The sequence below is a fragment of the Cricetulus griseus genome, chromosome 2, assembly GCF_003668045.3.
Source record: "Cricetulus griseus strain 17A/GY chromosome 2, alternate assembly CriGri-PICRH-1.0, whole genome shotgun sequence".
NCBI classification, from domain to species: Eukaryota; Metazoa; Chordata; class Mammalia; order Rodentia; family Cricetidae; genus Cricetulus; species Cricetulus griseus.
In genome coordinates, this window is record NC_048595.1 from 174,015,956 (window position 1) to 174,592,671 (window position 576,716).

General features: G+C 43.0%; 1 protein-coding gene, 1 non-coding gene and 1 pseudogene across 3 annotated transcripts; 1 reads left to right on the top strand and 2 right to left on the bottom strand.

The window, feature by feature from the left end:
* Positions 1-9,009: 9,009 nt before the first annotated feature.
* Mir122 (microRNA mir-122) lies at positions 9,010-9,089 on the bottom strand. Its single transcript, NR_105101.1, has one exon. It is a non-coding gene; the product is annotated as a microRNA mir-122 (primary transcript).
* Positions 9,090-47,811: 38,722 nt separating this feature from the next.
* Nedd4l (NEDD4 like E3 ubiquitin protein ligase) lies at positions 47,812-372,044 on the bottom strand. Of its 2 annotated transcripts, XM_027402751.2 has the most exons (30): positions 371,697-372,044; positions 261,510-261,583; positions 179,240-179,321; positions 176,290-176,328; positions 173,860-173,913; positions 116,312-116,362; positions 105,556-105,617; positions 105,330-105,432; positions 103,081-103,247; positions 96,455-96,590; positions 95,251-95,427; positions 92,751-92,825; positions 86,509-86,640; positions 85,922-86,041; positions 84,732-84,929; positions 79,485-79,562; positions 77,334-77,388; positions 72,232-72,290; positions 68,394-68,459; positions 66,635-66,864; positions 64,820-64,941; positions 62,021-62,091; positions 60,225-60,320; positions 58,278-58,351; positions 55,502-55,562; positions 53,864-53,923; positions 52,535-52,642; positions 51,002-51,098; positions 50,404-50,476; positions 47,812-48,222 (listed from the first exon to the last, which is right to left on the bottom strand). In XM_027402751.2, exons 1-30 carry the CDS (start codon positions 371,742-371,744, stop codon positions 48,120-48,122), a joined length of 2,871 nt encoding a protein of 956 aa, XP_027258552.1. In that variant the 5' UTR covers positions 371,745-372,044; the 3' UTR covers positions 47,812-48,119. The 2 variants fall into 2 exon arrangements, with proteins under 2 accessions (XP_027258552.1, XP_035296010.1); XM_035440119.1 differs by lacking the exons at positions 261,510-261,583; positions 371,697-372,044 and adding an exon at positions 201,835-202,001.
* A 196,530-nt stretch (positions 372,045-568,574) lies between these two features.
* On the top strand, positions 568,575-569,490 carry LOC107979854 (annotated as a pseudogene).
* The last annotated feature ends 7,226 nt before the right edge of the window (positions 569,491-576,716 follow it).

Consider the following 576,716-nt stretch of genomic DNA (forward strand, 5'->3'; position numbering starts at 1 on the left):
AAAAGAATCCACTTTTGTATCCTGCTCAGTGGGAAACCAAGCAGAAAAGCAGGGCAATATGGACTACAGCAGACACAGGCAGCTCTAAGAAAAGGGAAGGCATTTAATTAGCTCTTGCCTGGCCCAAATGTGCCAGCAAAAATGAAAAGCAAGAACCTTGTTGTGCAGGTAGAACAAGATTAGTTCTTGTCTGCTGTATTTAATGGGTCAACAGGCACTCCATGGAACAATCCTCCTCATTCTTTTTCCTCTCTCTCCCAGGCCTTTGAAAACATACTTTATCAAAATTAGGCCGGATTCTGCTGCCAAGGGATGCTCAAATGTAATCTCTTTCCTGGCAAACCTGAAATCCCATCCAGCCACAGCTGCTGTGATGTGCAGGGACCCATTCTACCACTAGGGGCCAGTGTCCTCAGAAAAGTGTCACCCCAGGCTCAAGTTTGCATGGTTAGAGCCCCTCAGCCCAGTTCAGAACACTGACTTTTTCTGGTTTAAAACAAAATAGGAAGAAAAAGTACCAGTTGGATTAGATTTTGTAGGCATTTTACCCAGCTCCTCTGAGAAATTAAAATTCTGTTGTCATGATGAGAATCAAACTTGGGGTGTCAAATAACGTTAGGCAAGCGTTCTACCACTGAGTTACACACCCAGCTTGAGAAATCAAGCTTCTATGTGTGCTACCATGAAGCAGGAAAGTATAGAGATTAGTTTTGCAACCTGGGAACCTACTCAGTTTGGGGTTCAGGTACATATGTTTTCTAATTATGCACGTAACTCTAACATTCACATGCTACACACACACACACACAAACACACACACACACACACACACACACACACACACACACACACACACACACACATTCACATGCCACTCTAAACATGAATCTTGTTAGCCTGCTAGCAACGTGGAAACCCCACAACTTTAACGACCTACTTACATGCCCCTCTCTGAAAACTTGGATTCTATTCAATAGTACTCTCCTTGTGTCTGAGTAAAAGACCAGAAAGGCTAATCCAGTCTGAACTGGTTTTGAGAACATATGTAATAAGGTAAAAAACATTTCCTTAAAGTGAATTTTGAAAGAGAATCCCCTATTTACCTGATGGGGGAGGGGATGTCCTTCTGTGTATATGTTTCTCTCATTGGTTGGTGAATAAAACACTGTGGCCAATAGAGGCAGGGAGACAGGTGGGACTAGGAGATGAGGAGAATTCTGGGAAACATAGGCAGAGGCAGATGCCATGTAAGATGCCAAAGGAGTAACAGGACTGGACCCTTCTCCGGTAAGATAAGATCACGTGGAAATGCTTAGATTAATAAAAATGGGTTAATAATTAAGACAAATCTAGCCAATAAGAAGTCCTAGCCACTGGCCAATAATTTTATAATTAATCTAAATCTTTGTGTGTTTATTTGGGGCTCAAGGGCGGTGGGACCTGCAGGGCCAAGAATCTCAGGTAACATTTACCATCTTATACCTATGCATTATTAGGTGTGCTTATGATTGAAATCAGATACATTCTGGGAAAGGGACATGCATAGTAAAGAAATTATTTATAAAATCCAATCTGTCAATCATAATAGAGAACCACCTAAACTACATCCCTTAATAATCGATTTCTTCTTCCATTAGACTTTATGGAAGGAGACCACAGATAATCATGTGACTTGCTACTCTTTTTCAGTATATTCTGATTTTTTCTGTTGTTTTGTTTCAAATAAAGCTTGCTTGCTACTTTTGAAACACCAGATCCAGGCTCCCAACTACTGGTAACTTGAGCACACACACACACACACACACACACACACACACACACACACACACACACCCTTAGTCATTTGCATAATAGTATCAAGTGCTTATTAAATTAAAAGAACTCTTTTTGTGGGTGTATGAGTGTATTTTGAGAAACAGAAATTATCCAACCCCCCCAACACACACACACACACACACACACACACACACACACACTGAAGTTGTACTTTAATGGTCTCTGGGGGAATCCTGGAGAATGTTTGGAAACTTGAAGATAGTTTAGCCTCTGTCAAAGTGGAAACTTTGGGACTTTCCTTGCTATGGTCACTGGATGGCTGCTAGAAGGCCTGGAACACCCTATTCCTGTACTAACTACTCTCTATATACCTCATGTAATCTGGGATGGTCTTGAACTCCTTATGAAGTCAAAGATGACCTTGAGTTTGAGATAATCCCATCTCTATATCCAAGTACTGGGATTGCAGGCACAGGCACAGTGCTGGGAGCTGACCCAGGCTTTAAGCACTATGGTCAAGCACTCTAGAAACAGCTACATCCCCAGCTCTTTTTTTTTTTTGGTTTTTTTTTTTTTTTTGGTTTTTTCGAGACAGGGTTTCTCTGTGGCTTTGGAGGCTGTCCTGGAACTAGCTCTTGTAGACCAGGCTGGTCTCAAACTCACAGAGATCCACTTGCCTCTGCCTCCAGAGTGCTGGGATTAAAGGCATGCACCACCAACGCCCGGCCTCCCAGCTCTTATTCTTGCACAGTGATGCTGGGGGCTGGTCCAGGCTCTATGCACTCTAGGCAAGTACTGTAGCAACAGCTAAATCCCAGCTCTTATTCTTGCCTTCTTACTAACCACAGCTACATTCTGGGATTTCCTTTCTGTCCCTTTCCTTAGGCCCAAAGGTGTCACACTCACTTCAAAGATCTTTCTGCTTTGTCTGTATCCTCACCAGAGGGACCACAAGCAGACTCTAGGAGATCATCTCATCTTCAAATTATCAGTGGCCAGTGATTCAAATGCTTCCTGGCAGTGAGGAAGTTGAGTGGCAGCTGAATAAACGAGTGAGGGTGTCAGGTTTTGCTTGCTCATCTGTACCCCTGGTGCAATAACCCAAGGACACAATAGATTCATGCCACGTTGATCTTTCTTTAGAGAAATCCTTCTTTCTTTATTAGAGTCACCAGTGGCCAGAGCTACATTTACCTGAGCTTGTATGTGTTTGGCCCCTTTCCTTTTCAACCATCTATCATAGAAGGAAGTTGAAGACCTAAGGGGGGAATGATGAGGACACCCCCCCATCTTCTGAAGGTGTCTACTGTGGGCTTTCTTGAATAGCTGTCTGTAGGATGGGTCATCTGATAAGGGACAGTGAAGCATTCAACTGGGGACTTAGTAATAGGCTTTTTGGTAACTGGGAAGAGGAAGAGCTATGAAGGAAAGAACATGGTGACTCAGCCCTGTAAGCACATCCTTGCCAGCTCCCCTGGGAAATCAAAATCCCCCCATGTATAACTGAAAGACAGCTTCATCCTCCAGCCCCTCAGCAGAGTCCTAGCTGCTCAAGCTGGACAATCACAAAGTAAAAGCAGCAGTTCAGAGGATGTGATGTTGGAGCCCCAAACAATGGTCCAATGGCTTCTGAATGTTTAAAACAAATAAGAAGAAAGTTTTCCCAGCACTGACAAAGAAAGACCAGAACATCAAAGGCTTGAGATCCCTTTCTCTGGGGAGAAATGAAGAGCATAACTCACAACTCTTGGCTCCCTGTCTATACCTCCGGGTTGGCACCCACCACAGAGAGGAACTGATGTGTTTAGGCATCTGTCCAGTTACTAGACAGTTACTAGTTTGGGGAAGGGACTTGATCTTATTCTTTGTATCTCCAGAGCCCAGTACAATACCTGGTACACAGAAACTACACAAGCCATGTTGCTCTCCGAATGAGTGATGAAGCCAGGGAGTGGGCGTGTTTTTAAACCAGCTAACAAATTCTGGAATCCCTGGGCTTCAATTTCCTCGTCAGAATGAAGAGTGAGCTGGTTTCTAATTTGAGCCTTTCATTATCTCTGCTAGGAAGTATGCAACTGTAACATTTTACAGATTTTAGAAGGATTCAGAAGAGCGTATGCCATGAGACATTGGTATATGGTGATCTCCCCTAGAGCTCAGTGAAAGTAGGAGAGGCCCTGAGTGGTGATTGTCATGTTCAAGGGACACACTGCCCTGAGATGGGTGGACTCGGGTCCTCACTAGTGTGATCTGCAAAGTGAAGACTCACCACTCAAGTGGCCTGTTTCCTGAGAAGAAAACAAGTTAGTGTGGCTGCCTGCCTCCTCAGTTGCCTCTGGGGTTGAGAGTCATTTTATGTAACACATCCAAGTGGTCCCTTTCTTCTTGCAAACATCACTTGGAGTCATTCAGTATGCATCCTTAGGAATGGTTGCTTGGAAACTGCTGGCCATATTGTCCTTGGGGCGGGGAGGGAGATGAAAGCAGATGGGGGCAGAATCTGAAGCTTCAGGACTGCACAGTGTCTTTAAAGAAGGAGATGGAAGGGCTGAGGAGATGGCTCAGCCAGTAAGGGGCTTGCTGCATAAGCATGAGGACCTGAATATGATTCCCCAGAACCTATATGAAAAACCTGGGCACAGTAGCACATGCCTATAATCCCAGTAGTGAACTTGCTGGCCAGCCAGTCTAGCCAAATAGGTGAGTTCCAGGTTCAATGAGAGAACCTGTCTCATAAAAACAAGATGGAGGGCTGGAGAGATGGCGCAGAGGTTAACAACATTGACTACTCTTCCAGAGGTCCTGAGGTCAATTCCCAGCAACCACATGGTGGCTCACAACTATATATTATGAGATCTGGTGCCCTCTTCTGGCATGCTAGCATATGTGCAGGCAGAGCACTGTATACATAATAAATAAACCTTAAAAAATAAAATAAAAACAAGGTGGAAGGCAACCAAGGAACACACACACACACACACACACACACACACACACACACACACACACACACACAAGCATACACATGCACAGACACAGATGGCCACACAATGTGGGCACGTGGATATTTCGCCTTCTGTATGTGTTCCTGGGAAACCTACAGAAAGAACAGGCCTTTTACCTTGAATGAAGAATGAGTCTAGGCAGTGTTCATAACAAGCCATTTAATGAGTCACAGTATTAGAAGAGAATACAAAAAGCCGTTCTTTATGTTTCCGGGGTTAATTCCATCTAATTAAAGTCTCAGCACGATGGAACAGTATGGGCATGGCCCTCAAATCTGGGAATAGTTTTCAGCCAGAAGACTCGGAGTCTTCAGGGCTACATACCTCAGTTGAGGAGGTCACTAAGATGGCTGTTCCATGTCTGGGCAGTTTCTGGCTCCCTAACCTGCCACATAGAGGTTCTCTTTCTTTTCATTTTTCAATTAGAGTATTCTATATTTGGCTTTCTCTGCACTGAGAACCTTCCTGGGGACTGTTGCAACACTCACCATTTGCATGGGCTTTCCTTCAGTGTCCATCACAGGAAGAGACTCAGAGAACCAAGGATGCTGATTAACCAGGAGTATGTTTAACTAGTTTCAACATGGACTCAGCCATGAAGCACAGGATTTTGTGGAAGAACCAAATCAAAGAAGGCTACAAGTTAAGGACAGGACTCTAGACTTAAAAGATCCATACTGTGTTGTGGCTGAGAGACCATATGACTCCAGAAGCACTGTTCTCAGTTTGTTGTCTATAGGAGGGGACCAAAACCTATGTCATCCTTTCCCTGTGTCATGTAGGTCCAACAAAACATTGTGCATGGGGACGATTCCAATAATGAGAAATGTCTCTATCAATACTTGCTTAGGTGATGGTATCCCCTGAAAAACACACATAAAAAGGAATGGCAGTATATTAATTCTTTCAGGGGGGTATATGATCTCCTCTTGGCAGTTGACCATGACAAGAGAAAAGCAGTGGATGGGGAAAACACACAGGGCAGATAGAAATATACCTCTCCCAACTTTGTACAAAGCAACTCATGACCTTAAACATTTTCAGTGCATCCTACGGATGTACCTCCATGGTACTTTCTAGCAGGGATTTAGAATCCATTGGCAAAGTTTTCTCACTAAGTAAGTGTAACTGGAACTATGAGAACTGTGCCCCCAACAGAAGGCAATCTAGTGAGTGCCCATGCTTAGAAATACTGTCAGACATGTTTTCTTTAAAAGTATCCCCAGGGCCTAGGACAGTGCAAGGCGCAGGGAAGCCTCTCTACATATTTGATAACTGATGACTGATGAATGTGTTTGTTTCTGATGGTTGATCCAATCCTGTTGATTTAACTAAACGTTTATGAGCTCATTCAGGCAAGTCACGGGAGAGAGTTTTAGCCCACAACAGAACTTTTGTTTTTACTGTAGATGCCTCCTCTCAGAGAATGCTTTCCAAACCAGACCACCCAGCTGCACCACTCTTCCAGAAATTGAAAGGCTAGAAAATATTCAGATTTGCTATGGCAGCTCACACACAGTTTATTATATGTGGGTTTCTGATGCTAATTTGTGAAATATAAGAAGGATCCAGCATACAAATCCAATAATCAACTTGATAATTGGTTAAGATCATAAAAATAGAACACAAAATGTCTGAAGGAAGTTAAGCAGCATGCAGGTTTTTGGTTTTGTTTTTCGTTTTCAGTGATGGAAAGAAGAGGACCCCCCATGTCTTAATTTATTGCCCATCAGTCTGTGGTTTTCATAACCCTGTGTGTTTGTTAGTTTTTTTGTTTTTTAAACTTGGCATTAGCTAGTGTCATCTGAGAAGTAAGAACCCCAACTGAAGATGCCCCCATCAGACTGTCCTGTAGGCAAGCCTGTGGGTCTTTTTTTTTTTTTTTTTTTTTGCGGAGGGCCCAGCCCACTGGCAGTGGGAGCTGGGGGAAGGTTGACATCCCTGGACAGGTGATCCTGGAGTGTGTAAGAAAGCAGACTGAGCAAGCCAGAAGGGACAAGTCAGTAAGCAGAACCCTTCCATGGACTCTGTTCTAGAACCCCTCCAGGACTCTGCCTCCAGATTCCTGCCCTGCTTGAGCTCCTGCCATGGTTTTCCGCAATGATGGACTGTGATCAGTACATATTAACCAAGTAAAACCTTTCCTCCCTAAGTTGCTTTTGGTCATGATGTTATTACAGCAATAGTAACCTAACAAAGACACCTGGTTTTAGTTTTTTGCATCTAACGTTTTCCTAACATCAACTCAATGGGATGAAAACTGGGTATCTAGCCTTGTGCTGAGTGCTCTGGGAGACTGTAATCTTGCTAATGACTTTGGGAAAATAAGGAAATTCACCACCATTATGATTTCATTGTATGTTTATGTGCATGCGTGTGTCTGTCTGTCTGTGTGTGTGTGTGTGTGTGTGTGTGTGTGTACATATATTTAAATTCATGATTCCTGGCTCATAATCCTAGTCTGCCTTGGCTGATATCCCTCCTCATTCCCAAGGGTTCCTTCCCTAAGACTACAAAGAAAGAAACTTCTGAATAGCAGCATTGCTGGCATCCCACCCAATCTTTAGACCTAGATTGTCCTTTTATCCCATCACATTTCTGTAGGAATCACAGCTTAAGTAAGCATTGGAGAATCCAGGATTGACAATCTCATGGGCCTGTTTTCTTCAATGGGAGGAAATGAATGAAGCCGTGTCACCTGGAATGCCAGAGTGAAAGTGATGGAACAACCTGGTGACCCTTGGCTATTCTGTCAGGAATCAGCCTCCACCAGGATCCCTCCAATATCCTGAGCATTGTTTAGGCCCTAATCCTGAGTTTTGTTGTTTCAGTGAATAGAACCCATCTTTGTGAATGAGATCCCTGGTACTTTGTATCCCCCGCCAATAGAATTCTATCCTTATGTTTATCACTGATCCTTCCTTTAGGCTGTAGCGACGAGCTCTGTTTATCAGCCAATAGAACTCATTCTTATTGCAGAGGTCACAGGTGCTTGGCTACTTTGGCAGGGAGTTTCTATGTAGCTATGACTAAAGCTTTGTTATGTTAATTGCCACATGGTAACCTTTTCCCCAGTGTTTTACTGTGCTTATATGTAAGAAAAATAAAGCACAAGGTCAGACTCTGGAAGTTTTGACCCAGTGCCTGCAAAGATGGTACTGACCCAAGTTTCATTCTTCACCTTCAGCGCACATCATCTCTCTGTTGGCCATGAGGCTTGCTGGATTCCAGACACATTATACCGTGTCTACTGAGTCAAGCCTATGCAAAGGGTTACCCATAAAATCTATGAAGGACAGTTTTGGAGAGCTGCTGGGCAGCTGGACATATGTAGTTCCTGGAGTGCCTCTCCACTCCACCTTTAAGTTATCCTTTGGAATAAGCTGGCCCACGTGCTTTCCTGAATGTTTAGTCACTCAAGCATGTTAATTGGACCTGCATACACAGTTGTGGAAACACCAATTTGTAGCTGGTGGGTCAGAAACACAGGGAAAGCCACTTGGGATATTCAAGGGGAATCTGAAAGAGGGCCTTGGAGACCCTGGCCTCCACCTGCTGGATCCAAGACTATCTCTGGGGAGACAGTGTCAACAATGAGGAGAATCAGAAACTAGCTGGTGTCCATCACAGCAAAATTAATAATATGCCTAGTGCTGGGAAGAAAATAGGTTTCATGGCTGGAGATATGGCTCAGGGGTTAAAAGCACTGACTGTTCTTCCAGAGGTTCTGAGTTCAATTCCCAGCAACCATGTGGTGGCTCACAACCATCTGTAATGTGATCTGGTGCCCTCTTCTGGCACACACTGTATACATGATAAATAAATAAATAAATCTTTAAAAAAAAAAAAGAAAGAAAGAAAGAAAGAAAGAAAGAAAGAAAGAAAGAACTGCCTGCTTTGGAAACTCGGGGCAGTTCTCTTCCCAGGGAACGACCCCAAGGCAGTGGAATAAAATCCTTTAAAAAAAAGAAAAGAAAAGAAAATAGGTTTCAGAAGTGAAATGTGTAGTGGGATACCATAGGAAAGAATGGGTTTAATTGATCTTTTTTATACCACCATTGGAATCATCTATTTCACATCAGCATAGGAGGGGAAGGCTTCAGGCAGATGTATGGTTATGAGCCCAAAAATACCAGACTTTATTCAGAAATTACATACCATAGAGAGTGCTAGTATAAGACTTCTTGCTCAGAGAGAACAGATGTCAAGACATGGAGTAGATGATTTGCCTAGCAGTAGCTATTTAGTGTGATAATGGCGTTTGATAGTTTGGACACAAACACCATTGTCACACTCCACAGCTCTGCTAAGGAAAAATCTGTCGGCTCAAAGGTGTTAACTTCACCTTCACATCCTTTTGCTGGCAGCGACTCCTCTGTGGCTCCACACTGTAACATGAAAGAGCATAGGAAAGAGTCTGGTTTCTTGAATAACCAAGAGGGTTCACAGAGGCCTTTTACCAGGAGGAACAAACTCCTGTGGAAATGGATGGCAATTTGTTTACTTTTGTTTCTAGGAAGCTTGAGTTCCTGGAGGAGACACTTTACACAAACCAAATTATACATGGAAGTGACTCCATTGGATTAATAACTTCCACCAACTCACCTCATCATGGTTTCCAATCCATCATTAGCAAATGTGATCAATTCTTCAGTTTAAGAAAGTTATGGTGGTTTTCTCTTCTTTGAGGCAATGGTCTAACTATATGGCCCTGGCTGGCTTTGAACTCACCATACAGACCCGCAGAGATCACCTACTTCTGCCTTCTGAGTGGTGGCATTAAAGGCATCCACCACCACTCAGAGCTTGTGATTGTTGTCTACGGGATGTGGCACTAGGCTATGGCCTCTTCCCCATGGAGTCTTTTGGACACAAGACATCCTGCATTGCTCAGACTTTAAATCTCAGTCATTTTCTAGTAGAACAGCAGGTAGAAGATGAGGAATCTAACAGAGAAAGACAGAATGAGGAGAAAATAGTCTAGTTAATACTCAGTTTCTAGCAGAAAGGTTGTGAGTAAATCCCTTCTGGATTTACTTGTGTTTCCAGATAACTATGGTTTCCAACTCTGCTCACAGTGGAGAATGAGAGAAAGTAGAAGAGTTTTCCCTAATCCTTTGTTTCCCCTAAATGCTGGGAGAGGAGAAGATTGGGAGTCAGTTTCCCACCTCCAGAATAGTCGTCACCATTTGACTAGAGATTTGCTTTAGCTATAAACCTGGCTAGATCTAACCAGTGAAATGAATCCTCCTGCAGGCTTCAGTCCCTCATTTCCGTGCAGACCATGAAATCATCTCTTCAAACCAAGTCCTACAATATAACTTCCCACCCTCTGCTATAGACTACAGGCTATATGCTGTTGCTATTTATTTATTTATTTATTTATTTATTTATTTATTTATTTTTCTCGTTGCACTTTAGGGGCCTGCCACCCAGCTCTCAAATAAATACATGGAGTTTTATTCTTACTTATAAGTGGGCTTATTTCTAGCCAGCTTTCTTAACTTAAATTGCACCATCTACCTTTTGCCTCTGGGCTTTTATCTTTCTCTATTCTATATATCTTTCTTTCCTTCTTATTCAGTGGCAGGATGTAGGACTGGGTGGCTGACCCCTGGTGTCTTCCTTTTCTTGGTCCTCACCCTTCACTCTTATTTATTCTCTCTGCCTGGAGCCCAACTTATCCCTCTCCTGCCTAGTCATTAACCTTTAAGCTCTTTATTAGACCAATCAGGTGTTTTAGGCAGGCAAAATAACACAGTTTCACAGAGTTAAACAAATGCAACATAAAAGAATGCAACAGATCCTTGCATTATTAAACAAATATTCCACAGCATAAACAAATGTAACACATCTTAAGCTAGTATTCCACAATTGGCTCCTCCTTCTTCCTTTTTTTTTTTCTATTGTGCTGATTGGCTCATTTTCTGCTGTAAAACCAGCTTCCTTTTGTTCTTCTGTGGCCCTGGCAGGCAGCAGGAAAAGTGTGCCACGCAGCCTTGAGACAAGTGTTCCTCAGGGGCAGCTTTGTTTGATGCAAAGAGAATAAATGAAACCAGGAAGGTCCTGCTGTTGCCTAGCCCTGCCCTAAACTCTTTGCACTTACTGTGATAGGGACACAAGTCCTGTCCCCGCAACTCCTTCCAACACAAGATAGGCTATACTGATTTCTCTTTGCCTGAAGGACCTAGAACAGAAATTCCCACCTCTTGTTCACCCCCCAGGGATGCCATGACCATCTCAGTGAGGCTCCAGAATCCTCTTCTGCACATTTGGTAAGATCAGCCAATTAAAGGTGAGGAATTCATTAGTGATACAGGTCCTGCTGAGAAATGCTAGGAAATCTTACTTAAGCCAGTCTGGCCTAGTCCTTTTCTTTGGGCTTTGCAACAGGGGCTGAGGACCTGTCTGTGCTAATCTGCAAAAGACAGAAAGCAGAAGGAAGAGTGGTCATAAAAGAAGGGGAGAAAACCAACGCATTACACCCAAACCTCCCCTAGTCCCTCCCCTCTGTGAGCCAGTCATGAACCAAGCATGCATCTCAAGGAAAAGGTAAACTAATTGATTAACTAAACAACTAAATAAATATATAAACAAGTACAGTTTTTTACCTACAAGGTAATTTGTAGTGACATTATTTAAAATAAAGAATTGCATGCCATTTAAATAGCCAGCTATAGGAAAATGGCAATCTGCTCACCACTGTACATTCTCTTCTCTTCCCAGTCATTGAATTGTAGAAAGATGGTGTTGACTTGGAAACAAATTAAGATTTTGTTTTGAACAAAAAAGTAATTTTTTAAAACAATACATAGAATTTGGACTTTCTGTGAAAATTATGTGGCATTCGTGTTATAACAGCTCTCCATCAAGTAAAAAGGGAATTGCTGTCTTATTTTCCCCTCTATTTGTTTATCTGAATTTCCATAATTTTTACAGTACTTTGGAAATAAAAAAAAGAATGAGAATTTAAAATTTTCAAAGTCCCCCTTCCCACTTCTGGATAATCTAATTTAATAATTAGTTCTTGCAAATACTTTTCTTGAATTTGGAGGCTGGGACCTATCTGACTCAAGCACACTCATTTGTCACCGTGAAACAGTTTTGTTGAGAGAGGGACTTAGGGTCAATTTTTTAGCAAATTATTACTGAAATATCTTTTTATACACTGTAATGATTTTATGATATTACATCAAAAAATAAGTTCTTATTTATCAGGGTCATGTGAACAATTTTTAGAGATTACTAAAACATTCACTTTTTTCTATGCTTTTTTTGACCCGCTGATTAAATCTTGTCAACCCCTCCGCAGGCAATTTGAGAAGACTAGCAGAATATTTTCTTGTTCATCCAAATGTCATTTACTAATGAATATATCACTAATAAGAAAGCCAAAGTGGTTAATTCTAGGATCAACTTTCAATCTCATAGTCTAGTCTCATTCTTCAGATTTAAAAGGACTCGTGCTCTAAAAGTTTCAGATTCAACACTTCCCTAGTACTAGTTAGTATTAACAGGAAGTGTGTGAGCTAGTTGGGAAGTAGCAACACTTGTTATTTTCTATGACACTCCCTGAAAAAAAAAATGCTGAAGACAAAAGTGCTGGATATTAATCAGGGTGACATGTCCAAACACCAGCAGGGTTTCCCATAGCTAAGAAAAGGCCTGGTGCCTCTGCCTGGCTCCAGGAACCTCCTACCATCTGGCAACCTAAGAGCCTTATTTCCCCAACCTTCCTTAAGGAAGGCTGAGTAAGGGGGTGTTCCTAAGTGTCTACCTTTTAAAACTAAATTTCTGTGTCGTGTCCTCCCTTTCCCCAAGAGGATGGAATTTTTAGACATTTCTAGGGGCTGTGAGTGTCGGTGCCCATAAAGATGGCTCCATTCCATCTTGGCTCAAGGGCAGAGAGTTTAAAACTGTCTTCAGTAAGTCATAAGACCTAAAGGTCAAAGGCATGGCTTCAGTAGGATGTTCAGTTTTGGCCTTGGGTGTCTTATCTAAATAACAACAGACCTGGTCTGAGGTGTTGTTACTCCTGACCCTCAAGACCAGGTAACGAAATCTAAGGTGTGGTTACTGAATCCTTGGAGAAATGAGGAAGAAAAGGCTGCTCTGTATCCATGATACCACGTTCCCCTTTTTGGTTAAGGTATGTAAGAGTGGTGAAGAATGAACTCGGGGTGATTTCAGTATTGACTCATTTGCCCTCCTAATTTTATTCCTGTGTCTCTGTCTTTCCTTTAGCATCTTTAGCTAGCCTTTGTTCAGTTCACACTCCCCTTCTCAGGTACGAACCGTGGGCTGCCTGGCTGGCTCCAACTGTAGCCCCGAAAAGACAGCTTCCCACAGGTGGGTAATTACAAATGGAATTTTCCCATTGAGTCTATGTGCATGAAAAACAAGTTAGACTTGGTCTGTTCCTTTTTTAATGCCAGGCATCTCTTCTCCTAAGTGGGAAGGAAAGTTCATTAGCCAGGAGGCCTTATAAAACCTAACCTGTACCAAATACATCAGTATGCACCACAGCTCCCAGGAAGACATGTTGGATTTACAAGTACTGGGAGATCCTGACACAGTAAGTTCTCGACTTTTTCAAAGGAGCAAAGAACATCCTACACAGCTTCATAGGACCAAAGAAGGGACTGCTTTGGGGACTATGTAGAGTCACTTTGCTGCAAAAATAACCCATCAATATTGCAAAAGGATTTCTTAAAAAGCAAGAGGTAGAAATACTTTTGTACTCAAATCCACACTTACTGTCAGGTAAAACAGATGTGTTAAATGCATCCATTTGACTGTTTTAGCCATTACAGTCTAGACAAAGACAAAGTAAGCCAGTTCACACTTCCTGAGTCTTGTCGTCTTTGAAGGCACATGGGACTTTTAAAATAGAACAGTCTTGTCAACAGAGAACAAAGCAGCTTTTCTTTTCAAGGAAACCCATCTAGAAGGGAAAAAACCGGAAAGTTCCTTATTCATACATCAGCAAAATCAGCACTTAGTCACCAAGCACAGGTGAGGGGAGAATCAGTTGGGCAAATTCTCAGCATTTAGGGTCTTGATGGACTTTCAATCAAGAGGCAAGGCTGGGGGTTGCTAGAGGACAGTTTCATCTTTGTGCAGGTAACACCAGCCATTTCTAGCATCTTTGAGGAGACAGTACAAATTGGACACACACTTGCAAAAGGAGCAATTGCAACACAGGCATCTTAGACGTTTAAGAGCTTTGCCTGTGTGCTCACTCTGAAACACAAGCCAAAAAAGGATTCTGGGTCAAACAAACCCCATTTTAACTATACCAGTAGAATCTTCACTCAAGCCCTTGTTGTTACTGATAACCAGGCCATTTTAAAATGGGAAAGGGCTTACTAGAGTCACTCCAAGGGTAGAAGTACAAGGCTGCCTTTGGTTCCTCCATGCCTCTCTAGTCTCCCCCTTGCCTTTTCTACAAGGAGTATGAAGAAACTTCCAGAAAGTGCCCCGCTTTGCTCATGCTTTCTGAAGAGAGTGAATAATCATGGCAGACAAATTCGAATATTGTATGTCTTATACTTGCTATTGTTCAGGAGCTGTGTGACACACACCTCAGCCAGCAGAGCCAGAAGCTCACCCTCACCTCACTCAGTGGCCCTGAAGAGCCTCATTCCCACAATGAGCTGGCAGGCCCTGGAAGAAAAGGTACTTACCTCAGTCAGCATTTGTCTTCTTTCAGCTCAGGCCCTTTGGCTGGCTGGCAGGATGGTGCCTTCGGTGTCCTCTATTTCTGCTGGGTGTTCAAGGACAGCTGTGAGTGAGAGTCCGGAGCGTCTGCAGCTTTTAGGCCTTTGTGCTCTCCCTTTATGGGATCCAGGGTTTAAAAGTAAACAATTCTTTCTCTTTCTGATAAGTCACATTAAATTATTGATTGGGGGGGGGAGGGTGTGACCTTAGTCCACTAAGTCAGAGTCACCTTTGGTCAAACACTAAGTAAAACTGAAGGTCCAGCCTCCCTATGCCCCATTGCTACGTGGTGTACACCATCTGCAAATGGACATGGAGGCCAAGGGCTGACTCAGGCAGCTGAACTTAGTGAACGTTTTCCTCTCAGAACCCTGATCTAAACTCACTCCAGGGCTTTCCTCACACCGGAGGAAAGTGACACCCAGTGTCATCACCTCACACATCTAGAACTGGAGATGTCACCTGGTCATATGAACCTGTGACATTACACCTCCTGGCTCACTCTACTCAGAAGTCTTGACTGGTGTCAAGGAGCCAATTTCATGTTCTTGGTCATTTCTGATGAACTGGCATCTAATCACTTGTTTACACGACCATGTATGAAGCCCTCCCCTGACTGATAAGCTCTGGGAAACTAAGGTGAAGCAAGGCAAGCAGAACTGATCACTTAGGAATGAGGACAGACACCTAAGCAGCATCAGCCATGCAGGCTTCAGGGTCCTAAGTACATTGTGTTGTCTCTAGCTGTTTCTTTTTCTCTTTGGGTTATTTTGACAGGTTGCTTTCTTAAACTTCAGAAGAAACCCATTTTTATGCTCTCCCTGGCAATCTAATATGAGACCAGGCCTTTCTTGAGGAAGCTGGTGATCCGCAGCCTCAGGTTGTGGGTCCTGTCACCCTGCCCCACACTCTCTTTTAGTTGTCATATTTCTTCTCGTAGGTAAAAGCAAAAGGCTTTTTGTTGCAGTTAACTGGCCTCTAGGGCCAAAGAACTCGGGCAGTCCATGGGTCCCAGTCCACTCTGAGAAAAAAACTACCCTAAGGGCCCTCTGGGAACAGCTAAGGTCCAGCTTCTGACAGCAGATAGAGCAAATATGGCGTTCAGGTGGTTTCTAAAAGTCAAATTGCTGGAGTAGCTACATGCCCCCCCTCCTTCATGGTGTCTTTTGCTTTGCTCTTTTATTGTTTCTCCTACTCACAGCAACCATATTTCTTTACATGATACACTGTGGGTTTTCTCCTTTTAAAATGAAATGAACTCCTCATAATTTGGCATGTGGACATTCTCTCCAAGGACAGGACATCCCTCCCTCCACCAGCCCACTTCCAGCAACGTCTTTCTGTCCATGAGAGTTGATGTCCTTTCAATCAGACAGCTGAGCTGCAGGGTGGGACATGTAGTATAGTGTGGTAGACTGTTTGCCTAGAGCAAAGTGCTGCCTGGGATCAATGCTCCACCTCAAAGAAAAGATAGCTAAATAAACACCAGCACCAAAAACCTTTTGTCTATAAAAGCATGATGAAGAAGCAAATTCAACTTCCAGATGATTTTCTTAAACTGCAGAGATAGGATGAGTCTTTTCCAAACTTCTTTGAACACCCTTTAAAACTGACTCATTAATGAGAGCTATTCCCCAGGAAAGAGGCTGGCAGGTCAGTCCCAGCTGGACTCCTCCAAGTCAGGTGTCTAAAGTGTGTGGTGTCTTTCTCCATGGGGTCTCACGTTCAAGCTCTGGGAGGCCACCAAGGACAATGGCAATAACCTATATTATTTGGGAAGTCTCTAGAGCTCCCCTGAGCAACACCTGGAAGGGATGTTACTCATGCCTGGCACTGAAGTTTTTGTTGGCTAGTCTATGGCTCTTGGCAGTGACTGGAGCAGGGGTGGGGTGGGGGTGGGGGGGGGGGTGGAGGTCAGGGGTTATTATCACTTCAAGCAATGTAACTTTATTCAAATATGTATGTGCATAACATACACTTACTTATATGTTATATGCATTTTAAGTGCACATAAAATGTTTCTTTACAGCTTTTAAAACACACTTAGTGTCATTTATTGTCCTCCCTCTTCCTCTGTATTGCCATCTCCAATTAGTTCCAAGCTAAACTCCCCTCTCCCAATTTCCCTGTTTCCCCCATTCAGAACACCTGTGCCCTACATCTCCTTGCCTAGCGCTCTTTCTCCTCCCTCCACTGTGGAATTTTTTTCCTTTCCTGGTTTCCGTGATTACTACAGGTTACATACTCACACATAACAATTTGGAGCTAAGATTCACAAGTAAGATTAAACATGTGGTGTTTATACTTCTCAGTCTGGGTTACTTCCATGGAGAAAGGCAATCAATAGTCCTACCCAACTGTAAAGCCTATGGACCAGTACAATGGCCAGTATGACAAGATATCACCCAGGGTACAATAGTGGCACTTACATGTTAGGTACAACCAACACCTCTTCACTTGGACTTAAGACCCACTCATTTGGAAGCAAGTAACGCCTGGTACATAAAACAGCTCACTGTCTGGGCCTGGTGAGGTCATGGGTCCTAGAAGATAACCTACTAATGTCACTTCCCTAAGTCAATATAGTTCCTAATGACATTATACATACTTACCCTTACACCAAAAGAAAAGTGTAGTTCTCACTCTTCATCCAAGAAGCTTCTGTTTGCCGTAGACTGAGGCCATTATAGAAAGCCATAGCTACTCAAAATGCACAGAACTGATGGTGGGGTATTCAGCTCCAACTGGTGCATCTACAATGTAACCCTATTCCTAAGGCTCAGGTAATATTGAGGAAGAAGGGATGGAAAGACTGTTAGAACCAGAGGACAAAGATGTCTGCTGTGTGTATGACACCCATGACATCTCAACAATATGGTTGCCTAAACAAGGCTTGCATAACAACAACAGCATCAGTTGACATGCCAGCATAGACGGGGGAAATCTCACAGGGTTCTACCCGTAGATGAAGAGCTACAGGCAATTAACGGCTTCAGAGAGAGGGAGACTCTGTTTACTCCAAGGATGAGCTCCCTGGTAAGTTATCCAATCCTAAATAGTCAGTCCTAGGTCAATACACATATGAGCAACAACACTAAGTGGATGCAGCAGACTGTATTTGCATATGCATATACATATGGACATAATATATGTATTATATATTATGTAGAGGTCATGAAATAGAAAAGGAGTAGGAGCACGGAACAAGTTGGAGGGGAGATGGATAGAAATGATGTAAATACAGTATTGGTGTTTGACGTTCTCAAAACAGTGAAAGCATTTAAATTAAACAAAAAGAACATTTTTAAAGAAATGAACAAGATGGGTTCCCTTGAGAGATGGTAGCTCCCAATCCTTCAGGGCTGCAGTAGATGTCTAAATGCTTGATGTCTGTGCTTGCAGGAGAGGCCTTTGCCAACAGAAAAAAGGAAAGCCGCATGACCTTGCATGGGCTGCAATTGCAAGCAGGTTCCACCCACGCTGGCAATTGACCGACTGCTTGGTTTTCTCGTCTTCCTGCTGTGACCTAGAACTTTTTGAAATGAAAAGAAAAGAAAATGTAACCAGTTTCAATGAAGAATGCCCAGCCTTTGCCTGGAGACACACTAAAATTTGGAAGTGGGAAGCCTGGGAGTGGTTCAAGATACTTTTGCCATTTGGGTTTTGCCTTTGAACTTCTCTGAGTAGCAAAACTGAGAGTCCTGGCTTTTTATTTGCTGTGAATCCTTGGTGACACAGAAGCTGAACTGCTCCTTAGGAGCAGAGAAAAACTAAGGTGGGTGTACAGACATTACAGAGGTCACAAGCTATAGCTTCTCATTGGTTGTTTATTCCACTAGCAAAGAGCCGTCTAATTTACCCTGTGTAGGGAGAGGGCTAAGATCAGTGGGGCGGAGGGAATGCTGGACAGCCACAGCCTCTGACTGATGACTAAGGGTACTGAAATCACTTTCTAACAGATGTCACAATCTAGGACCTGGGGAAAAACTGAATATTGACAGCAAGCCCTGGTTTCATCACTATAGTCACATATGGGTCACAAATCTCTAACAGCCCTTCTGCTATGAAAGGAGCACATGACAGGCCTAAATCACTGGTGCACCCTGGGCTAGGAGGGTGGGGCAAGGCCTGACTGTGGAAGCCAAAGGCAGGAAGGTCATCACTTGAGTGAGCAGTGTCTTCTCTTAAGGTGCAGCAATAAATAAATAAATAAATAAAATATCATGACTTACCCCCATTAACATGCATCCCATTGTCAGAGCTAGTTAGACATTCTCTAATGTCATATTTAGCTCATTTTCAAACTTCCCAACTATCCTCAAATGTCTTTTTTATTTTTTATTTTGTCAAATTTTACGTGCATTGGTGTTTTGCCTGTATGTATGTCTGTGTGAGGGTGTTGAGTCTCCTGGAAGAGTTGTGAGTTGCCATGTGGGTGCTGGGAATTGAACCTGGGTTCTCTGGAAGAACAGTCAGTTCTCTTAAGCACTGTACCATCTCTCCAGGCCCCTGAAATGTCCTTTTTATAGTTATTTTTTTAAGTAGCATCTAAGCCAGGTGTGATAATACAGCATTTGGCAGGCAGAGGTAGCTAGATCTCTATGAGTTGGAGGCCAGCCTGATCTACATAGTGAATTCCAGGACAGCCAGGGCTACATAGTGAAACCCTGTCTTGAAAAAGCAAACAAAACAAAACAAAACAAAAACAAAAACAAACAATCCCCCACCAAAAACCAACCAAACAAAAACAAAAAAACCCACTAACATCTAGTCAGGAGTCATGTGTTCACCCAGTTTTTCTTTCTGTCTCTGGTCAACATTTCTCAGCATCCTATCAAATGCCATTTCTGGTACCCACCACCACCAAAGGTCAGCCACTGCTCTCAATTTTCTAGGAAGCAGTGGTGGAGATTCTAACATCTCTATCAGTGGTAGTGCATCTTCCCCAAGGTCATGTTGAAGCACATATGTATGAATGCATACAAGCTTAGGAGTGTCTAGCACCAAGTGATTCTGCAAAGGTTTGTTATCAAATCCTTACAATGGTTTTTTTTGTTGTTGTTGTTAAATTTTAGCAACCTAAAGGCAAAGCTGGACCTGTCCGTGGGATCTGAAGTGCACTTTTCTGAGGGCAATTTTTATTGCCTTCTGCCCCTCATCCCCACCCTGACACATATGTGAAGGAAGCCAGCCACCCACAGTTCATGACTCTGCTTTTCCAGGACTAACTTAAAACCCAGTCCTGTTGCAAAACTCTCTAGTCACTTTATTCTAAGTAGTCCATGTTCTTTCTGCAGATGTTCTGTCATTGTGCTGTGCAAGTCTCTATCCTGTCATCTTGAGACAAGGACAGACCTCTGCTAGATTCTAGAAGACCCTGAGGAAAGACCTCCCCAGGAAACTAGGGGAGACTTAGGTCTTATTCCCCAAGTAAGACAAGGGGGATATGTCTGATAGAGACAAGGGAGATGTTCACGGAGGGAGACCCAAACTACAGACCCTCAGGAGACAGAGGCCAATCCCAGCCTTCTCCCATCTTTTTGACTAGAAAGTTCTGATTGTACTCATCCCAACCCACCTCTCCCTCAAAACAAAATTATTTGTGAAATACCACATGAAGAAAGGATATATTTGATGTATTTGTTCATTTGTTCAGAAGACACCTCAGGTAGCAACTCCTGGGCTTGGGCTGGGGTCACAGAATTATCTCTGTCCCTAACATGTCCCCAAGAACATTAGGAGACTTCCGATATAATCCCAAGGTGACCTAGATGGTTAAACGTGAAACACCCAATGATGTCAAATGTACTCCAGGTTGGTGGCTATAATGTCCTTGAAGGCCAGGCATAAGAAACCGTTGACAAAGAGACAAACCAGACTGTATTTCTGCAGTGTGCCCTTGAAATAGGAGCTTGGCATGAAGTTACAACCATTTGGTCGCTGTGACAATGTTCTCTGTCTCTTTTAGGTCTGGTGTTGATATGAGAAGTCCTGGCATGAATTCTGTGTGCCTCTGGAATGCACTGGGGTCTGTGGTTCTTAGTAAGTCACTAAGGAATGAGCCCCTCCATACTTCAATGCAGATCCCTTTCTTCTCCTCATCTTGCCCTCATCCCCATTGCTTTTCCCACATTGTCTGGCATGTTCTTCTCAGACTCCCGGTTCCTCTGAGGCCTAGCCACCAGCACCTTTCAACAACCATCTCTACCCTGGTTTCCTCTGCTGGGTGTCCCAACAGAAGCAACCTAAGATTCACCCAGAGTTTCTGTTCTGTAGAAGGACTTTTAACCATCAAATTGTCATCTTTGCTTTCTTCCTTGGCAACAGCTGTTTACTGTTCCACATTAAAAAAAAAAGTAAGTCAGAGATTTTTATTTTCCATTTTATGGAGTCAGATTCCTCCAGAATTTATGGATCTGGGTACCAAGCCAATCCTTTGATCAGTGGTTTAACTGCCTCCCTGAACTCTTGGGAAAGTCCTGTGCTCGCTTCTATACTCTCAACACACCTAGCTCCCTGGAGTTCATTGTCAGGCTGGGTGATTAGTATGGTTAAGACACACTTTCCATCCAAAAGGGTTTGCAAGGAGCCAAAGATTTAGATGCTTTGGACACTGCTATTAGACAAGGGACAGGGTGAGGAGAGAGGATCTGCTTCTTCTCTCTTGTGTGTGCAAATAGTCTACAAGTGCCTCAGTGAATGGATAGACAGGCTCAGCATCAGAGCAGGGCATCTTGACACAGAAAACAGTCCTACAACAGAGCCTATGCCAGGTTTTCTGGTGCTGGTACAAGTAGAGTAGCAAGATTTAAACCAGCCAGCTGCTGGGGCCCAGGAAGTACTACAAGACATCATCTGCTACTTCTGAGCATAAGGGATTGTAAGATTTGGGGGAACACAGGCGACATAAGTTGTTCAGGGGGTTGTGGGAAATACAGGCAGGTTTGAGAAACAGTATTAAAGCATGGAAAATAATGGTAGAAACAGTAATGGTAGGGGTTGTAGGAGGTGTAGGGAATCATAAGAGTCATTCAGAGGATCATGGGAGGAACATTTAACAGTTCTCTGGTGGCCTACATGGACTAGAGAGAGGAGGGGACAGAGAAAGGCGTCACAAGGAGCTTGTTTAGGTATTATGTTTATACAGATCTTTTAAAATGATATACATAATTAAATACAGTTTATATAGTCACCTATTATAGTCGGAACTTATAATTAGGTTAGTTGGTTTTTCCAGATATACAGAGATGTATTTGAGATGGTTAGGTATTCTTCAAAACTTTCAAAGACATACAGAAATATGGCATTTAAATGGTTTAGGATTTTTCTTGGCAATGAGACACAACTGCTCCTGGCATACTAATTATGTCAGAAAGGAGGATGGGCATCGAAGAAACTCCTTATGGAGTTTGCTTTCAACATAGCAAGATTAACCATTTGAGCAAGAAACTGCTCTTGCCTGGACTGTTTGTTGCTGTATAAACTGGACATGCAGGACCCACAAGAAAATGACTACTGAACTTACAAAACAAGACAGTACTGAAGGGTTCCTGTTAAAATGGAGAAGTGTGCTAGACACACTGTGGCCTATAGGCTGAAGATGGATGCCCCAATGTTACAGAGGAACTTTGGGTGACTGTCTAGGTAGCGAGATGTCTCTGTCAATTCTAGAGTTTATATATTATCCTTCTGTGGTCTTTGATAGAGTTGAAGACAGATAGTTATGGTTACAGTTTTCTTCAGTTATTATAAAAGGTAAGTTATCTTTTTTCTTATTTAGACAGAAAAGAGGAGATGATGGGGAATGTACTTCTTTGTATGTTTATCTTATTGATTGTTAAATTGATTGTTAAATAAGTTAAATTGACTGTTTGGCCAATGAGACAGCAAGTTAGACTGGACTAGGAATCAAAGAGGATTCTGGGAAATGTAGTAGAGAAGTGGTGATTCAGGCAGGAAGTGACATAGCAAGGAGACTCATATTTAAGCGAAGGAGAAACAGGAAGGGCCCTCTTTTCCCCTTGCTCCTCCAGCAGCACAATGTGATCCACCGGCAAGGAGGGACGCCAATAAGGCGTCCGATAAGATAAGTCTTATAAAATATATAGATTTATGATTATTAAGACTGAGCTAACAGATGAGGAATCCTAGTCATTGGCCAAGCAGCTTTGAACCTAATACAAGTTTCTGTGTATTCATTTGGGCCTAACTCAGGCAGGCGGCTGTCATAAAGCACACATGTGGCAGTGGGGCTCGGCGGCTTTTGGCGAAAAGATTTATCGTAACACTAAACTTTATTATTTTCTATTATTATACCTAAATTCTGTAAGCTTCAGATAATAGGGCCTTCTAAGACTATGGCAAATACTAAGTTGTATGCACGCACGCACTCATGCAGGCATACTTTACAGCAGTACCTTGCACAGAGTAAGCACTCAATAAATATTTTCATCAGACAGGAATTACAGCATTGGCGGGATAGGTGTCCAGTTGATGAGCAAAAGGTATGGAATGTTTTCTCACAGCACCCATGGGCGGGTCCTTCGGCTTGTCTCTTTTGGCTGTGCAGCCATGATTTTGGACTCTTGCTGCTGCAAGTTCCTCTCTTCACTTTGGTGGGAAAGAAGGGCTCTTGGGCTAGAGATTTAGGACCAAGGCAGAGGGCATATCTGGGACATTTCCATCCTCCACAGTCTTATGGATGGCTTGAGCTATTCCAGACAACAGCTTAAATGTTAATTAGGCAGTGGTGTCACGCCTGCCCATGGACACCCTTCTCTCCCACTGTTCCCCCTCCTGTCACTCAGAGCTGCTATGTCTTACACAAGAGTCCCAGGAACCACATGGAGCTTTAGCAATCTCATCCCACCCTTCACTTTTGTGGAATGGGACAGGTATCAGAAGTCAGCACAGAGGACACATAGACACAGCCCTCAGAGTCAGGCTGGCTTCTCCTCCCTGGCTCTGCCCTCAACCTTCTCTGCCCCTACTTAACTGGCCCAAGGAGAAATCAATCGGCTTAGGTTGCCCTGCTGGCTTGTAATAGGCAATCATAATGACACGCAATATCTCCTCATAATGAACAAACAACAGTATTTCTTCATCTACTTTCATTTTCCTTCTTGTGCTCTGTAAGGCGTTTGATGATTGCTTCCCCGCAAAATACAATGCTATGATCCCTGGAAGATCATCTTGAGTGAGGTAACCCAGCCCCAGAGAGGCAAACATGGTATGCACTCACTTATAAGTAGATATTAGATGTAAAGCAAAGGATAACCAGGCTACAATCCACAGTCCCAGAGAAGCTAGGTAACAAGGAGGATCCTGAGAGGGACATACATGGATTGCCCTAGGAAGGGGAAATAGATAAGATCTCCTGGGTAAACTGGGAGCAGGGAGAGCAGAGGAGGAGGGGTAAGAACATGAGGGAATGAAATGATCAAGTTAGGGGAGGGATGGAGAGGGAGAGCAACGAAAGAGATACCATGATAGAGGGAGCCATTATGTGGTTGGGAAGAAACTTGGGGCTAGGGAAACACCCAGGAATCCACAAAGATGACTCCAGCTAAGACTCCTAGCAACAGTGGAGAGGGTACCTGGACTGGCCTTCCCCTGCAATCAGACTGGTAAATATTCCAACTATCATCATAGAACCTTCATCCAATAACTGATGGAAGCAGATGCAGAGATCCACAGCCAAGCACTGGGCCAAGCACCTGAAGTCCAGTTGTAGAAGGGAGGAAGAATTATATGAGCAAGGGTTTGTCAAGATCATGATGGGGAAACCCACAGAGACTGCTGACCTGAGCTAGTGGGAGCTCAAAGACTCTGAACTGACAGCTGGGGACCCTGCCTGGAACCAAACTAGACCCTCTGAATGTGGGTGACAATTGTGTCTTTTTGTAGGGCCCCTGGCAGTGGGCAGATCTATCCCTGGTGCATAAGCTGGATTTTGGAGCTTATTCCCTATGGTGGCGTATGATGTTCTTAAAAGTCTGATAAATTTTAGCACTTCATATTTTTACTCTATTTCACCATGCAGCATATTTCCATATCAAGGAATATCTATGTCAACACTTAAAATCAACTTTGTCTGGGTTTCATTGACTGAATTCATTATTTCCCAAACTTATTATGAAGTTGGCTACTACCTACCTCACAAAATGACAAAGACCATCTTTGTTGAGAAGTAATTGTTACACTTTTAGTTACTTGAAATGATTGTCATACATATGGCATTAGTAACTTTTTAACTTGGTACCAAGAAAAATGGACACAGTGCTCCTCATTTATGAGATCTTTTAAAAATTATTTCTTTTATTTTTTTAGTTTATAATTTTGTTACATCATCCCCCCTTTCCTTTCCTCCCTCCAAACCCTCCCATATACCCCTCCTTGCTCTTTTTCAAATCCATGGCCTTTTTTTTTTCTCTCATGTTTTCATTCCAAAGTACATAAGTGTGTCTTCAGGGCTGATCAGAGATATTAAATAACCTCTTTGATTTCTCTACTGGAAAATCACTGCTGTAGTCAACTAATAACCTCCTCAAAGCAAGAATGTCATAAATCTTGTCATATTTGCAGACCAACTGTCTTTCCTTCATGTGTGTTACCAGATTTAGCAAACAAAACACATGGAATACCTGCTAAGATTTTAATTTCAAACAAGTGACAGCGAGTGTTTAATATAACCAAGTCCCACGCAATATTGTCAGTGTCCAGGCATATTTACGGTAAATTACTCATTTACGACAGCAAATTAATTTTATTTGGCAACCCTATAGCGAGTGGACTCCCAAAGTCTTCATGACCCTGTGATAATGCACAGACTGGACTCAACTCATCTTGGAGGTTGAAGACCAGCTTCGTTGGAGTTATTTCCATCCTTTCACACACAGTCATTTCCCTTACATCTTTGTAATCTAAAAATTTTTACCAAAATGTCTTGCTTTAGCATAGGAAGTAAGATCTCCCATAACTACCCGCTAACATGCTTTTCCCAGCCACATCTAGCAGTGTTGCACTCAAAGCACTCACTCACAACACTGCTAGCTTACACACATTTGTACTTTGCTTTGAAATACCCTTGGGTGGTGTATTCGAACATGTACCCCATAGGCTCACTGGTATCCAAATACTTGGATCCCAGTTGGTGACGATATCTGGGGAGAGGGTGGGTTTGGGTTTTATAGCCCCACCCCACTTGCAGTTTACTCTCCCTCTCTCCACTGAAGAGGTGATCTTTCAGCTTCCCGAAAGTTCTGGCTGCATGCCTGCTGCTGTTCCTCCCCTGCCATGAGGGACTCTTATATTATATGCCAAATGGACCTTGTATCCCTTACCTCACATTGGTCATATTGATCATGTATTTAATCACAGCAACAGAAAAGTAACTGAGATACCATAGTGTTTCCTGTTTTGAAAGTGTTTTATCCTAATCTGTGGAAGCTAAGAAAATGAAAAGTTATATAAATGTGGGCAGCAGCGTGTGTGTGTGTGTGTGTGTGTGTGTGTGTGTGTGTGTGTGTGTGTGTGTGTGTGTGAGTGTGTGTGTGAATGTGTGTGGTGTGTGTGATGTGTGTGTATGTATGTGTGTATGTGAGTGTGTGTGGTGTGTGTGTATGTGTGTGTGAGTCTGTGTGTGTGTAGAATAAGAGCTAGTAAATACAGATTCTCTTTGGGGAGTGGCAACATGTTTTAGAATTAGATTGTAGTAATTGTTGCATAAAGTTGTGAATTCATTAAACAATGGATTGGAACATTTAAAAGGGTAACTGTGTGGGATGTTTGTGTGGGCCTAGCACAGAGGTGGCTAGACCTGCTCCTCTGTTCAGTGCCAAGACAAGTCCATGGACACCAGTTTTGCTTTATTGATTGGAAAGGGACTTTCATCACAGTAGCCACGGTTCTGTATTACAGGCATGTTTTGTATTATCTTCTAAAATTAACTTTTTTGCTAGTATGTGAAGAAATGGGCTTCACTATGGCATTGTCATACATATATATCTCTACACATTGTTCTTATTCATCCCTCCACTCCTCCCTTCTTTCCTTCCCTCCCTCCCCCCCTTTCCCCTTCCCTCTCCCCTTCCTTGCCTCTGCTTTCATGATATACACATATTTTTTATGTCACCCTGTCTTGGTCTCCTCTCTCTTTAGAACTTTTCCTTTCCTCTTGTAGTCCCTTAAAAAGTTAATTTTGTAGTGTGTGAATCATGTCTCAATAACCACAAACAAAATGCACAAGCCAATACACACAGCTAGCCCAAAATTTTCCATGACCAGTTTCTCTTAACACCATTAAACAAACAAAAATATAGGAAAAATCACAGTCAGCATGAACAGATGGCTATTGCACAAATCAAAGATTCCTGTGTTAATAAAGGAATGAGGGTGGGACAGAAGGAAGCATATGTTGACCGTAGGCTGCTCTTACAATAACTGGGCCATCTCTCAGGAACAAGCTGAAAAACCCAATACACACCTGACTTCCTTTGCTTCAACACATGCCTTTCACTGGCACCCAAAACTCCCCCATTAGAATAAATGTATTCCTTGGAAAGAAACTTTTAGGAATGTGTGATTCTCTTTTCTCTATCCACTTTAGGAACTTCTATACTCTAGAAAGTGCCACAGACAGCTACCCTACCCCCAGAACTAAGAAGAACTCAACAAGTGAATTATCAATTATCCTAAGTTGGACTCTCTCCCTACAGATGTAATTCTATAAATATAGAAGCTAACTTTCACATAAAAATAATCACTTGTGTTGTCTGACCAGTAAGGAAGTGGAGGGGGAGGTTATGACCATCCAGAGGTAGGCTGGACATCACGAGAGATAAGAGGTTGGGTTTGTGAGTTATCTGCTGAAATGAGGGGGTGGTTGTGGTAGAGACAAGGCTAAAAGGAGAAGACAGACCACACTCACTGCCTATGTCTCTACTCTCCTAGCTTATCAGTCACCTTTTAAGTAACCAAGATCAAGCAAAGAGCAGTCTTCCCGACTAGTCTGGCTGAAGTGTGCTTTGCTGTGGACAGTCACCAGGTCAGGGACCCATGTGCCAACTTGTTGCTGCAGCACACAGGAAAGACCAGTTCATGGGGCAGTGGCCAAGTGTGATTTGGTCTAGAAATGAGGGCAATCTTCTAGCCCTCCCTTAACCCTGTGGCACGAAGGCTCAATAGCAGCATTGCTCTTAAAACCATGGCTCAAGCCGGGCAGTGGTGGCGCACGCCTTTAATCCCAGCATTCGGAGGCAGAGACAGGAAGATCTCTGTGAGTTCGAGACCAGCCTGGTCTACAAGACTAGTTCCAGGACAGGCTCCAAAGCCACAGAGAAACCCTGTCTTGAAAAACCCAGAAAAAACAAACAAACAAACAGACAGACAAAAAACATGGCTCACAAACCAACTTGATGGCAAATGAGAATGTTCCAACAAGGCAAAGGTCAGTTAATGTCTGTGAAATCCACCCAACTTCTAACTGAAGCTTGAAGTACCTTGCTTAAGCTGGTCCTCTCTGGACAGTGCTCCCACCTTCTCAGCCTGCCTTTTCTCATTGGTAAAATAGGTAGCTGGTTAACATGGCCACCTTGTCATTGGGACTGTGACATTGGGGACTTTGCTTTAGTAGCTCTGGCACTGTCCTCTGAGTCTCAGCTCCCTTGCCACACTGCCCTGGGAGCATAGTTGAGAGTCCCTAGCCACATGGACAAGAAGGATTCATCAGAGATGAAGATACAAGGGGACTCCACAGTTGTTGACAACTATTTCTGTCATTTCAACTAGTCTTATCTGCCTGTCCCTTGGGAGAGGCCAGCAGCATGGCACAGGTATGACGTCACGATGCTGTCCAAGCTCCTGAGCAGCACAGTGAACTTTGACTAGAAAACTAAGCAAGGTTAGCAGCCAGCCTTGGACCAGAAACCTAAAAAGGAACTGCCGTTATTTTGGCCATGGAGGCAAAGGTTATTATTGGACAATGTAGTTTATTCTGACCATATTCTCAGGGTAGGGCTGTAGGAAGGGGGGGAGAAGGATGGAGCCTTTTAAAGATTTTCTGATATTGTTGGTACAGACAGAGCCTTGCCAGTGGAAGGGAACTAATTAAGACTGGCTCTGATGTCCTGTGTGCTATACCACAGGAAGGACATTGGTTACAGTGATCACAAGTGTGACCAGTTAATTGCTTTTGGGCATATGGATCCAGCCACACATTAGGATTCTTAGCTCCCTGCATGAAATGTAGGGACATCACAGTACCAACCATGATGTGATTACAGGTCATTGGTCTTGGCTGATACTCTGCCCTGACAGGGTTAAGAGTCAGATATGGGTGGGGGGTGTCTTAGATTCTTTCTTATTGCTGTCTGATTTACTCCAGGCAATTCCAGGGAACTCTAAGAAACCATCCTGTGTTTGGGAACCTTTAAGATTTTCCCCATTTTCAAAACTTACTAGCTTTGAAAGTTTACAGAGTGTTGGCAAGAGTCCTGGCACCCTATACACTGCTGGCTGGGGGTGTGTGGTAATGTTCATATGAATCACCATGTGATTTGGTAGCATAAATTAAAATTACCAATGTCCATATCTTTTGGCACATGGTCTATTTCTACATGAATTCATCCTACATATGAGAGCAAAATGGCAGAATTATATAACAAAGTAATGGAAACATCGAAACTGTCTGCTAAAACCAAATGAACTATACTGAAGCCACTGAAATATTACGCATGTCTGTGATTGTGGTTTTAAACAAGCCAGTTGACTATATCGAAGACCTACTCTTCTTTTTAAAATGTAGAGTGAACTCAAGGTTTTTTGAAGTATGAAAAGCAGAATACAACACTCAGCAGCTTGCACACAGAAGGAGGATAGACGGTGTTCCCATTGTCTGGCAGGACATCTGAGTAGTACCTGTGGTGTTGTCATGAGAAGGAGACAGGTCACAGGGGTTTGGGATCGAGGAGACTTCTCTCTTTACTCCCTATTACAGTTTTAATTTTGAACCATAGCAACTCTAAAAGCAGGGCTGTAAGGAGCATCAGATTTGCTGTCTGATTCTTTTCCAGTCTCTCTTATTGTCAGTACCATGATAAGTATGTTAAAGTCCTTAATGAGTACCTGACAGTGAAACTGTGTCACCCAATGGGTGAATGTCTATCCTAGTTTTGTGTGGGCAGCTGTTCTGGGCTTTGCAGCTCCCCTTACCAGCTTCTTCAGACTTTCACTTGGTTAAGTTCTAAGTTCTGAGTCTGTTCTTCTGGAGGGATGGGGAGGGAACACCACTGCGACTTCATGGATCTGCCCAGCATCTGACTGACCATTCTTGCGAAATACGAAGTCTGACCTTCCTCCTGAAGCCCTTAGGTCATTTTCTAATGCTACAAACATCACCCATTCTTGCTAATATTGCCCACGTAGAAGGGCTTCTTGAGTAACAGCAAGCTTGAAGCTTGGCATTCCCTATAGAGAATTTGTACTGTCTTTTTAAGACCTGGGTTCTGGAAGAATGAAGGAAAGGCTAATATTCCATGTTGATGGAAGGACATAGATAATGAAGGGCAATAGGTAGCATCCATTGATCAGTCTCGGACAAAAGAGTCCTAGGAACTGAGACAACTTTGACCTAGGCACAGTTGGGTAATATGATTCCTGGAGTCAGGAAGACACTAGATCAGCCATGGGTGAGTGAGGTTTCTCCAAGAGGCCTCTGTGTAATGATAATAAATAGTCTTAACATTGCATGCTGGGGCTCAGGTGGAGCACTCTGTCTCAATGAGCTTAATCCTCAAGACTAAAAGATGGCACAGTGACATCATGGACAGCACCGGCTCGAGGGTATGCTTCTGACTATGAGGAGATGGATTAAGGGTTGGGTCTGTGTCAATCAGCTTCTTGTCACTGTCATAAATACTTGAAAGGAACAATGGAAAAGGAGGGAAGGATACTTTTGGAAGCAGTTTCAGAGTTGTAGTCCAGGATGAGATAGAGCCATAGCTTTGGGCCAGAAGTGAAGCCAGACATCCAGGCAGTAGAACTGAGTGGCCAGGAAGCAGAGGGAGAATGTGTGCTCTAGCTTGTTTCTTTACTTTTTAGTCTGTCAGTCCCCTTGCATTTAAGGCAGGTCTTGCCCCTCAGTTAGTCAGTCCTCTCCAGAAATACAGATTTGCCTAGAAGTAGGCCTAATGTCCTAGGCCTTTCTCAATCCAACCCATTTGGCAGTAAAAAGTGAACTGCCACTTTTTGATCTCTCTGCAATGTAAGGTGATGTGGAAAATGTTCCACTGTTTTAGAATTTCATCAAAGAGCCAAAGCTGCAAACCAAAGATGCTCAACATCCCTTCCTGTATTCTACAGAAAGCTCTGACCACCTCCAGCCTTACCTCAGGGGCCTTCACGAGAGGCACCAGAAACCTCCCCAAGGCATCAGCCTACCCAAGGAAAATATGAGGTCTTATCAACTAAGGGGATTCTGTGTGAAGAATCTGGATGGAAAGAGGGACAAAAGTCAGCTTGTGGGGAGAACAGCATACCTGGTGTATGTGTGTGTGTGTGTGTGTGTGTGTGTGTGTGTGTGTGTGTGTGTGTGTAGAAAGGGCTTGGGGACTTGCATGTGTCAGTCTGGATCAATAGGAGACAAGGCTCACTTCTGTGTCAGGTCCCCAGTAATAGAAGACCTGGTTGAAGCTAAATAATAATCCTTCCAAAGCCACACCCATTACCTACTCAAAGACAGCAGGATTCCAGAACTTTTCTTACTTCGGTAGAGTGTTAGCCAAGCCCCTTGATTTTTTTGGATCAAGAAACAAAGCACTATGATTTTGACTCACTAAATAGGAGACCCTTAATTTGGTGAATTATTCTGTGTAATAATACTAACTGAAGAACCACAAGAAAACCTGATGAATATTAACTCTGCCACAGGCAAATAAATAATGCCACAAGTTAGTTGCTGTGCAAAGTTAGATCTAGAGTGATTGATTTTACTGGGCTATTTTGTACCCACTGCTTTTCTGGGGTCAGGCTGGCAGAGACTGGTCACTGCACATTCGTCAGTCTGCTGTTCAAACAAATGAATCTGTTGTTTTTGAGCCAAGCTTCAAGTAGCCTAGACTTGCTTTGACCTTTCTAAGTAGCTAAGGATGACCTTGAACTTCCAATCTTCCTACCTCTGCCTCCTGCAGGCTGTGATTGCAGGCACCTGCTGTCACATCCAATTTTGTCTGGTGCTGGGGATGAACCCAAGGCTTCCGGCATGCTAGGAAGCCTTTAGCAGCTCAGCAACACCGATACCACCAGCCCTCAAAGCTAGCTCTTCCTGCTGTCTCTGATCACACTTGATGACTTCCTGTGATTCTGAGGCCGTGGCCCCACTTGGGCATCTCCCACACTTGAGTTCACCGCTAAACCACAAATACACCACAGCAGAGGAAGACAGTTCCCTGTAACCTTCTAAAACCCAGTTTCTGGCTGTGTGCAACAAAATGACTATTTAATAGATGCAAATGTCAGGCTCAAATATTTTTAGTCTTCCTTGTCATTTGTACGTGAGTCATTCGAAATGACAGATTGCATTTTAAGGGGAAGCAGGGACTTCTCAGCGGATCCCAACCCTTTCGGTTTATTCCATGCATTGAGCCTCAGAAGGCCTGCATCAGATTCAACAGGAGACTGCCCTGTGCCCTTACTTCCAGGTGGTGCATCCCAGCTTCCAGACCAAGTAAACCTCCACAGTCCTCGAGAGGGAGAGTCCTCTTTTAGGGAGATATACTTCCCATGGAATTCTGCTGTCCTGCTGTTCGTGTCTAGGCCTGCTCCAAAATCGAGAGCATTTATAACCCATCTGATCCTATAGTTTAGGGAGAGGTTGTTCTTTTGCTAAATTTTAAATATTAACTTATAATTAAGGGTGGTATGTGTGGCGGTCAGAGAACAACATTGCAGTTGTTTTTCTTTTCCCACCCTTATGTGGGTTTCAGGGATCAAACTCAGGTTGTCAGGCTTGCGTCATGGGGCAGCAAGTGCCTTCACTCCAAAAGCCATTTACTTGCCCCAGAGTCATTATTTTTATTCTAGGGGTTTCAAACCCTGGAGGCTTTTATTGTGGGATCTCTCTCTCTCTCTCTCTCTCTCTCTCTCTCTCTCTCTCTCTCTCTCTCTCTGTGTGTGTGTGTGTGTGTGTGTGTGTGTGTGTGTGTGGTGTAGGGGTGGTGATTGTCCAGGCGATAAGTGAAGGCATGTGACAGATGTGACAGTGTTCAGATGCTTCTTTCCCTCTGAGAGGGAAACTCTGAGAGGGTTTTGAAGGGATGTGGCAGAAAGGGATTTCATGAGATCTCAAAGAAAGGGCAGCTCTTCCTCTCCCAGTTCACTCCAGGTTGGCTCACAAGACTCCAGAATTAATGAATAAAATGTTGAATGGGTGATTTAGAAGAACTAGAGGGCTGGGTGATGTCTTAGTCGGCGCTTGCTTCCTACACAAGCATGAAGACCTGAGTTCGGATCCCCAGCACCCATGTAAAAGCTGGGCTCAGTAGCACGTGTCTGTAATCCATCCCGGCATTGGGAGTTGGGGTGGAACCTGGCAGATTCCTGGTAGTCAATGCCAGCAAGCCAAGTGGAAGTGATGGGCTCTAGTTTCAGTGAGAGATCTTGTCCCCCACCCCAAAAATGTGGTGAGCTCCCCAGAAAGGACGACCCTCCAAGTTGATCTCTGGATTCCACACTCGTGGGCCCACATAAGTACACACACACTCACCTAAACGTGTACCTATAGTACACACACACATGAGTGTGTGCACACAGAGCAGGGGAGAGGAAGAAGGGGAGGGAGGGAAAGAGAGAGAGAGAGCTGGAAAAATTTGAAGACAAACTATAAGAAGTCATGTATCAGTGAAAACAATCCAGCCAGCTTTGGCATTGGGACCTGGGCTTCCAGGGTTGGGCTCAGATTTGTTCCCATAGGTGCCACCTGGTCACTTGAACTAGAAGCCTCCCTTCTCTGTGTTACAGTCTCCTCAAGCACAAAGGAGCGCTAATGCTATCTCTCTATTTTAAAGCTTCTCCAAGCTGGTGGTTGCCATGCCTCCCCTGGCACGTGGCATCTCCCTCACCACAGGCACAATTCCAGTCCTTTCCCTGTTGGATTATGATACAGAGCAGCTGCCCTTGAAAAGAACACTGGAACCATCAAAAGAGGTCACTCATGGCTTATGCTCATGAGTGGCACATCTGGTGTGAAGAAAGTGGCATGTTCTAGAACATCCTCTCAGAGTCATCGCATGAATGAGGTGAGAGGATAGACATAAATCTGGAGGTTTTTCTTCCTTTTTCCTTCCTTTCTTTTTAAAGTAAGATGTAGGCAAACTGATAGAAACATGAGAATCAACAATATCTGGGAATCTGAAAGCCCTGAATTGACATTTTCTCTGATCCAACTCCGTCCATTATTGCCCAATTCTCTCCAAACACCACAAGGCACTATCAGGAGAGATAAAGACAAGTTTTCTATTGACTTGATTTCCAAACCCTGCCTTTTGGAATTGACACAAGAAGAGGACACAGTGTTGGCCAGGTCTGACCCCCGGGTTGCAGGTTTCAATGCTATCTGCCTATCTCCTCAAACAGACGCACCATGACAGATATTGACAACACAGATAGAAGGCAGAGTAACATGGGCTTCAAACCTCAAGGCTAACATGCTCATTACATACTGGTTATCTCTCTGCTCCTACCTCCAGGAGTGAGAGGCAAAGTTTTTGCCCTGAGGTCTGCTCAGCAGAGGGTCCCAGTCCCCTTTGGTGTGACCTGCACCTTTAGGGCCCAGACAGTAGCAGAGGAAGCAAGGCCCTGGTTTTTCATGAGGCTCTCTCTTTGGTGATAAGACAATGGTAGCATTCATGCTAAGAGTCACACTCTGAACTCAGGTGACTTTGGAAAAGTTCTTTGTTTTCTTTTTAAAATTTTCTCTGCTCTTTGATTTTTCTATTGGAAAACAGGAATAGTAATTGCCTACATGGTAAGGGCTATAAGGACAGTTACATGATGATATTTTTTAAACAAGTTAGAACAATATCTGGCACATAGGATGAGCCAAGTAAATCAGCATTTCTCTTACTTGGGCCTGTTACAAATAAATGTCTTTGGGGAATCTATTTACAGCCAGCAAGTTTCCTTCCCTGGGAGGCCTTGGGCTGGGCATTAGTCCTGTGACTCTGACAAGAGTGGTCACTGTCATGCCTGGTCTTGCTCCCCAGGTAGTAGAACACTGTCTCCATCAGGATGGGCAGCTGCTGTCCCTTGGGCTATTCACATTCTTCCAGACTTGTGCCTGTGGGGGTTAGCTCAAAAGCCTGGTGAATTCTGTTTCTTGTCCAGTTGATGTTTGTTTCGGGTTTCAGTTCAAATCTTGAGATCATTGCCTTGCCTGGCTCTTTGTACAGGGGGGCTAAGCCCTTTTCCACAAGGCCAAAATTCATGTTCTGTATGAGTGAGGCACTCCGACACTGGGCCAGAGCCTCATCTGATGGCAAAAAGCTGACTTTCCAGTGGTGTGTCCCTCTTTACATCCTCTGTTTATTCCTTAGTGTGATAGCTGTAGAAACAGGGGTGGGGTCATAAACACGGGCTGTCCCAGACCAATAGAGGTGCTACAGAACATGTGACAATGCAACATATTACTTTTCATAAATGTTAAAAAAAACTTCTGCATTCCATCACACACCTGGATCCAAGAATTTTGCATGTATCTCTGTGGCATATTCCACTGCTTATCTACTCAGCCTTGGCATTAAACAGAAATGCTCAGAGCACAGACCATGGATTTAGTATAGTGCTTGGGCTTAATAATCAATTCCTATGTCTGGAAGGAGTGAACAATCTTTTCCAGTGGAAACCACCAGTCCTACTTCCCCTCCATCACTCCCCTTCCCTTTGGGATCCTTGCAGTGAGATTAACAAAATTAATTTCACACAGATATCCTTGGAACCAGGCTTGCGATTTGGATAGAATGTCCCCAAATTGGAGTAGGATCTGAGAAGATGATGTTTCTACTAGCTGGACTGCCTCACGGGCCATTTAACATGGATTTTTTTTTTGTTTGCAAAAAAGGGGAAGTATTTGTGCATGTTTGCTCACTCTCGTGTGCTTGTGTGTGTGTGTGTGTGTGTGTGTGTGTGTGTGTGTGTGTGTGTGTGTATGAGTGTGTGTGTCTAAGATGTCTTTAATCAAAAACTGTGCAAGATTGGAGACATTGAAGACTCACAAGATTCTCATAGGTCCTCCTTCCTTGAGGTGAAACTCTATTAGCACAATAACCAAAGGAGAGCTGTGGGGGAAATCTTAGCATCTCCTAACTGAGCTGAGCATTAGAAGGGGGTATGGAGACCCAAGACATTGCTAAGAGGTTGTGTCTCACTCTACATGAGCCACAAGGTCCCAGACCTTGGGGATATGCTGTGACAACAAGACAGAACAGTCCCATCCTAAGTAAAGAGAAACAGGACGGTCACTTAGATAAGTCAGGTTCAAACTTCACCTTGGTCCACATTGCCAACAGCCAGGTGCAGAGGTTGCAAATGTTAATAATGCTCACACAGCCAGGTTGATAGTGTGTGAAATGGGCCAGTTAGGACAGCAAGGATGAGGGGAGCACATCAAACCAGAGGCTTCAAATCTCATTGAAAGGGGACAGGCATTGTGCAGAGCCAGGGGACTGGTGCCAAGGCTTCTAAGTTTTAAAGCGAAAAGGGCAAAAGTGAAATTTAGATGCAAACTTCCTCATTTGAAATGTCTGGGGAAGACCAAGTAAAGATCATGGACAATGAAGTTTTGACCCACTGGTCCTTCTGCAGCTTTTATGTCTCCATATAAATGGGGTGCTATCCCTGCATGTGGCCTCAGACGACCATTGGGGATTCCTGAGATGCCCCTGCCCTTGTCAGGTACAGCTTCTCCCCATATCTCAAGCAGAGCAGGCTTAGCTGCTCCAGGCCACCTCCACTCTGTGTGCTATAGTCCTCTTAACCACCTACCTGGCCAAGCCTTCCTGGGAAACCGTCATTTCTAAAGACTGAAATGGTTGCTGGGATTGGAGCATTGGAAAGCGGGAAGGGGAGTGGAAGCACAAAAATGGCAGCTCAAGCTCTTGCTGTTGTCTAGGAAACACTGGAGTGTTGGTTAAGTGCTCAAAAGCTCAGACGCAGTATCATGTCTACCACTTGGTGTCCTTTACTGCCTGTCATCATCTCTTATTCTCTGTCCAGAGACCCCAGGAGATGTAGTTTGTTAGATGCCAGTCTGTTAGTGGTCTTTGTCAGGGTCATGTGGTAGAAGTCTGGGGCAGCTTGGCCAGGCTTCATTGTTTATTCAAGAGTGGATGGATAAGAGCAAAGGTAAGACAGACTCCTTAAAACTGAAATCCAGACTGCCCCATCCCATGCAGTAGCCAGTGTCTTCCCCCACCTCCTACTGTCCAATGCGCTAACACAGTTTGACTGAGCAACTAGGTATGGAAGCAGCGGCGGGCCTCCAGACTTCTGACAGTGATGGGCAGGAATGAAACAACTAGACAGGTAGGAGGGGGCCAAAAGCTATTGGTTCAAACAAGTGTGGCACTTAGTGGTAATTAGGAAGGACTGGTGGATGAAGTGACATTTGAGATGTGATGGGGGGGGGCTTGGTTTGGGTATGTGGAAAGTTCATTCCTTAGAGAGCTTGCAGAGTTAGCAAAAGCAGGAAAGAACCATGGCAAGGGCTATGTGGGGATGGTGCTGTTGGAGTTCCGTAGGAAGGTGAAGAAGGGCTTCAGGTTTTCCCGGGTGGATACTGGCAAACCTCTGCAGGAGCAGGTGGACAGCAGAGTCGGGCCAGACTGGGAACTGTGTACAAACTGGGCTGAGAGTCAGGAGAGAGAAAGTGAGACACAGTCAGTAGGTGACTGTCACACTTGGGTGAAAAGTGCAGAAGCATGTGAGATAGAAGTGCGGCGTGGGGCAAGAGGAGCACAAGTGTGCTAGCTGTCCCTGTTGGTCACACAAGTCCCTGCTGACCCAGTGCCTTCTCCCTTCCTTGTTGAGCCTTCTTTCATCAGGTGTTTACACTCAGCATCCTGCCCAAGCCTTTCCTGGGAAGGTCACCGGGCCACCCTGTTGCTAGTTCCTGTGGTCACTAAGCTCTCACCTCACTGGCTGGCCAAAAGCACTCAGAGTCTCCTCTTTGCCAGTGATAAATGCCTGTACACTCCTCAGCCCCCAGACCCACTATTTTCTGATTTCCTGCCACCACTCTGGCCATCTCTCTTCTCTGGCTTTGTCCCCTTGATTCCTTGGGCCCCTCCTTCTGCCTCGTAGCAGTTTTAAATGCTATCTATGTAGTTGTGTGTGGTTATACCTGCCTGACATCCCAGGACTTGAAAGACTGATGCAGGAGGATTGTGAATTTGAGGACAGTCCAAGTTATGTAGCAAGACTGTGTACCAAAAAGCATTAAAAATGAAGATTTAAAAACCATAAGTACCATTTATATGTTTACGACATGAAAATCCTGTGAGATCTGGCCTTCCCTGACTCAAACTTCTGGATCCCCTTTCTACTCGGGCTCTCACAGTGGACAGCTGACACAACTCATGTTTTATCTACTTATGGCCTTTACCTTGAGTCCCTAATTGCTCTTCTCCAGAGCCCCCATGGCTGGCTCTTTCACTGTTTTGAGGTCTTCACCCTGTTTTGCCATGTTATCTAAAACCAGGCCACTTACACTACTTGTAGCCCCTCTCTGCTGTGGCTTCATTAATAACACCACATCCATTGTATCTACTTATGTACTTAGTTGTGTGCCTCTCCTGGGCTTCACGATACAAGATGTTATCTGGCTTTGTTTTATTGCTTGTATCCCTGGTACACCGAATTACGGGAGGGGCTAAGAAGTTCCCATGTCTGTTGAGTGAATGAGGAAGGCATGGATAAGGAACTACACCTTGCCATTCTTCCTGTCTGGGGAGCAAAGATATATGGAAGACCATTGATGGAGCTGCTGGGGTAGACACCTGGAGGACACAAGGGCAAGGCCCCTAAAGCTAGGTCAAGGAGGAGCAGTTTGAAAGTGGTGTGAAGTCAAGGATATTTTGGGTTTGAGTGACTTGGAGATGTCTTTGATAGCATCTAGTAAAGGACATTTTGAGTTTGAGTGACTTGGGGATGTCCTTTGATAGTGTTTACTTGGGTTCTGGAAATGAAGGGCAGAAGAGAGCTTGGGGCTGGAGGCAGATGTGACTGTCCACATGGAGGGGTGAAGGAAGGGGAGGCAGGGAGGAGGAAGAGCAATGGGGAGATAGCAAGCCCACCAAGATCAACTTTTGTGGGCACATGTGCGTTTAGAGAAGAGGTATTTAGCACGTTGAGAGTGAGAGATTAAACAAGAGGATCATGGAAACTTAAGGACTGGTAACTTCAAGGTTCAACTTGTAGAATGGAGCATCTTGACTGAGATGGCCCAGCTGGTGAAGACACCCGCTGTCACAACCTGCTGGTCAGAACTCACATGGTACAAGGAGAGAAACAACACCTAAAGCTGTTCTCTGACCTCCATGTGTGCCATGTGGCAAGCCCCCTCCCACTCTTGAAAACAAATACTTAAAAAAAAAAAAAGGACATGATGTCTGACCTAAGGTCATAGGAATCTGGGGGTTTCTGGACCCCCCGCTCGGGTATGACCATTGCTCTCTTCCTGTTGCCAGCAGCAGATATTTCCCAATGATGAGGCTCTCCACCTCCAAAGCTAATATTTGTTTCCTCTTGATCCAGCATCTAGTGTGTTACTTTTTAACCAGAGCCCGGGGTTCAAAGGCCTGGCTGTTGTTTAAACACTCAATACATAAGGATGACATGTACACCCTCCTTTCTCAACCTCACTGATGAGCCAGCAAGGAATGTCTAAGCAAAGAGAATATGCAGAAGAGGGCAGAGGGCCAAGCAGCCACTGCATTCCAGCAGGAAGGTCTGGAGAAGGAAGACCCCAGGGCAAAGGTCTTAGAACTGAGAACAGAGCTAGATGACAGGTGCATCCCCAGCTCAGGCTTTCTGATGTACTTATTAAATACAAGTTAATATCTAAAATTCATTATCAAACAGAAACTCTTCTACAAATACAACACTGTGCTGTCCCCACCAAGCATTCCCCAGAGTGGAAATCCCACTTCCTCATCTCTAGTCCCTTTGGCTCTTTGCTCTGTTGCACAAACTGGGTGTTTGCAGGATCCTTAGAAGGCCCTGGCTTCATGTTGGAGCAAAGAGTGATGGGAATGAGGACTGTACTCTGAGAGAGAGGACTGTACTCTGGGACAATGTCTTTTCAAGTTGTGTGGACATTTCATATTTACAATGGATTTAGTGGCTGAAATAGACCCCTTGCCCTCAAAAACATTTTCTACTTAGTTTCCTGGTAACCAAATGGTGTAACTTTGACTTTTAAAAATTATTTTTCACTTAAGCATCATCTTTAGTAGTTGTTAAAAACAAAACTATGTCTGTGTTCAGCTAAGTGGTCACTTACATCTTAGTATAAATGAGTTTATTGGCTCTTTCCATGGGGCGTTTGGTGGAGAAGTGGGCAGTTGGGTAGTAGAGTCAGTAGTTGAGTGATGGCCTTTTATCCAGATCCCCGGGATTTCCAGTTCCATTCTGCAATTTTATTTCCTTAAATGTAAATTGGTGCTAGCATTATCATTGGGCTGATACAAAGACTATAAAATGCAGCAGAATCCAAAGACTCCAGAGGCATGGCGAATGGCTGCAAGGCCACTGTTTCCAGGAGAAACTGTCTCTGCAAGATTGCTCCCAGACTCCTCTGTGTGTAGCTACAGCTGTGGTCTTGCTTCTGGCCAGGGGACCTGGGCAGAGGTTTGCTTTCATCCTACACAATGCTCCCCAGGCTCTGACATCTGGCCTTTGCTTGCAGGCTGTAGGGTACCCTGTCCCAGAGGATGTGGAGCTGTGGAAGGAGAGTGCCTGAGTTCCTGAATGACTGTGGAACAGAGCATCTGCTAAACCTGCAAAGGATTGTGGGAAATAAACCTATGCCAAACCACTTTGACTTGGGGATTGCTTGCAACATTGTTAATCTGCCCTAATGAACTCATTTCTTCTTACCTGAGGCTCTTCTGGGGTGGAGGAAAAGTGAACTGTGATCCAGAAACCTGGGAAACAATCTACATTACTTTCTACGAGGCTTGGGAACTACACTTCAAGAGATTTTAACCCAAAGGCCAAGATCATTGCAAGGCTTCAGAACCTACAATGTGACTATATATTCTGAAGGTGGTGACTGATTCACTCCATGTGAAATAGGGATACTATTTGAATATTAGATTGACTTTTCCCCCCAATTCATGATACTACTATGTGGGCTTCTAATCAAGACATTTTTTTTAAAGAAATAAATTCTTGTGTTGAATTTGACACGTAGTTAAGAATGGCCTTGAACTTTTTGTTCTCTCTGGGATTACAGGCATGCACCATCATACTGTTTTACATAGTTATGGGTACCAAACCCAGGACTGTGGACATACCAGGCAAGCGCTGCCAACTGAACTACATCCTCAGCCCTGGCTAAGCTTTATTAGGTTAAGGAATCACAGGTACTAAATAGAAAAAAAAAAGATCATTGGAATAAATTATATGGTTCTTCATGGAATTCTAGATGTGATAATGCTAATATGTAATGGAAATTTCCAAAAGACTTTTGAGATGTGGAGGTGGGGACTGGCTTGGAGGAGACATGGAGTGTTGTGGAATATAGTCCAAATCAGGCCTGGAGAAATGGCTCAGTTGGTAAAGTGGGTGCCTTGCAGGCAGGAGGACATGAGTTCCATCCCCAGTAGCTATGGATACAAAGGTAGAAGCAGGCTGATCTCAGGGGATGGGTGGCCAGTCACTCTAGCTTACTTGGTGAATCCTAGGCCAGTCTTAAAAAAAAAAAAAAAAAAAAAAGTAAAGGAAAAAGAAAGGGTAGGCAGTGCCTGAGCACTGACACCTGGCTGAGGCCACCCTCTGACCTCCACACACACCACGATCACAAACAGTGTGTGCATATAAACACACATAAAGAAATTGCCCTAATTTGTCTTTTGTCTCAGATTTGGTTGAGGAGCCTGCTTGAATGTCCTCAGGGGCTGTTCTAGGCAGCCATCCAAGCTCTACCACACCACACAGGCTTCTCTTATTGCACTTGAATGCTTAGTCTGGAGCTGCTCTTACTCCATCACCGGAAACCCCTGATGAACTAAATTTGTGGGTGAGCCTGTTTTCACAGAGGACAGAGTTTCTACCGTCATCAGAGCATAGAGTCTACAGATCTGCTGAGAGCATCCCACCAGTCCTGTGCCGCCCTGCTCGCTCCAACAGGAAGTAGTGCATTGTAAATTGTGTATCTCCAAGGGCTGAAGCCAGCACACCTGGGGTGGCAAGTGTGGGTTGTCTTCAGCAGGGTCTGGGCACATCCTACTGGAGGTAGACGAGGCATGAGAATTATCACCAGAACACCCTTCCTGCTCTGGGGTTTGCAGCCAGTGGGAAGGCAGCCTGAGCCAGCTTGGGCTTTGAAGTAGGAAAGCAGGGAGGTACACAGGCAGCACAGGGTACCAACTGAAGGAAAGGTGGCAGCTGGGCAGCCATTGCAAATGTGCTGTGACTGAAGTAGTGACCTTTCTCCCCAGCACCAACAGGAAATCGTCTCTATCTCCCCAGGCCCTAGTGTGCAATTGGTTCTGGAAGTTACCCATGGAAGCAGTGTCAGGTCCATTCAGGCTTGACCTTTTCCTCCTCCAGTCAAATATCAGAACATAATTCGAAGCCTCCAACCTCTGGAAGTTGTACTGAGCAACCAACTTGGAGAGGACCAAGGGGACAAGTGGTGCTTGATTGAATGTGACTCCTCTGCCAACCCTGGGAACATGTGTGCTCACTGCTAATGGGGTTACCAAATTGTGGAAACGCCAGCATCACTTAGATCTAACAGCAGGTTAAGGGTTTATCAACCTAGCAACTACACAGTAGTTGCTATTGATCCATCCCATCTTTGTTTCTCTATAAGAACTTAAAGTGGTCCTTCCCACCTGTACTGTGTCTCCTCCTAAGCCTGGGTGAGGTGACAGAAATTCATGACGTGTCAGATTTTGATGATCCCCCATGGAAGGTCTCATCCTCCCTGGGGAGTGGATGAGGGTGGGATGGGGGCCATGGGAGGAGGGGAAGGAGAGGGAACTGGGATTGATATGTAAAATAAGATTGTTTCTAATTTAAATAAACATTTATATAAAAAAGAAATTCTGGCAGCTGGTGACAACTTTGTAGAAAGTTTAAGAAACTACAGCAAGGGGTGACAACCCTGAGGTATGCTTGCCACAGGCTGGCAGTCTCTGAGGGGACAGAGTGAGGACACTGACAGGGCCATACTAATGAGAAAGGACAAGGCTTCCTCCACCCTCAGGAACAGAGAGATTGAATTGTAATGGAAAACTGACCCAAGTCTGGATACACAGAACATCTTTCTGAGGACAACCATGGCTTGGTTGCCAATGTCATTCACTTCCCGAAGTCTATGGCACACTGGAAAGCAGCCATGAAGTCTGTTGCCTTTCTAGGTATGGAGTAATAGGATCCTGAATGTTTTTATAAAATTGGCAATTCTTAGGTTTAATAAAAAATAAAACCTAGCATATGGATGAGGGCAAATGAACCTCTTCCTATGCTTACCCCATCTGTTTAGGGCAAACTTCATCCCTAAGGTGGGTTCTTCCTGGAGAGTAAGGAAATGTTCACCCCTTAAATCTGTAGTCATTCTAACCTGTGACACGATTAAAATGACAGATTCTTGAAGAAGCTTTAAATCAGACAACCCATAATGCGTATGTAGGAAATGCTCCAGCTTTCATAATTCTTTATTAAATATTTGACAAGTTGCATCACCGCTTTACATCAACTTCACTTTGTCACATTTTTTCATTTGCTGTCAGGAAAACAAGCTACAGTATCACTTTAGATCTCTCGAGAAGAGAGAAGAGGACTGGACCGTGAAACTTGGCGCATGTACCAGATTCAAGCTCTGTTAAAGCTCTCTGGACTGGGAAAGCGAGCATCAGCCATTACGCTGTCTTAGAAAAATGTCAAGGTAGTTTGGTTTTGACCATTGTATCAAATAGCACTCAGCTTTGTTAGGGGGTGGGGTTAGAATAAAAAGTTAAGAAACATTGAGAATTCACTTGGAATGCTTGAAACTCTTTTCACCTTCAAAGTCACTTTTTTTTTTAAAGTTTCATTCGATAACAGATTCCCAATTAAGAAATGATAGCAAGCTAATACCTTTCTAGGGTTCTCTGGGCGCCGAGGGTCAGAATTTTCAGGGCATGACTTGAAGAAAACTGTAGACGGGACTTAGCTCTCATTCCCTTTTGAATCCAGATTACTTCTAAGGTGAAAAATGCTATACAAATATATACAAATATATTTGGACAGCATACATACATATATGTGCATATATGTTACATGTGGGGTAGCAAAAGGAAGAACCGGTCACAGAGTCAACATGAGGGAAACTGTGACAACGTAGGTAAAAAGCAGTCTGAGTATGAGGTGTAGACTGGCTTACACAAGAACAGACATCTCTCAACACAGGCTATGGTCACAGCAAAGTCTTTGAATACACTGAGACACAGTGGAGGGAATTTAGGACATAAGAGGTCACACACCAACAGACGCCCTTAGATTCCTACAGTTGCTCCTTACAAATACAAAACCAGTAAAGAGACATGTTGCTTCAAACACGTGCTTGGGAGGGTTAACATTTCAATAGAGGGTAGATGCTGAATGATAAGTTTTCTAGGAAGATTTCATATCAGACAGAAAGTTACCCCTTTCTTAGAAAACCCTAGACAGGCTCATGTCCTAACACTACGGCTCTTTCTCTGGCACACTGAAAACACTGGGATGGAGTGCATACACAGATGTGTATACACTGTTCATTAAGGCTTATATAAATTTAAAAAGTGGTCCAATGTATATCACATTTCTACCCAGTTTTAAAATCTAAGGTACAAAGTGGAGTTCATAAGGTTTTTTTATTTTTAACATATCCTAGTCCTGAAATTGGCAGTTTTGACTTGACTTAGGATATTCTCCAATGCTTGAGACAGAGGTAGCATGTGGTCTTCTGGGAGCCAGACAGGGAGCAGGGCAGGCAGTGACCTTGCACAGCAGCACCCCTACTGGCCAGGAAGCAAATGACAACCAATAGCATCTCCCTTCTGTTACTGAGATACAGAGCCTCAGACAGAAAAATAGCTAGCCCAGTAGGGAGGGGCTGGGTAGCTGAGCAACCTAGGCTTTTCTTTGTAGACTTTCAAATTTCAGAGGTGAGATGCAAGAATATCAGGAAAATAGAGAACACATTGGGTGGAAGGTGCTGCACATGAGCCTGACTCTCAGAACAAACTGGAATCTGGCGAGACCATGAGCAACAGGTCATGTGAGATGCACAAGTGGTTAAATTATTTTGCAACCCACTTCCATAAATCTTCCACTGAGTCTTTATGGGGGAAAAGATGTGTGACAAGTTACTTTAAATCCCTGTTGACCTGAATGTCAGGATTCACTGCTGTCTCCTGCTTAAGGTCCTTGGAAACAGAATTCTTTATCTTATCCACCCCCCTCCCTGCCCCCAGCAACGGGGATTAAATCTACTGCTAAGGACATGCTAGGCAAACACTCTGCCACTAAGCTATATCGTCCCTGGAAACAAAAATAAATACACATCTCTGGTTCTTGTGATCCACTAGCTGACCGGCCACAGAAAAGTAGAGACTGGTGTTTCAGACAGACAAGGAAAACACACTGAAGACACCTGGATAGACCAATGCCTACCACTACCTGTTATGGAGTCAGTAGTCTAATCCAGGCTTGCCATGGACTAAAAGGGGCAGGGAGAGAAACACAAGACAGACAAAATGATGCTCAAAGTTCTTCTACAGCGAAGTAAGAGTCCTGGAACCCACTCTGCAGCCTCAAGGTAAATGATCCCTAACTATTGTCTGCAGCAGCTGGCTGCAGTGCTGAGGCCCCACTCTCCATTGTCATTTACAATTATCATACAAAGATGACCAGGAGAGGGCATCACAATCTGGAGACAAGACATCAGGCATTTTAGGCAACAAGTGAAACTTCACAAACCGAGGGACAGGGAACTGTGTTTTTACTTTTTAACAGGCCAGCTCTCTAATCCAGTAACAACTGTTAAAATCTGAATTATGGACCAATGGACTGAAGTGTTATCCACAATGGCCTGCCTTTCAAGTACTCCCAGGGGTGTACTTCAATAGGTCTTCTCTGCTCTTGGCTTAGAAATGATCAGAATTAAGTCTTTCTTTTCATATTTTTAATTTAAAAAAATCATTTATGGGTTAGATCATAGGACAACTTGCAGGAGTCAGTTCTCTCTTTCCATTAGGTGGGTCCCAGGGATTGAATTCAGGCTGTCAGGCTTGGTGACAAGCACCCTGACTCACTGAGCCATCTTGCTGGCCCTTTTTGCATTTCTTTAAAATGCAGAAATGAATACTTTGTATTTAGTGAATAATGTGGTTCAATCTAGAGCCTACAGAGTTACAGAACCCCAGTTCTTAGAACAGATTTTGGTTTCTTCTTCAATCAAAATACACCTTGCAGCTCAGGCTTTGGCACACTCTGCAACAGAGAGATGGTTCTGGAGACAGAAGGTTATTAAAAAAAAGAAAAAGACCCCTGCCCCCAACATCTGTTAACCACAGGAGAAAAAAATATCTCACCAGAAGGCAAGAATAGAGATTGTTAATTGTTTTTATAATTACTCGATAGCATGTGGAAAAGAAGCCAAAGCTCAGCTTGGTAGGATTCTACCCTCTGGGGCTTCACCCATCAAGCCCATGGCTTCTTCATGGCACCCACAGCTGTGTAAACACGAGTAATTTCTTACATCAAAGGTCCTTCTTACATAGCAGAGATCACAGTCTTTTTTGTCATATTCACAACTGGCAAGAGATCAAAATACCCCATTGTCCCGTAACTTCCAGGACAGGGTCTAGGACATCGCAAGTTAAAGGGACAGCAGGGGTGCTGAACTCCCACACTGCCTCAGGCATCTTCTCAGAATACAACAGAATTCTGCAACAGAGACTTTACAAACTGTAGACACTTACATTCCTCCACCATTGCCAACCAGACAGCTTGAGCTCAATGGAACCCACCGGGTCTTCTAGCTCACTTTTAAACTAGCACACAATAGACATGACCTGGGGGGGGGGGCAGTACACAGTATCGAAGCATGCAAAATAGGTCATTATGCCACATGACTCGGCTAAGTGTATAGTAAGTAAATATGATTTGTCGAGTAGAAATTACAAAACAGTTGGAGAAGATTGGTGTGGAGGCTCAGCATAACATCTGGATTTACTAGCAGCCTAATTCACAATGGATAGATACTGCACCAGACAGATGTGTGCAGGGAGGAAGAAACAATCACATGTAATGTTTATGAGAAAAAAATGAAAAAAAAAACCCAAAAAAGATATGACCTGCATAAAGTGCCTTTGGAATTGCCACAGTTACAGCAAGAATGGTTTATTAGCTACTGTTTAGCCAACGGAGACAGAAGACCACTGACTCTGGCTTCCTCAGTTTTGAATCAAGCAGTGCCATTGGAAATGTCTCTATAAACACCAAAGAGAAAATATCATAGGAAGAGGCTGCATGGCGACAGGAAGGGTTAAGGGTTTCCGATGTGAAATGACAGTCCAACCCTGTCTTGAATGTGTGATGACACACGTCAATACTTCTAAGGAACAATGGTGTCATTCCTTTCAAGTTAACACAAAGATATCATGCTATGTTACAATTCTTCCAGCCTGTACCTAGTATCTAAATTTGTACAAAAAAGGGTAATATCCAGTTTATTTTCATTCTGAGCATGGAAAAAATTGTTAAACTTAATGTTCTATTTGAAATTCTTTCCAAGTATTGGTCTGTAGAAGGCTTTTGGAGAAAAATTAGTCTTCCAATTTTAATAAAGTAGAGGGCGGGAGTGTCAAAGTACTTCAAAAATAAAAATGTCACCGACATTAAGCTTGATATGAAATTCAAATACAAAAAAAATATGCTCACTTTTCCAAGTACATGAGACATCTTTAATTGTAATGAAATAAAATCTGAAAATCAGTCTAAATCATTTTAAAAAGTAAACATGAGTTTTGTAATACTATACCTGTATCGTGATTAATTCCATTCATTGTCATTAGAAAGTATGCAAAATATTTATTAAGGGCTTTGCCTGGAGAGGCACAACATAAATAGAACAAGTCTTCCTGAAATGTAATCAATGTACACGCCAACCAGTTGAGAATTGGTGGTGAAAGGGGGCGGCACTTGAGCTGGGGCTGCGTTCCCTGGCGGAACTTGGGTGCGGCCTGGACAAGCTGGCCTCCAGAGCCAGCCCAGGCAACTGCTTCTGCCACCGGCTCTGCAAAAGTCTGCTAGGCAAATGCAAAAGTGCACGCAGAACTTGCTGGAAGGGCAGTGCCCCCGATGCAGCGGGCCTTAATCCACCCCTTCAAAGCCTTGAGCATTCTCCACGGCCATGAGAAGTTTCTCCCGCAAATCTTCAAAGGTTTCGTATGGAGGTAAATCAAGGCGATTAAAGCTGCCAAAGGAATGGATAGTGGTGGTGAGTGGCTGCCTTCCTCCTTGTCATAGCAGCACTTTCTTGATTTGGCTAATGGGCATTGGCTGTTTGAGCAAGGGAATAATTAAAGAAAAAAAACAACCCATACTTTTATTACTCAAAGCAAAATTCTAGTTAGGAAAGTGTCTATGCCAAACAGGTTATACAGTCAATGGGGAAAACAAAACAGCCTTTCAACTGTCCATGACTACTCTGCTGCCAGGATGGAGACACAAAGACAAGACAATCACCAACAACCACAGAGAGACTAAAAATGTGGGCTGGTGAGATGCCTCAGCCTTGCAGGTGCTTGCAGGCTTCTGAGTTCAATGCCCAGAAGCCACGTAAAGACAGAAGGAGAGAATCAGAGTTGTCTTCTGACCACACTAGTAGTAGCATGTGCACCAAATGCTACACACACACACACACACACACACACACACACACACACACACACACACAGAGAGAGAGAGAGAGAGAGAGAGAGAGAGAGAGAGAGAGAGAGACTACACACATTATAATAATTAAAAAACCCCACCTTTTTAAAAAAGGAAAAAACCACCTTTTTTAAAAAAGAAAAGAAAACCCACGGAGCATGAGGCATGTACACTTCAGGAATGAAGAAAGGACAGACTGTTTCTCACACTATCACTGGTCCATCATGCATGCCTGAGCCAAGGGCTCTTCTGTAGGTGTGAAGCAGGTTAAGGATAGGTGTCCTGCACATGCGTATCCCTATGCAAGGAGGTGAAGCCAGGGAACCATGGGTCCCACTCCTAGGAATGGTGCAGATCCTAGAGCAGAGCCCAGGCTACCTGAGTTACAGAAAGCTAAGCCACCTCTGCTATCCAGTTGGCCACAATCTAGGTTCAGGGAGAGCCAGCTCAGAAGGCTTCCACTAGGGTGGGGCAGGTATAGCTCACCCTTTGAGAGTGTTATAGATGGATAGCCTCTGCAAGAAATCAAGCCCACTTGTTTACGGGTCAAGTTCAAACCCTGTCCCTGCCATCTTTGTGACGTTGGCCAGGTCATCTCATTTCTCTCAATCTGTCTGCTCAAATGTAAAAAGGCTGTTCACAGGACTAAGGGAGGGTCAAATCAGAATATATGCAGAAGAGGCTGGGAGCATGTGCTCGAAAGATGGTGACTACGGCAACTCACTCAATGTTCTGTCTTACCCAGTTCAAGAGCATTTAAAAAGGGTTTTTAGCCCTGAAAGGAAGCTGTTTGAATTCTGCAGACATCCTCCCCCAGGATAAAGACAGAGAACTGTGCACAGTGCCTGCTCCAATTTCAGTCTGGAAATCAGTGTGCATGGCAAAAGGACCACACAGGACAGACCATGCTGTTCCACGGAATCACAAATGGTTCTTCAGGTGAGGGAAGGGCACCCACAGCAGCCAGCTCCTCCACTACCAGGTTTTACAAAGGCTCTTACAGGCATTGTGGGTGAGAGAGGATGCTCATGTCAGCTCAGTGGGCTGTAGACCCTCACTGTGCTGAGAGAGGCGGGGGTGCACTCCCCCACTTCCTCCAAAGCAAGAGGGAAGGAAAAATCTGTGCAGAAACCTGGGACCCCCAACTGAGTTTGGACAAAAAAAGAGCTTGCTGAATGTTGCTTTAAAATCCACTGAGCCATGTCTGTCTCTGTGCTGGGTGTCCTGTGACTCTTCTAAGCTAATTAATGAGGCTTCTTCCTCCCTCTCCAGCCAGAGAAGACCTTCTGATGGTGTCACAGCCCATGGGTCACTTGCAGACTGTGTGAATAGAAGGGCTTTTAAATTGATGTTGCTATGGGGGAATTCTGTCCTTAATTTTATCTTTTAAACATCGTTGTGTGCATGTGTGTATTCCATAGCACGCATGTGGAAGTCAGAAGATAATCTGCTGGAGTTGGTTATCTCCACCATGTGGGTCCCAGTGATCCAACTGAGCTTATAAGGCTTGGATTCATTTATTTATATGTGTCTGAGTGTTTCGCCTACATGTATGTGTGCCATGTGTATACTGAAAATCAAATCTCCTGGAACTGGAGTTACAGATGGTTATGAGCCATGGAGGGACTGGGAATTGAACTCAAGTCCTCTTCAAAGAGCAACAAGTGCGTGTCCTTCACCACTGAGCCATTTTTCCAGGCCCCATGGGGATTTCATTACTTACCATGTGTGAGCTCTGGGCAGCTTTTCAGGACTACCCCATTGCTCTATTGTAAACAGCTGAGGACCATTGGAACCTGAGGGGGGTGGGAGGAGAGAAAAAGACAGAGATAAACAGGGCTTGAAGCAGGAGAACAAAGTTCTGGGGGGACTTAGTGGAAAGGGGAGGGGAGGAGCATCAGGGTGGGGCCTGCCCAGTGAGTCCTGTGGGAAATCCCCAGGTCTGCACTGCTATCTCCCCCCAGTACAGAACTGTACCAGGCGTGGCAGTGATGATACAGATGCAGCTGCTGCAGCCTCTCTGCTTTAGGGGAAAGTAATGCAATGTGAGCCTTGAAGTGCAGAGCAGAAAGGATCCTGAAAAATCTGGGTTTAAAAGCTGAACACAAAACTTGAACTATGCGAGGGCAGGGGAAGGGGGCGGGGGAAAAAGAAAGAAAAACGATAAAAGAGGAGAAACCTTCAAGCTGTCTGTGTAAACACTACCTGAACCCCTGCCTCTTCATCTCCATGGGTCTCTATGGAACTAATGTAGTTAAACTGATCTGGAAAGTGACCAAGGTCACAGCAGGACAGAGGGGCCTGGGACATGCCACACTCACCATAAAGTTCGGCAAATCCATTCATGGGTACTCGGGAGGTGCCTGTGACAAACTGTAGTAACCGGATCCGCTTCTCAGCATCCATCAGGAGCACAGCCTGCCAGAGGCAGAAGGTCATGACATCACCAGGCAGCACACAGCACACACTGTCATGATTTCACCATGCAGTACACCCTGCCATGACCTAGGCAGGCAACCAAATTCCCATTTACATTGCCATAGAATCACCTACACTATCGACTCTGAAAAATGGCACCGCCTCCCCCTTTTTGATGGTTGCTACAGCCCAGCCTCTCTAATATTAGAGTATCACTGGGTCCCATTTTTTCTTTTGCCAACAGGCCAAAATTAACAATATACAAAGAAAACTCTTTGGAGGGCCTCAAGCTCAGGTTTCTGGGTTTGAGGCCTGGGGTCTCCCTGAAGCTAGTTCTAACCAGGTGGTTTTCCAGAAGTATCTAAAACAAGAGGAAGCCAGGTGATATGGACACAGAAAGATCCCCAACGATACTTGATAAGCAGAAGGAAACCCCAGGTAAAAATGGGCCTTGGGACCAATCTGTGTGCCTCCCAGATCCTAACCACTGCAGGAATGGAGCCAGCCTTCCTGGACATATGATTTGATCTTCTATAATACAATCCAAAATCAAAGCCAAGTTACAGTCTTTGAAAAGTCTGGTTCCTTCTCTCTGTATTTTTACTGATACTTGAAATATTAATAACAGACCTTCAGAAGTTAAAACATGATAGTTGATTTCTTCTCATTTTTTTTTTTTTGTAAAATCAGCACCTATCAGTTTTAGTGGTGTACACCTTTATTTCTAGCACTTTGGAGGCAGAAGCAGGTGAATCTGTTTTGAGGCCAGGCAGGACAACACAGTGAGACCCTGTCTTAAATAAAAAATTGCTTGATAAGCAGTTTAGGCTGTCCTAGAACTTTCTGTGCATCTCAGGCCAGCCTCAAATTCACATTGTATTGGCTTGGGCGTATGAGTGATACCTGGAGTTTAGGTGTATGCTATCATGCAAGGCTGATTCCCCCTTTTCTTGTATGTAAATAATCTCTTATTTTTTAAAAATGTTTAGTTTACTGTCTTTGCCAATCCTTCTCCAAGCCCAACAGAATACAAACATTGGCCCTTAAGACAGCAAATGAGATTTAATTTGCATCTCAGGTTGCAATATATAAAAATCAAAATGGTTATTGGAATAAAAAAGTGTTGACGTTGGGTGGTGGTGGTACACACCTTTACTCCCAGCACTAGGGAGGCAGAGACAGATGGATCTCTGAGTTTGAGGCCAGCCTGGTCTACAGAGCAATTTCCAGGACAGCCAAGGCTACACAGAGAAACCCTGTCTCTGAAAAAGAAAAAAAAAAAAGAAAGAAAAGTCCAGAAAATGACTTCTACACATGGATGAGGCAGCTTGAAGGCATTACTATTCCCAAAGAAGCTTCCGTTCTGATTTCCCCCAAGAGGCCTGATTTGGAGGAAGAGCCTGAAGCAGAGGTTGGGCCTAGAGTGCTGCAGTTACCTTCCAGAACCACTGGATGACAGGATGATTGGGGCAGTAGCCATTCTTGTAAATAGAATGCTGTCTCCAGTCATTAACGTCGACATCTCCAAGGCCACACATCAGCAACTAGTAAGGAAATTGAGCAGATGTAAATGAGGTGGGCTATGCAAGGTGAGAACTCTCTCTTCTCTGTGCTGGTGTGTATAACTGGACAAGCAGGTAAGCCAGCAGTTCAAGGGGGGTGAGGGAAGGGTAGAGGGATGGATTGAAGGAGGGAGGGAGGGAGGAAGGGAAAGAGAGAGAGGTTTTCTCAATTGACCTGCATGCAAGAGCTGGACTACATTGGTTATCTTTCCAGCCCATGTGCTCAGGCACACTGCTGTAGAGTCCCCTGTACTGCATTAGCAGATACATAGGATTCTTTCTATTACTTGTCCCCATGACAGCAAGAACTTATCCCCCCAGATGGGTTAATTCAGGTGACAACCTCATCCTTCCAGCATCCTGTGGGTGCCCAGGCAGGAACTAGTCCCCTGAATCAGTACTTGCCTAGAGTTTGTTCTTATCATAAGAGTTTCCAATGAATATGATAGGAAGAAAACCATTCCCAAAGCCTGAAAACTGATTCCTAGGCCTCTGGGACCAGCCTGGCTGAGTCATCTTGCGAGGTCATTCACTTCTCACAGCCTCTATAAACTTGTAGTGCCTGCGCTACAAAATTTTCATGACACTCATCTTGAAACTTCCACTTTAAATTCTCTGAGACATGCTTTGTTGGACATGGGTTTGGAGAGACCAGCTGTGGACAGATGCAGCCTCCTTCCTTCTGTGCCTTGACACAACCCAAGGTGAGATGTGTTTTTGGTTTTCAAGTTGCTCTCTCCCTCATCTCCATCGAAGCTGAGAAGCTGAGATGGACGTTCATCAAACACTTCCTGCTACTACCCAGTGGCCTCCTACAATCCTTATTCAATACATGCCACTTCAAGTTCAAGGTCCCGTCTCCTTTACAGACTCTGGAAAAGGAGTACAGCTATAGTGTGGCCAAGTCCTACAACGACCTGCCAAGGTGGAGACTGGGCTGCAACAAAGGGCTCTGGCTCAGCCTGGTTACGCAGTCTGCTTGGCCTGAGCAGCTCATTAGAAGTGCTTACAACTGCCCTGTCACAGGCAACAAATTCACTTGGCTACTATTGCTAGCCTCCCCAGGCTAGCCCGAAGACAGGCCTTGGAATAGAGCATTCAATATGTCATGTGCTAGAGCATACAAAAAATGTCATTTGCAAAGTAAAGAGATACTTAAAATCATCTACTTTATGTATAAAATATGATGCTGATCAAACAAACCTCCAGTTCGTTTTCATCAAAAATTTTAATCAAATCGATTGGAAGAAGTTCTGTAAATCCCTGAAAGGAAAAGATAAAAACATCTTAAGCACCTTTTTTTTTTCTTTGAAAAAGAACAATTTCATAGGTAGAGGTCAGCCAGAGAAGGCTCGCTCTTCCGCTGGCTCACGTAGCAGGGACCGTGTCAGGTGACCACAATCCCAACAAAATCCCAAGTCATGAATAGGGGCTTGAAAATGAGTACAGTCTAGAAGCTTCCAGGACTTGCACATTTTTTGCAACTCTGTGATACTAGGGACACTGTAGGCAGGTGGATTGCAAAGGCAACTTATGACACACTTTCGTGAGTCAGTGTGTCCTAAAATGTATAGACTGCAAACGTATAAGAGACACATTTAAAAATAGCTGACGGCATGGGTGGAGGAGAGACGGAAGCAGCATCAGCCAGCACAGAGAACTGACAGAACAGCAAGCCAGGCTCTGTCCTGGGCTGTCATTAATTACGGGGTGACCCAGGAAGAAATTTTAGATGCTGTGGCTCCTGAAAGCTGGGCAGGGCTGGGAATCTGAAAGCTGGGTGGGGCTGGGAATTTGCTTCCTGGGATTTCTCCCTTAAATACAATGCAAAAGGTGCCATAACCAAGTTCACCTTTGCACCTTATGTCCCCCAGCCCTGGCATAGTTGCACTTCCTGCTCAGGGGAGGGCCATCTTCATGATGTGCAGGTCACTGAGCTTGAGAACTATTCCATGAAAGAGGGCCCTAGAAATGAATACCATGGGGTTTGGGCTTCTCCCTTCAAAATTTATTTCTTATGTGTGTTCATGCATACATGGAAGTTGGAGGACAACCTGTAAGACCTGGTTCTCTCCTTCTACCAGTGGCACTTGGGGTTTGAACTCGGGTAATCAGACTTAGCGGCTACAAGCATCTTTACTTGATTCCATCACAGGGACAAAGCTGGTATTTGGATATAACATTAAAAACCCAGAGCATGAAAAGGGGAGACTCTGTGGGAAGTTCAGTGTCACAGAAGTGAGGACTCTGTGGGGAAAGTCTATGAGCCTGGCTTGGGTAAGGTCTGAATGAGAGGGCACTAATTTTGGAAGCACAGCAGCAGGCACCTCCTCTGGGCACTGCTAGAAGTTCCAGGTTTACGGCTCTAGACCAGGTATGAAAAATGTTTGGTTTAAATACGGTGGAAGTGCTAGTGAGCTGGTTCAGCCAGTAAATGTGCCGTTATCAAGCCTGAGGACCTGGGACCCACATCCGTCCCACAGAGACAACCACCTCTTTAGAGTTATCCTCTAATCCTCACCTGTGTGCACACATACATGAATAAATTCAAAAGAAACATAAGTGGAAGCCAGGCAGTATAATCCTAGCACCCAGGAAGCTGAGGCAGGACTACCATCAGCTCCAGGCCAGTGTATGCCATATAGACTTGGTCTCAAGCAAGCAAGGGACAATGCAGTCAAAACAAACTAAAAATGGAGAAAGGCAAAGCAAGAGAACACTTATAAAATGATGGTAGAGCATCATGGAACATTTCCACCTCAGGCAATGGCCAAGAGGGTCAGCTGCCTGTGCTGGCCTTCTGCACGCTGTCCCTGCCTTCACCCCATCAGCAGTGTTTACCTCCAAGAAGGCGTTCATTTGCTTCTGGACCCTGTTCACGAATCTCCACTGGATGACTAAGCTGTGAGAAAGAAAAAGGAATGCTTAGTCACCTCTGTCACCTTCCAGCCACGCTTTCTTTATCCTTGGGCCTGCTGCTCCTTAGGTGGAGTAAGCAGAGAATCCTGAACAATAGAAGGCAAGGTGGGGTGGGGCTTGCTATAGCACATCTGCTGAGAGACCCTCTATTCCTTTACATTTGTGAGAAATCTACACTCTCTCTGAGTACCTGGTCTGCTGGCCCTCATCCAGCCTCAGTGGATGCAAGTACTCCACAAACATGGTTTGATAAAGAAGGAAGAAACGGTGGGCTAAAGATGGATGGCTCAGCAGTTAAGAGCACTGGCTGCTCTTCCAGAGGACCCGGGTTTGACTTCCAGCACCCACATGGCAGTTTACACATGGGTAACTGTCTGTAAGTCTAGTCCCAGGGGATCTGACATCCTTTTCTTGTCTCCAAGGAACCCAGCCACACATTATGATACACAGACACATTCACAACACCCACACACATAAAAATAAAAAGTTAAAGATCTGTTAATAAAAAAGTCATAGGATGTGATTATACATATCCACATATTCACATGTATGTGTAAGTATGAACGTGTGTTTGTTAAGAGTAGTTCATCATACCATATATTATACACACTAATATTTAAAAATAATTTGTTTGAGATAGGGTCTGCCTCCCCAGTGCTGAGGTTAAAGGTGTGTGCTTCCATATCTGGCTCACACTAGTCCTTTTAATACTAAAGTTTAGAGATGACTGACAGAATTTGAAAGTCACTGAAACTGTCCCCAAGACAGTGTTCAGTGTGAGCAATCCGGATTCTGGCCTCATCTTCAAGGTGGCAACATGACAATAGCTTGAGTGGAGCAGCCTGCAGCACACAGCACTTGGCTGTATTGGCACCACAGGGCTAGGCCGCAATTCACTGCCCAGGAGTATTCTTCAAGTACCAGGGCACCACGGGGGTCAGTGAACAGTGGGGAGATTTTAGTCCTATATAGCTGAGACCCTGCCTGACCTTGGCCCATGTGACATATGTCCACATCCTCAGGCCTCAGCTATCCTGGGATGGATAATTTTTTTAAAGAACCACTTAACACCAGTACTTTACAAAGAAGGCCAGTGGTGCCTTCCGATAAAACTGACAATGGTCAGAACAAGGGTGCAATTAGCATGACAGACACGTATCACAGTACCTTACTTCTAGCTTATTTATTAAGTGCCATGAACTTTCATCTGAAAGTGACCAAAGCCAAACCAAACCAACTAAAAATCTCCCACAGGGGTTGAGGCTTCAGTGTCTTCCAGGTAAAGCCCACAAGACTTTCCTTTTCTTCCTGATTAGACAGACAGTTGGCTTTTCTTCACATTACACTAAATAGAAGACCCTAGCCTGTCCTCTGAATTCAAGCCACTGACCTATTTCAAATGAGGTTAGAGGAGGGCATTTATCTTGTTAAAAGGGAGTGCAGACTGTAAATGAGCTCAGTGTGGGCTGAACCCACAAACATACAGAAACCAGGACCTGTGAAGCAAACACGCCTACATTTCCCTCACTGGAGCCCAGGCTTAGTATAGAGTGCATCACAGAAGAGGCCAGAATTGTGTGTAATGGATTCAACCGAGAGTTCCTTCTGCCTTCTGGATGTCTAGGGTCCCTCAGGAGCTAGCCTTCCAGGACTCAACAATTTGTTCTACTAAATAAGTCTGAGATTGGGTTGACAGACAGCAACTATCAGAACTCACCACGTTTGTACTATTTCCCTCAGCTTCCAGTATGGACAAGTCAGGAGATAGGATATTTTCTTTTTGGCAATCCCTAATTCTATTCCATTAGCACTTAACATTCCCATGGTTGCAATTCTGAATTTCAGACAAGCCATCCATCCCCGGAGAGCACTTGCCACTTTACTATAATGGATACTCTTTCTTCTTGCTGCATTCTTCTAGGGGTAGTTCACTAAAGCCATGAGAGAAGGTACATTTCTCTCTCACATTCAATTGCCCAGTAGGCCAAGCAAAAAAGAAATTGCTGTTATTTAAATGGAGAAGCCAGTTGTGGTGCCACATGCCTTTAATCCCAGCACTTGGGGAGACAGAGGTATGTGGATGTCTGTGAGTTTGATGCCAGTCTCATCTACAGAGCAAATCCCAGGATAGTTAGACATACACAACAAATTGTCCTGTCTCAAAAACAAAAGCAAAACAAAACAAAAGTTCATATTTGTAGTATGCACGAGCAATTCTGGGAAAGGACAACAAACAAATAAGTCATTTAATTTCTTAAAGGTAAAAGTTACAGGGGCTGGGAAGATAGTTCAGCTGTTTAAGTGTTTGCTGAGCAACTGGACCTGTCTTCTGGTTCCCAACACTCATGAAACAAACAAACAAACAAACAAACAAACAAACAATCAAAGCCAGGCATGGTGGTGTGCCCCTTCTGCAGGGAGGTAGAGACAGCATGTCCATGGCACACACTGGCCAGGCTGCCCGGTGGAATCAATGAGCTCCAGGCTCATTGAGAGACCCCGTTTATTAAAAAAACAAAACAAAACAAAAAGGATAAGCAGTGATTGAGGAAGATACGACACTGACCTACACCCCAAGCATGCACACCTGCACACAGACAAATGAACACACATACCACACGCGCGCGCACGTGCGCACGCGCACACACACACACACACACACACACAAATAAAATGTAACAAATATGTGCATACATACTCAATATATTCTCTTTTGTTTTCATTCGTTACCATTATTTCAGACCCATTGGGCTTTAGATCCACTTGGTATGTCTGTAAGTACAGAGGAAAAAACAACAATCAAAGACATGAAGTTATTTAACATATTATTGAATAACATCTTACTATAAAAGGAAGAGAAGCAAAGTTCATTCAAAAATATATCCCAGCAATGGGCTCTGTGTACAGGAGTGTGTCCAATGAATCTTTCTAACTGTTCCAAGATGTTACCCATGTAAAGACATTATCATTAAGGCAATTATTTTATGGTTATTTATGAGTTTAATTATTCTCCATACATTAGCAACAACAAAGGGCAACAATTTCATGTGCTATTCATTTATCAAGAAATTAATTATGTTAAAGAAGAAAAATAAATGCCAGAGAACATCCGTCAAGCCCACAGAGATCCAAATTCCAATCAACCATCAAGCCCAGAGGTGCAAATTCCAGCATTCTGTTTGTTACTAGAAATCACGTTGCATAAAGAAGGACACATGGGATTTCTTTCAAGAGGCAAAATACAGGGACTTAAAAAAAAAACAAAAAAACAAAAACAAGGCCGGGTGTTGGTGGTGCAGGCCTTTAATCCCAGCACTCAGGAGGCCAGGATAGGCTCCAAAGCTATACAGAGAAACCCTGTCTCGAAAAAACAAAAACAAAAACAAAACAAAACTCAACTAATCAAACATCATTAGCATCATCAACAAAAACCAAGAAGGAAAGAAGAAAGGAAAGGCAGAAAGACACTTGCTTAAGAAGCCAGATAGAGATTATATGTTACTTTTTATAGGAGACCAGAGGAAAGCTCTCCTACCATGTGAGTCTCTGGGATCTATATCTGTTTTTTCCTTTTGGTAATAGTTTTTCTTTTAGAAATTATATGAATGATTTGTACAATATACAAATGTTTTCATATATTCCATGGTTGTCATATATACACCAGGATTGTCAGTTTATAAAGTAAATATCAAAATAGACTACACATCTAAAAGATGACATTCATTGTAGCTATTAAAACAGCACAGGATATTTACTGATATTTGCAGTGTATCTAATTCTACCTCTGGAAACAAACGCAAGCAAACTCTGTGTGCTTGCACAGAATAATTCGGGAAGATGTAGGTGAAATTTTTCATCATGATATTTCTTGAGCTGGTATTATCATGTAGAGCATATTTTTTGTGTGTGTTTATTATACTGAATTTATTTTTACTAGGAATCAACTAAATTGTTAGAATTGTTTTTGCAAGAAAGAGACTAGACTATTTGTGTTAAATAATGAGGCCATGACAATAAGGTGAGGCATGGGTGATCCTGCCAACTGGGTCGTCTCTGTCCGGTGGTGGAGAGAGCACACACAGCAGCCCGGGGAAGGTACTTTACTGCCCCAATCTTGAGCCTCCAGATCTCAGCAGCAGCTTCTTAGTGGCGCATTGCTACTCCGCTTCCCATTTCACTTATGCTATTAGCTGCCAGGGATGAAGTTTAGAGCACTTCCAGGGTCCCGTGACAACCACGACGTTGGTGCCACTGCTACCTCTTTGAATTCTTTGAGTGCCTGAGCTGAAGGGGTGTGCCAGAGGGCAAAACCATTCCTAGGATGCTAAAGCTGTATTATGTGGATGTATTTCCTGGACAGTCCCATACATCCACCTTTCTATTACTTGCATTCCCTCCATTCTTCAACCTTCCTATTTTCTAACACCACTGGACTGTATGTCATAGGGCTGGCAGCCCAAAGCAGCTCAGGCGACAGGCAGCCGAGCATTGAGGAAGTAGGGTGGAAGGCAGATGAAGGCTTTTCCAGATGATACGTATTCCCGTTAATGACAAGTTGAAAGTCTATGTGGTTGGTTAGTGGTCCAGCCATGCTCTGCTACAGCCCACAGCAAAGGAAACATGTTGAAGAGCTGGCCCCACATACCTGCCCAAAGTTCTCTTCATCTATGCAGAACATGAGGTCAAGTTCCGTGGGGTCATTTTCTAAGATCCACTTCAAAGAGTTGTAGTACTCGCTGTCCTATAGGAATGACACAGAGAGGAAAAGTGAACATCTGTTTTCAAAACACAAGCCTGTTTGGCTCCTTTACTAATAAACTCATTCCAATGTAATTCCATGCATAATACACCCAAGTGTGACACCACTCACCACAGTGTCAGGGAGTCTGCTCTACCAAAACCACTTCTTGTTTCTTTACTTAAAGATTTCCTTTGTAGCCGGGCATTGGTGGCACACGCCTTTAATCCTAGCACTCGGGAGGCAGAAGCAGTCGGATCTCTGTGAGTTTGAGGCCAGCCTGGTCTCCAGAGGGAGTGCCAGGACATCCTCCAAAGCAATACAGAGAAACCCTGTCTCGAAAAACAACAAAAAAACAAACAACAACAACAACAAAAAGATTTCCTTTATGCCTGCATGTGCACACACATGTGTTCAGGTGCCCATGAAGGCCAGCAGAGGGAGTCAGATCCTCTGAGGGGCAGTTAGTTGTGAGCCATGCTGGGAACCTAATTCCGGTCCTCTGCAAGAGCAGCACACATTCTTAACTACTGAGCCGCCTCTCTAGCCACATCTTCCCATTAGTTTAAAACACAAGAACTCTGGACAGTGACAGTATTTGTGACTTCTTCCTGTTCTCTATGGCTAAGGCTACCCACCTGCTTGGGAGGGCAGAGTAGTGAGACTCCTCAGGCACCACCCCACACCCCACAGGTCTTGTTGCCCCACAGTGGTCTCCAACACCTCTTCCTGACTCAGCCTCCAGGGGCTGGGATTATAGCCTGGCTACTTCGTTTGTGGCTATTCCATACCTGGCTCAGGTCCACAGAATTTAGCACCATGCCCTCCTGTCTTCTAAGAGTGAGACTATCAGAGAACAGGCAGGACAGTGTCTAACTAAACAGAACACATTTTGTGTTCTGTCCTTAACTGTTTTCCAAATGTTCTTTGCCCATTAATTTAAGCAAAAAGTAGGGCCGTGTTTCAGAAAATAGAAGCTGTGAGACCATCAGGTCCCCTCTGCTTATGCCCGGAGTCTATTGCTGAGAACATGACAGACTCAAAAGAAACCAAAAAAATAATGTGCACATCACATTTAAAACACTAATGTTTGGGCTGTAGAGATGGCTCAGCAGTCAAGAGTGTGTACTGCTCTTGTGGAGGGTCCAAGTTTGATCCCCAGCACCCACTGGGTAGCTCACAACCACCTGTAACTCCAACTCCAGGGCAAATCTGATGCTTCTAGCATCTATGGGCATCAGCATTCATTTGCATGTACTACTTACCCAATACACATAGTTAAAAATAAAATAAATACTCTAAACCCCCAAATACTAATAACCAATAGGAACCACAGACTTAAGCATTAAGAGCAATTTGTAGAGCAGGACAGTGTTGCACATCTATAGTCCCGGCACTTGGAGTAGAGGCAGGAGAATTGTGTGTTCTAAACCAATCTGGACTACATACATAGTGATATCCTGTTTTAACCTCCTTCCCCCACTGGGGGTGGGGGGAGCAATTTCTCTGCTCCTAGCCTCCTCAGGATAGCACAATAGAAGCATAAATTGACAAAGGGAAAGTGAGAGTGAACTGAGACTACAGATGTTCACTCAGAGTGACTGTCCTTATAATAACTCCTGTGACTGCAGATATGGTTTTTGACTCGGTCCATAAGGTGAGAGTGGCCTGTAATGGCTACATGACTGACTGCTTTTACTCACCACAGATTCCATGTCATTCAGGGTTATCTGCTTCCCCAGCATCATCTTGTAGAATGGTCGGATGAAGAATCCTGAAATATGGCAACAACTTGGTTAAGTTTTAAGCCCTGAACACTGCTATGCATCTGCAAATGGAATCAAAGGATAAACTGCTTTCCGTATAAATGGGAGGGGAGGTCATGACTGAATGATCAGGGACCTCTTTGAGTAATCCATGAGCAAGTGAGGAGGGGGGCACTGGCTCCTTTTAACTGTTAACCTGAGATAATCTAGAATCACCCAGGAAGTCTCAATGAAGAGTTACCCATATCAGTTTAGCCCATGGGCATATATGTAAGTGATTGTTTGTCTCAATTGTTGATTGCTGCAGGAACATCTATCCCACTGCATGAGGTGCCATTCCCTAGGAAGGGTCCTGATCACCCTAAGAGAGAAAGATGCGCTTATTCTCTCTTTGCTCTTAACCATGCATGTGATGTGACCAGCTGCTTGAGTTCCCGCCTTGACTTCTCCAAAATGATGGACTGTAACTTGGAACTAAGCTAAATTAACCTTTCTTCCCCCACATTAATTTTTGTAAGGATATTTCATCATGGCAACAGAAAGGAACTGTGACAGAGGGCCTGGGAAGCAGTGGAGTGGAGTGGAGGGTGTCTGTACTTGGAGATGCTTTAGCAGCAGACGAAAATGGCTTCCATGTGGCAGCAAACAAGCCCTGGGCCAAGCACAAGTGTGTAATGCCACCAAGGGTGGTGTCATCAGAGGGCTGTTAGGTGAGTATAGTGTCTCAGGGAGGCCAGGCTAGAAAAGAGACTTCTTTCAGGGCAGTGCTGAGTCAATGAGGTCAGGAAAGCTCTGCCTGTGCATCAGTGCCGGATCCTGGACACCACTGTTGACAGAGGCCCTTGTGAGGGTTGTACAATGGTCCACGAGGGCTGCCAAGGCCACAGGAAGGCCATGGCAGAGAAGACTCCCCGACCAGGTAGATGTCTTCCTAGGAGCCCATCCATAGGAAGGCTGCACCTTTATCTCCAGATGTGGGGCCCCAAGCAGCACAGGCAGCTTCAATTTGGCTTAGTGCAGTCCCCAGGCCACAGATGGTACACTTTAATGTCTAGTGAAGTAAAAACATGATGCTGACCCCAGGGGCAGATGGGCTGAGTGTGTTCTGCCAACAGGGTATTCATGTGCTGAGAAACTGAAGACCTGTGGATTCTTGGCAAATGCACAATCCCCTTTGAGGGAACTAGCTCAGTCACCTCTGGTCCCCATCCACCCTTGGCTCTCTCCATTTTTCCCTTGGCCATGTTGAGTGCCAGCCAGCCCAGGTTCCTCCAAAAGGAATTTGGCTTTTGATGCTTCTAGGACACTCAGCCCCAAGGCATAGTGTTTCTGTGCCTCCTCCCGCCAATCTGCAGTGGGGAGGTCATCACTTTTTCTCCCTTAAATATGAGGTCACTGGGGTCAGGACCATATTTTATAGTTATCTATATTCCCCCCACAGTAATTAAGTGTCTTCTTGCTTGGTGGAAGATGAATGAGCTGACTTTCTCAGAACGTAGAGGGGGTCAACAGGCTGGCAAAAGCAAAGAAGGGGCCTGAAGTAAAAAAACAAGCTGCACACACACATGGGTAGTCATAAAGAGGTGCTTACTATATACATACACACATGGGCAGAGTCATAAAGAAGTACTTACTGTATACATACACATGGACAGAGAAAGTAGAGCTTACTGTATATATACACACATGGACAAAGTCAGAAAGAAGCACTTACTGTATACATACATGAACAAGTATCATCTGTACACACACTTGAACAGTGAATCAAACAGTACCATGTACCTTATGCATACAGGGGACAAGTCAAAAAAGCGTCTACCTCCCCATGCAAAATAAAATATTGATACCAGAGAATCACAATTAGCTAGCCATTAGTAGTACAAATTTATTAAAATAAAAATTTGGAGGGTCCATCAATTATTTACTGGAGTAGCTCAAACTCCATAAAGGCAATTAGCCAAATTCCCTTGCAAACAGCCCTCACTACCGTAACAGGAATGCTGTCTTCAACCATTCTACACTCAAGTCTTAATTTTCTCATGAGTTTTTGCTAATGATTTCTGTAGCGCTCTCTCATGTAAGGTACAACTTTTTGAGACCACCAAGTCGGTAAGAGATCTGTATGACAGGCTTCGGTACATACAGGTGGGAGGGACTTTGAGTTCTAACTTCTCATACCCTGGAGTTCCTGTATATTTCCTCCCAAGAAGGATACAGCTAATTTGTTCCATTTATTTCAGAAAACACTGTACGGTTAAGGCCTTTGCTGAGTGATAACTTTACTTTGAAGTCATTAAAAACTGATTTGGGGACAAATGGAGCAGTGGCAGGCTGCTGATGGATTAGATCATTTATTAAACTTTTCAATTAAATTTTCCATCTGTTGCCAAATGTAGCTCTCACTAGAGGAAAGGTGTCCTGAAAAACACATGGAATGACTTGTGCTTCAGACTTAGCAGTTACAAAGAATAAGTATATATAGGTGCCCTGACTTCCGTGCACGAGACTGCATCAGAGGACCACTGTTAGAGGAAAAGCTGGGAAAGCCATACACTGTAGGCTGGAGCTCTGAGTGAATGCATGAAGTCCTGGGTTCAATCTCCAGTAAGAAAAGAACTAGCTAGAGAACCAGTGAAGCTTGTACTTATCATCTACATTCAGGCTAATACACCAGACTACAGAACCACAAACAGGACTGCCTTACTTTTATGACCACAAAACTCTGCAGTAACTCACCATCTAAGAGTTTCCCATGAAACACTGCCAAGCCAGCAACTCTTCCAATGAAAGTGAAATAGGACAAATGATCTTCATTACAGAGGCCTGAGTTGGGATTGATCTGAAGTGTGTAGTTGTCCCTTTGGGGAGGAAAAGAGAAAAGTCCAATCACACTTAAAAGAAAGAAATCCACAAGAAGCTGATCTTGCCTTTTCCTCCTGTCACTCCATTTTATAGTACACTTACAAACCTTTGGGACCTCATGGCAACTGATATGAGCTTGGAGGTATAACCTACCAGTCAGACGTGCCTTTCTGTAATTGACAGTTATGGGTTATTGGAGCAGGTAACATGTGGAAACTGCTGACAGTTGTCTAATTTTTATCTATGGAAGTGCCAACTTCAGGGGCCCAGGGTGATAGCTCAGTCATAAAGTACTTGCCTTGCAAACATGTGGGCTTCAGTTTGGTCCCAGAACACACATTTAAAAAAGCCAAGTGTGGGGTGACTCACACTTGTAATCCAAGGATTTAGGAAGCTGAAACAGATGGATCCCTGGGGGCTTTCTGGCTTCCTAGCTACTTGGCAAGTTCCAGGCCAGTGAGAGACTGTCTTAAAAAACAATGTGAGGATACCTGAGGCTGTCTTTTGCCTCCCCCCCACACACAATGTCAATCTCAAACGGTCAACCGGACATCCTGAGAAGATGAAAACGCTCACAGTGTACAGGGTGTGCAGATTCCCAAGGACACACAAACTCTGTAGATGGTCTCTGTGATTAAAGGCTGATTCCTCTGAGAAGCTTTGGATTTAGGAATTTTTCCCTAAAGGTCTAACTCTTGGTTGAGTGATCTCAAGAGCACTGGGAGAATAAGGTGGCTGTCTCACCAATGCAAACCCCAGGACACACCCATGGTCCCCGAAGGAGGACTAAGGAGCTTTCCACTAGGCAGTGTAGACTGATTGTTTTTTAGGCGTTACCTTGGAGATGTAGGGAGAGGTAAGGACCTTGGCTCCTACCCTGCTTTCTGCTTCAGTGGTGCTAAAGTTTTCCACAGTGGATTCTCTCATAAGCCTCACTAACAACCACCACTAACGGAGGCAATTTCTGGCTAGATCTGCTGAAGATTATCCTGAGATAGTCTTCCCAATGAGCCCTATGATACAGGTACCAGGAGGAAGATGTAGGAGAAGGCACATCAATTGCAGTCCACACTAGAACAATGCTAAATAAACATCTCTTTTGCCAAGGTCAATTAATCCACCAGGAGTTCAGGATGGGCCTCAAGCTCTTGGGCAGTCTCAGCCCAGAGAAAACACCAGCCAAATGTTTGCTGAGAGCATCCCAGTCTGCCTCAGTTCCCTTGCCAGGCAGTGATGAAATCCTAATGTAAGGTATAGCCTAGTTCTTCTATTATGGAACCAGGGTAACGTCCTTTGTCACCCAGGCATGGATCTTCAAAATCTTCATAACTAAGTAGCGTGACTTCAGAAACAATCCTTGTTTATGGGGCTCTCTGAAGTCTGACACTAATAAACCCTTCCTTAAATTAGAATGGCATCACAAATTAAAAAAAAATGCCCTCCTCCCTTTGTAATTACCAAACACATTTTCAATTTTGGTTCTGTGAGCCAAACTGACAGAAGAGTCATTGTCAGGTGTTCATGGTGTACGGTATCTCACCATGTTGGATCGGAACTTGATTTTAGACTCGTAAGGGTGGTACGGTGGGGCCTTACTTGTCTTTTAATTGTGGCTTACATCGACTAAGAAGAAAGCCACATGAACAGCAGGGGAGGGGCACACACTGCAAATGTCTCCCATGTACTTACGTGGCAGAGTACTCAAAGAGGCCATAGTAGGGGTTGAACATTTCTTTGGACAGTAAGAAGAACCATTCCCTGGCCACGCCCCCATAGTCCAAGCCTTTCTCTGATTCAAACTCAATCCATAGTCTAGCCTTTAGGACATCGGGTCTTTTCACAGACATGATCCTCCGATAGGACTCTTCAAATATGTTGTTTCTGTGGAGTTTCATTTCAAACCTGTTTGGAATATCAGCCTAGATGAAAAGGAAAAGAGAGGCTCATGATCATACGGTGTGAATACACACACCCTCCCTACTTTACTGGAAAATAACAAAGAAGGGTAGCAACCATGACAGCTTCCAGATATATGTGAGTGACAACGGAAAGGCTCTCCTTTACGGGTTTGTCCTCAAACAGATGGAGAAGCTCACTGTGTCAAGATGGGACACACAGAAGCATCCATCCACAGCTGCTCAGGCTGAGCCAGCCACACATCTTCAGATCAACATCTGCTGAGCCCAGAAACTCATCCTTACCACCATGTAGACACAGACACTTCCCCCATAGGCATCTCCATATATTGATTCAGTCAAAAGAAAGACTTAAACCCAGGTAATTAAACCCTTAAGTAATTAATAACCCCCAGGCAAGCTGGAACCAGTCTTATCTGTGGTAGGGACTGTAGCTGGTAGATGCAATCTATAATGCCTGCAAGTTCACTGTGCTGTCATGGGTAAGCGGGACCTGAGTTCGGAAGAAGCATCCTCAAACCTAACGCTGAATGAATGAATGATACCCAGTTCTTAAGTGAGGTATGCAAATAGCCTTCTGGACATACCAGGTGCAGGCCATTCTTGCCCTAGGTGGGTGACAGCCATGGGGCTCCTCGTCACCGGAGGACACATGGATGACTCACAAAGAAACACTATTGTATACCCCACTGTGTGCTTGAAGAGTAAAGAGTATACAGTTATGAATGAAGAACATGAATCACAACCTTGGGACAGAGGATCAATTTTCTGAGTGAGAGCACAAGCTGCCAGTACCTCTTTGCCACAGGACAAAGCTGAGAACTAGACATTAACTGGAGGGAGCAGAGAGGGGGAGGCAGCTTCAAGCAAAGGCAGAGTTATGGTGGGTCTCAGTTATGGTGGGTCTCATGCTTTCCTTGCCCATAGGCATCAATTTTCTGAGCTAACCGAGGGCAAAACTAAGGTCCATACCAGAAACGTAATGGACACAGAAGACAGAAAATTGGTGGAGAAAAGACATGCCAATAGCAAACACCGTACCAACTCAGTGCTGGCTGTAAAAACCTCCCAGGGTCTCTTGGTTGTAAACTGTTAGTGAGAATTGTAAGAAAAAAAAAAAAAGGATTCACACTTGGCACATCACTTATTATATGTTGTAAACTTCATGTTAAAATACCCATGTTATAGAGATAAGATTGCACTTCTGACTATAAAGAGATGTAACTGGATGTGGTTTTCCCAGATTTCTTATCTCTGGTCTCAACTTATTTTCTATTCCACAAGAATCATATGCTTTTTATGTCTCACACAAGCAACTGCCCTTCAGGTGATGGGATACATGACACTGTGTTAGTCTTCACTTACGATTTCTGTTAAAAAGAAAATTCAGACTGAAGATCTGGGTGGACCAAAGGGCAGTAAGAAGAGGAAGTATACACAGACAAGTCACAAATGGGCTATTTTCAATGTGGTAATTTCCGGTGTTAGGAACAGAGTAAGACACAGAGCTTTTCCAAGAGTTGATTACTCACAGGTTTCTTTAATTTCTTCCTAAAGTAGTCATATTTCTGCTTAAATTCTCTGGAGTAAGGAACAGCCTGCAAGAGAGATTCATATACACAGATAATGTAAACAGATAGATGCCTGAAATCTTATGTATATTGAGCCAAGGCTGGCAGAGTTTCATGAGTTGCAAACCTTGAACACTTATTTTCTACAAAAAAAATCTGTATAATGTCTACACAGGGAAACGGGAAAGTCCTAGAAATGATGGGGGCTAATCAGCACAACTAACTAGCCAAGGAACCTCAGGGTCACACTGCACAAACTAGTATGCGTTCTTTATGAATTCTGCTAGAGTATGAGTCAGGGTAACACACAGAGACACATAGATATGGAGCATCTTTTATAATCATATCACTTGTTTTTCCTGGAGTTAAGTGTTATCGGCTATGGCATTTTAACATACAACCCCAAGTGATACACAGTGGTCATTTAAAGTCTTTGTGGGAAGCCATGCATGGCACTCATGTTAGCAATTCATTACTAACAGGAGGAGAGGTGGGATGATGTTGAGTTCAAGACCATCTTGGTCTTATATGTCAAGATGCTGCCTCAAACATCAAGTGATGGGGGCGTAACTCAGTGACAAAGAGTGTGCTTAGGAAGTGCAAGGCCCTGGCTCCATCTTTACTACTATAAAACCTATACAAAAAGCTTTAGAGAAATACCATAAACAGAAAGGGCAGCAGGCTGATATCTGGGCCAAGGAGTGGAAATTTTGAGTAAATGAATTTTGGAAAGGACTTAGATTGAGGAGTCACAGGGTTTGCCTTTGTCCTTTGCCTTCGGTTTTAAGGCATATAACACCCCCCCCCCAAAAAAAAAACCAATGAAGACATCCTGTTCATATACGATGCTTAAGGAGGTTCTAAAGACAATTCACATGGTTTATGGTCTGTCTTTCTATCTGCAGGCTTGTCTCCATGTGTGTTTCCACTGAGCCTTAGAGCTGACCACACTTCCCATGAATTTCAGGCAGAGTTGTATTCTGACACTTGCTTGTCCCTAGAGAGTCTCCAGCACAGAACAAAGACAAAGGGTTCTGATAGACAGTAAGATGACATCATGGTTTTCATTCTATTAGCATTATATTCCATCACAAATAGCATTTTCTTCACATCTCTTATGTGCTGACCTCTCTGGTGGCTTGCTTGCTCACCTATCAGCAAGTATTTGTGACCTCTCTGCCTGGCTCTTTTAAGTGAAAAAAAAAAATGACTGAACACAAAACAAAGTCCTTCCCTAGTTCCCTCTTGGAGGTGCTGATGGAGGGCCACGGGTAGTATGAGGAATTAACAAGGCTCTCGTTAAAAGGAGATTTTCTTGGGACAAATTTGTTTGAGCTTACGATGTCAAGTAATTATTTTTCTTCTTCTTTTTTATTTTTATTTTTATTTTGGTTTTTTGAGACAGGGTTTCTCTGTGTAGCTTTGGAGCCTATCCTGGAACTCACAGATATCCGCCTGCCTCTGCCTCTGCCTCCCGAGTGCTGGGATTAAAGGCGTGTGCCACCAACGCCCAGCTTCTTCTTTTTTAAAAGACAGAATATTGCTAAGTGGATCACCCTGTCTTTGAACTCTTGCTTCTCAGCCTCCCAAGAGTGAGATTACAGGTGTGTGCCACCTACATGTGGTTAAATAGTTTTCAATAATTAGTTAGTACTATTTGAGTAGAGGTGGGTGATAGGCAAAAGATGGAAAACTTTGAAAAGAGCAGAACTTGGCAAGCCTGTCTCTAGAGAAAGCAAGGTCTTCAGTTTACCTTGTTTCCAGCAACAAGGGGTGGAAATACACTAAGTGACCAATTATGACTATGACTATGTATGTCAAAAAGAAGCCACCATAGTGAGGAAGTGTTCCAAAAGGTACATGAAGGAAAAGGTGGTCAGCTTTTTTCTAAAAGGGCTGTTTCCATAGAAAACAGTACAGGGTAGTTGAATAAGCCCATTTAGTTCAATAAATGGACGGTGAAAGGGAAGTTACTGGTTAACACACATCTGTATTGCCAGACATTTAAGTTTTCAAATGAAATGAGCTTTATAATTTAAGAATAATTTAAAACATATCAGATTAATGCCACGAAGTGTTTTCTCTACAGTTGTTAATATCAGCATGTTGGTTCCATTTGCTCTTGAATTCTCTGGATATTCTTCGACAGTTTCACAAATGAGTATAATGAACTTTCGTTATTTTCATGCTCCTTCCCTCCCCAACTCTTAGTCCCGCTAAAACGCTTCTTTCTAAGACACTTCTTTCCTACTTTGGTGAGTTTTCTTGTTTACGACTCACTGAGTTTAACTGGGACTTTTTGCATGTGCAAGGGAGAAAATTATTTCCTAGAATGAGGACAATGTATTGGTGGCCACTGAGGAAATCATACCACCTCCCACCCCCCCCAGCAACCATTAACTGCCAATAGTTCCTGGGGGGGGTGGAAGGTGGAGGAAGAGCCTCATGAGTACCTACCTCCCCTGTCAATGAAGAAATATTGATGGGCCAAAACTTGTGCAGGAGTGCTCTTGAATTATTTTAAAAGGACCCCAAATTTCCAATCTCCTGTTGGAATTCCTGTACAGTGAATTTCCTGTACCTATCCCCCCAATTTATCTTCCAGGACCAGTAGGTCACTGGCAAACACCATCATGTACTCGCTGCTGATGAGTGTGTCTCTAGCAAGCAAAGACTTAGGACTTTCCATTTTCCCATGAGTATAGGGTGCTGCGAAATTTCAGAGAATCATTGCCCTAAATTGGAGGAGCATTATCTAGCCAGCATGTACGAGTGGCACTGGGACAGTCAGTGAGTCAGCAGAGTTGAAGATGCATGACTCACAGCTTTGCAACTCTTCTCAACAGGTTTTTAAAGGTGGAACAGACTCAAGTTAATGAGCATGCATTTATTATCCTTGTCCTAAAACAAATGACAACATCCTAGAAATGCCGGGCTTGGTTTTGCAGCCTATAAAAAGGAGTAACTCTGTGATGATATCTTTTGTGCACAAATAAAGCCTGTCTGGGGGGTCAGAGAATGGAGCTTGCTACTAGCTAATCATAGAGGTCTGGAGGTCTGTACAGACAGACAGGATGTGATGTAGCTGGGTAGAAACAGGATATAAGCAGGGACAAACAGGAAATCTCTTTGCTGAGTCTTAGATGTACTGTGGCTTTCTCTTTCTCTCTGATCTGCAGACAGGCTTTATTTGTGCAAGAAAGATATCACCACATGCCTCTCTCTCTCTTTTGAGTCAGAGTTTCTCTGTGTAACCCTGGCTGTCCTGGAACTCATCCAGGAGACTAGGCTGGCCTTGAACTCTTGAGATCTGCCTGAGTCTGCCTTCCCAGTGCTGTGATTAAAGGTGTGCACCACCACTGCCTGGCTGACTGCCTTTCTCTTAAGGAGCCCATTACCCACACTTGGATACAAGGTAGCTCTTTCTTTTTTTTTCTGAGTGCCTCTCTTCCTCCTAATTCTCATGCTTAAGGCTATATTAAAATATCTTCAACCAAACTCTGCTTTGCTGTTTTTTTTTTTTTTAAGGAGAAAATCCCAATTATGCATTGAACCATTCTTTTAGAGAGAAAGAGTTTCAGTCTGCTATTATTATCACACCATTTTCTGTTCCTTTGTAATCCCAGTCTAAAGTGAAGGCCCACACAGCTGGACTCCATCTGGAGAACTCACTGAAGAGACAGGATAATCTTAAAACTACAAAATTCCACTAGTCTCTTGACATCACAGTAATAAGCAATACACAAGAAGGGTGTGTTATAAGCAGCCATATGAAGGGGAGGGATTTGAGAATACTGACCGGACCAGTGATGGCTGGGTTCTGTAGTCTTGGATCTTCCCACTGAGTGATTTTGCTATCTGAAAACATTAAAAACACAGTGCATTAGCTCTAATTCCTCTTGTATACAGAATGTTTCAGAAAGAATCTCCTCCAAAGTCCATCCAGCCCCTCAGGCTTGACCCCAGGGAGAATTTAGTATTTTGGGTTAGAAGGTAACTCTGCTGTACATGGCAAACATATATATGATTAGTTAAAAATGCACAACAAAGTAAAACCATTTCTTTGCAGTTTTTGGCGAGCAATCTGGTAAATCTGCAATTATAAACCCCTTTACTCACAAGGATTTATAACTTGATTTCTAAATGGCATAAGAAGTTTTAGTTCCCTCAGAGTTTAACACACATACACATATTTCCCCCCTCATTTCAAATACTTTTTAAAATTTGCTCATGATGTTGAAAAAAAAACTGCTTTCTAGTAGGGATTCTACATTGAATATATAATCCACCCTGTGCACCTCTCATGGGCGCACATAACTGAAGCAGTGAGGTGGTCTCACACACACACACACACACACACACACACACACACACACACACACACACAAATTAGACACAGCTGACAAGATTCCAGAGAACAGGTTCCCTTGCAACCTGACTGGGCAGAGGCAGTTTCCTTTCTTCCAAGACAGTGGGTGAACAAAACTGCTTTTCACCAGCTACAGCTTCGCTTGCCCAGGTGGTGGCACTTGCCCAGCTGGTGACAAAGAACAGCTGCCTCGGTTGTGTGGGGTTTCACCTGTGCATGATTAAAAGGCTTCAGAGAGGCCTGTGTGTACGGCACCAGGTGAAGGTCTGGGGAACTCAATAAAAACAGAGGGGATTATTTCTCTGAAAACTCACCCTGCTCATTCTTAGCCTGCTAGTGAGCTGATGGTAACTCATGGACTCCAGTTTAACAGGCACCTCAGCTAATTTTTAAACCCTGATGCCCTGATATTGTTACCTTCATGAAAGCAGAGGTATTGTTAACAAAAATGATCCAGATTAAAATTAAAGTAGATGTTAACATATGTATGCAAATGTCATGATGAAACCCATTATCTATCTGTGTACTGATAAAAGTGGTCCACTTTAAAAAACAAAACAAAACAAAAAAAGTCCCAAGACTATACATCTACAGTACTTATTCACTTATTTATTTTGGCTTGGTAGAAAAGTTGATGAATGAAAAGCCCAACTGCTTCAGGGAACACGGATGATTCAGGTGATATTTTGTGTTGTCTAATTTCTAAAATAGGAAAGACTTTGGAAAGTAAAAGCTGCCAATGAGATGGAAAATCCAATCCAATCAAATAGAGGTCACAGAATACAGCGGGTTATAGCTGGATACAGCTGGATAGTACGGTGCTTTTACATAGCAGCGTGGGTAATATCTGTGCTGACTGGATGTTTGTCATCAAAACAGAAGATAAACCAACCACTCCCAACACACGAGGACTTCCAAATCTTCTGACCAGACTACCTACACCTGCACGGGGTTCCCTTAGATTCCTGAGCAGGTGGTTACCAATACCATGGAACACCCCATGTAACCCAACACTCCAGTCAGCAGCCTGAGGATTAATCCGGAAGGCTGATTTGACTGAAATGAGATTAGTGAAACCAACCTCTGGGCATGTCTGTGAGGGCTTTTCCAGAGAGTGGGGGGCAGAGCTGCCTGAATGTGGGGAGCACTATCCTGCAAGATGGGTGCTAGGGAGGATTAAAAGGGGAGAAATGAGAATGCCATCAGTCCATCTGTCATTCTCTCCCTGTCTGCCATGATGAATAGCCTCTGTCATATTTTTCTACCACCATGATGGCACAGAATCAACAGAGCAAAGGACTACCCAGACCTCTGGAACTGTGAGCTCAAATAAATTCTTCCTTCTCCAAACTGCCTGTGCCAGGTATCTGTCACAGCCTCAAAAGCCTGACCAACAAAAGCTGTGTCATAATCCATTGATTATAAAATCTGCAATCTGCCCATGTCCTTGCCTGTCCTTGGTGATCATCAAACTGTCATCACGTCTCTTCTTGCATCTGCTTCCTGGACTATTCTATGCCCTAGACTTCCAGTGCCATGGCCTAATTATTCAAGATTTCCTCCACAGGTCTACCCAAAGTTTACTCTCAAGAATATATCTGACCACTAGACTCCGGGAAAGACCGTCGAAGCTCCCATTGTTTGCAGAGTGAATCTGAGTCCTCACACCAGTCAGATACTTGGGTGCCATGCCAGCCTCCTTCACATGCTAACCAGGTAGAATAGGATTGCATTCTCTTAAGCCACGGTTCTCAACCTTCCTAATGCTGCAACCCTTTAATACAGTTCCTCACACTGTGGTGACTCCCAAGCATAACATTTTTTTTTGTTGCTACTTCATAACTATAATTTCGCTACTGTTATGAATGAATCACAATGTAAGTGCCTGATATGTAGGATATCTGATATGTGACCCCTGTGGGGGTTATGACCCACAGGTTGAGAACCACTGCTCTTGGGGATGGTATAATATGATCAATTACAGTCTATATGCATACAAACAATCCATGACCAAAACTTTAGGGTTTTGAGAGACAGGGCCCATGGGGCAGTCCCCATTCCCAGTGTGGGAGCTGCTAGACATATCTGGTTTATTCTAAAATTGATTTCTACTGTAAGAGAACACACCTCACAAAGCTATCTTCAGCCACCATGAAGCTTGAACACCCAGATAACAGGTTCGTCTTCCAACATAATATGTAAGACACCTACTGGTACTGTCTACTGGACATGGCCCTTGAGATCAGGGGTCATATGGTATCCAATCCCACAATTCCTCTTCACTCCCGAGTGTGACCCACCATTGAACAGCTTCACTGGGTACTCCCCCAAACAGCTTTAATCATCTGCTGGATAAGATTTAGGAGACTTCAGGATGAAGTCTCTCTTTCCACATAGTTACCTAGCAAAATCCACCATTAACTTTGTAATGACTTAATGAAGCCAATAGTGAAAAACGATGTCCTTTACAAATGGTGTGAGTGCTTAGAGCCACACACACCTTCCTGGGGCTACAGGATGAATTGGCAGTGAAGTGCTTACTTCCAATAGGTGAATGAGTGGTGGACAGTTAGCCAGTGTTTTCAAAAAAGAACTTCTGAATCAAAACATTCCTTTTACCTTTGAGACATGCAATGCAAACAAAATGCCAAGAAGGAAGCAAAGGATGAGAAACTCAGCCCCTGTTGCTACTGCTTGTAGGTTTAGTAATTGTAGCAAGAATATCTCTTTTAACTTTTGTATTTGAGATACAACTGCCAATGACTCAGCTTCTAGACACATCAGGTCTGTGAGAAAAACATTTACCCCTAGAGATTTCATTCTAGATATTCCCCTGACATTTTACACAGAAGGAGCTCATCAATAAATATCCACCAAGGGAATCAAGATGTCCAAACTTGATCACTTGTGCTTCTTCATCTGCCTCAAGTCAACAAACAAAGTTAATGTAGTAAATACCCATGATGCCTGGAGTGGAGCCTCATTCCAGACCTGTGGACATGATGAGGACAAAGGGAGAGGGTGGATTTTGCCAACTAACTGTTTGGAAAGAGAGACTCACCCTAAAGGTAACAAATGTAAGGAAATTCCTAAATCTTATGCATCAGGTGATTAAAGCTGTCCTAGGGCTACCCAACTGACCTGAGGAAGCCTTTGAAAAAGACAGGGATTTCGTACTTGATTCGATTTTGAAGGAGAGGCAGAAGAATGGTTTCATTGCCAAGTATCCCTTTATGGTTGTCCACAGGGCAAAGGTTGGCAAATTTCGGAGAACTGTTTCTAGTGGCACTAAGAGTGTAATCTATGCCCAGTTTTAGAAAATTCCCGGAATTTAAAATAAATATTATTCTGGGGGAAAGTAATGCATGCACACACATTAAAAGTGTTTGTTGACAACCGTATGCTCACAGTATGATGTTGGAAAGTGCATAATTCAGTATTTTTTTTCTGATCAAAGACAAAAACCAAAGTTTCTATATCTTGAAATAATCTGATTTAAGTCCAAGGGTGGCCCAGCCCCCTAATTCTGAGTTTTGGCTGGGCCTTTTCACTGACTTCAAACCCACTAACCCTCATATCTGAAAGCAAGTACTTGGAGTACACTAGGTCCCCCAGTGACCTCAGAGGAACTTACCCCCCCCCCCCAAAGATGGCCACCAGCCTGTATATGACCATTGCCTGGGGATAGTCAACAAAAGGCTGACTAACATACTTTGATTATCAAAACCTGAGACCTGGTGCTTGCTTCCTGCTTACAAACTAAATGAAACAGAACAAAATACTACTGACTTCACACAGATTTGAGCTTTGTTTGAAGCCTTCTTTTATCATTTTTTTTTCTCCCTTTCTTTCTTTAGGAGTTTTAGGGCTATAAGAATATAATCCCCAAAAGAACAAACTATCTCAAAAAGGAAACCCCATCGCTCCAGCCCTCCAAAACCAATTCCCCGGCTAAAAGCAAACATTCATTAGTTTAACTTTTAGATGAAATGAGAAACCACACATATATTCATAGGTGCTAAAGCAAATATCTTCAGCAAATATGCTACAGTTTCAGGAAAACAGCTACATATATCATTAGTGTGCTGGGTGTAAGGAAACATGCTATGATAGAAAATAAGGTCAGAATGGGCATCTCCCAAGGCGGTGTTTTGAAAGCATACACAGCTGAAAACACTGCTCACGTGGATTTGTTTAAAACTAAATCATTACTTCTAATCTTATTTTCTATTTCCAGAGTGTATTTATTAAAAGCGCAAATATCAAGGGACTGTCAACATTTTTTTAATTAAAAAAAAAGTTAATAGGTCACAAGATCAGGTTGGGTGAAAGCTCAATGGGCTACTTGGAAGCAAACTCAGAGGGAAGGCACAGTACCGTATGAGGGCACTGATTCTCTGGTATCACTCTCTCCACATAACACCTGGCTGCCTGGACAGGGAGTAAAACGACAAAGCTTCACCATCATGTTTGTGCTACCCTCCCTGCTTTAGTATCTTGTCACATCTGTGAGCACAGCGGGGTCTACTTACTATGGTCAATGTAAAAAGTTCGGCCATCCAAGTGGATCCTTTCTTCCCAACCAGGCTAGCATCCAGGAAAAGGAGGGGGAGAGAACAGAGACATCGGTTAGTGGTTCCCAACCCTAAGGTGACACTAAAGACTCCAGGACCCTTCTTTACTCTTCTTTGCTAGGGACATCTAGAATATGTCAAATGATGCTAACTTGGGAGCACAGGTAACAAGTTACACCAAATCAAGTGTCTTGCAAGCTTTCAGCATATGATCAGCCAGAAATAGTGCTATGTGGGAACCCCAGTCAACTGTTCAAGAATTCAGTGTGGGGGCTGGAGAGACGGCTCAGACATTACAAGCACTTGATGCTTTGCAGAGGATTTGATTTTGTTTCCCAGCAGCCTCAAAACCATCCATGATTCTAGTTCCAGTGAAGCTGATGCTTTCTTCTGACTTTTTTGGGCACCAGACATACATACAGTGTATATACACACATTCAGTCAAAACAGTAAGACACATAAAAAATAAATAAAATCTAAGATATATTTTAAAAAGAGACCAGCATGGAGAGTTCATTTAGTTAAAACACCTACTGTGTACTTCAGGGAAGGAGGAGGAGGGCTCATATAAACATGCAGCACACAGTGGCTTTATTCTTTATTAAGTGGCTGAGTCACCCAGTACTGAGAACTCTCACCATTTAAATGGAAGAACTAAAAGCTTTGGGCAACTGACCAGCTTTCCCTCCCTGCCTCTGCTTCTGTATCTGGGTATACATATAGGAAGGTGCATGCACACAAGTGTGGGAACGGGTCTGTGTGGGGGTCTGAAGTTGATGTCTGCGGCCTTCCCTGATGGCCCTCTACCCTAACAAGGAAGGGTGTCTGGGAAAGCCTGGAGGTTTCCTTTTGGCTGGTCGGCTAGCCAGATTGTTCTGGGGATTGAGTTTCTGCCTCCTCACATGCCAGGCTTACAGGAAGGATGCCATGCCCACCTGTGGGGCTTTGATGTGGGCTCTGGGGATCTCAACTCCAGTCCTCACCCTGTCATAAGCAAGTGCTTTACCCGCTGAGTCACAGCCTCAACATTTGGGTACTTTTTAAGATAAGGTCAGCATGCCTTACCTGACTCAGAAACAGAAAAGGTTCAGACCACAAACTTTCTTTTCTGGGGTGGTGGTGGTTTCGTGTGTGTGTGTGTGTGTGTGTGTGTGTGTGTGTGTGTGTGTGTGTGTGTGTGTGTGTGTATTATATGTGCACATGTGTTTGCAGGTGTGTGTGCCCATGTATGTGGAAGTCTGAGGAAGACACTGGGTGTCCTGTTCATACTCCGCCTTATTCATTTGAGAAGGATTTTTCTGAGCCTGGGGCTAGCCTAGTAGCTGGCAAGCCCCAGTGAGCCTCCAGTCTGCTCTCTATAGTACCAGGGGCTACAGGTGTGCATATGGCCAAGTCTAGCTTTTCAAGCAAACAAACAAAACAATAAAAAACCAAAAACAAAAAACCCACCAACCCCCAAAACAAAAACCAAACTACAAAACAACTAGAACTCCCAATCAAAGCCAAACCCAACCAACCCTGTCTCTGCACCTTCAGCATTTTTTAAGAAGGTTGCACTGTGGGAAAAAGGCAAACTGTAAAAGTTTCATCCCAAACTCAGTACAGACCAAATTATATCATGCTCCCAAACTCAAAAAAAGGCACCACCCCAGGTTTATAAAGAATACAAAACAAAGGGGGGTAAAAAAAAAACACTTAAAAAAATCTACAGGTTAAATGACTTAGAGAAACTTCCTATGGTTATTTGTGCTTTCCACAGTATTTTCATGGGTTTTGTTCCTATGACTTAACAGTATGGCTGGAGCCAGTAGTTGCTAAGTTACAAACGAAATGCATGCTGCCTAAATTGGTACCTGCAGTGTACACCTCTTGCACATGTCCTAGATCAAAAACTAACTTCCACTAAGGGCTAGTAATTAAAAGCCTTCTTTTACAAGTCCTGGTATTGCATACACTATAATGTGCCTTTCAAACCACCCTAATATCTAGCCTTTCTAAGGAATACCAACCAATGGACCCAGAGAACCCGGACCCACAGGCCTCTCCATGAATACTGAGAAGGTAAGCAGACATTTCTAGACCACTTCATGTCTCTGGGGGCATACTCACAGGAAGAGGGCCCAGGTCATTGGGGTTCAAAGATGCTTTTGACCGCATGTGTACTGGAAATTTCAGCCGTGGATCTTCCTGCAGGAAAAAAACGTACATGGTAGCTGTTAAGAGGGGCACCCTTCCTTCCTCCATGTTCCATGCACCAGTGAGGGATCCCAGCCTTCTGCTTGCTAGAGGAAGCTTGGCTGCCATGTCTCAGGAAAGAACAAACACTTCGAGTGGTTAACTGCTTCCCCAGGACTTAAAGAAGGTTCAGGGGGGAAGACAACCATAAAGGAGGAAGCATGGATGTTCTCCAGAGAGGGAGATGGGGTGACTGTTTACACCCTCTAAATACTGACCCTTTGAGAACAGCATTCCTTAGAACTGGGATGTCCCCAAATCTTTCCGAATCTGTCTAAGCAGATAGTCCATGTGCTATTCCAGAGACAGCCTGCTTCATCATACGAAACCGTATATGTGGTAGCAGGCAACTTGAATGGGACTCCTGATGGAGTTCTGATCATTAGGTTCTTATTCATGTCTTAACATAAAACTTGATAAAAATTTTTCCTTAAAAATATTTTCTTGGACTGGAGAGATGGCTCAGAGGTAAAGAGCACTGGCTGCTCTTGCAGGTCCTGAGTTCAATTCTCAGAGCCCACATGGTGGCTCACAACCATCTACATGCCAGAACACTGTATACATAAAAAAATAATAAACCTTTAAAAAGAAAGTTAAAAAATGAATATTTTCTTAAGAGACCAGTGGAAAAATCAATGACAGAGAAATATATACTCTGGCATCTTGGGTCATGGTTTATGGTTTCCAAAAAATAGACATCTAGTCTTGCCATATCCCTCATCTCTGTTTCTTAAGATGAGGAGAGCAGTCTGACTTGCCACAGTTCGGAGTTGCCTCTCACTTACATAGAGCCAATTAAAATGTGATGGGCCTTAGACAATCCACAGCTTTTAAATTCCAAAGATCAGAAAACATAAAACTCAGAATGATACTCAGTCAACCAGAACAATAATACCATCAACCCAAGGTAAAAAGCAAACCACTGAGGCATTTGACACTAGCTCCATCTCATCAAAGTAAACGAAGGCTGAGCTGCCAGTCAAATTACCAAAAGGTTTACTGCTTCATCAATTTTCCTGAATCAACAGTGAAAGCCAAGCACAATGGATTATAACAAAGTGAGAGGTTTTTGGAAATGGCAAGAATAAAGAGGAGCACAAACAGCACAGGCAGCCTTGTTTTCTGAAAGCCAGAGGAGATTTTAATTGAAGACATAAATCATCATAGCATTTCGTGACGGATGTTGACCCTGAAGCCAATGCATCTTTTAAAAGACTAAGATGTAGCATTTCCAGTATTCCTTGCAGCCCCCTGTGGCACAGAGAATTGTGCCAACATTTAGGATTTAGAGAGGCTAAGAAGCTGATGATCACTTGGGGTTGGTTAGCTGGACAGTAGACTTAAATGAACTCCACAATGTCTACTCACTTAGTGTTAATTCTGGGCTGGGACACCTGCCATGTATGCTTGAGACCCCAAGTAGTCAATGACCAAGTCAGGTTTACAGAAAGCCTAGGATGGCTATTAGGAGGTGGGGATCCTGGGTACTTTAGCAGGAAAGGGCAGTCAGGGAGTGAAGTCAACTGTACAAGATGATTGACTCTGCTGGCCACAGACAGGTGATGCAGAGAAGAAAAAAGATACAGATTAGTGGAAAGTATCAGCTCCTGGGGGAGGGAAAGGAGCAAGAGCATTAAACAAGCTCAGCTATGCAGGTCTGCTAAAGTGGCTTTGTATGGAAACCAGACTTCAGAGCATGGGCAGGCCCCAGGCCAAGGACTCATATTTTATTGTAATAGCAGCAATCAAAATAATGGCTGCAGCTGCTAGTAGTCCATCTGTAAGGGATACATGGCATTAACTGCCGAAGCCACTGTCCCTTGGACAACTCAAGGAGGTATGTGTTTCTGTAGTTGATGGACAAGTGACATGGCAGCTAAGGTCTGACAGCACTTAGGAACAATACTGAAATAAAGGTAAGATGGGTTACTAATAAGGTCTTCAATGACAAGAATAGATAGTAGTCAAGTATATAGAACACACTTGGCTATTCCTCTATTTCCTTTGGGTAGGAGAGAGAGAAAGAGAGAGGGGGGGAGGGAGGGAGGGAAGGAGGGACAGAGAGAGAGAGAGAGAGAGAGAGCGAGAGAGAGGGAGGGAGGCAGTCATCCTGATTAAAAAAATACATAAATACAGGCATAGAAATTGGTTTAAAAACAATCCTAAGTGTGCCTTTTTCCTTTATTCGCAGCAGTCATGCCTAGGCTATAGTCAGTTCTGTTAGTGTAAACTTGGGTAGCTAGCTCTAATTTAACATAAAGCATAAAGTTTGCTGTAAAGAGGTTGATGTATTGTTCTGTGAAAGGCATCAATATACTAACACACATGCTGTTAGCTGCTTCCTTAACAAGGGGTGTATGTATGGGGGGATGAGAAGACTGAGGTCTCTAGTGGCTCCCAGCATGCACTGCCGCTGGTGAGGCCAAAGCCATCTGTTATTACTATTTTTTAAAAACATGGTCAGGTTTAATTCCAGTTAGACTGCTGTCACACGGCTTTTATCACCTGTATATATAAAGGCTGTGCACTGTAGATATGCTCTGAATGGACTTACGCTCTCTGTGTGTATAGAAAGGGGACACTGGCCTGAGTCTTCTCATGCTTCCAGTGAAGTTCAAGAACCCACAGGATGAAGGGGGGAGAAGTGGTATTTTTACTGTTCCCAGTTTGTCCTATCAGTTGTTTTTCCCTTTTCTGTTACAGCTCTCAGACCCAAGAAGAGTGTGCTACCTGGCCACTGAGCCTCAAAATGCCTACTGCGAACATGCCTGAATTCAGAAAAGTGTCTTTTCTGTTCCCGCCTTCCTCCACCCTTTGTCAAGACGGACGTGCACTTCTGAATCTGTTTTTCAGGATGAGAATGCTGTATGGGTGGGCGTCTTTGTCTGGATGAGGTAACACGGCTGGGTTAGCACATCTACCTGCTGAGGAAGGGAGGTAATGAGGGTTTTCCAGTTGTTGCCTCAGACCTTTCAACGGCGGCAGCAATGCAATGCTTTAATTAATTAAATGTTCAAGTGAACAAATCAGTCAGTAGTAAGATTCTGGGTAAAAAGATACAACGGGTGCCGGGCATTGGTGGCGCACGCCTTTAATCCCAGCACTCGGGAGGCAGAGGCAGGTGGATCTCTGTGAGTTCGAGGCCATCCTGACTAGAGAGTGAGTCCCAGGACAGGCTCCAAAGCCACAGAGAAAACTGCCCCAACCCCCCCCCCTAAAAGAGAGACAACTGGTAATTAAAAGCAGGTTTCATTTGGCACCAGTGCCAGGGATAAATAAAGCTGGTGCTATTTAAAATGAAACCTGCCCAGCCGCACTTAATGCAGTTGGGGCGTGAAAGGCCGTGAAAAGGTTATGACTAAGCTAGTTCACATTACTAAAATCATAGCTTATGTTGGCAAGCCACAGTGGCTCCATTCACTAATCCTCTGACTTTTATGATATTTATCCTCTATCGCTGGAGCTCCACTTTCTGGCTAAGGCTTTGGAACTCCAGTAGTGCCACAGAATATGGGAACACCAGAAGGACAGTGGAGGTTCTGTGTCAATGACAAAAAATAATAAAAATTAAGAAAAAAAAAAAACCCAAACCAATCTCCACAGTTCTATTTTCCAAAAAGCTGCTCTCTTCTTCTCAGCCCACAGGCTGTAATACTATCTTCCGACTCAAAGGTGAGTCAAACAAACCTCCATGTCATTCTATGCCTCAGAAGTAGTTATCAGTTTACCAAATGAATGCCATCAGATCTCACTGGCAAGGCTCTTGGCAGGTAAGTAAATTCCTCTTTTGCAAATCAGGGAAGGGCCCTGAGAACAGTTCTCACTGTGGGGTGATTGGAAATTTGGGTGAGTTTCTGATCATCAGTATATCAGGAGGGTGATGGGAGCCATGAGCATTCAGTGATGGAAGCCAAGGATGTTAAACATCCCACAGAGGAAAGCACAGGCCTACAGCAGTGGCCAAGAATGCCCCTGTGGGGACACACTGCACCTCTGTCCACAGAACATCAGGGAGCACACTGCCCTCTAGACTGATTCTCAAGGGATTGAATTAACATTACACCACAGACTGAGCGTAAATGATAGCCAGGGTTACCTTGGGTGAAGCCTTTCCTTAACATAATGCCGCTGTCCCATCAACTGGGCAGTCACCACCATCAGAAATGGGAATTGAAGGTGCATGTGCACAGTTGATCCAAGACAGAAGAGTGACCCAGGGAAAAACTTGTATCAGTTCCGAGCAAGAACAAAAGCAGGAAGGGCAACCTTAATCCTTGAGCTTTTGCTACACAATCAGATTATACAGGCAGAAAAAAAAAAAAAAAAAAGAAGTTCCTGCTGCATCAAAACCAACTGCAAACAAGAGAAGCCAGTTCAGCTGAATTACAAGGGTAGGGACCATGCAATAGATGAACACTGACTTTTGAAAGTTCTCTACGCTGCCTTAAAAAGGCTACCTCCAACTAGGCTGAAGAAACAAAGAGTTGACCGAGGGATACCTTGGCTTCATCTCACTTCTCCCAATGCACAGGCTCTTTCACACATGGAATTTCAGAACACACGAAAGATCAATCAGCATGGCAAGAAAAATCAGTTTTGTCAAAACATTCACTGGGAAGAACAGTCAGGTTTGAACCAAGTCATACAGGCACTCTTTTAATCCATGAAGAAAGGAAAGAAAATGTATCACAGAAATATAAAGTGCTGATCTGAAATGAACACTAGAATGAAAATGACTCCTCTTGTAAGCACGTGTATGGCAAAAAGAGATGGGGAAAACCTTAGTTTCAAACGTTATCTAATTCTTAATACAATTACTAAGAGTATGAGATGTGATACAATGAAGCCAAAAGACTAGCAATGTGAATGCCACCTTTGCCCACCCTCCCAAATGGAACAAATTATTATTAAAATCAGCGTTTTCCAGAACTGCCAAGCTGGTACAGTATCCCAGTGGCTAGCATCTGTCTATAGCCACAGCGCCCAGCAGCCCATTAGGACACTTGCTTCAGAGTTGGTGACGAAACTCCTCTACAAGGACCACGAGTACCAAGTCAGAAAGGAAAGCAATGAACTGGAGCTCACGGTGAAAACGGAGCCAAATAAAAGCAGCAGCCTTACCCACGTTGTAGTCTTTGTGTTATGGTCAATGAAGAAGGGTCGGCCGTTTGGAGCTATCCTCATCTCCCAGCCTGGTGGCAGGAAGCTCTGTGTGACTTTGTGTTGTGGTTTGGGGGAGTTGTAAGGTGATGGCTGAGGGGACTGTGGGTTGGAAAGGGTATCTTTCACAGCGCGGCGTATGGGTGAGTCCTTGGCGCCCTAAGGGACAATAATGAGTGTTAGAACTCTTCACCACGTGCCAGTCCAACACGTCACAATGCAGCTAGTGCCGCAGAAACTCTTCCTCAGAGACCATTGAGGGAGAGGCTCCCCCAAATCCCATTTCTCCATTTATTTTCAAACCAACCTAACCATGCATCTTTCTATCTGTTAGATATGCAACAGTATCAAGGATGAATAGTCACAATTCTTTGCCAATCATGCCAGCCAAAAATACCATTTTTATGGGTGGAGATTTCAGAGTGAGCAAGATGGGCTTCTGTTCTCAAAGAGCCCGTCATGTAATGAACACACTGACAGGTTTTAGAGTCCAGAAGGAGACCTCCATCGGTAGAGGCAGTCACCTGGAATGACATTTGTTACCCTACATTCCCACCAGTCTAGAAGTGCTCTCATCCACTCCCATTGCATAGGAGCTTGCCTCAGGGCACTTTAATTTACTCATTGACTCCCTAGCTTTTCTGAGTCTCTGCCATTTGTGAGGTTCAGGGCTGCCACTAAAACACAACCAGGAGAGCGCATAAGCAGATGTCCAGCAATGACTTAAGAGATGAAAATACACATTAGAAACATGTACCCACACAATGGAAGCCTCTACATTCAAAGAAAACATGAACAAAGCAATAACTGTAGTATAAAACTCAACAGAAGCATCACTATTTGGAAGAGTTATGAGTTCTGGTGAGGTAACAGGCAAGAAGGAGCAGACACAACAGGAATGGTACAAGTTCGGCAGAGACGAGCACCAGTCACCAAGCATGGCGCCAGCCAAATGAGAATGGAGATTATGAGAGAGTTCAAAATGTTAGCTGGGCAAGACACAGAAGCATGAGGGCAGTCTCACAGAGCAGCCTTCACCACCGCCACATGACTGCTCAGTGTGGAGCTGCCTGAGAAATGAAGTCCAGTTTAGAGAGAAGAGAGAATGAAGGGAAGCTACAGGTCCCTGTTAGATGAGGCGGCCTTCTCACCTCCAGCGGGGCAGATAAAGTTACTGTTGGCGAGCTGAGGCTACGAGGCCGGCGGATCTGAGGCTCGACTAGGTGGTTGTTACTGTTTGTGGCTGATCCGGAGGCACCATCTTCTGCAAGCTATTTTGGGAGGCAAAAACAAGTTAGCTTTGTATGAGGATCTCCCTGTGTGTGATCAGGAACATGAACCCCAGCAACAACACAAACAGCCATAATAAGAGGTCTGGTCTATTAAAGCAACCTAATAATAATGGGGCAAAGAAGGGGAGACACATTGAAGATAAATAAAAATGAATCACTGGCCAGTATAAAAACTAGCCTGGGGGGGCGGGGGAGGGATGTCGGGGTGGGGAAGGGAGCTATCTATGGCCATAGGCTCATGTCACAGTAAAATAAATGTATCCAAGGACCAAAGTGCTCCTCAGGCAAATAAATACTGTACTGAGAGTAACCCACGTCTTTGGTGAGAACATGCCTTAAACACAGGCTCTTCATATTGGGACATGAACATCATCAGGGCAGGATGCTGGCCATTACATCGTGGCTGCTAAGGCCCTTGAGCCTGGGTTGGATGGTGATCTTCATACCTGCATTATTGGCCGAGTCCAAGTTGTGGTTCGATTGTTATGATTGACATAGTATGTGCGTCCCTTAGCATCTTTCCTTTCTTCCCAGCCTGAAGGTAGGCCCGGCGTGGTATGTACATAGGCCACTGATGGCTGTTTGTGCAAGAAATCATTATTATTTCACAACTAGGATTTGTTTTCTGACCAGTTTAATAAAGTAACACACACCTAGAAATTATATTCCTCTGGGCAAGAAAAGTTAATGCTGTTTGTGTAGGAAAAAACAAAAAAACAAAAACACAGACAGACAGACAAAAACAACAACAACAAAAACCCCCACAACCCACATACAAAGAGTATCAGGAAGTCAGAAACAGACTTTAAGAGTTTCAACTCTCCTGTCAGATGGAAGGGATCCATATTCTTACAAGAATGGCTTTTAGACCCTGGGGTCTTATATAATCATCACTACGGTGTCTGCAGAGAAAGAGAATGTACCATAACCTGGTTCAGTTGCTGAAGTTCATTGCTTCATCACATAGCTCGAGAGAGAATTTCAAGCTGCCCAAACTCTTATGCCTACAAGAGGAATGCTCTAGACACTTCTAGAGAGCTGGCTACCCACAGATGCTCAGTACATATTTCTCCCTGAGGCCCAGTGTGCACAAACTTCCAGGGCAGAATGGGACACAGGGCCTTTTCTCTGTGACTTGCACTTCTTTATAATCTCAAGGAACCATATCATGTCTATGGGGCCTCATATGAGAGGCTCTGTTTATACCAGTATAATGACATAGAGTATATCTTTCCCAATCTGTGATGCTCAGTTTGGAATGTGTAATTGGATAGTGCACATTCTATCTTTTTTTTTTTTTTTTTTTTAAAAGGGTTTCACTATGTAGCTTTGGCAGGCCTAGGACTCACTATGTAAACCAGCTGGCCTTGAACTCATAGAAAGCCCGCCTCGGCCTCCCCAGTGCTAACCACACCTAGCATGAATTTCATCTTTTTATATAAAGAATTCCTGAGACTTTGGCTTGTGTAAGAAGCAGCCTGAGAAATATAGCCTGGGTATTAGAGTACATAGGATGGTTGAATGACTGACAGCAAAGGGATGTCCAGGGCCAGCACTAGGAACACACTTGCACATGTAGTGCTGTATTTGTGCTGGAGAAACAGAGCTCTAGGGGAGGGACTCAGAAAGCCAGTCCCTTCCAGGGCCGCCAAGACTTCGGGGAGGTAGAGGGACAGAAGCCCTGTTGCTCTGAGTGCTGCCTTCCCCGTGGAGTCTTCTCTGACCAGCCCTTTAGGTACCTCAGCAGGGGCTGCTTTCCTGGACCTGGGACCCTAAACTAGAAGAAGCAGGAACACCTATACTGCAGTTACTAAGGACTGCAACTGAAGAGGCTCCTCTGTCTGCTTCCTGCGCCGAACATTACACTCCAGAAAAACTAGCTTGAAAACTAATTGGGAAGCAGCTCACTAAATGGTTATTTCTAAGCTGTGTTTATCAGGAAGGGAGAGAGTATGAATAAGGAACCTTCTTGCAAAGAAATGCAGCAAACATCTCCTTGACATTTTCCCAGACAAATCCTAAAGGATAAGGGAATTCCAAGAACAACTAACTACACAGCATCCTGTATCCAGGAGTAAGACAATCACCGACTAAGGGATGTAAAGCTCTTATGACCATGAAAGGCAGACCAAGTGGTCCACAGCCTAAATGGAGGACACCAGCAATAAAGCTCTACCTCCCTCCAATGACTTCACCTAGATTGGCCAAAAGTCTGATATACTGTCAACTAAGCAAATAGGTAATACTTTTGGGAAACTACACTTTGACTCAGTATTGCTTATATGACCAAAACTTGTTTTACTACATGGACTATTAAATAGCACTTGCTACTTTTCTCCATTCTTGATGAGTTATGTTTTGGAGAGAGGCAGTTTGATACGTTCTCAGAAAATTCACTTCTAGAAACATTAAGACTTAAACAAATAGTGATGTCATTCCTGGAACAGATACTTTCGAAGCCACTGACTTGGATATTTCACAATCTCAGAACTGAACTGTCAGCTGCAAGAACTTCCTGCACTCAGGTTCCTGGTACAGATCCAGTCAGTTTACAAAACTAGGAGGACAGCAGAGAGAACACTGAATTTGTCTAAAACAACCATTCTCCTCTCAACGGGGACTTGAACACGCAACTGGTAATGTAGTTGCACCTATGCAAGACGCTGTTATTAAAATATTTCTCGACAGTGTCCTCTCTAAATCAGCATGTGGAAAAACTTGTGCTGATGATCACATTTATGACCAAAACATGGCCAAATCATCCAGGACACATGACCAGCAATGATAAGACTCGGTTTCTCCAGACAGCTCAATGTAAGAGACCCAGGCTTGGGGCCAAAAGACTGCTTTTACTACTACAAGTAACAGTGTACTTCATACCACCTCAAGACACAAGCTAGGCAATCCAAACATAAGCTGAACTTAACATTTCCATTTTCATCCACAGACCAAATATGCGTTTTATGATCCCAAATTGGCATTCACTTTAGTTTCACTAACTACAATGAAGAACCAGATTATGTTTACACTGAGAAAATTTGACTACCCATGGACACTAACGATCATAGATTCTCCATGACTCACCCAGACCCTGACATAGTGGTATCTCAGGATATTTTTAGAATCTGTTCAGTGAAGATCAAAGGACTCTTCTGCTTTCTATTTGAAAGGGAGAGCCCTGCTGTGGCCTGTAAGAAACTGACACTGGAGTACAGGCTTTTGCCATAAATCAAAGGGCCATGACGCCTTGGATAAGGATCAGAGCTTCATCACGGTGTAAGGAAAAGTTTTACATAGAAGAATGGCTACCACAACATAGTGGAGTGGGAATGCCCTTCAACAAGGGAAAGGCGCATAAACTTGGGTGTATTTCTATCACTGAATACTAAATGATTATTAACACAGTCAAGAAAAATCAACATAAGCTAAAAATAGTTTGCTGAGCATTATGTATGCAACATCATACTGGTGCCCCACACAAAAAAATTCAAACCAAAACAGAAGCCAGTGCATGTGACTGCAGCATGCTTGTGGGGGCCCAGGGAGGAGTGAGGTGACATGTCACAAGTTTCTGCCTGGCATATGCATCAAAGAGGAGGTCAGAGGAAAAAACATGCTAGGAGACAGAATAGAAAATGGAGAGGATGGGAGGGAAATGGACTTGGTCCTTTCAAACTTATCTTTCAAACATCAGGATGGGAGAATCATTTAGGAACTACCATTGCCAAGTCTTTAAAAATAAAAGACCAAACCCAACCCATGTTTTAGTTCACTGATGGAGAAACAGACAAGAAGGGGGCAAGAAAAGTACAATCCCACAGCCACATGGGTTTTCTTTCATATGGATGTCCTGGCACTATAGCAGTTCAGTTTGCTCTGTCATTTGCTATCATTAGCCATCCCAACTCTCCAAAGTTATAAGCAGGTTGCAAATCCAATTAAACATAAAAAACGGATGCTACATTAAGAGGATGCTTATGAGTATAAAGAAACAAAACCATCCCATGGAATGGTCTGCCTTGCAGCCCTACTACTTTCAGAGTAACTACCAGCACACAGTAGGAAATCAACTACCTCATGTAGACTTCTTCAAATTCTGCTGGAGGTGGGGCCTGGTTCTCCAGTACATGAATATTAAGTAGGCCACAGCGGCTTAGCAACCTTCTACTGTGCTCACTGCACTGATGGCCATTTGAGTTTCCTCTGTGTAACATTGAATGCTAAACATCCTTCAGTAAATCAGCTATTGTGTAGGCAAAGTCATTCACCAATAATAAGTAGCCAGAGCATGTGCAATAAAGGTGAAACAATAAAGAAAGTTCTTCAAATAATCATCTAAGCTCAAAGCATCAAATGCAGGTCTGCCTGCTTGCAAGGATCAAGTACAACACAATGAAAACAACTAGCCAAATTGAAGTCACATAGAAGCTTAAATACTATTAATCAAAATAAGGAAATGATGACAACAATAGTGGATACTTGCTAATTGCTCGCTGCCCTGGAAATCATAAAAACACATGTCCATTCCTGTGAGTCAAACTCCTTGTAGCAGAGAGAGGTTTTTGGTTATGATGGAGTTACAGAAAAATCTGGCCCCCTGTTGAAAAAAGTGTGGTATGGGAAATAGAGAGGCGTGTACAGCCTCTCACACATCTGGACCCACACGTACAGGCCTGAATGATTCCTATGGCTTCTCTAGCTGAATCAAGTGATGGAGCAAGCAAGAGAAAGCTCAACAAGGAACAAACACATTGACAAAACTATATTCGAAAGGCTCAGATTAGGCACACTTAACCAGCCTTGACAGTCATTCTATTAGAATTGCACGGGATTCAAAATGACTTCATTTTACCTAGTACCTTTGAAGACCCAAAATGAGAAGTTAAAGATAAGAAGCACACGTGTCTCTGGACCACATAGAAACTGACCTTACTTTGAAAATGGGAGGGCACATATTCACCATAATCAAAATAATAAACTACCCCATAGCCTTTCACCATTAGGGTTCCATAACTTGTGTCATTACCGTTGATTCCTCACCACCCGTGACAGTTGATGACCGCGCTCGCCTAGTTGGGGTGCTGGGCTGTTAAATGATAATGTACATCAGTAACTCGCATTTGGGGAACCATCCACTGCTTAGTGAATCAGGAATCACTGCTGTGGCGATGCTGTGGCAGGTGACATGAGATCAGGATCCCCAATCTCCACCTTGTCCAAAGGAAGCTGAGCACATACCAGTGACCAGCAGCCAAAACAGAGGAGAGCATATACTCTCTCTGTACCACCATATCACCCCACAGAGCTGCATCCTTGATAGGAGACACTAGCAGCCACTACAAATGGGATATTCCGTTCTCCACAATTCAAAACTAAGATTCTTTTGTCTGCAAATCTCTGAGAGGCCACTGGTGGTCAGTGAGTGCACAGCATCTTATGGACAAGGTGAGAAGGTGAAGTCATGGTTTCCAGGCAAAGGGACTCCGTGGCAAAAAAAAAACATTGATGCTGATTTTGAAGAGGAGAGCGAATGCAACTAATTTATACAGGAAAATCACAGAATCATCAGGGGGAGAAAGGCCCCTACCCGTCCATCACAGTCTACGGTTCTGCTTTGGGAGGTCGGTACTGGATCCACCTTAGCTTGTTATTAGCCAGCCTTTGCAGTGGACCGAATTTATTATTTTGGTTGTCAAACCATCACTTCATTTGTTACTATAAGATACTAAAACCTAAGCGGAAAATGTCATTTGAAGTCAGGTAAAAATGTATACAGAGAGGAAGATGTTTTAAAAAAATTCAAATCTGTGGCCTGCCTTCAAGTTCATACACAATGAAGCAGGACATTAAGGAGGATTTATAGCAATAAAAAAAATTAGGCATGGTGGTTCATGCCTGCAATGTAGCACTCAGGAGGGAAAAGCAGGAGCCTGTTGCAAGCTTGAGGCTAGCCTGGAGTATCTAATTAGAGTTCCAGGATGGCCTTGGGCTACAGACCAAGACTCTGTCTTACCCCGACAAAACCCACAAAAATCCAAACAAATAAAAGGCCAAGGTCAAATATTACAGTGAACATTTAAAACCATAGAATATTTTCACCTCCCAAAGAAGAAACACATTTTTTTTTGGTCAATTCTTTCTTGTGAGGCAATGCCCATCTGCTCTCCAATTTGATATTATATATATATTGGAATCAAAAAACCCCTCTATCATGCCCATGTGCGCTCAGACATATCATAGCTGTAGGAAGGAGAGAGCAAATGGCAGCTGATGTTTTCATTCATGGAGCTGTCTTTACTGTAGTTAGCACAGGCACTCTAACTTAGAAAAAATTAGGCTGTCTTGCTGGAAGAGTTCTTCCTGACCAATGCTTTTACAGAATTCAGATACCAGGACCACCACTAGAGCTAATGAATGGACTACACAGTTTCAGTCCTATAAGCATGTCAGAAACGCATTCCTTTGAGTGAGAAACCAAAGCAAGTTTTTAGCATTTTGGAAGCTTGGTTACCAGTTAGGATTCTGGGCTGGAAAGTCAAGATGCTTGTACAATTTACTTAGAAAATTTTGAATATCTTGCTTTGTAAGATGAATGGATATGCCCAGGAAAAACTCTTTCTCAGCAGCCCTGAAGATTTTAAATCAAAGCTGAAAAACCAGCTGAGGACTGGAAGTGAGTGTTCATTACCGGTGGTAGGTGAGCCTGCTCAGCAACGGTGTCAGTAACACTGCAGGACCGAAGCCTTGATGAGGGCTCTCTCTGCTGCAGGGGAGGGAAAGACAGGCAGGGTTAAAAGGCATATTCTCAGAATCAGTTCACTGACTTGCACACACTGCTCTTTGACATCGGGAGATAACGAGACACCGTCTCTTTCAGAGCAATGACAACAGTCCTTGCTGAACTGTCTCAATACTCAGTGTTTCCCAGCAGACCAGGATTTAAAAGTAAAAGGAGGCCAAGACTACTGGAATGGGAAAGAGACTGGAATGTCAAGGTCCCCGTTCAGGAGCAACAAGAGGTCAGTAGTCCTGTACCCTAACTGGGATGCCAGTTCTGGGCAAATACTCAAGTGTCAAGGACAGAGGAAAAGAGGGAAGAAAAAGTGACATATAGCTCTCTATTGGCTACTAGTACTGTTGACAGTGAGCTAGCAGAACTGCATGGCCATCTGCACTTAGACATCACCCCCTCCTTCCTATGAGAGGTCAGGGGTTTATATTTAGCTTCCAAGTGGAACTTCTGTAAGGACCATGAGTGGAGCAGAGTGTGAGGCAAACCCAAAGTCTTTCGTGTCACACATAGTGTTCCTCTCACTAATTTGAACTCTATGTTGGTAAAAGAAGCCTCATGGATCTGAACGAATATCCTAGAAGGTAACAGACAGAATCCACAGGTTTCTTACTATCATGCTTACCCAGGGTACAGCTTGCAGCACATGTGACCTTTAATATTTTAAAGTAACAAATAGTAAGTTAAAGCCAACGGAAGCTCTGTGGTGGTAACAGGGACAACTCATGCCTTCCCATAGTGGGCAGTGTGGAGTCATTACTGAGCAAAATGTTTGACCCATTTCTCTTGAATACAGAGTGGCTCTGAACATCAAAATAGGAGGAAGTCCCCCAAGGATATGCTATCACACTTGGATATGCCCATGCTCTGGAAGCACTTCATACAAGTACTCCCTACTCTAATTGTGACAAATGCTAATTTACATCAACATAGAAAACTAGGAAATTTTTTTCCCACATGGTTTATATAAATGGTATATAGCTGCTGTAATTTCAGCAATTCCTTCTTTGATACGTTTTAAATACATGGCTTTGTGGCTGATGCTGTTCCCATAGCAACAGTTTTACCGATTCAAATATCTCATATAACGCAACCTCTTTTCTATCCATTTAGTACTAAATTTTCATCTCAGTGGTATTTCTCTTTTTGAAAAACATCCATAGAATTTTAATGTGAAAACACATTAACAGGAAACCCCTGCAGCTCATGCAGCAGAGGCCAGCAGTTTCTTTTAAAAGGAGAACACCATAATTGATGGGCTCCTAATTTTGTACTTAGTGGCTTTTATGCTTTATGTAACCCTCCTATCATTTACATTCAGAATGCTCATAGGAGTGACTGTCGTATGAGAATGCCATTTCCAATGTAGTGACTATCATCATTTCTCCAGGACATCTTTAGATCCAATTGCTCAAGAAACATGGTGTGTGTGTTTGGTTTTAACTCTGCACACACAAGAATGGTCTATGGGCTTTTCCTGCAGTTTTGCACTAACAACTGCAAAGTTCCTTGTCACTGGTTTCATTCCTTCTCACTGACCTGAAAACTTGTAGAAAGTATTTCTCTGATGGCCAAGAATCCTACTTCAAGTGTCACCATCATGTCAGGGCCATGGTTTCCTACATTCTCTCCTCAGGAGTTCATATATTGGGTTTTGGGGTTCCTTCTACCTCCTAGTGAGGCTTTGCCAGGGATAACCACTTAAACATCTGACCCTACTTATTTGTGAAATGGAATATACAGGTGTGTTGAGTATGAGTTTAGAAGACTGGCTGGGATGCTTTAGGGCTCCTGATTCTCCTCCACAGGACAACTGACTTCTTGATAAAGACATTACTTTCATGAGCCTTGTGCATGGGAAAGAAATCCTTCAAGTTCAAAGCTAGAAATTACAAAATTAATAAATAAACAAACTAAAAAAAAAATCACGGAATCTTGTTCCTCTGAACTTTTTACGAACAAGAAAAAGATCTGGTGATAGTCCACTTCTTTCTAAATCAAAAACTATTTTTACTTGCCAAGGCAAATTTTCATATAGACATGCCTCTCCTAGGGAAGGGGATACCCAGGGAGAACCTGGGCTGCCAGTGTTTCTCAGCCTTCCTAATGCTGCAGCCATTTAATGCAGTTCCTCATGTTGTGGTGACTGCCAGCCACAAAATTATTTCTGCTGCTACTGCATAACTGTAATTTTGATATTGTTATGAACCATAATGTAATATATGATATGCAGGATGGTCTGAGGTAAACCCTGTGAAAAGATCATTTGACTTCAAAGGGGTTGTGACCCCCAGGTTGAGAACCACTGTCCTTGGCTATTGCCTGCATACAAGAGTGTCCTAACGAAACAACGAAGGACTGACTACTGCTTAGCCTTTCTAACAAGACCTTGACTTACGATCAGAGAACTGAACTGTTCCCCATTGGAGTCTGGAGTGATCTGTAGCCTTCTGCTCAGTTCCTCTGACAGCTCTTGGGGGCTGGTCCGAGACACAGGGGAGGCAGGAGGTGGGGGCAGAGCCAGGCTGAGAGAATCTCCTGCCATGTTCACTTCCTCTGAAATGGTCTCCCAAGGCTTTGAAAGAATCAGACAGTGGGGTAAGTGTTAGGAACTGGGGATTTACCCGTCTTCCCTCCAATAAAACATACAACATTCATAACCATTCATAACTGTAATCAACAGCTGCTCAGCATGAGGCACAAGATTCAGGATAAGCACAATTGGGACAGGACCACTGTCCCAGTTAACAGACAGGGAAACTTAGCTGAGAGAGCAAATTGCTGACATAAGCAGTCAATTGAGGGGTGTGGCCAAGTGTGAAGGAGGCGGGCCCAGTGGCCACAATCTCATTATGGATACACACTCCCCTGCAGCAGCTTTTTGCCTGCCTCTGTTACAAATGGATTAGAAACACCTCAAGAATTTACAAGTAATTTTCATGTTTTTTTTTCCTTTCTAACCGCTGTGAGGGTTCTTAATGACAGCAGCTTAGATACTGCAGAAGAACGGTTAGTGAATCTATGAGGAATCCCTAACTTACTGCTCCAATACAGGCCACTGCCACCTTTTGTGATGACTTCCCAACATAAGGTCAACCCAAGGATCAGAATCATTGGCATCAAGTTAAGATCATTTCTGATGTGTTGCTTAATTCATTTCCTTTCTCAGTAATTCCTATTAACGCAAACTTGTACATTTTAGGGTAATCTCTCCTAAGATGTCAAGCAGTTCATTAGAAACTTGTCCGTGACACCCAAACAAATGACAGAGCTCACACAAAAATGACAACCTTAGTGTTGTTTCATTAGATTGGCTAGATCCTGGGGAAAACCAGTCACTAAGCAAAAATACGCAAGACTTTCGCACAAGAAAAAAAAAATGTTCTCCCCTTGACACATAAGCTACTGGACTTGGCTGCACATGGGTTTCAAAAGCCATTTCTAAGTTAGCTAATACTCAGATGGGAATCAATTAGTTATAAGGTCACAGTCTTCACATTCAATATGCAGCTTACTGAGAGGAGAAAGCAGGGTGCAAAACCACCCAGGGGCTTGTGGGAAGATGGAGCTGCTTAGCTCGCCAACATCTCTGGATATCATACCTCAGGGCCCTCTCCACCGCCTTCCGAGGCCTCGGGCTCCAAATCTTCACTGATGTGCCTCCGTGAGCGGAAGCGCCGGTGTGCAGCCTCCTGGTTGATCTGCCTGATGTTATTGTCTGACTCAGAGGACACATCCCTGAATGGAGGGTGAGGAGGTATAAGAAGAGAAGGTGTTCAGAACTAGCTCTCCAACAGTCCACCCCTCACTGTGGGCTACACACTGACTAAGATGTCAGGGTCAAACACTAACAAGGAGCATGCAACCAATGGGACCTCTTCCATTTTCTGGCTAGTCCACACTGCAGGTTCATTCTGAGATCGCAAAAGCAACTTCAGTACACTGTACAAGAGTTACAGCATCTTTCAGACATGTACAGCCACCCCTCTGCATCCATGGGGAATTGACTGCAGAGCCCTTCCTATCCCCACAGATCCCAAAATTCTCCAAGTTCAGTCCCTAACAATGAATGACACTGTAGAGAACACACGAACAACTTCCTGTATACTTCAAATCACAATGCTTCACACAATGAAAATACTCTACAAACAACTGTTATCCTGCACTGTGTAGGGAATGAAAAGGAAGACAAACCACCGCTCAGGATCAGCACAGGCCTTATCTATTTTCCTGGATAGTTTTGGTCTGTGGTTGGCTGAATCCACAGGTGTGGGAGCCATGAGTCTAGAGGGATGGCTGTTCCTCAAGCTGCACTTTAGTATTTAAGAGAGAAGAGAAATCCAAGTCCTTCAGTCTGTGATAAGCCAGGCCTCTGGAAGGAAGTGACAAGCAAGCTCATACATGCTCACACATGCAGTCTGTTAGCAGGTCCCTTCTAGGTCTAGTCAGAAGTGACAGAGCAGCTAATTTGTGTCATCAGTAATTGACTGAAGGCTACTAACAGCACAAATTCAAGAGGAAGTCTCCTGAGCTGTGTGACTTGCTTTTAGCTGCTTTATGTCTTGTTTTGACAAAAGGCTCACATTGAAATATTTCAACCCCCTTCCCCAACAACCTACCTCTAATAATCCAAATGAACACCAAGGGCTGACCTCCCAAATACACTTGTACTTGAAGAACACTGTTCTGTCACACCCTAGTTTGTCACATAAGGTTCTTAAGGCAGGATCTGGGTGAAGAACTTATTCTTGAAAACAACCTAATAGACAGCATCTTAAAAATAATTCGCAGTACATGACAGGTAAAGGTCCCTGGGTGGGGGTAGGGGGACATCAGCTAGATGTTGCTGGGGTGGAAGTCCAAACACCCTCCAGAGGTACTTGCAAACATGCTCAATCCAGCTCCACATCTACTTAGTAGAAATTATGCTGTAGGTTAATGGGCCAAAATAATTGAGGATTTTAGTTTAGGTGAATTGAAATACAGTATCAATCAACAGCCTAATTACAGAGTCTTTCTAAAAGAAAGGATTTAAAGTCTGTAGTACTTTCAAACTCACTCATATCCTAAATAAAGAGCCCACTGGACCTCAGAGTAGCAACAGTATTCAATGGGCAATACTGTAGGAGGACAACACAAACATCCTGAATAGTGAAATATTTCTATCAAACATCTTTACGCTATTAACTTTAGGGCTAAAGGAGGTAGTGTAGTGAGATATCCACCTCGTCTGCATCTGTTGCATTGACCACGCCTGTTTAGGTGTGGATGTAACTGGGAAGGCTAGGTGTATTGTTACAACTTAGGATAGTTTATCATATTGCACTTTACAGTTCTACCTCTAGTCTAGACATTTCAGTTCTATCTCTGTTAGTGAGAAATATACATATGTATATAGTTACATTTTTTGAAGTCTTTGTCCTTGCCAAATTATTTTGGGAAGCTTCAGCCATTGTACAACTAGGTTCCTGAGAATTACAGATATTTTCACCCACATTTCTTATACCTATGAGATTGGTCAGACATAGATTTTGATCTTCAAACACTTCATAGACCTGCAGAGTATGACATTTAAATGTTTTAATATTAGTACTCCATTGACATGAGACACAATTGCTCCTGACAGCACCAGCTAATCCCGAGAATATGTTGGGTACCGATGTCACTCCCTATGGAGTCTGTTCTCTTCTCAGCTAATGGCCTCCTGGGCAAAGAACTGCCCCTACCTCAACAACTGACTGTGGACATGCGGTCCTACTGTGTTTTAGTTTTTTTTTTTTTCCTTTCTTTTCTTTTATTAGGCAGAGTCTCTTTATGTAACCCTGGCTGTCCTTTACTCACAAAGATCCACCTGCCTCTGTGTCCTGAGTGTCAGGATTAAAGGCGCACACCATTGTACCTGGCCCTCTCTTGATGATTAAGGATGAACACAATTGCACTTCATGGCTATTTTGCTCACTTGAAAATTCTTTACTCCATGTGTGTTTTGTCAAGATTGAAAGCCCTTCTTGAAATTCAACCCACAGTTACTCCAGAGGGATTCTGGGGGCTCTACAAACAGGATTAAAACAAGGGTCACCATACCTGAATTGACTACTTCTCTGTCTGCATCTCATATCCTCTAAAGTACATGAGTGTCAACTACTGCAGTAGTGTGTGTGTGTGTGTGTGTGTGTGTGTGTGTGTGTGTGTGTGTAAAGAATGCTGTATTTTAGAAAAGTGATGTCAATTTCCCATACCCAACATGCTCAGTTAATCAGCAACTGGTGTGAATGGTAACTCTGATTTTGAAATTCCAACCAGGGGCTTTGTGATGGTTCATTTTCATAGTCAACTTGATGCACTGAGAACACAGCTCTCCCATATTTCAGAGGACTCACTGATGGGGAAGTGTCACCTAAATGTGGGTGCTACCCAAGCAGCTGGAGGGATGGAAGAAGAGGAAGCTGGATAGCCCAGGAATTCGTACTCTGCTTCCTGTCAGTTTTGAAGCCAGTGTTCCCACTGCCACGAGAGCTCCTTTGTCTCAGCCCAAAGCAATGGAGTTACTCCCTCCCTGGCTACGAACCTTCAAAACTGTGAACCAAAATAAAACCCTCCCTCCCTTAATTTATCTTAGGTATCTGGTCACAGTAATGACCTCTCATAATTGCTCCTAGGTATCTGGCCACAGCAATGACCAAAGAGTGGCACAGGCTTTTCTCATCTAACATAACAATACAAAGAATCTGCACAGGGTGTGTGTGCATTTAACTAAGTGAAAGAGCTGCTGACTACCTACAAGTTTCTACAAGTGCCTACAGTTGCCATTGAGCTTGATAAACTAAGATGCAAAGATGACTTTACTGGGAACAGGGAGACAATTTGAGAATGCCTATGTCATCTTTTTCTTCAGTAGCTAATTTTGCATACACAATTTCCCTTTGAATAGCATGGGAAATGATAGGAGTGACAAGACTTTACCACTTGACTGATCCTTCCTTGAAATCAATCTCAGTATCCACGTAGATTAATGCCCCAGACCATGTCCAACCCAATTTGCTTTGTTTTAATAAATTATATTGATTATTATTATGTGTGACAGTGTGTGTGTGTGTGTGTGTGTGTGTGTGTGTGTGTGTGTGTGTGTGTATGGGATGTACTACAGCATGTGTGTAGAGGTCAGAGGGCAACTTTGGAAATAGGTTCTCTCCCCCACTGTGGGTTCTGGGGATTGAACTCAGGATCTCAGGCTTGAGATACTGAACTGTGTTGCCCCACCCCTTGGCCTCAATGTGCACGAGTATAATGATGACCCAAACCACAGAGATATGACTGATTACTAGAAAATTAGGAGATGTATTGAGTATTTTATAATCAAAAGCTTAAAGCAAGCATTTCAGCTTAAGAAGTTTATCTTACAGAATGGTATTTCTTCATTTAAAAAGATTGTCATTTTTGTAGTAAAATATAGTTTACATCTAAATAGGATTAAGAACAAATCTAAAAGGAGGTGTTTTAAAAGCCACCACTAGACCTGAGGAGATGGAGTGACTTCAAGGGACACCTTCTGCTCCATAGTTATAAGTAGAGGCCTGAACTTGGCCTGGACAGTACCCCAAGCCATGTGTCTAAAATCACTTCCTGAAATGGCTCCTTTTGGCCAATCATTCATCTAAAACCGTATTTTGCTGTGTTCTTACTCTGGTGCTGGACATGAGGATCTAGGAGTGAGAAGTCCTAGTTCCAATATTTTCCTACTAACTCTCTTCAAGGCAGCTCACATCTGAAATCCTAGCACTGGGGAGAGGCTGGATTAAAAACCAACCAACAAACACCCAACCCAACACACAGAGAACACAGGCTACTGAGATGGTAGATGAGAAGGGCCCGGCAGCAGACATATATTTGTCGCTAAGAGCCTGCTTTATCTCCTGGCTCTTATTTGCTTTTTGGGGAAAGGACATGATCCACAGGAGCTGGCAACAGGAGAAAGCAAGCAGAAAACAGCTGTGATGAGACTCCTGGTGCACTGCATGTTTAACTGTGGGACATCTGTCAAGAGACAGTGATGTGAACTGCCTACAGAGGATCCTAAGCACAAGGGAAAGCCAGGAACAAAATGAATCCTGCCAATTCAGAGGGTTCAACTTTGGGACACAAGTCTAACAAACTGGACAAGAATCAGAGCCACTGAAGTAGTCTTTGTAGGGTGTAGTTATGTAGCCCAGAAGTTCCTATTTCACCTCAGTGCTGGGATTATAAGCCCATCTCTTCATTTCTGCCCACCGAGGTAGCTAATTCTTTGACTTAGGGCCTGATTGATCACTACCCAATGTTTTCAGATACAACTTCTTAATTAAGATATTTTCTCACAGTATAATTTTTTTCTCTGAAGGGTAATGGAACTGTCTATAAAATTGAATTATGACTTTTTTTTTAAATCTAGAAGCAAATGATAATTCTTCTGGAGGGCCCAAGGCTTCTGGACAAGTCAAACAGTTAAGGGGCAATAATTCCAAATCGATAAACTGCAGAAGAGACTTCTTGCTTTTGAGATGCTTCACATGTAAGACGCCATTCCTATGTAACTGACACATCTAGATTGGTTTGAGTTAAGTATACACTTGTGGAACTACCACCAAGTCTCAAGGACCTGGTCCTGTGCTGTCTGTTGTCACCTCATTAGCAATTGTACATCTTTTCCCTCAAATAAAGACTTCCATCTGCAAGGTTCTGAGTAATGAAGGTGGACAATCCCAGCTATATGTCAGCCATTAACATTTCTTCCTGGTCCTGTTCTGCACTATGATCACCACATACCCCCTTTGTGTATACTCCTCTCTTGTGCTGTTTAGCTTAGGTAGATGGTGCTGCTTTTGTAATGGTATGAAACCATGCCCAAGGTAGGTCCAAAGTTATTTCTACCACAAAAAGATACAGTACTTAAATGACTTATCCAACATCTAAGTACAATGATCATTAATGAAAGACAAATATCATAAATTTATAGTATCAACAAAAAGTATATTTAAGACCCGAACATGGTGATGTACACCTTATCTAAGCAATAAGCTAAGGCCATGCTGGGTGTCCAAAAACAGCTGGTAGACCCAAGGACCTACGGAGAATACCAGGGATGACTACCTATTCACTGCTCCACACTCTGCAATCTTTATCCTTGAATCACATAAAATGTCAGCCAGCTGACTTAGCTGCCCCCTTAGCCGCTGCCCCAATTATATGGTGGATACCTTTAAAATTTCTAAGGATAAGGGATTTATAAGAACAGTTTACAGGATCTCTAGGTATCACCTGCCTAAAAAACATCATTGGGAAACCTCTTTCAGTTTGGTTGAAGAGAATATTATCTTAAGAGTAAATAAGTACACTCACTTGCCTTTGTTGCATTTTCAAAATCTATCACTTGCACTATCTAATTGGTAATATTAATGCTGCTCTTTTGGTTGCTGGCAAGCTTATAATGGCTAAAGTAACTTCTGCTTTTATCATGGGTACTTTGGCTCTACCTCTTACTGCACATCAATAGATTTAAGTTTTGCTACTATGATACAACAAAAAGCTACTTCAAGATATTCTTTTAAAACAGTAATTGAGGTAACTAGGATTTATTTATTTGCTATCATCAGAACAAAAATTACTAAGGGAACAGGCATCATCTGCCTCGTTCTCCCCCTAAGCCAGTTGATGTTGAAATAAACAGTAATTACTAATTTTGGCTTTGCAAATCTTCTTTGCATTTATAAATATACCAAGGCAGTAATAGATAAAATTTCTGAAAAGTAAATAAAATAAAAATAAAAGAAGCCTTTGTGACTTTCTAAATCAAATAATGTAGAAGAATAAGAATGCCAAACATTAAAGAAAATGGCAAAGCCAATCTGCCTCCTGTTTTCTATCCTGGGTTAGTCAGGAGAGGAAGCTGAAGAAGAGGGAAGCAAGATGATTGCCAACCCAAAGCAGAATCTAGGAAGAGCCCATTTCAGTAATCCTAATAGAAGCACAATAATTCCAATTGCAGCACAAAGGGTAACATGGCACGGGGCAGCAGCCTCTTCCTGCACACACACACACACACACACACACACACACACACACACACACACACATGCATGCCAGAATGTACACATGCACACGCTCACTCACTAGTCCCCAAACTTGTCTTGGAATTGCCACCCTTTGCTGTGCAGGGTGTGACACAGCATCCCTGCCATCTGGTGGTACTTACATCAAGCTGGGTCGGTGCCACTGTGTACTCCTATTGTTGTGGTTGACATAGTAAGTGCGGCCTAAATTGTCCACTTTCTCTTCCCATCCTGGTGGCAGAGGAGGAGGCGGGAGCTCCTCCTGGTGCTGGGAAGCTGAGTCGTTTGAGTCAACAACTTCCCACCCATGCTGTGGAGTGAAGTTAATGGGAGGTCATGAGTCTGGGCTCCAGATCACAGGAGCAGACAACCCCAGGGTGACGTCCTTCTGCCTACTCTGCCTCACACTCTGCATCTTATAATGGTTTCCCATGTCACACTGAGATACATTCTCCCTCAAAGGGAGAAAAACCAATTCAAGGACTCAAAACTCATTTGAACAATGGCCAGTTAATCTTAATCCTACCAGCTTCTAAGATGGCTGCATCACAGGGGCCCACCAGGTCTGGACACTCCATTTACTTTCTTTTCGTTTTTTAAAACATTCATTTGTTTGAGTGTGTATATTTATGTGTAAGTTCATGTGTGCATACATGGCACATGTGTATGGGGTGGAGGACAACTTGCAGGTGTCACTTCTTTCTTCCTACCACGTGGATTCCATGGATCAAACCGGGTGTGACAGAAGGCGCTCTAACCTGTTGCCCTGTTTAAGTTTCTAAGTCACATCATAAAATTTTACATTTCCAGTAGTTATTCTGACTCAAAGACCTCTAGGGCTGCACAAAGCCAATGAGACATGCCAAAGCTGTTGCAGCTGTCATCCTTTCAACACTACCATGAAGTATGCATGTGTGTTCTAAAACAAAGCACGGCACAGGTTACAGGTGTAGGGATTCCAATGGCTACTGGTCTCCAATGAAGATGGCCTGGGGTTGGTGTGAGAGGAGATGAAGTGTGAGCCACAAGTTGTCTAGAAACTGCTGCTGTTGCTTAGGCACAGCCGAAACAGACTACATGGTGCCAGCATCGGAGTTGTGCTGTTCCGACACATACCTTCGGCATTAAGTATTGCTTTCCTAACATCCCCTGGTAAAGCCAGCGGAAAATCAACTGATTCACTGGTTACTGCCATTGGAAGATGAGAAGAGTATAAAAAATTCCTTGGATTTCACACAGCAATCTGTTGCTTTGCTTGGGAAATCTCAAACTCTGCTACCGCTTACCACCCACTTCAGTCTCTGTCAGGTGGTGGTGGCTGAGGAAGCCTATAGTGAAATACTGCCTGGAAATGTGGCCTTTTGGTTGCAGGGGGTTTGCCCACCAAGCATCATTCAAGTATCACACAAGTGGGACAGCTGCAAACAGATGTGAAAACAGCTAGGGAGGCCTTGTTCAGTGGGGACTTTCAGAACAATGTGAGAATTGACGTAACAGAACAGTGCTGTCTATAGCATACGCTGGGATGGTACAATGGGGCTCACAGTACAGATATGTGACCAGAAAGTGAAGAGCCCACTATGCTAGAGGACGACAGCACGGAACACTCTTCTGAACATCTCACTGCAAAATGGCATTTCCCTAGGATGGCTCTGCAATACACACAGTCACCCGTGGACCAAATGAACCAGAAATGGGGAGAGAGTTTCTAAGACAACCCTCATCCACTCTGGAGCAAGTTCAAGTGCTAAAAGGAACCTAAAAGGAACTGAAAGTCCAAAGAAATGATGGGGATTTTTTTTTTTTCCCCTGGCAGTGGGGCCGTCCACAGTAGATGCCTTAAGCTGCTGCTAAATGTCTTCCTTAGACTCATGTACTTGGAAACATGGTCCTCAGCTGGTAACAGTGCTTGGAAAAGTTGTGGAACCATTAGAAGGTGGAGTCTTGCTGAAGGAAGGGGGTCACTGAGGGTGGGCCTTTTGGATTTACAGCTGAATCCTGCTCTGTCCACTGTCTCCAGACAGTGATTCAATACGACCAGCTGCCTCACATTCCTACTTCCAGGACCGCCCTGCCACCTCGAACTTCACTGGCTTGAAATGTGAGCCTTTCTTCCTTCAGTGGCCCCAGTTGGGTATGTTAACAGCAGCCAGACAAGAAATTAACACAACTGTGCAAAGAGCTGCTCTTCCTATTAGGAGTGTTGTGACAAAATGGGAATTTCACTTTTGCTAAAACAACCTCACCCTGGAGGACTTTCAAAGGGGTATTTGTACCCATACTTGTATTTACATTTGCAAACATTCACTTCCTTCTATCAGAGTCTCAAAGTGTAATACAAATGAGAAGAGCAGCCAGGAAGCAGGCCAGGGACCGCAGCTGTTTCTCATACCTCCATGTCGTCTCGCTGCTCGCCGTTCTCTTCATCCTGACCTCCGTTTTTCGGCATGTAGGCCATTTTCAACCGCAAAAACCCCTTGACTCGTGATTTATGACTGCATCCAGGAAGAAAACCAGTTAAAAAATGGATATGGCTTGTTTCCATCCTTCTTCTGAAACTGTCCTCAGAGAAACCAGCACTGTAAACACTCACCCCCACCCCCACTCCCAAGTCTCACCTTCTTGGTCGTAGGAGAAAGTCCTTAAATGTATAGGGTCTCTCCATGGTTGGATCTTCTGTCTAGGGGAAGAAAAAAAATCAATCAGCAAAGAAACAATACTCACAACAGTTTTCTATTTTTGACACACTCATCAGGAATATGGAAGATATACTTTTAGGACATGCCAAGAGCTAGTTCCTCAACAGGTACTTAGAAGATGAATTAAATATCTGCAAGGCCCACGGGAGGCTTGTCTATTTGAGATCCACTAGATGTCACTGTCTACATCAGGTTCTAGCAGTCAAGCCCAGCCAGAGACAAATGACAAAATTATAGCCACCACTTCCAAGTGTAATTTCTAACTGCAGGGTGCGGCCTCAAATCTCCCAGAGTTGATTAACTTTGGAAAGGCAGCGGTCATTGGTGCCCCATTATTCGGTGACTCAAGACACCTAAACACAGAGTTAGACAGAATGCAAGGGCTAGCCTTGGGGTGCAACTTCATTTCTCACATTAAAATATCAAGTCATCAGCCTAAAAGGACCGATAAGGTATCTCCCATGCAAAGCATCCAGGGAGCCTCAACCCACACTGGGCTTATTTCATGAAGCTGTGAGTGAAACCGGGCTGTACTCCATAGTTTGTCATCTTGACACAAACTAAAATTTCGTGGAAGGAGGAAACCCCAATTGAGGAATTACCTCTATGAGATCAGCTTTTTGGCATGTCTGCCCGATATTTCTTTGATTAATGATTGTTGTGGTATGGCCCAGGCCACTGGGAGAAGGGCTACCCCTGGGCAGGTGGTCCTGGGTTATACAGGAAAGCAACATTACCAGCTACATCCATGGTCTCTGCTTTAGTTCCTGCATACAGGTTCCTGCCCTGGCTTCCCTCCATGATAAACCTTTCCTTCCCAAGTTGCTTTTGGTCACTCTGTTCATCACAGCAACAGAAAGGCAATCAAGGGCACAGGATGTCTGCTCATTCCATAAGAAATGAGGACTCATTTTACTGTGCAAAGTTGGTTGGCTAACAAAGCTGGACAGTGGGTAAATTTGTACCATTATTTTTTAAAATGCTGTATGTAGTCAAACCTGAAATACTTAATACAAATTAAATGCAACCCAAAATATTTGCTTTTATAGGAAGAGGGGCAAAGCACAATACAATATGTTATCATGTCAAGAAAGAAGAGAGAGAATGAGTATTTACATTTGAGCCAGGCGGTGGTGGCACACACCATTAAACCCAGTACTTGGGAGCCAGAGGAAGGCAGTTCTCTGTGAGTTCGAGACCAGCCTGTTCTATAAGAGCTAGTTCCAGGACAGCCTCCAAAGCCACAAGGAAACCCTGTCTTGAAACCCACACCCACCAAAAAGTATTTACATTTGAACAGTTATCTGTTTATGTCCTTCATTCCTAATGGCCTTCTACTCTTATTCCCTTCCCCCTTTCTGTGTGTGCATGTATTATTTGTGTGTTTCTGTGTGCTGGCCAAAGGACAGTCTTGGGCACCATTCACCTTTTTCTCTCTTACTGGCCTGAGCTCAGTGATTATTAGGACTCATTGATTAGGCTAGTGTGGTTGATCAGAGAACCCAGGGAATCTTCCTGTCTCTGCTTACTCAGTGCTCGAATTGTAAGACATGCCATAATGCCTTTTATTTGTTGGCTTTAACATATTATATTATTAACATTATATTCTTAATATTTTATATTTGATATAACATACAATATTTAACGTATTCTCATACAATATATTTTGATCACATTCTTTCCTGTCTCCAACTCCTTCTAGATTCTCTCTCTACTTCCTCCTACCTAATTTAATGTTCAATCTCTCTTAAGAAACAACTCTCCAAATCAAAACAAACTCTAAACACACACACACACACACACACACACACACACACACACACACACACACAGCAAAATACCAAAGTAAACCAAACCAAACCAAAAACAGCATGCCAAAGGCAAGGAAGTCTGTTTTGTGTTGGTCAACTATACCAGAGCGTGAGGCCTGCCATGGAGTGTGGTTGATATACCCGGTGTCATAACACTGGAGAAAACCGATTTTCCCATTCTCAGCAGCTATCTGTTGCAAATGCTTTCTTGGTTAGGGATGGGAATTTGTGTTCACTTCCCCTTCTCCATGCTGGGATTTTTTTTGGGGGGTGGGGGAGGCTTGAACTTATGCAGGTCTTGTGCATGCTATCACCCTTCATATGTGCATCAGTCCTGTTGGGTTTGGAAGACACTGTTTTCATGTGTGTTCTAGGGACTAAACTAAAGTGCTTTTGTTGCACTTTACCTTCTGAGCCATCTCTACAGCAATCTTAGCCCTAATCTCACTGTAATGAATTCCTGCCTATAACCCGTTAGTCATGTGATCAGGCTTTATAAGTTTACCTCACTGTGAACAGGCTCCATGATAATGGGTCATACTTCAAGCATTCACCATCATCTCAAGAACAGATCATTTCTAACCCTGACACGGAGCCCATGTACTGACAGGTCCTGACTGACAGTCAACTCTGGATGGCTCTACTGATGTCATCTTGCCCTCAGAGAGCCCATTTTAAACTCACCTATATCACCCTGCTGTGTCATATAGTGTTCTGCTAATCTATTCTGTATCACTGTCTAAGGCTTGAACTTTCTCACCACTGATTGCTGGGGTCAAGAAAGGAGGTATGTGTGGCAAATGATTGATAAATTCATTTGATCTATTAAAAACAGAGCCCCAAAATTAACTTTTACTGAAGAAACTCAGTTATTATAATCTTTTCGATTGTTCTAAGGAAGTCAAACTTAAAAACATTTGGGGAATGTTTTCTATATAAGAATTTTCAATGCATATCCCTTACAATGCACAACTGGGTAATCAGGAATGTCATTGTTGGGGCCAGGGACATGGTTCAATAAGTAAAGGTGTTTCCTGTCCAGTCTGAAGACCTTAGTTAGATCCCAGGAATCCACTTGATGGAAGTGGAGAACCAGGTCTCAAAGACACACACACACACACACACACACACACACACACACACACACACACACACGTTAAAAACTATTGAAAAAGAGTATTAATAATTCTGGCAATTCTTCCTTTTTTCATTTATTTGATAAACAATTTTATTCAATTTCAAGGAAAAGACATGTGACATCAGAGTACCTGCCCTGAGGGTTGTAACTATGTGGGAGGGGCAGCCACAGCAATAATATACTACTCTAAGGGAGAACTAATTTGATGGCGTAGGGGCAGTGTAGGGAAAAGACTAATAGCCTAATGTCAGTTGGCACCAGTGAGGATCTCAGGAATGACATAGGGCTCTGGACATTCCTCTGTCCACACATCAAGAAACAGAACTGACCAGTACCTCACAGAGCAAGAGGCAGAAACCAGGTCTGTGTCCTGTCTTTACTATTTTACAGAACTTGGTGGTGGCCTTGTCTATAGAATGGGACAGTAGTGAGGTCTTCCTGTACTGTTGTGAGGATTAAACCAATCAGATGAAAGCAGTTTACATATAGGTCTCAGAAGGTACTGGGCACAAACTTGGCCACTGTTATCAGGTGTTGACAAATCAACACTATGCAATGATAGGCAGCTGCAGAACACACTTCATGAAAAACAAATAACCATTTAACCCAGTGGTTTTCAACCTGTAGGTTGCAACCCCTTTGGTGGGGGGCGGTGTCAAGCGACCCTTCCACAGGGATTGCTTAAGACCACTGGAAAACACAGATATTTACATTATTATTCATAAAGTAGCAAAAATATGAAATAGCAACAAAAACAATTTTATGGTTGGGGGTCACCACAACACGAGGAACCGTATTAAAGGGTCACAGTGTTGGGAAGGTTGAGAACCAATGGACAAACACTAACTCTTCATCTCATAGATAAGATCATGTTCCTCAGAGAGAAGACGGTGTGAATCCCAGAATGGAGAACAGGCTGTCAAATTCAACACATAAGAACAAATGAAGGGGGAAACTGCTAGGGGCCCAGATTGAAAACCTGGCTGAAACCATCAGCCACTTCCAAGCCTCAGGCTCCTCCTGTCCCCCATCCTGTTGACCACCTTGGTATTGGGGAACCAGTAGCAAGCCCAGCAATGTCACTTGCTGGGGGAAAAAAAAATCACCTTCTCTGGGCCCAGGTTTCCTCATCTAGAAAACACCCTCAGGAGTGGATGGTAATGAACTGGGCACAGCTGAGAAAGTGTCACTATCCTACCACCAGCCATGAACATGAGAATGTCTACCACTGAAACTATCTTAGAGGCCCCACCTCGTCTTCCCAAACATGCCCTATTCTAGGGAAACAGTCAGCCCAGGCTGCCCAACTACAACCTTGGCAAAGCTGGAGATGAGTGTGTGAAACAGCTTCTCTATCTAGTGCAAAGGGTGCCCAAGGATGCAGAGAATCTGAAACTGGCAGTGGTGGGGAGCGTTGGGAGCTGTGGGAGTAACGAGGAGGCATAGAACAAGGAAGGGACAGGAGAAGGTTCAGGGGTGCAATAGGAAAACACATGTCAGAACTTCATTCTGTTGTCAGAGCACACTTTTGAATTATTTTTATCCTAAATCAGAATGTGCAAGATACATTTTGTGATTTGGCGACAACGGAACAATGAGTGAGCAAACAGCCCCCCAAACAGAAGTTTAAAACAATCAGCAATCATGTGTAGCCACAGCTGAGGCTGTTCCTGGTGGCCCCGTGAAGACAGCAGGAACCTCACTGAAAGGGCAGTACTGGTGAGCAGCTGGTAGGCAACAGGACTGTCCTCATTTATAGACTCTCATCTCCTCTGCAGGCCTCTGTCCTGCTGCCAGCATCTCCTAGGTAACGAGTGTGTCACCAAGGACACAGAGCCTCTGCTTAGGGAACACTGGAACTGCCCTGATGCTCTGTGACAGAGCTAGGTGGGCAACCTGGCCTGGCCCTGGAGGGGACCCTCTCTCTTGTAGAAAAGCAGGGGCCCAAAAGGACCCCTAGACAACTCACCCACCTCTAAAAGCTTGTCTTTCGTCAATGTCTTAGAGCATGACTGTGTTTCCTTATCTCTGTCCTACCTAAGGGTTCACTCACCCCACTTGCTTTGCCTCAATCCTTTCCTCAAAGTGCAATAAAGTAGAAAATAAATACTGAAGCTAAACAGTCAGGAATCAGAGAAATGGAAGCAGATGTCCCAGATGTCCTACAAAACTCCAACCTCAGTTCCTGTCCTTGCGCTGTTCCTACACAATAGAAACTGGGAGAAGTGAGAACACAGACTGGACTAGGAGTGATTCAGGATTCTAAAGTTACTTTGTTTCAACAGGGAAGCCCTTGAGTAGGAAGCCGAGAGGAATCCTTGATCAGAAGCGGCAAAGAGGCGAAGGGCTTGATTTTGGTTCCCATTAGCATAGTCTCCCTTTTTGTGGTTGGGATGGCAGGCAGTGACCACCCAACCATGTAGGGCATCTGTGTCACTGTTCCATCTCACTTTTCTCCCATCAGGGTGCCAATTTGGACTTACATTTAAGAGCCACCTGGCCCAGAAGCTGCTTAATTAATCCAGGTGCCCGTCTCTTGGCAATGCGCTGTGGGAGAGACATGGGTTTCACAAAGCTGAAGTCTGCCTCAGTGTGCCCACCAACAGTGTATAGCCAACCCTCTCGATTGGCATTTTGGTGTGTGTGTGTGTGTGGGACAGGAATGGGAGGGGGCTTCTCTGGGTCAGATAACTTGCAAAGTTCGAGATTGCAAACACAAGTAACTTCCAGTAACACCCCTGGGCTTTCAACCAGGGAAGGGCCTTCAGCTAGGAGGCCTACAATATTACACACACGCACACACACACACACACACACACACACACACACACACACACACCACACCACACCACACAACACACAGGGGTGGAGAGGAGACTATAAAGGCTATAAATTTGTTAAAAGGTCCTTGCATAACCCAGCACCAGGCACAACAACAACAAAAAACTAGATCATAATAATACTTTAAAAAGTGAATATATATATATATATATATATATATATATATATATATATATGAGAAACAGGTAATTAGTTGTCTGTCAATATGGATTTGGAAAAAACAATTTGTCCTTATTTCTCTAACTTTAATTTTGAAGACTATTACTATCCAAATGAAATACTTCAAATAATTATATGCAGAATTACAGAAACAATGTGAAGTGAGCAGGAAGGAATTTAACTCACAACAAGGATTTCTGGTGGGTTCAGCATCCCCAACCCATGGTTGTCCCAGTACCTGAAAGTATGATTTATGGAAGAGGGGAATGAAAACCACATTTCTGATCCAAAGCCAGGGAATTCTGATTTTCAGAGGTGTCATCTGACAATAGTCCCTTGCCAAAATGGCTTAAGTCTATCCCTTAATGAAATGGGCAAAGACTCATAAATGAACATTGCTGTCACACAGCTGAATTTAAAATGCTTAAGCACCACATGTGGCTGCGATAATGCCACATGCTTCACGAGGGAGAACTGGCTTCACTGACTCATCCATTAAGATCAGAACTCCATCTATCTGTAAATATTTCTTCAAGGAATGAATCTTCCAGCTGCTAATGGGTTATAGTATAAATTAATAACCATATTGTACTGGTTGGTTTTGTGTGTCAACTTGACACAAGCTAGAGTCATCAGAGAGGAAGGAGCCTCAGCTGAGGAAATGCCTCCATGAGATCCAGCTGTGAGGCACCTTCTCAATTAGTGATCAATGGGGGAGGGCCCAGCTCATGGTGCCATCATTGGGCTGGTCCTGCATTCCATAAGAAAGCAGGCTCAGCAAGCCATGGAAGCAAGCCAGTAAGCAGCACCCCTCCATGGCTTCTGCATCAGCTCCTGCTTCCAGGATCCTGCCGTGATTTGAGTTCCTGCCCTGACTTCCTTCAGTGATGAACAGCAAAGTGGAAATGTAAGCCAAATAAACCCTTTCCTCTTCAATTTGCTCTTTGGTCATGGTGTGTCATTGCAGCAATAGAAACCCTATTTAGGGCACACACATAAATACTCAATCAGGTCCCTTAACCTGATTGGGTTATCAGGAGTGGCTGGCAGCACCATTGTTTTCCCACATTCTAGCTTTCCATGGGTCTTCTCCATTACTTAAAGATTTTTTTCATAAGTATTTATGTGTATGAGTGTATATGTACTGTGCACAAGGGCTCCCACGGAAGCCAGAAGGAGTAGTCTGAGTCTCTCATGCCAGAGTTGTAGGCTATTGTAAGACATTTGGTCCTTCCCAAGAGCAGCAAATATTCTTAGCCACTGAGCCATCAATCAGCCCAAACCTTCTCCATTATTAATAATTAAAAGGACAAATGAAATATTTTTTCATCTTCATTTCTCTTACTTAAAATGGGATATTTATGACAAATGTAGGATCTGTAGGCCTCATATAATCTAACTATGACAATGTTTATGTAGCTATGAAGACAAAACATCTATTATGCATTCCACAAAACAGATTGAACATGCACAACACATTATCACACTGCATTACCACACAGAATGAACATCTGTGCAATTTTCCACAATTGTCCTGTGACATACCAAAATACATACATAACAGTACTAAAAATCCAAGGTCCCAAGGTCAAGTACATGCAGAATATGCCATTTGGCTTCAACTACTACATAGAACATAAGAAAAGTATCTTCGCCTTCTCCCTCTTTTGGTTTCTACTGTGGTCTATCGCCTTGAAGGTAATTAGCTCAAACTGCTAATCAGTTTGCATTATAGCAGTGGGTCTCAACCTGTGGGTTGTGACCCTCAGTGGCAGGTGTGTGTGTGTGTGTGTGTGTGTGTGTGTGTTGACTGACCCTTTCACAGGGGTCACCCAAGACCTTCAGAAAACACAAATATTTACATTATGATTCATAACAGTAGCAAAGTTATAGTTGTGAAGGGGCAATAATTTTATGGTTGGGGGTCACCACCTCATGAAGAACTTAATTAACTAAAGGGTTGCAGCAGTAGGAAGGGTGAAAACTGCTGGTCTAGCGGCTTATGGTGCTATAACATAGGCTTCTCTCTGGGCATTTCTATAACCAGAAGGCTGTCCTATCTTGCGGGGGCCTTAAAATTAAAAAAAAATTCTGTTCTTACTTATATATTAATTGTATGAAATATTGACTTTCATTATGCCCTTTTCATATATTCATGTAATGTATATATGAATAGAAATCAGCTGGCTTCTATTCTAGGGCTTGGTGGTACCAACTTCTCTGAAAGCTTACCCTGGTCACAAGCCCAATTATTCCTTGTATTGACTTGGTCTTTAAAGAACACACCTCTGCTCACTGGAAGCTATGCCACCTTTAAAATCAGTCACCCCTAAGTCACACAGAGAGCACACCGGAGACAGGTGGTGAAACTGTCACTTATGGCTCTGTTTTTCCTTTGAGATGGGGAATCTCACAAAGCCCTGGATGGCCTCAAATACAAATGGCCTGCCTCTGCCTCCCAAGTGCTGGGATTAAAGACTTATGCTACTACAGTTAGGATTCCTTCCTTCCTTCCTGCCTGCCTGCCTGCCTGCTTTTGGTTACAAGCAGCCAACCAACCAACTAACCTGACCAAACTTAGATGTATCTGTATGTGTCTGTATGCTACTTGTGTGAGTGCCTGCAGAGCATAGGGAAACCCAGAAGATGATGCCAGGATCCTTGGAGCTAGATTTACAGATAGCAGTGAGCAGTAAGCCACTGGACATGGGTGCTGGGTTGTCTGGAAGGGCACGTAAGTGCTCTAAACCACCAAGCCGTCTCTCCAGCCACTCACTCACGACTCCTACAGACTATTAGTCAATACTTTCCCATGGTGAACACATGGCTCTTACTTTAGGGAAGAGAGTGGCTAGGGACAGCCACAGGAGAAGTGGCTAACTGATCAACACTGTCTCAGGGCATAACTTTCCAGTTTTAACCAGAAGAACATGATAGGGAAAACCCACTGAGTCAGGAATGCTACTTTTATGTCAACTTGACACAGGCTAGAGTCATCAGAGAAGAGGGAGCCTCAACTGAGAAAATGCCTTCATATGATTGGGCTGCAGGCAAGTCTGGAGGGTATTTTCTTAATTAGCAATTGAACGGGGAGGCCCAGTCCATTGTGGGTGGTGCCACCCCTGGGTTGGAAGTCCTGGGTTCTATAAGAAAGCAGGCTGAACAAGTCATGGAGAGCAAGCTAGTGAGCAGCACTCACTGTGACCCCAGGTTCCTGGCCTGTTGGAGTTCCTGTCTTATCTTCCTTTGATGATGAACCTCGATGTGGAAGATCAATAAACCCTTTCCTCCTCAAGTTGCTTTGGTCATGGTGTTTCACTGCAGCAACAGTAACTCTAACTATGACCCTTTCCTTGCAGCTTCTGAGACATTCACAGCCTCTGAGCTGAGAGAATTGAAAAGAATCATCAGATTTGGGACTGGAGAGAGGGGTCGGTGTTCAAAGAGCTTTCTGCTCTACCAGAGGCCTAAAGTCCGTTTCTCAGCATCCAAAGGGGTGGCTCACAAGGGCATGTAGCTCCAGCTCCATGGGATTTGACATAACATTTCAGCTCTTGTGGGTATGGACTCATGCCCCCTCCCCGACATGGAAAAAAAAAAAAAACTTAAAAAAATGTATACCAGGTTTTAGATATGGTTCCCATAGAAGCACTATGCAGTACATTCACAGGGCACCTGAGGTTCAGTTTTGTTCTTAGAAACAAACATATCTTAATGCACTCCTTGAAGACTCTTCCTAGGCTTCCAAGTGACAGAGTAAATGGCTTGCCATTGCATTCCTCACTTGCCACTGAATTCCTTCTTAACACATCTTCAAAGGTTCCCTGGCAGGAGTCTTCCCTGGCACTCACCATTGGGGAACAGCCCTGGCTTCCACGAAACAGGTTTGCACTGGATCCTTCCAGTCACTTTAGTTTATAGACTATTTATGCTACGTGCTCACACAAGGACTGAAAAACACAATGCCCTTGTAAGGCAGAAATATTTGACTCTCCTCTCATAGCTGCTACTTATGACACTTTGAGCTGTTTGGGGAAAGGTGGCCAGGAGGAGGATAGGACAATCCAAGAAATGGCAGCTGGTATGCAAGACACCAGACACTGCCACCAAGGCTTCCAGCTCTTGTCTCCCCATCCTATTTACACTGATGCACTCAGTGCGCAGGTGACTCCCCAAACTGCAGTCACAGTCCACAGCCCCCACTGTTTGCTCGGGGAGGAAGGGAGGCAGAGTCACATAGGTTAACCTGGAACACTCTGAGGTTAGAGCTGGATTTCCAGTGGACAGGCACACTCAGAACCGGCAGTTCTTTTCCATCTCTAAGCAGATGGAAATCTAGCAACATAAAACCTTGGCAGCTTGTATAGACGTGGTTACTTTAACCAAAGGGAAGTGAACACCAAGCCAGACCAACAGCCACATGGAAACAAAAACCAAGCTTATGACAGGAGAAGATAACTATCCCTTGGAGCAGTATCTAAAGACGGAAGAGCTAGGAGATGTTGATAACAGTACTCTTGTGATTCAGACGGGGTGGGGGGGGCGCGGCGTGGAGGAGAGGGGGGTGCAACTAAGTTGACCTCTATATGACCTCTCCAGAGGGCCTCTTTCTAGCAAAAAGCTAAGGCCAGGGCACACAGTCCCCATTTCACCCCTAACACACAAGCTGGAAATCCCTAAAACCCCCAGCCCCAGCATGCAACAGTTTGGAACTGTCTGCCCTTACCGGAAGGTGACTGAGAGGCACGTCCACCTGACCCAGGAAGTCGTCTCGTGTCTGTAAAGAAGAGAGTAAAGTGTTAATGTTGCTCTCTGTTCCCTGCGTGGCAAAACTTCTGAAAAACCGTCCCATTGCACACAAAGACAGTATCAGGACCTGGTATGGATGCAGTGAAAGGGGGTAGTGGTGGTGAAGTGAGGGCCAACATGAGGCACCAAGCTGTCACCAGGAGACCTGGAAGTGTAGTTCCAACATCTGATCTTTTAAGTGACTGACACTCTGTGCTTACCTCCAAAAAGAAGGACAAGGAATCCTCTCGTAGGGGTTGGAAGCATGTGGGCAGTCAGGGAAGAGGCACATAAGGCCATTTAGGGTTTGGGGGCAGAGTTGGACCCAGCTTAAAAAGAAGGCAGGACAGAAATGCTGGGAACATTTCAACACATACTTATCCTGCTATAAACTCAAGAGCTTCCCGGGAGAGGAATTTGAAGAAGTACACGTGACTTACTTACTAATGCATCTTATGAATTGCAGATCATAAAAAGAAAAAAAAAAGCAGTTTTTTCCCCCCCTATCCAGTAAGTATGCTACGGGGGAATCCACATCTAGGGAAAAAGTCTATAATTTTGGATAAGCTGTGTTCCTTGCTCTCTTGAGCTACCACACAGAATGCTTCTTCATGACTTGAATGCGACCAGTGTGGCATTGGTTATGGGACTCACTGGTCCCCTCCAAGACTTTGGGAGTCACTCAGGATAGGGCTCTAGACCAGAGTGCCAGACAACTGCGCTTGTATATGTCCTGTGGTTACAGAACTTTGTGGCTTGGCCTCTGGTGTCCAGAGGACCTTAGGCACAAATCAGATCAAAACAACTACCTCCCCCATAGTGCACAGTTGCTTCTACTGCACACAAACTTATGAGAGCTGGAAAATTCTTTACATAGAGTCAAACCCTTTCCACAACTAACTGATAAAAAGCAAAGAGACACAGAGATCCTTATCTACACCTGACTGGTGCACTGAGAAATGCTTCCCTTTTACGGACATTACTTCTCCTCTCCCATTTAGTGAAGCAGCAGGTAAGCATGAACAAGGTTTATGGAAATGATTTACTCTAGGCTTGACATTTCCTTCTAGGTAGGTTAAAAATGTGATTAGCTGGAAAGCTAGCTTGTCTCCTCCAAATGATGCATGAAGGATATTAGAAAGTCAGCTCTGGCCAGGTGTGTATGAAGAATGAGGGCGGCCCCAGTGTTTGTATATTTGTGTGTGCATGTGTTTTCTGCATCTGTGGGCATGCACATGTACAACATGTAAAGGAGAGGCCAGAGGTTGACCTTGGTACCATTCCTCAGGCACAGTCCATCTTGTTCTTTGAGACAGGGACTCTCATTGCCCTGGAGCTCACCATGCATGCTAGGCTGGCTGCCCAGAAAAATCCTAGGGATCTACCTATCCCTGCTTACCCAGTGCACACACCACCATGCCCAAATTTATACATGGATTCCAGAGCTTGAACTCAGGTCCTCATGTGTACATGACAAACATTTTTATTGATTGAGCCATTTCCTCTGCTACGAATGCTTTTTTTGGAATTTTTGGTTCTTGCATTTTCTTAGCTATGTCTGCTACAACCCAACATGGGGATCCTTGTCCAGCAAATGGTTGGAAGGGAGTTGCCAACACACTCTGCATGTTGAAGCAGCAGCCAGCAGAAGGTCTGGAAAATAATGGCAGTGTTTCTACCTAACTTGCAGTCCCATTTCCAACCACCCTGACTCACACCAACAACAGTCATATAAGGAATTATGGAGCTGGCACACTCACCCTCTACTTGGTTGACATTATTAATTCTATATTAGCTCTATAAATATCACTTAGCTATACAATAAAAAGACCAACTAAAGAAACAGACTTGTTTGGTATCAGCCATAAATTGTGCATGTGAGAAGAGCAGTACTGTCATTAAGGCTTCCCCTCCCCACCACCCCAACTAGTCATACTCTAAGGGCATAGCATGTGATCATCAAAAGACAGGGCTATCTAAAAGGCAACTCTTCAGGAACCAACTATGTGTGTTCTCATTGCTTTGCTAGAGAGACATTAGTTTCAAACTGACTAAATAAGCTCAACTTTAGCTGAATGATAAAAGCCAAGTACCCAGCCAGCACTGATGGTGATGGCAACAAACACTGCCAAGATGAGCATCCGACACAGGCTGTGTGTCTGGCTGTGGTAAGGCCTGCCGAAGCAGGCACTGACACCTGAGTGCTGTACGAGTGGCCAGAGGATGAAGTTCAATCTGGGCAGCTGGTTCTTGAGTTTACCTGCACTTTATGCATCTCAGTAAGGCATGGAGAGCAAGGCATGTGCACAACTCGGGGCTTCTCTTCCCATGTTGCATCTCAGCTGTGGGGACTTTCATAACAGTCTGGGGTAACTTTTGGGGTTTCTGTTAAAGCGATCATTTGGCATATGCCACTTTTCATGCTACCTCCCAACTTCTTCCTTTCCACAAATCACAAAGTCTACTGAATTCTCCAAAGCATGCTGGGGAATCTGCTCTCATGTGGCCAGGTTTCCTCCTTGCATTGCAACAACAATTCCCCTAACACCCAAAGATGAAAGATGAAGAAGCCTCATCAAGGAAGGAAACTGAACGAACTTTTAGACAAAACAGATCAGGTACAAGAGAGCACACTGGCAGAACAAATGGATTTAAACTGGTATTTCACCAATCATCGGAAGAGGTGTTTGACTAAGAAATTCAGGTTTTAAAACATTTAAACCAAGGAGAGTCCAGGCAGCGGAGTATTGTATTTTCCAGTGCTGAAGACTGACCCAGAGCCTCTGTCATGCTAGGCAAGTACTCTAACACAAGATGTCAAAGAAGAAGCAGGGAAAGATGAGTGAGGCCCCTGGAGGCTTGGACTTTAGAGGAGGTGTGCAGCATGCAAAGGAGTTGTCACCTGCTTGTGACAGTCAGAAGTTAGGGATGGTGTGACACATGGAGGCTTCCACCTAGACCCTTGACAGAGACAATCTGTGGCCATCACAATATCCTTAGGTTGTCACTGCCACAGAATGACATCCTAAATCCATATTATAAAAACATTAGTCAAGCCACTGTTAGTAATCTGCAATACAGAAACATTTTCAACAAACACCCTGACCACACAAAGCTACAAAGACAAGACTACAACCCACAGCACATTAGGCACCTCTGTGACTATCTGTCAGAAGTAATGGTGTCATTTTCAACCAACATTACTCATTTTCCCCTCCAGGCTGGAGATATGCAGGTTAGTAACAAAATTACTTATGTTCTCTTCTGACAAGGAATTAAATAATCCTCCAACATAACAATAATGCATGTGTTTAATGTACATAACAGTGCAGGAAGTGATTAATAAGGTTTTTTATTTTACCTTCTGGTGCTGGGAATCAAATACAAGACCTCAGTCATATGATACAAGTCTCTAACTCTGAGCTACACTTCAGCCCTCATTGAAAAAATTGTAACAGACAATACCAGTGTATCTGTACTGGCCTGTCCTTGGGGTTCTGACAGGATATGCCCTCAGCTGCAGCCACCAAGAGCACCACCTGTGCACATACACTATGCTTAAAAGGGCCCTGCCCACCTCCAATCTTCTCTCTTTCTTTCCCTCTCTTTCTTCCCCTTTCCTTTCTCCTCTCTCCTGCTGCTCCTGTCTCTAGAGGCCAGTCTCCACCCTTCCCTTTCCCCTTTTTAAAATCCCCTTCCCTAACTAAAAAAAAACAACCCCACTGTTTGAACCCTGTCACACGGCATCTCTCGAGTACCACTCACACTGTGTTACATGTGTAAGTGAACACATGGACTGAGCTGTGATTAAGATTAGCTTTTTGGAGCTCAAGAAATGGTTCAGTGGGTAAGGTATTGTAAGTGCAAAAACCTGAGTTTGGATCTCCAGATGCCATGTAAAAAAAGCTGGTGTAGGGTGTGACCTATAAGCCTAGCCTAGGGAGCCAGACGCAGGTTCAATACTGGCCTCTGTCCTCCACAGGCATAGGCCACACATACACTACACACACCCCAAACATTATCAACAATAGAAAGTTATGTCTTTTTACGTGATATTCCAAAAGAATAAAACTGAATGCTACTCAATTGGAAAGCATCCAGGGCTACTGTCTTAAGTTTTACACTGGACATCTGTAAGTAGTAACTTCTAAGATTAGAATTTCTTGCAAAAAAAAAAAAACTGGGTGTATAGAATTTACAATGTAAACTAGAGATTTAGAATTTAAGCACCAGGAAGGAATATGGTTGCATCTTCGTATATTATGCACTGAGGCAAACATCACAACCTCCTCACAGAAAGGCTGAGTAGCCCACGCATGCTACATCCACAAGGCAAGGCACCAAAAAAAAAAAAAAAAAAAAAAAAAAAAAAAAAAAAAAGCCAGAAATTCTTGAGTGCAATGATTCCATACAGAACCACAGCTATGTATTTATTAGTTAGTGTTTTTTAACCCATGAGTTAAAAAAATGACCTCCGTCCACAGATTCAACCACTCACACAGCCTCTTAGCCTGCTGGACCATACTGATCGTGTGGAGAGATGGTTTTACATTGGAGCCATTTGGAAGCATGCATGTGGCTATCTAGAAAGCAGATGGCTTGAGTAACTTTCACAGAAGCTTTTGGATCAAATGTTATAAAAACAGTAACTCTTCCACAGTTCAGTATCTGGAGAGACACCTGAAGGTCAGGATGCATTCCTTCTTTAGACTTTGTCTCATTCCTCAGTGAGGCATGACACTGGCTTTGTCATCACAGACAAGAGGAAATATGTGTATTCTCTTTCCACTTGCCAGACACATCAGCCTATGCCACGTAGACAGGAGAATGGCTCAGAGGACACTGGGAGTTGCTGGTCTCCACCCCCAGCCTGTGCAACACAAGCCCCCATTCTACTTCTGCCTACGGATCATGAGTCCCTGCTCACAGTTGCCCACGGCATGCACTGGACAAGCCCCTTTACCTCCACCCCCATCCCATGAGCACGTTCTATCTCTGCTGCTCAAATACCCACTGCTCAAGCTTCCACTGTACTCCCACCATTGCCCACATTGCATGAGCCCTGCTGCACCTGCAGCCACAACCCATGAACCTGTCTTTTATGGGCCTACACAACAGCCCGCACTACACAAGTCCTGCTACACCTCTGCCGAGAGTGTACTGTGTAAGTCTCCCTGGACTAAGTCCTACTCCTACTGCCCCTCCACCCACAGCCTGCTCTGCACAAGGTCCCCTCCACCTCTGCCCACATCCCACGCTGCATTATAACCCTGCCCACATCACACTGCACTAACCCCCACTGCACCTCCACTACAGCCCATGCCGAGTGATCTCTCTTATTTCTCTCCATGTTACAAGGGACCCTTTCACCCATGCCCACATCCCATAAGCCCACATCTCACCACCTGGGGCTTCTGGCTTTAAGGTGAAATGTTTAATGGAGTCATAGTCATATGGCATTCCACCAAAATAAAAGAAAGCATCCCACAGTGAAATAGCTGAATCCCTGTGCTTTTATGCAAATTCACTTCCTATGTATGAGAGAAACACACACACACACACACACACACACACACACACACACACAGAGAGAGAGAGAGAGAGAGAGAGAGAGAGAGAGAGAGAGAGAGAGAGAGAGAGTGGGTTAAATGGTTCTCACACTGCTGGCTCCTGTATCAGTTCTTGTTGGTAGGGTTAAAATCTGTCACTCACTGAAACAGAGTAAGGTGTGTCTGTCTTGGAGACAGTGGTTCTATTTGTAACAACAAACCAGGCCTCCATGTCAACACAGTCTCACAGCAAACTCCCAGGACCTGAAAAGGGTCCATTGAAAGCAATCTGGGAGGTGGCATGGCTACTGCACCAGCTCTATTGCCACCAGGAAGAACATCTATTTTAAGGAATGCTTTTCTTGAAAACACAGACAGAAGGTAGATAGAGCAAGGACAACTGTGCCGGCAGACAAGAGCAGCCGTGCTGTTGCAGTCTAGATATTAGAAATGGTTCAGGGACATAACTGGGCCAGGATGCACTGGGCCCTTCAAGGGCTCAAATGGGGTCTCAGTTGCTCTCAGTGCTCATCTCTGACACCAGGGAAATGGTATTCCTGACACCCACTTCCCCCAGGGGGCCAGAGGTCACCAGGAAGCACTCACTCACTCTTCCCTCAAATATGAAGTGGATTCTGGGTGTAGGAGCAACAGAGGGACACAGGAATGAGTTTTACAATCTAAGCAATTGACAGTCAGAATTTAATACAGTCAACTGGAGGGCTGTCAATGCCAGGCATGGACTCTGGGGACCAGATACCTCATGTGAATTGTACTTCTAAGCTCAAAACATCTCCTCATCCCTCTGAGGGACACCATGGGACACATTTCTCAACATCTCAAATTGGACAGCCCACGTGTCCAGTGCCACTATGTGTACAGACCCCTGCAACCATGCTTCTCTGTAACAGGATGCCTGACCTGCTGCAGAATCCTGAGACTTTCCTGTTCTGCCACAGTCAAGGCCAGAATGACTGCAAGGAAAGACAAATGAGCTTTGAGTATTTGCTGGCATGTCCTCCTGGGGACAGTGCTGCCCAGAGTGGAATGGGTTTTCCTACATCAATTAACAAGACAACCCAACCAAGACATTCCCATAAGACAACCTGATCTAGACAAATTCTTGTTAGGATTCTCTTCATGGTGACTCTAGGTAGGTCAAGTGACAGTCAAGATTAACCAGGAGAGTCTCAAAGGCTTCACTCAGCTTGCTTACCTGAGAGAAGGCAGGCAGGGCATCAGACAGAAGATGACTAGGACTGCATAGTAGGGAGGTGGACTGGGCTGAGTGCAGCTGAGGAAAGTTTAAGGTTATCCAGCTGTGGAAACATGAGGGTCTTCCAGGAATGGAAGGCTTTCTACACAAGTACCTGGGCTCTCTGGTCAGCAGGCTATGGCAGTCTATTAATTCTAGAGCCTGGTCCCCACCAATGAGTAATCCTCTAAGACCAATGCTCCCAACTTCACTCTGGCCTACACAGTATGGAAGATAGAGGTGGAAAGCATGGCAGCATCTCTTTCCCACTTGTCTGCAAGGCCAACCACAGACAGCCCAGGTGGCTGTCTATCCAGGAAAACAGGGCCCAAAGGTCCTTACCACCTTCTCTTTCTCTGTCTGTGAAGATAAGCCTTTTATCAGGTAAGACCCAGAAGCACTAACTATAATCTACTAATGTATGTCTCTTCAGAAGGAGGAGGTCACTGTTTGTCCCTTTCCATTTTTGGAGGGATTGTCTGTCTGCCTTCACAGTAACTGGGGCATCTGATTCATAATCATCTAGTGGAATACCATGGCTTCTGGGTAAAGGCACTTTCTATAAAGCTACTTACCTTTTATGAGACACTATTGTTAGCATCTAACTTGCATCCTTCCTTCAGTACATCCATGTAAAGGAAGATTAGATTGTTGACTGTCCCACCAAAAAAAAACCCCTCAAAGAACATAGTCTGCTAACATACATCCTACCTGTTACAAAGCCACTCATATGACCCTTTAGAGATAAATGACAATCTCCTGCTGGGTTCACATAATAACCATCTAATTCTGTACTTGGAGTTTTAAGGTCCTGTTTGTCTTCATTTCTCAAGAGTGTAGGATGATTTTTCTCAAGGTACTGGTCTTGTTCCTTCTCTTGGGAAGTTTCAAAATAAAAATTTCTGTAGCTAATTTTAACGGTGGATGTGTTAAAGGAAAAATAAGAAAGAATCCTGGGTCTTATTCTCTTCAGTACCAAAGAACAGAATAACTTTAGGTAATTAATGTTAGACACCCATAATAAACAATGAAGTGTCAGGAAACAGTATAAATAAAGTGCACTCTGGGTTCAGTGTAGTTAATATTTTGACTTCATTACCATGTTTGATGCTAAAAGCTCTTTTTGCATAGGTCAAAGCATAAGAAACTGACAGTCCATCTTGTTTTTTGGCTGGCCAACAGTTTAGACATATGGGGAACTACAAACTAGCAACTGTGTGTTGCATGGTAATTTAAGTGCAGGGTGTTCATCCATCCTTGGATAGTTAATGGCTAAGGATGCTGAGTTAGAATCACAGAGGTTTATGCAAGGACACTAGTTCATTTTTCCTCAGAGCTCCACGAAACAAGCTTTGTAATATGAGCTTTGGCATCCTAGGTAGATCCTTCTAGGTCTCTTTTCTCCACTGGTCATGTTTTGGCTGCAATCACATCTCTGGCCAGTGGACTCCATCAGTTTGCAGGGGAGAAACTCCAGCTGAGATCCGGGGAGAGCCTCAAGACTGCAAGGAATGTAAGCTCACACGCAGCTCACTCACATGGGCCAGCACTATCCAAAGGCGGGTAAGAAGCCTTCCCTAGGCTACAGAACAAGGAGACAGCAGCCAGAACACAAACCCAGCTAGCTGGCCATCAACAGTTCACCATCTTGAGGGTGTACTATCACCTTCAGGTAACACCCTCTTCAGGAAACTCTAGTTGACCATGCTGCAGTACCAATTCCACAGCCCCTCGAAGTTACAGCACCAGGTTTACAAATTCCAAAGGAACACCACCATAAGAGTATTTACCACAAGCAGATTCCCCAGTATGTCCTTTTCTCCTCATTTGCATTACCAGCTAAGTATGAGATGAGTAAAATACAAGCTTGAAAACACAAAACAGATCGAGTCACTTAAAATTATTTTTCTTAACCCTATCATTGAATATCATTGAAAGCAGAGTTCTAACTGGAACACGTATATCCTGGGAACATACACAAAATTCTCGGGGCTGGCTAGGGACAGTTCTAAACAAACTGTCTAGATCCTCCCACATGCCAGCTTCCCTGGAAGTGTACTGAGTTACAGTACTGTCTACTGTACTGTACACAGTAATAACTGTACTGGGGTACTGAGTACTGTATTTGCTTTCTGGAGCCTTGGTTCCCCAGCTTTCCTAGAAAGGCTCCCTCCTTATCCCTCCAATTCTTACTACAGTCCATTTTGCCTCTAAGCCAGAATGAGGGAGCAGTTGGAAAATATGCAGCTCTTGGGAGGGCACTGAAGCTAAGTAGATGTAAAGAAGACACACCTCATTTTAATGAGGTGACAATTTCATAGGACAATAACAATTTTGGTTTTTCTGTGCCTTTGATTTAAAAGATGAAATCAGGAATCTTCTGCCAGAAAATGAGCACAAAATGTGGCCCATGATAGTAACAATAAAGAATGGCTTTGCTAATCTAATCTGTGGTGGATATTTTCCTCAAAATGAGCTGTATCTGCAATCACCTGGCATCCTGGGTACTTTGTGAAATATGTTTGAAGTTACAGCTTTTGCAACTACTGGACTAAATAAATTATCTGACTACTGATAAATTACAGATGTCAACTTGAAAATGTGTAAGAAGCAAATTTCCAAATTCTTTGTGAGGTCCACTAAGCAGAAACATTGTTTAAAAGCATAATATCTATCATCAAAGCCAAGTCTATTAATGAGGTAATTGAAAAGTTTCCTTAAAAACTCAGTGATGACTTAAAACTTCTTTCTCCTATGGTGGGAAAGAAACACGGGAAAGAGGTAGTTCCTCTTCCCACATACAGTGTTAGTGGAAAGGGCTTTAGAGTTAAATTTTCAAAGCTTTGAGGAAGATTAGTTCACTTGGTATCCATCTTGAAAGAAAACAACTTCAACTAAGGATCTTCAAGAATCTAGAGCAGTGATTCGAAACCTCCCGAATGTTTCGACCCTTTAAATGGTGGTGGTGACCCCCCCACCATAAAATTATTTTCATTACTACTTCATAACCTTAATTTTACTACTGTTATGAATTGTAATGCAAATATCTGATATGCAGGATAGCTGATATGTGACCCCTGTTGTAAGTGGGTCACGACCCAGGTTGAGATCCACTGATCTAGAGAAAGTCTGGGACTGTGGTAGCTGTCACTTTAGGCACAGAGTAAAGGCCACTTAGTGATCTCTATAACCTACTGGGGACACGCTATGGGTCATGGCCCATGGCCATTTTCCAGTTTCTTCAGAGCAGTGTCATATCTGTAGGACGGCAGGCATGACACTGGAGTTGCTACAACAGTCTTAGCCTATAGCAACATGCCTCAGCTTAGGCATCGCCTTTCTGACAGACAGATGCTGAGGATAGCATGTTTCAAAAGCTCTTCAGTTTATTTTTAATTATTTGTGGCCAGTGTTGGCAAGTACCTGGGGGAACTGCTGGAGTGAGAGGCTTACAGATCGATTTTAAGATGCAATCTTAAAAATATAAAGGCTCCATTTCCCCTCCTATTGCCTTCCAGCCTCTGCTATTCTCCCTAACAAGAAATAGGTGGATCCATTTCTACATGTGGCTAAAAATAACGGTGGGGCAGGAATGTGGAGGAGACAAGGGAGGGGTGTCATTTTGGTTGCCTATTTGGAAGCCTATCCCGTTGGCCCAATAGGGTCATGATATTTATAGCAATAAGACTCACAGGTGCATAGACAAAGCCCAGGGATTTTGCTTGTTGTGGCCAAGGGATATCTGCCTGGCTAAGAGGCAACAAAACGATAAATCTTGTTTTAAAATAGACTCAGGGGATGTGAACCTTAAGAGAGAGCTCCAGTCATTAAGTCAACGCACATTGAGGGTCCATATCTCTAGCCACCTCTCTGGAGTGGCTACTGACCCCATTAGTTCTCCTTACTGTGATAGGGAGCTCTCTTCCTATGGGAACAGACAGAGGGTGGGCTTCAGACATCAAAATCCCATGTGGATCCAGAAGCAGTTCCATAAGCAAAGACAAATTTCCTAGTTACTACCAAAGGTCAATGGCATCCATAAAGTGGGGATGAAAATGGCTGCACTGTGCACAGTAGTTGCTATTAAACTGGACAACTAGGTTCAATAAATGCTATTCTAGTAGGGACTATTCTAATAGGTGGCACCATTAGCGTTTGGGCTGAGTGTCTCCTGTGTGTACAGGGATGGTGACTGCTACGTTTTATAGATGTCTGGGAACATCTTTTCCTTGGTCTACCAGATGCCATAGCAGCTCTTCTGTTAGGTCAATCAAAAATGTCTCCAGATAAACAGTTAAATGTCCCTGCAGCAGATGGGGACACTGTCCCATCCTATCTCCCTACCACTCTGCAAGGAGTCCTTTCCATTTTTAGGCAATCCCATAGTAAACTCCTGGCGGTCACCATGGTTGTCATTTTTCTGTAACTCCTATCCCTTGGAGTACCAGGGGAAAAGGAAGAAAACTAGTTGTTTTCATCACTTCAAGGTGGCAGGGCTTACACCTGAACCCTGGAACTCCACTGTCATTTGTTTTTAGTTTGGGCCATGAGGCAGACTAACTTAACAGGCTTTGAAGACAGGCATATTTAAACATTCCAGATGATTTCCCTCCATCCCCAAGGACACTTAAACAAACACAACACAGCATAATACAACAATAAAGCTCTCAGGGTAAAACATAGGGTGAGGTGGATGGCTGCAAGGACATCCCTAGAGGCTGAGATCACAGGCTGAGCTTCCTGTCTGACTGAGGTGTTTAAAATTAAAAGCAAAAGCAGTTTCTGAAACAAGGAGCCATTGATGTGATAATCAGAAGTACACAGTGGCATTTCCATCAAAGCTAGGGAGACCCAAGAACAAGGGCAAGGGAATAGAAGTATACTTTAAATAAATGTCAAGAATGGGAAGGATGCCCCTGTTAGAAGGGTTCAATGATTAAGCCACCAAAGACAATTAGAACAGGTGAGCTAAGCACTAAACTTGATGTCTCAAAACACAGGACAAACCTGGAAAGAAAAACTCAATTACTCCCCTGTGGATTTTTTCCATGCATCATGGCTGAACATCAGACAAGTACCCCTTCTTGCAGTAAGTGTCTGAGCAGCCAGCTGCTTGGAAAGCTCACCAGGATGAAGCCACCAAAGCCTACAACAGGGCTGTCCAATGATGATGACAGGAGGCACTTACTTAAACTTTGCTGCCTGATACCTCACCTTAGTGCTAGCCCTGACACCCACCTCTGTAGCACTGAGTATCTTGTACTGATGTCATAAAGCATCAGAAAATGGAAAGGAAATACTGCCCACTGGAAGAACAAAGTCTAGGTGTATGTACAGGCACCAATACTGGGTATAGGGAAAGATCTCTTACGTGGTTAGGGCATGCTCTGAGCTTGGGGTGCTGGCCCTAGTTTCAGAATCAACTAGCTGCAAGATCGCTCTGAGCCTTCTCTTGACCGAGTTTCTCGTCTAGAAAATGGGACTCAAATTGTCTTGCACATTCGTGTGCAGGAAGTTTGTGCAAGTTCACAGTGAATGCTATGAAGCTATGCAGTGAATATTTTAAATTGACTGTTGAGAAATAGGATGAGCAGTAAGCTCCTGCCAGGGCTGGCCAACTGGAAAGCAAGCACACAGCTATTTTCAGCAACCCTGTGGGTGAGTTCATCTGGTCTCCTATCAAAGGCCTCCTCTTGTACTACAAAGGGTTCAGCATGTTCAGTTCAAGAAACCCTATTCTATTCTGTGGGGGCAAAACAATGAAATGGATTTTAAAAAATGGAACAAGATATCATAAAGTTAATTATCCCTTAAAAAGTAAATAAATAAAGCAAGGCCATATAAGAAAAGGACCAAGATGAAAGATTGCAGAACTTGGCCTCAATTTAAGACAGGGGCACTTCCTTGGGATTTTAGAAATGGCCTCTCTCTCTTTTTTCTTTTCTTTAAAAGGTGATCTGGGGGGTGGGGGTAGAGCTGGGGAGACTGTTCAATGGATAAAGCACTTGTTGTGCAAGAGTGGGAACCAAGGTGAGTCTGGATCCCCAGAACCAACCTGTAATCCCAGTTCTGAGTTGGTGGACATTAGATCCCAAGAAAGCTGTCTTGCCAGACTAGCCGAGAGGTGACGTTTGGATTCAAAAAAAGAGACCCTTCCTCAATAAAAAGAGAGTAATCAAGGAAGAAACCTGAGATCAACTTTGCTCACATGCATGTGTATACCCTCCTATGTGTGTCCCTCACACAGGCAAGCCCTCACACACATGCATTCTGTAAACATATACTTCCAAATAAATGAATAGGAGGAGGCTACTACCAACTTATGCACAAATACTCATGCAGTTTTCCATGCCACATGAATGTTCCTGCTGATACTCAGTAAAAACTTTGATTCCATGGTGGTGGGATGGCTATGGTGTGAGCATGTTTTTGTTTTTGTTTTGTTTTTTTTCCTGGAAAAATCTTACCAAGAGACTAGGCATCTGTGACCATTTTCTGAGGGTAGTCATTGGGACACATCGAAGATCATAAACCATGTAAACACATGTTGAGACTAGATTACAAATTTGGAGCCTCATTTTTGAATATTGTCTTAAGAAAGACTGGAAGCATCTTAAAATGGTGTAAAGACCAGAAAGCCTTTTCTACATCCTACATTCTCCCTACTCCATCCCAATATTTTCTTCCAAAGTGGATGGGATAGAAGATATGCTTATTTAAAAAATAAAACTTGTCTCTGCTGCTGGCTTGCATCTCTAAAATTTATCCATCTGTGGTTATGCTTACTCTACCCATCTACAGAAAATAATTGCGGGCATTTAATTTAAAGGCAGAGGGTGGGGAGGGGAGGGATTAGCCTCAAAGTCAAGTTGTCAAGCAGAGGCTAAAATATATACATATATGTGCATATATTATATATGGATATGTATAAATAAAAGTGCTGACACGAACCAGGAGAAATCTTCAAGTTATTCATTTAAGCCAAGGTCTGTCTTTACACATCACTTCTTGCAAAGGGGACTGAACAGGCACGTGGGAGAAGGCACTGATGCGTATTTTGCACATCACAGGGCATATTATGCAGGGAATACATTAGATACAAACAATAAGCATCCCAGTGTGGGAAGAATCCTCTCTTTTTCACTTAAGACAGATTTATTTTTATTTTATGGGTATGAGAGTTTTTCCTGTATGTGTATCTATATACCACATGCACTCCTGATGCCCACGAAGGCCAGAAGAGAGAATGGATCCCTTGGACCTGGAGTTGCAGAAAGTGTAAACTACTCTGACAGTGCTGGGAATTGAACCTGGGTCCTCTGGAAGATGACGCAGTGCTCTCTTACTGGGCCATCTCTTCAGCTTCCTCTTTTTCCTTCTTGAGATTAATGTAAGAGGCTGGGGAAATGGCTCAGTCAGCAAAGCATTTGCTGTGTAAAAGCCTGTAACTGATCCCAGCACCCATAAAATATTGGGCATGACAGTGTGCATCTGCCAGCCCAGTGCTATAGTGAGTGGTCAGCACTATAGCAGTATAGCTAATCAGTGAGCACTAGGTTCAGTGAGACCCTGTCTCAAAAAACAAGGTGGACAGTCATAGAAGAAAACATGACATTGACCTCCGACCTCCTCATGTATGTCATGCACACCAAGAAATTACAGTGAGAATTTTAAAGAAACAGAATTGTTAATACCATGATTATAAATGCCAAAGTCAAATTTTGTTCAAATACAAATGTTTTCAACCCTCCCCCCAACACGTGCATGCATGCACACAAAGACATCTATATGTGTACATTACACGCAGACACTCAGGTAATTTGATTAAAGATAACATTTAGAAGGCAACTGTTATTGATGAGATGGATAAGCAACCCTCAGTCATTTTATGGAGTATCCAAGGCTATTAGCTACAGCCAGCAGCATAACCATTTATTTATTAATTTATTTTTCCTGGAAGAAATATGCTATTCTGCAATCTGAGATGTCTAGGAGATGAAGATGCAGAGAAACACTGTCATATAAAGGGAATTTAGGACGTTGGTCTATATCCAAGGTGAAATAGTATCTCATGATATATTTAATTTGCCATAGTGTGCTCAGGGAAGGGGCAGACATTACAATGCTTGGTTACTTAGGGCAATGTGCTAAAGAGAGCCACTAAACTCATCCAATCCACAACCATGCTTTACATAAGGAAATAAAGGGATGGGAGGGAGGAGTAAACTATAATCTATAATGCCACATTATAAATATTTTAAATAAAATGACCTGTTTCATTTAACCACTCCCAATGACTTTGATGCAGATATCCTCATTAGGCCTGCTTTGCTCAAGTATTAATACGCAGCAATTATGTAGTAAAGATCCAGGATTCAACCTGAAGCTCATCTTGTCCTCATTTCCCTGCAGACTACAGACAATCAAGTCTTCTGGGGAAGCAAGTTGGACAGCAAGGTTCCCTGGACTTTCTCAATGCTGCACACTACAATGAAGAGAAACTCAGGTTCCCTTTGTTGTAGTTTAGCATAAGTGAGAATGAATCGTGATTTACAACAAACCCATGTGGAAGTTATTGATGAGGGGCAGGTAAAGGAGAAGGTTGTGTCAGTCACCTGGAAAGGGAAGTGATGAAGAGAGATGGAGGAATGGGAGGACCTTACTTTTAAAAAGGGGTGTTTGTAAATGCATACAAAGCCTTACACAGCCACACAGTACATGAACATAGGTTACATAGTGATGTACGGACATAGGGCCCCAGACAGACTAGGTATTTGCCTAAATCCTGCCAAGTGACGGGGTGGGCCAGCATAATGCCTGAATGCTATCACCTTTAACACATACAAAGGAATAATAACAACTTTCCTCTTTGCAAGGAATATTTACATGATCAAGTTCGACATCCACAAAGGCAGGTCTAATTAGCATAAAATCAAAGGGTCTAACGTTGTGGCTGTTATAGACTTCCTTGAGCTTGCTTACATTCTGCTATTTGTTAAGGTGATTCTAACTACGTCTGTTAACATGGAAGTGCCACCCTTTAATTTCCTCCCTTCAATAGTGTGAACTGATATTTCACTGGTGATACAGAAGAGAAAGGGACACAGAAGAAAAGACACAATGGCGTCATCAGACTCCAGCAAGAACAGTAAATGCAGGGAAGTTTGTGTTAACATGGGGCTCTTGGGGAAGTAAATACAGGAAAGCATACTTTTGGAGGAGGTGCTTAGGGACGAAGGAACAAAAACATCACCCATTGGAAGGAAGTAGTTGAAAACTAGTCTGAATTTGGTGAGCTCCTACTCTCCACATGTTCCCCCTCATGGAGCTACACTGCAGAGAGAGAGCAGGCTTCCAGGCTCACACAATCATTGAAGGTGCTGGCTCTGAGGATCCCCACATCTTCCTCATAAACTGCTTACATGCCTGTGTCTTCTTGTACATATGTGTGAGTGTGTGTGTGTTGTTGTTGCCAAGAGAGAGCTTATGCATCTTTCTCTCTCTCTGGGTGCTTAGTAATTGCATCAGCATGAAGTATATTTCTCATTGGACCCTGGGTGCACAATGGGCTCCTGCAGGTCACATCTGGGATACTTTTTTTTGCTCTATAAAATCACAGCACAGATATGAAAAAATGGGAAGCTAGGCCATGACCTGCTAGAATATTGGGTCCTAACGTAAATGTTAACCTAACATGGAAGAGCAGGTGTGACTGAATTAAGGATGTTGTTTTTGGGCCAATGAGATGGTTCATCACATCAAGGCACATTCCTGAATACTTGAGTTTGATCCCTGGGACCCACACGGTAGACAGACAGAACCAACTCCTACAAGCTGTATTCTGACCTCAACACTTATGCCCTCTCCATCGTAAACAAAGTTAATAAATGTGGTAACACATAGGTTTAAGAAGGGTAGGCTGTGATGTGGAAGTTTTCCTGGATCATGTGGGCAGGCAACACAGTCACAGGGAGAAACACAAAGGACTAAAATTGTAAGGGGGAGAGTGCAGGTGACCACTGGAAGCTGGGGAGTAGACAAGGCACAACCCTTTGCTGTCATCAGTGCCAGCGATTTGAAAGAGACTCCAGAACTTTGTAAAATAAACAAACACGGATTTTAAGACATGTTGGCAGAAATTCATTACACTGCCCTAGAAAGCTCACTCACTAAAGACAGGCCCACAAGCTTGGGAGGAGAAGAACCAGATGACAGGGTGATAGACTGCATCTGAAAATCAGCCAGGAAACTCTTGTAAAAGCCTGTGCTGCCTGGGCTAATCTAGTGCAGCCTTCCAACACACCTCCCCACAGCTGTAAGGCACCCCAGAAACCTCCAGAATTGGACCACGCCAATAAAAATGGGTCACAAACAAATTCTTCAAGAGACATCGCACTGTCTAAAGGTTTGCTCCCAAGCTATTTTATGGTTGACTGATGACTGAAGTCAAGAACATGAACGCGCGCGCGCGCGCGCGCGCGCGCGCACACACACACACACACACACACACACACACACACACACACACACACACACACACACACACACACACGAAACCTCACGGTCATGCCCAAATCCCAAAGGCCATGCTTTTTCCTTCTAGAAAACAAAGACAGTGATGCAAATGTCACTCACTCACCAATGAGTTGAAATTTCTGATTAAAACAACTATAGGTGGAGCCCCCAATCTGAAAAAAATCCAAATGCTTCTTTATCCTCAACTTTCTTGGTACCAATATGATGTCACAGGTTCAAAATTCTACACCTGGCCTCATGTGAAAGCTCATACAGTACACTAAAAATACTATGCAAAATTACTTTAAGCCATGTGCAGAAGCCATGACATAAATGAATTCATATATATGCAAACATTAAAAAAAATTTCTTGTCTCATCAATAGATACCTACACAAAAATACCTTTCATTTTGTTTTTAATTCATGTGCCCCAAGGATCCAGTTACATCTGTAAGGGGTTGTATAGTACAATCTGTTCAATTGTCTTTCTTCACCACTTGTAGATAAGCTGGAAACTTAATACTATACTATTTCAATGAGATAATGAACTAATTTTAACTTGTACTTGCTGATGCTACATAGTCAGTAAGGTACAGTCAATACTGAATTATTAAAATTTCATTTGATTATTTGTTTAAAGCTCATGGAGGCTTTATCACAACTATGAAAATATGGAAACAGTTAAAATGGCCTTCAGTAAGTGAGTGGCTTCGTGACCTGAGGTATGGCCAGAAGAAACAGAACATTATTCTGTCATGGTGGTTAACTTTGACAGTCAACCAGATTGGGTGAAGGAGAGTCTAAGGGGTCAGTGTGTTTGTGATGGTATGTATTTCCAGATGACTAAATGGCTCTGGCCAATCAATGGATCAGTCCCTTGGAGAACACCAATGACATTGTTAGAATTAGTTAAAAGTTCTCAGATGAAGAGGAAGTAGATCGCCAGGGATGTGTCCTTGGGGTCAACTTCCGGAACACCACTTTTTATCCAAGATGAAAGGAACAATTGCCAATGCACATTACTGATGCAGGGATGTTCTGCCTAAGATCCTGAGATCAAATAGCAATGGACTGAACCTTTTGAAAATGCCAGGCAAAATAAATTCTCCCTTTCTAAAGTGAGTTCTGTTAGGTAGCTTGTCATGGCAAAAGTAGTTACCTAATACTTGAAAAAATAAATAACTAATAACATCTGTACTGGACAGAATTAGCCTGTTGGGCTGAGAAATGACCAAAGAAACTAAGATGTACATTAGCAAGAGAGTCTGAGAAGGCTGCAGGATTTCAGTTCTATGGCAGTCTGAAAAAGGCAAGAAAATGAAGACTGTAGAAACTGCAGGGGTGCCAAGCACTGTGGCTCAAGAGGAAGGAACCAGCAGAGCCCAGAGAACTATCAAGGTAGTGAAACTCCTGTGCAATTTTACAGTGACTGATTTTACATTGTCCCAACAAACAGGCTGACAAATCTCCTCACAGCTATAGATTTGGATGATGATGATTCCTTGTGTTACTGTGGCTTTATCGGTTGTCACACATGTACCATACTAGGGGAGTCTATGCACATGTGTGGAGGTGGAAAGTGTATGTGAGATTTCTGTACCTTCTGTTCCACTCTGTTCTGACTCTAATAAAACTCCTGCATCCCAACTCTCTATTAAAAAAAAAAAAAACATTCACTTGTCTTCCAAATATATTTTGTGGTGATTGTTATTATAATAGTTATTTTACTTTTATATATCCGCATACTTAAGGTCAATGAAGAAAATCAAAACAGGAGGGCAGCGGAGGTAGTTCATTGGTTAAAGAACTTGTACAAGCAGCAAGACTGAGGCTTGGAGTTTGGAGTCTCAAAACATATGCAAATGTGACATCAGCCTGCAATTCTCCTTAGAAGGCAGGGCTAGGGGATTTCCAGAGCAAGCTGGCTAGCTACAAGCTAGCTATGTGTTCAGTCTAGATCTCAGGTCTCAATGAATACAATGGGCAGAAATAAAGGAAGACACTCAACTCAACTTTGGGCCTCCACATATGTGACATACCTTGGGCCTCCAAACACGTACTCACACCTGCTCAGACATGCATACCCATACAGTTTTGAGAACTCAGGCACACACACCACTGACAGACACATGAAAGAAAAAAAAATCCAAATGCCAATATAAGATGCAAAAATCACTTCAATGATTGGCACCTACCACCTCAAAGAGTAAAAGGAAAATAAAACAAATCTAACCAAACAAACACACATTCCAAACTCCAAACAACAAAACCCAGTAGGGTCCGGTGTGTCAGCCAAATGTGACATGATGCGATTAGACCAGAAAAATAAGTCCCCATGGCTCAGAAACCATATATCCACAGCTGCTAGCTGCTGAAACAGCTTTGGTGCCTGCTCATTTCAGTACAGCCACACTTTTATTTAGCTACTTCCTCAGAAAACCTAAGCTGTGTGAACAGCTGCTTGGTGAAAAAATAAAAGAGGATTTGGAGGCTTTGAGTGGAAGCATTTCCTTCCCACCCCAGAGGCGACTTTCTCTAGAACAACAAGAAAATGTAGTTATAAACTTAGTCAACACCAACTAGACCCAACAGCCTTGAGAAGTCCCATCCGGAGTAACGGAGTAACGGAAACCTCCTCATTTATCTTGGCTATCTAAACCCGGTAGGAATGTATTGCCAGAAGGCGGTGGGACGGGGACTCCTTTAGTTTATTTTAGGAACAAAGGAAGCAGAAATAGCAGAGCACATTTCAAAGATATCGATTCATTCTGAGTCCTTTGCGCACACACACACACACACACACACACACACACACACACACACACACACATGAAAAGATCCCCATGCAGATGTAAAGGGCAGAGCAAAATGGGGTTTTGTGATGCTGAAGGCAAATGGTGCATGAAAAATTTCCTGACATTAACATATCCCCAAGCAGTAAACAGGATATGTTAGAAAATAAACAGTAAATATACGAGTAAAGTATTGCAAAGACTAGGTTATAAAAACTATCATTAAAAAAATTTATTTGTATGTGACCAAGCACATTTTTGGTGCATTCTTAGGAGTCCAGGTAATAAAAATTACCCTTTAAAGACATGGAGGAAGATTGAATGCATCTGCCTAAGGTGACACCTTACTATTAAAAAGGGGAATTCACTATTATCCAAAAGACTTCTATCTTTACATTAAATGGTACATTAATTATACTGGCGCTGAATTGGTCAGGAAATCATTTCCAATTTTATCTTCATGAAATAGCTGTATTAAAGAGCATGATCCAGCGGTTAGTAAAGAATGCAGGGATTCAAGAGGCTGGAGGGATGGCTCAGTGCTTGTTCTACAAACACCAGGACTTGGGTTTGGATTCCCAGAGATCCAACAAAACATAGGAGCAGCATCATACACATGCAACCCCAGAGTTGGGCCGGTGGTGTGTGTGAAGACAGGGAGATAGGTCCCGGGGATTCATGGACCAGCCAGCCTAGCTGCAATGTTAAACTCCAAGTTCAATAGTGCTTTTCCTTGTATTGTTTCTCTGAACTATTAATCTCAATTCCTGGTCCTTAACAATTTTATATTATCGATGAAAATTCAGGAAATGATCTTAGAGGAAAATATTACTTTAGGTACATCCTATATCAAAGGCACTTTGAGCTCTCAGTAAGCTAAAGTCATAAAAAGGAGTGAGAAACTACACAGTTGACAATTCATGTGTTGCGCGCGCACGCGTGTGTGTGTGTGTGTGTGTGTGTGTGTGTGTGTGTGTGTGTGTGTGTGTGTGTAGGCCAGATGTCTTCCCCTACCACTCTCCATTTTGTTTTATTTCAAAAAACATTATTACTAAAATAACTTACAAACAAAATAAACATCACACATCAAAATTAACCAGACCCAAAGTCTACCCAGGTCCGTGAGATTTTATAGTTAAGAGTAGCCATCCTTTCACTATCAAAAATATTCTTAAGAATCTATCTACCACCCAAACAAAAGAAATCCATGACAGAATTATGGATTAATAACCAGAAGAACATTTAGCTCCTTATTATCTTTCATAACTCAGGTCTGTCACCTCCATTCAGTCCTTCATTCCCTAATACTTTTTGAGATAGCATCTCTTACTAGACTTGAACCTCACTGACAGTCTAGACGGCTGGTCAATGGGACCCCACCCCAGTGTTGAGATTATAGATATGGACTGTCGATGGTTGGCTAATGCCTCCCTCCACACACACCAGCGCTGGGATTACAGATATGAGCTGTTGGGGACTCAAACTCAGACCCCCATGCTTACTTAGCAAGGATTTGACATACTGAGCCATCTCTCTAGCCTTGGCCCACCTGTCTTTAATATAAAATACATTTTAGAACAAAAGATGGCACCTCCTTTATTATGCTCAATTTAGCAGGACACTGTAAGTTACTTAAGGATTCAAGGACTATCAACCATAGTTGATATCAACTTACATGCCATGTACTTATACAAAAAGGTGATGTGTAATAAACTCATTCAATAATTTAATGACACATAAAGTATTAGTAGGCCATAAACGGATGAGGAAACATTTAAAACCCCTGGACTCACAGGAGCCATGAGTGAGGTGAAAAATAAAAGTACAATTAGAGGTAGAAAAGGAAGTGTGACTTGGGTTCGGTGGCCCAGTGTGCCCAAGAAAGAAAGTGTAACATGAGGCAGGGTGAGAAAGTGATGGGAAACCCTCATCACCAAACCCAGAAAAAGGTAGCACAGAGTTCTGTCCAGAATAGCCTGAGAAAAACCAAAGGATCAAAGGTCTTGGGACCCACCCAAGAATGGGTCCACCTTCAGGGGAGGGATGTCTTCAGACCATCGAACAGCAAAGGGAAATGGGAGCCACAGGGCAGTGGTGACAATGGAGACTCGAGAAAAATCACTCATGGTTGGGTTGGCTCATCTGAGGAGTACTGGCAAGTCACCTGGACTCTGGAATGACTATCGGGCTTATTTGTTGTGTGCTTTTATGTTGAAGCCCATCAACACTTGTAAACTTGAAGATCAAATCTCTATTCATTAAGGATGTGAGTGGGCTGCCTCTTGTAGATGTCTTGGGTTTGGTTCTTTCATACTGCTTTTCCCGATTGAAGGTTACAGCTAATTAGTGGCCACATGACTTACACATCTTAGTGTCAAACACTGGTAATGCCCAGGCAAGGGAAGACAACTGGCTTGCTTCATTAGTCTTTCTGTTTGTTGTTATTGTTTTAGAGATAAGGATCTCATTCTGTAGCCCAGGCCATTCTCTCCTGTTATAGCCTCCAGAGTGCTGGGATTACTGGTGTGTACCACTCTACCAGGAAATGTTCAAAGGGGTGTGACTGGAAGGATGGAGGAAGGGGATGGGAAAAACAAATACGATTTTATCTTGACCACTATCTATTATTGGCAAATGTTTGTCATATCCATAGAGGAACCTCCCATTTCATTTTTATTTGCCAACAATTATCAGTGGTTAATCTCTTTGGCTGAGTTTCATCCAATTGTGCTTCAGTTTTAAAATGTGACAGATCAGATTCACTTTTTGTTAAATATGAAATGTAACAACTGGTGCTGTCCTCAGGCAAAGGTGCTAGCACAAGCCAGTCAATGGTGTGGTGGGAGAAGCAGCCACCCTCAGTCACACTTAGGGCCCAGGAAATAGCCAGCAGACATATGTTCAAACAATTAGATTTTGAAACTGTACCCACGGGGCTGGATTCAGTGTATCTCACGCCGGCAGACTTTAATAGACAATTCTGCCCACCATCTTCCACAATGCTCTCATTCCCATGTTTTCCAGCCTCCTTGCCATCAGGCAGGCCACATCACTAATTGTGGCCAATACAACTGAGACCCGTACCACAGAAGTATCAAGTCCAATCTAAGGCTCTGCTTAAGTTTCTTGGTGACCATCTTCTAGCCTAGGTCTCTGATGTGATCACATGACCAATGTGACCTGTGCTGAAATTTCTTTAGTAAGAAACACCTTGGACATCAAGCCGCTTAGACTTAGGGTATCCTAATACATAGCTGTCTCTGTGAGTAGTCCTCATTGTGGCTTTCTCTTTGGACGTCACAGGATTTAAAAGCTGAGTGGTTGGGCTGAGAGCTGGCCCACTGGTTTAGAGCACTTGCTGCTCTTCCAGAGCACCTGAGTTCAGTTCCCATCACTCACAGTTGGACAGCTCACAGTTGCCTGTAACTCTAGCTCCAGGGCATCTGGCAGCCTTTTCTGATCTCTGAGGGCACACACATGTACACATACACATGTACACACACAAATAAAATACCTGCATGCCACCTTTGTGAGCAAAATTGGTCACCTAGATGAAAATCGGCATCCTATCAAAGAGAACCCAACTACAGACAGCTTTGTTCCACATTCCTCTGCTCCAAGTCCCATTTGGGAGAATATACTTTTTCTCTAAATTGCAGAAAAGACAGTAGGAGTTCACTTCTAAACTGTCACTTCTCTGAAATATCACTCTGTATGGATACTATTTTTAAATGCAACTAGATAAGGGACCCTTCTCTATGTTGAGATGTTCAACCAGCTCTGGTTGGCTATTGCTCTTTTTATACACTGGTTCAACTGTGAAGGCATGGTGCTTGAACCGTTTCACGTTTGCCAGAAGCAAGATTTCATCACTGGTGGTAGTGTGTGGTGCGAAAGGTCAGAAGCATCAGCCATGTTGTTATTTCGCGTTAGTGACATCAGGTCAAACAATGGTTACCCATCTATTTATTCTGTTCTGTCCAACAATGAATGTAGATCTGCTATTACAATAAAGTATTTATACTTCATGCTAATAAGATCAGCAAAAGAAAGATGTGTGCTTTACTTCCTTATTAAACTTCCTGATTTCTAAACCCCAAGCTACATGGTTAATATAACAGTCAATTCTTTCATTTGTTCATTCACTCACTTACAGAAACAGGTAAACACAATTAATGCCCATGTTGTGCCAAGGATGCACAGGCTCTGAACATACCAAGTTTAATGGCAATCCACAGGTTTATAAGAATGTAAAGCACATTGGATAGTTGGTAGTTGTATGTATCTTAATGGTAAATGTGATTGAACAGTGACTAGCCACTAAAATAGTGACTACATATGTCACTTTTATTTGACACTGGGAGTTTGATGGATAAGGAATGAAACTCCTGAAAGCCAAGTCAATTAATTTTCACTATGGGAAGAGTGAATGCTAGTGTTATATAAAGTACAAATAAGAATTAATGCTTCATACTCTAGTATGTTATGGAGATTCTACAGAACACAGTCTCCTCTCCAGGACACCAAAGACACTCAAGCAAATACTTGGTGGTGATGAGGTGCCAAGTGGAGGCTTCCTTCCCCTCATTACTGAAATATTTCTTGCTTCTCTTGCCGTTCCTGGCAGCAACTACTGTAGCTGGAGGAAAGGGCCCCTGAGCATGTGTGGAGCTTCATCTTACACCTCAAGAGGCACACTAGCCACAGCGCATATGCAGGACTGTGGCTTGCGGCCATATTCTGAAAGCACAAAATAACAATTTCAGCCAGGGGTGGTGGTGCAAACCTGTAATTCCAGTAATTGGGAGGCTGAGGCTCGAAGATGGCAAGTTCAGGACCAGTTTGGGGGTAATATCAAAATAAAATTCTGACTGAGTCCCCACTCTTCAATTAAAAAAGATGTGTTTTGGGGCTGGGGAGTTGGCCCAGGGGGTAAAGGCACCTGCAGCTAAGCCTGATAACACTGAGTTGGATCCCTGAGTTCTACACTGATTCCTGTGAGATGAACTGATTCCTGCAAGATGTCCTCTGACTGCTTCATGTACACAATGGCAAGGTGTCCAATGCCCAGTAAATAAATGTAACAAGGTTAAAAAAAATAAAGACAAAGTTTTAAAGTAACAGCAATGTAACACATTTTCCCAGTGTTAAAAAAAAAAGCACTCCTGTTATTATGACATAGCTGGCCCCTTTCTATCATAAGGCTTTTTGGAACAGTATTGATCAAATTTTCTTTTCCTTTCATTTTTCAAAGAGCAAACTGAAGCTGGCCGCAGTCAACACATTACAGGGTGCAGTTAATTTGGTCACTTTTTTTCTTTGTACACAACAAAATTCTGTCTGTAAAACAGTATGAAATTCATTTTAGATTCTGACTTGTTTCCTAGTCAGTCTTACAGAAAGAAGCGGACACTTGTCTCCACAGCTTATTATTCCTTTTATATGCTCATATTTGACAGCAGGTTTTCTTAAACTTGGGGACCACTCACAGGGCTTGCATTTCTATTCCATGCAAAACCACAAACACCCAACAATTAATAATAATTAACAATAATAATAATAGCAATTATTATTATTATCTGGGTTCCCAGCTACCTTTTCTTTCTCTTCACGGGTTTGTGGCTCTATTGCTGCTCTTACTGGTTCATGATACTTTGACAGATATCATTTTGTACAATGAGAATTGAATTCAGTAATGTGAGCCTTCTTCACAGCCTAATATTGCATTTCCCTCTGACAGTAGAGGAATAGCATGACTTCAACGAGAGCTGCTGGGTAGGCAAATTAGTCAGGCACGAATTAGCAAAGCTCTAGTATAATTTGATCTTAAAGGTTATTTCCTTATAGTATTCAAGCAGCTGTTAAGGAATATGGAACATGAACTATGCACATGATTATTATTATGGCCCCTTCCTTATTTTTTTCTTCTTTAGCAGTTCTAAGAGGACCCACCACACCCTTTCTTTTGGACAAAACAAATGGTCATGTGCAAATATGTAACTTGTAAGAGGCACAGCTCTGACCTGAATTTAAAGTCCAGAACAATGACTCCATTGTTCATGAAGGTTGGAGTTTTCTTTTTGACAAAACCTATGATGTATGAGGAAGCAAGTGGAAATATTCACCACAAAACCTCTTCAAGATCTACAGTGCAAGCATGTTTATATAGTGAAATCCTTCGAGTGGACCAGCAGCCTCAAAAGAATAGGAGCAGGGTTCCTGTGTGCAAAGGCGGGGCTTTCTGAATCGAACTCCTACATCTATGTTCTTCAGCAGAAGGAAACACATGGTCACAAGGGCCAATGTCTCCTGGTGGATTGGGGTTCTACTCTAGGGCAATTACAGTAACTCCTTGCTGTGCTCTCTCCATGAAGGAAGCATACATTAGAAGTGTAATGGTCACCACTGAAACCATATACACACAAACAACAACTGACTCAGTAAGTTGTATTTTTTTACATATATATGTGCATACACACATGTGTATAACAATAATTAAAGAAAAAGACACTGTCAACTTGAGGGGGCCATGGAAGGGGTTTGAGGGTAGCTGGGAGGGGTTAAAAAAGGGAGGAGGGAAAGTTAAATTACTCTGTTTCAACTAAAAGCATATTTTAAAAAGGAAATACAAAATGAGACATACTACTAAGGGCCAATATGAAATTAAGATAAACCTAAAGAATTTTACACACACACACACACACACACACACACACACACACACACACACACACACACCCCTAACATAACTAACTTAAGTTCAGTTATGTAAGACAGTGAGGAAGATCTAAAATTCTTATACAAGTCAGCTAACTGGTTATTTCACAGAATCTATGATGTTTAGCTTTAGATAACACAGTCTAGAATTACCTAGGAAATGGGTCTGAAGGCAGGGCTGTCTAGATAGCTGTGTGCACATCTGTGGGGAATAATCTTGATTATATAAAGTGTAAAGAGTCAGCCACTTTCGGAGGCCCATAGAAGTGGTTCCATTCCATCTTGACATAAGTGCACAGAGTTCAGCCTATTATTGCTCCTTCAAGGTTAAATCTCAGGACATTTGGCCTAAGGTGTAGCTGTTGTATGTCTTGTCTAGACAACAGGATATTTGGCCTAAGGTGTGGCTAATGGGTGTCTTACCTAAACAACAGGGTATTTGGATTAGGGTGTGGTTACTTGATGTTTTGGGTATTAAGGAGGTAATTACATTTGTCTGTTCCTTGTATCATGGTAAGGAAGTCTTCTGCCCCCCCCCCATTGGGGTATTTAAAAACTTGGAGCAATAAACTTGGGGCTGATTACAGTATTTCCTGGATGCCTGCCTGATTTTATCTTCTGTTTCTCATCAATTTTTCCCCTCAATCCACACTGCTTTTTTCAAGCATGGACAGGACAAGTCAGCTGGACTGGACAGCCACTGTGGGTGGCATTGTTACCTCCATAAGGATCCTGGATTGAACAAGAGTAGAGGAAAGGAGCTGAGACCATGATGCACACGAGTTCACTGCTCTGTGCTCTTAACTGGCTGTAGTGTAACTGTCTGCCCCCAGTCTGCCACTTTGACTTTCCAAATGAAAGGCCATACTCTTATTTTAGCACAGCCACAGAAAGTGAAACCAAAACAGAGTCCAGACAACCATCCTCTATGGTTTCTCTATGAGGGCAACAATAATGAAAGGAAAGCTGCAGTGCATCCAAAGGTGGACCGTAGCAGATGCTATACCTTTAGGCATTTTTACTCATGATCAAGAACTATAAGGGAATGTTATTACTATCAGGTCCTAAATGGAACTTTCAGATGTCTATAGGGAACAACAACAACAAATTTAGATAAAACTAAAAAAAAAAAAAATCCACCACCTGAGAGAGATGGCTCAATCTGTAAAGTGCTTTGGTGCACAAACATGGAGACCTGACTTTGAGGCACCCAGCACCAATGTAAAAAGCCGGGCATAGCAATGTGCATCTGCCACTCTAGCACTAAGGGGGCTCATGGCAATGTGCGTGTTACTCTAGTACTAAGGGGGCAAGAGGCATGGTAACATTTTTCTGTTACTCTAGTCTAAGGGGCAAGAGGCAGGCAATTGTGTCTGTTATCACAGTACTAGGGAGGCAAGAGACAGGCATATCTCAGGAGCTCATTGGCCAGCCTAACCAAATAGATGAGCTCCAGGTTCAGTGAAAGACCCTGTCTCCAGGTTTGGTGAAAGACTGTCTCAAAAATAAGGAGGGGTTGGCAAGATGGCTCATTGGGTAAAGGCACTTACTGACTCACAATGCATGTCTGATAACCTGAGTTCAATCCCTGGAAGCCACATGACGATGGAAAGAGAACCAATTCTACAGACTTGGCCCCTGACCTCCATTCATGCACCATGGCATGCTTGCCTGCATACATACACCACATAGCACACAACACATAAGACACACACACACACACACACACACACACACACACACACACACACACACACACACACACATAAATAAAATTAAATTAAAAAAATAAGGTGGGTGGAACAGAGGAAGATGCTAAAGCTTGATCTCTGGCCTCCACCTGGATACACACCTTCACACATATTACTCACACTCACAAACATAGACCACATGGATGTACAGATGGACAAATCTAAATTTGGAGCTGGTAGGTTAATAGTTGCTGTAGTCTGAATGAGTATGGCCCTCACTCATATTTGAATGTTTGGTCTCTGGTTAGTGGGCTGTTTTGGGAAGGCTGGTGCTCTCTTGGGTTGCAGAGAGCATCGGAAAGGCAGACTGCATCTTCTGTAGTACGAAGGCCGTGGCGGTTATTTACTCTTATCTGTGTAAATTCTTCCCTAACAAATACCTACTTATCATTTATCTTGGGTTTGGTGAATTCATTTAAACCTGGCCTTCAGATGGTCATGCACTAACCCCCTGAAACTATAAGAAAACTCCCAATTAAATGCTTTCTTTTATATGTTGCCTTGGTCATGGCTGTCTCTTGACAGCAACATAACAGTAACTAAGATGATATGAACCAAATATAACTTATTATGCAATTTTCTGGGTTTCTATGTATCTCTCCCATAATTATCTTAATTAAACTGAGGGCTGGAATCAGACCTGAGAGCAATATTCTCTTCACTAAGGCAACATATATGCAGAAGACCTCTTTCTTTGTGTCCCAAATGGTCCTTTTTCCACGGACTAAGTTTTATATTCTGCTTTCCTTACTATACTGATATCCAGTGTAGTGAAGAAAGAATTGACATGGAAAGAAAACCCCTAGGAAACTATCATCTTTCTTGGGTGAGCATCTCAAGCATTTGAAAACCTGGAGCAAACACAGCTTCCACTTGCTACCCCAGTGAGCATGCACACTGTTACCTGGGGATGGACATTTATTGAGACACCAGTCATCTAGGTTAGAAAGTGGTAAATCCCCTATTAATCCTCTGGACATGTGTAGCAGCAGCATAGACTTGGTGATGTCAGGGACAGTCATCAGCATTGTTCATCAGCCAAGAGGATAATGGGAATCAGGTATAGGATCACATACCTGGTGTTAAGGAATCTTTCTATTTCAAATTTCAAAGAGCACACTATCAACCTAAGGAAATACCCCAGGATGGGAAAAAAAAAATTACCAAGTTCCTCGTTTCTCTAAGCAAATGGGTTTTAGAATCCCTTGTTAAACTTTGTGTTTTGACTTCTCTAACAGTAAGTTACAAGTCATGACTTGCTGACTAAGTTGGTGGTAGAATAAGAATGAACTTATCAGTCTCAAAGGCCAGAGTTTTGAGTTGAAAGTCACCTGGCCACAGACCAATTCTGTAGGTCAACTTTTATGTTAGCTGTCAAAAGAAACTTTCAAAATGGACTCCAAATTGCAAAGAAATCCCTTTCTGATTCTTGAGGCTCTCATTTTGCTCCTTCAAATATCAAAGTGAGTCATGAAGTCAGTTCTGCAGCACCGTGACCCTGGGGTACTTTTGTAATTCAGCTTCAAAGGTTCGATGATGGTGCTTGCTTACAAATCTCCTTCGAAGAATCGATCCATTTCTTTTATTACCTCCCATTAGCAAAAGACCAAGGGAAACATTTCCTTTACTACTGGAGGAGAATATGGAAAGTGGTGAAAAAAATTGCCAAGTACATGGTCAATTTGGCCAAATAAAGATCTTAAACAATGGAGGAAGCCATAGATTTCAGAACAGTCCATGCATCTATAAGGGCTAGAGTTGAACAGCTCTAGATGAGGAACTTCTAATGATAGTTATGCAAACTATGAGATTCCATATCCTTTTTAAAAGCCTACAAAATGTGTTAAATAAGTATCAAGTTCTTATACACCCAAAGCCAAGGCAACAGCATTAGAACCTGTGTGGAATCCATAACTGGTATTTTAAATTTCCTATACACCCAAACTAGGTATGAAGTGTAACAAGAATACATTTGCAATCTTCAAGACATACCAGTGTAACAGTCTCTTAGAATGGGTTCACTTAGTGGAGACATTGATGGCACAAAAATTCAAGTTTCTAAGCAATGGAGGAAGAAAAAAAAGGTATATATCTTAGTGAGTAAACACTTAGCACTTCCTTTTCTAGAGGCAATCAATTCAATAAATCTCCTCTGCCCAAAGACAAACTCAGAACTTTAAATTATATAGCTCTTGACTTTGAACTGCATCAGCAGGGGTCTCGGAGGAGGGAGGGAGAGAGGGATATTATGACTGGGAGAGAAAGGACAAGAATGTGAACAAGAATCCACATGGGAAAGGAATGGGGGCATCTGTACCTGTGTCTAACTGGGCAGTGGCCCTTCTTCTCTCCTTCCCACGTCACCTTGTGTACTCAGCCATGAGATTCCTGAAGGTCTGTGCCATCCCTCTCCATAGCAACAGGTTTATAATTAAACAGACTATCCAGACACAGTCTAGGAAATATTATAGCTTGTACACATCAGTTATATAAATGCCTTTTAAAGAAATAAAATTAAGTGTTTGACAAGTCATTCTTGCTGAAAATACAAGAAAAATATGTATATCTCGTGTGTGTGTATGTGTGTGTGTGTGTGTGTGTGTGTGTGTGTGTGTGTGTGTGTACACGACCTCGCATGGGTGGTCGTTTGAGGCAGAATTTCTCTGACAAGAAAATATTTTTAAAAGGCCAGACAATGTGTCAGGCAGTGAAGACACTACTGGGACCCTTTCAGTATGCCTACAATTCTCTCCCGGCATTGGCAATCAGAGTTCCTGCCACAAGGCTTTTCATCCCATGAGAGGACATTGTCATAGTATGGTAAAGCCAGACTGTCCACAGTGTTTGCACAGCCCCTTCATGCTAGAGTTTCTGATGATTTTTATACCTCTAGGGCCACCACATAAGAGACATTTGTAAAAGCTACTTTTAAGAAACAAAACCAAGAACAAAACAGGAGGGCTCCAACTGCATTTGACTAAAGACAGTGTCAGTCACCATCATGTCTGGAGGTCACCAACCTTTCCCCATTTCTCCTTTGGATCCGTCAGCCAGGCTCAGGGAAACTGCATAAAGCATACTGACTAAGCTACTGGTTTGCTAAGGCGGATGTAAAACCACAACGTACATTGTGCCTCAGAATGGAGACAGCTCAGAACAAAAAACCAAAACAGTAACAAAAGGCCTTATCTTTTGAGTCAAGATCAAAACCTAGCAGCGTAGGTCCTGCTTGTGCTTTCCAAGTGTTGGGACTGCAGCCATTCGGGTTTATGTGGTACTCAGGATCTAATGTAGGGCTTCATAAATGATACAGGGAAGCGCTATCTCAAAGTATTTTAGATATATTTTTTCACACCGTCATATTTCACCACTTCATTGAAAAAAAAAAGTAAGGAAAGAAACCACACTGCTCAGTCTCCTCACCAAGAAATGCTCACTCTGCCATCTGGGTAGGAAGCATTTATGAGGTGGAGGGGGACCGTGATTTTGGTAAAACATTAGTCAAATGGGCTGGGGAAGTGGCTTAGCTCTTAGGGCTCGTGCTGGGCAAGCATGAAGATCAGAGTTTGGGTCCCTAGAACTCACATAAATGCCAGGCAGATACGGCAGCTCATTTATAATTCCAGAAAGTAGACACTGGTGGTTTGCAGAGCAAGACTAGCAAGTGGAAGAATCAAGGTTGACTCCTGATATCAACCTCAGGCTTCCACAAGTATAAGCAAAACTCTTGCATGCATGTGCACACACACACACACACACACACACACACACACACACACACACACACACACACGAAAAACGGTGATGGAGGGAGTGTCAACAGTGACTCATTCATAATTAATCACTTTGCAGTTAAGTAATATGTCTCAGGTAGAAATGGTGGGACTCCCAGTCCCAGCATTAGCATGCTGAACAATTCTGGAAGTCTATGAACATGCTTTGCTGCAGGGCTGGAGTGGTGGCTCAGTTCCTATAGAAACAAGAGGATCATACGAGCCCCCTGGAAAGCCAGTTCAGCCAGTCTGTGAACAACAGGTTTAGTGAAATACCTTGTCTTGAGAAAGAAAAAAATGGTGACGACACTTGATGACCTCTGGCCTCTGTGTGCACTCATGCAAGCACGTATACACACAGGTGTGCAAACATGCCACCAGGAAAGGATTCCTCTATACTTCTCACTAACAATGAAGGTGAAAATAGATAAGGTAGGAAGAAAATATTTCTGAGGCTGCCAGTTTTGGTTGAGGCATTGTTCAGTATCTAGTCAACGATGGTTTCTGAAGGTGGATCATAGGCTTGACATAGTGGAGTCGTCTGGAATGTGTGTAAGAAATATACATTTTTAACCATAACCTAGCCAGTCTATCAGGATAAGCTATTATAACAACCTAGAAGGAGATAAACACCAGACAGCAAGAATAAACCACTCATATAGTTCCTAAACTACAAACACTAAATGTGAGCTATTTTTTACTATGCCTGTTTTCCCAGAAATTAAACAATACATATCTTCACGGTCATTAACAGTCAAAACCAGTAAAAAACAAAACAAAACAAAACAAAAAACTGCAATTAGGATATTGTAGTACCTTGGCCATAGCCCTGGGATTGAAGCTATAACTACAGGTTTTATGGTCCCATTTGAGCCACAGAGCTACCAACAGAGAATGAGATGGTTCGTCTTGAGCCAATGGCCATGAACATCCTATAGTGATCTGGGACAGACAGACTGCCACCAGATAGGTGAAGATGTCTGGCTGGACAGTCAAGCTGACACTTCCACCTCAGAACAGAACAGCTAGGGCATGCCCTTCTCCCGACTCCACTCCAGAACAGGTCTGCCACTCAAGCTTTCCTTGGGGTGGCAGGAAGCATCCTGGGATGACCCTTCTCTGTCTTATTCATTGCTTATGTTTTTACCATAACACTATCCCCACCTCTTTTCTTAAAGATTCCCATATCAAGTACTAAAAGACCTAAAGGATAACATGTGGTGATATATTATTTATGATTTAATAAAGCTTGCCTGAGGGTTCAGAATGCAAGGCTAGCCACAAGCCACAAAGGTCAGGTGGTGGTGATACACACCTTTAATCCCAGCAGCCACACTAGCTAGCCCTAGAGCTAGGCAGTGTGGCACACACCTTTAGTCTCAGGACTCAATAGATAGGCAGATGGATCTCGGTTAGTTCCAGGCTACACTGAGCTACACAAAATTGATCCAGTCTTAAAGAGAAACAGCTTACACAAAGGTGATCTCAGCAGTTGGGATCACATGGCTTTAATCCCAGCACAAGCAAGAAGCAAAGGATCTCATGTGGAGATTTGGTTTCCAGACAGGGAAGGCATATGATTGCAGTCTGAGGCTTGGTGGAGAACAGTGCAGTCAGCATTGTACTCTGAGCATTCAAGAGGACAGGACAGCCCTTTCAGCCTGAGGCAGAGGTAAGAGCTAGTAGCCAGCTCTTACTTTGCTTTGCTTTTCTGATCCTCGGCTTAAAGCTTGAAGCCCAGTATTTGTCACTGGGTTTTTATTTTTCCAGTTACACTAATGTGTCTTCCCCTTGCACCCCAGTGCCTTCCCTTCTGCTTACAGCATGTGTGCCACCAATGTCCGTTCTCTCCAGGCTACACAAAGCCAAGAGTAGCATGGGCAACTCAGAGCCTAGCACTGAGATACTCTTCAGGGAGAAATAGTCCCTACTCAACAATGCTTCATAAAATCAAGGGCTTGGGTTCCTCCCTTCCATCATATTAGCATCCAAAGGTGCCCATCCCTCCCAACAATTGGTTGCCCACAGACACAAAGTGCTGGTGTCAAACTGAAGACTGTCCACGACATCATGGGTCTTCCTTTACTGTAAATCCTCAGGTCTGTCTGACACAGTGGTTCTCAGCCTTCTCCTAGTGCTGTGACCCTATAATACAGCATACCACATGTTGTGGCGACCTCCAACCACAAAATTTTATTTTCATTGACACTACATAACTGTAATTTTGCCAACATTATGAATTGTAATATGAATATCTGATATGCAGGATAGCTGACACGTGACTCCTGTGAAGGGACCGGGACTTCCAGGTTAAGAACCGCTGGGTTTCACTAATTCTATAACCAGACACATTGTAAACACTAACGCTCGTAGATCTTAAATCTACCTCATCTATTCCTTAAAAGTAACACTAGCAAATTTTGCCATTTTACAAACATGAAGTAGATTCAGAGACATCAAGGGACAGCAACACATGGGGACAGGTCAGTGGCAGAAAATGCCTCTCAAAACTAAAATTTTCTTTACTATATCTTAATAGGCCATTTCTAAAATTGCACACAAAATGTCAACACTTGGGTATTAATTTTTCTCTTGTTACTAACTTGAAAAAGAACCTGCCATATTAAGTATTAGTATTACTAGGTGTCCAGGACCGGTGAGATGCTTAGTAAGTAAAGTCCTCCAAAGTTGGTCTCTGACCTCTACACACATGTCATGTCATGTGTATAAATGCATGCACAATAAATAAATAAATAAATAAATAAATAAATAAATAAATAAATGCCAAAGAATTCTTGAAGTACCTAAAGTGATCAAAGACTTAACTACCCAACCCTCCTGCTGGCATTAACTTCAGCACACTGAAAGACGACAGTCCAGTTAAGCATCCTGAAGAGCCAGTCAGGAAATGCCACCTGGCCACTGTTGACTTCGGTGCCCACAGGCAACTCTGTCCAGCAGCCTGGCCTGGGAGTTTCCCCACCCTCCCAAATTCCCGTCATCTCAAATAGGATGCCACTGACCAGAAGTTTCAGCCAGGAAACAGGAAGATACAGCCCCAGGCTGTTGGGGCTGCTGTGGTGGGAAAGCGGGGTGTGCCAGCACCCCAACAAGAAGGTGGCACTAGGAAGGTTGACTCAGAGGCCACCTTGTCATTCCTGAGTGTCCATCTATGAGAGGATTGTACATATCCTTACTCTTGGGAGATGTCATCTGACCTTTGTATCTTTCAAAATTGCTCAAAAATGCAATTCTGTGGGTTTTGTTTTTGTTTTTTTTGTTTTGGTGAGGGAGGTTGAGGTACTTACAGGGGGATTATCAGATGATCAGATGACTTAGGGGAAAAAAAACCATGTAGGTATGGCATGGCCTTGATGGTGTCACAACTACGTGTGTATGTGTGTATCTAGTTAGACTAGATACTCCACAAATCCACTTATAGTTCTGTATTGCTGGTCTGTGGAGAGGGCTCTGCCAGTAAAGAGCTTATCACTGTGCAAGCATGAGGATCTGAGTTCCATCATAGTACCCATGGAAAAAAGCTGGTGTCACATGTTAGTAATCCCCATGCTGGGTGAAGCCAGGTAGAGACAGGCAGATCCTGGGGATTGCTGATCAGCCAGTCAGCTTGTCTAGACCAACCGAAGTCCCTGTCTCATCTGAGGAACCACACCTGGGCTTGACCTCTGGCCTCTATATAAATGTGCATACAAACATATGTGTGCAGGCATGCACACACACACACACACACACACACACACACACACACACACACACACACACACACACGCACCTATGTTATCAAGCACTAATACTATACTACAAAGGCACATAAGGTTGAAAATGAACACTGTCACCTCTCTAAAGCCTTTCTTTATTGTTGCAAGAGGACCTTCCCCACCTGCCTACAAGATCACAGTGACAGAGCTCTGGGTCCTATAGCCCCAGGGTAAGAACACTTGGCTTCTTATAGCATCTAAGAATATGGCGACTAAAGACTATAGTATCTGTCTTCCTTCAGTTGGATAAGTCTATTCCTGATAACAAAACACCCACTCTCTCAGTTTACCCGGGCCACTGCAGCTGTTTCTCAGCTGTCTCAGCCAAGTGTATCCCTGAGCTATGCTGTCTGCCCATCCTGTGTGTGGCTCCCCTCCTCCAGTTTCCGGGAAGACAGCTGTGCATGTCCCATCCCACACTCAGGCTCACCTACAGCAGGCTTTGTTGAAAAAGACATGGATAGACATCTCACAGTGGAATGCTAAGGACACTGTCCTATAATAACCTATCACAAACTGTCTTAAAAGTAAAGGCCAAGAATGATGGCAGCCCCTTGTATTCTCTCATCCATTGGCAGACAGTATGGGCTCAACCCTGATCATTTGGATCCAAGGTGGCACATATCTGTCACACAGGTAGGGATGGCTGGAAGCCTGGAATTTCTCTATTTAAGAAAAATTTACTTTTTATTTAAGTGCACACAGATGCCCACAGAGGCCACACAGATGCCCACAGAGGCCAAAAAGTGGAGTTACAGGCAGTTGTGAGTTGCTGGACATGGTTGCTGGGAACTAAATTTATCTTCTCTGTTAGAGCTGCAAGCACTCTTAACTGCAGAGCCATTTCTCCAGCTTCTGGAATAGTCTAGATCACTAACCTGAGCTTGCCTCCATGCGGCTGACTCCGAAAAAGCAAACACGTGCAAAGGCAGGAGGCAGAAGGTACAGGCTAAGCCAAGAATCAGACTCAGCTCAGCATGACATTACTCAACTAGAGGGGAAACAGATCCCATTTCTTGACAAAGAAGGACAAGGAAAGTGTGATGTCTCCGCTCTTACCTTCTGAGTCAGTGTGCTGTATATCCCAAGCTCCCTCAAAATCAAACATATAACGTAGCCAACTTTATTGAACTTCTCATCCTCCTGTTCCGACCTCTCAAATATCCAGGATTACACACATCCGTCACTACCTCTGGTTGGGACCCATGGCTTCATGGCAAACACTTTATCAACTGAGCTACATCCCTAGCCTATTGTTCTATTTTGAATTTCAAAGGTGACATGGATGCAATCTGTACCAAGAACATACAGGAAGGCCAGGAAACCTACCATTTTGGCTCAATGAAAGAAAATGGTACAATTAGGGCTTACAGACTAGATACTACAGCTGCTCAACTTGTTGTGTAACCATAATACCTGTTCTACAGCAGCCCAGGACACACACAGATGTTGGTATTCAAAGAATGCACAGCTGGAAACAAAGGGAGTTGTATTTAATCCTGAAGACTGTGGAGGAGCCCTTATACATGTCACAGAAGGGGCAAATCATGCTGCACAGAATGTTAAAAAGAAACAAAAGGCTGTTTCCCACCATTTGTAACAGAAACTATGAGAGAAAGAGACCACTTAAAATCCAGGAGGAGAGATGAGAGTCAAGGTCATTGTTACTCCTATAGCAATGTGTCTGCTTCCTGTTTTGAAGTAGCCAACTTTGGAATCTGGAGCGGTATGGTTTAGCAGTTAAGATCATTTGCTGCTCTTCCAAAGGACCTGAGTTCAGTTCCCAGCACCCGCAGGAGGCAGCTCACACCTGCCTGTAGCTCCAGAGGACCCTAGGCCATCTTCTGGGTTTTCTGGGCACCTGGGAACCCATGGGGTATAATAGCATTTACATAAACACACACACACACACACACACACACACACACACACACACACACACACACACACACACACACCTAAAATAGTTTAAAAATCATAGTTCAAGGCTAGAGGTGTATCTCAGTATTAGAGCAGGTTTTGTATCTCTCACAACACTACATGTTATCAATACTTGTACCTCCAAGACTTCGCAGAGGCTGCCAAAAGGATTCAGAAGTGTCACTTAGCTGGGCTGACCCCTGTATACAGGTAGCCACAGCAGGAGCGTCACCAGTTGTCCTGGCCACAATTTATTTTTTCTTCATGGTTGTTGCCACAGGTGGGGGTTGAATTAAATATCCATTTCCTGTACGGTTACTCTGTACTCAGAAGGGTTTAGAAGTAAATATTAGGTTTTCCTCTTCAGTGAAGGATTCATGACCAGTACAGACTTGTAGTCTCTGTTTAATAGAATTAATATTATCAAATCCCAACACAAATAAATCCAGAAAGAAAAAAAAAATCAATGTTCTTAAGTAACACTGACAAGTATAACGTCTAAGATACGAAAAGTATTTGACTTTCCCCTCTATTTTTCAGAGATTGTGCATTTAGTTTCTACTCCAAGGATGATGTTCAATACATAGCAAGCTGCAGTCCTGGATCTGAAGTTAAAATCTGCTGACAATCTCATTTCAAGCACATCCAAAATTAGCAACTAATTCTCTCCACATGCTTTATTAATAGACTCCTGAAACTCTGAGATTGGGGGAAAGCTCAGTCAGCATTGTTGGCAAATATACAGCTGGAAGAGAAACACATTCTAATATATTCATTATTAACAGGTGACCCTAATAATCCTGATGAGGGAGACCCCTCACTCAGGTACACTTTTACGCTGGCAATTAAGAAAAGGCAAGTGTACAGCTGGCATGGGCAGTGGGAACTCTAGCGATAAAACTGGTCACAACCTTCCACCGTGTTTGGTTTAGATTATAATCTCCACAATTTACACTGACCTCAGCCTTCTTGGAAAAGCCCACTTAGTATGAGTTATCTTAAATTTATTTAGGGTTGAGGATGTAGCTCAGCTGGAGGAATGCATGTCCAGCATGATGAAGCTGTGGGTTTGATCACCATCACTGTATACACCGGGCACAGCCAAGCAAGTTTATAATCCCAGAACTCAGAGTTGGAGGCAGGAAAACCAGGGGTCCAAGACCAACCTGGGCTACATGAGATTCTGTCTCAAAACAGCAAATAAAATCATTTTAAAACTATTTGTTTTCTAGAATGTGTCTAAAAGAGTGACTTAAAAATTCCAACTACTTGAGTTTAATGAAGACTAGAGAGAACAATTTTTAAGAAATACAGCCAGAGGAAAGGTAGCCATTACCCAAGAGTGATCTTACTGTGGCTTTTACAGAAGTGAATAAACCTCTGCCTCTCCAAAGTCCTTTAACCTGAAGTCATAAAAAGAAAAGTTGCTGATGCTGGTCATCAAGTGAGTCATAAAATTTAAAAAAACAAAAAACTTTTTTATTGATTTTTTTCCCCAGGGCTCTTCCATTATAGGATGGTAGAAAATTAATCTAAAAAGGATGATATTTCCTACAAGGCAACAAAAACTATGAATTAAGATCTGTTTGCTCATAACAGCTCAGCAGGTAGATCTGCTGCAAATTCAATCCTTAAATATCTATAAGGAATTCTTGTCCCCTCTTTCAGAGGGAGCAGTAACAAAGCCAGATAATACTTATTTATTTATGGCTATTAAGCATCCAGTCTTCTAAAAATCTCTTATTACAGAGATGCTTGATGAAGACAGACAGTGAACTAGAAAAGCAATCTGAAGAAAGGCAGAAGACGGCAGCGCGTACTTCCTTCAAAACCACTGCATTCTTCCTCTTAGCCTGCATGTTCTTACTTTATGAACAACGTCAGAAACTTAACTCACCGCCTTCTGCATCTTCACCAGGTGAGAAGCAGCAAATACAAAGGCCACTGTTCTGAGAGCTGCAAGAAGTGTACCTGGCTCAGCACAGAACTGAGGAAGTTCTGAACATCTCTGATGTCACAGGGGTCTGAGGACATCAAAAAAGCACCAAGTGTGTGCTCCACCAGCACTTCTCTCTCTCTCTCTCTCTCTCTCTCTCTCTCTCTCTCTCTCTCTTCTCTCTCTCTGTGTGTGTGTGTGTGTGTGTGTGTGTGTGTGTATGTACAGTTCATGTGTGCACTGGAGTACATGTGAACAGTGGCCAGAGGGCAATCTCAGGGACACTTCAGGTGCCACTCATCTTTTTAAACAGAATCTCTTGCTGGCCTGGAGCTTTCTGAGTTGGTCAGGCTCTGTCTCCTCATGTCCAGCTTTTTGTGTGGGTCTTAGGAATTGATTTAGAACCTTATTTTTGCAAGACACTTTACCAACCGAGCCATCTCCCTAGTTCCAGCTTTGCTAACAGGTATGTTCAGTGATGTTAAGAATAACAGATCATATAGATTATATGTCACAAAGGTCACCTTGAGTAAAAACCCTGGGGCATGCATGAAACTGCCTACTCAGGGTGGCATCAAAGAGAGCAATGTAAACATGTGAGCTATTGGGCAATATGAAAGTCAAGCTGCCCCTCCATGGTTCATTCAATAAAGACTATAGATGGCCCAGATTTAGCCACAATTAAACCACAAACATCAGGAAGAGGGTGGTTTGGGCATCAGGCCCACTAAACCCCAAACTCTAGTGTTACCTGCGTACCTTTGGACAAGGAACCATACAGTATCTTGTTCAAAAAAAGTGACCCAATGAACCTTTACCATCTCTTCACTTTTAATATTCCACTTCCAACAATAAAGAAGAAACCACTTCCTAACTCTGTCTGAAATTACAAAAATCTAACACCAGGCCTCCTCCTCTTTCAAGAAGTGGCATTTCAAAAGCCACAAAAATGTGCTCAGATAATATTTACAGCAGGGAGATAAAGCAATGACTGGGAGAGAGGCATTTGTGTCCAGGCTCCAACAGGATAGACAGGCCTAGTCGTGGCTAGAGTTAGAACCCCACTTTCACTGAACTTCTTACAGTTGGAAACTGGTGAGAAAACTACCCGATTACCTCTATGCTATTCCAGGAGATAAGCTCTATTCTATATTCGAAAATACTCAACAGAATACCCTGCTGCCTTTAATACATAGGTGTCACCCAGCTGTATCCTGAATTCATTTTGTGGAGCACATCCCCATGCCCAGCAAGAGACGACCCCACATAACATGCAGACTTGTGAGTGATGAAGGCCAGGTAAGAACAGATGGCTTGTCACATCCATGGTTATTACTAACCAAACAGGTCTGTGTTGGCAGTTGCATCCGCTTACCTAGTCTTTCTCAGTCCTGACTATATGTCAGAATTGACTGTGTATAACCCCAGGTGATAACACTCTGCTGCGGTCAGAGTATGAAAAGTCTCTCCTAGGCTCATGTGTTTGAATACTTAGTGTCCTGATGCTGCTGTTTGGGAAGACTGGAGAAGCGTTAGGAGGTAGAGCCTTGCTAGATGGAGGAAGTGAGATAGCAGGGGCAGGTCTTGAAGTTTTATAACCCCATGTCACTTTCTGGTTCCTGACTATGCATGAAATGTGACCAGCAGTCTCCTACTCATATCTGCCATAATGGCTGGTACCCCCTTAAATGTTTATCAGAGAAAACCCTTCCCTTCAGTTGCTTCTTGTCCAGTATTGTCAAAGCAACAAGAAAAATAACTAATCCTTTACTCCTTCTTGGCCAACAAACCCACTCTGGTTACAAGTATATTTTTTCATACTGAATAATCATAATCAGTACAATTCTGCAAATCAGACTGCATTGCTTATTGCAGATCCTAGCCCACTGGGAGTTAAGTGAGCAAAGTGGCAAGCATATCAATAAATTAACATAAAATATATGTAGCAAGTCACAGTGGCACAGTCCTATAATCTCAGTACTTAGAGGCAGAGGCAGGAACCCTGGGAGTTCAAGGCCAGTCTCAGTTATGGATCAATAGGTTTTATTCCATCCCGTTTAAAAACAGACAAAAATACAGATTAAAAAAGATCTGGTGGCCAGCTGTGTTGAACTATTTAAACACCATTCTGAATGCAGGATGGACAATGAAGTAACCATTTCAACATGCTTGGGAACACTGGCATGGACTTAGATAGTTTTCCTAAGGGTTTTAAAGCAACATGGTACTAAACTTTAGACCCCCCCCCCAGTCTATAAATACTGCCATTATTGCTGTCTGCCCCCTATAGGCCCTACCGCCCACTCTGTCCCTTCTTCCCCAGTTTGGCAAATCTTCCTGCATCTGTTTTGCTTGGCAACACACATCAGCATTCCAACAGATGTCACCTGGCCCCTGACTGCAGATTGCAACACACCAGGCAAAACAAGAACTCTGTGCAAAGGGAAAACAACACTAAGTGAGGTTCCTGTGACAGGAGGTCCTTGACCTGCAGATGCAGGGTGGGTGAGAGAGGAAGCTGTGCATCACTCCACCCTCTCACCCCACTTTTCCCAGGACCACTGAAGGAATGCTCTTTAGCCCCATTATACCTAGTGGGAGGCTCCTCCTTGCCCCAAGACACTTCTCCTCCCACACAGAACCTCTACACAGGCCTGGTTCTTCCGCCACAGAAATGGGGATCAGATGGCTTCTATTACTTTATGACACCCATGGGACTTCCGTAGAAATCATGTTGTCTGTTCCCCCCTTTTGTAAGCACACATTTTAAAGAATATTTGAAATAGCTCAAAGGAACGTCTATTTTCTGAGCAGCCACTCCAACTTCCCCCTGGTCTATGCCTTCTCCAGTGGATTCAAGACTGTCAGTGTGCCCACCCTCAGGTCCTCAGCTGACCAAGGAAATTTGTGGCAGACACAGGATGAACTGATGACCCAGAACCTGGAGAAAACATTCCAGCTCCCAGAAAGTGCTTCTGAAGAGCCTGCCTCACACCGGGGATGAAGCTTGCAGGATAAATGAGCTATTTTAAAAGTCATGTATCTGCTTTGTGGCCCACACATTATTCATCAATGGACAATATGCCCCATAATAAATGTGGTCTGCAAATCAGGAGCTGACTCTCCCTGCTGCAAAGCTGCAAAAAATACATCCACCCACATCCTGGCATGACACAGGCAGCAGAAAACAGCTCGAAATAACACTCCCTGGAGGAGCATAAAAGCTCCCCATTTTCCAGGCATTGCAAAAATGAAAATGGTAGGCTAAATACTGAGGTGAGATGACCTCCTCAGAGAACTGATGATCATCCCTGGTACTCAGGAGAATAACTGGGGATGGGGGAAAGGTTAGAGATAGCAGTGTAAGTCAGGGACCAGGACCTTCCATCCTTGAAGGGGACATGAGCTTTCAATAGCCTTCCTCATTGGCTCTCAGCTCCTACTGCCTTGAACAGCCGTAGTGTGGTGGCCACTACAGTCCATATCTACCCCACTAGAGCCCTTCTATGGCTTTCCATCTCTGTATTCTCCATTATCTGTGCACCCCATGACGATGCCTCTTCATGATGGGTTTCGTGCACCATCTATGAAGTCTACCTTTAATGGTTAACAACACAATTCAGACTTGGTAAGAGTCTCCATGAGGAGCTGTTTAGATTGAGTCAGCCTGTGGACACAGCTATGTAGTTTCGTCTTAATTGATATGGGAAGACGCAGCCATCTGTCTGGGTCCTGGGTTGTCTAAGACTAAAAGTGAGCTGAGTACTAGGCATGCATGCATTCATTTCTCTTTGCTCTTGTCCGCGGATGTGATGTTAGCTGTTCTGAGTTTCTGCTGCCATGACCTCACTGCAGGGATGGACTGTAAACTGGAATTTGGGGCCAAATGAAACCTTCCTCCCCTATGTTGCTTTCTGTCAAGAGGATTTTATCACAGCAACAGGAATGATGCTAGAACCTCTCCTTGTGCACCATAACGTGCAACTTCTTGCCATTCCCTGTATTCTTTAAGTGTACTTGGCATTTAAGTCCTTTGCACACACTTGACCCTCTGAAATGTCTATCTCTTCCCAGCTATCAACTTGATGTGTTCTGCATCACCCAAGGTGGCTTTCTTGGGTGCCTCATGTAATGCCCTGGCTCCTTTTCTGTGACCCTCATCATCTTCTCCTATGCTCACTTGTGTCCCTGCTGGCAGGACAGGATGGCAGGAAAGCACCTTTGGTTGGTTCTGCTCCTTGCTGTGATCTCAGAATCTGGGATGGTTACATGGTTTGAAAGAAGAGTTTCTGAGTTCACTTAGCTTTCTTATTGGTCTTGGGAGGGTCCTTCTGAGGAGCCCTACCTATCTATTCAAGTGGACAAAGTTCTATTACTCAGAAAAGAGGTTTTAGAAAAGGTTTGAAAATATTATGGTTGCCAAAGTCAGAACATGACCTACTCTTTCCCCCATGATATCTAACATACTCCAATAAAACGAAGGCACTGAACTAGAGATCAACACTTAGAGCCATGCAGGATTTTTCTGTTTCATCACCAGGACACAGATACCACGTGCAGAACTGCATCTATACCATTGCCTGGGCTCCTCCTGGCAGGCTAACCTTTCAGTCCTCAACAACAAGTGGAGAAGGTGTGACTTTGGATTTTCTATCATTGACTTAAAAATATATGTGTACATATATATATATGTGTATATATATACATATAAATAGTGCAATATATGTGTGTATGCATATATAATGCAATCTTCTTTCAAAATTTCACTCCCCCCAGACTCAGGTATTTTCTAGATTAAGTGACTACATACCCTCATCCCCATGATGAAATACTTATTTCCTTGTATGTACCTTTTTTTTTTTTTTTTTTTTTTACAAGCTGTCTAGTTGTTGTGTGACAAAACTTCTTGGGGAGACCCTACACATACATCTGCTCACTCCAATAGGTACCCCATGATGAGCCAAACAAAAGTATGGATACCATCATACTTTAATTTGGTGAACCAGTTAGGGTTACTATAGGAGCAGAAATGACTCAGACACCAAAGTCCACCCCCACACAGGTGACAGCTCATAAAAGCTGGGAACCTGGAGCACACTGCACAGCCTGCAGGTAGCTCAACAGGTTGGGGGGGTCTTTTCTAACTGACTCGGTTGTTCTAAACCTCTTCTAGGCTTATGGTCGGGTCTGAATCTTCTTCATAGCTCTCTGTTTGTCTGAGAGTGAATCTCAGCCATCATTCTTACTCTGGGAGGGAGAGACCTAGTTGATTTGGTCAGTTTCAGGAACTTCCTGAAGCTCTTTGAGTTGTCTACCTTCCTGTTTAAGGAGCTTCCCTGTGGGATGGAATGTTTTAATCTCAAGAGGAAACTCTGGCACAATACTTGTCCATCAGTCAGTCAGACCTCCTTCTGGGTTCTGGAGAGGCAGAAACCTCAGTGACACCTCAGTCCCTAGGTCAGTACCTACAGGGCTACTGTGGCATCTTGTTTTTCTAAGAGTCCCTGCATTGCATCAGAAGTTCTCTGAGAGTACAAGGCCATTATGGGCAAGGACCACCACACACCATCTCAGCAACCCTCTCATTCATGTGCAACACCTATTTTTACAGGGATTATGATGGCCCTATGCCCCCTGAACTCCATGTATGAAGCTGTTAAGCTATCTCTGCCAAGAGACAGTAAGCTACATTCCAGTCATCTTCCTAGGAAATAAAGTCTCTAAACTCTTAGGGAAATGTGTCAATTGTATTTTCGTGATTGGCTACCTTGGGTTAACAAGACTTCATCTGATTGTAATAAGGATTTTGGGGGACTCGATCTTAAAATATGAAATGCTTTTAAAAAGCATTTAATGGCAATATGTATGACGGGAATTAATATCAAACAAGAATTAAAATAGAAGTATTTTAATTTCAGAAAGACATTCTTGCGATCAGGATCTTAAAATAAAAAAAGACAAAAAAAAAAAAAAACCCTAAAACCCAAAAAACAATACAGAACAAAAATCTACCAACTCATCTATTCCACATATGTGAAAGCAGAAATGAAAATTAAAGAGTTTTCATTTCCAAAGGGTCCTAGACATGACTGCAGCAGTACAATACTCTCAGAACCCTTCTTTCTCCCACATCTGATTTTTTGTAACTTTATGGGAAGCAAGAGTAACACTTAAAAAGCATATACTAAAAGGATGCAACCTGTGGCTTAGCATACATGGCACACCAAGTTCACAGGGCAAAAAACAAGCAAGTCTTCATCAAGACCTCTGCTTAGATTTTAACTCCATTTCAACTAACTCCAACATTTTGAGTCACAGAACTTTAACCTCAGAATTTAAAAATAACTAAATTAAAAAAAAATTCCAAAGCCATATCCATGGATACTCCCATCAGCAATTGTGGTGTATTATTTCCAATCTCCAATTGTTAAGTGACATGATTTAATTAATGTGGGGTTAAATTATCTGAAATACTTAAACTAAATTAAAATGGTTGAGGTTGTATGCAATCTATCGAGTGTAAAACCATGATGCACAAGGCCACATGATGCTGTGAAGCCATTTTAGTTATTAAAGAAAAGAAATGATGAATAAAAAAAGAAATAAAAGAAGCCCAGAGTTGGTGATGCTAGTCTACCACTCACCTGGGATTAATTTGTTAGGAAGTCAAGAAGTGTCTTAGTTCTGTGATGTAACATCTAGTCTGAAATCTGGATTTGAAAAAATTCTAGATTTTGGGGAATGGGGTAGGGCGAAGGCTAGAGTTTTAACTTGCATATTCCAATATTTATGACATATCTCAAGTATCTATCCAACTCAATTCTAAAAATCTGGACTAAGCATTTTCCTTCCTCGCTAAGTGGTACATATATGACCTGCATTCTGAAGGAACATAGGGAAGAAATCAAGAAGTGAGAGCATGAAGCCTTAAAAAGTCAGGGAAATGGGCAAATGCAACATGCAAGTGTTGTTACATATATTTTAAAGGACTATACTTCTCAAATTTCTAGAATAAAAAGAACCACTATCCTCCTTGCAGGATGAGGCTAAATCAAACATCACTATATTTGACTAACCCCAGCAGAGAGAAGCCCTTAGAAAAGGATAGCTTCTGGTTCACACAGATGCCTCCAAATTATTATAAACAAGCAAAAGTCATGGGACTTCTGGTCACATGTTAAAAAAAAAACACGTGAATTTTAGGATTTCTTGTATAAGGATTTACTCAGAGAGACGTTTATTCTCTTGCTATGTGGTAGAATTTCATTCTCTTTACTAATACTTAATACACTGAATGGTTTTGGAAAATGAATGACAGTTGTGCTTATGAAACCAATACCGTATACTTTGATTTACAAAATCAAATTCCCCGATTTTTCTGAGGAGGAACCCAGGGCCTCTCACACCATAAGCTCATTTCCAGCCTTAGAGACACTAAGTATCTCAGCTTCAAAGTTTAACAACAATCATCAAATGAATGGAATCGGGGCTCCTTCCAACTTAATTATACCTTGATCTCTCTGGCTCCCTTGACTGAGAAACAGGAGCATTTGACCCCTAAGTCTCAGAAGAGGGTACAGTTCTAGAATGATCCCCATCTACGAAGCAGGCCTTTTGAAATTCAATCTACCCCATCCTCTATCCACCAAATTAACTTCCTATTCAAACGTGGTGCTGCTAAGAGACACTTGGATTCAGGACACAGCCTCAAACTGGCCAGGACACAGAGACTTACTTTCAGACCCACTCAGACTGGGCCACCTGTCTCACTTAAGCATATCTATTCTGCAGCTCAGCTGGCTCAAGTCGAAGTGAAGCCATCAATTAGGAAGAAAACTCCGTGACAACATCATGCATAATTACACAACAAACCTGAGAAAGGAGTGTCTGTAAAACCCTTTCAGCAATCTCACCAACTAGGAAGCCCACTCTACCATTTCTCCTTTAGGGCTCCATCCTTTTATACCTCAAGAGGGGCATGCATGGCAGCTGGCTTCTTGTCTATGGTTGTTTCTTCCAGGTGGGTCATACATTTCTACACCTCTTGTGTGAATTAAACCCAAGGATTGTAACATGCTAATTAATATCTGAATAACCATTGGCCAATTCTAAGTTGGGACTGCCAGTCTTCTGGCATTTATTAAAGAAATTTAGTGCCTGTCATTGTGTACTCAACCAACAACTTCAGCATCATTTATGAGTTTCGCTCTCCCTTATTATTGCCACTTACTCAAGTGACACAAGTAGGAGTTTAAAGAAAAATAATGTAGTTAGAGAACGTTAGTAAAGCCCTTCCAGCAAGAATATGGATTATTTTCATTAAAAGAATCTAGTTGGTGGCTTCAATTTTCACAAGTAGTAGGACTCATGCAGATTAGTGATGGCCACATAAAAATACACAACCAAACAGGACCATGCAAGGAGTCTAATACTTAAGACAATTATGGCCTTATGAGCCCCTCTAAAGAGATAGTTAAATTTATTAGTATGTATCATGAGATTAGGTTGACTTTAGAGACCTGCAAACTCGACCTCAAGGCTTATCCAACAGCTGCACCCACTGAGGACACTCTCAGTTAGTCAGGACCTACTGAGGTCCATCTCCAGCAGCTCCTTCACTTTAAAGTCACACAATGAGAACACCTCACACAGATGCCTCCGCCTTTGTGGAGTGTGAGTGACCTTCACCACTGGAAATCCAACACAGCAAAATGACATGGCCAGCGGAAGAAAATGTGCAGCCAAAATGTTTGCAAGATTAAAAACAACCAACCAAACAACCATGAAACAGAATCAAAGGTCCTTTACTGAATTACTTTTAGGAACCGAATTGTTATAGGGCCACTATTGTAGGGCCACTTGGGGTACAAGTACTTAGGAAAGACCTGATGATGACAGAAAAGAATCAGGTTAGATAGAGAAGTCAACATGTCCTCGTATGCCATCCAGGCACACTGCCCTGTTCATCAGGAACTGACTGCTCACGGGTACCATTTGGGTCCTGAGTCCAGATCCTGTGCAGACAGCCTTACTTCCTCTTAACTAACAAGAATGATACTTTACAGTAGCTTGGTGGCTGGGTACTGCACATATTCACGAATGACAGAGGATGCTGAAGAGGGGGTCTAACTATCCCAGGCCCCAAAGCCAGACAAGTGCCTGCAGCTGAGGGCCCTAGCTGCCTCCCACCTTCAGGAGGATATCACTGTAATGCTCCATGGTTTTCACCCAACTTTTCAGCCAGAATGTTGGCTTTAAAACAGCCTTTAGGCTTAGTACGTGCTGTGTACAGTGTGTGTGTGTGTGTGTGTGTGTGTGTGTGTGTGTGTTTGTGTACTCTCATCATATACACATAAATTACTATAGAATTCTATCTCATGCCTTCACAGTGGCTTAACAGTGCTTCACAGGCCAGTGACAAAGCCCAGTAAGATGGCTATGCCCCACATCCTACTTTCCGAGTAAAATGAGAATAAGAATAAGGTTCTTCAACCGTGAAGTAGCAAGCCATGAGCTGTCACTTCAAGTACCAGCTGTCTTGGGTGACAAACACTAGCCAGTGTGTCAGCCCCATGTGCTGCCCATACAACTTTTAAGACAATGCTGAAAATAGTTGAAATTAAGTCATATAGTGCTGGGTTATTCTCATGTATGACTCGCAAAGAGAGATCAATACACCTGAAAGGAAAAAACAAAAACTTACAGTCTGTTTAAAAACAAAAAACAAGTCTAAAACAAGCTTGTTTCTAATTTAAGTAAAAAAAAAAAACAGAAAACAAAAACAAAATCCAAATCAATCAAAGGAATACAACTTTCCCCCTTATCCACTACAATGCTTCTTTTTCCCCCAAATAAAATGATGGCTAAATTTTCACTAACTTTTTTTTTCTGTAAAAGCCTCTTCTCTGGGAGACACTCACACTGAAATTCTCTCCAGATAAAAATATTCTGAGTATTACTTTGTCATCCAGTAAAGTTCATCTATATTCACAAAAGGCCACAGTGCTAGTGAAGAATCTGGTGAAGTTCAGAGAGCCTGTGGAGAGAGGTAAGCCTCTCTCTTCTACTATTGTGTGTGGCAGGTTTAAGAATTCCTGTTTTTGCTTCTGGGCCCTCCTCCCTCTGTTTCCCAGCCCCTCTAAGTAACTAGGCTGATGTTACATACACGGAAGACCTTGGACATTTGATAATATCAATTGTGCTTGAAAGCTGGCTGCCCAGGCTTGGGAAATAAAGAGTTTGGGAGTTCAATATATAAAGTGTGTGAGTAAAGATGGCCCAACCTTCTCTGGATAACTTGCATACAGTTAGGAACTAAAAACGTGATCTAAGACAGTAACTAATTTGTTAAGAGACATCTAAGAATTCCTTGGACACAGAGGATGACGCATTCTAAGACCTTAGAGGTATTTACCTTACTACAGCTGATGGCTTTAAGAACAGATTTCCTCTGTGGACGGTGGCCGACTTGGGAAAGCCTATTCTCACACAGAATTCCCCTGTAATTTTTTCTAAGAATCTAACTAGGTAACATTTTTAGATTTGGCCACACTAGAATGTTTGGGAGGCCCGCTTAAAGGCACGCTGAGCACACTGTGCAAAAGGAATTCCAAATCAAAGAATTTTCCACATCACTCACATTCAGACTGAGTAATCAATAGTACTTAATTTTTCATTGAAACTAATGATGAAATGTCCTTTGACTAAAGAGGCAGATATCTGAAACAGTGATGGAGGCTAGTGCCAACAAGACTGTAGAAGCGCCCAAGTGGATGTTTTCTTTCAATATAAACAAGGCTCAGGCAGCTGCTGGCCAAGCCTAACACTCTCGGTTCCTATGAAACACATACAAAACTGGTGAATGGGCAGACAGTTCCATTCCACGACCAGGTCTGCTTGTTTGCTTTTAAGGAAAAGGCTTTTGCTCAAAAGAAAAGCTTCGGCTTGCCAACCATGTGCTAATTATTTACATATCCAAAGCACATGTCTGTGAAAGACTGTAGTCCTCTGTCCCCAAGGCAAGCTCTTTGTTCCAGAATTTTCTACATTATCAGTTCTCAACCTGGGGGTCACAGCCCCTCTGAGGGTTGAATGACCCTTTCACAGGGGTCGCCTAAGACTATCCTGCATATCAGATGTTTACATAACAATTCATAACAGTAGCAAAATTTCAGTTATGAAGTAGCAATGAAAATAACCTTATGGCTGGGGGTCACCATGACACGGGGAACTGTATTAAAAGGTCACAGCTGAGAACCACTGCTCTACATAGTTCTTATAAGTCAGATGAGCCATCTTAAAATTTACATAATTTTAGGATATATTATTTTTATAATTTCATTAAAAAGTCTAGACTGAGAGTTTGGTCACGTAACTGCATCTGCCCTCAATACCTGAATACTACAACGACTGCAGTTTTCAGTGGCCACCTCAACCTGAGGAAAGGCACTTCCCCACCAGTGGGTGTACCTGGCTGAACATTTGATTGTGCTAATAAAGCTTGAAACTGTTTCATTCCTTAGGGTAAGTCAAGCAAACTACACTGTCAAAACTCACTAAAACTTGTTATCAGAGTAGAGAAAACTATTGGTTTGGATCAAGAAAGGTTCAAGACTTAATGGATGTAAAGAAAGGAAGAATAATAAAATCCATTTGCCTTTTGAATCTGTTTATTCCTTCCCAAGGGTGGAAAAAAATCAATAATGGAGGCATGATAAAGTTTGTTTGAATCACCAGAGACACTTCCAAACACAAATTGATAAAGGGCCACAGATAGAATACCAACACAGCCACCTACTTTAAAAAGACAAGACACCCTGGGACCCAAATAAAAAGGCCCACAGGCATCTCACAGTCATATCCTAAAACTATCAACACATGAAGTTCTGGGGAGAGGGGCCATTTACAAACAGGAGGTTATTCTCTGAGGAAAAACTCAATGAGTGACAGCTAGCACACAAGGAAACCTGACTGATTAAAATTTCACTAGCTGTCGTGTCGGGCTGGGCGGGCAGCAGCTGTCTTTCTGTACTCCATTTCACCGAAAGGGAGTGAGCAAAAACCCACATGCAGTGAGGCCAGAATCTTCTCTTAGGAGTCTGTTTCTGCAGCTGGAGTCAGGGGACTATCCCATATCAGCATCCTTGGCTTAAACATTCAAGTGGGCTGTGCTAAGTTACACTGCTGTGAAATAAGTCCCCACCACACTTTCTCTTTGTCCACTGCTAATCTGCCCTCAAAAGACATCTTCTACTGTCCCCAGAGTGACAATACTTTTGATCAGAATAGCCTAAATGGAAGCCAACAACAGCAACTTTTATCATATCATGAGGACTAATGATTAGTAAGAACCAAGTATGCCCTTAAGAGACTCAAATGCCTATCCCTCCCAACAGCCTTTTGGCTTCATCTGAGAGTTGTCAGGGATCAAATTTGCAAGCAAAGTTTCAAATCACTTCCAACACCAGCATATTTAGGCACTGACTTGATTTTTAGCAGACTGATTTTAGGAAATGTATTTTTGAAAGTCTTTCATTCAGAAGGAAAACTAAAAAGGGTGTGTGTTAAGCTTGGGATTCCAAAACGGATGGAGCCTATTGACGTCAAGGACCAACAGAAAAGGTATTTTCTGAAATTCGAACCAGCTCCATGGACCGCTACAAAACACTGGGATCCACTGACTCCAACAGGGAGGGACATTCCCTCTTCAGAGGACCCGGCTGCAAAATTACCAAGCCTTCTGGGTTGGCCCGGTCCCTTCTGGGTCACTCAAGCAGGTGCACCTGCGGACTTACCGGAGCGCCAGCTCCAGGGTGTTCAGGGCTCTTGGGGGTCTCCTCTTGGTTCTGGGGAGCTTCTTCAGGTCCCCGAGTTACAAGAATTCGGAAATGCTGCTGCCCCGCATTTTGATCCTGCCTGATCTTGAACATACATCCTGGACTCTGTGGGGACCTCTCTGAATTTGTCCTGCGGATTTCAGGGACCATTCTACTAGCCCGAGGCAATGCCTCTGGGGTTCCTCGGTCTTCAGTGGGGCTCACCCGGCCTGCTCGGGGTTGGGTGGGGTATGATGTGCTCCTCTCCAGCCGAATGCGTGGATACCTTACCAACCTGTCCCCTTTAGTGCCAGTGAAGCCAAAGTTGAAGTCACCTCCCAGCCCCAAAGTGCCTTGGTGGGGTTGTTGCAGCTGAAAGACAAAGCAGCGCTTCCCGGAACTCCCGGAAGCGTCTGGAACATGCTGGAGGGACCAGCGTCTGGGTTCTGCCTGGCCATCCGGGCCGAAGGGCAGCAGCCGCACCTGGCGCACATCGGCACTAGAGGCTCTGTGCTGGATGCGCAGGCCTGGGGTGGCCTCCTCTGTATCCTCAGCCAGGCGGGGACACTGACTACGGTGGTCACAAGTGCCGTTGATCAGGGTCCCTGGGTCCCAGGCTGCCCTTGGAGGGGAGCTTCCAGGAGTATCCACTGGAGAAGGCTCCGATGAGCTGATCTGAGCGGAGACCCTTGTGGCTGCGGCCTGGTCTCCGAGGTCAGCCTGGGCACTCGGGGGCCTGTCCTCAGGGCCCTCGGGTGGCACGCAGCTGTCTGTGGCACCGTCTGCGGCCTTGCGCTGCAGGGAGATCTGCACCGAGGAGCTTCGGGTGGGCCTGGTGTCCACCCCAGACAGGAGCTGTGGTATGAACATGGATGAGCTGCGCTTGAGAGCACCCACGCCCTCTTGCAGGCCGCTGTCCTCCCCAGTGTTCTGGGTGAAGGGGTGCGGGCTGCTTCTCCGTGGCAGCGTGTGGAATGCCATGAAAAAGTCCTCTTCTCTCTCCTGGTCTAGAATCTCAGACTCGGGGGCCGTATTGCTGCGGCCAGAGCCAAAATGAAACCGAAGCCGATGGGCCATGGTGACCAGGGGGGCCAGGAGGGAGAGGGCAAGCGACAACACTCCCAGCAATGCCAGAAGTCAAAACCCAAAGACACCAACTCCAAGAAAAAGTGTCCCATCTGCCAAACCGTTAGCACGGCGGCACCAAGAGCGACAGATAGCAGAAATAGCCCAAGTGGCAAGAAGCATTCCAGGCATGATTGGATAGGAGCAAAAAGCTCTCATCTACTCTGTGACAGAGGGTAGGATGGCCAGAGACACATGACCGCCTGCTCCCCCTCCAATGCCAGCTTCTGGACTTAGTGAAGTTTCCCCTCTCTTGCTGTTTTCCCCCCCTCTGAAGAGCAAGAGCCTGAAACAGCACCTTCCCAGCTGCTGCTGTTGTGTCAGAAAGGGGCGGCCCAGCAGGGAGCTCCGGCAGCTGACTGAGGCAGCAAATACACTCACAGCCATGCCGCTGTAAATCTGACCCATCAAGCTCACAGGGCTAGCAGGGCTTTTCCCAACTACTGAGAGCACTAGGTCTCTCTCTCTCTCTCTTACTGATGCCAGGGACCCTGCACTAAGCACAGACACTCCAAGGTATGTCCTCCACCTCTGCACCACACCAAAGAATAAGTAAAATACAGCTTGGTTGCAAGGCGAGCCTTCTCAAGCATCAAATGTTATGTTACTGTTATGATATCACTACACTACCACGAGGGAATGCAGAGTAATAAAATGTACTATAAATACGATTTACACACCCTACGGAATTAGTGTCCCTTTAATGGGAAATAATTAGACCATGATCTACAAGTAACAAAATAGCCAAGTGAAGGCACAGGGGGGCACAACACTGCACAGCTAGCTGTGAACCTGGTCCAGCTCTTGCTACTTACTATAAACATTCTTCATTAAAAGAGGGTGTGTGCGTCACATACAACAGGATTGCCAGACAGCAGTTAACAGAGAAAAGAAGCTCACCTGGAGAAAACAATCTCTCTCACATATCACACACACACACACACACACACACACACACACACACACACACACACACGGGGGAAGGGGGGAGAGAATTGAAGAGCAGTGTGTATGTGGACTTTGTAGTTGTTTAACTTAAATATCATACAGAAGAAATGCCTGGAGCTGTTTTCCGGGGAGAACTCAGCAGGGATACCACAGTTGTGCCACAAACCTAGAATCTTGCTGTCTGCAAGGAGCCAGAAAAAAACCTGAGAACTAAAAGTGTATGTCCAAAAAACTGTCATCGGAGATCCATAATGAACCTGGAAATATTCTCTGCATTTTAAATATATTCTTTCCTATGATCCAGAAACACCAGTTCCTCAACAAAGAGATTTATTTAGGCAGGACTTAAAAAAAAATAGGGGGCAAAATACCAGGCTGCAGAGAGTGACAAAAACTTATTTTAAAATCTACAAAGCATGTCTTTGTTAACTACACTGGAGCAGAGGGTGTGGTGGATTAACCCTGTGTTTACACACACACACACACACACACACACACACACACACACACACACACACGAACTTGTTTCCTAAAAGCACAGTTTTGAATTGCAAAAAATAACCTCGGTGAGACCTAGACTCCCATCTAGTCAGCTCAATGCCAGAACTTCCAAGTAGACTCCAGTCACGTATTGTCTTCACCGGATTAACAGCCAACAAAGAAAAAAAGCCACCATCCCGCACCACTGGCATTCTATGCATAGTAGCTGCACAGCAGACAGCCTGGGGCAAGGCAAAGCATAACATGTAAAACATGACAGCTCATAGCTTTTTAAACAAAAATACTTTGTATTCAAAGCCCCCTTTTAGTTTGGAAAAATAGTTCTTACCCACGGCAAGGTCACTCAACTGCAATCATTATTTTAAATAACACAAATGGGAAATCCAATACTTTTTAAACAGTCAATTTCTCTTAGTAGAAGAGCATTAAGAGGTACTTTCTCATCAAGTTTGACCATTGTTTCATTTTAAAATGACTTTCCTCCCTGAATCAGAAGGTAAGTATCAGACTGTGGAGGCTCTGTCCCTGCAGAGACTTACTGCTTGCGCTATTTCAATGAACGTCACTAGTTCAGTTACAAACTCTTGCTAGATGAGAGTATGAGAGACAGGGACTACACTGAGCAACTCACAGGGGAGTTACTCAGTGCCCCTAGTGACCCCTCCCCCCATCAAGACACAGTCCATTTCAACAAAGCCACCATGATCCCATATTTACAACTGGAAAGATGCTAGGCTGGGAGGTGCAATCTGCTAGTTTTCCATTCGGGAGACGAAAGCCAAACACATCAGATTACATCCACCTAAAAATTCTTTATTAAGGGTAGAGGTTCTGGCTATTCCCCAGCATAGCCTGACATTGAGATGATCAGGTGTTTGACACTGTGTGTCCCCTGACTGGCATTTAATCACATTCAGACCCTGAAGCAGAGTTGTTTCATCTCTAATAACAAGGGAGTACCTAACTTTGTCTCAAGAATCCTCTTGATGATAATTCCTGTCAACCTCAGGCTATTCTACAATTTGTGGCGTTTCAATTGAATTCAGCAGAAAGATGAGTTCATGAATACACATTCCTTTCAGGCAGGGCATTAAATAAGAGTATAATCGGTCAAGTGCCCTGAAGTTTATTCCCATTTCTGAGTGTGCTTTCAAGACTTACACATAACTTGATCGGGTTCATTTTCAAAGCTGGAACACTTGGCTCATGAGAATTTGATGTAAGCATTCTAGTTACTTAGGAAAACAAAACACTGGGCTGGCGAGATGTCTCAGCCGACAGAGGTACATGCAAACCAAGACACCTATGTCCCCCGAACTTACATAAAGGTGGAGGGAGAAAACCAACCTTACAAAGCTGTCCTCTGACCACCACATTAGTACTGTATATTCTATGTCAATTACATATGTATTATAAAAATGTTTCTTATATCAGCTATCTTCAAGCATGTCTTTAGGATTTCTTATTTTGCTTTTGGTGGGTTTTATTTCATGTATGGGTTTGTTCTTTTACAGAATGGGGAATGGAACCTCACACATGTCAGGCAAGTACTCTACCACTGAGCAATGCCTCCCAGCCCTTATTCTAGTTTTTTGAAGTTACTTTCTAAGATTTTTTTTTTCTTGAGAAGGGACCACTGTTTGATTTCAACTGCTAAGGAGATGTGCTCTAACTATACACTGCTAATTAGATTTTTGTTTCCCCAGAGACAATCAACATGGAGTTGTTGGTGAACTCACTGTGTGACTGTAAGACTGAGGAATATTTTACAATGGCTGTGAGGCTTGGTTACAGGATTGATGGCACCCTTACAGATGCACCTTCCCACCTGTGTTCCCTAAACAAAGCATAATAATAAGGTATTTGGGATGAGGCTATCATAGGTGTCTTTTATTACTATTAACTATAAAAAATACACACATACCCAAATAAATATTCTGTCCTAGCAACACAAAAATATTTGCCGGAATTGAGAAGTCGAATAGTGAGACAAAAGCAGTCTTCTTTGGGGGCACGCACACCACTGTGAGTGACCCAAAGGACCTCAAAGCACTACTAGAAAAAATCAGTTTTTAAGAAAGAAAGCAAAACTCAAAACCAAGGACTTACCAATCTGTTCTCATCAAATACTTCAAATAGGAGCCTGTGATTAGATGGATTTACCTAAAAGGGACAGAAACCACATTTCAAAAATCAACAGGTATCACTTTGAATTTGCTCTAAGAGACAAGAAGAATTAGGGATGATTTCTAGCACTCTGGATTCCACTGTATATCAATGACTACCCTGCTTATCCACTATTATTCTACCCCGAATATCTAGGCATACCAGAAAAAGACAATACCTTTATTGCTGTTTCTTAACAGTCTTAAAGGAATCCCAATCTGTTCTACAAAGGTATCCTCGTATCTGTAGATTAAGGTCTTATGCTCACTGGCCTAAAGATGGCAATGATGAACATGCAAACAGCTATATACCACCGTGCCATACCTCCAACTATTATTTCCTGAACTACTAACACTATAGTGCCTTATTTAATTCTCCCAACAACCCAGCAGTGTGTAACTATCATTTCATTTTCACACAGAAATCACTGAGACCAAGTGGGTGAAGCAATTTGCCCAGGAGCCCACAAGCCAGTATGTTGAGCAACCAGGACTTGCTCTGGGTTAGTGCAAAGCCACAGCCCTGGAGGTTGTCAGTGTTTGTTGTTTCTTTCTCTTTACCTTAACTCACCCAAATAACCTATATTTCATCATGTGGACTCAGGTGCCACTGACTAACTAGCAATCCTGCCAGGCACGGCATCAGGTATGGCTATTTACACTCTCGTCTGTCAACCAGGGAAGAAACATCTACATTGAAATGACTTTTCTTTCTTACTCTGGGGAAAAGGAATCCAAGAGATTGCGAATGTTTGGTGTCCTCAAGTTCCCAAAGGCTGTGAGTGGTAATGACAGGCATGTGAGTTGGGTCTAATGTTAGGTTTGGGCTCCTAATGGAACATGGAATAAAATTATATTTGATTGTAGCACGGAGAGTTCATGTGCTCAACTAGAGCTCCTGGCCCTGTGTTTGCAGACAGTTTTGCAACAGAACAAGCAGATGGATGACTGTCTGTCCACCAATTCTGCAAAGGGTCTCACACCTATCAAAAATGCATCAACAGTCTATAGTAGGAACAGGCACATAAGAGGCATTCAATAAGAAATTGTGCAGGGAATAAAACAAAGATCTTTTTAAAGGAGAAAAACAGAAACAGAAATATGCCTACAGGTAAGCGTTATTGAAAAAGTTTTTTATATAATAAAATCCATGCAATGTGGTTCAAATGGAAGGAGAGCAAATAATTTAGCTTCACAAGAAATCTGCTTTCTGTACTAGGGCATAAATAAAGATCCAGTAACTCTTCTCAGCCCCAACAGCTTTTCAGTCCTTCACGAAGTTATCTAAACTATATCTGGTAGAGGCTGAACATGGGATCTACCAAGTGTTAAAGGCTCAGAGTGCTATTCCAGCTCTGAACATAACAGAAAACAGATGCAGGGTAAGTCATCCAAGTTCTCAGAACAGAAAATCCAATCATGGCTGAAAGGAAGAAGGCAGGACAGGGGCCATGGGCTCTACTGGCCCTGTGGTTCTTAGTATACAGTCCCAAGAAGGCCTAAGCTGGAACAGTTTGGATATGAGTCTTTTTAGCATCACAGGTGTACAGACAATGCCAGTTTTCATTTTTAAAAGGAAAAGGCCTTCTTCTTCTCTTCCAATTAGATGGCTGAGGGACTTAATACTTCCAAATATTTGCTGGCAAATACCAGTAAGCACCATTCTCCATTAATTCACAGAAATCCCTTCAGTATCCAGCTGTTCTAAACGGGGTGTTGGAGGCTGAGGGAATGTTCTTCCATTCGGTGGTACTGAAAGTAATTGCATATATTAGCTGTCTGAATTAGAAATCTTTCCCCTCTAACCAGAACATAACTGGTAGTTTTCTGTCTTTTGTGAAGAGGCAGTGTTGGAGATCAAACAGGGTTTCTAGAATGCTGGGCAAGTACTCTACCACTGAACTACTCCTGTCCTCATCCCTGGTAATTTATGTTTCCTTTTAATTATCTCTCTACTCTGGATGAGCAATTCATAATCCATATCACATAGAAATCATTCAACTATTGTTTTTAAATTGCATTGTCTTTTTGCCTTTTTCTTCAAATTTTATTTTTTAAAGGTTGTAAGACAAACAAACCCACAACTCAAGTTAACTAGATTTATTTTCTTCTTATTTTTAAAGAAAAGTTTGAGTTAAAAAAAATAACATGATATCCTGTCGACCATTTTTATTTCTCGTCTACAGTTTCAAATGAAACCTCCACGGATTTTCAAAAATTTGGGACACATTCCAAGTCTACCTAACCCGAACATTTCCTGTCTTAAGAGAAATTTCTTACTTAAAACGCTATCTAGTTTTCTTTCCATGAGTCTATTTTGATATATCAATCTGGATATCAATAATAATTATTACAAAACGAAAGAAACACTTACTCTAAAATAAAACTCTTCGTTCCACTTCGGGTTCAGCGTCTGGAAGAGAGATTATTCTGTGACTTCAGCTGTGCTGGAACTGACACTTAACCAATATAATACAAACTCTTCACATTTGTGCAAACATTCTCCTCATAAAAGCAATTTTCAAAATGACAATAAAAGCAACATTTAGTCAATTATTTGACACTCTTCTAAAAACCCAAAATGGATGGTGAGGCACTATATGAAACTCATGATTCATGACTATGAAACCATAAATTGCATGCGCTTACCCAAAGGAAAAATGCTGGAACTTACTGACAGACAGCCACAGAGACAAAAACCCCCTTCAAAGAATGACATTAAAAACGATTTCATCTGTCAAGAAGGAAGTAAACTTTGTTGGCTCCCATCTACCTGCTACAAGTGTGTGTTCAAGTAGGTGAGGCTGAAAGCTTATTTCTTATGTCAACATTGACATTTGAAGAGTATTTTCATAAAGAACAATATTGAGGAGATTTCTAACATACATACACACACACACACACACACACACACACACACACACACACACACGCATGCACGCACACACGCGCGCGCTCCCAATCATTATAACTAAAAGATTTTTTTCTTCTTCCCTAAGTAGTCATTCAAAAGATCTTCATTCGTGAAACATTCATCTAAAATATACATACTGCAAGAATACAGCAACAAGACTTCAGTGCTCAGCTCCAACAAAACATCCTTCTAAATTAACATGAACTCACCCCCCACACACACACACAATTTGTACAGGCATAAAAGTCAAATTAACACAACTTGTAAAAACTACCTATAAAATTCTGAAAATGAAAAGTTAGTTCATAAATACATTTACCTTTTAACAGAAGAAAGAGAAAAATCCAGCACAGTATGCCACACATGTAAAACAACACTGTGACAATGATCAATTGACATTGATTTAAAAAAAAAAAAACACCACCAACAAAGAAAATGGCACTTTTCCCACCCCCAACTCCAGAGAACCCCATCCTAAATGACCACACTCTGGGGCATGAGTAGGAATGAAATGGAACTGGGGGTGGCAAATGCTCCCCTCCCGAATTGGAAGACAGCTACATGGCATGAAGCAGAAGGTGCTGCCAGGCAGGCAAGGGACAAAAGGAAACCACAAAGCAAATGGAGTGGGGACACAGGTAAAAGAATCCTGAGCTCCCCCACAAACACAATACAGTACAGTACAACACAGCACAGCACAGCACAACACAGCAATACTAACCAGGAGGCTGGCTTCGAGAATGGAGACACTCCCTCCAGCTGGCGAAGGGAGGGAGAAACAGGGCTGCCACTCCAAATGAAAGACATTGTGATACCCTAGTCACCGGCATGGATCCTTGGCTCTAGTCCAGCAGGGGACCAGGCCCCCTGATTGCTGTTCCGACTAGGTGCCCCAGCTTCTCTGTGAACAGAACAAGTGCCAGCGCCTAACACTGGGAACAATGGCCTCCGTCCTCAGTGGCAGCCTCCCACTAATCTCTACACTGGCTTCTGTTTGCAAACAGATTTCATTGCTGGTTTCAATGCCAGGTGAAGGACACTGCATTACTGTTCCCTACACAAAATGACCTGATTGTGCCATAGATCTGAAGTGTCTCCATAGCAGCAGGAAGTATGCAATCTTTTTAAAGCAATCATGGAATCAGGAAAACGCTTTGCAAAGTGATAAGACTATCTAATAGACTCAAAGAAACAGCATGGGTGTGTGTTTGTTGGGGGTAGGGGGGATAATAGTAACTCACAAACAAGTCTAAAACATAAATATAGTATTCTTGGTAGAAAACATGCAACTTTAACAAAGCCCCACTCCCATCCCCGCCCCGGACAAGACACACAGATGAAGTATTCCTGTGTATGTATGTATGTATACATGTATGTACATATATATATACACACATATATATGAACAAAAGCATAGGGGTGAGTGAATTTAGACATTATTATTATTATTATGGGGCTGAGATGGCTCAGTCAGTAAAATGCTTGCTGCGAAAGCAAGAAGAGCTAAGTGTTAGTCCCAGCACCAATGTAAACAGAGGGCAGAGCAGTTCACAGCACCTGTCATGTCAGCACTGGCAGAGACAGAGGCAGAGGCAGAAGCAGAGGCAGAGGCAGAGGCAGAGAGGCAGAGAGGCAGAGGCAGAGAGGCAGAGGCAGAGAGGCAGAGGCAGAGAGGCAGAGGCAGAGAGGCAGAGAGAGAGGCAGAGAGAGAGGCAGAGAGAGGCAGAGAGCAGAGAGAGAGGCAGAGGCAGAGGCAGAGGCAGAGGCAGAGAGGCAGAGGCAGAGGCAGAGGCAGAGGCAGAGGCAGAGGCAGAGGCCGGGGATCTTGGGGCCAACTGACTTACACATTTACTTAAGTCATCAAGATTCAGTTTGGTGACAAACCTTGCCTCAAAATACAGGGGATGAATGATTAAAGAAGACACTTGATTTTTGCTTCTGGCCTCCACATATATATGCTTATTTCTCCCTTCACATGAATAAACACAACACACACAAACAACAGGAAAAGACACATGTATACATGTATAACTTTATTGCGAATACATTCCGTATATTTTCATGTGACTAAGCATTTTGCTTCCTCGGGTACCAGTAACTTCACAAATCAAACCATTCCTCTTTTGCCTGCCAAGTCCAACATCCGTTTCATTAAATAAACTTTAAATCATTAAGTAACCAGAATAATTTATTTGTTTGGTTATATGTGTTATAAGGAAAAAACATACCTCTATACACATAACTCAAGTAAAACATGGAAAAGTTTTGGGGCATGGGCAAGTTTTAGACGTAATACTTAAAAATATTGCTATCTTATTCTTAAAACATAAACTTCTACAAAGCCGAAATATAAAATATAATTGGGTTAAATTACAAATTAGATGAATTTCATAAAAGTTGGCCAACCTACCTTTTTAATTGTCTTTGTCTGAACCAGAGCAAGTTCTCTATTCTCATCTGCTACATACAATGACAGCTTCACGTATGGGTCACTGCAAAGAAATAGCTCAGATTTAATGGCACTATACTTTTTCATTAAAAACAAACAAGCAAACAAAAGCAGCAAAACAGAGTGAAAATGCAAGCACTAGGTAATGCACCAGCTCATATTTAAGTCCAAACACTAAGCAGCCTATTTTGATAAATGTTCCTGTCAAACAGAGCCCAGATGAAATAATACAGAAACACAAAGAAACCGGTGTTCTAACTTTAAAGATGATCTTTCCAATAATCAACTCAAAACAATTAAAGCTGTCATATCTTTCAGACTTTTGACAGATCTTCTGAGAGATTATTAGGATTAATATAATAATACTACTATTTTCAGAGAGAATACTATTTTATTTGTTCCCACAAATGAAAACCTATCAAGAAAATGTTAATTTCGGCAGCCCGAAGAATGGGAAAAGATATTCACCAACCCTACATCTGACAGAGGGCTGATTTCCAAAATATACAAAGAACTCAAAACTAGTCAACAAAACACCAAATAATCCAATTAAAAAGTGGGGTACAGAACTAAATAGAGAATTCTTAATAGAGGAATCTAAAATGGCTGAAAGACACACAAGAAAGTGCTCAACATCCTTAGCCATCAGGGAAATGCAAACCAAAACAACTCTGAAGAAAATGTTAAGTTTACAGCCCATTCATATTCCCATTTCTACTATGTGGGTAAAATATTTTCTTCTAGTGTAGATAAAACAATGATTATTCACCTAAAGCATGACAAATAAAATAAACCAACACTTCAAAACTAAAGAGTGAAGCCTAGAAAATTCAATGGTCACACAAAAAGATAGATTCTTAGACAAAGTCTAAATTAAATGTTCAGTTTCCTGACTGCAAGTCCCTGTGCATACTACACAGTCTTTACCTTGAGAAACTGGCTCCTCCAGCAAGCTATGTAGTGAAAAGGGTGCCTGATGCAGACTGTCTACTGACAGTGCCAAGATCCTCGAGTGTTTCTAACCCAAAGGCTCAAAATTAGTCAAGTATTCACTCTTGAAAAATTGGGGTGGGGACAGTCAGATGGCTCAGCCAGTAAAGTACATGCTGTGTAAGTCTAAGCACCCGGTACCCACATACGGGTGGAAGGAGAAAGCTGATCTGCAAAGTTATCTTTTGATCCCCACAGGCATCCTTCCACACATCTCTCTCTCATTCTCTCTCTCTCATTCTCTCTCTCTCTCTCTCTCTCTCTCTCTCTCTCTCTCTCACACACACACACACACACACACACACACACACACACACTCACACACACAAAGATAACCTGTATGCCGGGATTTCTTATCTGTTACTCCCCAGAACCCAGAAAACACAAAACTTCTCTTATATATTCACCTTCCCTGTTTTACTTTATTTAATTATCAACACCTGCTGATTTATGGCTATCACTTTATTGTGCCTGTACCAGTTTCAAGCCAGTTTGAGGGAGATGTTCTTCAGATGGTCAGAGTGATGTACTAAAAAATCCCTAGAATTTACAAGAAATTTGAGGCCTGATGATGGCGAGAGACCCGGTCTTAGAAAGACCCCAACACACAACAGAGCTATCCTTAAGTGGCTATCCCAACGACAATTAAGCCTTATTTTACAACTTCCAGGGTGTTCCCAAAGATTCCCAAAGTACAGAAAATACTTCAAGATGCTAAAAGTACAATAATTCCCATTTGGTATCTCCAACAATAAGTATATGTCATGAGCCCTTTATAAAAGGCTAGCTGTAAGAAGACTACAGTCAAGATACCAACACACAAAGCACAGGGCTGGCAGATGCTTCAGTGGGCAAAGTGCTTGCTGTGCAAGCATGAGGACCTGAGTTCGAATCCCTAGTACCCAGATAATAGTCGAGTACAGAGAGGCACATCTGGGTGGCAGAGACAGATCTTTCTCAGCTCACTGGCCAGCCAGCATAAACAAATCACCTTCCTCCTATTAATTACAATAATATGTATTATTAATACTATTAATAGTATTATACCATAATACTAATAATAAAAGTCAAGAAGCAAATTGAGGACGACAATGTGGTTCTCTCATCCCTATACACACCTGAAGGGGACAATTGCACCCACAAACCTGAACATCCACCCCCACACACACACCCACCCACTACCAACACACACAAAAATCAAAAGTCTGTAAACTATTACTATACAGAAAAAAGATATTCATCAATCTTATCTTTGTTCATAAAATAGAAAGCTCGCCTTGGGGAAGGAACATTTAACTAGATAAATCCACTTCTTACCAGGACAAACAGCCACCAAGAGCCAGCACCTACCACATGAACAGGGCCCCAAGCACACACCTTCCCTTGGAGGTCTCTGGTCTGCAGTGTGGATCAAATTTGCCTTTCTAGTCAGTAATGCTCCCTTAGCCTATCAGACTCTCTGAGAGGAGAGGGTGGTTAAAATATAGATTGCTGGGCCCCAAGGCCCAAGCGAAACTCAGGTAGCCTGAGGAGGTATCTCATTAGTTAAATTTCTAGAAAATTCTCAGATGCAGGAAGCCGGCTTAGAAAACCAATGTTCTCAGTAGCATTTTCCAGGAGTAGACTTTATTTCCTTTCTTCTAGTCACCAATCTATTGCTCTGAAAGCCCACCATGCCTGAATTCAATCTTGAGAACAGGCTTCTGGTGTAGCATAAGTGAGTGTAAACTCTCACACATAACCCCCACATTACACAGAACATCATATACTCTGCTGTTTTTAGATTTTATGTCCCTCTGCTATCACAATTGCTGGCTACTCTGTAACTAACTACAAGAGTAAGTAGCTGAGCCTCACCTTAATAGAATGTCCACATTCTTCCCATGCTGATTTATTTACCTTGGGTTGTACACACACACACACACACACACACACACACACACACACACACACAACAGAGAGAGAGAGAGAGAGAGAGAGAGAGAGAGAGAGAGAGAGAGAGAGTTTGTGGGTGGGGTCTTCAGCTGTAACGAGGAAGGTACGCCTGCCTATGGACTGACTGGAGTGCTCAAGGTGTAATAGTCCCTATGAAATATTGACCAAGGAACTTCCGGGTACACAATTTGGTATTAAAAGAGCTAAAGGTCAAGGGGCTGGAGCAGGCTAAAGGTGAGTGTGGTACGATTCCAAGGCTGGGGAAAAGAATTAACTCTTCTACATGGCTCTGGGTGTGTCCCTTCCTTTTCTGCTGGGGTTTAACCACACTCAACTTGTGGAATGGCAATTCCTAACTCACAGGGTTATAGAGCAATCACAGACCAATAGCAGACAGCACAGTGCCCCTGTAAACAGTGCTTCTTTTCCTTGCTATCTAAGGAGACACCTGGGGTTCTCTGGTTGCTTCTTTCTATTTCTCATGTGTGTTGACCGTTGGCTGAGTCAATGCTATTTGCCACATAGTTTGAACTGGGTGTGCCAACCATAGCTCGATAGGTATTCCATGCTTCCTTCTTATTCATACCCACAGGCACCTGGGTAAGATGCTCAGGCTAGCACCGTATTCAAAACAACCCATTCCTGGTTCTTAGCTACTGCTCTGGTGTCTGGTACTTAGTATAGCTCAGGGCTGGTGATCTTACCAAGCATTCAAGAACATGAAGGCAAGAGAATCAGAAGTTCAAGATCATCCTTGACTACATATCAAGTTCGAGGTCAGCCTGGAGTCCATGTGTTCTAGATACAGGAAATGTTTTTGCTCCATGTCCACAGTGATGCACAGTAGTAAGTTTGTTAAGAAGTATCAGATAAGGAAAGTCAGAATTGCCACCAGAGAATCCCAATGATTTTAAGACACCTTAAATTTTAGACTGGCCTCTACAACCAAATGTCTAGGTTGGGAAAACAACAAAACATACCATCTAGAAGGATGGTAGGTGCCTTCTTATTTTGCAGAGGATATACAAAGTCAAGAAAAGAACAGCTGAGTGGCTCAAAGCTATTTGCTGATAAGCACAAGCCTCATTTGTGTACAAAAGAAGACATCTGAGGCTAAAAATCAGAAGGTAATATCACTTTACCTGACAGACATGAGACACACAAGGAGCTACAGAAAATCAATAACAAGCCGACAGGTGTCGCTGAAAAGTATTCCTGTTCACTCAGGAGAAGGCACAGCAAAGACCTTGCTCACAGTCTATTCTGATTCTGTCAAACTTCCTAAAGAGGGGCTTTTCAGCAGGCATCTCTCCCATGCTCACCATGGAGGCCAGCACTGAGCATTCTGGACCTCTGCAACAGCTCTTTCGCCTATGTGTGGATGACACCAAGTAGAGGGCCTTTGAAACTTCATGGACCTCAAATGATTTACATAATTAAGAGATGTAAATGTTTCTTGGGGATCTCATCCTCACCCCCATCACCAGAAGCAAAGATCCAGTTTACGAGATCACTGCTCACGGAGAGGTGAACATTGTCCTGTCTGCGTTTACCCTGTTGCTCAATCTTCCAGGACACTCTGAACAAGGACATCTAGTCATGGCACGTTGCTGGTGGGGTATTACCTGGCCAGTTCCACTTGACTCACAGCGAGCTGCATTCCTTCACAGCTGCTATTTACTCATTTTTATCAGAATAAACAATCCTTACTGAGAACCACATATTTTTCAGGGGGCAGGGCAGGCAGGGGCTGCCTTTAATGAGCCACACATTTAATGCAAATTACACCCAGAGTGGGAGACAGGTTTACAAGTTACTGCCTTGTCTGCCAGCTATGGCTCGTCAGCCATCATGCCTGAACATCAGAATCCTGAAAATGGTCCACAACTTGAAGGCAGCTATCATTCTTCCCCAGGAAAGGAAGGTTCTGGATGCCATAGTGGACACTCGAAAGAAGGGTATGACTTTGTTCGCTACTAACAAAGCACAGAGAGTTAATGACTACAGTACAGGCCACGGTGTCACATGCCATGCTTATTTTGACCACCTGGCACACTAGGACTTACCCACCCCAGAGGGCTGAAAAACCCCTTTCTTCTTCTTTCCCATGTTTACCATCAGTGTATTATTTAGAGCCTCAATAAGAATTCACACTTACAAAACACTTCAGCGTAGGGGAAAAAACCTAGAAAGTGTGACCAGAAATAAAAGGCACAAGTGCATGCAACAATACTGACTCAAGTTTTTGTAACAAACCATGTAAAGCCTGAAGAGAGCTAACACATTTTTAGAAACATTTTAATGCTCTGATACCTGACAGACAAATTATGGCAAGTTTCCTGGAGCAGAGCATGCAGAAGTATCAAGAGCATTCCGTGAGCAGATGCCCTTTCATTCAAATCTACCCCTGGTGACTGATCCTAAAGGCACTGAGGTATCAGCAAATATACACCCCAGATGCTCATTTAAGCTTAGTATAGAATAAGAAAATATTAGAAGCACACTCTACCCAATGAGGGAAGCAATTAAATAAATTATGTTACAATCATGGAACCAGAATATTATAAGCAATTAAAACCATATTTTCAAAGACATTTTAAAATGAGAGAAAGCACGATATAACACTAAGGATTAATTAAGCATGATCTAAAAATGGGCATAATTTTAAAAAACATATAAGCAATTGAGAAAAAAAACTGATAAAAATGTTAATACTCATTCGATTTAGATACCAGGCATGTGATTTACATTTCTCTCTCTTCTTTTTTTTTTTTTTTTTTTTTTTTGGTTTTTTAAGACAGGGTTTCTCTGTCTAGCTTTGGAGCCTATCCTAGCAGTCACTCTGGAGACCAGTCTGGCCTCGAACTCATAGAGATCAGCTTGCCTCTGCCTCCCGAGTGCTGGGATTAAAGTTGTGAGCCACCAACGCCCAGCCTTACATTTCTTCCTTTATGGTTGTTTTTTGTTGTTTGTTGTTTTCCTAAACTCCCTGTTATGAGTTAAGTGTCATTTCTACAAGCACAAAAAAAGTCACAAAAAGGCCAGTTACAGTTACACGCATGGCTCAGCTAAGATACACTCCAGTGACCAGAGACTTCACTAGCCGAAACAGTCCTCACATTTCTTTTAAAGCCAGAAAATGACCTTAAATACACAACCATGAGGGACTTTTAAAGAATGCTGTATGCCAATGGAATCTTGAAATTCGCAGGCAAATGGATGGAACTAGAAGAAACCATCCTGAGTGAGGTAACCCAATCACAAAAAGACAAACATGGTATGTACTCACTCATATATGATTTTTAGACATAGAGCAAAGGTTTACCAGCCTATAATCCTCTACCCCAAGGAAACTAGAAATCATGAATGACTCTAAGGGATAAATGGACCCCAGGAATGGGAAATGGCATGAACTCCCGAGCTAATTGAGAGCATGAGGGTAGGGAAGTGGGTGCTGCCACAATAAGAGCACAAGATGAAGAGTAGAGGAGAAGAAATGGAGGAGCAGATATATTGAGTTGGGGGAAGAATAGAGGAGAGAGAGCAGGATGAGAGATACCATATCAGAGGGAGTCACTATAGGTCCGAGAAGAGATCTGGAACTAGGAAGATCTCCAGAGACCTATAAGGATGACACGATCTGACAGTCTGGGCAGTGGAGGAGAGGATGGCCTAGAAACCCTTCCCCTAGAATGAGATTGATGAATACTCTCTATGCTATTCTAGAGTCCTCATCCAGTGGCTGATGAGAGCAGAGACAGACATCCACAGAAATACACTGAGCTGAAATCTGGAACTCAGTTGAAGAGAGGGAGGAATGAAGAACGAAGGGGTCTGTACCTGGTTGGAGAAACCCACAGAAACAGTTGGCCTGAAAAAGGGAAAGCATATCGACCCCAGATGCTCTTTGGGAGGACAGTACAGGACTAATCCAGCCCCCTGATCATGGATGCCAATGGGGAGGCCCCTGCACTCCTTGGAGCCTCTGGAGGTGGACTGGCGTTTTGTCCTGGTGGGTGGGAGGGACTTCGAGAGCCCATCCCACTTGAAGGGATTCGCTCTGTCTCTGAACACATGGGGAGGGGCCTAGGCCCAGCACAGGAAGATTTGGTGGACTTGGTGGAGCCCTGGTTGGGGGCCCTACCCTGCCTGGGGAGTGGCGGGTGGATGGGGTGGGGGGTAGGTTGGAGGTGGGGGAGATGGAATGGGGGTGGAGGGAGGGAGAGGGAGAGGGAAAGTACATGTGAAAATATTAATAATTTAATAAAAAAAAAGAAAAAAAAAGAATGCTGTATGCATGCAGTCCTTAAGTCTGAACAAACAGAGGTGAAGTATATATTGAAATTTGCCACTTGCCACTGTTGTTGGCAGTACGTGACTCTTACCCACGATTTTAACAAATATGAGAAGAGTGGGCTAGATTACAGTCAAATTCATTCCTATGTTGTTTCTAAACAGATGAAACTTGATGCCTTGGGCATAAACTGGGAAGCTGCTCTCAAAATACCCTTAGAAACAAAACTTTGGGTACAATTTTGTTGTTTGGAGCAAGTAGTTAGTGATTTAGTGCATTCAAGACCCTTTTTAGTCACTGGCTTGAAACTCCTGATTGTGTCTGCCTCCCTCTATAAGCAACCTTGCCATCTACATTTAGTCCCTTGGGATCCCAAACCTGGGTCATGGGAGCCCGTGATAGCCAGAGGTCCCTGCACATGTGGCTGTCTATCAAATGTACTGACACCCCTCACTGCACTCGTCAGACATGAGGTGGCTCATGAGACTATCAGTGCTAGGAGTGCTCGTTAGGGGGCAACTTGCTCAAGACCAATATCTGCCTCTCTCCTGCAAGGTCCACACTATCCAGGAAAGCAGCTGAAGCTGGACTGGGAATTACCGTTGTCAAACGGAATGGGAGTGTGTAACTGTCTCAACCAGCAGCAGCTCTACTAGGTATTTCTCCTATAGGCAGAGTTACTTTTTGTTGTTGTTGTTAAGAATGTTTTCAACACATGAATGGAGATAAAGAGAGACAACTAATCATGAGGCCACAAGCAGAGGCAAAAGTGTCTGGAAATTATTCCACTCTACTTCCCAAACCCACATTTTTCCCAGTGTGCCTCTGAGTGTGCAGCGCCATCTCCCACAGTGACACCCAAGAAAGCCAAAGATGAACTTTCCAGCTCGCTCACAACCATCTGTAACTCCAGTTCCAGATGATCTGAGTCTTCTTATGGCTTCTGTGGGCACTGCACACACATGGTGCATAGGCATAGATGGAGGCAAAATACCCACACATGCAAAATAAAATAAATAAATCTTTGAAACAAAGAAAACAACAACAAAAAGATTTAAAATAAGCTGGAGACAACTATGGACACATACTTAATAAACACATACTTATACACAACGTGTTACATAGACATGCATTCACAAAATACTGTATATAGCCACTAGAGGTATACAGTAACAAGGTTGACAGTCACTTGTTCTTTGATTCAAGATTGAAACACTATTATCACCACTGCAGAAGGAAACAAAAACTGCTGTGGAAACACATCCAACTATATAAAGAGTGTTATTTTGCTGCACTAAATGTCATACATGTGTCACTATCCAGGAATATAAACATGTGGTCAATCTGCATGTGGTCCCTTCACCTAGATGGCAGCAAATAGAAAATTTAAAGTTAGAAGCACTATGTGTGTATGGGGGGTGGGGGGGGTGCTCGAGGGATAGCTCAACCATTAATGGTGTTTTCTGCTCTTCCAGAGGACTGAGTTTAGCTCCCAGTACTCAAATCAGAATGTAACTCCAGTTCCAGGGGATCTAATGCCCTCCTCTAACTTACAGAGAAACTACCCCCAACCTACACACACACAGCACACACACACAGGCACACACACAGACAGGCGCGCGCGCGCACACACACACACACACACACACACACACACACACACACACACACACACACACACACACACACAGGCACACAAACAAATGCACCATGTGTATCAAAGGAATAAGATATTTACACCATTAAGACCAAGAAGTAAAGTCTAAGTGGGCATGGTGATGTGCAGCTTTAATTCCAGCACTAGGAAGGCAAAGGCTAGCCAGGTCTACATAGCAAGTTCCAGAACAGCCAGGGCTACATAGAGTGACACTGTCTCAAAAAAACAAGCAAGCAAACAAACAACAACCCCAAACAAATAGAAACAGAACAAAAAGTCTTAAAGAGCCTTTGTGAAAGGTATGCAAACATGTTGAGTAAAAAGGCCCACTTCTTAGAGTCTGTTAAAGATGTCAGGGTAGCAGACTTCATCACCAGACAGCATTTCTCCGTGGTTAATTACCATGTCAACACACAGCATTGCCTCATTATCTCTTTAGGGGCTCCAAAACTCTACTCTGTCAAAGAGAGCAAAAGTACTATTTCTACACAAAATTAAGGGTGGGAGCAATTAACACCCGTTAACCTCTGAGAGAACATGTAAGACTTCCAAACTGATTAGACAAGATTTGAAAGGATATATATATATATATAATATATATATATATATATATATATATATGTCTGGAGCCAGGTGGTGGTGGCTCACGCCTTTAATCCCAGCACTCAGGAGGCAGAGGCAGGTGGATCTCTATGAGTTCAAGGCCAGTGTGGTCTACAGAGTGAGTTCCAGGACAGCTAGGGCTATACAGAGAAAACACACACACACACACACACACACACACACACACCCTACTCTGGAGTGTTATGAGCATGTTTGCATTCTCACAAACAACATGAGAACATTCCGAGAGGTTTTAGAGACGTTAGGCAGACCTGCTGCATAATGTAAGTGAGTGCAGAAATAAATCCATTCAGAGACACGAAAAAAGAAATTGGTTTCCGAGAATAGAAATGGCTCTGCGAAGATAAAACTCCCTCGATGTGCTTGCTCCTCAAGTGTTGCAGAGGAACGGGCTCTAAATGTTCCATCTGCAGTACGTGCTATAGAAACTGTCCTGCAATGAGAAGGTGACATCACACGTGAGTTCTCATCAGAGAAGACAGCCACATTCTTTCCCGGCAGTCCTTTAGAAGCTAGAGAAGCTTAGGCTCAGGTCCTAACAGTTCCTATTATCTCTAAATGCCAAATTACTATCTTTGAAAACCAGTACAATTTTCTATTGGAACAACATTTTTACCCTGAAGTAAGGAAGTTTGCTGGTGTTGATTAACTAGGAAACAGAAGGCAACCTGTATGGCACTCATGCAAAGTTGTCACACAACAAATCTGTGTCAAAAAAAAAAAATTCTTGTGTCACAGACAATATGAATTTTACAGAAAATTCAGACACCAGTGAGATTAGATTTCTCCATGGAAGGAATCTGCTGTTCTTCTCACATTTTGTCTTTCACAAGTCTTTCTTGAAACCATCTACTTCCAAGCACATGATGAGGGCTTCACTAATAAAAGATATCCATTCCTGAGACAGCTCACAGCAGCTGTGGATGTACATGGGTCCTCTACTACTACTGCTACTGCTGCTACTATTATTACACACACATACACACACACACACACACACACACACACACACAGAGAGAGAGAGAGAGAGAGAGAGAGAGAGAGAGAGAGAGAGAGAGAGAGAGAGAAAGAACAAGAACAAGAAAAAGACATAAAGTGTCAATATAGATTCTATTTGAACTAGCTGCAGTTGAGGTGACTGAAGAAGACTGGTTGATGAGAATTCTTGATGAAAAGGGTCTCACACTGAGTAGCCACAGAAAAAATCACCTAGTGCAGTGGTTCTCAACCATCCTAAAGCTGTTAGCCTTTAATACAGCTCCTCAAGTTGTGGTGATCCTCCCCCCCCACCACCATAAAATTGTTTTGTTGCTACTCTATAACTGTAATTTTGCTACTGTTATTAATCATAATGTAAATGTCTGTGTTTTCTGATGGCTTTAGGTGACCCCTGTGGAAAGGTTGTTCAACCCCCTTTGGGTGTTGAGAACCATGGACCCAGAGGGTTTATTAACCTACAGACTTCTGGACCTCAATCCTAAACCTTCCAATTCAGAATACTTCATAAGATGTGTTTTGTGACAGCTTGCTCATAAGAGCAGACCATTCTGGGATCCATCATGACTCTATCTTTCCCTCTTTGCAGGCTCCAATACAAACAGCTCATTCGACTCTCTGTGAATGAGGATGGGGAGCCTCATCTCTAGTGGAGACCGAGGACTCTGCCTCTGGGTGGCCTTCCCCTGGTCATCTGATGTTATATACATTTACTAGGGTCATCAGAAGGGCAACCACAAGGACTAACTGTAATTATAATTTACCAGCCATCACCACTTTGTGTTTACCTCAGTGGGGTGGAGGTAGGAGGGAAGTGTGCCTAGTAAAGGCAAGTCAGGACCTGCCCAGTTAAACAAAACAAAACAAAACAAAACAAAAACAAATTGTCCGTCTAAAGCCAGAACAGTTAGGAGCACCTTTCAACAGTAAGAGGTCTCCAGGAACTCTGTCCTAAAGGAAACAGGACGAGGAAAACTGAGTTATGATCACATCAGTCAATTTGTTCTTGTGGGAGTTTGGTGGGATGTGGAGTTATCAGACCTGCTTGCTCATCCACTTCCTGCCTGGCTAGAAAAGGAAAAACAAATCACATCAAGTAGAACTTCATAAAGCAGATGCTGGGTGGTACAAGCTCGTTAGGTTATTATGCATTGCTTTTGTAAAGTAACCCTGCCGACCCGATTAATAAAGTAGCATGAAACAAACATAGAGAAAGAGTTATCAGAGTTATCACTGAACATCCCCAGTGGAGGCTAGAAATGTCCCACAGTCGAATGTTAATTACCTGTTCAGCTACATACATGAAAATATAAGCCGAGTGCTATATATGGAGGCAGGAAACACTTCCATGTCTGTTCATAGGCTTTTCCTCTCAAAAGTTTCTGATACACTGACAGAAACTAGTTTTGGTCTTTGGGGTTTTATGGCCTTTGAAAATGCAGAGAAGGGATTGTGAGACAGTGAATGTGCTTCTAATGCCACCCTGCCAATCACATTCAGCCTGCTATGAAATCATAACCACAAGACCATCCCTGGAATCCTAATATTTCAAAGCAGTCCCTCACCTCTCAGAAAGACCATTTGTTAGATTTTTTTTTTTTAGTAGTTTTATCTTCAAGTCTGTTAAAAGGCATGCAAACCACCACACACTTTACCACTCCATTATTCTGAGTGCTGTGCAAACTCAAAACAGAAGTGAAGAAGAGGGAAAAGTGACTGCATTATAATCACCAGAAAAAGGGTTAGATCATAACAAACCCCACAGAGATGGGTATCCAGGATACATATTTTCCCATTTAGGCAGTTAATATATGGTAAGTGCTGACTTCTAAATCTGAGCCCATATACTATCAAGAAAAAGGCTCACAGAAGACATGAGACTGGGTACTCACTTGCACTACAAGTCTTGGTTAACCAACACCAGCATCCCTTGCCACATCTACAAAGCTGAACATCCACTGGGAATTGTTCACAGTACCCAACTCATCTAAAGGATAGTTGGGTCTTGGTTTTGGCCTTGTTAAATTTCATGAGAGGCATTCGGATCTTTAAAAATCTTCCCTTAAATTACTGTATTAGGTGGGAGAGGATGTTGAAAGACTTCTCCAGAACCTAGTGTAGACTCTACACAGTCTAATAGGTACTGTGTTGTCATTCATATTCTCTCTCATAAACATGTATGCTTGAGCACTGCAAGTTTCCTACCAGATAGATGGCTGTGCTTTATGGATGCATCTACTTTTCCCTGCCCATGGAACCTTCAAGAAGAAAGAGTTCAATCATAGGATAATAGCACAGAAAAACTCAAGAGCTTACAAGGAACAAAATGTACTGCTCTCCCATAACAGCCGCCATCAAACCTCTACTCTTTTAACAACCAGAAGGTGGGCTCCTTCTTTTACTTTTGCTCTATGCTTTAGACTTTCTAATAGACAGTAAGCAGAGTGTCTAGCTTAGTCCATTTGTCAACAGCCACATTGGCCTTGTTCTCCAATGTTGTCAGTGTAACATTTTCCAAGCTTTTCAGCACATTTGGCCCAGTACTTCTGTCATTGGTTTAGATATATTCTGGGGCCTTCTCTCCTTACCTCTACAGATAACCTTTGTCTGCGCTCCATGCAACCAGCAGTTCTTCCAAACAAACCACCCCATAGTAGCTCTGAATTCCCTGTGGTCATACCTGTTGATGCCCCTCCTTCCTGAGACTCAAGTGCCTTTCTGCATCATGTGTTCTTTTTCAAGGCTGTAAAGCTTGATTCTCACTGTTTATATGTTAGGCTTCTCAATATTTCACGGAACCCTGCAGAAAACGGGCCCCCAACATGTAATCTGTAGAGGGTTGACTTCTTGCCTAACATTATGAGAAGTAACTTCTCCCCAGAGCTTTACATTTATAAAAATTGCAACATGCCTAAGTGGCTAAAATGTGGGATTCTCAGCATGTTTATCTCAGATCTGTTTTGCATAACTAAGTACAGAATCAATTTTCCACAGAAATCTCATGATCTTTAACTTGCTTCATATTCTACACTTTTCTAATATGTGGGAGCTCAAGGTTTTCAAGCATGTGCTCGAGAACACATGTACACACACTGGGTGAAAGCTTCACAGTGAACCTCATGTTACAGATATGACCAGACACTGAAAAGGAAAAGTCCCACGAAAACACTACTATTTGAGGTCTCACTCAGGGAGAAAACAACATGAAGCTCATTCCAGAAACCTGGATTAGAAGACTGGTTGTCACTAAGGGGCTCACATGAAGAACACTGGCCCCCAGCTTACATTCTCAGTGCTACTATCCATGTCATTTTCCATCTCATCAAAATAAAGATGCATGAACTTCGGTCCACAAAATGAACAAAATAGGCGAAAGACTGGGAAAACAATGAACCTGCAATAATACCTGGAATGAGGTATTACCAAACACGGACAATACTTCTAGTAAGTTTGTGTCACATGTGGGAGCAGCAAGCATCACCAGAGATATGTCCTCTCTTCCTACAGTGTTATTTGGGAGCAAATAGTATGCTGGAATGCTGCAGGCAACGTGACCCTGCTTTCCGTCAAGTAGCACAGCACCTGGCAGCTGTACTGAATCATCCATTGATGACCCAAAGGCATGAACTGGGTTTCCTTTGAGTGAACACACTCCTATATAAGGGGAAGATTATACACTGTAGCAGATACCAGGCAATCCCTATTTAGGTTTACATTCCATATATCCCATAGTCTTATCATTTGGAGGAGATTCTAAAAGTTAAATAGCCCTATGGAGACCACAAGAAGGGAGGAAAACCCCTCCTCTTTTGTATGATGAGAAAAGATGTTACATAGTAGACTGAAGGGACCAGCTCCCCATTTCAGCAGCCAGGACAGTCTAACACCTGTTTGCCTGACCTTGTCTTGGTCACTAGAAGGTCAGATGCCTGCCTCGTGGCAAGGAACCAATCAGAAGTTAGCTGGTGGTGCTATGCTTTATGGCTCGGGGTGTGCTTTACGGACAAGTGCACAGCAATGACGTGCAGAGCATAGCAACTGCCCTGGGAGGGCCTATGGGCCATAACAACCAGTTAACCAATCAACATAGGGAAAACCCTCCAAGCCTGGAGGCACACCAATCCTGAGCCTGTGCATACCCCTAGACACCCCCCCCCCCTTATGCCGCCCTATAAGATCTCTATACCATGGCTTCGCGTCATCTTTCCTAGCCATCCGCCATGGTGGATGGATGAAAAGCCCGAGCTAATATGGGGTTAGCTCATTAAACAACTACAATATGAATACAACTGTCTTAGGAAAAAGTGCAGGCAGACATGCAAGAGTATACAGGCTCTTATCAGGAACTAAGACCATAAAATAGGGAGTGGTGGTGCATACTTGTAATCCCTATACACTGGAGGAAGCAGCAGTTCAAGGTCATCTAGCCTTGGCTAGATGCCAGACCTTTCTCTATAAAGAAGGGAGGGGAACTCGGACTTAAGGACCTCAAAGCTCTATGTCAATGTCCCCCAGACTTTGTCTTCCACCTCTTGACTCTGTGGGTCTCCCTGGATGGGCTCACTTAACCCCTAAAGCATATCTCCTCCTCCCAGATCATTAACCGTCAAGTGAGAGAAGCCCAATCATGCTCCAGCTGAGACCCAGGGCACATAGAAGGGCCCTTCTAGCCATTCCAATGATTAAGCACCTTAAGGATAAAAGTCTTGTCCTGACTAGTTTTGTTTTGTTTTGTTTTTGTTAATTTGGCACAAGTTACAGTCATTTGGGAAGAGGGAACCTTAATTGAGAAAATGCCCCTACCAGACTGGCCCATGGACAAGCCTGTGGAACATTTTCCTGATTAATGATTGATATGGGAAGGCCCAGACTACTGTGGGTGGTGGTAACCCTGGGCAGGTGGTCCTGGGTTTTATAAGAAAACAGGCTGCGCAAGCCATGGGAAACAAGCCAGTAAGCATTCTCCATGACCTCTGTATCAGCTCCTGCATTGCATTTCTGCACTGTCCTTCATGATGAACTACAAGATGTAGAAGGAGGTAAATCCTTTTGTTTTGGGTCACGGTATTTTATCACAACAGTCATATCCCAACTAACGACAAGTCTTAAACTCCAACCACTACTACAACTTATTTATGAGGCTGACTATTGATGCACATCTCCTGGGCTCATTCCCTTCACTGGCTTTGTAACCCACAACATAAAATCCAAACTTGTGGCATACACATTCTGCCCAGCTCTAGAACTGCCTGCTGTCCCATCTGCTCAGCTCTGGCATTGCCTGCCTTCCAACACCATCTTCCATGTGTTTCACTATAAATTCAGCCAAATGGGACAGCCTTCCTAATAGTTCTCAGCATATTCTCTGCTAGAAATGCCCTACCCTACCTGGCCTGCGTATGCCCTTGGAGACGATCTCCATTGTTTATGAGATGTCTTAACTCCCACGGCAGGAGGTCAGTATAGCAACCATTTACTTTTCCATTGTTCTGGGAGTTCTCTGAAAATGTGGCCCTGCCTTGGTCATCTGTGTTTATCATGTCCAGTCACACAGTGAGTCCATAACAATGAAACTGTCTTAGTGGGTACGGTGCTGGTCCTAAGGCACACTTGGCATTGTAGGAAACAGGGATAAGTGTGTGTGTGTGGAGGGAGGGAGAGATAAAACTATTTGTATCATGGGCCCTATGGATTCATATTCTGGATGTAATGTTTCTAATCCAGGAGTAAACTGGATAGCCATCCACACAAACACCTTCACTGAAGATTTCTTGCTTGTTTTTCTGATGTCATGTCTGAAACAAAGAAATTCAATAGCCATAGACCAGAGGCTGAGAGTGAAAGATAATTCACCCTTAGAGAGTAATCAATAAGGGATTAAGGATAAATAAAACCACAGCAGAACATGCAACTGCAGCATGTTGAACACTGTAAGCCTGATTGGTGATTAGGTAGGAAACCCAAGTGAATAAATCACTGGCTATGCCAGGGAATAGCTATGAGGAGTTTCACCAAGTTACTGTGGCAGACAGATCTCTTCCTGTAACAAGCGCCTAGGGCCAAGATGCAACCTTTCAAAAAGCACATGGGAAAGGCTGGCAATTACCTCTGAACTCTATGTACTGAGAGCCACCCAAGCAATTCCATTACACTCATGTCTGAAGGTGGAGCAAGGTGACCCACAGACAGCTCACCTTTAGTGCAGTGATGACATCCCAGAAGAAACCACAGGCCCTAGCAAGCTCATCTCAGGATCACCAAGTACTTGTGGATACTCATAGGAAGGCCGCACACAGACTCCCCTCCTAGACCCTTCCCTCCCTTTATTCATTATTCACTGGGTACCTACAACATGTCCATTGTCTAGAGCCCCAGGGGAAAAGACAGAGGAAACTCCCTACACCTTGTGGAGTTTACATCCTAGCAGGAAGGGGCAATTAGAGTCAGCAAACAATGCAGAATAAACTATGTTAACAGAGACACATTCCCAGGGAAAGCAGCAGAGAAGAGATGACTCCCATGTGAAGGGGGATTCTGGCCACAGGAGAACCTTCCTGGGACTTCTCAGTGTGTACGAAGAGCAATAATAGTTATCTATTTGATGAGGACAGGCCTTTCCTCCTTCCCCTTTCAGTGACAACTCGCTTGGTTTCCTTGGCTTGGGATGACACAGCAAAGGGAACAATGGGTAAGAAATGCCCAGGTTGTCTTTCAGCTCTGCCACTTGTGACTTGAAGTCACCATCTCCATTTCACTAATAGTGACAAGATATCTATGGGCCACTTGAGCCCTGTAGTGTTGCCAGCTTTGTGGAACTGCCAGCCTGTTGATGTTGCTTAGAATTAGATGGTGGTGGCTGTCTCTTAAAGAACTGAGAAAAACATCCTTTATTTCCAACGGTGCTGAATGTAGAGTTCAAGAGAGAACAGGACTGTTTCTCTACATGTGGACTCATACTTGCTTCTCTCCCTAGCATTTATCCTATAGGTGGAAAATAGCAACTTACCGGGCTATACTCAGTAGCTGTTGTAAAGGATCCTAACCCTAAGAGAAAAACAACAACAAAAAACAAAAAAACAAAAAAACAGGGCTCTGCAGTCACTTCATCTAACACATCTTAAAATGACCAAACAGAGAGGCCCAGAATCCTGTGTGCCAGGTCCCAGAGAACCTCAGGACAAATGGCTAACTGTGGTGCCTATTTCACAAACCAAAGTACACACTGGCCTCCAGGCTCACTTGGTACCTGTGACTCCTCTCTGCTCTTCTCTCCCCTGCCCTCTACCCCAAACCTCTCCAGCTCAGGGGCTTTAATTTTCTCCTCTCAGCTTCTCTTTCCTATATAAACCTTCCATTTCAGTCACATGTTCTCTTGGTCCTACACTCTTGGCTCCTGGTCCCCTCTCTTGACCCTCTCTGATCTCATCCCCCTATTCACTCCTTTCAGGGCTCTGTTTAGTTTGGACCCTTCCACATGCCTCTGGCTGAACTCTCCCTCATAACTGTAATAAAGCCTTTCTCCTCAGCCATACCTAGGAGCGGTCACATCCTTGTTTTCCTACACTCTGACCATCAATGAACCAGACGAAACTTGATCCTTTACTTCTGTCACCTACTGTTCCCTTTTGAAGGACTTCAACCTGAGGCTTTCCCACAGACTCGGTGAGAGGTTCCAGTTTCCCATGTTGAAGAGAGGATTCTTGAGTATTCCTGGTGACAGGGAATTTGCTTTCCCAGTCATTAAATTTCCGTTCTGCTCTAAGATCGGTGGCCATACACCTCCACTGGCACGATGATATCATACAACTTCCCTGGGAAGGATGCTTAGACATTTGTTAAAACAGGCTTCTTACCACAAACCTAGTGCCAGCCACAACTTCCATTCCAATCACAACCAGCCAGACTGGACAACAGGAGGACCAGGAGAAACCACAAACACTTAGAAAAGTACACCTACTCAGGCAATTTCTATTTCCTTCCTTGACTGCCTCTCTTTATGGCTCCTAACCCTATCATATCATCTGTGGATTATTATGGTTAACCAGGCCCAGCAGGCTGAAGGTTCTTTGCAGATACAGAGGCAAGTCCCTGGCCCAGGCCCTCCCTAATGAGCTCTTGTCCTCTCCAGCACCTGTACTGGGAGGAGCCCCCAAAGGACTCAGTACATACTGGTCAGATAAATGAGTGAACTTCACCTTATAGACAAGAGACCATTGAGACTCTAACTAGTGCATTCTCAATTAGGATCTTTTTTTTTATTCTCTGATCACACTTCTTCCCTCCCCTAAAATAAATAAGCAAAGCTAAGTATAGATGTGTATAAATACAACAAAATAGCAACTTAATTATCACTCTGGGAGGACCCAAGATTAGGCCACCATAGGAGGCCATGCAGAGAATGCTCAAGCGGTGGCTGGGGGCTGCACCCACCTCACCCACTCTTCTCAATATCACTGTGGGGCTTTGAGCCTTCTTTCCGTAACCGGGTACTGCTATATAGAGCATTGTCATCAAATCTCCTAGCCTTGTGTCACACTCAGAATCAAGTTTTCATGGTGCTATTCCTAAGAAGGAATCAATGCATCATCTCAGGGGACTCTCATTTTCAAACAGGAGGTGACAGGGCCTTGACTTGTGTCTTCTCCTTCTCCACTTCTGCCCTTTTTCCTGGTGTGTCAAACACTCATCCTCACCAACTTTTGTCATCTTTTTAGCAGCTAAGTTCCTTTCTTTCGTAGAAGCAGTACCCTCTAGGAACAGAACTATTCCTGGGCTGCAGGATTTCCCACCAACAAATAATCAGAAAGCAACCTAATTAACTGAAACCAATGACCACATTAGGCCACCTAGTATAGCATCCTGATTAGGCTTTCAGATCAAATCTTTGAGAAACACCTTCACTTTGCCCAATGTCATAGCACTGCTAATATATAGACTATAAAATACACAAGTAAAAATCAGAATAAAATAAAGAAAATACCAGCCCAACAAAAGCTGACAAGTGTAAGAAATATATTCCTCAGAAGCTAAAGAGACAGCTACCATTTATTCTGAAGTGCTGAAAGAATGAGAAGAGACATTATTTTTAAGCAACAAGCAAGGCAAGTGCTTAAGTCATGTATTCAATTAGTTACTTACTTAAACACAATACTAGACAGAACAAATCTATTGCAGATAAAAATCCACTCATTGATCTCAGATCTCATTCTACTGAAAACCTCAACAACAACAAGAACAAAAAGGGTAGAACAGAGTAATGCTCTAGAAGCCTGTCACATCTGATTCCTTACACAGTCAGACTTCCTGGAGTCTGAAGCTTACCTTCCCCTAACTGAGTGTTTCAAACCTCCACACTGGCACAGACCCCAAAGATTGTGTCCCTGGGATTCTGGGCAGCTGCTGCCCAGGAATTCATGATCACGTGCCTTCCAACTCTGTGACGAGGTTTCTAGTCACTAACCAGGGTCAGAAGAGGCTGTTTATAATTTGCATGTGATTCTCTGCCTGGCGCAGGCCACATGAGTAAGAGCAGGTGAGTCAGATGGCTTACATCACTGAAAGCAGGCATTTTAGATGGAAGCCATTGACTACACTTGAATCTGTCAAGTCCGCATTTTCACTTGGTCTGAAATCCCACTGTTCACTGCCTGAGTGGTGGTGCCATGTCATGAACTTTTCCAGAAATATCCACTAGTTCTCCTATTTTCTAGAAGAAAAATTAATCCTTTGTTTTCCAGGGGCATGTCAATCAGTGGGTGAACTCTAAGCCTTCTTCTAATAACAAAGCTTCGAGAAAGCAACCTGACTGCATCCCATGCTTAGCTGGATAGATTTATCTTTGGTGACCACTGCAAGGAGGAGGAGTGATTGGATGGCAGGTTACAAAAAAAAAAAAAAAAAAAAAAAAGAAGAAAGAAAGAAAGAAAGAAAAGATAGGAAACAGGGTCTCCTTATATTTCAGGACCACTAGTAGGAATCTTTATTTGTGCCTAGGCAGTGGTTCTCAATCTGTGGGTCACAACCCCTTTGGAGGGCAAATGTAAGATATCCTGTATATCAGATGCTTAAATTATGAATCATAACAGTAGCAAAATTAGAGATGAAGTAACAACAAAGTAATTTTATGGTTGGGGGTCAATGCAACACGAGGAACTGAATTGAAGGGTCACAGCATCAGGAAGGTTGAGAACCACTGGCCTAGAGGATGGAATGGCTCCTGGGACCTGCCTACACTCTGTGCCCACCCCCTCAGAATCAAACCAGGCCAAGTACAAGTGAAGCTCAAATATTTCCTGAGGTGAGAGCACTCCAAGTAGCCTTCTGCAGAATCCTGAGCTACCAGGGACAAGATCCAAATAGATTGTGAAAACAGCTAAGAACACATGCTGTCACTGTGGCTCCAAGGTCAATGACCTCAGAAACTTGGGACTCTAGTTGGCCCCCTGTAAGTAAGCCCTCTTAATTACAAAGATTACATCATCTGTAAGTAGCCATCTCCATTTCTACCTGACCCAGGAAAGGCTCTGCAAATAGGTATGCTGAAATCTGCTTTGGAAGAGTCCTGGCAGGTGTAAACTAATTAGAAATAAAACAAAACACTTGGAATGAAATGTAGAAAGTCAATAGCATTCTCCATCCCCAAACAACACCTCATCCTCAAGAAAGTTAACTTTTCACAGACCAGGAATCCTGGCATTTCAGGCCACCACACAGCTCCTTTGGACTTCTCCCACTCAAGGGCAGAAGATCATGGAACCCTTGCCAAACTCAGTTGCAATACTTGATTCCACAAAGTCTTTTTGAGTAGAAATGCCAACTTGGGGTGGTTAAAACGCTTAAGAAACTCGGGGCACCAGATCCTGCTTTTTTTTTTTTTCCTCTTGTCTAATTAAATAAGAAGACTTTATTTTCCTCATTTCCTGACGTCACTGGCACTATAGTCAGCTTTGCACAGGAGATAAAGCTCACCTTGTCTTTTCAAGTCCCTCTTCTTTGGTACATTTCAGTCATTTGCTCCGCCTTGCCAGAATCTAACCTAATTCAAGTGCATGTTGACAATGCACTTTTCAATGTGAAATAAAGACATGACAATCAACTCCGATCTGACTACAGCTTTTAATCTATCACATTTTTTGAGCCATTTTCATTCCTTTTAGATCCTATCTGTCGTCACAACTCTATCAGAATGCCCATGGAAAGTAACCAGGCTCATTAATAGAAGGCGTGGCACACACTCATTTATTACAGGCTTACGGATACACCACTAAACTAACAGTTTATGAATCATCAGATGAGACGGTAAAAAAAACAAATATCACATGTTAATCACACCGAGTATCTGCATACATGAGTAACATACATGAGAAGCAACAGCAAAACACAAAAGAACATTTTAGTTATATATGTTCTGGGCTTTCATTCTGATTCTCTCAAAAACAAAATTTATAAATTTCGTTAGTATAAAATACATAAGCCAAGTCCTGACGGGAAGTAATGATGGCCATCTAACAATTTGAATATAAACCACAAGTCCTTGCTAAGTAAACCACTGCATGACCTACGATGGTATTTCACTGGAAGTCAAGGACAGATGGTACCTCCCTCTTCAGTGAAACATCACAGAAATGGGGAGTCAACACACAAAAGGAAGGTTTTTGAGTTTTCTGCCCAATGCAGCGATTTCTATCAGAGGACAATGGTCAAAGAATTTAAGCGGTGACCATTTTCATTATATTTAAAAGATATCTAAAGTAACCTTCCTGTGTTCCTTTTGGGAGATGAACACTCATTTTTCTAACCCATCAAGACAGAGAAGAAAGCAGAAAGCTATATTAGAGTTCAGGGCCACAGCCCCTTTCAAATTTGTCTATCAATCCTTTACACATAGGGAAGAAACAAGCTGGCTATCACTAACCCTCAGAAGCAATTACAATGGAAACTCTTGGTATGTACTAGAGTAACACTGCCGGTATGAAAACAGTATTACGACAAAATCAAACTCTGTGCCAATGGATGCCATACACCCACATAACGAACTTACAGTGGTATCTTTGTTCTTACCTGGAATTGTCTTCAAGAATCAAGACAAACAAGGCATGTGTGCCACTGGAAAGTACTGGGCTGGATCCCGGGGCCCTTGCCTGGTCTTCTGCCTTCCTTGTTTCAAAGTAGTGTCTACACACAACCTCTGTAGACACTCCGGGAACACCAGCAAGTTTTAACGCATCTGAAAAAGCCTGCCAGGAGCTGGCTGCTTAGGCTGATGATTCACTTCAATGACAGCTAGACCAGAATGCTTCTTGGTGGGAACAGAAGTTAAGTCAAGCTCCACCCCATCCTTAGCTAAGGCTAGAGTAACTCCACCCAGCTCTGTAATTAGCTGGAATCCTCTCATTCAATACCCTACAGTAAAGTTACCTGCAGTTGTTCTTAGAGTATCTTTTCTCCAAATGACGGTCCTCTAAGGATGGATGAACCCAACATGTGGTGTGAGAAGAGGTCATGTTGTCTTGTGGCCAACTGTCTATTTCTCTGGGCTGTCTGGCTTGCATTGGTTCCCTGGACAGGCAGGGGGATCAGCCTTCCACCCTTCACTCACTCCATTCACAGCTCACCCAGCTTTTGTCCTGCTCTTTTTGCTGGGCTCCACAGGCAGACTGGAAAGCCCAACTTCCTAGCTCTCAGAGAGCTTAAAGTCGCCACAGAAATAACCACCCTATGACTACCATGCTGAAAAGAAACAGTAGGTGAGCCTGGGTCTTCCAGGGAAGACAAGTCCTACCTACAAATCCACAATCCCAGTTTTTAGTCCTCTACCCCGCCAATGCCAGGTACCTAGAGGCAAAGAAAGCTGAAGAGCTCTGCCTTGTTCTCTGTGTACAATGTCTCGCTTGTCATTTGGGCAGCCTGACCACCTGTCACTGGATTGCCATCTGTTGTCATAAAAGAGTGACCAAAAGCAACTTGTGGATGAAGGGTTTATTTTCCTTACATTTCCTATTCATTGTCCAACACTCAGGGAAGCAAGCCAGGAACTCAAGGCGGGAGCCTGGGAGACCAGAGCTGAAGCAGAAGTCATGAAAGAATTGGAAATCCATGTAAGCAAACTTACCTAAACAAGACATGTAAGGTGTGTGTGTGTGTGTGTGTGTGTGTATAACAGTTTGCCTCGTCACATAAACAACTCAGTTCCAGCCTTCAGAACCCACATTAAAAAAACAAAAAAAACAAAAAACAAAAAAACTTGGCATGTACCATGTACGTGTAATCCATTCACTGGGGAAGTGGAAAGAGGCAGATTACTGAGGCTCACTGGCTAGCCAGACTAGCTCACATGGAGACCTCCAGGTCAGGGAGAGACCCTGTCTTAAAAAGCAATGTAGACAGCATAGAACGAACAACACTGGAGGTTATTTTCTGGCCTCTACACAGATGTATACACATCTGAACATGTGCAACCCCACACACAAATGATAAAAAGCGCCTATACTTCCAATGAAATGCAACCTGTGATGGCCCAACTGTAGTCCTCAAAAATCATATGCTAAGATCTTAAACCCAGTGCCTCAGAATATGACTACCCACAGATAGAACCTTTGAAGAGGTAATAAAGTTAAAATAAGGGCAATGAGGTGATTTCTAACCTAATATGACTGTGTCCTTATAAATGGTAAGTAGGGACACAAATAGGCAAAGGGAAAACAGGAAGAAGATGGCCATTGCCAGCTAAGGAAAGAAAGAAACAGCCAACCATGATTACAAACACCTTGACTTTAAGCCAACTATGATTACAAACACCTTGACTTTAAGATCTCTAGGCTTGCAGAACTGTGAGGGAAAACATGTGAGATGCTAAAGCCATACAAGTTGTGGCAGTCTGTCATGGCAAACCTAGCATTTTGCTCCAGCTGGAAAGAAGGGACGGATCATCCTTGTTTGGAAAGCTGAGTGGAAGAACCTCATTCTAGAAATGGGCAAGACCTTTCCCCTCCATGTCAGTCAAACTCATCAAACAAGGTTCCTAGGTCAACTGTGTCCTCTGGAGCCCACTGAAACCAGCTTTGTGCTGAGCCTGCAATATAACTGACCAGTTATTAACAATCTCAGCACTAAATTTTAAGAAGAAATTGTGTGTGTGTGTGTGTGTGTGTGTGTGTGTGTGTGTGTGTGTGTGTGTGTGTGTATGAGTGGCCAGAAGTATACATCTAATTCTTTTTGACTATAGGAAGATACTAGGGCCTAACCACAATAATTGCATACCCAAGAGTGGAGTCAATCCAAGAATCATGTTCCTACTAACTAGGGTAAACCTAGAACCATCCTAGCAGCCAGACCGCCCACATTTTGTTTCCCCAACTTTATAGTGTTGAGACCACAGTGAGAGGTGACATGGACAAGACCTCAGATAACTAAGGGGGCACATCCAGGCCAGAGAATCTGTCTAGAATAGTTTAAACTTAGCCTTTTACTGTGGATACTGAGGTGGGATCATTCTTGGCTTGCTTTGGAGGTAAGGGGTATCACTGTAGGATGTTTATCAGCATCCTTGCCACCATCTACTGGGTGGCAGATCTTCACAGGTGTGAGAACCAAGAACATCTACAGCTACAGCTCAATGTCTCTGGGAGGCCACTGGTCTAAAGAACGGAACCTAGTGCAGCCTATAGTGGTGGTGGCCTTGGAAAAGAGGCAAGGATGCCATCTGAGGAGCCATGGGACAAGGAATGACAGTATTGCCATGAATCTGGAAGAATCAAAGGTGTGTAATGGTGGCTTTAGCATTTCCCCAGGGGAAGCTCAAGAGGCCCATGCCAGGCTGAGAAAGGCAAAGGCTTCATATTTGATAAACAGGAAGGAGCTGATGCCTTCAGACGGATGATGCTTCAGTTTCACAATTTGGGCAGTAAGCAGTAAGCACCTGGAGCAAAGGAGACTGTCCTTCTTGGCATGGCCCAGAGCCCTTCCTGACCAAGGAGAGGCCACAGGAAGGACACCTGAGAATGACCAGGAAAGCCTGTCAGAAGCCTTTATCCTTGCTTAACTCCTAGAGACATTTCCTTTCCAAATGACATTTCAAACTATTATTTAAAAATCACACCGAGGCTGCCTAGTGGTATCACAGTAAAACACACAGAGCTATTCCCAGCAATTCTGGAGGCTGAAGCAGTAGGATCATAAATGAAAGCCCTGCCTGAGATACAGAGGGAACCCAACACTAGCCTAGGAAACTTACTGAGATTCTATTTCAAATATAAAAAGTGGAGAAGGAGGAGGAGGAGAAGGGGGGTAGAGAATGCACTTGGCCCTGGGTTCAATCCTCAGGAATGTACACTCAAAAATCGTGATGTTCCCACAATTCCATATTATTTGAGTTTAAAAGTACAGCTTTGGATGACACCTGGGCACTTTCGATGTTATTACCAAACAACCGGATCAACATTGTTAATTATTCTTAGATAACTGAGTTATTTATAAGCTGGGGCTTATAAATGTCATTAATTAAATAATTTTTAAAATGTGGGTTCTGAAGGCTGCAACTGAGAGCCTCCTGCTTACAGGACAGACACTGAGGCCTTTCATGAAAGACCCCAGTCCAGTGCCTTCTATCTTGACATGGAGGTGCACTGTTACACACACACACACACACACACACACACACACACACACACACCCCTATCTTACACATCTAGGTCATAAAAAAGGGTGACATTAGATCAGTATGTTCCAATGAGATGTAAGATATATTATTTATGACTTATTATTTTGCTTGTGTGTGTGCATGTGTGTACATGGGTGCACACCAGGTACATGCAGGTGTCCGCGGGGGGTCAGAAGAGGAGACTCCATGGATACCCTAGAACTGGAGGTGCAGTCAGTACTAATCCATTTGATGTGGTTCTGGGAACTGAACCCAGGTCCTCTGCAAGAGCAGTAAGTGCTCTTAAACACTGAGCTGTCTGTTTCTTAAGCCATGGAAAAGTATACTTAAAAGATATTAAAGCTTAGGTAATATAGCCAAAAGGAATATGAAAAGTTAAGAGTGACTTCAGTCAAAACAAGATCTTAGGAACACAAAATTTGAGTTTCTTAGTATTCCAAAGATGATTCAGGTTTTGAGGTCTTATTTGCTTTTAATCTTAAAAGGGTTTGCCAACTAGTGAAATCTTCAGGGATTGTTTTCCCCTAAAGTGCCTCCATGATGTACTATAATATGCAGCCTCTGAGAATTATTAAAAAATATAAGCTATCATGCAATGGTTACCACAAAATACCGCTTATGTCAAATGCACAAACAGCTCCGATAGATCTAATTAGAAACATAGCCATAGGGCTGGGCAGAAAGACAAGGTGGTGAACAATTTTATCTCTCAGGCTGCTTGGATATATAGGTAACAGCTTGTATTTTACCGTTACATCTTATCTTCTATGATTAATAAAAGGTATTTAAAAATGGTGACGTGACTGTCTACTGTCACTTAAGAGATGAGTAACCAAATGCAGAGAACCCAAATGCTTGATGTAAAAGCCTAAGTTTCTCTCTGTCTTGCTCAAAATCAGCTACAGCAGAAGAGAAACTGGGACACTTGGTGGGGGAGGAATGAAACTGAATAAAGCAAGGATGACATGGTGCAGGCAAAACCCTTTATATAACACGGGCAGAGCTGGATGATTTGTATCGCTGGTTCTTGAATTTCTCACAAGGTCTTCAGATCTCCTGTCTTGGTTTAGCTTTTAGTTCCAATGCCTAACTAGAAAAGAGGATGTGTATGTGTGGTTAAGGTCCTCCACAGGTTCCCAGGATCATGTTCTTATGCACTTAACCAAAGTATTAAGAGAGAGAGAGAGAGAGAGAGAGAGAGAGAGAGAGAGAGAGAGAGAGAGAGAGAGAGAGAGAGAGAGAGATGGCTTTTCCAAAAGGAGGAAAGGACACATGAGTTCTTCAAATACCATTCAGTACGAAAGGTTGCACACACATGGCTCCACATCTGTATCCTACCCCTAACACCCACCCCTAAGCCTCTGTGGTTTGGCAGCTTACAGATAGCCCCTAGTTTGTGAAATGACTGCATTCCTGATGTTGAGTTTTCAGGGCAGTTCATTAGACAGAACCTCAAACACACTGTGACCTCCATGATATCCTCAACACTGGCCCATCTACCAGTTCACTTACACTTGAAGGTCTAACGGGCACAGAAGACCTCAATGGGGCTTAGGTTCCACCTCCCCACAGCTCACCCCACCTTCTGGGGCTATCAGCCACACTGTGTTCTTGTCTTTCTCTCACATACCCAGCCCTTCAGCTAAAAGGACTCGAATGTCCCAGTGAGCCCCCAGGTATCTCCTCATTGCCACCACTGTAGTATTGAAGATACACTCCTTGCTGGGGGGGGGGGGGAGTAAGATGGGAGGGTGCTATTGCATCATCCTCCTAACTGGCCTAGCACAGCAAACCACTCCTAATTCTGGCAACAAGGAGGCCCACTTCGTACAACCTCAACCATGAACATGCAAATTCCTTACAATGCTCCACACAAGCCTGCACAGCCCTGGCTCCTACCTATACCCTAAACCTCAATTTTACCACTGTCTCCAGTCCCACTGGCCTTGTTATCACTTAAACCTTTCAAGTTCCTTTATACCTGACTCTGAATGTGTCTCCAAGTCTCTCACTTTTGAAGTGAGATCAATGACTCTTTAAATAAAGTATGGAACAAAAGTATTTAAATCCCCAAATTCTTTTTTGTTTAGTAATCCCATTACCAAGAAAGAAACACAAAAACAAACTCTAGTTTAAAACATTTTGGTTTTGTACAAAGATAATCCCATCTTTTTCCAGTTCTGTAAAAAACTGGAAACTTCCAGCAGACATAACAAAATAAGATACTGAACACTGGGAAGACAGAATATTGTATGTATCACTTGTTGGACTGAGTGACAATGTTATGAGGGCAATCACAAAACAAACAAACAAACAAACAAAAAAACCACACTCCCTCCCAATAGATAAACAGAAATAAGCTGTCCTGGTATGCAGTGATGCTGGGAGTTGATAGCTATTTTCCTCGTTTGTTTTTAGAATTAAAAACTTGTGTAACTTTGTCCAACGAGAGAGGAAAACCCCTTCTTATATTTAACAAGAACAAATAATGCTATAAATAATGTTAACTTCCCAAGTCGCCTCATAAGGGATATACTGGAAATCTCTTTGTTAAAAGTGTCTACATAAAAATATATACATATATAAGTCAAGTGCAAACATTGGTTACATAGAGAAGTGGTCAAATCCACTTGTTTCCTATTTACAAAGAACTGAACAAATCACTGAAAAATTAACAGCCCAGAGGAAAATGGACAAAAGGCTGCAAGTGAGTCCTTCATAAAAGAGGAAGCACTAAGAGTAGTGGGCACTTCAACCAATTAAAGAGAGAAAGGTAATGGGTTCTCCTTTCCCACTGGCAAAGTAAAAGGACTGATAAACAGGGTGATGGCAAGCACAGGAGAGATGCTGCTCTCATCACCAGCTGGAACCACTGGGAACTAGTGGGCAACTTCTCAGGGTCTACTCTGAGATGTCTCCCCAGGATCATGTCTGAATGGATGCTCCCCAGATGGCAGTGCTGTGTGGGGAGTCCATGGAGCCTGGCTGCTTTGGGAGCATGTCACCAGGCCAAGCATTGAAGGTTAGTAAGACCCTTCCTCTCTCTCACTCCAACCTGCCTTTTCTGCTTCCTGGTCTGTGCTATATGCACAGTCTCCTCAAAAGCTCTCATTGCCCTGAACTTCTCAATGCTTTCTCGAGCAGAATGCACTAAAATGTGTGAAACCAAATAGTCCAAATAGCCTATTCCTTAAGCTTGCTCTTTTAACTGGGGTGGGGAGGGGATGATGCATGTGTACATGAGCTCCTTGGCCACCGCCTCACATGCCATGCACCTGTTTTTTTTGGCCCAGGGTCTCTTGCTTGCCTGGGATGGCTGGTCGGTGGGTCCCAGGGAACCTCCTAACTCTATCTTATTAGCACTAGAATTACAAGTGCTATGTCAACACACTCAGTTTTTTGTTTTTACGGAGGGGGGGCTGTTAAACTATGGTTGCAAGCACTTTACCAACTGAACTATCTGCTAGCTGGACACTGGGAATGTTCAAAGCCCCTTTGATCCAAGATTCAAGTTTAGCAATTTTTTACAGAAACCATAGATGTATCAATAAACACCATGGGGGTTTCCAAGATAGGGCAGATGTGGGAAGATGCACTAGATACATTAATGGGGTTTTGAAAAACACCCAAGCCATGTCAAGTGCTGAAAAGCAGTACACAGAGTCTCCGGGAAAAAAAACAAAAGGAGAAATTACATTAATACACTCAGAAAATCCAGGAGGATATTAGGAGATCAACTCAAGAGCATGCTGGAGTAAGAAAAAAGAATCCATGGGCTAAGAGAAAGGAGCCAGCACTTCTAACCTCAAACCACAGTCCTCTACAGCTTCCTCACAGGGAAAACATGGGATGTGGTTGACACTTAAGCCAGATGGTTAGCAGCTCAGCTGGTAATCTGGCAGGGAGGAGAGGCTTGGCAATCCCTGCTGTCTTGTTCCTCATCACCCACATCAACCTCTGCTCCACCGCCCTCCACTCCCAGCTCAGAAACATTTCCAGCCTTTTCCCATGCTCACACTTTGAAGTCTCATGAGATCAAAGCCAATCAGACACAGCTCTAATTCTTCCTGGGGATGACTGTATGGATATTAACAAGCACAAATGTTCCATAAACCAGTCATTTTCAACTGATGGCCCATTCATAATGCCAGTATTTTGTGCTGCTAAAATGGCAAAATAGATCTATTTATATGTAGGACTGTGTGGATCTTAATTTTTGAAAGAGATCGGCACCCCTGGGAGGAAGCCTACTTGATCATGGTGGATGATTTTTCTGATGTGTTCTTGGATTCCATTTGCCAGTATTTTGTTGAGTATTTTTTGCATCAAGGCTCATGAGGGATATTGGTCTGTAGTTCTCTTTCTTAGTTGTGTCTTTACGTGGCTTGGGTACCAAGGTAATTGTAGCCTTGTAAAAAGAGTTTGGCAATGTCCCTTCCTGAACATAACACCAGTAGCACAGACATTGAGATCAACAATTAATAAATGGGACCTCCTGAAACTGAGAAGCTTCTGTAAGGCAAAGGATACAGTCAACAAGACAAAACGGCAGCCCACAGACTGGGAAAAGATATTCACCAACCCCACATCTGACAGAGGGCTGATTTCCAAAATATACAAAGAACTCAAGAAGCTAGCCACCAAAACACCAAACAATCCAATTAAAAAGTGGGGTGCAGAACTAAATAGAGAATTCTCAATAGAAGAATCTAAAATGGCTGAAAGACACATGAGAAAGTGTTCAACATCCTTAGCCATCAGGGAAATGCAACTCAAAACAACTCTGAGATACCATCTTACTCCTGTCAGAATGGCTAAAATCAAAAACACCAATGATAGCCTATGCTGAAGAGGATGTGGAGAAAGAACACTTGCTGGTGGGAGTGCAAACTTGTACGACCACTTTGGAAATCAGTACGGCAGATTTTCAGGAAAATGGGAATGAGTCAACCTCAAGATCCAGCAATTCCTCTCTTGGGCATATACTCAAAGAATGCACATTCATATAACAAGGACATATGTTCAACTATGTTCATAGCAGCATTATTTGTAATAGCCAGAACCTGGAAGCAACCTAGATGCCCCTCAACGGAAGAATAGATGGAGAAAATGTGGTACATTTACACAATGGAGTATTACTCAGCAGAAAACAAAAAACAAACAAACAAACAAACAAAACAATGGAATCTTGAAGATTGAAGGCACATGGATGGACCTGGAAGAAAACATTGAGTGAGGTAACCCAGTCACAGAAAGACAAGCAGGGTACTCACTCATATACGGATATTAGACATAGAGCAAAGGACTATCAGCCTACAATCCACACCACCAGAGAAACTAGGAAACAAGGAGAACTCCAAGAGAAGAATGCATGGTCCCCTGAAGAAGGAGAAGGGGACAAGAACCCCTGAGCAAACTGGAAGGAAGAAGGGAAGGAAAGGAGAGAAGGGAAGGAGGGAAGAGAACAGGAGAGAACTGGAGGACTGAGACAGGGGAGGAATAGAGGAGGGCAAGAAAGGAGATGCCTTGACCTCTGTGCACATACACACACACACACACACACACACGCACGCACGCACGCACGCACGCACGCACGCACGCACACACACACACACACACACACACACACACACACACACACACGGCACCCTTCCATAAACAAATAAATGTGAAGATGATACAAACGACTGCTAGGCTTTTGGTTGCCGTGACTAACACAATTAGCATCATGACTATCCATGACATCCTGCTAACCAGTATTGTCCTCTACTCTTTCTAATCAGATGGGGTTTCAGTTATGTCTCATTTTATTCTGCACTTCCTAGCAAGAGGAACTGTGTGTTTTGTATAATAGGCTTGGTGCTTGTCCACATTTATTTTCTGGGTTTTACACATTTTGTTTTATTTTGAGACAGTCTTGTTACTCAGCTGACGTGCAGTCTTCCAGCCTGAGATTACAGGTGCGTCCCACCACACTCAGCTCATGTGTATTAATACAGTCCTTACTGAGTTCCCCTTTGAATGTCCTGTTCTTACCAATTTCTAAGTCACCGGTATGCCACAGACAATAACACACTGTCTGTAATAACTACTCTCTCTCTCCCTTCTTAAATCATGTATCTTTTATCACAGAAGGTTTTCCATTAAAACATGCCTCCAGTGTCTATAGCTTATCTGCATTAGGATTTGCTCAACTCCTCCCTCCCCCCAAGATGTTACAATCAGTTTCTTACATTTACATCTGAAAAACTGAATTGTTGGCATGCTTTTAGGTTCTAAAAGATTCTGGGGCTTATTTTGATAGGAATATTGACAGACTCATCCCTGTGTCACTCCTGCCACCCCCACTCCAGACGCAGAGATGGCGGTGCCCACTCTGTCCATTAGACAACATGCATTTCCCAACACAGTGCAACTGGGTATATGAATTATCCCTTACAAGGTGAGATGGGCATGCATTATGTTTGGTCCCACTAAATTCTTTGGACCCCTGAGTTGATACCACGTGACTTTGGCCATGAAAATTTTCTCAGCATACTGTGATCACCTGTGAGCCAAATCTGTGCTCACTTCTTTTTTCTTTCCTCATATTTATCTTGGCTCCTCCTCAGATTTACGCATTCATCCTTCTATACAAACATCAAGATTATTTTTATTCAATTAAAAAAACCCTGAAATTCCAATTAGAATTGCAATGAATTTACTTATTAATTTGCATTAAATACATTCATGTGTTTCATATCTTCATTCCTTCATTTTCACTAGGATTGATGTAGGAATAGTGTTCTGGGTATTTTTTATTTTGTTTTGTTCTTTGTTTTGTTGTTTTGTTTTGTTTTGTTTTTTGTCAACTTGTCACAGTTAGGGTCATCTGAGAAGATGGAACCTCAGTATAGAAAATGTCTGATCACATTGCTTCTAGGCAAGTGTGTAGGGACATTACCTTGGTTAATGACTGATGGAGGAGGGCCCAGGTCACTGGGGTAGTCCCACCACTGGCCAATATTCCTGGATAGTATAAGAAAGCAGGCTGAACAAGCCAGTAAGCAGTAAAGGCTTCTGCTTTAGTTCTTGCCTCTAGGTTCCTTCCTTGAATTCCTGTCCTGACTGCCCTGCTTCATAAAGTACTACAACTGAAAGCCAAAATAAACTCTTTCCTTCCTAGGTTGCTTTGTCATGTTGTGTCTCACAGCAACAGAAAGAAAATAAAGATAGAAACTGTACGGGGAATGTGGGACACGGCTGTGAAAGATGTGACCATTTGGGGGAGGACTGTGGAGGCATTTAGGACTTTGGGCTAAGAAATTACTGAGTGCTCAGAACTTACTGGGATGTTTTTTAGGAGCCTGAAAGGTAACGGATGCCAAAAACAGTGCAGATGATGGAGGCCTGGCTTGTGATGCTGCAAAGGGAAGATTTTTGAAAGTCCCTTCAAGGAGGGGACAAGAATGCCTGAACAAAGTGGAATCACGGGGCGTGGGTGTAGAGGAAGGAGGTGGGAAGGGAAGAAGGGGAAGGGGAGGAGAACAAGAAGTCTGAGAAAGGGGAGGAATAGAGGAGAACAAGAAAGGAGATGTCTTGATAGAGGGAGACAGCACAGGTATGGAGAGAGGTCTGGCACAGGGGAAATGTTAGGGGATCCACAGGGATGACTCCAACTAAGAATCCAAGCAGTGGTGGAGAAAATGCCATTGATGCCCTTCCCCTATAATGAGATTGGTGTCTACCTTGGTTACCATTCCTAGAGCCTTCATCCAGTAGCTGTTCGAAGCAGAAACAGGCACCCACAGCTAAGCCCTGAACCATACTCCTGGAATCCAACTGTGGAGAGGGATGAGGGATGAGCAAAGAAGCCAAGATGGTACTGCAGAAACTCGCAGAAACAGTTAACCTGACCTAGTGAGAGCATGGAGACCCTCGTCATAAAGCTGCCGAAACAGCATTGGACCAAACCAAGCCCTCCGAATGTGGGTGCCAGCTAGAAGGCCAAGACAGTCTATGGGACCTCTAACAGTGGAGCCAGTCTTTAATCCTAGAGCACAAATGGACTTTGGGAGCCCATTCCCTATGGAGGGATACTATTGCAGCCCAGATACAGCAAAGAGAGGGCCTAGGCCCTTCCCCAAATGATATGACAGACTTTGAAGGTCCCTGGTGGAGGGCCTCACTATCCCTGGGGAGGAGCTGGGGGTGGGTTGGGGTGGTTGGTGGGGAACATGGGAGGATGGGAGGACAAGAGAAAGGGCGGATGGATATGTAAATATGAATAGTAATTAAAGAATTTAAATAAAAACAAAAGAAAGTCCCTTCAAGACTCTATTGAGGCCATTTGATATTCTGAATCAGCGGTTCTGGCCAGCTGGGGCTGAAGAATCAGCTGTGCTTCAAAAGGGCACAGAACTACTAAGGTGAAACCTTTGCTCTGCTGGGACAATCAAACCCAGTTACTGACGCTGAGAAATAAGTGGTGACTAAAAAGAGGCCAGCATCATTGAGGTGAATCTTCTGGGAAGTGGTTCCTCACCGTAAGGAACCAGCAGCTGTGGTCTGTGGGAGCCAAGGTTGTACCTTGTATCAGCTGACACATTAGGTAATGTGTAAGAGTTTCTCAGGTGGTACTGGTTTTGAAGGCATGAAGGGGTCATGGAGAGCAGCTGAGGACTGGCCCTGTGAGAGACCAGTAGAGGCCATTGGTGTGGGTGCAGCCTCAGATGGCAGTGGAAGACCCAGCATTGAAGGGGCCACATAGAGAAGATGGGCTTGGAACCATGTGACACAGTCATAGTACCCAGAGATAGCCCAGGGGAGGATGCTGGTGAAGGTGCAGCCCAGTTGCAACAGACACACCAGAATTTTTGAGATTCCAGGACCATGGGAAGACCAACAAGGACAGCAACAGCTGTGGAGTGGAACTGGCCTGAGCCTATGAGACAAACTCTGTGTCCTGTGAATGGCAGAGCTCCAGGAGAGACCAGAAGATTGTGAGCGCATCCCAGATGAAGGGCACTGAGCTACATAATTCATTATTATTGCTGGGTGTTGGCTTTGCTTTGTTAAAATTGTGACAACGTCCTCCTTGGAATAAAAAGTATGTAACTGAGTTTAGTTTGTAGGAGCCTTCAGCTGAGAGAGACTTTGGATTTTCAAAGAGCCTTTGGATATTTCAAGGAGAGTGAACTTTAAAAGTATTTGAATTTTTTTGAAGACTGTGGGACTTTAAAAATCATACTATGTTTTATATTGTGATTAGCATGACATCTTGGGGACAAGCAAGAAAGGAATTTAAATAGTGACAATGGTCGTGTGTCAAGCTGAGGTCAATTGAGCCCTTTAGTTTTCTGTCAACTTGACATAAACTAGAGTCATCTGGAAAGAGGGAACCTCCATTAGGAAAATGCCTCCTTAAGATCTGCCTGTAGACAAGTTTGAAGCACATTTTTTTGATTAATGATTGGTGTGGGATGGCTCAGATCACTGGGGTGGCGCCACACCTGGGCAGGTGGTCCTGGTGGTGTAAGAAGAAAGGCTAAGCCAGCCTGTCAGCATTGCTCTTCTATGGCTTCTGCTTTGGTTCCTGTGTCCGGGTTCCTGCCTGACTTCCCTCAGTGATGGAGTATGACCCAAGAGCTGTAAGATGAAATGAATTCTTTCCTCCCCAAGTTGTGTCTGGTCATGGTGTTTTATAACAGCAACAGAAAACTAAGACACATAGTTACCTTGCATTTCCATGCATTTGTCTTTGAAGGAATAGAAATTTTCTTAGAATATTTTTTGTTGTTGTTGTTTTTTAAATCTAGCTCCCTTGGTACTCTTTCTTATTGGTTTAGAAATTGCTTTTCCTTAGAGACTCTTGGAATTCCAGGCACACAGTGAACCTTTAATAGAATATTAAGTAATTTAAAAAGGGCACATCCTTGGTGATTCCTAATTTTAACTGAAACAGAGAGTTTTGACTTTTACTTAGTATCTGCCATTGTGAAACATACACATGTGCTGGTCACCTTTTGTTAATCTTTCTTCTATTTTGCTTTTTCAGAATTACAGTACTAGAAATATCTACTAGACTTTATCAGCCAGCTTTCCAGCCTCTATCTTCCTGTCAAGCATACATTTCCTTTGATATATTAGTAATACAAATGATGACAATGACAAGAATGGCCCAGTTATTAAACACCACAGTTTCCCTGGAGGGAGGTACTGATTACAACATATTAGCCTTTTAATATACTCATAAATCTATTAGTTAATAAGTTATTGTAAACTTCTTACCTATATTATAATAGTCTATACCCCTTAAATATAGCAATGGGGATACAGTAATGGCTCAACAGTAAATAGCACTTAACTCTCCTTGCAGAGGACCCAGGTTTTGTTCCCAGTATTGTAGCTCACTTAAAAACAAAGCAAAACTTCAAAGTGTGTCAGCATTTTATTGTTTGACAATTTCATACATGCATATAATACATTTTTATAAAACCCACAGGAATACATTTTTATAAAATCTACCACCTATTGCTCCCACCCCCTTCCTATCCTCTCTACCACTCTTCCAAGTTCATGTACTTTATTTTTTGTTTGTTTTTTAAAGCCTAACAAATTCATCTAGTGCTGCCTATGTGTGCACTGATGTATAACCATCTACTGCAGAATAGGTAGCCTCTCGGGGACTGCATCCCTGAAGAAAACTGATCTCTTCCCATCCCCACCGACTCAAGCAACCACCAATTGCCAGCAGCTCCTCAGCCAGGGGTGGGACGTCATGAGCCCCTCCCCCATCCATGCTGGGCATACCAAGATACTAGGTTAAAATTATGCTGACTTTAGAGGTAAACTGGGAGCCTTTCTGTGTTTCGCTATGTCTCCCAGGAGTATAAGCAATGCCCAAACTTTATGTTCTTTAAAGTTTAGCTAAAATAGCTTTTTAAAAAAATATCCATGCAGCCTGCCTACCTTTCTCCATGGCAATTCTCAGCTGCCCTAGCTATCTCCTCTATGGAAACTGGTCTGTCCGGCTTTACCTTTGTTCTTGGATCACTTTTGATCATTGGTATTTTACTAGTCAATCAGTCCTATGTTTTTAAGTGTGTTTGCTGGGGTTGTGTAAATTTTACCACCCACCCACCATGCACCCTGTTCCTTTTCTCTTCCCATTACTACTGCCTAATTCTTTTTGTTGGTTTTCTGAGAAAGAATCTTGATCTAGAGTTCAGGCTGACCTGAAACTCAGGATCCCCTTGTCCCCACACGTTTCTCACTCTGTTTTGAAGGACTTTGTGGGAAATAAGCAACAGTACTTGCTCCTAATCCACGCAGGGACCTACGTGCCTGACAAGGGCTCTAGAGTTGTACTTTCCTCCTGGCAGAATTCATCAAGGCAGAGGCTTGTGTGTGTGTATATACACAGCGGGAGGGGTGGCATTGTTTACACTGTTATTTCTAGTGCAAAAGGAATGTATTAAGGCCCTTGGGTTGCCAGTCTTAGGCAGAACCAGCCGCTGAGTTCTAAACCACTGATGGGTTCTGTACCTGGCTGGTATCAACAGCACTGCTATTCTCTCCCTGTTCTCAGGGCTCTAAGTCACTTAGTCACCATGCTGGGCCCCTCCTATGGATCCCTGATGGGAGTTTGCAATTTGTCCTTTTGACTAGCCAGCTGCCATACTTGGTTAACCTTTCGGGGTTTTGTTCTATTCCTATTTTAACATTCACCCTAATCTGTTAATTTCTCAGTCCTTGTTTTGTTTTGTCAATTTTCTATTTGGTTTACTTTCCAAATTCTTACAAACTCCACCCCTTAAAGTGACTGTGTACCCCCAACCTTTCATACTAAAATGCAGCTTTCCTGGTTTAGATGATATATTATATAAGAATTTTTTTCAAAGAACAAGAAGAAAATTACCATACATGGAAACAATAATTTTAAGAGCCTCTAGCCCCAGCTGCCCTAGAACTCCTTATGTGGCTCAGGAACCTTGAACTTCTGACCCTCCTGCCTGCACCACCTGAGGGCTGGAATTGCAGGTCCACACATCACACAAGGTTTCAATCGGATGGAAGTCTTGAGAGCCTCAGTGCAATTAAGTCACGCATGAGCACAGAACTGTCATTCTCAGAGCAGAGCAATGGCAAGGCAGTGGGAGGACAGTGATGACAAGAGGTGTTGCCTCCATTCCTGACACAGGCTTAGTTAGGGTTACTGCTGTGATAAAATACCATGACCGAAAGGAATTGGGGAGGAAAGGGTTTATTTCACTTGCAGGTCCGTACAACAATTCATCATCAAAAGCAGTGAAGGCAGGAACTCAATCAGGGCAGGAGCCTGGAGGCAAGAGTTGAAGCAAGACCCTAAGACCACTAGCTCCAGGATGGCAACACCCATAATGGGCTGGGCCCTTCCCTGTCAATCACCAAGAAAATGCCCTCCAGGCTTGCCTGCAGCCCAATCTTATGGAAGCATTTTCTCACTTGAGGCTCCCTCCTCTCTGCTGACTCTAGCCTGTGTCAAGTAGACATAAAACTAGCCAGCACACAGGCCAAATCTAAGTAAAATCATCATCTCCTTCTCACACCATGTAGCTGTTAGTCTACATTTTATATTCTAGAAACAGTGGTTGTGTTCGTGGGCAAGTCTAGAAACTAGCATATGCTGGCGGTGCAGCAATAGAGTGGCAGAAGCAAGCAGAGCACAGTTGAGATCAAAGCCAGTCTGTTCTACATGGCTAGTTCCAGGTCAGCCAGGGCTAAGCAGTGATACCTGCCATAAATAAATAAGTAACTACCAACCATCAAACAAACAAATAAACACATGGCAAATCCTGCAGTAGATACCTATTTCTGCTTGGTCTTTAAACTTCAGCCTGTCTGGAGAAACAAAACAGCAGCACCAAAAACAAAAATAACATCAACAACAAAAAACTTCAACCTGTAGGACTGAGGACATAGCATAGTGTTACAATGCTGGGAACATCCATAGTGCCCTGGGTTCAATCCCCACCACCATCAAAAAAAAAAAAAAAAAAAATCACTTGCACCTGTGATCCTAAATTAAGCCACTCTGGCCTCTGAATGGACAAAGATCTGCTCAAGGGTCCAGCATGTAAGCTTATGGGAGAGGCGTTTATAGCACATGCTGGTACTCAGGGGGTAAGAAGAATGGATCTTTGTGAAGCCACTGTGCTTCAGGGTTCAGCCAGTGCACAGTAGGAGAGGAGATCTCACTTCAGCTTCCCATGGCAAGTCACAAAAATGGATGCTGAAGGGACCAAGGTCTATGTAGTCCAGCATGGTGTGGGAGGCTCTGACCTACTTAAGAAGGCCATCTAAGACCAGAAGCCACCCTGCTGCCATCCCCTTAACCCTCACTATGGGGACTTTTGAGGGTTAAGGGTCCCAACCTGGCTGATGGCATTGAAAATGATGCTGGGATAGAACCACATTCACCTATGCTCTATTAACTCAGAATTATTTTATGATCTGGAAAGACTTCGGTTGGACTCACGCTTCCATTTTTAGACCCTGTGACAAGAGACTGAGAAGGAGGCTCAACCTCCTTAGGGGAATACATTTTGGAGGCTCTGACTCATGACAACAATTAACATGCTAATAATTTATCTGAGGATTCAAGCCAGTACCTCTGTCTGGGGTGCTAGCCAGTCCTTATGAGGGCCAGAACCCCAAGGAAAATTTAGGATCTCCTATACTTAATTCTTTCCCTTTGTTACTGAACCCTTTCCCCAGCAGTTCCCATAATAAAAATGTTACTATGGTAACAGCAAGTCTTCCTGGTGGCCACCACCTAGTGTTCCTCAGGGTCTCCTGAACATCAGGCCTGATGTGCTTGACGCTTGACGGGGGTGGGGGGAGTAACAGCTCTCTACCTCATGGGAACAGCAACAACTGAGCCATGACCTGTTTATGCAATCTGTAGGATCCCCTCTCCCCCTAGTCACCAGTCAGAGGCTGGGCACTAATGCATATATGAGGGTGCAGAGGCAAGTTTCAGGGTGACAGAGTCCGCAGAACATCATTGCAGGAGGGGCAAGGGTGCTGTTGCCACCAAGTCCAGAGATACCACAAAGGTAGAATAGGGCTCAGGGGTTCTATGCCTTCAAACCTTAGAATCCACTGGTTGGCTCTTCCTCATAATGACAAACCAGATACCTTAATGCATTTCTAGTGTACTAACAACAGTAACAGACCTTAAACAACTCCCACCCCATGCATATATAGAGACTGGAACAACTCTCATGCTGTGTATATGTACAAAAACTGAAACAACTCCCATGCCGAGTATATACACAAAGACTGGGCTCTACTTACAGAGAGCAAAAGCCAGCTCTGACACTACAGATCAAGGTTCTGCCTGAACTCTGAGCAAATGCCTTTCCCAATTTTTCACCAAACTTGTTTGTATACAAGTTAAGCACTGGTTCCTTCTTCTAGATGTATGCTGCTTTCCATCTGTGAAAAGTTGTTAGGACAATCTGTTCTCCTAAGTTCACTGGCCATCAGCTCTTTATTCTAGTACAGAAATCTCCTGTTTATGCTCGCTCTGCCCTATAGATCTCTCATCTTACCCTTTGAAGTATTTCTCATCGGGTTCTAGTCTGACTACTGCCATTCTTAGCAAACAACTATGTGCTAAAGCTTATAAAAGAAGTTGGGGATGGCAGAACTGAGGAGGTGGGTGTGTCAAGAAGCTTGTGTAAGGCTGGAGAGATGGCTCAGCGGTTAAGAGCACTGACTGTTCTTCCTGAGTTCAATTCCCGGAAACCACATGGTGGCTCGCAACCACCTTGAATGAGATCTAGTGCCTCTGCTGGCATGCGGGCAGAAGACTGTACATACATAATAAATAAATAAAAGTTAAAAAAAAAGAAGCTTGTGTACAGGATGGGTAGGAGGATGAAGTGCCCAGGGACAATGGCATGTTTCTGTCACAATACTACTGGCACCTATTATGTGCCCTTTAGAGGTAGGAATGTCACTGGTTCCTGCCTGCTCATTTGTGCTGTAGCATTTGCCAAATGGGGTCAAGGAGTAGCACGCCATCATCCCTGCTTCAAATGTCCACATACTCAACATCTCCCATCTCGACAGGACACTGTCACTTCTGTACACACCTATCCCTTGACCTCTTCTGTGGTCCTTTATTTCTCCCAACTCTAAGATCGTATCTCTGGACACTTCAAGCAGTGTGGCTGTCCTTCATGGTTTTGTTTATGAGGCCAGGAGGGAGCAGCCCAGCTCAAACAGCACTGCAAATGTAAAATGAGAGACTGGCTGCTTCGGGCCGAGAAACTTGGTATAATCTTCAAACTGACTTCATTCAGCTGAACAAGCCACAAGCCACATTCATACTGGATGCTTGGGGCATCTGGTACTCAGTGCAGAGCACCCCTCACAGAGAAGAGTGTTATGAGCACACAAGGGACAGAAAAAAAAACTGGGGAAGCCTTCACACAGAAGCTTGTATCCCAAAGGGGACTCACCGGGTGTATGAAGACATCCTCACACAGAGGGTGTAGAGGGACCAGGACAGGAGGATCCTGAGGCATGGACATGGTACAAAGGAAACAGGAAGCACAACAGAGGCCGAGAGCAGGCAGTTGAGCTTACCAAGAGTAGAGGGGGCAGTAAAAAGAAGGAAAGCAATAGTGCTAAAACAGAACATATTTAGAATATTCTACCTGCGTTTAAAGGGAAGGCTGGAAACTCCTGGAGGTGGGTGGGTCTCGATCAATTCTCTTAATGCAAAGTCTTCAACTAATGACTAACGGATAGTCCTGAAATTTCAAGATTCTGCCTCCTACATGGGTTCTATTCTTATTCTACACCAATTAATCATCTCATTTCCCTCTCCCAATGGACACACTCCAGTCTCTCTGTCTCCCCCCTCCCTTCCCACATCCCTCTAGATGAAATAACCCAAGCTCCCTAGGATTACAAAACAAACTTTCAAATATTATTACCAGAAACATCTCCTCTAAATATAGCCTCCATAGCGTTGAAAAAGGGCAAATACTTCTGCCAGATGACCCTATTTACCTTCCTTAATCTCTGTTACTCTCAGACAATTTCGATCAGGACTCATTGACAGTGTTATTCAGGCTTGATTGTTCAGGATCCTACGGACCCACAACTGTCCAAGTAAAGCTGACTGATGATCACAGAACCACAGTAGTTTGTTAGAAATTAGAGACTGATGCTATAAACAGCAGACAACATAAGCTTGTCATAGTAAAGAGGTATAGTATCTACAGCTGATTCTATATTGCCGTGGCCAATCTTAGAATACCTTGCATTTGTTGACAGAATAGTTAATTATTTTAACTCTCCATCTACCGATTTTCTTTAACACACACACACACACACACACACACACACACACACACACACACACACACTTTTTGTTCATGTGTATCTGTCTGTGTGGATAACCATGAAGGACAGAAGAAAGGTGCTGGATCCCCTGAAGCCAGTTACAAGAGGTTGTGAGCTGGGGGACCTGGGTCCTTGGGCCCAACTCCCTCCTCTGAAAGATCATTGCATGTGCCTAAGTGCTGAGCTGTGGCTCTGCTTCTCAGCCCAGCCTTTTCTGTTAAGCTGCTCACAGTCCACTGGATATTTGCATCTGATTTACATTCCACCCCATCTCCGATAGGATGCAGGGTCCTCTTTTGCTTGCCTTTTGTTCTTAGCCTCCCTCTCCCCTTCATTGCACTCTATCTAATTAAGAGTTGGGAAACTCGCTTTTTATCTCACAAACCATGTGACTTCTCCTTTAGAACTTTCCCACAGTATATTCTGGATCCCCAACTCCCCAACTCTCTACATGTGACACCCTGCCCCCCTTCAATGAAGACAAAGACCTCTTACATAATGTATGTTTAAGGCTGGGAAGAATATGGAATCTCTACACCTACTTAAAAAAAAAAAAAACTGACTAAAGCTCAGAAATATATGCAATTCTCCTATGTCACAGCCTGTCACCAGTAGACACAAATACCTGCTAAAGCAACAAGAACCACATTTGTCTGTCTAAACGCATGCTGACCTGGTTGGCAATATCAGGTGAAACTCCTTGTGGAAATGTCAAGGTGCCCATTAGAATGTGAGCATCATGGAATCAAGAAATGACTTTTGTCCTTTTGCATTGTACATAACCAACTTGCTTATAGGCAAAGTCAGTCAGCCCATAAGCAAACAAACACTATAAACAAACAAATCACCCTTATCCTGGAAAGTGGAAAGCAGGCAGATTCGTGGCAAAGGCAGTTGTGAAGCCAGCTACACTTTGTGCTTGTCAAAAGCTGTACTTCACTTAGGTCACTGTGTCAATGGTCTTTTCACCATGGACTACTGAATGAGGCTTCACTTTCATGAGACTGACAAGATTGACACAAATCTTAGAGCCAAGGAACATCTTTGTATCCTGAATAAGTCACATGTTACATGGTTGTTATTTTTCAAATGTTTAGGGTCTGATTCACTAATCTTCCCAGACAGTCTGGCAAGATTGGGTTTATCTCAGAGATGACGACTAAATGGAGAACTTACTTTAATTATACAAAAAGTAAAAAGAATTTGCAGAATGTTTTTAATCAGCCATAGTTATTTTAGCATTTACTAATTTGGGTGCAGCCAGCATAGCATACGGAAAAAAGATCATCTGTTTCTTAGTATTAAAAGTTGTCTTATTAAAAACAAAAGCAACCCTCCCCTTGTTTGTGTACTTTATCAACATTAAACATTTGTGCACTAAAACATCGCAGCCACTGTGCCGAACCTCACCACTATACTTGTCAACTTAGATTATTGCCACTTTCCAAAACCAGCCTCCTAAAATTGACATTCAGAGACTAGAAATAGTGAATCCAACAAAACATGATTTTTGTTTTTTGTTTTTGTTTTGTTTTGTTTTTTCGAGACAGGGTTTCTCTGTGTAGCTCTGGAGCCTATCCTGGTACTCGCTCTAGAGACCAAGCTGGCCTCGAAATCACAGAAATCTGCATGCCTCTGCCTCCTGAGTGCTGGGATTAAATGCATGCACCACCAAAGCCCGGCTAAGACGTGATTTTTATTATGGCAACAATTTCATTACTTGAATCACTTTAACTGCCAAGTCTGTTTATGCATGACTTAGGAGTGCTTTACAATCAAGTTCTTATTTAAGTACATATGGAAGCCTCAAAACATCAGTTATTAACATGTCTGTGTTCATTAATGCACAGACATGCACCTTGTGGTGGCTATACAGCAAAGCTGTAAACTTAACAATGCTCACATAAGTATACAGGCAATAATGAGGCTACCATGTTCCTTCAGTGTTGATGGATTGTCGGCTCCAACACAGCAGCACACGAAGGCACTCAAAGCCTACATGCTATACTAAGCCACAGTATTTACATACAATCTGTGTACATCCTCCATAGAGCTTACACCATAGCTAGATAACTCACTATACCCAGTGTCATGCCAGTGATATGGAAAACAGTCTTCCTGTGTTACTGAGGGGAGGGTAACAAGAAGAGGGTTCTAGATGTGCTTGGTATACATACAGGATTTTGTTTGTTTGTTTGTTTGTTTTCACTTACAGATTTTTAGATTTCCACAGATCCTCTGATTGCTTTTAGCTGTGAATCTGGAACCACAGATATGGATTCTATGAGGAATGTATACAGTAAAGAAAGCCAGGACACTTGTCAAACAAGAGGAGGGTGGGGCTTCCAGGATGGCTAGAGAGGACACGCTGTGCTGAAAGCATGAAGCAGGAATGGCAGGCAACAGTATCTAGAAAAGACCTCACAGCAACAAGGCGGTTCGGGGGAAGTCTGAGTGGCACACAGACAGCCAGGGTGGAGGGTGGATCAGGGGAAGTGAGAATCCATATGTTGAAAAAAGGAGCTTGCACTATCCCTGGTGACTAACGACTCCTGGTTCCCTTCCAGAAGGTGGCATCAGATCGGGGCTTCCTCAAACTCAACTTCATGTAGGAGGGCCCTTGGAATCCACATACTTAGCATACTCCAACTCCAGAGTCTTGGCCATGGCCTGATACCTGCCTGTCTAATGAGCTCTGTACTTCGACTGCTCCATAGACTGCATTTTGACCAGTACATCCCTAGACTTGTCAAGGCAAGCAGAGCAGGGAGGAGGGTAGAAAGAATACATCTGCTGTGATGAGGGGGGACAGGGGTGCGGTATGTGTGAAGGCAAGGTCAGGAGACACGTGCTGAATACGGTCCTGACATTTCCTGGATCTCATGTGCATCGTGTGTGAAGAGGGCAAGCCCCCTCTAGTTTTTTAAGTGTGGGGCAGGTACCAGGTTTTATGGGCAGAGAGCTGCCTCTTCTGTGGGCACTACAGAGTGGGGCAGAGCTTAATACAGTTCTGGGTGAACTATTTTTTCCAAGATGAGAGGGAGTGTTAATAAATCCCACTAGAATGCCAGAATAACACCCGCTCAAGGCTGCTTAATACAGACAACCAGCCACACCTGGGAATACCAGGTCTACTAGAAGGGGACTGGTATACTTTTACATCATCCATATGACAAAATGGAGCTGTTTTTTGGCCAAAAGAAGAAGGAAAGGTTGGATGAACTCTCAGTGTTGAGAATCAACTCTTTTTTTTTTTTTTTTTTTTTTTCCTTTCGAGACAGGGTTTCTCTGTGGAGCCCTGGATGTTCTGGAACTAGCTCTGTAGTCCAGGCTGGCCTCAAACTCAGAGATCCACCTGTTTCTGCCTCCTGAGTGCTGGGATTAAAGGCAGGCACTACCACTACCGGGCTGAGAGTTCTTTACAAGTCAGCCTTGATTGTCAGTGACAGGCACCTCTGTTCCGGCCCTCTCAAATACATCCAAACTACCAGTGTGAGAAGCAAGTTAGTCCCCACATAAAGGACATCTATCAATGGTGAATCTAAGTCTCAGACTTGCTCAGTCAGGCCCAGTTTGATCAGGTCACCCGGTATCTTCTTTGGGTCTGAAATTTACCAAAGGTTTCTCTAGGTAAGAGCAGGCAGACAGAAGTACTTCCATCATTATACCATTCTCAGAGCCAGTTTAATCTAATTAAGGAGTCAAGAAGCATATGCATAAAAAATTAATCTTGAAAATTTCTAAGAGCAGGCGGCATGACAATACAAGGTGTCAGAAATGAGCACACGATTAACTGAAAAGTGAATTAATTAACAGGCAAAGTTGCCCTAAGAGCTGAAAGGAGGGAGAAAAACACATCAGGTGAGATTAGAAAATGAAGTTAACCTTTCTGAGCTGGTTCCTTCACCTCCAAGGGGATCGTGTTAGACTGATTAGCACTAAGATCTCAGCGTCTGTTTCTAGAATTGCCTTTTCATATCAGCCTTGGGTTCACAGTAAGGGCCACAGATGTGTGCCTGCCCAATCTCTATCCAGTCAGAGATAAGCCCAGGCTAGAGACACAGGCCCACACCCAGATCTCCTACTGGCTTTTTCTCTCTGTGAAGGTCCCCTCCTGTCTCCAAACAGTTGATCCAGAAACTAAAGGGGCAGGACCTGTAGCCCAGGGTACAGCACGTGGCAAAGCCCTTATGTCCAACCCAAGTCTGCTCCTCCAATTCCACAAGTAAAAAGTATCAGGCAACTATTAACTTAATAGTTATTAACTATCAAGCTATGTTAAAATAAGGCATTCTACCAGTAATTTGAGCTTGAAAGATACTTTTAAAAAATTATACATTCATCTGTCTATTGGCTGGATTGTTTTGGGGGGGTTGCCACAGCAAACATGTGGAGTTCAGAGGACTAATTTACTCCTGGGAGTAAGGTCTCTCCTTCTATCACATCATGTTGCAGAGTGGAACTCTAGCTATTAGGCTCGGCAGCAAGTAACTTTACTCAAAGCCATCTCTCTGGCCCTGTCAAAGATACTTTACTACCCTAAAGCTGTTTCAATGACATCTCTTTTAATTTGTTAACTATGCCCAATTGAAACACACACACACACACACACACACACACACACACAGAGAGAGAGAGAGAGAGAGAGAGAGAGAGAGAGAGAGAGAGAGAGAGAGAGAGAGAGAGAGAGATCACTCCTTGTGATCAGGCCACCCAAACATATTCTTTAAAGCGAAGTTCTTAATCCCAACACAGAAGCTACTCTGGGCTGGGCTTAGATACATGTTACAGGTGCCTCCTGCAGAAATGCAAACATTAGAACAGCAAGAAGCCCAACCCACAGGTGCCCACCCACTTCCCACCATCATCTTCTCCCCCAAATTGTGGCAATCAAAGACAGCACCCCAGAAACCACCACATGCTGGGAAGAGGACAGAAGTGCCACTACTTGAGAACCACTTTAAGCAGTGAATGTTAAATATACATATCAGAGTTCAATGTGAACGAAATGGCTATTTTTAAAATCCTGGCTGGGAAAATGGGTCAGTGAATAGAGCCCTTGCCATGCAAACATAGTACTGGAGTGTGGATCCACAGAACCGAAGAAAAGCCGAGTGAGTATTGCACAACTGGAATCTCCCCTCTCCTACAAGACGGGGGAAGGGGAGAGAAAAATCCCCAGAAACTAGTATGTCAGCGAGCCTGGTGCACACAGCAATGAACAAGAGCAAAGGATTCAAACAAGGTAGAAGGAGACAGCTGGCACCTGAGGTTGTCCTCTGGCCTCCACATGTGTGTTGTTACACATGAATGTACATGCACCTATGTACCCTGACCCCCAAAATAAAATTAATTTAAAAAGCCGTTTATGAGAGAAAACAAGCCAGTGTTTATAAAATAGTCACTAAAGAAGAACAAAGATGCAAAGTCGATGTTCTCCCCTCAGTTGTAATGAATTATGAAGCTTTCTTGTTTTTGTTCGTTTTGAAACAATCTCTCATATAGCCAGTGGGTTTGAACTTGTTTTGTAGCCAAGGATGACCTTGAACTCTGAATAGTCTAGCTTCTGCCCCCACAAGTAAGGGGACTCTAGGCATGTAGCACTATACCCAGCTGACCTGGCACTTTAAAAAGAGAAAAAAAAAAAAAAAACAAAAAAAACAAACATGTAACGCATACACTTTATAATTCCCTAGTAACAAAGAATTTAGTTAAAAATCATATTTAATCCTACCCATCCCATAATGCTAGAATAAACATCCGAATCCTAGCCAGCAGCCAATCCAGCCTGTGTGAGGCAGAACTTGATCAGGAAAGAGGCCAGAAGGACTCATGACTGACTGACCCACCCACACCCTGTTTTGGAGGACCACGCAGCCCAAGGATCATTTTGCTACCCACAATTAATGCTGGCCCCATGCTCTAAACCACAATTAAAGGTAGGGCAAAGATGCCTTTAGACTGGATGCATAAAATAAAGGCCTTATATAAATGCCCTCAGATTTTGTAGCTGCTGTTCTGCTACTGAGAAAAGGTTAGAGACAAATACTTCAGCGTTCAACAGGAAACTGTAAACACATTCCCAAGACAAACCTGAGAGACCACAGGTTATAGGGTTTTTTATTTAAAACAAAAAACAACAAACAAACAAAACCTACCTTTAATGGATAGCTTACAAAAATCACTAGGGGGGAGTCTTGTCTCTGTTACTATAAAAGCTATTTTTAACCTTATTTTAGGCACCACTGTGAACATACAGAATCACCAGTGTTGTGAGAAGGAAATACTGCTGTGTGTTCTCCTCAAGTTCAAAGGCCATCTAGATAGCTCTGCCATTTACTGAGAATGTCAGTCAAAGTCAAACAGGAGCAGATGGCGGCCAAGGTGTCTGAGGGAGACCTGGGCAGTTACCACAGGCAGATGGGAGACACAATCATCCAACACCAGCACGATCCGCCGCTACCCTGCCATCTCCCAGGACCTGTGGACCTCAGGACCCCGAGCTACCTGTGAGTCCTCTGGTGGGCAACTTGTAGCTGCTGCCTTCTCTAGCATCTGTAGTTCCACCTCATCTGGAAGAGCACAGAAAACTGGATCTTCCCAGCTCTCACAGGTGGGCAGGTGGCTGGCAGGGAAGAAGTCCCCAGAGGAGGGCATGCAATTCCACTTGAGCAGTCCCAAGCAGCTTAGAGTCATTTACCCTAGAGATCATTAACCAGGTGCTCACTCAGGCCTCTTGGCACAAAGTGAGAGTTTGAAAGTTGAAAGAATGTTACCAAACACACAGTTTGAGTCACTGCAGGAAAGGAACACATCAGTGTCCAGGCATGAGCAGAAACAAATGAGGTCACCCTGGGCTGGGGGGAGAGGGGACGCTGCTTTCTTCTGGAGCTGCCAGGGTCTATTTGCTCTTCCTGTCCCTTATGGGGCACAAGTATTATCATGCATGCAAAGCAGCCTTCAGGGCAGACATTAGACACACATAAGGAGTAGAAGGGTTTTCTCACCAACTTCCACATCTCAATCTCAAATGTCCTTTTTGGTGGTTGCTTTGGCTCTACAATCTCATGTTACCCACAAAAAGAACAGTGAGTCTATAGTTATCAAACTGTTCTGTTTGTCTCACATCTAAAGACAAGATGCCACATAATTTGCAAGGAAAATAAAGTCGCCATGAAGCAAAAAAGGTCATAGGTTCAATCTCACACATTACAAAGGCCCATGGTTTTGAAGATTCCTGACCAATGCTTTGTTTTCTGACGAGTTTCAAGATCTCCCCACAAGGTTAACTTCCTCCTTCCTCACCCATGAAACCACAGAGAACACACATGTTTGTCCTGGCCGTTGAGTAGCCTGTGTATGATGCCCAAGAGCTCCTTATTGGTTATGGGTATATCTCTCAAATGCATCCTTGCCCTGCTGTTCCATTCAGCATAACATTATCCCATTTTTCCTCAAATTCTTCTTCTTCTTCTTCTCTCTCTCTCTCTCTCTCTCTCTCTCACACACACACACACACACACAGAGAGAGAGAGAGAGAGAGAGAGAGAGAGAGAGAGAGAGAGAGAGAATATGAACCCCACACTGTTTCCAATATTACAAATGATCTCATGGAAAGACAGCTTACTCCAGGAAATCTTTTTTTTTTTTTCCTAAATGGCATTTACGTAAGTCTTCTTTAACTTAGAATAAGGAAAATATAAAATGTCCATTGCCCTTTCTTTTAAGGGGGGGTAACAGTTTCTATTCTGAAGCCTGAGAAATATGAGTGAAGACAGTAAGGAAGGATTGTGTCATCAGGCACCTCACTTTCCAGTTTTAAAACTTCCTGCCAGGACGCCCATATCCATATAAGAGCAAAATGATAAAATCTATGAACATCTAAAAACTAAAGCTAGGAACCGTATGAATTGTCCCTTAGTATTCCCTGTAAAGGTCTGAAACAAGTCGTGACCAAGAAGTAAATCTCCAGGATCAAGAGGCACACCTGTCCCATGGCAACCCAGATGAACACATGGGCTATGCTTTAAACTGAAAACAAACACATAATGAAAAGAAAGATCTGTCCTTATTTCAACCTAGAATTTTGTACCAAACTTCTGAACTCCATGTGTCAGATCCTCTCACCGTGTCTATTTCAGACATTTCAGTAAAGTAGCAATGACAAATGCAGTCATTTATTCATGGGGAGGGCACTGCAGAATTATCTCATTTTCAGTGCCATACAATGGAAAGAAGCTTTAGGCAAAATAATAGAGGTGAAGCACATAAGGAATGATTTTTTTTTACAGTATACTTTTTGATACAGGTATCAAGGCATGCTAAAAATATCTAATGAGCATGAGAGAGATAGGAGAGAGAAAGAGAGAGAGAGAGAGAGAGAGAGAGAGAGAGAGAGAGAGAGAGAGAGAGAGAGAAGGAATAAGTTCAAAGCCTCCTCTAAATTCTAGCACATGATTTAAAGCTCATGAATCCACAACATGGGAACGTTCTGCACAGACCAAGACGGAGAAAGAGCCTTTGCCACACTTACCAGATTCCAGGCAGGAAAACCTCCTTCAAAGGGGAGAGGAAGAGCAAGGCTGGCTGGTCTAGATGCAGATGGTTGGTCTGTTTCCCCTAACAACAGCAAGAATGGAAGAGGAATCCTGGTCTCTCCAGTTCCCTACAGGCAATCAACAGCCTGGAGCGGGCCGGCGGGCGGAGCAAGGTGCTGGGAGGGGAGGGCTCTGCAGCTACTGCCCAGGTAGGGCTTCACGTAGCTTTCCACCACTCTGAAGCTGTGCTGTGCTAGCTGTGTTGGTAGCTGTCAGGGCTGGAAGCTGCTGCTGATGCCTGCCTGTCTCAAACCAGGAGCGAATTCAAATGTGGGGAATACAGAAACAGCTCAGCTCAGAAACAGCCTAGCCAATGACTACAGGCGGAACTTGGTGGATTCCAGAGACACAGGGAACAACTCAAGCCCTACCTAAAATGCCGCCCTGCAGCCAAACTGCACCTTGAAAATTGACTGCCAAGTTTCAAGAATTGGGCAGTCTGCCCCAGGTGACCTGGAACCTCAGTCTCCGGGCCATTTGGAATGCCCCTGTTAGAATGAATGACACAGTGTTTTCTAAGTGTTCACAACAACGTCAGGAAGAATACAAAAGGGACAAGGACACTAATCCAGAGTGTTCCCTAATGTCCACACTGATGTTAGGAAGAATACGTGAGGAAGCAAGACAACCCCTGCAGACATTTCTCATCATTCTCATAAAGAGGAAACTAGTCTTCATTCTTATCAGCTAAAACTAGATGCCTTATTTCTGAACCACAGTGATCCTTGGTAAATGAAGCCCGAGACCTCCTTCCTGCCCTGTGCTGAGAACCAGTGAGATCCCTGTGTTCTTGAGAACAACACTCTGCCATCAAGACACTTCTGACCCTCTACATTCATCCCCCACCCTTCGTCAGCCCAGCTACTTCCTTCCCTTCCCTCAGTGTGGAGACTGACTCAAGAGGCACAGCGTGGGCTAGCAGAACTCGTGTCTAGCAGGTGCAAGGCCCTGGCTTCATCCCCAGCACTGCTAACTAAACAAATCCATACCCCAGCACACATTTATTAACACAAGATGTTTCCCCTTTCACCAGTGTCTCCAATAGGCTAGGGACACCACTTTTGAATTCAGTTTTGAGTCCAACTGTCAAAGAGAAAGGGCCCATAACCCCTCAGACTCAACCTTGCCTGGGACACTAAGAAATAGCCCAGGATAGATGAGGGTCTCTGCCCAAGGCTCAGTGTAAATCCCCACTTTAAAACCAGGCACACACTCCATTTTAAGGGCAAAAAGGCAGAGAGAGGGAGCTGAAAGCAGAGACAAGGGTCTTTCCCTTTGTGCTTCTCTCTGATAGGCAGTTGACAGTACCACTCTTTAATCATGAGGATGAGGAGTTTAAGAGAATGCTTGGTCCCACCTGGGCCAAGAGACCGCCATCCCCATCTGCTGGTGGCCCTTGCATACTGCAGTAATGAACCCCACTCCATCTTCAATCCACTCTGGAGAGGCGGCCTTGGGATTCCTGTTTTGTCACAAATACTCCCTGACAGCCAGTTTGGCTGCTCCAGGACAACCTTTCTTTCCCATCAGATCTTATCTACCCCCCCCCCAAATTTAAAAAAAATCATTTTCTCCTTCTCCATCTAATACCTGGGAGCATGGTTATAAAACTAAAATTCTCAGTGCACATGGAGAAAAGAGAAGTGAGAGCCAGTGTTCCCCACAAACAGAACAGAAAGAGCCACAACACTACTGAAAGGAAAAGAGGGGCATTACCAAGTACACTCAAGGAGGCAACTGAAGAGCCTGAAAATACCAAAGAAGAGAACTCCTCGGGACTGGACCCTAACTGTGCCTGTGTGTGCACATTGTGTGCATGTGTGTGTCAGTGGTTCTCATCTTTCGTAATGTTGTGACCCTTTAATACAGTTCCTCATGTTATGGTGACCCCCCCAACCATAAAATTATATTGTTGCTACTTTATAACTGTAATTTTGCTACTGCTATGAACTGTAATATAAATATCTGATATGCAAACCCTGTGGGGGTTGCCACCCACATGTTGAGAACCACTGGTGTTAGAAGTTCCGGGGTTCCTACAAGTTGTTCTGTACAACTGGAAAACATTTAAAACAATGTGCCTAACCACTTCTCTTCTCCCAGGTATCCATTCATCTGTCTGGACTAGTCTACATCCAGCAAGCTATAAACTGAATAGCCATCTTAGGAGGGAAATTACCAGAAGTTAGGACTGTGGAGAAAGATGATTTTAGAAAATTTATATTTAAGAGATGCCCCTAGGCATCTGTGACTTATAAGAAAGTAACAGGGGAGAACAGAATAATTGGAGATTTCATAAGAGACTGGCAGCTGTCCAGGCATGGTCTTAACATGGAGCAGTCCATGTCTGGAGTGTAACAGAAGAGGGAGGTGCTAACAGAGGAAGACAGGAACTGTCACAGCTTCATACAGTGTAAAAGGTCCTGTTTTGTAGCCACATCACCCCAGTGTGCTGTTTGTACATTATTGCAACAACAGCACTGGAAATCTCATTTATATTAAGATTAATTTGATACTAGAATAACCAAGAGGTAAATTTCAGTAGCTTTGACTTCCAGTCAGAGTATACATTTAAAGCAGCCCCCCAGCCGGGCGGTGGTGGCGCACGCCTTTAATCCTAGCACTCGAGAGGCAGAAGCAGGCGGATCTCTGTGAGTTCAAGACCAGCCTGGTCTACAAGAGCTAATTCCAGGACAGCCTCCAAAGTCACAGGGAAACCCTGTCTGGGGGGGGGGAAGCAGCCCCCCAAAATAGCTCATTTGTAAAACAGCTTTCATCAGGAAGTCAGGGTCAGTAATGTTCTCTGTCTCTATAGCAAAACACCTCTCTGATGAGGGTGAGAGCCACGCCTGTTAAGGGTAAGTGTTAATGTAGCTAAAGATCACACTGGTTTGGGAAAGAGGATGGAGGAGGTGCTCCCTTAGGTTCCACATGCTCACCAGCTGGCATGAACTCCCTCCTATTGAGTGGGCCTTAAATCCAATGTGACAGCTGATGGCTAGCACTAGGGTATACGTGATGCGATTGCACCTTGGGATAGCTTGCCATTCCAGCTACTGGTTTGTAGGTGTCACAGCTGGGTAAGGACTATTGGTTACTTTCTCCCTGACCTTTTTGCATTGCACTGTCTAGTACCATGAAAGCTAATCCTCAGAGAGGAGGCTGCTGGGTCTGATCCAGCTCAACTCCAAATCATCACATTTCTATGTTTATTTGTGTATATGTATGTGTATATTTGTGTAACAGTAATAATTAAAGGACAACGAGGAACAGGAAGTGGGAGGAGACTACTGTAAATAGAGGACACATACAAACTTCTAAAAGTAACAAGTTAGAAAGGATAAATGAAGAAGAAAAAAGACATACAGTTCATTCAGTGTATATAGACACCTATAATCTTAGCACTTAAGAGGATGAGGCATCAATATTGATAGCATAAGGCAGGTGGATTGAGAGCATCAGGCTGGACTACATAACAAGGTACCACGGAAAGGAAGACTTGAGAAGCAGGGATGAAAACCCAGACACCTGCCCCTCTCATATACATACATACATACATACATACATACATACATACATACATACATATTCATAGCTTTGTTTTCTTTGAGGTCTCTACATTTCCAAAAGCTTACAACCAACCACAAGTCTTTCTACAAGGCCAAGGCCACAACACAGCTGTAGTGTTATGCCGAAGCATGACAACATCCACCAAAACAACCAGAAATGAAGCCAACAGAAATGAATATACTACAGTGTGCCCTGGGTAGCTATGGACACAGCCTAATACAAAATCATAAACTGATCTAAAACACTATAAGATTAGAGTGGGGAATGGTTCTCTAGAATGAGTTCTGTAGAGGTTCTGGAGTATTTACACTATAGATGACAATGCTGGGTTCTGATGTCAAAATATTGGGCATGCCCATAAGTCAGTACATAGAAAATTCCTTAAAAGACAACAGCAAAAACACTTGGATATCTAGGATCTATGTTCATTGGCCAAGCTGAATGCAACTCAGCAAGAGCTGGTTAATTTCTGGAGGCTTTTCGTCTCTGCTACAGGTCCTCACAAAGTATCAATCAGCATAATGGGGGTGGGGGGGCTACTAAACACCAGAAGACAGAGGCAAGTATACCAACAAATGGTATAGCAAATTTGGTTAGGTAGACAGGAAAGCACCATGGAGACAGATGTAGGTGAGTCAAGGTCATCCTACAAACACCACTGGAGTGAGTGGTGACCTGTCAAAGGGCTAGCATGAATTATTAATCTGATAAGCTAGGAATTAGGAGAGCAGAGAACTAACCCTAATGATTCCCTACCCCCTTTCTTTGTTTAAAATTATTGGGGGGGGGGCAGAGTCTCTCTATGTAACACAGGCTGTCCTGGAACTTTCTATGTAGACCAGGCTGGCCATGAACTCATTGCCTCTGCCTTCTAGGTTTGTAACAGGCTTCATTTGGGCCACCAACCAGCTCCCAAATCATGATACAGAGACTTATTATTAGTTACAAATGCTTGGCCTTATTTTATGCTCCTCCCACTAGCTCTTATAACTTAATCTGTTTCTCTTCATTTACATTTTGCTCAGAGCTCCTTCCCTTCCCTTCCCTTCCCTTCCCTTCCCTTCCCTTCCCTTCCCTTCCCTTCCCTTCCCTTCCCCTTCCTTCCTTCCTTCCTTCCTTCCTTCCTTCCTTCCTTCCTTCCTTCCTTCCTTGTATGTCCTACTTCATGAGTGTTTCTGGCTGGCAACTGCCTGGTTGACTGACCCTGGGCGTCTCCCCTTTCTCTCCCCATTTCTCTCTCCTCTCTTCTCCCCTTGCAAGCCTGGATTCCTCCTCCTACTGATTCTCTCTGCCCTCTAGCCCTGCCTATCCCTCTACTAGCTATTGCCCATTCAGCTTTTTATTAGACCAATCAGGTGCCTTAGGCAGGCAAAGCAACACATCTTTGCTATTAAACACATACAACATAAACAAATGGAACATATATTTACATTGTTAAAGTAATATTTCACAACACAAGTGCTGGAATTAAAGGCATGTACCTCAATGCCCAGCTGCTTAAGGCAATTTAACACCTTAACTTTACCCAAACCAGCAAGCCTACATAATGAACCTCCCTGTCACTTTCTCCTCTTGTCAGTGACTAATGGTTCACTTTATAGGCAATCAACAGTGCTTGGGTCAACAAACTACTTGTGATTCTGAACAAGGCATTTAGGTTCCAGCATCCTTCTATGTTATGGTGACACCACTTCTTCAGTTTTAGGATTTAGGACTTAGGAGCCTAGGCTTGAAAACTCAACCCAAATCTAATGCTAGCCCATTCAACAACCACTTGTCAGGCTTCTGCATGTTTATCAACCACTCTACTGCTGGGAACTTTCCAGATGGAACCTTGTCAGAGCTTGCTTCACTCTGTCCATTCCGGTCTTACCTTTTTAAGTATTCCCAGCTGTCATGATCTATGTCATAATATCTCTGATCATTCTGAATACATCTAGCTGTGTGACTGGATCATCAGCCGCACATTTCACAAATAAAGTTTTAGGCTGCAACACAGAATAGCACTTAAGTTGTCCTCGGCCGTTTACTAATTACACTGGAGCCAGCTTTCAGACAGCCTAGTCCAGGGAACTTAGCCACAAAGTCCAAATAAACATAGTTTCTGAATCCTGAAATAGCAGCCACTGAGGCCAGAGCCCTGGATATCAGGGTTTCAAGACAATTCTGAACACATTGCATTACTTAGTTTCCTGTGATAAAAAGTAGGCTTCTGAGTAGATGCAGAGATGAGTGTCAGAGTCATTACTGCCTCTTCTGTAGAAGACCAAAGGCAGGGGATGGGCAAAGACACTACTCATCCGTACAGGCTGCTTTAAGTATCTCAGTCCATTCAGAAGACTGTTGGAGTTGATCAGTGTTCCTCATTGAATGTGGAGTATGAGACTTCAATAGTGAAGTGCCAAACCTCCCCTATGAGTAGAATATACAAGTGGATAGCTTCATCTCCTAAAACTAAAATAATGCTTTCTAATAATTCCAATAAAAAAGCAATGTAGATTTGTTCCTTGGCCTCTTGATTAGACCCAGTACAGTACTATAGACTCTTTACAGGAAAACTGTTATACATATACACACATGAATGCTTGAATGAAAGGGGGCTGGAGAGATGGCTGTGTGGTTAAGGGTTTATACTGCTCTTGCAGAGGACCTGAGTTTGGTTTCCAGACTCACATCAGGAAACCTATAAACACCTGTAACTTTGGCTGGGCGTTGGCAGCACACACCTTTAATCCCAGCACTGGGGAGGCAGAGGCAGAGGCAGGAGGATCTCTGTGAGTTTGAGGCCAAAATGGTCTACAGAGCGAGTTCCAGGACAGGCTCCAAAGCTACACAGAGAAACCCTGTCTCCAAAAACAACCCTCCCCCCCAAAAGACCCCATCCAAACACAACAACAACAACAACAACAAAAACACCTATAACTTCAAACTTCAGCTCCAGAGGACCCAATACCTCTTCTGGCCTCAACCACTTCACTCAAGTGTACATACCCACACATATACATATAAATTTGCACACATTTTAAAAGTAAATCTGTCTGTGTGCATGCACGTTCGAACACTTGTGTGCTAAGTACCCAGAAGCCCCTTCTCTAAGATAACACAATTCTCTGACATTAGTGTGTTGACACTCAGATCTACACTTCTGTATTACATTTCTCTTATTCACATGTCTCTTACCTCTTACTCTATGCTACAGAATGATTCCAAATCATTAACCAGTTCTTTACAACACCATTTAAAAAGTTCATTATTAGTTGTTTGAGAATTTTGTACAATGAGTATGGATCACTCTCCCTCTTCCAACACTCCAACACCCTTTCCCACCCAACCCTTTATCTTTTGTTTTATCCCCCATCTAGGCCAATTTGTGCTACCCAAATATTCTTGGATGTGTGGTCTTCTAAGGGAATATGGTCGGCTAGTCGGGGGCTCAATCAGAGAACACGGACCCTTCCTTTTTCAGCACCCAACAGTAGCCAATAGCTCCTCAGCTAGGAGTGAACTTCATACCCAACTCCTTTTCCACATTGGGACTTGGTCTGGCTTGGGGCTTGTACCCATGTCTTGTACATGGTGTCATAGCCACTATAAGTTCATACGCGCCGCTGACCGACTATGCCCAAAAGAAAATGTTTTCTTATAGTCACCCACCACTTGTAACTCTAACACTCTTTCTGACCCCTTGTCAGCAGTGATCCCTACCCTTGAAGGTAGGTGTACAGTATATACTTTCCCTTGAACTGAATGCCATTTTAATAGCTTTATTCTATTCTATAGTTTTATCATAATTAGATATCCCTTGGATCTTATGGTAAGCCATGTTTTGAGCACTTGTTGTCCACTGGCCTGAGAGGCTGTAGAGACTTTAGGAAGTTGGGATCCACACAGCACAAGCAGCTCACTAGGGATGGACCTTTGAAACTCATATTCCAGCCCTGGTTCTGGCCAGCTTGCTCTGAGGTCAGTATTTCACTCTGCACCCTTTTCCACTGTTTTCTAGTCATGTTTACTAGCTGATATGTGTTATCCCCACACATAGGATAAAGAAGCGATGTGAACTCCAGGTTTATTCAGAAATCTTGACAGTGGAAACCCAATTCTAAACATGAAACTCATTTATGTTTTATATACAGCTTGTACACACAGCCTGCAGAACATTTCATACAACTATCTTTAGTTTGCCTGTGTTTTGACTACTGCCTGTTACATGGTTAGCGGGGTAACTTTATGCCTGTGGCATTATATCAGCACTCAGATTTAGCCAATGGAATATTCATGTGATTAGGGAGGAATGCTCAAGCTGAATCTCCCCCACCACACACACACACACACACACACACACACACACACACACACACCGCCCATTCAAAACCATATTTTGCCCAAAGGAATAATTAGCTTAGCTTTATTGACATGAACTTGAGATGATTCTATATATTTCACCAACTTAAGTTTAATATAAACTGTTAAAAATTTATTCAATAAAAGAATAAAGGAGACTTGATTTGTTGTTGTTGTATAACCCAATATGAAGGATATAAAGGTTAAAGCAAGGAGAGGTGGGAAATGGATGCTAAGTAGATGTATTAGTTCAGGTTACTATAGCTGGGATGAAACACAATGACCAAAGCAACTTGGGGAGGAAAGGGATTATTTGACTTACTCTTCTATATCCTCAGTCTATCATTGAGGAAGTCAGGACAGGAACTCAAGCTGGGTGAGAACCTAGAGACAGGCACTGATGCAGAGGCCTTGGGGGGGCGGGGTACTGCTTCCTGGCTTGCCCCTCATGGCTTGCTCAGCCTGGAACCCAGGGTAACCAGCCCAGAGATGACACCACCCACAATGGGCTGGGTCCTCCAATCAGTAATTACTAAAACACTCTACAAGCTTGCCTCCAGCCCAATCTTATAGGTTCATTTTTTTTTTTTAACCTCGGATATCCCTCCTTTCAGATGACTCTAGCCTGTGTCAAGTTGAGTTAAACTTAGCCAGTACAGGAGACACATTCATGGTGTTTCTTATGCATGACTAAATCAGCACCGCCTTACACTCTTGGGCTTATTGTTTCCTTTAAAGTCTCAGAGTTATGTTTAGTCACAACCTAGGGGCGCATATAAAAGAAAGAGGCAAGCTGCTGACCAAAGAAAGAACTCCAGACTGACTAGGAAATGGTCAAGGCTCCCAGTCAACACCTCAATCCTGTTCTATGCAGTTTGTTATTGGACTTGATGGCTTCAGCTTGATAGCTCCTTAGGCTACTAACCACCAAATGTGTTCTGATCTCGAATAGCCACTTGGAGAGGCCCAAGTTCAAAGGAGTTTAGTGAATTAGTTAAATGCATCTGGGACAAATCAAGTCTTAAGGCACACCAAAATATACTCTAGCTCACTTAACTGTGGCACTGTTTGGAAGAGATTTTCTACCCCTGTTGTATTGTTTCTACTTCTATGGTGTAAAGGTTATTACCTGTGGTTTGGAGTTCGGTCAGAATGAGGGAAGAAAAGGCCCCAGAGCATTCCAGGACTGAAGAGTTCAAGGTGGGAGCTAGCCAGACAGTGCTGAACTTTAAAGACAAAAGAGCCTGCTGTCTTTCAAACAGCAGGCTTCGAGCAGAGAGAGAGAAAGAAAGGCAGCAAAACTCTGATGTGGGCTTTATGAAGTCTAAAAATAGGCTTCTGTTGCAGAGTGGTTTCTTTGGGGAACAATTTTAAAGATTCCCAGGAGGTGTCAGCTGCTCACTGTGTATCAGAGGAGGATAAAGGCTTCCTGGGTTGTCTGGGAGGACTGGAAACCCAGAGAGGGAGCCCTGGGAAGGTGAAAGAGGCACCTTTTGTCCCCAGTCCTCCTGCTGGACAAAGGGGACTGCAGGAGAAGGTCAAGGCTTAGTTTCTGATTCAAGAGAGTGGTACTGACTAGGAGCTAAAAAGTTACCCCGCACTTCTGTCCCAACACAGCAGACTAGAAGAAGCATAAGGCATGCAAGGGACTGAGGTAGAAAGACCTGGATCTGTCTACTTGCAAGACTAACAAATACAGATTGCTTGCACAAAGAGACAGTCTCTTCTGTAACACAGCAGAAATGTGTATTTGCATAATGTCCATTCTTCAAATGGTACTGGAGGCCCCTGGATTGGTCCACGTCTTATCCACCAACATTGTATCGTGTGAAAGGGGAAGAATACAACAGGGCAACACAGTATTTGATAGAGCATTAGTACTGTTATGCTAAACCCATGCCAGAGTTATGGGCACAAGTCTGGTCCAGCCACTTCTGTAAGTTTAGATAGAACCTTGGGGTAACTAGTGGCTTTTCTGAATCTCAGTTTCCCCAACTGCAGAGCTGAGCTCACATGGCCCCAGGCCCTGACTACTTGTGTGTTAACAAGCCGTTTAAATCAGTTTCTGGGATGAGACCCCAATGAAATATTAGTGATGCTCTCTGAGGGTTCTACTGTGGAGTCAGACTTGAACATCATTAATCCAATGGGCACCTCTAGTGTTCATGTTCCATATACACACCTAAACTTCTCTCTTGTGATTGTCTGCCTATATAACTGAATCTGATGGTGAGACCTTGGCTGAGTGCAAATCAAGCAGGGTAGCTGGGCAGCGATGTTGATTTCTGAACACAGAATCAGCTACTTTTTAATGACCACTTCTGTCTTCAGTCTTTTCCTCCATCAACCACGTAACAGTCATTCATGTCTGTCTCTCACCGGACACCTATGCCTATGTCTCTGTCAGAAAAATAGATGGACAGGTTGGATCTGACAGTGCAGGCATTTGCCATTTTGATAAACCTTTCCACACGGCTAGCGGTTGTACCTACTGACATACCTATCCTATGACAGCAATGCAACTAACTGGTCTACAGAGAGCATACTCCACAACTTGACAGTCTGAGTTAGAAAATAGTCTTGCACTGGAGTTGAACACTGCTACTGGCCTTCCATTTCCTTCCGACTGCCTTTTCACACTCTCTGAAAATCAACCCCTAGGATGGTTATTGGTCTTTTTATTAGTTTATAGACCATAATATACTAAGGAAATCAGCTATTTGGTGACATAACCCTGCAGTATGCTCTCCAGTGTTTCTTTGTTTTGTTTTTTTTTGCCACGATTTCTGTTTCGCAGATGTTCATCTGTTAGTCTATCAGTCACGCCTTCTCTCACTGCTTTGTTCTCTCACTGCTCACTGCTTTGTTGTTTTAAAGAAGTTCAAACTTCTTTAAAAACATAAGGTTAGGTAGGGGCAGGAAAGATAGCTCAATGGGTAAAACTTCTTGCTGTAATAACATGAAGACTTGATTTTGATCCACAGTACCCATGTTAAAGAGCCGGAGCTGGGGGCACAGGCTTGTAGTCACTTTGATAGGAGACAAGGACAAGCAGATCCTGGGAACATGCTGGCCAGACAGCCTGGCTGAATGGCCAAATCCCACTGTTTCCACCCACAGTGGACAACCCTGGGGAACAACACCCGAGGCTGACCTCAGTCCTTCACAAGCGCATGCACACACATGCATGAACACCTACACACATGGGAACACACACTGCACATAGGTTGGTAGATACCATTCAAGAATGCACGGAGGAAAAGGAATTGGCCCTCATGAAAACTGGTTCCAGCAGCTTGATGGGGCAAGTGAGCCTAATTCTAGAAACCCTTGTTGTAGCTCTGCATTTCCTCTGTCTTGTCACAGTGAAGGCCTCCCTCACTTTGGGAACATGTATCTCTAGGCAGGCACACATTTTCACTGTCCCCCTAATATAAAGAGACTGACCAGACTATGCATTCCTAGTGCTAACCACTATGTGAACACATAACCCAGTGCTCCCTCCCTGGGAGAGTAAGGATCCTATTGCAAAAGAATGGGCAGGGGGGGCTTGGAAATCCTACCCCCCTCTTTTTTGTACCCTAAACTCAACACTTGATGAAAAAATAAAAAGGTTTCCAGGCCACTTCTGGCCCGTCTTGTATCTCACAGGCTCTGGGGTGAGTGGCAATGTCATCAGAGTGTCCTGACTCCATACCACATTCAAGGCACCCACACAGGCTGCTGGTGGGAAAATAGCTGAGTGGTTGTGGAACTTCTGCCATAGGAAAATACTCCCAAGTGTAGCGATTCCTGATGGAACAGTGGCAACAAGGCCAATGTCTCCATCAGGACCTTCCTAAGACCCTCCCCGCCTCCCCCCCAGCAGCATCTCTAACCAAGCCCACATCATTCCGGCAGTTGTGTCTTTTATAACTATTTTTTCCATAACTCCTTTGACTCCCAAAAGTTAAAAATGAATAAAACAGACTACAAAGATAGATGATAGACATCAAATAACTAAAAAATGATATAGTTTTTCCTTCTGTGAAGCTATAGTGAATCAGATTAAAGCCAGAGTTAATCACGTGTGAAAGGTAATCTGAAAAGATGCCTGCAGGTGTAGGAAAGAGCAAAATACAGAAACATCCATAGGGGCATAGAACAGAGCTCTAAAGGGAATGTCTAACCAGGCATGCAGGGTACCCAAAGGGCTTGATCCCATGCCAAGCTGTGATGAGAACAGGAGACAGTGTCTGCACCCAGTCAGATGCACAATAAAGGATGATACACAGCTTATTAACTCCTAGTTTAGAAAAAAAAAAAAAAGACAAAACCCTGTTATAAATACCAATTTAAGTGCCACCTTCCAGTCAACCACTGGCACTCAGGCCAGTTGACACTGTCCAAGCAACCTCTATTTGGAGCATTTTTTTATGCAGAGACAGGTTCCTCTAGGTAACTCAGGTTGCCAGTAGAAAGCTGATCCAGAGGGGAGAGGTGAGACGGTCTTTCAAGGTAGTTCCCCTTGCAGTTAGCTAGTGACTTTAGAGATGGAAGCAGTGTTCTGAGCAGGCATGGGCCTTGCCTTATGTCTCATTTCTATCCACAGTGCAGAGAAGATGATATGGGCTCAAAAATTTCTTTTTTTCTTTTTGGTAAGGCACAAATGGCAAGGGTCCAATTGCAGCAACAGAGAGGGCCATGTAAGTCATTTCTTTGACCACAAGTTCACTCTGATGTTGAGTACTGGCTGCCTGGGGTCTCAGTGTGACAACTGCCTTTCAATACAGTGGCTACTGAGAACAGTCACAAACACTATGCAGCCATAGGAAATGCTAAGACAGACAGGTGTGTTCAGTGACCTGGAAACGGCTCAGCAATGAATCCTGGAGTGAAAATAAGCAGGAACATGGTAGTTCACACCTATAATCCCAGGACTTGGGAGCCTGAGGAGGGAAAACTGCTGCGAGGATGGCTAAACTTCAATATGGTTAGTTCCAAGCCAGTCTTGGCTATGAGTAAGACCCTGACTCAAACCGAAACCTCACCAAAAACGAACAAACAAACGTAAAAATAAGTAAATTAGACAAAGTAGAATGACCCTCCATCCACTTCTAACACACACCACACACACACACACACACACACACACAGAGAGAGAGAGAGAGAGAGAGAGAGAGAGAGAGAGAGAGAGAGAGAGAGAGAGAGAGAGAGATTGAGATTCAGGAGGCTACCTTTGTCTTGATTCATTTCATGCTTCCTTAAAACAACACCGGAGGCTGGTTAATTCATCAAGGCAGATGTTTATTTCCCACAGTTTTGGAGGCTACAAGACCCAAGCCAGAGCAACAGTAGCCTGGGTTTGCACAGGGCTGTAACCTCCTGGGTTAAGTGCTCTGTCAACACAGGAGGGAAAGCTCCCTCCAGGAAGCTTTTTAGGAGGTCTCTAATCTCACTCTCTCAGGGAGCTCCAGGCCTAATCACTCTTAACTACCCAGGTCTCTGAATCCTTTAACATTAGCAATATTTGAATTTTAGAGGGAAAACATTAAACCACAGAAATGCCCAAGGGGACTGCCTCTGTAAGACTGAGGGAAAGAGCTAAGAAAGTCTCTTATTTCCTGCCTCATGCATTTCTACTGAGATTTTCCCAGGATGCATCACTTTTAATGTTATAAATAATATGTAAGTTTAGCATTAAAAAGATCACCCATCTCACATTGGCTGTTCTCTGTGCGGTGGAACATGGAAAAATGACTTGGGACATGCAATCTACTGGCACTGCTGGAACTCTTTCTGGAGAAAGGAAACAACAGATGATCTTCCAAGGGCTCTCTTAAAGGTGTCTCTAATCCTTACTCTGCCCACCCAAGTTCATGCCTGCCTGCAGTATTTATGACTAAACAAAGGACATCAACATTGCCAGCCACCCACTTGCTGTTTTCAAGACCCTGCTCTCTCTAGCTGGTTCTACTGGTAAAGCTTCAGACATGAATACCTGGAGGATAAATCAAACAGAAGGAAGTGGCGGAGACAGGCTGGAGACTGATGATGCCATGGATCACAGTGATGGATTGCCTCACAGTGATTGATAAGGACATGTCCCACCCTTTAGACCCTTGACCTCCACTTGGCAGCCAGGTAACTCCCAGTACATTTCTCATGCCCTAGTGTAGGTGCCAGGGAGCACCATACCATTAACAAAAAGCATTTTTTAAATTAACTGGGATCATTTTAGTAGTTATTTACGTGTTAGCTTTAGAGGCCTGGATTTCTCAAGGGCAAGAAAAATAAACAGTCAAGAGTTTGTATTTATACAGTCTCAGGATCCTTGGAGGCTGTCCTGAAGCCATCTATTATCCTATTAGAAGTAACTGTCTTCTGATTAAAAACAGGAATATTGAAAACACATCCATTCCTAGATCACTGAAAGGCAGCAACAACTGTACCCTCAGCTCTGAAAACAAATGCCATGTCTGCAAAATCTACTCTCCTGTCATCCCAAATGGCGCTTTAATCTCAAGTGTCCCTCCCACTTTCTGTCCCATGGAAAATATGCCTGGCCTTCCACTCGGCTGTTTTGCCAGTGTTTAAGACTTTAAATGATGGCAAAGGAAGGGAAGGATGTTAGTGCAAAATGAGTGGGTGTTCTAGGCACAGCTGCCTGGTTTTAAGGCCTTTGCTGAAACAGAGCCGTTTAGGCACAGTGCCCAAGACTCCCTCTACCAAGAGTCTCTCTCCCCTGCCCCCAGCAGGATTTCATCAAAACACACACACACAAAAATTAATACTCATGCACACCAGAGAAATAACCAATAAAACCTGCATGTAAAAACTAGGAATTTAAAATCATTGCTGCTGCTACTGCTGGTGTCCTCGGAGGGTCACTTTGAAAATCAACACAGTGCACCTACTGTTACTATGAAATAGGCCAAAGAGAAGAGATGAAGACAGAAGGGAAAACTAGACTTCCTGTCCTCCTCTGTCTGTCTAAAAACAGCTTCCCTGGGGTGTTGCAAACCCTGAAGCCCAGGGAGAGCCCTAAGCAAAGGGAGGCCTTTTAATTCCAAGGCTGCATCCGAACAATTCTGAGATGATCCACCCTGTTCCATGCATGGACAGAGGTAAACTCTTTAGAGTAATATTAATCTTATTTGTGTTGAGAATGCCAACCTGGAAATTCCTTTTGCAAGGAAACTTGGGCAACCAGTATTGGTAGGTACAAAGCAACACACTATGTCTACAAGACCACACTAGAATATAGCATTAATTTAAGAAATTCATTTCTTTCCACTTTCAGCTAATTATTCTTGTTTAGTGAGTAGCATTTTATTATGAGAACACCATAAATTATTTGGCAGATAAAAGGAGGAAATAATGCTTAATGCTATTATAGTACCTACTTTAAAAACACCAGCTATGTAAAAAAAAAAAATAGGTGTTTAAAGAAAAATGAACTCTTTCCTCTGGGTGTGGCTACTTGAAAATGAAAAATATGTGCCCAAACTAATTAGATTAGAATTAATAGCATTCTTTACAGGAGAACTCCAAAGAGTGAATGTGAGATTCACAGACCATTTCCATGGCCTAGAATGAAAATGCACCGAGCGATCTGGCCACCAGAGGGAGATGTAGGTCCCACAGCAGACCTGTGCAGAAAGGACAGAGCCACTCAAGAGGGCTTCATGCAGGGATGATTCACAATTGTAAGCTCTAAGAACTCAAGGGGAGCGGAATGGAGAATGAAATGGGGCTTCACTTTAAAACAATGCAACTGTGCTAATCTTGAAGTCAAGAAGGAGCCAAAAATAATGCAGTGTGCAATTTATAGAAAATTTTATATTATTAAAATTTATAATGTACTTATTGTACAGAATGAGAGGATATTCAGAAGATAGTATTAACAGTACTAACATGGCATGCAAGGATAGCACGGAGAATGCAGAACAGGCAAGAAACACAGCCCAGAGGCAGGAGCAAAGAGAGACAAGCCACTAAGGAGTTCTAGAGTTTGCCAAATGCAGACAGGGGGTATGTGGGGCTGTGATTTGGATCTGAAATATTTCCCGCAGACTTAAGATGGTGGCACTGTTTGCAGAGAATGCATCTGTAATGTTTCCCGCAGACTTCAGTGTTAATATAGTACCTGGCTCCCAGATGGTGGCACTGTTTGTGGACAGTGCAGAACCCTTAAGACCGTTAGCCAGCAGAATTGGGTTGCTGCTGGCAGACCCTGGAGGCATATCCTCTCTGGTCTGGCCTGAGTCCTCTGTTTCCCATCTAGTGCTAAAATGAAGGAGCCCATGCTGTTCCCTCCTACTTCTGTGAGGGCTTCCCCACTCTCCTTGTCCTGGGGCTTCTAAAACAGTGAGCCAAGATACGCCAGTCTTCTCTCAAGGGCTTCTGTTGGACATTATGCCAAAGCGATGAGAGAAGTAACTAATACAGAGAATAGGTGGATAGCTGTTTTCATGGACTTGGTTTCCTGGGTCAATGTGAGACTGCAGCCAATAGAGAAAACATGTCTCCTACACACATGAACTTGAAGGCCAGGACGGAGAAAAAAAAAAAAATCTCACCTCAGTTGCTTAGTGTCGTCACTGGGAGGGAACCAACATTAAGACCTGTCTGGGAAAGGACCAAAGGAAACAGGAAGGACACAGGTTTGTCATGCAGAGGGAGAAGCTATGAGTGATGAGGCCACAATGACAGAGAAACCGTGGAGCTTCTGAGGACACAAAGGACTTGGAGAAGCCAAGAACAAGGTTCGAAGAACACAATGGTTGCCTCATGACAAGCATTTGCGTCAAGGTCACCATAGCAAATAGCTATCACTGAAAGACTTGCCAAGGACAGAACACAGCCAATGCTCAGTGGAAAGCAGAAAGAAGAAAGTAAGCGGAGACCTTGTAGTGGTTTCAATGAGAATCGTGCGCATAGGTTCATATTTTGGAATGTTTGGTCCCTAGTTGGCGAGACTGTTTTGGGAAGGATTAGGAGGTGCGGCCTTGTTGGAAGATGTGTGCCACTGGGGCTTTGACGTTTAAAAAGCCCAGACCATTCCCAGTTGATTCTCTCTCTGCTTCCTCCGTGTATATCAGATATAAGTTCTGAAACTACTGTTCCAGTGCTGTGCCTGCCTGCTGTGCCTGCCCTGCCTGGCTGCCCCTCTGCCTGGCTGCCACCATACTTCCCACCATGATGCTCATGGATTTACCCTCTGGACTGTAAGCAAGCCCTCACTTAACTGCTTTCCTTTATAAACTGCCTTGCTCATGGTGTCACCACAGCAATAGTAACCCTAACTATGATGGACTCTAGAAGAGAAAGTCCCCTCTCCAAACACTGAGAACCAGATGTGAAAACAAGAGGGAACAGTGAACTGAGGACAGTTGTTCTCAGCGTGGGTACATGGGTGGATGGATGGATCATTCCAGAGAAAGAAGAGTATAAAAGATTCTGGCATTCCAGAAACTGTGTAAGACAATCCAAATTATCTGTCTTAGATAGTAGGAAATTTCATTTTTAGAACAAGATGGCTTGTCTATACATTTAATAACAAGAGAACATGAAGTTATACTATGGGGATCCTGCTGTGGAAAAAGAGAAATGTGCGGTGTCTGTATTGTCAGGATATACTGTATTAAAAATCACTTTAACTGAGATGGTGAGGTGGCTCTGTGGGTAAAAGATGCTTTCCCCACATATCTAACAGCCTGAGTTCAATCCCTGGGACCCACACAAAGGTGGAAGGAGAAAACTGACTCCACAAAGTTGTCATCTGGCTACCATATAAACACATCATGTGTATACATGCACACATAAGCAACGAAGTCTTTGTTTTCAAGGAAATTTCAAATTACTGCAAGAGAAGGGTTTTGACACAACCGATAATACTGCTTTCTAACTGAGAAAATGGCAGAAATATTGTGAAGAATGCTTTGCTCATTTTGATTTCCTATCCAACCACTAAATATGGCAGTCTTTCTTTCAAATGTCTATACTTTCCATGAATGACTAATTTTAAGCATTAGAATGACCGTGATGTAAGATAATAATTGTACAATCAGAGAAGCACAACAATGCACCTAGAACATGGAGGGACAGAAGTGTAAACAGCCCTGGAGGCATCTTCACCACCCTTTCCTCTCTGAGCAACACATGAACACTCACTAGAGTCAAGGCATATGTTTACCAATTGTGCTGATGTCCTCCAGGAAGACTGCCAGCCCTTTAATAATTTACTGGGTAGTTAGAGGGTGTAGATTCCTTATTAAACATTATTTGCACTAAGGTCATAAGTCTCCAAACAGGCAATAGTCTGATTTTAACACACAGTTATATATCTGCAACTATTTGCATGGATATTAATTCAACTTCAGTTATTATTCATGTATCTTATGCATAAAGCAATGAGAATAATTATTTTCACAAAGACAAAATACTGTGCAAATGTATCCAGTATCCATCTTAAATTTTGTGGTATACATCGAAAAGTTTCATAAGCTATATTTAAGCTTGCTGCCCTTGAAAAGAAAAATAAATAAAAGCTGCTATAATATTTAGGAAGCAAACTCCCTCATGCTCCAGAAGTCAACACTAGAAAAATTATTCTTTGTCACTCACCAGCAGAAGCACCATTAAAGAGTTTAATTTTGAAACCATGACCAAATACAATTGACACCCTACTCCTGGTTCTAAATATATCTGCTATAGAAAATCAATACTACACACTCAAAACTATGACCTGCAGGCTACTGGCACATAGCCAATGTCCATTTATTTGGTTGAGACTCCAGAAACAATATACCCAAATGAAAGTCTCTGAAGAAGGGTTTTCAATGACTTTCTTACCCATATTGCTGTCACCCATGAAGCAAGCTAGAAAGAAACGAGCTTTCTTCTTCAAGGCAGATTAAACTAGAACCTCTTTTGTCCAAAGCCAGGCATCAAACATAACAGTGTTTCTCTAATGTTCTTCACTGCTTTTCTGTGTAACAACTGTCCATAAAGAGATAAAGACCCTTGGCTCAGAGGGGTCTTGCTGTAAACTCAGGGAGAAGGGATGTTAAAACAGGGGCCAGGAAGGGTCTGAATAGAGAGGCTCTGCTGGGGTTCTGATTAGTCTGTTTCTATTAGCTCAGATCCTTTCTGTCAAGCCACATTCTCCATACCAGTCTGGCTTCATACACCTTACCTTTGGGTTGTCAATCTCAGGGATCAAAGAAGTGTGGGTGCCTTTGATCCTGTTATTCCATTATCATCTCATCACTATCGATTACACTCAAATCATCAAGGAGAGAGTCTGTTCTTCCCTACAGCTTATATATTGTCCAAATATGCTTTATGTTGCTGTGCAAAGGCTGTATGTCCTGCTAAAGCTCAACTGTCTATCGACCCTTTATTGGAAAAAAGAAACACACACACACAGTGCAGTGGCTTCAAATTTAGATAACGACATATAGCTCTTGGAAAAGATTTAATTCTCCATTTCAGAGCCTATTCTTTTACTTAAGGCTTTTAGTATTAAAAATGGTTGTCTTTCGAGTTCTATCCTAGAATGATTTCATTAAGTACATGACAATGCTTCTCAGTACATTAAGCCTCACAAGTGTAAAATAATCTGTCTGCCTATCTGTACCCATCCACCTACCTATCATCTATGAGATCTGGGAAATGCAATGTTTTAGGGGAACCAAGAAGAGATGACTTAGTGAATAAAGTACTTCTGGCACAAGAGTGAGGACCAGAGTTCAGATTCCTTGAATTCACGTAAAAGCCAGGCAGGCACGGTAACTGGCTGTAATCCCAACAGGAAGACAGAGACAGGGCAAGCTAGAACCAGTGAGCTTTGAAAAGTTCAAAATGAGATCTTGTTTCAATAAATAAGAGGAAGGCACCCAACATCAGCTTCAGGCTTTCATGAACACCTGCATATACACCCATCTATATATGTGAACCCCCACACATGCCAACACCATACATACATACATTTTTGAATTCCAATGACAGGTTTCCAAAATGGATTCTGCATTGAACTTTTTGTTGTTGTTTTTGATTTTCGAGACAAAGTTTCTCTGTGTACCTTTGGAGCCTGTCTTGGCACTTGCTCTGTAGACCAGGCTTGCCTCGAACTCACAGAGATCCGCCTGCCTCTGCCTCCTGAGTGCTGGGATTAAAGGCATACGCCACCACCTCCTGGCTGTATTGCACATTTTTAAAAGCCTGACTTTAGGTACAGTGGAACATTTAACTTTCAATTTTGCAGATGCATAGCAGTTCCAGCGAACACCCCTCCTAAGGCCTCCGGGGCTACATGCACTCTGGTTATGGTATAGAGCAGCCAGAGCACTGGCAATCACAGACAGAGGTGTACCCTTCCTGCCACCCAAACTGCTCTGGCTGAACCCCCTCAGTCAGTGCTCCTGAAGGTGTGGATGTTAGTTCAGTTTCTGCAAAGTAAGCATGACATTGCTTGTCTAAAACACTGAAAATGTTTGCTTTAGATTTGCATCTCAAGTTAGTATAAGGCACTCTCCCGTGCCTTATACTTGAGCTTCTTAGGTTTGCGCTCAAGAGGCCAGACACTCAATGAAACTATGAGGAAAAAGAGGTGCACGTGGCTGGAGTGAGGTAGAGAGGGTGCACCTAGCACTCAAGAAATTGCCACACACAGAATCCACCTTCTCTACCCATGACTCCCATCACTCTGCCCTTACTGCCTGTTAAGATCAAGTCTGAACCATACATGGAACTTCCACTGCTTCTTCACACTAGCCACACCAACGAAATCTATCAAGCACCTGCTATATGACAAGAATGTCCTATTCCTGAGAACACATCAGATTCTCAGTGACCACAATATATTGTAGTTTAGAAATAAGGAAGGAGAACCAGGCATTGGTGGAGCATGTCTTTAATCCCAGCACTCGGGAGGCAGAGGCAAACGGATCTCTTTGAGTTCGAGGCCAGCCTGGTCTCCAGAGCGAGTGCTCCAAAGCTACACAGAGAAACCCTGTCTCGAAAAACCCCCCAAAAAATAAATAAATAAATAAATAAAATAAAAATAAATAAGAAAAGAACCAGTCTTGTTATTTTTGCTCTTTTTAAATCTTCATGGATAGGAAGGGCAGGGAAAGCATGGGACACACTTCTGAAAGAAAAACTTTTACTAATAAACCCACAACTTGCAAAGAAACATTCTTTAAGTGTTCAGACAGACATCCCCTGCCTATTAAGAATGTACACCAGACGCTCCACAGCTTTTCTCCTTGAGTCAAGATCTCTGGAAAGACCTATGCTGATGGCACTGAGAGGATAGCAAGCCTGGCAGTCTAACAGCCTGGAGACATGCTGCCCTGGTGTTCACCAACTTGTCCCACTGCATCACCTCCAGGAAGAAGGTGGACTGGGTGGTATGCAAGCTATGAGTTAAAGGGCCTAGCATTCATTCATCTAAAGAGCAGGATGTGAGTGTAAAGTGTAAATGTTTGTTATATTTGTTATTAAAGGATAAGAAAAGGCATTTATAGCTGGGAGGGAAGGTTAATGCACTTTCAGACCATTTTGGTATTTTCCTGGGGTGATGGTAGGGAACAGGTTCCTTGGGATTCCATATGAATCACAGTAGCAATCACTGCCTGATACAGAGGTTTCAAGACAAACATCTTTTGGTTCAAAGGTCATTAGCTTTGCAGTGGTTCTCAGCAATGCCTGGGAGAGCAAGGCTGCTCCAATGGGCCCCCAGAGGGAAATGGAAGCTGGTGAAGGGTTTACACAGGCTTTGGAGATGTCAGTCAGCTCTGCCTATTCAAGAGACATTTGTATAGGAGAAACCCCACATGCAGGCTCAGCATTACTACTGAGGATAGCCAGACACTGTGATGTGTTGCCAGTCCCCACTGTTCAAATGCCGTGCCTAATATACAGGAAACACAGAAGAGGGCACTGTCATTGTTTGCTTCAGCTGTCAACTTGCCAGGGTCACTTACGAAGAAGAAATCTCAACTGAGGGATTTCCTAGATCACACTGGCCTATAACTTTATCTGTAGGGAATTTTCTTAATTGCTAATTGATGGAAGAAGAGTCCAGACCACTATGGGCAGTGCCATCCTAGACAAGTACGCCCAGGTTGTTTAAGAAAGATAGCTGCAAGCAAGCCTGTAAAGAATGTTCCATCAACAGTGTTCCTCTGCCCCAAGCTCTTGCCTTGAGCTCCTGCCATGGTTTCTCTCTATAATGGACTGTAACCTGCAAGTCTTTAAAGAAACACATTCCTTCCCTCAAATTTCTTTTTTGGTCATGGTGCTTTATCACAGCAACAGAAAACAAACTAAGACAAACACATGGATTCATTAATTGATGTATAACCGGGAAACAATCTGATGTGGTAAATGAAACAGCTTACCTACCAGTCATTCAAAGGAGGAGAAGAACTAGTCTAGACCAGAGTCCAACAGACCTGAGGATTAAATGCAATATGAACATCTCAATCCACTTTTAACAGCCTAGCTGGAAAGCGCATGTCAGAGTCAGGGGAGTTCAGTTAATGGACAAGGTAATAGTGTCTGTCCATTAGGCAATTACTTTTAATTTTGTGAAGATAGTTTCTGTGGTTATACAGGCATTCTTTGCTGATTGTTGGAGACATAGGCTGCAGCATTTAGTGAATAAAAGTCAAGTTAATTGTAATTTGTCTTTGAATTTTCTTGGGGGGAAATTGCTGAAGCAAACACAGGAAAATACTAACTTAGACCTAGATAAAGGAGCCCAAAGTGAGCTGGTGCCATGGGGATGTGGGTCTTTATTACACATAAGGATGTAGGCATTAAGGTCTCATGATTCTTAGTCAGAGAACAGAGGACATTTTCTATATGCTATACTTCCATAGACCTTCAGTTCATTTGTTTCAAAATACAAACTAGAAGATGTCAAAAGAACAAATGCTGGTGACCTAACCATGTACAAGTCAATACTTGTACTATTATAAGGCCTGACACATGACAGTGACCCAATCTTGTAAGGACTTCCCACACATGACAGTGACCCAATCTTGTAAGGACTCCCCACACACTCTGACCTGTGAAACAACATCCCACAAAGTTCAGTAAGAAAACATGAAATCCCAGAGCTAGTCTGATTTCATTTTAACGAGTAACTATATTGTCTCCAATTCCTCTTCTGAAACTTCAAATCAAGAAGATCCAAGGAAGAAAAGTTGCTAGTGTTATAGAAAACCACCTTATTTGGTTCTTGCTTACACCTAATACAAAAGGTCTAATAGCTGAAAAAGAACAGGTGCTCTAAGTTTAAAAGGGAAACTTTCAGATGGTACTAGCAAAGCACAGCTCTCCTAAATCTAACTGTCCCGATTCAAAAAGCACCTGGCAGTTACCATGGCTAACAATGGGCAGTAGTTTGAATCTGCTTACACCTCAGTGTGGAAGATCACCTGCTGTGATGACCCAGCCCATGCCTGAACTTTCACCCCTCAAGAGCAGCTTTCCACCCATCATGACTCTTGCTTGCCTAGGTTCCTTCATCTGAAAAGTAGAAAAACAAGGATGCATCCTGTGTGTGAACAGTTCAAACTTTCAGTCCCAGGTACTTACACAGTGTTGGCTAGTGTGTGCATGGCCAATGTTGAGAGTCACACCACATATAAGCCCCCAATTCTTCAGACTGTACTCTGTCAAGAAGCCCAACAAGGACCTGAAGAACATCTAGCCCAAAGTGACCCAGATCACAAATGCTAAAACCTAACCAAGCCCCTTGTAAGCCTAAGTGCCCCAAAGGTGTCAACTGCAAGCGGGATCAACCTGTCTACATTAGCACTTCATGCTGCGTAAGGCATTCATATCCACAAGGCCAAAGTCTTGGACTCTGCTGACTGTACTCCAAGACTCAAACTGAGGCCTGGGTGTTGACTTCAGCTCAGGGTGGTCCCAAAGACACACAGACCCCTCCCAAAGCCCCTGGGAGGTCCCATTGTAAAGGCCCCTGACTACTAAGCTGAGGACACTCGCAGACTGCTGTGTCATCTGTATGGGGCTGGTGTCCTCATGTGCTGTTTGTACAATAAGCATGAGATACTGTGACTCGCTGCCCTCCTACCTCATGCTTCACCTACCCTGACTGCACACCTCACTGTGGTCAAACAATAGGACCTGTGCCTGCCCTATCAGAAAGTATCTATGAGGACTCCCTGGGTAAAGTGAGTGGCCTACTGATCCTACCTGTAACTGCTGACCAAATTCCTGATGCTGCTTCAGCATCTGCCTTGATTCTCAAAAGCAACACCTGACTTACCAGCTCCATTTGAGTGGGATGATGGCCAAGGTGACTCATAGCACCTGTGTGCTCCCCTCATCTATCTCTCATGTCCTTTGCTCTTTCTTGATGCCTAATGCTAAGGGGTTGGTACAAGGGCTTTGCAGAACGTCCATTCCTAGCCTTGTTTATCCAAAGAGAAACTTCTAGGATCTATTATGTCATGAGCGAATCCATTCCTCTGTGAGGCATAAAGTAGCAAGTTTTCACAAATGTCAGCACCAAATACCTGCTTGCCCAGCATTTGTCTGCCAGCTTTGAGCCTGCTTCTCTAAGCCTCCTCTCTTCATAATTACTTGGCATATGACTTCTAGTGAGTATCCTCTGCTGTGTCCCCAGAGGCCCGGTGAGAATCAGAGAATCAGACTTGCCCTGAATGCCCAAGGGAGAAGGGAAGGGGCCCACAGCACCTCTAGGAGGAAGAAAAAACACCCATTCTCCAGGCTGGCAGCCCTGGACCACTGGACACTCCAATCACACTGCACTTTAGGGTTTCAAATGAGTGTCCTAACCCCAGTCACATGCCAGCCTGGGCCTATGACAGTGATGAAGCAAGGCTAGCTACAGCCTCTAAACAACCAGCTTTGCAAGGTGAGAGCTGGAGACTCGGGGACTCACTGTAGACTGGAGACAGCTGTTCTACCCCCTTGGGCTATGGGACACATCATAGGGAAGGGACCTCTACAGTCATGCTGCCACTGGAACAGATCAATGAGTGAGAAACAAGTGAGCAGCTACCACAAAGGATGCAAACAGATTACAAGCATGGGGAAAAGCAGTGGCCAATTCAGGAATAGCAACTTTGGGGGACATTTAGAGTATGGAGAGTTTTCAATGACACAGTAGAAGTAGAGGAAGTGAAGGAGTGGACCCACTTTACACAGACTTCAATTAAGTTCTTTCTTAGGGACACTAGGGACTGTAGTAAGCGCTGCAAGGTGAAAAATAAAAGTATGGTCCTAGCCATCAGAGGAAGCTAGCAAAGCTGCCAGCCAAGGAGCTGCAGGGAAAACTTAGTCAAGTTATTGCCACACAAGCACAAAGACTTGAGTTCAATTTCCAGAACCCATGTCAAAAAAAAAAAAAAAAAAAAAAAAGTGTGATGGTATGTACTTGTAATCCCAGTGCTAGAGAAGTAGACATAGTTGGGGCTTGCTGGCCAACAAGAGTAGCCTAATCACTGAGGTCCAGGCTAGTGAGAGGCCCTGCCCCCTGCCCAAAAAGAAGCCAAGATGGACCCAACATAAAGAAACACACATACACACACACACACACACACACACACACACACACACACACACACAGACACACACACACGTACCAGCCAAAGATGGATGAGACCAAGGCAGACCCTGGGACAGCCAGCTGGAACAAAGGGGCTCAGAAGCAGCCAGGCTTAGCCCTGACCCTGCAGTTGGCAGAACAGCGCTTCAGTGTTCCCTTGGCCTCTCACACATCCTCTCACTTTCTTAAGGTTAGATTATCTTTTGCTCTGCATGATTCTGGAGCCAGGCATGGCAGTGTGTGCATATAAGCCCAGTCCATGGGAGGCAGAGGCAGGGAAATCAAGAGCACAACGCTAGACCTGCCAATTGGAATAGCAAGACTGTCTCAAACCAACAATGAATTTGGAGGGGAGGGAACAAAAAAAAAATCACACAACATTTCTATCATTGTAGAAAAGATAAAGACTGGATGCCTGTGACTCAGGGTAACAAAAGACTCCATTTGCACCTTATGCCTTGACACCCTCATTCTATGCAGCATTGATTTCAGACTGAGTTGTCCCATTTTAGATGAAGAACTACGTGGTTGTCCTTTTCCTGACCTCCAGGTGAGGCTGACAGGGAAACCCACACCTCTACCACATCCATTCCTCACTTGGGCAGCCTGCATCAATGCTCAGACAGCCGATCTGCTCTCAACAAAGGATCTTTTTAATAGACTTGGACTTGGCTGCAGTGGAGATGAAAAACAATCTTGCATCCTAAGTGCTGGACTGTAGCCCAGGGAACCAAAAGAGAGAAGGGTACCTCGCCATAGGCCTCTCAAGAGAGGGTTGGTGAACTCCCGCTGAGGGGACACTAGGCCGCCAGAGCGCAGCTCTGCCAACACTAGGTCTTAGAGCCTTTGGCAGTTGCCATCACCATGTTAGAAAGACAAAGAGGGAGGAAGTACTCTACTTCTACACAAGTACCCCCACGTTACCAGGCAGGCCAAATATCGCATACAGTCTCTCTGGCCTCCCACAGCATTACCCCATCGTGCCTCAGGCCAAGGAACTTCCACTGTTTTCCTTCCACAATGAGAGTTCCAACTCGTACCCTGACTTCTGCCTGTGAGACTGGGATCCAGTGAGACATGGGTTAGGGAACACTGGGGAGATAGGCTGGGAGTGAGGGGAGGACACATGCTCGCCCAGGGCTCTGAAGGACACAGTGGATGGCAGGGAAAATACAGAAAAACCTGCACTTGTGCTTATGACCATGACCTAATGACACCTCGGAGTTTCCACTGACTGATCACTGTGGGTTCTCCCTGGACTCCAGCCTTCCACTGCAGGGTACAGTTATCTATTTCACAGACATGGCATGACACAAGTGGCTTTGGAAGGTTTGTTAAGGTCAGGTGGAAAGAGAATGAAGGCCATCAGGGGAATACAAAGTACTGAGACAAGTTGTTAAACAACAACAGAGCAAACGAACAAAAGCAAACAAGTACATTAAAAGGGGGAAGGAAATAAGGGGACTCCAGAAAGGAAAAGACCCCTTCACTCCAGAGTCTGGTTGAAGACTCTCTTTTGCCAGCTAAGAGTCAAGAATTCCAGTACATTAACAACATTTGCTTTGGAAGTCATCTACATAAGACGATGACAATACTCCTTGTACACAGTGACACTTCAGAGACAAACAACAAACAGCAACGGTCCATGCTTAAGGCCTAAGCACATTTGACCAAGGGCAGCTTTTAGCCCTGTCCAACTGAAAACCTGCAATTTTCAGAGACTCTCACAGGAAACCCCACAGTAAATGAAATGTCTTTACATACCTCGCTATACAACCCTTGTACTCGTGGTTTTATCAGACTGTTCCAAGTCATCCCAGGAGCCACCCTATAATCCCAAAATACACTGGTAGGGGAAAGTCCTTCAAAACCCTTTGGGCCTAGTAACTTCAAGGTGCCCAGACCCTATCCACAAACACTCTCTTTCTGTTAATCCTCATGTTTAACCCATTGTTAAATTATCTTCCTAATAGATTCCAACTCCAGGGCCAGGAGACAGCTCACAGGGTGCCTGCCATCAGGGCTAATGGTAGCTCCATGCCCAGGACCTAAGTGATGGATGATAGAACAGGCTATCCTGCCAAGTTATCCTCTGACACCCACAGGCACATAAGTTCTGAAAAGAATTCCTCAGGCTACTGCTGGTGCCAGTACAGACTGGTGCCATCAACCCAGGGCCCTGCTGCTCTGACAGCAAGAGTAACAGCCCAAAGCAAGATGCCAACCTGCCCCAACTGAACTACTGTTGTGACCTTCATATTCAGTGAACAGGAGGGGGAGGGGATGGAGTGAAGTGAAGGGAGGGGAGGGAGTGGAGAGAGGGGAAGAAGGTGGTGGGTGCTCCAATTTACTGGTCTAGAATGAAGGGCACTCCTTTCCTGGATCCCTTTTTGGCGCTGATCCATCAGGCTACACTATTTGTCTTTCGAATTTGCATCTTCATTTTTATCCATTCTCTAAGAAAAGTTCCCATTTTCATACAAATAGGGAGAATTTAGGGCTGAAATTCCCTGGGTTCCTCTAAGATTCTGAGTCCAATAACATTACAGTTTCAACCTCAGATCTTACTAACAAATGAGAAACAGGATCACCATTTCATTTTTAAAAATGTCTTTTTAAGACTTACTAATTTACTTCTATGTATGAATGTTTGGTGTGTGTGTGTGTGTGTGTGTGTGTGTGTGTGTGTGTGTGTGAGAGAGAGAGAGAGAGAGAGAGAGAGAGAGAGAGAGAGAGAGAGAGAGAGAGAGAGCTCATGTCTGCATGTGTATCACACTTATGCCTGGTGCCTGAAGAGTTCAGAAGAGGGTTCTGAATACCCTGGAATTGGGGTTATGGGTGGTTGTGAGCCAACATGTGGATTCTGGAAATTCAACCCGATCCTCTGCATCTTCTCTCCAACCCATGTTTCTTTTTTCTTTTTTTTTTCTTTTTTTTCTTTTTTTTAAGAAACGAGTTAGGTTAAAACAAAACCAACACACCTTAAAAACAAGAGAACTTTCTAAATCCAACTTCTAAGAGCAGAGATCTCCTGGGAGGGAGGGAAATCGACAAACAGACAAGTGTCCAGATGCCCCTGCTGACTAAACTCAGTAAGAGAGACAAGTGAATGAGTATTAGAAGCCCTCCAGATAACATGTGGATGGATGCTAAAAGGACATGGTGTGGCCTTGGCAGCTAAGGGGTTAAGAAAGGACTAAGGGGTGGTAGAAAGGCCCAGCAGATAAGATACTTGCAAGTCTAGTAGTCTGAGTTTGGCCCCCCCAAAGTCACATAAATGTGATAGGAGAGAGCCAAATCCACAAAGGCATCCTTCCTCTGGCTTCCGCATGCACAGCACAGCATAGCATGCAGACACCTACACACAGTTTAAAATAGGTTTTTAAAGGTCGTCTGAGATGAATGGGAAGGGGGCAGGATACACCATAGCATTTTGATAGGGATGGAATTTGAGAATTCCAGGATTCCTGGAAATGGTGTCGTTTTAGGTTGGTAGGAGTGGGGGTTCCTGGAACCATGCACAGGGTTGCCCTGGAAGGCAAGAGGGGAAACATGGGGTTTTCCTGTCCCCACCTCCAGTACAGGTTCCTCTTTGAGGCACACAGGCATGTGGCCAACCCTGCAGGGTGAGTTCACAGTCAAGAAAAAAACAATCCCATTTGGGTGGAATGTGTGCCTCTCACACATCTCCACAGCACAGGCTACTGTCAGTGCTGGGAGGGGACAGGATTTCAGACTCCCTGGGACATACTCTGAGAGCCTGTCCTCCATTGGCAGTCCTCCAATATTTGCTTCAGTTTTTTTTTTTCTTTAAATAATTTCTCCACCTTTCATTCTATAAACTCACTATCTTTAATAGGCAGAATTCAGTGATGTGACATGTGGGTGGTCGGGCAACAGGGGTGTGACATTCACTAGCAGGAGACGGTTTCTCTGGGGTGTGTGGGGAAGACAGCTAGAGACATGGGAAGAGGCCTCAGTATGCAGGGTCTCCTGTCAGGCAGAGGTACGGACATAAGATGGCCATAGGGCCAAAGTTCAGGGGGGCACCAAGAAACTGATGACACAAAACCTCAGAAGCCAACTGCCCTCTCTTGAGATCACTGCACCACAAAATAAAAAGAGCCTTGGATAAGGGATAGAAGGCTGCCTACTCATCCTTCCAAACCTGCCGACCTGTGGATATCAGGGAGCAGCTAGCTGGGCTTTTTGTGCACTTCGTCAAACTACCTCAACAATAAACAAGAAAGCTAGGCTTCTAGGTCTCGACTGGGTCAAAGCTCAAGAGCTCTGTGCTCCACAGTCTGGCTCAAATCTTTTTTCAAGCTGTTTTACCATCATCCTGTTCCTTGCCCATAACATGCTATACCATACCCTACAGAGAGCCTAAAGTGGCTAAAAAGGCCAGGGAATATCATGAGCAGTATTGAAAACACCAGCGCTAAGGGACACAGAAGGCTCAGATTGCCACCTGGCCAGGGCATTAGTACGGAAACAACAATCGCCAGCATCACCCAAGTCACCCCATCCCTGCATGCAGATTACACATATCAAGGAAACTCAGTTGAAGAAACAGTAAATGCTTGTAGAGTCTCCTAGTTATGAATTAAAAGCACAAAACCAAAACCAAGAAAGGCCACCCCTCAGCACCCTTGGAGAACTGGTTCCAGTTTCTCCAATGGATCCCAAATCTCAGATGCTCATGTCACTTGCATAAAATTCTATGCTGTGGTATTTGCAAATAACCATCGTATATTTTCCCATTGTCTTTAAATTGCCTTTATATCTCTCATAATACTTAACCTAAACACTATGTAATTACTGTTGTACTAAAATAATGTCAGGTGGGGATAAAACACTGCACACAGTAAATACCAACATCATTTTTCTTAAATATTTCTGATTTTGGGTTGCCAGAATCCATGGATCCAGAACCAGCAGATATGTTAAAAATGGCAGAGCCATATTCCCAAACTGAGGGGAGGAAGAGAGCCTCACTAGAATCTACTATCCTTGAGCAGTCAGCCTACATGGGGGAGCCAGCTAACTACCATGGTGATACAGTCAGATCATGATTATATAACTATGTGAATACTACCCTTGGCTATCTGTGTCATCATCAGGCACTAAACCAACCTCCCAGGTGGCTCTGCAGAGGCCTTGGGGGTTCATCCAGATGCACATCTAAATTTGAAAAGGATTTACCAGCCAGGCCTTCGGGCCCAGGCCTATTAATTCTAGCATTCAAGAGGCAGAGGCAAGAGAAACACAAGTTCAAAGCCAGTCTAGGCAACTTAGAGAGCCCTTGCTCTCTAAAAAAGTAAAAAATAAAAGTAAAAGTAAAAAGTAAAAAGTAAAAGTAAAAGTAAAAAGTAAAAAGTAAAAAGTAAAAGTAAAAGTAAAAAGTAAGAAGTAAAAAGTAAAAGTAAAAGTAAAAGTAAAGGAGGGCTGGGGATGTATTTAGTTGTTGAGCACTTGCCTAGCATGCACAACACTCTAGGTTCAATCCCCCAACACTACCCACCAAAAGTTTATCAACTTCTCCCCCACCCCCCACTCCCCCCACACACACACAAAGCAAACATACCTGGCTCCGAATATGTCCTTTTTGGCGAGGTCAATTCCAGAAACAACTTTTACTCTGAGAATTCGGGATTCTCCCTGTGAAAAAAAGGAAGGGAAAATAACAAGGTTAAAACTGATCCTTAATAGACAACACTCTCAACTGGAAGCCTCAAGTCAATAATTTCTACTTAGTCCGACATTGAAACATATTTTAGCTCATGCTTGAGCAATTCCTGCTCACAGTCAAGTTCACAAGGCAACACTGCAGCTCTACAATATTAGGACAAGTTTCAGACTGCCTTAGTCTACATAGTGAGAATATATATATATATATATATATATATATTCAATCCAAACGGGAGGCTGGCAAGATAGCTCAGTCAGTAGAAAGTTTGCCATGCAAGCAGGAGGACCTGAGTTCAATCCCCAGAACCCATACAAAGGAACCGGGCATGGTATGAGTTCATCATCATAGTGCTGGGAAGGCGGGGGTAGGTGAATCCCTGGGGCTCACTGAACAGCAAGCCTAGCTAATTTACTGAATTACAGTCAGTGAAGGATGCTTTAAAGAAAATAAAACAAACAAATAACTAAGTAGATGGCATTTTGAGGGATGACATTTGGTGCACAAACACAAAGGAAAATGATGTTAAGATTCTGGAAACTGAAGCATCTGATTAATGTAGCAGAAGTTCAGTTCTAAGCAGGCAGGTCATTAATATCAATTACTTCTAATATTTGAGGAAATATTGCCCAGTTGTACCAAGAACACAATCACAGGAGCCACTGAGGCAATATCTTCTAAGGACCAAAATCACTACAAATAATTCCTCCTTTCAAGTGCATATATTTATAAATGTAGCCAGGGATAGAAAAGAAAGAAGTTTTATGTAGTGAAATACTTCTAAACAGCACCGACAAAGTGTTTTTCAAAATTCAGTATTCAGCAAGCAAAAATATTCCCCTAGTTCCCATAAAAAGAAATAAAAGCCTCATTGGGAAAGGTAACCTCGAACTGCTGAGTCAACTTTTCATCCATCCATCAAGTCATCCACTTCTTTCACCCATTCTAGTATTTCTTAAGTATCTTTTATGCATTGGGCACTGCTGCACTTGGTCTTCAGATAAAAACAGAAATATAGGTCTGCTGGAAAGTAATAGACACCTACACACTGGGAGCAGGTGAGGGGCTAAAGGTTGAGGAAAACCTGAGGACAGAAGAAGCAGAAGAGTCCTGATCCAAGGTCACAGAAGTCTGAGTTTGAGTCACTGTGAACATACACTGAAATGGAGGAGTGTGGCAAACGTACCTAGGCAACAAATCAGATGGCCAATGGGAGAAAGACTGGGTCTGAGTTAGAGACTTGAGAACCAATCAGCAGAGAGCTGGAGATTGGTGTGATAGACAATGATCTGCGGAAAGTGAGCCAAGAAGAATAAAAGGAGGTAATGATTAGGAATGGAGCCCTTGGCATAGCAGGTAAGAAGCAACCACAAATTCATCTGCCAAGTTAAGTTAGGACCCAGGAAAAAGACCTACATGACCTCAAAATAATGAAATAGAAAGACAGGAAAGCCAAAGGTGAGTTAAATCTGGTACCCGGTCTTTGCTAATTAGCCACAGATCCACAATATACATAGGCCAACTACAGCATGGGCTTGAGCTAACTCAGACCTAAGGAGTCTTCCATCCTCCCCACCCCACATCCCCACATACTCTCTTCCTCTCTCTCTTCCTGATATAACATTGCTTCCACATAAATCCAGAGAAGAATGCAAAAATGTAAAGGAAGATATTCTCAACATGTCTGTGCTGGGGCTATCAGCTCAGTGGTGCTTTCTTAGAACTGGGTTCATTCCCCAGCCTCCAAAGCAACAGCAGCATCTGGCAGCCTCAAAGAATTGATCAGGACAGGAAATGTAAGGGTAGACTTATCAGGGATAATGAAGACACCATGCTACTGTAGTGCGACAGTCTCCCACACAGTTACCAGAGGGCTTCTGAGTGCTGCTGAGTGCTTCTTGTATACTTATAGGCCAGGGATCAAGAATTCTCTCTGTGGCACATGGTGTTCTTTGGGTGGAGGGTCTTTTCTGTTTCTCCCCAAGCTGTGCTTTGTTGCTAGCCACATGGTGCCTCCCAGAGCCTACTCGAATCAAGGGATAACACAGCGAAACCACTTTTTACACATGGATCAACATCTGGGAACATACTTCTGCAGAATTATTTGTATACCTGACAAGAGTATGTGGCCCGATGCATAAAAATTAATGAGTCCCAGGAGAGGTTCCAAAGCTGCACAGAGAAACCCTGTCTCGAAAAACCAAAAAAAAAAAAAAAAAAAAAAAAAAAAAAGAAAAAGAAAGAAAGAAAGAAAGAAAGAAAAAAAAAGAATGAGTCCATGTCTGATCAAAAGAGGAACAAGGAGGCTCAACTGGAGCCAACAAGTCTCCTAAATGCAGCCATGCTGAGAGTGGGGGGTGGGCAGGGGGAGTGGAATCTGAAGATACCACAATGGATGGGCACTGGGAAAAGAGGTGGCAGGCTAGTCCCAGGTGCCACTAAAGGGACACCTGGCAGCAAAGGGAGAGGTGTGAAATGAGCCTGAGGTAGAGAAGCAGGAACCTGTTAAACCACTAGGGCTGCTTATATTCATCTCAGACACAGCTGTGGCTGTCTGCACCTGCCGTGGTGCCTGTGGAGATGGAGGGATAATGTCTAGGACTGAGCGCAAAGGACTAATGGTTGCACACCACAGAATAGAAGACAAGCATGCCCGTGAGAAACTGCTCGCCCTCTTCTCAGAATTTTCAGAACGCCTGGGTAGAGTCCTGCCTAGCACAGATTATTTGATAGGGACCTCGACCAAACTGTAACTGGGTGGGAAGAAAGCAGGGTGCTAGCTCCTGGAATTTGCATTCTTTCTGAACTAACGGTCCTATTTGGGCAAAAATCAGGCAACATTTACATGAGTGAATGATGCAAAATAAGCTGAAATAAAGAGAAAGCTAGAATTTTCTAAAGAGAAATCAGTTCTTTCACTTAGTAAATGTGAGCACCTGTTCTGAAATCTCACTGGAAATCCAAGGGAGATACCAAGGTCAACCTGCTCTGCAGGCAGCCTTCCCCCTGCTTCTAAGAGCATCTCCCCAAAGCCCTCATAATACAGGAGAGCACAGCCCAGCAGAAGCTTGCTAAGGGGGTGGGAAGTGGGGGGTATCTCTAAATCCCCTAAAATTTCATTCATCCTCTTTCCTTGGCAGAATCTTATTTATAAACCAGTCCTTACAAAGTAAATCATGCCAGGCTTGGTGGCACACACACTAAATTCAAAGTAGAGGCAGGCGAATCTCTGAGTTTGAGGCCAGCCTGGTCTACAGAGTGAGTTCCAGGACAGCCAAGGCTGTTACACAGAGAAACCCGAAACAAAACAAAACAATAAAAAGGAGGAGGAGAAAGGGGAGGGGAGTAAATAAAAGATGAGGGTGGGGAGAAGGCACAATGAACAGAAGCACTTGGCATGCCAAATGTGAGGACCTGAACTCAGATCCATGGCTCACATATGTATGTAGCCATACACACAATCTCTCACACACATACACACACACAATCTCTCTCTCTCTCTCTCTCTCTCTCTCTCTCTCTCTCTCTCTCTCTCCTCTCTCTCACACACACACACACACACACACACACACACACAGAAATATCTTTAAAGTCACAGATAAATATAAAAACAAACAAAAATATCTTGAGGGTTGGCAGTCAAGGTTCATTTTCATTTGAAAAGAAAAATCCAAAAAAGCCTCTACAACAGGCAGCTAATTCCATACAATGGGCTAAACTACTATCATTTAAAGGGCATAAAAAAGGCTGGAGAGAAGGCTCAGCGAAACTTGACAACTGAGTTTGGATCCGTAGCACCCAGTACTCATGGGGAAGAAAACCCTCTGGGTACAGAACCATGTGCCTACAATCCCAGTGATCAGGAAGTGGCAATAAGATGAATCCTTGAGGGATCCTAGCCATACCAATTCAGTGAGAGACCTAGCTCCAAATTCAGCAAGAAACAAAGGTAAGGTGCAAAGTTACTGAAGAAGAGATCCGACATCAACCTTAGTCCTTCACAAATGTACCTGCACACACAAGTGTACACACACATAAACCTGTAATAAAGACTGCTTCGAGTCTGAATCTAGCATTCCAACCAGAGTCAGTTCACTAACCATTGGGTCCTGGGACCAGGACCATAAAGAGCTTGACCCTAAACTTACTGAAAAGACCCCCAGATTCAGTCCCTTCCCCCTGCCTGCGCACCGATGACCCACCCTTACCACTACACTGCTGATCAGTCATTGCTTGGAGTTTGAACCCAGAGTTCCAGCCAGAACTTCGGATCAATAGGTTGCTCAACCCTTATCAGAGACACTTCCTGCAACAGATAGGAATTAAAACAATTGTTGTCCCACAACTAAAACAATGTGCAGGGAATGAGAGACTTGGGAGCACTCAGGCCTAAATGGGATTTTTTTTTTTTCAGGCCCCTCTCCTCAAGACTCAGGGATCTATGAGAAATAGGAGATGGAATGACTGTTAAGAGCCAGAGGTGATCGGTGACTCCAAGGTGTCTTCCAGATACAATAGGGCTGTGCACCAATGGACTCACAGAGACTATAGGGGCACATACGGGGGTCGCATAAGATCAAGTCAGACAAAAATCTCAGCATGGAGAAGGGGAAGTAGACACAAAGTTCCACCCCTAACCAAGAAGCTATTTGCAATTGAAAATTGCTGAGAAAGAGAAAGTCAGTTTTCTCCAATCGAGTGTCATTGAGTGTATCAACCACATTCCAGGGCAGGCACCACACCCAGGAGTAGTTGCCCAACACAAATAGTACTCATATGAATGTGTGAGGGGTGTGTGTGTGTGTGTGTGTGTGTGTGTGTGTGTGTGTGTGTGTGTGTGTGGTTTCTATTAAGAGAGAGAAAAACTTGAAGTTGGGTGGATAGGGGGGTGGTGGAGAGTTTGGGAGGAGTTGGAGGAAAGGAAAGAATATGACCAAACTATATTGTATGTAATTCTCAAAACAAATTAAACACATTTTTACAACATGCATACTGGCACACACATCTATTGTGATGCTCCTCCATCTAATGATCACTTACTGAATACCCACCATGGGAGACATGTAAACAAGACAGAGTTTCTGCCTCAGAGAACTCCAGAGTCTAAAAGAGGCAGGACAGACTGGAAACACACAGGACAGACAAGCAACAAGATTTCTGATAGCTGGCAGTCGATGCTTTGGAGACATGACAGTCCGTGAAGCGACTGACCAAGGCAAGAGATGGATGACACATGGCCAGTGAGAAAAGGCCACCCTGCAGAAAAGATGATTCAACCGAGACCTGGTAAGGAGTGATGAGGTTGAGCAGAAGTTTCAGGCAGGACCGACAGCAAACCCAGGGACACGGGGACAGGCCAGTTAAGAACATGCCCAGAAGGGCACTGGGGTGTGGTGGGGTCAGAACCGGACAGGAATCCTTGGAAGAGGCTGGACATTATACCAATCATCTTGATGGAAGCAATAAAAAGTGGATGACAAACATGACTTACAGGAAAAGAGAGCAGGAACAGCAGTCAGAGAGCCTGGTGAGGAGATAACGGAAGTGACCGGACTGAGCAAACAAAAGTATTCAGCAAGGCAATCTCGGTACTCTGAGGCCACGGGAAGTCAACCATGGGTCCCAGGCCAACAGGGACAGTACAGTTAAACAGTCTCAACAACACAGTCACAGAACCAAAGTTCAAAATGAAGTCTGACTCTCAGCCTGGTGTGGGGCACATGCCTTAATCCTAGCATTCGAGAATGGAGGTAGGCGGATCTCTGTAAATTCAAGACCAGCCTGGTCTGCATAGTGAATTCTAGGACAGTGAAAATATATACAGATCTTGTCTCAAAAAACAAACAACAACAAATTAAAAACCAAACAAAATAAACTTTCTGTATGGTTAAAAAAAATAAAAATTGCAAGGAGGTGGTAGTGGACACCTTTAATCCCAGCTCTTGATAGGGAGAGGCAGGTGGATCTCTGTGAGTTCGAAACCAGCCTGGTCTACAGAGTGGCCCTAAGGAGCCAGGGCCATTACAGAGAGAAGCTCTATCTCAAAAGCAAGCAAGCAAACAAACAAAAAGAAAGAAAAAACAAAACAAAGAAAAATTAAAAAAAAAAAATAGCAGCCAGGCAAGTTGTTAATAAGCTGTTTCATCTTTCTTCCCAGACTCACAGGTAGACTACATTTCCCAGCTTTCCTTATGGTTAGGGAGACATCATATGATAAAGTTCTGGCCAATGGAATGTGGACAGGAATGATGAGGGCTTCTGCTGGTGGTTCCTAAGCCATTCCTACAGGACACAGTCGGCTTGCAAGCCCACCTCTCTACTAAATGGAGAAGAGCATGTGTGGTGGTCTGGAGGGATAACTTCACAGAGAATAAAGAGGAGCCTCCCAACATGACCTGCTGCCCCTCCTGGATCAGTATCCACTACAAACCACAGGCTGATGCAGCAGGGAGTCTGCCTTTCTACATAGCATCTCATTGTTTTTTCAAGGCAATGACAGGGCTGAAGCGATGGCTTAGCAGCAAGGTGAGACTCAGAGCTGAGGATCCCTGATCCCACAAGATGGCAGTAGAGAACCAACTCCCGAGCTGCCCTCTGACCTCCACACACCAGCCCTGACAGAAGCACGCGTCACTTGCTCATGCACACACAAAACCTAGTAATTTTTTAAAAGAGTCAATGGTGTGTATCTATGCAACAAAGTTTCTAGGAAAGATGCCAATAATACCGATGACCTCCAATTAGTGGAAAATGTCTTCTACTTACTTGAAGTTTTTTTTTTCTTTTGAAACATGAAATATTTTCCTAAACAAACAAACAAAACATTTGCTCAGGAGTGTAGCTTCACAGAGCACTTGCATGGCTAGCACCACAAAGAATGAAAGGGGGGAGACTCCAACTTCTACAAAAGACTCAGAATATGCAAACGATAAAAGGAAATTTAAAAATGTAAGTCACAGCTAAAGGACCCAAATCCAGCTCGCTGCATTCCTAAAATGAATAAGCCCATGAGTTTTTGTTCTGTTTTGCCAAGTCACAAAGATACAGAGCAGCATTATTGGGAAGATGTGAAACCTTATGCAATACGCAGCCAGCAGCTGGGAGGCATGGAGAGAAGAGGTCCTTTCTTGAACACTGTTCACAAGCAGCTAGCTCGCTCTCCAGGGTCCAGTGAAAATCATTTGTAAACAGTAAAGATTTCTTATCTTTGTTTCCTCAAAATGACAAACTTAACTACAGATAAGCAGCCATCATCACTGAGCAAATGGAAGCAGGGAAAAGGTGTGTGACTGACTTACCACACGCAGTGGGCCCCAGGCTGAATGACTGTACTTTCTGAAGCATGTTATTACTTTCATAAAATCTACGCATGATATTTTGGTCCTTGTTTATGACTTTAGTGGAATCAAATATTTAACTAAGGTGGCTTGACTTCGACAATAAAAATATTATTCCAAGACAGACTGCACAATGCAAAAAGAAGCAGGTGGAGAAGAGGCCAGGCCAAACACAACTTTCCATGTCTCTTCCTGTAATTTATGCACTGTTCCGCTGTTATATAACAGAGGTTGAGTCCAGATACTGTGCATGTGTGACTTTCCTCAGCACGGACTTTTCTAATGTTCTCGTCAAGATTTGGAGCATGATACCACGCCCAGGCCACACATGACAACGCAGGAGTCCCCTAAGAAGCTCGTGTGATGGCAAGTGTTTTGAATGCTCCTAAGCCATGAGTAAGTGGTTCTAAATGATGTCCACTCACATCATCTCTAATACACCGCATCTCTCAAAAGCCTCCTCCTGGCGAACAGAACAACAAAACACACATTTCAGTTCTACTCACAATGCCCAGTGCTGGGCCTGCCTTTTCCCCTGTGACTTTTCCCTTAGATGGTGACTCCTTATCTACTCGAGTTATCTACAACAGCAGCTGCCATCCCTAAAGAATGTAATAGCTGGGCTGGGAGATCACATTCTTCCTTCATGGGGATCCAGTGTAACCCCGGGTTTCATATCCACCAGCTGTCCATATGGATAAGGAAGTTCTAAGTCAGGGATCTCACTATCTTGGTCATGATCCCTTGAATTATTTACATATGTCTTCCCTACCCTATAATATATTTGTGATTCTCATCAGTACCAGTGAAACAATAGGGCCACATGTGGACTAAAAGAGACCACCAACACCATTCTCAACCACAGACTATACTCAGGCCGTGCAGCTTTAGCTACTTTGTAGAATGAGAAAGCTAACATACATAAGTCACCCACTTCACCTAGTACCTGACAGATTATCATTCATCTCAGACAAGGTTTTACATTATATATTCCTTTGGTAGGTTTTTTGTTTGTTTGTTTTATCTTTCTTTTTAATTTATTTTTTACATTCCAATCCCAGTTCCCCCTCTCTCCTCTCTTTCATTCCCCCCTCTCCCCCTTCTCATCTGCCCCTCAGAGAGGGTATGGCCTCCCCTAGGAAGTCTACTATGTCTGTCCCATCATCTTATTGAAGCAGGACCAAGACAGACAGACAGACAGACAGACAGACAGACAGACAAAGACAGACACAAACACACACACACACACACACACACACACACACACACACACACACACACGTCTAGGCTGGGCAAGGTATCTCTCTATACAGAATGAGCTCCGCTAAGTCAGTTACTGCCAAATTGGAAGAAATCAACAAATCCCTTAAAAAAAACCAAGAAAAAGCAATCAAACAAGTGGAGGAAATGATTCAAGACTTGAAATCTGAAATAGAGGCAATAAAGCAAACACAAATCAAGGGAATTCTGGAAATGTTTGTTTTTAAGAGCAGTTCCATGTTCACAGCAAAAGGTGAATGGAAGGTACAGAGATTTCCTACAGGCTACCTACTTCTCTATGATACTCGAGTGCAGTCCCCCCCACACCCCACCCCACCCCACCCCACCGACTTACTGCTTCTGTGATGCACTTGTAATCACTGATGAAACTGAAAACACACCAGTGTCCTGCAGAGCACTCTGAATAATATGCAGTCAATGTGTGTGTACAAATAAGTAACAGCCCTGTCCCTCCTACATTTTAAACAAGAACCCTAAACATCCCCTCTCCATATCACATATATTCCTGTCATGGACGAGTCTTCTGGATCCTGTCCTTTCCCCTTTTTGTCCCTAACTCCTACCTTCTAAGCCTTTTCCACTCTTACTTCCTTGGTAGTTCTCAGGAACATTCTGCCAGTTCTCTGTAACCATTTCTCCTCAGTTTTCCACTCTGACTCTCTGAGTCTCACTCAACTACTGTATTCAAGGCACTGTACTGGTTCTCAGCAGGAGGCTCACACCGCTGATCAAGGTGCATTGCTCTGTCATCCTACAATCAACTTGAAGTTAAATTTGGGCACAGTTATCTCTTCCATGGGCATGAATAGAAGTGGAAAGGATCAGTGGTAAGAACAAAGGCACAGAGTGGAAAATGGGAGTGGCCCAAGGACTGGACTACAGATCTATCTCCAACTGAAAGAGTAATGATGACACCAAGTCTCAACTCATGGGACTACCTCCCATGGCTGTCAGCCCATGATTAGTCCAGCACAGGACACACAATCAAGTTCATCCCACAACACTGTAAACCTGTAAAGACTGTAGGACACTGGTATATGAAAAACTACAGGAACTCAGGGCTCCATACAGTGAAAACCTCTTGACTAGAAAGCAGCCATTTCCACACCAAGTAGGTACAGCTAACAAATATGAGAAGGGGAGGAAATGGTTCTTCAGAGCAAAGTTGTCCTCGAATGGAAGTGCCCAGGAGGACTCTGCCTTCACAAACTGTGGGAAACATTTAATACATGCCCACAGAGCCCCAGCTGTCTTCTCTTCATTCACCTCAACAGTAAAGGACTTGGACTGAATAACTCTTTCCCAATAGAATATAGAGGACATAAGAGAATGTGACTTTGAAGAATAGGCCACAAGACACTCATCTCATCCTGACACCTCACAAGGGGACAGAAACAGCTACCATGTTAGGAGAAGTTGGTATTGAGACTGAGGCCTCAGTCAGGGCTATATTTTAAGTATAGAATGTTCCTCAAAGGCCAATGTGTAAACTTTCTCAAGGTTCTGGTCACAGCAACAGAAAGCTAAGACTCAAAAATGAATCCTCAGTTTCAGTCAAAACTTCAATGTTAGAATTATTGCAGGAGTCTGAACAAGCTCTTGTGGATAGGTGGGTGAGAGGGAGGGAGGGAGTAAAAGAGGAGAAAATGGGGGAGGATTAGAATTTAAGAGTGTGTCAGAAGCACTGTCCGGTAGGATTCAGCAACCTGAAACCAGACTAACTGCATGTTCACAGACCAGCATGCCTGCAAGCTAATAGCTCTAAAACCAATGACAGTGATATCTTACTGCATGTATACTGTCAAAAACCATTGTACACATTTAAGTTAGCAGTTGTGACAAAGCCCAGGAATGTGGGCTAGCAAAATGGTTCCATGGGCATGCTGCCTAGCCTGAAAACCTGAGTTCAATTCCTGGGGACCATATGGTAGAAGGAGAGAACCAACTCCACCAAGTTGTCCTCTGACCTCCACACATGCACCATGACACATGCAGGCACCAACATAAACATAATAATAATAATAAAGACCGGGAACTTCTTGATGAGTCTAGCACAATACTCTAATGAGGGTACTAAGTTGCCTATAGTATTCACAGAAAGAGAAGTAGGGAGCAAGAAAACAGGTAAAAATCCCTACTGGGGCTTCTGGCCCTTATAAGAGGAACTGTTGACACTTTGGAAATTTTTCAGAGGAAAGGGATGGCAGAAAGCTGAAACTCAACAGTTGACTGAAAACTGTTAAGGGAAGAGTGTGACTACCTCCAAGCTATGCAAAGGAAGGAGAAGCCAAGCACACAGCATGCTATAGGAGGAACCAAATACAAGACCAGAGAAGGTGGTCTTCCAGGAATGGACTCTATCCTGTGAGGGTCTGCTGTACCAGCCATACCACAGCACCTGCCTCAGAAAGAAAGCTTCTGTGGCTGTGGCCGACAAGTTCCTGCAGTACTGCTCTCAATTCTGACTAATCTAACGGTTCATCCAGGTGCTAGTATCACTGAGCCCGTTGTAAATTGAACAAAGAACTAAATACTCTTTGACCCCTGCCTTCAAAGTGCTCATGTGACATTTCTTCCTGCAAGGACAACACCAGATGCCTTTGTCGGGCTCTGAATAAAGCAGAGCCTGGCGTTCAAAGTGGCTAACCTGAGTTCTTGGCACTTTTCCCTTTTCTACATCATTTCCACCCATAAGCTCCGAGAGCTGAACATCTGAGGTTAAAGCAAGTGGAAGGCTGACATGTAAGTGGGGGCTAGGCTCAGTACTAGGACAAGAAATATGCCCCATCCGCCAGCATCCAAGTGTGTGTCTTAGCCAGAGTACAAGATCTCAGGCTAGCAGATTGCTCAGAGTATAAGTATAAAATAATTGTCATGCAAGTATGACAACCTGAGTTTGAATCTCAAAACTCAAGTAAAAACCAAGTATGGCAGTGAATGTCTGTCATTCCAGTGTTACTATGGTGAAGTGTAAGGCAGAGAAAAAACAGTCTCTAGATGCTTGAAGGCCATCTTGCCTGGAGGTGTTCACAGAAGTGCACAACAGGAGACACCGCCTGAGGTTTTTCTATTATCACATATGGTGCCATGGCACAAGTGTGCCTGAACTCATGCACACAAAAATAAGGATGGGTGGGTGGATGGATGGATGGATGGATGGATGGATGGATGGATGGACAGATGGATGAATGGATGGATGGGAGATAGTTCTAGCTAACCCCAGTGAAACAGACCTAGAAGCTGAGGCAGGAAGACTGCAAATTTAAGACCAGTTTGGGCCCCTTAGCGAGACCTTACTTCAAAATTAAAAAGCAAAAAAGAGGGCTACAGATATAGCTGAGAGGTACAGGGCCTGTCAATCATGGTACCTGATCTGAATATGCTGAGCATGACTGGACTACCCAAGTGTGTGGTCAGAATACATGAAACCCCCAAAGAGCAAGCAAGTTCTTTCGGGTAGGGGAGGAGTTCTGCAGTGATGCCAGCAAGAAACATTAAATTGTCACATGTCAGAAACCCACAGTGAATCAGATTATGAAAGAGTAGAGGAGGCCCATGAAATTAAGAAGCTGGTAAGCACAGCAACTCAAATGGTTGCTTTCTTCAGTTAATTAAAAATTCTTTCTAACTGGATAGCTGGTCAAACTCCACGTAAAAGGTTTTCAAAGGATCCGCTTGTCAATGGTTCTTTTGTCCCTCTAGTCAGAAGGCAGGAAACATTTTTAGGTTCCTCTGAGATCACTGAGAATCATCTAAAAATGGTGATAAGAAGCGGCAGTGCTGTGGTACAGGACAAAACTCTTATCTCAGCACCTAGATATTCTGCATTTTTTCATGGCCGATGTAAGTGATCTCTTGCAAAAATTGAGGTCTGGGTTATGGTTGGAATGTGTAGTCTAACTAAAAAGGAATGGGAAGGGGCCAGGTTCCCGAGGATCCCCCAGGAAGATGCCCACAGACCTCAGAGATAAAACTCAACAAGAAGCACGACTATAGTTACTATGGCACACATGAGAGGACTGCCCAAGAACCTTGGCCTAGTGTCAAGTGTGGGCCTTACACTGAGGAAAAAGCCTCTGCAGAGATGTGAAGACACAGGAACAATGATAGCATCCCCCCTCTGCAGGTAAATTGCAATTCATCACAGGCTGCCTGGTAAGCTGCCTCGGGACGAGGCTTTAGCTTCATGACTGGCTGGCCCATCTACGTAGCTCCTTGCCACTGCTTCCAAAGTACTTCACTTCTCATGGGATGGGACCCTCTGTAGGCGTCTACTTTTCACACTCCGGACAGTCACCTGCATCCATGATCGGGTGCAACATTTTGACCATGCAACATGACTGACAAGGTTTCTCCTCCATCCTACAGATGGCACCCAGGTCACCTCTGCTGGCATCACAAATGTTCTCTGCTATTCTAGCCACACAAATAATTCTTGAACTTGTTCCTATTAATACCTCATGTGCTGCTGGGTTCATACTCTGAATGTCATTTCTTCCTAGTTCCTGGGTACATGTGATTCCCCTGTTAAATACCCAGCCACACATGAACTACAGCTGGAAGCCATTCTGTGTTGATCCACTGTGACCAGAAAGAAGGCAGGTGGGGAAACAGTTTCAGAGTCTGAGGCCCTGGGACCTGGGACAAAACCTGTTACCTGGGCCTTCCGGCCAGCTTTATGAGATCATACCACAGTCACAGAAAGACAGTTTCCAGTCATCTCTGGTGAATGACAGAGACAAGTGCACTGACTCTGAAGACAAAACTGATGAGAGCCACTGCTTCTGCGGAACTGCCAGTTTGCTGCTTGAGCTCTGTCTGCTTGCCCTGTGGCTGTCAGCACAGCTACAACTATGTGCATAGTTTGCAAGGGGCTCTAGACTAGTTAAGACCCTCTTCCATGACCCCCACAGCACCCTGTCACTCTCCCAGTCTTTTCCTTTCATTAAACTAGCTCTCTTCCTGACACCCTCAGGAGCAGGGCCTAGAGGGCAGCTCACAGGGAAAATGGAACACAAGCAACTACTCATGGCCAGGGAGCCCCGAGGTGCCCTTCACCTGTCTTGACACAAGACAGCCCTCCCAGATTTTGGCAAAGAACATAACAACAAAGAGTTTGGGGAAGTTGACTAAGTGGTAATGATGCAAAGGAAAGCAGAAGGGTGAACAACAAATAGTAAGCATTAAAAAAGAGGAGGAGTGGGCATCAGGGATGGCTCAGTAGATACAGGTACTGTGGAGCCTGAGAGTCTGAGCTGCATCCCAGGCATCTATGTGGTGGAAGAACACTGAATCCTACAGGTTGTCCTCCAATCTCCAAATGGGCACCAGAGCATATGCATCATATGCATGCATCCTCTTCCTCCCTCCCTCCCTCCCTTCCTCCCTCCCTCCCTCCCTCCCTCCCTCCCTCCCCCCTTCCCTCTCTGGCAAAGTGCCAGCCTAGCATATATAAAGCACTGAGTTTGATCCCAGGAACTGACATAAAGGAAGGAGGAAGGGATACTGGAAACTACGTCCTTTTCTGAAGGGTTAGCAGCTTCAGGATGCACTGTAAACAAAGCAGGCAGGGACTTCCACCAGCAAGTTCATTCCTCCTCTGGCCAGACGATCCCATGAAGTAACAACCTCGGCAGAGTTAACAGGAGTTCCACTGTGTCCACTTGCCAGCTCCCATCCAAATTACACCCATTAGAAATGCCCCCAGGTCTCACGGTCATCCATAGGCTTCTGTGACTGGATCCATCCAGCACAGTGCTCTGAGACAGGAAAGCATAGATGGGGACATGCACACGGCAGGCTAATCCGACCTGCAGTGGATCCACAAACTGGGTAAGATACCTGATGACTACACCAGAATCCCGAAGGATGTCATCAGACTCGGGAATGAATCAAAGCAGCCCTTGACTGATCGCTTCAGGACAAAAAGCAGAATAGAAGAAAAAAAAAAAAAAGGAACTTGGAGAATCTTGGGGGCTTTACTTTATCTCAAGGTCTACATGACTGAGAGACTGGACAGGGTAACCCATTTGAACTATTCAAAGTCCAGACCAAGGACTTTCATTCCAACAGCTTGGGCCAGCATGACGTTCAAAACCAAAGTGCCATGGTTTAAGAGGAACACTGTTGACTTGCTATTTTTTTTTAATAGGATGAAGTGTATACAATATAACTAAATCAACCTAAGAAAGGATGACAGTGTTCTGTACATGCAGGTGTAACTGACACTCCAAAATAGACTGGCACATAAAAAAAAAAAAAAAACCAGAACATTGTGTGAGGAATGACAGCCTTTATATAAAAAGAAGAGGAAGCAGTCCATGCACACAAATATTTGCAAGTTCATAATGAAAACTTGGGAAGGGCACAAGAATCTGGTAACACTGGCTGAGTTTGGGGACAGGGGTAGCAGGAAAGAGAAAACTTCTCCCCACATAGCTTTCTTGATTCTTCAAATTTAAAACCATCAAGTTATATTACCAACTTAAGACATGTGTCAAAGTACTAATAAAAGATATATTAAGAATGGTATAAGAGGGGCCAGAGAGATGGCTCTGTGGTTGAGAGCACTTGTTGCTTTACAGAGCACTCAAGTTCAGTTTCCAGTATCCACACCATAGTTCACAACCATCCATAACTCCAGTTCCAGGATATCCAACACCTTCTTCGGAAACTGGGATCAGACATGCATGTGGTACACATACATACATACATACAAACATACATACATACATACATACATGCAGGCAGAATTCTCATACACTTAAAACAACCTAAAAAAAAAAGGTTACTAGGGGAAAATAGTGTTTGAATGCTTAATCTTGCTTTAGAAAAGAAAAGAAAAGCAAACAAACAAACAAACAAACCACAAAACATACTCTTTCTGCAGGACAGGCCAGGACAGCAGTAAAAGCAGCGTTGTTTCTTTTAGGAGAGGAGAAAAAGCTCCATTCAGGAAAATCTGTAGAAGCAGAATGCTTCACAGTGGGGAGGGAGCTTCTGGTCCTTTCCCTGAGTCACACTGGGGATAGGTCACATCCGGCTACTGGTGATAGCCCTAGTTTTCCTTAGCCAGAGAGTACTGCTGACATCCTACCAGAGACATAACAGGGGCAGGAAATGAACCAGATGGTCTCAGTGTCCCTCTTCATTCCTGAATGTTGACATTTTCAGACTCAAACATGAGAAGCCAGACCCTCATCTCAGCAGGAAGTGCAGTATCACAGAGTATCTAATGCACAGGGCTGGGGCATCTCTAAGAGAAACACAGGAAGAACACTTCCCACTTCCTTCAAGGTGCAACACATCATTCAAAACATAAGCTTCCTCACAGTCTCTCTTCAGTTAGCGTGAACATAGACATGAACTACAAGCCCATTGCCTACAACATTTGGAGTTCTGTTTATTGCTATTCTTATTCCAAAAAATGATTGACAGTGAGGAGCCCACTTCGCCAAGATGTAAAATTCTTCTTAGGAAGAACACTAACACTCAGGGTTCATCACTTCGGGATATAAATGTGATAGGAAAGACCGCCTAGGAAAGCAAAAGACATTCAATAGTCCAGCCAGCTCCAACCCTGCAATGAACTATGAAACCACATGGGAAAGCAGAATCACCATGTGGCAAACACAAGAAGATAATCCTGGCCTCTGGAAGCACTGCAGAGCGAACTGAGCTGACTTATCAGACACACGAAGAAGCCACAGGCCCAGAGCTGTGGACCAAGAGAGCCGCAAGTTCCAGTCAAAGGCCAGTGGAAACAAGGATGGTGTGGATCACTAAAGCAACTGTTCAAGGCTACAGACTCCCAAAGCCAACTCAGACTTTGACATATCCTTAATTGCTCTCTCCAGGCCTGTAGTTAGAAGCCTGGAGGTGGGTGCCTGACACTAGGAGTAGTTGCTTTTATTTGGTAACAGCACATTCAAAGTCACTAGCTTTGCCCTGGGGAGGAGGCGAGCCTTTGAGACACAATGATTTCACAGACACATACTTCTATAATCTCATCTCCTTCAAATGTGAATAACCACCATTAGACTAGAATGAATATGTGCACAGCCTCTGCAGGTGGCCATACCACTTTATCACAGAAACAAACTCATAGACACAAGATAACATATGAACTAGGTAACTTGGGCTCTGAAAGACCTCTGCCTCCTCAGTCATCTGAAACTTCCCTTGTGTTTTAAAACATGCTTTTAAAAAAGGAAAAGCAGAAGTGGATTAGCTTAGCCAGTTTCCTTATAAAAGACCTGAGATTAAAGGGTCTATCTATGTTCTGATTTGCAGTGTTTGGGCTGTGTGTAAGTACACACACACACACACACACACACACCAGGTGCCTGCAGAGGCCAGAGGCATAGTATCCCCCTAGAGCTGGAATTACAGGCAGTTATGAGTCTCCTGACTTGGTTCCTCTGTGAGAGCTATGCCTCCTCTTTAACCTTGAGCATGTCTCCAGCTCCCTTTTAATTTCTAGTGAAAACTAAGTCAAGCTGTTTATCTAGCTTTTATTCAAATGGAGAGACAAGATCTCTATGACAGTGTGTGTGCAGGCACAGCCTCCAAGGAGGTGTGCTCATGAGTCGCAGCATATCTGAAAGGTCAAGAAAAACAATAATACCCCCAAAACAGATGGGACAAAATACTCAAAAGTCATGGCTAACATCAATGAAATAGAAACAAACAAAAAACGATTAAAAAAAAAATGAAACAAGCAGTTGGTTCTTTGAAAAATGCCAACAGGACTGACAACTCTTAGCCAAATTAAAAAACACACACAAACACACACACACACACACACACACACAATCCAAATTAATAAAATTAGAGATGAAAAGGAAAACATTACAACAGAAACTGAGGAAATTCAGAGAATCATAAAGACATACTTTAAAAATATCTATTCCAGCAAACTAGAAAACCCACAAGAAACAGACAAATTTCTTGACATACATGACCTATCAAAGTTAAATCAAAGTAAAATAATTTAAACAGCCCTTAGCCTCTAGTGAAATAGAAGCAGTAATGTAAAAATTTTCCAATCAAACAAACAAAGAAGCCAAGTGCCAGATGGATTCAGCACAGAATTCTTTCAAAGAACTAACTACAAAACAAATTATTCTGCAAAACAGAAACTGATGGAACGTTTCTTATTCTTTTCACAAAGCCACTATCACCTTGATACCAAAACCACACAAAGACCAAACAACAACAGAAAAGATTATATACTAATATTCCCTAGGAACATAAATGTAAAAATTCTCAATAAAATACTTTCACATCAAATCCAATAACACATCAAAAAGGTTATCCACCATGATAAGGGAGGCCTCATCCCAGAGATATAGGGATGATTCAACATGTCAATCAATAAACATTATCCACCACATAACAGACTGAAAGACAAAAAACACACCATCCTCTTATTAGATGAAGAAAAGGCCATTTACAAAATCCAACACCCCTTCATGATAAAAGTCCTGGAGGAACAAGGGATACTAGGGACACACCTAAACATAATTATGTGGATTTATAGCAAGCCTATAGCCAACATCAACATGAATGGAGAGAAACTCAAAGCATTTCCGCTAAAATCAGAAACAAGACAAGGGTGTTCACTCTCTCCATACCTATTTAATATAATACTTGAAGTCTGAGCTAGAACAGTAAGACAACTGAAGGAGATCAAGGGGATACAAAATTGGAATGAAAGAAGTCAAAGTATCTTTATGAGATGATAAGATTTTATGCATAAAAGACCCTGAAGACTCCACCAGGAAAAGTCTACAGCCTTCCTTTATGCAAGTAACAAATGGACTGAGAAAAAATATCAGGGAAACAGTACCTTTCACAAAATAGCCTCAAAAAAAAAAAAATGGGTGGATGGGGGAGAACTCTACAATCAAGGGAAAGACTGTATAATAAAAATGTTAAGGCATTGATGTATAAGACCCCCGGAAGCTCAGGCCCCCAGGATCTCAGCCCAGGACTGAGGTCACCCCAATCACCAGGTGGAGTCGAAAGCTTGATGCAAACTGCAAGAGGCTTTATTGTAGTTGTTTGACGAGCTAATCCCACGTTAGCTCAGGTCTTTCATCCACCCGCCATAGCAGATAGAAAGACAGCTTGAAGCATCTGCATAGAGATCTTATAGGGCAGCATAAGGGGAGTGTCTAGGGGTACGCACAGGCTCAGGATTGGTGTGCCTCCAGGCTTGGAGGGTTTGCCCTGTGTTGACTGGTCAACTGCTTGTTATGGCCCATAGGCCCTCCCAGGGTGGTTGCTATGCTCTGCGCATCATTGCTGTGCACTTGTCCATAAAGCACACCTAGAAGCATAGAACTACCAGCTAACTTCTGATTGGTTCCTTGCCACAAGGCAGGCACCTAACCTCCTAGGTTAACACATTCTTGGTAAGAATGTGTTACTGTCATGGCTGTCGAAATGGGGAGCTGGTCCCTTCAGATGAAGCTATTAGAAGACAGAAAGATCACCCATGCTCAGGGATGGTCAGGACTAATATTATAAAAATGACCATTTTTATAAAAGCAATCAGATTCAATGTAATCCCCACCAAAATTCCAACACAATTCTTCACAGAAATTCAAAGTCTTCAACTTCATACAGAAACACACACACACACACACACACACACACACACACACACACACACACACAATCCCAAATAATTAAAGAACTTGGAGGTATCAGAGGTATCATCATCCCTGACCTCAAATTGTACTACAGACAGAGCTATAATAATAAGAATCAGCATGGTATTGACATACAAATAAGACACATTGATCAATGGAACTGAATTGAAGATCAAGGCAGTCTTGACTGAATGCTGAGCTCCTGATAGAGACTCGGCTTCAAAAGTTAAGGCACAGTGCTATAGAGGAGGTAAGTCTCTGGCCTCCACCATGATCACACAGGCAAGCACACCTGCGTGGACACACACACACACACACACACACACACACACACACACACACACACACACACACACACACACACACACACACACACACGAGAACAGGCACCCTGCACATGAGTACATACCCATATTCAAACATGACATGGAATTCCCTTACTAGTTTGCCTGAACCATCCTGTGAATTGACCAGTTATGGTGACTTCTGTATATTCATATTGACTCGGGGCCCTTACCCTTCTGCTTAACAAACACTATTAAATATCTTCTTTGAAAAAGAATGTACATTTCAGAAGGACTACCACCCATTGGTGACTTCCTGAAGCAAGCCACGCTGCATGGCAAAGGGACAGGTAAGGATGCTGAACACTGACAGGGAGATGGACAAACACTAAAGAGGAAGGGAACAGAAGGCAAGGCAAAGCAAGGAAGGACGCTTGAGAAGGCTGAGTAGCAGCAATGTACAGCACTGTCCAAGGTTAATACTCTTGGCCCAGCTGCAAACCTTGGACCAGTGAGACCTATGGACAGGCAAAGGTTAAGAATCATTTGAGGCAAGCACTGAAGAATGCATGTTTGAAACAGGAAGGATTCCCAAAAGTCAAGGTCATTAGTTTCAGACTGTGACAGCCAAGTTATGAAATCCCTTAGAGGCCTATTAAAAAATAAGTTAGATTCCAATCTCTCTGCTTCATTGAGATGTGGCCTGAACTCCCAGTGAAGTCAGAGTTCAAAGTCCTTTTCTAACTGGGGCATCAAGATTTATTTTCACTCACCTGGGGCAGGAAGGGGAGTGTGACAAAAATCACAGCAGGCAGAAGCACTTAGGTGGTCAAGGTCCAACAAGGATGGAAAGTTCTCCTAGGCTTCAGACTAATTGCAGCCACCCAAGCTAGCCAACCAGCATGCTCACCCAAAGACAGCTACCTCAGCCCCGCAAGAGCACCACAAAGCTACCTCAGTCCTCTCAGAGAGCTGTCCTCAGTTCCTTCTCGCCCCTTAGCAAAGAAACACACAGTGCCAGAAATACTCTAGCTGCCTGAGATCTAAAACACTCCTGTCAGCCCAAGTCATTAGGTGAATAAAGACATTGATTCTAGAACTAAAAGGTGTTATCCCTGGGGACACAGAAAGATAGGTTATTCAGCCAATTCCACTAATACATTCAACAGGTAAATAATGAGGCATAATGAAACCACACACACACACACACACACACACACACACACACACACACACACACACACACACACACACACCACAGATTTAAAGATAAAAGATTTCTAAAAGCATCTTGAGGTAAAATAAAATTACTATAACTATGGGTGGGCTTATAGAGTTGTTACAGAAGGGGAACCATTCTCTCCCATTGAGAAGAATCTTACCCTGCATCAGTTGTCTCCTGAAGGTAAGATGTCTCTCTTAGGAAGAAATTATACACAATGAAGGTGTAGGAAGCAAGACAGTCAAGGGCATCAGTGTGTTTTGAAGCATCTACATGAGTGTTGCCTGCAGCATGGTAGCATTCCTCTAGTGGATGGCAAGGTCAAAGAACCACAATTTTAATTCTGCTCCCAGAAGCAGTGCACATTGGGTGCCCTTCTCTGAACCAAGTCTGCCTTACTACCTGTACATGTCACATCCCAGGTGCCTAAAGGGCCTTCTAACTGGACACCAGAGTTCAGTCTTCCTGTCAAGACACCCTCTTCAAAATGCAATGAGAGCAGAGGCAGAACCATCAGGAAGACAGCACCAATTGTCCACATTCCTCCTCCTTTGGTAAATGTTGGCAGTACATTCTGTCTTAAAGGAACCCTCATAATAGTTCATCTTCTCCTTGTGCAAAGTTTCTCCTCTGTCACCCTCAGCTTATATAAACATACAGCTGGCTGTGAGCTTCTCAGAAGAAAAAAGGGTCAACACTGTTTCCATCAGGACAAACACATCAAGTTCGTCTTAAGTGTGAGGCCATCCTTCTGCCAAGAGACAGTTCAGTCTCACCAACTCCTAGAATCAATCAAGTAACAGAATCTTAGAATACCAGACCTTTGGGTTCATCTTCTTCTAAGAGGAGTCAAGTGTAGTTTGATTAAAAAAAGTTTAAAATTAAGTCATGGGCTAAACTAGTCCCCTCACATCAGTAATATGGCTCAGCAGGTAAAATCATTTGCCATCAAGCTTGACAACTTGAGTTCAATTGTTGGAGCCCACATGGTAGAAGGAGAGAACCAACTTCTACAAATTGTCCTCTGACCTACAAGCAACATGACACATGCATATATACCACACATCTAAATAAAACTGTAAGGCAATATTTTCTAAAGTATTTGTCAGAATTCATCCTTCGACATGTTAACCCCAGTATTCACACTGTGACTGCACTTGGAGTCAGGCTGAGGTCATGTAGATGTCACTAATCCAATGTGACTGGTGCCATTCTCAGAGGCAAATTGAACAGAGACACCAAGGTCACACACACACAGATGAAGTAAGGGTGTGTGTGTGGGGGGGGGGGCAAAGACCTTAGATAGATGGCCTAGCAGGCGATCTGGTAGCAGAACTTTGAGAAGATCATTTGAGTCACAAGACATCTAGCATGTGGTCTTTGCTTGTTGCAGAAAGAGAACAGCATTGCAACAATCACTAAATAAGCAAGACAAGAAGAACATATGACAGAGCAATCTTCAGAGTCATAACATTGTTCAGACAGGTGATTGCTGGGGGAGGGCAGAGGCGAGCTCCTAGTCCCAACACTCTTGGCCAGGAACAATTTGACCAGCAAATTCCTCTCAGAGCTCAACTCCTGCTCAGGAGCACAGCCAGCAGTGGGGGCCTCTCAGAGGAGGGATAAAATTTGGTATCAAGGAAAAGGAGATCACAGGCATTCTGACCCCCAAGAGAGCACAAAACTGGACAACTGAGCAGAGGGAAGGAGTCAGCCCCACAACATACAAGGAGCTTCGTGTTTTCACTTAAAGGTGTAAATTCTCAGCTTCCTGCTCTGGCTGCCTGCAGCCATGTGGTCTCATGTTATACAGGCCTCAATCCTCTGGTCCTATAAGCCAAAATAAACTGTTTCTCTCATAAATCAGTTTTAGTCATGGTATTGTATCATAGCAACAGAAAAGAAAGCAATATAGACCGGGCGGTGGTGGTGCATGCCTTTGATCCCAGGCAGAGGCAGGCAGAACTCTTGTGAGTTCCAGACCAGCCTGGTCTACAAGAGCTAGTTCCAGGACAGCCTCCACACCACAGAGAAACCCTGTCTCAAAAACAAAAACAAACAAAAAAAACAATACAGATGCATGTAGGAAATGTGTTTTTTCACTGTTTCTCAATTCTAAATCCACCCTTTCCCTTGTCTGTGACCCTGGAGCTTTAACTCCAAGAAACAAATTTTCCCAACTCCCCTTTTCAAGCTGGCTTTTCAATGGAGTCCATGTTCTCTCAGAACTTTGTGATACTTCCAAGAGATTAATAAAATTCCCTTAAGAATAAATTGGCCTATTAAAGAAGGCTGGGCATGGGGCACTGCTGCTCATCGTTATCATGGTCAGTAAGTAGCTCATCACTGCCATGATAGCACTGATGGAAGAATGGTGTCTGGTTTGGGTTTGGCCAAAGAAATAAAAACAAAAGGGATCTGAGAAACTCTTACAGCAACTAGATATTGGCTGAACTGTCTAGCACGTCTAATAATTGTATCAAATGAACAACTATGATGCAATAATAATGTCCAGACCACAGGGAAAATGCCTATTTATATATAATGATGACTTTTTGGATGTCGAAACAACGTAGAGCTTTGTTGGTGATCTAGTAAGAACAGACCTGCAAAACCCTAGGGCTGTCTTCTGTGCCTCTCTTCTTCCTTGGACAGCAGTAGTCATTTTCTGACCTGTCTGTCAACTGCCTAGGGTTGGTAGAGATGTTCAGCTCACACCCTGTAGCCCACATGAGATCAAGGACAGCTATAAATGAAGTCCAATCCAAAGTCATAGAATTTGGACTTGCTTAAAACATTATGAAGCTCTTTTGCAATGGTTCTTGGACCACGATTGCAAGTGCTTGAGCATGAACTTTGTAGATCACAACATCATGTAGCAATGTCAGAAGGTTCAATACCATAAACAAACAAAAGGAATGGATACGATTTTATAGAATCAATATTTTGTTAAAAAATAAATGAAGGGTTGAACACCCATGCGAATCTTTATAGGGCTATTAGCAGACAGTATTCGGCATACTGCCACCTACCTTCATTTATTATCTATCACACTCACCATCTCTCTGATACCAAACACAAGGCAGACATGGGCCACCCAAGTTCCCAAGGATATGTATCTCCTACTGAATGCTCTCTATGGTTAGCATATTTTGCTAACCTAAAGCAAGACTTCTTGGTTATTTACACTGGGTTTGTAAGACAAAATGACAGAGTCTGCTGCCATTACTGCAGATAAAGGAAACTAAAAAGTAAACTAACAGGGCCTTTTTGCAAATATACTTAGTTGCAGGACAGAAATCTCTAGTAAAGGCAGAGGTACTGTAGCTGACATATTGCAAGTCCTCTAACAACGCTGAGTCCAATGCCATGGCATGGGGTCAGGCATATTCAGTTATAGGGGACTGGAGAGATGGCTCCACGTTAAAAGTTGTTTTTCCAGAGGATCCAGATTCAAGTCCTAGCATCCACAAAGCTGTTTACAACTGTCTGTTAACTCTAGCCCCAAGAGTTCAACACCCTCTACTGGTCTCCCCCAGAACTGCACTCACATGGTGCACACACATACTTAGGATCATACACATAAAATACAAAATTTAAAGTTAATTTTTTAAAAGAAGTATACAGTTATTTATCAGCTGTCTGATCCTCTAGGCCCACCATGAAGTCCTAGTGTCCTCTAAATTAACAGAGAATAATATATAAATACCCTGGTTATCTCCACCATGAAGTCCCAGTGTCCCTCTCAGTTAATTTGAGTATAACATATTAATACCGTGAAAATGTCTTGGAGAACTGGTGGAAGAATGAATGATGCTAGGGACCTGGGCAGTGCCTAAGAGTCAGAGAGAACTACATATACATAGCATCTCCCAACTCAGGACAAGAGTCAGGTCTCCTGACCACCAGCCACATACACATCCAGTCTTGTCCTCAACCATAGGGAAGTGTCCGTGCTGGTCCAAAGTCATTCATAGGCCAACAGCACCTACATACACACCTGTGACTGGATTATCTATACATGTCTGCGGTGATTCTTTTTTTTTTTTAATTGAAAATAGATTCTTCTCTCCTACTATACTTCCAACCACAGTTTACCCCCTCCACTCCTCCTAGCCACACCCTTACTTCCCCTCTTCCCCAGATCCACTCTCCCTCTGTTTTCCTCTTCAGAAAAGAGCAGACCTCCAAAAGATGACAGCCAAAAAGGACAAAACAAGATACAATAAGACAAGGCAAAAGTGCTCATATTGAGGCTGGACAAGGCAACCCAGTAGGAGGAAAAGAGTCAGAGAAACACCTGCTCCCACTGTTTTGGTCCTATAGAAACACCAAGTTTCTTAAACTGAGCTTAAAAATTAACAAAAATGAAAAGTGAGGTTTGCAACTGCATTTTTTTTCTTTTTCCCCCCTCCCCCCAGACAGGTTTCTCTGTATAACAGCCCTGGCTGTCTTGGAACTCACTCTGTAGACTGGGCTAGCCTCAAACACACAGAGATCCACTTATCTCTCTGTCTCCCAAATGCTGGAATTTGGCGTGCATCACCACCACCCAGAACAACCACAATTTTTAAGGAGATGAGAAATTAATTTCTCACTCCCAGAGTCTTCCAATTGATGTTTAAATGTTCCTGAAATAAGATTGCTAAAATGGAAGGTAAAAAAGATACCTTCCTAAATGTATAGGCATCATTAAGCCAGAAATGAGAAATATAGAAAAGATAGCTGTTTCTACAAAGCACAATAGAAGGGAATATTCCAGAAACTTCTTTTGCATAGCTTCAGTTTCAAGCTCTGGCTTTCAGTAATCCTCTGGGGTTTGGAGTACTTGTGAGCCCATGTGCCAGGCTCTGAAATGTCACAGAAATCTCTGTCCATGCCAGCTGCCCAAACACCTCAACAGGAAGATAAAAATATTCCTAAGGCTATATCACTTCTTACTGTAAGTCTATAAACTAGGAACAGGTTATGATAATTTTTCATATTAGATATATAGAGATGGCTAGATTAGATGTATAAAGTCATACTATTTATACACATATGCATATTCATAGACATTAATATGCACCAAATTCATACACAAAAGTTATCACAGCACTAGCTTTTAAGAGGCAATCGATAGACTCTTTTGATGTGTTTGTTTGTTTGTTTGTTTCTTGAAACGGAGTCCTGTAATACTAGGATTACAGGTATGTGCCACTATGCTAGGCTTCTTGAACTTCTTGGCACTATCTATGCTATTTGTACATACAATCAGAAAATCAGTTCCTGCTCTCTGACTCAGAGAAAGAGCACTCTCATCAGCATCAAGCAGCGCCAAATGGTATGAGTTAGCACTTTACTCTTTTCAAAAGACCAAACCGCCTTTAAAAGAAAGGTTCAATATTTCATGTTGTTGTTAGCCCATGCCAAGATATTAGCAGAATTTGGTATTGTTTTATTATATAACCCAAAATGCCTTTTTAAAAAAAGTTCTATCCCAACTACCGCACTGGCTTCTTAGATGTTACTAATGACAAGATCCTATGTTCACCAATCTGAAAGATTTATTGTTATTTTAGATTTTTGTTGTTGTTCTTTGGTTGTTTTTGTTTTGTTTTGTTTTGTTTTTGTTTTTTGTTTTTGTATTGTTTAGTTTTTGTTTTATTTTGGGTTTGTTTGTTTGTTTGTTTGTTTGTTTGTTTCCCAGACAGGGTTTCTCTGTTTATTTTTGGAGCCTGTCCTGGCACTAGCTCTGTAGACCTCACTGGCCTCGAACTCACAGAGATCCTCCTGCCTCTGTCTTCTGAGTGTTGGGATTAAAGGTGTGTGCCACCACTGCCTAGCTATTTTAGTTTTGAAATAAGGTCTCATTCAAGTAGAGCATGCTGGCTTGAGCTTGCTTTGCAGTCAAGGATTAGCATGGACTTCTGATCCTCCCAGCTCTTAAATGCTGAGATTATAGGGGTGGGATTACTATATATGCCAAATTCTATGTGGTGCAGGATCTAGCAGAAGGCTTTTTGCATGCTAGGCAGGCACTCCACCAATGGAGCTACATCTCCAGCCCTCCGCCTAAGCAACTTACATTGCTTCTCCATTTTTAAAGCACTTTCTTCTTCCCATGCAAGGTGACAGACATCAGCAACAGGAGGGAGGGTCATCGCCAACCCCTCTCATGATAACTAGCATGAACCAAAGCAGTGTCTATGACACACTTGATTGCTATGGTATGTTGGCTCTGCTCAGGTACATCTTCCCACCCAGACCTTGTCAGAGAGTCCATTCTCCTAAATTTGTAGGAACTGAAGCTCAAAGAGCAGGTCACCTAAATGTCAAAAGGTGGTGGGTTTGCCACAGGAAAACTGGGTCTCTCCCCCAGGTCCATCAACCCACAAAGCCACTCTCCACCCATCACTCTTACCATAGCCATATTACTGATAATGTGACTGTCTGGACCAAATGACATTCTCAATACTTCCTTTAAAGCCACTGGTAATCTCAGAAAAGCAAGCAACAATTCCAAGCCTGGGCCACTATACTTGGTTTTCCTTAGTAAGGATCTGAGAATGGCCCACCCAGGCCAGCACAAAGGGTGCACTGAGCAGCACCAACTCTGTGGCAAAAGGGATGGATTATGCTAGGGCATTCCTCCCCAGAGAGAACCATGGAGAATACACCACTAAAAATGGAAAGGAACAGACAAAAGGATCCATTGATTTCTACACAAAGAAGCCATCTGATTGGAATTTTCATAGCAGACAGCACCAATCCAGCTTTGTGACATGTCAGGGGAACAGACTGAATCTCCTCTTCTGGTGACTCTTTGTGAGAGAACAGCGGGATCAGGAATTGTGATGCTAATCAAGTAGCAAATCTGCCCAGAAAGACATGAGCAGTCCTTGATTTTGCAATAAAATCTTCCATATGCCCCCCTTCCGGCAGATCTTCCCCACGAAGCTGTAAAACCACAGACTCTAACCCAGGCTGGTCCAGAGCGCCTGGGGCTGAGTACTGGTCTACCACTGTTCCAGCAGCCTACAGATGCTCCAGTCCTGATCCAGGCTGACCATATCTCTCACCAAGATGACCCAGACCGCCTCCTAACTGGGTCCCCAGCTCTTGACCTCTTACAGTACAATGAACACTGACCCAACATTTAAGGTCAAAGGCCTAATCCAAACCTTCATAGCTCATCAATCTCATCTGGATCCACTCCAGCCCACACCACAGACACCCCACACCTAACTGTAGCCATAGACCTGACTTAGGGATCCAGCTATATAGTTTCTGGAGCCCCACCCTTCCCCCTTTATCCCCACTCCAGCTTTGGAAAGGAACAAGAAGACAGATGAGTATGCATAGCTGTCTTAAAGCTAGACTCCTTGGGTTCAGTTGTCTTGACTCAACCAAACTGAGGCTCCACCAGAATGCAAACTGGCTGTTATAACCATTACACAATGCAAATAGAAACCATCCTGTCCTTCAACTCTGTCTCTGAGAGCCACCAGAAAGAACTAGCGTTTTTCACTCTGTGCCTTGTTCTCTCTGCAGTGTTTGTTTGTTTGTTTGAGGGAGGGTCTCAATTCAGGCTGGCTTTGAACTCACTATGTATCTGAGAATGACTTTGAACTTCGGATCTTCCTGCCTCGACCTCCCAAATCTCTGCCTGTGCCACCACATTGGTGTATGCGATGCTGGGAACCAAACTCCGGTCCTTGTTTATGCATCCTAGACAAGTGCTCTACCCACTGAGCTACACCCCTAGCTCCCTCTTTTCTGTATTTTATTTTTTGCTTATTTTTTATAGATATGTGTTACTTTAAATACTTATTTTCTGATTATGAAACTGGTAAAATGATTATTGTGAATATATCAGCACTGTTTTTCTCTCTGTGTCATCCAAGTTTCAGTTCATTAATTATATGCTCCCAAAACACAAACATACACCTGAAAATACTGACAAATGTGCTTTAATGTTTCCTTGCAGTGGGGGACAGATAAGAAGGAATCCTATCGTGGTCTAATTATTCTATTTTCCCCAGTCCACTTCTAAAATATGGATGATGTCTGATAAAATACAGTCTTAAAAAAACAAAACAAAAAACCTCAAGTTTCATGCAAGTCTAAGATGTACCATTAAATGATTAAGTGCACTAAGTGAACAGAGGCAAGTATGAGCACTTCTGCTTCTCTGGGAGTGTTAAGTCACAGGGGGAAAGAGCTTTGGGAACAGAAAAGGATGTCCAAGGCCTCCATACACAGGGTTCAGCAGCACCTGTGAAGTCAGCAACATGGTCCTTGTATAATCTGTGGCATCACATCATCAACCACATGGCCCTTTTATGCTGTCTGTGAGGAACTGAAATTCTGAAGCCAAAATCCTACACTCTCCAGGTAATTGTTGTGGAATAATCTTTCTGTACACTGTGAAGATGTGTCTTTGCCAAGGTGCCTTCTGAATGGTTCCATAAGGAGCTGAAGGGCCAATAGCAGGGCAAGAAGAAATTAGATGGGACTTCTGGGCAGAGAGAGAAGAAAAGGAGATGAATCTAGGTGTGGGAAGGATGCCAGAGGGCATGGAGAGCAATATCTTAAGGTACAAGAGCTAGTTAAAAACAAGCCTAAGCTAAGGCTGAGCTTTCGTAGTTAATAAGAAGCTTCCATGCCATTATTTGGGAGCTGGTGGGACAGAGGAAGACTAGCTACAGGTAATGCTAGCCAATAGAGATGAGCATGTCATAAGGGTGATGGCCTCATGAATGAGATTAGTGGCCTTATAAAAAGACATGGCAGAGTTTGCCCTCTCTGTGTTACATGAGGATTCAAGAAGACGTCTCGTTAACTACAAACTAGGAAGCAGCTACATCAGACCCCAGGGATTCTAGCACTTTGATCTTGAGCTTCCCCTTGATCTAATCCACTCAGTCTATCGAGGCAGCCGACCAAGACTCTTTCTTGGACAAGGAACTTTGGGTAAAGGCGTCTGTCCTCATGATAATAATTTATTGGAGAATGAAGTAAGACTGCTTGTAGCAAAGCAGCAGGTCTGCTTGCTCCTGTGTGTTTACCTGGCAGGAGGAATAAGAGGGAGGAGTAAGATGGTAACAGTAATGCCATGTGCATCACTCTGAAAGTCCAGAGCACTGTTTGCCAAAATGCAAGTCACAAAACCCCAGTTAGAACATCTTTTCATTGAATCCTATGTACTTAATGAAATAAAAATAGATTAGGGCAGAGTGAACAAGTAACACTCAACCAAAAGCATAATTATGGAGCTGTTGAGGCTCAGAAAATGACACCTGGAGTAAAGGCCTGGGAGGCAAAGTTTTCTGTCCTCCCTCCCTCCTTTTGGTCCTCCACAAAGCAACTAGAACTCCCCCCTGGGAAGGCCACAGAAACTAAAATCCTTTCTCCCCAAAGCCAGACCAAATACGTAAAATGATAGCTCCAGTTTCTTCTGCTTTCTGGGAAACAACTAGCCACAAAGGGGAAGCAAAAACCCTCTTCTCAGAGGGGCCTACCAGAACCCTCAGAGGAAGAAACGTTACAAGAAGAATCTAGACACACTGGATCTGCTCCCATTGCCTCGGACACTTTCTGTCCAATCAGTCTACACAATGTCCCTGTTTCACTGAGCCTGAGCTAAAAGATGGACAACTCACTTTTGGTGGGCCTTTAGGGTTTCAGTCTAAAGGTTTCTCCGTCAAGGTCAAATATGTGTGCCTTGCTTTTTCTCTTACTGCCTTGTTTTCTGTTATAAGAGTGTTGGCCATGACCATCTATATAACGGTCAAGAACGGATCACCCATTTCCTAGCCCCTACAGAGCTGTCAAGAAGAGACCCCAATGTAAGTGAGAGGCCAAGAGAAGGATGAAGGTAGAGGCAGGGGTGCTGGCTAGTTTTCTTATCCAGGGTGGCATCATCTCAGAAGAAGGGCTCTTAATCTAGAAAAAGTCCTCATAGGATTGGCCTGTAGGCAAGTCTGTAGGACATTTTCTTAAGTGATGATAGATGTGGAAGGGACCATTCCATCGTAGGTAGTGCCACATGCAGGCAGGTGTTCCTGGCGTGTAAAGAAAACAAATTGAGCAAGCCAGGAGGAGCAAGCAAGCAAGCAGCATTCCTCTCCGACGTCTGTTTCAGTTCCCCCCTCCAGGTGCCTGCCTGGGGCTCCTGCCCTAACTTCTCTGGACTTCTAAGCTGTAAGGTGAAATAAACCCTTCCCCAAGTTTGTTTGGCCATGGTGTTTTATCACAGCAACAGAAACTCTAACTAAGCAGGCAAGCCCAGAACATGTGCAGTCAGCCAGGGGTCACTGTCTAGATCACAGCAAGGTGGATGGTGCCTCAAAGACTTTGCAGATACAGGAACATGTAACACCAGGGATGAACTGGGGAAACACTCAGCAAATAAACACAATCCTGGAAGAGGCAAAGTTGGGCAAGGAAAGTTCCTGGGGTCTCCGTACTACCTAGCCATGTGCTGTGGGCATTTCCAAAGTCGTCACAAGGTGAACACGAAAAGTCAGACTTACAGGCACTTCATAACAACTGTATGGGATGTGGTAGGGAGAGAGGTGTGAGCGTGGCAGAGAATTGATCTACTGAAAATGAGAACATGGAAACTCAAGGAGCAACAACAAATTATGTTTTGAAGATTTGAGATAATGGCAGGAAGTGCCATTAAAGTGAAATGGCCACCGTTAAGTGATACACTTAAGAACCCTGAGCCTTTTCTTCCCCACTCTCTAAGACACATCTGTTCCCAGCTACTAACCCCACTTCCCATCATGTCTGGCTGCCTGCTTCCTCCTCATGGTGCCCCATCCCCCACTGTCCCCAGCAAACCCTGCTGGTGACAAACAGAACTCCTTCTCTGCCCTTTGACATGGATGGGACATATGACATGGTGTATGATACCTAATGCCACAGGGATGAGTGAAGAAGCTGTGTGTCATATGGGCCACCAATCACACTGACACCTCAGAATATACTTCTAGACTTGAGGGGCAATTGAACCCAGTGAGGCAGTGTTTCCTGCTTTTTGAAATCTTGTTAGTGTTGCTAAATCAAATCATATTAATCATGTTTCCAGTCTAGGACAGGGAGAGGTATAGTTTACTGGTAGAGCATTCGCCTAGCGTACACAAGGCCCTAGGTTTAGTTCTAGTCACACACACATACATACACACATGATTTTGCCATGTTGTTATAATTACATAATATGTATTTATATAAATATTATTACCATCTTTTTATATCTGTCTACATAAACATATAACAGCAGAAACCAGAACTTCAAAGTGTAAATGAGAAATTGTTTCAATGCTTACCAAAATAACTATTTGCAAATTTTTGTTAACTAATGCCCAAATACTGGCTGAGCCATTTGTGAAGTGGCAGGTCCAGGTGTAAGTTACATGAGTCAATGAAATACAAAACTGAAAAAAAAAAAAAAAGAAATACAAAACTGTGCCCAAGGGGAAGTGCTAGACAGTGCTGAGTCTGGAACTGCCTCTCTTCATAGTCTCCAAATCTTTGGGTTTACTTTTGTTTTTGTTTTTCAAGGCAGGGTTTCTCTGTGGCTTTGGAGGCTGTTCTGGAACTTGCTCTTGTTGACCAGGCTGGTCTCCACAGAGATCCTCCTGCCTCTGGCTCCCAAGTACTGGGATCAAAGGCATGCACAACCACCACCACCTGGCTCAATGCCTTATTTTCTTGGAATTTCTGAGTCTGGCTAGAGCAGTAGCTCTCATCCTGTGGGTCAAGGACCCCTCTGGGGTTACCTAAGACTATTAGAAAACACAGATATTTACATTATGATTCATAACAGTAGCAAAATTAGAGTTATGAAGTAACAATGAAAATAATGGTTGGGGGTCATCACAACATGAGGAACTGTATCAAAGGGTCGCAGCATTAGGAAGGTTGAGAACCACAGGGCTAGAGCGTTCTTTCATTTTCCATTAGCTGGAAGTCTGTAAAACTCTCCTCCAACCTGTCTTCCTCCATCACCCTTCACTCACTACTTCAAAGAACTGTGCTACAGGTCTTCCGGCTACATGTACCCACTGCAGGCAGAAGTTGCCAGGCTCCTGCCTTCTCATTCTCCTGCACAGAAGGTCAGATTCTCAAAGGCAACATTTATTGCAACCTCATTATGCATCCATGCCCCACTCCAAACCCACTCCAACTCTGGGAGTAGAGCTCTTCTTAGTCAACAGACACATGCAGGGACCCAAGCAAGCAGACAGTCCATAATAAGTACTTTATCAGTAGCTAAATCCAGAAGACATCATCTCCACCCAGTGGCGGAACAAGCCCAGAGAGCCTTCCTGGATATTCACTTTCTCTGCTCGGATAGAGAGATCCCCCTGAAGCAGATAATTTGCAGGCTGATTAAAGATGGGGAACTTTTCCCACAAGGCGTTATTAATATCCACAATAATAAATAAGAACTGCCCCTCAGCATGAGAGTTGTTGCCTTATTTTCTTGCTTTTACCTCTAGTCACAGAGAGTTTCAAATGGACTTTACATTTTCTTAAATTTTATTTATATTTTATATACGTATACCTGTATGCCAGAAGAGGGCATCAGGTCCTATTAGAAATGGTTGCACCCCACCATGTGGGTGCTGGGAATTGAACTCAGGACCATCTGAAAGAGTAGCCAGTGCACTTAACCCATGAGCCCTCTCTACAACCCCTGAGTTTATATTTAAATCCTCTTTGCATTCCTTAGGAAGGGAGAACAGACTACTGGGTCTAGTGGTGGAACTACCTACACTTAGCCACAGGGGGGAGCAGTTTCTTGGCAAATATCGCCAAGAGGTATTGGCAGCAATGGTGCAAAGAAAATCCAACATCTTCTTTGAGAGATGCAGGCAGTGACTGTCTAAACAGCCCAGGAACACCCCGCATGTGACACACTTCCATTCTTTCCATACCTCCTCTGACTCTGACTTTATTCTCCCTAAATGTGTGACTCAAAGATAAACAAAGCAATCCCCCAAATCAAGAGCTGAAGGATATTCCTGTCCAAGCACAAGGAATACCAATGAAGAAAATTTAGTGTATTAATACCACAAGAAAATCCAAGAAACTGTGAGGAATTTACTAGAAAGAGGTTTGCTGTGTCCATCTGGGCCAGAGGTCAGTTTCTGCACAATGCTTGAGAACAGAACCTGAGTTCTCACAGTCTGTACTAACACAGCTTCTGGAAAGAGATAGTGCCTTTTTTTTTTTTTAAATCTCTCAGTATGGGTCCGATGGCCTTGGTACCAATGTAAGTTTTATAGTTAGGAAGGCAACCCACGCCCAAAGAGGGAGGCACTGCCACAACACAGCACTGTTGGCTCCCAAGAGGCACAAACAAGCTTAGGACAAACTACAAACTGAAGGGAACACTCCCCACTGAAAGACAGTATCTCTAAGGCCAGGCCTTATGTAGTAATGTATTACTTATGATTTATTAAAGCTTGGTTGAGGACTCAGAAAGCAAAGCCAACCTGAAACTATAGACATCAGACAGTGGTGATATACGTCTTTAATCCCAGCAGCCAGAAGCTAGGAGGTGGTAGTACACAACTTTAATCCTAGGACTCAGGATTAAGAGGTAGACAGATCAAGGCCACCCATGTCTACACAAGATTGATCCAATCCTAAAGAGAAACAGCTCACACAAAGATGGTCTCAGCATCTGGGGTCACACGCCTTTAAAAAGATAGGAGCAGGATCTTCAGTGTTAGGGTTAGGTTATCAGGCATTCATTCATTCTCCAGCCACATTGAGGATAGGAAGTCATTGAAGTCTCAGGATTCTCCAGCCACGGTGAGGAGAGGCAGCAGTCTGAGGTTTGGTGGAGCCAGGATCGCCTTTCATTCTGAGGTAGAGTAAGAGCTAGTAGTGACCAGCTGCTTTGCTTTTCTGATCTTCAGCTTGAAGCTTGAACCCCAATATCTGTCCCTTGGGCTTTTATGTATCATGTTACAGCTTTCCAGAGCTCAGAACACAGCACTACTACACCCCTGGTCTCTGCTCTTGAATAGCAGACACTCGCTGGTCTACCCATCACATAATGCTCCAGTAAACAAGTAAGGATATGACCAACTACTTACAGAAAATACATCATCAGGCAATTATGGATAGAGTGGGGGACCTGGACAAGGGCTGTAGCTCAGCCGGAAGAATAGAACGCTTGCCTGGCATGCAGGAAGCCCCGGGTTTGATCCTCAGCCCTCCATAAACTGGGCATGGTGGTGACAGTCTGTGATCCTGGCATTTGGGAGGCTAGGGGCAACCAAATGTGTTCAAAGCTGTTCTCAGCTACACAGTGAGTTTAAGGTCAATATCAGCTATGTGAAACCCTGCCCTGCCCCCACATGCACATTCCCTGCCCAAATTTTAAAAAGTGAGAGAAAGGAATTCTGACCTTTAAAAAGAAGCTATGTGTGTATGATTTGTGTATATGACGTGTGTATACGTATTCTGTATATATGGTGCAGAGGCCATGACGCACGTGTTGGTCATCACCTTCCACCTTATTTGACACGTGGTCTCTTTCTTGTTCCTTGCTGTGTACACTAGGCTAGGTGGACCTTTGAAGGATTCTCTTCTCTCCACCCCCTTTTCTCCATAGGACCACTAGGAGTATGGAGAAATTTAACATGGATGCTAGGGATCAAACACAAGCCATCATGTTTGTGTTATAATCTATGCACTGAGTCATTTCCCTAGCCCCCTATTCTGACGTTTTCTGAAGGAAACAGAATTGCTTGAACTGATGGGTCATGATAACAGCCAAATTAAAACCATTAAAGCCCAAAGCCCACTTCTCTGTATCCGATACCTGCACTCCAAATGGGTGGTTCTGGAGAGCACCATGAGGTGTTGTGAAGCCTAGCTCTACCCAAGGGTTTTTGGACACTGCTAGCAGTGAGCAAGTGCTTGGTGCTTGCTGTGTGAGCTGCTCACGGTTACTGACAGCAGCCTGTAGGGTAATCTAATCCATGTAGTGGACTAAAGTATGCTCACTACACTGTGACTGTTAATAAAACAAGGAAACTAAAGCCAGGTGTGGCAGGAGGATCAGGGGTTCAAGGTCAGCCTTGGCTTCAAAGTGAACTGAGGCCAGTCTGTGCTATATGAAATGCTCTAAAATGGTAATAAAAATAAAGAGGTACAGGAGCTTAACTACTCATCTAATGCATAGCTATGTTCGCCATCATAGATCAATCATTAATGCACTCTAGGATCTAAGCTAGGAAGATCTAATCCAAGACTTGTGTCAGTCACTGAATTCAGGACAGGAAGAACTAATTTCTTGATTTCTTGTCCCAACTCTACAAAAGGGAGGTGGTATCTACTTCCCAGGGCAACAATGTTCAGTGGGAGCCACAGGGAACCTTGGAAACTTTCAAGTAGCATGAATAAGAAAGGGGCAGATAGCAGCATGGATGCATTAGCAGAGAAGGGCCTCGGGAGCTGCACAGATAAAATCAACAGGAACTTTTCCTTCACAGGGAAAACCATCAGCATTCCTTTAGGGCCAGAACACAGGATCTCCCAAAGAACCCAGCTGTTTCACCTGCCCCATCCAGGTGTTCTCCTAAGGGGCCCTGAGTCCCAGGCGCCAGGCATCTCTTAAAGCCATTTAAGGTTGACTGGTTTCTCAAGCCAGTATTAATTGCATAGGATTGAATTATCATTTTTGTTTCCATCGAGGGAGCTGCTCATTTTTCTTATCTCCTGACACATATGGCCCCCAAGCCTCCAGCTCCAGATACTGAACACTCCCTATCCACTGTCTTCTAACTTTGTTTTGTTATTTTCCATAAACAAAACCTTCCAGCTTTTATGAGCCTGAATTTCACACAGTCTCGGCCCCTTCAAAAAATAAACAATAACTAAAAGAAAAACAAAATTAAGAAACAACAATGACTAGTAAGTCAAAGTCCTGTATCGGTCGAAGGGCCTCAAAGCTCAGGCACGGTAAAGGTAACAGCACCCACCGCTGCAGAGCACTGTTCTCCATAACTCCTCAGACTTCCAGTCCCTGAGACTGTTATCATGGTCCCTTACACACATGGAACTCAGGGTGTGTAATAGGCTAATCAACCTGCTAAAAGCCTCTAGAGCAACATAATCACACCCTACCTAACAGGAGGCTAAGGCACTTAGGCGCCTTCTGCTTCATTCCATCCAAACAGGCAAACTGCTTTGTCTGTGTGGTTGAGACAGGGACCACCTATATAGGCAGAAAGGGGTGGGGAGCTCAACTTGATATCCTCCTCCTGCCTCTGATTCCCATCTGCTAGAGCTACAGATGTACTTGACCACCCTCAGCAATGTTTACTCCTTCATAGCACTGCACATTGAGTTGAATTCAGCACTGCAAAAGTGATGTAATCATTTAAATACAGCATCCCTTGGAGCCATTCCTCTTCAGCAGACCTCTCACTTAAGGCATCCCAAAGATGTTCCATTGATGGTCCCTTCCAAATTCTCTCTCCAAGGGCTGTGAAAAAGGACCATTACAAAAACGTGTGTGTGTGTGTGTGTGTGTGTGTGTGTGTGTGTGTGTGTGTGTGTGTGTGTGTGTGTGTGCTAGGGAAAGAGCCCTGGGGGCTTATAAATACTAAGCAAGCACTCCACTGCTTTGTCACACTTGCAGCTAAAACAACTCAACAGAGTCAAGTGAAAAGATACTACGGGTTAAATAACCCTCATCCAAAAAGTATGCATCCAGAGTGTCTTGGAGTTCATCATTTTTGTTTGTGCTTTTGGAATACTTGCACATTCACAATAAACATCTTGAGGATGGGACTCTATTCTAAATACAAATTTCACACACAGAACATGTTACTTTATGTGCCAAGTCTGAAGGTAATTTTACACAATAATTTTAATAATTCTATACATAAAACATTTCCAGTTTCCCGGCTTGTGGAACACTGATGCAGCTTTAGATTTTGCTTCTTTGGGGTTAGAGATGCTCAACCTACAGCAGTCAGGATGGGGAGAAAGGGTTAAGGATGCCTGTCTAAAAGTACCACTCAGTCACAATTAAAGTAATTGCCTGTTGGCCAAATCACACATTGGATTACCCTGGAATTCCATGTAGACATACAGTCTCATTTTCTAACAGTTCACCACAGATGAACAGGCCCTGGACACTTCTCAGTCAGGGCTGGCTCTATGCTTTCCCTTGCCTGAAGTTCCTTCTGGTGCCTTTGGAATTCTTTAACTTATGAGGGAAAAGTAACAGAGAACAAGAGTGCAAGCTGGTGAACAGCAATAGGTGTGTGCTCCACCAACAGACAACCCTGAACTTACGGTCTGAATGAGCCATATATGGGTTTGTCAGATACAAATCTTAAGATTTTGTTAAAGGAGGCTGGAAAGATGGCTCAGTGGTTACACTCTTCCAGAGTTTGGCTCCCAGAACCTATGCCAGGCAACTCATAAGAAACCTGTAACTCTAGTTCCAGGGACTCCAACTCCCTCTCCTGACCTCTGAGGGCACCCATACAATTGTGGCACAGATACACACATGCATACAAATAAAAAATAACAGTAAATCTTTTTAACAAATGGGCTTATTAAAGAGTCTTAGACAGGTGTTTTAATGGATTCATTTCTTTATCATCACCCCAGCCAAAGATTTCAAGTCCTCTAACACCTGACTCCCCAGTGCAGGTGTGCCAGCATCCTGAAGCAAAGCTCTGTTGTAGTAGACAAGACAGCCAAGAGGAATGATGAATTCACTGTGTGTCTCTGTTCTTTGATCTGATCCCAACCCAGGACAGACACAGCTAGACTCAAATTTCAGGGCAGTCACACAAGGAGGCCAAAGGCATGTGACTATCACTGAAACTCCATTTTCCTCTTTCTGTTGGTGACTGAGAACTCCCTTGTAATCCAGAATAAGCAACCCACTTGGCACTTTCTTAAGACTTCCTCTATCAGTGATCATGGCTGAACCCACAACACATCTACACAGTGAGACCATAGGCACAAGGCTACTTCTTTGTTGTTGTTGTTATCTCATATGTGTCATCTGAAATTCTGTTTTGAAAACAAATGCTGCAAGCAAATCTCAACCCCCTGCCAAACCCACCCTCTTCCCAAGAGCAGCCTGTTATGTATGCGTGACGGGCGCTCCACCGCGTGGAACTAACCGCACTGTATTTGATGCATTCAGCAGAGCAGTTACTGCAGGTAGGAAATCATTAACAGTACAGTGAGAGTGCTTGCAGCCATCCAGAGCAGAGGCCAAGTGCAGCCAGGAGAAACAAAAGCCTCTACTACCCTCAGCCTCCTAGACTTCAACCCAGACTACATCCCAAGATCCAGGCATTTCAATGTGTCCTTGGCCACACCATACCACACAAAGAAGGGTTATACATCCCAGCACAAAGCAGTGTTAAGAACAAGTCCCCTTGAGCCACATCTGCCCACCAAAGCTGGGAAAGACAGGCTCACCACAAACTGCCCATTCCCACCCTCCTTATGCTCAGTCATCTGACAAACTCAAACAAGAGTAGCCAATGAAAATGGAGAAAAGAACAGGGTTTAGAAATTAGGGTTTCCCATCCAGGGGGAGCAGAAAGGATATGTGATAGGTAGGGTTTTAGTTGGGGGGTGGAGGGTGGTAGGGGAGGATGGGAGGGAGACGGGAACTGGGATTGTCATGTAAAACAATCTTGTTTCTAATTCAAATTTTAAAAATCTGAAAAAATATTAGGGTTTCATTGTTTTTGTAGCAAAACCTGTTACTTGGAACTCTAAAGCTCATGGGAACCAGACCTTGTGGTGTACAGTCATAATCCTAACACTTAAGAAATGGCGGCAGGGATATTCTCAGTTTAACACTAGCTTGAGCTACATAGCAAGATCCTGTCTCAAAAACAAACAAATAAAAAGGCTTCCTATTGCCATGGTGCCTGCCTGTATCATTTACTCAGAGGCCACAATGCAGACATCTGAAGTTGGAAACTCACACCTAGCACCATCAGAACAACTTCAAAGAGAAGGTTCTCCCATCTATTGAGCTTTCTGGAAGAAGAGCTTTACCACCAGCGGTAACAAGGAATGCTGGGGTGATTAAACGGGTCTGATGTTGGGTGAAACATGTGGCAATTTAAGAAGTGACAACTGGCCACCACAGTCAACTTAGTGGGAAGCAGCATCCCATAAGATAAGAGAAAGGAGATAAGAAGAGTGATGTGGAGGAAGAGGAAGAAGAAGTAGGTAGGTATGGGTGGGTGGCCCTACTGTCCAATGGTCAGCAGTTTCTATGGATCATAGAGCAAAACAAAGTAGTGGCTAAAGGGGAAATGTGGCTTTTTTAAGGTTTGTTTTTAAGGGCATGTATTAATCTTGCAAAAGACCTGAGGTCAGTTCCCAACAATCAGATAGTGGCTCACAACCAACTCTTCCAAGGGGTCTGATGACCTCTTCTGATATCTAAGGGGCCCTGTGCACATGTGCCTATATTCAGGCATATACATACATACTAATAAAATAAAGATTTTTTAAATTGTCTTTATTTTGTGTCTGAGTGTTTTGCTTATCTGTGCATCACATGCATCAGTGCCCATGGTGGCTGGAGAAGGGTGTTAGATCTTCCGAAACTAGAGTTGCAGACAATTGTGAGCCACCATGCAGGGGTGAGGACTGTGCCTTAGTCCTCTACAAGAACAAGTGCTCTTAATCGCTGAGCCATCTCTCCAGCCCCAGAACATAGAATTTGGGAAGCTTTTAAACTTACAACATGGGAGTGCCGTAAGGCCTTTTTTGTGCCATTTGGAAGGATCTCAAGAAAAGAAGAAACAAAGCTAAGGCAATAGAGAGGAACCAACTGTAGGAGTGACATCCTTGAGATGTCGCCTTGGGGGAGGCAAGAACTAGAGATAGGAAGTGGCCCAGCCTAAGCCGTTTGCAGGCCTTGGGGTTACAAAGATGAGGCCACCCTGACAATGCCACCTGGGGTTACAAAGATGAGGCCACCCTGACAATGCCACGCTTCTCTTTCTCAAGACACAAAGAGCAAAAAACACTGGTAAATGGGGGGGGGGGTGCACTAACAAAGTACAAGGCATGAAATGACTTTCTCAAGAAATTGACAAAATCACCTTAAAAGTGTATGAAGATGCCTGACAGGGCAATGACAGCTCATCCGGAGCAGCCAGGGCTTTTGGAATAATAGGGAAATTCAGTCTAACCAGGGCTGGAGTCTCTCTAAGGGGCCTAGGGCTGTTTGTGCTTATTCATAAGAGAGAACTCTTGAAGTCTGAGCCACAGAGAGGTGTCCCAGAGGGTGACTGTGTTGAGGTTGGCTGGCAGAGTGAGAAGTTGGGCCCATGAGCATGCAAAAGCCCAACTTTCAGTTTCCATGTAGGAATCTCAAGTCGGAAAAAAATATAAGACCATGGACTAGGAGGCCTCAGGTCTATGTTCTAGAAGTTACCAACAAGGAGGTCTAAAGGGGCTCAATAAAATATGATATAGACAGTTGAAGTTGAAGAGGTCAAGGTTCACAGAGTGGAGTATAAGTGAACATAGAAGCTTCCACAAGGACTGGAGCTAGCAAGACACAAGAGGGAGCCATGTGTACACGAGGGCAGAGGCTGGAGACAGGCACAAGAGGGAGGGACAGTTGGTGGGGGTAAGGACCAAAGGGAGGTGTGGCTTTAATACAGAGCAAAGTATAAAGTGGGGGGAGGAGATAGGCTGTGGGCTACAAATGACAGGAATGGAACTCTACAAGGGGTGTCCTCAGAAACATCCAGCTCAGCTTCCAAGAGAACAGAAGGTGATGGCACACTGAGGGGGCACACAGGACGTGAGAACTGTGCTGCCGATAGATGGAGACCCAAAGGAAACAAGGAATGAATGGGCAGAGACAACAAACTATTATCAGAATGGGGACATTGGTTCAGTAGGCAACAGTATGCTAGCTAGTTCACCCAGTCAAAATGGGCTTCATTTGGAAAGCTACAACAGTATGAAGTCTCTACCACAGGGCAAACTGGAGGTTCAAGGACAATAGTTACTTAAGAGCTCACTCAACTGTGTTTGGGCAACCTACCATCAACTGACCAGTGAGCCTGTAACTACTTTACAGGCAGGGCAGGGTGACAGTTTTCAGTCAATGCCTGCTACCACTAGAGGGAGACACAGACCCAAAACATGAGCAATTCCCAGGCCTTGGTTCACTACAAACCATGCTCTAAAATGGAACAAAACAAATTGAAAATTCTCTCAAGTTCAAAAACTTTGCTCGTGTATTTTTCAGATGACATGAAATATTGTTGAAATATGCATAAAGACATGTGTATGGCTATGCAAAGAAAGTCTCAAAGGCTTCATTCCTAGACAATCGCTTATCTCTAGGAAAGTAGAAGGGTGTGAAAAGACCACAAAGGGTATTATGTCATGTTAGACAAAGTCACACCAAAGAGTTTTCATGTGCTGACATCGTTTTAAAGTGCCTTGAAAATTAGGAAGTAAAGTATATAGAAGACAAAACTGAGCAAAACTTCAGAGAGAATGGAATATACTACTCAGTGCAGCCTGTCTCCAGCTAGCAGCAACGGAACTCCAGCCGACCCTCTCTACATTAAGTGCTGTCCCTGGGGGACAAAAAGACTCATGTGTTTCCATCAAAGAAGGAAATTAAACCCAACTGTGCTTCAGGACCCTCAAATACTGGAAGTCTGGGCTCTGTGCTCTGCCATGCAAGTTTGGTCATCAGTTCTCCACTTTCCAATCACATTGAACTCTCTTGGATCTCTTGACTCCTTCCCAAAGCAGAGAGCAGAGTCACAGGAGATATCTAGTGACTCACAACACACCTTCCTCCTGTTACACTGCACCCTAACAACTACCTGTGGAAATTTCCATCTCTTGACAGAAAGCATCACACAAATGTAACTGGTGAATAAGGACAGCAAACATCTAACTCGTCTACACAGCCAAGCTATGTACATGCAATTTATAAACAGGTGAGTGTGGTGATGGCTGCCTGGGACCAACACGCTCAAAGGAGAGAGGTGCATCTTCTGAATGATAGGAAAGTTCCCTGGATTTCCTAATGGAAAGGTCACTTTTAAAGGGATAAAGACCCCTGAGCACACACACACTCCAGGCTGAGCAGCGTGCTCAGGGTGTTTTATGAAATGCCTCACTCCATCTCAAAACACTCCTTGAGGTAACTTCCATCTTTCATTTTATGAAGGTGTAGAAATAGCAAGGCTAGAATGCCACCTGGAGTTGAAGGTAGAAATGGCAGAGCTGGAATGCCAACTGGAGTCCACCTCCTCCATCTTCTTTCCACACAGTTCTAGAAAGAGTCCATCAGAGTTTGGCTTTCCTCCTTTTAATAAGCTTCTCACTACAACCCCAGCCCCTCTCTATCCCTGCTGCCTGACCCAAACAGCTTTCTTTACACTATCCAATCCAACTGGATTGAAGGAGGTGGGGGATAATTTCTGGGCCCAGAGTCCTGAAGATCTGGATGGGAGGTGTGTGGGTGTGTGTGTGTGTGTGTGTGTGTGTGTGTGTGTGTGTGTGTGTGTGTGCTCTCATCACTGGGACAAAATACCTGAAAGGGAAACTTAAGTTGAAGATACAGTCCATCATGGTGGTGGAGACATGATAGAGTTCATGGCAGTGGGAGCACATGGCTGAGTTCCTCGCATCTTAGTGGGTCCAGAAGCAAAGACCTTGCATGAGAACCCAATGCAGTTATCACCTTCAAAGTCTACTGTGCTGGCTGCTTTGATGTCAACTGCACACAAGCTAGTTATCTGAAAGGAGGAAATCTCAATTGAGAAAATGTCTCCATAAGATCCAGCTGTATGGCATTTTCTTAATTAATGATTGATGTGGGAGGGCCCAGCCCCTGGTGGGCGGTACCACCCTAGGGTTGGTGGTTCTGGGTTCTCTAAGACAGAAGCCTGAGGAAGCCATGATGAGCAAGTCAGTAAGAAGCACCCCTTCATGGCCTCTGCATCAAGAACCTGCCTGCAGGTTCTTGCACTGTTTGAGTTTCTACAATGATTGGCTACAATGTGGAAGTATAAGCCAAATAAACCCTTTCCTCCCCAAGTTGCCTTTGTTTTATCACAGCCATAGGATCCTGAACTAAGACACCACCCCCATCAACACTCTTCTACAATCTATGCCACAGTGAAAGGTTCCACAACCTTCTAAACCTGGAGACCAAATGTTCCCACACCCACGTCTAGGAGACACTTCACATAGAAGCCTAGCAAGGACCATTGAGAAATGAGGAATGGCATCCATGGGCAACATTTCATCCCCCAACAGTCAACAGGTGGAGGGAAGGCCCTCAAAGATGGACAAGGGGGCTTCCAAGTGTCCTGCTTGGTATCTCCAAGGTGACACTCTACTGGAAAGTATAATTAAAGGAAGCAGTAACAACCAGAAGACAAGCTTCAGCTCTTAAATCTGCCTGCTTCTTAGACAAACCAAGGCAGGCCCACCAACATGTGTGCCTACCCGCCACAGCCAAGACTGTTAGGAACTCTGGTGTGAGTTTTAGAAGGACTGGACCTTAACCTACAGGCCAGAGACTGGAATACAAATTCTGACTAGTCATTTAGCAAAAGTGAACAGTCCATAGTGATGTCCCACAGCAACTAGGAGCTGGTTCAGAAACTACCAGGCAAGCAGGGTTGTGGGTTGAGTTTTGCAGAAACACGGTGTAGGCACATAGGCACTGTGGCAACAATTCATGAAGGAATCCAGAGGAATACGGTGATAAGTAACTCCAAACTAAACCTGCCAGACTATAAGATTCCAGGGAGCCATGAGAGCAGACTGAGGACAGGGAGAGACAGCAGAACTTCTTAATATGAGGGGTACAAAATTATCCCCACCTTCCCTCCCCCTCAGCTTTCCCTATGATTCTGGCACTTGGGAAAGGTGAGCAGGGAGAGGGTAAGGCAACTCTTAACAGCAGACTAAAAACAAAACAAAACAGAAATTTATTTGTGTAGACAAGTTATTTTAACAAAACTGCCCAAGAAGCAGAACTTCTAATTATAACATCAGGAAACAGGGGTTTTCTCTTAAGGCCCCAAGTTCATTTCACTAACACAGTTTTCATCTTTATTTGGTCTCAGACACCCAGGCACTTGAAAGGGAGGCTTAGCATACAGGAAATGTTAACTAATCCAACAGAATTCAGAGAGCAAGTATATTCTTAATTTGGTGTGCTTACCAACAGAGCTGGGTGCTACCAACCGCTGGGTCCCAAAGGTTTTTGTTTTGCTTTGGGTATGTGTATGCATGTGCCCATATACATGTGTGCATAAGTGTGTGGAGACCAGAGAGCAACCTCAGGTGTTATTCTTCAGGAGCTGGACACGGGGTCTCACACTGATCTTGGGGGCTCAGTGATTAGGTTAGATAGGCTGCCCAGCAAACCTCAAAGATCTGTGACTCTCCACTTCTAGCACCGGGATTACAAGTGCATGCTACCATGCCCAGTTTCTCTTTGTCTGTGCCTGTTAAGTATCAAACTCAGGAAGGTCCTCTTGCTTGCACAGCAAGTACTTTACCCCTGACCTCTCTTTTTCTCTCTCTCTGGCCCCTACTGAGTCACAAAGTTTAAAGTTCACTGGAATTTTTTATGCTTCTGTGTGTCCTTCTGGGTCTGCTTCATGCATGAAAATGTTAAGTGAGCCCCCTTAAATTGTTACAGAATCAAAGACAACTAGGCTGGGCATGCCGCCCCCCCCCTCTCTCTCTCTCTCACACACACACACACACTCACACATACTCACATGCAGGAATGCACACACTCACAGACACTCACACTCACTACACATTAGTGCCAGTGGTTGGGGGCAGGGGAGGGAAGGGCTTATGCAACAGAGGCAGCCAAGACCCTGAGGTTAAAAAGCAAGGCTTCTACTAACAGCAACAAGGGAACATTCCTGTTCAGTTCACAGGCACAGGTTCCAGATCCCTAGAGAAACAGTCAAAGGCATCCAGGAAGTAGTGAGGATGATTATTCATATGTACAGACCTGGTCTCATTAGCTTATATTTTTTCCTTTTCACTACTATATGGTTTAATAATAATAATAATAATAATAATAATAATAATAGTAATAATAATAATAATAAATGGCTGATTGCTTCCTGGTAAATGGTTGGTAAAAATGTGGCTGACATCCAAACTAAAAAACAGACCCAAATCAAATTTGAACCTGATAAACAATTTAATTGATTGCATATTATCTTGAACATAAATTATTCTGAATGGAAATAAGGATGGATGTTTTCCTGCTTCAAGGCAACTGAGTCTGCATACGTTCCCACATTCCCAGTAATGCACATACTGATTTACAATTAGTGTCTGGGTGAAATACATTATGTCTGGAAGAAAAACAAGATGGGTGGAAAAGGAAGAGCTAGCTGTTTTTGCTTGAGACTAGGATCATTTACATCCTGGGAGTCTCAGGTCATTCCTCTGCTGTGTACTAAGCCTTGCCTTTCTCCTGGGTAGAATCTGGGATTCTCATCCTGGTGAAGGCAGCTCCAGCCAGCAGCTCCAGCCAGCATCTCCCTCTGCCTCTCCCATTCCATCAGGGGCCAGCCAGGAAGTCTTGCATGACAATAGATGGAGAGCTGGCTGTTCAAGCCCTTTCCCTGTCTTGATCCCCACCATCCTGCAAGCAGAGATGTGAGCAAGACCAGACATTGCTGAGTCTGCCCAGTCCAGCCCCAACACTCAGCAGGGCTGGGCACATTCGCTCAGTTCCACATCACAAACTCCACTCACCCTACATTTCTCCAGGTTACAAGCTTTGGCACTGACAATGAATGCTGTCTTTTGGTCCCCTTTGCCAACTCTCCTGCTCTGTGGCCTGCTAGGGCACACCTACTCTGATGTCAAATCAGTATTGTATGAGTCTCTTCAGAGGTTCCTTCTACCTGCAGCAGGTCTGGGGAAGGCTCAGGAATCTGTATTAAGGAATAAGTCCATCTGGGATGGACCAACAGAAAAGCCCATGCCTCAGAACTGTAAAGATCATGTTATGATAATAAGTCTGATTCCCTAATTCCATAAAATGAGATGATATAATGAACAATCCCTTGAGCCACAGAAACCTCTCAAGGGCCTGGGTATGCCTGTCCCTAAGTTTGTTTTGTTTGCTCAAGTGCAAATGAGAAAGCCGTTCTTAGCTTTCTGGACCAGGCATCATAAACAAATCATCAGTTGGCCACTGTTTCGCCAGGATGCCGGCCTAAGTTACCCACAGTTCCACAGTTCCAGAAAGCACTGTATGGGGTGTGCTTGGCTTATGAAGGCACAGAGTTAGGGTGAAAGTTTGGCACTACCAGGAATGATCAAGTTACCCCCCTCCATCTCAAACTTAGAGCTCACATTTGCAGGGCTTCCTACAACCTGCCAAATAGTTGTCCTGCATTGATTTTTCTAACCTATTATATTAATGGGGGAGGGGGCACTCACGGAATGCCATTCCAAGATCTCCAATGTCAAGCTTATACCAAAGCAGAAGTTAAAAATCCTCTCTATTAATACTGCTCGTGGAAGTGTTCCCATCCACAGTCTGAGTTTGGTTTGTTTCCCACTGTCCTGTTTTTGCTGTGTCACACAGACAGGATGGATGTCTCACCGCTGAAGCAGATATAAAACAGAGCAAAGAAAGTGCAAGTCATTCTTCAATGGTCCAATAATAGAATCCTAGGTCCTCCTTCTCAACCCAGACCAAGTCTCTTCCTCCATCAAAATACTAAAAGTAAGAAGCTAGCATTTCTGATGAGCATCCCATGATAGGCTTTTAAATTCACCTTGAGAGGACTCCCGGGCACCCTATAGAGCTTTAATATCCTGCACTAATGAGAAGCAACACAACTTAGTCCTCTGGGCTTTCTAAACAAGTCTTCATGAGAATTCTCAACTTAATAGCACCTATCCTAAGACAGCTTTAAAAAATGATCATTAACATACAGGAAGTCCATGGAGCCTCATTCCCAGAAGGAAATTGAATTCTCTGATTTTTAAGTTCATACTTAAGAGACAGACAGACCAAGGCCAATAAGCTAAATAAATTCATAATGTAGACAGCTTAAAATTAAGTCTACCACTATAGGAGACAGAACAATGGCCCCAAGAAATGTCCACATCTTGAGCCGGACTCCGTGACTGTCGGATTACATGGAAAAGGGAGATTTGGCCTTCAGAGGAAATTGAAGTTGTTAGTCAGCTGACCTTAAACTAGGAAGATCATCCCTGATTAGCTAGGTAAGCATGGACGTAATCACAACAGTTCTTGAAAGTAGAAAAGAACATTGAGAAAAGGTGCTGGAGAAGGCTGTAGCCATTGATAGTGCTCAGAGAGACTAAACCACTGCCATTAAACCAGAGGAAGGGACCTCGGACAGCAAACACCTCCAGAAGCTGGGCAGGACAGGGAGCTCTCTCCTGGAACCCTGGAGAGGAATGCAGCCCCCAGAACACTTGATTTTAGCCTACTGAACACATTGTGGACCACACACACATACACACCTGCATAATAACAAATCTGTATTGTTTTCAAGCAATTGCATCTGCGGACATGTATTCCCAGGCAGAGGAACCCATCTGTGAGTTCACACAATGTCCAGGAAGCCTTTCTCCAAGAACCAGACTGATTTCTGCTAATCTGTGTCAAGTGCTACACAAAAACACATATTGCATTTTATAATCCTAATGAGAAAAAGATACAGACTTTCAAAGATCTCCCAATGATCCCAATAGCAAAGACATCTTTCCCTACAATCTGTGAATGCCACACACAGCAGACTTCACTCAGTGCAATCATGCAGTTTCCAAATATACCCAAGCAGGAACAACCCATGAGAATACATTTTCTAGTTCAGTTCATGGATTTTCATTGCAGAAGTTCCCTCAGTTATCTAAGACACAGCTCTGAAAACTCAAAATAGGGTTTCTGTCTGGCCTTTACCAAAAGATGTGTTCATTTTAATTTTTTATCATTTAATTATTCTGTGTGTGTGCAAGCATGCCATCCATGCCAATGTCCATTAATGCTAGTGGACAACTTTTAGGAATTAGTTTCCCCATTGTTGAAGAAGGGTCTCTTGTTGCTCCACTGTGTATTTCAATGTAGATGGCCCATATACTTCCAGACAATTCTCCCATCTCTGCCAGCCACCTATAGGAGAGGTGTGACTGCAGGTGTATGTCATATGTGGTTTCTCACATAGATTCTGGGAAATGATTTCAGGTTCACAGGATTGCATGGCTAACACCTAGCCACTGAGCCATTCTCTAACCTCATATCAAGGAATTTATCTTCCAGCAACACAAGCAGGCAGAAATGTCTCAAAGTCAACACCATTGTGAAAAAGAAGATTGATGACAAAGCTCCAGGTACAATCACAGCTTCAATCCACCCATCTGGAGTCTTATATCCTTGCCTCTGTTCACATACCTCCAAACCCAAGCCACTTGTCACTTAGCCACCAGTAATTATTTTTCAAATGAGGCGATCTCTCCCTCCATTAAAATCTTTCAATGGCTATGTCATCACTCCTTGGATCACAAACTGTTATCCTGTCCACCAATGTCCTGTAGTTCTAGCCTGGCTTAGGCCTCCTCTCTTTCCAGTCTCTACAGTCTAGCAACATAAGCTGGACTTCAGTTTCCCTGTCTCCCTGGGCATCCCTGCCTTACAAACTAGTCTTAGTCGGGGCTCTCAAAAGAAAAAACAAAAACAAAAACAAAACATTGACAGAAGTGTGTGTGTTTGTGTGTGTAGTATATGGTGTGTGTGTGTGTGTGTGTGTGTGTGTGTGTGTGTGTGTGTGTGTCTGTGTTCAAAGACATATTAGTGAGGTTTTGCTCAATGGTCTAGCTAATCCAACAATAGCTATCTCAACAGTAAGATTAAGAGTTCAGTAGTTGTTGTTCAATCCATGATGCTAGATGTCTCAGCTTGTCTTCAGTCCAAGTTTTCAGAGAAGAAATGGCTCAGCAACAGGACAGATAAACTTGCCAGTGAAAGTGAGGGCAAGCAGACAAAAGCAAAAGCATCCTTCTTTCATGTTCTTTTGTGCAGGCTGCCATCAAAAAATGTGGCCCAGATTTAGGGTGGATCTCCCCATCTTGGTTGATAAGCAAGATTAGCCACCACAAAGCCTCTCCACTGTTGTCTATAGCAGGAACCTCTCTACCACTAGGTACTGACACATCCTTGCTCTCACAGAGAAAGTAAAATGTGACTTGGAATCCTTCCCCTTTCCCCATGGGAAGCCCCTTGCATCCTCTTGGGTAATGCCCACACAAAGCTACCCACTCCCTGGGGTAACAAGTCCCTCTTCAGGAATGCCTCCAGAAGGATCTGCCTTGTGGTTAACCACTTGGTATGCAAACATGAAAACTTGAATTCTAATCACCAGCATCACCTAAGAAGGCAGGCATGGCATTGAGTGAACCTGAAATGGGGGTAGATGGGGGACAGAGACAGGAAGATCACTGGGGCATACTGGATGCCAACCTAGTTCCAGCTTCAGTGAGAGACCCTGCCTCAAGGGACAAAGGGGAGCATGGATAGAGCAAGACAACCAACACCCTCCTCTGACCTCCACCTACCCAAAGGCACACACCCACACAGGTAGATAAACACCATACACACCCTGTACATACACATACACGCAAAATTTAAAACCTCTAAGTAGAAGGTACACACTCTAAAATAATGGCAAAAGGTATAAGAGTAAACAAAAAGCAACAACAGTCACTCTTCAGCAAGCATGCACGCTGTATATAACAGTTCTGCTATATCGTGACTTTCTGGCGGTACAGTAGAGTCAGTCACAGCTGCATTGCCAGAACACAGGAGGAAAGCCTGTATTACTCAGCCTAAAAGTCACTAAATATCAGGAATTGTTCAGCTCCATCATAATCCTGTGGGACGACATGGACTGTCACACAACTGCTTACTTAAATATGCATTATATATTTTATTACATTACACTTGGGGGAAAGCCCTTTTCCTCACAGCCCATTTGCGTTTGTCCTTTACCATCTGTCCTCGGCTAGCCCTTCTACTCCAGGAAGGCAGGGACCATCTGCTCCATCACCACAGAAAGCTGAGCAGGCATGATGCCGGACTGGCTACCCAGAGAGGTCAGTACTGCTCTCATCTTTAGAAACCATCTCATTCATGGGGTTTACTACAACAAACGCCCATTACAGTGGTTCATAAACAGATTTCTCATGGCTGTAGGCAGTGAGGATCATGGCTCCTGAAGTCAAAGAGTCCGGAAGAGATGCCTTCTGGCTTGAAGTCTGGTCTCCCACCGGTGCTCTCTGATGGTGGAGAGGTAAAGGGGCCTCTCTCGGGTGTGCCTCTTATGAAGATAATGGTCCCACCAGACAACCCATGGGCTAATCACTTCCCAAAGGCTCCACCTTCTAGCATCACCACACTTTGGGACAGGATTTCAACTGGAGTTTGTGGGGAGACGAAACATTCTGCCTACAGCAGAAACCATATGGTTTGACAATATGAATAGTCAAATATAGACATTGAAAAAGCAGTTTATTGTTTTTTACCAACTGCAAACTAAAGTAGATTAAAAAAAAAAGACAAATAGAAACTGTCACCTAAATCCTATAGTTAAGAATAGTGTTAACTGCCTTTTCCTCTTCCCCCCTCCCCTGCTTCTCATACCCTGCTTCCTGGCTTCTGACAGGCCTCCTCATGTTCTGCTGCTGAGCCTTCCTTCTATGATGGACAGTACCCTCAAGCTGTGACCTCAAGTCCTTTCCGCCTTAACAAAAGAAGAGGATCGGGGTTGTAATATCCAGTCAGCTCAACCTGCTTGGGTGAGCTCTAAGCCAGTGAGAGACCCTGCCTCAAAAGGCAAGGTGAATGGCACACCAGGATAGACACCCCCTGGTCATTTGTTGGCCTTCACATATACATACATACACTCGTGCCCCCCACAATACATTCCAACATACAGCTACACACACAGAGAGACACACACAGATAGAATATAATATATTATATTATGATAGAATATAATTCTGCAGTAAAATCATGATACACATCTCAGTTTAAATCTGAATCTAAAATAGAGGTTTTGCAAACTGATTAAGCTAAAGAGTCAAATACTAAAAAATAGCTCATTTTAAACTGAGAAGCATGTCTGGTATTAGAAAGTGTTGCCTTGTAAAAAAACACTCTATGATGTAAACATAGAGTTAGTCTTGATAAACAACCAAACACTATTAAGCTGCAGAGTTAAAAACAAGTAGAAGAAGCAAACACAAAAGAGTGAAAAAGTGGACTCAGCTATGCTGGAAATGATAGAAAACATCCTGTGACATTCCTAGGACAGCTATATTCAGACACTCAAAACACACAGCAATAACACGGAAAATCTGGGAGCCCTTACATATTACCAATGGGAATGGAAAATGGCACAGGCACTTTGGAGAACAGTTGGTAGTTCTTTGGATGGTTAAATGTGGAGTTACCACATGATAAAGGAGGCCATTCTACTTCTAGATATAAAGCCAAGACAGATGCAAACTTGTACACAGAAACCTGGCATGAGTCAGCTTGGTGCTACACACTCAGAATTTCAGCACTTGGGGGACTGAGACAGAACTGCTTAGCTTGAAGCCAGCTTGTGCTACGCATCAAGACCTGGCCTAAACTAATTACTAATTAATAACTTAACTAATTTATTGTTTGACAGTCCTGTAGCACTATATTTAATAGCAAAAAGTAGAAACAGTCCAATGTCCCTCAACATATAATGCCTAAATAATACTTTCCAGTGTCCATATAGTTGCCATTTCCAAAAATGACACAATTTTAGAGTACACTATAGCCCATAGTGTGGAATGTTGTTTTATGAATCAAAAAGAACTTGAGTACTGATACTTGCTTCAACAGTGTGGCTAACCCCCAGAACACTATGCTGACCGAGGTTGCCAAAGACCAGAACAGGTTAACCCAGAGCCTCACATAGTAGGTTAGAGATTGTTTAAAGACAAGGAAGAGTGTGGAGAAGTGGAAAGTGATGGGTATGTGGTACTAAGCACTTCCTGGGATGATGAAAATATTCCTAAATTAAAATGAGGGTGGCCAATGTGACCATGATAAAACCATTGAAATGTATTCTTTATTTTTACATCTTAGTTTTCTTCTTTGAAACAGGGTCATGTTTTGTATCCCAAGCTGGCCTTGAACACCAGATCTTCCAGCCTCAACTTCCAGAGTGCTAAGATAACAGCTACCATACCCTGATAAAGTATGTATGTTAAATGGATAAAAAAAATGTGAATATGTAAATTTTATCTCAATAAACTTTAAAAACAAGAGCATGTGCATTGCTGTCTTAGGGCTTCTATTGCTATGAAGAGACATGATGACTGTTGAGAAGATTGAAGTAACGTAAGAAGTTGCTAAGTGACGGAGGTAAGACTTAAATCCCAGACTTTAATCTCTACTACACCACAATGTGCTCATTAAATAACAACATTATGGAATTAAAGCATAACTAAAGAGCAATGAGCTTCATAGTAAGAGATTTATAAAAAAACAAAACAAAACATTAAAACAATTTTAGAGCAAGGAGCCACTTGTAAGGCTATAACATGACCCTCAAATTCTGTGCCCTACACTTAATACCATGGTAAGTATTTTATCATGGTCCATTAGAGGTTCTGATTTATTGTTTTATTTTTCATAGTACTGGGGCCTCATCCAAGCTGGTAATCAAATGTTCTACCACGGGGCCACGCCCCCAGTCCCAACAGCAGCACATTTATTTGCTCAGCAGACTCAAATGTCACATAAATACATGTCAAAATGAAATACTAGTTTCTAGGTCTAACATCAAGCACCTGTGTTGATTAATCTTCACCACCAACAATCCTGACTGGAGATGGAATTACCAAGGAGAAACACCTCTGTGTGTGTTCCTGAGGATGTTTCCAGGGAGGTTTGACTGAGGGGGGAACACACTTTGAATCTAGGTGGTCCATCCCATGGATTGGGGTCCTAGACAGAACAGAAAACAGGAAAAGAAGAAAGCCAATTTTTGAGTACCAACATTCATCTCTTTTTGCTTTCTGACACCTGGTACAATGTGACCACTGGCCCCTACCCAGCCACCATACCTTCCCACCACAGTGGACTATATGCCAATCCCAGACATCTGTATTCTGAGGATGTTCCTCTTGCCACACAAACAACCCTTCCATCTTTTCCAGGACTTGGTCCTTTCTTTGGAAGTCATTTCCAAGCATCTCAGGGAACAAGCACTTGGCCCCTGTCTTTTCTGTCTGTTCTCTAACCCTTAACAGCCAGGTATTCCAGTTGTCAGTTCCCATTTCAGCCTTTCTTGTTAACGGCTCAACAGCCTGAAGCATCCATGCACCACAGTCCTAGCCCATCTCAGAACTCCGGACTGTGAGTGCACTTGGAGACAGATCTACGAAGAGTTCAATTGGGATAACTACAGCAGGTGCTAATCCAATAGGACTTCATTACAGAAAGAAGAAATCTGGAAGCACAGGAATGCCTCGATAAGGTACAGGGAGGGGACAGCCATCTGCCAGTCCAAGACAGAGGCCAGAGGAAGCCAAACCTGCTCACCCTTTGATCCTGGACTACTAGTCTCCGGAAGATAAATGTCTGTAGTTTAAACCGCCCAATCTGTGGTCCTTCTTGGTAGTCCTTGCAAAGACTGTACTTCCCAACCATTTTCCTGCCTTGGCAGTCAAGCAACACAGGCTGCTAGGGATTAGGGGTCAAGTCTAGCTCCTGTGTCAAATCACTCTTCCATCATGACATTAGGTAACTGATGTTACAAGTTTCTCATTGCAGAGACCACCCACTCTGCATGAATGTTTTGAGGATTACTTGTGGCCTTAACATTTTATTGTGCCACATTCCTATAATAAGTGCAGTTTTTAATAAACATTTACTCTCTCTGCCAGCCATTCCTCTCAGAACTTTGCATACATTAAATTATTGAATCTTCTGTGATGAGTCCTTAGAGCGTTTTATAGATAAAGAGAACCCCCAAGAGGTAAGCAAGCTGCCCAAATGTCACAAAGAAGTAGGAGAGCCAGTGTCCACTCCAGGCAGCCCAGTCTCAGACTGTACTGCTGACAGGCTTGGCCCTCTCCACGGCATAGGCTGTGTGTCTAGCATTCTCTGAATTCATGGCACCAGGCAATCATTAGATACTCTACAGAGACCAACCTATAAGATCCTCATGAGTGGCAGCTTCTGCCTTTTTTGGTACCTTTTCACAGACCCGTGCTTTCAAAAGTATCTTAAAATACTGTGAAGGTCAGTTTTAAATATCAACTTGCCACATCTTAGAATCACCTGAGAGCTTCAACTGAGGAACTGTCTAAATCAGGTTGGTCCACGTCTGTGGGGATTGCCTTTACTGTTGATTGATGTAGGAGGGTCCAGCCCACTGTGGGTGGCATCATTTCCTTAGCTCTTGAACTTTATAGTACTAGAGAGAGAGTTAGCTAAGCAGAAGCAACAGCAAGCAAGCAGTAAAGATGTATCTGTGCCCGGATGAGGCCTCAGATGAGACAAAGACCCCTCCCTTCCTCTCACCAGACACACAGCCAGCCAGGAATGAGTGTCTTCCTACAGTACAGAACAGTACTGGTTGGGCTGTGGGTGTGTACATCCGGCTGCAGGGTTTTCTAGGGTTTCTTTACTCAGGGCCAGTCCTTGATGTAAATGCCCTGGAAGGATGGTTGCTGGAGGGAAAATAATATACTTTACAAGATATCCTCCATCTGTTCCCTGGGCTTTTTAAGTTGGCTTTCATGTTACTTTCATCCAAAAAGCACCACCTGAAAGCACACAACCAACCCTGATTATTAGATTTTAATTTAATAAGAATCTAAGATGCAAGCAGAGGGAATGGGCCATCCTAGGCAGTAAGGCTTCACAGTAACACACTGACCCATAACATCAGGCCATGGTGAGTGCTGCCTATCAATCTTAACCGTGTTCAAAATATAAAGAGAAGTGGAAAAAGAAAAAAAAAAAAAAAGTCTGTGGGTGGGAGAAAGAGGCAGCTTGGGCCAGAACACATTACCAATGATCCTAAGCAAAGATTATCAGATTCCCTTGGCAATTTAGAAGACGTAGATTAAGATCTTGACTTCCTATTATGTGATACTCATTAACAGGTATTTATTAAGCAGTGTGCTTCCAGGCACCACAATCCAGAGTGACTAATGCCTCTGAAGTCTCTGCCCAGTAGGTACGAGTAAACTGCTTCAACACAAGCATAGCCTGAATCCTGGTAGGTACTAGAAAACCGGCTGCAACACAAACATACCCTCAGATATCAAGACAAGCTGCAACACAAACTACTGAAGACAGCATTGTGTGGAGACTGAAACAGAAAGATGTAGGCCAGCCTGGAGACACAGTGCGCTCAAAATCAGCTTGGGCTACATAACAAGACACTGAAGCAAAACCAAGTGAATTGGCAGTAAACATAAGCCTCCTGTGGCACATGATATCATCATGGCCATTGGGACACAAGTGTCATCATAGCCTCTTATGCCGCAATGCATCATCACGACCTATTAACAAACTCCTGGGTACCAGGTATTTTACCTGTCAGCCCTAGTCCTCCTTGTAGACAAATTTCTGGAAGCTAAGACATATCCAGGCATCATGTCCTGACATACAGCTTCCAGTCAGTCCTCATGAGCTGCTCTGATACTGTGTATACCCTGAAAGTCTGGGTTCTTTGCCAAGCCCTAATGCCTGCTGACATTACTTCCTCTATCATAGAAGGAACCAGGGTCATACTAATGTCACTACTAATAAAACTTCCTCTGCTTTTAAGGGCCAGCCTAATACCTTCTCTTTTATAACAGCAGTCTCTCAGAATCTTCAGTGGCAAAGAGTCATGTGTGCTATCTGGGTGTGTATTAACTGTCACATGTATACATGTATAGGCGGTCCCCAATTTGTCTAGTACTAATGTCATAAAAATGAAAGGTAAAATCATTTGAGGCAATGCTAGTGATCACATGGGAAAAACTTCGAAATTGTTATATGACCTGTAAAAATTGCCAAAACATTAAAAAAGTCAATTATAAATATACAGGAATTTTAAAAAAGAAAATAGTACCCTGATCACTTAAAACACTAAGAATGGGGCTAGAGAGATGGCTCAGAGGGGTAAGAGCCCTTACTGCTTTCCCAGAGGATCTGACTCAGCACCCAGCACCCAGCACCCAACCACCTGTAATTCCAGCTCCAATGAATCCCAGGCCTCTGGCAGCATTTGCACTCATGTACACATGCCACCTCCTAACACCCCCAAAAGGCGCACACATACACATAATTAAAGTAATTCCAATTTTTAAAAAACACTGAGAATGATGTAGTGTTGCATTTTTGGTACACTTTTTAAAGTGTGTGGAGTCTTACCTTGTCAGAAGTGTGCATCTTTTTCAGACCTTGGCAAAAATATCCCTCCTTTAGGGAGAGTAAAATTCATCAACATTAACAACTTCAAGATGAACAATTTGAAAGATTAGTACTTCCACAATATGCTACAGCCTCTACTATCTTGTTCCAACGTTCTATAACCCTGGAACGAAACCTTGTACCCATACACTGCTATTTCTCACTCTCTCAGCCCTCGGCAGCTGCTACTCTTTGTCCTATCTCTACAGATGTGCCTACTCTAGATATTTCACTCAAATGAAACCGTAAAATTGGTGACTTTCTAGTGCATGGTTTCTTAAGCTTTTTGTTTTTTAATTTTATTAGATATATTTCATTTTACATGAATGAGTGTTTTGTCTGCATGTAAGTGAGTGCATCGAATGTGTGCAGTGCTTACAGGGCCCACGGAACTCCTGGAACTCAAGTGACTATGAGTCTACCCAGTGGGTTCTAGGAACTGAACCTGGGTCCTCTGAAAGGGGCAACAAGTGCTCCTAAATACTGAGCTGTCTCTCCAGACCCTTAGCATTCTTTTCTTAAACCCTTTACTTACTTATGTATGTGTGTGTGTGGCATATATGAAAGTATGTGTGCAGGTGCATGCTCCTGTGTGCACACTTGCAAGCCAGAAGAGGGCCCTGGTGTTCCTCTTCTTTTTTTCTCTATCGATCTTTTGAGGCAGGGTCTCTTTCTGAACCTGAGTGCTTGCATTTTTCAGCTAGGCTGGCAGCCAGGAAACCTCAATAATCCTCCTCCCTCTGTCCCTCACTTGGAACTGGCTTTACAGGCGTCTGTGGGAATCCCAGCTTATTACATGGATGCTGAACACTGGTCCTCACAACTGTGCATCAAGCACACTTAACCATGATCCATCAATCCAGCCCCTGGCTTCCTAGTACTGTACCATCAAGGCCCATTCATACTACAGCATACTAATAGTCCACTAATATAGATAGCTATGCTGTGTCATAACTACTTGTTCATCTATCCTGCCACTTTATTATCTCCTCTTTGGCCCACACTGACAACACTGGGGTCAAATACCTTTCAATTGCTGTGAATACTACTACGGTCTGTCCTGTTTGAATAGGCATACATTTCATCCCTTGTACTTTCTATGCTGGGAACCAGCTCTGTGTGTTCCTTCACCACTGCCTCTAGAACATCTCATTCTCTCCTTGTCTGTACAGACACAGCCACTTTCTCTGCTCCCAAGCCACACTGTCTCCAATGGCCACATTGCCAACATGCCCATGGTCAGTTGCTCTTTCTTCTGTAACTCCACAGGAGTCTGACCTCCCTGGCAGCACTCTCCACCATGCTTTGTCTCTGTTTTTACATGTGTGTGTGTGTGGGGGGGGGTAGATTGGCACAGATCTGCCTTCACTGTCAGCAGCATACTATGAGATGCCCATAGTAATGATTAAAAATAATTGGTTTACAAAAGCAGATGTGTACCCTTGAGACTCAAACATAGATGCCAAGCCAGAGCAGCAGGAGGAAGAGCTGCTCTGTGCAGACTCTGTGAGAGTACTTGGTAAAGATGACCTTGTAAATAAGAACCGGGCAACACAGAAGATTCCACAGTCAGGTGGGGGTAAGACAGCTGGGTTGGTTGAGCTGGTGTATCTACTCGTGGCCTTAAGCTCCACTTTGTCTTGTACGGGATAAGCCACCACTCTGCTACACTTCCCGTCATTTTGGTAAATGCCAAGGTGATGTATCTCTCTGCTAGGCAGAGAAGACCGCACAATGATGCATTTCATTTCCTGCAGGTGACTCAGGAATACATGCAGTGATCAAGGCTTTATAAGAAAGGCTGTGATTGGTCACAGATGCAATTGCATCTCACTTGTGAACTGAAAAAGCCTGTGTGTTTTGCGCTCACACACAATGCACTACACATATTTTCATAGGGTAAATGGAATGTGAATTGTGTTGTACCTGGAAACTGTTACATGTAAGGGGCAGTCTTACACCTATCGCCTTCAGTTTATCCTTAAGTATCCTCTCAGGTGCTCAGTGTTTGTGATTCCAGGGCCACTATAGGACACACAAGCATGCTCTCTGTGCAAGAGGCAGCTCCTTCAATCCTCACTGTGAGCTTGGAAACTAAATCACCTGACCTTGAGCATGCCAGCAAAGATTGAGACAGCAATAGCCACCAGATAAAAGTTTTCACTATTATATTTTCATACTAATTTTATTATTTCAAGTTTTCTAAGGAAAAAAATTTGATGTTAAAATTTGTCAGGAGAAAAGAATGGTCTATTAATTATACATAATTTTTGCCAGATAGTTCAAAGTTCAGTTGTGTGTGCTTGCTGGCTCTGATCAGGTATTCAATGTAGGGGTTACAAAGCAAAGCAACTTCCAGAAAGGTGTTTTTAGTTTCAAAAAAAAAAAAAAAAAAAAAAGGTGCACACTAGTGTATTGAATCTGCAGGCAGACTTCCTGGGACTAGTATTGGGTCCGGGAGACAGGTAACCACAGTTCTCCAAACCGTAAGTACCACCACTCACATAACAGGAACATGTTAAGGTGGGTTTGCAATTAAGGCAGAGGGAAGGATAGAAACTAGATCCCCAACCTTATTTCAAAATAAATTATCTGAGGTTTAAAAAATCAGAGAAAGGAAAACAGAATGTCAAGTCTCCAACTGGCCAGAGAATATACTCTCTTGACCACAAGGAGTTTTTCCTTAATGAGCTGAACGGAATCTCTGATGTGGGTGAAGATGTCACCAGAAGATTAAAACAGACCAGAAATTAAGTGGATAGAAACCAACCAAGGAACACTGCACCAATGTTGGCTCTTGCTTCCAACCTTCCGGGTAACCTGATCAAAGTGATGAGCTCAATAAATGGTTCCTAACCAGCTGCTTCCATATTAATTGTGTCAAATTTCATTTCTCATGAATAATTGACTCACTTTTCCATGAGCACCTAGCATGGCACAAAGAAACAAGAAAGGCCCTTTTCTTGTCTTGGTTCATGGTGGAAACAAAGACAAACCAACCCTCTCCGCACCCTATCTCCCCAAAGAAGGAGCTGGAGAAGGCACCTCTATCTGCCCTACACTATAAAGGCACAGCTCCAGGATGGCATTTCCATCTGTGAACACAGCTTTCTTTCTCTCCTGCTGTCCACTGTGGGGTGTGCAAAACCCTAATCTGCTCGCAGGAATGGCGGCAGCAGAAGAGCAGCAGTTCCTTGCTACTCAAATGACACTTGACACAGACTGAAGCCAGAATTGCTTATTGGAAACCTCAGCCCTCATTACCCAAAACAAAGAGCAGCTCTCTCCATAACCAGGCACTCCACACACCAAATGCAAATTAAACCAGTAGAACAAAACCCTCATTGAGAACGGGCAGTCTGCAAGGGCCTTGTTCTCAGTCCAGCCGTTCCCAGGCCCTGTGGACGACATCACCCACAGTGACACAAAGCTGGTCAAGCTGGACATATGAAAGGTAACACTGCTGACACCCCATTACACTGAGAATGTTGGGGTCCACTGGGCCCTATCTTTTTGCTCAAATCCCTTTTTCGGTGGGCTGTGTCAAGCTGCACACTGAAATTTCACCTAAAAGAAGAGATGAGCTCTCCCTGCTGCTACTCTGTGAGGCTGTGTCCACACCTCCTTCATCTAAATTCAGCTATCTCCTTTTTGCCCCTACAAGGAGTTTCTTTTGCCCTCCAACATCCACTCCATCAGCTAGTCTGTCAGTAAGATGCACAGAGAGAAGACATCTTTCTCAAATTTCACAGAAAAGCAAGCATCTGTACTACCAGAAAAAGTTGGGGGTCTTCTCTTTGCTTTGTTGTTTGTTTTAGGTTCACTTTCTCTCCCAGAAGAAAAGAGTTGGGATGTTTCAAAACTCAAGTAAGTGGCAATGTCTTCCATGAAAAATGTGTCATCAGAGGGCAAGATTCTGTTTTGGTGCTTGGGGGTTGAGCCCAGGGCCTCGTACACGCTAAGCGTGTGCTTGACTAAGTATGAGCTCAGGGTTATGGGTGGGCAGGCAAGAGCACACAAAGGTCTGGAGACTGTCCTTGCCCATCTGCCCACAGAAGCAATAATCCACCACATTGAGAAGGTCCTCAGCTGGCAATTATCTCCCACAAGCAGGTACCAGAAGTCCCCACACACAGTCTTCATGGGACTTCTGAGAGAACTGTCAAAAGCTACTGCCTAATACCATCTTTACAAACCATTGCCAACACCACAGTCTTCACAAACCACTTCCTACACCACCATCTTCTGCTATCAGTGGATGACAACCCTTTTGAGATTGGACAACCCTTTCACAAGAGTCACCTAAGACCATGAGAAAACATGGATATTTACAATTCATAGCACTAGTAAAATTACAGTTATGAAGTAGCAACAAAAAATTTTGTGCTTGGAAGTTACTGCAAGATGAGGAACTGTTGAGAACCACTGAGCTAGAGCATAATTTCATTCACTCATGAGGCTAATAGGTTTTAATGATGGTAGTTCGAGGATGTGTCCTGCTCAGTGGACCCCTCCTAGCACCCTTTTCCAATGACACAGAGCAGATGGTGAAAAAGCACCCATCATCCTAGCCCCTTTTTGTTCCAGCTGTCAGGAAACTCAGAACTACCATCTGTCTCAGGACATCCATTTCCTATCCTTCCCTTCCTGGTCCTTCGTTAATCATTTTCATTTTATTGGGCCTGTGCTTTGGCTAGACACTGCCTCCAAGTATACTGTGAAAGCAGGTAGAAACTGAGCAAGCAACAGAAATTGGACATCTTAAGTACCTACTTCCTGGGATACCTCCTGCTACACAGGAGCCCTGTGCGCCCCACTCCCAGCCCCATGCCACTCTTAACCTTTAGTAAACTTCTCTCCAAAATGTATTTTTGTAGTCCATGAATTTCATTCTTGGAATTCATTCACAAGACAAGAACTTGAATTTCTAAGACTCTAGCTTCCTGAGAAGGGTTCCATTATTCTCAAAGGCACCCGCTATTCCTATCATACCTCATGTGTCAGGCCAGGAACCACACAGGCTGAGGACCTGGACCAATGGTTTTCCTGCTGCAGCTTTGCCCAGTGTTCCCCTTCCACGTTCCTTGGCTACAGACTAGGAAACATGACCTGCTCTATCTCCCATTTCTCCCTTTTTCTGTGCTCCGCCCTCTTTTTTGTCTGTTTGTTTTGTTAGTTTTTACAATTTCTCTGTGTAGCCATGGCTGTCCTGGAACACACTCTGTAGATCAGGCTGGAATCCCAGAGATCCACCTGCCTCTGCCTCCTGTATGCTGGAATTAAAGGTGTGTGCCACCACTGCCCAACTCTTGGGATCTCTCCTATACAGGAGCTCTGCACACTCTCTGTATATTTGTCTATCTGGCTCTTAGAATATTCTCTCTCCCTCTCTTGGTCACTCTCTCTCCCCAACAAATCTACAGTAAATTTCTCTCTAAATCTTAAAAAAAAAGGAAGGAAGGAAGGAAGGAAGGAAGGAAAGAAAGAAAGAAAGAAAGAAAGAAAGAAAGAAAGAAAGAATAAAAGAAGAAATGGGATGGGGAATCACCCATCTTTCTTAGAGCTAGTTTTAAATGTTCCTATACTAAGCATGCTACCCAGGGTATAGTCACTAAAGTGTCCCTACCAAGTGCCTCAAACACCTCCTAAATCAATACCCAAAAACCATTCTTCCATCCCTAGTTAGATCCTCCAACCCTCTTGATATAGGCCAAGTGTCCCTTATCCCCAATGCCTGGGACAAGAATTATTTCAGATTTGTCTGAATTTAGAAATATTTAAATGCATGCTATCCAGTGACAATCCCTAATTCAAACCTCTGCTATCCAAAACATTCTGAAATATGTACAGCATGCTCAACCTGTTGAATAACATCCAAGTAGGTGGGCCTCCTTGTCATAATATGGACTGTACTCTCTGATGGTGCTCAGGTGGTGGCCTTAATACATAAATGAAGTTTCCTTTAACCTGGCACAATGGTCACTGGTTAACATGAAGTAGCCCTCTCCCACTGTTAACAGAGAAGAAAGCTGCTGCGTAGAACACATCAGATGTCCCACAAATGTCAGGTATGTCCAAGAGGATCTGCTTGTTTTCATCATTCAAAACTTAACTAGTGCACTTAACAAATAGTCAAACATTTATCACAGAGAAACCATGGGGGGATGCTATGAGAGAAATAAGGACCCACAAAACAGGACAGGTGTAGCCTCCAAGAAATATCTACATAAGGGCATGGATTATATATATATATATATATATATATATATATATATATATATATATATATATGATATCAAAGTCAAAACAGATACCAGAGAGACCATCACAAATTCAAAATCCTCTTGACTATCATTGGTGTACTTTAATTTGCTGACTAGAAAGTAAGATACATATCAACTGTCACACAAGGATACATATAAAACTCACCATGCCAAGTACTACATGGCCAGGCTTTTACCAGCTCTTGGAAGGCGGGGAGTCTGAACCCCATCGGATAACATGAAGCCTAGAGGGTTAGCACGCCTAGAGCATCTACACTGGGCCCTGCTTGTCCTTCCCACCACTCACCTGATGCTTCTTCAAACCATGGCTGACAAAACATGTGAGAAGGAAGGGGTGTCAGCACCCCTTTCTCATGATGAAAAACTGAGGCTCAGCGATGTAAGCCATTTGATATCCTTGCCAACCAGTAAGTACCCTGCAAACCCTCCATGCATACACAGGAAACCTAGGATGCTTCTGAGAGCTCTGGAAACAGTTGAGAGAATGTGGGGGCAGGCCCTGAAATATGAGGACAAGATGCTGCTGACGGCCACAGTGACTGAGAAGGAGTTCAATGAATAGTTCAGCAAAAAGTAGTTTACCGTAAAATAGATGCTATCCTTAGTGTGCAGATAAGGACATTGAGGCATGGCATGTGCATATGTACTAGAAAATAGCAGAAGATCTGAACCCAGACAGTTGTCTCCAGGAATATGAGCTCCTGTCACCAAATCTCTGCATTCATGGAAGCCATGTTAGGGAGGTTAAGGAAATGCTGGGAACAAAAAAAAAAAAAAAAAAAAAAAAAAAAAACATGGAGAAGGGAGTAATGGCTCTTACCCTCTCTCTCTCTCTCCTCTCTCTCTCTCTCTCTCTCTCTCTCTCTCTCTCTCTGATTTATTTATTTATTATGTATACGGTGTTCTGTCTGCATATATCCCTGCAGGCCAGAAGAGGGCAGCAGATCTCATTACAGATGGTTGTGAGCCACCATGTGGTGGCTGGGAATTGAACTCAGGACCTCTGGAAGAAAGAACAGCTTCTACACCAGCTAGTGTTCTTAACCACTGAGACATCTCTCCAGCCCTTAACCTGTCTCTTAAGACACAGTCTGAGCTTCATACAGGGACCCACCAGAGTGACTTTTGGTGGGGTTAGGACCCCGAGAGTGTCTATACACACCCCCTGTTTCTGTCCTTCCCACCTCCGTAGGCTGATACAAGGGCACCTAACACCATAGCTGCTGGTCTTCCCAACCAGGGAGACCAGATCTGTCATTTCTCAGCGAGCCTCATCTTAACCCTGCACTCCCCTCCCTCCTGCCTTAGCATTCTGCTGTCATTATTTTGATGGTTTTCTATATTGACAGTTTTCTGGATAAAACTAAGGAGAGTAGCCACTTTTGTGCCAGCGTTTTAGTTCTTCTAAATCATTTGTTCGTTCATTCATTCATTCATTCATTCATTCATTCATTCATTCATGCCTCACTGTGTAGCTTAGGATCCTCTGGTGAACCTCTTAGTTCAGCCCCTGGTATGCAAATGTCTCTATTAAATCCCCTCTGGCACTGGACACCAGCACATCAGTATGCAAAACATGCCAGTCCACTTGCATACCTGCTACAAAGTATCTATTCAGAAGTTAAGGTCCTCTGTTAGGATAAACCCTTAGATAAGATAGCACATTCTGGATGAGTGACTGCGGGGGAGAGCACTAAGGATTCCAAGCAGCAGCGGAGACAGGGCTTTTGTCCCTTATGTCCTTCACCAATTCAAAGAACTTTTTACCTGGTGTTTTATTAGTTCAACTAAGCATGGGTTTATTTTAGGTTCACTGTTTATTCCTCTGGGGAATACAATGTTTCCCCACTTGGAACAGGCCCTGCAGCCACCAGCAAGTGCACACCCTGTGGCCTGGGTAACAGTTCAGAAGGACACTCTATGGCTCTCTCCCTGTTCTTAACAGCACTCTTCGAGGAGCTGGCACTAAAATATTATTCTGCACAGCAATTGACAATGGTCTCATTTCTTCCCCAGCAGAATAAAAGGCCACAGAGCTGGAGGGCTGTGTCATAATTCTTGGGAACAAAACAGTCCTCATGCATGTGCTTTCCTTTTTTTTTTTTTTTTTTTTGTAATTGAAGGCAGAATTCCAAATGGTACGCCTCTTGAGATGTCCTGGCTTGGTCTGAAATGTTTGGATGCGCCAGATTCAATGCTCAGAAGACCAGAACCTTAAATGGCCAATGTGTAATCTGTAAAGAAGAAAATATCTCCCCAAGTTATTGCTGCCACCTGTTCTTCTTCCCTAGCAATTTGCCACACTGATAAAGCTTCTACAAAGCTAAAAAGAATTCATGTCCCAACATGGCTGCGTTCCTGATTTGTGGGCATTTATGGGCCTGCGGGAAGGATCAATTGTATTTTTCCATTGTAAAGGAAAAAGCCATTATGGTGATGGAAGCAGGGAGCTGCTTGGAGAACCTGCTGAGGTTCCTCTTTTCAAAAGAAACCCACAGGGTGGACCCATAGCCAGGAGGATTTGTATTAGATACAGTTGATCACAGAATGCCTTAAATCATCAGACCTGCCTGAAGAAGTGATTCTTGATGATCAGGCTATTAATCCACCATCTCCAGGCACAAACTGCTGACTCTACAGTGTCTACACAGATGAAAGCACAAGCTGAATGAGTTTTCAGCAGGAAGAAGCAAGCTCATCCCAAAGAAGAAGCCACAAAACATTAAGCACTGGGCATCCTGAAAACTTAAAACATTCTAAAACTCACAGTCATGCAAGGTAATTTATGACAGAATTTAAGGCATTTAGGCATACTACTCCAAGTATAAAATAAGAGAAACTCCAGAGATGACTACAAGGAACTGGCAGTGATGTTCAAGCGTGGTGTTAACAAACGCTGAGGACCCTAGCAGGCTAGTGGTCCATGTAACCCTTGGGATGCGCTGCTCCCTCTGCCTCGCCCCTCTCTCCCTTAGATTATATGAGCCTTGGCATTCTCGTGCCACCCACAATGCCAGGTCTCTCTACCTATCCTCTCTCTTGATGACCCATCCCCTTTCCCTTCCCCACCAGTGCCTGCAATTGCCTTCCGTATCTGCTAACTTTCCAGTTCTCTCACCATGCAAGGACAGCTTAGATCCCATGACAGCAGAAATGCAAGAGAGGAAGGAACAAGATTCCAACTGCAATCAGGGAGAGGCTGAAGGTGTTTTAACGAGAGGAGTCTGATAGGAGTTGTGTACATGAAGGTGAGCCAGCCACATTCAGGCATGGGATCTGTGCATAAGGATGGGCCAGGCATGTGCAGGGGTGGGGTGCAGGCATGAGGGTGAGGCCGCCATTTACAGAGGGATACACCCGTCAATGGCAGTAACTCCAGGGCTAGCCCCTGTCTGACCTGTGTCCCAAGGACTGAATGCATCCCAAAATAGCTACACATGTTAATAAACATGTGACATTTACAGATAGCATGCATTTAAGATGACCGAAAAGAAATGGTGACAGGAAATGAAGGAAGGGGAAGGGGGTAAATGCTCCAAGGAGAAAAGACACTGCTCCAGGCCATCAAATTCCTAAAATAGAGCAACGGGCCTCCATGTAAACAAAGGTGAGGCTTCACTAGGAGGGGAGGACGAAATGTTTGCATAGAAATCTTATAAGGTAGGGGAGATAAGATTTTATTCCTTGTCATAACACAAGTTTTACAGTATTTAATAGAAAAGGTTCATATTTGATATTTCTTACAACTTGGGCCCTTCCAGGGCCAGCACCCAGCATCCAATACTCAGGAAAAAACAAATAAGCAAACAAACAAAAAACCCACACGTCCCTCCTTATTCCATAGCCCTGGTGCAAGCACAACATGGACCATGGACAACAGCCAGGCACCCGAACCACACCCCCAGGAGCTGAGGGTCTGGAGTGGCATGGGGACAGGGCCTCCACAAGATTTCAATACCAGCATCTGGAAGATCAGGGGCTGCTGAATATGCAGACAACAGGCTCTGAAATCCCAGAAACATATCCAGATCCCGCTAACCTGTCAATATCAGTCAAGAACATGCTGATGAGACAAAAACACAAAGACACTGGGTATGTAAGTTTTCAAACTCACAAACTGTGGCTGGGGGCTTCTATCTTTGCTGCTATTTTAAGTTCTCTTTGTAGGCACTCTGAGGAGAACAAATGCACATAACCTAAACATTTTTCTCATGGAAGTCTGACACAGCTGCCCTCAACCCCAATTCCCCCCAAAACCAGCCCCTATGTAGCCTGGCCATGAGCCCACCACACCCACTCAGCATGGTGGAAGAGAGCCATTCATCACCTCAGCAGGGGTCCATGGGCAGGGGTAAAAGCACAGGCAGCTGAGGAGAGGATGGGGGTAGGAGCAGCTGTCCACTGGGCCTGGGTGACCAGAGTTAGAGAGGGAAAACTCACAAAGGGAGAGAGCTGTGACCCACCCTCCATGAGAAGGGCTTTGTAAACTATAGCAAGGAAGTGGGCCTTCATTATGCAGACAGTGGACAGTACTTGTCTGTGGTCATGGTAAACCACCAGAAGGGAAGGGGCTCAGGTTTCAAGAAACTCAAGGCCTGCCTCAACTAACTACCTCAGTTGGTCCATTCACTCTATGTGTGGGGGTGGAGAGAGGGAGAGAGGGAGGGAGGGAGAATGTCATGAATTTTGGGTCCATACTCTATCACTAACCTGCAGTCCCAGTCTCCTGTGTTCTTTTCTAACATCTAGTATTCCTTCCACACACACTTTTTTAAATGGTTCCAGTTACGGTGAAAGGGACTGAAATTCCCTCCAGCTTTAGTATATTCCAGGCCTTCTTCCATTACTCTTCCACAACCTCAGACAATTCCCATCTAGTGTGGAACACAGTGTCTAGACAACTGTGGAATTTCTCTTCCTCTACCATAAAGAGAATCACCATTGTCAGGTGACACATAAATCCAGGCCACAAAGCAGCATCCCAAGTGTACCACAGGCCTCCTTACATGACAAAGCTTCCAGTGAAATGCTGATCTCTCTCTCTCTCTCTCTCTCTCTCTCTCTCTCTCTCTCTCTCACACACACACACACACTCTCTCTTTCTCTCTCTCTCTCTCTCTTTCTCTCTCTCTCTCTCTCTCTCTCTCTCTCTCTCTCTCTCTCTCCTCTCTCCTGTAATCCCAGTCAGCCTGTGGGTCAGAGGTTGCTCTGGGGAGGCGCTTACTGACTGGCTTTGACAGACTAGAAGGCTGATTAAGAATGAGTAGCTAGAGTAGCTAACTACCTTTTTAATTTTTATCAAACAGCTTTCAGTTAGTTATTCATGATGTCTGTAAGATTAATACTTCTTGAAATACTCCATATTAGATGTTCAAGAAAAAAAATTTCCAATTCTTTTAAGCAAAACACACACTCCCTAAACCTCACAACTTATAGCTGATAATCTACCCTGTCTATTCACTGAAATGTCTTTGGGGGTGGTGCATAAATATCATTTATATTATTACTTTAGTAAGTATACTGTGTGCATAAGAATAAAATAGCATTAAAGAGGGAAGAGACTAGTTTTTTGATTTTAGATAGAATGAGGGCCAGAATTTTTTATTTCCAAATCTGTGGTTCTTTATTTATTTATTTATTTTTTTTATTTTGGTTTTTTGAGACAGGGTTTCTCTGTGGCTTTGGAGGCTGTCCTGGAACTGTCTTATAGACCAGGCTGGTCTCGAACTCACAGAAATCCTTCTGCCTCTGCCTCCAGAGTGCTGGGATTAGCAGCATGAGCCATCACTGCCCAGCAAATCTGTGGTTCTTAAATTGCACAGAAACTGAATTTGGGCCATAGTGGTTTCTGTGCTTTTAAATCTTCTAGATCAAGAGCTCTAGATCAGGAAATTTCTAGTCTTCATCTCAAAGCAAGACTCCAACTCACAGCCATTAGTTCTATGCATTCCTCATGTAACACTGGTACTTCTGAAGTGCCACCTGATATTCTTGGCCTAGGCTCCTTCCCTATCTGTTCCACACTCGTGACTTCTGCGACAATGCTTGGATACCCATGGCATCTGGTGTACCACTAGACCCACTGTATTCTCAATTCCAGGGTTCCTCGGCAACTTCCCTTCATTCTACACACAATCCCTACATCCACAGCTAAGAAATTACACCCATACCCAACTCCAGCATCCTGCCATCTATCTCACAGGAAGTGAGAGTCTATACTGCTTACTGTCTACATTTCTATCTCCTACACTGCCAATATCCCCTAATTAGTTAGATATCCCAATCTGAAAGGTGGGTGTGGGTGGCAAGAAATGGAGGTTTCCCTGACTCTATCCATCCCATGCCACCCCATCTTTTCCCTGTATTGTAACTTCTCTCTTTTCTTTTTTTGTCCTTTCAGTGCTGGCTTGGAACCTTGAGTCCCATGAATGCTAGGCAAGTTCTCTGCCTCTAACTATATGCCCAGCCCTCTTTTTACTCTGGTCTCACTAAGTTACCCCAACTAGACTTGAATTTGCAATCATCCTGCCTTGGCCTCCTGAGTGGCTGGGATCACAAGTGAGCACCAGATACAGCTTAACTTGGTTCTTAAGGGGCTTGCTTGCCACACTTGGGCCTGACAAGAAGGTACAAAGAACACCTAATAAGAAACAACAGAATCATGAGTTCCAAATATGACATTTAATGAGTAAATGTGTCAACCTACTTTGGAGCCCAAAAGCCAGAGAATAGGGTAGGGGACAAATTACCTCCCCAGGTAAGTGTCTCCAACTGCCAAAGTAGGACTAAGTCCATAGTGATATACAGTAGGCAAATGAACTCATACAGTCTCAGGCAACACCAATGATACCATTACACGTGTGTTTACATAAAGACAAATGTCTTGCTATAGTGTGTAAGCAGAACACAGCACTTCAGGTTGAGAAATCAGATGCTGCACAACTCCCATGTGAATGGAAACCCTGGCTCCTCCGTTTAGCAATTGTAGCAATGCTGCTGGGTTCCATAGCTTCTTGGGATGCTAATGGTAAGTAGAGACAAAACACATACACTACAGGTTCAGTGGGGATGAAATGAGTGAATCCACCCAAAATCCGGTTCTGAAGAGTACCCCTCCCATAAGTACTTACCTGTCCATCAACAGCCACCCTGATGGGCACCACACCCCAGTGCCATCAGATAATGTTTGTGTCCTATCTCATTACATTTTAGTGCATTTATAAATGAGAAAATGGGGTTGTGTCCAAGAAGGTCCATTGATCATCCTAAAGACAGGGAGAATCAACTCAAAGCAGAAGCTCGAAAGCCCGAGCTCTACCTACCATGATGGGCTGGAAGTCTCTGGAACATTCCCTCCATCTTTGTGCCAAACTGTAGTTACCACACTTAAGAAAGACACATTCCAACTAGAGACTAGTGAGGGTAGTAGAGGGATGTAAACAGAGTTGCTCATGAGATAAAATAGAGTCTCAAGAGATTATCATGACAACTGAGGCTAATGGCTGCTACTTTAGGCATACAGAGGACAAGGTAGATGGGAACAGGCACAACTGAACAGATACACCTCAGAATGAGGACGGTGCTACTCTCCCAGAGGAGTTGTTGGCCAGCAAGGACATGCCACCATCAGTTCACTGAAGAGGTAATCTGTGGGGACTATAGACAAAAGAAAATTCTAGTTCTCATACCAGCTGAGAGTCTACTATCAGTCAGTATATCCTTGAACAGTATGCCTCTATAAAAGATGTTCTAAAAGAGACAAAATCAAAAAGTCTCACCTGCACATTCAATAAAACAACTCACCGGTATTAATGTCAGCATGATCAGAAATGGTAATTGGCTCAAGATAATGGAAGAAACCAACAAAAAATTTTTAATTGTTTTTTTAACACAGGTGGCTGGCCTAGAACTCCCTAGGTAGAGAAGGCTGCCTCTGCCTCCCAGTGCTGGGATTAAAGGTGTGTAATATCACACCGAGTCCAACCTAAGATCTTTACGGGTTTTTGTTTGTTTGTTCATTTTGGTTTTTTGAGACAGGGTTTCTCTGTGTAGATCTAGCTGTCCTGGAACTCCCTTTGTAGACCAGGCTGGCCTTGAACTCACAGAGACTCTCCTGCCACTGCCTCCGGAGTGCTGAGATTAAAGGTGTGCGCCACCAATGCCCAGCACTCTGAGGTTTTAACAGAACTTAGTACACCATGACATACACACTTGAGTCCCCACATCAACTCTCAAAATGACTTACACTTAGCAATACTGTCTTCTACTGACCCTCTAAACTTGCCACATACTGTTTCCATGTCCAAGCTTATAAGCTAAGAACAGAAACACCTGAAAATATCACAATCATCCCCAAAGACTGAACTCTGTCCACCCCTAACCTCCTACCTGAGAGCATAGCTGCCCTAGGGAGACAGGGCCTTTCAAACTGTAACTAACATCAAGTTGTTAATGGCATCACCACAGTATGCCTGATTCCATTAGGTTTGGTACAAGGAGATTAAGGATACAGACACACAATGGAAAACTCATGTGGCTAATGGGAGAACATGGCCATCAACAAATGAAGGGGAGAGACACAGAAGAAAGCAAGCAGGACCACACCTTCAGAACTGTGAACAAATAGAAATTTGTCACTTATGCCACCCAGGCTGTGGCATATTGATAGGGCAGACCTAGCTCAGAGTTGTTGTGAAAGATCCTGCATCTCCCATCCCCCTTTCTTCCTTATGAGGTATGCTGAAAGCCATTTGAATCTAGGGCCTCCTGAGAGTCAAATGTCATTCCAAAGCTCTTATCTTCTTGTCTCATGCACTCCCATCAACCACTCCCAAAGCCTCAGGAGCTGCATTTTGTCCAGCCATTTCCTCTATAAAATAAACAGAATTATACCAAACCCTGAAGGAACAGGGAGGCCATGCATAAGGGTTATGTTTTCTCTGAGACCACAACCTCCAGATACCCAAGTGAAGACTGAAGTATTCTCTGATTCCTAGGTTGCAGCTATAGGAACAAAGAGACCTCATCAGTCTGTCTGCTGCTGAACCCTAGGCACATGCAATGATGTGAGCCAAGCAAGCTAGGCTGGTTGAGTACCTGTGGAGTTTATATACACTTAATTCTTTGTCCCCCATATAAACTGGAACATCTCATAGTGTCATACTAAGGGTAAGAAGACATAAATATGCCAGTCAGTTAGGCCAATGTAATTACCATACTTTTTGTTGTTGTTGCTGTTGTTTTTGTTTTTTTTGTTTGTTTTTTGTTTTTTTGAGACAGGGTTTCTCTGTGGCTTTGGAGGCTGTCCTGGAACTCACTCTGTAGACCAGGCTGGCCTCAAACTCACAGAGATGCGCCTGCCTCTGCCTCCCAAGTGCTGGGATTAAAGGCGTGCGCCACCAAACGCCTGGTTTAATTACCACACTTGAACCACTAAGTTTCATTGGCTTTCTAACAGCCAGGGCAACCATGAAAACAAGTTTCTTATTTACACAGGAAGGGGGTAAGACATTTCTTTAAATAATTCATAGTATGAACATCGAATAATAAAGCAATGTCCCCAGCGTATTTACACAAAATACAACCATAAAGTTATTAGTCTTTTTAATTGCATACTTTAATGAGAGAAGATGAAAAATAAACAAACATTAACTGTCAACCTGGGAGACCTACTCCATAAGAAGCTTTAATAACACACCAAATGGTAACAAAATAGCAAATGCAATTGAAGGTCATAGCAGTTGTCAGTTAAGGTGAGCCACTAGCACAAGTTTTAAAGCACACTAGTATGTCTGGTTGCTTATAAGGTACATCATTCATTAGATTGGCCACGATTTGTTCCATATACACGTACAGTAAAATACCACATTATATGCTCTTAAACATGCAATTTCACAAAGTTCTGAGTTGGTGAAAGTGGGATTTGCTGTAAAGATTTACTTTATTTATATGCATGTGTGTATGTAACTGTGTGAGTGTCTGCTATGTGTGTATGGAGGAATCCCAAGGAGCCACCTTGGTTCTAGGAACCAAGCTCGGGTCAAGTCTTCTGAAAGAGCATCAAGTCTCCCTAAGCACTGAGTGTCTCCAGCCCCACAGGTGAGAGTTTTAACCACCCTGACCTTATTGTCGTACAACAAATACATGTGCTGAAATACACCACACTCAAAAATACTTGCATATAACCAGGTGTGGTAGAGCACTAGGTAGGCAGAAGCAGGTGGATCTTTGTGAGTTCAAGACCAACCTGATCTACAAAGTGAGTTCAAGGACAGCTAGGGCTGCTACACAAAGAAATCCTACCTTGAAAACAAAACAAACAACAAAGCATGTACAAAGAAAAGCTTCAAGAACTTAAATTATTTTTTAATCCAAAACTCTAAAATGATTCAGGGAACCATTTAGGCAAACAAACAGGCACATAAGAAGTCAGGGCACCGCTCTCAACCAATACATGGGTGACTTATCTTGGATGCAGCTTTTATAGTACAATGACCTTCGGAAAAGTCCTAAGCTACCCACATTTTTTGAAAGAACTGTACTGTCCATCCACATCCGATTGGACTGAGAGGCACAGAGACAAGAAGCAGTGGCTTTCCACCATTTGGAAGCAGGCTGAGATGCCACACAGCTGGTCCAAGATCCACTGAAAATGACACAGATGTGGCATGGTGAGAGGCCTCAGTAAGTGCCAAACATTGGCAATGTATGTTACACAGCCTTACATAATATACTAACTATACACTCCCCCCCAAAAAAACCATGTGATGAACTTTCAAGATTATCCCTCCTCTAATGGCCTTGGATTAAAATTTGCTTTTCTCAGCAGAAAAGTCATGGAAGACAACTCAAAGCCTGGTTACACTTAAACCACGCTGGTCATGTGGCCACCAGTCCTATCTGTCTAATGTAGTAGAACAAGCCAAAAAGGTAAGGGACTAAAACTCTGGGCTCAAGAATTCCTCTGTGAAGTTTTCAGAAAGTAATAGTTTTGGGGCTGGGGCGGGGGGGGGGGGAGCTCAACTGTTAAAGGGCAGAGCTGAAGGATCTAATCCCCACAGATTGCATTTCAAATAAAAGACATTTTAAGAAGTCAGTACAGGCTTGTAGTCCCAGTGCTGGGAAATCTGAGACAGAAGGATCCCTGGGGCTTGCTAACCAGCCAGCCCAGCTTCCTTGATGAGTTGCAGCCAATGAGAGACTCTATCTGGAAAAGAAAGCAGAAGGCACCTGAGGATGTCCTCTTTCTCACCCGGGTACCCGTACATGCACAAATATACATGTGTAACATGCACGTGTGTACACATACAGATTTTGGCTTCTTAAATGAGTCATCCATTCAAATGATCCAAAAATATCCACCGGAAGACACAGCATGCAAACATCCCTCTCTCACCCTGGTCTCTGGGTCCCCTTCCTGCCTTTCTGTTGTCCCACCTCCCTCCTGCCACCCACACATACACCACAGTGACCAGGTGGGACTAAGTTCTTGGAAATTCTTCCTAAGTCTTTCTTGAAAACACCAGCAAATATGAAAACCCCCTTCCCTCCATTTCACCACTGTCTCTGAGAAAGCTAGACAGTAGTTACTGAGGCGGCTACTCCAAGGCCACTCCTTCCCAGATGGTCTGGGTGGTAGGCATTCTACAGTGTAGAGGGAGAAATTTTTTATTATTTTACTATTATTTTTTTATTTGTGCTATACTACAAAATCCAAAGGAGCTCTGGCCATGGGTTTTAGATACGTACAAGTGAAGATGATGTATGCAGGAAACACAACTCAAACTTCAATATCTGAGCAATATCTGCCGGAACCAAAGAGTAACACTCCCATATATTTAATGGTTCTAAATGAGGTAAAACACAAAATAATAATTATCAGGAATCCCTCCATCCACCGGCCAAGCAGCCAGCTGTAAAATCTGTACAATATGAGCCAACACGAATGATTAACAAGCACATTTGCTTCTCCCTAACCTCTAGTTCAGGGTCCTAAAACAAATCTCTTAGGAGACTCTGTGGTTAATTAGTATAAAATATTCTTCTCTAACAAGGGAAGAAATGACTAGTTCAAAGAGTCTGCTTAAAAGAGAATCACAGACACTGCTCTGCTTGGAAATTAACACAGCACCTGAAACCGAATGAGTGAGACTTACAAACTGGCAGCAATGGGGCTTTGGGTTCATTTACCAAATGTCCCAGATCCATGCCAGGGTACTACGAAGGCTTCGGTCGATGACATCCTCTCTAACACTCCTGTCCCATGCCTTGAGTTTACTCTGCCTTTGCAAGTCCTCAAGTCTTTCACTTCCTGTTTCCACATTCAACTTGTGCATCTGACTCATCTTTACAGCCTCTTCTATCAGTCTTTACCCTCAACCTGCATGCAGGCATTACAAATTAATTAAAGGCCAAATACCTTTCTTTGATGATAGCAGCCTCAGTTCCTCCCTGCTCCCACCCCCATTCCCCACCCCACCCTGTACTCCAGAATGGCTCTCCAGAGATTAGAGTACCACATCCTCACTGTTGCCCTCCACCCTAGCTCATTGCTGCCAAACCAGTGACCCAGACAGCTTTCCTTGCATCAGAGCCTCACATAGCCAGATGACTGCTGTAATGATGAGATTTAACATCTACCCCCAAAGGAAAGTTTTCAGGCATTGAAGTCCTAGCCCCACTACCTCAATTGTGACTCTACTTGCAGACTGGAACTTTAAAGGAGTTAGGTTAAAATGAGACCACTGAGGTAGCCCCCAATCCAGTCTGACTGGTAGCATGTGAACACATAAAGACACTATGGATATGAGTCTACAAAGAGACCTCTTGATGACACAGTGAGAAGGCAGCCAAGGAGATAGACCTGGAATGAAACCAATCCCTGTGTCACACTGATCTTGGACTTCTAATGCCTGCAGATCTATGAGAATACAAATCTCTGCTGTTTAAGCCTCTGGTGTGGTATTTTGCTACGGCAGCTGCAGTGAACCCTAAGACCTGCTCTTACCTTCCACCCACAATGCCAACACTCACCCAGTTCTCAGCAGCCTCTCTGAAGAATACTTCATATGAGACAATTCTATCCTACAAAGGTTACAATAGTATTTCGGGTAATCATGGGGCTGTACAACCACCTAATTTTGGAAAGAAGTTCAAAACATGGGGGAATGTTCGTAGTATTTGCAGCTATTACCACCACTGCCCACCCAAAGCAGCCACTGGTCTTCCTTCTGTCTCTCTGGGAATCCTGTATAATACCACTAAACCATTGGCTGTTACCTGACTCTTTGGACTTGCCTACTCTAGACTTTCTGTGTCAGTGGGCTCATATACCACACATCCTTATATAACTGGTTGCTTCACTTCATTCCTTTCAGGGCTCAGGAATACCTGTGGTTTGGACATACAATGTTTTGTTCATACGCAGATGTTAAGGAACATCTGGCTGTTTTCACCTAAGTTTAAAGTCACAGTTCCATCTTAAGGCTTCAGCACTACAGGGAGACTGTGTTGACTCAAAATGCCACAAGACATAATCAGTAAGATAAGCACCTCATGCTATATTAACACAGTGTGAACTGCAGATGCGTATTATATCAACAGCATAACCCACTGCAGCACTTTTCCTGCCCCCCCCACAACACACATACACACACACACACACACACACACACACACACACACACACACACACAGAGTACCCTTCTGTACAATCACAGGCTTTCTGTTTACTCATTCACTCAACAATTTATTTAGCCTCTGTTATACTAACATGCCAAACTAGAGCTCATATGCTACTAACACATATACACACCTCTATAAGTCTTAAGTTTATTCAGATTTCTATTTATTGCTGGAGAAGTGGTTTAGTGAGTAAAGCACCCACTGTTCAAGTCTGTTTAGATTCCCAGCATCCACAGAAAGATGATGCTGCAGCATGGATCTGTAATCTCAGTGTTCCTACAGAGGGATAGGAGGTGCCTGGTGTGTACTGTGGTGAATGCTGCAGCCTGTCTCTAACAGTGTAGAAGTGAGGACCCATACCCACAGTTGTCCTCTAAGGTCACACATGCACCATAGACATGCACAAGTGAACATGCATGTACCCATGCACACATGTGAACACATGCTCACATGTGCACAAGAGCAAGCACATACACATGAGCACACACACACATACACATACAAAAATAAAGAAAGAAAGATTTCTGCTTAGCATCCAAGTTCCTAACAAAAATATATCTCCCTGTAAGTCATGATGAGAAGCTGACAGCAAGGGAAAGGAAGACATAGTAAAAGTTTGCCCCACAAAATGGAAGCGCCTGCACTCTTTGTTTATTAAAAACCCTTTTAAAAATTGATTTTATACTTTAAAAGGCAGCATAAGATGCATAAACAGAATTATCCCAATATGACAAAGAATATTTATTAGAAAATAGAACTGGAATTAAAGATTTCAAGCTACATCTTTAATCCTAGGTTCTAGTCATTTTCTGTTCTATTCCTTCCTAAAATAACAAAGATGTTTCTATTTCATTCCAAAATAAAATAAGCAGCCTTGTCAACTATAATGAGAAATTACTAGATTGGGTCATTACGTCCAACTAGAATGGGGGTGTGCTTGGGAAAGAGGTGGCCTGAATTCTCTGCAAAAACACATTTGCTATGGAGAAGCTGCTAACAATATCAGTTCAGCATAGCCAGACTGTTTATTTTTTGTTTGTTTTATTTCGTTTTGTTTTTTTCAGGGCTGGAGAGATGGCTCAGTGGTTAAGAACACTGGCTGCTTTTCCAGAGGACCCGGGTTCAATTCCTAGCACCCACATGGCAGCTCACAACTGTCTATAACTCCAGTTCCAGAGGACCCGACACCCTCACACAGACATATGCAGGCAAAACACCCACACACATAAAATAAAAAGACACAAATAATTAAAAAGGAACAGAAAGTATCTTTTTGTCATACAATATATTCTGAGCATGGTTCCCTTCCATCATCTAGTCAGTCAACTCTTATTTTTTTTTTTCTATGATAATAAGTTAAGTGCACTGACCAGTGACAGACTGCAACACAAGGGTCCCGAGGAAGAGCAAGACATACAACAAACATACACAGACACTCTGCAACAGGGCAGGGCCATGCAGGTTTCTGCTTTATTTTGTTTTGAATGAATTGATTCCAGCATTCAGATTTCCTTGTTCTCAAACATTCTTTTGTGCAAATAACCACAAACACCTTGCATGGGTTTCATTCCAAAGCATTCAAATTTGGGGTGCATTTCCCCAAATCCGATTCCATTTCCAAGCTAGTCTGCAGACACCTGTTTCACCCACACGGCAGCTGTAGTACCGGAAGTTTTATTCCTGGAAAACACCAGACAGACGTCATCACAATCAACACCCAGTCACTCTGAAGACTCAAGTGAGGCCTTATTTCTGGAGTGACCATGTGTGGGATGTGGGTTGCTTAAGTTCTCTGGCAATGGTCACCTGTTCTCCCGTCTCAACTTGACCTCTCCTGCTCCCCAAGGAAGCCTTATTTTCCACAGCTGGTGGTTGGTTGCTCTGGAGAGCAGAAGGGGAGAATAGTTGTCCCAGGTCCACACCAGCAGCACTTCCTGTCACAGCACAGCACAGACCCTTTAGTTTACCTTTGAGCTCCAACTTTCACTCTCTGCCTTATCTAGCTAATTAAACACAGTGTTCTTTTGCTTTCTCCTTAGGAATTAGTGGTGCAAACAAAACCCGACTCCCCACTGACAACAGGGTGTGTGCTGTTTATAAAGAGTGAGGACTAGGATTGATTGGGTCCTGGAGGTAGCAGCGACAGTAATAAGGAACTTTCTCCTTTCCTCTGCAGGCAGTTTTTCTCAAAATAAATATGGGTCCACACATCATCCAGGAAGGGACTCAAACTGAAGAACAGGCAACTCCCCACCTTCCCAGGCCAAAACTGTCATCGGGGATAAGGTATCTATCAGAAGCCCTCCTGTTGTACTGCCCATACCAAAGCCACAGGCTTCCACTGGAGAGCCCAAAGCCTCAGAGGTTATGAAATCAAGCCCAGAGCTTTGGCCAGAGCTTCAGCTTTCAATGAGGGACTGTTTGTGAGGATCACCTGTACACACTCCAGAGATGGAGCCTGGGACCCTGTCCAGAGCAATTCCTCACCAAAGGGGACTCCTACAGAAACACGGGGTCCCATCCCTCTTCACGCTGCGTGGTCCATCCTTCTTCCCATTCAACAACACTTCCTTCAGAATTGTAAAGGTTTATTTTACTTTTATTTTATGTGTATGGTGTTGTGCCTGCATGTATGCCTGGAGGAATAACTTGCCAACCTTGTTCCAGCTAGTGCTGAGCTAGCAGTTGCTATGGGAAGCTTGTGTGTGATTATCCAATACATTCTTGTGCTAACTACTCTATGTTTCTCAATGGGCTTTCCTTCATTTCTTTCTTAATCTACCAAGAATGTGGCACCTGGACCATTGAGTCCCCTCAGTATTGTGCCTTTTGGGTGTTGAGCCTTCAGAGGAAAGGACTTCTGGAATCAGGGTGACAGTAGTTACAGGAGTGGTGATAGATGTTCTAAGAGTGTACACAGACAGCCTCGTTTAGCTGGGTACTACTCTTATTCCAATTACATGGATGAAGAAACCGAGGCCTGGAAAGTTTCACCATTTGCCCAGCTCATGACTGGGAAGGGATGCGTCTCAATAGTATGCAAGCAGCCTGCCTCTGAACCCTAGTCTCGCCCCACTTTCTTGCTTGGGGACTGTAGAAAGATGTTTGGGTGGGGACATATGTGAATTGGGGGCATTTATGATCCTCGGTGCTGAAGGATGGCCGGGGGTGAGTGGAAAATTGTGGGAGCATCCTTAGGCAGATGGAGTCAGGTCACTTTTTTGTCTTCCTGTTTGGGTAAGGTCTAAAATTATGGTGGAAGGAGCTGGATGGAGCACTGTCTGCTTTGCCAGCAGAGCAAGGTTAGATTCCCGGCATCAACACCATGGGTACCAGGGCCTTGGGTAACTGCCACACCCAGCCCCAAACGTTTTCTCCATCAGAGGAATAGAAGCACTTAGCATTTGCACTGCACAGAAAATATCTGTGACACCATTCCATTCTCTGTCTCACTTAATCTTTCCAATACAAGTGGAGGGTGACTTTCCCTCACTAACAGACATGACACAATGCCGCTCATCTAGTAATGAAGCCCATTTCCTCTCTACCCAAGCCAGAAGTCAGTTTCCCTGCCATGTGGTCCCTGAATCAACAACACAAGAAATGACCTAGTCAATCTTATTGCCCTCTTCCCTCAGAGAAAATCCTATTCCACACCAGTTCCCCTTATTCTCCCTCAGGACATCCCCATCTCTTATTCATGTTCTCCATGCCACCCCAATTTAAATATTCTTCCCTTAAATACCAGAGAAACATAGATTAAGTAGTCAAGCATTAATCAAAATGCATCCCTTAAGGGTGGGGAGATAGCTGAGCTGGGAAACTGCTTGCTATATTATATAGGCATGAGATCCTGAATTCCCACCCCAGCACCCATGTAAGAAGCCAAGTGTGGGACTGGAGAGAAGGCTCAGTGGTTAAGCGCACTAACTGTTCTTCCAGAGGACCTGGGTTCAATTCCCAGTCCCCACATGGCAGCTTACAACTGTTTGTAACTCTAGTTCCAGAGAATCTGATACCTTCACCCCAATGCACATAAAATAAAGGTTAAATAAATTATTTTCAAAAAAAAAAAAAAAGAAGCCAGGTGTGCCACACGTGGAGGGGATAGGGTGGAGTGGAAGGGGAGTGAGGAAAAATGTATAGCTCAGTAAAAACAAGTTCACAAAAAGAAAGAAAATGAACAAAAAAGGAAAACAGTAAAGCCAAGGGAGGAAGAGAAGGAAGCCCATAATTTCAAAAGAAGGAGGAAGAAGAAGAGGAGGAAGAGGAAGAAGGAAGAGGAAGCGATGACAAGCAGCAGTCGCCAGGTGTGGTGTCATGATCATAATCACAGTGCTCAGGTGGCAGAGACAGGTATATCCCTGGGGCTCACTGGCCAGCCAGCCAAGCCTAATCAGCCACTCACGGGCCCCAATGAGAGTCTGTCTCAAACACAAGGTGGACAGCTCCTGAAGAATGACACATACCTTCATTTGACCTCTGGCTTCCACATGAGCATGCTCACATGTGTACACACACACACACACACACACACACACACACACACACACACAAACACACACACACACAGCATCTTTGATAAGATATAGGAAAGCCATTCGTTTCACAGACAACTTAAGTGTGTGTGAAGAAAGATGCCCCTCATCCTATGGGGCCTCTGGAACATTGTACTCAGGACAACTACTGAGATGCAAGCATCCTCCCCCACACCACATCTCTGTCCACCCGCAGGGCACACCCTGGAACACAGCTATCCAAAGTAAAGAGCTGTGCTTTACTAATTGCTGGGATCCCCAAGCACCCTCTCCTCTTTTCCTACGTTACATAATACTAAGACACACTGGGAGAAAGAAGCCAGTGGGCATGAACAATGCTGTTTCTTCACATTATCACACTTGATGCTGGCCGTCACTGACCTTGAAACATTTTCAAAAGCAGTTTATTTTAAATAAGGCACTTCCTGGAGCATAAATACAAACCTGGCAGAAACCAGGTAAACAACTGAAAGGTGAGTGCTCAAGGGCCCACTGAACTTGGAAAAGTCCACTTCATGGCATGATTTTTTTTTTTCTTTAGGAAATCTTTTTCCTAAAGAGTCAAAAAAGAAAAAAAAAAAAGTCAACCTTTCAACCTTGGTAAAACTGACATTTCTTTTGGTTCAGATGCCTTCCTCTTAGGAGAAGTTGTTTGGCATATTATGGGATGCTTAGCAGGATTCCTGGTCTGTCTCAGTAGCTGCCACTAGCTCTCCTGCCCCCAAGTGACAAAACGTGCCAAATGTCACCAAGCATCTCTGGGTTAAAAAAACGGTACAAGCTGGGATCAATGTTTTGGGCAAAAGACTCCAAAAACCCCAAACATGGCTCTTTGTGGTCCAGACAGAGGCACTAATTCAATAATGGATTCTGGGTGTGAGCTGATCTTGAAGTAACATAAAAGATCTGCTGGGGGCAGTGCCCCCCAAATGATTCATCTTGAGAAGCACCAGGGAGCTGCTAAAGTCCCATCCTTCCACTCAGCAGGCTCCGGGATGGTATCTAGAAATTATCATGAGAAGAATTCCTGAAGAGCTCCACAGGGAACTGTAATGTCACCCACACTCAGTGCCTGGATATCTATTGTGCACTCCCAGAGGTTGAGGTGATAGAGGCCATAAAGAAACAGTGTCTTCTGAACACAGCAGGGTAGCTGCACATACAAACTCAGAGTGGTTGTATCAGCATGTGTAAGACCTGTACAAGCCCAAGACCAAATTCCCAAATGAAGAAGGCACAAAATCTCACCCCTAGGCATGGAACTATTAGCAACTACTAGCTTGCAGAGGGAGGAATCAGTTTTCTCTAAAAGTACAGCCCCTGGTAAATCACCCGTGCTCCAGTGGAAGTCCACATACCCAATTGGGCAGCACAAACTGGTCTTGACGAATTTAATAAAAATAAACAAGTAAAGCCAGGTTTGATGGCATACGCCTTGAGTACCAGTGATTGGGAGACAGAGGCAGGCAGATCTACAAAGGAAGTTCCAGGACAGTCAGGGCTACACTGAGGAAGCCTATCTCAAAAAAAAATAAACAAATAAACAAAAATAAACAAACAAATAAGAACACAAGGAGAAGGGAGGTAGATCTAGAAAGAGTTGTGGGAGGTGAGTGAATATGATCAAAACATATACAGGATTCAGAAAGAACTAATAAAAAATTTTAATTAAAAGAAAAAGGTAATGGCACAAAGGACAGCTGAGGTTATCCTCGGGCTTCCTTGCCTATTGCACACATATATATATTAACCCCGCCCCACACACACACACACACACAACCAGGGTACCAGTGTGGAAGAATGGCACAGACTAGAGTTCTTGCAATGATAACAGGGAGTGGTACATGCTGGAGTGACATGGTTCCAACTTTTGCCCCATCCACTTATGTGGCCCTGCCACCAATCATTTTATGTCACTGATATTCCATTAGAATAAAGCACAGCTTAGGACACTGCCCGATTTTGTCTGCTTTTTCCACTATGGGTCCAAAGCCTAAGGAAGAGCTTCATCAGCCACTAAACCAACTTAGACCCTTACTGTACCCAGTTTTAGAAAGAAAAGTATCCACATATGTACTATGAGTCAGAGGTTTATTCTTTTTGTGATCATAACCACCAACTCTGCCTCCACATCACAAGGCTATACAACTCAAATTACTATAGCCAGTGAAATGTTCTGGGTTGGCCTCGGGAGTCACCAACTTCAGGTGACAACCTGACTGCAAAAGGAGGCAAGAACATTCCCACTGACCCCCAGTCGGAGCAATCAATGAAGCACTCCAGTAACCTAGCTTGTTGTGTTTATTAATGGCATGATCATGGCTCTCAATGTCAGCAATGGTTCTCTTCCATGGTGCTTTGTGGCAACCCAACCTAACAAATACTTTGTGCTGTTATACCTGAAGAAAGTCAGTAACTACATGACCTACAATCATGACAGAAACAAAAAAAAAGTGCTCATTTCTTGAACTCTTTGGCCTTTCACTTCCCTTTAGCTCTCAAGGACAGGAAGTTCCTGTTTCTAGAACATTCTCTGGTCCTAAAACTATCATAAACTGGATCTTCACAAAACATATAAGAGGAGTTCAATCCTGAGCTCACACCAAAAAAAAAAAAAAAAAAAAAAAAGCAGCAAAATCATTTAAGACCCATGCAAGTTAAATGTTATTATGACCTAGCAATGACTATCCATCCAACTTTACCCACGGGCCAGTCTCTGTTACTCACGGTATGCTTTATCACATTTTTGATTTTGGATTTTTTGTTTGTTTGGTTGGTTTGGGTTTTTGGATTTTTGAGACAGGGTTTCTCTGTGTAGCCCTGGCTGTCCTCAACCTCATAGAGATCTGCCTGCCTCTGCCTCTGCCTCTGCCTCCCGAGTGCTGGGCTTCCACCTCTCAGTTTATCAAGTCCTGATTGTATTTTCCACCTGCCCTTGACTTGTCTTTGTCAGTTTCAATCTGCTGTTGAACCCCGTAGTGAATTCTTCCCTTTGGTTATGGTACTTATCATCTCTAAGACTTCTGGTCCTGCTTGAATAAGAGCTCTTTATTTACACCTTGTATTTGGTAACACATCATCCTATTCTTTCACATATCTGTCTTGTACTCAGTGTGTATGCACATGCACATATGTGAGTGTGGTTGCATGCATACCCATGCTGGCCAGTTTTATGTCAACCTCACACAAGCTAGAGTCATTAGAGAGAAAGGAGCCTCAATTGAGAAAATGCCTCCATAAGTTCAGGCTACAGCATTTTCTTAGAAATTGAAGGGGGAGGGCTCAGTCAATTGTGGGTGGGGCCACCCTGGGCTGGTGATTCAGAAAGAAGGATGAGCAAGCCATGAGGAGCAATCCAGTAAGCAGCATCCTTCTATGGCCTCTGAATCAACTCCTGCCTTCGTGTTCCTAACCTGTTTGCGTTCCTACCCTGACTTCCTTCAATGATGGACTAGGATGAAAGTGTAAGCCAAATAATCCCTTTCCTCCCCAACCTGCTTTTGGTCATGGTGTTTCATCATAGCAACAGTAACCCCCACTAGAACTATTTTGTGCATCCGGAGGTTGGAGAAAAGCTTTCAGGAGTTGGTTCTTCCCAAGGACCAAACTCAGGTCATCAGGTTTGGTGGCAAGTGCCCTTACGCTCTAAGCTATCTAGCTGGTCCACATCTAGCCTCCATAAGTTCAGGCTACAGCATTTTCTTAGAAATTGAAGGGGGAGGGCTCAGTCAATTGTGGGGCCACCCTGGGCTGGTGATTCAGAAAGAAGGATGAGCAAGCCATGAGGAGCAATCCAGTAAGCAGCATCCTTCTATGGCCTCTGAATCAACTCCTGCCTTCGTGTTCATTAGACACGGTTTCTCATAGTTCTCTGAACCTAACTATCATACCTATTTCTAGTTTTGTGTAATCTGTCCAACATCAGAGCTTCCTCGGGGACAGTTTTTAACTGTCTCCCCCGCCCCCCCCCACATACACACATACACTCCCAGTATATTGGCCATATTCCCCATCTCTTTGGATATCTTCTGATTTTATCAAAAACTTGAAATGTTAAATACATTATACCAATTCTAGCAACCAGATTTCCCTCCTGCCCATCTCCATTAGTTTTGTAGTTGTTTAGTGAGTTTCTGAACTAATCCTGAAAACTCCCTATGTTCTGTCCCATGTGGCATCTTAAGTTCCCTAACAGCTGGACAGAGCTTTCCTTAAATACCTTGAACTAAGAAATTTCTAGCCCTTCTTGGGGTGTGGGGTGTGAGCAGTAAGTACGAAACACTCCTCTAATACACTCCCAAACAGTTTGTAACTCTGTCTTTGTCCTTACTTCTGGCTGCTACAGAGCTTCGAGGTGAGCCATGGATAATAAATACTTCAGGGCCTTCGGAGGTCTTCCCTAGTAGCCACAGCATTTAGCTTCTCAGAAATGTACTGGTGCTTTTCAGAATCTCCAACGGACATTTCCTTCCTTTTTTTTTTTTTTTTTGTCACAGATTGACCTCAAATAACAATATGATTTCAAACATCTATGATTTTTCAATAGTCACTGGTTGCTTTTAACAATTACTCAATAGAGATGTCTGCACAAAGTAAGCTAAGTCAGACCAAATAAAGATCTCTTCTCAGAATCTCTTCTCAGAAAGGGGCTATTAAGCAAGCTGTCAAGCAGGCCAAAGCAGTGCCGTGTGTGTGTGTGTGTGTGTGTGTGTGTGTGTGTGTGTGTGTGTGTGTGTGTGTGTGTGTGTGGCGCGCGCGCTCAAGTGCACACGCATATATATATGCACGTATATGTCTGTGTGTGTTTGTGCATGTATATGCCACGTATGTACCCATGTGTGTGCATACATGTGTGCGTGAGGTGGGAGGGAGGACCAGAAGCTACAGTTTTATTCTGCCTGTTTAGTGGCTGCTGTATTGATTGTTTTCACAGCCATCATACAGGTGGAGAGAAGAGATGGAATGGGGGCTAAGCACCATGGTGTTAACATTTCCTTGAATAACCATTCTTCAAGAATGTTTGAATCTTTAATTTCCCATGGTTCTGAAAACTTTGTATTAATGGGCTTTTCTCTTTTCCTTTTCCTATGCCTTACTGTGTTGAGTGACTTATTATACTTCTCATGAAACAGAATCTAATAAGAATGTATGCTTTAGTTCCCACACTGCTATTATAAATCATACTTAGTGGATTATTTATTTTAAAAATCTGAAGATCAGAAGTAGAAAATGAGAAGGCAATTATATGAAGTATAGATACATGAATTTATTCAAAGCAGCCTTTTTTTTTTTTGGTTTTTCGAGACAGGATTTCTCTGTGTAGCTTTGGAGCCTATCCTGGCACTCGCTCTGGAGACCAGGCTGGCCTCAAACTCACAGAGATGCGCCTGCCTCTGCCTCCCAAGTGCTGGGATTAAAGGCATGCACCACCAATGCCCAGCCTTAAAGCAGCCATTTTATTACCAATTTGCAACCAGCAATATCACATTGAACAAACAAACACATACATGCATGAACACAGGCATTCATGCAAGCACATGGACACACAGAGAGCAGGCATTCATGCAAGCACAGGCACACATGCACACAGAGACAGACTACTGCAGTCCTATCATAAAATAATGTAGCCCTATTTTTTCCCATTTCCTACCTTGACAGATAACATTCCTCTGTTACCACCACAGTTGTCATCTAAGAACCTTGCATTCTGAAGCCAGCTTCCCAGATTGAACACTTCACCTCCTGTCTACAAGATGCCACATATAAAGTTTCCCTTTCTCTAATCCCACTACTCAAGTGCTCCAGTGCAATACAGATCACACATAAGAGATGATCATATGTGGACAACTATAAGAGTTGGAAAGTCTGATGGAGTCCCACTGAGCAAGTTACTTCACTCTTTGGTATAAACATCCATTTCTTAGCTAACAGACCCAAATCCTTGGGAATTAGAGTGCATCAGGTGGGCCTGCACAGTCCCCAGACAGGTATGCTAGGTGACTTACGTTCCTGAATTCCACCCCACCCCCAGCAATTCACTCTGCTGCAGAAATTGCTTTAATTGGGATCCAGAGAGAGGGCTCCATAGTTTACTGATAATATTTGCTGTCCTAAAGGACCTGAGTTCAGTTACTAGCACCCACACAGGGCTGCTCACAACTGCCCCAGCTCCAGGGGAATCCATCGCCCTCTTCCGGCCTGTGTGGGCAACTGCACTCATCTGTATATATATGTACACATACACACAAATACAAATAATTAAAAAGAAATCTTAAAAAAAAGCTTTAGCCATATAAATGTCAGATTATTCACTGTGAATCTGCCAATGAGAAGAAGAAATGAGAACACTGACTGAGGATACTGGAAGAGACTGAATCTTTGAGTTTTTCACTTCCCAAGGTCTAAAGTCACCATGGTATCTCATATATATATATATATATATATATATGTGTGTGTGTGTGTGTGTGTGTGTGTGTGTATACACATACATCTGCAAAACTAGATTCAAACATTCCCAAGGAAGATATGGAAATTTGGACTTTCACCCAGACCTTTTGTACTAGCCAGTTTTCCATCACTGGACTGAAGCATCTAAGACAAGATATGTGAATAAAGAGATTTATTTGCCTGCCAATCTGGTGACTAAAAATACAGACAGCATGGTACAAACACTGATGAGTTTCCCCCCAAAAAATATGGGTGCTAATAATCTCTTGTTTTGCTTTGTTTTGTTTTATTTTGTTTTGGTTGGTTGGTTTTTGGTTTCTCTGTATTGTTTTGGGGCCTGTCCTGGAACTTGATCTGTAGAATAGGCTGGCCTCGAACTCACAGAGATCCACCTGCTGCCTCCCAAGCGCTGGGATTAAAGGCGTGCTCCACCAATGCCCGGCCAGGTACTAATATTCTAAACAGGAAATCATGTCTGCATTGGATAAGGCTTAAGTTTTCCCAGCATGCCCCTTTCTAGAACTTACCAGTCTAGTGAGAAATACTTTAATCCCTTTAAAGGACATAATGCTAACTGACCTAGAACATTCGACAAGACCCAGAGCCTCAAAAGAATCCCTCCTACCTTCCAACATCAACATATGAAGAACCAAACTTCTACCACAGGAGACTGTTGGGGCACAAACCACTTCTCAGTCACAGCACATGTTTACATTGGGACTACCCACCACTTAACTAACTAAAAGCACAAACCACCCACACCCTAGTTAAATACAGTCAGTCACAGGAACAAAGACATGGCAGGAGGAGGAGAAACTGTCAGAAGTAGGAAGGAAATGAGAGAAGATGCTACGACACATGATATATATGAAATTGTAAAAGAAAATGTTGTGAGTTATTTGTACACTGTGATTGGCATAATAAAAAGCTGAACGGCCAATAGCTAGGCAGGAGAGTATAGGCGGGATTTCTGGGGAGAGAAAGGAAGAGGAGGAGGAATCTAGGCATGCAGGGAGAAGCCAGGAGACATGGAGAGGAAACAGGAGATGCAAGATGGAAGAGAGGTAATGCCACATGATAGAATGTAGGTTAATATAAATGGGTTAATTTAAGTTATAAGAGCTAGTTAGGAACAAGCCTAAGCAATAGGCCAAGCTTTCATAATTAATAAGAAGTTTCCATGTCATTATTTGGGAGCTGGCTGGTGGGATAGAAAAAAGACCTCTTTAAAGAAAAAAAAGTTGAAATTAATATTATATTATTATTCTAATTCTATGGGTGTTTTGCCTGCATGTGTGTCTGTGTACCAAGTGTGTGCCTAGTACCCTTGGAGACCAGAAGAGAATCTTGGATCCCTTGGGACTAGAGATAAAGACTGTTGTGAGCTGCCATTCAGATTTTGGGAATTAAACCTGGGTCCACTGGAAAAGCAGCCATTGCTCTTAAGTGCTGAGACATCTTCTCCAGCCCCCAAAGAACACAATTAAAAAAAAAAAAAACTAAAACAAACTAGCAACATAACCATCCATACCTGTTTGCTCCTGTGAAGCCACACTTCTTACACTTCTCATTTGTTCTACTGCATTATTCTTTCTTGGCCAAAACTAAATCACATTTAACTTCCCTTTAAGAATCTGGGCCTTGCCGGGCATTGGTGGTGCACGCCTTTAATCCCAGCATTTGGGAAGCAGAGGCAGGCGGATCTCTGTGAGTTCAAGCCCAGAGCGAGTGCCAGGATAGGCTCCAAAGCTACACAGAGAAACCCTGTCTGGGGGTGGGGGGCGGAGAATCTAGGCCTTAAATTATTTACATAAATATGCCCATTTATTTATTTATTTATTTATTTTTGGTTTTTTGAGACAGGGTTTCCCTATGGCTTTGGAGGCTGTCCTGTAACTAGCTCTTGTAGACCAGGCTAGTCTCAAACTCACAGTGATCCACCTACCTCTGCCTCCCGAGTGCTGGGATTAAAGGCGTGTGCCACCACCGCCCGGCTAAATATGCCCTTTTAAAAACACATTAGACAAAAAAAAATATTTAAATTCCACTGGGTGTGTACAAGATCCAAGTTTACAAACATAAGCTCAACTCAAGTTCTGCAGTCACTGATAAATTTTAGTCTTTAATTTCCTACTACACTGAAATCAGTGGTAACCTATGTAACTTCTTCGAAAATGGAGGCTTCAGAAAAGTGTGACCCCTCCAACACACGCACACACATACACAGAGAGAGAGAGAGAGAGAGAGAGAGAGAGAGAGAGAGGAGGTGTCAATGGTTTGACATCAAAGGAAATGACAATAGAGAAAAATAAAGCTCATACTGTGTAGAAATCCACCAATAATTTCTGCTCCTTCACTTTTTCTACAGCATGAGACGTAACCAGTTTCTTTCCTGATACAGATTTTCAAAGACAGGAGTATTCAGAGGTGTAGGTTCTCTCCTCTTGAACAGTGATAAACACCAGAACTCATCTGAGCCTTGACAGCCACCTTTGAACTCTACATACTCTCGTCAACTGGGGGTCATCACCCATTACCTTCTTGGGCCTTCTCAGCTTGAAAGACCCACTCGGAATGCTTCTGCATGCCCCCTGCCCCTCTGTCTTCCCCGCCTGTGCCGATGCTGGGTGTTCTCTCTGGTGTTCTCTCTGGAGCCTCCCAAGCCTTCACCCCGGCAGGGCTCGCGCCCCCGGCCCGCCCCGCCTGGCACCGCGCCTCGGGGCTGGGGCCGGGCCGAGCAATGAGCACCAGGTGGGCCGGCCCGAGGGCGAGAGCACCAGTTAGGCCGGCCCGGGGCCCCGCCCCCACACCCCCACCCTCCGTCCCAAGGTCAGCTATCCGGACGCGGAGGGAATTGAATCTGTTGTACCAGACACCAGACCTTGAGAATATGCTGATCTGGAATGGCTCTGTGTCTCATTTAAACCATCCAATAGAAATGATTCTGTATTTCGCCTCATTTGAAAGACTCTGTGTTTCACCTCATTTGAATGACTCTATATTTCGCCTCATTTGAATAACCCTGTATAGCGCCTCATTTACATTGACCAATGGGAATAGCTCTGTACAATGCCTCATTAGAATTATCCAATAGAATCCCTGCTTCTAGCTTGCGCCTTTTTCCCTATATAAGGACCCCTTTCCCTTGGCTCGGCTCGCTTAGCCACACAGAAGCTAAGTCGCCCCGGGGACCCGCGTCTCTAATAAAACCTCTTGCGGTTTTGCATCCAAGTTCGTGGTCTCGCTGATTTCTGGGTACGGGTCTCCTTCTACAAAAGTACCTCTTCGGGGGTCTTTCAAGCTGAGGCTGTCACCATGGAAGCCTGGATCCCATTACAGCCGATGCTGTGAGTAGTGGGCACATGTGTCATCCCAGGGGATAAATTTAGTTTTCAGAAGCAGCTTTAAAGCTATTTAGTGTGGAACTCAGGGAAAACAACAGTGACAGGGTGCTACTGCAAAGGAATGGGCCTGATCTAACAGTACTAAGAAACACATAGAAATGTGCTGGCCCATGGTCACCCCATTCAGAGTACATACAGGGTCCCCCAGGCTGCTGTGAAGGGCAGTGCTCATTTGGATGGTCCTATGCAGCCTATCTCTTCTCAAAAAAAAAAAAAAAAAAAAAAAAGAAAAAAGAAAAAAAAAGAAAAGAATGTCATCCCTTACTTTATCTTAATTCTTCCCTAAGAAAAAGAAGGGGGGGGCGGCCGGAGAGATGGCTCAACAGTTGAGCTCTTTCCAGAGGACCTGGGTTCAATTTCCAGCACCCACATGACAGCACACAACTGTCTGTAACTCCAGTTCCAGGGAATGACACCTTCACACCAATGCACATAAAATATTAAGACAGTAAAGAGAGAAAGGGAAGAGGAGAGAAGGGGGAGAGAAGAGAGAGGAGAGGGGAATCGGGGGAGGGGTGGAGGTCACAAGGCAAGAACACCAAAGCTATAGAGAAGAATTAAAAGTGTGGTCTCTAACACCTGGACACACCAAATAGCTGGTGTCTGGTTATTGTTTGCTGTGAAAAAACACAGCAAAAGCATTTACCACTTGGGACATGATTAAGGTCATCTAGCAGTGGCAAGGGAAAGAAAGGTTGCTAAGGAATTGGAAAATAAGCAAGTAAATGAAGTATGTTCATTCACCAAGGGACTTCTCAGTATCAAGCTACCTTTAAAAGCAAAGGCTAGCCCAGAGGTGGTGGTGAACACCTTTAATCCCATTACTTGGGAGGCAGAAGCAGGTGAAGTCTGAGGCCAGCCTGGTCTACATGGTGAGTTCCAGGACAGCCAGGGCTACACACAAAAATAAAAATAAAAACAAAAATAAAAATAAAATAAAAATAAAAAATGCGAAGGAGCCAGGTGTTAGTAGCGCACGCCTTTAATCCCAGCACTCGGGAGGCAGAGGCAGGAGGATCTCTGTGAGTTCGAGACCATCCTGGTCTACAAGAGCTAGCCTCCAAAGCCACAGAGAAACCTTGTCTCAAAAAACAACAACAACAACAAAAAAAAAAAAAACCAAAAAAAAAAAAAAAAGCGAAGGTTAGGTTTGGGCAAGATCGACCAACAGTGTACAAGATGTCTTAGATCTAAATGACAATCTCAATGGAGATAAACTCCTAGGACAATTCATAATCTGACAAGTGAGGGTGGTATAATAGTCTACCAGTCATCCAAAGAGGCTCCACTACCAATTAAGAGTCCCCTCCCTCATGGGTGTGACTTCCTTGAGAGTCAAAATCACAATGAGCACAGGAAACAGTGGAAATAATAATCTGAATATATTAATAAAGATGATCTTCGGCTTGCAGGCTGTAGCCAAAACTCACATTGTAAACTGAAAACATAAGCCAAAAATTTCTTTAGATTTTTTTTTAACCTCTCTGTGTGTCTATATGCCTGCATGGGTTCACATGTACTACACAAGCTAATGCCCTGAGTTTGAACCTGTGTCACGGTATCACAGAAGGAACTGACTCCCAAAAGTAGTTTTCTGACCTTCATATACATGTCTTGTGCAGGTCCACACACATGTGCATGCACACACATAAAATTAACAAAAAAAAAAGACCTTTTTGAAGACAAATATAAAAAGGCACACATAACTGAAAATACTAGTAATGAGATCCACAGAGCTCAACCATGACATCTTGGTCCCCTGAGCCCTAATATGATGAGTCACTGAAGAAGGCAAACTGCATATAGGAAGGCGATCCATCCAAAATGTTGTCCAGAACAAGATGATAATTATTAAGCTTGGGTAGCAACTGCAAGCTCTGTGCTGACTTTAAAGGGACTGACTCCAAGGGCTCCTTGCTTCTCACAAATCAGACTATGTTTACTAATTCCACTACCTCTCCACCCAGAGGGTCTTTTGGGTTCCACTTTTCATCTCACACCTTCTCAAAGGCATGGCCACTAGTGTGGATGCCTGTGATACTTCACAGCCACAGGGAAGACCTGGGGCTTTAACTGTGTGCTTTTCGTTTCATCTTACCTTAATGATAAAGGCAGTACACGTTCTCATCTGAAACCTGCTGAAGAAGGCTGACAACTAAATTATATTTCTTTGACTACCACTGCAAATCCTTAGGGATTGGAAAATTCGATCCACTGCAGGCAGGGCTGACTATAAATAGCCACCTTCCTTCCTGCCACCTCCAGTATGAAACCAGCAACTACTGAAAGGCACTCCGCAGACCAGCATGAACCTTCCTTCCATGGCTGTGAGACAGAGAGGATGGGGACAAGCCCAGGAGGTCACTGAGCTTTTCTGGATGGATGGTGATGGTGACCGAGGGAGGGAAGGAGGATTGGGGAGAAGGGAACTAGGAGACACACCCTATCAGATATGGTTTAGGTTTTCACAAAGACCCAAATTTAAAGTCTGCTTCTGGGCACTTCCTAACTAAGTTTTGGCCAAGTGAGAGCCATCATCCTCTTGATGCCTCAGTTTTCAAACCAAGAATATTATCATCTCCATGATCCATTTGTAGATTAATTAGATCAGCCATGAAAAGTGGCAAAACAATAGAGTGGGGTTTCTTGGGCTTTGCTCTTTGCCCTGTTAGCACCGGAAAGCTGGAAGCATTGACAGAAAGCTGTCATAGAGAATATTATGCAAAATATCGAGCAGGCAGCAAGGCTGGTCTCCACCTACCAGATGTTATAGCACTTCCCAAGCTGTGGCAATCACAAATGCCTCTTAGGCATTGCCTAGAAGGAATGGAGCAATTAGGTCCTTTGGTCAGAACCACTGCAGTGGATACTTAATAAACATACACATTTTCCTTTCTCCCTCCAGTCCCCTTAAATTAAGAAACTTGGGGAATTATTCTGGACTCCTCTTTCTTACCTGTACTTGAGGGGTTTTTTTTGTTTGTTTGTTTGTTTTGTTTTTTTTAACTCTTTGGGGGCCTGCCATCCAGCTTCAAATAAATATATGGAGACTTATTCTTACTTATGAAGTAAAAATAGCTTGGTTGAGCCGGGCAGCGCTCAACCTTTAATCCCAGCACTCAGGAGGCAGAGGCAGGCAGATCTCTGTGAGCTGGAGACCAGCCTGGTCTACAAAAAAACTTGGTGTTTCTAGCCCGCTCTTTTTTAAACTTAAATTATCCCATCTATCTTTTGCCTCTGGGCATTTACCTTTCTCTATATACCTTTCTTTACTTCTTACTCCATGGCTGTCTGTGTTGCTGGGTGGCTGACACTGGCACCCTCCTCTCCTCCTTTTCTCCCTCCTCCCCTTCTCTTTTTCTCCTATTTATCCTCTCTGCCTGGCAACCACACTATCCCTCTCCTGCTGGCTATTGGCTGTTCAGCTCTTTAATACACCAATCAGTGTCTTAGGCAGGCAAAATAACACAACTTCACAGTTAAACAAATGCAACATAAAGAATACAACACATCTTTGCATCATTAAACAAATATTCCACAGCATAGACAAATGTGACACATCTTAAACTAATATTCCACAACGCTGGCCTAATGAGCACTAGCCAAATCTAATGGGGTGTATCTCCAAATATCCTCTGCCCGAGTCTGCTCCTTTGTTTCCACTGTCATCACCACATTCAGCCAGGATAGCTCTATGACCTTCTACGGCTGTCCAACTTAAATCCACTCTGGTGCTCATGGTAAGCTTTGTCTCTGTATGGATTTATGTATTTATCCAGCCACACTGGAGCTGAGCACATGCTCTACCACTGAGCAACATCCCCAGGGTGAACTTTAGGAAAGTTTAGACCTCAATAGTTCCCAAGTGACGTCCTGAGCTCAAAAGCCTGACTTCACAGCCTGGCCTCCAGACCACCCCTCAGTCCTGAAAACCTCCCCAACACAATACAGCCTAATGCTTCCATCCTGGAACTAGACTGTGCTGGTTCAAGTCTTGCCCCTGACACCTACTGCCTTGGTTATTTAACCTCTTTGTGCCTCGGTTTCCCCCAACTGCAAAAGAGATGTCAGTACCTACCTCAAAGCTCCATTGTAAATATTTTGGTTCATTTAAGATTTTTCTGTTTTAATGGACAAAAAAAATCATATTATTGTATATGATTTAAAATATGCATCAGTTAGGCTAAATTGTGCTGATGGATACATGTTTACCTGGCATATTTTTATGATAAGAACACTTAAAATGTACTCCACTACTTTCAAGAATGCAATGAATATTTTTATTTACACAGGTGCATACACACCTGAACATGAGTGCACCTGCACACAAACACAAAAAAATAAAAGTAGCACATTGTTATCAACTTTATTTGGCATGTTAGACAACTGCTGAGTTCATGTCTCAATATAGGACAGATGATACATAACTACATAAGCACTTAGCACGGGGGCAATTCTGCTGCTAGCAGAAGATGAGTGTGCTGGCTAATTTTGTGTCAATTTGACACACAAAGTAGAGTTGTCTGAAAGGAGGGAACCTCAATGGAGAAGAGGCCTTCATAAGATCCAGCTGTAGGGCATTTTCTTAATTAGTGATTGATAGGAGAAGACCCAGCCCATTGTGGGTGGTACAATCCCTGGGCTGGTGGCCCTGGGTTCTATAAGCAGGCTGAGCAAGCCATGAAAGGAAGCCAGTAAGCAGCACCACTTCATGGCCTCTGCATCAGCTCCTGCCTCCAGGCTGCTGTCCTGACTTCCTTCTATGATGAACAACAATGTGGAAGAGTAAGAGTAATAAACCCTTTCCTCCCCAATTTGCATTGGTTATGGTGTTTCATTGCAGTAACAGAAGCCCTAACCAAGACAGTGAGCTGTTCCCAAATTTCCATCCAGGAAATGGGTCTAGGCAGTGGTCATGGAACAAGGACAGTTAGGTTTCCATAACTGCAACTGCTGGGGCATTTATTTTCACTTAAAAATTCAGTATACTGATCGATGTTCAAAGCTGAGCACCTGCCTTGCTTGGACTCAAAAGTCCCTGTGTAGTCATTTTTCTCCTTAATTTTGCAGCAATTCCATGTTCCTCAGATTCCTTCAAACCCCCTTGTCGATTTTTTTTAAGATTTTATTTATTTATTATGTATACAACATTCTGCTTCCGTGTATATCTGCACACGTGAAGAGGGCACCAGATCTCATAATGGATGGTTGTGAGCCACCATGTGGTTGCTGGGAATTGAACTCAAGACCTCTGGAAGAGCAGTAGGCGCTCTTAACTTCTGAGCCATCTCTCCAACCCCGAATTTTTTTTTTTTTTTTTAATATGCTTGTTTTGGCTTTTGCTTTTCTGAGAGGGTCTTGCTACTTAGCCTGCACTGCAACTTGAGATTCTCCTGTCCTCAGTCTTTAAAATCGCAGGTACTCACATCACATCTGGCTTCTCTTTCTGCTTAGCCTGAATTGCTGTTGCTTATAATCAAGATCACTACCACTCAGGCTGGGGAGATGACTCAGGCAATGCACCTGCTGCCCAGCCTGACCATGTGATGGCCAGATCTCCAGGACTTGCATGCTGAAAAAGCAAAGAGCTGACTGGCAAACTATCCTCTAACCCCCATTCAGTGTACACACACACACATACACATACAGACACACACACACACACAATACTACACTCCATACATACCACACACACACACCATTTAACAAGGAGAAACACAGAGACTTCTGTATCAAAAAGAAGTGATGCTACAAATAAAGCTGCCTGGAAATAGAGTTCTTGATCAATGGGGCCGAAGTATTTCAGTTCTGCAAACTGATGAGTTGTGTGGACCGATGGGGGTGATGGCTGCACAACCCCGAGAATGTACTTAATATCATGCCTGCTTATATACAGTCAACACTGTCAATTTTGTGTTGTGTTTTATTACCATTTTAAAGTTATTTTAAAACCCAGTCTAGCTGAGTGTAGGAAATGGTGGACAATGCCACAGTCAGAGAGTGCAGGGAAGGAACGGTTCAGAAATGCAGAGTGGCTTCATGCTTCTTCAACAGTCGGATCCACACCTTGTCTCTTCCTCTGACGTCATCTGAAAGCTATCTCCAGGCAGAGAGCACTGGGGAGAAGCAGGGCAGAAATTCTGATGCCAAGAATTCTCAGTGGCAGAGTCTTCATCTGAACTAAGATCTCTGGCTGTGCTCACAGCTCAAGGATGTGCTCTTAACAAACTCTCCCAAACCCTAAATTCTCATAGAGCCACTTTTGCCAGAGACTTAACATCACATGGTGCTTTTCACCTCAAATGATCAATCTCTCAAGACCCCAAATGCAAGGCAAACTGGACTCAAGGAAAGTACCTCTGCCAGTGTCCATCCTCCCCAAAAAACAGCTATAGAGACACTGACCAAGATGGATGGCACAATGGACATACTTGGCAGAACCAGCAGCTGCCATACAGGTGACCAAGGCCAGCACTGTAGGCTCCTGCTATTTGGCCACCCCACCCCACCACGTGTTTTCTTATTCTCACCTTCACTAGGGTGTGTACAGTTGACCTGTTCTTCCTTTACTGATGCAGGTTGTGTGTCATAGAAAAAAAACATTGTTGTGAGTTACCAAGAAAAAAAAAATCTCCTGCCTGGTTTGAGAGAAGTACAGTATTGGTAATGGTATTATCACCCACAGATCCTTGTAATACTAAGATAAATATTTGGGGTGTCTTCCTTGAGGAATGAAAGCATGTACTTTTCATGAAGCTAAAGTATTCATTTTCATTCTCATTCTTGTTCTCTCTTCCCCTTTGCCCCTGTGTGTGTGTGTGTGTGTGTGTGTGTGTGTGTGTGTGTGTGTGTGTCTTCCCTGGCCCATGCCAAGTGTATTCTGAATGGGGAACAAGTAAAGGGGTGGACCATAAGAGAGCACAGCTGACTTGGGCAAAGCTCCAGAGTTAGGGCAATAAAAGCCATTTCAGTCCTTCCTTGTCACATTTTGGTGAGGGATGAGCAGATCTAAGCCTCTGTGGACCAGAGGGGCACACAGAGAGAAACTTCCTGCACCATTGAGGGAATGAAAGGTCCTTAATCTTAAGAGAAAGCCACAGGATGCCATTCTCTCTCCTCTCCAAGCAGTATACAAAGAGGCTGGCTCTGGCTACTGATGGCTACTGCCCTCAGATAAATAAGACCTCTGAAAAGAGCAGGATTATAGACAGCAGAGCAGAGAACAGAGCTCCTGCAGTTCCGTAATGACATCACTGGGCTGGCGGCCCTGACCTGGGAGAACGTCCCCTAAATGACAGATGAGTAGTGAATATGGCAATATGCAGTTAGGGTCCCCCGAGACAGCTACAACAATCTGCCATCATGCTCGAGTATCATGACATACAAACAGACACTGGCCAACTCAAACCCCCAAATTGTATGATGCTGCCAACAGTGGCCTGTAAGTGGGGAGACTGAGGAACCTTGAGGAGAGAGCATGGAATCCACCAACAGACTAAACACACATAAACTGGAAGACAACCTCATCCTCTTTCAGGAATACTATGCAGCTGAGGTAGGGTTCTGATCTGTCTTAGATTAGAAACAGCACTGTATCTGTCAGCTCCACCCTTTCATTTGGGAAGGGACATACTCTAGGTCACACCCAACACTTAAAGGGCATTAGCTGAAAGGCAAAATAAAGAGCTTCTGGCCACTCAGATATTTATGTGAACTGATACAGCTGAATCCTGTTATGCATCCATCATTAGAACAGTGGGAAACTATTTACAGGATGCAGTGGTACATGTAGGCCCCAGTTATTTGGAAGGTTGAAGCAGGATTGCTTTGGCCTTTGAGTTCCAAGGCCAGCCTGGGTAGCAAGATCCAAAATGAAATCAAATAAAGTTAGCCAATGCATTGAAACAGATTCATATTAACAGGTGTAACTCCAAACCTAAGAAAACCAAAATAGAGACCGATTTAAGTCAGACACCAGCCCATAATCTTCACAGAACACTCCAAAAACTTTTGGAGAACATAAAACACTATTAGAATTAAATTGTTTTCATGCAACTGTCATGCATAGAAGAATGGAAACACAAATATCAAGTATCACAGTAGAGAAAACAGCACCTGTAAAAATATCCAATTTACCAACCAATCATTTATCCTTCCACCTCCCTCTCTGGCAATGGGATGACCTTGGTACCCTTGGTAAAAAGCGAAGGGCAAACACATGTCCAACTGAGCAAATATATCCATATTTGTACCAAAGTCCTCTCCTTTTTTTTAACCTGAACCTTGAAGCACAGGTGGGGAGGGGGCTCTTTCTACTTTCCTTTTATGTATTTATTAATTTTAATTATACATGTTGATGGGGTATATACAGTATAAAAATAAATGCATACAGTGTTGCAAAGATCATTTCTATCTCCTTAAACATTAAGTTTGAGATTAACCTATAGCAATCATACACGTTTATGGACACAGTTATTCAAACACAGTATGTGATTACAGCTGCACGGACATTTACAGGTGAACTATAGGTACTGATCAAATCTAGGCAAATAAAATTTCCATTTCCTGATCACTGCTTTTGTGTTCAGAGTCTTCAAGTTCCTCTCTTTAGTTATTCATAAAATACATAATAAATTCTTAGGAACTATAGTCATCCCACAGTTCTACCTTGTTTTTAAACTTATAAAGAAAAAAGAAAGCTTGTTATAGAAACAAAACACAAGCAGCTAACAAAGAAAATAATTTTATAAATTATTTGTAATTCCTTTGCTGAAAGTTCAGTATATCCAGCCACTAACCTACAGGGATATCCCTAGCCATTCTTTTTTCAATGTGTAAACTCTTTCTACAACAGAATTCTATTGTAACAGTTTTCTAAGTATCTTATTACTGATATGGCCCATTAGTAAACATTCTTCAGTACCCTCTTCTTAGCCTCTTTCTGGAAGTGAAGCCAGGAAAAGCTCTCTCTCACCCTGGGGCTGAAAGTGTCCTCTCTCATTAATATTCACTAGAAGCTAAGACATGACTGCAAGGCAGTAATACCAAAGACCAGCTTCTCAAGAATCCACAGAAAGGTACCCTAGGGTCCAAAACCAACATGGAGAGGTCAGTTGAAAGCCATTGCACTCATGTATCCTCTAGAGCAGTGTTTCTCAACCATCCTAATGCTGCAGCCATTTAATAAGTTCCTCATGTTGTGGTGACCCCCAGCCACAAGATTGTCTCATTGCTAGTTCATAACTGTTTCTACTGTTATGCAAGGTAAGGCAAATATCAGATATTTACATTACAGGTTGAGAACTACTGCTCCAGAGCGAGGAAGACTAGGTCAAGAATTGGGAACAAACAACATCTCATCAGGAGAGTGCTTGCTTTGCAAGCCAATGCCATGGGTAAACCCATAGCACTGGGAAGGAGGAGGGGAGGAGAGGGGAGAAAAGGGAGGAGAAGCCAGAGGGAGAGGAAAGGAGGAGAGGGGAGGGGAAAGGAGAGGGGAAGGGAAAGGAAAAGGGAGAAAAAAGAAACAAGGAAGACTGTTGTGGAATAATCTTTTTGTACACTGTGAAGATGTGTCACTCTGGTTGGTTTAATTAAAAGCTGAATGGCCAATAGCTAGGCAAAATTTCCAGGCAGAGAGGATGCTGGGAAGAAGGAGGAATCACCAGCTGAATGCAAAGGAAACAGACATGCAGGAGGATAGGTAAAAGCCAAGTGGCAACATGTAAATACATTGAAATGGGCTAATTTAAGTTATAAGAGCTAGGAGGACAAGCCTAAGCCATAGGCCAAGCTTTCACAATTAATAAGTCTCTGTGTCATTTTCTGTAAGCTGGAGGCACAAATTAAAATTCGTTTACAGAAGACAAGGGGAGGAAGATGGGGGGTAGAGAGGGGAAGGGGTAAATTTAGTGGGAGAGAGAACTTACCTAGTAAGGCCCTGAGTTTAGTTCCTAGACCCAAAAATTCATTCATAAATTAATTAATTATTTTTTACAATTAATGCATTCAGCAAAAACTCAGACTCCCTGAACTTCTAAGTGAGGATGTCATAGATGCATGCCAAAATGTAAATATAAAACTAAGGGCTGGAAAGATGGTTCTTCCAAAGGACCTGGGTTCGATTCCACAGGGAAGCTCACAACCATCTGTAACTCCAATGCCAAGATATCCAATGCCCTCTCTGACCTCTGCAGACACCAGGCATGCCATAGGCAAAACACCCATACACATGAATAAATAATAAAAATCAAAACTGCTTAAAAATTTGCTTAACTTTGTTATTTTGAAACACTCACTTTTAACAGAAGTGCAACTGGTACAACTCAATGTAACCTCCTTCAGGTAGGAACATGCTAGTCACTGTTTCCAGTTGTATTTATCACTATTAAAACAATCTCAACCTTTTACCTACAATAGGGTAACTTTACAATATGTTTTTTAAAAACACATTGTAAGCCAGGCATGGTGGTGCATACAGGCAATCCTAGCACTCAGACAACTGAGGCAGGAAAAACTTGAGTTCAATTTTAGCACCACCTCCAGCATGTGCGCGCACGCACGCACGCACGCACGCACGCGCACACACACACAGGAATAAGAAAGTGGGAATGTAATTAAAAGATAAAGCTGTTGCCAGGTGGTGGTGGCACATACCTTTAATCCCAGCACTCGGGAGGCAGAGGCAGGCAAATCTCTTTGAGTTCGAGACCAGCCTGGTCTACAAGAGCTAGTTCCAGGACAGCTTCCAAAGCCACAGAGAAACCCTGTCTCGAACACTACCCCCCCCAAAAAAAAATAAAGCTGTTAATACACACAGACACAACCAAAAGCTGGGGTAAAACTCAGGCCCTTGTACCCTGCCATGTACCCTCTCGATGCCAGAACCAGGGAGTACCATTCCCACTTGACTTCAGCCTGCCGAAAACCTCCAGTACCTACAGCCCTAACCTAGTGACAGGGAGCTGGATGCCACTCACACACACAGGAGGACATTTCCCACACTGTTTATGTCCTTCGTGGGACCACTGTCCCAGTGAGCCCTTTCACGGTCCAAGTCCAGATGGACAGCACATCACAGCTTCTTTCAAACAAAAGGAAACTCATCCCTGAATGGTCCTTTCTCTTCGAGAATAGAAGATATAAAGAGAATACGAAGTCCCTCAGGGTGCCTGCCTGCCAAGAAGTCACCAAACGCTGAATGTGATGAGAGCCAGGGAATCTGAGAGGTTTGACATTAGACTTGGTGAGTTTCGAATCAATATATGGCTCTGCAGTCAGGGACAAAAAGTCAACTCAAGTGTCAAATTCAAACTAGTTACCCAGATACATATAGGGGAAATGGCTTTTCTCACTTACAGGCATTATAAAGACAGTCAGCAGTTGGGCCATTTGAATTCAGAGCAAACCTCTACAACTATAATGAAGTCTAGACAGGTATATCCGCTGGCTTCAGCTAGGATCTGAGCTACCGGCTTGTGCTGGGAATCAAGAATCACTTTAGCAGGGCTAGCGATGTAGCTCAATTGGTAGAGCATGCACAAAGCCTTGGGTCTGATCCCTAGAACTATATAAACTAGGCACGGGGGCACTGTAATCCAGGAGGATCAGAAGTTCAAGGTTGTTCCGGGCTCGACAGTAAATTAGAAGGTAGACCTGGACATACAAGTAACCCTGAAATCCTGTTTTATGAAAAATAAAAAATCTTTTTAGCAACTAAGATTAGAGTGGTGGTAACTGGTTCCTTCTCAATGACAAGAAATTACAGAAAGGCACACACAACAGGCTCTACACGGACAAGGAAGGTCTGGGGCAGAAAGGACCTCTGTGTGCTGGGATGTTGTGGGGATTTCTCTCTCCAAATCTTAAAGTCTGCCACTCTCTCCTGAAGCTGCATATATCCTGGGTAAAGTCAGCCTGGAAAACAATCAAAGTGGATGGTTCCTGCTGCTGTATCTATGCACTCTGGGTGTTTTCATTAAATATCTGATTTGCTTTTTAAAACACTGGGTTTTAAATCTAGTTTCTATATTTTTATCTCTAAAGTATGTTCTCATTTCCATAGTCTACCAACAAGTGCGGAGCCCAAAGTAACATTAAAAGGTAAACAGTACAAACATTGCCACCTATAGTCAGAAAGCAAGAGCATCTGTTTGTACTGCCACCTGCAAGAGAAACACTGTAACAGCATAAGCACAATTCAGTTTTCCCTCCCCACATCCTTTGTTAATCCCAATACTGGATTAGTTAGTACAGTGTGCTCAGCCTCCTTAATGGGGGCTGTCAAACGTTTGCTGTAGTCCCAATTAACAAATATTTCAAAGCCAGGTGTGGCAGCACACATGCACAGTCTCAACTGCTAGAGACAGAGAAGCTAAGAGGCAGGCAGGAGGTACAAGACATTCCTGTCTCTTAAAACAAAACAAAACAAAAAAACCAGAATGAGAAACTCATCTATTCAAACACCTGCAACACCAAAATTGAAAATTTGTGAGATCCTCCCTGCCTCTTCTAGTCTCTACCCTCCCAGCACTGCCACTCATCAAAAACCCAAAATTAAGGACAACTAAATCTGTTTGGCTTATCTTTTAACTAAAACAACAACAACAAATTTTAAGGCAGCTGGGGCGGTGGTGGCACATGCCTTTAATCCCAGCACTGGGAAGGCAGAGGCAGGTGGATCTCTGTGAGTTCAAGGCCAGCCTGGTCTCCAGAGGGAGTTCCAGGACAGTCTCCAAACCTACAGAGAAATCCAGTCTGGAAAAACAAAAACAAAAAAATTTTAAGGTAAAGTAATACACTTTCATTCTGTCAAATGTAGCCATTTTATTTTCGATTTTGGTTTAGGTTTGACCTAAGGCTGTGGATCCAACCTAGGGCCTCAGGCATTAAGTCCTGTTTTAAATACACTATTTGAAACACTACTTCAGGGCAGAAAGGTGATTAAAGGTGCAATGAACACAGGTTCTTCTCATTTACCAGGAAGTCATAAGTGTTGCAGTTTTAATGACTTGTAATTCCTATGCAAACCACTTGACCAATTTACAGTATACAACTCAAAGACATTTACTCCACTCACAGGAATTCTTCCTTGAACTCATTCCTTTTTCTTCTGAACACATAGCAAGCCTATGGAAGCTCTCCAGATTTCTAAAACCAACTTTCAGAAACAGGTTTCTCATTAATAGGAGTGCCCACTGCCTCAGAGAGGCCCTAATACCACAGGATACCTGTGTTCCCCATGGCTGCTAAAGAAATTGCTACCATCTCCAGATTTCCATTTTGTTACTGTTTTCACCCCTTCCAACAAATTTGTTTTATTCCTTCAGTTAAGACAGTTGGTTTTCAGTAATAAAATAATTCAAGCATTCGGACAATAGAACAATGTAATATAAATAAAAACAGTCAAAGTTACTCTTTTCTTGAGCCAGGATCTTACTATGTAGCCTGGCTAGCTCTAGTTCACCATACTCCTGCCCCAGCCTCCTTAGTACAGGGATGACAGTTGTGGGTGAAACATCCTTGGTGAAAAATGAAGAGGAGATTTAAAACACCATTCTGTCTGCCCCCTGACAAGAGGATTTAGACTACAGAAAGGCTCACAAGGATAAGACCCTGACTTCTAGCTCTAGCATTGCAAAAACAGACAGTTTTTAAATGGCCCTGAAAAGCCCAGGCTCTGTTTTAGTTTCTTAATGTTTAGCAACTGTGCCACAGACAATCCACATAGTGCCCGGGCCCTGGTTACACAGCATATGAGGGAGTACAACAGCCCTGACAGAGCAGTAGGGATAACATGATTGGGAAGGCAGTCCAGCCGCCCACACACCTTAGGACACAAACACGTGACTTCCGAAAAGCAGTCTTGTCCTGAATGTCTTCCACAACTGCCAAGATGGTGGTGTTCGAGGTCTGTCCAGACACACTTTAGACATGAGCTTACAGATGGCTGTTTGAACGGCAACATGGAGCCTCTGGCTTCTTCCCTGCTAATGCCCATCAAAGACTGTTCCTCTCGCTCTAACCCTTGCTCAGATGCAGGTGCAGCTACAGATAAAAAGGCAGAAATCTTGACAGTGCTAACCTGAAGCTGCAAGCTCAGTGGGGAAGCATTTGCTTCATAGGCAAAGCTCTGAATTCAAGCCAGAGCATCAAAACAATGAAAATAAAAAAAAGTTCCACTACTACAGACTCTGGTGCCGACCAGTTAGAGTAAATAACCATGTTTCTTCTAATAGAACTCATCTCTTCTGAAATATCCTTGTTTCAAACTTTAACATCTATGAAATACAGATGCTTCCTAAAATTGACAGTATGTCTTACTTTGACAGCAGTATTTGTTTTTTTCTTAGTGGCACATGAAATAATGATGCATCTTAAGTTGGTCAGGGCCTTGAAACAAATCCAATATGCAATTACGGCCAAGTTAACCTTAAGTGTTCATTAGCAAGTTTATAATTACATACAAATCAGTAGAGACCCCTAAGGTCATAGAGAAGAGCGCTGACTGTGGCTACTACACACACTACCACACAGGGGAGGCATATAATGCTCCTAACTGTCGCCAGGTGAGAACGTGACCCAGAGAAGCTACATTTCTCATCATTTTTCACGAACCCTCCCAAGCTTTAACACACTATGGAGACCACACTAATGAGAGCTAGCCGTCAATTTTGGTCAACCCAAACAAACCCACAATGTTTAGCTCATTTTCCAAGATCATGAGTAATCTATCTATGAAAACCTTGCAATATGCTTTGACAAAAAGGGAGATCTGGGAGCAAACTTTAAAAACTAGGGCTCTGGGGCCAACAGGCCTACTTTCGAGTGTTGTCACACAGTTCATTTAAGCTCTCTTAGCTTCCATTCCTCAGCCAGAAATGACACCATACCTCAAGAGTTTCAATGAAGCACAAGTTAGATGACACATGCTTAAGGCTTAGTCCTTACTGCATACAGTTGTCCACATGGAATAAGAGATACATCCAAGTACCATCTTATGTCAGCCTGACCTTCATTTCTATGTCATTTACCCCATTCTAGCCACCAGAAATATGTTAAGTGACATATCCCATTGTTTTATTTGGTTTTGGTTGTGTTTTTGTTGTTGTTGTTGTTGTTTTTTGTTTGTGTGTTTCATGGTTTGTCTGTCTATTTGTGACAAGGTTCTGGCTTTTAGTGCAGGCTGTCCTCAAGCTCACCATCCCTTCTTCTGTCTCTATATGCTGGGGTACCATAGCTAATCTTTTCAGACGGGTGTCATTCAAACTCTTGACATCTCACCCAATAGGAAAATCTCCCCCCCCCAAAAAAAAACAAAACCAAAAACAAAAAAAACTGATACCTTTCTCAGGTGTAATGACAGGTTTCAAAAGAGTAACAGTAATATTCATGAGTAAACCTTACCAAAACAGGCTACAGATGGCCACAAATAAACTCAAACAAGAAAAAGCCCTTCAAGGACCCAACCCAGATGCAGAAACTAGTCCAAACCTTTCTGATTCCAAACCAAATCTTATCCTCAGCCATGAATATGAACTGTTGTTCGTTAGCTTATCCCTTCAATACCAAAACTCATCTAATAGTGATTTCAATTTTGGTTTCTGAAACTGACATGCCTTAAATTATAGTGAGTATGAATTAGAAGTCACCCAAGGAAATACAGCTGCAATGCATACGTAGCACATACACCCACAGAAGCAAAACCTATATCTTAATCCTTCTCATTCAGTACACTAGCCAGACCTTAGGCTGATGCCCCAAGCAGCGATGTCTTGGCCCTGCCATCCTGCTATGCTCTAGGTTAGCACTATGCTTGACCAATAGCAGTACATAGCTCACAGTGGCTTTATAAGATGGGGCATGACTAAGTTCCTTCCAAATACATAAAGCTTTCTGCCACTATCAAACATGAACACATGTCTACCTACAAGGAAACCCTGGGTACAGTGCCCGATTTTCTCAAGGTCTACAAGTAGACTCCTCTCTACCCCTACACGGGTGTCTCCATGTGATACTTGCAGCCCTCTGGTGCTCACTATTTAACACAACTTGACAAGCCTCTAGTGCTGTTCATTTCATCAGGCAGTCCACTTTCAGAGCCTGTTAATTACTCTCATTTGTTTGCTTACACACTAATTCGGGAGAGGCGACAAAGCAAGCAAATTTAACAATTTGGTGTTAATACTATATGAAGGAGTTCTGTATGTCTTCAAATGGCCCCCTCCCTGAACAGAGGGAAACCTCCCACACCAAACAATTGCCTTAGAAATATGAAGGCAATCATTTTCTATTGGTGATAGAAAAATGAAAAAGGGAGGCAGATGCAGCTTATTTTGGATCATATATGATGTTTGAGGAACTAAACAGAATACATAAATAGTGTTTTTCATCTCCTCTTGCTATTCCCTATACAGTCCCTCTGACAATACGCAGGAGCGAACAGTCACAGGCACACTCGGTTCTTGTGTCTATGTTCTCCACTTTGACACCCCACACCAGTCAGGATCAGCAGCGATTCTCGGAGACAAAAGTGTCAAGATGCTCCTGAGGTGGATTCTGACACTGGCTGCCAGCATAAACAAAGCGCGCGCACACCAGTGACAGATAGGATTCCTTTAGGCAGATACATTTCCCAAAACACCCTTAAAATATTTCTTTCAAGGAGCTTTTAAAAATAAGCATGTTATTTTTAAAAATTAAGAGACCCTAAGAAGAAACGCAGCTGTCTTCATCTCCCTTGATACCTCATCCAGGGAGCCCTTTGTTCAGTATCTCAGCACCTCCAAGAGCTCAGACTGCCCTCCAGCTCTAGACAAGGAGCTAGGAGGAGAATCCCCTGGGTAAACAAAACAAGTCTACTTTCACCCATCTCCAGGTAACAGCTAACAGCACACACACACACACACACACACACACACACACACACACACACACACACTTTATTTTACACAAGCATGACAAATAATCAAAAACATATCACACATTATTTGCATTGTGATCATTCTTTGATAAAATAAGCAATCCAGCAAGCACTATCAAAAAATAAAATCAACCCTTACATGCCCTGCCTACCTCAAGATACCCATTTCATTCCACACTTAGGTAGAATACACACACTCACACACCATGCCACAGTAGGAAAGCAGTACACACACACACACACACACACACACACACACACACACACACACACACATGCCAATAGGGAAGCTGCTGAAAGCAAAGCCATAACGTGAATCTGTGAATCGGTCTCACATAATAGACTCTCTTTAAACCCCACCCCCATCTCCAGAGAAAGAGAGAACCTCAGAAAGAAAGGAGCGAGGGTAAGAAAGAGAAATCAAGAAAGCCCAAATTTCCAGGCATCCACTTTTCATGAAATGCACAACCAGGATAGGAAATACCTCCCCGCTGAGTAATGCTTCATGGGTTGTAAATTCACCTCTCGAAAGGGGAGCCAGACCTGGGCGCGCACCCCGCCAGATGGCGAACCACTCCTACCTGCTCCATCCAGCCTGCCTGTCACTCCGAGCCCGCGACAGGCCTCCCACCCCCCTTTTTGGCAGAGCAACACACCAATAAGAGTCGAGAATGGCTGGTCGAGTGAGGGCTGAGCAGTGATTTAGCAGGATCCTTTCAAAAGGGGGAGTGGGGACCGCGATGAGCGAGTGAGATTTTTTAAAAACAAAGCCCTCTCCAGTCAAACCGACCGTTTGGGGGTGTGGCTTATTTCATTCGTTTTATTAATAAAAGAGATCAATGGAGCTTTCTTCTCTCCACCCACCCCAGAGGTGCGGGGCTTTGAATCCTCTTGACGAAGGAGAAATGGCAGGGCTGCAAGCTTCCCCTAAGTTTCCTGCAGCACCTGCCTCCTTCTCAGATCACCTCCACACACCAAAATAGAGGAGTTCGAAACGCACAATCCCAGCTCCAGACTTTGCAAGACCCAGGGGCGGCCGTACACAACTCTCCCGGTGTCACCCCCCCCCCCCCCGGGATCTGCACACATCCGCTGCCGAGCGCCCACTAGCAAGAAAAGTCCCAGAAGGAGACACCACCAGGCTCCTCAACAATCCCCAGATAGCCTGCGCCACGCAGAGACCCCTGCAGCGACCCAGACGTGACACTTGTCACGGACTCCTGGCTGCAGGGGCATGACCAGGAAAGTTGCCTAACAGCCCTGAGAGACGCAGCTTGCAGAGGAAAGGGACCCGCGGGGCAGCGACTCACGCGGCCTCCGCCCACCCCGAGAGCCCCGGGCAGAGGAGCGGAGCGCTTCACCCGGACAAGTCACCCACCGCTCCGGACCGCTCTGGGTCACCCGGATTCCGGGACCCACTGCTAGCAAGGGACGCGCGCAGCGGAGTGGCCCCGTCCTCTCCCCACAACGCTCTAGGCAGAAACTCACCTCCTCTTCCGAAAGTCCGTAGACGGGCTCCCCGAGCCCGGTCGCCATGGAGCCGGCGCCCCGCGCGGGGTCCTAGACGCTGCGATCGGCTGAAGTGCGTCGCGGGGCCGCGACCCTCTGTCCTTCTGCGCCGCCGGGCGGGGAAGGGCCGGCAGGTGAGGCTGCACCCGGCCGCGGCGCCGCTTCCTCCCGGAAGGCTGCGGGGACGCGCGGACTGGCGGCTCCGAGAGCGCGCCGAGCGGCGGCTGGCCGAGCGCTCTCTCTGCTCAGCGCTCAGCCCGCGGGCTCCCGCCCCCGCCGCTGGCTCTCCCGGCCTCCCCAAGCCCCGCTCAGCGATCCCTGGGACCCGCGCCCCCGCCCCTCGCCTGCTCCGCCCGGCCCGCCCTCTCCGCCCCGCCTGCGCCGCCCGGCGCCCACGGCGACCCTCCCGTTCGCCGGGGCGGGCACTGGCGCCCCCCAAGCCAATCACAGGCCGGGTTGGGGGGCGGGCCGCGGGGGTGGTGGTGTTTCGCCCCACGCCCACCCCACCCCCAGCGCCTCCTGGGTCACCCGCCGCAGAGTCCTGGACTGGGGCGCGCCCTGGCGGGCTGGGCCTGCCGGGCTGACCCTCTTACTTGCCCCGCTTTTCTCTGCCTTGGGGACCCGGTGGAGTGGACCTTAGGGGGACCATGAAGACGCCGTGCAAACAACAACAAAACCATTGTTTCCATTTTTATCTTTCTTTTTTTTTTCTTAACCCGAAGTCTCCAGGAGCGTTAAAGGGGCGACGATGCATGTTTCTAGACCCCCTTTAAATTCTTGGCAGCTATGGCAGGCCAGACTTGGCTCACCGCGTCAGCTCCCCGAAAGGATTCGCCTGGCCGGGCGGCCAGCCTAGGAGAGGCTGCCCCGTTGTGGCCGCGAGTCGCCATTGCCGATGTCAACTCTACTGGGAACAAAACCAACTCTGCGCCCGCGCTGAGTACACACCCACCCACTTGAAACCGGGCTGCCTGGTTCTTTGATAAAAGCTCGGGCTTTTTTTGTAAGGCACAACGTGAAATACCAAATTCAACTTTAAGTTTGTCCTTTACATATGCAAACCTTGGAGACGTCTTATTAGCCACCGTAGGAGTCTTCCCACATTCCAGATAGGGAATTTCTCTAGCAAGCCCTTCATTTAATCTTTCGAAGTACAGGAATGCAAGAAGCTACTTTAAATAAGTTAAGAGAAATTCGTCACTCTACTTTTTTCAAGAAGCCTCCCCTAAGAGCCAGCCGTGGTGGCACACGCCTTTTAATCCCAGTACTGGGGAGGCAGAGGCAGGCAGATCTCTGCGAGTTCAAGGCCAATCTGGTCTACAGAGTGAGTTCCAGGACAGCCTCCAAAGCCACAGAGAACCCTGTCTCGAAAAACCAAAAAACCCAAACAAAAAAAAAAAACAAAAACAAAAGGAAGGCATTCGATCCTAAAAATAAGTGTTGTGTGCAGTGGTAAATTAGAAACAAGAACAGAAAGAACGTGCTATTTTCCTTTAAAAAGAAATCATCAGAGTGTCTGGTTTTGTCTGGGAGGTTAGGATTTTCACTGAAGGAAGAGAGAACAGATCAACAGAGTCACCTTGCCTGGCCCACCTTAATGATCAAATACCTGGTGTACACCCTGAAAGGCGGTCCCACACTCCCCAACTTTAGCTCTCCCTTTCATCCCTTGCAATGTGTCCCATGTAATAGCTTTCCTTTGAAGCCAGCCTTGTGGAATCAACACACTGCTCCGAATCCTCGGAATTCAGAGCCATCAAGTTTATATGGCGCTTAGGTGCCACAAGAGCCCTACCAAGAAAAATAAAGATTGTGAAGGAACATTTCCCAGAACTCTGCTCGTGTTTTCCCATCAAGAATTTTCAACTTATCAAACCTAGACTATTTTTCTTTTTTATAAAAAGTACACGGACACACACACACACACACACACACACACACACTCATTTTACACGCCCTTCTCTGTGCCTCTGACCCATATAAATGGAAGTTCCTTAATATACACAAGCAGAACTTTGTCAAATTTGCACCTTATGTTACAAGGTCAGTAGAAAGAGCTAATAAACTCCAGAAAGAAAACCATCTTTCTGGCGGGGGGGGGGGGGTTTCCAGAGATGATTTGGTTACAAGCCTATCCTCCTTCGAATGCCTGTAACTGGAACTGCACAGGATCAAATGAGTACTTCCGTCTTCACATATGGGCACACACGCATGCAGACATACACATATAAATAAAACAAATTTTAAGAAAAATGTTCATTTCTGATCCTAGAGGTAAGGCTGACTTAAACAACTAGTCTCTCCAAATAGAAACATTCTCTCCAGGATCGAGGCAGACTCCCCCAGACAGTTATAAGGCTTACAAGCCCTGAGCTGGTTACATAAAAACAGTAAATTGTTGAGAGAAAGGCCAGCTCTCCAGTGGCACTCCCTGGAAGTTGGGCAGGGAGTTCCAGGGATGCAGCCTATCCATGGAGCAACTATTCATGACCATATAGATGGGCTTTTCCATGACGCAGCTGTATTTGAGTCATCCATGTCCCTTTAAGTGATCATCGGTTCACTAAGCTACAGTAGAGAAAGTATTTCATCGTGTCCTACCAGAGATGAATATACATCTGTTCATCTCTCCCCAGGAAAAGTCATACAACAGGCTGAGTCATCTGGACACTGTAGAAGGGTGTCATACTTCTTCATCCTGTTCTTCGTCATCCTGCTCCCTCCCCACCTGCAACAAAACAGCCTATGCCACCTGCAGTCTGGGTCATGCCCTTGACATTCACTGAGGGATGGATATGAGAAGTGGGCCATGGTCGTGATCAAAATACATGGTATGTGTGTATTACATTCTCAAAGAATCAATAAAAGTTTATATTAAAATATTCATAGGAAATTTGCTGTTCATCATTTATTATGGACAGTTTACAAAATTACAATCTGTAACTTCATTCAGCATCCCAGATGAGCAGATTCAAACAAAACATTTACTTGGAGGTCTGTGAAAGAAACTTTACTGCATTTCAAGGAACTGATAAATTCCTATGGATGGTTAAAATTTTAAAAAAAGTTTTATTTATTGTTGGTTTGGTTTTGTGTTTTATAGAGACAGGGTTTCTCTGTGTATCCTTGGCTGTCCTGGAACTTGCTCTGTAGACCACTGGCCTCAAACTCACAGAGATCCACCTGTCTCTGCCTCCTTAGTGTTGGGATTAAAGGCATGCACTGGTGTCGGAAACCCCCACCACACCCATACCTGCCCCTTCCGATTGTGATTTTTGTTTGTTTGTTTGTTTGTTTGTTACTTTGGCTACCAGGAGATGCAGAGCACCAAGCCATTAAAAAACAAACAAACAAAAAAAAAAAAAACCGCACTTCAAACTATCAATGTCCTTTGTAACTGTGTACCAGCTTTCTCCCAGTGCAGTGGTCTTGTACACTGGATGCAGGGTAGAAGCATCTGGGGAGCTTTAAAAGTAGACAAAAAGCAGGTTGTCCTCCCAAGGTCAGTGGAGGAGGGCAGGTATCGGTGGTTACAGAAGCAACTCAGGTGATCCTCACATGCAGGTTAGCCTGAGACCTACCTGCATGTGGTGATATATTAATTATGATTTATTAGAGCTTGCCTAAGGATTCAGAAAGCAAAATCAGCCGCAACCAGAGAAGCCAGGCACACACCTTTAATCCCAGGACTAAGAATTAAGAGGTAGACAGAGCTCTGTTAGTTCAAGGCCACACCAAGCTACACAAAATATATCCAGTCCTAAAGTGAAACAGCTCACACGAAGATGATCTCAGCACTTGGGATCACATGCCTTTAATCCCAGGACTCTTGAGAGGTGTTTAAGACGGGAACAGGGTCTCAGAGCTGGCATTCATTTTCCAGCCACATTGAGGACAGGAAGACATTGAAGTCTCAGGATTCTCCAGCCACAGTGAGGAGCGGCAGCAGGATCAGGGTTGGTGGAACCAGGATGGCCTTTTAGTCTGAGATAGGGTAAGAGCTAGTGGTGGGATGCTTTGCTTTTCTGATCTTCAGCTTGAACCCCAATATCTGTCTCTGAGTCTTTTATTTTTAATGTTACACCTGTATCCCAAGCCAACAGCTCCCAAACTGCTACACAGAGAAACACTTGGTGATCCTTGATGACTGTTTTGGGGCCACCCACCCCCAGGCCTGTCACTAATAGGTGGCAGGGGACAGTGGCAGGGAACATGGGGTCAGTTTTAAAGCTTTTCAGATGATTATAAAACACAGCAAGAGTCAGGGACCTTTGGGCTGGAGTCACATTTCTGCACTTTTACATTTTCATGATTTTTATTCCCTTTCTTCACTTTAGAAGAAACTATATATTACAAATACACAGATCATTTGTAGAATAAGATAGGATGCAAACATCTATCATCGAAGTCAAAGGATCTTGGGTTGTTATGGGTGGGGTGGACAGTCAAGGATAGCTGTGAGAAAATACCCAGTACTCTCAGGTAAAACAAGTTTCTTCCCATTGGTTTGATGTCTATTTAGAAACCGTAGAGTAATTGTGGTTTCTCCTCGAGAGGCTGTCTTTGATATCTTAGATTTGGCACTCAGGGTGTTTGGCAGATGGTCTTCAGTGGGGTCATCAAAAGTGAAGAATGAGCAAGAACAACTTCCAAATACAAAGGGTAATCACAAATGGGGAACATGTTAAGGATGAGCCACCGGTTTGCAGATCAGTAAATTGCCTAGCGGAATTCTGTGGCTCTTAATCCCAGCTGGAAATTAACTCAAAGCAGAATAGTATACAATACTGTGAGTTTATGCCACTTTATCAGTTAACACTGCTTTTTACTAGTGGCTATGTTTCCTGGAGCAGATATGTTGAAAATAGCTATATGCTTGGAAAAACTGGTTAGCAACATTCCTTGAGGCACTGAGAAGGTGCTTGTGATTATATGAAGAAATAGCTATCATTCAGGGTTTTGACAGCTACAGATGTAGATAACAGTGAATGACTTGCAAATAACTACTTCTGTATAAAAATAACTAAGGCTTTAGGAAACACATTTTGAAGGTCTGTGCACTGCTATTGATTCTGGCATTCTAACATAATAAAACACTGAGATTGAGCCGTATGATTCCTCATTTGTTCAACCCTCCAAAACATCTACCTTCCGACTGACTGTGTGATTTCCTTTTTCAAAATCATTTCTAAAATCCCTACACCGAGTACTCTTTCCCTTTTTTGAGAGTTTCTATTAGTAAGTGTTGACTTCATTGGCTTCTCACTGCATTTCTTCCCTTCTGTTTGACATGTGAGCCTGCATTTCTGTTCTCTCATAGCTGGCACTTAACATTTTACATGTGTGCCTAAGGTGACATATCAAAGCTATATCCAACCCCTTCTGAGAAATACAAAACAAAAAAAAGTTTAAAATATTGGGCTTTGTTTTCATTTGCTTGTTAATTTTTGGTTTAATTATTTTAATTTTTCCAAGACAGGGCTTCTCTGTGTCCCTCTGGCTGTCCTGGAAGTTGGGCTGTAGACCAGGTTGACTTTGAACCAGAGATCCACCAACCTATGCCTCCCAAGTGCTAGGACCAAAGGTGTGAACCACCAGGCCTGCCTGTTTGCTTTGCTTGTTTTTGAGATAGGTCTCACAATGTTGCCCTGCTGTCCTTGAACTCACAGAAATCAACCTGCCTTTGCTTCTGAGTGCTGGCATTAAAAGCATGTTCTACCATGACCAGGTAAAACATCGTTGTTGGGTTTTACTTTGTTTTAATTTTTTTCCAATTCTTTATACAGCATTGGTAAAAACTCTCATCCTGAATTCATATCTGTGATGTTGGATATTAAACCTAGAGCATCACAAGAGCAGGGCAAAGGATCTACCACTGAGACTCCCCCAGTCCCCCTTCACTTCCACTGTCCCTCTCTTTCTCTCTGACTACAACACTGGACATTATTATTATACAACGGTAACAGCTTTTCCAATATAGTTTTCCTTGCTTACCCCATTTGGGTTCCTTAGTGCTTTCTGTATGTTCCTTTAGGGTCATTTTTCTTTTTCCAGAGGTTTGTCATTTTAAATTACTTTGTAAAGCATCAATGGGGGTAAACTCAAGTTTCGTCCATCTGTAAACATTCTCTCTAGTCCTTGACAGGTGATGAGAGTGTGCATGATTCAAAGTCCTTGTGGACTGTCTCTCGACATCAGCAGGTTGGAGCTGTTTCTCTAAAGTCTAGCTCCTGTGGATAAGGATGAAATGCACAGCTCTTGGTCTAATTAGGTTACCACATCTGCCTTCAGGATCTTGGTGTTCCAAACTTACTATTTCCCAACATTCTGTTTTTCTTTCCCCTGCCTCACATCCCCTTGTACTTCATGGATGTAAGTCTTTATCACTTCTGAAGAACACTTGGTTCTTGTGTCTTCAGTTAGCTTTCTTTGTCCACTCTCTTTGCTCTCTTCTTCTGGGATCCCAGTTAATTACATCTTGCTCTATATAGCCCTGGATAGTTTAGAACTCACTATGTATACCAGACTAGCTTTGAATTTACAGCAGCCCTCCTGCCTCTGCTGGTCTCAAACTCACAGAGATCCGCCTGCCTCTGCCTCCCAAGTGCAGGGATTAAAGGCATGCACCACCATCGGCCGGCTAGTTTGCCAATTTTAATACCTAAAACTTTGGGTGGTACCTTTAGTGTGTCTGCTGACTCTCACAGTAAGTCTATCTCATATTTGATTATTGTAAATCCATTTGGCCATCATCTTATTTAATGACAGTCCCTGATATCAAAAGTAGATTTAGGTTTACTGCTGCTAAGAACAAGGGAACAATAGCACTGGGGCATCATTCTAACCCCTTGTGAGAGTCAACCCCAGTTGAATACAGAAGAATCAGGTTCAGCCACTAGTGAAGGATTAGTCCCACCCTTGACAGCAGTCCTGGTATGGGTAACATTTACTTACTTAAGCATTCACTTACACTTACTTAAGTCTAACTACATTTTTCAGGGTGTGGGGACATGCAGACTGTACCTCTGTCTGTTAGTTTTTATTTCCCTACAAACCCCAGTGATAGTACACTTGGATACATTCATACATGCTGCCGTAAGGCATGGGAGTGTGGTCAACTCAAAACAGAGATCATTAGCTATATGAGTTTGCACCATCTCTTCAGAGCTGCTGCCTTCCACTGTCAGGGCATCACAACCCAGGAGAGGCTGTCCCTTGAACCTGAGGGCTGAAGCAAATTTTCTTCAAAACAGATTGGAGACGGAGATGGCAAACACTCAATTCCAACAGGATGGGATAGACCCTGAGATCACCTAGGAGGCCTAGCTCTAGGTTTCCAGAAAAGTTTCACCTAGGAGACCCATGCTGAATGTGGGTAGCACCATCCCACGGGGTGCCATCCTAGACTGACTAAAAAGGGGAAAAGCAGAAAGCAAGTTGGGTACCAGCATTCATCATCTCTCTGTGTCCTCACTGAACATGTGGCCAGCCACCTCATGCTCCTGCTGCCTCAGCCAGGGTGGCTATCACCACCACCAGGTCTTCTGTGATGGATGGTATGCATTATAAGCCCAGAGAAAGCCTTTCAAGGCTAAATTGCTTGGTCAGTTAGTTATTTTGTCATAGTGACAAAAAAGTCAAGTGACACAAAAATCAAACACTTGGTTCTATCTCCAAGAAATCGGGAAGTCTGTTACATACACTCACAGTTCTGGAGGGCAGGAGCTCAGAAGCAGCATCTCTGGGCCCAACCTAAGTGGCCTAAGAGTGCTAACCCTAGCACTCCAGAGGCCCTGGCTTGCCCCCCTCCCTAATCCCTGGCTTCCTGCACCTGGTAAAACAGAGTCATGGCATATATAGGCCTGGAATCCCAGTGCTCCAGGGAGTCAGGAAGATCACAAGTTCAAGGTCATCAGCCATTCTGGCCAACCTGGGCTACATGAAACTATGTCTTAAACAGAGAGAGCCAGCAAGACGGTTTACTGGGCAAAATCACTTGTTTTGTGAGCCTGCTGTCCTGAGTTCCATGTCTGCAAGCGAGGATGAAGGGGAAGGGAAAGAACTGACTCTGAAGTGTTCTGCCCAAATAATCTATAAGCCAAATAACTACCACCTTGAGGTGTTCACGTGTGCCAAATTGCAGCAATTCACCCCAGTTAGGCCTGTTTACTGATGACAGTTCCTCTTAGAGTGCTGGGGAAGGTCATGAGATTTTTATCAGAGTATCTAGCCACTCCCCGATATATACATGTGGCCTCAGAAAAGGGGTAGAGTGTATAGGCCGGAAATGGGGACACTTGAGGGGCAACCCCATCCATGTGGCTATAGAAAAGTCTTCCTGCTGGGTAAAGACTTTCAGGTGTAGCCTTTGGCAGGGGGAAGCACCCATACCCTTGAAGATAACATCTCACCTATGATCTGTAAGGAACCCACTAAGCTCATGGTTTTCCTAGAGTGAACTTTGGTGGGATAGTGCCTTTGAGACCTTGGGAGGAGTGGGGAGTAATGTATATGTCTTCCCCTGGGAAACAACAGTTGTCCTCCGACCTCCACAGGAATGCTGTAGAGCATGTGCAATCCCACATACTAATCCCTCGAGCCACCACTCACATGATCACATGTGTACACACACACACATTCATACAAAATAATAATACATGAATTAAAATGTGTTTAAACAATCTGGGCCCAAACCAAGATGCTGTGTCCTCCCTGGGGACTTGTAGGGAAGCGTCTGTGCTCTAGCCTTCTTCGGACTTCTGCAGGTGAATTCCTGCAGTCCTTGGTTCACAATCCTTCCTGCAGTTTTGGAAGCCATTAGCATCTTCAAGTTCCTCTCTGTCGGATACAATCTCACCACTTGTATTTTGTTCACAGTCAGACTTTCTTTGCCTCCTTCAAATAAGGACTCTTGTTATTATATTTAGGACCCACCTAGGTAATCTGGTGTAGCTTCTCCATCTCACCATAACATATGGTTTTCCTTTCCTTCCCTTTCTCTCTATGGTTTTCCTTCCCTTCCCTTTCTCTCTATTCTTTCTTTTTTATTTATTTATTTGTTTATTTTTATTAGTTCAAATTAGGAACAAGCTTGCTTCACAATCCCTTCTCCCTCTTCCTCCCCTCCCCCAAACTCCCCACCTGTCCCCCACCCCATCTCCCCTCCGCTCCCCAGGTATGGTAGGGCCCTCCTCAGGGGCTCCCCAAAGTCCATCACATCATCCTGGGCCAGGCCTAGGCCCTCCCCAATGTGTCCAGGCCAGAAAGCATCCCTTCACCTGGGATGGGCTCTCAAAGTCCCTTCTTACACCTGGGAAAAATACTAATCCACTACCTGGGGCCCCATAGAGTGATGAGGCCTCCTCATTGACATCCATGTTCAGGAGTCTGGATCACTCCCATGCTGGCCTCCCAGGCAGCAGTCTGGGATCCATATGCTCCCCCTTGTTCAGGCCAGCTGTTTCTGTGGGTTTCACCATTCTGGTACTGATCCTTTTGATCTTCATTCCTCCCTCTCTGCAACTAGGTTCCAGAGTTGAGTTCAGTGTATATCTGTGGGTGCCTGCCTCTGTTTCCATCAGCCACTGGATGAGGGCTCTAGGATGGCATAAAGAGTAGTCATCAGTCTCATTATAGGGCATTTAGGGTATCCTTTTCACCATTGCCTAGATTGTCAGTTCCTGTCATCCTTGTAGATCTCTGGAAATCTCCCTAGTGCCAGATCTCTCCTCGAACCTATAATGGCTGTCTCTGTTATGGTATCTCTCATCCTGCTTTCCTCTATTCTTCCCCTAACTCAACAATTCTGCTCCTCCATTTCCTCCTCTTCCCTCCTCTTTTCCTCCTCACATTCTGCCAGCTCCCTCTCCTCTACCCTCATGCTCCCAATTAGCTCAGGAGATCCTGGCCCTTCCCATTCTCCAGGGACCATGCATTTTTCTCTTTGAGTCCTAGTTTCTTTGATGAAGAGGATTGTAGGCTGGTAATCCTTTGCTCTATGTCTAAAATTCATATATGAGTGAGTACATACCATGTTTTTCTTTTTGTGACTGGGTTAGCTCACTCAGGATGATTTCTTCTAGTTGCATCCATTTGCCTGTGAATTTCAAGATTCCATTGTCTACTCTTTCTTTCTAACAGGGTCTTGTTAGGTAGCCCAGGCTAGACTAGAATTCAGTCCTTCTGAATCAGCCTCTTGAGGTCTGGGATTGCAGGTCTATGGCACCACTCTCTGATTCAAGATTCCTAGGGACACCTGTATACCCTCCCACCAGGAAATGGAAGTTAGGGGTTCTTGAGTTCCAGTCTAAGCGTCTTTGGAGGTCATAATTTGGCCAATGACAAGAAGCATGGTGATACACTTTAGTCTTTGCTTTTCTAAGCTACCAGTGTTCTATGATTTTAGTCTAGTGTTTGGGGGAGATCAGAATTACTTGGATTTTGCCCCCCTACTTCATTTTGCATTTGCATTTTCTATACAAAATAAATTAATGATTTCTTCAACACCATAGTAAGAATTCTAAAACAGCTGCTTTAGGGAACAATTTTGATGAAGCTTATTGATTACCTTTTAATATAATAATTCCTTTAATAACATGAAAAAACACATCTCTTCATTTTAGGACTCTTATGCCACTCATAAAAATGTAAAGTATACTTACAAGGGAACTCTCTGATACATTGTTTTTATTAAATTCGGGACAACCAAGGGAAAGTAATTAAATGACTCAACTAACAGTTCTTAAAATGCCAGTGACAAAGTCAAACAGCTTTCTGCTGTGCAGGTGGGGTGAGAGTGAAGGGGAGGAAGATATACTAGAGCTATTTGATTTGAATATTTCAAGTACTCTATTATCACCAGAGGGTTTGCAGGCATTGGGACAAACCAAAGCAACCCTCCAGCTAATAGTGGGAGACAAGTGTCCTGTTTTTCTCAATGAGTTTTCCCATCTCCAGCCTCAGATGCAGCCCTGCCTGTGTGCTTGCTCACTGCCCAAAGCACACTCTTGCTCCTTTTCAGGTAGGGGTCTTCTGGTTCTATGGGTTTTTCTTTCATTGTAGTGATGATGTCAAGATGGAATCCCAGCACAGATGATTCCCCATAGCCCCAGAGGTTGCCAGCAGCATCTCTGTTCATTCGCATACCTGTGAGTGGCCCTCAGTCCTGTCAAGGCAGTTCTACAGACAGCAGTGGGAAGGCAGCAGAACAGACAGTGGTAGGCACTTTCTTCACCCAAGAGGTCAGGATTAAAACACAGGACAGAAAATGAACCAAAGATTGACTACTGTGGTGGTTGAATAAGAATGGCCCCCATAGGCTTAAATATTTGGATGTTTAGTCACCAGGGAGTGGAATTCTTTGATAGGATTAGGATGATGAGGTGTGGCTTTGTTGGAGGAAGTATGCCATCTCAGCTGTTGTTCCAGCATCATGCTTGCCACCATGTTCCCTGCCATGATGATAATGCACTGACCCTCTCAAACTGTAAGCCAGCCTCCAGTTAAACACTTTCTTTTATAAGATTTGCCCTGGTCACGGTTGGTGTCTCTTCATGGCAAACTAGAGAACCTGTTGGAAGACAGCAAGGAAGAGGAGGCTCTGACACCCTGTTCCTTGTGGAGAGTGCCCTATGTCTAGCAAATCACTGTGCTTTTTACTGAGTCTAGAAATCCACTTCTAAGACTATCTTCACTATAAAATATGAAGTGACATGTACATTTCAATAATCAAAAGATTGGAAGCAATTCCAAATGGCCATCAATAGAGAAGCTGCCAAACCTGTCTATTATTGATACATCCATCCAGTGGAGCGTTATGTAGTTACTAAAATGAAAGAGGATTCTCTCTGTACTGATGTGAAGGAATCTCAAGTCTATGCTAAGTTTATCAAATAAATCAACATGCAGAGCCATGTTTACACTAGGACACTATTTGTACACCAATGAGAAGACTTGCCTAGGTATAGAAGTAGAGGTGATGCAACCAGGGCTCTGTCTCTTGGTAGTGTGTTTTGTCTGGCTTCTTCCAAAGCTTAGGACTTCCAGAGTAAGTAACCTAAGGCCATTTGTCCTCTTGACAAAGAGCCAGCTTCTGGTAGTTAGACTTTAGTAAAGTTGAAGGGAGTTAAAAAGAACTGGTCCTTCAAAAACTAATCTGTCATATGAAAATCCCAGCCTGGGGCACTGGTCCACTCCTCTGCAGGAGATAAGGAGTGAAGGCATTGTAGAGTAATTAGTAGGCCCACTCAAAGGACTAGGTGACTTGAGGAGGGGAAAGGTCCGATGAAGAAAGGGGAAAGTTGACCACATGAGGAAAAGGAAGCCATTCTTACTCAGACTTACACAGAAGAGACCCTGGGCAAAGACGGTTTTTCATCTTCAGAATTCTAAACAAAGTGTGTGAGATCCAAGATGTGTCTCCCACCCCACCCTGCTGTGTGGTGGTGGATATAAGTATCTGTTAGCCCTTCTAAGATGTATCTGTATCAGTATTCAGTGTTTTGAGTTTAATTAATATGGGAAATGATATGATAATTGGCTTTTGGTTTTCCCATTTCATTAAATTTTTAGTGGCACATTGCTGTAAGAGTTACAGTGAAATGGTCTCAAGTGGAGCAGATGAACATGTCCATCCCTCGTGACTGTTTCTTATGAGCACTTTCTACTCATTCTACCTTTCACTGCTTTCTGTTGTGTGAGCTCTGTCTCTCCATCAGATGTAAAGTCTGGACTGCAGAGATAGGATAGAAACATCAGTATGGCTGGCATTCTGTTTCCTACCAAGTAGCCCTGTCCTAGTTCCCTGGTGCCGCTTCACTGGAACTCCCTGGAGTGGCTGTAATGGAGACCAGCCTGGGTAGAGTGGGTGTTGCTTACTGGAAAGAGATAATGACCTTGGAAGCACAGAAATGTTTCCAGTCAGCTTTGTACAGACACACACACACACACACACACACACACACACACACACACACACACACACACCACCACCACCACCACCACCACCACCACCAGCAGCAGCAGCATCTTCCCAGTCTTAGCATATCCATGAAGAGGTAAAAGTAAAAGTATATAAATAAAAATACAATTTTTATGCTTGGAAAGGCTGTGGATGGCTTAGGGAACAGGGGTTCTCTGGATACCTCCTATATGTTTCAGCACAGGTTTGTACGGCCGGCTGCTGGTACTTTTTTTTTTTTTTTTTTTTTTTAACAAAAGACAATTTCTTCCTCTTTCCTTTTCTCCTAAAACCACACATCTTTGACCAGAGCTAGAGGATTCTGCTCCCTACAGGCTGAAGCTGAGCCTCGGGAAGTGGCCTTGTGATAGGCGATTCCCAGCAGCCCTGCTGGCAAGTGGCCACAAACACCACAGGGTCCCCTACATCTGCTGGGAGAGGCCTCACCCTAAATTAGTATGGAACAAACAAACCTTTGCTATTATGGCAGTGGAAATTCCCCATAGTCATGTAAACTCGGGTCTTTTTAACACATCAGAAATCTGCTGTGTTTGATAGCACTGGTTACTCTATGCGGGCACTGCAACACATTGAAAGGGCATTCCTTTAATTTTATGTTTATGACAAGGGTTTAAGTACCTTAAAGCACATCCTTCCCCCACACACTGAGTGGCCACCAGTATCAGACGCACCTCTGTTCAGTTCACCTAGCTCCTGGAATACAATCCTGCACTTGTATCAGGGTGTCCCTCCTGACTCCTGGCCTCTCAGGTCCTTGTCCCCTACTCCCCACCCCTTCTTTCTTTGTTTCCTTGTTTGTTTGAGAAATGGTTTCTCTATCTAACCTAGGCTGTCATGAACTCTCGAGCCTCCTGCCCCAGGCTCAGGAGTGTTGGCACTACAGACTTGTAGCACTATGTTTTACATCTTTGTTTCTGATGGCCTCCTCCTCTCTACATACACCCTGAAATTTACCAATCCTCTAACCAACTGCCCTCTAAATTCAGTAACTTTGACACCATCTCTCTGATTCCCCACCTTCTTGCACCCCAGTCACCATCCTACTTTGTTCCCTCCAGTTTCTCCCAACTCTGAGACCTCCCAACTTCATCACCCTCCTGTTTAGCTTACATTTCACAGTCTCACATTTCAGCTTCTCTCTGGCAGTGACTCCTAATGTCTTTCCCCTCTGTCCCTTGCTGTTTCTGCATTCTCAGGCCTGAAGATTGACTTCCCAGCCTTGGTACTATGGACCCATAAGGGAGCCTTGAAGAATGGAGCTAGTGAAAAGGAGTTAGGCCATTTGCTGAGGAATAGTCCTTTTCTACATTGTGAATATTTATTACTCTCATTGGTTAATAAAAAGCTGGCCAGGTCTGTAGCTGGACAGGAAGTTAGGAGGGAAAGCCAAACTGAGAATGATAGGAAGAGGGAAGGCAGGGTCAGAGAGACGCCAGCCAGCTTCTGAGCAAGCAGGATGTGTAAAAAAATGAGGTAACAAGCCATGATTTACGTGGCAAAGCATAAATAGAAATATGGGTTAATTTAAGTGTAAGAGTTAGCTAGTAACAAGCCTGAGCTATTGGGCAGGCATTTATAAGCAATATTAGGCCTCTGAGTCAATTATTTAGGAAGTGGCCGCCAGTAATTTGGGAACAGGCAGGCGGGAGAGAAATGTCTGTTTACAGCCGCCATTGGCATTAGGTGGGTGGGTAGGGATACATTAGACTCTCTTTCTTTGCTTCCCACTGTGATGCTCTGTCTTAACACAGGCCTCCAAACAGCAGAGACAGCTTGTCAAGGATGAAGCTTCTGAAACTGTGAGCCAAAAGAAACCTTTTCTCCTTTTAACTTGACTGTCTCAGTTATTTAGTCATGTGGTAGAAAGTAGACTGACACTGTGTTGTGGATTGAACCTAACACATCTCCAAGAGGTTCACTTAAGTTATGAGACACTAAAGGACTAAGTAATCCTGAAGGGACATTGCCACATAGACTATCAAATATATAAATCATCTTCAGTTTTACATGGGACAGTTAGATCATGTTTGACAGAATCTTGACCTGGTTCTTGTTTTCACTTGGAAATTAAGCATGACATGAGGCAACATGGTTATGGGTCAACTTGACCAGAGGTAGTGTGGCTAATCTTGCTTGTCAACTTGATTACATCTGAATCAAAACCCAAGCAGCTGGGCACACCCATGAAGGCTTTTCCTGATTGGATCATTTGAGGTGGAAAGACCCACCTTAAATCTGGGCCACACCTTCAGGTGGCAGCTCATATAAAAAAAAAATGGAAGAAGGAAGCATTGCTTTTTGTCTGCTTGCCCTTATTCTCATTGGGAAGTTCATCTTTCCTTTAGCCTAATCATCCCTTTCTGGGGTTAGAACCCACTTCTTTGGGATTCCGACAGACTGAAGACCAGAAGCCTCTGGGAATCCTCAGGGACTCCAGCGCCTGATTGGGACTACTGAGACACAGTCTCACAAACTGAATGACTACCAGATTCTTGGCCTTTCCATCAGGAGACAGCCATTGTTGGACTAGCCAGACCGTAGTCCATAAGCCACTCTTACAAGCCCCCTCTTAATATATACATATTCATTCTATTCATTCCGTTCCCTTAGAAATCCCTGACTAATAAAGGAGGCGAGGACTGGCTGCTTGAAGTGGGTCACTAGAGACAGAACTTTGAAGATTATAATCATCTTGGAAAGGCTATTCCTGGTTGTCAACTTGACTATATCTGGAATGAACTGTAATCTAGATATGGAGGGCACACATGTGATCTAGATCTTGAGGCAAGAAGACATCATGCCTTTAATCCAGATCTTAAGGCTGGATGACACACGCCTTTAATCCAGGCATTGAGGCTAGCAGGAACACCTTCAATCTGGGCCACACCTTCTGTTGGAATACTATAGAAGGACAATGGAAGAAGGAATGTTCTTTGCCTGATTGCCCTCACCACCTTCAGCCCATCCATTCCTTCTTCAAGCTCCTAGCAGACCAGCTGAGACACCCAGCCTCTAGCAGCTCCTAGATTCTTGGATTTATCATTTACAGCTGGCCATTGTTGGATGCAGCCTGTAAGTCATTTCAATAAATCCCCTTATATATATAAATAGAGATTCATTCTGTAAATTCTGTGACTCTAGAGAGTCCTCACAAATACACACCTCTTCTTTCTTTCCACTTCCTAGTCTCCCACAATAGGACAAGATTCCGCCATGTAGTTCTGCCACCATGGACAGAGCCACTCTTGGCCTAACTTCCTTTCCTATTGAACTAAAACTAAAACCTCTCTGAAATGAGGAGCCAAAATAAACCTTCCCTCCCCTCCATTGTCACTGTCAGGTATTTTGATATAACAACAAGAAAAGCAAAGTTAATCAGTGCAGCCTCATTAATCAGTGGAGACAGTGAGGCCATTACCAGTGGGTGCAGTCTAGTTGATGTTTCCAAGTTCTTGGTTTCTTGTTCCAAGAACTGAAGGGCACACACGCAGTAAAGGGTGGTGGTGGGGGAGGGGGACATTATTCAAAAGCAACCTGAAAGTGCAAGGAACAGTGGACCTCTCTGAAACATGTGGCTCAAGAGTGCCTAGTAACTGCTGAGGGCTTGTTTTTGTTGGTCAAGGAGGAAAAACTGATTGTCGTGTGTGCTATATGAATGCCTTTCTGTTTTTATTGATGGGGCTTTAGTTGTATAAGCCTGTGTCCACCACACACTTTCCTTTTGAAAATGCATCTAAATTTAATCATATTCAAGCCCAATCATGCATAAGCATAAGATTATAAATAGGAGTTTTCCCTGCATATTCATGAAGAAGAAATTGGCCTTACTGCACATCCAAAACCAGTACAAGGTGGACTGGTTGTCAACTTAACTAATCTTGGTTGTCAACTTGCCATACTTAGAAAGAAGGAAGCTCAACTGAAGAATTGCCTCCTTCTATCAGATTGGCCTGTGGGCGTATCCCTGGGAACATTTTCTTGATTGCTGATTGACATAGAAAGGCCCAGCCCATTGTAAGGGTTGAGGTGCCATCTTTAGCAGGTTGGCCTGGGCAATATAAAAAAAAAATGTAGCTAACTATGAGCCAGAGAGAAAAGCAGTAACCAGCATTCCTTCATGCCTTCTGCTTGAGCTCCTGCTTCCAGGTTCCTTCCTTGGGTTCCTGCCCTGACTTCCCTGTGTTAGGTTTTCCATCATAAGATGGAATAAACCATTTTCTTCCCTACTTAGTTACTTAGTTTTGGTCAGTGTTTATCACAGCAACAGAAAACAAAGTAGGACAGGCTCACTGTTCCCAGTTCCTGGCTATGTTCCAGGGTGTGTTTGGCCACAAAGGGGGTGGGGGTTACTAAAGTTTCCTAGGGAAATGTAGGTCAGAGTGACCAGATTGTGTTTGTTTGGATGTGTGTGTGTGTGTGTGTGTGTGTGTGTGTGTGTGTGTGTGTGTGTGTGTGTGTGTGTCTTAGTGCAAGTGGTATACTAGGTTCCTAAGTGTGTTGTTAGGGAAAGGTTAGGTACATGTAGCTCAAGTTAAGCCCAAGTTACTAAACTATCTCTAAGCTTGCCTGTCCCGCCATCCCCAAGCAAGTTCTTAGAATAAACCAGGTAAAGATTTGACCTAAGATATTGATAGCTGAAACAGAAAAACAGGGATATGTTTGAAAGGGAATCTGGCAGTCAGGCAAACAAGAATAGAGTGCAATTGATATTAGAGGGACGAACAAGGAATTATTAAAGACACTTTAGTAGGTGTCCAGCTGAGCAGGTAAGTGTGTTTGTTTGTTTGATTTGTTTTCTTCCAAGAGAGCTTTTCTCTGTGTAGCCCTGGCTGTCCTAGAACTCTCTCTGCACACTAGGCTGGCCTCCAAATCAGAGATTCCCCTGTCTCTGCCTCCCAAGTGCTGGGATTAAAGATGTACACCATCACTGCCCGGCTGGTAATTGTCATTTTTGAGAAAGGGAACACAGGAGGAATTAGCTAGCAGAGGTGGTCTTTGGACAGGATGAAGCTGGTGTTTGAAATATCTAGGACATGAAAATCTGAGTGTTGGAATGTATATTTGAGGAGGAAAATAAAAATGAGTTACTGAGGATATTGGAGAAAAGCCATGTGTGCAGAGAGTAGAAGACCTCCAGTTTGTGATGTCCAAACAAAGAGGTTTTAGACTCATATAGAAACACTAGAAATTCCATACAAACATACCTTTTGAAAATGTTATTATTTTTGTTGTTATTATTGTGGTTGTTCTTGTGTCTGTGGCCTCAAACTTACAATTTCCTACTCCCACTTCTTGAGTGTTGGAATTTCTGGTGTATGTCACCATGCATAAGGTTAATTTTGATTGTCAACTTGATGACATTTAGACTCACTAAGGAAACAAATCTCTAGGCAGACATGTGAGCGGTTATTGAGATTAGGTTAACTGAGATAGAGAAACTATCCTAACTGTAGGCGGTGCCATTCCTGGTCTGCACTCCCACACTGAAGGCAAAGGAGAAAGTGTGTACAAGTGTTCCTCCCTCTCTGCTTCTTGACTACAGATGCAACGTGACCAGCCACCTCAAGCTCCTGCCACTACTACTTCCCTACCACAGTAGGCTGTGCCTTGGAACTCTGAGCCAAAATAAGCCCTCCCTGACAGGCCCTCCCAGACAATTGACTCCATGATAGAAATACCATTCAGGCCTTAACACTCAGCAAGCTACAGTACCATCTGCCAGAACTAAAACAAAGACTTAATCCATCAAGGTCTATACTTCAGGGAAAGTCTCTAAATGTACTAGCCTTTCTGTAGTTCTACTTCTGACTGACTATTTTTGTGTATCAACCCAGGATATGGTTTTTGTGCTTAAAAGCTCACCCTGAACTGATCCAGACCCCTGAATGTGGATGTCAATGAGGAGGCCTCATTGGGGCCCCTGGTAGTAGATCAGTATTTTTCCCTGGTGTAAGAAGGGACTTTGAGAGCCCATCCCACGTGAAGGGATGCTCTCTAGGCCTGGACACATGGGGGAGGGCCTAGGCCCATCCCAGGATGATGTGGTGAACTTTGGAGAGCCCCCTGTGGAGAGCCCTACCCTCCCTGGGGAGCGGAGGGAGGGGGATGAGATGGGGGGCTGGTGGGAGGTTGGCAGGGAGGGAAGGGAGAGGGAGAAGAGATTGACATGTGAAGCAACCTTGTTCCTAATTTGAACTAAAAAAAAAAAAGCTCACCTTGAGAAAGGTTCAGGGCTATAGTAAGATTCCAAGCACCCAAGGTAGTCACAGGCCAGCTAATAAAGACTTTCTATTGGCTTAAACCCATGTCTGAGCAATCTTCTCTGTTGGAGGTGCCACAACACGTCCAGTGCTTTGGTCAGCCATTTTGTTGCAGCAACAAGACAAATAAGTGATATACCATGCCTGAGAAATATTTTGCAATTTTATAATCTAGAACCTACATGTTTAGACACATTACGTGATTTAAAAAGAGTATTTTTTTTCCTTGTAAACATAAAATCATATGTACATCAGGCAGGTTCCCCAGCCTGGATGAAATCATGCCTACCTTAGTTCACAAAGCCCATCAATTAAATAAAAAGCAAATAGGAAACCTCAACTGTCTTGAAATTTTAGGGGAAAGTAGATTCTGACAGATACTGTGGCATTCCTTGTAAACAGAATTTCATGCTCTTTAGCTGATCAAGATAAAATAGGATTTCTACACAATAAACAATAATGGCTTTATTGTGTGTGGCTTAGAAAGAGGGAGAGTTTTAAGCAGGTTGGGATAAGTAGCCATTGTCCCAGACCCTAGGTAGCAGTCCTTTTATCCTGTGGTCCTTAGCCTGAGAGATGGACATTGGCCAAGCTGTAATAGAGTCTGTTAGGAATCTTACTCCCATCATCAAAGACTTCCCTAGGTCACAGTTAATCTGCTTGTTTATGGCTGTTCTCAGGCAGCCAATTGGAGGATGGGAGAACTGAAACATTTCCATGACAACAGAGGTTTATTAAGAGAAGAAAATTCTTTTTATGACCAGAATGTTCTGAAATGAATAATTGGCCATAAAAGGTTATCTAATATTTTTTTCTAACCCACATGTTACAATGATTAGTTAAAATTGAGCACTAGTATCAAGACCTTCAGAACACAATGAAACATATAATCACCCAATCTTCCATTGTCTCAATAAGGAATAAGGATCATCATAATAATGCTATGTAGGGGTAGTTTTTAAGATTAATTATCTCATGTCCATAAAGTATATTTCAAAGTGGTAAATGAAAAAAAGCATAAAGCTTTATAATGTTATCAGCTTTGTAAACAAACACACTGATGTCCTTTGTTCTTGGAATGTATGAGATTTGGTTCTTTCTAAAATTTACTAGTTATAACTCATTTTGACTTTTTTTTTTTTAGAATTTCCAGAATCATAATTTAAGAAACATACACAGACACTCTGAATCAGTAAGACACAATACACAAATAGGAACATGACCAGAATTCCAACCCTGAGTCTACAGGAATTCTCTCTCATTTCCTTCTTCTGTCCCTTTCCTCTCTCCCTCTCTTTCCATGGTGATGGGTACTGATCTCAGGGTCTTACACAAACCAGTCAAGGGCTCTACCACTAAACTATTTCTAGTCCTATATTACTTTAAAAATTGTTTTATTGCTGGGTGGTGATGGCACATACCTTTAATCTCAGCACTTGGAAGGCAGAGGCAGGATGATCTGAGTTTGAGGCCAGCCTGGTCTACAGAGCAAGTTCCAGAACAGCCAGGGATACGCAGAGAAACTGTGTCTCAAAACAAGTAAACAAACAAAAACCCCAACTGTTTTATTAGCATATATTATTTATTGCATATATATTTATGCAAAATGGGTGTTGTAGGACACTTTCATACATGTACATAAAGTATTTTTATTATACTCAGCCCCCATTAACTCCCACCCATCTCCTTTATCTTCTCAACTAGTCCTTCTTCAACTTTTGTCTTTTGGTTTTTCTGTGACCCAGTGAATAGGAGCAAGGTGCAAGGTTGTCTGCGGGGACATAGACACCTCAGCTGCAGCTTTTGGTGCTGAAGGAAGCACCTCTTCCTCCCCCATAATCATCAGCTCTCTATAGAACTTCAGCTTGTTTTGGATCCTCATGAAGCCCTTCCATCCCTCTTGACAGGGTTTCAATGGGTCCAGTCTCGTGCAGACTTTGTGTAGATAGTCACAGGCATTGTGAGTTTAAGAGTACAATGGCAGCATCATACTTGGAAGTCAGTATTCCACAACATTCCACCCTACCCTCTAAACCTTACACCTTCATTCCTCCTATGTTCCTCATTGTCCCCCAAGCCTTGGGTGGGGGTAATATAGGTGTCCCATTCATGGCTGAGCATTCAAAGTTCCCTTGTCTTTGGCACTTTGACCAGTCATGAGTCTCTGTGGTTGCCACTGCCCACTGGGAAACAGAAAAGTCTCTGACGAAAGCTAAGAGCCACATTAACCCAATGGGGATACACGTCATCACTTAGAAGACAATTTTCTGGGTGCATAATATCTACTTAGCAAAGCAGTAGCTGTTAAGTTACCCCCTAAGGTAGATGACCTTTCTGGTCATTGGGATTTCTGGCAGGTTTGTAGTGCCATATGTGAATTTCTTTCCTTGGAGCAGGTCTCAATATCAATAAAGTAGTTAGTCACCCCTCGACAGATCTGCCATTATTGGCACCAGTGGGCACATCTTGCATAGTCAATTGGTAAAGCTAAATAAGACTGTTGATGACAATCCTTCCCCAGTAGTCTGAAGAGCACCTTCTGACAATTTAAGAGTTGGTCAGCCTAGTTACAGCTTCTTTTCTCCATGTCCTGCAACCTTCAGCAATAGGACCTTATGGTCTAGTTCTGATGGGCAGCCAAACTTGGTGGCAACTGCCTGTTTTGTTTTGGGGAACTCAGGTGCCTTCCTGACCAACAGCGTTATGGAAGTAATCCACCAATGGTCCTGGGATTTTCATTTAAGGACCTATGATGTGGTAGTTGGTTTTGTCTACTTGACATAGTCTAGAATCAACTGAGAAGAGTTATTTCAATATGAAGTTTCAAAAAAGAGCTTCAGTCTTCAATTAAAAGACCAGATTAGCCTGTGAGCATGTCTGTGGGGTGATTGTCTTAACTGTCTTGCTTGATACGGGAAGACTCAGTATGAAAGTGGATGACATCATGCTTTGGTGCATACAGGACTATCTTCTGAGACAAACTGCGGCCATCTTCAGGAGTTCAGCTGCATCTGCTTACTGAAGATCATCATATCTTGCTGGCTATTGATGTTCCCTCTTGGAAGAAAGTGATGAGAGCCTTCACCTGAGTATTTATCTCCCCTCCCAACCGGATGCAATAGTGCCTTAACTGCAAGTGACCATGGGAGGGTGGGGCCAAACTGGGAGGGGCCAGAGAATTTAGGTGGGGAAAGATGAGAGTCATCATCCATTCTGGGTAAAAGTTTTTCACGTTAGTTTGTTAAGAGGAGGGGTACCCACATGCCTATAAGTAACCCTCTACCTATGCCCTGTAAGGAAGTCCAATAAATGCATTGGTTCCCCAGGTGAACTTGGGTGGAAATGTCCCTTGGTTTGTTGTTGGGACCTTAGGAGAGGGGTAGACCTTGCTTATGTCTCTTCCTGGGGAGGAGATTTAGTAACACTTAGTTTTGGGTCAAGACTTTACATCTTTCCGCAAGAAAGCTTGCTGAGTACTGGCTTGTGTGCGTTTGTTCTCTCTCTGCTCTTGGGTATGATGTGAGTAGCTGCCTTGACATCTTGCCTTGATTTCTTTCAGTGATGGACTGTAACCTAGACTTGTAAGCCACAAAGCCTTGTTTTCCCCTAGGTTGCTTTCCTAGGGCTATTAATCATAACAACAGAGAGGAGACTATAACATGAGACTCTGCAATGCTTTGTCTACCCACACAGGTGCCCCTGTTCAAATTTTATTTTTATTTTTTTAAAATTAGTTTACCAAGTGTCAGGTTTTCTTATGACCTTTTTCTTTCTTTCTCTTTGGTTTCCCTTTCTTTCTTTCTTTCTTTCTTTCTTTCTTTCTTTCTTTCTTTCTTTCTTCCTTCCTTCCTTCCTTCCTTTCTTCCTCCCTCCCTCCCTCCCTCCCTCCCTCCCTCCCTCCCTCCCTCCTTTCCTTCCTTCTTTTTTTGAGAGGATTTCACTGAGTTGTGCAAGCTAGCCTTGAACTTATCCTACAGCCAAACAGGCCTTGGAATTGTCCTCCTGACTCTGCCTGCTAGGTCTCTGGGATTATAGGCCTGTACCACTAGGCTCAGATTCTGATTCCATGCCTTGCACTCCAATTTCTCACTGATTTAGAATATGAGAGACTACATTTGCAATTATAAATCCTTTAGCATGGTGCCCAAATTTGACCTTCTGCTTAATTAAATATTCAGATAAGCAGGCAGGAAATATATAACACATTTGGTGTATTAATTTTTTTAAACTGAAAATTCATTAGAAACAAATAATATATTGCTTATATTCAATATATTATATTCAGAAGATATTTTTCTAGGGTCATAATATAAATCATCTTTACATTCCATGTTGGGAACTTCCAGTTAATAGATTATGTAGTCAAAGAAAGATTACTTTGTCTTTTGTTAAAATTTTCATAAATTTCTTTTATTAGTATCAGTACCAAGTATAAAAATCCACATATGAGGAAATCAATAAATTTTTGGTGTACAATAATAGCAAGCACATTCACTCTCTGCAATAGTTAGTATTGTGCAAGTAAGAAAACTAAGGCCCACAGAATTTAAAGAGCTAGCTCAGCCAAGAATAGGGTCTAGGCAACCAAAATTCTATATGGTCCACACTATGAATGTGTCCATCTCTATATCTAATGGGTAGAGCATCAGGGATGCACTCATTCTCCAACAGTTCCTAGAGCTGTGTGCCAGGCACCAAAGCAGGCCACATGCTACCAGGACCCATGATCCTGTGAAGTGCACAGGATCTCAGTGTTGAATTATCCTTCCAAGCATGGGTTTGTCAACATAAACTAAGACTCCCATTGTCTTTTGCGTTCCAGGATAGCCCGGCTTTTCCTTGATTGATGCTGTGTTGGCTTCAGACCATTTCCATACCCCACAGTTCCCTAACTAAGGGCATTCAGTCCCTGGCAACAACAAACCCCAACATTCTGAACTCTTCAGTACCTCACAGACTCAGCCTCTCTCCTGCTTTTTGTCTACCAGTCCCATCTCAGTTTTCCCACAGTTCAAGTTCCAAAAACCCTGTTTCCAGACACAAATTCCAGGCCCAGCCTCACCCATTCCAGCTCCAAACCAAGATAAACTAGGACAGAGTAGAGAGAGTGGATTGTGGGAGCCTGGGGTTGAAGACTGCATCAGAGCATATGAAAGGGGGAATGAGAGAGCAGAGAGGAGGTGGATAAAATGTGAAAAGGTAGGGAGATACCTAACTCATAAACAGAATGTAGACACTTATCTTCGGACTCCCAAACATGAAGGACCACACTTCCTGCAGAAGATGAAGCCCTTCACAGACTTGCTTTTCCTAGACTTTTAAAGTGACAGGTCAGGCATGGTGACTCACACTTGGGATCTCAGTAATAGGAAGGCTGGGGCAGAGCAATCAAAAGTTCAAATTTGTGCAGCCCTGGGCTACATAGCACAACCCTATACACACCACCAAAAGGGGATGGAAGATGGGACAAGGAAGGGAAAGAGGGAAGAGAAGGGGGGGGAGAAAAAGAGGAAAGAGTTACATAGCAACAGGGAGAGAGCAGTCTGGGTGAGGGGAATTTGGACCTCTGTCTCAGTGACAGATATTCTATTCTTTAGATAGCTACTGAATTTTTCGGATTTAAAAACTCATTATCATGTGTTATGGTTTGAGTGTGAAGTGTCCTCCACCAGCACTTGTGCTTGATTACCTGATTCCAAACTCTGACACTTTTTTTGAGAAGATCGTTATGCATGTGAGGCCTAGCTGTCAGATAAGGGCTATGAGGCATGAGAGTTTGGGCTAGTTCTACTTCTGCTCAAGATCTCTGATGGAGTCCCAGTGGTCATGCTGTCTCCACCATGAAAGACTATTCCCCCTTAAACCATGAGTTAGATCATTCCTTCCTTAAGTTGCTATTGTCGGGTATTTTGTCACAAAGAGTAGAAAATTAATACAATATGCTTGAGAGATTAACATCCTTGGGGGGGGTGGAAAATGAAAGTCTATTTAAATTCTTCACTAAACCATACAATGTAGCAGGTGATGAGGCACAAGCATAGCACATTCAGAGGCTGGAAGCCAAGGATGAGGGTGTGCGAACTTGGTCATTCTATTTTTGGTTGTTTAATAGACGCTTGCTGTTCCAGTTACTTTTCTATTGCTGTGATAAGAAACCACGATCAAGGCAACCTAGAGAAGAAAGAGTTTATTTGCGGTTTCAGAGGATTAGAGTCATGACCTCATGACTGGGAAGCATGGCAGCAGGCAGGCATGGTACTGAAGCAGGAACTGAGAGCTTACATCTTGACCAACAAGCATGATGCTAACTGGGAATGGTATGTACTTTTTGAAACCTCAAAAATGGCCCTCAATAATGTGTCTCCTCCAACAAGGCTAGACCTCCTAATCCTTCCCAAACACCTACACCAACTGGAGATCAAGAATGCAAGCATATGGGCCTTTGGGGCCAGTCTCATTCAAACCAGCACACTTGAGGGGTGAGAACATCAACTAAGAAATTCAGGGGGACACAGATAGGAATGAAAAGCTTCTCATTCCACCTTGACATAGGCTATCTTTTTGAGGTCTGAGAATGGATAGTACATGGCTTGTTAATTGAAGAAGATGGAGCAAGCTGAGGGACTGTGCTCTCCTCAAAGTCATCTACTGAATTTTTATTCTTGATTCAGGATAGAGCTAAACCTCAAATAAACCCTTGAATGATTTAGGCCTTGGTTTCCCTATCTGTGCATCTGAGATAGTTACATCTCTTCTACAGTCAGTTGGGAACACATTTTTCCTATCCTAAGTACTGTTAACAGTGATTCCATAATAACAGGAGGCTAGAGCAATGCCCCAGTTATCAAAAGCATGTTACAGCAATCTGGGAAAATAAAAAGCAACAAAACAAAACAAAACAAAATATTCAGAATATTCAATTCCATCAGACTTTTAAAACTTTAACTACATGGTTCTTATGGACAGTTCAGTGCAACTGGTTAGACTATGATAATTGGCTAGACTATGATAATTCCTAGATTTAAGTCAACCTTTAAAAAATTATGCAGATAAGGGCATGCATGCCACTTTTCCCTTCAGCTATGTCGGACAGCATACTGGTAGTTAGGATTGCTGCCCCAAGCTGACTGACACAGTGTAAAGGCACTATTCCAATAAGAACAAAACATGTTTTCAGTTGGTTTAATTGCAATTTGTTTTCAGTTATCTAACCACCTCCCTACACACCAGCCTCCATGGAGGGGAATGGTACTCATTTTATAACATCTCTTCTCTTCATTTCAGATGTGAGATAGAAACACTGGCTTGAAATATACACTTGAGGTCTAAACTTACTTCCATAGCATACCTGTGCCAGGCATTTGACATATAACCTCCTGTAAGTTGGCAAAGGGTAGTGATGGCAACATTGGAAATTATGAGAGGTTCAGCATGAATAAAAAGCACCCAAGCAGGGCAGTGGTGGTGCACACCTTTAATCCCAGAACTCTGGAGACAGAGGCAGGTGGATCTCTGTGAGTTCAGGGCCAGCATGGTCTACAGAATTAGTTCTAAGCCATTCTGGCCTACAGAGCTAGTGCCAGGACAGCCAGGGCTACACAGAGATATCCTGTCTTGAAAAAGCAAACACAATGACAACAACAATAGCTACAAAGGCACCTGAAACCTAGGTCTATGTGCTTCCAACAGCACACAGAGGGCCTCTACTCAAAACAAGCCCTGTATCCCAGTCTTTTCCACCTGTACTTGTCATTTGGATTTTAATTCTCCAGATGGCTGGCTGTATGGATTCTCAGCCTAAGGGATTAATTCCCTTCTTGCCATTCTGCAGGGCTCATTTTCCCTCTTTGCTCTGGTGACTTGTTACAAATGTTTATAAGCCATTCCTCTCAATGTAAATCAAAAGGCAGAGCCCAGAGGGATATGGGGCTCTTTCTGTAACTGTGTACATTTGTGTAGTTAAGCGCTAAACATTAAGGCACACCGAAGTCTGTTCCTGGTTTTCATCTAAACACCATGTCACACATATTTTCTGAAATAAGAAGGGCAATAGTACATTCTTCTTTTACCAGATGTTCCTTTGCCACCACATTCTTAAAAGTGGATGGATCATGGCTGACCAAAAGCAGTGGCCCAGTATCTGCAGCTGGTGATCCCAGCTCCTCTCACACTCTGGCTATAGTATAGAGAACTTTTTCTGTCTTTCTTTCTTTTCTTTTCTTTTCTTTTCTTTTTTTTTTCTGAGACAGGGTTTCTCTGTGTAGCCCTGGCTATCCTGGAACTTGCTCTGTAGACCAGGCTGGCCTTGTACTGAGAGATCCACTGCCTCTGCTTCCCAAGTGCTGTGATAAAGGTGTGTGCCACCATCACCTTGTTTGCACTGAGAGCTTCACAGGCCTGTTCTTATTTCATCTTCACTGCTAACACACGGGTAGTGCTGCTATTCCCATTCCACAGAAAGGGAAACAGAGGTAGACAGTGAATATCTTTGTACCTGGATCAATTTCTAAGCTTATGTTCTGCTTTCATTTATGTTGCCATGATAAAATATTCTAACAGAGAGCAACCAAGAAGAGAAAGGCTCATTTGGCTCACAGTTCTAGGTAACAGTCCATCATTGCAGGGAAGTCAAGGTGGTGGGGACTTGAAGCAGCCAGTCACCTCTACAGTAAAGAGTAGAGAGAGTAGAGATGCACACACGCTGATGCTCAGCTAGTTTTTTCTACTCTTTCCAGCTGAGGAAGTCAGGGTGAGTCTTCCTATTTCAGTTATCTTTACTAAGGAAATCCCTCTCAAGCATACCTGCAGGCCAAGCTACAAAGGCACCTGAAACCTAGGTCTATGTGCTTCCAACAGCACACAGAGGGCCTCTACTCAAAACAAGCCCTGTATCCCAGTCTTTTCCACCTGTACTTGTCATTTGGATTTTAATTCTCCAGATGTTCCTCCTGGAGACCCTCCTCTCAGGTGGTTCTACAACATGTCAAATTGACACTTGAAATTAACAATCACAATGGGAATTACCCGTTAAGACTTTTCTTACCATCAGGGAGTTGGTGGCACACACCTTTAATTCCAGCACTCGGAAGGCAGAGACAAGAGGATCTCTGTGAGTTCAAGGCCAGCCTGGACTACAGAGTGAGTTCCAGGACTGGCTCCAAAGCAATACAAAGGATCCCTGTCTTGAAAAAAAATTTTTTTTTTCTTACCAACAGATAGCCACGTCGTGCCTGTGATCTCTTTTTTGGTGTGTACATGCATATGCGTGTGTGGTGTGCATGTGTATTATGTATGTATGTTCATATGTGTGTGGGGTGCATGTGCCCCTGTGTGTAGGCCTGAGTTGACACTAAGTGTTTCCTTTGGTTGCTCTCTACTTTATTTACTAAGGCAGGGGCTCCTGCTCAGCCTGGAGCTCACCAATTCCAGCTAGTCTATAGTCTAGCCTGGGACTCCTCTACTCTGTCTCCCAAGTGCTGGGAGTACAAGTGACTGCCACACCTGCCCAGCTTTTAATGTGGGTTCTGGGGGTCCAAACTTTGGTCTTCACACTTGTATGACAAAGGCGTTATCCACCAGGCTATCTCCCCGCCACTCCCAGCCTCTGGAATCACTTAGTGTAGAAACACACGTTCATTCATTCACAATTTTTGCTGAATAGCTAATATGTTGAGTCACAAGGTAGCAAGGAGGGCTATGGAGTCAGTAAGGCAGACACAAGTCCTCACTCCCCGCAGGTTACAGCCTAACTAGGACACAAAAACTCCTAAACAGACTCCCTGAAGCAAGAGCAGCTGACTGGAGGATGCTGAAAGCAGAGTCAACTGACTCCAGAGGGCTTCCTGTGGTCTGGGTATGGACCTGCCTTCTTCCCTTGTTATTTTGGATCTGTTTCACATCTGTCCTGCTGGCTTGGTACCATTACTTCTCCATTTTACAGAGAAGCAGATTGAGTCCAGTTGAGATAGGTAACCTGACATTGATCATCTCTCAGATGTGACTTCTGCTTCGAGTGCAGAGGTCAGCCAGAAGCTCTGCTTGGCCACCTTGTTTGCAACAACCACAATTAGCCTAGATAACATACCTACTTTAAAAAACCTTGAAACCACTCAAGAGTTGACATGACAAGTAGTATTATTAGGCAAAAATCTCAGGTTAACCATCTACCTATGAAGTTGAGATCCCATAGGGCTCCATCCTAATGTCTAATGATGAACCAGAAATTCATGCACACTAAAGGCAGTCTTCTGGGGTCTGAACAGGTCAGGGGACACTAACCTCCTGAACCAGAGAGACAATTCTGGAAACAAATCGACTTGTGTATCTGCAGCTGAAGTTTGAAGTTCACAACATAAATCCTGAGCAGTCCAGAAAATCCCAAGTCAGGAATTTCTTTCAAGTTGTCCTGGAGCAGTAATGCTGCTGGGGACTCAGCAGCCCACATCTCACACTTGTCCCCCAAACTACTACCTAAGGAAAATGCACAGTTCTCAGGAATGACTCAACAAATGATCATTCAAGGAGGCCAGGCCCTTCAAAGTGAAAAAGAATAAAGAGGAAAACAAGATATAACACACCCTCAGTCCTGAAATGATCCAAAAATTATTTTTTAAAAGAAGCCTCCTAGATCAAAATCAAATCAACAAACAAATAGACAAGTTTGAGACATAGGAAACAAATGCAAGGGAGAAGACAGATATATTTCTAAATGATAACTTATAGGAGAACTCTATGATTGTAACATGGGTGCTTGGCAGATATGCTGAGCATAGCATTATGTATGGTCAGTGAGAGAATCAGTGAAGTGGAATACAGATTTGGAGAAATTATACAGAATGCAGGATATATAGTGAGGAAAAACACAAAAAGGATGACAAGAAACATAAAAAGGAGCTTTGGTTGTGGCTCAGTTGTGGAGAGTGTGCTTGGCCTAAATGTGGCCATGGATTCAAATTTCTAGCACCACACTAGCAAACAAAGTAAAGCAAAAATCCCCATGAAAGCCTCGCACTTGCCTTACCAGGGTTTCAGAAAGGAGAAGAAGAAAATTGGGCTAAAATATGAAATGTAAATGTTACACTGAGAAAAATAAATAATACACCATGGAAAAGGCTGAAGTGGGCATGGGTACTGCTGCCACACAAGATAATGGGATGATTTTGATGCATAAAAGTACTTGGTTGAGGTGACAAAACTCAAATGTGGCCTGTGCTTTAGGCAGTAGGCTGCCTGGGCAAAGGGGACCTTCTTTAAATTCCTATAGGAGACTAAACAGTGACAGCTCTGGCCCCGTCTGTCATAATGGCTTTCACTTTTTGCTCTTGGGTTATAAAATAGAAATGGCTTTCCCAGAGAACAGTGACATCAGATCAGACTCTCATCTTTTCTTCCAAAGGTCAATTTTCCATCAAAAGGGAACACTGCTGAGAAACCAAACACACACCCTCTGTATCTCTTTCATGTGACATTGATTACAGCCAATTTTAGTCCAGGGTCTGGACTCTCTGTCTTATGCAGAGGTTGGCTTCTGTCTTGCTTTGTAGTTATTTTCTTTCTCATCCTTCCAGGATTTCATCTTCTATTTTGCCTTAGTGGTGTATGTAATACAATACATGCCTTGCTTTGCATTCTGAAGTATGTGAGATAATTCCTCTGACAATCATATCCAAAGGATAGTCACTACTCATGTCTTTGTGTGATAGCTGAAGTCCCTGATCAAAAAGGCAATCCAATGTCACATGACTTACAGTGTATGAGGGTTTACAGTTGGTTAATAGCCCACCTTGAAATGTGACAGAGGGCAGTGCTGAGATCATTTGCAACTCACAGAATAGGAATTAGTAGCAGAAAATAAGGGCTTTTATGAAGTGCTAATTATACTGAAGGGAAATAAGGCTGGAAGTCAAGGTCACTTTGCTGTTGGTTAGAAGGTGGGAGCAGAGGTGGGAATAATTGGTTCCTGACTTCTGTATTTGGACAGCTTTGCAGGGACAGTGTTTGGTCAGTAGAGCCATGGGTCTTTAGAACAGAGCTTGAGAGGAGTCTGCTGAGCTAGGCCAACAAGAGAAGCAAAAATGACTCCAAATATCCAAATGCTCTGGGAACTCTCCTGTAAAAGATCAGGAGTGTGGGACTGGGAAGATGGCTCAGTTTGTAAAGTACCAGTCAGGCAAGTGTAAGGACCTGAGTCCAGATCCCCAGCACCCATGTAAAAAGTGAGTGTCAGTGTACATGTCTGTATGCTGGGCATTGGGGTTAAGAACACTTGCTGCTCTTGCAGAGGTCTGAAGCTTGAGTCTCAGCACCAATACTAAGCAACTCATAAATACCTGTAACTACAGCTTGAGGGGATCCAACCTACTCTTCTGGCCTCCACAGGCACCTGTACTCATGTGCACAAAGTGCAGGGAAAGTGTTTACTGAGAAAGTACCTGTATAATATCATACTGTGGGGCTAAGCAGGCCTCCTGTAATCCCAACACACAGTGGGGAGAGAGAGACTATCCCTGGATAAACTGGGTAGCCAGACTACATGAAAACAACCTTGTAGTTCAAGTGAGAGACTCTGCCTCAATATATGAGGTGGAAAGCAATGAGAGAGACTCCTTATGTCAAACTCTGGCCTCTACACACACACACAAACACACACACACACACACACACACACACACACACACACACACACACACACACACACACAGTACATACATCCATACACAAACAAAACCAAAAAAAGATAATTTGTGTGTGAATCCCAGCTTATCAGATCAAAAGGACAGTGTGCATTTGCATGTCATTGCCACTGTCAGGAATGAAGGCAACATTTTTGCAGCAGATTGGGACATATTTTCAGCATCTCGGGGAAAGTGCAGGGAAGAAATGTTTCTGCTGAAGAAGAGATGGCAAATTGAATTAATTACATAGCACCATTAGCACTAATTAAAGATTTTCAGTGCATCACTGGTGTTTTCTTATTTAGTGTGCTCTCAGCTGCTCATTTTCCTTCAGCAAACACAGAAAATATTAATAAAGGCTTTCATCGAATCACTATAAATGCTGGAGTTCAATTCTTGTTTTACCATGTAGCTGAAAGCCCTTAGTAACTCAATTTACTTTTGGTGGAACAATTCTGCATCTTACACCTTCAGCAGAGTGATGCCTTTTTGTATTTAGATTTAAAGAAGGTTTCTGATGATTATTGAATCTTCCAGTAAGATATTTCTAAGCAGGATTATCTTACTCTTTAAAAAATGATATATTTTGGCTGGGCAGTGGTGGTGCACACCTTTAATCCAGAGGCAGGAGGATCTCTGTGAGGCCAGCCTGGTCTATAGAACGAGTTCCAGGACAGCCAGGGATACACAGAGAAATCCTGTCTTGAAACACCAATATATATGTATTTGTTCTTTGAGAATTTCACACATGCATACTATGTATTATAATCACATTCATCCCTTCTCCCATAGCTTCACCCAGATGCCCTCCATGTTCCCTCTCAACTTCATGTTCTCTTTAAAAGAAAACAAAGTGAAAAACCCCAACAAAACAGCCCGTGCTACCCAATAATTGCTGTACACATATGACAGGTTGAGGAACCATCTACCAAGGGCCACACACCTAAAGTAAACTGATTTTTTCACTGTCACTATTAACAGCCAATAACTTCTCAGTTGGGTGGGGGGATAATAAGACCCTCCTTGATCAATATGGGAATGTTGATTGGCTTGATCTTGTGCAGGTCTTGTGCAGGCAACCACACACAGTGGCTGGGAGTTCCTGATTGCAGTTGTCCTGTCATATACGAGGACATGATTTTACACCAGTCTGACCCTGGCTCTTGGACTCATTCCATCCCACTCTTTTACAATGTTCCCTGAGCCTTGGGAGGAGGAGATAGACTATAGATGTCCCATCATGACTAAGCATTCTATAGACACTGGTTCTCTGCACTTTGACCAGTGGCAAGTCTCTGCACAAAGATACTCTTCTGATAAGGACTGAGAGCTGCTCTAGCCTATGAGTAGAGAGATAAATATTTAGAAGGCAGTCTCATATTGTGTCCATTTAGCAAAATAACAGTAGAGCCTAAACTCCCCAGCCATGGGTTCTTAGCCAGATTTACCCTATCAGGCATGAGTTTTCTCCTGTAAAGTGCTATTTGACAGACTTATCTGCTCCCTCACTTTCTTGGAAATGACAAAAAGAAAACTTGAGCCTACAGTTCTCGGGTCCTGTACCAAGTGATGGAGAAACAATAAGACAAAATATTGTTTAAAAGATGTAGCACAGAACAGGAAGCAGCTAGCTGCTTTCAATAAACCACATGTCTTAATCTAGTAAGAAATCAACTAGTTGACTGTGTAATGTATAGTTGAAGCACATTGGAAATACCCTTTTACTCTCTTTAAAACACTATTGTAGGGCCTGGTGGTGGTGGTGGTGGTGGTGGTGGTGGTGGTGGTGGTGGTGCACACCTTTAATCCCAGCACTCAGGAGGCAGAGGCAGGATGATCTCTGTGAGTTCCAAACCAGCCTGGTCTACAAGAGCTAGTTCCAGGACAGCCTCCAAAGCCACAGAGAAACCCTGTCTCGAAAAAAAAACAAAAATAAATAAATAAACCTGTCTAAAAAAAACCAAACAAACAAAAAACAAAAACACTATTGTAAGCACTGAGGATGATGAAGAAATAAGAAAAACACCATAGCCCTTTCTTTAGATTGAGATAAAAACCAACCTCATCAGGATACTCTAAAGACTAAGCTACACTTAAAATACCTTTCTAGTATGGGTTCCACTGTATAGAATCCTTCTAGTAGAGAAAGACAGAGAAAGGAACATCTGCCAACCCCTTTCTCCAGGATGTGTTGGGTCAGGCAGCTGTTTGCTCTGATGCTTGACAGCAGTACAAAGACACATGGCCACATCAGGCTCACTTTTTTTTCTTTTTAAATCAAGGATCACAAGCAGCACTTTTGGAAAATTATTAACCAGCAGGTTTGGGTTTTATCAGCAATATAACTACCACAATCTCTTCTTGCTGTCTGATGTGTGGATCGGAGGTCAATAATAGCTTTGAGACTAGTTATTGATTTATACAGTCAAAAATTCCTTGGTCTCTGACAAAAACAGATGCTATTCCTCTTCACAACAGTTGGGATGAGGTAGCTGCTACCTGGAGAGAGAAATTCTTGTGAGCCCAATTGTACAAGAGAATTTCAACTGCATGGTGTATACTGGCATCTGGTTTCACTCAACAGCAAGATTAATTGCCTCTCAAAGACTGTGTTGACTTTGCCACCACCTTAGGCAGTATTTACTTTGGAATCATTAATGAGAGTCAAAACTTTCAAGGTGGAACACAAAGCTTACAGATTAGAGAGGTTTCAGACAGGCAGGAACTCAAACAATGTAATGAGGAAGTGGAAAAAAAAAATAACATGTTGCCTTTCAAGGGGCAACCATTTTGTTTGCAAAACCTGAGTCAGGATTCCTAGTGGAAGCCAACCGACCCAGGACTGCCTTGCCTGCTTTTTCTTAGAAGGAAACAGACTTTGGAGGCCCAATTCAGTGAATTATGCAATGTGGAGTCTCTTCCCTGTGAGAGGAAACCAATGGGAGTAACGCCGGCTAGTCACACTTTTATTAATAGCATTCATTAAGCATACCAAATGTGTGGTATGCATGCGACTCATCACACAAACTATCCTTTCTAGCGTGGACTGAAAACAAAAAATCCTCTGCAAGGGGTATATTACACCAGCCTGCTCAGCTAGAGCCTGGCTTTATACCTGGGGAAAGTGTGGGTTACACAATGGTAGAAGTTGGCATTGCCAAGCTTTCCACCTGCCCGGCTCCATGAATCTTGCTACTGTCCATTGTTCTGTGAATGGAGAAATGCTATAGATATATGCTCCTCATGTGGTACCTGCATGGTACTTTCCTGGGGATCTTGTTAAAAAAAAAAAATGAAGGTTTGATTCATTAGATCTGATGTGGAACAGAGATTCTGCTCTCCCAAGAAGCTCCTGGTGATGCCAGTCAATGCAGTGGGTTCATGATCATACTAAATGAGAAGTATCGTAGTTATTTTTCTCATCGCTATAATAAAACCAACTTAATGGATGGTCTATTTTGTCTCATGATTTGCAAAGCTGGTCCATCATGACCAGGAAATCATTGTGGACCAGAATGAGAGGCATCTGGTCACATTGCTTCTACAGCTCGGAAACAGAGAGCAGACAGGAAGTGGGGCGGGGCTATAAAACCGTAAGGCCTGCTGCATGATGATCCACTCCCTGTAGTGGGACCCCACCTCCCAAAGGTTCTACTTTTCAAAGCAGCGCCACCAGTTTAGAACCAAGTGTTCAAAAATAAGGGGGATAGTTCATATTTAAACCATAACAAGAAGTCTGTGATTATTACTGGCCACTCCAATATCATCATCGTCAGTAGCACCCTTTTCTGTCACATTGTGTATGGCGTTTTACTGGTTGTGACATTATATCACATCTAGAAGTTCTTTTATTTTGAAAAAATACTCAATAGATTCCTATATAGACCATTTTTCCTTTAAACATCTTTCCTGTCACCATTGAGACATGTACTAGACTGAGGACCATTGCAGTTCAAATCACTACGTTATCCTCATTTGGATACACAAAGGCTAGGGATGGTTGTGAAAATCCTTTTAAATACATTTGGGCCAAATGTTGAGATGTGTTTTTCAGAGCAGAAGCAACTACTCCCTAAGACCAGGGATCCCTGCGCCTCTGTCTCTTCCTGCGTAGCGTTGTACACCAGGCTCCAGCTCTCTGGGGCCCAGAGCAGTAAAGGGTATTGTTGGAGAGGATGACCTGGAAGGCTTCCTAAATCCTAAAGTTTTGGTAATAATGCACATCTTTTCGTCTAGGTTTGCCTACCAAAAAATGTGATGGAAGTTTTTGCTGAAGAAACAGAAATTGGGGCTGGAGATATGGCTCAGAATGTACAATACCTGCCACACAGCTTGAGGACCTGAGTTCAGATCCCTAGCACCCACATGAAAGTCACATACAGTGGTATGTATCTGGACCCCGGAGCCACAGGGGTAGAAACAAACAGATCTCTGGGGAGCTTCTTTATTGGCTAGTCAGACTAGCCAAACCTATGAGCTCCAGGTTCAGTGAGAAATTCTGTCTCAAAAAATAAGATAGGGAACAAGCGAGGAAGTCCTGGGGCTTTCACAAGCATGTGTTTTTACGGAAGAAACAGAAATTGGGGCCTGGGATATGGCTCAGAATGTAAAAACCTGCCATGCAAGCATGAGAACACACGTTCAGAACTCAAGTTCAGAACTCCAGCACCCACATGTACGTACACATCTGCATATACATATGAACATATGAACACACACACACATACACACAGACACACACACACAGACACACACACACACACACACACAGAGAGAGAGAGAGAGAGAGAGAGAGAGAGAGAGAGAGAGAGAGAAACTGAAAGCTACCCCACCCTCCATTTGTACAACCAGGAAGATTTTAACAAATATGGCAACAAACATAAGACATCATTTTTTCCTTCAGCTTGCTTGTTGCTAAGGTCTGAAAAGCCATGGGTTAGAAGACAACAGATGAGGCACACAGTAGTCATCAAGTAGCACCCCTTAAGTCTGTGCCATTACCTACCTGATGATGGGGTCAATATGCTATGAGCCATGTACAGGAAATGCAGCTACGAAGTCTTGGATGTAGTTTTCCTTTCTCATCAACCCCCTGATCCCACCCATGATGAAGGGAGTAGGTCCTTAACCACGCCTTATACCTTTATATATGGAACAAGATTTCTCGTAGAACATCTCATTTATGCCAGCCTTCCTTCTGTGGCTCTTTGAATAATACAATGGATGAATGTAGAGAGATTGTCTCTACAGGATACATTAGAAGTGGTCACACACACTGAAGTCAGAGCTGCTAAGGGCTTTCAAGAGCTATGTCCCTGGGTTCCATCTGGTGGCACAGAAGATATTGATTGGAGGAGTTGTGGGAGGTATGGTTGGCCCTTGAATTTCTTTTTTTTTTTTAATTTATTTTATGTGTATGGAAGTTTTATCTGCATGCCTGTCTGTGCACCACATGTATTCTTGGTGCCCTCAGAGGTCATAAGAGGGCATTGGATGCCCTGGGGCTGGAGTTACAGGTGGTTGTGAGCCACCATACGGGCATTGGGAATTGAACCTTATCCTCTGGAAGAACAGCCTATGTTCTTAACTTCTGAGGCATCTCTCCAGAGAACTTGAATTCTCCTTCCCTTCCTCATTCTTCAAGACAAGGTCATATTATGTAGCCCAGGCTGGCTATGAACTCATTTAGGTAACTCAGGCCCAGATTACCATGAGTGCAAGATAAATCAGGAAAAGCCACTATTAGTACAGTGGTTTCTTGAAACCTTGGAGCAAGGATATGAAAGGATTTAGGCTCCTCTTTAGGTTGCATTTCAATCCCTAGTGCTAAGTTTTAATTTGACTGGGGAATTGGGTTTAATCAGAAGTGTTTCCACAGGGAACAAAGTCTGGGAAATTGGAACTGATAAGTAAATGCTTAGTTTGGCTTCAAGAGAGAAAAAAAATCCAGTCTCAAAGAGAGTCTACGGCCAACTGAGAATTGTGGACAGATATAATTAATAGCAGCATAAATGATAAAATAGGAAGGATCCTCATCAGCGAGGCCTGCCTTCTGATTTCTGTTCTTGAAGACAAACTTGGCATGTAGAGAAGGGAAGGGAAACTCATTATGTGAATATGGAAAGCCGCTGCCATGGGACTTGCTGCTGGCTCTGGGGTGTGGCAGAGCCTCCCTTGCACGTCGTAATTCAGCATTTAAGAATGCAGACTCCTGAGCTCCTTCATGTACACATTCTCACACAAGGGCCCAGGGTTGGGCCAGGGATCTGCATGGTGGTCCTTCGATACTCTTAAGCTGGAGAATCGAGCCCTGAACAATTTGCAGTCATTTCCACTTGCACCTGAATAAATTTCAGTTTCTCTCCTTATCACAGATGGCATGTTTCTAAGCCAAGGGAGGAGGAGAATCCGTGATTAAACACAGGAGGGTATTTTGTAATGGTTCTGGAGAGATGGAGTTTGAATAAAAATATAAAGTCACAGATGAGAAGAAAGGATGCTGTGGCAAAAAGATTTGTATCTGAGCTCTCTGCTCGGGGTAAGCTTGGGTTTTTACAAAATTTTTAGAGGACAGCACAGAATCAAAAGGAGACAGAACTGTCGTTTGGGTAAGCTCTCTAATTCCATTCCACTGGGAATGAGGTGGGGAGAGGAAGGCATTTGGAGACATTTTCCAAGACCAGACCTCCCTATGACCTTCCTGTGACCTATGCATGTGTCTGTGAGCACAGCCAAATGCCTCTGCATGTTTATCTTTCCTTTGCCTTTCAGTCATGTGGAGGTAGATTCCAAAGAGGAAGAAATGTCCTTGGATAGCCAGCTGCCTTCAGAAAATCATGTTGTGCTGCTGCTGCTGCTCTTTCTCCATCCCCTTCCTCTTCCTCCTCTTTGTCATCTCTTCTTCCTTCTTCAAGACAAGGTCATACATTGTAGCCCAGGCTGACTTGCTCTTGTCTCGATATTCAAGATCATCCTGCTTCAGCCTCCCAAGTGCTGGGATGATTGGCAGGTGCCCTCATGCTCAGCTCATACTGTTTCTTGATGCCAAGGGCTGTTGAGATGGCAGAGGTAATGAACAAACATTGTTTCCTTCAATAGTTTTCTAAGAATGACAGAAGTTTGCATACTGAGTTCTCATGGGAACTGAAGAATTCCTGTCTTCAGTCCAAATGACCTGAGTCTGTCCCGCAGGACTAGCACTTCTTAAAGAACACAGAAGATTAAAACAACATCAACAACAAAATCCCCCAGTGTTTCTATTTTTTCTTAAAGCTTATTACTCTTGTCCAGGAGCTGAAACGTCCCCAGCTAAAGGAGAAAACAACAGTGGGCCCTCTGTGTGCTGCAAAAGTGAGTATCACTCATTTTAACAAACTCCCATTGAACACCAACAGATGTCCTTCTCCCAAGTCAACTCAGACTACAAGACCTATCCTTGAAAATGTTTTCTCCAGATGGCATAGTTTCCCTTCCACTTGGTTCCCTTGTGCCACATCTCAGTAAGCAGATCCATCATTGGGGGAAAGGAAATAGATGTATTCTGCATGTGTGCATGCCGTGAACTGTGACCAGAACTCAAACAGAAGCAGAGAGAATCCTATTACAACATGTTTTTCTTCTAATGGGATGTCTATGCATTCTTCTAAGAAGTGAGGTCTTTATTCTGTTTCTGTGAAGATGGGCAGGAGGTAAGAATGAGAACCAGCAGACACCCAGCCTAAAGTTGAGCCTTGTAGCACCAGAGACAAGCTCTACTAAACCCCAGGACAAATATCCCCAGTTCAGTCTCCAGATGAGAGTGAGAGTGCAGGCTGATTATCATCTTAAGGATAGTCCTGGAAGACCTTATCAGATGATCCAGTGAATCAGTGAATCAACGCACATATCTTAAGCCTGGCCCAACACTGTTACCTAGCCACTAAGATTGCAGAAAGTTGTTTTGTAGCAATAAGAAACCAACATACCTGGCCACCTTGGAGTCTATGTTCAAAAGGTCATGCAGAAGTAAGTTCAGGAAGGCCCAGCCATTCCAGTTCTTAGGTGTTTGAGTCTTTCACACATTCACTTCAGACAGGTAAAGGGGCTGTCAGATTTTCTTTTATTCTGTGACAAAATACTCCAACAAAAGCAACTTAAGGGAGAAAGGGCTTGTTTCAGCTCACAATTTGAGGTGACAGTCCACCATAGTAGGGAAGTCGAAGCGGCAGAAGCTTGAGGTAGCTGGTAGCATGGCATCTGAAATGAAGATGGAGAGAGGGATAAAAGCTTGGCCTCTGCTCACTTTCTCTTTCCTTTTTACAGGCTAGATCCCAGCTCAGGGAATGCTGCCACTCACAGTGAGCAGATCTTCCGAGCTCTATTAACCCAATTAAGATAATCCTGGGTAGGTTTGCCTAGATGATAAACTAATCCCTGACAGGCATGCCTGGATGATTGAACCCAGGAAAGTCTAGATCTTGTCAAACTGACAGTTGAGGTTAATCATCATAGGGACCTTTTAAGCCAAGTCATGCCCAAATTAGACATTTTTAAGAATAACTAAAGTTATAGCTGGAAACTACTACATTTTTGGGGTAATTTTTATAACTATGCTAATTAGATCAGGTATCAGCAACCTCACCCATTATTTTGACTTGCCTTCCTGGGGTGTTTCCTTGACATTAGATAACTTTTACTGATGGCAGATAGCCTCTTGACACTGATCCTTCTCAGCTCTTTTTTATATAAGTTTTCTAATTTTTTTGAAATTAAGACACAATTATATTGTCAGGCATGGTGGCAGATGCCTTTAATCCCAGCACTTGCAAGACATAGGCAGGTGGATTTCTATGAGTTCAAGGCCAGTCTGGTCTACATATCAAGTTCCAGGACAGCCAGAGTTACATAATAGAGAGAACCTGTCTCAAAACAACCAAAACCGAAACAAACAAATACATAAAAAACATATGTAATGTATATATATATATATACATATATATATACATAATTATATTATTTTCTTTCTTCCCTTTCATCCTTATTGTACCTCTCAATATATCAAACCCTTGCTCTTTTTCTAATTCATGGCCTCCTTTTTCTTTAATTGTTGTTTAATATCTATCTATCTATCTCTATATATTTATCTATTTATCTTCATATATATTCCTAAATATATAAATACAACCTGCTTAATCCATGTAGTTACTTGTCTGTATGTGATCTCAGAACTGACCACTCAGTATCATATAAGCAGTTGGGGGTCTTTTCCCTGGGGAAAACTATTCCCCCCACTCTCAGCATTCCCGTAGTTGACTGTAGATCTTTGTCTAGGAGTGGAGCTACATGAGATTTCCTCTTCCATGCTAGCAAGTCTATTTGTATCATCCTTGTTCAGGTCTTCTTTAGATGTAATTTTCTGTAATGGTCTCCATCTGTCACAAAGAGAAGTTTTCTTGATGAAATGTGGGAGGTAAGCCTGTCTGTAGGTATAAGGATAAATCATTAGAATGTAGTTAGGGATCATGCTGGTTTAATGAAATGGAGGTTGTAAATTCTCTTCCAATACCCATGACTTCACCAGCCCAGGGAAGTTGGTCTCTGCACCAGGAGTGATATTTTTCCTCTTGTTGAGTGGCCTTAAGTCCAATTAGAGAGCTGTTGGTTACTGCCAAGGTGTCTGTGCCACTATTGCATCCTTAGGGTTATCATACTTTGCTGGTTGTGTTGTGGTTCGTAGGCATCGTAGCTGGGTAGGACTATTGGTTGCTTTCCTACTTTGGAAGCTTACATGGCACCCTCTCTCAGCTCTTGCTTCCAGCTCTGGGATTTTGGATGCCTATTTGCTAGTCTTCCCTGCAAAACCCATAGCTTGTATTCCAATTCAAACTATCAAACCCATCCCTAGAACATAAGTAAAATTTAGACTGCCATACATTTATATATTTCCACCTCCACTACTTCTATCAGATCATGGGTTCTTGCTCGTCACATGCCTCTATAATTCTGGGTTTTTCTCAGGACAACAATGCTCAGTTTCCTGAATAATGGCATCATTTTGCTACAGTAACACATTTTCCCTTAAAGAATACATGCCCAGATACAAATTCTAGCTTTAGAAGGAAGCATTTCTTAGAATGTTTTCATAGGAGAGCATTGTAACTTGATATTAAAGAGGAATGTGTTGTATTTGGGTGAGTGAAAAGAGAAAGAAGGGCAATTTGTATATATGAATGGCATGATAAAGTTATACAGTGTGCAGAGAAGGAAGTCTGCCATTTGAAGGCTAGAGATGTTCTGGGAAGAGATCTGTCTTCATTGAAAAGCAGCAGCTATGACGGGTTATACCTCTGACTTTATCTAACCACTGGGTTCCAAAAACTCTTGCTTATCTGCTTTGCTCTAGTTCTTCAAATCTAGATAATGTTTTGAGTACCCAGATTTTTCATGAGTAGAAACAGTAAGAATTATATGGATTATTTGTTAATCTATGTTGGTAGATTGTCACAAAGGCACCTGATTTTGACCTGTAGTAGGTGTACTGCAGTGAAATTCCAATTCATCACTAGGTAGATTAATTTGACATACAAAATAAGGTTTACAGATTGTAAAGCCACAGGCTTAGGCTTCCTAAGCTTTGAAAAGCCCTGGGCATAAAGCTAAGCACTATGACTAAAGGCTGTTCACACTTCCTGGGATTTGAGGTTCATGTAATCCTACATATTGTGATGGTAATGATTCTGACCTCACCAGAACTGGTTGAGGAATACTGAGACTAGCAAATGTCAATATTAACTGGGAAAAACTGAGTTGCCTGGTTGTTATGGCAACAGATACTGTGCAACTTCTTTCAGAGGTTTTCCATGTCATGAAACAACATGAATCTAGAGGTGTTTAGTTCAGTAACCAAGTCAGACTTTTAATAGGGGCATGGCTTTGCCCCACAGGCTTCATCCTATGGAGATAGGATATTGTTCAGCTTAGGGACAGATGGGGAACTATGGAAGCCCTGTATCCGGTTCCTGAGTCAGGGAAATAGGTACTTACAGAGGAGGCCACCTCATCAGTCAGGAAAGTCTGTGATAATGATTCACAAGCAACTCCAAAGTGCATCAGCTTAAAGCCACAGAGAGGATTTGCAGCTCTGGTGTTTTCGTCACGGGTCATTCAAGGGCAATGAGGACACAGCCAGGTGAGAGGGGTCCAACTTTTCCTTTCCAAGATTCCCAAAAGGACAAAGGAGAAAGAAGGAAACACAGTGGCATGCACTGGTTTTTAGACTTTGCCTAGAAGTGACACATGTCACTCCCAGTGACATTACAGTGGCCAAAGAGAGATATATAACATTAACTAAAGAGAGAGCTACTTTAAGACTTGAAAAACTGAGCAGGAATGTCAGCAACTAGCAGTCATTGTTTTCTCAAGTGTGCTTTCTCATCCTTAGAACAATGAGGCTGGGCTGTAAATTTCTTTTCATGGAGAACCATCCTAGATGATGTAGAATATTTTGCAGGTGTTCCCAAAGGTCCCCTAGAGGAGAGAGGACAAATAACCCCAAGTGAAGACCATTGGCATAGGGCGATTTGTAGAAGAGTCTGTGCCTTTCTAGGTGTCTTTGACTGATGAGGTTTTTACCATCAAACTGTGGGACCTTTCTGGGCCTATTGCTTCATGGGTGAAAATGAGGGGCACAGAGTCCTCTCATAGCTCTGTTATACGATATCGGTTGAGGCAATACAGTATTTTCAAAGTACTTAGTAAAGTACTCGACACATAATACATATGTAAAAATAAACTATAGACAAATCATACCTCTCTTGGAGTAGCCTGAGATTTACTGCCTTATCTCTAGTTTCAGGTGTGTTTGTTTTATGGTGCATTAAATGTGCTATTTAAACATGCAAATCACCAATATTTTATAAATTACACATATTAGTTCTTTAGTACCATATGAGTTACCTTGGCTAAGAATGCCTTGGTTCCACTCCATATGGTTATAAATAAGAAGGAACCAGGTGACTAATGAGGGTGACTCAATGGGTCTCTCATTAATGGATTTTGCTTCTGGTGTTTTTTTTTTCATTTGTGTATGAAAAATAAGTTTTTAGAAAGCAAGAATTCAAAGTTGATTCCTTTTCATTTTGATGTTTGCTGTGAACAGAGGACTCATGAGGACTGGGTCCAATGTATCTGTCTGTTCTAAGACCAGAACACATCAATCATGGCCACTGAAAGGCAAGAGGTAGAGACTGCCCCAGAGGCCAGGGGCCTGGGCTGTCAGCTGATGGGTCCTTTGGAATTCAGTGTAGCTACTCATATAGAATCAATGCAATTCTGCACATTTTAACTCAATATCTATTCATTTGGTGTCATGTTAGTACATAAACAGGGTAACCCATATTAAATATCTAATAAGTGTTTGTACAATTAAGGGCTGTGTGCATTGGAATCAATCACTTTTGAAGGACGAGAGAGGAAAGGAAGCCATTTTATCATCTGGTATTAAAAAAGCATAAGGAACTTCTGTGAGTTCGAGGCCAGCCTGGTCTACAAAGCAAGTCCCAGGGCTGTTACATAGAGAAACCCTGTCACGAAAAACCAAAACTGCACCCACTTTTCTTGCCTTTCAAAGACGTCACAAAAATGACAGCAAAAAGATTTTTAAAGACATAAACCCATAGGAGCAGGGAGCAGAGGAGACAGTGACAAGCGTATTTAGTGAATTAGAGAAGCAGAAAGGAATTAGCAGGGCCATAAAGGCTGAACTTTACAGGCAGTGAGGGAATAGAGACCCAGCCTGGTTTATAACAAGGGACCAAGGCCTCAAAGGCTCAAAGCTAATGACTCCAGGTGGCGGGAAACTTGAGGCATAAAAAGGACTGCTAACTAGAGGAGACTCGCTTGGAACTGGTTTGAACATAGGTCTACAGATCTTCCCCTATAATTCCTTTCCTTGAGCTGAAGACTCAGGGCTTTCCCTTGAAGTTTGTCTTTGCATTAAATATACAAGTGCTAAAGTTGGAAGAGAAGGAGTACTGAATGACCTCATCTCAACTAGATGCCAATCAATCCCTTTGTCCCTTTCTTCTGTGAGATAGCAACAGGGCAGCAGTCAGGCTACTAAAGATCCCTTAAAACACAGGTAAGATCGGGTTCCCCATTAAATGATTCAGCCATGCCATTTCATGGTGTGGTGAATTGTTGACAGACCCCAGGCACCTGGCCAAAGCTTGTGAAGAACATTTTATGCCCCACTTTTTACCTATGAATTGACAGCCAAGGGCGATGGGCTGCCAAGGGAAGCCTCAAACAAGACGGAGAACAGAGCAAAGAAACAGGAAATCGTGCTTTGTAGGCAACAGGAACGACAGAACTAAAAGAAAATGTAAAACAAAGAACAAACATCTAGGGAAACATTCTTAGAGATAAAAACATCACACCACAAATGGAAGCCAAATGTGATAAAAAGAGAACAGGAAAAAACCCTGCTAGAATGTAAAAATATGAGATCATAAATTAAAAGTTCAATAGAGCTGAAAAAATTCTCAGAAAAACTGACCAAAAAGAAATAGACGAAAAGGGTAGAAAAGTACAGAAGACTAGAAGTGCAAGATGCCCATTGTCTGAGTAATAAGTTCTTGGGCGGGGGGGGGGGGGGGGGTTGGAACCCGGGAAACAAAGGGAAGAGATTATTGAGTTGAAGCTATTGCTCAATGGTGAGTGATTGCCTGGCATGCGGAAGCCCTGGTTCATCCCCAGCAAGACAGACAGGAAGGAAAGCAACAAAGAAATTATTAGCGAAATAAATCAAGAAAGTTTCACAGAACTATGGGATATGAATTTCCTGTTCAAAAGGGCTCATCAAATGTCTAAAAGAAGATAACAAATGAAAATAAAACCACCACAAAGGCATTAGTCAGGGAACAGGAAAGAGTTTTGGGTAAAAACAGCAGTTGCCAACCTATGGGTCGTGACCCCTTTGGGGGATTTGAATGCCCTCTTATAGGGGTCACACATCAGGTATCCTACACATGAGCTATTATAATACTGTTCACAACAGTAGCAAACTTACAGTTGAGAAGTAGCAACAAAATAATTTTATGGTTTGGGGTCACCAAAACATGAGGAACTCTATTAAAGGGTCACAGCATTAGGAAGGTTGGGAACCATTGGGTTAAAAGGACAAAAGCTGACCACTAAGGCAAGGTTGGGAATTCTAATGTCACCATAGAAAGCAGTACTGGAAGTCAAGGAGATGTGTGCCACTAATGGACAATTTTAAGGTAAATATTTTTTAAACTTAGAATTATGATCTTAGTCAAATCATCAATTAAATCTGAGAACAAATAGAGACATTTTTGAAGTGTACAGGGTGAAAAATAATACACCCCTTGAACCATTTCTCTGGAAATGATTAGTGCTGCTTTGTATAATAGCCACAAGCAGCTATTTAAATTTACCTTCACTATAACTGGCTTATCTGCTACTGTTTTTTGTTTGTTTGTTTGTTTTCAAGACATGGTTTCTTCCTGTAGCCTTGGCTGTCCTGGAACTAGCTCAGTAGACCAGGCTGGACTTGAACTCACAGAGATCCACCTGCCTCTGTCTCCCAAGTGCTGGGATTAAAGGTGTATGACACCATCACCCAGCTTTTATTTTTTTTAGACAGGTCTTGCTAAGTAGGCAGTGCTGCCTAGCATAGATGTCACTGTCTAGAACAGGTAGGACTTGAACTTGCAGCTGAGTGAGTCATAAGAATGTACACTATGTAGCACAATTATATGAAAATTTAAATTTCAATCCTTAGTCATACAACCCCCATTTTGGACACCCCCAAGCCACCTGTTGCTAATGAGAATCACATTGAATTATGCAAATTAAAAATCCAACACTAGCATCACTGAAGACTGCCTATTGAACCCCATGGGGTCCTGTTACACCAAAATAGGAGAAGCTGTAAGTATCACTGGTTATCAGGCAATAATACAATAACACATTACATATCTTCAGAATGGTGCCTTTTGTCTTTTTTAAATCTGAGGATTTGTGAATTCTGAAGCATGCTTACTCTAAGTGTCAGATAAAGGATTATGGACTGGACACAAGTTGATAGAAATAAACTCCAAAAACTAAGAGCAAGAGCAAGACAGTGATGCCATTGATTGAGTGTTGTCAAAATGTCACTTTCCCACTAACCAAATGATAGATTTCCACCCATTAATTTTTAATTCCATCAGAGATTTTTCCCCCTCTCTTTAGAACTTAACAGATTAATTATAAATTTTATTTGGAAGATCAAGTTTCCTTTTAGAGGTAAATTTAGAAGAACTAATTAGAGGCATTTGCCCTATCAGATAATCAAGACCTATTAAAATACCACAGCAATAAAGACAGTGACAGCAGGCACAGCAGTTAAAGTAATGGAATAGAGCAATAATCTAAGAATCAGGCTTACTGTGGCTACTGAATAAATGGTGGAGGCCATGATCCAAGTAATGGAAAACTTAAACCAAACCAAACCAACCAAACAAACAAACAAAAAAACAGTGCAGGATCCTTAAATTCCACCCCCAACTCCTGTCTTAGAGTTTCTATGGCTGTAACACCATGACCGAAAGCAACTTGGGGAGGAAAAGGTTTATTTCAGCTTATTATATTTATTTCCATATCACAGTCCGTCAGCAAACCAAGTCGTGGCAGGAACTAAAGCAGGAGGAACTCTGCTTACTGATTTGTTCCTTATGGCTTGCAGCTGCCTTCTTACACTATTCAGGTCCACCTGCCCAGGAATGACACTGCTCACAGTGGGCTGAGCCCTTCCACGTCAATTATTCATCAAGAAAATGCCCTACAGACTTGTCTACTAGCCAGCCTTAGGAAGGCATTTTCTCAATTTAAAATTTCCTCTTCCTAGATGTATCAAGGGTTGTATCAAGTTGGCAAAAAGCCTTAAAACATCGTTCCTGCCCAGTTCCATTTGTTCTACTTAAAATCTCATTGAGTCCACTTGGTGCTGCCAGTCTGTGCATGAGAGTAGGGCCATCTACTAGAATGTGACTAGTCTCTCAGGGTCTCCATCCCTGAAGGACACTATCTTTCTTCCAGAAGCCATCAATTGCCAATAGCCTTTCAATTAGAGTTAGGACCTCATGCGCCTCTCCACTATTTATGCTGTGATTTTGGATGGTTTGCTCTTGTGCTGGTCTTGTGCATGTAGTCTCAGACACTATGAGTTCCTGTGTCCAATGGCCACATCATACTTGTAAAACACTATTTTGCAGTTGTCATCTACTACATCTGGTTCTGCAATGACTTCTTGGGGTGTGTGTGATACAGATGTCCTATTTAGGATCACTTAACAATCATGTATCTTTTGCACATTGACCAGTTGTGGGTCTCTGTCATCTACCACAAAAAGAAACTTCTATGTTGAGGGTTCAGTGATGCACTAAACTATGAGAATAAAGATAAGTACTCAGGGAGCAGCTTAATAGTATGTCCACTTAGCAGAATAATAGTAGTAGGTTCCCTTGTAGGGCCAATTACATACTCATCCATGTTATGTCTTAGACTAGCTAATAGTACTAGGCATGCTCTCTCCTAGTTAGTGTTTTCTGTCAACTTGATACAAGCTAGAGTTACTTGGGAAGAGAAGCTTCAATTGAGAAAATTTCTACATTAGATGGCCTGTAGGCAAGTCTGTGGGGCATTTTCTGGATTAATGATTTACTTGGGGTGGTGCCACCCCTGGGCATAGTCTTGGGTTGTATAAGGAAACAGACTGAACAAGCCAGAAGAAAGTAAGTAAGCAGGGTTCATCCATGATTTCTGCTTCAAGTTTCCTGCGTTAAGTTCCCCTGGCTTCCCTTGGTGATGAAGTGTGACTTGAGAGTTTTAATTGGAAGTAAACTCTTTCCTCTACAGGTTGCTTTTGGTCATGGTGTTTTATCACAGCAAGAGAAATTTAACTAAGACAGTTTCCCTCCTGTGGAGCAGGTGTTAAGTCAAATTAAAAAATGGTTGGTTACTCCACAGTGTTCATACCACTATTGTACCAGTCTGGCCAGGCCAGTTATAGTTTGCAGAGCTCACATCTGTGTAAGACTATTGATTACACCTCAGGGAAATGTCTATGTGTAATATAAACTAAACACACATATCTAAAGATTCAAGGCTAGCATCTGCGCGAGAAAGAACATGTGATGTTTGTCTTTCTGGGCCCAGATTACCTCACCCAAAATGATTCATTTATATGCAAATTTCATAGTTTCAATTTTTTTTACAGATGAAAAATATTCCATGGTGTAAATCTACCATGCTTCTATTATTTGTCCATCAGTGATGGATACCTAGGCTGTTTCCGTTTCCTGACAGTTGTGGCTAGAAAGGCAATGAACATGGATGAGCCAACATCTGTGGAGTAGGCTATAGAATCCTTTGGGTATACATGCAGAGGTTACATAGCTGGATCATATGGTAGATCTAATCCTTGCATTTTTTGATGCGCCTTCACACTGATTTCCATAGTGGTTGTATCAGTTTGCATTCCCATCAGCAGTGGGTTAGCCTTTCCCTTTCCCGGAGTCCCTGCCAGGCCAGCATTTGTATTTTAGATCTTAGCTATTTTGACTGAGGTAAAAGAAATTTCAAAGTAGTTTTAATTTTATTCCCCTGATGTCTAAGGATATTGGCTATTTAAAGATACACATTTCTCAGCCATTTGTATTTCTTCTTTTAAGAATTCTGTTTAGTTCCATGCCCCAGCTTTAATTGGGTTGTTGTTTTCCTGTTATATGAGTTTTTTTTAATTCTTTGTATACTCTAGATAATAATCCTTTGTGAAATGTATGACTGGTAAAGTGGTTTTTCTTTCCCATTCTGTAGGTTGCCTCTTCACTCAAATGATGGTGTCCTTTGCTGTGCAGAAGCTTTCTGGTTTCATGAACTTCCCTTGGTAGGTTGTTGGTCTTACTTTTTGCACTACTGGAGTCCTGTTGAGAACTGTCTCTGTAAGTTGAAACCTCTCTGGAAAGCAGTTTTAAATAGTAAGTGGGGTTGATATCACTGGAGACATGTAAGGAAAATGATAAAATTGGGACCCTAAGCATATAGAATACACAAAAACCAATTCTAAAGAAATTAAGATCTAAATGGAAAAAATTCTTTAAAAATTAGAATAAAAAAGACATTATATTAAGAAAGGTTTTTTTTTAGCTTTGAAAAAAAAGAATGCATGCAGGAGAAACATGATTAAAGTTTCAATTACATAAAAAAGATAAAACTTCTGTGACTAGGCATGGTGCCTGTTATCCTGGCTCTTTAGGATCCTAATGTAGAAGGACAGTGACCTTGAGACTATCCTGGACTGTATGGTGAGATCTTAACTCAAAAACAAACAAGAAAACAAACAAACTTTGTGAAATGAAAGAAACAATACAGTTAGAAGAGAAGTCTTGAAGTGGGGCAAAATAATTGAAATGAATATGCTAATACAGTACTGATATCCGGAATATATAAAGAGCTTAAACAAAACCATAAAAGGAAGAAAACCCAATATGAAAAGAATGGCCAGAGGACAGGAACAAGCAATTCCTAGAATAAAACATATAGAGAGTCAATAAATTATGCAAAGATGTTGAGTCTTACTACTAACAAATGATTGCTAAAACTCCAAAGAACTGGCATTTGTATACTTTCTGGATAAATGTAACTCTCACCCCTCATTAAAGCGACTTCCTTTTGCAGCAGACAAAGGTTATTCTAGAGACCTACAACTGGACAAAGTGGGGAAAACAATTGACCATGTGCCCATCTCCAAATGAAACATGTATAACAAAACTCCTCTACTCAAGGGTCAAGGAATATTGTGGAATAGGGGCCAGAAAGGTTGTAAAAGCCAGAAAACCAGGAGGATTGATTTGAAATAGTATCTTCTAGATACAACTGGGATGTTGTATCCATGAACTCTCAACAGACCTGCCCAAGACCTACGTAAGACCTCACCAGTTGACAGCTGATGTGCTATCCAAGATGGGGATAAAATTTTACAAGGCCCCACTCCTAGTCAAAGAGCCATAGACAGTCAGTGGCTGCTGAGAGGAGAGTCAGTTTTCTTAGGGGATAAGCTCACGATAGGTTGTTCATGCAAGTGGTCAGCCCCATATTCATATACATATGTGAAACAGTAATTAAAAATTAAGACATGACTTTTGGAAGGGGGAGAGTGGAATGAGAGGAGTTGAGGGGGTAAGAAGGATAAATATTTAATATAGTATGCTTATGCACAAAATTCTCAAAAAAAATAAATAAAAAACTCCAAAGAATTATCAGGACATAGAGACACATACCTGTAATCTTAGCCCTCAGGAGGCAAAGGCAGTGGAATTGACAGGGCCAGTTCAGGCTGGGCAACAATGTGAGACCTACATAAGCAAGTAGCAAACAACCATATGGAGAAATATGCAAGGAACTACCATTCAACTTTTGTTTCTTTTGAGACAGGGTCTCATTGTGTAGCTCAGGCTGTCCTCAAACTCAACATTCTCTTGCCCCAGCTTCCAGTGTTGGGATTATAGGTGTATATTACCACACCCATCTTGCCAAATTATCTTTAACAGACTGATGAAGATTAAAATGATTGTCAATATTGAGTGTTGGTGACACAGTAGAACTCTAGTGATTGCCATATATTGGAATTGCAAATTGACAGAATCACACTGAAAGGGAATTTACCAACTCCTCTAATGTTGAAGATGTACACTTCCTACCACCCTGGGTGTCCATTTCCAGAGATCTATGTGACAGAAACCAGAACTCAATAGCACAAAGAGAAATGCTGGGGTGGCAGTGAGATAGCACAGTGGGTAAAGGCACTCGATGCTGAGCCTGACGTATGCAATTCTATTCCAGGGACTCATAAGATGGAAGGTGAGAACCAGCTCTATAAGATGTCTTCTGATTTGCATGAGTGCACTGAGGAACTCACATGTAATAAATAAATAAAATGTAGGGGGAAAATGTACCATGGCACTCTTTGAACATTATTGACTTTGGCACATAAACTGGAAACCATCTAATTTCCTTTAGCAGGGAAATGTATGTATACATGGACACACACACACACACACACACACACACACACACACACACACACACACTGTGATTTTTTTCATATAATGAAACATTGTTACTGTTAAAGGAAATGAATTAAAACCTTATGGATCAATTTTGGTAAATTTAAATTTTTAAATAGTGAAGTTTCAGGATAATACATAGAATATACCACCAGAACAAAATTAGAAGATATGCCAGACTATGTATATTATTAATTCTTTACAGGTACTTACTTATGAGATAAGATTATAAAGACATATGTGGGAATAAATAATGAACTTTAAATTCAAAACTGCAATTAGATATGGCATCACAAAAAGCTATATAGGACACTTTAGCATTATATTGTAAATGTGATTTTATTAAGTAAATTGTCTTAGAGCAATTTTAGGTTCACAACAAAATGAAGTAGATGTCACAGAAGTTCCCCTGTACCTCTGAGCCACATGTGCATAGCCTCCCCTCTGATCTGCATCTCTCACTATAATGGTACACATGTTACTCCTGACTACACCCATGGTCCTTGTCATCAGATTCAGGTCTACAACTCTACTTAGGGCTTATTTGGGGTGTGTATGGCCATCATGTGGGTTTTGACAAATGTGGTATGGTGTGCATTCACCATTACAGCACCACACAGAGTAACTTTACTACTCTGAACATCTTCAGTTGTGTTTTGCTTATCACAAAGAAGAGCAATCTGGTCTTCCAAGGCAAGTGATGGATTATTGGTTCTCTTAACCTGTGAGTGGTGACCCCACAGGGCTTGCATATCAGATATCTTGCATATCAGATATTTACATTATGATTCATAACATAGCAGAATTACAGTTATGAATTAGCAACAAAAATAATTTTATAGTTGGGGGTTGCACAACACGAGGAACTGTATTAAAGGGTTGCAGCATTGGGAGTGTTGAGAACAGAATCAGAAGCTACTTCCATGCAAATATATAAATGAGTAGGAGACTTTTCTTTCCCACCCACTACTTCCCAAGTAACCAAAATGGAGACTTAAATAGAAATAAATGCTTGGCCGATAGTTCAGGCTTATTACTAACTAGCTCTTACAATTTAAATTTCTATTAATCTATGTATTGCCATGTGGCTCATGGCTTTACCTGTCCTCCAGCCTGTCTTGCCCCCTCTGCAACTCCTGGTGACCTCTCAGACTCTACCCTCCTTCTTCCCAACATTCTCTCTGCCCCAAAGATCATGTCTCATGATTGGCCAATCTGTATTTTATTAACAATGAAAGCAAAACGTATTTACATTGTACAAAGATTGTTCCATAGCATAAAAGGGAAGAGTTGGGATTTAAAAAACAAAGAAGAACTACCCTACTCCTCAGATAGAATGAGCTGAAGAACAAGGGAATAAAACTGTGTGATTATTTTTCTTCCATAAAGGTATAATCAAGGCTGGTCCCAAAGGTGCTATGTTGCTCAGGAAGGGCTGGGGTCAGTGGGAACTGCCAGAAAAGTGCTTGCACATCAGGGACGTAGGTGCCCCTAAGAGTTGAAATTGTCCAGGCTGCAAAGATGCAACTGGAGGGTGGACACTGCATGCTCAGGGAGATGGAAAACAGCACAGCAGGCTGTGGTCAGGGAGGCAGCAGTGTTCCATAGGATCCTGAAGCTGGGAGTCTCTGTGAAACCCCTGGAGGTAACTACTGCTGGAGAAGGCAACACGTCTATCACTGTCTGGGTGAATTACAATAGTAGGACTGCAGAATTTGTCTCCTGACTGACACAACCAGGAAAGCAGCTACCAGGTACAAAAGTTAGTACAGGTGGGAGAGCCTTCACACCCCATCCCACCTCTCATAAGCCTTGATCACAGAAAACCCTATCTTTGGAGAGTCCCTTCCTATATATGCTCTAATAACAACTGATTGAGGAGATATTTGAGATTTCTATTTCCTTTTTGATGATTGTCCCTCAGTAAAAAGCTTTTTTCTTTTTGCAAAAGTTTGGTGCCATAATGTTGCTAGAATCACTGATGTGATGATTAATGATTAATCTTGACTGTCAACTTGGTGTAATTTAGTCATCGAATAGGCACAACTCTGGCTGTGTATGAAGGTGTTTCTAGAGAATTCAAATTGAGGAAAGAAGACTCACCTTGGATGTCAATAGAACCACTTTGTGGGGCTGGTGTCCTGTCCTGAATACAGAGGAGAAAGTAGGGGGGTGGCAAGATTCTCCGTGGGTAAAGGAGCCTGATGCCAAGCCTGAAGATCTGAGTTTGATTCCCAAGATCTACGCAGTGGAAGGAGAGAAACAACTCCCACAAGTTGTCCTCTGACCTCCACACGCCATGCATGGTACATAGCTCCTGATCTTATTAAGCAAATATTAAAAAAAAAACCAAAAAACAAAAGCTTCTTTAATAAAAGAAGAAAGGGGAAGGGCCTCCAGCACTATTTCCCTCTGTTTCCTGAAGTGGATGCAAAGTGAGTTGCAGCCTCACACTCCTCTAACTCTGCCTTTTTCTTCTTGGTGGACTATGTCCCACCAAACTGTAAGCCACAGAAATCTCTTTCACCCATAAGTTTCTTCTTAACAGGCATTTTGTCACAGTGCCAAGAAAAGAAACTAATTCAATTGGAGCCATAGTCTCTATACTTCAAATGTGGTCTCACTGGCTGCCATATATCAAAGGTCATCTTCAAGGTCAGTCCTTAAGATATTAGCCCAGCATACACATTCTTCTCTCTCTGCTGTCTGATTATGGATGTGATGGGACCAGCTGCTTCAAGTTCCTGCTGATTTGACCTCCTCAACACGATGGACTGTACCTTTGAACTATGAGCCAGAGCAACCCCCCCCCCCAAGTTCTTTCGCCATTGTGTTTTTTTATCACAGCAATAGAAGAGTAACTAAGATAGTAAGCCTTAAATATAATTATGTGTCACAAGGTGGGGCAGAGGGAGATTTAACCTCAGAATGGGAATGCTAGACAAGGCCTGGTAGCACACACCTGTAATCCCAGCACTGTGGAGGATGAGGCAGGAGGATCTAGAGCTCTAAGGCAGCCTAGAAATTGAGACCTAGTTTCCGAATAACAACTGCAGCAATTATGGGAGTGGTAGAGAGACATAAAATGAGAAAAAAACTTGCTCCATCACTGGGTATTCTAAATGTGGAAGAAGGCCCCAAACTTAAGGAATGCCAGGAGGCCTTCAGAAACTTTGAGAAAATTAAACCCTTGTTAGAGTCTATAGAAGGAATTCAGCACAGTGACACCCCTTCTGTACTTCTGACTTGTAGATGTGTTAGGCTACTTCTCTGTGGACTTTTGTACTAAACTATGTCTCATTCAAACCCCTACATTGGTGTTGCAATGCACAGTGCCTCAGAATGCAACCAGATTTGGGCATATGACTTTCCCAGAGGTAATTAAGGTAAAATGTGGTCAGATGGTCCTAATAACATTTCTTTCCATAGTCTGAGGGTGGAAGGTGAGATCAGGACATCAGCATGGTGGAACTCTCAGAAAGGCCCTTCCTTGTGTTGAAAGATAATTTTCTTATTGCAGCATCAGAGAACAGAGGGCAGAGAGAAGAAGTACACTTTCTAATGCTTCTTCCTTTGAGAGAATAGTCCCATCACCTGGGCGCCACGCTCATCATTTAATTGCTTCCCAAAGGCCCCTTGTCTAAATCCTTAAAGAATATGTTTTTGACATGTGAGCCTTGAGAGACATATTTGTTCCACAGCGTATATCCTTATGTAACCCTAGAGCAATAAGGAAAAAGAGCTAAATTCTAAGGGCTTCTAGGAAGAAAAACAAAACAAAACAAAAATAATAGCATAAAATCATTAAGCTAGGCATGGTAGTACATGCCTGCAATTCTAGATCCCATTTGGGATGCTGGGGCAGAAATTCCATATCAGCCTGGCCTCTACTAAGTTCCAGGCCAAACTGTGCTATGGTCTTAACAAAATGAACCAACCAACCTAACAAGCAAAACAAGTAAATTGATTGTAAAAAACAAGCAAACTGAGAATCAGATTGGTATCAGATTATTTGATACACAACATCAGGTTACAGATGTGGAGAGGGAAAGGCTTTCCAAGTCCCCAAGCTCAGGGTTAGAACTGAATATCCAGGTTAGACTGTCAATAGGACAGTATATGGAAGAAATGATATTTTTCAGACATTCAAGATCAGAATTTGTCACATATGATGTTGAAACAAAAATTATGCATAATAAAATTCAATTTTTCTGGGTGGTGGTGGTACAGGCCTTTGATCCCAACACTCAGGAGGTAGAGACAGATCTCTGAGTCTGAGGCCAGCCTATTCTACAGAGTGAGTTCCTGGACAGCTAGGGCTACACAGGAAAAAAAAAACCAACCCTGTCTCAACTTCCCACCAAGATTCAATTTTATATGATTGTTTAAAATATTGTACTTCTATCAGAGATTATAGCTCAGTAGTAGAGGGCTTGCCTGGTATGCCTGAAGCCCTGGGTTCAGTTCCAATGTTCAGTACTGGAAAAATTACATTTCTAGAGGTAGACACTTATAATCACTGATTCCTTACTCCTTCTCAGTAAATAGAATCTCATACATATTGTTCAATTACTGAATAAAAATGATATTTAATTTTATTATTTACTTTATACAACAATAGCATTATACATATTGTTTATTGACTGGATCATTCAAAACTAACCTATAGACATGTTGTAGGATCTTCATACTTTCTGGAAAGAGGTAGTTACTTTGTAAACCTTTGTGTCATAAAAGTCATGATGCAGCCAAAAGCAGCTGGGAAGGAGAGACGGGGGACTGAGAAGTGGTGGTAGGAATATGACAGAATGGGGAGGACTATTGTTTACAAAGGGAAGATCAAGGGATAGGAGTTTAATTCTAGTATGGAAGTAAATTTAGTTAGGGCTTAGTTGGTAAAGTGTCTGCCTCACAAGCAAGAGGGCTTGAGTTTAAGTCCTAGAACCCATTTTAAACACACACACACACACACACACACACACACACACACGAGAGAGAGAGAGAGACAGAGAGAGAGAGAGAGAGAGAGACAGAGACACACACAGACACAGACAGACACACACACACACACACACACACACACACACACACACACACACACACACACACACACACACACACACACACACACGTGCGCTCTCGCAGAGTGATGCCTGTTTGCAATTCCAGTACTGGACAGGTCGAGATGGGCAGATCCTTGGAGCTAGGTAGCCTACTTGGTGGGCTCCAGGACAGTGTCTTTAAAAGATAAAAAAGAAAGGAAAGAATGAATGAAAGAAAGAGAAAGAAGAAAAGCTAGCAAGAAAGAAGAAAAGAAAGAAAGGAAGGAAGGAGGGAGGGAAGGAAGGAAGAAAAAGGTAGAGAGCACCTGAGGATCAACACTGAAGATCAAGTTGTCCCTAGGCCTCCACACATATGTGCATATACATGATGCACACCTCCCCCAAAGTGATTAAGTTATGAGAGAACTAATATGCAGAGATACTATATTATATGCTATATACCTGAAGAGAACTTGAATCCATGAACTATGATTGACAACCAGAAGCACCACTGGAAGTCAGGTTGTAGACAGGCTGGATTGTTATCACTAGTGAAAATCCAGGATGCTAAACAATGACCTCTGGAACAGTCCACCCCAATAACCACAACTTGGTTAGTATCTGGTACCCTCCTTAGTTTCTGCCCCACTTACAACTTAACCCCAAATAGAGGAGGCCAGTTATCTACTGTAACCAGTCCCATACTCTTCTTGCTAGCCCTCTTGTAGCACCTGGTGCCATCATCCTTCAGTCAGACCAAGCAGGGAGCCTTCCTCTTTAGAGAATTCTCACTCCTCTGCCCACCCTTGAATCTCAGCCAAAATGTATTGACAGTGGGTTGTGGAATCTGTCAGTATAGCACGCTCTGAATACAGAGACTCTGCAGGGTAGAAGAGATGGGTCAGTGGGTAAGAGCACTTTCGGCTCTGGTAGAGGACCCAGGTTCAGTTTCCAGCACCCACATGGTATCTCAGAAACATAATGGTTTTAGAGACAGGGTTTCTCTGTGTAGCTTTGTAGACCAGGCTGGCCTCGAACTCACACAGATCCACCAGCCTCTGACTCTAGAGTACTGGGATTAAAGGTGTGTGCCACCACCGCCCAGCATAAAGACTCTTTTTAAAAATGCTTTTTAATCGGATGATGGTGGTACATGCCTGTAATGCCAACATTTGGGAGGCAGAGGCAGGCAAATCTCTGTGAGTTCAAGGCTAGCCTCATCTACAGAGCTAGTTCCAGGACAACTCAAAGAAACCCTGCCTTAATAAATAAATAAATAAATAAATAAATAAATAAATAATCTTTACCTGTCTCATTTGACTGGGTCTTCATTTGTTTCACAGCTGACTCACAGAATAACCAAAGGATAAAAATATAATAAGCAAAACTTTAAAGGAGAGAGATGAACTGACTTTCTCATTTTTGTGGTCAAAGTCAATAGAAACTATTTAAAGAGACAAATCAAGAAATGGGAAATATTAGAGGTGTGTGGGGGGAGGGAGCACTTTTCTATGATTTTCAAAGAGAAAATGGCCAAATGTCCCCCTTGCATACCTCCTCCTCCTACCCCCCCAGCGGAACTTTAATGAGAAAGGAGAGCCAGCGTTTCCCTTGAATGTGAGAACTTCCTATCATCCTTGAACTTGTGTTTTAGCATCAACTCATCATTTTAATAGTTGGATATATTTCTGAATAGTTTCTTTTTAGTCTCTTGGGTAAACATTTTGTTCTAAAAAACGGGGATAGACCTAAGGAAGGAAAGCCTCTGCTGCTGACCTTAGAGCCAAGGGCTGGGGCAATGGTAAAGTTGGGAATGGGAAATGAACAAGCAATGTGTACTGGGAACATCACACACAAAGAAAGTGCTTCCCAGGAGGGATGTCAAGACAGCCATGCTTCTCAGCTATAGAATCTAATAGCAGATAAGGAGGGTTGGCCTCACAATCGTGACAGCAGGTAGGAGAAAAGAAAGGATGACTATACAGATATCGGATTCAAGAACAACCGACTTCAACACCAGGCCATAGGGCAGCCAGCCACTCTCTGCCAAGTCTCTGCTCCATAGTGTCTTCCCTAGAGGTCTGAAATAAAAAACCGTCTGTTCTGGTTTATGCTTTTAAAACTTGTGATTATTTAAATGTCTGATTCTTTTTCCTTTTATATCCGGTGTGGGGGTGGAATGCACAACTATGCCTACAGTAGAGTCCCAACTGTTCCTTGCAGCTTTGAGCTGGTAATTGGGCTGGTTCAGATAGCTGCTAAGAAGCAGGAGGTCACAGAGGGCTGCTGTTTATTAAAGAAGCCATCCAGCTTGCACTTGTCCATTAACACAGAGAAAGAACTGAGTGCAGGCTTTGTTAGTTTTGAACACCCACTAAGTGGCTGCCTCATTCCATACTGGCACTACTGTAGCTATTCAAGTTGAAGCAAGGTCCCTGCTGTCCTTACGGAGCACCCCATTGTTAACACCACAGGATAGAGACCTTATTTATAGCAGAGGTATAGAGCTGTCAAGAACCAGTCACTTCTAGACCATGGGATTCTTTAACTTTTGAAGCAGTGGGAGGGGCAGAGCTTACAGGGGCAGTGGGAGGGGCAGAGCTCTGTTCTTGTCCAGAGCAGAGCAGAGGCAGGTATGTATTTATTCTGTGGAGAACAAAATAAAGTGATGCACAAAATCTCTTTGGAGCAAACACGCTGATAAACAAACCCTCACCAGCCAGCCTCTTTAACCCCTACAGCAAGACTGAAAGACTTTATGAGATTTTTGCTTCTTGGCTCTGTGGTGCCTGCTTCTTATTTCTCTGCAATTGAAGCAAGTCTCTTGTAAGAAATACAGAGAAAGTAAGGGCAGGTTTTAGGAGACCTCCATGAGACTGTAGAGTCTTGGCTCTTCAGGCAGTCAGCATCTACTTCTTTCTCCCAGTTGAAATTCTACCTGGATTTCCTACTCTCTCTTTATTCCCTGGTTCATCAGTACTTACCTTTTCCAAGTGCATTTTATGTCTTCCTCAATATTGCTGCAGGCTCCAGAGAGGTAGAGAGAACATGAAACAATAAATAAGAACTGGGGCTGCCAAGAACACATCAGAGAAATCATCCATCCCGATCAAGTAGGCTTCATCCCAGGGATGCAACATACAAAAATCCATCAATGTAAGCCACCATATAAACAGACTGAGGAAATAAAACCACATGATCATCTCACTAAATGCCGAAAAGCCTTTGACAAAATCCAACACCCCTTCATGATAAAGGTCTTGGAGAAATCATGGATAACAGGAACATTCCTCAACATAATAAAAGCAATATACAGCAAGCCGACAGCCAACATCAAATTAAATGGAGAGAAACTCAATGCAATTCCTCTAAAATTGGGAACAAGACAAGGTTGTCCACTCTCTCCATACCTCTTCAATATTGTCCTTGAAGTTCTAGCTAGAGCAATAAGAAAACAAAAGGAGATCAAGGGAATACAAATCGGAAAGGAAGAAGTGAAACTCTCATTATTTGCAGATGATAAGATAGCTTACATAAGTGACCTGAAAAAATCTACCAGGGAACTCCTGCAGCTGATAAACACCTTCAGCAAAGTGGCAGGATACAAGATTAACTCAAAAAAATCTGTAGCCCTACTATATACTGATGACACACTGGTGGAGAAAGAAATCAGAGAAACATCACCCTTTACAATAGCCACAAACAACATAAAATACTTTGGGGGTAACACTAACCAAAAAAAGTGAAAGACCTGTACCTTAAGAATTTTGACTCTCTAAAGAAAGAAATTAAAGAAGATACCAGAAAATGGTATCTCCCATGCTCTTGGATAGGTAGGATCAACATAGTAAAAATGGCAATCTTGCCAAAAGCAATCTACAGATTCAATGCAATCCCCATCAAAATCCCAACACAATTCTTCACAGACCTTAAAGAATAATTCTCAACTTTATATGGAGAAACAAAAGACCCAGGATAGCCAAAACAACCCTGTACAATAAAGGAACTTCTGGAGGCACCACCATGCCTGACTTAAAGCTCTATTACAGAGCTATAGTCCTGAAAACAGTTTGGTATTGGCACAAAAATAGACAGGTAGACCAAAGGAATAGAGTTGAAAACCCTGATATTAATCCACACACCTATGAACACCTGATTTTTGACAAACAATCCAAACTTATACGATGGAACAAAGAGAACATCTTCAACAAATGGTGCTGGCATAACTGGATGTGGACATGTAGAAAACTACAGATAGACTGATTCCTGAACATTATACCAGTAGCACAGACACTGAGATCAACAATTGATAAATGGGACCTCTTGAAACTGAGAAGCTTCTGTATGGCAAAGGACACAGTCAGCAAGACAAAACGGCAGCCCACAGATTGGGAAAGATATTCAGCAACCCCACATCTGACAGAGGGCTGATCTCCAAAATATACAAAGAACTCAAGAAACTAGTCTCCAAAACACCAAACAATCCAATTAAAAAGTGGGGTACAGAACTAAATAGACAATTCTCAATAGAGAAATCTAAAATGGCTGAAAGACACATAATAAAGTGTTCAACATCCTTAGCCATCAGGGAAATGAAAATCAAAACAATTCTAAGATGCCATCTTACTCCTGTCAGAATGTCCAAAATCAAAAAATACCAATGACAGTTTATGCTGGAGAGAATGTGGAGAAAGGGGAACACTTCTCCAAACTGCTGGTGGGAATGTCAACTTGTACAGCAACTTTAGAAATCAGCATGGCGACTCCTCAAGAAAATGGAAATCAGTCTACCACAAGATCTAGCAATTCCACTCTTGGGCATATACCCCAAAGAAGCACATTCATACAAGGACATCTGTTCAACCATGTTCATAACAGCACTATTTGTAATAGCCAGAAACTGGAAGCAGCCTAGATGCCCCTCAACCGAAGAATGGATAGAGAATATGTGGTACATTTACACAATGGAGTACTACTCAGCAGAAAAAAACAATGGAATCTTGAAATTTGCAGGAAAATGGATGGAACTAGAAGAAACCATTCTGAGAGAGGTAACCCAATCACAAAAAGACAAACATGATATGTACTCACTCATATGTGGATTTTAGACATAGAGTAAAGGATTACCAGCCTACAATCCACACTGCCAAAGAAGCTAGTAAACAAGGAGGACCCTAAGAGAGATATACATGGTCCCCTGGAGAAGGGGAAAGGGTCAAGATCCCCTGAGCAAATTGAGAGCATGGGAAGAGGGGGGAGGGAGCTAGGAGAATGAGAAGGGAAAAAGAGGAGGGATGAAGAGGACATGAGGGAGCAGAAAGGTCGAGTCAGGGGAAGAATAGAAGATAACAAGAATGGACATACCATAATAGAGGGAGACATTTTAGGTTTACAGAGAAATCAGGCACTAGGGAAATGTCTGGAGATCTACAAACATGTCACCAGCTAACAATCTAAGCAACAGAGGAGAGGCTACCTTAAATGCCCTCCCCTGATAATGAGATTGATGACTGACTTGTATGCCACCCAATAGCCCTCATCCAGCAGCTGGTGGTAGTAGAAGCAGACACCCACAACTTATCATGAACTAAACTGGAACCCACATACAGAGAAGGATGAGTGAAGAGCAAAGGGGTCCAGACCAGGCTGGTGAAACCCACAGAAACAACTGACCTGAACATTGGGGAACTCTTTCTCCCCAGTCTGATAGCTGGGATACCAGCATGGGACTGATGCAGACCCCAGGAACATGGATTTCATTGAGGAAACATCAGAAATCTATAGGACTTCCTGTAGTAGTTCAGTACTTATCCTTAGAATAGGTGTGGATTTTGGGAGCCCATTCCACATAGAGGAATACTCCCTGAGCCAAGACACATGGGAGTGGGCCTAGGCCCTATCCCAAAGGATATGATAGACTCTGATGACACCCTATGGAAGGCCTCACCATCCAGGGGGAGCAGAAAGGATATGTGATAGATAGGGTTTTAGTTGGGGAGTGGTAGGGGAGGATGGGAGGGAGAAGGGAACTGAGATTGTCATGTAAAACAATCTTGTTTCTAATTCAAATAAAAAAATCTGAAAAAAATAAATAAAATAATGATAAATTAAAAAAAAAAGAACTGGGGCTGTACTCTGGGCAGGTTTAGGTGCCTTACTCTGGGGTGATTTGAAGATGCGAGTTAATTTCTCTGCTGAGTAATAACCCTTTCTTTTGATTGTATTCTCTGACCAATAACTAGAATCCCTGACAAATTTAAGATGATTTCTGATGGGTCTAAATTCAATGAGAATCCAGAATTCTTTGAAAGGCAAGAATGCAACAATTATGATAGATTGAGTGAGGTGCAGTTGGAATTTTGGAGGTTATTGGAAATCTTTAAATCAGTATTTATTCTCTCTCTCTCTCTCTCTCTCTCTCTCTCTCTCTCTCTCTCTCTCTCTCCAGTGTTAGGGATTGAACTCGGGGTCTCATACTAAGAAAGCACTTTAACACTCAATGTCCGATGCTGGCAGTCCAGCTACTATTCCTTTCCCTAATTACAAATATGGATTGGTGAGCACAGTGTATAGTTCTAAGTATTGCTGTAATACTTTCACGAAATCAAGAACCAGGTTGGAGAGATGGCTCAATTGGCAAAGGGGACTGGTGCCAAGCCTGATGCATGTGTCACCACTCCCCAGTACATTGATATTTTTATTGCCAATGCAGTCTAATATCTAGTAAAACATCTTTCAGGAGGGGGTTCAGAAGCCCCCTTCCCTAACTAAGGAGCTATTGGCAGTTGATAACTTCTGAGGGAGGGGGAGTTAGCCTTCTTTAAGGGTGTGACCCTTCCTGTACAGATCAGCCATGCTCCAGTGGATGGTTCCATAGCTAGATTATGCTCAGCACACACTGGACTTGATGGGTATAATTTTAAAAGAGTACCTAGAGTTGTAGAGTAGGTGTGGAGGTGGGAGTGGATCTGAGAAAAGTTGGGAGAGAACAGGAGTGAATATAATCAAAATACATTGTAAGAAAGTATCCAAGAATTAGTATTTTTTAAAACTCCTTTTATACCTCCCAAACTCTTTAGGAAAGAACTGAGTGCTTTGAAATCTTCCCTCTCAATGCAGAAGATCAAATCTAGGTCCTCAAATAGGCCAGGTAAATGCTCAACCACTGATCTATGCTTCTATCACCTTGAAAGCACTGGACCATGCCGAGAAGTTGCTTCTCTTTAGGAATTAACATGGCTGCCTTTCCCCTTCCCTTGTGATATTTCCCAAGGCAGTTGTTTAGGAAACCCTGCCCATAAAAGTGGTCAAGGAAATTTCTGCCTAGTTGTGGTCTCTGAGTTGCAAATCTAGGCATCTTCTAACATGGCTTTCCTCAGGCAGAGAAAATGTGTAGACACTTCATCAGTTTCCACTTCTAATGAATTAGGAAGACTGAGATTGTGAGGCCCAGAGAATGGCAACTCCTGTTCTCAGGTGGATCTGAACTTGTTCCTGCATGGGGGCAGAGCCTACTTAGAGAAAATGATACCTTCTACTCTCTCCTAATTGCCTTCTTCAACAGAGGTTATAACTTGAGAATCATTAACAAAAGCCTGGACACACAGTTCCTGCAAGGTAGAAATGGCCAAGAGGAGTCAAGCTTCACCCCTAGCAGACATTTACTTTGCAGACCAAATCCCAGGGCTTGTGGTTTTTGCTGAAACACGATGTTCCAGGATGATGGGCACATTGACTTTGTAGTTTGTCTGATTCTGTCTATCTCCCTTGCCAGTACAGTAGGCTTTTTTTTTTTTTTTTTTTGGAACAAATGACTAAGCAGGTGACCTGACTTGAGGGTTAGTTTAGAAATACAAGACATTCCCAAACAGGCCTGTTGTTCAGGGGTATGTGTTGTCACTGTTTTGTCAGATCACCAGCAGTTATCCAGTAAGTACTTGTGATGGGACATTTGGGCCACTAGTCCTGCTCTACAAGAAATGCATGTTCTTTCAGAAGTAGCAGCATATAAAATAGCTTCTTGTATTCATTGATTTTTATTTTTGTTTAAATCACTAAAGAGGTTTGTTTTGGGGGCAGAACTAGTTTATAAAGGTCAATTTCTGAATCTTAATTCCTGTTTGCATTTTGTATTATTTAGGGGTTTGAGGTTCAGCTACAAATTTGATTCTTGATTTTTTTTTCCCTCAGAACCAAGAGTGTCTGCACATATTTAAGCTGATGGCTAAGAGAGAGAATGAAGATCTCTGGTAGCTCTAAGGCTTAGTCTAATGGATTAGGAACCCAAGCCTTCTAGAAGTGTTCCTATTGTATCCGTTAAAAATATTTCTGGATTTTGTAACTCTGTAACCCTCTGATTAATTTAAACTAGGGTTACATGTTAAATATGTTTAACTTGTCTATGTTTCACTACTGTTTGTGGAACAAAAATGTGAAAACATCAGGAGTGGGTGGAAATCAGAAGCACAATGTAAATGCTTGTGGTAGGGCAAGTTCAAACCTGTTCGCTCCATGGGCACTTGACCCATGGAAAGAAGATGCAGAGCAAGTAAGAGAGTCGGAGCCAGTAAGCAGCATTGCCCCATGGTTTCTGCTTCTGGTTCCTGCCTTGACTTTCCCACATAATGCACTGTGACCTGCAAGTATAAGATGAAATAAACCTTTCTGCCCCAAAGTTGCTATTTGTCAGAGTACTTTATGAAAGACCACCTTTTGAAGACTTCATCTCTTTGGGATCAGGCGCCTAGATTCAGGTAATAGACTAGAACTGACATGAAACCTTTTATTCTTTTATTTTGGTCAAGATTAAAAAAATAAATGCAAATGAAGCTCATTTGGCAAAACAAAATGAATTTTGCTGTTTTGAAACTTTGAGTAAATATTCCTGGAATGGGCCTACTTTCTTTTTTCAGTCTATTTTTATTTGTAATACTAAACATACCACCATGTTTTAAGGTACATTGGGAAAATATTTTCTGTGAATAGTAAAAATTTCAGGTGCCTTGAAATCTGTTCATTAACATCCCAAGCTAAACAATTACTAATTAAAGGCTATGCTCTCTTGTTAAATATTCTGCACACTTAGGCTTTGAGAAGGGATTTCCTATTACTCTTCCCTCATGCTTTAGAAGACTTTAACTAAATGCATCCCCAGATTACAAAGCAAGCTGCAGTCATTACTATTCCAAAATTTAGCAGAGTGAACAGCAATTCTTTTGCTACAAAATAATTAAAAACAAAAATAAACCCAAGGAAAACCATGATGATGATCAGCCTAGATGCATTGTTTTGAAAGCTAAAACCAATATGGATGATCATGTTTGAGAAGAAAAAAGAAAGGCTTGTTAAGTGGTTATTGGGAAATATTGGAAAATCAGTGAGTCTTGGGAAATGCTCAGAAACCAAGGTTGTTCACAGGATGAGTTAGGAGGAACATAAACAAAAAATTTCACTGCATATGGTTGTTGCTGAGGTTACCTCTACTCAACCATGTTCTGGAAATGCTTCCAATTGGCTAAAGTTACATTACAGGACTCTGTTGGAGTAAGGTAAAGGAGTATATGACCCTTATTGATTCTGCATGATAGGGTCATTTCTTCCCATTGACTATATGCAACAACAGGGTATTAGGAGGGAGAATAGAGGATTGGATTGCTCCAAGTTTCAAATATTATAGCTTGTGAGCTGTTCAAAGATCATGAACATTAGTCATAATGGACAGGTTCAGTTTGTGTTCATCAAACTCACTTAAAAGACCAAAGTAGCCTCTGGTATCACGAACCAGGCTCCATGGCAAAAGATTGATTCCAGGGCTGGGGCAGAGTAGGTACAAGATGGACCAGGAACAAGGGTATCCCTATGCTTGTGGGACACTGGGTGGATAATTTAAGTTCCAGTGATTATCTTGAATGGATTTGGAGTCACATAGCAGCCCAACTTCTGGGTCAATGTGAGGATGTTTCTAAAGAGGTTTAAAGGAGAAAGGTTAAGAAGACCTGCTCTTAATATGGCTGTGGCCCTAAATCAGTAGTTCTCAACCTGTGGGTCCAGAGCCCTTTGAGGGGTTGAAGAACCTTTTCACAGGTGTCACCTAAGATCACTGAAAAACATAGATAATTGCATTATAATTCTACAATTATGAAGTAGCAATGAAAATAATTTTGTGCTTGGGGGTCACCTCAACATGAGCAACTGTATTAAAGGATTGTGGCATTAGGAAGGTTGAGAGCCACTGGCCTAAGTGAAATGGAGAGAATGAGCTGAATACCAGTATTCAGTGCCCTCTGTTTTCTGAGCACAGAAACAATGCAAACAGTTGCCTCGGTCTCTCACTCCCACACTTCCCCAGCATGGTGGACCATACCTTCAAAATGTGAGCTGAAATAAGCCCATCTTTCCTAAATTTGCTTTTGTTGGGCCATTTGTCATATCAGTGAGGAGGGTAAAAAATACAGTTCCCTACTTAGATAAAAGTTTTAATTTTAAAATAAATCAAACAATTCATACTATTAGGTTCTAGTGATTTGCCAGTAAAGATTTAGATGGAGAAGAGCTTTGTCTTTTCAGTGGCTGTTCAAACAAGTTCAACAAGAAGATCTACCCAAGCACCAGGCACCATCTCTTCTGGTTCTTTATTGCCAGGCATGAAGCATATGCTATCATCTCAGCTCTTGAACAGTTGAGTCAAAAAGATTGTGAACACAGGGTTGGCTTGGGCTCCACAGAAAAGCCATGTCTAAAATATGAAACAAAATAAAACTGAAAAAGAAATGCTGTCCCTGGCTAAGTTATCTTTCCACCGGAGAAGGAGCAGCAGAATAGTTTTTGCTAGCCATGCCTGGGCTTTGGAGCCTGGTTGTATTGAAAGGGAGAACATCTTAATGACACTCACATCTGACATTGTTTCTTCCTATGAGCTATCTGTGAACACTTGAGGTCTAGTGACTCAGTCAATCATTCTTTTATCCCAGTGCTTTGTTGCTGATACTTAAAGCTTACAGTCTACAGGCAAAGGTGAGCTAGACCTTGTCTGCTATGTCAATTCACCATATACATTTTACAGTTTTCATGTAGAATAACGTACTTTTCAGCCATGCCTTCTGTGGGGCTCCTGAGTCATTGCATTCCTAGAATTTGCTCTTCCAGTGATGGCTGTACTTCTGCCATCTAGACATGACCAACAACTCAGAGAAAGCACAATGAACTTCTGACTGGAACGAGAACAGTGTTATTCACATGAGAAATGTTTATCTTGCTCCAGTCACCCAGAGAGCAAAAAATGACAGAATGGCAGGGCTCAATGATGCTGCCAAGTGGAGAATTAACTTTACTCAAGTTGTGATTTGGTCTTTGTCCTGAGGCAGTGATGTGAATATGGTGGGGGGAACTTGGTCATTTCATTTCTGACCTATGGGGTAACTGAAGACTATGAGTGTTACTCCAACACATGGGAAGAGTCAGATAAAATCTGGCATGTAGACACGCACCCCAAGAATAATTCTGAACACCAAATGCTCAGGGTGAGCCTTCCTGATTGGCAATGTTTGTGTGTATAGTCCTATGTAACAAATGCCATCCCTGACCCATGGGCAAAGGCTAGCCAGGGATCTATTGGCTGGTGCCTTCCTGAATCCTTTCCTATATTATCTCTGTGCATGTGGGGTGACAGTGTGCCTCCTTCTTTGTAATACACATCAATGGTTAGTGTAACAGTGAGTCCTGTTAGGGAATGGCAGAAGCTGAAAGTGGTTTGAAAACACACAAATTTATGGCAACTGTCTTTCGTACTATTCCCTCTTGGCCAGCTTGGGGAAGAGCCCTCTAGGGACATTCAAGACCCATGAACTCTAGGTCCAATGTGACAGGCAAGAGCCAATGAATAGGAACACACATGGGGAGTAAATCTTAAGGCAGACAGTAAACAGTCAGTAGGCCAGAGATATGAACTCATTTTGTTTTTTAATGAATGAGAATTACCCACGATGAGCACGTCAGCACCATTCTTATGGTCCAGGCTTGAAGGATCTTATGTAAAAGATAAAGGAGAGATTAAATATTGGAATAAAAGGGTCGGGGGAATGAAACATGACACACACCCAATAACATGCTTGGCTCCAGTGGGTCCCAGGAGCCCAAGGAGAGCTGACAATATAAGAATTATGGGTATTTGGAGTTGGAGAGATGGTTCAGCAGTGAAGAGCACTGGCTACTTTACCAGAGGTCCTGAGTTCAATCCCCAGCAACCACATGGTGGCTCAAAACCATCTGTAATGAGATACAGTGCTGTACATAATAAATAAATAAATAAATAAATAAATAAATCTTTTAAAAAAGGATTATGGGTACTCTTAGAGTACACAGCCTCCTAAGGTTCTGTAAATGAAAGAGTAGTAGGGCCCTGGAATATCTCTTAGAAGTTCAACAAGTGATGTCCTTGCCAGAGGGACAGAGGAGCTTCTCTGAGCTGCTTTTCTGGCAAAGCATGGCACAACCTGAGTGCTAAAATTATTGTCACAGTAAGAGTTCATTAACCACCAAAAGATATGTGTTAATGATTCTATACAGATAGATATGATAGATAGATAGATAGATAGATAGATAGATAGATAGATAGATAGAGAGATAGATAGATAGACAGACAGATAGATAGACAGATTTTTATGTTAACTTGACATAGCTAGAGTCATTTTGGAAGAAGGACTTGAAGTTGAGAAAAATGCCTATATAAAATTTGCCTGCAGCCAATTCTGTGTGCATTTTCTTAGTAATTGATGTGGGAAGGCCCAGCCCATTATAGCTGATTCTATCCCTGGTCAAGTGGTCCTGGGGTGTATAAGAAAGCGAGCTATGGGGAGCTAGCCAGGAAGCAGCACCTATCCATGGCCTCTGTGTCAACTCTTGCCTCCAGGATCCTGTCCTGTCCTGCTTGAGTTCTTGACCTGACTTCCTTCGATAATGGATGGTGATGTGGGACTATAAGGTGAAATACACTCTTTCCTTACTGAATTGCTTTTGGCCATGGTATTTTATCACAGCAATAAAACCCTAAGTAAGACAATAATAGATGAGAAGGGATCGTTCATGTTTACTGGGTCTATGGACTCAATGGAAAATGTGAGGAGTATTGGAACTAACCATTATTTTGCAAACATCTAGATAAACATTGATGCTGGCAAAGATCAAGAATGGTTGCTATATCTAGGAGGCTATATTGATTAAGGTTAGGGCATCTGTGTGGTCTACAGTATGTCATTTTAGCTGCAAAGAAGGAAGAAAAAAGTCATTTTGTAGAAAAATCAGAGAATGTCTCTGAATGATCAAATTAACATCACTAACAAGTGCACCAGACAGGCATCATGTACTTCCATGGACATGCTCCATGGGCATGACACTGTCCTCATTTGCTTTCTGTTGCAGTGATAAACACCATGACCAAAAGCAACTTGGGGAGGAAAGGGTTACAGTCCATCATGGAAGGAAGCCAGGCAGGAGCTCAAAGCAGGAACTGAAGCAGAGACCATGGCAGAGTGCTGCTTATTAGTTTGCTTCCCTTCTCATGCTTAGCAGCTTTCTTATATATCCCAGGACCACTTGCCCAGGGCAGGGCCTCCTCCAGTGGGATGGGACCTCTCATATCAGTGAACTATCAACACAATGCCCATAGATATGCCTATGAGTCAATCTGATGAAGGCAACTTTTTTTTTTTTTTTTTTTTTTTGGTTTTTCGAGACAGGGTTTCTCTGTGTAGCTTTGGAGTGTATCCTGACACTCGCTCTGGAGACCAGGCTGGCCGAGAACTCACAGAGATCCACCTGCCTCTGCCTCCCGAGTGCTGGGATTAAAGGCGTGCGCCACCAATGCCCTCCTTGAAGGCAATTCTTAACTGAGCTTTTGTCTTCCCAAACTGACAACCAAGATTAGCCATCACCATCAACTCTGCAGTATTCCATCTTGGAGTACATATGATCTCAATATAATTACAAAGAAATATAGAAGCCAAAATGAAGACTGTTCTGTTTATAAAAGGGAGGAGTGTTCATGTTCTTAAAAGGCATTCACAATCAAAAGACAAAGGAAAGATGCAGAAACACTCCAGTCTGAGGAGGCTGGAGAGGCATAAAGGAGATAAGAAATAACCAACTCTAGACTGATCCTCCAGTGGAAAGGAGGGAGGAAATATAAAAGACATTATTGGGTTAGCTGAAAAATCAGAACATGAATGGTTGGAATATTGAATCAGCCAGAATACATCAATTTGGTAACTGTGGTGCAGTTACATAATAGAATGTTCTGTCCCTATGAAATATATACTCAAATATTGGAGAATGGATAATGTGTGTACTTTACAAATTCCATCAGAAAAAAAGTGTATATGCATGAGAAGAAAGAGAGAGAGAGAGAGAGAGAGAGAGAGAGAGAGAGAGAGAGAGAGAGAGAGAGCACAAGTATTAAAGCTATGGAGCATAATATTGACAGCAGTGGATCTTAGGAACCAAGATACTAGTATACTCTGTGTTATTTTAGTTTTCACAGCTATTAGTTCATTTGACATGGTTTCCAAATAGTGTTTTCATATTCATTGACCTGTATGTAATCATTAATTTCTTTTCTTATATATGTATGTAGATAAATCACTAAGTTCTAAGTTTATCTTCTTTATGCAAGATTTTGTTAATCTGTTTGCCACCTATAATTTTTGACATCAATTGATGCACAGGCCTGATCCTGGAGAAGGGATGCAGAAGTAATTGTAGGTCACTGTAGGGCACCTGGATTAAAAGCTCTTTCAGAAACATATGCATACAAATACATGGGGAGTCCAACATGCTAAATATGTTTTGAAGAGAAATGCAAAGGTCAACAGAAATTATTTGTATAGAATTCTTAGAATTATGGACTTGGAAAGATTCGTGGGACTGTATTTGGTCATTCCTCTTGGCCTATATTAATGGTTGAAATGATCTCATTGAGGTCCTATAAAACAAGTTGTGTGGAAAATACACAACCCATTGCAACATTTAAGGATCTCAATGGTCAATGTCCCAAGGGTTTATTGGATCGCTCTGCTCTTGGGAATGGGCAGGACGTTTTCAGTTTGATAATTAATAAACTCCTAGGAGGAAAGTCACTTCATAAATCCCAAACACAAATAATTAAGTTTTCAATGTTAGTCTTCCCCATATTAAAAAAAAACAACAACAAAACAAAACAAAACAAAAATGGACAAACAGCACTAATTTGGCTCACTGTGTTGATAAATGAGAATAAGCAATTATGGCCCCTGTTAGGTTGACCAGGCTCTAGTAGCTGGCCCCATACCAATGCATATATAGGCATCACACAAAAAAGTAGTGAGGGTTCTCTCACACAACTCCAGAGGCATGTGCACGCAACATATATGTAACATACAGGCTCCTCTGGAAAAAAACTTCGCATGACTGAGACCTCCTGGAATTAAGCAACAGGATAGCAGTGGTTCAAACACTGACCCATCATACAGAACACACAATATCAAGTTTCTTTTCACTCTGAGAAGAGACCAGCATTCTATTTGCTGGGTGTAGCATGAGGTCTGTCTGATCACTTCAAGGCGGGTTCAAGTGGAGATGTTGTCGTCACTCCCTGGATCAAGTGAAATTTGTCAGGGTAGGTTCTCAGGAAGGTGAACAGAAAGCATGGTTATTCACAGGGTGGATGCTGGGAATTGCTGGAAAGATACCCATCTCACCCATTTTGCTGTTGGGGGCCATTTTCCCACCATGGGCTTCTCAGACTACGTGATCTGAGAAGAAATTTCAATGAATGAATTTGTTATTTTGGTGCTATTGGTTAGCAAGGAGTAGAGCTGGAAGAATGGAAATTGAGAAAGCATTATGGTTGGTTTTAATGTCAACTTGACACAACTTATTTGTGTCATTTGTAACACAACTCAAAAATCATTTGAGTAGGGAGCTTTACCTGAAGAACTGTCCTACTTGCCTCGATTGACATCAGAAGGCCCATCTCAATTGCTGGCAGTACCCTTGGGTAGCAGCCCAAATGAAAAGGTGGATTTCAGAAGGTAGCTTATTCTCATCTTCTGCTCGCTTGGCCCTCCCTCTCCCCACGGACCTGATTCACCCTGTTGTTGCTGCCACTGCTGATTCCTTCAGTGAAATCTGAATCCGTGTTTCTAAGCTTTCATCATGGAACAAGGATGAGATGCTCCCCAGGATCTTATCCAGTGTCTTATCCAGGCTGTGACTACTGAGGCATCCCCCTTGTGGACTGAGATACAGCTATTCTGAGACTACTCTGAGAGTGAAGCACCAAGCCTCAGTGTCTCCTGTGTGGTTTGGTTGTCATTGTTTTAAAGATATAGATAGATAGATAGATAGATAGATAGATAGATAGATAGATAGATAGACAGATAGATATAGATATATAGATATAGATATAGATATAGATATAGATATAGATATAGTATATATTCTGTCCCCTTAGAGAGCCTGACTAGAACTTGAAGTGTGTTGTTGATGAGGGTATAAAGGGCAGAAGGCAAACGTCATCTCCCGTCATTTTGCAGAACATTTTTATGGTGCTGTGGGTTTGGCAGGGGCACATGGGAGGACACAGATCAAGGCATGAAAATAGGAAGTTTATTCTTATCTTATTGATCTGTGAGAGTTAAAATACACTGAAGACTATTCCTGGGCCACTTGCATACATCCTAAGACCCTTCTTTCTGACAGGTTTGATTTTTATATATGACAGTGGTTTTCTGTCTTAAATTTTAATTTAGTAAGATTTACCAATTATTTCCATTCTTATTTATGCCTTATGATTTATTCAATTTTTCTTTTTCTTTTTCTTTTGAGATGGAGTCACATGTAGCCTAGGCTGGCCTCAAATTCACCATATGGAGATATTATGGTGATTGACCTTGAACTCCTGATCCTATGGCTTTCACCTCCTGAGTACTGGGATCACAGGCTTGTGCCTCTATGCCTGGCTGCTCTTCCAGAAGACTTGAGTTTGATTCCCAACACCCACATGGCAGCTCACAATTGTCTGCGATTCTGGTGCCAGGCGATCAGGTCTTCTGGACTACTCAGGCACTAGGCACACACATGATGTACCTACTTGCATGTAGGTAAAACAACCATCTACATAAAAATAAAAAATGGAAAAACTACAGAAAAGATTCTAACCCTCATAATTTGCCTTCTATATGTAATGGCTTTTTTGTTTGTTTGAGCAGTTTCACTGTGGAGCTCAGGCTTATCTTCAACTCTCGACTGGTCTTCTGAGTGCTGGGATTATAGGCGAGCACCATCAAACATGGCCAGATGGAATTTTTTATATTCCTGCTATTGATTTTCTTCATGGACAGGGTTATTGTCTAGGCTAGCCCTAAACATCTGGGCTTAAGCAATCCCCAGATTTTAGCTTCCCAAGCAGGTGTGATAGAGGATTGTGCCTCATCCAACTTCTAGAACTGAGTATGTGACAGACATTGCATCTCATAAGGAAAGTGGTTCTTCCAGAACTTTTTAGGAAACAGCCTATCTTCTCCAAGGACATACCATTCCAGATTACTCTAACTTAATTTATAAATGACTTTGGGAAGCGTTTCCTTCCTCATGCAGTCCTATCTTCATATGTGATCATGGTTATGATTACTGCATCAGATGAGCAGGTTCAGGACCCAGCTGCAATCCCAGCATTTGTGGCTAAGGCAGGAAGTGCTTGACCAGCCCTGAGCTACATTGTAAGGTGCATCTGTTTGTTCATTTTAGTTTTGTTCATCTATGTTGTAGTTTTAATCCCTAGATAATTTCATATCTTCCTGGCTGTTGAAAGCCTCTCACATGCTGGAATTACAGGTGTGTACTGCGTGGCTGAACAGTATAATTTTAAACATTGAATCTTCTACTTGATTATCATTGGTGCCTGTGAATACTGTTGAGGTTTGAAATACAATGTTTGATGTTTTTTTATAATAGGTGACTTAGACCAACTTCTGACACTATAACAAATTTCCCAAGATCACTCAATTCCTAAAGAAATTCATTTGGCTCACAGTTCTGAAAGCCAGAAAACCCAAAGATGTGCCAATAACTGCTTATGTCTTCTTGTTGCAACATAACAGGGTAGACATCACAGGGCAAGACAGAGCAAGTGTGCTGACTAGGGTCTCTTCTCTCCCTCTTGTAAAGGCACTAATGCCACCTCAGATGCCCCAACTTGTCCTATCATTTTATTGTTCCCAAAATAACAACCAATCATTCTTCAAGATGTTCTTTTAAGTATTTACTCCCATAATTCCAATATTTTTCCATTTTAAAATGTTTTCAGCTTTATACATGTACATAATGAATTTGTTATTTTCACCTCCAATTCCACTCTCTCATCTTCTTTACTCTTCCACCAAAACCCTTCTTCCTGACAAATTCCCCTCCAACTTCCATGCCTTCTTTCTGTGAGTGACTCATGTGTTTAGGGTTACTTGCTGAAGTGTAGGAGGAAAGTTATGTACAGGAGTATAGACAACTTAACAGTGGCTACGCCATGAAGAAAATGATAACCTCTCCCCCTAGCAATCATTAGTTGGCAACAATCCTCTGGAGGAGTGGGACCTCATGGGGCCTTCCCCCTGAATGTTGACCACTCAACTCTGTGTAGATAAGCACAGCTTGCAGTGAGTTTGTGTGTGCAATGCCCATGGCCTGAACAGAAGACATTTTTTTGCCTCTTGTCCCTCAGTCCTCTGACCCTTGTAGCCTTTTCTCCCATCTTCTGTGACATTTCCTGAGTCTCAGAGGGGGTCATATAAAAGTCCCATTTAGAGCAGAGCTCTCCATCTCTTGGCGTTCTGACCAGTTAAGGGTTTCTTCTCCATGCTGTATTGCTGCTCTGCAGGGTTCCATGTCCTTCGCTTCTCCCATGTTGCATTGCTTTTCTGCTGGGTCCCAGGCCTTGTGCCTTTCATAATTGAGGAAAAGCTTCAGTGTTTCACAAGACAAAAAATTCTCTGGAAATTTTCTTACTTTAAACACACTATAATTAAGGTTGATAATTTGACTGCAATAAAACCCTGGGTTGGAAGAACTTTTCCCTCACAATTCCCAGGCTTTGTTCCCTTTCCTTCTGGTTTCCAGTGCTTCCTAGAGAAGTCTGCAGACATTCTGATGTCCAGTTCTTTGTATGCTACTTTGTGTCCTTTGGGGGTAGTTTTTTGGAGGCCTTTTCCTTGTCACACAGGTTCTTCAACTTCATGATGCTCAACACTGATGTAGATATTTTTCCTTGTTGTCCTGAGCATGTGGAGGACCCAAATGTGCCCTTCAGTTCTAGAAAGTCTTCCCTTTTCATCTCATTGCCAAATTTTCTCTGGTATCTTATGTTCTCTCTAAAATATGCAATTTTTAGATAGAACATTCTTGTAATTTTTTGGATCATAAATAATAACTTAGGAGAGATGGTCTTTTCATGCTGCTCTCACATTAGTTCTGGATTCCTGAGCTTAAGTCCTTGAGCTTAAGTCCATGCTCAAGTAGGTGGCATGAGAGCATTCACCGTCTTGCCTGACATCACAGTCTTATTTTGAATGTAAAAAGCAAGATATATAAGTTTGTGAAAGAATGTTTCTGCTGAAATGCAACAGATGAAATATCAAGAAATAGTGCTAGATATGGCCCAGATGGGGAGCACTTGTCTAGCATGGATAAAGCCATGGGGTTCAATTCTCAGACCTATACGAACCAGGCAGGAATGGCAGCAAATGCCTGCAATGCTGTCAGTTGGGAAGTGGAGCCAGGAGGATCAGAAGTTCAAAGCCATCCTCAGGTACACAGTAAGTTTGAGGGCAGCCTGGGCTTCATGAGACTGTCTTTTAAAAAGAGCTATAAATCAAGACTATAGTTACATACATGTGCTTAAATAAGGCCCTGTAGAAAGTTCAATGCCCCTTGCTATAAAAGTACTGCTGAGTGCAAACTTACTTCAAGGTGCTGGAAATCACTGTTATATGGTTTAAATGTCTGTGTATTCTGTTGGTGACAGTGTTGCAAACATTGTGCTTTGTGCTTCCATCTTAAGAGAAGCAACACTATGCATCTGTTGGAAGTTAGGAAAAACTAAAATGTACTTTCTCCTCTCCAAGCTCGTAGACCTTTGGGGAGCCCTTGGCACTAAGAGTGCCCTACTCAGATGGTGCATCTTTTAACTGCATCTTCTAATTGTATGTTTTATCCTAATTTTACATCTCTTTGTTCTTTGTTCTGATTTCCAGGAAATGACCTTTGTTCTCCATTCTTTGGCTGGATTTTCTAAAGTTATGCTTTAAATGTCTAATGATTCCCTCTTGTTCTCAGAGCTCCCTTAATTTTAATTTCCCTTGCTTTATAACCAAAAACATTTTTTCTGTCTTCTAAAGATATAAAATAAAGGTCACTTTCCATTTTCTTCTATACTTTATATCATTGTGTCATCATCATCATTACTCTTTGCTGTTTGGATATGAATGACCACGAGTTCAAAATAATCAGCCATGGGACCTTTACTGACGGTACTTGTCATCTCTCCCATAATTTCTCTGTAATGGTGGAGAGTTTTTAAAAGGTGATTTATAATTTTCACAGAACTTTAAAGATATAGCTCAACAAACCATAAAAGGTCAAGGTGGGATATTTACATTATACCATGAATTCCTTGTGACCTTTCCCAGTAAGTGTCTCCCATGAGGCAAAACCTCTACTGATGTAAAGTAAGTCTTGCTTGTTCTTGAATATCATATAAATGAATAAATGGAATCATACATTATTTACATTCTCTCTTGGATCTGGCTCTTTTCATTCAACATACCTTCAACATTCATTTGTATTTGTAAAGGTTCAGTCTACTTTTTCCCTAAATAATGCCATATGGTATGAATATATTACATTATCTATCTGTTTACTTATTATACACTTACCTTGTTTCCAATTTTTGACAACTATGAATAATACCTTACTGAAATTTTACATATTAGTAATTTAATACATATATATCATGGTATGGGTGGAGGTCAAAGGACAGCTTGTGAGAGTTGGTTCCTACCTTCCACCATGTGAGCCCTGGACAGGAAACCCAGATCACCTGGCAGAGCTCAAGTGCCTTTATCAGCTGAGCCATCTTGTAGGCCCCCATCGATAGTATTTTAATTTCATCTTTTAAACACTTAGAATACAATTAAAAAACAGTGACACTTCTATGTTACTGATTTCACTCACGTTTCTTTATGGTATCTCTTTGAGATCACACCATTTCTTGCTGAGGTATACCTGCTAATAGCCAATGTTGGTAGAGAATGAATTCCTGGGGTCTTGATTTGGCCTCATTCTTCCACAGTTGTCTACATTACCCTCGCCACTGTGAAATGATTGCTTTGGGCCTTTTAACATCTGTTATTGCTTCTGGAAAGTCTGAGACTGCTGGCTTCTTATTACTTCTTAGGTAACCAGATTGCTCTTGCTCACTGGTAGCTCCCGAGAGTCTCCCTCTGGAATTTATATTCTGTTCTTCCATTGTGTTATTTTTGGTGTGGTTTCATTTTTATTTCATCTTGCTTGATGGAGCGAATACTTTTGATATAAGGTTTTGTTTACAATTATGCAATGTTCTCAGCCATTATCTTTCCAAACACTGCCTTTCCTTATTTCCTCTTATTAGTCTCTTTATTATTCTTTGTTATTAATCATCTGCCAAAATGTGTTAGGGATTCAAGCCCTTCACTTTGCATTCCACAGTTCCTAAACATGCTTATTTTAAAAACAGTCTCAGAGCTGGGAAGATGCCTTAGCTGGTAGACTCACCGGCTGTGCAAGCTGGAAAAGCTTAGTCCATTCCCTGAGATCCACATAGAAAGCTGGCTGTGGTGGCATGCATCTGTAATTGGAGCACTTCTGTGGTGAGATGGGAAGCAAAGACAGAGAACCTGCCCGAAGCTCATTGGCCATCAAGGCACTGTTTAGAAGAACCAAGAGAGACCCTGCCTCAACAAAGTGAAAGGATGGTTTCTCAAATGCTATCCTCTAACCTCTACATGTGCATGGTGCCACATACCCAACACATACACAGAATTTTTTTAAAAAAGTATGTTTTGTCTTCTACTGCACCATCTTGCTGGCCCATGACCCCATATCTTACCAGTTGCTACCAGAGAATTGGGAAAGGAAACATCGAATAATTAAATAAATTCTTCTTGTAGGAAAATGTTTCCATTTCTTTGTGGCATTGATAAATTATTAAAATAAATAAATACTTATATTTGACAATAGATCCTAATTAGTACCTCAGTTAAGTAATGAAGTAATTACCAATGTCCAGGAACTTTGTGCTGAATGTCATGTGTGTGTGTGTGTGCACACACAGAATTGAAGCATAATATGGGAAGAAAGGAACAATGTGACCTTCAGGGTTCAGATGGCTTAACATGCTTTTTAAAAATCATTACTTCATGAATATTGATAGACTTCAAGTTGCCTTCATGAGCACATTGTTCTGTCCCAGGGAAACCAGCAAATATAGAGTTTAAGGAAAAAAAAAAACTATCTTCCTTGTACCTCGGTTTGTAGTAGAAGTGAATGAATAAAATTCATCGATGAAAATCCACTGAATCAGGCTTTAGGCAAAGTCCCCATAGAAGCAATTCTGACATGCTTTGACAATCCACTCAGTCCCACTCATTTATTGAGATTCTGGAACTAGAGTTGTCCACTAGTAAAACTGACTTGGTCTCTTTGGAAGATGTGCTTGGACCAATAAGCTGTGTCTATGAGCATGGCTCTGATCTGCTTAGCATTTCATTTGCTGCTGTCTTCTCAGGCTTCATTTTGATGTATGTGCCATATATGTGTGTATGACATACATATATGCATGTGCTTTGCTTTCATAATTACACAAAAGGGCCACACCTTTGGATATGGTGCCTCATGTATTATCCGACATCTTAGACATTTACTTTAAAACTTTGTCCACTAGTATCCCTTCATCTCTGGTCACATCAGTACCCTGCATGGTTAATTTCCAGTTGCCAGTACTTACCTCTGTGACGCAGGACTTTTCTCTAGTTGCCAGAGCTACTGCACCCCAGCTTTGAGCTGGAAGAAGTGCCAAGTCATCAATAACTCTAGGGTCATGGGAAGAAGTCTTGATAGTTTCCCTAGCATCCTTAGCATTCACAGTCTATACCTTCTCGGAGTTTCCTGGGGGAAAGAAATCCCACTTGTCCATTCATTGGTAACTTACTTGATACTGTACATTCAACTGAATGTTTTCTCTTCCCTCCTTTATTTCATTACTTTCCTTCCTGTGTTTCTTTGGATAATTTCCCAATTAGTTATTCCATTTGAAATTATTCTTATTAGCATGAATCAACTGTATGAAATAGATTTCACTATGACATTTTCATGTAGCACGTGCCCAGAGGTACCCAATGAGCCCTAGGTGCAGAATACCCTACTGTCAGCTAACCCTGAAAATCTGTTTTGTTCAGATAATAGGAGAAGCTACCACCCAAGCTTAAGCAGCAGAGCAGCTCCTCACTACCCTGCAGCCTCCCATGTGATACCCATCTCAGAAGTGCCTCCAAATCTCTCCTGGCAGAGCTAGCCACCTGGACCACAGAGCCAAGACATGCATTACCTGCCATGTGTGGGAAAGCAAACAAATTACTAATAACAGGGCTGGCTCTGATCCTGAAGTGCTTTCTCCAGCACTCTGAGCCTCACCACAGTATAAAACTTCACAGGACATGGACAACTTCCTTTTTCCAATAGTATTTCCTTCCCACAAATTAAAGCCACATTTGTTTTCAGCAGGGCTTCTGTCCATTCTGCTGCTCCGTTATTTATGCAGTGCCTTGCTTTTAAGAGGGTGAGATGTCCCCAGAGGTCTCTCTTCTCCACCTTGTTGGTGACCGAGCCCAGGATTTAAATATGGAAGAGACAGGCATCCAGGAACACAACATGGACAAGAGGACATCATTTCTCTAGCCCTTTAACTGCAGGGTGCAGTATGCTGAAGTCCAAGTTCAAATGGTGACTGTTGATTCAAATTGGAAAATCAAATGTAGACCATTTTTAATGGATACATTAAAGTATGTTACCTTGGGAAGAGCTTTTCTTTATACATAGAAGGGTTGGTGAAAGTATACAGTATTGGGGCCCAGAAAAGAATAACACCAAATGATGCAAATCTTCCATCCTCCTGCCACAGAACCTGGAATCCCTCTGTCCCAGAGTCAATAATAAAACACAGAAATGTCATTCAAACCTTCCTCTTCCTTTGTGAGGAAAACTGACCATGAAGAAATCCTCTGATTTACTGAATCTTACAGTAGAATGTATGACTCATCACCGAATGGGTCCTGGCCCAGTTCCAGGAGAAAGAAACAATGCACAGAGATGCCAGAATGATATGAGCAGACAGGTCTGTCTGGGTTCTCCCCTCAGACCATAACCAAACATCTTAGCACAGGCCTATATATTTTTTCATTGAATCAAAACATAAAAACAAACAATTCCCCATTTTTTTGGTCTTCATGTTGAAAGGCTCACATGAAATTGAAAATATTTTGCTTGTTTTGTCTTTGTGATATGATCTCATATACCCCAGATGTCATCTAACTTTCTATATGGCTGAGGATGATCTGACTGCTTGGTTTTCCTGCTCTGTTTCCTAAATTCTGGGTCTATGCGCATATACCACCACATACAGCTCACGTAGCACTATGGATCTGTAGCATGTTAAGCACATACTCTATGATCTGAGCTACATCCTCATCCCCTGTCACGAAAAAATAATGTTTTTTGAGACAGAGTTTCTCTTTATAGCTCTGGACGTCCTGGAACTCACTATGTAGACCAAGCTGGTCTCCAACTCAGAAACTCAGAGATTTGCTAGCCTCTGCTTCCCAAGTGCTGAGATTAAAGGCATGTGCCATTAAACCTAACCCTAAAATTCTTACTGCATAAATTTATTATGCTTTTCTCCTCTTAAAAAAACTTAAAATTAAATTTTGGGTTTGTATGTGTTGTGCTCAGTTTTCCCCTCTGTCTTAGGGTTTCTATTGCTGAGACCAAACACCATAACCCAAAAACAAGTTGGGGAGGAAAGGGTTTTTTGGCTTACACTTCAGCATTGCTGTTCATCATTGAAGGAAGTCAGGACAGGAACTCAAAACAGGGCAGGGTCCTGGAGGCAAGAGCTGATGCAGAGGCCATTAAGGGGTACTGGTTACTGGCTTGCTTCCTGGCTTGCTCAGCTTACTTTCTTATAGAACTCAGGACCACCAACCCAGGAGTGGCACCACCCACCATAGGTTGGGCCCTCCCCCATTGAACACTAAATGACAAAATGCCTTACAGCTAGATTTCATGGAGGCATTTCCTCAGCTGAGGCTCCTTCCTCTCTGATGACTCTAGTTTGTGTCAAGTTGACACAAAAGCCAGTCAGTACAGCTGACCCCTTGTCAACTTGACACAAACACATCACTATTAAGCCACAACCTTTTCTTGTATGCAAGCTCTTTCTTTCTTTCTTTCTTTCTTTCTTTCTTTCTTTCTTTCTTTCTTTCTTTCTTTCTTCTTCTTCTTCTTCTTCTTCTTCTTCTTCTTCTTCTTCTTCTTCTTCTTCTTCTTCTTCTTCTTCTTCTTCGAACTAGCTCTTGTAGACCAGACTGGTCTTGAACTCACAGAAATCTGCCTGCCTCTGCCTCCCAAGTGCTGGGATTAAAGGTGTGTACCACCACTAACCAGCTCCTTTCTCTTAATCACTGCTAATTTCTTAGCTCCAGCTAACCAGCATCAAGTATCCCAGCAAAGCAAAATGTTGCTTTAGTAGTTCTTGTATCTTGTTAATCACAGCTAATTTTTCAGGCCCAGCTAACCAGAATCACAGAATCTCAGTTCAAAATAACAAAGTCTTTAAATTTCCCTCTGAAACTTCACAAGCCAGGCTCCATCCTCGACACTGCTCTCAACACTCTTCCAAGCTTTCTCAGAGTTCTTAACCTCAGGGCTTTTCTAGGCCAAAGTTCCAAAGTTCTTCCACATCCTTCCTAAAACATGATCAGGACTGTCACAACATTACCCCACTGCACTGGTACCAATTTGTCTTATTTAGGGTTTCTATTACTGCAACCAAACACCATGACCAAAAAGAATATTGGGAAGGAAAGGGCTTATTTGACTCACACTTCTGCATTGCTTTCACCACTGAAGGAAGTCAGGACAGGCACTCAAACAGGGTAGGATCTTGGAGGCAGGAGCTGATGCAGAGGTCATGGAGGATGCTTACTGGCTTGTTTCCCATGGCGTCCTCAGCCTGCTTTCTTATAGAACCCAGGACCACTAGCACAGGGATGGTACCACCCACCATGGGCTGGACCTTCCCCAATTGATCACTAATTGAGAAGATGCCTTACAGCTGGGTCTCAAGGCAGCATTTCAAAACAGCTGGTACACCCTCCCTCACTGGTCTCCTCTGTGATCTTGCCTTCCTCTTGCTAGTTCCCTTCATTCCCCCAACTAGTATCCCTTCTGCTTTTGTGTTGTCACATTTTCTCTTATTAACCTGTGAATTGTTATATGCTGATAATTATATATATTTGCTATACTATTGTTGGCCATGATCCTTAAAATGGAGAGAAGCATTAATCCCTCACTACCCTCTGATAGTTAAGACTGTATGCACTGTGATTTGACGAGTTTAAATAGATGTCAAATAAATATTTAAAATGTATTGGTATATTGTGTCCCTTGGTACAACAGTGGTGTTACAAAGTCACCACAGCAACTGGAATGACCCTGACACCCACCCCATGGGAGTTTTGGAGCATGTCTGTCTACTGTCCTATAGTTTTCTGTTGCTGTGATAAAACACCATGACCAAAGCAACTTGGAGGAAAGGGTTTATTTCATCTTACAACTCTCATGTCACGCTTCTTCACTGGTGGGAGCCAGGGCTGGAACTGAAGCAAAAACCATGGAGGAACACTGATTACTGGTTTTCTCCTCCTGGGATGCTCAGCCTCCTTTCTTCTGTAATTCAGGACCACCTGCATAAGGGTAAGACTCCTCTGAGTAAGCTAGGCCCTCCCACAATCATCACTAATTATGAAAATGTCCTATAGACTTGCCCAGAGGCCAATCTGATGGGACATTTTCTCAGTAGAGTTTCCCTCTTCTCAAATGATTCTATATTGTAATAAGTTGACAAAACACTAGCCAGGAAAATGACCAAAAGCAACTTGGAAAGTAGAAATTTTATTACATCTTATAGGTTAGAGTCCATCATGGATCTATATAGAAGTTCAAGATCAAACATGGTTGCAGGAACTGAAGTAGATCATTGTGGAACAATACTTTTGCTTAGCTGCTGTGTGTGTGTGTGTGTGTGTGTGTGTGTGTGTGTGTGTGTGTGTGTGTGAGAGAGAGAGAGAGAGAGAGAGAGAGAGAGAGAGAGAGAGAGAGAGTGAATTCCATTTTTTACTATACAGATTTTAGCAAGAAAATATTTTTCATGCAATATTCTCTGATTATGGTTCCCCTTCCCTGACTCCTCCCAGATCCCTCCCTCTTCCCCAAATCCACACTCTTTCTTTCTTTTTCTCTTTAGAAAGCAAACAAATGGGTAAATGGATAAAAAAATAAGTATTAAAAAACATAAGAAACACACACACACATGAGAACCATAAAAACACAAAATCAAAAATCATAACATACAAGCAAAAGACCAGTAATAGGAAAAAATGCCCAAACAAAGCAATTGAGACACAGTCTACAAAAATACCATTGAGTTTGTTTTGTGTTGGCCATCTATGGCTGAGTATGGGATCTACCCTTAAGCATGGTTAATATAGCCTATGAGACTCCAGTGGGCCACCTGCCCAGAGGTGACACCACTGACAGTGGACTGGGCCCTCAGATATCAATAATTGATCAAGGAAAATCCTCTAGAGGGTAGGCAGAGGGGGAGAGTGCTGAGAAAGATGACTGGAAAGGGGGGGCTTTACTGAGTTGGGTAGAAGATGCAAGGGAAACTTCCACAAGTCTACAAAGACTGCTCCAGCTGTTTCCTGGCAGCAATGGATGCATAGCCTGAACAAACTATCATCTCCTGTGATCAGATTGGTGACTACTTAGGCTGTCAGTAGAGAGCCTTCATCCAGTGACTAATGGAAGCAGATTCAGAGACCAGGGCCAAACATTGGGCCCAGTTGGGGGAGCCCTGCTGCGAAGAGGGAGGAGGGATTGTAGGAGCTAGGGGGGTCAGGGACATCAGAGGAAATTCCACAAAAATGACTAGCCTGACTCACGGGAACTCACTGAGTCTGAACCAAGAGGCAGGGAGACTGCATAGGACCAACCTAGGCCCTCTGCACATATGTGACAGTTGTGTAGCTCAGTTTATACATGGGACTCCTAGGAATGAGAGCAGGGGCTGTCCTGGTGCTTTGGTTGGCTTTTGGGAACCTATTCCTTCATGCTAGATTGCCTTGTTCTGCCTGAATACAGGGAAGGTGCTTGGTCTTACAGTAGCCTGATATGCCATGCTTTGCATGGCCTGACCCATTCTAAGTGAGTATGGAGGAGGGGTGAATGGGGGGTGGAGGTTAGGTGTGGGGAGAAAGTAGAGAGGGGAGACTGTGGTTAGGATGTAAAACAAATAAATTAATAAAAAAAGAAATAAACTAACAAAAAAGAAAACAAAAGGAAGGAAGGAAGGAAGGAAGGAAGGAAGAAAGAAGGAAAGAAGAAAGAAAACTCCCTATAGACTTGCCTATATGCCAACATGAGAGGCAATTACTCAACTAAAATTCCTTCTTCCCAGGTGACTCTAGTTTGTGTCCAATTGATAGAGACTAGCTAGCTATGTGGTGAATATTGGTCTGTGCTCCCATACCTTTGGGAAGTGATGGGAGAGGCTGTGGTCTGAAACACCTGGGGGACTGTCCTGAAGAAGGCTGATTGTTCTCAGGTTGTTCAGAAGGCAGAGTCCTCCAACTGTGCCCTAGGTTATGTCATAAGTGTATAAGTATTACTTACTTTTATTGTCCTCTTGACAAATACCCTAGAAAAACTACCTAAGTGGGGAAGGATTTGTACAGTTGATGGCTCCAGAGTTCATCCCACACTTGCTTGCTTGGTCCCACATGCTTAGGCAGATCATTGTGGTGGCAAGGGCATGTGACAGTGGAGTCTATTCTCAGCACAGTAGACTGAATTCAGGGAGACACACAAGAAGAGACCAGGGACAAGACACCCCCAAGGATCTACTCTCAGTGACATTCCTCCACTAGTTAGGTCCTTTATCAGTCACTCAGATGGGCAGGGTCTGGTCAATTCATCTTTCCTCTTGTTATAATTGTAGGTACCCAGTATCCTGTAATTGGACCAACTCTCCAACTACCAGGGATTGTTCTTGTCTGCAACTTTGAATTTGCTCCTTAAAAAAACAAAACAAAAACAAAATTACAGCTTTCTAATTTTCATACTCCAAATTTATTACTGATTTTCACTATAAATCTGAATAAGACCAGCTAGGAGCCATCACACCACAGCTGGGATGCTGTGCTGTCCTGAAGTTTCCTCTACTATGTTAGTTTGTCAATTACTTTTAAATTTAAGCTGATCCCAAATTTCAGGACACTCACAATATTCCAGAATGTAACGTGAGTGGTCTCTAGCACAACTCCAGTACAGTTCTATTTTACCTGTAACTTGAGAAACCTAGATTGTTCACATTCTGGCTGGTACTCTAATCCTTTTTTTAGGTGCTAGGAATTAACCTTGGGGATTCATATGTGGTAGGCAAGTGCTCTACTACTGGTCTATATCCCAAGCCCTGTTAAGATCTTTTGAGATTACACATGAATCCCTCATTTCTCTCTGATTACAGTATTTGAAATATTCTTCAGTCTCTGTCTTCAGACTCCTCCAAATTCTGACTGCAAATCAGTTCAAAAGCTTAATAATAATGTGATCAGATTCAGTCAAAGCAACGGACCCACTTCTTTGGTACCAATTTTCTATGTCAGCTACTGTTTTTTGTAGCTGTAACAAAATAACTTGACAGAAATATATGGAGGGAATTTATTTTGGCTTATAGTTTCAGAAGATTCAGTCCGTGGTTACTCAGTTCTGTGTTTCTGGGATCATGCATCATAGTGGTGGCAGGGTGGAGAGAATAAGGGTGTTCTCTCATGTAGGTGGGACAGGAACAGGATAGCTCTAAGGATACATCCTTAGTAACTAGTTATTCCTGCAACATCCCATTTCCATAATTTCCCCAAACAACACCAATGGCTGAGGACCAAGCATTCAAAACATGATCCTTCAGGGGACATTTCATTTTAAAACCATCACAGTACTGTAGTGTTAAAACAGTCATAATGTTGAAAAATTATGTCAATAAGAATCAACATGAAATATAAAGAAGACAGAGAAATATGGGGATACCTTAGCAATCCAGATCTAGCATCATCCTGAGAATGCTTGTCTATCAAATACTAGGGTTTGAACCACTAGGAAACAAGAGTTCTCTGTTTATGACAATAAGAGTGTATTGCAGGCACCTATGATTTCCTTCATCACGGAGGGTTACAAGTTGAGGTGATAGAGAGCATCATAGCTTGTGCTCAGGCAGTTATGACATCAGCTTTAAAACTTGAACTTATCCTGAGGGGGCAACTGGGAGGCAATTATTGGCCTCCAAAAAACATTGTGTTTGTCTTCTTACAGATGGAGAAACTGAGTCATTGAGGTGTTAGTAACTCACCTGGGCTCTACCATACTACATGCTGAGCACAGATTGAGATAGCAACTCTCAATGGCTGGGCTGCCTGCACTGTAATAGCCTTGACAGTTTACAGCCCGGCTGGCCCCTCTACGCGGTCCTGATTCATCTGCTCACCCTTACACATCGCACAGTATCCAACAGATAGCATGTTCTCAAGTGTTTTGTAAAATGAATGGTGGATGACATGCTTAAGTTCTGGCTTCACATCTTCTTTTCATGTGGCCCTAGCTGCCACCCTGAGCCTTGGCTGCCTTCCCCATATAATGGAGAAGTTAATGCCTACCCACAGTAACACAGTGTTGTTCAGAAATCAAATGCATTTGTGAACAGGCCTGTATAAGTGGGGAAATATTCACTAAATGTTTAGAGTTCAGTTTTTAAAAATCCACCCACAATAATGTGTGTGCCCTCGCTGCCCTGCTCAAGGGCACAGAACCCATCCTGTCCAGACAACGTAATGAGTTTAAGTTCTTAGCTCTCAGTTGTTTCCGGAGATGGTTGCCCTTTTTAGCTCCATTTTACAGAAGGGAAATTGAATCTTAGAGAGGCTAAAGAACTTGTCCAAGACACATGGACATGGAAAGAAAGGACAGCATTTGAACATCATCAGTACGTATCTGCTAGGCTGACTAAATGGTCTTTTCTGCGACTGCTTAGGGGAAAAAGAATTTCCCCAAAGATTAGAGGGTGTCAGAACTAGAGGTGACCGTTGGGCCCAACCATCCTTACTGAAGAAGTGACAAGACTGGGTTCAAGAAAGACTGGCATTGAAATGTTGGAGCCTGGCTGGGACTGCCCTCTAGAAGTGGCCTTCAGAAAGATGCAGCACATTCCCTCCTCTGACAGGATCAGAAAGACATCCAAATGTCCAAAGTTATAAATAAACTGAAATTCACAAAATTGCCATGCAGACATAGGCCTTCTTAAAGAATGAAACAAAATAGAAGAGAATTAAAAAGCAGCCTCTATTTCACACGCAACTAGGCTCTGCATGTTTAATCACTCACTGATCAACGTGAATGCATTCCCATCAAGCCCTTATGAATTATATTTAACTAAACCTCTACCATCTATCTGTATGTCATATGCATAATTTTATGGTTTAAGCTTTCTTTTTATTTTTTGAACCAGCTGGACTGAGTATCATTTGTAGGTTTTTTCTTATCTGTCCTGGAAATCTTTGCAAATCAGGACATGTACTATTATTACATTCTCTCTTCTTAGACTTTTTTATTCTTTTAGTGTGTGTGTGTGTGTGTGTGTGTGTGTGTGTGTGTGTGTGTGTGTGTGTGTGTGTGTGTTCAAGCATGCTCAGTGAGATTATCATGGCCCAAAATGTTTGTACCACCCAAAATTCATAAGTTGAGATCCTATCTTGCAAGGTGATGCTATTAGGAGATGCAGCCTTTGGGAGGTGATTACCTCACGATATCAGAACCCTCGAAATTGATTAGTGTTCCTGTGAATACTGTCTCACTCCCTCGGCCTCTTTCCCATGATGCAAAGGCACAATGAGAAAGCAGCAATCTGTGACCTAGAGAGGCCTTCACTAGAACCCCACCATACTGTCACCCTGATCTCAGAATTCACCTTCCACACAATGAAAAATATGTCTATTGTTTGTAAGCCACCCAATCAGTAGTACTTCATCATAGTAGCTAGAACTGACTGAGGCAGATAGCTTTACATTGTAAAAGATGAACAAAAGACCAAATGAGCTAGAATTCTTGACTGTTAAACATATGCATTTGGTGACTTGTCATAGAAGTGATATTTTTGAGGTTGCATGGATACAGAGGAATTCTAATTTGAACAGAGGATAAATTTGTAGAGAGTACTTCCTACAGAGAGCAGACTATGAAAGTCCAGATTTAGAGATAGATGTGTCCAGGAAATGCTCGCTTTAAGGAAAGGATTCTCCACCCAGGATTCCTTCCCATGCCCAGCTCCCTCTGTGTATTTAAAATAAACAGGTCTTCTACATTAACTGCTTCTCTTGTTGCTATGACCTGACAAAAGCCACTTAGGGAAGGAGATGTGAATTTTGCCTCCAGAGTTCAGAAGGGATACAGCCCTTGTGGCAGGAAGGCATAGTGGCAGGAGCTTGAGGAATGGGTCACATCTTGTCCACAGTCAGGAAGCCGAGAGAGATGAATGGCTGATCTCAGTTTGCCACCCCCCCCCTTGATGCCTTCCATGGGATGGTCTGCCCACATTCAGGGTAGGTCTTCCTCCTCAGTTAAACTTCTCTGGAAACACCCTCAACATACACCCAGAATTTTGTCTCCTAGGTGACTCTAAATCCTTTGTGGTCATGATCAGGGTTAACTATTGCACCCTCATAAAGACTGGTCACCTACACAGAGCATCAAGAATACCTCTAATAAAAGAAATGTACTTCTCCTGAAATATGTGACCAAGTCTCTTCTGTAGAGGGGACAAACACCCAACTGTTTGTTTAGAAATGTCCTTTTCTTGGCAGGAGACTTTCATTGCTTGAAAAATGTATACTTATAACACGCTTTACTCATTTTTCTGTATGCTATTTTATCCACCTTTACAAATTAAAATGTATTTAATTCATTAACATCCCTCTTGAGAAGGGTGGGATCAAATGAACTCTTCTTATCTAGTCACAGGGACTTCTTAGGAATGATGACTCAACTATCCAGCCACTTTGACTTGATTTCTTACAGATTCCGCCTTTGCACACACGTTAAGAACCTGTCATGTGTCTGTTCTGCTCTGTTATTCAATGCTTGTGTTTTTGATCAAACCCCAGTGTGTTATTTTGCTACTAAGATCAAGCTGACTTTCAGGTAGATCTGTCTCTCGCTGCTCTTTTTCTGAGTACTCTTTCATCTTTGTGAAGGAATGCTAGTCTTGACTTATGTTTTGTAAAGTAAGCGATGTGAATTTTAACTGGACTAATGCTAATGTTCTCCTTTATAATGCAAGAGAATTATCACTTTGACTATGTTTCCCTTCTTTAAAAGTCATGGCATTTTTCTGAAACTGCATTAGGCAAATTTCTATCTTTGACTGAAGATTAAAATATTATATTTTATTTTTACATATAGTTCTGGAAAATGAAGATGAATCTCATACTTTGTATTTATTGAGCTTTTAGACAGTCCTTACTGTTTGCCCAGGCCACTCTATATTTGAGTAGGTAAGTGCCTGAGTTTACTCATACAATACTAATATAAATGATATACAGCTATTTACTTACGCTTATTCACAAGTTTTATGTATGTCTAAAATGTTTTAAATAAAAATTTCCTTAAAATAGAAAAGTCCTTTATTAATTTTTGTATCTATTTCTTTGGGTTCATTAGGAATAATTATTTGTCTTTTAAAATTAGTATTTTATTTCTTTTTCCAGAATTTTGTACACTTCTTGGCTGTCTTACCAGGATCCATGACTTTAATAATTATCTACATACAGAAGAAAAGAAAAAGGGTCATGTTAAGAACCAATTATATGAGAAACAAAGGGATTCTAGAGGTAAAAGTGACTCACATGTTAAAGGGAGAAATAATTCAAGGTGGGAAGTGTTACCCTTGGAATTCTACTCATTAGAATCTTCCTTCCTTCCTTCCTTCCCTCCTTCCTTCCTTCCTTCATTCCTTCCTTTCCTCCTCCTCCTCCTCCTCCTCCTCCTCCTCCTCCTCCTCTTCCTCCTCCTCCTTCTGAGATAGATTTTTCTCTGTGTAACAGCCCTAGTTGTCCTGGAATTTGCTCTGTAGATCAGGCTGGTCTCAAACTCACAGAGATCTGCCTGCCTCTGCCTCCCAAGTGCTGGGATTAAAGTCATGAGCCACCACCGCCCGGCCTATTAGAATCTTCCTTAATGAAATAATGAATCCAGGGGTACAGTTTGATGAGAATACTCAGATCATGACTTATCAGGTCAAGCAATCTGAATGCATTTACTGATGGATAGATAGTCTATGGCCCTGGGTGTGGTGAAAGAGTAGGTAGGCATTAAACACTAATGTTCATGGGGAAATTTAATAACTGGAGAAAATGACTGTGAATTATTTATTTAAGAAGCAAGAGAGAGGGGGATGATAAATAAATAAATAAATAAATAAATAAATAAATAAATAAGCCAGACATGCATCAAGTATATACATGAGCTACAAATCTAAGTACATATGTTTGTGGTTTCCCCATCCCCAAATTCACAGTTGAAGCCTTGTCTCCGAGTGAAGGTACTGGGAGTTGGGGCTTTTGGGGACAATTAGTTCATGAGGATGAGCCTCTGTGATACAATTAGTGCCTCAAAAGAATCCACAGTGGACAGGTGCTCGTTCTCTCTCCTTTCTAAGCCACATGGATACAAACCAGGAAGTAAACCTTCACCAGAAACTGGATCTGCTAGCGACTTGGACATGTTGGCATCTGGAGCAACGGGACATAAGTGCTTCTTGTTCAAGTCCAGGCCTCTTCTATGTTGTTATAATCAACCTAGATAATGGGTGTTTTGCAAAGAACAAACAATTTATTCCTTACAGTTCTTGATTCTTGGAAGTTCAAGGTTGAGGGGTCTGCATCTAGAGAGGGTCTTCACCCAGGATTATTCCATAAAAAAGGGGGCTAAAAAGCCAGCACAAGCAACTGCTCAGAGACACCTACTCCGGGAGCACTCCTTGGTGGGTGCTCCAGTCAACAGCCCCAGCTAAGCGTAGTCTAGCGCCCCCCCCCCCATGAGAAGAGGTATATCGTGAGCTCTCCATACAGTCCATCCAGCTGTCACTAAGTGACATCCAAGTATGTCCTATGGAATGGAAGGATCACTCAGCCACACCCAGCCTTGATGCCTGAGCCACAAAATGGAGAAATACCACAGAACCGCTGCAGTTGGAAGTTAGCTCTTTGTGCAGCAGGACATAATGAGGGCAATGGAAGATGCCTTTTCGTATTTGGGAAGGGAAGTGCCTGAACTTTCACATTGGTGTCTATAAGAATATAGAGAAACCTCTAGGCAGCTCATGGGCTTCCACCCAGAAAATTCGGTGCACTGCAGGCCTTGTTCTCTTAAATCAGTTTTTCTAAATCACCCCAGAACATTGACACAGTCTTTTCCCCAGCAACACTCTGGCCACTGCTACAACTACTTCATCTGATCTTTGTTGTGTGATAATTTTGCTCTTAGGGAGGGGACACCACCCAGCTCCCAAATAAATCACACACAAAGGCTTATTCTTTCTTATGAATGCTGGGCCTTAGCTTGGCTTGTTTCTAGCCAGCTTTTCTTGTCTTAAACTAACCCTTCTACCTTTTCCCTTTGGGCTTTTATCTTTCTTACTTCTGCATACCTGACTTTCCCTCTTACTCCATGGCTGGCTGGGTGGCTGGATGTCTGGCCCCTGGCATCCTTCTCTTCTAGTTCTCTTGCTCCTCCTCCCTCATTTCTCCTTCTACTTATACTCTCTGCCAGCCCCATGTATCCTTGCTCCTGCCTCACTATTGGCCATTCAGCTCTTAATTAGACCATCAGATGTTTTAGACAAGCAAAGGATCACAGCTACACTAAGCTAAACAAGTGCAGCATAAACAAAAGTCACACAGCTTAAAATAATATTCTATCATAGATCTTAGGCACACAGCATGGGCATTGAAGGATAGAGTTCCACTCTGCAAAGGAAGCAGTCTTTTGAAAATGCCAAGGGACACTCCTGGGTGATGACGATGTGCTATTCCCAGTGGGAAAATGACAGTTCAACAATGGGGTGGATCAGGCCCAGAACAAACATCTTCATCTGTTCCCCTTTGTGGAAACCCTGTATGTGGGGCTGGGGCTGGTTCTAATCCTTCTAAAATAATTCTCTGACATGCATGGGTAAGAGTTGTTACAGCTGGGGCAGTCTCTGGGGATCACCTAATCCTTCCCTCTCATTTTTGTAAAAGGAGAAACCTACATCTCATATGTATGGGTGTGTTCTAAACTAGTCAGGTTATAATTGGCAAAGAGGCAGAAAGCCTAGTCTCCCTGCTCCAGGTCCAATGTGTGTGTGTGTGTGTGTGTGTGTGTGTGTGTGTGTGTGTGTGTGTGTGTGTCAGGGTGGGAAGTTCAAGTACACATGCACATATCTTATATGGCCTTATGTAATTCTAGGCTATGATAGGGCAATGGGATATGCACCTGGGTGAGGTGAGGTGGGGTAGTGTGCAATTATAATCTTAAATCTTAGCACTTGGAAGGCTCAGGTATGAGGATTATGAGTTCAAAGCCAGCCTGTGCATCACAGCAAGATTCCATTTCAAAAGCAAAAAGAAGCAAATTAAACCAACAGAAACTCCAGATTCTTAGCACTTAATCAGCAGGTCTTTTACCTAGTGGTTTACCATAACAAAAATGAAAGAAATCCCCACTCAGGTGCGGCTGGCAAGTTGATCCTGGGGTTGGCCTTGAACAAGCTGAGTAGAGCTGAGCTTGAGGGGAAGCAGTGAGACCTCAGGGCAGGTGTAGAAGCATCTCTGGGTTCCCAGTCTGCAGAGCAGGACAGGTGCTGGCCACCCTGGGGCTTTCTGGCCTGAAGAATGCCTGTTATTTTAGGGCTTTGGAAGGGCTCATGGGACATTGTGTTTGCTGGGAACAGGCTCTCTGCAAATGCTTGCACTGGGTACGTGCCTCATGTCAGCCTTATGTTGTTTTCTCTGCTTGGCATCTGAATACAAATGTGTGGATCTTTGCATAGTTAATGAGAATTTCCATAAGGAAGGCTTCAGTAGGTAATATTTACAAGCAGGCTAATTTTCTCAATGAAAATGTTTTATAGGTTTCCTTTTTAAGAAAAAAAAAATTGTTCTCCCGGGCATTGATCTTAAAGCTTGGTGTGCACTCTGAGGTGTGAGCACTTTAACTCTGTTGCTAACTTCAGAGAAAAGTTAGCCCCATGTCACCCCCCCCTCCCAGTCTTCTAGGCTCTCTATGAAACATTGAACTGAAGGAAGGAGACAGAATCTGCCAAGCGCAATAGGAACCAGATATGGTTCCCGTGTGTTCCCAAGAGCCTGTGTGTGGGAAGTGTATCTAGGTGGTGGAATGCTTAGTGGCCTCTCTGCCCTCAGATGGGACCAAGGTAATTCTCATGGGACTCAGGAACACTCATGAGAGGGAATATAACAACAGCAAAGCTGGTCCCTACCTTCTTTTTGATGATGTGATTTCACCATTGTAGTATCACTGAGCCTGCTCTGTGCCCTTAAGCCCCTAGAACTGTGAGCTTTAAAACAAACAAACAAAACCTCTTTTTTTTCTAAAGTTATCCAGCTTCAAGAATTTCATTGTAAGAACAGATAATGGACTAATAGAAGGTAATTCTAAGGGATGTAAATTCATTAAAGATGCTTAATTATGCCCCCAGGTTACTCTCTAGGATGGATCATACACACTGTTTAAAAAATGATTCCAAGTTCATGCATTAATTTTATCCACTTATGGCTCCAAGCTGGATGAATTCTGCCTCCCCCTTCCATGCTTTTCAGACAGTGAAAATAATAAGCTATTCTGTGTGCTCAGACCTGATGTTGGTTTTGCCACATTAGCATTTTGTTCCTGTTCCAGACAGCATCTGCCTGGTGCAAAACCTAAGCCAGCTCCTGTATTACCCGGCTGAGCAAAGGAGACTATTTTGAGGCTCTCAGGGGCTCATAAATTAATTCTGAAAACACCAACATAGTCATTTCTCTGGAGCTTACCACAGGGATGCAGGATCCTGGAAATGAATCCATGTAGAAAGGAGAAAACAGAAGAGCTTGGAGACCTCTAAGGTGGGGGGAGGGGGTGCTAAGTTTAAAGCTCAAGAACAAGCCAGTGAATAACGGCTCATTATCGCCACCTGTCCTCCTGGTTTCTTTGGGGGTTTCACTATGATTGGCAGGGAAGTCATGTCTGGCACAGGCCTATTGAGACATTGTAGGAATGGGTTGACAAAGCCATGCGGGCTCAGAGAGAAGCAGCATGCATTTGTTCATGATTTGTTCATGTGGGCTGAGCAGACCCTGCTCACTCCCACAAACAAATTCATCCTCAATTGCTTAGTATTCAGCCTTTTCAACAAGTTAAAATATCAACTAAGATTTCCCAGTGCTACAAAATATACAGTTGGCAACTGTTTCCAGAGGGGGAAAGCATCCCCAAACCAAAAAGTGTACAGCTCTTTTCAAATTTCATCAAAGCTTTGAGTCTGGTAGGAGAGGTGGCTGAATCTTAGAAATGTTTTCTCTGTGGTGATAGGAGACACTGGGGCCCAGTCCAACTGGGGAAGGATGCTGTGCAGAGCCAAGGCTTGTTTGTGGCCTTCTGCCAAATGTTCTGACCTTGACATTGAAGTGCAGGCCTTAGGCAGGGCTTAGAGTACCAGATGTGATCAGAAATCAGGAGGAAACCTAGACAGTAATGCATGCCATGGGGACAGGCAGTGTAGGGTAGGGACAGTGTTATGTTGGGAAATGCTCAACAACTCTCTCAACAACTCCCTCACAAATCATAGACGTCTGTTAGAAGTTTTTATGATATAATGGTTGTTAAGCACAGTTTATAATGAATAATCTAATACTCTTATCATATATTCCACATTGCAATGGTTTTCAACCTCTCGGTATCAACCCCTTTGGGGGTTGCATATCAAATATTTATGTTATGATTCATAACAGTAGCAAAATTACAGCTATGCAGGAGCAACAAAATAATTTCATGGTTGGGGGGCCAGTACAGTATGAGGAACTGTATTAAAGGGTTGCAACATTAGGAAGGTTGAGAACCACTGCCCATATTGTATCTGTTACTTGTCTTGTCACTGTGGCCAGTTACCTGTCAAGAAACAGCACAAGGGGGAAAGGAAGCTTTATTATTATTATTATTTTATGATTATTACTCATAGTTTGTGAGACTATTTGTTCATCGTAGTGGGCAAAGCATGGCAACTGGTTACAAATGAGTCAGGAATCAATCAGGCCTTGAGTTCCTGCCCTGAATTCCCTTCATGATGTACTTACTACAAGTTGTAAGCTGAATAAACCCTTTCTTTCCCAAGTTGATTTTGGTAATGTCCTTTATCACAGCAGTATAAAGTAGACTAAGACAATACTCATCTACCAAGCTGGTATAAGGCAGTTCCAGTACAACTGGAGGGAAGAGACAATAGAGAAGAACCGGGAGGGGTCTGGAGGATTCTGAGCTGCCTCCTTTTGTCTTTTAAGACTGGAATTTGAATCTGAGTAGAAATAGTGGGAGTTCGAGATGGGCATGGAAATACCACATTTTCTGGAAGTGTCTACATCATATTAGGTATTATGAATGTCCTAGAGGTGATCTATTTGTCTTATACCTCCATATCACTGTTCATCACTGAAGGAAGTCAAGATAGAAATTCAAACAGGGCGGGAACCTGGGGGCAGGAGCTGATGTAGAGGCCATAGAGGAATGCTGCTTACTGGCTTGCTCCCATGACTGCTTGTTCAGCCTGCTTTCTTATAGAACCCAGGGATGGCATCACCCACAATGGGCTGGGCCCTCCCACATCAATCACTAATTAAGAAAATACCCAGCCAGGTGTTGGTAGAGCCTTTAATCCCAGTACTCAAGAGGCAGAGGCAGGTGAATCTCTGTAAATTGGAGGCCAGCCTGGTCTATAGATCGAGTTCCAGGACAGGCTCCAAAGCAATATGGAGAAACCCTGTCTCAAAAAACCAAAAAAAAAAGAAAAAGAAAAGAAAAAGAAAGAGAAAAAGAAAAAAGAAGAGAGATAGAGAGAGAGAGAGAGAGAGAGAGAGAGAGAGAAAAGGGAGGGAGGGAGGAGGGAGGGAGGAGGGAGGGAGGGAGGGAGGGAGGGAGGGAGGGAGGGAGGAGAGAAAATATCCTGCAGGCCTGCCTATAGCTTGACCTTCCTTAAAGAGGCATTTTCCCAGTTCAGGCTCCCTCCTGTCCAGTACCTCTAGCTTGTGTCAAGTTGACATAAAACTAGCCAGCACTAACATCTATATTTATTGTGAGCAGTGATTTTTGTTTTCCTTTTAAAAACAAATCTATTCTGTGCTGTTTCTCCTCAGTACCCATGGAGCTTTGGTTGCAGGACACCACCCCCCACCACTGAGGATACCAAAATCCCTAGGTGCTGGAGTCGATATAAAAAATGGTACAGTGTTTGTATATAACCTACAAACATCCTCTTGAATACTTTAAATCGCCTCTTTATTTAAAACATAAACATTTAAAATCTATTATATCCATACAAAGAAGCTGCAAAAGCTTTTTATATAAAGACTATAACTGGAGAGATAGCTCTCTGTCAAGAGTGATGCCTGCTCTTCCAGAGGATGACGGCTTGGTTGCCAGCATCCTTGTTAGAGATTCATAAACACCTGCATCTCCAGCTCTAGGGGTGCTGACAACTTTCCTGCTTTGTCAGTGCCTGCACTCAAGTGCATACACCCATATATACACACAAACACATAACTAAAAATAAAATAAATATTATTCTTTAAAAAGCTTTGTCTTGCATGTTGTAACAAATAACTAGAAGCAAGTTTAGCCAAGCATGATGGTGCATGCCTTTAATATCAGCACTTGGGAGGCAGAGAAAAATGGGTCTCTAAGTTCAAGGCCAGTCTGGCCTACACAGACAGTTTCAGGCCAACCAGAGCTCAACATTTTATGATGCAGTTATCTACAGTTATATTTATGTTTTTGATATGGGTATGTTATTATTACCTATATTACTAGATTTCCTATATTATCAAATATTTCTAGTACAAAATTCCTACTAAAAATCCAGTAATATACATGACTGTTCCATAATAAACAATGAAAAATAGATATAGAACAAAACTGTGCATGCAAAATGATCCCCAAATTTTATTAAAATTTTATTAAAATTCGACTAGTGATTATCTGTGATTGTTGTGAGTGATTTTTGGTTTTCTTTAAATAATTTAACATTGTCTCTCTTTGAAATTAAAAGTTTATTGTTGCATATTTATGTTTTGCTAGCCTGTATGTGTGTGCACCACTTGCATGCCTGGTGCCAGCACAGGCTAGAAGAATCCCTGGAACTGGAGTTACAGATGGTTGTAAGCTGTCATGTGGGGTTCTGGGAACCAAACCTGGGTCCTCTGGGAGAGTAGCAAATGGTCTTAATTGCTGAGTCATCCCTCTTGCCCCTGTCAGTCTCTCTTTAATCACCATGTCAATACCCCTGCTGCCCACCCCCAGTGTCTGTGGGGAATATGTCACAGGACCCTGAGGATACTGAGATCTACATATGCTTAAGTCAGTATATAAAATAGAGCATTGTTGGCACAGAACCCACACTCATCCTCTGCTTTAAGTCATCTCTAAATTACTCAGAAAACCTTACACCAGTGATTATCAACCTATGGGTAGCAACTGCTTTGGAGCTCACATATCAGATATCTTGCATATCAAATATTTACTACTGATGTTTAAAATACAGACATTTACATTTCATAACTAGCAAAATTGCAGTTATGAAGTAGCAAGGAAGGTAATGTTATGGCTGGGGTCAGCACAGCATGTGGAACTGTATTAAAGGGTCATAGCATTAGGAAGGTTGAGACGCACTGCCCTAGATCATGCAAATTCTCTGTGAATAACACTGTCAGGAATGAAGCCAAGCATATTTAGGGCCAATAAAGACGAATTGTTTTCAAATATTTATTTTCTTTCTGTTTGCTTGTTTGTTTTGAGTCAGGGTCTCATGCAATCCAGATTGGCTTTGAACTCACTGCATAGCTGAGAATGACCTTGAACTCTTGATCTTCCAGACTCTGGTTCTTTTTTTATTTTATTTTATTTATTTTTTATAAAATACATCAGAATTTTATTGCTTGGAGAATACAGCATATGAAATCACAAGAACATCAAAATGAAAAGTCACTAGGCTTCAAACACAGAATACATTACCAGATGCAGTAAAATATTAATTAACATGAAGTCTACATCAGAAAGAAAAAGGTATGGAAAAATACCTAAATTGTTTACTTGAGAAACATACACTTAAAACAAAGTAAAAGAATGTTCCAGTACAAATTAAAAAACCCAACAATGACTAACTTATTTTTATGTATATTTATATTTATATTTATATTTATATTTAAAGACCAATAATGGCAGTATGTTATGCATCAATAGCAGCAACAGCTTTTCCAGGTTCTGCAGTCATTTAAACAAAATTGTAGCACTCTCCATTAAAAAAAAAAAAGTAAAAAACAAAATCCCAGAAAAACAGCACAGTTCTGTTACCCTTGTAGTACCTGGCACCATTTTTTTTAAAAAAAATTAGCTTCTCAATCATCATTTGGAAGGAAACCATTCTGAGCAACATCATTAAAAACAGCTCTGAAAAAGCACAGTCACTACTATGTATCATAAAGCAGGTCCACATATGAGTGAGTACATATCATGTTAGTCTTTTTGTGATTGGGTTACCTCGCTCAGAATGGTTTGTTCGAGTTCCATCCATTTTCCTGCAAATTTCAAGATCCCATTGTTTTTTTCTGCTGAGTAGTACTCCATTGTGTACATGTACCACATTTTCTCTATCCATTCTTCAGTTGAGGGGCATCTAGGCTGCTTCCAGTTTCTAGCTATTACAAATAATGCTGCTATGAACATGGTTAAACAGATGTCTTTGTTGTATGAATATGCTTCTTTTGGGTATATGCCTAAGAGTGGAATTGCTGGATCTTGTGGTAGACTCATTCCCATTTTCTTGAGGAGTCGCCATACTGATTTCCAAAGTGGCTGTACAAGTTGGCACTCCCACCAGCAGTGGAGGAGTGTTCCTCTTTCTCCGCATCCTCTCCAGCATAAACTGTCATTGGTATTTTTGATTTTGGCCATTCTGACAGGAGTAAGATGGTATCTCAGAGCAGACTCTGGTTCTAAAGTCTCACTGTATTTGTCTCTATTCCCAATCTGTAGTTCATTGAATGTGTATCAGCTGAGCACATAGGAACAGAAGGAAGACTAGATGATTTAAATTTATTTTTATTATTGTGTATATGCATTACAGGTGAGGTATGTGTGCCATAGTGTGAGTGTGTAGAGGTCAGAGGACAAATTTGTGGATTCCTTTCTCACCTTTCACCTTCACGTGGGTGCTGGAGATCAAACTCATCAGGATTGTGTAGGCAGCGCTCTAACACTGAACCATCTCTCCAGTCCTGACTCCAGCAATTTTAATAATAGACACATTTAAGTGCTAAATTTAAAGAGGTTGACTTGTTACCACAGAGCACAGCATTTGCAAACATGCAAGTTGAAAGCATTTTTCCAAAAATCTTCACAAAATAAACAATAAAAGATAAAATTGAGTTTATTGGGATTTACTTTACAGTCAATTTGAGAATGTAAACAAAAACTAGCTACACATGGATTAGTCAGCAAAAGAAGCTGCTAAAGGGAAATGGTTAAAATGAGTGAGTAAGTTTATATTTGGATTCTCATGAAAAGTGTGTGTGTGTGTGTGTGTGTGTGTGTGTGTGTGTGTGTGTGTGTGTGTTCTGGAGGGAAGTAGAGCAGTTTGCTCACTTGGGGGCTCTACCTCACCAGTCACTATCTGTTCTGGTGATGTTGGAAGATTTGCTCTGCAATACTGAAGTTTACGTCCAGCAATTTGCCGAATGATATCAGCAATTGGGGGTCAACATCTTAAGCACAAGGGTGCTTTAATTTTTAATTATATTTTCTGACATTACAATCAATATTTATTAAGCAGGCACAAAACCAAAAATGACACCCTGCTGAGTGCTCTGTGAATTATTCAAGGGAAAGTTTTTGGGATAATGAAGCCAGGCTTCCAATATGACTTGGAGATGTCTCTGCTGCCATTTCCTACTGCTGTGTTTCCACCACTGTGTTCCAGGGGCGTGGCCTCATCCCATTGCTCTCTTTCTGTCCTCCCTTTGGCTCTCAGAGTCTCCTCCCCAGCAAGACTGCAAGCCTGATTGCAGCCTGGCTCTGTCACTCTCTTCTTAAGGGGTTTTCATGTTTGTTGATGTGACAGCTGTCAGAAGGTGGGCCTTTGCTGTTTGTTGCCTGGTGTCTCTAGGCAGTTGCACTTTCCGGAACAAAAACTTTTACACTGGAAAAAAAATCTTATGGGATTGAATTGATCCAACTTTCTACTTGGAGGGTATTTAGGAATATAAATGAAAATCTTTGGCCTTAAGGAAAATAAACAATATTGTAGGGATCAATGAATCTGTCAAGAAAACTCTATTATAGCTCAAATTGTTGGGTTTTGTTGTTTGTTTGTTTGTTTGTTTATCAGTTTTAAGACAGAAAAAAATGACTCACTGGTTAAGTGCGCATACTGCTCTTCCATAGAACTCAAGTTCAAATCCCAACACCCACTTTAGGCAGCTTACAAATTGCCTGTAACTCCAAATACAGGAGAATCTGACATCATCTTTTGGTTTTTGCAAACCTACATTTACGTACACACACTGAGGAAAAGGGAGGGAGGGAAGAAGGGAGGGAGGGAGGAGAGAGAGTTCTTAAAAAGTTTTTATAAGTAAAATCAGTTAGCAGGGTGTTGGGGGGCAGAGGCAGATCTCTGTGAGTTCAAGACCAGTCTGGTCTACAAGAGCTAGTTCCAGGACAGCCTCCAAAGCCATAGAGAAGCCCTGTCTCAACCTCCCCCCACCAAAAAAAGGAAGATCAATTTTAGACAATGAAGATCATGATCAAAGATGTTCATATGTCACATCTCAATAGATTGGGTCTATTTCCTCCCATTCAAAGAGTGTAACCTTAGCCTATGAGAGGAGGGGAAGGCCAGGATGTGACTGAGTCTATGTCGTCAGCTCAGTCACCAAGATGTCCTTTTTGGGAAAGACACAGAGGCCAGTGCTCCAGAGAAAGTGGAAGGAGGGGAGGTCCCAAAGTGTGGCTGCAGCATTTGGAGAAACAAGGTCAGGTGCTAATTTTCATTGGACTGGGTGCAGTTGCCAAGGTACCTGCCATGCAAATTAGTGAACTTTTAATTAAGAAGAGGAAGGGGAGACTGTCCAATGCTTGTATTTGGTCAATGAGACAATGAAGTATCTTCACTCTGAATCTTTCCCTGAATCTGTGTATATGCTATAGCACTTAGGCAGACCCTGGATTATTACATTTAGGTATAGGTTAAATGAAGATTTTGGAAAGTATGAAAGCAATTTGTGGGGTATGGGCTGAGCTCAGCTCTTCCCCGTGGACTGCTGAGATAAATGTGAGACACTGAGGTGGTTTGAATAGGAATTGTCCCCATAGGCTCATATATTTGAATGTTTGATCATTAGGGAGTGGTGCTACTTAATAGGGATTAGGAGGTGTGGCCTTATTGGAGTAGGTATGGCTTTGTTGAAGGAAGTGTGTCAATGGGGGTGGCTTTGGGTCCTCAGAAGCTCATGCCAAGCCCGGAATCACTCTCTTCCTGCTGCCTGCAGATCTGGATGCAGAACTCCCAGTTCCTTCTCCAGCACCGTGTCTGTGTACCTGCTACCTTGCTTCCTGCCACGCTGATAATGGACTAAACCTTTGAAACTATAAGCAGCCCCAATTAAATATGTTCCTTTAAAAGGGTTTCCGTGGTCATGATGTCTCTTCACAGCAATAGAACTAAGACAGGCACTTCTTAGACAGCAAAGGTGACACACTTGGCACATTTAAGAGACAACTCATCAGATAGAGTGTTATAAAGAAGCTTTATTCAGTGTGCAAAATGGACAATGGGAAATCACATCCCAGTGGAGAAGCACAATAAACAACTTCAAGCTACAGAAAGCTCAAAAACAGCACGAGACAGCTCCTTATCTTATGTAACTGACTTCTGAGATGCAGCAACAGTGAGTGATGCTCTAAGAAATGCTGAGCATGCAGGTGCCCCCTGGGACTTAAGTTTTAAAGGTAGAGCCAGGAAGAGAGTGAGTTTAAAGATACAACAGAAAACTGATTCTCCACAGAAGCTGACCAATGTCCCCAAGGTCCCACCAGAGGTAACTGATGACCAGAAGCAAACCTCTTCTACAACTGCCAACCTGATAGTAAAACACTCTTAGGATGACAAGAATTCTACTTATCCTCTAAATTTAGTTCATTTAAAATCCATCATCTTTAAAAAAAACTAATTTGTGTGTGTGTGTGTGTGTGTGTGTGTGTGTGTGTGTGTGTGTGTGTGTGTGACATATGTGTGAGAGCTTGTGGATGACAGAAAAGGGCATCAGATTCCCTATAGCAGAGTTGTGAGCCACTAGATGTGGGTGCTGGGATCCAAACTTGGGTCCTCCGGGAGAGCAGCAAGTGTTCTTAACTCCTGAGCCATCTCTCCGACCCACAATTCACCTTTATTTCACCACTCTTCATCTCCTGAATAATACCAATTGCTCTGTCTTACTTTCTTCACAAACATTATTATTACATTTTAGCATTACTAGTGCCATTATTACAAATTAGTATTATTAGATATCATGTATGAGTTTTCCTGGATCTTTGTAGAGAAGTGTCATAAGCAAGGTGGTTGAAATGATAAAAACTGATCCTCTCACATCTCTGGAGGCCCAAGTCTGAAATCACAATCTCAGCTGGGCCCCCCTTCTTGACATGCAGGTAGGAATCCTTCCTTATCTTTTTTAAGTCTTTGGCACAATCTTTGATATTTCGTGGCTGCTACATCCACCCAGTTTCTGTCCCCTGGTCACATGACCTTCCTCCTGATGCTTTTTCAGTCTCTTGAATTTCTTCCCCTATAATAACATCAGCCATTGGACTTAGAGCCCATTTAAATGCTAGTGTTCCCCTCACTATAGCTCAGTGCCAAGCTAAACCTCATGCCAAGTTCTGTTCGGCCTGTTATGTATCCTAGACAGCTTTCAATTTCTATCTGCCTGTTGAATGGGAACTGCTGGAGCTTATGCCAGCCAGGGCTATAACCCAGCATGTCAAGTCTCTGTGTTCCCAGTTTAGCTATCTCTCTGCTTCCACATGAATGACTTCTGTATCCCTTCAGGATCCTCAACACAAGGCCCAGGTCCCAGTGGGGAGCACACAAGTCCCTTTGTCATTTCTATCAGCTCTGTGTTACCAAGGTTGAGAGGCCCTGGGTTCTGAGCACTTCAGTGACAGTACCTTACAGACTCAGAATTATCCCCTGGGACTGGCTCCAGTGACTCAACACTGAGGAAGCCATGGCTGAAAGGAAGCCATACACCACTGCCTCTTCCAGTGGATGCCTCTTAGGGAGGGAAAGTTGGTACTCACCTCATCATGTTAGAACTCTTGTGGCAAACAGCACTTCCCCCTGGTTTGCCTCAAGGAATGTCTCAACCTTACTCAGGAGCAGAGCCCCCCCCCCACACACACACACAAGAACTTCAGACTTCTTACATAATCCCAAAGAGACATATTAGCTCAGCCTCTAACATAAATAGTTCCACTCTTGGTGGGCTCCTAATTCCCAACAAGTGCTTTCTTTTCATTTAAAATGTCTTGAACCTCCTTTCCACAGCTGTATATAAATAGTTCCAGGTTGTGTGCATGGTGATAAGGGTGAAGATGATGGGGAATGTACTGTGTATGTTCATCTTATTGATTATTGAATATAGTACTTGTTTGGCCAATGAGACAGCAAGTTAGACAGGACTAGGAGTCAAAGAGGATTCTGGGAAATGTAGTAGAGAAGTGGTGCTCCAGGCAGGAAGTGACATAGCAAGGAGACTCATATTTAAGCAAGGAGAAACAGGAAGTGTTCCCTTTCCCCTTCGACTGCTCCAGTGGTGCCATATGAGCCACTGGCAAGAGAGGGTGCCAGTGGAAGGCATCCTCTATAAGATAAGTCTTGTAAAATATATAGATTTATGATAATTAAGACTGAGCTAACAGATGAGAAATCCTAGTCATTGGCCAAGCAGCTTTGTACCTAATATGTCTCTGTATTATTTTGTCCATCCATGTGGCAGGCAGAACTCGGGTGGCTGGCAGAAACTGCCCATGTGGTGGTAGGGCTCGGGTGGTTTTTGGCTGAAAGATTTATCGTAACATAAGGGCCCTATCAAATCTACAGGAAAGGCTACAGCAGCCCTTTAGCCTGTGAGTATACTTGCATAATTTCATTTTATACGACTGTAATCTATCCTGCAATGTACACTCCTAGACATGCATATTTGTACAGTTGTGTAAGAGTTCCTACATGATGAGTTCCTACAAAAAGAGTCTTTGGATCAAAGATGCTGTGTTCCTGGACTTACGTGGGTAGGTCAGTGGTAAAACATGTAATTAGCATGCTCAGGGCCCTGAAATTGATCCTTAGAACTCCTAACAAAACAAAACAATGTAAGCCAGTCATGGTGGCACTTGCCTGTATCAGCACTTGGGAGGCAGAAAGGAACAGGAGTTCAAGGCCATGAGTAGCTACACAGTGCGATTGAGGCCAACCTGGGCTGTGAGAGTTCTTTTATCAGAAAGACCATACCAGCAGCAAAGATCTCAGCCCAAGTGATTGTATCAAAGAAGGGGTGACAAATTGAATCTTTATCCACCCATTCTCACCCAATCTTGATGAAGTTTGCTCCTGGGAAGAGCCCCCCAATTTTCTGGCCTATCTCAGGCACAAAGACCAGCAGCCTGAGATAGAATTGTGTTGGTGTGTATGAATCTGGTATGTGTGTAGTCACTTCAAACCACACTCGGACTCCCACTATCATAGTGTAGTGGAAGAGACTGTATGAAGAGATGGGATGGTTGGGACTCAGTTCTGATTCTACACTGTGGGCAAGCCAGACCTCCATCCCCTGGGTCTCTTGCCCCATCTGTGAAAAGAAAAGCTTGGATGCATCTGAATTCCTTCTGCTCTCCATGTCCTATTCCAATTTGTCTCTGTAACAAAGGATTTTGAGCTTGGGAGAGGAAGAATGCCAATCCACCAAACAACTAACTCATTAAAATAGAAGCTTCTCATTAATGTGTTTCTGGAGAACTGAATTCTTAAAAATAGGGAGGCATATGGAGGAAGAGAGGAGGGGCAGCTGCTGTGTTCTCCTCTGGGGAGAGAATGAAAGGGCCTGGACTTAAATTATGCCAAAAGGGATTCATTTAAATTAGACATTAAGAAAGTTGTGAGACAATGCAAAGTGCTACCCAGGATTTTAGAGCCTGCTATATAAAGACATTTTTTTAAAGCATGTGTTTTATTTTGATTCCTTCGAGTATATATGCGTGTGTATGTGTGTGTGTGTGTGTGTGTGTGTGTGTGTGTGTGTGTGTGTGTGTGTGTGTGTGTTTCTATCTAGTCTTTTGTACATATACTGTATTTCAGCATAAAGTGAGAAAGTATAGTTAGGTCTTTCTAGGAGAAAATGAATGAGAAGAAGCTGTCATTCAACACCATATACTATCTCTAACTTTGGCCATGGCAGACATCACTGATTCATCACAGACTTTCTTCTTTTTGAAGCCTAAGCAAGTCCTCATCATTTATGTCAATGTCAGGATCCAGGCAGCTACTGCCAATCATCACAGTTGGCCAATGGAGTTGAAACTCATCTGCCCTCTCAGGCTGCACTCATAGGTGACTCAAAAGTGATTTGCACAGAATTCTATGCACTGATGATTCTGATTTTCCTCAACAACACAACCATTGTGACCCTGTCTGAGAGCTTCAGCATGGAAGATTATCTGTTCCTTCAAAAAATTTAGACTCAAGGTCTCTTTCCCAAGATTCTAGTTATTATGGCAAGAGGTCCAGGCAGTACATTTTATGAAGCCATCCATGGACTACTCTCTAGGCAGCATTGCCAGGGTCACAGAGAAGATCCAGAGACCTGGGTTGCACATTTTCATGTTCTGCTCTGAGTTATGTCTGTTGAGGCCTAGTTGAAGTTCAACTTCAAGGCTAGCCTAGACCCAGCTCAACTTTGATTACAGAAAGTAGCCCTTTCTGGAGGGTATTCCAAGCTAGCTCTCTACCTGAAGTTCAGGTCAGAGTGAAACCCAAGAACTGACCCTCAAGTCACTTATTACCCACCTGTTCACCAATCTGTTAGCATCTCATAGCTGCCTCTTCTATTTTACATTCTTATGACTGAGCCATCCCTGAACTTTTGTAATGGGTAAAAATTCTTTCCCTCTTCTTGGTTTGCAGTTGACTTCTTTAAAGCAGAATCTAATAATTTCCACACTTTTTTTTTAGCTCCCTAGATATATCTATTTCAGATCCATATAGGATACTAGTAATACATCAAGGAGTTGATTCCACTCAAGTCTGTCTTAGTAAACCAATGAGTTTATTGGCAATCTTTAGAGGAGCATGGATGACACAAGAGAGTTTTATCAATAAAAGTCTACTCCAAAATTCCTGTACATCATGGTTGTGCAAATTAAAGACTTGCATCTTGGAGAGAAGCTCCTTAAAGCGAAAGATGTTAAAGGGGAGGTGAAAAGGGATATTTTAAGACAGATATTAAAAGGGTGGTGAAACAACAGGATGCTTCTAAGGGGGAAGCTCATTAAGACACAAGATATTTGCAAGGAGATAAAACAACTAGCTGTTCTAAGGCAAGGTGACACATCTCATCCTTCAGGGAAGGGTCTTAAGCTCAGGAACTAAACAATTCAGTGGGCTTTAGGAAGTTCCTGAAACAAACCAGATTTTCTAGTCCCCTTCTTCCTCAAGAATATTTAAACAGTCAGGATAGCCAAGAGATGTTCTTAGATAAGTTGAGCTGCCCGAAGAAGCAGAGACCAGTCAAGCTGCCTGGAAGAGGCTCAGACCAACTGAGCTACCTGGAAAGGACACTGTCCATCCTGTTGAGCTGCCTTCAGACTGTTCAGTGGTCTCCAAGTTTCCAGCTTTTATGAATTATCACCTATGCTGGGGTGGGCTTTGATGATGCAGCTCTTTGAGTCATTTCTGCTTCTATATGTAACCCCTCACCGATATTCTTGAAAATAAACTCAATAAAACTCATTGGTTTGCTAATTTGGACTTCGATGGTATCCTTACTTTTGTCTGCAATTGGCTCCCTCCCTGGGGTAAGTAGCTGTTTGTTCATGTTTCCCCAGGAATAATGTCACACATCAATCACCCCTGTAAATTTATATCTACTCAGCACCCTAATAAAGAGAGCTAATGACAAGGATTGCATTTAAGTACTTCAAAACTGGTCAGAATGAAATGAGTTAAGATATAAAGAAATAGCAGTCTTCAACTGGTCACAACAGACTCCAGCACTCATCAGTCCCATAAATCCTAGTGGGTTTGGTAGGCTAAATACAGACCCAACAAAGATGTTCTTGTATATAGCAGAAGAGATCTCATAGATGTGATTAAGGATCTTAGGACATAAAAATCATCCTGATATATCTAGGCTTTCTCTAAATAAAATCACAGGTGTTCTCACAGCAGGAGGCAGAGGGGAATTTGACCATAGAAAACAGAAGGCAAGGTAACCATGGAAGCAAGATGCTAGGCTGCTGGCTTTGAAGGTAGAAGGGAGGGGCAGGAGCCGAGGAATGTGTGTACGTCTGGAAGCAGAAGAGGTAAGGATACACATTCTACCTGGAGATAGTTGCCAGAAAGGCCACAGCCATGTTAATAGTCTGGTTTTAGCATAGAGAAATTAATTTAGAGCTCTGACCCATAGAACCACACAAGGCTTCATTTATGCTGTTTTTGTCATAAGATTCATGGTAATTTGCTACAGCAGCCACAGGAAGTCAGCACATCTGGGAATATTAGATTGCAAATGGCTGAGGGAAGGTCTGAAGTATGAGGAGCATTAGGTACTGCATATGCTAATGGAGCTGGGCTGTGCAGCCAGCTTGGAGACGCTGGGATTGAGTGTCTGAGATCTGCTGGAAGACAGGGATCAGACAATGCAAAAGTAAGGTGTTTTTAGAAGAGTACATCTGGCCAAAGTTAGAAGTACACTGTAGTCCAACCCTATGTACATCCACAGAACCTGATATACCACTGTAGGATATGTACAGCATTTATAGCACGCATATAGATGCATCCTGTGTGTAACTAGACCATTCTCGTTTTGTGTTTAAGAGGCAACTACAGAGAGCAGATTAAAACTACCAAGTGAAATGCCTGCCTGCCTTGTGGCACTGAGCACTGCAAAAATTCATAAACGCAATTTCCTTCCAAGTCTCCCTTCCTTTACCCATCATGCATCCAGAAATCCCCCAGGATTCATTTCCCTCCTTCCTCCCTTCTTTCCCTCCCTCCCTCCCTTTTTTCCTTCCTTCCTTGTCTCAAACTCACTATCCTTTTGCTTCAGCACCACATCTGGCTTCATTAGGGTCATGAACTGATACCAAAGAAATCTGGTTTGTAAAGATAAAACTATTTGATTATTAGTGGACTCCTTGGGGGGTCCCCATTTGTAAGAACAAAACTCCTGATCTTCACATCAAGAAGATACTGGCATAAGGATGGACACTTAGGTCAATGGAATAGAACTGAGCACTGTAGATATGGTTAATTTGCTTTTGACAAAGTTATAAAGACAATTCAGTGAGGAAGAATTAGTTTGTTGATTAGCACTTGGACAACTGGATAATAATACACCAAAGAATGAATGGTGAACCTATCTCACACTATATACGAAATTAACTCAAACTGGATCATAGACCTGGATGGAAAATATAAATCTGCATAACCCTTGGAACAAAGCATAAGATTAAATCTTTGTGGTTTTGGGTTAGGCAATGGCTTCTTACATAAGACACCTAGAGTGCAAGCAGCCCAACAAAACAGAGTGGAAAATACGTATGCTTCAAAGGATGCTGTCAAGAAAATGAAAAGACAGCCTACAGGGAGAACATATTTGTAAGTTATATGCAAGGGACTTGTGTTCAACATATATGATGAATTCTTATAACCCAACAATAAAAAATATTTCTATATAGACAAATGATTTAAATACATTTCTTCAAATAAAATAAACAAATTGTCAATAAGCCCATAAAATATTCATCATCATTAGTCATTACAGAAATATAAGTAATTTCATACTCACAATGATGATTAAAATTTAAAAAGGTTAAAATACAAAAAGTATTGGTAAGGAAACTTACTGGCAGGAATGTAAAATGGTTCAAACTCTTGTTATGGTAGAAACTTCACCCCAGCCCCTGGCATCCATATACCCACAGAGTGTGGGATGTTATGGTAGAAGTTCCATCCCAGCCCCTGGCATCCATATACTCAAAGAGTCTGGAATGTTATGGTGGAAGTTCCACCCCAGACCCCTCCCTATCTCTCTTCAAACCCTGCAGCATCTCAGAAAGCCCACCAAATGATGGTCCCTCCCCTAGAGATACTCAAGACCACTCCCACAGGGTATTTAAACTGCCCCCAGAAAACAGACTTGTGGTTTTTCAGTCTCTCTTTCCCCTCTCCTCTCTGGGGGGGGGGGTCTGGAAAGCAATCTGGGAGTGCTGTATCCATTAAACCTGGACTTTTTCTAATTCAGTTTGATTTGATCTGATTTGGATTGCTGCATCAGCAGAGAGGCTTGCCAGGGTGCAGAAACTTTTCACCTCTTTGGTAAACTGCTTGGTAATTTTCCCAAAAGTTAAATAAAAGTTACTAGATGTGTTTCTTACTTTTCATTTTGCTGTGATCAACTACTACTTGACAAGCAGTTTAAGGGTAGAAAGGCTTAATAGGCCTTCGTATACTGAAAGGATACAGTCCACTGTGGTGGGGAAGGCAAGGTGCAGGGATATGAGGCCCCAGGTCACACTGTGTCTACAATCAGGACTGTACTGGAAATGAGCATGGTTGTAACACCTAATGCCTGCCCCCAGTGACTCACTTCCTCCAGTGAGGCTCCACCTTCCAAAGGTTTCACAACATTCAAAACAGCTGGGGATCAAACACAACAGCCCACAGGAGCATTTCCCATTCAAATCCCAGCATGTGTGATCTGTGATTTCATTCCTAGGGACATCCCAAGGAACTGAAAACACTGACCACACAGACTTGTTCATACACATCCACAGCAGCACTGTTCATTACTGTCATGAAGTGTCAATAATCTAAATGTCAGTCAACGGGTAGATTGAGAAGCCCATTATGATGTGTCAATCCAACCCAATGTCACTTGGCCACAAAATGCCATGAAGTCCTTGCTAGTCACTAGCATGGTCTTTGAACCTTAAAATGCTATACTAAGTGAAAGAAATCAAATACAAAGGCTACTTAGTATATGCTTTCATTCATATGAAATATCTAGAATAGGCTGAACCATAGAAACAGACGCTAGGTTAGCAGTTCCCATAGAGCGAGCATGAAGTGGTGAGTCAGGAATGGAGACTATATGTTAAGGGATATTTTTTGGTGAAGGGACAGGAAGTGACAATTAAAATCCTTGTAACTAGAGCTGGAGAGATGCCCCATCCCTTAAAGGCTCGGTTTCATGTCTAAAATTGTCATAACTAGATAGCTCTGATGGTTGTGGAATGCTGAGACTATCCTAAGAAACTGTGAATTGTTTACCTTTAAAGACTAGATTCTATGGGGCATGAATTATCTCAATGCAACTATTCTTGTAAGACATACTTTATCTTTAAATTATGTATATATGTGTGTGGCCATGACTGGGTGAGTGCTTGCAAGGACAGAGGCCAGGAGAGGGCATCTTTAGATAACCTGGAGCTGGTGTTAAAGGCAGCCACAAGCTTCCCAACATTGGTGCTGTGAACTGAATTCAGATTCCTTCCAAGAGCTGTCAGTGGTCTTAACTACTAAGCCATTTCTCGGCCCCCATAGTTGTTATTTTTAAAAGAGACGGGGGAGCTTGGATAATTCGTAGATTTGTTAAGGGGACTGAAGAGTCATGTTCAGAGTAAAGCAGCCTGGAATAGTGTCCTAGAACCTTCTGCAGAAGTGTCCTTCTGAGACTACCTGTCCTGGCCAGTGTGCACTAGGGCCTACACATAACACTGCTTCAAGCACACTGCTAGCCTTGGCCTAGACAACCTTGCTGCCACTAGAATGTTCTCCCTTCAGTCTTGGAAGGGATGCTTGGCTAGAAGGTTGCAGAACACAAGATTATACCCAGCTCCAAGTCCAGCTTGTGGAGTGAGGGCATTATCAGATAGCCTGGAACTGGTATTGGAGGTAGGTGAAAGTTTCCCAATGATAGTGCTGGGAATTGAACTTGGATTCCCTCCAAGAGCAGTCAGTGGTCTTAACCACTATGCCATTTTTCTGCCCCCATAGTTGTTATTTTTAAAAGAGAGGGGGAGGTTGGGAGGTTCATCTTCTCTTTTGAAATTAGACCACTTAACTCAGGAGTGGCAAACATAAGAGGAGGGGTCTCATACTAGGCCACAAAAATGAAAGCAAATGACCCTTATGACATCACATTTATTTTGTGTTTCTTTTTTCCTCTCAAATTTCTGCATCTAGAACTAGAAAGTCTAATCACTGTTCCTCTCCTTCCTCTTGACTGTTGTTTGCAGATCCCTTTGGCATCCTTGGGTAATTATGTATCAGATCTCTGCTGCTACCAATCCGAATTTCAATTAGTGAAAGCAAGACATTAGTGGGGGCCTTAATTCTGCTTCATATGGTTCTACTTTCCTGGGAAACCTGAGAGATCATAAAAGCCTTAGAAATAGAAAAGAACAGGCTTTGGAACAGGGCAGATTTTGAATTAGGAATGTCAGTTTTGAGGCTTTCTCAGGCTTGGATCCCTGTATCTGAAAATGAGGTTAGCATTAACTCCAAGGGTCACGGGAATGCCAGCATAAGCCTGTCTATGCTCAGCACTGTGACAGGATTTAGGAGATGGTCAGTGGAGAGAGGCTGCCATGGGAAGGAGTCGTTGGCACTGAAGGTCTTTGTGAAGAGAGCAGATGTGTGCTTGAAAGTGCTTGTTTATTGCCCTTAACAGTTTTCTTCAGAATGGCCAGGCCCAGGCACCATGACAGTATGTGGGGCCAGGAGAGGAAGGCATGATTCAGTAACCACTTCTGAAAATGGCCACACTCAATGCAAAAGCTTTTGCACCCTCTGCCTTTGCAGAATTGCAAATCGATGCTGTACTCCAGGGATGCACCAGAGGCTGGTAAAACCACCCTATTTTCATGACCAATACAGTTAACTTCACAGAAAATACAAAGCCATGGGAGATTCTGGGAAGGAAGTCACTGTGTACATTTCCCGATGCCTCTCTAAGCAAAGAAATGGAGTCTTATATAAGTTATAAACCACCATAGCGAGGGACTATGAGATGGCTCAGTGGGCAAAGTATATGCTATATAATTGTATGTATCCGAATCTGGTCCCCAGCACCCCTTTAAAGGCCAGATGTGGTGCCACACACCTACAACTCCAGCACTGGGGTGGGGGTGGGGTGGGGGTGGAGACAGGTGGATCCTAGAACTTCCATCTAGTCTAAACAAATCAGCAAGCTCTAAGTTCAGTGAGAGGCCATGTCTCAACAAACAAAGTGAAATCAATAGAAAAAGACACCCAAACTCAATACCAGGTGCCATACACACATGCACAGAAAAACACAACTGCGCATACTGTTGTATATAATGCATACACTCATAATAAGAAATGAAGGGCTATGTGTATTATAAACCATGTAACTGCGAAGATAAGACTTCAGAAGATTGAAACACTGGTTGTTTCTACATTACACATTCACTCATTAGACTGTAGGAATATATATTGAGAACCTACTATTAGGTGTTACTGGAAATATTTCTCCTTACTCCATGTTTCCAAACTGGGGGTGGGGGCACAACCATTAGTGTAACTCTTATGGTTTATTTCTGTACTCAGGTGTTTCCCCTGGACACACACATAAATTGAGTGAGTGTGGGGGGGAGGGGTCACTTGTCTTCTGCATGTGTGAACTTGTTTATGGGAATTGAGCTTGGCCTGAGAAGACATGGATTGTAATGGGAGACCACAGGGGGAATTACAGACAGCTGAGTTTCCTGTCCAGGCCTGTTTCTGCCTGGGCACTCACCTTCTACCTACAGGCTTCTCTATCCCTGGCTGACTACTGTCTTTCACAAATGGGGGAGGTCTTCCTTCAATATCAGGGACCTGGAAGTCTCCCAGTGTACCCCACCTCTTGCTCTGAGAGTGGAGTGTTTCTTTTGCCTCCTCACTATACTCCTCTCAGAGTGGAGAGGCCACCCAGGCTTGTGAACTCTTCTTCGGACTTGTCCTTTGTTTCCAGCTTCTCAGGACCCAGCTTCTTACTGGGTTAAAGTTCCTACCCTCTTTTCCTCCCTTCCTCACACAAGGCTGTGCCCCGTTCCACCACACCCCTCCCCAGTATCTCCCCATTCCTCCTCTCTCTAAAATCCTGGCAGGCCTGACTACGACAAAGGGAATCAATGGAAGGGGTGAGAACTCTTAGAGACAAAGGGAGTCTTTGTTTTCCTGTGCTTTCTCTCCTGGCTCCAGCCTCTTTGAAGAACTGTACCCACACACGCTAATGTTAACATTCACCCATTGATCCACAGCACATGGCCTTCCCTTCCCTACCATCTGTCAGCAACATAACTGCCTGGCTGGGCTGACTACAGACTGTAAATAAACCAATAGTCTCAACTTCTGAGGGAAAAACCAAAGCACAGAAATTATGTTAATTCCATTCTAACATTTGCATGCATATATTAATATGAATCATGTTACCGCTGCAGCTGCTTCACTGTTACAAGTAATCTTCAGTAGTAAAAACATCAGGTTGAAAGAATTAAACTCCTTGCCTTAACCTGTCTTAACACGAAATCTTCAGGGACTGGGAACTTAAAGCCCCAGGCAACTCAGTTACCTTAAAATTGCTATTAACCGTGATCTCCCCCTAGACAATGTCAAAAACGTTGGGCTATGGTACTCGGAAGTTATTTAGGAGAACTTAAAACCAAAGTGCACAAACTCACACACTCACAAAACCAGTGCAGGTCACATTCCAGAGAGAGTAGGTTTTCACACAACCCTTGAGCAGGTGGGCTGCAGCCATGATTTCGTGCAAATGTAAATGATCTTCTAAATATAACTCGATGGAGAAAGAGGCACCACGTTCAGATTTCCAAACAGTGGGGGAGGGGCTCATGGAAGTCATTGTTTATTCAGTTGGTTTTGAATGCAAGCCTCCTAGCCAATGTTTTTGAAAATCTATCCCATAATCCTAGGAACCAGAGGAATCAAGAGTCCTGCATGCCCCCCCACACCTCTCTCTCAGCCTCCACCATCAAACCATCTGCAGAAAGGGAGGAACTTTGCTATGTCTGCGGCCTCAGATGGGAAGGGTCACATTCTCATCTCTTAAAACATATTTTTAACTGAGGTGTAATTAGCATAAAATTAAATGTGCAGCCGTTAGCCGTTCAGATGGATTTTGATAATTGTATGTATTCATGTAAGCAATAGCTAAGACATCAGAATGTTTCTGTCATGCCAAGAAATTCACACACCCCCTCCCCCAGGCAGCAACTCCGGATTTGTTTCCTGTCTATTTGGCATTAGTTTGGACCGTTCTAGAATTTCACATAAGTAGACTCATACAGTAAGAATCCTCACTAGGCATAGAGAGTGGTCCATGCTTATAATTTGAAAGTCTGAGGAAGGAGAATTTGTAAGTTCAAGGCTAGAATGAGTTCAAGCCTAGCTTGGGCAGCTTTAGTGAGACCATCTGGAAATAAAAGGTAAAAGGGCTGTGATGCAGGTCAGTGGTGGAGGCTCTTACTAAGTATTTGAGAAGACATGGGTTCAATACCCAGTACTGAAAAAAAAAAAGTTGGATTTTTTTAATGAAAATTAAAATTCCAGGCCATGAAGACTTATTATTAAGAAAACAAATAAAAGTTGGGTGTAGTGGCTCATGCCACTCCCAGCACTCAGGAGTCTGAGGTAGGGAGGTTTTTGTGAGTTCAAAGCTAGACTAGTCTATATAACAAGTCCAGGACAGCCAGAATAGAGAGACACTGTTTTTAAAAAAGGAAGAAATAAAGAAAGAAAAGAAAAGAAATAAATGAGTAGCCAAGCATAATGACCTATATTTAAAATCCTAGGACTCCAGAGTTGAGGGAAGCAGATTACTGTGAGTTCCAGGCTAGCCTAGACTACAGAATGAGACCTTGTCCCATAGATAAATAAATAAATGTTCTCTTTAAAGGACTAGTCAAATTATGGAGGTAGGGATTGTGGAGTCACAGCATATATCTACAAATACTGTAAAAATGCTTACCAATCAAGAACAAACATGCAAAGAACCTAATTTGAAGTGGTCAAACTTGAACGAACATTTTATAAGAGATGATGCCAAGTAGCCTAACATCCACTTAAAGAAAGTGCTCAAAATATTTAGCTGTTCTATCCTTTTCAGATTCTTGTTTGCAATGCATTTACTGAGTCATCCCAAGCCTCCCCCAGTGGTTGGGCTAAGATATAAAGTGCTAAATGGAAGTGGATTTTGTACTTTCAGACTTAGCCTCCTCAAGCTACATGTTTTCTGCTTAGTAATTATAGCGTGGCTATACCTGTAGCCTCTGGAGTCCATTGTATGGTTCAGTGTTACACAAAGGAGAAACTCAGAGCTCACTGGCCAGGGCCACACACACAAAACAAAGGGGGTACAGACTGTAGATAAAGCTGCTCAGACCACAAGGGTTTGTGGTTTGAATACAAGGGTATTGTGGTTTGAATATAAAATACCTCCTATAGGCTCGAATTTGAACACATGGTCCCCAGCTAGTGACACAGCTTGGGAAGGTTCTGGAGCCTTTAGGAGGTAGAATCTGGCTGGAGAAAGTGGGTCACTGGGAATAGGCCCTGAAGTTCTGTAGCCTGGCCTACTTCCTAGGACCTTGTGCAGATACTCTTGTATCTCAAGAGTATAGATTTAATGTGGTCAGTAGTCTTCCCATTCCTGCTACCATGCCTTTCCTGGTTGGTATTTTAATTTAGTTCAACATATAAATACATAAATAATAACTAGATATCTCTCTCTCCCAAGCATTGATATCCAGATATGTATTTACATGCATGCAACATGTATTAGTTACTTTATCAACAACTGTGACCAAATATCTGAGAAAAACACTTTAAAGGAGTGAGTTTTTTATTTTGGTTCATACCTCCAGAGGCTTTCGAACCTTTGCTCTATTGGTTCTGGACCTGTGGTGAAAAAGAACATTATGGTGACAGGAACATGTGATAGAAGCTACTCCTCCTATCAAGGCAGACAAGTAGCAGGGAGAGCTGAGAGGAACTTGGGACAAGATGCAGTCTGAAAGATTTATTCCCGGTGATCTTCTCCATCTAGAGCTCACTGTCCATACCTATACTACCTCCTACTGTCTATTCAAATTCTGAATCCATCAGTTGATGTCACCACCCATTAGACCAGATTTCTCATGAGCTATGTCTCTGGAACATTCTCAGTGATTCACCCATAGGTGTATTTAATTTTCCGAGCACTTCTCAGTCTAGTCACATTCACAGCCAAGACTGACCATCAAGTGGCCCTCTCACTTTGCCCACAATCTGAGAGCTCAGTAGTTATATGTGCCTCAGAGCCACCAGCCATACTGGTCACTACCATTGCTGCTCCTGCCCAGCTTGTCCTATAGACCTTTCACATAGATACATATCTTCTCTCATGAGTGAGACTGCTTAAGAGTAAGGCAGACAACTGGCTGACCTTCTAACTTCCAGAGTTCTAGTCAATTATGACCCAATTCAAGTAAATTGAAGACTGTCAGTGTATGTAGCTCAGTCATAGGGCACTTGCCTAATTGTGTAAGACCTGGGTTTAATCTTTAACATCACAATAAACAAACAAACAAATACAAAGCTGACTGAATAATAATTTGCTGATTTACTTTCATAAATGTTGAAATAGAACATTGATATTTTTTAAGTTGACATTTTGGTACTTAAATAAGGTTTTCTCCTGCTTGATTAACTTGGATGTGTCTGGTGCTGAGTTATTCTTCCATAATTATTTGCTTTAGAAGCAGCTTCTGTTCTTCCTGCCAACCAGGGATGACTGTGACACCTAGCTCTACTGTCCCTTCCCCCATCTGTCACCTCCTAAGATAGGAAGGACAGTGGAAGTAATAGTCAGGATAGATACCATCTGTGGTCCCCACACCTGCTGGGCAAATCCCCTGGAGTGCTTGTTAGGAACACATGCTTGCAAAAGAAAAAAAAAATGTTTAGATGTGCTTTGTCATTTCAGCTGGAAAACTTTCAAAGATAAAATAACTCTTCAGGTCAACATATTTATCATCTGTGAAGCATATTTGAATGTTACTTGCTTTGATCCTAAAATACTTAGGAGGTCTGTTTGAGTGCCAGTGATGACTCGATGTTGCCCCATAAGGAAGCAGGCATCAGTAGGTTGCCTGGAGTCACAGAACTTGTAAAATGATCCACAGTTTTCTAAATGTTAAAGGTCCCATGGTTTGTGGACATTGTTTCCACAAAATACCAAAATCATGTTGACTCCATCCTGACTTGCTGGTTGTTCCATTTGTCCTTTGAAGAGTTCTGGGAGTCTACTGTCACAGCTATTGCTTTGTAGGATCATGTGCACACACACACACACACACACACACACACACACACACACACACACACTCAGAGGAGGAGAGGAGGAGGAGGAGGAGGAGGAGGAGGGAGGGAGGGGAGAGGAGGGAGGGAGGTACCCTTCTCATGATGCTGCCCTCTTCTTTCTCTCTTAGAGATTAGCCAGTGAGCCCTGGTTGCTCTGTTGAACGCCCTGCCCTCCCTCTGCAGGTGAGCTCCCATTCTGCCATACACATCCTTGAGATTCAGAAAAACTGATAAAAGAGGAAGGTGAAAGGAATTCTCTTTTTCCTTCTTCAGGCTGAAGTTGACCTTTCAGGTTTTTACTTCCTGACTAGTAGAATGGACAGCTGGAACAGCCATTGTGCTCAGGAAACCCCCTTCACCACAGAGAGCTTGCACAGCTGCCTTGAGTAGGGCAGGGGGAAGTGCAGTGGGAAGTCAGAAGTTTGTTCCCAAGTTCTGTTCTGGGGTATTCTGGTTTCAATGACTCTGCGTGAGATACGTCCACTTCCTTTGCACAATGTTTCCTCAGTGTGGGGTCAAGTTCCAGTCTGAGGAACCACCCTGTTCCACCCCTGTTCCCATGGAAATCCAAATCTAGATCTGCGTTTCTAAAAACAAGCACAAATCTCAAGAACAAAGCAATGTCATACAGCTCCCTGTAGGAAAACAACAAATCTTCCCCCAAATAGGAGGTACTGTCTTTGTCCTTTCCTAAGAAAGGAGGAAGAAAGGCTTGCCTCTTCAAAGAACCTGTTTGTGGATCACTTTGCCCAATCTGGGTTGGCTTTCCAGAGAGATCTATGGACTAGTAGCTCTCTCTTTGCTCTGCTCCAGAGGAGGCCTTTCTGGAGCAAATGGACAGGAGGGATAGCATGCTCTGTGAGACATTTCCCATTAACCTCTCAGAAAGTATGTTTACGGGGCAGTTTGTTTATTTATTTATTTATTTATTTATTTATTTATTTATTTATTTATTAGTTCTACTAAACCCATCATTGTTTCCAAAAATGGAGCATGTGATACTCTGGTATCCAGGCCTGGTACTTTGCTTGGACTCTTGTGGATTCCAGGGTAATGTATGGAACAGAATGTCACCTTGATGGTGACTTGGTTATCACTGACACCAGTTATGCTGCTCTAATACAATGACTCCTTCAGGGAAGCAGGTCTGGATGGATCCATTTAAGCTGCTATGAAATGGACCCAGGTAATTCTTCAAGTTATCTCTCTGCTTTGTAGAGTTTCTGCTGACTTTCAGGATCGTCTGTGATTGCCTTCCTATTGTTGTCTTTAAACCTGCCTCCCTGATTTGAAAATTATAAAACCAGGCAAGTATAGTCTGCACTGTGTCCTTATTGTGGCTGAGGATATTGACACATAAACTGTTGTGTGTCAAGATTTTGACACCTTTGTACATGTATTTATTTATTTAGAAGTAGAAGTGTGTGCTCACTAAGTAAGGGTCTCTGGATCTGTGTGTGGTATATTCATGTGCCTGTGGTGTGTGAGTGATTACATGTGTGTACACAGGGGCCAGAAGAGGACACTGGGTGTTTTACTCCATCACTCTCTTGAAAGTCTCTCACTGAACATGGAACTAGCCTGGTGTCCAGCAAGCCCCAGAGATCCATCTTTCTCTACTCCCCATAGCACTGGGGATACAGGCTTTCCAGTTTTTATTTTTATTTTTTATATTTTTTAATATGGATCCTCCTGTTTGCTGAGCAAATACTTCATTTCGCCCACAAAGTCTGTTTCCATCTTCCTTCTCTAGATCTTGGGTCCTCTTTTTGCATTCCTGTTGCAGATATACATTCATCCATCTAGTCATCAACAAATGTTTATGCTTGTGATGGGCGCTTGCAATGAGCTTTATAACCTTCAACGAACATTGGAAAGTTTGGAAGACTCTAAAATAAAGTACCTGTTATGTTTTTGTTTAAATTAAAGATAAAGAAAAAGAGAAAAAGAGGCAGATGAGACATATTGACTAGTTTATTATAGGGCCCCGTAGAGTATGTAGACTAAGAGTGAAGAGGAACAGGGGTAATGGCTGACCACCATGTCCGGTCGCCATAGAGAGGCAGAGAGAGTGCCTAGGTGACAGAGCGTAGAGAGTAAAGAGTGAGCAGCAGGGAAGTTGGGACTTTTAAAGGGAAGACTGTGCATGCGCACTGAGGTTACACGCATGCCTAGAGTCCTCATGTGTGGTTGGTGACGTGGTGATGACGTAGCACGTTTTCCTGTGTGTGCCCTGACTGTTGTCAGGGGGCGGGGTCTGTCTCTTAAAGAGGTAGAGCTGATCAGTATTAAAGCCTGAACCTTTCAGTACCTGGAGGAAGAAACTGAGGGAGAAGGTTTTTATTTTGGCTCATGGTTTCCAATGGAACAGTAGTCCATCAAAGTAGAAGGCATGGTAGAACAGCTCCATGGTGGTAGAAATGTGGCAAAACACTCCTCAGAGCTCAGTGCATTGGGAAGCAGAGATGGGACTAGAAGCAAGGTCAGGCTATGATGTACAAGCCCTGTCCCCAGTGACCTACTATGCCAAACTAGTTCCTACCACATAAGGGTTTCACAATTTCCAAAATGGTGCCACCAGTTGGGGTCTAGGTGATCAAATGGGAAGAGGAACACTTCAGCTTTGAACTGTAACAACTTTCAATGCTAGGTGTCTACCTCCTGAAGACCACCCTATAACTGGCCCTGGGTAATGGTTCTAATAGGTTGCCATAGATGACAATGCCCAACTCAAAAGCAAAATCACATCTGCAGTTTCCTGTCTGAATTTGGTGGGGATGCACTGGGCCTGTCCCTGTGGCACATGGCAACCATGTCCTTCTCCAGCAATCATCAGAGTTTGATCTTACCTATGCTTTTGATCTATGAGGTATTTGAGTCTTTAAGGGTGTTCTTTCTGGGCTTATCATTTGTACACTGCATTGAATGATTAGGAAGACAAAACCCTTGGACAAGAGTCTTACATTGCTACAGACAATAAATTGACATTGGTCAGTGACTTTCGATGAAATCTTCCAGTTAGAGATGCTGTCTCTCAGGTCTATCTGGCTATCTAAGGAACACATGTTCTAAGAGATGGGATGGCTCAGGCTTCTTGGCCCTGGTCTACTAGTTGATTTTAACAAAGCCACACAGATCCTCATTGTCTTTCTTAAGCATTCAGCATGTGACATCAAGCGATAAAATTTAGCAGCCACACCCAATTCTGGGAAAGGCCACCTAAGAAAGGTGTGTCTTCCTCTAGGGATGCCTCTGACTGATGCTCCACAATTGGCTCTCCTGCCTCTCCTGTAACAGCATACCACAAACTGGGTGACTCAGAACAGCAGAACTTTATTGCATAACAATTCTGGGGGTCGGAACTGAAATCAGTGTCAGAGGGGACATCAAGGTTTGGCGTACTTGCTCCCATATGGGAGTCTGATCTTGCCTTCTCCAGTTTCTAGTGACTGCACAGCTTCATTGACTTCTGACCACATCACTCCACTACTCTATATACCTTCCTTTATGTATCAACTTGTCCTCTGTTTCCCCTTTTAGGATATGTTATTGCTTTGAGGACCCAGGATAATTCCCCCATTGTCGTGTTTACTGTCATCTCACCTGTGAATGGTACACATATTGTGAATTTCCCCACATATTACATTTATAAGTGCTGTGCTCCCAACATTTCTCCTTCCAGAAAGTGTGTTGGAAACACAATCTTCAACACAATAATATTGGGACATGGGGCTAGGTGTTTAGGTCATAATGGTGACTACTTCTCTTTGTTAGTCTTAACTGTCAACTTAAAAGTCTAGAGTCATCTGAGGGGAGAAGCCTGGGTTGAGGAATTGCCTGAATTAGATTGGGCTATGGGCATGCCTGTCAAGAACTGTCTTGATTGCTAATTGATATAGGAGGGCTTTGCCTACTGTGGGTGACACAATCCCTAGGCAAGTGGGCATAGGCAAGTGGGTGAAGACTGTGTAAGTATATAAACATAAGCCAGTGACTGAGCCAGCAAAGGGTACTCCTGCATGGTTTATACTTCAAATTCCTGCTCAAGTTCCTGCACTGACTTCCTTCAACAATGGACTATAACACAGAACCTGAAGCAAACCCTTTCCTCCTGAAATTGCTTTTGGTCAGAGTATTTTATCGCAACAAAAGAACAGAAACTAGAACAGTACCCTGGTGACTGGGTTAGCGTTTCATGTAACAGGGTTTAAGGACACACTTTCAATCTCTTTCCTATGCGGTTTACCCACATGAGGCCTTCTGCTGTGTTATGATACAGGGAGAGAGCCCCCACTGGAAGCAGCCCCCCTCAGTCTGGAACTTCACAGTCTCGTGAGTGAAGCAAGTTCACACAGTTTATAAACTACCCAGTTTTATGTTCAGTTACAGCAGGGGGATTAAGGTTTGATGTCTTTGGGAGCTGTATACAGTTTAATACCTGATGAAGTGATATTACCTTGGTTATAATGAGCTCCTCATCAGTAACTGAAATGTATCTACATGTGTTGCCTGGTCCATGGCCTTCCCCATGGGCACAGCTTTTGGCCTCCTAAATGTATGGTGCCACCACAACTGCCACCTTGATGGCCACTCCAACTCTAGGTGTTTAAGATAGGAACTGGAGGAAAATGCTTCAAGACACTGTACTCTTCTTTCTTTTGCTGTACTAACACACTCCAATCAAAAGCAACTGGTCATGGCGGGGAGGGTTCACTGACTTACACTTGTGGTTAACAGACTATCACTGGAGGAAAGCCAGGCAGAAACTTGAAGCAGAAACCCTGGAGGAAAATTGTTTTCTGGTTTGTCTCTGCTTGTTCTCAGTCTCATGCTTAAGTATCCTTCTTACATAACCCAGAACCATCTGGCCAGGGATGGTGATGCCCATAGTGGGCTGGGCCTTCCTATATCAGGTAATAATCAAGACAGTCCCCACAGACAGACTGGCAAGTCGATCTGATCTGAGCAATTGCTCAAGCCAGGCTTTCCTCTCAGACAATTCTAGGCTGTTAAAGATAACTAGAACAGCTTGCTATCAGAGACTGGTATAGACAGAAGAATAGGACTGCATACTCCAGAATTTTCTCTGGGGAAGGATGCTGCAAGCCTGTGGAAAGCAAGTAGGACTTTATCAGTGACATCTCCATGTCAGAGATTTTAAGGGAATTCCTGGGTTCTTCTGTAGTCTCAGGGGGCTTCTGTGTTGTAGAAATGCAGGGTTTTTTTGTTTGTGTGTGTGTTTAGTTTTGGGGTTTTTTTTTATTATTATTTTTTGGCTGCAGGATAGCTCTTAAAGAGTACCAGTTAGTCTGGGAATCTAGAGCTGTATCTCCTAAACCTAAATGGTGGTAAGATAAAGAAGGGAAAAGAAATGAACTGTGACATGCCAAGGAGAACATGAACCTGCACTGAATGTTTGGACACTCTTGAAAATAAGGGCCAAGTAAAAGGAAGGAAGGGCTGTGAGATCAGGATAAAACCTGCAGCTGTATTGTTTTCTTCACTCAAGAAATGAACCAAAGGTACAAGAGCTAAATGTGAAGGCATCTTTCAGGACTACCACAAAATAGTCTATTAAAAAATATTTCACCAAAGTTATTTTTTAGGAAAGTATGCCACAATAATCATGAGAAGGCCAGAGGAAGTGAGTTGGGGTTAGTTCTCCCTTCTACCATGTGGATCTCCAGGATGGAACACAGGTCATCAAGCTTGCCATTGGTGCCTTTGTCTATGGAGCCATCTCACCAGCCTGCCTGGCATGTGGTAAGCTCCATTCCAACTCTCTTCTTCTAACTATGTGTATGCATGTGTGTCTGGGTGTAGGTTTTTGCATATGCATGCTGTACCTGCATAGGCCAGAAGAGAATGTTGGTTCTGGTTGGAGCTAGAGTTAGAGGCAATTATGAGCAATCTGACATGGATGCTGGGAACAGAACTAAGGTCTTCTTGAAGAGCAGCACTAGTTCTTGGCCATTTCTCCAGTCCCATTCCATTCAGACTTTCTTTCCTTTTGAGATTCTATTTATTTTTATGTGTGTAGGTGTTATGCCTGCATGTATGTCTTATGCACCATGTGTGAACAGTGCCCACAGAGGCCAGAAGAAAGCATTAGATCAGATCCCTTGGGAATAGAATTGTAGATGGTTGTGAGTTGCCATGTGAGTGTTGGAAATTGAACCCATGTCCTCTAGAAGAGCAGCCAGTGATCTTAACCATTGAGCCATCCCTCCAGTCCCATTCAAACTTTCTTAATGCAATGATGCTTCAACTCAGGAGAGAAGGGCTTCATCGACTCAAGACAGGTCTTACTTAGATTGGGGGTGGGAAGATGGTACATTCTTTTTATTCTGCCCTTCCTTTGCTGTGCAAATTCTTTAGTTCTGATCTGGGAAGATTGGCATTATGCTTGGATGAACTCTGAACTCCACTGAACTAGCACTGGAGGTAGATAAAGGGTTTTCTTCTGGTCTTCAGGGACATCATCTTTATCCATTTGTGGTGTTTCATCCACTCTGAATCAATCACACCATGAAAACAAATGACTCAGCGATTTTCTTCCTTACTCAAGCTTCTGACCACTTTGCATTTCCTTCTTATCCCTTCCTGTGAACACATGCAGAGTGTGCACAGAGAATGTATGCTGTCCCTCCTGATTGGGTGGTAGCTGCAATATGACTAATAGGCAATTTGAGTTTCCTCTTGAGGCTTTCTGGAATTTTCCATATCAAGAGTTCCCTGACAGGATGCAGGTCTGACAACCATGCTGCATCTGATAAAGCGTGAACCTACTACACTCTTTGCAGAATGGAACTGAACTTGGTTCCCTCCTAACTGTGAAAAATAAAGTGGAGACATAAATTCTAGACCTGGCTCTGGCAGAAATTTATTATGTGACTTCTCTGCCTTGGGGACTTACCTCAGCTGTCCCTTCTGCTCAGTGATTTGTGCCTACCGTCCTGTCACACGATTCTCACCTAAGCAAGACTCGGGTTCTAGTCATTGCTGAGGGAGACCTTCACCCAGGGTGTAGTAAATATCTTCTCTGCTACATTCCACCAGGCCCTAGCCACTCTCATCCCACTCCTTTATACAGTCAATGCGCTAGATGCTGGGAAAAGAGAATTACCCTTGAGGAGCTGGGGTGGAGGAGACAGAGTGGACAGTCATAAAATAGCCCCCTGTGCACAACCCGGTGCTCAATTTTAAAGTTATGGCAAGAAAACTTGCCAAGAGAACAGAGGTCCATCTGAAGAAATGAGATCCATGATTGTTCTTGCCCTATGCCTCTCTCACAAAACACTGTGTGTACTGAGGCCTACAGAGCACAGGCTCTCCAAACACTGTACCTTGCAAATCCTTGACTCTTGTTTCCCTCATGGTAGGCTCAGGCCCAGACCTGCAGAAGGTGGTCTGACTTTATAGTAGAACAGGACACTTCTGGGAGGCGAGCAAATTTCTTAACAAGGGTCAGAATAATTAACAAGTCTAACTACAGACTGATGCATGTGAAAGCTGATCGAATAACTAGTGGGAAGTAGGAATGGTAATCTAAGAAGCATCAATCCTACTGAGTTTTCAGTTTTTCTTGCAAAGAATACTGAGAGGTTGATGCATGGTAACCATATGTCTATGGACCCCTGAACCAAGACTAAACACCAAGTCAAATAATATGTACTTGGTGCTCTGGCCATGGCTGACTGGACCAAGAAGCATGTATCCCAAATTAAAAAAAAAAAAAATGTCTTCTATCTAGGACCTAAGGCCATAGGTTCTAAGAGTGCTGGGGATGTGAGCATGTAGCAGGAGACCACAGAGGTTGCTGTGGAGGAAGGAAGGAGAACTGATAAGGGGGGAGAGAGAGACAAGAGACAGTGAAACATAAAGACAGAGACAGAGAAGTGTTTTATTTGGAGAATTGTTTTATTCAGTCCATTCAAAACTCTAGTTCCAGTTGTTTCTGAGGCTGGAATCCGGTCATTCAACTCTCTTAAGAACTCTTCCTGTTTCTAAACTAGATTGGGCTAGGTTTGGTTACTTTATCTCCCAGGGGTCCTGACAAAGATAGATGATCTGCTTCTAGACTGGGGCAGGGCCAGCAACGTATTCAACTCCCAGAGATTCACCCAAGAGTGCAAGCCATCAGGGAGCAGTTTCCTACATCCAAAGTGATTATTTCAGAGAAATTGCTTAAAGATATTATTTTTGAAGAAACGAAACTCACAATTATTCAGTGTCAACCTTGATTTAATTATCATACAACCGCAACAAAAATTAGCAAATGTATTTAAACACATACTAAGTATCTACAACACTTTCTTATTCTGGGAATCTAGAGAAAGCAATGACCAAAACCCAGCAAAATCCCCTAGTCTCCATTTTAGCTGGGTAAGTCATCAGGGCCATGTCGACTTAGTACCATAGACCAGACAGCTGTGGTGATAGAATTTTAATTTTTTTCTGTACAGATCTAGAAGTTGGAAATCGGAGCAAAATGTGAATAGCTCTGGCTCCCCCCAAGGCTATGAGAGGGGCCTCCTTCTTGGGCTTGTGAGATGAGATGACCAGACAATCCTTCTGTCCCTGCCATCTTCTTCCCAACCCCCGTGTGTCTACCTACAAGGACACTAGTCCTATGGGAGTAGGGCCCAGCCTTAATTTTCATCTAATAACCTCTTAAAGACTGTCTCCACACAGGAAGGCATTCTGATAGACCAGGGAGTTAAGATTTCCACACAGGAATTTTGAGGGGACCTTTCAGGATCAGCATGCAATGAACTTCAGTATTGAAAGCCACTGGGACTTGAAATGTTGTTTGTTCCCACAGCATAAGCCAAGCTACCTTGATTGGTACAAAGGAACAATCGCAAGTCACATCAAGGCTCCAAAGACAGCTTCTTTGAGGTGTCTGTGCATATTTATGGCTCAAATAAAAAATCACATCAGAGACTGTATTTAAAAAAGAAAGGTTATGTGTGACACAGCCATGAATAATTAGCATGCATTAGTCTCCTCAGAATTAGAACATATTTTTTTCAAAACAAGAAGCTAGGCTTCTTTCTTTTAAATTTTATTCTTTGAATTTTTTGATTTTTGTTTTGTTTTGTTTTTGAGAGTCAGGGTTTCTTTGTGTGGCCCTGGCTGTCCTGGAACTTTCTCTGTAGATCAAGCTGGCTTTGAACTCAGAGATCCACCTGCCTCTGCTTCCCAAGTGCTGGGATTAAAGGTGTGCACCACCATGGCCAGGCCTTCCATCTCACAGGGATCCTGTGCTCTTGTGACCTCACAGGCCTGAGAGAGCCAGAAAGCTGAGGTTGGTTTTAGGATCTTCCTTTAAGTCCTTTAGACTCTAAAAAGTGGAGATCCCCAGGGAAGGAAATATTCTCCATGTTCATCTGGGGCTACTGTAACAAATAAGCACAGACTTGGTGACTCACAATAAAGGAAGGAAATCTCTCACAATTTTAGGAGCCTGAAGTTCTTCATCAATGTTTTGGTTACCAGACGTGTCCAACCACAAGGCTGAATGTGTCCCAACTCAAAATCCTCAACTTACTTAAAGCAAGTTAGTTGTTTATTGCTTGTTTTCTCAATACAACTCAATAAGGTAGTTCTCACCAGAAGCTTGGTACATGACAACACCGTCACAGTATTTAAAGACTATGGACCATTTCCCTACTCAAAGCTCAAGAAAGAGCTCCTCCTGGCTTTTCCAGCATCTGGAGGCTAAATCTTGAAGCTCCTCAGGTGTCCTGCCTGTGTTACCCTGTCTCCATCCTCACAGGGCCTCCTCAGCTCTGTGTCTTAAACCTCCATCCTCTTTTCTCTGACAAGGACATTTGTCATTGGATTTGTGGTTTAACTGGGTCATGCAGAAAGATCTTGTCTCAGATCCTTTATCTATGACTTTGTCCTAAGAAGGTCACACCCATGCTTTTAGGAATTAAGATGAATATATGTCCACCATTCAACATGCAGTTTAAATAGCTTCATAAAAAATACCTTCCCACTGGGTGTGGTTGCATACCCCTGTAATCCTAGTTCTCCGAAGAAGAGGGTTTGAGGGTAGCACAATGGAGACCAGCCTAGCCTGAAGACACAGGCTTTATCAAAGCAACAAAACCAAGTGCTTTCTGAGACAAATGCAGGACAAAACTTGTGTGCTACTTGTGTGTCCTATTCTTTAATGATTGGTCTCTTCATAACCTCTACACAGGAAAATCTCACTGTTTTCCTTCTCTCCTCATTTATAGCACTTAGTTCTTCCAGAATATACCAGTTCTGACATCTGCTGTGTAGGAGTTTTCCCACACCCAAAACTCTCGAGTTCCCTGTAAATACCCAGAGGGTATCTTAGGATTCAGTTCTGATTCCATCCATGTGCAATTGACCGCAGGTATGGCTACAAGAAAGGAGCATCAATCCAGGAAGGCTATTTTCATAAATCTACAGTGCTAAGATTAAGAGCCAAAATTAAATTGGACATAGCATGTACAGTTGACTGAGTACAGATAAAAGAGGTGATTTCAAATGTCAAGGCTTCTCCTTTGGGGGCAGAGTATTTGCTGATGTCAGCTGACTTCTGGTTCCTTATAGATGACTTGGGCATTCTGGGAGAAAAGCTCGAGTCTCCACTTTAGTTTTCTCTCCTTGAGTGGCCAGCCAGCTGTGGCTGTTCTTGTGTCATGCCAGAATGAAGACCTATGTAGATGGGCAAGTGGACTACTTCCAAGGGAGACAAGCAGAATGGGATGGGGTTGGCCACCAGGTCAGGGAACAGTTGGAGGAGATTCATGGACCCTCATCTAAGAGAGGCCTAGGGTGAAGAACACTGTAGTAATCATTACTACTGTCACTCATTAGGTACATAGTTCCAAGCTCTATCCTCTATATTCTATGTACATTATGGTTAGTGATCTTAACTTTCATAAGACTCTTAGGAAATTTTAAAACAATCCTTTAAAGCTAAACAAATCAAGACAATGAGACCTTAAGTAAGTTGATTGAGGTATGATAGCTAAATAGATATAGTTAAATAGATATTTCTCCTAGGAAGGCTCTCCCATTGTCCATCAAAAGGGAGAAATCAAGAAAACAGATTATCTGTCACACCAGGCAATAAATGTAGGGACAATAGATCAACATTCCAGGAAGACAGATTGTTGGTTCAGTCAAGGGAAAGATGCTATAATAGTCAACGCTGCCCGGCAATGAGTAGGTGGCAAGCAAGTGTCCAAGCAGAAGTTGGTGACCATCTGCTGTGGCTATATTAAGGAATCTGCCCTGAAATGGTTGGGCCAGGAGAACCTGATGGGAGGATATGTGTGCTTTGTTCAGCAAAATCTCAACTGATTCCAGGCAATTCTAGAAAACATGGCCTTAGAAGACTCCCTGACAAGGCCCTCTGTGATGCCAACTCCTTACAGCCAGGTCTTCTGATTATACCCTAGACAAGCAGCACTAGGTTATCTCTGCTTCCGTTCTCCCAGTCCATCTTCGCTCTCAGACGGAGACTAAGCTTACACAACCTGCATTTTCTTTTCCTTTACACAGTAAGGAACAATGGCGTGCTTATACTCCGTTGTAGCGTTCCTGAGATGTGAATAAATCCCGAATTCCTCCTCTCTTAATGAATTAATCTCTGCCTGCCAAATACCCATTCACACTTGCTTTATGAGGCAGCTTAGTTTCTTAGGCTGTACCTTCTGAGAATCCGGGATAGGAACTTCCTGGCACACTCTGACTCATTATGCTTCTCTGTTTTCTGTGAGCTTAATGTGTCCATTCTGGGAAGCCTGAGGATACGGACATGTGAAAACAAACTCAAAATACTACACAACTACAGTTGTTAAAACTTCCCTGGTGCTTCCAGTACACCAGGTCTCACCCAGAGCACTTCGTGTGTATTAACTCACACTTGTGACACCCCCCACAAAGTGGGTGGGTTCTATTCTAATTCTTCCCATTTTAAAGGTGAGGAAATAGAGGTAGGGGAGGTAAGTATCTTGTAAGGGGAAGAGTTCTCTTGCTCTCCCCTAAATCCTGCTGGTCTGCCTTGGGAGTGGACTGCAGATGTCCAAGGGACTCTGGGTGTGTCATCCACTTCCCGGGGCTTATACTTGCTTGGCTGTTAAGTGAACAATAGATGCTATAGTGTCACCTTCGGTCTCCATGAGGTGATACAAATGAGACCGAGTTCAAACCCGGAGGAGATCCCTCACTCATCTCATAGGAGAGGCAGCTCAGTGTATCCTCCAGAGCATTATATTCATGAAAGCAACCTGATTTGACTAAAGACAGTCAGACCCTAATATGGCTATTGCTCTCTGCAGCAATTATGACCCTTTTCTCTCCATTTATTCCTGAGTATAGCTGGAAAAACAGAAACAAAATTCAGCACATGAGAAAACGTGATCTTTACCCTGGAGGCCACTCATTAGCCCTTCTTTAACAGTCCTTCACTAAGCCACTGATGGCTTTAACTCATTCATTCACCCAAAACATATAGTGTGTAGTGCATCAGGTACTCTGATAGGCTCTGTGTCCATGTGTTTATATTCTGGTAGAATCATATTTTCACAGCTGCTTGGGGATTACACTAGTTGCCGTGACAAATAAATCTTCAAAATTCCAGGGCTTAAAGAGATAAAAGCATTTTTGTTTCGGTCACATGTTAGTCCACTTCCTGTAACTGACAGATATCTGAGGGTTTGATTTATGAAGAGGAAAAGTTGGTTCTGACTCACATTTTTACAGGTTTCAGTTCATGCTCACTTGGTCCTATTGATTTGGGCCTGGGGTGGCATGGTACATCATGGTGGGTGTTGGGTAGACTAGGCCTGTCTACCTCATGACAGCTAGGAACTAAAAGACACAGGAAGGGACCAGGGTCTCATAGCCCCTTCAAGATTATTCTCCCAATAATACAACTTCCTCCCACTGAACCCCACCTTTAAAGGGTCAACCACTTCCCACTGGTATCAGTCTTTGAAACACAGGCTTTGGGGTGACATTCCTTATCTAAACAATGACCTGAAGGTAAATCTATCCTGACCTAGATTCTTTTAGTCTTGTGGCTTCCCCTTTCCTTACACCATGGGAGTCATTTGCACCCAGATACCTGGTGGGAGCTTATTAAATATAGAAAATGTTCCTTTGGCTCCCAGTCATCTTTGCCCAGATGTCACACATATCCCTTCTTTATTACTGGTGACAAATGTTTGGTCTGAGATAGATGATGGATATGAGGTTGCTGAGAAAGTTATTCCAGTGTGGCAGTCTCTTCCCAGAGTTTCTGTTTTGGTGGGAGCTATTTTTTTTTTTTTTTTGGGTTTTTTTGAGACAGGGTTTCTCTGTGGCTTTGGAGGCTGTCCTGGAACTAGCTCTTGTAGACCAGGCTGGTCTTGAACTCACAGAGATCCACCTGCCCCTGCCTCCCGAGTGCTGGGATTAAATGCATGTGCCACCAATGCCCGGCTAATATACAGGCTTTTTAGTAGTTACTGTGGTGAACAGAACAGATGGGAGTTTATCTCAAGCTACTGAGCTGGTTCTAGGATTTCCCTGAGTGACCCTCTATGCCAATGAGACCAACACCATTTAACATAGCTTCAGCAGCTTTTCCTTGGAAATTACCTTCAAAGTAAATCAGAAGCCAGGGATTATTTTTATGCAATCCCTCAGTGGTGACAATGCACATTCTCTATAGACTAACTTAGTTCTTACAAAGTCAAGAGTCCATCAGAGTTGAGTGGGGAGGGTGAGCCCAATACAGAGGTTTAGCCATGCTGTTTTGAACCCAAGTCAAGATGTATCAATAAAGTGAAGGAATTGATTCTCTCCAGTCGGTGGATTAGTTCTGAAGGCAGTTGCCTGAGATGAGCTATATTTTGAGCAGGGGGAAGACTGGTTAAGGCAGGTAGAACAAGAATGTAGGGTTTTTTATATTAAATATGTAATCCTGAATGTCTCATGACCTTCTCCTCAGTCTTCTCATTTGCATATTGGGAAAGGGCATGGACTAGATTGCCCCGTGTTGTCTTGAAGCCTTGCCCTTCATGATTCCCAAGAGAAAGTTTCAAAGGTGATTCATTTGAGAGTCACCGCTCCTCTACATAGACTAGTGCTGTAGGGTTTATTCAAAATACAACCTCATTACTGCCCACACAGCCTCAGGTCTAATTATTCACACACAGTGTCCCTAGTGTCAAAGGAACCCAAGCTGGAAGACGATCCATCTGGTGCCCCTGGGCCCTGTTACATGTGACACCGAGCAAGCCTCAGAGGTACTTGTTTCTCAAACATGAATTGGAAAATGAATTCACCTCCTGCTTGAATGGTGTGAGCCCCATGAATGAATGGCACAATGCTTGCCATAAGAAATCACAGCAACTGCTTGTGTGGGATTGGAGTATTGGGGTTGTTGCTACTCCCTGTGCTGCCATGCCATTTTGCTCACTAATATGGATCAGGGACAGACAGATGGGACCCCTCAAAAGACACCCCTTCCCTCAGCAGAATCTCTTTTGGGTACTGCTAAAGGTGACGATAGAAGTTGGAAACTTATTTTCTCTATTCTCTACTCTTCCTGCTTGGAGCCCGCCACACAGAGGTCTGACCATTTTCCATGAGGCAGCCTTCAAATGCTTAATGTTGGTTATAAACATCCTACTGTGTTGTGGAATATTATTTTAGCACATGTTACATTTGTTTATGCTATAGAAATTTGTTTAGTGATACAAAGATGTATTGAGTAGTTTTATGTTGCATTTGTTTAACTCTGTGAAGCTGGGTTACTTTGCCTGTCTAAAACACCTGATTGGTCTAATAAAGAGCTGAATGGCCAATAGTGAGCCAGGCGGAAGAATAGGCAGAACTGGTAGGCAGAGAGAATAAAATAAAGGAGAAAAAGAGGGATCAGGAAGCAAGAGAGGACCAAGGAACTAGAAAAGGAGGAGAGGAAGACTCCTGGAGCCAGCCACACAGCCACATAGTCAGACATGAAATAAGAAGGAAAGAAAAGATATACAGAAATAGAGAAAGGTAAAAGCCCAGAGGCAAAAGACAAAATGGATAATTTAAGAAAATCTGACTAGAAACAAGCCAAGCTAAGGCCAGGTATTCATAAAAAAGAGTAAGCCTCCATGTGACATATTTGGGTGCTGGGTGGTGGCCCTAAAAAAGCAAAACAGTAAGAAAACAACTGACTACACTATAGTCTTCCCAGATTTTTGTTCTCCTGCCTTCTGTAATTGCTCTTATCAAAATGAACCTTAATTCTCTCACAATTTAGGTTCCTCCCTGAATAGGAATCAAAGTGTCTTTCTGTCCCTGAACGTGGAACACACAGAATGAGGCTCTAGGTGTGCACGTCTGACATCAGCAGAATAGAAATACCATTCCTGCACATTAAGGCATCTGGGGAGCTTTTACAATTCATGCATCTACACATGTTCAACAGATTCCCCAAGAATTTACCATCGATGTTTCCAAGTGCTGAGCTGATTTCACTGTGACCAAGGTTGAACACCAGTGTTCAGGATTCTTTTCTCTGGTCTCATATTATATCAACTTCTGCTCATCATAATGCTGAGTCATATTTAGTTTGCTGCTAAGAAAATAAATCACTGTCTTTTTTATGTGGAAAAAATCATGGATCCCCAATTTCTTGCTGTATATTTGGTTTTATAATCGCTTAGGTACACATATCTTATACTTGTATAAATTAAGTATTTGGTTAAATCTGTCTCTTTCCCATAACCCAGGAAGTAGAAAATATTTTCTGAAAAGGGCAAAACAGTAAATGTTTCAGAGTTTGCAGGTCACATGTCTGTCACAACCTATCACTTTTCCCTTACTTGGTGAAGCCTCTGTGGATATGCATAAACAAATGGATGTTACCAAGTTGCCTTATTTGCAAAAAGAGGTGATGGGATGGATTCACTTACATGTTGTAGTTTGACAACCACTTTGTAAATATTCAATGTAAGTTTGGTCCTCAAGTCTGCCACATAGCACATCAGCTATGGCTTCCATCCTCCTTTGATCAACCAATCAGGTAAATACCTGTTCTTTGTCTTTGCTTAAGTTATTGGTAAAACTGTTTAATGGATCTTCATTTGGGAAGTAGAAAAACTTTTTGAGATGGATGGTGCTTGGCTTAGTTAGGGCTACTATTGGTGTGACGAAACACCATGACCAAAATCAACTTGGAGAGGAAAGGATTTTTTAGCTTACACATCCACATCACTATTCATCATTAAAGGAAGTCAGGGAAGGAACTCAAATGAAGTTTAGAGGGAGGAGCTGATGCAGAGGCCATGGAGGAGAGCTGCTTACTATCTTGTTTCTCTTGGCTTGCTCAGCTTGCTGAGACCAAACCCATGATCACTAGCCCAGAGGTGGTACCACCCACAATGACCTGGGTACTGGCTCATCAAACACTAATTAAGAAAATACCCTATAAGCCTGCCTACAGCCTATCTTACAGAGGCATTTTCTCATTTGAGGCTCCCTCCTCTCAAATGAGTCTAGTTTCTATCAAGTTAGCATAAAACTAACAGCACAGTGGTGGTAGTTATACCAGACGTATTCATTTTAATTGGTTGAAATGGTAAATCAACCCCTAATCACTTCCATTCAATTTTCATCAATGCCTGTTTTTTTGTTTGTTTGTTTGTTTGTTTGTTTTTTTATCACTGTGACAAAATACTGAGAACACAGCTTCAGTGGTAAAGGATTTTTTGGCTCATGGTTTTAAGGGTTTCATTCCATGGTCACTTGCCTCCATTGCTTCTGGGTCCAGGTGAGGTGAAGTATAGCATCATGACAGGGAGCCTATAAAGGGGCCAAGCTGCTCACTTCAAGGTAACCAGAGGCTAAGAAAGACATCCGAGAGCCAAGGCAAGACACACCCCTAAAACTCATGCCACAGTAACACACTTCTTTTAGTTAAGCCTCATTTCCAATTACCACCACCTCCCAAAAGTCCATTCATCACATGTTAACCCATTCATTAGGTCAGAGCCCTCAGGACCCAATCACTTCCCAAAGACTAAAGTACACAAGCATTAAAAAGACATTTCACAGCTAAACCACAACAGCTGGTGCCAGTCCACCTTGAGGATAAGCATTCTGAAGGCTGAAAGTTCTTGTGTATGTCAACTTTCTATCACCCTGATGAAACAGTGAGAAAAACAATTTTCAGGGGTGTGGGCTTATTTTGGATCACAGCTCCAAAGAGTTCAGTCCCTGGCTGGTTGACTCATTCCATTGTTTCTGAGCCTGTGGTGAGTGTGGTAGAACAAAGTTCCTCATCTCATTGTGGACAGGAGAGAGACAGAGAGAGAGAGACAGAGAGACAGAGAGAAAGAGATACAGAGACAGACAGAGACAGAGACAGAGACACAGGGCACAAAGAGATGAAGTATATAAACCCTGAGGACCTACTCCCTCTAGCTAGGCTCCACCTCCTACTGTTTATACCACAGTCCATTCAACTCTAACTATATCAATGGATGAATCCATTCACAATGACAGAGTCCTCATGATCCAATTACCTCTCAATGACCCCATCTCTAAATACTGCCACACCTGTGCCAAATGTTCAATACAAGAACCTTTAGAGGACATTCCTGATGCAACGTATAATATTGGTCTTAGGAAATTGTGAATAAAGATAAATAAATGATCCAATGTTGATCTCCCGCCTCCAGTGTTATCATTTTTGGTGGTTGAGGGGAGGGCCCATTAACAGATAATTACAATAAATCTAATAAGCAATGTCTACTATTAGTAGTCATTGATCTACCAGCTTGGGATTGTCAGAAAATGAACCGAAGTTGAATTTTCATTCTAGAAAAGACCACTTGGTAGAAGACTTCAGCGTTTGCTGTAGAGTGGCATGCAGGCTTCCCCATAGGGAAGTGGTGTTTTGTCTGGGGTCTCCTTAACCACTCAACATGAGCTCTCACTTGAGGAAATCTTACTGCTACTACTACCAATAACAACAACTCAAGCTCTCCCATGGATTTCCTGATCTCTGTGAATTTTATGCATTTTTATGCAAATTCACCCACCAAAGAGCTGGGTACTTCAGGAGCCAATTCTGACAAAAGAACTAGCTGTGCGGTGTGTAGCACCCTCTAGTGTTAACTTGGGCAAAAGGTCACAGCCTTCTGTTTTGGGCATTTTTGTAACACAATTTTTAAGTTTATGTATTTTCCATGTTGCAAGCATAATTCTAATGAAAATATTTATATATTAATTTGAAAACACATAGTAACAATGAAAGGGGATAAGTCGGAAAGGAGGAAAATAAAATAAAAAATGATGCCTTTTGGTTTTATTCTTGGTTTTCCAAGATAGTATTTAGTAGAGTAAAAGACCTTTATCAAAGAGCAAAATTATGCCAGGTTATGGTGGTGCACACTTTTAATCCCAGCACCTAGGAGTCAGAGGCAGGTAAGTAGATCTCTGGGTTCAAGGCCAGTCTGGTCTACACAGAGAAACCCTGTCTTGAAAAACAAAACAAAACAAAATTTAAAAACTATATACAAGCCCCCTTTTCATTATTATACCATAGAGTTCTATTTGGATAGATTGTGGCGGGGGTACATGCCCAGGTATGTGTGTATGGAGTCAGAGGGCAATCTCAAGTTCTTCAGGTACTGCCCAACTTTCTTTGGAGACTGGCTCTTACTAGTTGGAAACTTGCCAAATCATCTAGACTGTCTGGGCAGCAAAGCCCAGGGTCCTCTCATCTCTGCCTCTATAGCACTGGGATGGTAAGGGAATGCCATCACACCTGGCTCTTTTTTTTTTTTTTAATGTCCATTCTAAGGTCTGATCTAAGAACCTCATGCTTCTAATAAACACACTGCTTATTCCCCAGAATCTATGTAAAAAGCTGGACACAGCAACACTCATTTGTAATGCTAGCACTGGGGACATAAACAAGACGATGGTCCTTAAAGAGACAACACTAGAGGTTGTCCTCGGGTCCCCACACATATGGGAACACATATGCATGTACAATCCCTACTCTCTCTCTCTCTCTCTCTCTCTCTCTCTCTCTCTCTCTCACACACACACACACACACACACACACACACACACACACACTTTGTAAAATGTTTACCTGTCTTTTTTAATGCCCGTGCAATCATCCCCTTCCCTGCTGGTGGCCATAGTGAAGAGAAACAGTGGTAGAAACCATCTTATCGTGACTGGAGGTGGCTGCAACATCCATAGAAGTGATAGCAACCCAGTGTGATTGAGTTGTTTGTATACAGGTGCTTTTGGGGGAGTTGCTCAACAATTGAACTACTTCACTGAATCACCAGGCATGTTTTCAGTTATCCTACTAGCAATATCACCCTCTCAGCAATTTTAAGGATGCTCATGCCAAAGGCTCCAGGGTGACCCCTGTTACCCACTTTATGCTGCCCTGCAATAATCACTATGTATCTCTAGTCCTCATTGGTGCTCCTGAAAGGCAAGGACTACCCTAGTGCATACGAATCCTCTCACCTTCAAATTCTAGTCAGGAACTGTACCAGGCTCTTTCTTTAAAGGCACCAGCCAGCTTTCAAATCATGACACAGAGACTTATTAGTTTTGAATGGTCTATCTAGCTTAGGCACGTTTCTGGCTGGCTCTTTTAACTTAAATTAATCTGTTTCTCTTTACCTTTTGCCTTGGGGCTTATTACATTTCTTACTTCTGTATATCTTACTTTCATTGCTTCTCTGGCTGGCTGGCTGGCTGGCTGGCTGGCTGGTGTCTGCCTGGCTTCTTGCCCTGGGTGTGTCCCTTGTTCTCCTCCTTTTCCCATTCTTCTTTTTTCCTTTTCTCTAAGCCTAGATTTCTCCTCCTATTTGTTCTCTCTGCCCACCAGTCCTGCCTATCATTTATCTGCCTAGCTCTTTATTAGACCAATCAGGTACCTTACGCAGGCAAGGTGAAACAGATACAACACATCTTTACACATTTAGACACACATCCTTACCTCATTAAACAAATTCACCATAAACAAATGTAGCACACCTTTACACAGTTAAAGTAATATTCTGCAGCATAAACAAATGTAACACACCTTTGCCTAGTTAACGGAATATTCCACAAGGAACTTTCCATCGTCTCCTATATTCTTCAAGAAGCAGATGTCATACATTTTAACAGGGGAAATGCCTGTGTGAGAAAAATATTAAGAAGAAAGTTAAGTAAATCTTGGAACTATCAAATTATGATGCAGATCTAATGGAGAATGAAGAATGGTAAGAAAGCTGGGTAGATTTATAGAAAACCATGCCAAGGAAGGTTCTTAGAGTGAGAGAGAATGTTCTTGGGTCAAAGTCAACCACCTAAAAATTATTTTCCTCTACATAACTGGCCTTCATATCATTCCACCTTCATTTGTTGACTGGGAGCAGCAAGTGCTTGGTGAGGTCTTGGTCCAAACTTATGGCCTTCAGGTAGCATGTGATATGTGAGTATCCTAATGACCATCACCCTTTCTATCCTGCTTACTTATCTTTGGGGGAGTATTCTTTGACAATTTCATATATGTAAATAAGTATTTTGATCATATTCACCTCCTGTTCCTTTCTTTTTTGTCCTTCTCACTCATGCTAAACCCCTCTTTCCAAACAAATCCATCTCCTACTTTCTTGTCTTCTAATTTTTTGCTGGTGCTCTGAGTTTGATTAGGGTTGCTTGCATGAGCATAGGTGGAGTGTATGAGAGGTTTGCCCCACCTCTCAACACTGCTAGCCAAATTCTAATTCTCCTCTTTCACCAAGGTCTATTACCCCACAGCTCCTCCACCACCACCCACCATCCCTAGGTGTTTTTCATTGAATACTTGTTGCAGGATCCATCCTTGGAATGTACATTGCAAATACCTTTATCTCAGGGACTTTCCCATTCTGTGATGCTTGACTGGTCACAGAACCTTATTTCTTCATAGTGTTTACAATGTGGCTCTAAACCAGTGTTTTTTTTAAAACTTTGTGACACATCAGAATTGTCTGAAGATCTTATAAAAATACATATGACAGTGTCCTACTCCCTAACTACCCTTTACACAGTAGAACTGGAGACCCAGACTCCCTTCCTTCCTTCCTTCCTTCCTTCCTTCCTTCCTTCCTTCCTTTCTTTCTTGTTTTTAATTTTTGAGACAAGGTTTGTCTGTGTAGCCCTGGCTGTCTTGGAACTTGCTCTGTCGAACAAGTTGGCCTAAAACTCAAGAGATCTACCTGCCTCTGCCTCTGCCTCCCAAGTGCTGGGATTAAAGGCAAACTTCAAAAAAAAAAAAAAAGTTCCCAGGTGATACAGATAATACAAAAATCACACTTTGACAATCACTGATATAAGTTCACCATACCAATTCCCTTGCTCCATCAATTGACTCAGAAGACCTGAATGAAGCCAATTGGTACACAGTGTTGCGATGGCAGTGCTATGCCCAGTGAAAGATTCCTTGCTCAAACCATGTCTCAGCAGCAAGGTGCAGGCTAAGAAGAAGGGGGACACATGGATTGAGGCAGGGAACATGGATAAAAAGAACCTGAAACCAGATGAATTCATGCAGCCACTGAACCAATCAGCCAGCCCTGGAGGTTGACCCCTACTCTGACTAAACCTCTAAGTTCAATCATTCATCTTCTTATTTACTTGAGGAAGATTTTGTTTACTGGAATCAAAATATCCTAAATTATGCTCTGGGCAGCACCAAACTCTGGCTAAATCAGCTGCTCCTTGATCACACTCCTCTGCCTAAATCGACGAGTATGTCTGTGGAAAATAACCACACAAGTCAAGGTGATGTAACTTGCAGTCTCATGTGACTCCCTCCAGTACCTGTCCATCCTCTTACAATGTTACTTTACCTTCTGTAATCATCGTTCCACACTTTGTCTTCTCTTTCCAAATCACCCTCACCCATTCTCAGTGAATATTTTGCCTAACACATCACAAGAAAAGTGGGTAAGCCAGAAAAGAACCATCCCAGGCTTAACAGAAAGTCTTTCAACACATCTATGCTACTATGTACATTCTCTATCCCCTTTCCATTGAGAATCAAGGAAGACCTTGACTAAAGGGGTGTGCCACCAACGCCCAGCTCAGATTTGACACGTCTTAAAATGTTCTTTCTTGGCCTGGTTAAAAGCTCATGGAGAGGTGATAGGGAAACTATTCTGTCATTTTCACTAAACAGACTGTTGTGCCAAAAAAAAAAAAAAAAAAAAAAAACTGTCTTCTAAATACTTATGTTAATGCACAGAAATCAGCACGGCTCTCAGCTGAGGCCAGAGAAGCTTCTTTGCAGTGGGCAGTTACCACAGTGGGACATCTATTTCACCTCTGCTAAGGCTTAGGCAACACTGCAGAAGAAGATAAAAGCTTGAGAAGAGGGGCAGCACTTCGAAGAGCCTCTTCTGGGCATGTCAAGGCCACTGTGCCTATGGATTCGAGCAGCTGTGATTATCTACACAGAATCTCCAAAAGATTGAGTTTGTCAACATTCCTTCATGGATAGGGGAGAAGCCCACTGGGCCCCATTCCTCTCTAGGAAGCTGTTAATGGCTGGGGTAGGGGATGACACTTTCTTCAGTGGTGGAGTCACTTGCATGATGCCCATGATTCTATAGTTAGTCCATCATGCAGTCCATGTCAGTGACCCCAATTCAACTCACACAGGGTCAGGAGGAGAGAGATATAGATACAGATAGGAAATAGATGTAGATAGACAGATACAGGCAGGCAGACAGATAGGTAGATAGGAAGAGAGAGAACAGAACTGCTATTGATGGAGTCATGATTGGCAACGAATACTTATTATATAACTGCTATGTACCAAATTGGTTCCCTTAACACTTTATTGTAGTTTTAGTTATTTACTAAAAAAAAAAAAATGTATGCTTCACCATCAGCATTTGATCAGGAATGAGAGGGGGCTTCATGAGAACCTACACCTCCCCAAGGGACTACTGGTAGTTAATAACTTCTGAGGTGGGAAAATCACTTTCTTCAGTGGTATAACCTCAAGGTGCCCATGTGCCACTCACACCAACACTCATGCAAACACATGAAAGTGGACGGGGGGATTTGTTGGGAGGAAGGGTTCCTGTGAGAGGGGTATGGGAGAGGGGGATGGGGTAAGGATGACTTTATACATCTATGAAGCTATCAAATAAGTAAAATAGAGAATACTCTTGAAAATTCTATGCGAACACTAAACTGGCCCGCCCCCTTTTGCCTTCTCTTCCCCCACTGCCTATTCCCAACCTCATTCTGTTTTCCTGTCTTTTGTGTGTATGTTCCACTAAGTTTAACTCTGGTCATTTGCAGGAGCTCTTGAGCTCACCCCATTGTGTTTCCATAACGGCCACCATTCAGCAAATATGGTACTTTTCAGGGTCACTGTCATGCCATAAGGTGACTTGTGTCCAAGACAGTTCTCAATCTTCTCCTAACCATATCTTTCAGCAACAGCAGACATTCTCCATTACTCTCCACATACTTCAAGCTGATTGTGTCCCTCTTATGCTACCCTCATCTCCTGAACTGGCTCTGCACTCTGCCAACATTAAAAGAGTGATGTTCTTGAGGACTTTTGCTGTCAGTCCTCTCCTCGGTTACTATAATACTCCTCCTCCAAGTGACCCTCCCAGTCTCAGGGACACAGATGTATAACTGATTGCTATTAGAGTCATAGTTCTCCTTTGCTGTTCTGGGCTCACAGGCAACCATCAACCTGGTATCACCACTTGAACGTCTAAGGTGATTCTGAAATTTGGAGTCACACGTGTGTGAATTAAAGTCCCTGGACCACACTAAACAAATAGCAATCACTACAAACAATATATAGTCATGATTATATTGTCTATAAAATTTGCTTATCAAGATGCTATTTGAACAAGGTCAACATACTATTAATGTTTGTTAAGTAGAATTGTGTCATGGTCTACCTATATTATCTTCTACCCAGGAGCAGAATCCCTTTAAGTTATAGGAGGCAGATAGTCTTTCTTTGGCTTTAGTTTGGACACATGCTGGATGGTTTACCTCTCATAGGCAGGGACTTTCAGTTTTTCACCCTACTGAAGGCCCAGCCCAGCCTTGATCTAATTGGTAGCCATTATCATAGCAACTTACATTGCTATTTGTGGCAAGAATATATATATATATATATATATATATATATATATATATATATATATATATATTTGGCAGGACAGGTCAGCCTCATCATCTCCTTTAAAATTAAGATTTACAGTTTTAAAGGAATGATATTTGAACTTTCTTCTGTGTACATGTTAGAATAAATATTTCTAGGCCTTAAAAATATCCTAACTAAAATCCTAGTTAAGATTTCACTGATATTTTTATAATTCTTGATTAACCTACCCAAGAGTCCAGAATGTCTCAACACTTAATCAAGATGTTCTTTATGCCTTTTGTCAGCGTTTAACATGCCATGCACAGAAGTCCATGCACCCTTCTGGCTCCTTGCAGTGCTTGGCTTTTGTTACAATTCTAATGGTATCATTTTTTAAAAGCTATATCTTCTCATGGGTAATTGCTAAGTAGAAAAGTGCTAATGATTTTGGATGGCTGACTCACATCAGACAATTATCCTTCATTCATTATTTCTGGTAATTGTGATATTATTCACTTTCTTTCCTTTGTAACGAACCACATAAGCATGGGATTGAAGTTTTAGCTCCTTGTCCTAATATTCCCTTTTCTTGGGTGTAGAGCAGTAGGGTCCTGCTATGCAGCTCAAAATGGCCTGAATAGTGCAATTTTCTTGCTCAGTCTCTTGAATTCTGGGATTACAGGTGTGTGTCACCACATCTGGCTTCAATTTTCATTTCCTTGAGAGTGTTATTTGAATCACAATCATAGGGTTTTTTGTTGTTGTTCATTTGTTTGTTATTTTGAGTAAAATCTCTCTTTTTTTTTTTTTTTGCGTCCTATGACTTAGGTTATCAGATCTAGAAAACCAATGCCTATTCCAAGATTTTAGCCCTAACCAAGTGTGTTGACCTTGTGCTTAAGTTGGTGTTTAGGAGACAGACTTTACCACCACCCCCCAAGTTCTGAGCTGCCCACTGAGCCACAAGCATCTTTCTCTGTGTGTTTTACTTCTCTTCATGATAAACTGTTGCATCCATTCCTCTCCCCATCTCTACGACAGGAAATCTCTAGAAACTGTGTGAGAGGGGAAGAATTTGCTTTGGTTAACAGTTCCAGTCTCTCACACCAGGGAATATATTTGGTGTACTTCCCTATTGCTATGACAAAGCACTGACCAAAATCTATCTGGGGGACAGCAGGTTTATTTCAGCTTATGTGTTCAAGTCACAATCCACCATTGAGGGAACTCATCAAGAACTCAAGGCAGAAGCTTAGGGCAGAAACCATGGAGGAATACTCTCACACTTTCTCTCTGCTGCCCACTTACATCAATCATCAAGACAATTCCCCATAGACCAATCAGTCCAGGCACTTCTTCAATTTGAGTTTCCTTTTTCCCAAGTGACACTAGTGTCTTAGTTAGGGTTTCTATTGCTGTGAAGAGACAGTATGACCATGGCAACTGTTATAAAAGAAAACATTTACTTGGGTGGCTTATAGTTCAGAGGTTTAGTCCATGGTTATCATGGTGGGACATGGTAGTATGCAGGCTGACATAGTGCTGGAGAGGTAGCTGAGAGTTCTACATCTTGCACAGGCAACAGGAAGTGAACTTAGACACTGAGTATCTTGAGCATAAGAGACCTCAAAGCCTGCCACAACAGTGACATACTTCCTCCGACAAGATCACATCTCCTGATAGTGCCACTCCCTCTGAGATTATGGGGGCCAAGTACATTCAAACTACCTCAACTAGATTGTATCACGTTGATAATAAAACCTAGCCAGGAAAGAAGGCATGGTGGCTGAAGTTGTTTGAGGCTATGGCAGTGGGGCTTACTCACATCTCTATCAACCAAAAGTAGACCTTGAGCCAGAAGCAAGGATGGCTATAACTTTCAAGCCCTATCTCCTGGTAACCCACTTCCCCTAGTTAGCCCCCAACTCCTAAAGTTTCCATAGCCTCCACCAAATATACCACCAGCTGTTGGCCAAGCGTTCAGACATACGAGCCTGTGGATGACACTTTACATTTATACTATAACAACTACTATTGCTGAGCACATGCAGGCAGGTCCACAGAGAGGACTTCAAGCAGTGCTCTGTTGCCCTGGTCTGACCTCAATGATCCTAGATTGCATCAGCTCCTGAGTTTGATGAGCTCATTCTGGAGGTGAACCTCTGCCTTGTATCTGTCAGGTGGAGCTGTGTATAGGAGCTGCTGCCTCTTTCTCTAGTGGTGGGGGACAGTAAGATGCTTGTTGAGGATCTTAGCACCCAGGCTCTTTTGTAGAGGTTTCTCTGTAATTATTCCCCCTGAAGTACTCAAAAAAAGTTGTGATTTTGTAATTTACCTAGAATCCTGAAGAGCATCTTATGACTACTTGAGAACTATCATCATCCAGCCTTCCTCTCGCCTGGTGTGGGAAGAACCAACTTCTACATGGATGGTAAAGGCCACATGAAGAACATAAAGTGAAGTCATATGACATATGCCACAGCCTTTGTAGTAACTAAAATCATTATGTAGCCTGCAAGAGCTATAGGATTGCAGACTCATTTGTAATAGCAAGCTAACAAACATGGAATCAATTAAAATGTCAACGGTAGAGGCTGTAAATGATGACATACAGAACACAGGGCATGAAAGGATGTTGAACAACAATGAACACACTGCTACTGCTGCAAACATGCTAATGAATGAAAGAAACATGACAAGTTAGAGATGCTAGGCTCAAAGGTATATCCAATGGGGTGTCATTTATAGAGAGTTAAAAAAACACATAAAAATCAGAGTATATTTAGGGTAGATCATTTATAATGGAACTGTATGAAGAGCAAAGCAAAGACTGGCACAAAATTAATGGTAGGGACATTGTTTTTAAAGCAGTAAATTGACACACAAACCAGTGCATTTTAAAGATTTTCCTCGTGACAACTGTGAACTTTCAGAAGGCTAGAAGTGATTATGGATGAAATATTGACCAGGTTAAGCATTAATCCTTGTGGGATAATCTTTTTGTACACTGTAAAGATGTGTCTCTGCCTAAGGTGCCTTCTGATTGTTTTAATAAAGATCCAAATGGCCAATAGCTAGGCAGGAGAAAATTGTTGGGACTTTCTGGGAAAGAGAAGAACTGAGGATGAATCTAGGCATGGGAGAGGTGCCAGTGAGACACCAAAGAAGTTGGACATGCAGTATGTAGATTAATAGAAATCGGTTAATTTGAGTTGTAAGAGCTAGTTTGGAATAAGCCTAAGCTAAAGACCAAGCTTCTATTATAATAAATCTCCAATGTCATTATTTGGGGGTTGGCAGTCCAAGAAAGTCCAACTACAGATACTAGCTCCAAATGTAGGGCTCAGGTGAGACTTTCTTCTCTATGGATATCAGAAACTACCCAGTGATACACAGACTATAAGAGCCTCTTTGTCAACTTTAACCAAGATGGTCAGAAAAAGAAAAAAAAAAAAAGGAAAGGGGACATCAAGAACTCGTTTCTCATTGGCAGAACTTGATATGAGTTGACCACTAAAGCATGTGGATATGATTTCATATCATGGTAAGAGTGCTCAGAGAAAAATGGGTTTCTCCTTGTCTCACTAGAGAAAGTCCAGTCCCTTGTTCAGGGGCTCACAATGGATGGAAGATCAAGGGGTCATCAGACACTTTTCAAAACAAGATGTGTTTTAGTGGGGTCTAATCTCTTGTCCCCCTAACAAATATCAAGGGCTCTGACACTTGCTTAATAAATCACTTCCTAGTCCAGGAATCAAATGCCAGCTCTTACTTTAGGCTCTTTCCAATAAAGTACTTCTATCTGTCTCTTTGCTATATTTCATTTTCTCATGATCAACAATGGTTCTAAATATTAAATGGAAAATTTCAGAAGTAAACCAATCATAAATTTTAAACTGTGCACTGTCTCAAATGACATTGCAAAATCTTGTACTGTCCTGCTTGGATATGGCTCATCCCTTTGTCAGTGTATCTGTTCCCAGAGAGCTGGACAATCTCTTTGGTCCTTAGATGAGACTACTTAAGTTTTTCCATGTATCTATGTATGGACTCATTCACTTGTATAATGAATATCACCAAGTTCTTAATACTGATAACAGTAAAACTGTGTTTGTATAAAGTAATCTCTCAGACTATTTTTTCTGCCTGATGATTTCAACCTATTTTAAAACATCTCTAGTGTTTTCGAAGTTAGAAAACACTGAGGAGATGGAGAGGGATAAGAACTTCACAGTCAAAAAACCAAAGTCCAGAAGAAAGGTCAAGGAAACTTAAACCAGGATTTAGGACAGTGGTTCTCAACCTTCCTAATACTGCAACCTTTTAATACAGTTCCTCGTGTTGTGGTGGCCTCCAACCATAAGGTTATTTTTGTTGCTACTTCATAACTATAATTTTGATACTCTTATGAATCATAATATAAATATCTGTGTTTTCTGATGTCTTTAGGTAACCCCTGTCTGGGTTATGGCCTGGAACTGATCTTCTGGTTAAAGAGCGTACAATCAGCTTTAGGATTGCAAGGTGAAATGTTGGCCTTTGAAAATTTTAACTGACCTTTTTCAGTTAATCCCCAAAGAGTTCAGGTCATGGCACAGCAACAAGTGATTTGTGTCCCTACCTGGAGAGAAAGAGTTCCTACACTTCTCCACTGCTGGTGGGAGTGCCAACTTATACAGCCACTTTGGAAATCAGTATGGTGACTCCTCAAGAAAATGGGAATCAGTCTACCATAAGATCCAGCAATTCCACTCCTAGGCATATACCCAAAAGAAGCACATTCATATAACAAGGACATCTGTTCAATGATGTTCATAGCAGCACTATTTGTAATAGCCAGAAACTGGAAGCAGCCTAGATGCCCCTCAACTAAAGAATGGATAGAGAAAATGTGGTACATTTACCCAATGGAGTACTACTCAGCAGAAAAAAAAAACAAAACAAAACAATGGAATCTTGATATTTGCAGGAAAATGGATGGAACTAGAAGAAACCATTCTGAGCGAGGTAACCAAACACAAAAAGACAAACATGATATGTTCACTCATATGTGAATTTTAGACATAGAGTAAAGGATTACCAGCCTACAATCCACACTGCCAGAGAAGCTAGTAAACAAAGAGGACCCTAAGAGAGACATACATGGTCCCCTGGAGAAGGGGAAAGGGTCAAGATCCCCTGAGCAAATTGAGAGCATGGGAAGAAGGGGGAGGGAGCTAGGAGAATGAGAAGGGGAGAAGAGGAGGGATGCAGAGGACATGAGGGAGCAGAAAGGTTGAGTCAGGGGAAGAATAGAAGATAGTAAGAATGGAGATACCATAATAGAGGGAGACATTTTAGGTTTACAGAGAAATCAGGCACTAGGGAAATGTCTGGAGATCTACAAAGATGACACCAGCTAACAATCTAAGCAACAGAGGAGAGGCTACCTTAAATGCCCTCCCCTGATAATGAGATTGATGACTGACTTATATGCCACCCAATAGCCCTCATCCAGCAGCTGGTGGAAGTAGAAGTCGACACCCACAACTAATCACTGAACGGAACTGGAATCCAGATGCAGAGAAGGATGAGTGAAGAGCAAAGGGGTCCAGACAAGGCTGGTGAAACCCACAGAAACAGCTGACCTGAACATTGGGGAACTCTTTCTCCCCAGACTGATAGCTGGGATACCAGCATGAGATTGATGCAGACCCCAGGAACATGGATTTCATTGAGGGAACCTCAAAAATCTACAGGACCTGCTGTAGTAGTTCAGTACTTATCCCTAGCATAGGTGTGGACTTTGGGAGCCCATTCCACATAGAGGGATACTCCCTGAGCCAAGACACATGGGAGTTGGCCTAGGCCCTATCCCAAAGGATATGATAGACTCTGATGACCCCCTATGGAAGGCCTCACCATCCAGGGGAGCAGAAAGGATATGAGATAGGTAGGGTTTTAGTTTAAGGGGGTGATAGGGGAGGATGGGAGGGAGAACAGAACTGGGATTGTCATGTAAAACAATCTTGTTTCTAATTAAAATAAAAAAATCTGAAAAAGATACATAGTATAAGAAAAAGGAAGGAAGAAAGAGACAGAAAGAAAGAAAGAAAGAAAGAAAGAAAGAAAGAAAGAAAGAAAGAAAGTTCCTAAGCACACTTCTGCTTGTGAACCTGTGGACACAGAGGGGAAAGAATTTAGGCTTTTTAGCCCAATTAACACAAGTCAATTTTAGTGCAGGAAGCCAAACTTGAGTCTAAGAGTGATTGAAGACAACCACATTCTTAGCATATACTAGGCTCATGAGAAAGAATTCTAAGGGCTGGAGATGTAACTCAGGGATAGAATGCCTGGATTTGGTCCTCAGACATGATGTGGTAAAGAGTTCTGTATTTCTGGGTTGGGGAGAGACATGCATCTGTTACAGAATTAAATTGAACTTTTACTAAAATGTCAACAACTCCAATTTGTATAGGAGCCAAGGTGATAGGCTCCCCATTGGTTGGGGGCATCAACAACAAAAACCTAGATCTTCCCTCTGATAAATATATGTTTCTAAATCTTCATTGTGAAGAAGTTACTAATTTGTTCTGACAGTCTTAGCTCTTAGCTTATAGGTATTGTTAGATAGATATTCTAGATACTACACCCAGGTTAAACTCCTATTTGAAGTAAATGAGGCCTCATATTATGAAACACTATTCTCAGTTCACTGGTGAAAATTGGAACTGACTATTTTGCTAAACGTCGCAAAGCTCATGAAGTTGGATACCGGATAAATGTGTTTCCATGGAAGCTTTCCATAAAGCCATCCATGTACTCATTCACTCACTTAACAAATATTTACTGATCTCTTAACACTGAGAACACAAAAATATATCAAATGATCTCATGGGCAATATATCTCCTGCTGGATCACCCTAGTCCACTTTAAAACATTGCCATGTTTTAAAATTAGAAAACCCTACAGGAAGCCAAGGAGATCAAAACCCTTCAAAAACAAACTTGGATACCTCTTTAACTTTCTAAAAATAAACTTAATTTTGCTCTTTTCTTAATGTGGATTCTTACTCTACAGACAATATAAATTTTGATTTTTTTTTTCCCCTCAGATGGAACTGTCAACGTTGGGCTACAATCCTAGTTAATGAGTCACAGAAATATACAACCTGGATCTTTCCCTGAAATAAGTTGCTCATCTGAAAGGAGCTCTGGGATTTGTGCCATCTGTCTAAAGTAATATTATTTCAATTTGCTTAAATATTTATTTATTCTTAAAATAACTTTTAGAACAATACATAGTTTAAACCATTCTAACTTGTACTTTTACCGTCTAATAAAAACAATTCAGTAGCTTCATGTTCCTTTTAAATCTCCTATGATAATGCATTTCACATCACTGTCATAAGTGTGCATAAACTTTCCGAAATTTTGAATGTAATGAATTTTTGCCAAAACTTCTCTAAAGTGTGGTAGAAAATCCAGGCCGTGCTGCCCACTCAGAAGAGAGAGAACTCTTTCCTGTTTGGGGAGAGAGGTCTGAGTTGCTGTGGCCATTTATCTGGGTCAGACATATTGAAAACAAGTGGAGAAAGCTGTTCAGGAAGGAGGTGGTATCAATGGGATGAAATGGTCTCCCACATGAAGGATTGCCTGGGCTTGTAGCGAGAGCAATTTGGGTGGAGATGGGGTCAAATACTTGAGTGCAGCAGGCCTAAGTGAGGCAGAAGACAAATTAAAACAGTGTCCCGCGCGTGCTCTGTATTTCTCGCCAGCAAGAAATCATACACGGGACACTCGGATCCTTCTGCAGGAAAGCTTTAATGCATCTTGTGAGGGGAGAGCATAAGCTTACCAGAGCGGAGACACTGAGCCAAGAATCCCGTCCCCTAATAAAGGCTGGCAGCCGCCGCCTGGGACGTGTCACCCTATGATTGGCTGTAGCTCATCCGGCCATATGACGCCACGGAATAGGCAGAGATCAAGGAATGGAAATTTACCCAGCGCCTGCGCAATAATCTTGTTTACATTCGGTGCCTGCCGGATGCAGGCGCCATCTTGTAATGGAGAATGCAGGGACGGCTCCCTACAGATCCCCCTTTTTTTATTAATTAATGATAAGGCTTTATATTTTTACAAGCAAATAGGTCACCCATATGTTGAGGGATAGAGGCAGAGGTTGAACCTTCCCAAAATCAAACATTAAGACTGTGTACGGGAGTCGCGACTAGGCTGTTAGCTTGACCCGAAGCACTCTCGACCTGTCCTCTGCCGTTTTTCTGGGAAAGGGAGACTAGGGCAGGCAACCCTTATGCAGGACAACATGCCTCCCAGAGAAGCCTGCATACTGGGCAACTCTCTGTGCGATGCCTTGCTCGACATCCCTCATGGGCTGCTCAAGCCAGGCACTCTACCCTGTGCAATGAGCCTAGGCTCCGGGTGTGCAAGAGCTGTCTGGCCAGCGGCCTATTGCTTAAGCATAGTTAGCCAAATATCAGTGGAAGCCCCTTGTTCCAAAGCTACAAGCGCTTGGGCGATAACCACCTTGTCTCTCTTAGTTTGAGCCCTGAGCCTACAGACCAGCCAGAGAAGCAACATCAATCCGCAGCAAACGGCTGCACCAAACAATCCCACCTCCACCCATTTCCTTAAAATAGGAGACAGCTGAAGCAATCCATGATGACAGTCCCTCCGTCAAGGACAGGAGTTAATCTGGATAATAGCGGCTCTCAACTCCCGGGGAGAGGGTGGAGTTCCGACTTTTGAGGGTCCAAAGGGGCTCTTCGGGTGAGTCTTTCCGGGATCCACAGGGGATTCTCTTCATCCTGTGGAAAAACACATATCGCTCCCCTGGATCTTATGAGAATAGGATCCGGGCCTCTCCAAAGACCAGTTAAGACATCTTTCCATTTTACCATCTCCTTAGATCTTTTAGGTTCTGAGGTATGACGCTTGGCCGCTGTATGGCCCTGAGCGTCGGTGTTTAGAAAATTAAGGGTAAAGAGTGCCATGGATATTGCAACTCTTGGCACCGAGGGTAGGGATGCTCCCATTCCCTCCTTTTGTTTGATTAAATAAGACTTAAGTGTGTGATGGGCACGTTCCACAATGCCTTGTATAAGGTAGGCCAGTTAGATGGGTAATTTCCATCTGTCTGTAGAAGTGCTGGAACTTTTGAGAGGTATAAGCCGGCCCATTATCTGTTTTTAAGAAGCATACAGGTGGCTAGGTAAAGTCTTATTTCTGTAATACAGCTGAACTTCCTTAAACAGTAGCTTAACTTCTTTCTGAGGCAGGGTTTTTTTTGTGACTTTGGAGCCTGTCCTGGAATTTGATCTGTCGGACCAGGCAGGCCTTGAACTCATAAAGATCTATCTGTCTCTTACTCCCGAGTGTTGGGATTAAAGGCGTATGCCGCCAACGCCCAAAACTTAAAGGCGTGTGTCACCAACATCCTGAGCTTAAAGGTGTGTGCTACCAACATAATAGATTAGCATCTTTTATAAAAACAAGAACTTTACATTGTTAGGCTTTGCTTAAAAATAATTTTAAATTGAAGCTCTTTAAGTATAAACATTAATAAAATTAAACATTTGAAAACTGGTTTTAAAAAGAAATTTAAATTCCCTTAAGGTCTTTCTGTAATATGTAGAAGCATTAACATTTTAAATCTTAACTGAAAAACTTGTTTCTAAGATGGTACTTCTAATTTCCATGCGGTAACCTTTAGTCAAGATGGCGGTTTAAGTATCCTTTTTTTAACTTTAGCAAAATGGCTACCGTCAGTCATGTGACCAGCTACAAAATGGCCGTACCAGGAAATAGAACATTTTAAAACAAGCATACATAAATTACTTGAGCAACTTTAGGATATGAGGCTTTTCCCAGGCATCCCAGGCCTCCAAGCAGTGTTGAATAACATGCACGGCCTTTTCCCCTATCAAAGACTGGGAAAGCCATCTGTAATTTTCTCCGCTCCTCTGATGGTAAAAAGGAGTCGGTACCAAATAATGGGGGTGCTGATGGAAGTACACCCGCTGGATTAACAGGTCTCTTAAATTTACCGGGGTGTGACTGGTTATCCCCTATTTTCTCTCCCTCCATTTTTGTTTCTTTTTCACCTAGCTGAGCTGTTTCCCCAGTATTTAAGACTTCATCTCCTGAGCTTTTAGAGTCATCAGAGCTATCAAGATTTAAAGCTTTAAACTTATTTACAGAATCATCTAACAAATTATTCACTCCCTTGTCAGTAGACATTCCAGGAGGTCCTTTTTTCTTATTTGTTGCTGTTTCTCTTAACAAATTATTCACTCCCTTGTCACTAGACATCCCGGGAGGTCCTTTTTTCTTATATTTTATTGTTAGGCGCGCCCCATCTCTCACCACATTCGGTTTCTGATATGTAATTCTGGACTTCTTTAAGATTGCTACAACAGTGAGAAAAGTCAAAATAGCTCCTAGTAAAAGCATAGAAGCCTCTATATTAACCTCCCACAATAGCAACATTCCCAAGCCAAAGTCCAGAAAAATCATACCTCTCCGAATTTACCACCCTGCAGTTCTGAATCCGCCTCGTTAGAGGGGTCTCCGAGGTGCTGGAAATGTTCACATGTTCCCGGGTTTCGGCACCATATGTCCCGCGCGTGCTCTGTATTTCTCGCCAGCAAGAAATCATACACGGGACACTCGGATCCTTCTGCAGGAAAGCTTTAATGCATCTTGTGAGGGGAGAGCATAAGCTTACCAGAGCGGAGACACTGAGCCAAGAATCCCGTCCCCTAATAAAGGCTGGCAGCCGCCGCCTGGGACGTGTCACCCTATGATTGGCTGTAGCTCATCCGGCCATATGACGCCACGGAATAGGCAGAGATCAAGGAATGGAAATTTACCCAGCGCCTGCGCAATAATCTTGTTTACATTCGGTGCCTGCCGGATGCAGGCGCCATCTTGTAATGGAGAATGCAGGGACGGCTCCCTACAAAACAGGAAGCACTTCCAGTCTTTGCAAAGGAAAAGAGAACCAGGGCTGGCAGGTGGGCGAAGCTGAAAAGAGAAAAGGACTCTGTTCTTTACCTATCCACCTGCAGAGGATCAGGAGGTAATGGTTGGGAGGAGGGAGGCTTGCAGGAAAGCCTGTGACAATGAAACAGTTTCCAGTTTCTTTGCTCCTAAAAAGCTTTCACAGTTCTGGCTAGCTCAGTAATTATCTTAGCCTGTTCCTGCAGCTGTAACAATGTACCACAGGCTGGGTGCCTTATAAACAACTAGGAGTTATTTTCTTCAGTACAGAAGGCTGCAAACTCAACATCATAGTCAGCCTAGTGGGTTCTGGTGTGAGCCCCCTCCTGGGTTGCTGACTTCTACCTTCTCAATTGCATCTTTAACGTGGCATGAGAAACAGAGTGGGTTCTCTCAAGTACTTCTCATAAATGTACCAATTTTTCTACTGGGGACATGGCGAAGGCCTGCCTCCTAAGGGCACCATATTGAGGGCCAGGATTTTAACATATGAATGGGGTGGGGGGTGCACAAATATTCACTTTAGATAATTACATTTGTGTGTTTTTACTTTTCTATTTTAGTGTTTATCTTAATCTTTTTTCTTTTCTTTCGGACATAGGGTCTTACTATGTAGCCTAGGTTATCCTGGAACTCGAGGGTTCCCTACCCAGGCTTCCTGGGTGCTGGTTTCACTGGCATGCAAAATATCTCTTACTGGGGCCAACTACATGACTCAGTGGGTAAAGACAACCTCCACCAAACCTGAAAACCTGACTCTGGTCCCTGGGACTTACACTGTAAGAGGGAACTAACTTCCTCCAGTTGTCCTCTGATCTCCACAAGCAGTTGTCCTCTGATCTCCACAAGTATGCTGTGGAAAACCCACACAAGTGCACACACACAGAGAATGAGTAAATAAACATGTAATTTAAAGTGTTAAATTCCTTTCCATGCACAATCAGTTCATGTCAATTTCTTCTCCTCCTCCTCCTCCTTCTCTTCCTCTTCCTTTTCTTCTCTCCCCCTCTCCTTTTCTTGTTTTTGCTATTTACTATCATGAGTCAAAGGACATTTCAGAAGTACCCACAACTCACAAGACCAGAATGCAGAAGCGATCATTGCCAGCTTGCCTGAGACTAGTGGATGCTGTGAAATGTGCGCAGGACTTCGGGTTCCGGTCATGCATCTGAGCTGGCCTCAGTATACCCTCAGACAAGCAGGAGGGAAGCCTGGACAATCTCCTTCTACTCTCACCGTTTCAACTGCACCACAGATCTTCAGCTTCCCAGCTTTCCCTGTCCTCTTTGTGAAAGCCATTATCTTTTGTCACCTTCCCTGGTCTCCTCTCAATTGTCCAATATCCCAGTCATTAACAATGTGAAATTTCACCCATGGGAGTTCTGCTTGCAGGGAATGGGGCAATTTATGGTCTATTTATTGTATTCTTTTTTTTTCTTCAGAAATTATTAGCTCTTTTGCCATGGTCTTTATTGCTGAAAGTGAATTGTCCATCAGAAAGAGCATATTAGTGATTAAGTGGAGGCTATTGTAGAATATTCTCAAAAGCCATTAGCTTTTCTGGGGATCACTGGTGTTTACTGTTTATTGTGGAGTTCAGTTGTGTGCATTTCCCCCCGGGCTTATAATAGCCTTTAAAAGCAGTGAGGACAGTTTTTAAAAGCCCACTTGGAATTGTACAAGCAAGATGGAGATACAGGAGTGAGTTAGAGAAAGGCTTTATTTTACTGTCCATCAGTTTCTAGGGTCTGGCTTCTCCCTCTGTGTACCCCACCCCCTGAGCTTCAGAGTTAATGCACACCAGTTCATTTCACCCTAAATGCAAATATCAGCTCTGGAACAAATATTTAAACAGTGCTAATCAGAGCCTTTTATGCTCTTTTATCAAAACCCAAAGTAAACAGTTTCTGAAAGGTTTCTTCTATGAATGCTATTTTAAATTTAACTTTCAGGCCATGGGTTTTTAACTCCCCCTCCCCCAGCTTTTCCAAGGGAGAAACTGAGGCCTAGAACACAGAGACTGGTTAGTAGCATTGGCAATAACCTTCAGGGGCCCTGAAGCCAGTTCTGTTCCCCCAGGCTTCTCCTCCAAATCTGTGGTGGTCTGAATGAGAATGGTCCCCATGGGCTCATATATTTGAATGCTTAGTCACTACTTGAGAAGGATTAGGGGGTGTGGCCTTATGTGAGTAGGTGTGGCATTGTTGGAGGAAGTGTTTCACTGGGGTGACAGTGAGGTTTCAAAAGCTCAAACCTTCAGATTTGGGTAGAACTCAGCTACTTGCTCCCCACTGTGATGATAATAGACTAAACCTCTGAAACTGCATGCAGGCCCCAATTACGTGCTTTCTTTAATGAGAATTGCTATGGTCATAGTGTCTCTTCACAACACTACAACACTAAGACACCATCCATGTAGGCCAGGCTGCAGGAATGGAAGAATGAGAAATTCCCTCTGCTTGGGAGAAAAGGAGAGGTAGGACTCTCCTTTTAAATGTTGTGAAGGCAGAAGAGAAGGGGGAAGTGCTAATCCCAACCCTAACCCTTTCTTATGGAAGAGGTGGATGATGAGAGCTAAATCCCTGAGCCTGAATACACCACATCCACCCCTTTCTCTGTTGCAAGGCTGTACCCTAGTCCAGCCCTATTTTGTTTTTGTTTTTAGATGGCGTCTTGTATGTAGTCCTGGCTGGCCTCATATTCACGGTGTAGCTCAGACTGTCTTGAACTCACAAATATTTCTCCACTTCAGCCTTTTGAGCTCTGGTTACAAGTACATACTACCATGCCCGAGGCATCACACCCCATTCTTGCCTGGTCTGCTCTACCATTTTCTAGCTAGAGTCTCATCCTCTAGACTAGTACCCCAAAGCACCCCCAAGAAACTTCTTAGGATACAGACTCAATCATCTTCAAAGAGACATAGCTGGAGCTATGGGGCAAAGATCAAATGATGTAACAAGACTTACAAGGCTGGTCAAGATCCCCTGCCCACTCCTCCAACATCTTCTCTAATCTTCCACACTAGAAATTTCCAACAGACCCTTCCACACCCCAGTGTTATGATGTCTTACTAGTGGGTTCATCTTCTCTCTACCATTCTTTCTGGGTATAATAGCCTATCTTTTCCAATGTACTATAGGTCCCTCTGGTGGTTTGAAAGAAAATGGTTCCTAAAGCTAGTGACACTATTAGGTGTGGCCTTGTTGGAGGAAGTGTGTCAGTGTGGAGGCAGACTTTCATAAATGCTCAAGCCATGCCCAGTGAAAAAGACCACTTCTTGTTACCTGCCTGTCAGGATGTAGGACTCTCAGCTCCAGCACCATGTCTGCCTGCAAGCTGCCATGCTCCCTGCCATGATGATAATGGACTAAACCTCTGAAACTGTAAGTCTCCACTTGATATGTTTTCCTTTATAAGAGTTGCTGTGGTCATGGTGTCTCTTCACAGAAATAGAAACCCTAACTAAGACAGTCCCCAAGGGCAAGGTTATAGTTTCTGTCATTTTTGTAGTCCTAGTTTTAGTATGATGCATGGTATTTAAAAAATTCTCAATCAATGTATGGAAATTAAGTGAAGAAATCTAGGCAATGGCAGTTTTAGAAGAAATAGCGAAGCTGGTCTGGATACCGTGCTGATACCATACCAGGATGGAGAGCATGCTGGCCTTCACTTACATCTCTTCCCTTGGCAGCTCCTCAAAGCTCTGTTTCTCAAATGGAGGCTGAATGCTGAACTGGATTTCCGAGTTTTCTCCCACAGACAGTGGGAAATGGTGGCATCATGGCCACTGCTGCCCGAGCTCAGTGCTGCTTCTGTGTCACCAACTGAGATGTGTGCTGCACACTCAAGGCACATCCAGGCCTCACTAGCTTGTGAAGACAAATGAAAACCTTTGTCCATTGCCTCCAGCATTGTCATAATTTGGAGCACCCATTTCTCCAACTACCAACTTAGGCCTTCTTAAAATGGGAGACCAATGTCTGAATAGCTTGCCTCCCTTTCTCTCTTGGGCTATGTGGCCTCTTACTGTCTTTTCTGGAAAGAAGGATCTGTTTAGTTTCTCACTCCTCTCCCCTCCTGCCTCTTCACCCCTCTTCCACCACCTCCTCTCCTCCCCCTTCCTTTTCCTTCCCCCCTCCTCCCCCTACTTTTTTCTCCTCTTCCTCCTCATTCTTTTTCTAGCCTCCCATTTCTTCTGTAGGCAAGTCTGTCCAGGCATTTTCTTGATTAATAATTGATGTGGGAGGGCTCATCTCACTGTGGGTGGTGCCACCCATAGGCAGGTGATCCAGGATGGTATAAGAAAGCAGACTAAGGAAGCCATGGGGACCAAGCCGGTAAGCAGCACCCCTCCATGGCTTCTATTTCTGTTCCTGCCTCCAGGTTCGTGCTTGAGTTCTTGCCCTGATTTCCTTCAATGATGGATTGTTACCTGAAAGTGTAAGGTGAACTAAATTCTTCCCTATCCAAGTTGCTTTTGGTCATGGTGTTTTACCAAAGTAAGAGGAGCCTATGACAGTTATATTCTAGCAAAATGACTTTGGGTAAACTCTAAATTTCCATATTTTCTGTTTATAACTATAAGTTGGAGTTACTAATACTCACCCCATAAGACTGCTGGGAGAATTAACTAAAGGGCACAGATGGAGCATGTAGGGCAGTACCCACCACACCTGCTGCTGTTTATGAATATACAGGCCTACCAATGCACTGTGCAAATTCAGGATTAGACTTCTTTCACTTAAGCAGTCAGAAAAGATAGTAACTTCCTTACCTCATTCCCAAACCCAAAAGACACAGAAGACAACCATTTCCACTGTGATGGAGAGACAGGGTTCTATAATATGTCCTGCTAGACTGCCACATGCATGCATTGAAGTTCTAACCCCCAGAATCCCAGGGCATGCCTGTACCAGAACACGAGGTTTTTACAGAGCTGATGAAGTTCAAACAATGATGTCAGATGGCTGCAATCCAGTCCTACCGCTGCTCTTCTGAGAAGAGGAAATTGGGACACAGAAATATTGGGGATACACAGAGAAGACAGACTCTGGGAGGACACCACAAGATGAAGTTATTGGAAACCTAGGAGAGAGGCCTCTGAAGAGGCCAAACTTGCTGGCTCCTGGATCTTGGACACCAGCCTGCAAAATAGTGAAACAAAGAATATCTGGTGTTTAAGAGGCCAGTTCTCAGTGAGCTGAGAAACTAACCAAAGACAGCTGCTGGCCCTCACTTTTGTTTGTTTGAGGGAGTCTTATGGGCTGGATACACAGAAAATGTGACCTTTTTAGGACACACATAAAATGTGGCCTTTTTAGGACATAGTCCTGGGTCGCACTGAGTGATTCACCAGGACCAAGTACTGGGCGTTTGTTGAGGTGATAGATGGGGGATGCTGTTCCTGTCTATGGTAGGGGCTCTGTTGGAGTTCTCCAAGTCAGAGGAGGGATGGCCCAGCCAGCCACCACTTCTGTCCAAGTTCAGAGTCCTTCAGGGAAAATGCAAAGAGACAATGGTGTTCCCTATGCTCAGTTGTCTTCGAGCTAATCATGTGATACATGTCTGTAAAGTCAACAGAGACTGGAGGATGATTTTTAAGTTCCAGGTCAACTAGGGCTACACAGAAAGATTCTGTCTCAAAAGGAAAAAGAAAGCACTTTTCAATGTAAAACTTCATATATAAAAACTGAAGGTGATTTGTTTAAATTCAAAAGCAGGGGGTCAGAGAGATGGGTATGAGCAATTCCTGTTCAAGGTTCTGCTCCCACATGACAAGTAATAACTACCTGTTATTAGTACTCAGGCATCTGTACTGGCCTGTCTTTGGGGGTCTGACAGGATACACCCTCAGCTGCAGCCACTAAGAGCACCACTTGTGCATATTCACTATGTTTCCTTTTAAAAGGGCCCTGCCCACTTCCCATCCTCCTCTCTTTCCGTCTCTCTGTTTCTCTCTCTCCCTCTCTCTGATCTACTCTCTCGCGCCCTCTTTCCTCTCTCCTCTCTCCTGCTGCTCCCCCTTCCCTTCCTCCTTTTTATGATCCCTTTCCCTAACAAAAACAGAACCCTCTGCTTGAACCTTGTCTCATTGCATCTTTCTCTCATGAGCTGCCTTTCTTAAATTACAACACCTATAACTTCTGTCAAGCATCTGACACCCTTTCTGACCTCAGTGGGCACACACATGGTGACATACATACACTGAAGCACACACATACATACACATCAATAAACAAATAATTCAAAATCAGATTGGGAATGATTAAATACTATAACAGAGAAAACATTCAAAAGCAGTAGAGGCAAGCCAGAAATTGTGAATGAAGGAAAGAGCTGTAGCTGAAAAGCTAACAAGGATAAAGGAAACTAAAGTGAATAAAAGCACATTAGGTAAATCATTGATAAAGTTCATTCGCCTGCACATGCATGGATGTAATACATATGTCCTTATTGCTATTATGAAATTCTTTACAACCTTTTGTTTTATGAGGGAAGTAATCAGATCAGTGTTGCCTCCTTGCCTTGCCCATGGGCAAGGCATGGACTCTGAGTCACTTCAGATTACTGGAACTTCTTCTGTCTGGCCTCACAATGGAACCATCATTTTTATATTGTTCCTATGGGAGATGTGTTTTTGCATTCCAAGTGGCAAGAACCCAAATGGGTTTAAATCACATGTTTGTAAGATGGCTCTGCCAATTTTCAACTTCAAATGAGAGGCCATGGCTTCTGCCAACACTGCTTGGTGTAATATGTCTTATATAATGAAAAAAAAATTAGCTAGATATTATGATGGGATTGGAATTCATTCTCTGGCATGTAAATGTGCTAGGATATGGAGGGCTAATTTAGCCCTGCAAACATTTTGATTTACATAATTGGGAATGATTTCTGTGTATGTGTGTGTGTACTCACTGACTCATATGTGTTCTATTGTGTCTATGAAACCAGGAATACAATATAACAAGGTGGTTGGGTGTGATGACCTAAGCCTATAGTCCCAGGACTCAGAAGATGGAGGCAGGAGGCTCAAGAGCCCCAGGTCACTCGAGACTTGAAGATCTAATCTCCAAATACTTGATGATGGGAATCAAACTCTCATGTAGCTACTTTTGATTTTTTTATAAAGGAGAGAGCTTTATTTCATACAATTAAAAAAATATATCATTTGGGGATGAACATATGACTCAGTGATCAAGAGCACTTATACTCTTGCAGAGATCTGAGGTTCAATCCCCAACATCCACACGAGGTGGCTCACAACTGCCAGTAACTCCAGTTCCAGAGGACCATCAGATGCTCTATTTGAACCTCCACCAGTAGCAGGTACACATGTATACATGCAGGCAAGCACTCACACATGTGAATAAATACTTTTTTAAAGAAACCATTAACATCAAGAAAACGTCATTTAGCAGCAAAAGGTTTTGGAACTTGCCTCTTTTCAAGAACGTCACAAACACGTCATGTTCCAAGTTTCTCTTTGAAGAGAAGGTTGAGTTGGGCAGTGGTGGCGCACACCTTTAATCCCAGCACTCAGGGAGACAGAGGCAGGTGGATCTCTGTGAATTCGAGGTCAGCCTAGTTAGTCTACAGAGTGGGTTCTAGGACAGGCAGAGCTACACAGAGAAACCCTGTCTTGAAAAACCAAAGCATGAGGTGGGGAGGGGGGTCTTGAGGAAGAGCATGAGGGGATATGTCCTTTATCTGCACTGAATTTCATAAACGTTAATTCTTTGCCCACCTGTTACCAAGCACACCTGCAGGGTAGAAAGGATGTCAAAAAGAGGTAGGTAGGGGCAGAGGACAGCTATACCATTCCAAAGCCAAGGTGGCCTATTATGAGAGTCTGCTCAGATCTTCAAGTTTTTCTCTTCTCTATCAACAACTAATGCATTCATAGTACATGGCCTAGTTTGGTTTCCTGTTGCTGTGATACAACACCACAAGCAAAAGAAACTCGGGGAGGAAAGAGTTTACTTTAGCTTCCAGGTTCCAGTCCATCATCAGAGCAAGAGCAAAAGGAAGGACCTTGGAGGCAGGAAGTGACACAGAGACAGAAGGCATGATTCTTACTGCCTTGTTCCCTAAGGCTTGTCCAGCTACCTTTTTTATGCAGCACGGGCCCGCCTACCTCAGGATGGCACCAACCACAGTGGGCTGGGGCCTCCAAATCAAGTAGCAGTTAAACACATGCCCCACATATATGCCCAGGTGTCATCCTGAATGAGACAGTTCTTCAACTGAGGTTCTCTATTTCCAGGTTTATTGACCACTGAAACTAACTATGACAGTATATAGCTCATTAATATAAAAATATAGAATATATTTCAGTAAAACCTTTTTGGGGTCTCTGTCTCTGCAGTCTTCCTCACCTCACTACTGTCAGTAACTACTTTTATTAGTTTTAGATTTTTTTTCAGCATTTAGTCATATGTGAGCATACATTACCTCATACATGTATACAATTTAAAGAGCATCTACTGGAAATTACTTTTCTTCTAGTGTGTATTTTATTTTATTGATGTAAGAAAAGCAGTGGGCCTTATATATCTGTATAAGCAACAGCAATAGCAGAGAGAGCCCAGCTTACCTACCAACTAGTACTAGGAGTTCAGAGACAAACAGTTTAAACTACAACTTGAAACTATATTTATTTTTCAACTGAAGAAAGATAAACATCTTCAAGTAGGAAGGTAAAATATGGTCACAGATATGGAGAGTTCTGTATGATATCAGTTCCTGAATATAAAGTAAATACTGATAATTGCTTTAACACAGAACAGTGTACCTTGTAACTGCTCTTAGATGATAAATGAGTAGCCTTAAATGTGGTTCAAAACTACTGAATGAAATTCACAAAATAATACCTTTGACGTTAAATACGATCTCTATAGGGAAATCATTAGCCCAGCTTTCCTTAAGGGTGTGCATGTGTCACTACCAACAGTCAAAGTTTATTGATGCTCAGTGGTGTGCTTCCTTCCTACAGTGCTGTGTGACTACTGCATTGGGAGTTATTTCTAAACTTCCAAAAGGTCTCAAATGGCTGCTGGTAATGAGCCAAAGAAGAAATTACTTTCGTGGAAATTTGCAAAGACTTATGGGAATTTCAAAGTTGTTCTCTTTCTATATACCCTAACACACACACACTTTGAAGAGCCAAGTGGACTTTTACATCAATTTAGTTTACTTAAAAAAATTAGTATAATGTCTTTAAACTAATCTATGGGAAACATTTGATTTATCTGCTTTATTGTTTGTATTTATTACATAAAATCCACAACATTTTGCACTATTTAATATTTAGTACTAAATTGCAGAATGCTGGAGATGCAATTCAGTGGTAAAGCATGTACCTGGTGTGCTAGAGACTTGAGCTTAATCCCCTCAACCAAAACACAGGAACAACATAAATTCTGGGGGAGACTCTCCTAGCCTCAAATTATGTTATAGTCACTCCTTGTCTGGTTTGTAGTAGAATCTCTCACCTGTGGGCAGAGTAGTGTTCCTAAGATGGCATAGAGGGCAGAGAGCAACAGTTTCATATGTCTGGCAAAATAAGAAAGAACCAAAGATGGACAACAAACAAACAGGGAACTAATGGTAGATGTTAAAGACACTACAGGGAACAGTCAGTATCATGGAGCACACCTGTAATCTTGGTACTGATGACAGTAGGAACACTGAGGCAGGAGGATGGAGAACTGGAAGATAGCTTGGGTACCTAGTAAGAGCCTGTTTCAAAAACATAAATAAACAAATGTGCTACAGAAAGCTCTCTCTTTTTTTTTGCAGATTTTTTATTTGAATTAGAAACAAGATTGTTTTACATGACAATCCCAGTTCCCTCTCCCAACCCTCCTCCCCTACCACCCCCTTAAACTAAAACCCTACCTATCACATATCCTTTCTGCTCCACCTGGATGGTGAGGCCTTCCATAGGGTGTCATCAGAGTCTATCATATCCTTTGGGATAGGGCCTAGGCCCACCCCCATGTGTCTTGGCTCAGGGAGTATTCCTCTATGTGGAATGGACTCCCAAAGTCCACACCTATGCTAGGGATAAGTACTGAACTACTACAGCAGGTCCCGTAGATTTCCGAGGTTTCCTCACTGACCCATGTTCCATACTTCCCATGTTCCTGGAGTCTGCATCAGTCCCATGCTGGTATCCCAGCTATCAGTCTGGGGAGAAAGAGTTCCCCAATGTTCAGGTCAGTTATTTCTGTGGGTTTCACCAGCCTGGTCTGGACCCCTTTGCTCTCCATTCGTCCTTCTCTGCATCTGGATTCCAGTTCAGTTCAGTGATTAGTTGTGGGTGTTGACTTCTACTTCCACCAGCTGCTGGATGAGGGCTATCAGGTGGCATATAAGTCAGTCATCAATCTCATTATCAGGGGAGGGAATTTAAGGTAGCCTCTCCTCTGTTGCTTAGATTGTTAGCTGGTGTCATGTTTGTAGATCTCCAGACATTTCCCTAGTGCCTGATTTCTCTGTAAACCTAAAATATCTCCCTCTATTATGGTATCTCCAGCTACAGAAGCTCTTTAAAATGGCACACAAAGCTGGGTGCTGTTGTTGCATACTTTTGATCCCAGCAGACAGATGAGAATTGAGGCAAGCTAATGATGACATTGGAGAAAAGCCTTTGAATAAGTTTGATTTGCAAATAAGCATGGGAAATTTGCATATTCAAATAATTTCATATCAACACAGTAGTCCTTGGTGGCCTGCCTTGATGATGAACATGCCACCACCTGAGTGCAAGTCACAATACACTAGACTCTTTCTGGAGGCCATGGGAGCAGGAGAGGGGAAGGGGGCATTCCTGCAAGGAGAAGGCAGTTAAAAGACTTTGCAATGCAAATCAAGCCAGCTGGAACTCTGTGGTCCTCACTGGTAAGCAGGAGCAAGGCAGCTCTTGCAGTATGATCCCAGTGTTTTTGGAAGGCTCACATCTGTGGTCCATGTGTGGGTTTGCCACCGTGACTGCCCAGATGAGAACACAGCACCCTATTCTCCACCTCTACCCCAATATCACCTACATTGGTCATGTCACTGGCAGGTCCTAAGTGCTACTGAAGGGGAAGGAAACAAATAGAAGTGCTTTTTGTGTTGGGGGGCCACTCTTAGCTCTGTGGGCGAACAGCCCTACTCTGAACAGTGGACAAACCTCTCCTTGGGTCCTGAGAATTCTTGACCACTTTTTGTTCTCATGTGGACTTTTCTCTACTTCCACAATGTTGCTCCCCACTTCCTGATCCCCACAATTGTTTCAGACTCTTAACTGGCTAACTTCATTGCATTAAAAAGTCCAGGTCATGCCTCAGCCACAGGCTCATTCCTCAGTTATTCTTGAAGGGAACACATGGGCTCTGAAATTTCTACCCCTTCCTTCTGCTCCCCATCCAGCCCACTGAGACAAAGATGACTATTAAATGCCCTACTTCTCCCATGAGATTATTTACGCTGGGTGTCTCAGAAAGTATGCCTTGCTGCCAGAGACAGTTGAGGTATTAACTACAGTGTTATTCCTGTACAAGTGTGACAACTCGTGATTAAAATATTCAAGCCAGTCACCCAAAGTCAGATGGTAAGAATGGAGAGACAAGACTCCAGTCCAAGCTGAAGATTCTTGATCTAGTGATTGGACCATGAAACCAGATTGCTTTGTGCCTGAAGCTGTTTGAAATATTATTCCCTATATTATCCTATGTAATAGGAAAAGCAAACCAAGGCTATAGCTCGGGTGTCTAGTATTCATGGGGTCCTGGGTTCTATTTCTAGTACTGTGGGTGGTTAGAAAAGAAAATGGAAAGGAGCAGGGAAGAAAGGAATAAGGGGAGAAGAGGAGGATTGCTGTCTCAAAATTCCCATCAACACAAAAGCTTGAGAAACTTACTTGGAAGAATAAAGGTCTTTGTAGATGTCAACTAAAATCATACTGAGTGAGCATTGCTAAATCAATAGCTAATGTGACTAAGGACTCTTGACCTTACAGAAAGAAGATCATGAGAAGACACCAAGGGAAGGATGTTCTATTACCACAGAGGCATACTTTCCCCTGTGGAAACTGCATCCACAAAACAAACAAGTAAACAAAAATGCCAATGACTATGACACCAGTTACCAGAAGACCTGAAAGAAAAGGAACAGATTTTCCCTCAAAGCTCCTGGAAGGAACCAACTGGTGACACTCTGATTTCAGAGTCTTAGGCTCATGTTCTGTGAGAAAATCAATTTCTGTTATTAAAAGTCCTCTTTAGGTGTTTTTTGCTATGGTAAGCCTTAGACTATAATACACTATACTGGTTAGCTTTTTGTCAACTTGGCACAGGTTAGTGTCACCTGGAAAAAGGAACCTCAACTGAGAATCAGACTGGCCTGAGGACAAGTCTATGGGGCATTTTCTTAATTAATTGACACAGGAGGGTCCGGGCCACTGTAAGTCAACTGAAAACATGGTGATAACAAGATCATAGAGAAAAAGTTCCCTAAAGATATACCCATATAAGTACCCTAAGAACACAGAACCCCAAATAGACAAGAACAGAAAAGAAACTCCTCAAGTATATCCTAGTTAAAACACTAAACATACAGAACAAAGAAAAACATATTGAAAGCTGAAAGAGGAAAAAAAATTATAAGTCACATATAGAGGAAAACCCTTCAGAATAACACCAGATTTCTCAATAGAAACTATGAAAGCCAGAGGAGCCTGGGACAATACACTCCATGTCCTGCCAACCTAGACCATTGTATTCAGTAACACTATCTGCCAGGCTGTGGTAGTTTGAATTTGTAATTGGCCCCCATAATCTCCTAGGGAGAGGCAATATTAGGAGGTGTGGCTTTGTTAGAGCAGATGTGGTCTTGCTCGCCACCATGATGATAATGGACTGAATCGCAGTTAAATATTTTCCTTATAAGAGTTGCCATGGTTATGATGTCTCTTCACAGCCATAGAAACCATAACTAAGACAGAGAGTAAGAAAAAAGAAGAAGTTCACATGATCCAAACAGCCCCAAAAAGATAATATACAACAAGAAAAACAAAAATGGAGATTAAACAACTCTTTAATTACTGGATGAGGAACGGGTCAAAGAAGAGACCAAGAAAGAAATGAAAATATTCTTGGAACTAAATAAAAATGAAAACACAGCACAACAAAACCTCTGGGACAAATTAAGAGCAATCCTAAGAAGGAATGTGTGAGCCTCAATTGTTTACACTAAGAAATCAGAAAGTGCATATTGATGACTTAATGATGGGACTCAAGAATTTGGAAAAACAAGAACAAATCAAACCAAAACCCAGTAAATTACAAGAAATGATAATAGCAAAAATCAAAACCAGAAATTAATGATATATAAGCAAACAAAACAATACAAAGAATCAATTCATCTAAAAGGTGGGTCTTTGAGCAGATAAGAGAGACAGACCATTGTAACAACTAACCAAATGAAAGAGATGGCCCAAATTAAAATTACAGCAGATACCAAAGAGATACAGAATATTTTAAGGGAATACTTTTTAAAATTCTGTACTCCATTTAACTGGAGAATCTAAAAAAGAAAAAGATGAATTTCTGATTCACTCAAAGTACTAAGTTAAACCAAGAAGAGACCAACAACCTAAACTGACCTGTAGCAAAGGAATTGATTGGAACAGTAATAAAAAGTCTTCCAACTGAAAAACAAAACAACCTCCCAAAAAAACCCCTCAGGCCCAGATGGAGTCACCAGCATTCTGAACTACAACCAACCCTTCTCAAACAGGAACTGAAGGAGAACCCCCAAATTTTTTCTTTGAAGCCAGTGTTACTGATACCCAAACCAAGTAAAGACACAACAACAACAAAAGAAATAAAATTGTACAGACTGACAGATACGCTGTATCAGTTTTTTGGTAGGGTTATGGTTGAGTAAGGTGCATATACAAAATTCTCAATAAAATATGAGCAAATTGAATTAGTTGTGTATTATCCTAGAAATGTAGCATTGTTTCAACATATGTAGCTCAAAAATACAATAAATTATATAAATGTCTGAAAATAAAACAAATCACATGGTCATCTCAGTAGATGCAGGGAAAGTCTTTAACTGTTCGTGTACTCCTTGCAAGTTGCTACTCACATAATGTCCAAATTAGAGTCTAGCATCGGGTAGAACTCACGGAGATCCACCTGCCTCTGCCTCCCAAGTGCTAGGATTAAAGGTGTGCTCCACCAATGCCCGGCAAGAGTTGTATATCTTAATGGTGCTTATAATACTATGTTTGTTATATTGAAGAGTAAAGAAAAAAATATAATTTCCAACTTTTTAAAATTTACATATCCTTTAAAAAAAAAAGAGTCTAGCATCAGGATTGAGGTTGACTAGCTTCCCACCTGACTCGGTGCTTATAAGCAGTGAGGCCTTGGCAAGTTACTTATCCTCTGCAGGCTAGTTCTCTATCTACAATATATACTAGAAGAAAGAAGAGTCTACCTTCTAGGGTTCTTTTGAGATCTTGAAATAAGCTGTCTTTTTTTCTTCTAATCCAGAACTCTTTGGACACAGGGTATCTGAAATAAATTTAATGAGTTGTTAAAGATGCCAGAAAATGGATCAGGTCCTGAGACTTAGAGCAGGGAAGCTAGATAGTAGTGAGAAAAAAATGGACACTGGGCCTAGAGACAAGAGTGTTTTTGCAAAGTTTGCTGAAGCATGTGTTGTTTATACTGAACCCACATTGGTGTTAAAAGATTTCTTTGGGAGACATGATCCCCAGAGACACTAATAGAAGGCCAAAGGAATGATTCAAATGAATTCTAAACCTAGCTTAGTGAACCAATTCATTTATTGGGGTTACTTACAGGGTTGTGATGTGGAGTTATGTACAGGATCAGAGGAAAACTATGCACAGCTATACCTCTTAAGAGACTCCCTCCACCCAGGCAATTGAGATGCTCAGGGAGGGACGGGGCCTCTTATACTTCATGAGCCATCTCCTCAGCCCCTCACCTGCCACCTAGGGAGCACTCCCCTGCTTTCTGTGAGAGAATTTTAGCCATCCCAATCTCATGAGGATCTCCTGTTGGTAGTTACAGCACTCTGATCTTAAGACAACAACTATATCGTGATGGGAGCACAGAGTTCTGCAATACCCTACCTGTTCCTCCAGTTCTTTTTTTATTTTATTTTATTTTATTTTATTTTATTTTATTTTATTAGTTCAAATTAGGAACAAGCTTGCTTCACATGTCAATCCCTTCTCCCTCTTCCTCTTCCTCCCCTCCCCCCAACATCCCACCTGCCCCTAGCCATCCCCCTTCCACTCCCCAGGCAGGGTAAGGCCCTCAAAAGGGGCTCCCCAAAGTCTACCACATCATCCTGGGCCAGGCCTAGACCCTTCCCCATGTGTCCAGGTCAAGAGAGCATCCCTTCACATGGGATGGGCTCTCAAAATCCCTTCTTTTTTTTTTAAGACCTTACATATTTAATACAGTGCGTTACCCCTGTACAAATTGAAGAAAATTAAGTTCAACATTTCTAGATCAATATGGCTGTTAATTTTTGTACAATGCCAACTCAACAGTTCCTCAACTTCTTATATTCTTCCTTTCTTTTCCCTCTTACCTCTGTTCTCTGAGCCATGGGGGTGATGGTGATATAGATTTATGGTTATTTTCTCCAATTTATGGATGAGAATCGGGTTGTTATGCCACAAAATAATCACTTATTTTCAAGTCTCCATAATAACCACTGTCCATTAGTGGAGAATGCCCTGCCATATGCTGTGAATATATGTTTCTCTTATTGGTTGATGAATAAAGCTGTTTTGGCCAATGGACAGGCAGGATTTAGCCAGATGGGAAAATCAAACAGGGATAGAGAAAGGTAGTAGGTGGAGTCTGGGAGATGCTGTGTAGCTGCTGAGGAAGCAAGAGACCCGGGCATTACTGGTAAGACCAGACTATGTGGAGATAAACAGATTAATAGAAACAGGTTAATAATTAAGAGGGAGCTAGCCAATAAGAAGCCTGAACCATTGACCAAACAGTTTATAATTCATATAAGCCTCTGTGTGTTTATTTGGGACTAAATGGCTGTGGTGGGGGGGTGAGGAGGGGGGGCAGAAACTTTCATCTACATTTCATTGCAAAAGGATCTCTGCTGACCAAGGCTGGCAGCAGGAGTAACCTCTGAGCATAAACTTGTAGATGGCAAGTTGACAGGCATATAATATCCATTTAATAAAACAACAGTAGTAACTTCCCTACTAGGGCCTATGCCTTCCCCAGCTACATGGTTTTGCTTTACAGTTCCAAACATGTAACCCCTCCTATAGAGTGAGCCTAAAATCCAATGAGAAAGCAGTTGTTCACCCCCATAACAGCTATGCCAGTATTACACCAACAGGTACATCTTGGTTCGCATGGCATTTTGATGACAATAACATGCTGCATCAATAGTTGAATAGGACTGTAGGTGACAATTCTCCAACAGCAGTCTGCATAGGCCCTTCTAGTACTCATTCTGGCATCAAGAAAGGAACTACCAGTTTAGTTTCACCTCTATTGTTCCAAATATTTAAAATAAAGTGTGTGGTGTCTTTAGCATCTAGTTCCAACATGGAACCAACAGTGGTGGCAATATTTTATATTTGTGCAGGGGCCTCATGGGCCTCCTGGGTCTCCTGGCTAACAATTCATAGGGTGGTATTGCATCTCTAGCACTAGGATTTTCATTCAATAACCTTATGGTTTGGGGAATGCTGTTGTGTACCCATGCAAAGGCACATTCCTTTAAACTCTTTAATTGCTGGGTTTTTTTGTTATTCTTTTTTCTTTTCTCTGCTTGGTTTTATATAAACTCTTTAATTTCTACTCATATTTACATATCAATCCTCCCATTCCCTTGCCCCCCCATCCTCCCATGTTCCCCACCAACCTCCCCAACCCATCCCCCAACTCCTCCCCAGGGATAGTGAGGCCCTCTACCAGGGACCTTCAGAGTCTGTCATATCATTTGGGGGAAGACTAGAAGAAAGAAGAGTCTACCTTCTAGGGTTCCCTCCTTGCTGTATCGGGCTGAAATAATATCTCTCCATAGGGAATGGACTCCCAAAGTCCATTTGTGCTCTAGGGATAAAGACTGGCTCCACTGTTAGAGGTCCCATAGACTGTCTTGGCCTCCTAGCTGTCACCCACATTCAGAGAGCTTGGTTTGGTCCAATGCTGTTTCCCCAACTTTATGACTAGGGTCTCCATGTTCTCACTAGGTCAGGTCAGCTGTTTCTGCGGGTTTCTGCAGCACCGCCTTGGCTCCTTTGCTCATCCCTCCTCCCTCTCCACAACTGGAGTCCAGGAGTATGGTTCAGTGCTTAGCTGTGGGAGCCTGTTTCTGCTTGGAACAGCTACTGGATGAAGGCTCTAGGAATGGTAACCAAGGTAGACACCAATCTCATTATAGGGGAAGGGCATCATTAGCATCTTCTCCACCACTGCTTGGATTCTTAGTTGGGGTCATCCCTGTGGATCCCCTAACATATCCCCTGTGCCAGACCTCTCTCCATACCTGTACTGTTTTAACATTTGCAGGCACAGACATTTGCAGGTTGTTTATAATTTTCTTGGGTTTTATCTGTACCTTACCCAGAATTTCACATGCATGTGCCCTTGCATCCCATGTCAGTTGATTCCCAATTCTTACTCCTTTAGGCTCACTCTTTCAGATGATGATTTTCTAAATCTGTGAAACAGCCAAAGGCCAGCATTATACAATAAAACCTTTACACAAACGTGGGCAGGGTCTCTGAAGACCCACCACAGCTGCTTCAAGCAAGTCACAATTGGTTTTAGGATTATCAGCTAAGGGAATGCTGTAGGAGACATGGGGTACAAGGTCCAAATGTGAAGATCTGTCACTTGCATCAATTATCTCCATAAAAGAGCAGTGTTGGAGAGGCAGGTGGATCTCTGTGAGTTCGAGACCAGCCTGGTCTACAAGAGCTAGTTCCAGGACAGCCTCCAAAGCCACAGGGAAACCCTGTCTCGAAACAAACAAAAAAACAACAAAAAAAGAGCAGTGTTGGGCCCAGGAGTGTGAATGATGTACATTATCCCACATAGGCCTCAAGAATAAGCCCATAGCCACTTCCCGTGATTTATCCATACCACCCTCCAGGGCTGCTGTCGCAGGGCCAATTGTGCATCTCCCCATATGCCAGTAGTCTCAGTGGAACTAACTTGCATGGTTCTGATTGACTGAAACCCAAGAGAGGAGTGGGGGGGGGGGTGCTTCTAACCTGCTGTACGTACTTCTCGATCCTGGTTCTATCATTCTCTGAGCCAGCACTATCGGCCCTTGTCTTTTCATCAAGGTTAAGTGAACAATCTCTACCCACAGTATACTCCCTTGCAGAGGAGAAACATACACTAAATCCTCTGGACGAAATAATTGTTCAACTGCAGGACAAGCTGAATCTTTTCACTGGGGTTAATGTCATACACATCTTCAGTGAACTGCGTCTCAGGCTTTAAAGACTTCTAGAAGCTTGCTCACACAGCATTTGGCTTTCTATTATTTTTTTCCCCTAAGAACTTCAGCTTGGCAAAAAAAAAAAAATCTTGCTACATTTGTCATCAAGTGACCTGGATAGCCCTCTTTGCCTACTTTGTCCTTTTCTCATTTTCTCTTGGAGGCCTTGGTGTCTTATAAATCAGATTTACATACTGGATGCAATTATTTAGATCTGATAGATCCTTTCCTACCTCATGAAGATGGCATGGAGCTCAGCAAAGCCACTAAAGTCCAGTATCAGTCCTAAAGTTCCTGCTAAACCAAACCCCTTTTACTATCCTATGAACATAGTTCTATTAGGACTGGGCATCAAACATCACCTCTCTCATACCCAGTTCCCTCACTAATGACTCCTTCCTCTACTGTCTTCCAGTCCTTGTCTTCCAATCCCTGGTCTTCATGAGGACCTCTGCTGTGATAACCAGGTCTCCCCAGTAACTCATATGAGTCTGTCCATCATGGACTGACGTCCCTTGTGTTGCCTCAGGTTGTACAACCTTTGTCTCAAGGACACAATGGGACAAGACTAAATGTATTAGTTTTCTCTACTTCTACAGCATTTGAACTAATTTATCCAGTCCCATGTCCCACATCTTTATGAGGCAGACTGTGGGGGAACTTTTCATTGTTTATTTAAAAGCCCCCCTCCTCCACCCAAACAATTTAAATGATGATTATTTCCTGATTTTTGTAGTTTCTTGCTTTGGGATATTATTATAAAGCTCTCTTCTGCCTGTTGACTCATGAATTTCCTTTTTCTGTCTATGAAATGTCAGACTTGAGAGACAGCTTTTATCATTTTACCACATTTTCTTTCTTTTCATTATCAGAATTTTCCCATAGGTTCCAAGTTTTTAGATCCCAGCAGGGGCTCATTAGTATAGCTCTATCTTATATTCTCTTCCCCTTACATCCTGCTAGCTGTGAAAAATGGCAAGCCAACATCTCCCTGTTGTCCTCCCCTACTGCCCCCCACATTTCCTGCTAATTTATAAGCTGGTGGAGAAGATGGCTTTTACACATCTCATAATAATTCCTCCCTCCTGAGGGCAAGTTCTTCCTGGATGGACAAGAGAGCCCAAGTTGCATGTGTTATTACCCACCCCAAAGGCCATACTACTGATGCCAAAGCTCTTATGATTCTGTTGCGTACATGCTACTTTCAAGGGCTGCAATACAGTCCCTAATCTATCAGTCATTCCTGGGAGTGTGTACTTATGTGGTAGACTCCATTCATTAAAGACAAATGCCACTCTATACTACACAGAAGAAAATGACTACCCTGAGATTACCCCCCTCCCAGACTCTCTACCTTCATACAATACAGCACCAGTTTCATGTGTTATCACCCATGGCTGGAACAGTAACTGTTGCTAGGCAAGAAAGCCTGCAATTCTGTAACAGATGGGGAGGAGTGGCCACATGAGAATTGCCCTGTGAGGGCTCCATCCTCAGATGGCCTAGCTTCAGTTACATATCTCATACTAGAGAGAATGCAATTGCTTCCCCCAAATGCATCTTTTGCCCTCATTCAGGCACCAAGTGTCGTGTAACTTTTCCTGGTGGGATGTGAACAATACTTATTCACTCTGCTCTTCAGTCCCTCACGCATCTGCATGTGAGCTCTTTACCTTTCCATGGGGGTGTTGGTTGGCTGGGACTTTATGAGGGTCACATGTGGGTAATTACAGCTGCTTTGATTTCAAGGCACCAATGCCATGTCATGCTCAGAGGACAGACTTCCACAACAACTGGCTCTTGATAAATGGTGAAGCACTTTGGCATAGGAGGGCAGTTCACAAGGAAGAGTAATTTTTACTTCCAGATTGCTTGGAGTTACGAGATCAGGAAATGTAGGAGAAATGGGAATCAATTGGGCGCTGGTGATCATCTCTGTGGGATTTAAGTCAGGGTGTCAGCACTGTACCACATTCAGGGAGAGGAAACATGGGCTAGGGGTGTGGTTCAGTAGTATAACCTGAGTTTTGCCTATGTGAGGGCTGGTTTTGATGAAGACTAACCAAACAAAAATAATGTGAACAAAGTTTTGTAAGTTTTGCTGACAGCTGCTGATTAATCTGGCATCTACTTACTTCTCTATCATCCCCTCAAGCCCTTGTATTTAAATTTAGAATATCTAATTTTTTTCTTTTGTCATTCTCCGTAGCACTGATTCATGACAAATATTAGCTAAGCTTAAATATGTTAATAAATATATTCAAAAACATCTGTTATGTTCTTCAGAAGATATCAATATTAATTACACAAATTTCATAGTCCCAATAAAGTCAGCATATTTTTTAAAATGCTGTCGTTTGAATGAAAATGTCCCCTAGAGTCTTGGGCATTTGAACCCTTGGTCCCCAGTTGGTGGCACAGTTTGGGAAGGTTTAAGTGGTCTAGCTTTGTTGGATGAAGTATGTAACTGGGTGGGGGGTGCAGAGATTCAGGTTAGAAGCCTTTAGCAACTTGCACTTTGCTCTCTCTCTGCTTCCTGTTTGCAGTCGGGATGTAAATCTCTCAGCTCCTGCTGTCCCTAGGCATGTAGTTTGCCAGGGTGACTCCCATTCCTCTTCAATCATAAGCCAAAATAAGCTCTTTCTTAAGTTGCCTTGGTTGTGGTATTTTATCACAGCAACAGAAAAGTAGCTAAGGCTAGACACATAAAACAAATCATAACCCAACTAAAACATTATGATAAATTAATATTGGAATATATTCTGTAAACTGTGAACTGAGTTTCCAGTTGTTTCTTTAGAAATTTGCACTTTGGGGAGCCCCTTTTGAGGGCCTTACCCTGCCTGGGGAGTAGAGGGGGGATGGGTAGGGGCAGGTGGGATGTTGGGAAGGAGGGGAGGGAGAGAGAGAAGGGATTGACATGTGAAGCAAGCTTGTTCCTAATTTGAACTAATAAAAGAATAAAATAAAAAAAAGAAATTTGCTATAGCAGATGTCATTTGGGATAAACTCTTAAAAGTACAAAATATCCAGAGTAACTGATTAGTTAACTGTAGACTGAAGTCCAAATGTGAGGAGACTGATTAGATGGCGAGAACATTTTATTATTTATTGTGTGGTAAGTGCATAAATGATGTGTATGTGAATGTGCACATCCCATGGCTCATGTGAAGAGATCAGAGGACAACATTTGGAAGCCACTTCTCTCTTTCCACCCTGAGTCCTTGGGGATTGAATTCAGGTGGTCAGACTTGATTCATTTTATCAATGAGCCAGCTCACCGCCCCTGGGGTGAACAATTTAAAGGCTTTGTACATATCAATTGCTAGAAGTCTTTGCAAAAGTGGTGACAATTCAGCGTTTCACAGCATAGACATGTCCTGTCCCCTGAATCCTTGCTCCTGTTGGAGATGAGGTAATGATGAAAAGAGGAAATGGTGCAAATTAAAAATATTGTGTCCTTTCTTCAGTTTGGGCTGAATTACTTTGTTCCGTTTTGATGTTATATAGTGTTAGAGATGGAACTGAGAGCCTCACGCATACAGGAAACTCATCAGATCCTCACCTGACACTCAGCCAACACTCTCTCCTACCCGAAGCTGCACGTGCCCCTGGGAGGCAGACTTGTGGGACTGCAGGAGACGGAAGGCTGGCTGGGCTAGAACTGCAGCTAATGGAGTGCTCATGAGTCAGCACCCAAAGTGGGGGTGGTGCTGTAAGATGCAAGTGTCTGTGCATCACCCATAGCTCGGCCACTAAGAGACATCCTTAGCTCCATTTTGATGACAAATGAGTATTTAGACAAGTAGATGAGTAGGTAGAAATATACCCAGGTAAATAAATGCTAAGCTTAAAGGATGGGTGATTTCCTCAGCTGAACTCAGCTAAAGCAGTATATTATGGAACAGAAAAGCCCAAAGGAAGAGTTTTAGAGGGCTGCAGCAACACAGCAAACAGTGTGCAAGGAATATTTATTCAGAAAAGCAGCCTCTACTGCTTATGTTTCAAAAGAAAGGGACCACGTTCACTGGAATCCTTTTATTGCTAGTGGGCCCTAAGTAAGATAATAGATGCCAGAAAAGTACAGAAACAGGAATCAATACGGCATTATATACCTTATATGCTTTTAAAGGGTTGCATTATTTCAATGTAGTAGAATATTAATTTAAGGTGTTTTACTTTTGTTTATGCTCTGGGACATTTGTTTAATGATGCAAAGATGTGTTTGACTAAATAAAATTCACCTGAGGTCAAGAGGCTGGGTCAGCAATTAGGTGATAGGAAGCTGTAGGGAGGATCCACGTGGAGAAGGGTTTTTAAAGAGGGGCAAAAAAAAAAGCATGAGGACTTCTTGGGAGATGCGAGGAGGTGAGCTGTGTGAACTGCGTACTATTCAGCCTCTCCAGGAAGTAGGATTCTACCTCAACCTTTGAATCTTGAGTTCTTCAGTGGGACTGAGATTTAAATAAGTTTCCTTAGTAGCTTTGAAAGAGTCGATGCCTGAGGGACCAGAATTCCCTCAGGCTTCAGCTCTTTCAGCCCTAGCTGCTGCCAGTAGCAGCAGAGTCGCAGTTGTTGAATAGGATAGCCATAGCTTAAAAGGCTGAAACAAAGAAAAATAACATTTCAGGGCTGGCCAGATGGCTCAGTGAGCAAAGGCACTTGCCACCAAGTCTGATGGTTTGGATCTGATGCCTGAGATCCACATGGTAGAAGGAGAGAGCAGGTTCTTACAAGTTGTTCTCTGGCCTTCGCATGTGTTCCATAGCATATGTGCACACTTCCCCAGCTATAAATATGAACTGCAATTCTAAATGATCACCATCACTTCACATACTCACTGTTAAGTCTATTGGACAAATTGACCACTATGGAAAGTATATCAAAAGACAAAGTCAGTAAGTGATAGTGATGAACAAGGCTGATTACCACCCAAGGCATATAGATTCACAGGGTATAGATGTGCCCTAGCAAGACTTATTATGGGATGTTTACCAAAGCAACCACAAGGATGAAACCAGTCAATCCAGTACTACTTACCATACTAAAACACCTTGGGGAAAATCTGAGAAACCCTGCAGTGGTGCATAGCTAAAATATCAAACATACCAGAACCATATATTCAGCAACAGAACACAGCTATTTCAAAAATGTACATGTATTAGTTACTTTTCTCATTGAGATGATAAATACTTGGCAAAAGCAACATAAGGAAGGGAAGGTATATTTTGGCTCACAGTGAAAAGGTACATTATACATCTTGATGAAAAAGTCATTAGTGAAGGGGTTTGATGCAGCTGGTCGATCATGTTGCATCCACAGGAAGAAAGCAACGAGAGATGAACACTAGTCTCAGTGTTTGTCATTCACTGGACTCTAACCTGTGAACTGGGACTTTGGGTGGAACTTTCATCTCAGCTGTCACAATTCCCTCCTAGACATGCCCAGAGGGTTGTGTCCTAGGTAATTCTAGATCTTCAGGCATTACCGATCATTATTAACATCACAGTACATAATGGAATGTACGTTAGCTAACCCTAGGGATTAGCTTTTGCTACTCACACTAATTACCTTGATGGATCCCAGTTGTGTGCACTGATGCTCCATCTGGTTTATTGCTGCACAGTGTTCTGCAGCATAGCCTGGTTAAAGCTTAACTGCCACACTCTCTGGAGCATTATTTCCTATCGTTGGTTCTTCATCACAACACTGCTATGATCCTTGAATATAGATATCTGGAGCAGAACTCTGTCTTCTGGGCATGATACGACCCTTACCACCTTGAATCACAGCAACTGTGATCACCCTCATAGGATCGGGACTATTACTATTTCCTCACCAGAGGATACATGGCCAGGAGGTCATCAGACTCTTTGAGATCCTGCTACCTACCAGCTCCTACCCACCTCACGGGTTCTGGCAGTCTGGTGAATGTGCTAGAGTGTAGAAGAGACAGATTTGTAACTATATTGATGCAGCTTGTGTGAGCCAGCACCCGTGCTGGGTGGGACTTGCAGTGATGCATGTGCCTGGAAGTCATCTGTATCCCTGTGAATAACCCCAATTAACTCACTGGTTCACCAAGCTGATCTTGGATGTGAGCCATTCTTTGGTCTGTCAGTGCCTATCTAGGGTTAATAGATGTTTCTTTACATCTCCCACACAACAACACTTATGCATAGGGTTTGCAAAAATATGTTTTATTTCTTGGAAAGAGATGTCAAAGAGCAGTTACTAATTTATTCTGTTAAATGCATGTTTAACATTTGTTTTTATGAGACAGGGTTTCTCTGTGTAGCCCTGGCAGTCCTGGAACTCACTCTGTCAACTAGGGTGGCTTTGAACTCACAGAGATCTGCCTGCCTCTGTCTCCCAAGTGTTGGGATTAAAGGTGTATGTGCACCATGCCTGGCTTCCTGTTTACCTTTGCAAGAAGCTAATAAACCACTTTCTTGAGTAGCTGAACCATTTACACTGTGGTGGAAAGAGTTTTCTCTCTACCTTCCATAGTTCTTTGCTGGGATGGGTTCCTATTAAAAAAAAAAAGAGAGAGAGAGATAATCCCAGCACTCTGGAGGCAGATGCAGGTGGCTCTCTGTGAGTTTGAGGCCAGCCTAGTCTGTAGAACAGCCAGGGATACAAAGAGAAACACCACAATAAATAAATAAATAAATAAAATTAGAAGTGCATTACCTAAGTACACTTCATTCAAGATACTCAAGCATATAAGTAAACCTCAAAGATGTAGCTTTGAATTCATGCTTAAAGATGCTATCCAGGGGCTGGAGAGATGCCTCAGCTGTTAGCAGTGCTTGCTGCTCTTACAGAGCAGAGTTCAGTTCCCAATTGCCACATTGGAGGGCTCACAACCACCTGCAACTCCAGCTCCTGAGGATCTGACACTGCCATCTGCCCTACTCGATATTTGTTTGAGACAGGGTTTCACTGTGCAGCCCTGGCCATTCTGGAACTTGCTATATAGACCATGCTGGCCTCAGACTCTCATTTATTTACAACACCATCTTTCTGCATCTCTCTTACTAACAAAGCTTTCCCTCACAGATGTAAACTGCTCTTAAAAGACTAAATTCTGCTCTGTTTTTATAACTTTTCCTGTGTCTACAGGATTTCACAGAAGTTTCACAGAATTTCAGCTGATTATCTCAAAATAATCTGTATTCCAAAGAGGCACATTTGAAGTGTCAGATTCTGATCTCCTAAGGTTGGGCTTTGGGGTGGCATGCTCTGGTGTCTTGTGCCAGCAATGGAGGAAAATACAGCTTTATTGAGTTCTTCCAGCATTTTTTACAATTGTTATTTTTTTTTTATCTTAGCCGTTTTTACCAATGGGGAGTGACTTTTCATTGTGGCTCAACTTTGCATTTCCACAATGGCTTGTGGTGATGAATGCCTTTTTTGTATTATTTGTCATTTGTCTATGCTTTCCAGTGAGACATCTACATCCCAGTGGGACTGTTTTTTGACTACTGACTTGTGAGGGCTTTTTGTATATTCTAGATATAAATTCTTTCTCAGATAATGTGGTTTGAGAATAATTTCTGTAGTGATGTACTTTGAGTTTTCAAGTCTAAAGCTCTTCACCTAGTTCTTGGTCCTGTAGATTTCTTTCCATATTTTTCCTTAAGAGCTTTTAGTTTACAATGCAGTTAGCTTCAAATCCTTCACCCCCTGTTGTAACTTCACTCCTTTCTAACTACAGAAACATCTTCAGTCCTGCTATTGAAACACTCCTACCTGGGAAACAGATAAAGCAGAGTATATGAAGAGACATATAGATACCATTTATCTGGGGATTTAAAAGTAATTTGAGGGGAAGATATAGTGTGCCAGCATTTAATTCCAACACTCAGGAGGCAGAGACAGACATATTTCCATGAGTTCTAGGCCAGCCAGGTTCTAGGCAAGTTTGAGGGTAGTGAAATCTACCTAGTAAGACCCTGACTCAAACAAATAAACAAAAAAGTAACCTGAGGGCCAGCGACATGGGTCAGGGGGCAGAGGTGCTTGTATCAAGCCTGGTGACCTGTATTTAATCCCTGAGATTCATGCAATAGAAGGGGAGGACTGACTCCTGCAAGTTGCCCCCTGACCTACACACACACACACACACACACACACACACACAGAGAGAGAGAGAGAGAGAGAGAGAGAGAGAGAGAGAGGAGAGAGAGAGAGAGAGAGAGAAGAGAGAGAGAGAGAGAGAGAGAGAGAGAGAGAGATATGACTGTGAGAGTACAGACATACATAAATGAATAAAAAGTTGGGGGTATAACGGAGTGACAAAGTGCTTGCCTAGCATGCCTAAAACCCCTGAGTGTGGTGCCCAGCACCACAAAAACATGTAATATGAAAAAAATAGGCACCACTGCAAAAATCTAAACACAAGAAAATCTACACCCAGTTTACTGGTTCTCGTTGTTTGTTTTCCTGTTGCTGTGTAAACCATTCTGACTGAAAGCAAATGGAGGCCAGGCATGGTGGGGCTCCCCTTTGATCTCAGCTTTGGGAGTCAGATTCAGAGGCAGAAGAATCTCTGTAAATTCCTGGACAGCCAGGGTTACATAGAGAGAACCTGTTTCACAAAAAGATTTATTCCATCCTACAGGTTACAGCCTATCATAGAGGGAAGCCAGAGCAAGACATGAGGGCAGAAACTAAAGCACAAGCAGAGACCACAGAGGAATGATGCTTACAGCCTTGTGCTGTTTGGCTTTCTTAGGTACCTTTCATATACAGCCCAGGCTCACCCACCTAGGAAGGGTACTACCCACAGTAGGCTGGGCCCTCCTATCGAAATTAGCAATTAAGAAAATACCCCATAAATATGCCCATGGGCCATTCTGATGGAGGCAATTCATAAATTGCAGGTCCAACTTCCCAGCTATATCATGTTGACAACTGAAGCTAATTATGACACTAGTAAAAGGAGTTTTTGATTTTGAGATTTTTCTCTTGTATGAAGCAAGGTGATTCACAGTTGGATAACTAACAAAGTAGATAATGAAAGTAAATGAAGATCTCCTCTATGATCAACCAAAATAGATGAATTTTCAAGTGCAAATGTAAATGACAAGCACCTTTGTTAGTTCTCTAATATTAATATTTATTAATAGCTGGAGTCCTGTCAACACATAGATTCAGCACTGAAATAAATAGGAATACTCTACCTAAAAATAGCAAATACTTATAAAGTAATTTAAAATGCGCTCAGCTAGATTATTCATCAGAATGCTAGGTCCACCTGTACTTTCCATATAGCAACTTAACACTTCTGAGAAATGTTATGACATTGGTCTGTACACAGACTTTTCTGTCCAGCCAGCCAGTTCCCAAATAACCACAAAGAGACAATGTTAATTATAAATGCTCAGCCAATAGCTTAAGTTTGTTTTTAGCTACCTCTTATAACTTAAATTAACCCATGTCTATTAATCTGTGTCCTGCCCCAAGGTTCTTTTAACTCATGTATGTACTTTTCATCATGTTTTCGCTTCATCTCATGGCATCTCCTCTGACTCCACCCTTCTCCCCAGCATTCTCTCTGCCCTGAAAATCTTGCCTAACCATTGACCAATCAGCTTTTTATCAACAATGAGAACAACACATCTTCACAGTGTATAGGATTATTCTATAGCATCAGTCTGCTTTCCATCGCTGTGACCAATACCTGAGGAAATAACTTAAAAGGAGGGAGAGTTTATTTTGACTTACAGCTTCACAGGTTTCTACCCACAGTCATGTAGACCCTTCTCTGGGAGCTTCTGTTGAGACCAAACATGTCAGGAAACACTTGGTGGAGCAAAGCTGCTGAGCTCATAGCTGCTGGTAGGTCAGGGAGAGAGAGAAAATGGGGAGCAACAACGGATGTGTCATGCCCAAGGGCATCCTCCCAGTTACCACTTCCTCCAACCAGGTCCCACTCCTCAGATTTCTACCACATTCCAACAATGACTTCAAGTAATAAACCCAACAATAGACCCACCCATTGATGATCCAATCATTTCTCCAAAGCCCATTGACTGACAAAACAAAGTCTTTAGCATATAGTCTTTGTGCAACTTTAACACCTGTGGGTTGTGGAAGCCAGGAAGGGACTTGTAAATGTCAATATCCAAGCTCCTTCCTGGATCCTCACTCAATTTTCTACATTCTTAGGGGTACAGTTATTTTATTTTTAATACCACTTTAAAAACTCTTTTCAATTTAAGATTTTCTTTTACCTAATGAAGTTCAAAGAATGAGATGTCTTGGAGGTTTGGTTATTATTTATGGAATGGTTACATTTTGGGCATTGCTCTAAGTATTCTACCTGCATTGACTCATTGAATCTTCAAAACTCTGTGGTAATAAAAAGAGATATTTACATAAACTGTGCCAAGTTCTTTGTAAGTTATATATTTACATGCATCTACCCTTCACCACTACCTTACTGTCATCAACCCCATTTTACACATAGCATCTGAGTCATGAAAGGCTGAGTTGTTGGCCCAGAATACCTCAGGCTGGATGTGGCAGAGCTGGGATGCTGTGGTACCCCACGGCTTTGTACACTGACCACATCCTTTCCAACAGCTGAGGAAGCTGAGATGTGGAAAGGCTATGCAAATTCACCATAGTCACCCAGCAAGTGGGTAGGGAAGGCCAACGTTCAAATTTGGAAAAAAACCCTAAATTTATTTTTTCTGATTATTATTATGGCTAATGTCCCCCAAATACATCGTGAAGCATATTATCTTAACTGTGTTTATGAGTTTGGTTCAGTAGTGTTAGTAGTGTTAAACACATCTACATTGTTGGGAAACAGTTCTCCTGAATTTTTTCATTTAGCAAACCTGACACTCTACACCCATTTAAAATTAACTTCCCTTTTCCAGCTCCCCACAGCTCATAGGAACCACATTCTACTTCCCATTTCTATTTTTAAGATGGACAACTCTAAAGACTCCATATAAAGGGGAATCATACTGAATTTGGCTTTTTATGACTGGTTTATTTCATTTAGCATGATGTCTTCAAGACTGATTGATGTATATGGCCTGGATCTGAATCTACTTCCTCTTAAAACTGAAGACTATTCAATTGTATATATACATAATCCCAAGTATCTTTGACCCGAACCCATGCTGTTGACTTTCACAGCTTTCTGCCTTCTGTCATGTCTTCCAGAACCTTCTCTCACATGGTACCATTTATATCCATCATGGATACGAAATACCATTGATCATTATTAGTGTTAGAAAGGGTTTTCACACATTCTCCATCTAATACATAAAAAGCATGCTTTAACACGCATGGCCTTCTATATTTAGCATCTCCTTGGAACTGTGATATCACTTTATATCTGCAACAAAGAAGAACTAAAGTATGCTGAGTGAAAATTTGAATTTTTGTGGCAACTTAAGTTGACTATGGATGGCTTTCTAGAGCATCGTAACAAGAGGTTGGTTTGGGCTCAGACTCAAGAGAGTTTGAGCACAAGCTCAGGAGGAAGAATGTGACATGAGGCAAATGACCTGCCTAATCCTGGACTAGATGACCTACCTCTTCCTGTCCCTTCCATGGGTGATGACAAGGGAAGTTAAAGTGTGAAAGGAGGGGGTAGGGAGTGGGTGGCAAATGTGAAAACATTCATGCCATGACTGGTTGAACTGAAGTTCTAGAAGTGTGTGTGTTGGGGGGGGGGGCTCGCTCTCTGTCAAAAAACGACAGCCAACCAACTAAAGAATACCATCTGGATGAATAGTGTGGCCCTCACCTCTTCACTAAACAAGCTTAATTCCTAACTAAATCCTAAATGCCTATCTTTATACCCACAGATAAGTATAGATCTCGTCCCTCATCAAAGAATCTTCTCCTTGCTGCAGATGGAGACCATTACAGAAAACCACAACTGATCAAAATGCAGGGAACAACCGACTGTGGGATGCTCAACTCCAAATGATGCATCTATAGCACAACTCCTGTACTGAAGCACAGAGAACATCTTGGGAGCAGGGAGGAAAGATTATAAGAACCAGAGGACCAGGGAGACTGCTGTGAGTTTGTGTCTCCTAGAAATGGCAGGGAAGCTTACACCCCTGAAACCTTAACAATATGGCTGCCTCAACAAGACCTGAACAAGAGTGACACTAATAGACAAGAGGGAAATTTCACAGTACCCACTCCTAGACAAAGAACTTTAGACAACTAAGGAATGCTGAGAACAAAACTAGTCTTCCCCAGGGATGAGCCAACTAATTGGTTATTTAATGCCAAGTGGTCAGTTTTGAAATCATATACATACAAATAACAGTAAATGGACCAAGCAGGTTGTATTTATATTGTTATGTGCATGGGTGTACACAGGTGTGTGTGTGTGTGTGTGTGTGTGTGTGTGTGTGTGTAATTTCTTTCCTGCCTGGTTCCTAAGATGTTTAGGCCCAAATAAATACACAGAGGCTTATATTAATAATATAATGCTTAATTTTATAGTAATTAATTATTATATTATATAATTATATTAATTGTAGTAATTAATAAAACTGTTTTTGGCCAGTGGCTCAGGATTCTTATTGGGCTAGTTTCTCTTAATTATTAGCCCATTCCTATTAGTATTTCTATGTGGTCTTGGCTCACCGGAGATTGCCCATTATCTCCCTGGCAACTCCTCTCTGCATCCTCTCCCCAAAATTCTCGTCTGGTAGCCCCACCTATACTTCCTGCTTGACTACTGGATAATCAGTGTTTTACTCATCAACCAATATTATCAGCATACAGGACATCCCCCATTGTGTGTGTGTGTGTGTGTGTGTGTGTGTGTGTGTGTGTGTGTGTGTGTGTAGAAATAACAATTAGAGAAAAAGAAGCAATTAATTTGAGAGGGAACAATGGGGGATATGGGAGGGTTTGGAGGGAGGAAAAGGAAGAGAGAAATGATGTAACTATATTTAATTAAACAAAAATAAAAATTTTAAAAATTAACATGGTTCTGTTTAAAATGTCAAGGAACATGTTCTCTCTCTCCCTCTCTCTCTCTCTGAGAGAGAGACAAGAGTCTCCTTGTATAGGCCAGAGGCCAGCCTCTGGTGTTGATCTTCAGAAGTCATCCACTTTGTTTTGCTTGCTTGTTTGTTTTGAGACAGGTCTGTCATTTGACTAGAGCTCATGAAGTAGGTTGGGCTAGCTAGCCAGCTAGCCCCAGGGATCCACTTGTCTTCACCTCTCTACACTGGGATTATAAGCCTAGGCCATCACACTTCATCATAATACTGGGTTTGGTTTTTTTTTTTTTTTTCTTGAAAAAGGGTGTCTATTATATAGACTAGGCTGCCCTTGAACTCACAGAAACCCATCTGCCTTTAATTTCCAAATTTGGAGACTAAAAGCATATGCCACTATGCACCTTGGCTTTTTAAGTGAATTTGGAGATCAAATACAGTCTTTCCTGATTACACTCTCTCCCCAGCCTGACTACGCACTTTTTCAATGATGTTCTCTTCGTTTGTGTTTTGTTTTGGGTTTTGTCTACCAGGTTTCCTTTAAAAATACAACTATACTTAAACATATAAGCTGTTTTCAATCATTTTCTTGGTGTCTATACTACCCCTCATATTTTTAGCTGTTCATGCCTTTAATCATTACCTGTGTTTCAGGAATCTCATGAAGCATGCACATCCGTGTGTGTGTGTGTGTGTGTGTGTGTGTGTGTGTGTGTGTGTGTGTGTGTGTGTGTGTCTGTGTGTCTGTGTGTGTGTGTGTGTGTGTGTGTGTGTGTGTGTGTGTGTGTGTGTGTGTGTGTGTGTGTGTGTGTGTGTGTGTGTGTGTGTGTAAGATAGAGGTTTACTATGTAGCCCAGGCTTAATTTGTGGTGACGTTTCTGCCTACTTGACCTCTAAGTATTTTAAGATTTTGTTTATTTATTATGTATACAACATTCTGCCTCCACGTATGCCTGCACGACAGAAGAGGGCACCAGATCTCATTACAGATGGTTGTGAGCCATCATGTGGTTGCTGGGAATTGAACTCAGGACCTCTGGAAGAGCAGCCAGTGCTCTAAAGCACTGAGCCATCTCTCCAGCCCCTATCTAATTTTTATATACAGAAATGATAAGCAATGGGCATTGGAAGGAACTGACATTCTTGTGATGTGAATAGTCACACCAAGCAAAAGTGGGACTAACAATAGGAAAAAGAAACCTTCCCCTCCCTGCAAGTACTACATGAGGTTCCTGATCAACAGGCTGATTAAAGGTATGAACAAATAAAAACATGAAGGGTAATGTAGACACCAAGAAAATGATTGGAAACAGCTCATATGTCTAAATATAGATACTAAAGAAACATTATTGACTCTGGAAGACTTCTGATAAGACATAGCCCTAGGTTCCTGTGTCTGCTGGTCCATTTCTACTTCTGAGGAAAGAAGCTCCCTGAGTGGCCAGCCAAGGAGTCAGTAGCAAAATTCAAGTTCCAAAGAAGATTCCTAGAGTTTTATTCTGACAACTTTGTTACCTTGAGGGTTGAGCCAGGTAAGAGTGTGATTATGGCAGTCTTCATTCCTTCCATGGTCATTTGGTGATTCATGCACTCATCCAGCAGTTGTGTGCCATGCAACTCCTAAGGCCATTGCTCACCATCTGGAGCAAAAGAAAATATTGAGCAGGGTTGGGGAGTGTTGACACATGCCTTTCTTTAATCCTAGCACTCAGAAGGCAGAGGCAGGTGGATTTCTGAGTCAAGGCCAACCTGGTCTACTGAGGGAGTTCCAGGACAGCCAGGATTGTTACACAGAGAAGCCCTCTCTTGGGAAACAAATAAACAAAACAAGCCAGAAAATATGGAGCAGGACAAATACAAATAAACCATAATGGGAGATTGTGAGAGCCAAAGTTACATTAAGTTTTAATCACTATACCTTAAAGATCCATGAAACAAAAATGCCTCCAATTTGTAAGCCCCTTGCCCAAGGACAGATAGTTCCTGAAATGCTGGAGGCTGTTGTTTATTGGAGATAATATGCTACATTTTTTCACTCCCCTAAACTCATCTGCACCAGATGTGCTTTATCACATATGGCCAGAAAGAGGTTCAAGGGCATGAAATATATCAGGATATACTCTTGTCCCTGATTGGATATAGGCTGAAGGTACATTAGGATGTATGCTTGCCCCTGATTGGACCTGATGGGAAATGCAACAAATTATGGGTTTTCCTTCTTCTTCTTCTTCTTCTTCTTCTTCTTCTTCTTCTTCTTCTTCTTCTTCTTCTTCTTCTTCTTCTTCTTCTTCTTCTTTTGAAGCGTGTGTGTGGGGGGGGGGGTTCTTCTTACGCTGCAGCCAACTGTTTCTTGGGGCCATGTCCCAGGAACCTGGGTATTGACCTGGCCAGAGCCCATCCACTTGGCCAATAGTTAAAGCTTATTTCAAATTTGGCATTAAACTATAGCAGTGGTCTTAATCTCTATTGGTGGGATTAACAAGATACACATGTAACGTTTACATTTTCTGGTAGCCGTTTGTTTTTTTTTAATGAAAATAAATCTAATAGTGGATTTTATTTAAACCAATGTATCTAAGAGGTTTCCAATATAAAAACTATCAAGAGATATGCTACCCTTCTTTTTCTGATATTAAATCTTCGTTATCTTCTGGGAAACAGGTCTCTGGGCATGCCTCTGGTGATGGTGGGAGGACCCACATACAGTAAGTGACACCAGTGTCTGGTTGGGATCCTGAACTGTAAACATGGAGAAAGAGCACCCAGCTGCAGCATCCCTCTCTGCTTCCTGATTGTGGATGGCAGGCTGCTTCAAGCTCCTTCAGCCTTAGTTTTTCTGATATGGTAGACTACATACACCCTTGAGCTATGAGCCTTCCTCCCTTAGATTGCCTTTGTCAGTTTATATTACCAGAACAAGAAGGAAGGATATTAAAATTCCTATCAAGCTCATTCAACTAAGTACATCAGGAAGACATTTTAGCAGATAAAGGAAATAGGGAGAGGTGCATCTCAAAGCAGATAATTCTGCAGCTCCCAGAGTTCAGGAGCTGCCAACGGATCTGAAGAACTCTCCTGTTGCTGACAGAGGCCTGATGATTTAGCTTTTTTTATGAACGTATAATGTGTAATGTCTTTTACTCTTTTGGCTTTTGGGGGGACCCACCACCTAGTTCCTAAATAAAACACATGAAGGCTTGTTATTTCTTCTAAATGCTTAACCTTAAATTGGCTTGTTGCTAGCCAGCTTTTCTTTAATTATCCTGTTTACCTTTTCCCTCTAGGCTGTATCTTTCTTACTTCTGTATATCTTATTTCATGGCTGACTGGGTGACTGGGTGACTGATCCCTGATGTCTTCCTCTCCTTGCTCTCTTGCTCTCTCTCTCGTTTCTCCTTCTATTTATACTCTCTGCCTGCCAGACCCACCTATCCTTGCTCATGCCTCACCATGGGCCACCATTCAACTCTTTATTAGGACCATCAGGTGTTTTAGACAGGCACAGTAACACAGCTTCACAGAGTTAAACAAATGCAGCATAAAGTCACACACCTGAAAATAATATTCTACCACAATCATAGAAAGTCAATAGGTATTATTTCCCCCCACCCTGTCAGGCTAAGCATTCTCCTGCAGGCTCATTTTATGAGAGTAGGAATTCCATCCCAAAGACAGAGCTTTCACACACCAACCACTTTCTGAAGATTTCACCTCTCAATATAGCTGCAGTGGAGACTGTGCTTGCACGAGGATTCAAGGCTACTCTGTGCTCTGTGATGACAAGATGCCTCAAACGGGTCATTTGACCCCCCTGTGGAAAGTGTGAACTTCTGGTTGCTCAGCTCTCACTGCTTATGCCAGTAATCCCCTATGTGGAACACAAATCCCAACCTGTTAAAGACTCACAACTCACCCCTGAAGAGAAACATGAGGAGTCATTCATGAAGGCTGCATAACAAGACTCTGCAAGGTGATTAAATATACCATGGTGGAGAATCAACTCTCCAGTGATAATTCAGGAACCTGCCCTGGAGCCTGTGAAATTTACTGGCTGTGAATCCCTAATGTTGAGACTAAAGGATCCCATTGCCACAGGCTAACCTGACAACTGATGCCAGTGTCATGAGGTACTGATCACATGACACATCTGAATGCTGCTCCAGCCAGTCACAAAATAAGAAAGGAATGTGAGAGTAGTTACCACTTGAAAAAAATGTATTTTTTCTGTATACACTGTGGTTATCAATGCCTGGCTTTACATGTTCAAAGTTGCTTTCGAGTAACATTCTGAGTGAGTAAATTGGACCTTTGTCCCTCCACCCATCATTCCCTTCCTTGATATTTCTTTCTCTAGGTGAAAACTAGTATGAATACTAGGTTTGCTGCTATGACAGAGAGGACCAATAATACGTTGGCTGGTGTAATATGGAAGTGTATTTCTCTGATAGATAAAAATCCAAGCCAGTATGGCAATATTAGACACATCATGGGTAGTTTTAAGGCCTGTAGCTCTTATCTAGTTATTCAGCATCCTCCAATACCTGTGAGTTTCCCCTATCTTCTAGCGACCCAACATTGTTGCCCCAATCCTATCAACTCAATCGTATTCTGTCCTGTGTAAAGAGTTACAGGGACAAGAAGCATAGCCAGAAAGCTGCACCCTATCACTGAATCCAGATTTTTATCATCTGTCTACACAAAGCCACAAGAAAGGGCTGGCTTCAAGCTATGAGCAGAGTTCAGCTTCAGCAAGAAGGCACAGGGTAACGAGAAGAAGATTGTATTTGCTCTCTAGATTCATGCAAGGATGTGCTGGCGGTGTCAGCAGTGACAGGAAGTGGCCCTCTGACTTGGACAAGGTAAAGCTGTAAGTAAAGGAATTGAGGGATGTCCAGGAATACTGTTCTATTGACTTCTGACTCTCCAAACTATCCCAAGAGTCCCCACATGCAGGTAAGTTCTGGGAAGTTTATGTGGGGAGGGAATTACCGAGTTGAGTTCCACCATGTTGTGTCCACACTCCAAGGAAAATGCCAATTCCCCCCGTTGATTGCTGAGTTAGAATCAGCTACTCGGCCTGTGTCTGTGTCCTGTCTCTGTGGCCCCATTCCTTCTTCACTTTCACCGAGTGGCAACTACAAGGTGTTCTTCTGTTGTATGTTGCCCTTCGCAGACACCCCTTGAGGGAGGGGGATAAGAAGACACCAAGTCAGCCAGCAGCAGAGAGTGCTGCAGACTCGTTTATTAAGGAAGTTGGACCTGCCTTTATACCCCCTCCCAAGGTCCCTTTGGCTCAGGCATCTGACTCTGCTGCATTGTCCTTTCCTCATTGGTGTCTCTGGTCAGCAGTCGCTGAGCATAGAGGTGGGCGTGGCTCAGGGAGGAAGTGCCTACTGGGCATGCTTACTAGCTTGCCCCTCATAGCTTGCTCATGCTGATTTCCTACACACTTGAGGACCACCTGCCCATGGTTGGCACCATCCACAATGGGTTGGGGCCTCCTGTATCAGTTGCTAATTAAGACAATGCTCCTCAGGTTTCCCTACAGGTTAATCTGGTACAGGCATTTTCACAGTTGAGGTTCTGTCTTCCCAAAATGACTCCAGCCTATGTTGAGTTGACATAAAATCTAACCAATACAACACCCAAAGGTACAGGCAAATACCATGTTGTTGAGTTCAGGTGATGAATCATGTGGCCTTGTATCCTAGTCGTGCATGCATGGGAGAGGTTACTACTGTACTTTTATAATCTGTTACATCATCATAATTTAAGTTCTTAATCAAGCTTATGTTTTCTTTTCTTGTTTTCTGTGTTGAGGATGCAACCTAGGAATACCCTACCACTGAGCTACATCTCCAACATAAACTTATTTTTTTGTATGCAGTAATTACCCAGTGTTTAACTGTGTTTATTTCAGCTTATAATTTATACTTTATCATGAAAGGAAGTCAGGGCAGGAATTCGAAATAGTATTCTAGAGTCAAGAACTGAAGAGAAGCCATGGAGGAGCACTATTTATTGTCTTTCTCCTTCTGACTTGCTCAGCTTGCTTTCTTATATACCTCTGGACCACCTGCCAGGGATGGCACTATCCATAATGGCATGGGCCCTTCCACATTAATCATCAATTAATAAAAGCACTACCAACTTGCCTACTGGCCAATCTGATGGAGGAAATTTTTTCAGCTGAGGGTCCCTCATATGACTCTAGCTTGTGTCAGGTTGAAAAAAAAAATTCACCCAGGAAGATAGGGATTGTTTTTGATACCTTATGGGGGAATCAGAGCCCTCCTGCTCTCAAGATAAGTCAAACAGCATGACCTGTACAGAGAGTTCTCAATTCTACTCTCACCTGCAGCATTTGATTTGTATTCTTAGCCTTTACCTAAAGCTGATGTGTTTCTGTAGCTATGATAACGTGCTTCCGACCTCTGTAATCAGTGTGATTCAGCGAGAATGTAAAACACAGTCTTGCCTTCAGATCATCAATATCTACCTGCATTTAGGACATGGTGCTGTTTGTCTTTGTGGAGAAAGAACTTCCTTCTTAGATGTGACAATCGAGGTGTCAACTGGCCAATGGTGTTGACCAGAGATCCCTTTAGTCTCCAGCCAAAACTTCCTGTTTCCAAGTTTTCAATTAATGAGCACTGTTGGTGTGGCTCTATGATCACAACATGTGTCCTTATGTGTTTTTGTTTGCATTTTATTTTTTTTACCCCCAGAAATCCTGGTAAGAGAAACCATTCCACCCTAAATACAACAGGGCACTCACAAATGACTGGATGAGTCATGGAACTGCTGTTGTAATTTTAAAAAGCAGCACATGGAGAGAAAAAAATGCCATGTGACATAGCTTGGGTGGAGTTTTTTTTGTTTTTTGTTTTTTAATTTGGGGCAAGTGAATGGTAAATGGTGGGGAGAGGAAGAAGGTTCTCTGGGGACAGGAGTGGCAGAAGGGAAGAGGGAGGCAAAAAGAGATGGTGAAGAGAAGGAGAGAGAGACAGGCAGAGAAGCAGAGAACGAGAGAAAAATGAGAGGTGGGCAGGGCCCTTTTAAAAGGGAACCCAGTGAATGTGCACAGGTGGTGCTCTTAGTGGCTGAAGCTGAGGGCATATCCTGTTAGATCCCCAAGGTCAGGCCAATACAGATGCCTGAGTACTAACAACTGCTGTTTAAGAATCAGGAAACACAGGCCTATTTCAAACACAGTTTCATCCAGATTTTGTTTTTCAGTGATTTAGAAAACAGCAATCTAAAATTGTTCATGTTTTCATGATGTGCTCAACTAAACCAGTCACCAGACCTTGCTAGTGTGGTCCTGCACTAGTCAAAGAGAATGACATTTGTGAGTAGAGCTTCAGAGTGTTCCACACTTTTGAACAGAAATTCAAAAGTAATATTCCAGGAAATAATTGTGTACTGAGGTGAGAAAACCATCGGAACGCCAAAGTGCTAGATGCTAGAAGATGACCTAGGTCTGTGAATCCCAGTGCTGACTGAGTTCAAAGATCACTCAGTGAAGCAGTTGTAAATCCTGATGCCTGGCCAAAGCTACTTGGTCAAGTTAGTGAGTTTTCAAAACCCCTAGCTGTACATCATTGGTCCAGAGCAGCCCTCTACCAACTTCAACCTTCATATGCAGCACTTAGGCATATTGTTAAATGGGATTTCCGATAAACAGGACTGGGTGAACCTGAGGCTACATTTCTTTATACATACATAATGCATCCATACATGTATACACATATACATTTAGTGTATGTGTAATGTTATGTATACATGCATGTGGATGTATGCAATGTTTGTGTACAGGTGAGCATGCATACATGTGCATGTATGTGTAGAGGTCAAATGTCAACACTGGGTCCTTTGCTCAGTCTTTCTCCACCTTATTTTTTGAGGCAGGGTCTCCTGCTGAACCTAGAGCTTGTCAATTTCACTAGTCAAGATGGCCAATGAATTCCAGATATTCACCTGTCTCTGAGCCATTTCCGGTGTGTGTGTGTGTGTGTGTGTGTGTGTGTGTGTGTGTGTGTGTGTGTGTGTGTGTGTGTGTGCTATGTACCGGTGGGGGGTTACAGATACTTTCTGCCATGCCTGGTTTTTATGTGGGTGCTGGGGATCTTACTGAGTCTTTAGCAATAAGACCTTATCACCAGTTTCTGTAGAACAACCAATAGTTTTGGCAATAATCTAGGTTGTTTGGGGGTTTCCATGGCTCTCTTTAGCCAATGACTTGATTAGATGTAAACCATTCCTGGAACTGGAGGTTTCATTTGGTGATGAGAGATGTCTAGCTGGGGCTCCATCTCCCCTGTTATTTGGTAATTCCATTTAGATTTCTTCTATATATGCATTTATTTTAAGAAGATTCTACTGTACTTGTTTTCCACATGACTCCTCAGATGGCGTTAGTTTTAGCTATCACTTTCCATATTCCCTCATTTACCCGCCTCTGCCCTTCCCTCCTAACTTAGTCTTCCCATTCCAGACCTTCCTCCATTCATTCATAACTATATACTCTATTTCTGGTTCCTCAGAAGATCCTTCCCTCCCTCCTAATCCCTTACCTGATAACTAACATCTGTGGGTATGCAGATTGTAGCTTGCTTACCAAAGACTTATTTGTGTTTTGGGGTTTGTGTTACCTCACTCAGGATGACTTTTCTACCTCTATTCATTTACCTGTGAATTTCATGATTTTATTTTTTTAAACAGCTGAGTAATATTCCACTGTATAAATGTTCCACATATTTTTTTATCCATTCTAATGATGAAGGACATTTAGGCTGTTTCTGATTTCTGGATACAATGACTAGAGAAAAAAAAAAAGAGTATTGTTGGGCAAGTGTCTTTGCAGTGGGATGAAGCATCCTTTGGGCATATGCCCAAGAGTGGTATAGATGGATCCTGAGGTAGATCTATTTCCAGTTTCCCGAGGAACCACTACACTGATTTCCATAGTTGCTGTACAGTTTGCACTACCATCAGTAATAGATAAGTGTTCCCCTTATCCCACATCCTTGTCAGCATGAGCTGTCATTTGTTTTATTTATCTTGGCCATTCTGACTGGTTTAAGAGTAAACCTCAGTGTAGTTTTTATTTGCATTTGCCTGATGACAAAGAATGTTGAATGTATCTTTAAGTGTTTCTCAGCCATTTGTGTTTCAACAATTGAAAACTTTGTGTTTAGATCTGTACGCCATTTTTAGTTCAGTAATTTTTCTTGATGTCCAGTTTTTTGAGTTATTTATATATTTTATATATTAGCTCTCTATTAGATGTGTAGTTGGCAAAAATATTTCTCATTTTGTAGCCTGCTGTTTTGTCTGAATAATGGTGTCATTTGCCATTCCAAAGTTTTTCAATTTATTAAGTAACATTTATTAATTGTTGTTCTTAGTGCCTGTGTTCTGTTGAGAAAGTTTTCCTGTGCCAATGAATTTAAGGCTATTTCCTATTATCTCTTCCATCATATTCAGAGTATCTGGTCTTATGTTGAGATCTTTGATACATTTAGATTTGAGTTTTGCAAGGTGATAAGTGTGGATCTATGTTTGTTCTACATGTAGTTTGACTAGAACCATTTGTAAGATGCTATCTTTTTCCAGTATGAATTTCTGGCTTCTTTATTATAAAAATCAGGTGTCCATGGATCTGTGAACTTATAACTTGGTTCAGTTCCATTGATCAACTTGTCTATTTTTATGTCAATACCCTGCTGTTTGTATTACTATAGTTCTGGTACAGTTTGAAATTGGGGGTGGTTATACCTCCAGCAGTTCTTTAATTACTCAGGATTGTTTTAGCTGTCCTGGGTTTTTTGTGTTTCTCTATGAAGCTGAAAGTTGTCCTTTCAAGTTCCATGAAGAATTGTGTTGGAATTTGGATGGGGACTGCATTGAATCGATAGGTTGATTTTGGTAGATGGACATTTTTTTTTTTACATTAATCCTACCAACCCATGAACATGGGAAACCTTTTCATGTTCTGACATCATCTTTAAGTTCTTTGTTCAATGTCTGAACGTTTTTATACTTACACATTTTTTTTCACTTGCTTTCTTAGAGTTACCCCCAAATCTTTTTGAGGCTATTGTGAAAGATACTGTTCCCCTACCCTATTTTTTGAGACAGACTATCCCATTGGCCTAGAGCTCACTGAATAGGCTGGGCTGGGGGGGATACCAAACCTTAGGACCTGCTTGTCTCTGCCTCTTTAGGACTGGAATTACCCATGCATGCTACCATGTTTGACTTTATTCATTTGCATGGATTGTAAGATTGAACTCAGGTCATGCTTGTAACTACAAGTGCTTTATTGACTAGGCTACTTCCCTGGCTTAGAATTTTATCCTTCTAAAGACTTTCTAAAGCATTTTTAGAGTGTGTGTGTGTGTGTGTGTGTGTGTGTGTGTGTGTGTGTGTACAATGCCTTTGGGGGCCAGACATTGTCCAGTCCCCTAGAGCTTGATTTATACGTCATTAGTAGGGATCCACCCAACCTGAAAGCTGGGAACTGAATTCAGGTCCTCTCTAAGAGCACCATGTGCTGCTCTTAACCACTGAGCACCTCCCAGTCCTGAATTCTCTCCTTTTAAAAAGGTTGAATAGCTCTTTTTCATGGTTCCTCCAAGGCAATTATCTGTGCCAAGATGAAGCTGAATACCTCCTTCCTGGCTACTGGCTGTCAGAAACTGACATGGATGATGAATTCAGCTTCGTATGTTCCATGAGAAGCACATAGCCACATAAGTAGCTCCTGATGCTTTGGGTGAAGAATGGAAGGATTATATGGTCCAGATCAGTGATGGGAATGACAAACAAGGTTTTCCCATGAAGCAAAACATCTTGACTGATGGCAGAGTGCACCTTCTGTTGAATAAGGGGCATTCTTGTTATAGAAGAGAAAGAGGGAGAGAGTGTGAGTCTGTTCAAGGATGCATTGTGTATGCCAATCTGAATGTTCTCAGCTTGGTTATTGTATAAAAACAAGGAGAGAAGGATGTTCCTGGTCTGACAGATACTACTGTGCCTCTTTGGTTGGGACCTACAAAAGCTATTAGGATCAGAAAGCTTTTCAATATCTCTAAAGGGGATGATGTCTAGCAATATCTTGTCAGAAAGTTCTTTTTTTTTTTTTTTTTTTTTTTTTTTTTTTGGTTTTTCGAGATAGGGTTTCTCTGTGGCTTTGGAGGCTTACCTAGAACTAACTCTCGTATACCAGGCTGGTCTCGAACTCACAGAGATCCACCTGCCTCTGCCTCCCAAGTGCTGGGATTAAAGGCGTGCACCACCAACGCCCGGCGACAGAAAGTTCTTAAATCAAGAAGGTAAGAAGCCCAGGGCCAAAGCACCCAAGATTCAGTGTGTTGTCACTCCATGTGTCCTGAACACAAATGCTGACATATTGTTCTGAAGAAACAACACACTAAGGAAAATGGGGAGGAAGCAGCTAAATGTGCTAAACTCTTGGCCCAGAGAATGAAGGAAGTCAAAGAAAAACACGAGGAACAGACTGTCAAGAGATGTAGGCTGTCCTCGATGAGAGCTTCTATTTCTAAGTCTTGAGTCCATTAAAAAAATAAGACTTTAGGAGGAACAAATAAATAATCAGACCTTGGAAACAAATAAGGCTGAGTAATATTCCATTGTGCGTGTAGTATATTACTCCTTAGTATATATATTCCTGTAAGAAAACAAACTTGGACCATCTGTTTTGATTACAAGAACACATTCTACCCCATAGCAAAAGGGATCTATTAAGTAGGACAAAGGTCACTCCTGTAACAGGCTATTCTTTATAATACACAGGTGACCTACAGCCAGGGCCTATAACTGGCCATTCTTCTCCCATTTAGCATTAACTGGGAATTCCCTGGTTTGTAAAAGAATTATTAATGGCTTAGTTGCATTAGCCAGGAGCCAGCCACACATTTAGTGATGAAATTTGAAGCTGCTGGACCAGATCCAGATGGATGAGGTCACAGATGACTGTGGCTCACGTGCTCTTGTGACCTCAAAATGACAGAGAAGCTTAAATGGGAATGCCTTGGTGACAACTATGCAAAGATAGCTGGGCCTCCAAGGACAGCTCTGTGATTAGTTTTTCCCAACAGAGGTGCTGCCTTAAAAAGAAAAGGAAAAAAAAATCCCCAAAAGGAAATGAACAGTAAGTTGTTTGCTGGACAAAAATAGAAAGGTTGACACCCGAAATATAACAATGTAAGAAAATTCCAGAGGAAGTCCTTAGCTCCATTTGGCAATTGGAGTGTGGCCACACGCAAGCCAATGAAAGTGCTGCAATGACCAGGGGCAATCTTTATGCCTTTCAATCAGGAAGACCCTTCTACCCAAGAGCACAGACTATGATCTTATACACCTGAGCACTTGAAAGATTCTCTCCCTGAAGCAAACTGCCCCACAGCTTGCTTTCTACAGTTACTCAGAATCAGTGAATCAATAAATCCCTGTGGGAGACTATCTTGGCTATATGTTAGTTGATATGGGAAGAGCTATCTGAAAGTGTCATGGGCTGGACCCCAGACTGAATGAACAGGAGAGAGCAAGCTGACTACTGGCATTGCATGCATTAAATCATAGCCCTCTGCTGCCGTTTCCTTGGAGCTAAATTGTGTGTGTGTGTGTGTGTGTGTGTGTGTGTGTGTGTATTTAATACTAAATACTATGCATCACTTAAATAGTTAGTGGGTCTGACTTCCAAGGTGCCAAGAAAGACATCCCCCAGTCTCCTCAGGGAGGAAAGCACCCCTGGCCCTGGTCCCTGACCCTGTCCAGAGAAATTAGATGGCAGTGCAGGCAGAGCTCTTAAGAACACAAAAGAGGGGCAATTGATTTTTCTAACAATCTCATTGATACTTCCTTACTCTATGGATCTGGAACCAAGATCTGTCTTGTGGCATTAGCCACCTGAACAGTAATTGAAGGTGGGACAGAAACTCCTACTCATCCTCCTCCAGGTCTCTACTTAGATGTCACCTTCTCAAAGAAACCTTCAGGAACTTCAGGAGGAGTGAGTGAGTCAGGTCAGGCCCTGCTCCTCTGTCTCCTCCCAGGCCTGCCCTGCAGCAGCCCCTGTGGGGCAGTGACAACCTGCTCTTAGACCTTGTTCCCTCTGAGCTGTCACTCCTTCCTAATGAACTCAGAAGTTGGCTCCTCTTTCGTGTCCCCAGCTCTGCCACAGGATGGGTGCAGACTACAGAGCCATGGAAACTGGCCAGAGGGAGGTGTGACAGAGCAAGTGGCTACAGGAGAACAGAGAACAGGAATCGGTGCCTGCCCGTGGATGACTTCATGCTACCCTGGGGCAGGCATCACTTTCGCATTGCTCAACCTTTGGCTATCTCACTTCCTTCCCACATGACTCCGAGTCCTGCACAGGTGTCACATCCTGACCAACCAACTCCTCAGTTTCTACGTGTGTGGGAGGAACAATAATCCACAAGGTTGATACTCAGGTATTTTTCTTTTTTTGCAAACTAGAGCTTTAGGCTGGTTGATACTGTCAGCTTGACAGGACCTAGAGTCACCTAAGAGACAAACTTGTGGGCACATCTTCGAGGGAGTTTCTGGATGATCTTAATTAGGTGGGACCCTAAGTATGAGCAGCACCATTCCATGTGCTGGGGTCCTGGACTAAATAAAGGAAAGTGAGCCAAGCACTGCCAGCATTCGTCTTTCTCTGAAAGCGATGTGAATGGCTCAACCTTACACTCCTGATGCCATGACTTCCCCACCAGGGTACCCTGACTCCCAAACTGTGAGCCAAAGCAAACCCTCCTTTCCCTACATTGTTTTTTTAATGGGTATTTTTTTTTGTCATGGCAATGAGACAAGCAACTAATACAGGACATAAATTTCAAGACACCCTCCCTCCAAGAGAAACCTGAAGTCATGGAAAGTTCCAAATTATACATACACTGGTATTTCTCTGCATGCTTTTCGTAAGGCTTAATCCATAAATTAGGTACTGTTAGAGGCTAGCAAGAATAGCTAATAATAAAATAGAATTGTATTAATAATATAGTGTAATAAGGGTGATGTAAGTGTGGCCCCGTCTCTCCTGCTCTCCAACATAATTTCTTATTGTACTATGAGAATGCTTTGGGCTGCTGTGGATGGAAGGCAACTGATCATGGCAGGTGGAGGGGTAGGTGGGGAGGGCACTGTACATTGTCTACCTCTCTGAGAAGCAAGGTTTACATGAATGATGTCTTGAGTAGGTCCTTATAAGTGTGTGTGTGTGTGTGTGTGTGTGTGTGTGTGTGTGTGTGTGTGTGTGGCTTCCTTCAAGCTCCAAGTGTTCAAAATGCTCACCATCTGTTGCAGGGTGTTATTTGGTGTCCCTAGTTGCTAAGAAGCATGTGTTTTGACCTGGGACCAGTCACACTCCCTGGTGTTTTAAAGGGTGAGGCAGCTGTGCTGAGGCCAGAGAACCTGCCTGATTTTCATCACTCTGCCAATCCTTCCCTCTGGCCCTCAGCATCCTGCCATATTAACTGAGCAGATGTTGAGAGGGTAAAGATTGTTTTCACCTCTCACAGACTTTGATATATGTTTATTTGCTGATTCCTTTCTTTAAGATGTGGAATTTGACTGTCACAATTATATTAGTGAGGACTATTCAACTATGGGTGACAGTGAGCTGAGAGATAGTGGCTTAAACATACAATTTTTTTTTTCCACAGAAAATAAGAATAGTGGAAGGCAGTCTGGGCCATGATGTCATCAGGTGCACCTGTTTATCTTTCTGGTACACTCAGACCCAAGATAGCTGCCGGCTCAGCAGGTGCCATGCTCACATTGCTGACATGAGAGAGGAAGGAAAAGGATGTTTCCCCCTTTTACAGTACTTTTGAAGTCTTCTGGAACAATCTGTTTACACCTACCTCATTGGTCAGGACTTGGCCATATGATGACATCCAACTAGCCAGAGATAAGGATGTGTGATCCTTTAGCTAAGCACAGTCCTGTTTCTAGTAACGCTGGGGCTGTGATCAGAGAAGAAGTATGGAACAGATGTCACTGCAGGCAAGGGCAGTTCCATCACTGCCACTATTCCCATTGGACAGTTGTGTAGTACAGATGACATTCCAACTGAGCCAAATTTTCCCTTGTGTCCATGTTGGTGCCATGTAGGCATGGTGGCTGGGGGCTGGGGGCTATCTCCTTCTTCAGAACAATAGACAATAGCTGCTGGTACCACAAGGAACTCTGAATGAATTCCAGCTTCAGGACCTGGCAGGGACCTCTGCTTTGCATACTTGATCCTGCTGCCTGGAGATTCACCTAAGAGCTCCACCATCATGCAGAACAGTAGTTTCTGTTTAAAACAAAGCCACTGCAGGAGGGATATAGCATAGTGCTATGATCTGCCATTGCTTCCATCTAATTCAACAGGAGACAGGAAGCCTAGGCATGGGACACAGGAGGCCCATCCTAGCCCTTGAAGTCCTCTGGGAGAAAGAGCACCAGCAGTGCCTGGGAAGGTTTCAGGATGCCAGAAAGGACAAGCCCAGGATTGTAAGCTGTTGTGGAAGTATAGGAAGAGCCCTGGTGTATGGTGGGGGATATAGGAATAACAAGTGGCTTGGACAGGGACCTTGTTGTGAAGTGACTGGTTCCAGCATGCCAGCAGCTGGTGGCAGGCCCATGCCTCAGACCTGTATCCTGGATCTACTTTCAGAATTGTGCCAACTTGAAGATTGTTTCCATGTTTGTCCTATAGAGGTCAAGGGTGCCTGAGAGAGAAGAGAAATGAAGGGAAGAGGGGAGGGGAGGGGAGGGGAGGGAAGGGGAAGGGAGAAAACAGGAAGGAGTGGGACTCTATAGCAAGAAGGAAGCCAACTTTCTCAGAGACCAAGGATCATACAAACAGGGAAGAGGGAGCTCATTCAGAAACAACAAACAACAACAAAACCAAAAAAAGAAAAAAAAAACCTTACAAACTTAAGAATACTTAAGAATATAAAATTAGAGAAAGGCAGATCCCTGAGTTTGAGGCCAGCCTGGTCTACAAATCGAGTTTCAGGATAGCCAGGGCTAAGTAGGGAAACCCTGTCATGAAAAACAAAACAGAAGAATATAAAACTAGGCTCAGGCCTTAGAGGGGCCTTAACATCTAAGTGTCATTATGTTTATGAAAAACACCACTGGGGACACTCACTGCTGTAAACAAACTCATCTCTCCAATGACTGTTTCACCCATTTCTTCTGATTTTAGGCATTGAAGATTTTAAATCACCAACAGAAGATGGAATATAATTAAAAACAAACAACAACAAAACCAAACCACTGTTGCTGCCAGGCTCAATGATACACACACCTGTAATTCCAGTACTCCAGAGACAGGGGGATCCCAAATTCAAAACCAGCCTGGACTAAATAGTGGGGCCCCCATGAAAAGAGAAAGGGAGGAATGAAGGAATGAAGGAACAAAGGAAGGAAGGGGAAAGAATGTAAGAAGAAAGAAAGGTAAAAAGAAAATAAAAAGCAGGCAAGCCAGCGCTCCCAAGTGGCTGTTTTGTGCCAGCATTCAATCAACCACAGTTCTTGAAATTAATTGATTTCAAGTGAGTCATAAGGAATGTGCTTGCCCAGGACGTAAGTGCTGGGCTCCAGGAAGCATAGTAAGCCATGACTCACAAGATGTGATTTGACACTTCTTGGTCAGGTGTTTCATAGGCAAGTGTCATAGATTGTTTAGGTTTGAATACAAGTGAATTTTAAACTGGATTTAGAATGAAGCCCACTTTAGTGGGGCGAAGGCAGGAAGAAAGTGAGTGTGGTGGTGCTAGAACTCAAACACAGGGAGGGCCTCATACAAGTGCTGCTCCCTGAGTCACACCTGAGCATGCATGCACGCATTTTAAATGATGGACTTGGAAATGTTGTTCCATTAATAGACAGGTACCTTGGAAGGAGTGTTCAACATGTGAAAATATTTAAAATGTCTTGAAATGTCTTCATCCTAGGGAAGGAAGAGGATTAAAGCGATGGTGTTGATGTCTGAGCAGATTCTTAATAAGTCAGAAGTTAAATTTCTTCTGGATACAATATAGGTCTTTGATGGGGAATGTACTGTGTATGTTTATCTTATTGATTATTGAATAAAATACTGTTTGGCCAATGAGACAGCAAGTAGACGGGACTAGGAGTCAAAGAGGATTCTGGGAAATGTAGTAGAGAAGTGCTGATCCAGGCAGGAAGTGACAAAGCAAGGAGACTCATATTTAAGTGAAGGAGAAACAGGAAGGGCACTTTTTTCCCCTCTGCTCCTGCTCCAGCGGCACAATGTGATCCACCGGCAAGGAGGGACGCCAATAAGGTGTCCGATAAGTCTTATAAACTATATAGATTTATGATAATTGAGACTGAGCTAACAGATGAGGAATCCTAGTCATTGGCCAAGCATCAATGTACCTAATATGTCTCTGTATTATTTTGTCCATCCATGCGGCGGACAGAACTTGCGTGGTTGGCAGAGACCGCCCACTTGGCAGTAGGGCTCGGGCGGCTTTGACGGAAAGATTTATCGTAACAGGTCTTATTTGTTAGGTACCTTTTAACTCTGTGTATTGTTCTTGATTTCTACATATGCTATCCTGAGATGAGGATGTGATTTGTCTCTGCCAAGATTCATATTGATTTTGGGAGAGTGCTTGAGCTTGAGCCCCTCCTGCCCTCTAGAGTGCCAAGATTAAGGTCTCTACCAGTATGCCCAGCTTCATACTGAAATTTGTCAGCATACTATATAAAGAGATGCTGGGGCCCTCAAGAGTGTTTGGATGGGTTGGGGGGCTTTACCCTCAGGAAGGTATTAGTGTGGTTCACTCAAGATGGCTTGCTTATCCTCAGGACGGATTACTGTAACAATCCTGTCTTCTATTGTTCTTTCCTCTCACTCGGGACTACTTGGTGGTGTCTGCTGCCAAGAGCTGAAGAAGCATGAGGCCCTCACCAGATGCAGTTGCCCAACCCAAACTCTTCAGCCTCCAGGAGAAGCATGAGTCTAAATAACCATCTGTTGTTTATGAATGGCTCGGTGCCAGGTGTTCTTAAGAGCAACGGTTAATTCCCAAGACTCTATGTGAGATATAGAGCCTACCTGCCCATGCTTGGGACCCTCTCGGCAGAGTATAAAGTAGAAGACTTCAAGATATTTCTTCCTAAATAACCTGTTCTCGACCTCTTGCAGACACAAGGATGGATTTCTCCACTTTGAAGTTCCAGACAGCTGGGACAACAGGGTCTGATCCAAGAGTGTTGAAGTTACTAGAAAGAGCCACATTTAGGGTCAGTTGCCTGAAGAAGAAACAGGCTACTAGTGTGTGTCAGACCTGTGTGTTCTCATGAAGTGGTCTCAGGGGACTGTCTGGCTTCCCTGAGGTGGACTTTGGGGCAGTCTTTGCTATGAGCTAAGGAGCCAGGCCAGAGAAGCACAGGAGAGATGCTTGTCCCCTCCTGGAGACTCAGAGTCTGCAGTACTTGTTAAATCCTGTTTCCAAGGAGAAAGATAAAGGAACATTTGAGGGTGTGGCCATGGTGGGTTCCCATGCCTCAGTGGAGACCCCACACTGAAGCGCACATAGGCAGCACCAACTGGACTGAGTGGTTGTAAGAAGATAAAACAAGGATACAAACAAGGTTGGGAGGAGGAGAATGCATTGAGGGAATAAAAGGAGAGCTGGAGGGGAAATGGGAGTAGCTATGATCACACTTCATTGTGTACATGTATGAAAGAAAGTTTTAACAATAAAGAAAAAGGAAACATCTCT

Excerpts from the sequence above, each read along its gene's own strand:
- Nedd4l (XM_027402751.2), bottom strand. The coding sequence starts at position 371,744 with ATGGCGACCGGGCTCGGGGAGCCCGTCTACGGACTTTCGGAAGAGGAG. Across the intron at positions 261,584-371,696 it reads ACGGACTTTCGGAAGAGGAG|GGAGAATCCCGAATTCTCAG; the intron begins GTGAGTTTCTGC and ends TTTTTTTCACAG. Across the intron at positions 53,924-55,501 it reads AAATGAACGCCTTCTTGGAG|GGATTTACAGAACTTCTTCC; the intron begins GTAAACACTGCT and ends TTTTCCTTTCAG.